This window comes from Hemicordylus capensis, chromosome 4 (assembly GCF_027244095.1).
Source record: "Hemicordylus capensis ecotype Gifberg chromosome 4, rHemCap1.1.pri, whole genome shotgun sequence".
In the NCBI taxonomy this organism is placed as follows: Eukaryota; Metazoa; Chordata; class Lepidosauria; order Squamata; family Cordylidae; genus Hemicordylus; species Hemicordylus capensis.
Window position 1 is genome coordinate 148,736,736 of NC_069660.1, and position 576,716 is coordinate 149,313,451.

The 576,716-nt window shown below is 44.0% G+C and overlaps 2 protein-coding genes and 3 long non-coding RNA genes across 18 annotated transcripts; 1 reads left to right on the top strand and 4 right to left on the bottom strand.

Annotated features, from left to right (window-relative positions):
- Positions 1-22,325: 22,325 nt before the first annotated feature.
- Positions 22,326-28,404, bottom strand: LOC128322009 (uncharacterized). Its single transcript, XR_008305472.1, has 3 exons — positions 27,939-28,404; positions 26,812-26,862; positions 22,326-22,442 (listed from the first exon to the last, which is right to left on the bottom strand). It is a non-coding gene; the product is annotated as an uncharacterized LOC128322009 (long non-coding RNA).
- A 4,486-nt stretch (positions 28,405-32,890) lies between these two features.
- HMCN1 (hemicentin 1) lies at positions 32,891-442,291 on the bottom strand. 13 transcript variants are annotated; one of them, XM_053242911.1, is made up of 107 exons: positions 441,463-442,282; positions 379,773-379,843; positions 373,115-373,273; positions 371,762-371,884; positions 341,256-341,427; positions 334,416-334,522; positions 321,867-321,987; positions 318,570-318,833; positions 318,236-318,380; positions 314,504-314,625; positions 300,206-300,481; positions 287,801-287,942; positions 284,512-284,639; positions 283,200-283,313; positions 282,474-282,632; positions 281,710-281,904; positions 279,841-279,939; positions 277,561-277,688; positions 272,510-272,654; positions 267,261-267,373; positions 266,493-266,652; positions 265,365-265,539; positions 242,715-242,842; positions 237,029-237,301; positions 235,083-235,178; positions 232,161-232,355; positions 231,776-231,906; positions 227,564-227,711; positions 225,531-225,657; positions 222,322-222,476; positions 216,349-216,627; positions 215,086-215,367; positions 213,871-213,979; positions 212,177-212,346; positions 210,802-210,956; positions 209,865-209,988; positions 208,268-208,369; positions 207,701-207,877; positions 201,955-202,106; positions 200,539-200,662; positions 194,131-194,306; positions 191,589-191,685; positions 188,111-188,233; positions 184,203-184,364; positions 183,651-183,932; positions 180,415-180,582; positions 179,664-179,777; positions 178,270-178,356; positions 176,610-176,801; positions 173,703-173,876; positions 171,802-171,915; positions 169,569-169,714; positions 168,546-168,696; positions 167,697-167,891; positions 165,048-165,161; positions 157,063-157,250; positions 154,465-154,561; positions 140,159-140,320; positions 137,328-137,441; positions 136,987-137,189; positions 133,573-133,654; positions 133,083-133,214; positions 132,441-132,590; positions 130,922-131,081; positions 129,799-129,923; positions 127,339-127,522; positions 126,245-126,342; positions 117,137-117,415; positions 108,086-108,282; positions 107,870-107,951; positions 106,519-106,655; positions 104,839-104,980; positions 102,999-103,143; positions 100,891-101,018; positions 99,866-100,022; positions 98,705-98,826; positions 97,993-98,157; positions 96,143-96,250; positions 88,810-88,947; positions 87,389-87,523; positions 86,746-87,015; positions 82,877-83,067; positions 80,934-81,147; positions 78,507-78,641; positions 77,786-77,976; positions 76,317-76,398; positions 75,374-75,643; positions 73,955-74,125; positions 71,967-72,137; positions 70,094-70,264; positions 66,464-66,634; positions 65,060-65,230; positions 63,903-64,073; positions 59,086-59,235; positions 58,330-58,467; positions 57,882-58,003; positions 56,417-56,654; positions 55,395-55,457; positions 54,566-54,685; positions 53,478-53,612; positions 50,585-50,698; positions 49,904-50,029; positions 49,212-49,340; positions 44,070-44,420; positions 38,621-38,740; positions 35,845-35,971; positions 32,891-34,644 (listed from the first exon to the last, which is right to left on the bottom strand). In XM_053242911.1, exons 1-107 carry the CDS (start codon positions 441,761-441,763, stop codon positions 34,278-34,280), a joined length of 16,950 nt encoding a protein of 5,649 aa, XP_053098886.1. In that variant the 5' UTR covers positions 441,764-442,282; the 3' UTR covers positions 32,891-34,277. The 13 variants fall into 13 exon arrangements, 9 of the variants coding, with proteins under 9 accessions (XP_053098886.1, XP_053098890.1, XP_053098887.1 ...); XM_053242915.1 differs by lacking the exon at positions 441,463-442,282 and adding an exon at positions 427,570-427,694; XM_053242912.1 differs by lacking the exon at positions 117,137-117,415.
- Positions 381,579-410,043, top strand: LOC128322144 (uncharacterized). The gene is made up of 4 exons (XR_008305552.1): positions 381,579-381,637; positions 383,157-383,315; positions 401,239-401,329; positions 409,887-410,043. It is a non-coding gene; the product is annotated as an uncharacterized LOC128322144 (long non-coding RNA).
- A 28,641-nt stretch (positions 442,292-470,932) lies between the features above and the next one.
- LOC128322143 (WASP homolog-associated protein with actin, membranes and microtubules-like) lies at positions 470,933-522,969 on the bottom strand. 2 transcript variants are annotated; one of them, XR_008305551.1, is made up of 7 exons: positions 522,830-522,969; positions 494,875-495,039; positions 475,612-475,640; positions 474,347-474,439; positions 473,100-473,699; positions 472,571-472,801; positions 470,933-471,339 (listed from the first exon to the last, which is right to left on the bottom strand). XR_008305551.1 is itself a non-coding variant. In XM_053242921.1 (4 exons), the coding sequence occupies exons 1-4, from the start codon at positions 473,152-473,154 to the stop codon at positions 471,143-471,145; spliced, it is 525 nt and encodes a 174-aa protein (XP_053098896.1). In that variant the 5' UTR covers positions 473,155-473,863; the 3' UTR covers positions 470,933-471,142. The 2 variants fall into 2 exon arrangements, 1 of the variants encoding a protein (XP_053098896.1); XM_053242921.1 differs by lacking the exons at positions 474,347-474,439; positions 475,612-475,640; positions 494,875-495,039; positions 522,830-522,969 and adding an exon at positions 472,886-472,927 and having other exon boundaries at positions 473,100-473,863.
- An 845-nt stretch (positions 522,970-523,814) lies between these two features.
- LOC128324322 (uncharacterized) lies at positions 523,815-525,372 on the bottom strand. Its single transcript, XR_008306790.1, has 2 exons — positions 525,245-525,372; positions 523,815-524,364 (listed from the first exon to the last, which is right to left on the bottom strand). It is a non-coding gene; the product is annotated as an uncharacterized LOC128324322 (long non-coding RNA).
- Positions 525,373-576,716: the final 51,344 nt, after the last annotated feature.

The window sequence follows — 576,716 nt, forward strand, 5'->3', positions numbered from 1 at the left end:
GGAACAGAACACCTAGCCAAAGAAAGCCTGGCCAGACAGTAGCATTAGAGAAGCAGCAGAGACTGATGTAGAGTTGCCAATTAGGGACTTTTATAGAGGACATGAGACTATTTTGAGACAGTTTTGGGGACCAAACAACTTTTTTTGCATGTGTTGTGGTGTCCGAAGTTCTGGGGAAGCAACTGGAACATTTTGTCCACTCAGAGCTCTTTGATCTCATGAGCAACCTCTCTTCCTTTGTCTCCTTTCCCTTCCTGCAGACCATCCATCCAGTTGGGAAGCCCGAGGGGAGGTTCTGCTCCAGTAGCAGGTTGCAGAACCACGTGATGCAGGAGCAAAGATTGGTGGGCCCCACAGGTACGGCTTCCTTCCTTCATGTGGTGGTGGTGCTGGTGGCAGTGAGAAGTCAGCAGTTAGCTAACTAACTTTACTCAGCAGTTACCCCGCTAACTGAGTAAAAAGGCACCTTTTAAAGTGGTGAGTCTCTTCTATTTATCACGGGGAGAGCAACTGGCCCTATCCAACCCCAGCACATTATTCTCTTCAGTGCCTGATGCTGATGTTACCTCATGTTTCTTTTTAGACTGTGAGCCCTTTAGAGACAGAGGATCATATTATTTCTTTTTCTTTGAAAACCACCGAAAAGCAGTATATAAATGTTTGTAGTCATAAAGAACAGCAAGCGCAAGTGGGAGACCATGCATGCACCACTGGGCCAGCATGCAAAGAGCTGGGTCAGTAGCTAGCTGACTGCCCTGCCTCAAGCCAAGAGGTGACGTTGCTGTCCTGGCTGGGGAGAGCAGGCTGGGTGACCCATGTGGGGAGGAGGACAGTGTGTGTGGTAAACCTAACCAGGCAAGGAATTTACAGTTAAGAAGCCGGGGCCTTGAGAATTCAGCATCTAGACAGCAGACTGAGCAGACATAAAGCTTACCTGGCCAGCAGCTTTACAGTGATGAGCTGTATTTATTCTCAAAGAACCAATTTTTATCAAAATATGCATATTTAATATATGCAAATATATATTCACATATATAATAACATATACAAGTTTTAGGCAAAGTGGAGACTTCTTGGAGATTTTCTTGGCAAAAAGCATCCTCTATTTCCACTTTTTGGGTGATGGATCTCTACTTTCCTTCCCTATCTGGACCTGGCAACTCTAGACTGAGAGCAAGAATTGTGAAACTCTATGAACAGCAGAGAAACAAGGCAGTGTTTGGGGCTTTGGCAGAAGATTTGCACTCTCTGAATAGGGATGTGCATGAACCTGTTTGGAGGCTCTTTTGTGGGCCTCCAAACAGGTTTGGACAACCAACAGTTCAGCTAGTTTCAAGGCAGGAGGATACGTACAAGAGCGGGGGAGGGTGCTCTTACCCCTTCTGCCACATTTCCCCCACCGGTGCTACACTTTGAAAGGGTCTGGCGGGGTGGCAGCTTACCTCCCTGCTGCCCTGTTGCCTCATTGGACAAAATGACCACCGGGGGGGGGAAGGCCCAGAAAGGGCCAAAGAATGCCCAAATCAGGCAATTTTTGCCACAGGGAAGGTTGGTGGGGAAGGGGGAATCTCTGTGGACACCCTCCCCATGGCCTCGGAGAAGCCCTCCGGGGGGGAGGAGTACTATTTTTTTAAAAAATTGACTCCCAACCCCCCCCCCACCCGAACTGAACCAAACCGAACCATATCCGGGGTGGGGGTGGGGCGGTTCAGTGGGGGACAAAACTGAACTGGCCCAGTCCTTTTCGGGTCTGGTTTGGATTTGAACTAAACCAGGCCATCCAGTTTTGTGCACAGCCCTACTGAGCATCCAGCTGAACTAACAAGGATGTACTTCCCTGTTTGGTTCCTGCCATACTTCCTGGTCAACTAGAGTGATCAAGGCTATATCAGCCCAAAATCAGGTTCAAAGTTATATTGAAAAGAATATATAGATGTGTTCTAGATTTATGAACAGAAACATTTCACTTATTACCTGGGGAGCTAGGGGAGATGTATTATTTTGGGCCAAAGTGTGTGACTGTGTGCAACACTGCAAATAAAATGCAAGGTCTCCACCTTGTTGGAACATCTAGAGGAAAAGCTTTTAAAAGATTTTTATTTATTTATTTTTTGCTTTTACTAAATTTTTAGAATGAGTCATAGATTGTAGACAGTGAGTAAAGGGAATACTGGAATAAGTATTCATTTATAAACCTGTCCCACCCTTTTTGAAATGCTTACATTTTATATCAGTCCAACCACAAGAAAAGAGCTGTCCAAGACAAGTCCAATGCACTTCCTCTGATAAAGGAAGCAGCGCTCATTACACTTCACCTGAAAGAACAATATACATGGTTGTGAATGAAATGATATAATACTTGAGTCAAAGCCTAGGGTTTCCATATCGTCTCAGCCAAGCATCCTATTTACATAGCACAATTCTGTTGCCTCTAGAACATACTGATTGCATTTGTCATCTGTTTTAAGTAGCTTTGCCACAGACAAGTTGTCAGTAGTGTGGGATGTGGTGATGGCCACTAGCTTGGATGACTTTAAAGGGGGCTTAGACAAATTCAGAAGGACAGGTCTATCAATGGCTACTAGTCTGGTGGCTATAGGCCACCTCCAGCCTCAGAGGCAAGATGTCTCTCCATAACAGTTGCTGGGGAGCAACAGCAAGAGAGACAGCACAGCCCTACCCTCTTGCCTGTGGGCTTCCTAGAGGCATCTGGTGGGCCACTTTATGAACAGGATGCTGGACTAGATTGGCTTTGGGTCTGATCCAGAAGGGCTGTTCTGATGTTCTTAGAAGGAGTGGTGGCTAAAGTTAAGCTATAAGTGATAATCAAATTAACAGTGAACTAAATGAAATTTAATGGGAATTCAATAGGAACTTAATAGGCCCTGTGAGAATCTGTTATCCCACTCTGCTGAGTAGTGTAAAGAGAAAAATACACATCTTAAGTACTCTCTATAGGAAATATGTTATGAACTGGTGATAATTAACTGTACCCGAGATCCATTGTTCTTCTGCCCAAAAGGCTACGGTCAGGAAATGGTCAAATGTCCATAACACTACTAAATCTCATGGTATTGCACCAGCAATGGGTCCAGTCAAGTTGCCCATTCCTCCCATGAAGACATGAGTCTGCTTTCTATTGTGTCAGACTATTGATCCACATAGCCCAGAACCGTGCGCTGCCTATTCTGGCAGTGGCATTCAGACCAAGTTCTCAGGCAGAGTTCTCTCCCAGTTCTCCTACTGAGACGGGTTTAACAACAGTGTGTCTGCTTTGCAGATACTCTACCACCGAAGAATGGCCCCTGCCCTGCTGAGGGAATACCAGCCGCACACTGTAGGGGCAGGGATTGGGTGAGTGTAATCCTTTACTCATCCCCTTGTATTTCCCATCTAATTATAATACACATGGATTTTTTGCAGTGCTGCATCACATGTTTGTGTGCAATTTTAGCTGTGTTTAAAGAATCGGGAGGAAATCAATTACACACCTGTTTAATCTAGGGTAAAACTAGATTATTGATGTGGTTTTGATGTATGCTGCTAGAGGGTGAAAAAAGGCATGTAGAGTCAAATGGGATAATCAGAAGCAGATTATTTTAGAGTCCAGATCACGAGAAAATAAGAAATATGATATCCTTCAGCTGTTTGGAGACAGTTGTCACAGCGGAGTGGTTAGAGTGTAGGACTATGACCAGGAAGACCTGAGTTTGAATCCCCGTTCAACCACAAAGCTCATTGGGTGATTCTGGGCCAGTCATGTATCTCTCAGCCTAACCTAGCTCACAGTAACAAAGAAAAAAATACCACCCAATACAAGAAACATAAACACATACAAAAGACACCAATGCCAATACTCATATAAATGTAACTTAATAAATCACATAGCTGACCTATCCTGTGGCATATCAAAGTGTATCAAATAGTTAAAGAGACTTTTATTTTTTATGAAGCCAATCAACAGTGGTTCCTCACAACCTGGAATAATATTAACCAATGGCCAATATTTGAGAACCACTTTTTAAATTTCATTACTTAGTGAAGAATAATTCAGTCCCCATGTGATCCTGCGTGGTGTAAACTTATCTTTGATCTGAAATAAACATCTTCTCTGCATACTATCAGCACGTTGTCTCGCTCTCTTAATAATATGCCAAGGATAATCCCTATTCAACAATTGTACCTCAAGTGTCCTGGCAGATTTCTTATAATCAGAGTCCAGGGTGTTGTTTCTTTTTAGTCTAAGGAACGGCCCATAAGGTAAATTATCCTTTAAATGGGATGGATGAAATGACCTATAATGTAAATATGTATTACGGTCAGTCTCCTTAGTGTAAAGTGATACAAAAATACAATGATCTAATCCAATGTGTACCTAGCTCACAGGGCTGCTGTGAGGATAAACATAACAATGTACACCGCTCCGAGCTCCCTGGAAGAAAAAGCAGGATATAAATGTAAAAGTAAATATGGAGCAGAATTGTTCTCTGTTGCTCCTGAGGGAAGGAGTAGAACAAGGAAGCAGATTTAGGCTAGGCATTAGGAAGACTCTCCTAGCTGTAGCAACTGTTCAAGAGTGGAACTGTCAGCCTCACACACAGTGGTGGGGTCTCCTTTGCTGGAAGTTTTCCAACCGGGACTGGACAGCCATCTGTCAGAGATACTATAGCAGAGTTATGTACTGAGCAGGATGTTGGACTAGTAGGACTTCCATGTTTTGCTGGTTCAGTTCAAATCCGAACCAGATTCAAATTGACCCAGCCCAGTCCAGGATCCAGAAGAACTGAGACCTGTCTAGTTTGACCACTAAACCGGGCTGAACTGGTTCACAGGCCAGGAGGGGCAAAAGAAAAGGTAGATACCTGCCATTTGCAGGCGGCAGAGAAGGTGGGGGCTCCTCCAACCCCTCCACTGGCCTCTGAAGTTGAGACCTGGCTGGCTGCGGCCCAGTTTGGGCCTCCGTACACACAGAGAGGCCATTTTTGTGACCTCTGTACATGTGTATAGGCCATTTGCATCACCATGAAAATTGTGTGGAGATCCAAATAGCCTCCAAGCATGCACAGATGGCCTCCAGAGGTCACGCGGAGGTCCAAACCAGGCTGCTGCCAGCCCAGGCTAATCTTTGGGAGGCTGGCAGGAGGTTTGGAGGATCCCCCACTGCCTCTGCCATCTGCAAATAGCAAGTATCTACCTTTTCTTTCACCACTTTTACTTGTAAGGGGAATCCTTGCCGCATTCCCCTTTACAAGTATATACCAGAACCAGTTTGGAACCACTTTTAGAACCAGGGCCAAGCTAGTTTGAACTCAGACTGGCACCCCCCATTGGGAGGCCAGGCCGGTTTGAATTTAGACCGGCCAAACTGGGCTGGTTTGATTTGAACCACGGTTCAAATTGAGCCAGCTCGCACATCCCTACCTCCAAGGTCCCTTTCAATTTTAAAATTATATCGTTCATTCTAAGAATTCAGTTAGATCAATACCTGATACATATTATTCAGCTTAAAATAACAGGCATGTAAAATACACATATTGATATTTTTATTATAATTTATTTATGAATTAATTATACATTTGCCTAAGGCAAAAAGCATTCATATCTGTATCAAATTACTTACCATCTTAATTACACAGCTAGTTTAATTAAGAGGTACTTGTTACTATCCTTCCAAACAAGCAATACTAATTAATACTAGTCAATGATTCATCTTCCATTACAAAAAACCTTCAACTTTACGCTACAGCTTCTTTCTGAATTAGCAGAGATTTCATTGAGTTGGATCCAAAGTGTCCTTCCGCTGTAAGGTGTCTTCTACTCACAGAAGGACTGCTTTACATCTTTATTCACAAGTGAAAGTCAATCCCAAGATGCTCTTCCAACTTGCGCAAGAACCTGTCAAACCTCTCGCAGAAGCAGAATAATGAAAACTGCTATAGAACTTACCTAATTATAGCATTGTGTGAACTTGTGTGCAAGTTCTTGTGAAAGCGCTGCAGAACAGCACCAATCGCTATTTTCTTTCTGCTCATAGTTCTTTAAATCCAACTCATTAAACTAAAGGACCAAGAAAGGTGCCATTTGTCTTATCCATTGCTTCAGTTTAGTTCAGCTCATCTATCCATACATATAGGTGGATTATGGCATAGGCAGAGGAGGTGTCTGCCTATGGCGGCAAAATTTGAGGAGCGGCGCTCCTCAAATTTTGCTGGGTGCCTCTGGGGGTTGCAGTAGCTTCAGGGAGCGGGGGGATGGGAAATCCCCCCATTTTGTCTCTAAAAATTGCCGCTGTTGTGGCAGGATGGGGTGCACTGTCAGCTAACTGCAGGGAGGGTGGAGGAGGGTGAGGAGGGAAGAGTACCTCCCTTTACCTCTTAAAGTTCCACCCATAATTTTTCCCGGTTGTGGCGCAACAGCCCTTAACCTCCCCCTCACCGCCCCTCCAGTAACATCCAACCATCCCGTCCCAAGGTGGTATGAGCAAGTGGCTGGTGAGCAAGCTCTCCCCCTCAAATCAGGCAGGCGTTGGCTGCCTGAACGCTGTTTATTTTGCTTTCTCTCCCTCGAGAAAGCGAAATAAATGGCATTCAGGCAGCAAACGGCTGCCTCAAATGACAGGGAGATCTCGCTCCTTGGGCTTTCTGGAGCCCCGGCCACGCCCCCTTTGCACCATCACATTGCATCATCACGCAAAGGGGGCATGGCCCCTCGCGCCCCCCCTCCCCATGGTGGCAAAAATCCTCTTTGCCTATGGGTGGCAAAGAGGTTACTCTGCCCCTGTACATGCATGTTTCTTTGGCATTCAAATACTTTTAAGCAGTCTTTTGTTTGCGTCCTTAGGTGGATGAAGAGCCACACATGCAAATGGATGCTGGATACGCACTTCTTGTCCCTGATGCTCCAGATAGGAGCCACATGCAAATTAGTAATTCTTATCAGCTGTTCAGGGATGCTTTTTGACTGCCTCCTTCTCCTTCTCACACCTCCATATCACACTGCTGTTTGGTGCAACTACTGCCATTTCAGAAGAGCTTCATCATGCTTACAGCTCTAAGCTTACATCATGCTTAAATCAAGAAGAGGAAATGTGCATGCAGTTGGATTAGAAACATTCTGCTCCAGCAGAGCCATCTTTACTTTACTTTACTTTACTTTACTTTACTAGGGGGAAACAACATGGAGCTCTTCAAAGGGATTCCCTCATTCCTTTATCTATCATTTGGCTGAATGTTTTTCCAGTAAGAGTGTTGTTCAAGGCCAAAGGTCCATCCAGTCTAGCATTCTGTTTCTCACAGTGGCCCACCAGATGCCTCTGGGAAGCCCACAGGCAAGAGATAAACACATGCCCTCTGTCCTGCTGTTGTCCCCTGCAACTGGTATTTAGAGGCGGCTTGCTTCTGAGGCTGGAGGTGGCCTATAGCCACCAGACAAGTAGCCATTGATAGATCTGTCCTCCTGAATTTGCATAAGCCCTTTTTAAAGCCATCCAAGCTAGTGGCCATCACCACATTCCATGGCTGTGTTATGACAATACTGTCATATTACTGAGCCCTTACACTAGCTAAAAAGAAGTAATGACTTCATAATAAGAAAGGCGTGGAGATTAGTAACTTCAGCTTCTCCCCTTCTTACCGTCTGCCTTTGGAAGATAATACAAACTGACTCTTTGGGGCATTCATAGTTTTTCAAGAATTTCAATGAAATAAGGTAGAGTACTGACAGTTGCTTGGGAGACATTACCTCATTAGAAATGGATCGGGCCATAATTTGTTTCCGTTTGCTAAATCATGAGTATCATGCACATCTGTTGAAGAGTCTTGTTTTTGGGCAGTCAATAACAATTTTGCCATGACATAATTGGTGTGGGGAGAAAACAACATAGTCATTTCTCAGCCTCTCAGTTCAAATAGTAAGTCCACTGTGGAGGACAGAATATTGGAATTTGCCCTGTGAGACTTGAGTTCAAATCTTTATTCAGTGTGGTAGTTGCAAATGGCACGGGGTGGGTGTAAGTTATTTTGACATCTGAGATGGAAACCCCAAGGATACTGACATAATTAGGGCTGTTCAGCAGTTAAAGAATTGTTAGGTGATTAACCGCTTGTCTTTAACCAACTGATTAATCAATTAAATTTAAATAAATGTGGGTATTGACAAAACTTCAGTATAGGTGACTTTTTGAAATATTATAGGATATATGGGAGAACCTATAGTTTCATCAACAAATGTTACCACTGATTGTTAAAAAGAAAATCCATCTTGAATAATTTCTTTTTTCATTCCTTGTTACAGAAACACACTAGTACGAAAAAGGTTTTCAAAATTAACTAGCTATGCACTGAGCTAAGGCAAATGATTAAAATGGTCCCCATTAAAACTGGTCCCCACTAATTAAACTTGAACTAGTGAACTAAACACTGACGATTGTCTATCCCTTATTGGCACCCATGACATGTTAGAAAAAAGGAGGAGCAAACACCAAGCACACTGGAAATCATCACAAAGGGATTACAAAACTTCAAAAAAGATGTTACCCAACGCATTTGACATATTGCCTGCTTTGGAGGCACTGGAAAAGATAATGAAGATGTGTTTTAAAAATACTAAATATTTTAACATGTGCTCATTGTCAAGTTGTATATAGTATCCATGATAACAACCCCATAAGAAGAAACAATTCTGAACATAATATAAAGTGATAGAAGGTGGTGATGATACAAATTGGTTTATATTTTCAATCACATGATTCTGATTCTTACAAAGAGCTGCTTGTTTTTTCCACATTGTTCAGACAATGCCTTTTCCTGTGACACTCTATGGATGTGAAAGCTGGACTTTGAAGAAGCAAGATAGAAAAAGGATTGATTCTTTTGAACTTTGGTACTGGAGAAGACTTTTGAGGATACCATGGACAGCCAGGAAAACAAACAAATGGATCATAGAACAAATCACTCCAGAATTTTCATTTGAGGCACAAATGACTAGGGTTGTGCATTTTGTTTTGTTTTTCTGTTTTGTTTTTGGCCCGAATCCGAAATACCCCCGTTTTGTTCTTTGTTCGAAACCAGCCAATCTGAAACACCCTAATTTTGTTCTTTGTTTGAAATTGCAAAATCCAAATCCGAAATGTTTTGGATTTTAAAAAATGGCCCCAGGGAAAAACTAGTGGGTGGGGGTGGTAGTGCCCAATGGGTGGAAACTACCACCCAGATTTCAGAGGAATTGGGCAAAGGGCTGGGTTTTGGTGAATTTTTGGATTTTTCCCTTAGAGAAGAATTGAGGTTATAGCAAAAGTATAGCTTCATGTTGGGGGGAAAGGGGTGGCCCAGAGCAGAGTAGGGTGGGTGGTAGTGCCCAATGGGGGCAAGGAAGCTGCCAGAATTATTTCAAAGGAATTGTGAAGAAGGCTGATTTTTAAAGATGTAATGGAGTTTGCGTGTCTGTAAAGTTCTTCCCCATAGGGAATGATGGACCTCCATAATTCCTGCCCCATAACGGCACTTGGGGGGCACCAGGGTGGCCCAGAGCGAGTGGTGGTGTAGACCACATAGGGTACCAACTACCCCCATGGGTTGCTAACCCATGGGGTACAGGGTTCTGTTGTTTCTGAGATGTTTTGAGTGTAGATTCAGATTCTCTGGTAGCATATGAAAGTGGATTCATGGTTTGTCATTGAAAATCTCATATGCTACCAGAGAATCTACACTCAGAACACCTCAGAAACAACAGAACCCAGCACCCCATGGGTTATCAACCCATGGGGGTGGTTGGCAACTTATGTGCACTACACCACCACTCACTCCTGGCCACCCCAGTGCACCCCAGGTGGAGTTATGGGTCTGCTGAAACCTCCATTCCCTGGGGGTGGGGGGACCTTAAAGAAGCGTAGACTTCCAACAATTCCTAAGAGATCAGCCCTTTGCCCTATTCCTTTGGAATCTGGGTTGTGGCAGGCACCCCTTGGGGCACTGCCACCCAACCCACTGTTGTGCCCCTCAGGCTCCCTTTCTGCCCTGAATCTGCCCCAAAGACATTTCAACTTCAGAAATTCTTTAAAAATCAGTCCTTTTCCCAATTCCTTTGGAATCTGGGTGGCAGCAGACACCCATTGGCGCACTACCACCTGAATCACTCTTCTGCCCCTAAAGCCTCCTTTCTGCCCCCAATCCACCCCAAATAACATCAACATCACACATCAACAACAGCAGAGCTTTGGAAAAAATCAGGCAGATTTCCAAAGGTCATGCACATCCACATCCCCCCCGCCCGAAATGCAATTGATCTACACACAACAGTGTGAAACAACAACAACAATGAAATGCACACCGCCCCACTGGCCAATGAGGGTAAAATTTACCCTTAAATTTGCTTAAAAGGAATAAGGAGGCAATTGCCAGCAGATCAGCCCATGCTTTTGCTGGCCAATCTGCGAGCTGGAAGGGCTGGAAATTCAAACAGATGTCAAAACTCAAAATGGAGACTGAAGGAGAAAGACTTTCTGCAATTGCAAAATGGAGTTCCAAAACAGCCGAAACAACAAAACATTTTGTATCCGAAACAGGTTTTGTTTGGGTTACAAAATTTTCTGTTTTGAGCATTGGGTGTTTTGTTTTGCCTACAAAACAGCTGAAATGGCCTGTTTTGTTCACAAAATGTTTTGTAACCCAAACGAAATGCACATCCCTACAAATGACCAGGCTCAAACTATCATACTTTGGACACGTTATGTGAAGACCCAGCTCCCTTGAGAAGTCCATAATTCTGGGGAAAGTTTAAGGAAAGATAAGAGGATGACCAGCAGCAAGGTGGGTGAACACGATTATGACAGCAATGAATGCACCACTGAGAGACCTTAAAGGCCAAGTTGAAGACCGATCATCCTGGAGAGAATCTATCTATATGGTCGCTAAGAGTCGACACTGAGTTGACAGCACTTAATCAATCAATCAATCAATCAATCAATCAATTCACTCAGACTTTTTAGCCCCACTGCAACAGGTAACTACCAGGTTTTATATATGACTCATACTCTTATAGTTTTATGGAACGTTCATTAAGCGCATGTTTATGTTTTAAACTTTATCACCCTGTGTAATACACAGAAATTCATTGGGCAATTGTATTTTCCAATAAATGTCTACTTTCAGCATCTTTTGGATGCTTTGCCTACCTTTTTCGTACCCAGACTGTACTGCCTGAGGCATGCCCCTCACATGGTAAGGCTGGGCCTCATCTGGTATGGAGGTGTAAGTGCTTCCTTTGTAACTGATCTGTGAAATGGTACCAGCAATGACCCAGCTCACAAGGTGTACTCTTCAGTGTTATGAAGAGAAATGAGAGATGATGTTGTTGAACCATATTTGTGCATGCTAAACAATATTAAATGTTCCAAGTTCCCTCCCTGACATCTCCGAGATAGGGCTGAGAGTGACTCCTGCCTGCAACCTTGGAGAAGCCTCTGCCAGTCTGTGTAGACAATGCTGAGCTAGATGGACCTATGGTCTGACTTAGTAAAAGGCAGTTTTCTATGTTCCTATTTAATTGTAACAAATGACTTTTTGTTGTTGTTAATTTTGCTTTTGAAGAGACGACATTTTTAAAATAACTGTTGTACATTGCAGCTACTCATCTATGGTTTCACAGGACTCATATTGCTAATAAATTCATACTTCTGCACATACAATAGTGTGTGTGCATTATCCTATAGAGAGATTATATTCATGAATTAAAATCTCCAATCATTAATTTATTTCTTCCTTCTTCCTTCTTTTTATGAAGCACCTAAAACCACTATATGTATATATGAGAACGTCAAGACTCACCTGTTTTTGCAGGGTTTTAATTAGAATTAATTTTAATAACTCTTATGCTGTTTTTATTGTGTTTTGTGGATTTTAATCTGTGACTTTTATATTGTTTTTAAATGTTGTATACCACCTAGAGATGTATCTATCAGGTGGCACAGAAATATGATTGATAAATAAATAATAAATATATTTATATATTATTAATAAATATATTATTAACCATCATTATTAATAATTAATAGAATAATTAATTATATTAATTATTTATAGTAAATTATAAATTAATAAATTAATATATTGTTATTATTACATAAATAATATGTTATTTATTAATTATTTATTATCATTTATTTATTGTATTTCTACACCACCTAGTATAGCAATCTCTAGTCAGTGTACAGATTAAAACATAATATAACATATTTAAAATTCATAAAAACAGATAAAAATTACAATAGATAAAAACACATATTAAAATTTAAAATTTAAATTTCATTTAAAAGCCTGGGAAAACAGGTACATCTTCAGGGTCCTCCTAAAAGCAAACAGAGAAGGAGATGCTCCTATTTCAGCAGGGAGCGCATTCCAAAGCCCTGGGGCAGCCACAGAGAAGGCCTGGTTCCGAGTTGCCACCAAACGAGTTGGCGGCAACCATAACGTATCCTCTCCAGATGATCTTAATAGGCGACAGGGTTCACAACGGAGAAGGTGCTCTCTTAAGTACCCTGGACCTAATCCGTTCAGGGCCTTATAGGTAATAACCAGCACTTTGTATTTCGTTTGGAAACATATTAGCAGCCAGTGCAGTTCTTTTAGAATCGGTGTTATATGGTCCCTTCGGGTAAACCCAGAGACCAATCTGGCTGCCACATTCTGTACCAATTGTAGTTCCCGAACTACATACAAAGGCAGCCCCACAGAGAGTGCATTACAGTAGTCAAGTCTACAGAACAATATAGACTTGATGGGTCTATATAACAATAAGCCCTTTCCCACAAACTTACAACTAGAATGTAATGTATTAGACTAAATTAGACCCATTCTGTGAGGTCTGAAGGGTTTATAATATTAGTTATGTCAAAACTGCATGAACAGATGTCTCACTGACTTAAAAAAAACAATCACCAAGGTTATACATATAATATTTTTCCTTCATTAGAAAATGAGTGGCTCTTTCCCCTTCCAGTATGTCCCACTTTTTAAAAGTTCTTTTAAAATATAAACACTCACACACTGATATTAAATACAATTCAAACAAAATAATTATCATACTGATTGATTAATAACAGCAGCATTTACAGATAAAACCCAAAGACAAATAAATGCATACATAGAAGAATGAATGAATCCATGGTAGGTCTATAAATAATAATAGTCCAAAAGTTCTTTGGCTTCTGCTGTAGGTTGTAGGCAACTTGTTGTGTGTAACGACTATTGGCCCTGAATGCAGATGTGCATCTCCATTTGCATAAAATAATCCCGCGCTCAGATGAGTATCATAATGGAGATGGGGATCACATCAAGATGCTCACTTGCATTTGGATACACAAAAGACTGCTTATGCGTATGAATCATTCTTCCTGAATTGGAGTTTTTTATAGTATACTCTTGGTCGACAGGACAGCAAAATATGAAGACTATATCGGGCAGCAGTGATATAGGAAGATGCTCAAAGGCATCATCTCATACTGCACAGGAGGAGGCAATGGTAAACCCCTCCTGTATTCTACCAAAGACAACTACAGGGCTCTGTGAGCACCAGGATTCGAAACTGACGTGACGGCACACTTTACTTACTTACTTGGAGTGACTCCAGCACTAAAAGAAAAAGTGGCATTCCCTTGTGCTAATGCAAAAAGCTTAGTGTCTGATTCTATGCCTTTGTGCCACTGCATAATGGTGTGAGGGATCAAGCTGTGAAGTAGAAGCAAATATATCTACGAAATAAGCCACACAGAATTCACTTGTATTTTTCTTGGTCTTATGTATGAGTTCTCTCCCCACCCAAATATTTTTTGCTTGAGCAAAATAGAAGTTAACCATCTGTGGCACATGCAAACATTTTTCTAACTATGTATTGAGTAATCATTTTTTCAGGAATACATCTGTGTTTAAAAATATTTCACTCTTATTCAGGCATTTACATTTTAATGGTCCCCACATACAGATTAATGTCAAAATACTATGCAAAAAGCATTCACTTTCCACGAACCTTTTCAGAAATGCCTGGCAGCATTAAAAGCAACATAAATATGAGTGCATGTGTAGATTTCCCCAGATGTTCTCATGACAAATGGCTTTATGCCCTTTTAAATGGGATATTATGTTTCATGGTACATTAAAGAAATCCCACCATCCAGCCTCAGTCAGTGAATGAGATGGCTTAACCAAACACTTAAACTTAGTTGTGAAATTTCTCCATGGGGAATTTGTAATGGATGCTCCTCTGAGCAACCAAACTAATTGGTTGCATAATTATTAGGACCGAAGCTGCACAAACAAGTGTGAGGAAAATCCACATGGTTTAACCTCCGCTGAGCACATCTGGCAGTAGAAGAGATCATTTCCTTTAGCTCTACAACAGGAGCAGATGAAGATTATTTATTTTTGCTATTCAAGGGCCCGTTGTTGTTATTTTATTATCTCTTATTTATATGCCGCTTTATGAGCAGAGGCCCTTAAAGCAGCTCACAAACAACTTTTAAAAAAATAATCAAATAAAATGAAATAACTCAAACAAGGACAATAGCTGATTCATATAATTTCAGTACATAAAATCTCAAAGTGGCAGCCGTATATGTGTAATAGGACTGTAGGACTGCACAGACGTAGGGATTACCAACCTGTGGTTCTCCAGATGTTGCTGAACTACAGCTCCCAGAATCCCCAGAACAATAAATTGTAGCTGGGAATGATGGGAGTTGTAGTTAATGAAGGAAAATTCCACTATCCCCTTTCACCTAGTTGTGTCACCTACTTAAGCCCTAAAGGTCACAAGTTTCTGTACCTGCTGTTACAGGGTTCCTTTTTCTGAAAACAATACTCTGTGCTGCCTGACTAGAGATAAACACCTGTTGACCATACCTTGCCCTGCCTGACTAGAGATAAGCACAGCTAAAGCTGATTGGTGCATTATTGCTAGTTTCTGCCTTATAACTGGTTCAACCTATCTACCAATGGCTAAGCTTTAACCTGCTTGTACTAGTATGATTGGTGTATACCATGAAACGTTGGGCTCTGATAGGCTCTGTACTCAATCCTATAGCCTGCAAACAGTATAAAAGACTCTTGCCAAAAGCTGGAGGGTATGCTCATTGGCATGTTGTGATCAATAAATGCTTGGATCTGATGGATGGTTTAGCCTCTGCTCATTAAACAAACCCAGAATTCTCAGAATTTCTCTGTCATAATTCAGCAACATCTGGAGTACCACAGGTTGAGAACCCCTGGCACAGAATACTTCCAGTTTGAAGTAATGTAAAAAGCCCTTTGGAATGGGTTTTGGATGTTTCCCTGACCTGATAGAATCCCTGCCGAGGTGCAGAAAGTCTAGTAAAAGTTTTATTATGTGATGCTTCTGCAAAAGATGAATCTGGACAGTGGTGCCATTAGGACCATACTTTGGGGTCCAAGTCCGAGGCCTTGCTCTCATGGGGGCCCACCAGCACCAAGAATTTCCTCCCCATGCAGATGTGGGTGCCAACTTAGAGATTCTTCCATGGCTGCCGCTCTATGCTTCCTCCTCCATGTCAGCAGGCCAGTGCCGGCCAATGGGAGGCCCTCCTGAGTGCATATCAGTGCTGGATAGCCTGGCTACTGCTCCCCCCGCCCCGTGAGAAGCTGTTCAGCAGGTGGGCTGGTTGGCAGAGACAGTGCAGTGTGCATGTGTGCTGCTGCCTCTTTGCCTACCTGCCTATGGGAAGCTTTCCTGCACATGGGCAGCCAGGACAGGCTTCAAAGGGGTTGTCTTCACTTCTGCTGATGCTCTCCATCCCAACCAGGTTTGTTTGTGCTCAGGAACGCTATGTGAAACCATGGAGGTTGTGTGGGTTTTTTTGTTTTTTTTAATGAGTGCATATATATTCCAGTGGGTTTTGTGTGATCTTGGATGCTCTTTGAAACCATGTGTGTGTGCGTGTGTTACAGTTGGTTTTCAAAATGGTTGCTAAAAGTCATTGATTAATGTTCCATGCTGCATTTGAATTCATTGGCATAATGCAAGCAGGAATTGGGCCTAAATTTAGGAATCCATCAGCAGGTGTGAGCACTGTGTGTGTGTGTGTGTGTGTGTAGAAGAAGGAGCAGACTTGTTTTCTGTTGCCCCTGAGAGCAGGACTAGAACCAATGTGTTGAAATTACCAGGAAGCAAGCCCCCGCCGTAAGTCATTAGGTCCAGAGTCTAAAATTACCTAGCTGCTGCACCTTTGAAACCTGAGATAATATATGTATAAATTGGTAAGCTGGCAATGCAATACACATACTTAAAAAGACTCCCAAGTCTTTAAGACTTTCAAATTTATTACGTAAAAACAGATGATAACACCTTGCAAGAATGCTGTTAAAAGCAAAATAAAAACAGACATTTTGGCATCAGAGGCCAGCCTCAGTGTTGTTCCTGCTTCTTCTGTGGATCACCTGCTTATATGGTTCACGGTTTTAATTACACACACTCTGGCAGTAATTTCAGTCAACAAATGAAGTTAACAGGTGGGGGAAGGAGAAAAAGGATAAAGAGAGCCAAGTTCACACAGCTGTGTGTCTGTGTTCCTACACCACATACTCAGTTTGAGTTTATATATATATCTATAGCAGGCATCCCCAAACTGCGGCCCTCCAGATGTTGCTGAACTACAACTTCCAGCATACCCAGCCACAAAAAATTGTGTCTAGGGATGCTGGGAGTTGTAGTTCAGCAACATCTGGAGGGCCGCAGTTTGGGGATGCCTGATCTATAGCCTCTATAATCTTTCCTTGTACTAAGCAACACACCACCACCAATATATTCACCTTAATAGGCATTGTTATTCCCTCATGATATTTGGTCATATGTGCTGACCATGGTCTCTCTCTCTCTTTTCACATATTTTGTATCTGCCAAGTATTCTTTAAATCTAGTAAGTAACTCTCTTCCTTGTTCTCCAATATAAAACTCCTCACACGCTTTACAAGTTCAATCCACAACTCCCCTCCCCCATTTCACATACTGGACAATCTGTCTTCTCACATCTCCTATTGTATAACCTCGTTCTCACCAGTTGTTTCAGCGTCTTAGCTGACTGAACCACCACATTGGCCTTGATGTCATACTTATGTAATGTCCTCTGGCATTGTCTAATAAAATTGTCAGATACAAAGGGAATAGTGTCTGTATAGGAACAGGACTATTAAAGAGTAGGGAAGTGCACAAACTGATATGGCGTTCCTTTCCAGACCGCCAGACCAGTTCAGAGGTCTGGAGTGTGGTAGGGATGTGCACAAACCGGTCTGAAGGCCATGCAAGAGGGCTGAGTTCATGCTGGTGCTGGTTCAAGGTTCGACACAGACACTGGTGGGGTGTGTGTGTGTCCCTTTAAGGGTGAGGGGGTTGCACTTACCCCTCCCACTGCTCCCCCCCGCCACCCGGCATTCCATTTTTAAAAAACGTTTTCAGGGCGGCAGCATTCCTCCCTGCCACCCCTGCCCCTGTTGTTGCCTGGAAATATAGGAAGTACGGGCTGCGCGTGCATTCGCCACCACGCATGTGTGCCCGCTGCGCGTTGCATACGTGACGTACGCACGCAGTGTGTGACATGTGTGGCAGCTGTGCGCTCAGCAGCAAGCACATGCACAGCCCGTACTTCCTGTATTTTCCAGGCAACAATGGGGGCAGGGGCGGCAGGGAGGAATGCTGCTGCCCCACCCTTTAAAAAATGGAGCGCCGGTGGGGGGAAAGCAGAGGGAGGGGTAAGTGCAACCCCCCTGCCTTTCAAGGGAGACCACCGCCGGAGCTGAGCCACGCCTCCGCAGTTCTGTGGACATCACTAGAGTCTGGGCAGTTTTGGTGGTGTGTGTGTGTGGGGTTACCTTTAAGGAGCAGGGAGAGTGCTCATCCCGCCCCCTCCTGCCCACATTTTCCCTCCTGGAGCTTTATGCAAAAACCGTGATCGTGAGGCAGCAGCAGTTTTGCACACAGCGCCAGTGGGGGAAACGTGACAGGGGGGATAAGCACCCTCCTTTCTCCTTGAAGGTAATCCCCTCCCACTGCCGAACCGACGGAGCATCGGTTCATGCACATCCCTATTAAAGAGTTAAACTTTTGAACCTTCTATAATAGGCTGGAGTAAGACTCAACCTTTGGACTTTCCTTGTTTGCTCATTATCATTTTAAGTGCTGCAATCGTCCACATGCTTACCTGGGCACAGGTGCGTAACTATAATAGGGCAAGGGGAGACAGTTGTCTGGGGACCCACTGCCTTGGCGGGGGGCTCAGAGGCAAGTCACATGACTGACTCCCCCCGCTGCGCACCTGCCCGGGCTTCCGTCAGTTGTATTCATCCTCCGAAACTGATGTGAGTGTTATGACCTGGAGCTACCAGAACAGCATGTCTTTCTCTAGTACCATTTAGGATGATGTTCTATTGTGGCACATAGGTGTTATATATATAAATTTTACTATGCTTTCAGCCTCATTTAAGATTTCTTTACTTCATGAGCTGAGCTTCAGTGAGGGGGGCATTTAAAAATCTTGTCTCTGGGCCCACTCCAACCTTGCTATGCCCCTGCCTGGGAGTAAGCCTGATTGAACATTGTGGTGTTTCCTTCTGAGTAAACACGCATCGTACTGCACTTTAGGTTCTGCCCAGCCATAAAGAAACTTGTTTGAGTACAAATAAAAGTGAGAGTTTATTCTGTTGCCCATATTTATTTATTTGATTGATTGATATACCACTCTTCCAAAATGGCTCAAGGCCGTTAGATTAAAATGTGCACTAGTAGTAGGCAACTGCTTGTTGTCCGACTGGCAATCTCCTTTCCTTTGCATGGGGATACAATTCCAGTTCCAAACTTTGCTGGGTGTTAACTATAAGTATACATTCACACTTTTGGCTGTTCTTAGTTGGTCAACCACGCTTAGTATTTGCAAATAAGGAAAGCATCTCTGAATGGCTACTTCCCAGTGCAATTCAGAGCTACTCATAAATTATTATTATTATCTTTGGAATTATCTTGCCCTACCACTTCATAAATTTAAATAGTAATTATTATTTTAATGTCTTGCACTTCTAGTCTAGTAAATGGGTGAATTTAAAGGGATGAGCAAGAGCAATCAGGCATGCTGTGACACCGCAATACAAATTCCAGAAGGAATACATTTTTTCTACTATGAAAATATTATGATAAATTTGAACTCATTAGGCAATTAACTGAAGCAAATGGAGTTGTCAATGTCAGTGGTGTTCAATCTGAGCTAATGTTTTCATCACTATCTTTTCCTTTTTGATTCTAAGCCAGTATAATGACTTCAAATTATTCCAAACTTCCCTTTTGAAACTGGGGGTATAGATTTGTTCCTATAAAAATGCCACAGTGGCTCCCATCCAACAGAGCATGCAGTCAGCAACTGTTTGTGTACCCCTTTTAAAAAAAACTGCAGTCCTGCTGATCGGGATTGTGCCCAAAGGGGGACAGCTGGGTTTCACTGTCTTATTACAGCCTGCAGAAGGAGGCTAAGATTAGATCAACAGGTGCTGGGAGGAATGGCAAAAGACTAAAACAGTCTAGGCAGTTTTTTGAATCACCACCCTAAGGGTTGTCCGGTTAGGACTAGGGATGTGCATGAAACAGATTTTGCATTCTTTTTCAAGCACAAAACGAAACACAAAACAGCCGGAAAGTTCCATTGAAACAGTGGCTGAGCTGGCTATTTCAACGGAACAAACTCAAAATGTTTTGAGTGTTTCAGCCATAGTGAACAATGGGGAACTAGGGCAAACACCCCATTGTTCCCCATGGGTAGCTCCAAGGGACACCAATGAGGGTTGGATGGTAGGGTATGATGGGTGCTACCTACCACCCAACCCACAAAAGAAATGAGCAAGTGGGATATTTTTTAACAAATTGTTAACCTTTCTGCATAAGATCCGATTGGGGCTTTGGGGAAAGGTTACAAATTTGTTAAAAATTGCCTGCTTGCCCATTTCTTTGGTGGATTGGGTGGTAGATAGCACCCATCATGCCCTACCACCCAACCTACTTTTGTGTCCCTAGGAGCTACCCATGGGGAACAATGGGGTGTTTCAAGTTTCCACATTTTCCCCTATGGCTGGAACAAGCTGCACTCATGGAGTGCATGCCCACAAGTTTTGCATTGCAATTTGCAATGCATTTTACAACCTTGCCTTGTTAAACACTGTAGAAGCACACAGTAAAAGGGCATCTGTACCTTTTGACAAAGAACATACATTTCAAAGACAGTTCAAATATGCCCCCAAAAGAATCACTGACCCAGAATCCACTGCCAGCCACAGTGCCTGCACTGCAGTAAGATCATTGGCACTAGCTGCTCTCTCTCACACAATTATGACTCTTTGCATTACTTCCTAGCATTGCAATAGCTGCTACTACAGCACCCTTCCTTAGCAGCAAGCATACCCATTAGATCAACTAGAGCAACTTTAGCCACATTTTGACTAAATTTCCTGGAAATCAGTTTCATGGGATGACCCCTGGTTCTAAAATTGTGAGAGAGTGAAAAAAATTCTTTCTTCCCACACCATGCATAATCCTATAGACCTCGCTTATGTCTTCACTTAGTCATCTTTTTTCTACACGAAAAAGCCCCAGGTGATGTAGCCTTGCCTCATAAGGAAGGTGCTATAGGCCCCTGGTCATCTTGGTTGCCCGCTTTTGCATCCTTGTGTATCTACGATGTCTCTTTTGAGATAGGGTGATCAGAACTGTACAAGTACTCCAAATGTGGTCGCACCATAGATTTGTATAACGGCATTATGATATTAGGAGTTTTATTTTCAACCCCCTTCCTAATGATCTTGAGCACAGAATTTACCCTTTTCACAGCTGCCACACACTGAGTTGATACTTTCAACAAGCTGTTCACCAGGATCCCAAGATCCCTCTTATGGACAGTCACTGACAGGTCAGACTCCATTACTGTATATTTGAAGTTGGGGATTTTTGCACAAATGTGCATCACACAATGGCAAATAGCCATTGACCTCTTCTCTACCAACCCCCCTTTAAAGCTATCTAAGCCAGTGGCCACCATTACGTTGTCCATCAAAATCTCTACTCTTCATTATACGAATAATTCCGGTGTCATCATTATTTAAAATATTTATATGCTACTTTCCAACAAATTAATGTACAAGCTCTTCCAGTTATGAAATGGCATCCAATGTCTGAGAAAAGGATCCCAAACCATAACCATCCTCCTTCAATTTGTTCTGTCCCAACAACCGTAACACTGTTTCTGTTCTTTCACAAAAGAGAGCAGTAATAAAGCAAGGCTATACTTTGCCTTGTTGTTTAGATGGAATGATTAATACACACCCTCCAAGTTACAGTATCTTGGTGCAAAATTGACAGGCTGTCTGTACCTTTAAGAGTTGTGTAGGAGATGGGATTCCAGCAGGTGTTGTGTTTCCCACTCCCCGTGAGCCACACCTGTCAAAATCCCCTCTTCTGAAGAACTACAAAAGTCACAGGAGTGTGTCCTCTTTTGTATGTGTTCACAACTTCACACTATACAGGTAGGGTTATTAGGTCTCACGGTATGAAACCTAGTTTTGTCTGATGTTTTAGGCATCTTTTTGATCACATAGGAACATAGGAAGCTGCCATATACTGAGTCAGACCATAGGTCCATCTAACTTAATATTGTCTACACAGACTGGTAGCGGCTTCTCCAAGGTTGCAGGCAGGAATCTCTCTCAACCGTATCTTGGACATCCCAGGGAGGGAACTTGGAACCTTCTGCTCTTCCCAGAGTGGCTCCATCCCTCAAGGGGAATACCTTACAGTGCTCACAGATTAAGTCTCCCATTCATATGCAACCAGGGTGGACCCTGCTTAGCTAAAGGGACAAGTCATGCTTGCTACCACAAGACCAGCTCTCCTCTCTGGTAGAGGAAAGAGAAAAATGTTCAGTCAAAGGGCTAGAATCTCAAAGACAAGCTGTAGTTTTTGACATCCATTCTACCTCATAAAAGCCCACCCCAAAGCACAGCTTGGTCCTATCAGGGTTGTCATCTTTAGTGGGTGAAGCACATAGGCACAATTCCATGGCAACAATTCTGTCCAATATATGCAGTAAGACTTTGTGAATGAAATACCAGGAAATTTCTTATCCCTGTGTCCTGGGATTGTTACCTCAGAGGAATAATGACAAGGCTGTATAAGCAAGTCCTAAGAAGGTGTGCTGTATTGCTGAATTCACTTTATGGACTGCACAATCTTTGTATGCAATAGTGAGTTGATTTTACGAGGAAGCAGATTCATGTAGTGCACTTGTCATGCCACAGGATGTCATCCTCATTCTACCAGACCTTTCCATGGGTTCATTCAAAGAAACATTAAACCCAAGCATTTAAAAGCTGCGGGTGGATCATTTTAATTATCTGTTTTGCAGACGGATCCTGTGAATGGAAAGAAATCAAGCTGAGTATAGTGGAACTTGCTCCCAAGTAAGTATGCAGAGGATTGCATTGCAACCTATGGATCTAACGACATGTTATGTGCAAATGTGCATATTAGAATCTCGGCACCTTTCTTTGTTCCTTTAGGAGAAATAGCAAGCAGTAAAAGGGTGAAGCATCCCCATCACGTCGCTACTTTCAATCATATCCTCTCAAAGCTACTTTTTAAAGCAGGGGAGATATTGGGTATTTGCACATTTCATTAGCTCCAAGTCTAACACTGTAAGTTGGTTGACACTGGAGAGGCATTATACACATTTCAGGCTGTCATTTCTGGTTGTTATTACATAGCAATTTATCTGGAAGAATGATTAATAAAACACATCATTTTAGGCTTTTTAAAAATTCTAGCTGATATCCAGACAAATACTGCAGTGGTGCTATGGAGGAGGGATGATTTTTGCACAGCTCTCAGGGAAACAGTTTCAGGAGACACAGTAGGCTTCAGAGGGAAGGAGAGATTGGCAAAAATAACCCTTCTTCTGTAGTGTTAGAACAGCAGTAGTCTGGACGTAAGCCACAGTATGCATGTGACATATAGGCCCTTTTAAATACTTGCATCCTCAATTTGACCCTTTGTGGTCAAAGTACACTATTACTTCAACAAGCAAATGCCCCAAGTCAGGTTGTTACTTCTTTTCTGTTAGGGTTCTTGTGTCTTTAATAACTGGATGGTAGGGGGAAATCCAACAGGTTCAGTTTTCTAAAGCATGGAGATGCATTAATAGGGAAAACTTCAGTTGTTGAGTTTCTGCTGTTAGGCACTTGTTAGGCACTTGACCTCCATGGTCTAGAAAAGAGGCTTTCAACAGCTCTTTTTGGCTGTTTATATTCACTTAATATCTATATTAAAACATGTTCCTGGTTTGCCAAGATTCCATTTCCTGCTCCACCAGGAAATGATGCCCTTGGCTGATGTGTCTGGGATTTACACCTTTCGAATGCTTCCTTTGGATCATCAATCCTCAGTAGTATAAGGAAGCTTAAAAGGTTGGGGGCTTTTTTCCCTTTCCCTTTTCCCTTTTACTGCATTCAAATGGTTAGAAAACAACATATGTGCAGCCTATTTCTGCTGCATCAGGAGTGAGGAAATGATCCAGTCACAATTCATGCAAAGAAGTAGCAGAACTGTTCTTAGCAGAGGCTGACTGGAAGACGGCAAGGCCTGTACTGCGAATCATGCAAAATGGCACTGGGAGTCTCTCTGTGGATTACTGCTTTGCGTAACAGGCCTTTAATTCGTTACTCTCAGGTAACCCAGTCCCAAGCCATAAGGTGGCTGAGCAATAACCCCCCAGCACCACCATTTAGGAATGGGCCTTTAGGTAGGAGTGGAACCACCTCCAAGCAGCGCCTTCCATACCCAACTCGGCCAGCCTATCCAAAAGTATACCATGGTCAATGGTATCAAAAGCCGCTGAGAGATCCAAGAGAATTAATAGGGTTGCATTTCTTCTGTTCCATCACTGCCGCAGAATAGGTTCTATAATGAGCTCTAACCTGTGTTTGCTCAGACTCACCCTGAGTTTTCCTCAGCCTGAGATGTTCCAGCCATCTCCCAGCTTGCTTCATTGCCCTCAGCTCAGGCATATACCAAGGTGCTACATGGGCTCTGCTTTGTGGGAAACGGCACTTAGGAGCAATTGCGTCAGCCGCCCAAGCGATCTCTCCATTCCAGAGAGCAATGAGAGCTTCAACAGGAGCGCCCACCACACCAGCTGGAAAATCCCCCAGAGCCCTCAGGAATCCATTGGAATCTATCAGGATCTGGGGGCGGACCATTTTAATAGGTCCCCCACCCTTGCAAAGTGGTGTAGCCACTGAAACTCTAAACCTCAAAAGGAAGTGATCTGACCATGACAAGGGCACAGATGACATAGCCTCCATTTTCATATCACCATCCTCCTGTCCAGTTGAAAAAAACCAGATCCAGAGTGTACCCTAATTCATGTGTGGGGACAGCCCCATGGTTGTCATGGTGGTCCTGAGCCACCCCATACAAGGCAGCCTCAGCATGGATGTTGAAGTCAGCCAGAACAATCATTCTGGGAATCCTCAACACCAAATCTGAGACCATTTCCGTGAACTCAGGCAGGGAGACAGCTGGCTAGCAGGGAGGGCGGTACACCAACAGAATCCCCACTCTGTCCCAAGAGCCCAACACCAGGTACAAACACTCTGAACGGGCATTCACTTGGACAGGGGGCCTAGAGAGAAAAATTGAGCTTTTATAAATTACGGCAACCTCCCTCCCAAGCCCTCCAGCTGATGCTGATGCTGCATAAATGCATTTCTGCATAATATATTTCTAATGTATTTCTTGCAGCATGCTAGCAGTTCTCTAGTGTGCCTGATGTACACTGGGGAATTACTGGTTGAGACAAAATGGGGGTGGGTGGGTGGAGATAACAATAACAACCCACAATAATATAAACTGGGAATGCTTTCCCATTCTGAATAGTGTGATGTTCCAGGGCAGTTTAGTTTCCTTTGGATGGAATATTTGGACTTTGGACTTTTTAATATTGCTTTATTTACAAATATACAACCAGAGTGGAGGTGGAGGCAAACAGGTGCTCCTACAGCAGATGGCAAATCACCAGGAAGAACCCATGGAGCTTCACTTTCAGCCAACTCCCATATCCAAAATATTTATCTTTGTTTTCTCCTCACTCAGTTCAAATTTCCAAATGCCGTTTACACACACACCCCCTCCCTACAGAACATTTGTCTCATGCCTGACTACTGCAGGTGAAGCATCCATTCAGAAAACCACCTGCAGGCATTAAGAAACATTTGTGAGGGCCCTGAGCACTAGGGCTATGCACAATCAATAATGTCAGAATTGGGCCCGACCTGATCTCATAACCATCAGTTCAGGGTCCCTTTGGACCTTTTACAATGTCAGGGTCAGGATTGAGAATGTTCCCAACCAAACCTAAATTGCTTTTAAAAAGCAACTGGGAATACTTACTGTGAAACCCGGAAGAAAGGCAACCACCAGAGACTCTAAGGGGAAGTAATGTAACACCAGACTCAGAGTCACAGGAGAAACCCAGAAATCAGCCTTTGGCCACTTTATTTTATAATGCGTGAGTTATAAAATAGACGTAAAACTTTAAAAAAGAAGAAGCATAAATGCATGTGTGGGCTGGCATGTAGGCAGGTGAGCAGAGATGCTTTAAAAAACTGAGCCATGATTGGTGGTGGAGAAACAATGTGGACTCCCACCACCATTAGTAGCTCTGAAATGCTCCGATTTTTACTGAACCACGTCGGATAACTCTGACCCGGCTTAGGCTTTCTAAGGTTGAGTCCGGTTTTTCTCTGACATGGCCCAAATTGGAGTAGTTCCGACCTCCCCAATCTGACCTGGCACAGCCCTACTGGGCACTCATCCAAATCTGATCAAGCTAGCTAAACTTGCAACAATACTAAAAACAAGCTTAGAAGTAACTCTAGTATAATTTAGGTGCTTAAAATATAACGATCTCAGGTTTTCAGCTTCAATTTTTTAAACATCTGTTTTAATGTTAGCCAATGGATATTTGAATTTCCAAAATGTTAATGAATTAAAATGGGCAAATGAGCAATAATCTCTCTCTGTTCTCTCTGAAGCGATGGTTTTTAACTCACTCTGGGCTCCTCAGAAGAAGAGTGGCATGTGAATGTAAAATAAATAAAATCGGTTATCATGGATTTAGGGGCATAGCCAGGTTGGAGTTGGCCCTGGACTCCTTCCCCCCACACCACCTTCTTGAGAGAGACACAAAGGAGAGAGCAAAGCTCAAGCTGTCACAGAGACCCCTCTCTCATTGTGCAATTGCAGCTACGTCCCTTCGTGCATTAGCCAATAGAATGGTCAGTGTCATGTTGCTGACAGTCACTATGAAATCTGATTGGTTTCTGTATGTAGAGCATTGATATTAACATCCTGAAGAAAATATTTTCCTATCACCCCCGCCTCCCCACCACCACCCAATGGTGATGCAGGGTGGCTTCTGGTATACCATTCCCACTTGCGTACAAATCCCCTGGGTGTGTGTGTGGATGGGTGTAATTCAACATGAAAGGTGTGTGCATATATAACTAACCATTTCTTAGTTGAGATGTATGGGGTGGAGATTGATAATTTCTTGATTGCCATTTCTGTGAATTTGCGGGGGGGTGGGGGAGCAGAGAACCACGCACATGTGCAGCCATCACAACTGTGAAGATATTTGAGTATCTGTGCCCAAGTACAGAATGCCACGCAAGAAGCTCAAATTTTGTACTTTAGTAATTGTGGCTATATGTACCATTTACTTACATTTCCTTATGCTTGGAAGGACTTGGAATGTTGTCAGACATTGCAGAGAAGCTATGGGAACAGAAAGACCAAGGGATTTGCGCTTCCTAATATTGCACCTCTTCATCACATCTGTTTCTGCACTTCTTTCTAACTTCTAAAATGGAACGCTAGCACCCTTCTACTCAACTACGACATGCATTCATTCTCTGCACATCTCACTGCAAGTGTGACTCTGGTGAAGGTTCCTGAGAAGCACAGAGAGAACTTTCTTCCCTGTGCTTCTCTGTAATAGCCAACATGATCCTTCAGCCACTGGCAAACTTGGTGTAATCGATAGTTTGCTGTTCCACCATGCAGCCCCCCTCTCCTCCATGTTGTGTTGTGTTGTGTTGTGAATGCTGTTAGGACATTGCTGAAAGCTATGTCTAAATGAGAAATATTTGTCCTGGCCTTGCCTGGATATTGCATGATGCGATGAGTCAGTGTGTGGCATAGGCTGGACTTCACAGGAAAGATGTATCATGCCAGTGTAGTACAGACGCAAGCCCAAAAATTCTGGCAGAAAAAGCTTTTCTTTTTACTCTTTTTCTTTTAATTGGCTTCTGAGGATCAGAAATAGGAGTCAGGAGGACTTGCAATTGAAATGTTAACTGAAGTTTACATCTCTCTCTTGTTTGTATCCAGAAGTTCATGACTAAGCATATAAGACATAGGAAACTGCCATATACTGAGTCAGACCATTGGTCTATCTAGCTCAGTATTGTCTTCACAGACTGGTAGCGGCTTCTCCAAGGTTGCAGGCAGGAATCTCTCTCAGCCGTATCTTGGAGAAGCCAGGGAGGGAACTTGAAACCTTCTGCTCTTCCCAGAGCGGCTTCATCGCCTGAGGGGAATATCTTGGAGTGCTCACACATCAAGTCTCCCATTCATATGCAATCAGGGCAGACCCTGCTTAGCTATGGGGACAAGTCATGCTTGCTACCACAAGACCAGCTCTCCTCTCCTTGACCAGCTCTCCTCTCCCAAGACGTATGCCCTCACCCTTTTCTAGTGGAAGTCAGCTACCTGGGGTCTTAATTCTCCCTCAATTTCAGCTGCCAAACCAAAAGGAGATTATAGAGGCATGGGAGTGCCTCGATACTTACAGTGAGGAGAAAAAAATACTGATTTTCTGTTCAAATTTCACTGTAGATTTTCACACTTTATTGCTCATAAAACTTTATACTCCAACTCTTCAAATTTCATATACATGAATTAGGCGAGAAGCACTATTAGATGTCCAAGTCTTGTAAAGATGGCTCCAAAAGTGAGACTGATATAAGACTTCCAAATGTCCCCCATTGTTCGTGACTAGAAACATGGATTTAAGGGGGGGAAACACTTCTATTTCCCCCTCCTATTGACACTCAAAAATTCAGATTGATAATAGACTAGTGTCTTTTGGGATTTAAAATTTTTTTTTAACCCACCCCCATGGTTCTTCAATCCCCTGTTTGTCTATTCTAGGGTTATGTGTCACTCGGTGCCTGTTTAGCCCATTAGATCCCTTTTGGCAGCTTTCAATACTATTGACCATAGTATCCTTCTGGAACATCTGAGAGTGTTAGGGGTGGGAGGCACTGTCTTACAGTGGTTCCACTCCTACCTCTCGGACAGATTCCAAATGGTGTCAGTTGGAGACTGTTGCTCTTCGAAATCTGAGCTGATGTGTGGTGTCCCTCAGGGCTCCATACTGTCCGGCCTCAAGGAGGAACCACTTGCTGCAGAACCCTCCTTCCAAAGGCAGTGTCTGCCGAGGTCCAATCATGAATTGTATAATGCTTCACAAAGGTGGAAAGTGAGGCCCATGTGACAGCTCGGCAGATATCAACTTGAGGAGCCAAGGTGGAGAACGCAGCGGAAGAGGCTGCACTCCTGGTAGAGTGCGCTGTAATTCCATCAGGGACCGGGGAAGTGGAACCAGAATAAGCAAATTTTGATTTGCCTGTTCTAGATGGGGGTCACACGTCCCCAAGAGGAACAGGTACGCAGTCTAGGAGTGCTTCTGGATCCACACCTCTCCTTGGTATCTCAGGTCGAGGTGGTGGCCAGAGGGGCTTTCTATCAGCTTCAGCTGATATACCAACTGCACCCGTTTCTTGATTGGAATGACCTCAAAACAGTGGTACATAGGTTGGTAACCTCCAGACTTGACTTCTCCAATGCGCTCTATGTGGGGCTGCCTTTGTATGTAGTCCAGAAACACCAGTTGGTACAGAATGCAGTAGCCAGGTTGGTCTCTGGGTCATCTCGGAGAAACCACATCACCCCTTTGTTGATAGAACTACACTGGCTGCCAGTAGGTTTCTAGGCAAAATACAAAGTGCTGGTTATAATATATAAAGCCCTAAATGACTTAGGCCCTGGGTATTTAAGAGAGTGTCTTCTTCGCTATGAGCCCCACTGCTCACTGAGGTCATCTGGAGAGGTCTGTCTCCAGTTGCCACCAACTTGGCTGGTGGCCACATGGGGACGGGCCTTCTTGGTTACTGCCCCGAGGCTGTGGAATGTGCTCCCTACTGAAATACGATCCTCCCCATCTCTGGCAATTTTTAAAAAGCACTTGAAAACCCACCTCTTCACGCAAGCTTTTTAAATTTTTAAGTTTTAATGTGTGTTTGATTTTTAGATTGCCTAAATCGTTTTAAGATGTTTGTGTATGTTTTAACTTGTTTTATGTTATTGTTAACTGCCCAGAGACAAAAGTTTGGCTGGTGTACAAATCTGACAGACAGACAAACAAACAAAATTGCCTAGCCTGGATTCCCAGCTTTCTTTCATTTTTTTAAAGCTAAGCTCTAGCTCTTCCAGAAGCAGAGTCAAAGTGGGTTGTTTGACTGCTCTTATAGTTAAACAGGCATGTTATATAAAGCAGCTGTCAAGAGGCAAATATTTTCTGAAATTGCACCTGGCAGATAACATAACTGCTTGCTTATCTGGAGCATGCCATTGCAGTGATGTTTACACTATGATGGCCAAAGGTTTATCCTGTCCTACTCCTTTTGCATTCTTCCAGTTCTCCCTCTCACCATTTTTATGCCAGTCAATCTGTTGACTGTGTGCAACACTGGTGTACTGCATCTGGTGACAGTGTCTATTGGCAGTGGCAGAACCAGTGAAACTGCCTGGGGACACAATTTTTAGCCTACTTTCCTGTCGGCTTATGAGATCACCTAGCATTCTTTGTGTGTGTCCATCAACTTGGCAATGCCTGGACCAATATGAACCAAACTGGATACAGTTGTAGGGATACATAGGGACACCTCAACAGTGTGATGATGTCATCCACCCCAATTCAAGATGGCAGATGCGTAAACTTTTGAGGCACGAGTGGGCTAACTTGAGGACCACCTAACCAATTTGAACCAGATTTGCTATAGCCATAGGGACACAATGCCTCAATGGCATAGTTTGTGATGGTAGGGATAGTGAAAGGAAAGTAGGCAGATTAGTTCTTACTAGAACCACTTGTTTACTCATTTGGTGGTGCATTCTGCCATTGTATCAGTTGTGTAGATTAGGTGCAAGGACCATATACTATGTCAGTGCTGCTGCTGCTCAATGTACCAAGACATGAGGAGCTGGTAACTATAGAGAACTTGCCTATTCGCATTACATGGCTATGTGCATATGTAGAGAAATTTTCCTCATCATTTTCAAGATGACAGGGTGGGGATTGGAGAAGTTGCAGCTCTGATAATTCTCAAATATATTCTTTGTTTTGTATCTATCTTTGACTAAAATGAAATATCATCTGAAGCCACAGATTATCTTTAATACTGTAAACTAATCCAGCTCACAACATTAATAAAATAGATACAATGTAAAAAAATAGATTAATAATGTTAAGCAAGTTAAAAGACCAGGCTAAAACAACATTTAGGATTACCATATTGTTTTAAGTTTCAAATTAAAAATTGTTTTTTAAAAAGCTAAAGCTATAGATTATTATAGTTTTTATAATTCTTTAAAACTAAAGAACCTACTGAATATACGCAGCAGATAAAACATTAAAAACCCTCTGGATGTGTTTTAAATTGTTTTTTAAAAACTCGGAGGGAGGGAGGGAGCGTGGCAAAGCTCTTCAGAGAGGGCCTTCCCAAACTGAGGAGGGCACAACCAAAAAGTCCCTGTCTCTAGTCCCTGCCAACTGGCTCTCTGTTAGGCCATGAGCAGGAGGGTCCTGGCAGGTTTATATGGGCAAATACAGTCTGACAATTATACAGGCCCCAAGCCGTGTAGAGCTTTAAATGTCAAGACCAGCACCTTGAATCTAGCCTGGATTCTGGAAGTGGACTGCTAACCAATGAAGCTGTCGCAGGATGAGTGTGACACTCTGGAAGTGACTTGCATCCATGAGTATCCTTGCAGCAGTGTTCTGGACCAGTTGGAGCTTCTGAACAGTCTTCAAGGACAGTCCCACGAAGAGTGCATTGCAAGAGTCCAATCTGGATGTTACCAAAGCATGAGTGACTGACGTCATGTCCAACTTCTCCAAGTAGGGTCACAGCTGGCATACCAGCCCTAGCTGGTAAAACACAGTTGCACACCACTGCCACCTGTGCCTCCAAGGACAGTGTCGGGTCCAGAAGCACACAAGCTGAAGACTTTGTCTTTGAGGGGAAGTGTGACCCCATCCAGGACCAGATTTACCTCACTACTCACGTGATCAGTTTTACCAACCCAGAGCACTTCTGTCTTTTCTGGATTAAGTTTCAGCTTCTTTGCTCCCATTCAGTCCAGAACACCCTCCAAACCCTGATTCGGAGTATCTATTGTCTCCCTAGTGTCTGCTGACTTAAGATAGGTAGAGCTGGATGTCATCAGCATATTTATGGCACTGCAGCCCACACCCATGGATGACTAGAGGTTTCATGTAGATGTTAAACAGCATAAAGGACAGAATAGATCCCTGTGGCACCCCATAGGCCAAAGGTGAAAGGGGGAAGCAGGTGTCCCTCAGCACCATCTTCTGAGTATGACCCTCCAGGTGGGAGTGGAGCCACCATATAACCTTGCCCCCAAGTCCCAACCCAGAAAGACAACGCAGAAGAATACCTCGATAGATGGTATCGAAAGCAGCTGAGAGATCCAAGAGAACCAACAGTCATACTCCCTCTGACTATCTCCTGGCATAGGTCATCCAATAGGGTGACCAAGGCAGTTTCGGTCCTGTATCCAGGCCAGACTGGAAAGGATCTAAGTAATGAGATTCAACCAGGGCTGCTTGGAGCTGAGACGCTGTCACACATTCCAACATTTGCTCAAGAAGGGGAGGTTAGAAACTGGTCAAATGTTATTTGGATCCAATGAGGATCCCTTGCTTCATTGACCCCTCGCTTCAAAGAGGCATTCACCACCACCGCTACCCAAGCTGCCTTCACCAGCCATGAAGGGCAAGCGTCGAGCATGCACATGGTAGGCCTCAGCCTTCCAAGCAGCCTGTCCACCTCCTCAGACAAGTCAGTCTGAAAACCATCCAATATAACAAGACCAGATAGTACATTGGCAACAAAAACCTTAGCATCCAAGACAGAAACTATACGAGCAATTTTATCTGCAAAATGTAACACAAATTGATCACAGCTGGCTTCCGAGGGTTCTGTTTGATAGTTTTTGGGGCCCTCACATAGGAGGCCCCGAACAACTCGAAAAAGCTCTGATGGACGACATTGAGTAGATGCAATGGTGGTGGAAAAGTAGGATTTCTTTGCTGCCATCAGCACCATAGAATAGGCCCTAATTCAGGTAATAGTACCCAAAAGGAACTAACCAAAAATTTAATTAGTCTTGGGTAATAAAACTTGCATAATTAAATCATCTTCTGAGGTTGTACGCTGATGTCTGACACATTTATGCTGGTTTACTTTATCTATTGTATTTTTGTGATCTAATACACTTACAGCTGGTCAATGACTGGAATAATGTACATATGCATGTAGGTATTAAAGAATTTATATCTATTCTCTTGAGATGACAAGTAAGCCCTTCACATTTTCCCCCTTCAACTAGAGAAATGTGAAAATTTCAAATGAAAAACTATAGCTGTCTTGCCATATTTAATTTTTAAAACATGTGAACTTTTATTTGGTAGTAAACTGTGTAAACAATACTCTTTGGTAGAAACATTTTTTTAAAAAGAAACTCTTGGTATTGCATAGAAAATACAAGCAAAACAAAACTTTATATATATATTTATATATAAATATACACAACATACTTTCATACAAATAGAATACATCTTGGCAAAAATTACTTCCAGAGTTTGTTACCACCATATACAGTGTATTGACACCTAACTCATTGCTTGACCAAACTTGCTAGAATTTTTATTTTTTTTAGGAACCTATTTGATTTTGGGTAGGCAAAATAACATCTGAACTAAATACTTTGTTATCCATTGAAGGCAATAATTATTTTGCTTGACGTTCACAGCAGCTGTGGCCCAATTCTGAGCAGGAGGGTAGGAGACACACTCACACACCCCACAGTCTCCTGATATAAAGAACAAGTGAACAAATACTAAACAGGTGTTCCCACCCTGTGCACCATACAAAGTAGACAGAAGCTAGAGAGAAAGAGGGGGGGGGAGTGACCCAATATAACCCCATAATCAGAAAGAGTGGAATACAGAACCCAAATGTGTTAAATTACTAGAGAACGAACTGTGTAGAATTTTTTTCAGGAGACTCAGGGACACTTTTTAAAAAAGGTATACACCTGAAGTGTAACAAGCAGATAGTTGAAAACACATATCTCAGCCAGGTGTACTTGTCAGGGAGCAGAGAATGGAAGCAGCTTCCTGTTGAGTGTGCTGCTAGTGGCAAGCTAATGTGTAATGTGTGAAACAGTCCTAACAACGTTCACATTACCTTCCTTGCTCCTGTTAAAGATACCTGTTTATTTGAATTAGCATTTGTGAATGTCAAGACTGTGACAATTTTCATGGTGACCACAAAAACTATATCTCCGCCAAGCATTGAAGAAAAATATAAAGGTGTTACAAGCTTTTGAAACAATCTTGCAATAATGTGAAAAATAAACCTTATTTAATTTTGTTGTGAAATGAATTGTTCTTTTCTTTTTCTTTTTTGGCCTACCCCATCTGACCACTAAATTACCACCCTATTCAGTACTTCTGATTAGTTATGAAGAATCATCAGAACAAGCTTTGGAAAGTGGCTGCTCCAGTGTAATAAATAAAGCAAGTGGTTAAGATTCCAAAGAATCATGGATTATGGTCATTTGTGTCAAGATGGAAGGATAGCAACAGGTTGGCAGGCAGAGAGAAGAAACAAGGACCAAAGATAGCACCATTTAAAAAAAAGAAGTTGCAAGGTCTGCAACTGTTACAAAATGAGGCAGCAGTCAATCTGGAAGTGGTGACACCCAGCGGCATGTATGCATGTAGTTAAAATACGTGGATTACTGTCAGCAGAGCTTTCCTAGTAGGGATATGCAGACACAGCTATATAGACTATGAAGGTTGTTTGATATTCAATGGCTCCATCAGCGCTATAGGAGAGAGCCCGGACTCTCATTCTGTATGTTTCTGGCTCTCGCAGAGGCCTGGTTGTGTACACCACTCCTTTCCAGTTCTCATCTCTGAGTGCAAAAGGAATTGTAGCATCTTCATTTACCATGAGGAAAGTTGTCCTTGGATGCATAACTCCATCTTCAGTGTAGGCCACTAGTCGGATTAAATCCTGATTGGCAGCAATTCCAAATGGGAGGGAAACAAGTTTGTATTCCAAGGCATAGGGGCTCAAGGCACATTCCAAATCATTAGGTGGACAGTTCTTGAGGCAGAACCTAAAAAATAAACACAGCTATGAAGACCCCAGACTATGATTGTATTAGAATATCGAAACAGCTAGCAGTTTTTTTAAAAAATTTATTTTAAAATTTTAAAATATGTTTAGGCATTGAATTCAACTAGGAGTGATTCCTCAAGGATAGGATTTGATGGTAGGTTTTGGAAGGGTTTTTTTTTGTTGTTTTTTAGGGTAGAATTGTAAAGTTGACATCATAGAATATCAAGCAATGCAGTTCAAGACATTACTATGTTTTTCTTCCAGGTAAGGGGATAGTACTAAAGATATGTTCAGAATGTGGCACAGTCAATTCAGCCCAAACTACATGTGGGAAAACACATGCACGGGTGCCACCAAGTTGAAAAATGCATGATGTAATATCACAGCATTAGCATTTTCCTGCTCATCCCTCCACTTTATTGGCTCCTGCTTGTGAGGGGCAGGAAAATGCTAACAGGATGATGTCATGTCATAGTGAAAGGCATGTCAGCAGTGTCCATGCAACTCTCCACAACACATCTCTTTCATCCCCTTACCTAACAAAGTATTGACAGCTTTTTAAATCCAGCTTTTAAATATATTAGCTAAAGATGTAAGAAAGGAAATAGCCATTCAATATGGAAGAGTCCATATTCTTCCATATGAATCCAGCCATTCATATGGAACAATTATTACCCTAATTCTCCCACTGGCTCAGGCCTCATCACCAAAGAGCAGGCGAAATAAAAACCTTTTGCTGCCTGACAGATACTTTAGCAGCAGATATATCACTATACTGTACATCATTTTAGAGATGTTCCTGTAGTTTTCCGGGGGGGCCTAAGTATATATTTAAGTCTACCTAGGAGGCTTAAATTAATGCATTAAAATAACTATAAAACAACACCTTCTATTATGCCTGCATAAGACACAAGGGGAGATGCTGAAGTCAAGGAGTTCTCAGTTATTGGGGGAACATATGACATTTAAAATATGGTGGTGGTCAACTTCTGGAAGTGATAGGGATTACTTGGACAATGCATAATTTGGGCTCTTTTTGGTTTGAGGGAGAGTTGAGAAAGAAGTTGTGATCTACATTAGCATGTATGCATAGATTGGCCTCTTAGTTTGTGCAAGTGTATATTTTTGTGAGGCAGTATGCACTGCAAGAGCAAAAATGAAATCCGGAAAAAGTAAGAGGGTTGAAAATGAAACATACCCAGAAAGAGGATCTCGCTGATAATTTGGGGGACAAGGTGTATCTATACATTGATAGCTTCCTCTCATGTTAAAACACATGCGATTTGGTCCACAGTGGATGTTCTGTTCAAGGCATTCATCTATATCTGATTGAATGTAAAAGGAAGAAGAAAGCCACCAGATAAACAGTTTCTTGATTTCAAATTATTTTATCAGGTAAACAGTAAAATAAACACAAACTCTTCTAGCCTATAGACAGTAAGACTTCAGTTTTTATACCGACTTGATGGCACGTAGTCAATCAATCAATCAATCAATCAATCAATCTCTTGCAATATGTTTTCCCACTTATTCTGAGGGTACATGTGTAGTCTAATTGCTGAGGAACAAGTCAATGAACAAGACAAACTATATTCTATGTCCTCCCACCCACAGATAGTATTTTTGTGTACAATACAATGATTCTGTGTGCAAGCATTTTCCTGGAGTTAAATGGCCACCAGTCAATTTGCTACATAAAGTGCACTGACCTTTGCTCCTCAAGAAGAGCAACAGCTAATCCTGAAATTACTATTACTAATAGACTAAGCTTATCCAAGAACATACAGTACTTAGTGGTTTGTTTTTGATGAGCTGCACAAAAAGCCACAGCAAGATAACTTTGTATAAATGGGAAAATCAGGAGTGGCACTTTAGAATTTAGTGGGGGTGGATGGGGGGAGTTAAACAAGGTTCAAAGCCCTCCTCCTTGTTTTATTTTCTTTGTCTTTTTACAATTCATAATAACTAACATAGAATGTTAAAATGTTAGAGCTGAAAGAGACCTTGGAATTCTCCTAGTACAATGTCCTGCTAGGTGTAGGAATCTGCTACCCTATCCCTGGCAGATGTCTGTCCAACCTCAATCTGAAAACCTCCAGTGAAGGAGTGCCTGCCACTGCACAAGACAGACTGCTGAACAGCTCCTACAGTTAGATAATTCTTCCCAATGTCTAGCCTAAATCTGCTTCCTTGCCATTTCAAGCTCAGGAGCAAGAGAGAACAACTTCACTCCTTATTCTATGTGATGGCCCTTCACATATTGGATGATGGCTATCATATCTCTCCTTAGTCTTCTCTTCTCCAAGCTAAACATACTCCTCTCCTTCCAACATTCCTCATTGGACTTGGTTTCCAGACCCCTCGCCATCTTGCTTGCACTCCTCTGAACTTGTACATCAATGTCCTCCTAAGATTGTGAGGCCCAGAATTGGACATAGTGGCTGACATCCTAACCAGAGCAGCATGTGTGTAATAAGGCCATGCAAGGACACGCTGGGAGCCTGTGCACAACTCCCCCAGTGGGTGCACTATTGCTTCAGAGGGCCAAGACTTCCAAATGCCACTCATGCATTTGGGCTTGAGGGTCAGTGACATGTGTCCAATCTTGCAGAACACTTCTAGAGTATGACCAATGCTTGGAAGTTTTGCCCCTGATGCAACAGTGCACATACAGGGGGACTGGGAATGTTGCACTTGGGCTCATGGTGGATCCCCACAGAGCCTTCTTACACTTAATTAGTCAGGATGTCAGCCAGTCCAAGTGAGGTCTGACCAGTGCAGAATAGAGTGGAATGATTGCTTCTCTTGATCTGGACTCTGCTGTGTCATTGCAGCCTAAATTGCATTTGCCTTTTTAAGCAGCTGCTTCACAGTATTGACTCATGTTCAACTTGTTGTCCATGAAGACATCTACATACGTACTACTACCAAGCCAGGTCTTCTCCCTCATCTGCTTATCCTTTTGATTTTTCTGACCCAAATCCAGGACTTTACAAGCATCTCCGTTGAACTCCATCTTGCTGATTTTGGCCCTATATTCAAGTGTGTCTGGATCAGACTGAATCTTGATTTTGTTTTCTAAGGTGAGCCCCGCCCCCAAACGTTATGTTAGCTGCAGATTTGATAAGCATATCCTCTACTTCCTCCTCCAAGGCATTTATAAAAACGTTGAACAGCACAGGGCTCAGGAAAAAACCTGCAGCATTCCACTTGATACCTCCTTCCAGGATGACATGGAGCCATTAATGAATACTCACTGGATGTCAGCAATGACAAACTTTGCTGTTGTAAGCGAAGGGAGTTGCGTGTTTTTTGTATGTGCAGTACATAGGCATAGATCACTTAATTGCTTATAATAATGACCAGTTCAGCATAATCCAGTCACCCCTCTATCCTCCCCATGCCCTTCCACACATAGCCGACCTGCACTCACAGCACTCTTTAATGCTGTGGTTGGTTCCTTTAACATAAGGAACCAACTGGATCCTGTGGAACCAGTGAGCTAAGCAGTGATACTGGTGCCTTGAAGATAAGGGGTTTGAAATAGCTCCACCCTCTCTAAAAGGCACCCCTGAATAAACTATCAAAATAATGACTATGAGGTCATTTATACAATCAAAAACTGTGTTCTACCCGGGTTTGGGAGCTGTGTGTGCTCCCACTTTTGGGTTGTGTGGAAGCAAGGTAGGAGGAAAACCTGGGTAGAAGTGATTGTGTGGAAGCAAGGTAGGAGGAAAAGCTACCCGAGCTTTCCTCCTACTTTGCTCCCACACAACCAAAAATTGGGAGCACACACAGCTCCCAAACCCAGACAGAACACAGTTTTTGGTTGTGCAAATGACCTCTATATCTGCATGAATGAGGCCCGCTATTTAAATAATTAATACCTCAAGATATTTGCTACTTCAAATTGTTAAGGCATTTATTAGCGAGAGGGTGAAAATGTCATACTTCTTGTTCAGTCTTTTGCTTACCTTGGCATGTTTTGCCATTGGGCATTACCCGGTAACCAGCTGGGCAGAAACACTGATAACTTCCAAGGGTGTTCCTGCACTCATGCTGACAAACATCCCTGTTTTCACATTCATCAATATCTGTAAGGAGCATGAAACGAAACATTAAAATATGAAGTTCATGAAACAACATAACATGAAAAAACCCTCTTCATTGCAAGACTGAAGAAATTAAATTAATTCTTACCAAAAACTACCCTGGGCCATCAAAAGCTTATAGACATAATTTACTAAACGGTTTAAGTGTTTTTCTTGGATGCTGCCATTTAGCATACTGAAAGAATTCCCTCATTTATAAGACTTTTGAGGTTGTTACATGTTAACTTTTCTTTTAAAGGCTGAATTGCCACGTGAAGACTATTAGAAGAATAATCTCTTGTCACACTCTTCAAAACAGGAAGAAGGGGGGAATGAAAACGAATACCCTCCAGTTACATAAATGGCCTGCAGGCACCAGAGAGGTGATAGGTGCAGCTGCCAAAGAGGTTAGAAGGCAAAGGTATGGGGCCAGTGTATACTTAAGAGTCAGTCAACATAGCTCAGAAGGCTGGCAAGAAAGGGCTGAATTACTAAGAGGAGAGTTATGCATGTCTTTTGGGAGCCATTCGTTTGATATATGGCTCCCCAGGGTCAAATCCCTCATTGGGCACAAATGCCTCCCTCACACCCTCAATGAGCTCACATTGACACCCAGAAAATTAGACAGCACTATTTATTATTGCATTTGGCAACTTTTGAGGCTGGGTGGGTACTGAAATAAAGTAGCCGAGTTCAGTCTGCCCTGCAAGCCTGTGATGCTGGGATTTAGAAAAGATGGAAAGTGAAAACCATCAGCAAATATGTAGTTATGGCTTTTCTCTGAGTGAGAAACACTTAAGGAGGAGCAAAGGAGGCTGTTCTCACAAGCAGCCAAGCCCAGGCTTAGAAGGTCAAGCCTTGGCTCGGCTATCTGTGAGAACCACCAGGATCCGGGCAGACCCGGCAGTGCTGTGGTGCCAAAGCCCAGTTCTTTGACAAGGTTAAGGGCACACACACCCCCTTAACCCACCTCCTGGGACTGTGTGTGAGCGCAAGAAATGGGTGCCTAGAGCGTCTGTCCCCTGAGGGAATACCCCCCTGCGTTCAGTGCATGTTGCACTGTGGGATACTCGGAGGCCGGGATTACGAGTCCCAGCCTCTGCCAGGAGCAGCGGTGACAGTCATCCGTGCTGCTCCCGGCAGCTTTGGCCGTGTGGGTGCGCGGCTTGCATGCCGCAGGAGCTGCACACGGCCACCTGGGGGATACATGGTCATACTGTAGCTCTTATATACATTAAATGGGATGGAGGAACAAGCTTTTCCAGACCCGAGGGAAGAGGTGTCAGGGAGCCACGAATGGCCCTTCAAACATGTCCACTATGTCTGGAGAGGCATCTCGACTCTACACACTTAGAGGTCCTTCACACAACCAAAAACTGTGCGTGCTCCCAACGTTTGGTTTTGTGGGAGCAAACAACTTGGTAGGAGGAGGGAGAAGTGATTGTGTGGAATCCAAGGATGAGGAAAAAGTTGGGTAGCTTTTCCTCCCACCTTGGTTTACAGTCGTGGGAATGACCTCTTAGTGTGCCAAAATACCAGTGTCTAGGTAGCAAAATAAGACTGCCATGTAAAGTATGCACTAAGCATTGAGAATGCCCCTGATTGCTTAGTTTGCCCAACTGAATTCCAAGACAGCTGGAGGCAGGAAGCATGGGCACATCACCAACTTGATTCCCACTGCCTGGCTGAAGCAGCTGTACCATGCATTCGCTACCAAATTCAGAACGGAAGCATCCTAAGCAGATAACTCAGTGCTGATTGCTTTGGAACCTTACGATGCTTAACTAAGATTCATGGGAAAGAGCTCATTGGAATCCAGTCAGGGAAAGCAGGCATTTGAAATTCATTGGGGTAGGTCCATGGCGGAGCATCTGTTCTGCATACAGAAGATCCCAGGTTGAATCCCTGGTATCTCAAGGTAGGGCTGGGAAAGACTCCTGCCTGAAACCTTGGAGAGGCTGCTAAGCTTCAGTGTAGACAATACTGGGCTAGATGGACCAGTGGTTTGACTCAGTATAAAGGCACTTCCAATATTCCTATTCTATGTTTGCACACGGGTAAAGCAGAGGCTTCATTATTCTTGATCATTTTTTAGATTGGTTGTACCTACACTCTTTTTGCTTATGTTAGGGAGATTTTATTTTATTTTGCATCCTTCTAAGTCAGGCCTGCTCAACTGAGGCCTGCCCCCAGCTGTTTTTGGACTACAACTCCCATAATCCTCCACCACAGTGGCCAATAGCCAGCAGGACTAGCCAGTGTGGACACTGCCGGGGGTGGCGGCGGCGAGAGGCACCTTTAAGGAGGTAATAAGCAGGTGCTTACCATTGTGTAAGCAGCACCTGCAAACTGTGGTGCTCCGTGCAGGGCAGCAGTGCTCCACCCGGCATCCGGCGTGGCCCTGGTCTGCGCGTGTATGGAGGTTCAGTGCATGCACAGAAGCTAGGGCTATGCCATGGCCCCACCGGATGCCAGGTGGAGCACCGCCACCCCGCACGGGCCTGAAGGCAGAGCACTACAGCTTGCAGCTGCTGCTTACACGATGGTAAGCACCTGCTTATTACTTCCTTAAAGGTGCTTCTCACCATCACCCACCCCCGGCGCTGCCCTCACCGGCCGCTCTTGATAGCCAGGGATTATGGGAATTGTAGGTCAACATCTGCAGGAGGGCTGAAGTTAAGCAGCCCTGTTCTAAGTAGATGGAGGATACCAAACCATTCTGAGACGCTCCTTTTTATTCTTTCTCTGGGACAGGTTCCATCACAGTTTGCTATTAATCATCTGCTTACCTCATTCTCAGTTCATGGAGGGTTATTTATCAAAGCAAGTCTGCCAATCAGATTGGATAAATTGTGGAGATAAGGATAATGTTGTGGGATTTTTTTAAAAAAAAGGCTGGAGAATTTAGCAGGCTGAAATGCCTGCTGTTGAATGCATTCTTGATTCAGTTGCAAACTAACTATGTATTTTAACAGCATCAGAATTTTTTTTTAAACCTTACAATAAACTACAGGACTGTGTTACTAATGTAGGGCAAAGTAACCTTTTATTCAGCAAAGTGGCTTTAGCATGAATACTTTGCATTTAATTCTCTACATCAATTTCCACTTGTTGCACAGAACCAGTGACCTGGGCTGGTGTTCTTGAGTGGGAAAGAAATCACATGAGTTCTGAAACCTGGGAGAAAGGGTGGTGACTGCTCCCTCTGTGCTTCCTAAATGAAGAGTCCAATGCTGTGTCACCTCCAGGCTCTCACCAGTGCGCTTTCTAGACTAGACCCTACAATGGGGTCAGGACATATCTCGGAAGTGTGCTTCCATACTTCCTGCATCGTGACACTGCAGTCTCTATGCGGACAGCAGGGTGCCGTTCACATTTCCAGTGCCTTGTTGCGAATTTAATTGCCGCAAAATAGAGCTAGGACGCCGTATATCCAGCATGAAAAAGTTGCTGTTTAGTTGGGTTGTTAGTTGCTGCGAGACTGCTCCCCCTGCTGTTTACGTTCCGAATGCAACTTGCCCAAACGGAGGCATTTTGCTGCTGATGAGCAGCTAGGCTGGAAAGTGCCCAGGCTCCTATCTATGTTTGAGGGGAAACTGACTAGCATAAGATGAGCAGCACATGCAGTGGTGCTACTAAAATAAAGTCAGGGGATAGATTTCCCACTGGTGTTTCTCCATAACCGCAGAGAACATAGTGCCTCCTTCTTCCACAGCCTTTCTGCCTGCAAACCTCAGCTGCATTAAATGTTCCATCATGGCCAGTACAAGCCAGTTCACAACAAGGTTACTGGGAGAGGGAGAGGGGGATTTGGCAATGGGTGGGCAGCAGCTCCTTCCCTCCACCCCCTTGGCAAATGACGGGGGAATGCGTGGCAGCAGCTTTTTCTCCTCCTCACTCCTAGAGGGTGGCAGGAGGAGGAGCCGCCATCACCACTACCATATCCCCCCTATTAGCTGAAGGCAGGAGGAGCTGCCAGCAAACCTCTTGGCAACAGCTCTTCCCCATCCCCTCCCCTGCTAACTGAGCCAAGAGGCACCTTTTCAAAGTGGCGATTCTCTTTATTTAGCAGGGGGAGAGCAACTGGCCCTATCCATTCCGAGCACAGCATCCCTCCAGTGGCTGTTGCTTATGTTTCTTTTTTAGACTGTAAGCCCTTTGGGGTCAGGGAGCCATTTTATTTATTTATTTATTTGTATCAATGCATACTGCTTTGGGAACTTTTCTTCCAAAGCAGTATATAAATATCTGTTGTATTCGTATTCATATTCAACAAATGGGCTTGTCTCCCAGAGGTTCCTGTTTCATTACATGATGCCCTGGGACAAAATCTGTTTGTTGAGCGGGGAGAGGGGGAAAGGATGCCAGAAGTGTCTTACATCACAACTGCCTTCTCCCATCTATCTCCCTAGCCACAAAATGACAACACCTTCCCCATATGGGCACTGGAATTTGGGGAGTAGATGCCACCTAGTGATTTGAACATCTGAAAGACCTGTTCTAAAACATGCTAACGGTGAGGGAAACCAGGCCCTGGAGTAACTAGGAGCTGGCTGACATGTGAATAAACATCACGGAGTGATTTGCAGCTTGTTTGGTGAACGGACTGTGTAAGAAAGCTTATGATGGTTCATTTGCATACGCAAGTCATCACTTGATACTGTGAGAACTGTGAGAACACCAATTTCCCGGGTAATCCTGGTCAAACTGCAGTGGTTAAACCACATTTAACCAGAGCAGAAAACCAGGATCAGATGATTATCTATCATGGTTAAATCCAGGATCACTGTGATTGTGAGAATGCAGCCTAAGTGTGATCCCACCCCCTAGTGGTGACAAAATGTCTGCTGCTGTCCCATCCATCTCAGTGGAAAACTGTTTCATAACCAAGCCATCCATTTTAACCTATACATTTTATATACTGCACTATAGAGGACTTGACCGACTTCATTCTGTGTTCATGCCAATAATAAATGTCTCCTCTGTGCTACAAATCTATAATTCCCATTTAGAAGTTGTACAGAGATCAACATTAGTTTGATTTAAGCAAAGCTAATAGGCATGTAGTTTACTTTGGAATTAGTTTTCCACTGCAAAGGGATGGAGGGAATGGAAATATGTGGTGAATGTAAACCATAAACTGGTTTTGGTCTCGTGGGTTCTGCAAGATTCATATTTTGCAGATTCAGAAGTTAAATTTACATATAGTGGTAAGATCTTATTGAAGAGCATCCCATAAAATCACTCTCATCTTGTGTAAGGTGAATGACTAGAAAAACAAAATTGGACTATGCGTTACATACACACATACACACACACGTGTGACATTTACCTACACATTTGTTATTTCTTGCCTCATAGCCTTCAGGGCAAGTCTCTCTAACATTCCTTTTATTCCTGGAGATGGGAACTCTGCTGTTCCTATACTCTGAGTAGGAGCTGTAGAGATTGGAGGAGTGCCTGAAATACTGCTGAGGTCGATAGTTGTCTCTCACAGGGGATAATTGAGCATAGTTATAGCTATTGTAATAGGTGCCATAATCTGGCAACCTCTCCAATCCAGCGCAAGATTTGCCATCGCCTAATAAATGTTGTCCAGGTGGACAGATACACTTGAAGCTGCCAGGGCTGTTGGTGCATTGATATGCACAAGGTTTAGGCACTTGTTCACATTCATTAATGTCTGCTCATGTGACATGATTCCAAAGCAACAAACCATGTGACAAAGGGAAGGAGGAAAAAAAACACAAAACAAACAGCACATCAGTCTGTAGAACAAACTGGCATTACAAATGTGATTCTGAAATCACAAAGCTCAGTTTTGCAGGATTACATGAAGTGCATGCATTATTCTTTTTGTGAAACAGTTTATGGATAGCATGTAATTGTCCCAACTACAGAGAGAAAGAGAGAGAGAAAGATGAGTCCTGGATCAACTCAACAAGGGAACTCTCAAATTAAGTGACTTATAATACAGTAAATATTGAATGGAATAGAGGCTTGAATGGGTTCTTATTACTCCCATTTTTCCAGAGCAAAGTATTATCCATTCATTTAATGCTATATTCTCTAGGGCTGCCACATCCGGAACTGAGAGGGTTTCTAAGATCTTAAGAATTTCAAGTGCTTGTATTGAAATCTGAGTCTTTTTCTAATATAAGATTAAATTTCTTACCTTGCCCCCAAAAGAAAGAATGAGCATTTGTTAACCAAAACATGACAATGAAAAATATACTCAAAGGGTGACAGAAGTATAAGCAAGTGTGGTTTAAATATGCAGCATATGAATCTGCAGCAGAACTTTGAAATACGCCACAGCCTTGCATTAAAAGGAATGCATAAAGCAGAATCTTGGGTGCCTACTGTATATCATGCACAAGCATTTATTAGTCACTGTCTCTTTTTAATATCATGACCATGCTTCAAGACACACAAAACTCATTTGACATTAGTATTTAAAATTTAATCTAATGTGGACATCCAGACCCACTGCTTCTATTCTAGCTATTTTTAGTAACTGCAGAGACAATTTTGCAGTTGTTTTTTCTAAGAAAATTTACTTATAAAACTGGCTTGTTTATCCACTAAAATATATTTAAAGTTATCGATTCTCAAGTTCTTTTCAACCAGCCGTTCTTAGGAAACCCCATTGTGTGTGTTTTGCTTCAAGTTACTTTCAGGACACTGTGAGCCCTTTCTCACAAACAGGAGAAAGGGGCAAGCTTTTAAACGATGATCCATTCCTCTTTGCTGGGTGTGTGGATTGCCACTCAGAGGATTCTCTGCCGCTGCCAGCAGGAGGGAGGTTTGGGGGCCTTGGAAATCCCATCATGCACTGTGCAAGATCTCCCAGTACTGGCAGGGAGCCCTGCAGCTGGGGCTGGCAGACGACTGAAAATACAAGGTTAAGGAAGCGCTTGCTCTCTTAACCTTGCTTTGAAGGTGAGCTCTGGAGGCGGATTTGCTGCCGCACTACCGCTGAGCTGTGGGGCTCCTGGCAATTCTCATGTACTGGCAAAAATGGGCTGGGCTTCCTTAGCCCAGTTTTGCCTGCCCGTGAGAACAGCACCTGTGTACATTTTTTACTGTTCTGTTCTTGAGAGAGCATCCCTGTGCAGCTGAGCTGCTCTCTTTGCTTTGTTTTTATTAAACTTGGAGTGAGCGCTCCGCAAACCCGGGCTATCTGGCCATGAGTAGCCGTGGCTACTCGCGAGTAGACTCCTGGAGGGTAGGCGAAAAGCCGGCTCCGGGGGTTTCCCCAGTATGCCCTGCGCGCTCACGCAGGGCATACTGGGGCTTCCGGAGGCCATGTGGCCCCTGAGCTCCCCAGCCCCCGCCAGCTCCGTCACGGGTGGGTGGCCGATTTGGCCGCCCAAGGCTCCCTGCCCGCTCATGTGCGCGGAGAGCACGCTTAGCCCACTCTCCCTGTGCACTGGAAGAAACCGGGTCTCACTGATCGTGAGACCCAGTCCAGTGTTATGTACAGTTCTTTCACATTATTAGGTTTTCTAGGAGACAGATTTGAGAAAAAGAACAGAAGATGACCCAGCAGAGATTGGGAACCTCTACTGCCTCACCCTTGAATATCTCCTTCAAAACATAGGAACATAGGAACACAGGCGGCTGCCATATACTGAGTGGTCTATCTAGAGTAGTCATATACAGCTGCCATATACTGAGTGGTCCATTGGTCTATCTGCCTGTAGTTCAGTATTGTCTTCACAGACTGGCAGCAGCTTCTGCAAGGGTGCAGGCAGGAATCTCTCTCAGCCCTATCTTGGAGAAGCCAGGGAGGGAACTTGAAACCTTATGCTCTTCCCAGAGTGGCTCCACCCTCTAAGGGGAATATCTTACAGTGCTCCACCCTCTAAGGGGAATATCTTACAGTCGCCCTTTCATATGCAACAAGGGTGGACCCTGCTTAGCTAAGGGGACAAATCATGCTTGCTACCACAAGACCAGCTCTCCTCTGCAACATTATCCTTAATGTTATCTTATCCTTAATAAGAGCCTCCTGTTTGGGAAAAGGTGGTGGCAGTGACCCATGACATTTCACTGTGTCAGGACAAGGTTCAAAGTGAGCACCTTGTCATGGTGAGTGCCATCTGCCCAAGGGTATCCCATGGAAAGAGGCAATGGTTTTGCCATACCAGCAGGCTGAAGGGATCTTTCCTTTCCAAGCTCACCCTGATACATGTGTTTCTGCCATTTAAAAACAGTTGATGGGAAAGGGAAGATTGTTCTATAGGAAAGTAGGCAGGGGGAGGTCCAAAGTCAGGGGGAATGGGAAGACAAGGAGCTTTCCCAGACAGCAGGCTTTAGCGTGGGTTTACTGAGAGGCTTTACTGCAAGTTCGAAGTTGCCCCCCCAAACTAAAGCAAAACATATAAATAAATTGGGCTACACTCTAATGCCAATAAAAAAAAACCTGAATTGTGTGTGAAGTGCTCCCTGATAGCTCTTAGGGACCTCTAGGTTGATTTGGCCAATATGTGAATGCACCCCCTCCATTCCACAGGAGATGCAAATTAAAAGCCGGGGGTGAAAAACTTCAAGAAGTCCCTTGTATGGATGTGCACGAACTGGCGCTTGGCTGGTTCGGCGGTGTGTGTGGGGGGGTACCTTTAAGGAGCAGGGAGGGTGCTCACCCCACCCCCCTGATACATTTTCCCCACCGGCACTGTCTCCAAAATCACTGGTGTGGGGCAGTGGCGTACCTCCTTACTGCCCCGGTCAGCCCTGGACCGGAAGTGGCCAGTGCGTGATGTGTGCACGTGCATCGGCCACTTCCGGTCCAACGCTGACCGGGGCAGCAAGGAGGTATGCTGCTGCCCGCACCAGCAGTTTTGGAGACAGCACTGGCAGGGGAAACACGGCAGGGGGATGAGCACCCTCCCTGCTCCTTAAAGGTAACCCCACCACCGGTGAACTCTGGACCTCTGAACTGGTTCATTCACATCCCTAGTCCCTTGGACCCACATTTGACTGGAGGCTTGGATTTCATTGAGAGGCACAGAGGAGTGAGGAAGCAGATACAGAAGTATATGTGGCTTTGCCAACTACTTGACAAAGCAGAATAACTGAGGGATAGCCAGCCATGTTGCACGGCATCCTTCTTCTCAAAGCTCAGGGTGGTGTACATAGGATTTCTTTTTCACATTTCATCCTTACAAGAAATCTGTGAAGGCACGAGGTGGAGGGACATTCATAGAAGGGAAGCTCTGTCATCATTTATATAGGCTCAAACAGCTAGTCTGCATGTTAAGAACATAGGAAGCTGTCATATATTGAGTCAGACCCTTGGTCTATCTAGCTCAGTATTGTCTACACAGACTGGCAGAAGGCTGCAGGCAGGAATCTCCCTCAGCCCTATCTTGGAGATGCCAGAGAGGGAACCTGAAACCTTCTGCTCTTCCCAGAGTGGCTCCATGCCCTGAAGGGAATATCTTACAGTGCTCACATGTGGTCTCCCATCCAAATGCAACCAGGGTGGGCCCTGCTTAGCTAGGGGGGCAGGTCATGCTTGCTACACTACCTGGCATTACATGCAGTGCACTGGGGTAACCACTTGTTAAGCAGCTAATTAAAGCAAGGAAGCATGCAGAGTTAAAATTGGTCCTGATTCATCCCATTGCAACATGTGTTTCATAAAATGTACTGGTTATGATACTTGCAAGCCCACTCTACAAATAATGGGGAGCACCCAAACTATGTTAGTCATGACTAAGTTCCATTGAAATTAATTGGACTAGACATGGATTGTTTCAGTGTGCTTAGTCATGACTAACTAGTCTGAATGCTGCCCAATACATATCTTATGTAATAAAAATTATTTTAACAGTCATGCTCACTAGAAATTCTATGCATTTGTACTTGAAGTCAGCCACTCAATTTTTTCTTTGCTAGGTAATCTTGCAAGTCTAATTAGTTTTATGTATTTATTTAACATATTTTTATACCGCCCAAAACATGCATCTCTGGGAGGTTTACAATTAAAATCATTTTAAACCTCAAATCAATTAAATAATTAAAATCATTTAAACATTAAAATCATTAACATTAAAATCATTTAAAACCAACATTAAAAATTTAAAACGATGAATCTAATTAAAAGCCTGGGTGAATTAAAATGTATCTTCAGTGCCTTTTTAAAAGTTGCCAGAGATGGGGAGGCTCTTATTTTAACAAGGAGTGCCTTCCAAAGTCCAGGGGCAGCAACGGAAAAGGCCTGTCCCCAAGTAACCACCAAATGGGTTGGTGGCAACCGCAGATGAACCTCTCCAGATGATCTTAACAGGCGGTGAGGTTCATGGTGAAGAAGACGTTCTCTTAAATACCCAGTTGTTTTAGAGCCTGCTGACTTCAAGAGATACAGCATCTTAAACAATTTTTTAAGCATAAGCAACAGCCAAAAGCAGATGAGCAGCAACAGGACTACCATTAATCTCTTATCTGATTCTGGGTTCTAACTTACCCATACAGGGTCTTCCAACTCCCTGGGATCGGTACCCTCTTGGGCACACGCATCGGTAGCTTCCCCGTGAATTTTCACATATCTGATTATATCGGCACTGGTGTGTACCATCTCTGCATTCGTCAATATCTAACAAGGAACACAACGTCTTAAAGGTAATTGTACTTGTATATGGAAATTTAAAGGCAGCTATTTCTTCTTGTAAATGTAGAGCTTGCTACTACTGGGTTGTCCACATCTTTCCCCAACAGAACCTAATTTTCACAGGTTTAGGCTCCATAGTTGAAATGAAAGTCACCTTTCTGTTCTAACAGCATCTTATCCTGTTCATAATTCTAATATCTCCTGGAACTTTGGTTGTCAGGATATGGAAATGCAAATGTTTCCCATATTTGTTCATTACCACTTCTTCTTCCCTTATTCTTCAAAGAGAAGACATCACAATATTTTTCACTGACAAGGAAAGTGGAGTTCTGGGGGATTAAAGATTTTTCTGTCTGTGCTGTAATCACTACTGATTCAAGTAGATGCTCACAAGTAGTATGTATCACTGTTTCTGATGTGTGAGTCATGATACTAATAAAGAGTTGGAGGCCAAAATTCATAAGCATTATGGTATAAAAACATAGGAGAGGGATGTTGCTGAAACAGCATATTTTCATTGAAAAAGTATGATATATAAATATACCCACCTATACATGTTCCATTTTCTGCTTTGGTCATTCCATTTGGACACATATCAATGCATTTGTAGCCACCTCGTGTATTCTTGCACAGTTGATCAGGTCTGCATACATTTTGTCTGCATTCATTCACATCTTTAAGAATGACGGAATGACAACTGATGTAATTGATGTAATTACAAGCTAAATGTAATCCTGTACTCCTTTCCCCCATATATTCTAGTGCATTAGAAAATTACTCAGGGAGAAATTCAGCAATAGAAATGTCACAAATTTTATGTAACAAAAGAAAATGACACACAATTTGTATGTTGCACTGAGTTCATGTTATCTGATCTTTTTCTAACTATGAGCATCAGAAAGGGATCTTAACGGAGATGTTAAGGAAGAGTTGCTCTTCACCCAAGCAGCTCTGAATTGTGCTACATTTCGGTGTCTCGGGAAATAAGACTCTGGGAAGGTGTCTTTTAAAAATTAGACTAATGCCTCCAAACATGGCTAATGCTCCTCCTGCCATGCCATGCTTGATCTGTCCCAATCTAGATCTCCCTTTCCCCCATGGCTGCAAACAGCCTAATAACGGACCTAATATAATATATAGCCCTTAACATACAATTTTTTGTCTGCCTCCCCAAAGGAAACTTTATAAATAATTTGCTACACTCCAATGTCCTGAAGTCCGCTTCATACCCATGCATTTTCTGCCTTTCAACTGATATCCTGGATCACATCCACAGTGGAAGCTTCCAATGGTGTTTAAGCAGTGTTGATGACAGGGGCTGGATTCTTGGCATTCATTAACATCTGTTGGATAATACAGGCATCATTAAACACTTCTTACCCTGAAGCTCTGCAGTTTGTCTCCCCAGAGGGCTGAAGCAGACATCTGCTGCCAAAGTGATGGGAGAGGGTAACAGTTTGAAGAGTAGGAGATTTGCCTAAACCTTCTCTTGCCCACTGCTTTTCTACCATATTATGTACGAAGATTCTGTATATATGTTTGCCTTCTCATGGAGGGAAACATCTGGGGCAAGGGGATGCACAAAAACAGTGGCACAAGGCAGAAAGGTTTAAATGTGCACACCGCCCATGAATCGTTCCTCCATTTCAAACCAGGTCTTTCCCACTGCTTTGCCACTGTTTGGTCCTCCAGCATGCTTTTTAAATTTTTAGAGATTCAGTTCCTATTCTCCTCACTACGAAAGCATATCTTCCTTTTCTAGTAAATAAAGAGCTGCAAATTGGCAGGATGACCCTTCCTAATACATTTTTTCTCCCCACCACTCCACACACTTTATAATGTACACAAGTTTTAGGTTCAGCCTTTTAAACTGAGATTTTACAGAACTCAAAACTTCAAAGCTCACTTTACCTCACTGGTTTGCTCCCCTTGTCAATTCAGTTTGGCAAAATCCAGCAGAATTATACCTGGGGAAACATCAGGAACGGGCCTGGAGCTTGCACATACCTCCCGCTTCTAGGGGAGGAATTACCAACCAAACCAGAAGATTCTATGTCAATTTCAATGAGGGATATAACAATGATGTCATGGTCGGTCACTTTTTTCCATCATAAGGTTAGCAGGGGAGGGACTGTGCATGCCTGAGGCCTGCTCCTGAACTTTCCCTCCGATACAACTGAGGTGCATCCTGACCAGGCCTAGCTTTAAGAGAATCTGCTACAAATGCCAAGTTTGATACAGGCCTCAAAATGTGTGTGTGTAACCTGGGCGCTTTCCAGATTGTACACTATCACAGTGTTCCAACAGTCCCTTAAGTGTGCTTCCGTATTGCCTGTGTTTTGACATCGCAGCCCCTGTGTTGTAAGGAAGGTGCTGTTCATATTTCCGATGCCTTCTTTTGGATTTTATTGCTGCATCACACAGCCCTATAACATTGCATCTATCTATTATATTAATTCTTGTAGACGTGCCTCTGTGGGGATGCGTCCCAGCAACCCAGAGGATTGGCTGGGCAGTGGAGGTGCTGGATTGGCTGGGCAGCAGTTGGCCGCATAGGGAAGTGGCCATTTGGGGAGGAAAGGAAAGGAAGGAAAGCGGAAAAGTGGAGAGGAGAACTGAACGGACTGGGGCAGAAGGGAGGGGGGAAGCTAAGGGGAGAGAAAGCGGTGGAGCCTGGCTGGGCAGAGACAAACGGCTGGCTGCTTTGGAGAAGCTCTCTAGAGGGAGGACCGTGCAGGAAGTAGCCGGCTGAAGGCTTGGCTGCCCGACACCAGGGACTGGAGGAAGGAGGAGGCGGCAATGGCCAGCAGGGAAAACACAAGCACAGGCTAAAAAGCAGAGGGGTGGGGGAAGCACGAATGAGAGAGAGAAAAAGAGAAAGAGGGGGAAACGGAGGAGGGAGCAAGCTGGGACAGAAGGCTGGGGGGGAGGGGACTAGTGCAGAAGGCTTGGGGGGAGAGCAGACTGGGGCTGAAGGCTGGGGGGGAGGGAAGTAGGGCAGAAGGGGGGGAGTGTACTGCCGCACAGATACTCTGTGCGGGATCAGCTAGTATTGCAAAAAAGTAGCTGTATTTGCCCGTTGTAGGAGGCTTGCCCCGGATCTATAATGCGGTTTGAATTCGGCACCACAAAACACTGCAGTTTACACCACTTTTTGCAGTGTAAGGCTTGCAATCTGGAAAGTGCCCTTGAGAGGAAAAGCAAGCATCCATGAGAACTATTGCCTATCCTCCTATGCCTTGTTTTGATCTAACCAAAGAGCTTCTGTCCTGCTAAGCAGTGGTGAAGAAGAACAGAACACAATCATGTTGAGGCTTGACACACTATCAAACATAATGGTGCTGAGGCTTGATGCTGAGGCTTGAAGGCTTGACAAACTGTGATAGGAGCAGTGAGACGAGTGTAAAACATAAAGTTGAACTTTATGATGTGAAATAATGACATTTCAAGCAGTTTCACAAATGGCCAAAAAAGAACTGTAATCCAGAATGTCCAGATTCTGTGTTCTTGGGGGCTGCTTTATTCTCCATGGAGTAGCTCTGGGGGCCAGAAATGCATTTTTGCCTCACACTATAGTCAGGCTCTGCAATGTTGATGCCATTAGGGCTTCATAATTGCAGAGTAAATGTTCTCATATGCAGCCAAGGCATACAAAATGTGAACGGGAGCTGTAAAAGTAACTTATGGAATTATTCTAATCGGAAAATAATGTTCCTTGTGAGCAAAACTCTGAGCAAACATTTTAGAACAGCTTGATTAAAATTTGGTAGTATCACCAAAGGACAGACAAAATTATTTCAAGGGCTGGGTGTGGCTTGAAGGCCTGTTAAGCAGTTTTGAATAAAACCACGAAGACAGTAATATACAAAAAAAAGTCACATTACACCAACCACAATAACCTGGGTTTTGTGGCACAACTGAGTGAAAAAGCCTCAATGAAAAACTTCTGCCCCATCAAATATTTTGGAAAGAAAAGAAAGCTTCTCACAGAATCACAAATTGAGGGCCATCTATTTCACTCTATTTTCAATCAGGGATCCATCCTATCAGTATGAAAATGTTGCTTAACATACTCTCATACCATTTAGTAACTATTATTGACAGATAAAGCCATCTCCACACCTTGGCAACTCAGTCCATCTGAGGTTCTTCTGAAGCCAATCCCACATCTAACCACACAATGATAGGAACCAATGACATTCTCACAATCTTGGCCAGTGTGGCAAGAATGCCTCCCTAAGGCACACTCGTCAATATCTGCAAAATATAAAGTGCAAGCCATAAACACAGCCATACCTCAGGACTACATGGGGAAATGTCAATTCCATCAAAAAATACTGCTCATGTTAAATATCTCAAGGCATATTCTGAAGGCACATGTTGAGCTACGTTTCCTGAAAAAACTAAGGAGGCCTGGGTCTGGTCAGTACTTGGATGAGAAACTGTCTGGGAATCCCATGTAAGCTACCCCAAGTTCCATCATGGAAGAAAGGTAGGATATAAATGTAATAAATATTCTGGCATGGTATGAAAATATTGCCAGAAAAATGTTTCCGGCCACATTCCAGTGCAGAGGAAAGGCAATTATTAAGGCAATTATTTTTGAAGCCTAATTCCAATGGACTAATGCAATGGACCTTGCATTATAGCCATTATTTGCATTGGAGACAATGAGGCTTTACACGCGATTCGTGCATAAAGCTTAACCGGGCTCTGTGGGGAGAGCAGGCTTAGCCCACTCTCCTCATCAATGAGCTTGCCCTGGGTGGCTGGATTGGCCACCTACACGACTACTGGCTCTGTCACACATCCGGTAAGGGTGGTGGGAACTGGGGGCTTCCTGACCCTGGAAGCACCAGAATGCCCCGCGTGAGTGAGTGTGGCATTCTGGGGGGACCCCTGAGGCTGGAAGAATTGTTGGAGCCGCCCGGTCAGGGGTCTGCTTGTGAGTTGCCACGGCATGGAGCCACGCCATGGTGACTCATGATCGCCAAAACAGGGTTGGCAGAGTGCTCACTCCACTAACCTCATTTAAAGGGGGCGGGAAAATAAGTGGACTAACCGCCAAGAACCAGTTCCCACGACCTCTCGAAAGCGGGCTGGGCTCCCTTAGCTTGCTTTCAAGCGGTCGTGTGAATAGCCTCAATGTGTTTATGATTTTAAAAATCCCTCTCATCTGGCTACTACATGACAAAGAACCCTATGCTTACCTTGACATGCTCTTCCATCTGCTGATATGGTAAGGCCTTTGGGACATGAACAATAATAGGTTCCCATAGCATTGTGGCATGTATGGGAACATGGATTGTGAGATGTGCACTCATCTTCATCTAATGATAATGATGAACAGAATAAAATTAGGTTGTCATTACAGCTTAGTACACAGGTTGGCAACATGCAGCTTATAGGTGCTTAGGATTCAGAACATTAATATCAGACAAGCAAAAACCAGCAAACCCTCCCAGATTCCTCATCCCAAGAACTTGGGATCAATTTGAACATAAGCATACTAAAAAACAGGTGGGAAGCAAGAAGGCTAGGAAAACCAAGCATAAATCCAGATGTGTTTTTAAAACCCATTTCTTCCATATGCACAAGCAGGGATATTGATAATTTGAGTTTTCATTTTTTTAAAATGTAAGGTTCTAGCCCTCATAGCTGCAGAAAAATGTTTGAAAGTGTAATGACAAAAAAAAAGTTAAAGACTAAGAAGCCAGGACATCCAAATTCAATTCTGCTTTCATACTCAGTCTCATTATTTCTAATTGCATACAGGAATGTGTTTTTCCCCCCATGGGCAAAGTGAAATTGTCCACAGTTGAGAGCAACAGTTTCTAAACAGGATTACTGTGAGGGCAACATGCTCAACAATCATATGCTTATGAAGCCAAATTAGGAGGAGGCAGCCCAGGAAGTAAGAAAAGGAATGTGTTCTGCAGAGATGCTTGGAAGGCAGGAGGACTCTGGCATGCAGAACATAAAGGCAAGACAGCACACAGAATGTTTGATATTAAGTCAAATGACTGGCCATTCTCTTACCGGAACAGTAGGGCCCGGCAGTGTCCAAACCAAATCCAGTAGGGCATTGGTTGCTATGGTCTCCTGTGTATAAAGGAAGTCAAGACAAGAATCATTCAGACTGAACAAACAAACAAACAAACAAAAATAAACCATTTTTATTTTGGGAGGCCTTCATAGGCCCACTGCATATCTTGGTTGAAAAGCATTCTATTAAAAATCAGACAAATATAAATGCAAAAAATGTAATGCCTTCAAGGAGTACAAGTAGTGTTCTCAATGTAAGGTAAAGTTGCGCTGTCGAGTTGGTCTCAACTCCTGGCAGCCACAGAGCCATGTGGTTTTCTTTGGCAGAATACAGGCAAGGTAAAGTGTGCTGTCAAGTCAATTTTGACTCCTGGCGCCCACAGAGCCCTGTAGTTTTCTTTGGTAGAATACAGGAGGGGTTTACCATTGCCTCCTCCTGCGCAGTGTGAGAAGATGCCTTTCAGCATCTTCCTCGGGTACCACAATGAAAAAGTCAGTTTGAAATTAAAAATACAAATTGATGCTTGTAAGAAGGATGTCTCCTAGTGTGCTTGATGCTGCACCTACAGAGAATTGTTCACTTTCTGTCTGTTGGGTTGAGGGAAAGGTGAAATGTGAAATGTGAAATGCAGACATTTACTATAGGAAATGATTAATATATGTTTTTTGCTCTGTTGCTGAAATATATCTGAAAGTGCAAGGTTCAGATTGGGTCACTGGAATTCCACAAAGGATTTTTGTGCCTTGGAAATGCCCATTTATAAAATATGTGTAAAATCTAAGATCTCTGTTAAGTTAGTTTAGATAACATGATGATCAATGGGATTCCCTAAACCTAAAGGAATGAGGTATAGGAATTAGCTGTAGGATTTAGGTATAGGATTTCCTGTGCTGTGGCAGAAAAATTCTAGGTACAAAGTTGACCAGACTTCTACAAACAGATATAAAACATTTAAGAAATTGATGGAACAGAGGACATAGTTGCACAAACCTTGTGTACATCCTATCCTCCATACCTTTCATAATAGAAGCATGGATTTTAAAAGTTAGAGCTTCTTCAAGTGGGTTATACTCTGTTTCAACAGAAGAGGCCTGGAGTGTTTCTACCAGGAATGGCATTCTTCCATAGTTCTGATCGTAGGTAATGGTATGGTTCCATGTATATGGTACACTGACACCATCTATGGTGAATAGCCGTGTAGAGTAAGCATAGAGCTGACCAGGGCCTGTCTGAATGTAATCTTCTGTGTAATCCTGAAATGAACATCACAACTCTCAATTAAGATGACACGATAGCTTGCTAAAGTGACACCACAGAAGAAAACAAAAAGTTTCCTAAAAACTGAAGAGTTGAAAATAATGCCTGAGCTTCAATACTAAGCAATAGTATTAGCAATATGGTGCAAAACAATTCAAAAACCTCGAGACAAATCTTGATCTTCTGAATGAACAGACCATCAAATCAGAAGTTTTGCATTAGGCATTCTTAAACACATATTATCATGTCATATTATATGCTAGTTCAGCCCAGTTCAGATGTAAAGCTAATTAATATTATATTAATGAGCCTCAAGGAGTTTTGCACTTCCCTCTTCCATCTCCTTCCCTCTCACCTGCAAGAGGAGGAGGAAAGTGAACACTTCTGCTTTCACTTTGAGAACAAACCTTCCCCATTATATACAAACTCAAAAAACTGTGGTTTCTTAATTAAATAGAATTAGAACAAACCAGTGGGCAGGTTCAGGCATCACAAAGAACACAGTTTATTTTAAATCAAGTTTATTTAACAAACCTGGATTGGTGCCATAGACAATCACAAAACCTTGGTTTGATTCACCATATCATGGTTTGTTTGGGTCCTGCCCTTTTCCTTACCTCCTGTGATCTAGGCTAACCTCCCTCTATGCAAGAGCAGAGCTACTGAAACGAAGCAAGATTAAACCACAATTGCTGTTTCAGGCAACAAGATCATGGCTAGGACAAACCAACTTCAAACCTTGGGTCCAGGTTGTAGTTTGACTGAAGCAGGTTTGGAAAAATAAACTAACGGCAGTCAGAAATAAGTCATGCTTCTGTGTGATGTATGGACCCCTGCAACATATCAAACCTAGATTAAACTGTAGTTTGATATTCTAACAGTAGTTAGTGAAGCACGATTACCTGTGTTTGTATGTTAATGAAGAACTGCTTAAAAAAAATAAAGAACTCATTTCTTGCACATGAGAGAGAGGGAAGGGGGGGCATCCAAGCTTATAGCTCCCCTAAGCTCAGTCATTGTATCACTAAGCCATGGTTTACCTGATGGCTGAAATGGGCCTATCGTTATCACCTTTATACCTCCACTAGCTTTCTGCCATCCCTTCTTCTCCCCCTACTCCAATATGACCAGAGGATCTTATAAGTTGCTAAAGGTGGTCAAGTATTTGAAATCCCAGAGAAAATATCCTAAAAGGATATATATGATTGTAATTTTTTTTTTACCTTTACATTATCAGCAGCTGATGATTGTAGCTGTAATATGTAGCCACCTATTACAACATCCAACAGTAAAGAACCATCGGAGTCCAAACCACGGGCAATGTGAGTCATTCGTAAGATCTCCCCTGTGAATTTTAATAACAATAGATCTGGGCAGGGAGAGGTTATGAGCAGCACCAAGTCTCAAATGGTTTAACAATGAAACATTGAAATATTTTAAGGCCACCTCCTTAGAGTGGATGGTTGACAGTGATTACAGAAAAACTTGTACCAAAAATTGCTGAAGTTGTATTTTTAAAACCTCCTATTTCTCACTCCCACCCTTATAGTTTGATGTTAAATGTGTGCCAGAAGGCAGAGTGTCAACAATTCAATTATGATAAATAGTTTTATACAATAACCTATTTGTCACTTGTGCAAAATAGAAACCTGAACCCCTTTTTAAACTAACCAGTAGCAAATTCCACTTGTGTTTCTCTCTTGAAAACTGCATTGGTAAGTGAAAAACCATTCACAGCTTCCCCAATTTCCTTGGCTGTTGTCCAATAAATAGGACTTAGAATAGATACTAGTACTCTCATTGCTGGACCTTAAGGGGGAAGAAAAAAACCACTGTTATTAAGCACAACAACACTTTTAAAAAATCTGATCATTTAGCTTTCCAGAAGGCCCCAATCTGGCTTGAGACATCACATGATTTTTAATAAACTTTCTCCTTTGTTACCGCTTGCGGTCAAATATTTCATGAAAACAGAAGAGCAAATCCCAATGTTAGAGATTACAAAGAGTGATGGTGAAAGCACTATGGTCTGAATTTGTGTGTCTTGCTCTCTGGAGTTCTCTTATTTCTCAAAGACATGAGAACACTCTCACTAGCAGTTATGCTGTTTGAAAATTATGTGGAAATAACCCATTAGACAGTACCAATGAAATACAACTTTCTCTTTGAAGTAGTTATATGCCCTGCCATTCATACCACGGTTTTACATGTCATTTTTAGACATGCAAAGGACTTCTATGGAAGTGTCCACATATTAAATACAAGAGGCGACAATTAATAGTAGCAAAGTCAAAGAAACCAGTGCTGACTCTTTACCATGATAAGCACAGGCTATTTTTTCCAATTGTGAGCTAGTATTTTAATAGAATAGAGTGATGGAAGTTTGAGACGCATACGAAAAACTTCTGAGTATCAAAGCAGACTTACCAAGACTCCGAGGGATATTTGTAATCTTGGCTTGTATTCTTCTAGTAACCAGATCTGGACTATCTATTATGGTGGCATTCAAGAAAGCGATTCCAAACTCAACATCATTAATATTTCCAATGACACTTCCTCTAGCGCGCTGAGGCCCACCTATTGCCAAAGAATGGGGGGGGGATACCCATCTGTAAAAACTCTTACTGTATAATATTTTGAATAAAAAATAAAACCTATGAGTATTGCTATTATTTATTGTAGAAAAATTAAACACTACACTCTTCTTCTTAACCAGAGTGGCTTACAAACCAAAATAAAGTTGCAACAAGCATTACAAATATAAAGTTAGTCTAAAATAACAAAAATGGTAAAGAACAGCATAATATAGTAAAAACAACCACATCATCAAAAACTAATATAGCAGCTGGCCAAAAAAAGAAAGCAACCCCCCAAAATACAAAGCAGAAGAGAAATAAAACAACCAAAGCAATCACACTTCCCCCATCTATTTCTTCGTTCAAGTCATCTACTGGTGACCAAGGCAGTTTCTGTCTCAAAACTGGGCCTGAAACCAGTCTGAAAGAGATCTAGAATAACCAAAGCAAACTTATAGTTGGGTCACAGAATTGTCCAGTAATGGAATATTTGAAACTGGCTGATAATTTTCCCAGCTGAAGGGAACCAAATATGGCTTCTTAAAACAAAGAACACAACATACTGCTGCCTCCCTGACAGCAGTGGGTGCACACAGTCATCCCACAGGACAGCTAATCCCAGCCTTGCAGTCTTAATCAACTTTAGAAAGGGTAAGGGTTAAGCATGCATCTGGTCAGACCCATCTACCCAAGAATCATGTCCACAGCCTCAAGCAGAACAAACTGGAAGGGATCCATAGAAACCTGACAGGATGGAGCAAAAGTTACTTCCAGCACATACATCAGCACATACATCAGAGTCCAAGATGGAACAGAGGTGAGCAATTTTACCCAATGCTGCTATGACAGTAAAGTGCCCTCTGTCTGTAGAGAAACCTAACATGAAATAGCACACCTAAATAGTGACGTTACCAGACTTGATCAGGCCATGTATCCCTAGAGCATATCCAGAGCCTTTTTATGAGATTAGGGATCTTCTGAGGGGGAAACAGCAAATGTTTAACAATGTGTCTCAGTGTTAATGCAGCAGAGTATGGCAGGAAAGGAGACAGAACAAATGCCTGAGGGATTCAGGCAGGCTCTAGGTAATTACTGTATTTGCTTAGGATTGTGGCCAGAACACCAGAATATATTAATTATACTGACACGTAAAACTGCCACATTGTGGTGCCACATTTTAATAAAACAAAAACTGAAAAAGTACCAAGTGTTAGTAATAAGAGACAACTGGTATTTTTAAAAATATATTTTGTTCAGAACGTGTTACCAGATTTCTGCATATTCATATGCTTTCAAGCGAGAGGAAGCTATAAATAACTACCCTTGCATTATTCTGCCTTTTTAGCAACTTCCAGTCTCTCAGTTTTTAGGTATCTTTCTGTAAAGTAAGAATTAGGGGGGGAAATGCATTCATTTGCTTGCTAGTTTGGGCAAGCAATTTTCAAATCATGCATCAAATCTAGATATCTTGAATCAGATCATTAATCCATCTTGCCAAGTACTGGCTTCTCAGATAGGTAGCAACTCTCCAAGGCAGTGAGCTAAGCTTGCAAGAACTAACTCTGAACAGTACAGTCAGCTGACTTGCCCCCTTGCCCTTTGTCCTCTTCTATGTCATAGACCTTCAGGAATCTGAGGAGAATCTCCCCTTTCAGTTCTCTCATCTTCAGGCTAAACACACTGGCTGCATTCGCACATAACAAGAAACCGGAGGTGAAGTGACATCTGGTTTCAGAAACTGTATGTCTATATGCAGGCAACCACAATTTCGTGAAAAAATGGACCTGCGGTTTCCCTCCCCAGACTCCAATTTGTAACTTCGGTCTGAATTAAATTTTGCTGCCTGTACCTCCTGTTTTGCAGTGCCAGCGTTACATTTGAATGCTGACACTGCAGTTCCCCCACTCTGCAACCGGAGTTGATGGAGGAAGCTCCTCACTCGCTCCAGCTGCCGGGGCTGTCCATTAAAGAAGGAAACTCTGGCGGCCAGTTCCCCCTCCTCTCTGCAGTCAGCGAGGCTGCATAGAGGGAGCTTTCCATTTCATCCAAATGCGGATGGGAGAGCAAGGGAGGGGGTCCACTGGACCCATGAATGGTTCCACGTTCTGTCTGAAGGCAGCCATTCAGTTTCTTCAACCTTTCCTCATAGGATTTGTTTTCCAGACCTCTGACCATCTGTGTTGCCCTTATTCAAAAATATCTACACTCGTCTTAAAGTGCAGGGCCCAGAACTAGACACACTACTCCAGCTAAAGTTTGACTAGTATGGTATAAAAGGTATACAGTAGAACTATTTCTTATTGTGACTTGGAGATTGTGATTCTATTAATGTAGCCTAAAGGCTAAATGCATTAACCTTTTTCCAGCTCCGTCACACTGCAGTTTATGATTGACTTCAGCCTCAAGATTCTTTTCTCATGTGCTACAGTTACATCGGGTACCCCTCATCATTTACCTGTGCATTTTAAAAATTTTTTGGCTTAAATGCAGAACTTTGCATTTGTCACTGTTGAATTTCATTTTGTTATTTTCAGCCCAGTTATCAAGGTCATTTTGAATTTTATTCTTGTTCTTCTAAAGTGTAGCTATCCTTCTCGATTTTATGTCATCAGCAATTTCCCCTTCACTCCTCCTTTTAAGTTACTGATGAAAAGGTACTGATCCTAGGACAGGGTTCTGTGTCATTCCATTCCAATTAATGTTTTAATGGTTGTGTTTTTAGATTGTGAACCACCCAGGGACTTGTATATGAGGCAGTATAAAAATGCGTTGGTTAAACAAACAAACAAACCTCCAGTTTGACAAGAAGCCATTGATGAGCAATTTTTAGTATGGTTTTTCAACAAATATGAATCCACCTAATGCAGTGTTCTTCATTGTAAGACCCAAAGGCCACTGGTGGCACCCATCAACCCTAAGTGTGGCCCCCTGGCTATTATTTATTGGACCAATGTGAAGCTTCAGCCAAAGCTGAATACTCTGCACAGTCCCCAGGCACCTTGTGGAGGTGACCATTCCTACTGTGTAATGCCTAGTGCCTAGGGCACTAGGGGGTTCCTTTAAGGGAAACGGAACCCTTTGAGCACCTGTACCATTTTGGAAGGTGTGCACAGAGTGCTGGGAAGTGTAGCCCTCCCCAGTGCTTTTCTCCTAGAGCTCTTAAGAGAGGGCCCTGTCTCTCTTAAAGGACTGTCCTGGTATGAATGTGCAAACTGGTTCGGGGATTCAGGGGTTCGGTTCAATGGTTTGGGGTCGAACCGAACCCTCCTGGTTCCGTTCGGACCGGGACTGTACTCCCCCCACCAGTTCATGATTTTTTTTAATTTAAAAAGGTATTTATTACCTCTAGCTCCTTCAGGGGGCTTCCCAAAGGCTGCGGGAGGAAGAGGTCCACAAAGAGGTCCCTCCTGCCGCTGGCCTTGTTTATCACCGTCGCAGCCCATTTTAAGTCTTTTTTTCGGCCCGTTCGGGCCTCAGTAAGCTGGCGCCATGGCCACTTTCCCTGCGGCCACGCATGTGCAAATGGCCTCTGTGAGGCCTGGCATTGTCCAGGGCCTCTGAGGCCATTGGTCGTTGCACCAAACTGGCCCCTACTTGAAAAATAGTAAAGATCAATGACCTAATGGTATTATCATCTATCCCACTTTTGACCCATTTGCTAACCAAAATATAACGGGAAACTCAGTCAAATGCTTTGCTCAAAACAAGCTAGACCTGCCTCTGCTTATGTCTTTTACATTTTAAAAAGATATAAACTTTGTACTTTGGTCCTTACAGTCCAATTAGGCTTACTGACCCTGTATTTGCATATTACTAGCTATAATGTTGTCAAAGGCATTGATAAAACTGGCTAGGGTAAACATTCAATTAGCAACCATAGGAGTGAATAAATTATAAGTGGTTATTAGTTTAACCTAGCAATTAATCCTCTAAGAAACTGATGTACAACATCTTCAGAAATTTTACCTCTTGGGAAAAAAAATCTCTTCAGGGCAGCTTGTCAAGCACTCAGTGACCCTAACATTATATGGATATCTGTAGTAATAATAGCAGCATCCGCAGCTCAGATAGATGCTCCTTGGGCTTTAGAGTGGTGATTCAAATTATAGTTTCTGTGGTTAAGGGTGAGAATCCTCCAATTCCTCTGAATATGATGAAAGGTGAAATTCCAAGAGAGCAGGGGCATAACTATAATAGGGCAAGGGGAGACAGTTGTCTGGGGACCCACTGCCTTGGGGGCCCCCCCAGAGGCAAGTCACATGACTGACTCCCCCAGCCGCGCACCCGCCCGGCTTCCTTCACTTGTATTCATCCTCCAAAACTGATGTGAGTGTTAAGATCTGGAGCTACCAGAACAGCATGTCTTTCTCTAGTACCAAATTTCACGATGCTTTTTGTTACCACTTTCAGCCTCATTTAAGATTTCTTTACTTCATGAGCTGAGATTCGGTGAGGGGGGCGCATTTTAAAATCTTGTCTCTGGGCCCACTCCAACCTTGCTACGCCCCTGCGAGAGAGAGTGTGCAAATGGATTAACCGAGTACAATCACCCTAAGCAAAAGTGGCTATGAATCCATATAGTTCAGGAATAAAATGAATTAACAGTGGCTTTGCTTAACTTTTTTGTTTCTCAGATTTTGATATGTAGGCTTCAGTCTACCCACCTACCTGGGCAAGTTTGAATGTTACACTTGGATATCTGAGAGTTGTCTCCAGGGCAAGGACGTCCACTATTAGATGGAGATGGATTATTACACAGACGTGATCGGGTCTGCTCGCCTCCTCCACAAGAAGCAGAACACGTGCTCCATGGCTGCCATGAACTCCAATTTCCATCCACTGTAAACCAGTACAGAATGTTGAAACAAGAACTAACGGTGTTTCGAGGATACTTATGTCGATACTTAACAGGATATGCAAATTGAAAAGTGTGTTACTGTGGGGGTAAAACTGGAATCCGACTTGCAACAACAAACAGGAGAGGAGGATGGGTGTGGGAGGGGCAGCAGCTGAGTACCGCCCTTCAAGGGTCTCCAGGGGAGGATACCCCTAGTCACACATTCAGCTATTGCTCACTATGAAATAATAAGCGGCACAGCACTTAGTAGTTGTTTGCAAGGAGCCAAACAATAAGTAACAGCAGCAGACCCATTCTTTAAAACGTGGGTCTACACAGTTGTATCTAAACAAGGTCTAAACATATAATTCATAGTGCCAAAGAGGCAGGCAAGGGGATGATGCTGAACCCCTTCCCCTCTTACCCACAATCTGCCCCTCAAAGTCCACATTTTAAATTGATCAAGCTGTTGGTTGTACTTATGAACAAGCAAAGAACAGCTCCTTTGAAAAGGTGTGGCATCTTTATACTATTTTTTAAAGTAACAACTTACATCTTTTGGATTCTTAATCAGTTCAGTACTTTAGAGAAATCTGGTTTATTCCTTTGCAAGTACATATTAGGGCTGTACATCATGTTTGGTCTGACAGGCATGTTGGACCCAATATGCACTCTGTTGGACATTAGCAGAAGGAGTTCCACCATGACAGGACCCGATAGTCAAAACTCCGATTAAAATCCCTTCTGTCACTGTGGAACTCCATTGGAGTTCCGACATGGCTATTGGACCTCCTCCTTGCCTTTCAACACGGTTGTTTCCCTTTAACTTTTAAATCCCAACCATGCCGAAAGACCAGCCACTTTTCAGCTGGCTGCACTCCTCAGTAGGTAATTCCTATTAAAGGCAGCAGCCAGCCCAAAAGCGGGTTGCATGCACAGGCCTTATATATATATATGTAGTAGCTACATGTGTATCAAGGTAACTCACCTGGACATAGCACTGTATTACACCTCTGTATCTGTGTATCAGCTCCTGCACAGGCTCTTCCTCCGTTGAGTGGACGAGGATTATCACAAGTCCGGTATCTCCTCATCTGGCCACTGTTACATGTTTGACTGCAAGATCCCCAGTTGCTCCAAGGCCCCCAGTTACCATGCACTGGAAACAATATTTTCAAATGAGTAATATTTAAATTTAAAGGGACAGGAGACAGTCTACAGTCCCATGGAGTTAATTGTGCCTAATACTGAAAGAATGTTTGTGCATGTTAGATGTGCATGTCTTGTTAGAGGTTGTTGATTTTTACCCATAATAGGTAAAACAGCAGAGCACTAAGGAATGAGCACACCCTCCAGTTACAGAGTAGGTAGCAGAGGATGGTTTGGATATTGCAGCTGTTTAGAGAAAACACATGGAGATCCTTGTATGACTAAACACTAAATATTTATTGGTTAAATACACTTAGATAGGAAAGACCTATCTCTAATCTAAAGGACTACATAGTGGATAGGTAAGGAGAGAGAGAGATGTTTCCATCTGCTCTCTAGGAGGAAAGGAAGGATTGTGACGCAGCACAGGAAGTGCTGCAGAGTCAGTTCAGGGGTCATAGAGTAGGGACAGACAGGGAGACCCTGACTGACTGTCTCTACTCCCAATGCCCCTAGTGGTCATTAGGACAGTTGGTGCAAAAGTTCGATGCACTGGAAGTTCATCTCCAACAAGTCTTGCAGAAGATGCTGGCTCTGAGAAGATTGGACAAGAGTTCTTAATTGGATGCCTATTCAAAAGCACTTTACATCAGAAGTGGATTTTTTTCATGCTGCATTTGGAACATGGTCCTCTTTTGCAGCTTAAGCAAGATTTTGTATACGGACTGCCCTGTGTCAACTGTTAATCTTTTTTATTATTATTTTGGTATCTTGCTGGCTGCATCCTTTTAGGGCTGTGATACGGACAGAATTTGCAGTGAGAGGCGGATGGAGTTCTGTGAGTTGAGGGTGACCACTGGAAAGAAAATGCTTTAATGGACCAGCCTCTCATTTCTGGAAACTGCACAGAGTCCCACTTCCCAAACTTTTCTTTCCAATACACCAGTGTATTTAAAACACCCTATGCAAAAACAGGTATGTCTCAGATGTATATGTTAATGTAATGAAACAACTTTCAATTATATTTTTCTAGTAGATTACATTCTGGAGCTAGGCAGTGGAGATTTTTTTAGAAATTCCCTCCACTCCAAGGCACAGCATGGTGGTTTCCAAGGCCCATTACTTGATCTAGCCTCTGTAGGTCAGCATCAGGAAGAGAGAAAAGTTCTCCATGTTTGTCAATCATTCACAGTCCTTGGTGAACTCCAATTTACCCCAAGGAACCTATTGCAAAGACACTTACTTGGGCAAGGGTCACTGTTGCAAAAGTCAATCTGCACATCGTTTCCTTCACATTTGTGTCCACCATACTGTGGTGGTGGATCTGAACAGTCTCTTGTTCTTTGTCTGGTACCACCTCCACAGGACATGGTACAGGCACTCCAGCTGGACCAGGAAGCCCACTTTCCATTCACTGGTTAAAAATGAGATTTTAAAAAAATTAACAGTCAAATACAGCTCCATTTCTAGCAATGAAACACTAGTTTTGATTGCACTCCATAAAACCAGATAGAACTCCAAGAACTACTGTATGTAGAACAGAGCAGAATTTAAGGGTCAAACTGCATATGACAGGGACATCATTCATGTCCTGTGCATTCACATGTAAAGTCTTACCTTAATAGTAACAGGTGCTCATGGGAGATGGGCACTGAACTCTCCCCTTTATTGCATCTTAGTTTCCCACCAGTTGATGCTCCAAGCCTTTTTCTCCCTTTCTGGCTCTTATACCAGAAGTGAGTTGAGGAAGAAAAATTCCTGGAGCAATGAAGTCACAGGAGGAAAATCACAGAAGTGGGAGGGTTCAATGTGCCTCTCCTACATGCTCTCCTATCCCCCCTCCCCGCCACCCCCAAACATATATGTGAATGGAGCAGGCTGTAGTTTTCATGTTTCAAAACCTTGATTCTAATCTGCAAAAGTTTATGCTGCAATAAATCTGTTTGCCTTTAAGGTAGAATAAGATTCTGTGTGTGTGGGGGGGGGGCACTAATTGTACTAGGTAGAATAATTAATAATAAATGGGAAACCTCCTTATTCCTAAACCAAAACAAACCTTTTTTTAAGTATGAAGGAGAATGATGAGGTGGCATTTCATAAAAACATAGAGGCTCAGTTCAGATGCAAAGGGGAACTGTGGTTTTCCTCCATAAAAGAGATTTGGAAAGCTGCAGGATCTTCCCTCCCCTCTCCCCCCAACCCCAACTGCACACAAGAAGAGAGGAATGTATCCGGAACTGAAATCACCATTTGATCCAGGCTTATTTTCCCCTAACCTTGATTTGAAGTAAACCAGGGGTTATTTATTTTTATTTTATTTTTACATTTCTATACCGCCCAGTAAACCATGGATTCCCATCACATCTGAACTGGGCTAGAGAGTGATTCACTGGCACTTGCAACCGTCCTTTGAATGTGGCTCTTTGTACATGGCTCTGATGGGGAGTCTGTGTCGATATTTAGGTTAAGAAGCGGATATAACAGGAGACTGGATTGCCCCATATAATCTGGCACATTGCCTGAGAAAATAATTTGGTGTCACAAGAACCTCTGCTCACAATTGTACAATTTTTAGCTCACTATAGCCTGGATGGTACTATTTTGCTATACTACTTACCTTCATTTTAGGGGAAAAAATTTCTTATGAGGAGTAGTAAACTTGTGGCAACTTAAATTTTTTTAGAAATCACTGTTGAAACCAGTTCTTATTAGGACAGCCTAGGCTGTTTAACTATTTATTTTATTATTTATTTATTTGATTGGCTCAGGGTGGTTTACAATTAAAACTAACCACTAAAACAGTAAAGAGCTAAAACAAATTAAAACAACATAACAACAATTAACAATTTAAAAACATTTTAAAACAACAGCTAAACAATTACTGTGATTAAAAGCCCTGAAATCGGGTTAGAATATTAAAACTGATTTAAAAACCGTGGAAAGCCAGGCCAAACAAATACGTTTTAAGGGCTCTCCTGAAGGCTAATAGAGAATTCAAACTGTGGATTTCCACAGGGAGTGCATTCCACAGCCCCGGAGCAGCCATAGAGAAGGCCCACCTCTAAGTCGCCACCGGACGAGCTGGTGATAACTGGAGATGAACCTCCTCAGATGACCTTAATGTGCGGTGGGGATCACGCAGAAGAAGGTGCTCTCTAAGGTAACTCGGGCATAAGCCGTTCAGGGCTTTAAAGGTAATAACCAGCACTTGGTATTTTGCCCGGAAACATATCAGCAACCAGTGCAATTGTTTCAAAATAGGCGTAATATGGTCTCTCTGGGTTACCCCAGAGACCAATCTGGCTGCCGCATTCTGAACTAATTGAAGTTTCCGAACTACATACAAAGGCAGCCCCACATAGAGCGCATTGCCATAGTCAAGCCGGGAGGTTACCAGCTGGTGCACCATTGTTTTGAGGTCATCCTCCTCAAGGAATGGGCGCAGCTGTCAAATCAGCTGAAGCTGGTAAAAAGCACTCCTGGACATTGCCTCCACCTGAGATACCTGCTCCTTCTGGGGAGTGTAACCTCATCCAGCACAGGAAGATCTAACTCACCCCTCAGATTCTGAGCCCCCACAATGAGCACCTCTGTCTTACTTGGATTCAGCTTCAATTTGTTCTCCCTCATCCAGCCCATTACTGCCTATAGGCAGGCATTTAGAGAATGAGTGCCATTTCCTGAAGGTGAAAAGGAGAAGTAGATTTGAGTGTCATCAGCATACTGATAACACCCAGCACCAAATCTCCTGATGACCTCACCCAGCAGTTTCATGTAGATATTGAAAAGCATTGGTGACAGAATGGAGCCCTGAGGGACTCCATATAACAGCTCCTGCTTTGAGGAGCAGCTGTCACCAAGCTCCACCACCTGGGATCTACCTGAGAGATAGGAACGGAACCACTGCAGAGCAGTGCCCCCTATCCCCAACTCCCCCAGGCGACCCAGAAGGATACCATGGTCGATGGTATCGAACGCTGCCGAGAGATCCAAGAGGACCAACAGAGTCAAACTCCCTCTGTTGATTCCCCGGTAAAGGTCATCCATCAGGCCGACCAAGGCTGTCTCAACCCCATAGCCCGTTCTAAAGCCAGTTTGAAATGGGTCTAGATAATCAGTTTCCTCCAAAACCACCTGGAGCTGATTAGCCACCACCTTCTCAATTACCTTGCCCAGCCAGGGGAGATTAGAGATTGGCATATAACTATCCATCGCTGAGGGATCCAGGGAAGGCTTCTTAAGAAGAGATCTAACTATTGCCTCCTTCAAACAGGGAGGCACCCTCCTCTCCCTCAGCGATGCATTTATGATATTGACTAGGCTATCTCCAACAATCTCTCTGCTAGACCGAAGCAGCCAGGTTGGGCAAGGATCTAGAGAACAAGTGGTAGGCCGCACCACTCCAAGCAGCTTGTCCACGTCATCAGGAGTTACAGTTTATTGGGTGGAAATACTGATAGACATCAAAGGACGAAGTTCCCAAAGCTCTGGAGGAACTGATAAGGAAGACTTCTCTCACGAGTTCTTACTTTTCATATCAGATGCAAGGGCATCAAGTATCTGTGCATCAAGTATCTGGTTTTAGGAGGTGTGATGGAACACAGGGAATAAGTTAATCCCAGAGGTATGTAGGTTTGAAACTATGATATCAGTTAGGCTGGGCAGGGCTTCCAATGATCGGAGGTGAAGCATTTTTGCCCAACATGTTTTCAAGGAAACTACTCTCCTTCCCCAAACCCAAATCTCCATGATTTCCCTTCATTCCCCTGTTGCCGTCCCTTCTTTAAATGTCTTTACATTGCATTAACTTTTAAAGAATTCTGAATCTGAGTTTTCTTGGGCACATGAATTATTCACTCTATTTGTAAATTACCTGGACAGTCTCTCTCACTGCAGACTTGCATCTGAGCATCAGGCCCCTCACAGTCAGGCCCATCAAATGATGGAGGGGGGTTATTGCAAAGTCTTACTCTAGTATGAGTACCTTTGCCACATGTCTCACTGCAAGGTCCCCATGGCAGCCAAGAACCCCAGGCACCATTCACTAGAAGACAGAGTTTCAAGTTTAGTCGGAACTTTTGTTTCCTTTAAAAACAAACATACAAAAAAAAACCCACCCGAAATTCCTGCATCTATGCATTTCTAAAATAATAATTGGGAAAACATACAGGCATTGTAATCAATAGCCTAAAAACTGGCAAATTTGTTTTCTCTGAAATTTATCACTGTTTATTTGATAAATCGTAGAGAAAACAAATCTCTCTCTCATCCAGTTACATCCCGTCCGGATAGATTGCCTCTCCCATCCAGTTACATCCCATCCAGTTAGATCATCTCAGATGGCCCTTCTGTCGGGTCCTGATTTCCGAGTTGTTTGGGGCTCTAGGACCCGTGAAAGGGCCTTTTCGGTTGCTGCCCTGCTCCTTTGGAACTCTCTCCCTCTACAGATCTGGCTAGCCCCTTCCTTACCGATCTTCAAATCGCTACTGAAGACTTTTCTTTTTCGCCAGGCTTTTGCCCTGTAGTTTGTTTTTCTGGTCTTTGGTAGTTACTTTAGTTTTTTAAAAATAATTTCAAATTATTAATGTAATGTAATTTTTAATGTTGCCTGTTTGCATGTTGTTGTGCACTGCCCGGAGTCTTTGGAGTGGGCGGTATATCAAATGTCTCTAATAAAACAAACAAACAAATAAATAAATATATTCATTTATTTATTACACTTCTGTACCGCCCCATCCAAAGGCTCTGGGAGGTGCACAACAGGTAAAATACTACAATTAGATCTTAAAGAAAAGCCTCTAGGTTCCAAAAAGTATTGACAATAAAACTTTCCCCCCTTTAAAACACACCCTTTGCATTACCTTTCTTTGCATGTTGTCTTCCCACAAATTAAATGCTATGAATACAACCATCGACTCTGCTTTAGAAGCACATTTAAAAACAGCATCTGACTAGCCATTTCCTTTCTGAGACCCTTAAAAGATTACTTCCTCACACCACAAAGACCTGGAACAACACTGATCCTGTCAGATTTATGTCCATGCCTTCTTATTTAAAAATCACTGAAGTCATTTGTAATGACACTAGGTTGAAGGGATAGGGAACTTGAAACTTACACTGGCTGATAAACAGTTCTGCAAAAAGCCAAAGAGGTATTTCTGTTCTTATGGCAGGTAGCAGCGAGTGGAGGGCTTAAGGCACCTGAAGAATACCAGCTCCCCACCCCCATTGTCAATGCAGATGCAAGAAGCACATATGGAAAATAGGCCCTTGGCGAAATCAGACTTTCTAACTGGATGGGTGGGTGTGGCTGGAGCCCTGAACTATTAGCCTCCATCACATCCTCTACACAGTCATCCCAAAAATCTAGTTGCTGACCAGGGACTTGTAATAATGGAGGGATTACTGGGACAACAGCAGAGGCTGAATATAGATGAAACAAACGATAAGAGAAAGTACTAGCTGAGAATTATGGAAGAGAACATGTTTTTTTGCCATCCCTGTTACAGGCTCTCTTTTATGGACTTGGAAGAGTCACTATTTCTCTCTCTGTATGTACCAGCTGATTTCCCCCCAGAAACTAAGAATGGTAAACATTTAGCCTTTGGACTTGGTTTTTGTACTTGGGATAGAGCAAGCAATCAAGCTTTACGATGGGTCCTAATTAAGAAAAGATGGAGAAGCAACACTCCAGAGACAAAAAATAAACCTCACGCGTGCCACCGACAACTCCTCTGTATTCTCACCTGGGCAAGGTCTGAAGTTGCACATGACTGACTCCACAGCACTGCCCTCACATGGCCTTCCGCCATGTTGAGCTGGAGGACTGCTACAAGTTCTGGTTCTTGTCTTGTTGCCTTGCCCACAGGTTTTAGAGCACTCTTCCCAGGATGCCCACTCAGACCAGTTGCCATCCACTAAAAAGTAGTATTATATATAGGTTATTCAACATACATTGCATTGCATAATCTATAATTAGGGATGGGCACAAACTGCGATTCAAGCACTTTTGGGGCAGGGAGACCAGGAATTTTAAGAAAAAGAGCAGGTCTTTACATGCTTTCTGCCATCCCATGCAGCTTCCTGCTGGGGCGGCACGCGTCCCAATAACGACCACACAGTGCCAGTACATAATTGGTGTGCATGCACGGATGCCATGTGTATTCTGGTGTCACATGGGAGTTATTGGGATGTGCGCCATCCCAGCAGGAAGACTGCTGAAAGTGTGCTGAAACTCTGAAGACTGGGCAGGAACTTCAATTGGTTTGAAATGCTACTGCCAGACTACTTGTGGCAGCTAATCAATAGAAGTATATAATTCTTATTTTGCTTTCAGGTCCAATTCATAGTGCTGGTTTTGGCTTTTCAAGCCCTTTATAGACGGAGACCAAGTCACCTTAAGAACTCCTACCCAGCCTCTGAGATGTGCAACTGAGGCCCACCACTCAGGCACCTGGCAAGCACTTGGGATAAGGACTTTTCAGTGGTGGCCCCACAACCTGGAAACTCCTTTCCTAGAGAGATTTGAGGACCCCTTTCACTTGCTGTTTTAAAGAAACTAAAGACCTTTCTATTTCACAAGACTTTCTCACTTAAAATATATATATTTAGATGTTTATGCTTTAGCTGTCAGATTTGTGATTTTATTGATATCAGTTTTGAATTTCATGGTACTGTTTTGTCATTATTGTTTATTGGACTTTATTTACAAGCCACTTAGAGTTTTTGTGAAAAGTAAAGTAGATGTTTATTAAATAATAAATACATAGTTATTTCTGTGTACTATTTGAGATTTAGCCTCTCCTGTTGTATCTTCATATATTGCATGGAAGTGGGGAAAGAAACAATACCAGTGACCCCTGCTCTTTCCCCTGCTCTTGCTGTATTGTGTGAAATGCTATTCCTGAATCTCACTTATAGAGTTCATCTATAATATATGAAGCTGAACTCACCTGCAGTCAACTTTAGATATTAGCAAGAACGGGGGAAATGATGTGCAAATCATTCATGCTTCTTTCCTTGGTAAATAATTTAACACATATGAATTGCTTTGTTTGATCAACAGAGGCCACCCAGAAGCCCCTGGGAAGCTCACAAGCACTTATGATGGAGATAACAGGCCTTGTTTTCCCATAACATCTGGTAATCAAAAGTATACTGACTTGGAGCATGGAACTTCCACTTTTCGTTATTATAGTTTAAACATTGATAGACCTCTGCTTTGTGCATTTGTCTAAATCTCTAATAGAGTGTGTCCCATGGAATACTGTGGTTCCTCAGAACTTTGTCAGGGATTAGTTGATGAGAAGATGAGGAATGGCAGACAAACTTCTCTGAAGACAGTTTGTCTACCAACAATGTTCTTCTACTGCAACAGATAAGTGCTGGGTGTATTCAAGGATGCTTTCCCAGGTTATATGAGGAAATGGCCAAGAGTGAGCCTGGTCAGTTGCTATCTCTATGCATGACAGTGATGTAAAAAGGGTTCCAGGAAGGTAGGAAATGTGAAAATGACGGATTTTATGTAACACATGGTCATCTATGAATAGCCAGAAGACCAACAAAAGTCAATGGTGTTAAAATAAACCACAGTGGTATTGGATTATTTTAACAACAGGTTTCCTTTAATTAGAGCTTACATAAACAGAAGAAACTTTTGGATTGTGGATAGACAATGTTGGCACATGTACCAAAACTGAATGGCATGCCATGCCAGATCCTTGATGAGATTTACCTGGGCACAATTTGTTCTGACAGCTGCGTATTTCGGAATCAGGCTCCATACACCGTCGTCCGCCATTTGCAGGGAGAGGATTATTGCACAAACGGATCCTCTTTTGAACGCCTTGACCACATGTTACACTACATGGCTGCCAATCAAGCCATTCAGAAAATCCACCATGCACTGGAGCAGAACAATTGCATTTATTTTAGTCATTATTCATCAATAATGCATTTGCATGTTGGGCAGCCTCCAGACTAACACTGCCCTTGAGTAAAAATGTTTTGCTCTTGCAAAGTGGGGGGGGGGGTATTTTTGCTAATCCCATCTCTCCCTCTGCTACCCTTGATGTGCTCTGTAAATATTTATTTATTTATTTATTTATTTATTTATTTAACATATATGTCTACCGCCCAAAAAGCAAGTCTCCAAATATGTCACCAATGGCTGAAGGACCCTTATTGCATGAGCAAATTGTTCTTACACAAGGGCAGCATTAGGCTGGATGTTGCCCATCATTTCTTTTTGCCTTTAAAAAAGAAGCAGTGATGCATTGAACTTTTTAAAAATGGAGATTGCCTCAGCAGTTGGTCCTTCAGACCCTCAACTGGTTTACAACATGACACAAGTAGTACAGGACTGCTTTTCCTTAGCTGTTCCTGTTGGAAAGGAGAGAGAGAGAGAGAGAGTGTCCTCCAAGGTAAAAGCTGAAAATAGCTAATTGGTTTGAAGATACTTTATATCATTCTGTCTGCAAAGCACACAGGTTTGAGCAGGGTTCATTAATGGATGCTCTGACCATCATGTATGATGGTCTCAACAGCTTATGGGATGACTGAGATACACATTTAACAATGGATAATACTTGGACTGCATATGAATAGGTGGAATTCATGTAATTTCCTCTTGTCGCCATACTATGTCTAGGTCAATATTTCACAGACTTCTGAGAGCTGAGCACACTTATTTTCTTAATTAAACCTGGAGGCACACTTCTCTCTTACAACTTTTATTTTAAAAATAATTCTATAGTGTGGAAGAGTGCTCTTCAAGAAATCCACTATACACATTGGTTGAATTGTGTATAGTGGTGGCTCTCTTGTGTTTATCAGGGGAAGAAGGATTGCATTTATTCATACCAGCATAACATCTTTCACAGTCTGCTGGTGTGTCCCTTGTGTTTCTTTTGAAATTGTGAGCCCCTTTGGGACAGGGAATGGTTTTTTTCTTTTGCCATGTAAACCACTTTAAGAACTCTTGTTGTTGAAAAGTGCTGTATAAACATTCTTTCAACAAACAAACAAAGTTCTAGAGAATGAACTTCATTGGCCTATTTCTTTATAGGCAAAGGAGCATGGAAAAGCATACAAGCTTTTGAAATACACAGAGCTCTTCACTGGGCAGAATGAAACGTTAGTGCTCAGCACTCACCTTGGACAATGAATGGCACTTTGACTAGCACTGAACCCATTAGGTTTCTAGCCACACATTCATATTCAGAGGTATCCCCTTTTTGTGCAACTGCAATTCGCAAGGAGCCATTAGTGAAAACGGTCATTCGGTCCTGATTAAAAAGAGGCCAGCCTTGGCGAGACCATTCAATAGTTGGGGGAGGTTCTCCTTCTGCTTGACAGTTCAGCACTGCTGTGGCCCCAGCATCAACAATAGTCTCCACTGGTTCAGTAACAATAACAGGTGCATCTAAGATAAACAAAATGTTCCCCATTTACTAACTTTTGCAATATATCCCTGAGAGGAAAGGCCCTCTCTCCCACTGTGGTATGTCTCTTAGTACAACCTCAGAGATTTGTTTCAAGAAAGAACTGGAAAAAGCTACAGAGTTTATGACAGGAATAATCTAAGTCTCTATTCCCACTTCTTGGAGTAACACTTATAAGTCAAAGGACCTTTTGTTATGTCAAAAGCAATTGCTTTTGAAAGAGACTGCAGGGAAAAAGAAGCAAGTATAGGAAAGCTTAAGCACCTGAACCCACATTATGAGAAACGGGATTAGGAGTCCAGGTTTGCCAGCATAAAGTGTGCTTCCAGAAGTTACTGGCAAATCACCATTGCTTCATTTAACTTAACTTACTGTGGAGAGTCAAACACACTACCTTTCTCATGGGAAAAAGAAACATGAACATAACAATTAAGTCCTGCTTCAATCCAAAAATGTTTGCATCAGGGCTGCTTAACTCTGGCCCTCCAGCTGTCTTTAGACTACAGCTCCCATCATCCCCAGCTACAGTGGCCACTGGTTGGAGATAATGGGAGTTGTAGGCCAACATCTGCAAGAGGGCCAAAATTGAGCAGCCCTGGCATTATCAAGAGCAGAATTTAGCACTATCAAGATAAAAATCCTTTTGTGGCTTACGCTGTAGTGTTAGAGTCACACGGTGTTCCACGACACCAGCATCATTTGTAGCTATGCATGTATATTCTGCAGCATCTTCATTCTGAAAAAAAAAAAAAAGCATGTTGCCAGGTGAGTGATCAGTCCAGAATTAACTGTTGGTTTACACTGCATTAAGGCAAACAGGGCTTAAAAATAGTACACTCTCTTTCTATAGGAACTAGAGGGTATTCACTATACTGCAAGAAATTCTACAGAAATGTTTTCTATGGTGGCAGGGAAGTACGCCATGATATACCAGGTAACAGGTGAGATAGCAGCCAGAGAGGTTAGAAAGGACTTCACAATATGGAGAAATATGTCTCCATGTTGCTTAAGAATGCCCTTTTCAGGATAGCACATTATTATAAATGTGTTAAAAAATGTACCAAAAAGACATGTAATAGATAAAAAGAGACATTGTATCACTTACTAGAAATAAAAATAAGTCATAGCCACTTGGGTTGTTGTGGGCATAAACGGAATAGCCCTATGTATGTTCCCCTGAGCGCCTTAGGAGATGTCCCGTGCTAACAATGTCCTGTGCTAACTAGGCAACGAGGGACAAGGCAATGAGTCTCTAATATTTAGTAGGGGAAGAGCAACTGGGGCCTATTCAACCCCAGCACAGCATTCCTCCAGTGGCTGTTGCTGGTGTCTCCCTTGTGTTTCTTCTTAGACTGTGAGCCCTTTGGAAACAGAGAAAAACAGGTTGCTTACCTGTAACTTATTATCTGGATGTGATCCATTGTCAGTCATGAGAAATGGGTTACTGCACTTGTGCAGGGACCTTCTGGATAAATTAATTAGCTCCTCTCTGGCACCCCTCCCTGCTGAGCATGTGCTCAGTGCCTTCTTTTACCTGGCAGTCGAGTGTCATTTTTATTCAGTTTCTTGCAGAGCGCCTGATGCTCAGATGATCCTTGAAGTGTCCAATCAACTGTCCATACAGGTAAGTCATCTTCCAGTTTTACAATTCTGTAGCATTGTAAACTCACAATTTGTAGGTCAAAAAAACATAGTCAACTCCAATCGAATAAAGCTTTCTTTTCTAATCACTGAAGAGCAAGAACCCGAAGGTCTCAAAGCATCAGCGATCGAAAAAAAACTGAATCAAAACGGTGCCTGACTGCCAGGTAAAGGAAGGCATTGAGCACGTGCACAGCAGGGAGGGGTGCCATAGAGGAGCTAGTCATCCATCCGGAAGGTCCCTGCACAAGTGCAGTAACCCATTTCTCATGACTGACAATGGATCACTTCCTGATCCAGATGATGATGAGGAGGAGGAGGAGGAGAAGGAGCATGAGGAGCAGGAGGAGCAAACTGCTTTGAGAGTTTTAGTTGAAAAGTGGTATTTAAGTAGTAGTAGCATTAGTAGTAAATCTTGTAGAATTACTTAATTCAATCATTGCACACATGCTGCATCAGTAAATATTTGAATAATGACTCACTACTGTGCCATAGATAGCCAGGGATCCATTTCTGAGTTGTCTGATTCGTTTGCTGATCTGAATGCCTACACCTTTTTTGCTCCACTGGATTGTAGGAGGTGGGTCTCCTCTGACTTCACAGTTAAGAACAGCATTGCCACCCAAGGGCTCAATCCGACTGGAATGATAATCCCCCATGAAGACTGGAGGCTCTGGGGAAAATTAGGTTAACTAACTACAGAGAAAATAAGAGTTGGAGCAAAAACTGAAGCATATATATATATAATGCAACATGAATTCAAAGTATTAAATGCAGATACCAACATATGAAATCAGAACATGGAAAGAAAAATAATTTTACAAAATCACATCTTAAATCCCAGGTTTTATCAAGAAATTGCTGTTTCAGCATGAATTTTAAACACTGCTTGATCAGGGTCTAGTGCCCATGTTTGGAAACAAAGCTAGTTTTGTGAATGTTTAGGAGCCTGCGCTATTTCTGAATTTGATCATTTTGAATGTTGAAGTCACTGAACAAAATTTATGTGAAATCTTGTTTCAGCACTAATCTGAACAAGATTTTCACTTCCAGCTGTTGATAGGAGTAAACCATTTTTTCTTTTCATAAGTTGAAAAGTCTATTTTGATTATTTTCTCCTATCATTATTTTCTCCTATGTTTTAGATACAATGTGAAATTAGGAGTCAATAAAATGATTCCCAAACTTACCAGCAATACATACCTTTAACAAACACAAATCCAAGAGCCTTAATAGAACCAACTAGATTTTCTGCTGTACACACATAGGTCCCAGAGTCTTCTTTAGACACTCTTTCAATAACAAGTTCACTCAGTCCATTCGCACCATCGTATTGTGCTGGCAGGCCAAGAAGTGAAGAAAAAGAAGAGAAATCAACCACAAAAAGGCAGTCTCAGAAAGAAATATACCTATTTAGATGTATACATTTTGGATGCTCAGTATCCCATATGCTAATTGATATAGCTTTGTGGTAAAAGGCCACTTGTGAGCATTGCCAATTATACCTTCCTATCTCTTAGGGGTATGCACAAATGGTTTGGCACCAAACCAGTTCATCTTGAACCGGACCGGTTTGGCAGCTTGATCACAGACCAAACAGGGAGATGGTTTAGTCCACGCTAAAGCCGAACCAAGCCCAGTTTGGGTTCACTACCAAATGGGAGGCTAGGTGGGCAGCGAGATTGGTAGTTAAAGCATCTTCTTACCTGCCAAGTGCACTGCCTGTGCCGTCGCTCTCTCCCTGGCGCAGACCATAGTAATAGCAAGTGCAATCCTCCATCTGCATGGAGTCCACACATGTGTGGACTCCATGCAAATGGCCTTTCACGCATGCACAGAGGCTGGAACTGAACCGCGCTGCATGGGCAGTTTGATAAAGGATGGAGAATCGTGCATGCTTTTGCTATGGGATGTTCGGTGGGCGGGGGGGGGCGGTGGCACCAACAGCTGGCTTGTTGGGTAAGACACTTTAACTACCTATCTTGCCGCCCCCACCACCTTCACAAGAGCTAGGACCCCTATGCCTTTACTTGTATTGGAGAGTCCTCACAGTATTCCCCTTTATAAGTATTAGCTGCCAAACCAGTTTGGACAAACAGACAGGTCCGGCTGGTAGGCAGCATGCAATACGCATCAAATTCGATTCAAATTCAAGTCGAACTGCAATTTTGGTTCGTGCATGTCCCTACCAACTCTACTTACACTTAGTTCTCGTTGAGGAGTATTCTTGCTGATTGCTCTGCAACCCATTGCTCTGTCCACGTGTGGGTGGCCTGGAGGAGAGGCACACTCCTGCCTCATGACTTCCAGATGACCCAAACCCATGATTGGGTTAACTTACACAACTTTCAGATGATTGAGCTACTGTGCACTCCAGGAGGGAAGAAAACTCAAGCTGGGTCCCCCAGTATACCACAATGCATCACACGAGCAGCAGAGAGGCAGCCCTCAGTATTGCGGCAGCTCACCTCTGCCTGGCCCTGAAAGCCCAGAACTCTATGATAAACATGGCCAGAGCTGCATTTATTGCAAATCTCACACACAGACGACCACAGAAGACGATAGGGTGAGCTTGGTTGTCCTCCTGCCTCACTTTTAACCTCGGTAGCAAATCTGGGCTACCCTGGGTCGGGGGGGGGGCTTCCTTTTCCCAAATGACGAGGGATCCCTGGTTTACCCTCTCCTACCCAGGGATCTTTGGTCACGTGAACAGCTTCATTATCTGGGAGAAATTTGCTTAACCCTGCCCATCTTTTGGAAATAATACAGCTGTGTTTCTATTCCATCCAGTGATGTGTCCTTGTCATTTAAAAAAACTGTACATTATTTTTACTGACAAAGCTGATCCAAAAAGAAATAACCGCCTTTCCCATTTTCTAGGACAGATGTGGGGCCAAGACACGGGGGACCCTAGGACAAAGCTCAGTATTAAGCCCTCTCCCGACATGGGTGCACCTATACTGCCCTGACAATGGTGCCCAGCTGCTGAGAAAAGGTAAAATATGAGGAGAACATCCTCATCTGCTCTGTTTTACCTGTCTCAACACTACTGGTGAGGGAAAAGGGGGGTCGATGGATGTACCTTCTTCAGTGCTGGTGTGCAGCCTCAAAAGCTGATGCTCCTTTCAGTGGTGGTGCCATCTTAAATATTCTATGTCCCACTCCTGTGGGAGGCATAGAAAAATGATGCTACTACTGAAAGGAACATCCTCTGCTGTTGCTGCTGCCACCACCTACCACTGGCAGGGCCCAATAGGGAGCCTTACTGGGCAGTGATGAGAAACAGTGCCAGCTCCCCCTTCAGTGCATTCAAAAAGAGATAAAACTATTGTATAGTTTTCAAAATAGAAAACTATTTTGAGTTGGGGAAGTGCCACGATCAGCGTTATAGGAGAGAGCTCTATACTGGATCGCACATGTTGCTCCTCATCGTGGTTCACACTCTATCACATGTAACACACTCTATCACAGAAAGAACATAGTTCTCAAATAGTACATACCAACCCCACGACAATAATTCAATTATCCTGAAATATCTGCACTGCCCTATATCTTATCTAATAATATACTGATGTTATGATGCAATGAAACATCCATTGCAGGAAAAACTAGTATCTAGGATTAACTCACCTGGGATAATATTATTGTTAAAAGTCCATATTATTTGGGGTAAAGGAATTCCAGTGGCTTTACAGGTTAACTGAAGTCGTTCTCCTTTGTTTAAAGCCACATCTCCAGGAAGTTCAGTAAAGGTTGGGAGCACATGGACCACTAAGCTGACAGTGTGGGTGTCCTCACCAGCAACATTGCTGGCAATACAGGTGTAGCTGCCAGAATCTTCAGGCTGTAGGCAAAAGAAAATGAATGGCCTGTAAAATCTAAACAAAATGTAATGTAATGTCATAAATATAATGGCCACTCATCCATCCATTAGGGGGCAACTCAAAAAGCATTTTACTGAAGATCCTATCTTGGATTTGAATTAGCCAAAGAAAATTTTTCAGGTGGCTTGAGTGGGGGGAGTTTTCTACTTCCATATGTTTCTGGGGATCCATATGGAAAATGTCTTTAATATGCTTTTTTGGCAACAACAACAACAAAACCAGCCTTTGACCCCAAACAAAAATGCTAGAGAGGCATTTCCCCAAATGTGTTTGGGTTTTGAATTTTCCACAGGTGCTAGAAAGATGCAACAACAGAAATGACAAAACCAACTTCCCAATCATTTTCAAGCAAGTAAAAGGGCTGAGCCCAGAAACAGATTGTGCTTACCATATCAAATACAGCCACATGCAGGTTCTAACGGTTGAGAATTCTGAAGCTTCCCCTAGAACAAGCACAGGAGGCTGGAGAGGATGCTGTGCAAATGCACAAGGAAGCATGAATTCCTAGCCACCTGTCTACATCCATCATTCCTGATTTCGCATTTAGGGCCTAATTGTGTTTGTTCCTCCCACTCTAGAAAAAGATAGCTAGAGGTTCTTACTTTCCCATATATTTGCCTAGGATCCCCTCCAGATTGTTTCCAGCCTGTTTCCAGCAGAGCTTCAGAATTTTCAGCTGTAAAAGCCAGACTTACACATGGCTGCCTTTGACATGGTGAATGTAACATGTAGCCAGGATCAAAGTCAAATTGTTTATATTGGAAGATAATGTTTCTAGTTAGATCTGTGTCAACAGATCTGTAACGGGCACATTTCTAGGGGTTTCCATGTAATGTCATCATTCGCTATGGAGCCGCCCAGCAGGCACAGAGCCATTAAAAATACTGGATGCAGTGGAGCAGGGAAGGGGTGGCGCTGCTGCCACATATTAGGAACAAGTTTACAATCCAGAGGCTTCACTGATCAGATGGCATTGCCCACCATCCCCTTCATTCTGGAGCAGCCACTTCAGGACAGTGGAGCAGTAGGTTGCATGCCAGCAGGAGCAGACAGTCACTATTTTAAGAGAATATTAAATCTCCTGTCAAAGGCCAGCATTGTCTCCATGGCAGTGGACTTCCTGAAGCTGCTTGGAACAGGGAGTCCCCAGCCCAATAAACCTATGAGGTGCACACTTTCAGGCTAGATACACTGCATGCCTATCAAATTGGTCCAAAACTAAACCTGGCTTGGAGGGGTCAGTTGTTTGTGCTTTGTGCCTCCACTAGCTTGAGTCTGCCTCAGATCCTGGGATTCATAGCTGATTCAAGAGGCCAGGTCAGTTCTCCAAGTTTCTAGCTCTGGAAAGACTTTTCGTACAATTGAGCCCAAATAATGAGCTGAGTGAGCTGCAGGCAATAGCAAGATTCTATTTCCACTTCAATCAGATGATGACAAAGGTAAGGCCTGAGGGCTACTGAGCGACAGGATCCCCTACTTCTAAAGATATCCCCCCTCCCCAAAGGTGACTCACATAACAAATGTACATGGGCTGAGAAGAGTATGATCTCTTCCCAAATAGAGCACCACACATTTCCCAAGTAGACACACTCTAAACACTTTTATTTTGAACATTTATGAATTAGTAGATGAACCCATTATTCTCCTTAGCCTTTCCATTTTCAGCATGTTGCTTAACTTAATATTTACCACAGTGTTGTCCACAGTGAGATCTCCATAGGGTGCAGCTGTGTGTTTCCCCACTGTGTTCATTAAAATAATGCCATCTTTCTTCCAGTTCACAGATGGTATAGGGATTCCATCGGCAACACATGACAGAACAACTCGTGAATTCTCAACAACTGTGTAATGAGCTTCTGTACTTCGTATTTTAGGTGGGACTGTGCAAATATTAAAAATAATAATACAGTGAATTGCATATTCTTTCCATATACATCTCTCCATGGGGCATTTCAGCCTTATTTTTACAAAGCTGTAAGGAAATGTTTTTATTAGTATATGGATTATTGTCTGTTTTAAAAGAGGAGAGTAATATGGAAGAAGGAATGTGTTCTATAGTATCATCAATAGCAGTATTGATTTGTGCATACAGGAGAGCTTCTTTCGGAGTCAAAATGGTTAAACAGCTCATTTTATTATACAGAGGAAGTGAGTTCCTAACTCACAAGATCTAGTTGGATCATACTTTAGATGGTTTACTTACAACCATTTACTAACCTAATAGCATTAATATACTCAACATTTTATTAAAAAATGAGCACTTCCAGCTATAACTGTGACTAAACATGGACTTCCAACATATGTTTTCAACATTTTAAAACATTTTTGATCTATCTATTTAGATAAATAAATTAAAAATCAAGTCAGAAGTTCTTCACTGAGAACCTTTGCCTCATATTTTCGGAGAGGGGGTAAAAGGCGTGGTGAATCACTCCTCTGGTTCATCTTATAATATTTTGCTACTGCTATCCATTTTTTGACCGCAGTAATTTTCCTGCAGCAGTACCCTTCCTGTCACTATCTTCATTCCCCCAGAATTCCTTTCAGAATTATGCTACACGTATTGCAGTTCCAAGGGATTTTCTAGGAAAAAATAGCATGAACAGAAATGACATAGCATTATTCCAAATAAAAATGTAAGGGGAACATTCACCTATATAAACACACACAACAGATTAGGGGCCAAGCAAGATTAGTTTAATTAAATGAAGAATTAAAACAAACCCATTGGTCTGGCAAAATGACTCACAGCACTGAAAGTATCCTTGTACATTTAATATTCTCTTTTGTTCCAGTATAACATTAATTTCTCCCCTAAATAAAAGTTGACACCATCTCAATATGTATAGGCTCCAAAAATAGCAGTAGGCTTACATGTAATTATAACATTCCATGTTTTCATGTATCAACCATCAATCAAAGATGGGTTAGTGTTTTTCCCATTTTTGCCACATGGTCGTCTTGTCTGTGGCCATTGCTCAAAACAGTTGTTGAGTAAGTGGTGCAATGGTTATAGTTCAAACCTGTTTGCTCATCTCCTCCTTGGTGGATTCCATCACCATGTACTGAGAATAAATCTATAACATGATAAGAATGGATTGACTGGGCCATATGTACTTTGCATGATTTACTAAATCAGGAAGACCTTCTCTTTTCCAGTTGGCTCAGAAATCCCATCTTGAACCAATGGCAACTACATCATTTATTAACTAATGTTTTTGGACCAGAAACTTGTACAATATCCATTCCTCCAGACATTGCACATTTCTTAGAGTCTATAATAATCATGTTAAACAGCAAGACAGTAACTATATATGAAGTGTTGAAAAGCTATTTAGAACTCTTTCTGGACTTTTTGAAAGAAATTTGGAAAATAAATCTTGGTATGACAATCCGAATGCATCTTGTGGGTGGGGGGAGTTTTAAAATTTGTCCCCAAGTCACCTCTCGATATTAGATTGAGCCAAGAACAGATTGTGTTTAGGATATACTAGACCCTTACAAAAGAAATGCAAAGGAATCTGGCAGAGAATAGTCAATGCTGGCACTGTAGGACTTCTAATGCTTCTCTAATCAATGCATTCTGGGATTATTGTAAAAGAGTACCATTCTGGCAAGAGGTTGTCTTGCAATGCAATATAATATAGTACTTAATTCTGTTGGTTCATTTTCTTTTACATAGGCAGAATGGTTGGACAAAAGAAAATTAAAAATCTTTTGCTTTTCTGTTGACTAAAATTTTAACTCTAAAGCCCTTGCAATCAGCCAATATGTCTGGTGCAGGGGGTCCAACTGGGTCATTTTCAAGAGTTAGACCGATTGAGACCTGTGTCAATCCCTGGGATTGTTTCAAGGGACTCTCTGGTTAGAGGCATGACTGGAAATTAGGTGAACCAGTCACCCAGAGAAAAAGGGGAAATTACTAGACATGTTCTTCTTAGATAACTGCTAAGTGCCTTGAACAATATCTTGCGTCTCTAGCCAAAGTTTTGTTATTTGATTGTAATGCTGAAAGTACTGTGCTTTTTATCTATTTGTCTGGAGCTGTCTGAATATTGTTGTACCATAGTGAAGATTGCTTGCTAAAACAATATTGAAAATGCAAGGTAGGGAAAAACACTGACCGTTTAACCATGATCCAATGTCCTTTTGTGGTGCCCACCACTCCCTTTGTTCTTTCCTTGGTACCAGTCTTTGTCCTGACCCAGCAAATTATTTACTTGTTTCTTCAGAGACAGGGTTTTATTGATAAGAGCCCCATGTAAGTGAAGAGGGGGATGACCAGGAGTGCATATGCGGAGTCTAGGGCAAACTGTTTACTATATAAGATTTAACTAGCATGGAAAACCCACCAGAAAGCTATAGGTGCAGATCCATGGATCTGAATCCTATAAGAGAGGTTGTCTTTAGGCAATATGGCAGAACAGTAAAGAAAGCAATCCACCCGGTCTGACTGTCCCTCTAACTCTTGAGTATTGACTGAGATGAGAGAACTTGTTTGGCATGTCACTGTCTAGTTGGCACACGGGGCAAGTCTCCTATGACACCGACATCCAGGCCAGATCCGAGATGCCTGCTTCCTACACTTGCCAGCCTGAGTGACTCAAAACAGAATTCCGTGCCTGACAGCTGAGCCTAGATGGGGTAATTATGCAGCTCCTTTGTCTTTCCGGAGATTTATTTCTGCCTGAAATCCTCCCCCTCTTCCTCCACTGGTTAGCAGCCGCCACTTGTCTGGGCTGTTTGATTCCCAGCCTTCCACTCCTTTCCTTGCCTGGATTCCACCTTCCCCTCCCTTTTTCTTCTCCCCGTGGTTCACCTAAGTTTGTCTTTTCTCCCCACTTTCCCGGCTGAAACTGTTATTTTGAATGGGTTCAGTGAGATTAGAAGCCATATCACATGCATCCAACATTAGAAAGCTAGAATTGTGCTTTGAGCATTGGTTGCTAAACAATGTATGTAGTATTGTTCAGACACTCCAGTTATGATTCTATTTTCTTACAACAAAGCTTACATTTCTTCAGTAATCTTGGGTCTGACTTGTTCTCCCTAACACCAATCTGTTCATGAGCCACACAAAGAAATTAGAATAGTAAGGGCTGCAGCACTGGTTTCCCCTTCACCCTGTTGCCTGTTGATTGAGCATGCACAGAGTGCAAGTGGACTCCTGGTGGTAGCCAACACATTTACAAAATTGTTTTTCTGATTTCTGCTATCTTAATAGCTCAAGAGAAAAGGACAATTGTTAAGAGCTGCAAGGTAGTGCTATTTAACAAAATCTGGACTGCTCAGTGTAGAACTTTGTCTTTCCCCCCTTGCTCCATTTGTCTGACTCCCTGTAAATCGACTCTTCTTAAAAATAAATAAATCATTCACCTTAAATAACAAGCAGAGAGTTATTTAATGTTGAGATAGCATCGCTGTTTGTGTGCTGTAGTTGTAACAGTATGTTTATATACACAAAAGAAATTAAGATATGAAAGAAAGAAAGAAAAACTGGCCACCATACTGACTTCCACCTCACTTAACAGGTGAACTCATGTTCTCATCACACTTACCATACACAGTGAGTTCCATGCTAGAGCTGCTTGATCCAGCTACATTTGTAGCAGTACACGTGTAACGGCCAGTATCACTAGGCTGAGCAAATGCAAACTGTAAAGCTCCCGTGCTGAGAATCCGCTGCCGCATGGACTCGATGATTTGCTGTCCATCTTTATGCCATGCAATTTGTGGAGCTGGGTAGCCTTCTGATTCACACAATAAAGTGGCAGGCTTATCCACAATAATCACATATTCCTCAGGATGAGGTTTGATAGCTGGAGGAACTGAAAGGTAAGTAACCACCTGTATTAATTAACAGAGCTAGAAGACAATGGGATGACACTCCCTACTCATCCATACTTCCTCAAGATCCCTTCATCTTGGAACCCTATTACCCAGCTACCCTGTGGATTAGGTCCCTCCCTTTTCACTTTCTCTCTCTCTCTTTTTCTTGGTTGGGAGACAAAAGCAAGCGCTGTTAAGCGAACCATCCTACCATTTGTCCTCTTTCACTAGGTGACGCTCTAATGATGGATTCCTTGGCAGAGGCGGGGAGGTTACTAGGATAAACCTCAGTTGAAAGCATCCTAGTAACATCTAGTATGCTTTGTGGAGCAACTTCAGATGACAGATTTGCAGTTCACCACCAAAACCTACCTTGAACTTTTAGTTTGATCTTTCCAAGGGCAGTGCCTGCTGGATTCTGAGCAACACAGATGTAAGTTCCAGCATCTTCAGTAGTAGCTCTTGCAATCTGCAAACTGCCACCAGGAAGAATTGTATAACTATTCCCTAGAATGCATGCACAAAATGTAATAAGTAAGACATAACTGTAGAGAAACACAGAAGGAAGGAATAGCATGTGTTGAAGCTAGAAGTGGGGGGAAATATAGACTGGCAGTTTTCAGAGCAGGGCACAATTGTATGCTGTGTCCGTTGAGAACATGAAAGAAAGATTTAAGCTCTAGAAATTTAGTAAAAACATCAGGTATAGTATCCTAGCAGCAACATAATGGCACAGCGGGGAAGTAACTAGGGATGTGCACTAACCTGTTCGGAGGCCCTTTTACAGGCCTCTGAACAAGTTCAAACTCTGGGTGGGTTTGAGGTTTGAAGGCCAGAGGGTCTCACTTTAAGGGTGGGGGAGGGTGCATTTACCCTTCCCCCCACGTTCCCCCCGCCTGCACTTGGTTTTGGTAAAAGCCTTCAGGGCAGCAGTGTACCTCCCTGCTGCCCCTTCTTCCTCTTCAGCTGGAAGTGGCCGGAAATCGGGCGCACATATCAGACGTGCACCCAATACTTCTGGCCACTTCCAGCCGAAGAGGAGGAAGGGGAGGCAGGGAGGTATACTGCCGCCCTGAAGGCTTTTACCAAAACCGAGCGCTGGTGGAGGGAAAGCAGTGGGAGGGGTAAGTGCACCCACCCCTGCCCTTAAAGCGAGACCTCACACACCCTCGAGCCACCCCCACCCAGTTCTGTGCACATCCCTAGAAGTAACTTGCCAAGGGAGCAAAAGGTTGCTGGTTTGAATCCCCACTGGTATGTTCCCAGGCTATGGAAAACACCTAAATTGGGCAGCAGCGATATAGGAAGATGCTGAAAGGCATCATCTCATAATGTGTGGGAGATGGCAATGATGAAAGCCTCCTGTATTCTACCAAAGAAAACCACGTGGCTCTGTGGTCACCAGGTGTGACAGTGACTTGACTGCACAACTTTACTTTACTATAGTATCCTAACTTTAAGATTAAATTTCTTAGAGCGATTGTGATCTCTCCTTTCTTTGCGTTGTTCATACAAGTTGGACAGGCGTTTCTCAGTTCACTCGGTTCGGCTTTGCATATCAATTGATGTGTGGACTTATCTCATTGAAAAGCACTGTGTATTCTGAGATGATATGAACAACCTGTCCATAATGCCCCATGCTCACATGCACGCAATTTGATACCACAGTCATAAAGTGATGAACTTGCATGGGTAAATAAACTCTCAGAGGTGCTTGAGATACAGAGTATCCTTTCTTAGGATACAGAATTGTGATATTTAGTTGGGTAAACTAAAAATGCACAGTTAGATACCTGTTGTGATAACACTGATGCCTTCTTTCTGCCATGTTATTATGGGATGTGGTGTGCCCACTGCTTCACATGGTAAGAGAACTGGGTTGTTAAGAATAACATCAAGTGTTCCAGGTTGTAGTTGAATAGCTGGTGGTTCTAAGATACAAAGCAAATAAAAAGAGGTGATTTCTGATCTATCTAGGTCTTTTTCACTTTAATCATTATATCACATCCTCAGCAACAGAAAATTATATCACATCCTCAGCAACAGAAAATTAACATCCTCAGCAACAGAATTTTTTTTTTATAAATGATGTAATAAAGTACTTGGAGACTGGAAGTCAGAACAAATTTGAATTTCTCAATTCATGTTTGATCAACTCTTTCCAGAACAGAAGATAATCGATTACTTTTGTTCTTCCAGGCCTGACTCTTTAAAGCAAAATCATTTAACTCTTTCTAATATGGCATTTACATAAATCCCCAAAGGATTTCAGTGCAGAAAGTACACACCAGGTATGTATTACAGGTGCCTCAAATGGGTACTGATCCCATTTATCCTGTTAACTGGATAAAGATAAACCTTTCAAAGTGGTTTGCATTTAGCAGGGGGAGAGCAATTGTCCCTATTCAATCCCAGCACATGTCCCTTCAGTGACTGTTGCTAGAATCTACTAAGGATGTACACAGAACCAGTTCTAGCCCTTTATGGGCCTCCAAACCAAAAGACCGGTTCAACCAGTTCAAAGATGGGGGGAATCTCTTTAAGGATGGGGGAGGGTGCTCTTACCCCTCCTGCCACATTTGCCCCACCGGCGCTGCCTTTTAAAACAGTCCGGTGGGGTGCCAATGTACCTCCTTGCCGTCCCAGTACCTTCTCGGTCCGGAAGTGACCGGAAGTTGCCGCTGCACGTGCGCATGTCATAACATGCACGTACATGTTGCACATGCTTGTGCGCATGTCATGTCTCCCCACCAGACTGTTTTAAAAGGCAGCACCAGCGGGGGGAATGTGGTGGAAGGGGTAAGCGCACCCCCTCCCATCCTTAAAGAGAGCCCCCGCACCTTCAAACTGGCAGGCACCAGTTCCATGCACACCACTAGTGTCTACTTTGTGTTTCATATTTTACTCACATTTAACATTCCTCCAGCCCACAATAACTTTCTGCACACAGAAACTAGTCACATGCCAGAGGGCTTGACGTGAAATTCTCTATCTTCAATGGGCCAGCTGTCTAAATGCATGGAAATTTTTAAGTGGGAAGTATGGGCATGATCCATAGACCCTCTCACCTGTGGTCTGAAGTGGTATGATCCCAACATGACTATTCTAAATGTGCAGATTGGCCCTTATATTTGTGGTTGTGGGGACAACTTTCTCGGTTGAACTGTTGCCAGGGACACCTCTGGGTTATCCTTTCCCACTAGCTCCAAGGCAGGACAGATTCGATTGGTTGTAGAAATTTCAGCCACGCCTCCTTGGTGCTAGGAGGATAACCCCTCCCGTTCTTTCTGTCCTCAGCAAGCTCCATGGCAGCGTTTTTCTAGCTCTCTCTATTTTCTGCTGATATTACTTCTCTAACTACAGTATTCTGTTCTCCAAATCCTTTTTTTTTTCTGTCCCTGATCTTTATTACTTGCTATTATCTGAAAAGAAAAGAAAAGAAAGAAAACCACCCTTCTTTCGTCTGTTTCTCTCCCCACCACACTTCTCTCCCCCCTCATCTCCTCTTTCCTCTCTGTTGCTTGGAGCCAGTCAGAGAGGTACAGGGCAATTTCTCCAACAAGGGGAAGAGTTTGAATGTTTTCAGCCTGGGAGGTTTCAGGGCCGTTTGTAGGCCCCATTGGCGCAGGCTGCTGCAGGCCCTGCATAGCAAGGCCGCTTTTCCGACCTCCTGAAAACCTCCTGAAAAATTCGCCAGCAGTGAGTTGACAGTCCGTGATCGGCCGTCTCTCATCTATGGGCCACGGAGTCCCCCCTGGAAGGGTGTAATTTTACCGCGTCGGTGACGGCCGCTCTCGAGCCGCCCGTCCGGATTGTCGAAGGGGCCGCATCGAGTCTCCCGCCTTCGGGCTGCGAGACTCGCTCTACTGCGGCCCGGCGCGCCACGCTGCTGCAGGCAGCTTGAAGTGGCTGTGAAGAGCGCTTTGGGAGGCTCCCTATTGCCAACGCCCCACCAACCTCAGAAGAGATTAGGCGGATTGGCGAGCTGGCTAGCAACCTGACCGGCAGGGCAGCGAGGCCATCACAGGCATCTTCTGTTCCTAAGATGGCGACGGTTGTGAAGAATCCCTCCATTTTACCTGAAGGAGCCGGTAATGTAAAAGGGAGACAGTCTCTAAAAGGGCGGGAAAAGCCTAAGACTGTGACTATGTTGTTTGGCCAGCAGGGGGAGTCTGCTGCAGAGACGGGGCCTAAAGCATCCTCCAGTTCTAACTCTGCTGTTTTACCTAAGTCTGTGCTGCCACCTGAGTAGCTGGCATGGTTTCGCAATGCAATCATTGGCACCATCTACCAGGTTAGGCCCCCTAAGAGGAGTGAGAGATCCACAAAGGGGAGAAGGCATAAATCACCCAGTGTGAGCTCCTCACCTAGCGAGTTTGTCAGTCCTTCTCCCAAGAAGGCCAAAAGCAAGCTTAAGCATAGTTTGCTGGGCAAGTTGTCTGGCAAGGTGGCACGGGACCATTCCTCTGATGCTTCTGATCAGACTCTGGGGGCCCTAGGGGTTTACTTGCACCTCCCCCCCCCCCCCAAAAAAGTCATTGCAGACTCAGAGAGGCCTAATCTGCCTTCTGACCCTGAAGACCCAATTAATGCAGGAGGAGGTTTTGATCCGGACCCAATGGTCTGGAGGGGAGGACACTGGTGATGCCTCAGTGTCACAGCACCTCTTTGTGGCAGAGGACTTCAGCCCACTGATGTTCAGAATTATTAAAACAATGGGACTGAGGCTGGGCAGAGTTTTGACTCTTGTGCCAAAGGGGACTTGGTCTTTCCTAGAGCACACCCCAAGGACAGGCTGATGCCCATGCCAGAGTTGTTTGTGGATGTAGTCAAACAGGAATGGTTGACACCAGCTTCCAGCTGCAAGGCTGTGTGCATGGCGAACAAACTTTATTCTTTTCAGCAAACCACTACAGATATGTTGAGGACACCAAATGCGGATGCCCCGATTTCGCAATTGGTGTCGGATTCCTTGGCATCTCGAGAGGGTGAGTTTTCTCTAAAAGACATAGCTGACCAGAAGGTCTAGCTGTCATTTAATCGTGTCATGAGAACGTGTGCCTGGTGGTCCGTGCAACAGCGGCAGCATCCAGGGCAGCCCGTGACTCCTTATTATTGGTGGTCAATCTTCTGAGTGATCCTCCAGGGGACCCAGTTAAGATGTGACAGCAACTATTCAAGATCCAGAAGGCGCAGGCCCTTATAGCCGATGCCACTCTTGATACGATTAGATTCTCAGCGCAAGAGGCGGTTTCATCATTTGTTGGCAGACGCCACTTGTGGCTCAAAATTGGACAGGTTGGTTCTACCTCTAGGCTAAACCTTGCTACCGTCTCTTACGACAGCAAGAAGCTTTTTGGTGAGTCTGCCCTACAAGACATTCTTGTAGAATCGTCTGATAAGTGAAAGACAATGCCTTCAACCAATAAAAAGACTGATAAACAGCCTTTTAAAAGGCCCTTCCAATACAATCGGTCCTTTCATAGCTTCCGGCCCTTCAGGGGCCAGGACAGAGATACAAAATTCCAGAGGGGATCTTGGAATCCTCAGAGAGCACCCTTTAGAGGGTTTGGTACCTACAAACAGCAAGCTGCTCAGTCAAAGCAGCAAAAGCCACTACAATGACTTGAAGCATTTCAGGCTTGGAGGGCATTTGTCTCACCTCGCCCCAGCCTGGGAAGATTAACCTCAGACAACTGGGTTCTGCAGCTGATCCATCACAGCTACAGGATAGAGTTTCACTCCTCTCCCCCTGCTGCTTTATCCCCACTCTAAGGTCAAAAGCATTCTCAAAGCATTTGCCGATAGTCTAGGCAATCCAACTCCTCCTGGACATCAGGGCAGTGGAGCCAGTGCCTCTGGCACAGGAGGGAGAGGGAGTTAAAACAAAACAAACAAACCAAAACAGCAAAACAAAACACCTCTATCCTATTTACCGTCCCAAAAAGGGACGGTTCAAGGAGAGCTGTTTTAGACTTAAATTTTTTTGAACAGATGGGTCCACAGAACTCATTTCCAGATGGAAACTCTAAGAGCAGTTTCAGAGGCACTCTTTCATCTGGATGTGCTCGCGTCCATAGATATAAGGGAGGCCTGCCTGCATCTTCCTATACACCCGGAAAGCAGGCAGTACCTTCGGTTTAGATATGCTGGAAGGCATTTTCAATACAGCAGCCCCTCATGTCTCCACAAAGTTGTTGGCACCACTGGTGGCGCAACTCTGTCAGAAAGGGATAGTCAATTGTTGCTGCAGGCGAGATCTCTCCCAGAGGCAGAACAGGACTTGGTCCTTAACTATCGCAACACTCGAACCATGGTTTCCTCATAAATGGAGAAAAGAGTCAATTGACGCCATGCCACAGGCTGCGCCATTTGTGGGTAATCATAGTTACCTTAGTGGACCGCCTCTTGCTTCCACCAGACAGGTTACAGACTATCCAGACAGAGGTTCACCTGGTCCTAGTGAATCCAAGAGTTCCTCTGGCTTCCTTGTCAAGACTGCTGAGCTTGATGGTGGCCGCACCAGACTCAGTTCCGTGGGCTTGAATTCATCTGCACGACCTCCAGTGGTTTCTCCTACCCCACCAGAAGGCAATCGTAAGGAAGTGTAGACTGCTTATAAAGTTACCACCAGACCTGCGTCACTCTCTCCGCTGGTGGATCAACTCCAACAACCTGAATTGGGAAAAGACCTTCTTGGACCCACAGATGTTCATCAGAACAACAGACCCAAGTTGACAGGGGCTGGGGAGCCCACTGCCTCAACCAGTTGGCGCAGCAGCTATGGAACACGGAGGAGCGTTCTCACAACATAAATTGGAGGGAACTCCATGCAATTTGCCTAGCGCTACTAGCATTCCAGGAGATCATCCAAGGCACTGAAGTATTTGTAAAGACCGACAATACGACGGCAAAGGCATATGTAAACAAGCAATGGGGGTCCAGGTCATCTCACCAGGAGGCTGTCCTTCTGCTGTCTTGGGCAGAGAGCAACCTTCCTTCCCTGATGGCACACCACATCTAGGGAGAGCTGAACCTGTTTGCAGACTGGTTAAGCTGGGCTGACATCCAACTGGGGGAATGGGCTCTAAATCCATCAGTTTTAACCCAGATAACAGGGAAGATGGGCATGCCCGAGGTAGACCTCTTCATGACTCCGAAGAATGCACAATCCCCAGCGTTTATGCCTAGATTTCCATGCAGGGAGGCGATGGCAGTGGATGCCCTATCCAGTCTATGACCAGACGCTTTCCTTTATACGTATCCTCTGACACCTCTGTTGGCCAGAGTCCTGCAATGGATGTGTCTTCGAGCAAGAGTACTCTTAGTGGCACCATTCTGGCCCAGGAGACCCTGGTTTCCAGAGCTCCTCCATCTGGCGGTGGAGCCACCTTGGGAGTTGCCTCAGACCCCGGACCTGCTCCATCAGGGTCCAGTTTTACACCCGGATCCATGTTGGTTTCGGCTCATCGTTTGGAAACTGAGTGCCGAGTCCTGAGCCAACATGGCTACTCGGAGGGAGTTCTCAGCACTATGCTGGCGTCGTAAAGTCCATCGACAGAGAGAATTTATCAATAGACATTGGGAGCACTCCTTCGCTGGATGTCTCGCAACTCCGTTCCGAAGGGCACGGCTAAGTTATATCATCTCCTGCTCTTCTTACAAGAAAGGTTCAAGAAGGGACTATGTCCGAATACCCTGCAACGGCAGGCATTGCCGTTGATGGAGTTGCTCTCAGTAGAAAAGACAAAATGTCTCAGTCACATCCTCACCAGCGTAGTTTCTTTGAGGTGCCTCGCTGATGTCACCTCCAACAGTGCATACGTTACCCTCTTGGGAACTACATACTGTCCTCAAGGCATTGCAAGCTCACTCCTTGGAGCCTTTGGCAGCTATTCTGATCAGGATCTTACAGTTTAAATTGGCCTTTTTGGTGGCCATCACTTCAGCAAGGCTCTTCTCGGTGCTGCAGGTGCTGTCTGTAAAACAAGTCACATTGTATATTTCAGAAAGAGGCCATCAGGCTCATTCCAGACCCCTTCATGAGGCCAAAGGTGGTGTCCCCCTTCCACCCATCGCAAGATGGGTTCCTACCTTCATTTTGCCCCAATTTTCCATCAGTCTCAAGATGTTTTCCTCCCTTCTTTTTGCCCGCGCCCGGTCCACGAGAAGGAAAAACTCTGGCATAACCTGGATGTCCGGCGCTGCCTCAAGAAATATATCGCCCGCACCGCCTCATTCAGAAATACGGACCAAATGTTCGTCTCCTTCCACCCGAGATCAATGGGCTCGCCCGTATCAGCACCTACTATCGCACGATGGATAAGGGCGTGTATCTCGCTGGCGTATGAGACACTTCGCTTACCCCAGCCTTCAGGCATCTCGGCGCACTCTACCAGGGCGGCCGCCACCTCAGCCGCCTTTTCAACTAATGCCCCAATCCAGGACATTTGCAGAGCCGCCACTTGGGCCAATCCCTCTACGTTTACTAAGCACTACAAGATCGAATCCTACGCCGATATTCAGGCGTCCTTTGGAAGAAGGGTGCTTCAGCAGGTTCTCCCTCGGGAGTAGGCCGGAGCGCACCCGCCCTCTGCGTTGGACAAGCTGTGGTATGTCCCAGAGGTGTCCCTGGCAACAGTTCAACCGAGAACGGAGCATTGGTGTTCACTTACCGTGAAGGCTCCTTCTGGTTGATGTTGCCAGGGACACCTCGACCCACCCAGTTTGGCGCTCCTGGCCTCCTCCCGTGGAGAGTCCCTTCTCAGGCCTCCCTCCGGGGTTCGCAGGGTATACCGATCCGCTCTTTGCCTCTAGCCCAAGAACCCTGTGTGCTGCTCCAGTCTGGTTGTTTTTCACATGTTTATTTATTGTCCAGTCCGTCTTTGGTGTGTACCAGTATTTCTCTCGGACAGCAAGAACTGGGAGGGGTTATCCTCCTAGCACCAAGGAGGCGTGGCTGAAATTTCTACAACCAATCGAATCTGTCCTGCCTTGGAGCTAGTGGGAAAGGATAACCCAGAGGTGTCCCTGGCAACATCAACCAGAAGGAGCCTTCACGGTAAGTGAACACCAATGCTCCGTTCTCTTAAAGACTGACAAGAAATATACAAGTTCCCACCTCACCCTGAACACGCAGAGTAACGTGTCTATGAGCAGAGCCCGCGGCATTCCGTGCCATGCAGGTGTACCTTCCGGCATGGTCCAGCTGAGCAGCAGCCACTTCAACCGCACCTACAGGAAGACGTGGAAAATGTTAACCATTCTGCTACAGCATGGTTAATGGTAACCAAACTGTGATTACAGACCTGAAGTTCAAGTGCACTTCCCAGACAGTCAAACATGAAGTAAAATTCAAGCACAAACCAGTAGGATGTACAAGCTGAAATCGAGGGGAGTGGCACAGGGGCACCTTTGCAGCAAAGCTCCCGGTCTTTGAGCCTTGAAGGAACTGCTTGCATGCATTATTGGTGAAACAGAAATGTGTTCTTCCATCCCAGGGAAGAACCATGCCCCCTTTCATGAGGCAAGGTAAGGCAGTCTTCTCAGGAAGCAAGTTACTGGGTCACCAGCAAGGTGGCAAGATGCCTGCTGCCACTGCTATTGCAGCAGCTCTTGGGGACAGTGAGCTGACCCTTGCAAACTCTGCAAGGAGGACCTTTCCTCACATGGCTCACAAGAAGCACTGAGAGAGAAGAGAAGGCTACTAGCAACCTTCCTTCCTCCCTGCCCCCCATGCACACTCAAATCTTTCAAAGGCTGGTTTTGAAAAGTGCCTGGCTCCCACCAGGGACAAGACAGCATTTGGGGCCTAACTTCAGGCACCACAATTCCTTGGGCTGCCCCATTGCATCCTCTTTTTTCCTTCTCACAGCAGAATTCTAAAGCCAAGGAAGTATAGGAAACCGGAACACCAAGAACTGAGTGACAGACTGAAGTAGGGTGGAAAGAAGGCAACAGGAGCATGGTTGGTGGCCTGTTAGATATATATAGAGAGGGGTAAAACATAGCTTGTGCTTTCAACCATATGACTAGAGCCTTTGTATGGAACTATATGTTACTGGAAAACTCACACTTTCAAGGGGCCGGACACTGCTAATTCAATTTCTCAGGAGGTGAACAGGGGGGGTTGTCCCCCATTCCATTTTTAACCTGCAACTCCCTGCTCCTCATGTTTCTCACAGCAGGATTCCAGACCTGTGTGTTTCCAGTCAGCAGCATGGGATTGGGATCTGAGTGGGGAGAAAATCAGCTGTGGAAGGAGTTGCAGGGAGAAAATGGTGGCCCTGGTAAGGATCTGTCACTTCTCCCCAACAAATTACACTCCTGTTGCCATGTTGTAGTTGAAAAGTGTCAGTCGGACACTTGTAAACATGAGTTGGCTGGTAACGTGTGGTTCTGGCCAAAAGTCTCTGCTGTGGCCTAAATAGAATGGATGCTGACTTTTTAAGAAGGAAGAGCCATTTTTAGCCTACTTTCCAGTAGGATTATGAGATCACCTAGCAGTGTGTGTGTGAGTGTGTGTGTGTGCGTGTGCCATCAACTTTGCAGTGCCTGGACCAATATGAACCAAATTTTTTACAGCTGAAGGAACACAAAGGGATGCCCCAGTGGTGTAGTTTGTGAAGATGTCATTCACCTCAATTCATTGGGGTGCAAGTGGGCTAACTTGTGAACTGCCTAACCAATTTGAACCAAATTTGCTACAGCTGTATGGACACATAGGGATGCCCCAATGGTGTAGTTTGTAATGATGTCATCCAGCCTGATCCAAGATGGCGGATGTGTGAACATTTGAGGCGCAAGAGATCTAATTTGTGGACCTCGATTTGAACCAAATTTAGTCCAATTGTAGAGATAGTGAAAGGAAATTAGGCAAATTAGTTCTTACTAGAACAACTTGTTTCATTTATATTTCACAAAACAGTGGCTAATGAATTCCAAAAGGTAATTCAGCATAATTGTATATCCATAACCTGAAGACAGAATCCTGTAGCCATCTCCTCGAGGAAGAAGTCTTATTCCATTTTTTGTCCAATGGATTGTAGGCAAAGGAACTCCTGACGCAGTGCAAGGAATTACTACTGGAGACAACTTGCTTACCAGCAGTTCTGCAGCTTCGTCTGCTAAGGATGGAGGCACTAAAGTAAGGACAGCAGAGAAAAATAAAAAGTATTGATAATTTATATTGATTGCATGTTACAATGTCACCTTGAATGAACTGTATAAATGACCAGCAAATTAAGCACAACCTGATAGCCTTTAAATATAGAACCAACTTCATTGCCGTAGACCTACAAGATACAGGCTATCAAGACAAGTTGCAATAAGAGCAGTGTAAGAGCAGAGAAGATAATCTCGACGATATATTGTCCAGACTTTCACAGAACAGGTTTACAAAACATATATAAGAAATTCCCCAGCATCTTATGACTGAACTTTTAAAGAAAGAAACAAGCTAGAACAGCTAAGAAATGAAGACTTCTGGTCAACCTGTTGGACATTCTATTGCTTGCAGGTTGGAGGACCACAAGGGCCCAGAGCCGAACACGAACAAGTCCCCTCTTAGCAGTTCTTTAGCCGCAGTCTCTCCAAACAGCCAAAGAGCTTACTATTTAAAAAAACTTTCATGAAGACATGCTGATAGTGTCCAGTATAGTGTACATGGATATAGAAAGAGTACTGTACCTTGTACATTGAGAGCAATTGTTCTTTGATCCTCTCCCGCTTCATTTGATACTATACATTCATAGATTGCTGTATCATCTACGGTGGGAGAAATTATTACTAGTGAACCTGAAGATAAAAGCCTGTGTGGGAGGGAGAGAGAAAGAAAAAGGAAAAGGGAAGCACTGCTTATAGTTCATTGTAGCATCTGAAGAAAGTCACCAAACTTACCATCAAGGGGGTACAATTCAAATACTGACACTCAAACTGCAAAAAGAACAGTAGAATCACAGAGTTGCAATGGATTTGATGCATCAGCTTCCAGTTCATTTTCTATCTTGACACTGATTATGTTGGTGGATTTAGATTCCAGGACCAGCATCACCAGTGGGTCAGGTGAGGCAAGGGCCCACACCCACTCACCTGGCCAACACTTGGTTGGCTGACTTGCACTACTGTTGCTACTGCAGACTGCTTGCTGTCAGGCACTTCGCCCAATGGCCAATGAGAGCATCCCATAGACCCTGCAGTGATGCAGGGACCTGGAAGATACTCCCATCAGCAGGTGGGGATGGAAGGAGAAATTGCTGCTGAAGGACTCAGCAATGATGGTAGCAGCTCCCCTCACCACACATACTGAAGAATGTAGTGGCAGCTCCTGCCCTTCCTACCTTTAGAGGATGAGAACTGCTTTCACTGCCTACTGCTGAGTCCTTTGAACTCTTGCTGTTACCAGGCCTACTACCCAACCAGGGACAGGCAGGGGCAGATCCAGTGCAGGTGGTGTGTGTCTGTGCACATGCACATGCAGGTCCAGTACAACGTGGTTTCAGCCCTGTCCGGTTCCCATGGATTCATTTTGGATCAAGCATCCCCAGGCTGTGTCCAGTTAAAAAATGTACCTGGATGAGGTCCCTGCCATCTTCTGATTATTTACTAGTTATTCCCAGATATCTACCCTGCTTTGTGAGAAGGGAGGCACAGTGGGAAAGGGAAACCTATGTCCCTATAGGTTGCATAGCCCTTAGAGACATATTTTTGGGAGGCACTGTGGATTTCAGAGGGAAAGGGAGATTGTAAAAAACATTAGTCTCCCCTCATTCAGTGGTGCAATCTTAGTCTGGATTTCAGTCCCCGTTGCACCAATGCAGTGCTATTCTGATGTGAGCTAAAAAATTTCACCTGAATGTGTTCTGGTTCTGATCCATATTGAGCAGGTGCCCATTCTTCTTCCAAGTTATTGCTGGCTTAGGAATTCCGGAGGTCTCACATGGCAGAGTGGTTGGGACATTCACAGTTACTGTAATGTTGACAGGCCCAGAAGCAATAGATGGAGGAACTAGAAGCAAAGCACAAAAGTTAACACAGTAATATTAACCAACAAACTGATATGGACCAATCTGCATGCTTCCATGAGCTGTCTGGATGTGAACTAATGATTTAAAGAATGAAAAAGACCACACTACAATAGAGTATTTAAAGAGAAATTCATATTTGCTCAGTTCAGCACAAGAACACAAGAGAACAAATCAATGAATACTGTGAACCGAAATATTTATCACCAGGAAAATATTATTTACTTTCAAGTTAGTAAAACAACACAGCACAAATCCCAGTGTGGCCACAGCACCTGCATACAGAAGGATCATATCACATTCAATAGCGCTCCATTTCTTCTCTCTTCCTCCTGCTCCTCCTGCTCCTCCTCACTAGAACAGGCACATGTACACATGGCTTATAAGGCCATTATGAGGCTTCGGGAATCTGTGCACGCCTCCCATATCCCCATCCCACCTTCCCTCTTCTCCTGATGCATGTTATTTGGACTCTAATATAACTCTGATAAATGCTACTTTAATAAGTGATAATACTATGCACTTACATTTGGAAAACTCAATAAACAATATGTTTTGTTTTGTTTTAAAGAAAAGAATGGTGCACTGGATGGGGATATGCAAAGAATGCACAAACCTGGTCCTACAGTGGCTCAGTGTGCATGTACCAAAAAAGGAAAGGGACAGGGAAAACAGGAGGGAAAGGGAGGCAATAGGGTTCGACTAGTCCTATGGTGACCTCGCCACATGTGGGTGCTGTGCCTATGCTTGGATGGATCATGCCTGCCATTTTGAGCTTTAAGAATAAGTTATGTGATCTGTGGTTTGTTTCAGTCCTTCTATGGGATATCATCTCTCAAAGTGCATACTTACCGTGGACATGTAAATCAACCCGCCTGCGGTCAGTGCCAGCAACATTGGTTGCCATACAAAGATAGTGCCCAGTATCAATAACATGTGCTGAATGAATATGAAGGGATCCATTGACTATTATGGAATATCTAAAACAAGACATAGAGGATTGAAGAAAGAAATTTTTTAAAAAGGCATTTCTTTGTTCATACACTTTTGTTCCTCCTAACAAAGATAATTATATTTCCACTAGAAAATTTATCTTTTAGCAATAGCACTTAGCAATAGCAATAGCACTTACATTTATATACCGCTTTATAGCCGGAGCTCTCTAAGCGGTTTACAATGATTTAGCATATTGCCCCCAACATTCTGGGTACTCATTTTACCGACCTCGGAAGGATGGAAGGCTGAGTCAACCTTGAGCCCCTGGTCAGGATCGAACTTGTAACCTTCTGGTTACAGGGCAGCAGTTTTACCACTGCGCCACCAGGGGCTTTTAATTGTTTCAAGACTTTAAAGTCCTTTAAACAATGTTCCCTGTAACAGGGATTCCCAACTCCTGTTGATTACAACTCCCATTATCCACATCCAAAGGCCATTGCAGTTGGGGATGCTAGGAGTTGTAATCAACAGCTGAGGAACATTGGAAGTTGCCATATACTGAGTCAGACCATAGGTCCATCTAGCTTGGGATAGTCTGCACAGACTGGCAGCAGCTTCTCCAAGGTTGCAGGCAGGAATCTCTCTCAGATTTCCTATTTTGGAGATGCCAAGGAGGGAACTTGGAACCTTCTGCTCTTCCCAGAGCGGCTCCATCCCCTAAGGGGAATATCTTACAGTGCTCACACTTCTAGTCTCCTATTGATATGCAACCAGGGCAGACCCTGCTTAGCTAAGGGGACATGCCATGCTTGGAATCTCTGTTACTGCCTTTAAAGAAAACTCAAAACTCAACATTTCACAGAGAAAAACAGATCTATGCAGATTGTCTTCTCTCACAATAAGCATCTGGGGAAGAGATAACACAATCAAATGTTGCTGTTTAGTCTACATCACCATGTGCCTCCCATTCAATCATTTCACTCTTTTTAATGACTTTTTATGGCATTCATCCCCTCTTCACTTCTCCCTTTACAGATTGCAACTCCAAGCGACAAAGATCAGCTTCAGCAGGAAAGGTGACAGGGGCCAGCCAGCTTGGACACTGTTTGAGGGTTCACCCAATTGAGCTGACCTCTGAACCCCCCAATACTGGTGGCATGAGTTGGCTGAGAAACTGCATGGCACCATCTAGAAATGAGAGCATTCCCCAGAGGTTCTTATGTCATTGGGAGACCTCTGGAATATGCTCTCATTACTGGTGGAAAAGGCTTGGAGAAGGAAAAGTGCTGTTAAATTCTCTTTGTCAAGAGGCTCATGCAGTAGCTTCTTCTCCCACCCCCTCTACTGGCCAATAGGCTTTCTCTCAAAATGTCCCTGCATGTCCACATTGGATCTCAAGCTATGCTTCATTCAGCAAGCAGTATTTAGAACCATGGTGTGGAAGTGTCCGAAGTGACTCCCTTTTGGGTCAACACATGTGTCTGGATTAACTTAGTCATAGAAAAACCTCCTTGAGATTCTCAGACTTGAATATCTAATAAGAATGAGTCTTCCTGCTCTATAATTAATATGGACAGAGGACTTGACTATATTGGCTTTGAACCTGTGGCATATTGATGACAGCACATTATGGATACTTAATTTCTGAGTAAGACAGTGTACATCAATATCTGTGCATAATATATGTAGCGATCTATGGTCTGTGACACTTTATTGTTTTCCAGTCACCACTTTACTGAATCTATATGCCCCCTTCAACACCCTACTAACACATTTTTCTAGTTTTATGTTGCTATTGTAAAAAAACTTAATTGTAAAAGACAATAAATATTATAAATAAATTAAAATACAATAGATATTATAAATAAATTCTAAAAACCTGGACTGGAGTAAAGTGATTCTACTCATTTCTAGAATAATGAGTGATTGAAAGGAGTTGGGCTTAACTCCAACATTACAAAACTATTCTAAAAGTTAGAGAGGGTATTGTAGAATGTATGTTTGTTCTGGCAACCAGTAATTACCTAGGACTGTTTCCAGTAAAAAGGGTTCCATCCTTTCTCCATGTAACTCTTGGGGTTGGAAGGCCTTCCGAAGTACACTCCAAGACAGCAGACATATTAATATTCACAGTCACAGTTTGAGGACCACCTCTGATTACGGGAGCAACTGCATAAAAGGAGAATTCCTGAAAACATCAGACAGTTCCCTCTGGGACTTGTTTAAATGTGGATCTCTGCCTTCCATTAGACATGGGTTTTTCGCCATCCCACAATACTTGGGCTTGAATGTGAAAATAGCTTCTTAAAATTCTGCTTCACTCCTTAGAATTTGGTAGTAGGATTACTGTATATAGCTCTTAACACACTGCATAAAATTACATTACATTTTTATATGGACACCTAATATGTTCCAGATTGCAAACGCTGGCATGTGGCTTAAAAAGAGAAAAAGAGGCTGTTCTCACAAGCAGCCTAGATCAGGCGCCTAGCTTGGGCTAGGCCGCTCGTATGGAGGAGCCTAGGCTAACTCTGCTCCCAACCCCACCCAGCCTATCCCCGCTCCCAGGCTCCCAAACCCTACCCAGCCTAACCCCGCACCCAAGCCTGGCTCTTAGCCAAGTTAAGGAAGCAAACACTCCCTTAACCCAACTACTGGGATCATGTGTCCTCAGGCTGCATGCAGCCTAAGGAGACTCAGAGATGGGTGCCTAGAGTGTCCATCTGATGGGGGATCCCATCATTGCACTGCGCTTATGGCACAGTGCATTGTGTGATATCTGGAGGCCAATGCATCCCGGGCCTCTGGAGTGCAGCACTATACAGCATGGGCCATCTGGGAGCACAGTCCATGGTCCCAGCAGTCTTTTTGTGCTCATCGGGGGTGAGGTCCCATCCCGCCCAGTCATGTGAATGGCCCCAGAAAATTATTTACATTTCAATTCTACTATTTTTAAAATTTTTATTTTTATATATATATATATATATATATATATATATATATATATATATATATATATAAAATTACTTTATTTTCCAGGTGTGCAGCCTACAATATTAAATACAAAGAAAACCTGATGGTCATTTTAGTTCCCATTTATATGCTGCTGGCCTTAGTACTTAGTTTGAAATATTGCTTCATCTGATATTTCACACAGTAGCTGTATTTCAGCCCCTTGTCTGCGAAATGGGAAATGTAATGGTTATGGTGAGAATATATATATATATATATTTTAAAAAAGACTGCAAAGTACTCTATATGGAACTACTAGAGAAATTGTGACCAACAACAATATATAAATGTATAGCTTCAATAGTTATTCCTAGTGTCCAGAAGCACATCCAAAATATAGTCATCTTTTGGTTTTTGAATCCTAAAGCTAGAAATCAGGCCCCAAAGAAAGCTTGCCTGTTTTTTAAAAAAATTAATAGAATTATATCTAATACTTTGATGATATTGTTAAAGTCTTCTTCTTTGACTGTAAATATTGCTTTTCTGACAGGAATGCAATTTCTAAGATATTGTGGAATGGAAGAATGCAGAGATTTCAGTAGTATGAGGGGGCAAGATTCAGAGCAATGGTCAAAGACCAGTTCTTAAATGGAAGATTAAAATTACCCCAAAAGGGGGGGGGCAGTGTTTTGTGTGCATACTTGTTTCCACATATACTTACGTTCAAAATAGACAGAATGATGGTTTATGTTTTAAAAAAACAACCAGACAGACATACTTCCACCATGAAATAAACAGATTATGCTCTAAATATTTTTTTCTCTGAGGGATAGCATAAGTTTACATGCCAACACTTGAACTTCTATGGAAATACCATGCAAAACATATATAGGACCTCCTCTCTTTTCTTACCATTTACAGCTAAAATGAACTCTCTCTTGGTTTCACCTGCAACATTACTTGCAACACAAGTGTAGCTAGCTGCATCACTTAGATCGGCATTGTTAATTTGCAGATATCTCCCACTGGAAAGGATGCGAACTCGGGGAGTTGCCTATAAAAGGTTTCACAAATGGAAATTACATTCATCAACGATGTTCTCATTCATGGAAATTACATTCATCAACAATGTCCTCATTCAAAAGATAGGTAGAAGTACAGTTAGGAAGTGGTGATGAGATAGATAGATAGATAGATAGATAGATAGATAGATAGATAGATAGAAGCAAAGTTCATTGTTTTTTAAAAATGAGCCTTCAAGGCTGTTTGTGCTTACATAAAAACTGTAATATGCTAATCCATTCCACCCCATAGCACCCCTGCCCCACCTACTCTTCACGTTAATTGCCGCCTCAGGGCCTGCCTGTGTACAGCCCAACACACATAACCCTCTTCATGAGATCTACACATTACAACTTTGAGATGTACAACTTAAATGGATCAGTCCCACATGTTATAGGCTCCATTGGGTTCATATGCCAATGTGTTAAGTCAAAAGTGTACATTGCAGATAGGAGCAGATCAAGATGATGCAATCCTAATCCCCCATCAAATGTACAGTAGTTAGTCATTTTATGTTATTAAAAAATATCCCATAGGAAATGTTGTGATAGAATGTTCAGTAGCATGTCAATATTTTCAGAAAAATGTGTAGAATCCAATTACTGCTAATGGACATCTGGGAATGCTACAGCATCCCTAAATGAAAACAAGGGTATATATTGTAGAGCTTTTTTAAAAATTAAAAAGTATAGTCAATTGAATGTATTCATTTTTTAATCTAAGGATATTAAAAGTATCAGAGACCATAATTCATTGCATTGCTCCACTGCATATCATGGGAAGAAACATGCACTGGTAACAGAGGAGCTGTCCTACATCATTGTTACCCAACACATTTGGTTTCTATTGAAAGTACCCAAATTTGGTTGGAATGTTCATTTATGCCTTATTATGGTTTTGAATCAGCATCATCAGGTTTCAGTGATTTCTCTCTCTCCATTTATTCGGAGCACTCACTGACAGCAGGGTAACCCAGATCCGAAACCCTGCTCTTAACCCAGGGTTTTTGCTTTGTGTTTGTTTTTTTAAAAAGAGGATACCCCCACCATGGCTTGCTGCTTGAGTGCTGGATTTTCAAGTGTAAGCAACTCCAAGCAGCCACACATCATGTTTGTGATTGAGTGCTGTGGCTACAGGGGTTGCCACTTCTGAATGTGTCACTCTGCACAGCACATTCTATGCCCCTTTGATCAAAATGGCTTGAATAGAGCTGGGCCTGCCACCTGCCCCCTTGTGGCCAGAGGGCTGTTGATGATATCAGGAGACTTCCCCTTCTCCTGGCAGCACAGAGCACACAATGAGGAGGCTTCCCCAGTGCTCAGAGGCCCTTTTTTTGTTTTCCAGCTCCCAGCTGCAGCAATGAAGAATGTGCTTGCAGTGCTCATCTGGGAGTGTGGCTTGCAGAGCTGACTGGAGGCTCTGCTCATCTGAATTAAAAAGGATAAGAGCCCTTCTTGGCCACAAACCACCCCCTTCTGATTGTGTGAAAGAGCCCAATGAAACCTAAAAGGAGAAAGCCAAACCACATACCTGTAAAAGCTCCCCATTTTTAAGCCACATGATTGTAGGAGGTGGCACCGCATCTGATTTGCATTCCAGTAAAATCTGTCTATTCTGCAGCACACTAAGATTCTGAGGACCACTTGTGCCAGCAATGTTAGGGGGAACTGTGTGAGAGGAAGCACAAGTGTGGTATATAAAAACTGAGCTTACTTAGAGGGAAACTGTTCAATGTTGATTAGCCTGTGCCCATTAGGAAAAGCTATGAGTTTCAAGGTAAATTAATCTGTTCTGGGAAATGTTCAACATCAAGATCATGCCTTGTACAAGATGAGTGTGATGCTGCTTATCTGAGAGCTGATTACACTGATCCAAATGGAATTCAGCTTAGAGCTGATTCTTAGCACACCACCACAAACCCACACTAAGGACTAGGCTTCCCCCAAAGCTTCCATATGCCGAAACAGCTGTCTGGAGCAGCCTGAATTGACTGGTAAACCTGTTCCTGGTGGACTTCCCTATCACCAAATGTTGATCCTCACTCCCAACTCTTTAGAATGTCAAGATGATGTGATTAATATTACTGTTTCTCTTTTAAACTGTTTGCACTAAAGACATGGCCATGAACTAACAAAACTCCCTCCCTCCCTCCCACACACTCAGAGATACTTAAGACAGGATTGGCAACTCAGTTGGAACTGACACAAAAAATGTGGACGTGTGCACCCATCTCACATATATATGGCTCTCGACTGTAGTTCATGAATCAAACTGATATGCACTGTGAAATACTGCTGAGGTTCACAAGTTGTGCTGTTACAGCAATTGCATGTTTTCTTTTATGACCTTCCTTATTTTAAAAATATAGCAGTTCATCAAGGGAGGGACCAGTCTTTCAGATTTTAATTATATGAATATGATGAATATTTATATACCGCTTTTCAACAAAAGTTCTCAAAGCGGTTTAATCACAATCTAAAAAAGAAACATAAGATAGACACCAGCAATAGCCACTGGAGGGATGTTGTGCTGGGTATGGATAGGGTCAGTTGCTCCCCCCCTGCTAAATAACGAGAATCATCACTTTTTAAAGGTGCCTCTGTGCTTAGTTAGCAGGGGACTATCTGGCAATATCACAGTTTTATATTCCGCTATTTTATTAAGCCCTTTCCTAAACAGAAGGGAGAGAGATGCAGTGGAATAGATAACCCAGTGGAAAAAAGGTATCAATATTCTTTTATATTTTCAAGTGCACAGGTAACAATATATAACTGGTGGGCAAAAAACCAACCAAACAAGGTGGCAAAAATGGCACAACTAAATTTTTGCTATAAAATCCTTTAGAGCTTTCCTCCTCCCCCTGCTCTCAAATTAACCTTACCATGTACTCTTACTAAATATTCTTTGTCATCATCTCCTGCAGGGCTAGAAGCTAAACATGTGTATCTTCCAGTGTCTTCCACCTAAAGGACAAACACACAAGTTCAGTTAGAAACAAAACTCAACCACATTAAATCATATTAAAGAAAAAGTGGTAATTGTGTAAAAATACCTCTTGGTTAAACTGGTCATTACTTAAATGGTTGCGTTCAGTTACCTGAGCACTGGATATCCAAAGTATCTCTCCTCCTCTCAGAACACGAATATCATCAGTTTGGGGCAATGGACGCCCATCCTTCATCCATGTGATTTGTGGAGCTGGAATTCCATCAGAAACACAGAAGAGCTCCAATGCATTGTTAACCACTATAGAAATTTCTTCTGGATAATCAGACCCATTAATATGAGGAGGTTCTGCAGAAGGAGAAAGTCAAAGTACTGTATTTTTAAATGCATCCAAATGTTATCTGAGAGCCACAAGAAGAAGCCATGAAGGAACAGTTCCTATGTTGCTGTTGTATAAGTTGAAGATTGAACTTCAACTGCAGCCATCCTTGCCTACGACAGCAGGCATTTTAAGCAGGTAAACTGTGAAAACAGATAAAAACAGGTTGCTCACCTGTAACCATTGATCTGGAAGTTATCCATTGCAGTCATAAGTGTGGGTTCTGCACCTGCACGGGACCATTCGAGCAGAATTGATTAGCTTCTCGAAGCGCTTAAACCCACCCCCTGAACTTTGTGCACTTGCTCTGGGCAGGCTACTGTTCTCTCCTCAGTTCCTGAAGGACCAACATAAGGATTCAACCATCATATGGAACCAGTTCACAGTTTGACAAGGTAAGTAGCACTTCATATTTTATAAACATACGTTTTGTCACTTTGCATACCAGCAGGAGGGTCTTATGACTGCAACAGATAACTTTCAGCTCAATAATTACAGGTGAGCAACCTGTTTATCTAGATCATGATCCATTGCATTCGTAAAAGTGGTTGACTAATGAGTTGTCAGTCTGGAGGTGCAGGGGCGTAACTACTATTAGGCAAGAAGAGGCGGCTGTCTGGGGGGCCCCACGCCTCAAGGGGCCCCCCAGAGGCAAGTCACATGACTATATATTGTGAAGTGTGTGTGTGTATCAGAAAGGGGCCCATTTGAAAATTTTGTCTCTGGGCCCACTCCAGCCTTGTTACGCCCCTGTGGAGGTGGGTGTAGTATGCTAAGGTAAGACCCTTTTCAGCACACCCCTCCCGAAACTGGTCTGAGCTGCAGAGTGAAGGTCCAAGGCATAGTGCTTGGCAAAGGTATGGTCAGAGGACCAGGTTGCTGCAGTGCAGATGTCCCTGAGCTTGATGCCAGCCATATGGGCCACAGAAGTAGTGTAAGCCCTTATGGAATGAGTCCATATGGTCTTTGGGGGCTCTACTTTCTGGTGCTTGTACGCCAGGAGAATGAATTCCACAATCCAGTGGGACAACCTTTGTCTGGAAATTTGGCAACCTTTCACCTTGCCTTTGTAGCCCACAAAAAGGTGCTTTGTCTTCCTATAGGGCCTGATCAACTGTAGGTAGAAGAGGAGTGCACGCCTCACATCCAAGGAATGCAGTGTACACTCCAGAGCTGTCGTGAGATTTCGGAAGAAGGTAGGTAAGTTTATATGAAAGTCTGTAACCACTTTAAGTCTAAACTCAGGGTCTTCTAGGCGATAGCACCACCTTGTCCTCATGAAATTTAGTATAGGGGATGTCAGTGTGAAGGGCATTTAGTTTGCTGACCCACCAAGCGGACATTATGGCCAACAGAAAGGCCGTCTTTAGTGCCACAAGTTTAGGAAGGGCCGTTGCCAGCTCAAAGGGATGCTCCATTAGAGCAGTTAGGACAAGCGACAAGCTCCATTGCTCAGTAGGTTGACAGGCGGGTAGAGGTTGTTCAAGCCTTCTAGGAATCTCTTGGAGTCTGGATGCAATAAAACTGTTGTTCTATCCCATCAAGGGATGACGAGCAGAAATAGGAGCCAGATGGACTTTAATGGAGATGTTGGCTAGCTTCTGCTGCTTAAGGCTTGTGAGGTACAGCAGGACTTGGCGAGATGTTGCAGAGCGAGGTAGAAAACCTTGCCTCTGTGCATACAGCCTGAATTGCTTCCACTTGCTATTGTAATTGACGTGAATAGATTTCTTTCTGTTGTTGAAGAGGATGTCACTCAAAAGCTTATCCTCCAGGAAGTCAAGTTTAGGGTTTTCAGATCAGGATGACTGAGTCTTCGATCCTCCTGTAGCAGAAGATCCTTGCGTTGAGCCAGACACTTGTGGTTAGGGATGTGCATTTTGTTTCAGATACAAAACGTTTTGTGAACAAAACAGGCCATTTTGACTGTTTTGTTGCCAAAACAAAACACCCAATGCTCTAAACAGAAATTTTTGTAGCCAAAACAAAATGTCCCTGTTTCGGATACAAAATGTTTTGTTGTTTCGGCTGTTTTGGAACTCCATTTTGTAATCGCAGAAAGTCTTTCTCCTTCAGTCTCCATTTTTTGTTTTGACATCTGTTTGAATTTCCAGCCCTTCCAGCTCGCAGATTGGCCAGCGAAAGCATGGGCTGATCTGCTGGCAATTGCCTCTTTATCCCTTTTAAGCAAATTTAAGAGTAAATTTTACCCTCATTGGCCAGTTGGGCAGTGTGCATTTCATTGTTGTTGTTTCACACTGTTGTGTGTAGATCAATTGCATTTCGGGCGGGGGGGATGTGGATGTGCATGACCTTTGGAAATCTGCCTGATTTTTTCCAAAGCTCTGCTGTTGTTGATGTGTGATGTTGATGTTATTTGGGGTGGATTGGGGGCAGAAAGGGGGCTTTAGGGGCAGAAGAGTGATTCAGGTGATAGTGCCCCAATGGGTGCCGGCTGCCACCCAGATTCCAAAGGAATTGGGGAAAGGGCTGATTTTAAAAGAATTTCTGAAGTTGAAATGTCTTTGGGGCAGATTCAGGGCAGAAAGGGAGCCTGAGGAGAAAAACAGTGGGTTGGGTGGCAGTGCCCCAAGGGGTGCCTGGCACAACCCAGATTCCAAAGGAATAGGGCAAAGGGCTGATTTCTTAGGAATTGTTGGAAATTTACGCTTCTTTAAGGTCCCCCCACCCCCAGGGAATAATGGAGGTTTCAGCAGACCCATAACTCCACCTGGGGGGCACTGGGGTGGCCGGGAGTGAGTGGTGGTGTAGTGCACATAGGGTGCCACCCACCCCCACGGGTTGCTAACCCATGGGGTGCTGGGTTCTGTTGTTTCTAAGATGTTCTGAGTGTAGATTCCCTGGTAGCATGTGAGATTTTCATCAACAAACCATGAATCCACTCTCATATGCTACCAGAGCATCTGAGTCTACACTCAAAACATCTCAGAAACAACAGAACCCAGTACCCCATGGGTTAGCAACCCATGGGGGTGGTTGGCACCCTATGTGCTCTACACCACCACTCGCTCTGGGCTACCCTGGTGCCCCCCAAGTGCAGTTATGGGGCAGGAATTATGGAGGTCCATCATTCCCTATGGGGAAGAACTTTACAGACACGCAAACTCCATTACATCTTTAAAAATCAGCCTTCTTCCCAATTCCTTTGAAATAATTCTGGCAGCTTCCTTGCCCCCACTGGGCACTACCACCCACCCTACTCTGTTCTGGGCCACCCCTTTCCCCCTAACATGAAGCTATACTTTTGCTAAAACCTCAATTCTTCCCTAAGGGAAAAATCCTATACTTCAAAAATTCACCAAAACCCAGCCCTTTGTCCAATTCCTCTGAAATTTGGGTGGTAGTTTCCACCCATTGGGCACTACCACCCCCACCCCCTAGTTTTTCCCTGGGGCCAGTTTTTAAAATCCAAAACATTTCGGATTCGGATTTTGCAATTTCAAACAAAGAACAAAACTGGGGTGTTTCAGATTGGCTGGTTTCGAACAAAGAACAAAACGGGGGTATTTCAGATTCGGGCCAAAAACAAAACAGAAAACAAAACAAAACGCACAACCCTACTTGTGGTGACCCTCCAACAGTCTGAGTGCTTGTTCAAAGCATGGCTGTTGGGACCACCAGGGAGCAATCAATATACAATCTGCAGACTCCTGCAGGATTTTTGCCAAAACTCTGTTCAACAGAGGGTAAGGAGCAAAGATGTATAGAAACTTCTGACCCCAGTTGAATTGGGGGGTCACACATCGATCCCCTCTGGAGTTGTAGCCAACACTGGCCCTCGAGCAATATTTGGGGCACTTCTTTTTCACAGACGTTGTGAACAAGTCAATTTCTGGAGTCCCCTAGGCCCTGAACAGTGGTCAAAGGTATGCCAGGTTGACCACCAATTCATGTTGTTGCAGAAGAAGCTGTGACCTGCTGAGATGATCCACTAGGGTGTTTTTCCACACCTTTGATGTGGATAGCAGTTACGGTCATTTGTTGAGCTATGGCCCGGTTCCAAATTTGAAGGCTTAGCATGCAAAGGGAACGGGAAACCGTCCCTCCCTGGCAGTTTAGATAAGCGACCATTGTAGTATTGTCTAGGCTGATTTGAACCACCTTTCCCATCAGCGACAGTTGGAAGGACTTAAGCACCTGTAACACTGCCAGGAGCTCTAAAAGGTGATGTGCATTTGGCGCTGGCTCAGAGACCACAGGCCCTGTGTGCGACAATTCTCTACGGCCTCGCAGAGGGCATTTGCGCATGTGCGGCAGTGGCCAAAATGGCCACCGTTCACCTTTATGAGGCCCGAAAGGGCCAAAAACACTACATTTACCCGGCCGCGGCAGCCTCAAACCGAACCGGGCCAGACGGTTCCGTGCACACCCCTAGTGCACATCCACATGGTGGTTCAGCCACTGTAGGTCCATAATTGGCCAGAGACCTCCATCCCGTTTTAGGACCTGGAAGTAGTGAGAGTGAACCCCCTGCCATTGATCTGTCCATCAAACAGGCGATATTGCCCCTTTGTCCAAAAGAGTTTGAACGTCTTCCATCAGCAGAGGGGATGGAGTGTACTTGATCCCATTGAACGATGGCACAGTCATGAATTTTATAGCATAGCCCGTCTGGACAATGGACTCAGCGGTCTGATGTTGTGTTGTGCCATGTGAAAACATGACTTGCCAGCCTGATGTTGGAGGCGGATAGGATGAAAGGTAGCAGAGATGTCCTGGACTAGAGTATTTAGGGGACTGGCCACATGATCAAAGATTCTGTTTGTCCCTATCAGTTGTCTTCAGGTGGGCACCTTGAGAGGCTCTTGATTTCTGGTTAAAGGGCTTCCTATTAAAGCATTGATATTGCTTACAGAAGTCTATCCTGTCTGTCTACTTGTAGGAGTATTGTCTTCTACTGCACTGGCATTATTTAGAGCTAAAGGTCTGTAAAGGAGCCGAAAAGGTTTTAGCTGTAATTTTGTTGGAGATGAACTTCCAGTGCATCGAACTTTTGCACCAACTGTCCTAATGACCACTAGGGGCATTGGGAGTAGAGACAGTGAGTCAGGGTCTCCCTATCTGTCCCTACTCTATGACCCCTGAACTGACTCTGCAGCACTTCCTGTGCTGAGTCACAATCCTTCCTTTCCTCCTAGAGAGCAGATGGAAACATCTCTCTCTCTCCCTACCTATCCACTATGTAGTCCTTTAGATTAGATATAGGTCTTTCCTATCTAAGTGTATTTAACCAATAAATGTTTAGTGTTTAGTCATACAAGGATCTCCATGTGTTTTCTCTAAATAGATGCAATATGCAAACCATCCTCTGCTACCTACTCTGTAACTGGAGAGTGTGCTCATTCCTTAGTGCTCTGCTGTTTTACCTACTGTGGGTAAAAATCAACAACCTCTAACAAATTTTTGATTTTTTTTTTTTATGGACTCCATGGTGGGGTCTGTGGTTTTACAGAAAAGACCCTTTCCGTTGAAGGGCAGCTTCTCCACACAATCTTTCACGTCAAGTTGAAGTGTGGTAGAGCACAGTCAAGCATGCCTCCGTACAGAAACAGCAGTTGGCAATGTCCACAATTTGGTTTCTGCCAGGTGTTTTGCATTGCTCAGCTGTTGTCTGGTTAAGAGAGTAACTTGGGAATGGATATCATTGAACCTGGCTAGAAACTCCTCCAGTGAGAGGTCAGCCTGTTCTTGAAAAAGCTCATCCCAGAGGGAGTGAGCATATTTAGCAAAGCAGACAGTGTAATTAGCAATTTTAACAACTAGGCAGGAGATAGAGTAGATTTTTCGTCCAAGGATTTCCAACTTTCATCCCTCCTTGTCCTCTGGCATGGTATGATGCCTGCTGGTCTTAGAAGACGAGGCACCATCCACTACAACAGAGTTGGGTGGTGGATGCTTTAGTAGAAAGTCATTGGACCAGGTCTCACAATCAGTGAGACCCGGTTTTTCCTGGTGACCAGGAAGAGCGGGCTAAGCCCGCTCTCCCCACTCACGAGCAGGCAGGGAGCCCTGGGTGGCTGGATTGGCTGCCCACACGATGGCCGGCCCCGAGACGGAGCTGGCGGGGGCTGGGGAGCTTGGGGGCCGCGCGGCCCCTGGAAGCCCCAGTATGCCCTGTGCGAGCGCGCAGGGCATACTGGGGATACCCCTGAGCCGGCAGGCTGCTTTTAAGCCTCCCAGCCGGGGGTCTACTTGCAAGTAGCCGCGGCGCAGAGTTGCGCCGCGGCTACTCACGAGCAGATAGCCTGGGTTTGCAGAGCGCTCGCTCCACAAACCGGGGCTAAGGGGCGGGCTACAGGAGCGGGTTAGCTGCTCCAGAACCACCGGGCTCGGCTTCGAGCCTGGTGGTTCTGACGATCACAAAAATTAGGCTAGGATTTTCCTAGCCCAATTCTTGTGATCGTAAGAATAGCCCCATTATCTTCTTCCTGAATTCTATACAAATTCTCCAAGCGCTTGGAGGTGGGAGCAGAGGTTTGGAGAGCCTCCCATCCAAACATAGCAGCTTTCAAGATCACAAGCAGGGAACTGACTGGGTAGGAACCATTGAGTTAAAGAACTTGTAGACAGGGTCATCCACATCCTGAGCCTGCTTCTTTAACTCCAGACCAAGTGCAGAAGCCATCTCAGAGATCTGTTTGTGATAAGAACACATCTCCTCATTAGGAGACATGTTATTATCTGGCATCACCTTGATTGGGGGGTGGTCTTCAGGATGTTCAGAGGAACTCGTGCCAGTAGAGGATGAATCAGAATCATCTGTTAAGATTACGGTATGAGGCCCAGAAGTTGCAGAACCCATCTTCTTAGGGGCCATTTGAATTGAAGAAGTAGTGGCGTCATAGACCACTGTCTGAGTTGGTTGACTCTTTTGAGGACGAGGTTTAGGCAACTTGATCATCTGAGTAGACATGCAGGTTAGCTGGATAGGAGGCCTATGCACTGAGGAATTGTCTTTTTAACCAGCGTTGACATCGAAACCACAGCAGTAGTCAGTGTAGTGACCTGGGTCGACGTCGAGACCATAGAAGCAGCAGGCTTCGGCAATTCTGGTGGAGGGGTCACTTGTGTGGCAATAGGCACCATCGATGCCAAGGATTTGGAACAAGCCTTCCAAAGTCTATATTCCTGGTAATCAGACGGTAGTCTGGGGGAGGTCAGCTATGCCTGTGAAGCATCCCCTCCTCCGCCTCCATGAACTAAGACTTGTGGGATAACATAGTTGGTTGGGACTTCCCATGGATGTGGACAAGTCTGCATTTGGAAAGGCTGGAAAGCCAAAGGTGTTGACTGAGTAGAGAGACAAGTCCAAGATGGTGAAGTTCCCAGGGTTTTCAATATAAAAAAACAAGTCCTGGCCTCCTCGGTGTCGAGACCTTGGCTAAGAAACCCATAGAAGGTCAATGTCGATGGAGTACTTTCAGTGGAATCCAGCATATTCAAGAGGCATTGGGCAACACTGGGTCCCAAGCCAGCTTCCAGATCATCATAATCAGCATCAACATCAAAAGAGACTGGGGAAGACACAGGACAGAGAGTATGCTGCGTATGGAGAGTGGCTGGAGACGGAGATTGCCCTGGCGTTGCCACAGGTGACAGGGAGCGCTCATGGCATTGAGTGGCCAATACCATGGCCAGCATCAACTGCGTTGTCACTGTCGACTTCTAAGCTGGGCATTGTGCTGTAGACATGAAATAATCTAGTTCCACAATTTCCGGCGTCGATGGACGAGATCAAGGGGTCATTGGGGCTGACTGAAGAGTCGCCGGGGAAGGCGTAGCCCGCAAAGGGACAGGTGTCAGCTCGCGCCCAGTCTTGGCACCTTTCCCCCAATGCTTCTTGGAAGGTGGTGCCATCAGAGCCCTGATGTTGAGACTTGTGCCGCTTTCGATGGGTTGATTCAGAGTGTAGCTTAGGCGCCTTAAAGGTGTCAATGGAAGATGTCAGAGCAATCTGCGTCGAGGTTTTAGATGGTGCAATGGCAGACCCCAACACCGACTTTGACACAGAGCTCGATGTCGATCTTGATACCGTACCAGATTTTGAAGGTACCGGGGTGTCCAACAGAGATCCTGGCATTGGCGTTCCGGGGCACAGGGCGTCGTCATAAAGGGCAGCCCGCAAATAAAGGGCTCTATTTTTTCTGGTCTGGTGGGAGAAAGTAAGACAAATCTTACAAGTAAGGGCATTGTGCTCTTCCCGCAGACAAAGTAGGCAGAGTTCATGGTTGTCTGCTGAGGGAAGTTTCACATTCCAGCAGAGATAGAGTTTAATGGTCTTTTTCTTATCCATAGTGATTAAATAAAATGATAAGAATACTCAAGTTGACCAACACAATGGTGGTCAGAAAGGAAGTGAGGAGAGAAGGCTAGCCCACCCAAACAGAGAAAGTGCGCCATGTGCAGCGGGCGGGGCTACGCGCTTTCAGGAGCCAGTCAATTCTGCCCGAATGGTCCCACACAGGTGCAGAACCCACTCTTATGAGTGCAACGGATCATGATCCAGATCTACTTATTACGTGATCACCATTTGAAAACATTACACCTGACAGCTTTAACCACTTGGGAAGTCAATAGTTTGTAGGCACCAATCACACAGTAAGCCAGGCTTCACCGTGCTCCCTACTTCCTTGCCCCTAGAGCTTCATGATGATGCTCAGTACCTGGCTGGACCCTGGGGACCAAATAAGTGGTTGGCTCAGCACCTTAGTTTAGTTGCCAAGATTATTACAGCCTAAAATTGACTAGTATTCCAAGATTTTTAAATCACCACGCTCCCAAAAAAACCATAAAAATATTTACCCAGTACTTTAAGAGTAAAATGTTTCTTAACTTCCCCAGCTTCATTAATTGCTAAACAGGTATATTGGCCAGTGTCATCAGCATCTGATTTTGCAATATGAAGGGCCATTCCTTGGTTTTCTAAAGTCACATGGAAGCCAAGATTTAAAGGATGACCATCTTTAAGCCATGAAATACTGGGTGTTGGTGTTCCATCAACCAAACACATAAAAGAAGCTGGATTCCCTTTTACAACAGTCATTTCTTCTGGTCCTCCACCATTATCTATGTTTGGGGGTACTGCAGAGAAACAACAACATAATGGTAATCACGCTATTCATTAAACGGTGAATTTTAACACAGAACTTTAAAATTGAATCTATTCTATATTTTGAAAAAGTTGTTTGTATGTTTGTTGTATGTGAAATAAAATCATACTTCCCAATGACCTACAGATAACAAATTTTTCATACACAATCTTGCTACTGAACCTAGCTGAATGGACTGTGTAATATACTTGGGGAAAATTTAAATAACTTTTCTTTGTAGTTTTTAAAAGAAATTCTGAATATCATACTTCCCGATTACTTAGAGATACCAAATTTGCATGAACAGTCCTGCCTCTTAAAATAGCTGAATGCATCAATTTTTTAACAATGAAATATGCTTGGGGACACATTTTTAAAAATGGAGGGGTTGGGTTTAACAGAAATTCTGAATTAATAATCATATTTCAACTGTTATTGTTCTCCTTTTTAACGATCAATAATCAGATCAATAATTTCAGAACAACATAATGGCCAAGAAAAGCAGAAGAACCTTCTTGGATTCAAATTTACCATGGTTCAAATTTACCATATGTGGTCATTATACAATAAAATGAATAATGTTTGAAGTTGAAATCCTACAAATTTCAAACGGTTCTTTTACTTCCCTTTTGTAAGCACATTAATAAAAAGTCTCTATATTTAACTTCTTGAACTTTCCTAGAAGTGTAATCTACACAAAATGACTTTGCTCAGTCAGTGATAGGCCTCACTATATATATCTATATATATATTCAGCCTGCGTTTAACACACTAAAAAGAAAACATCCAGATTCCAGCATCCAGTTTTCAGCACATCCTTTCTGAGCCAATAAAAGTAAATGGGAGCCGAGAAAAAGTTTTCCTTTAAGCATATGCACAAATTGAAAGTTTCCTAATACTTGCCATCTGGTTCAGAATCAGGTCTCCACTGAATTTTCTCCCATTTCAGGATTTGCATCAAACACAGCATGCTTGCCATAGCTAACTGCAAGCACACACACAAACACACACACGCGTACGGGCGCACACACAGACAGTGTTTTGCTGGTGTACATTGTTCCCTCAAATGTTGCTTTTTGGGAGCCATTTTCTATCTTTTCCCTCCCAGTTCTGAGCCTTATTTGCCCACACTGCCCACACAGTTTTGTTAGTGAGTATCCACAATGTCATCATATTAGACACAGAAGCTCTTCTCACGATCTGTGAGAAGAGCTTCTTCCGGGTCTGTGGGGAGACCGCTCTACCTACAGATGAGCAGCCGCTTGTAGATGGGTGGCCTGATTGGCTGCCCATACAACAGCCGGCAGAATCATGGAGCCAGCAGGGCTACGGGGATCCGGGGCTGTGTGGCCCCCAGAAGTTCCAGGATGCCCCGCACAAGTGTGTGTGGCATCCTGGAGAGGCCCCCGAGCCCGGGAGGCATGTGGCAACACACAAGCAACGAAATGAGGTTAACGGAGCACTCGCTCCGTTAACCTCATTTAAGGGGAGGGTGCTTTAGGCGGGCTAGCTACCTTGGGAGCACCAGGCTTGCCTGCGAGTCCAGTGGTTCCTACAATCCATGGAAAGCAGCTAAGTTCAAACAGGTTGCTCACCTGTAACTGATGATCTGGTAGAGATCCGTCGATATTCATAAGAATGGGTTCTGCGCCTGCGCAGGAACCCCACGGTATCCATGCCTGAGCTCGTCGAAGCGCCCAAGCCACGCCCCCACGCTGCTGCGTGCTATATAAGGCGCGGCTCAGGCGCGTAGTCCCTCAGTTCTTGGACGACCGCCGTGGAGGACGATCATCTAAAGTCTTTCCTTCTTTTTTGTTTTGTTTAAATTAGGTAAGTTCATCCATTAAAAAGGGGGAATATCCTGAAGAGGATAGAAGCCACACACCTATACGCACATAGAAGTAGCACTACTGCAGAGGGGAAGGTTGGGAGGGTCTTATGAATATCGACGGATCTCTACCAGATCATCAGTTACAGGTGAGCAACCTGTTTATCTGGTTCGAGATCCGTCGATGTTCATAAGAATGGGTGTTTAGCAAGCTCCAGTAGGAGGAGGGAGCAGTAGTCACAACAACACCTGTTTCAAAACACTTCTCCCAAAGGTGGCCTCTGCCGCAGAGCGTACATCTATGGCGTAGTGCTTAATAAAGGGAGACTCCGAAGACCAAGTTGCGGCCTTACAGATATCCCTGAACGAGACCCCAGAGAGGTGTGCAGCAGAGGAAGCTTCAGCCCTGGTGGAGTGGGCTTTAATGGCTTCTGGAGGTGATTTGCCTTGTAGATGATATGTCAGGAGAATAAGCTCTACCAGCCATCTGGACAATCTTTGTCTCGAGATTGGGGATCCTTTCCTTGGCCCTTTATACGATATGAATAGACGAGTAGAGAGCCTAAAGGGTTTTGTGCTGTCTATGTAGTATAGGAGCGCACGGCGCACGTCTAGAGCATGTAACGAGCGCTCCAGAGCAGAAGTAGGGTTCCCAAAGAATGTAGGTAAGATGATATCCTGGTTCAAGTGGAAGTCGGATACAACTTTTGGTAGGAAAGTAGAGTCTAAACGCATGCGGACTTTGTCTGGTTGAAATAAAGTATAAGGGGGGTCCACCCTGAGAGCCGCCAGTTCACTCACACGTCTTGCTGTTGTGATAGCAATCAGGAAGCTTGTCTTCCAAGAGAGATGTTTAAGGGAGGACGTAGCCATGGGCTCAAAGGGAGCCTGAGTCAGTGACGAAAGAACCAGCGATAAACTCCATGGTTCTACTGGCTTTCTGATTGTAGGGTACACATTTGACAGGCCTTTCAGGAAGGCCTTGCTCAATGGGTGCGAGAACAGTGTAGAGTTGTCACTGCCCGGATGGTATGCGGACAAGGCAGATAAATGGACTCTCAAAGACACGTTGGCCAGGCCTTTTGCTTTCAAAGACGTAAGGTATCGTAGAACCTCCCGGACTGAGGCTCGTTTAGGAAGGAATCCCTTGGAGCGTGCATATGACCTAAAACGGTCCCACTTGCGCTTGTAGTTGCGGCGCGTAGATTCCTTGCGCTGGTTGAGTAGGATATGAGTCAGCAGACTATCTTCCACACTGTTAGATGGAGGGTTTTGACGTCCGGGTGCAGGACGAGACCTCCGTCTTGAGTGAGGAGATCCTGGTAGGAAGGTAGGTGCTTGTAGCAGTTCTTCGCCAGTCTGCGTACTTGCGGAAACCAAGGTTGCCTTGGCCACCATGGAGTCACTAGGATGCAGTTGGTTGGATTGCAGAGAAGACAAGCTACCACTCTGTGTATCAATGGCAGGGGGGGAAACATGTAAGGTGTCTCTAGGGACCAATCCAACTGAAAAGCATCTCCGAGAGACAGACTGTCGTGGCCCGCCCTTGAACAGAAGCGATCGCATTTCGTGTTCTCTGAGCAAGCAAAGAGGTCCACTGAGGGCCTCATCCACCGGTTGAAGAAGGGAGTTATCACATCCGTGCGGAGTTCCCATTCGTGCTGACGGTCCTGCAAGAAGACTCTGCTCAGGTCGTCTGCCAGGGTGTTGTCCAGGCCCTTGATGTGAACAGCCTTGGGGTAAATGCGGTGTAGAATACACCAGTGCCACATTTGAACACTGAGAGCACACAGACTCCGGGAGACCGTCCCTCCCTGGCGGTTTATATATGCCTGGGCGGTTGTGTTGTCGAGGTGGATCTGAACAATTTTCCCTTGAAGGACAGGTAAGAATGACTGTAGTGCTTGAAAAACAGCCAGAAGCTCTAGGAAGTTGATGTGCAATTTGGCACGTTGAGGGGACCACTTCCCTTGAATTTTGTGGTTGTCGCAATGGGCCCCCCAGCCCTGGAGCGAGGCATCCGTCGCCATCCAAACCGAAGGGGAGGGGGATCGAAAGGGTACTCCCTCGAGTAGGTTCTTCCGCTTGGTCCACCAGGAGAGCGACCGGAGTACATCCGGGGGAAGTAGAAGGCGCTTTGATTGACTGTCTCTGATTGGACGAAATACTGAAAGAAACCAGAGTTGGAGCTTTCTCATCTTGAGTCTCGCATAATAGATTACTGTATTGCAAGCTGACATAAGGCCCAACAGACGTTGAATCATACGGGCTGGCTGTAGGGGATGATCTTGAAACTCGGAGATTTGGTTCAGGATGCAGTTGAGTCTCTCCTCTGGGAGAAAAGCTCTTTGTTGTGTTGTGTCTAGGATTGCCCCTATGTAGGAGATTATAGGTGATGATTCCAGATGCGATTTTTTCCAGTTTATCTCGATGCCCAAATCGTGAAGTAGGTTCACTACATATTGGATGTGCAAAACTAACTCGTCTTTGACTTCTGCAGTTAGGAGCCAGTCGTCCAGGTAAGGGTAGACCAATACACCCCTGGTTCTTAGATGGGCAATCACTGCTGCCATACATTTTGTAAAAACCCTCGGAGCGGTGGACAGTCCGAAGGGCAATACATTGTACTGAAACACTTTGTCGCCGACAGTGAAACGTAGATATTTGCGGTGGTCCGGACGTATATTGATATGAAAATAGGCGTCCCTGAGATCCAGCGTCGCAAGCCACTTTTCCCCCTGGAGTAGTGGGAGGATCTGTTGCAACGCCATCATACGGAACTTTTTGGCGTGGATAAACTTGTTCAGACAACGGAGGTCCATGATGGGACGGATCCCCCCATCCCTCTTGGGGATCTGAAAATAGTGTGAATAGAACCCCGTTAGCCTGTCTGCCCATGACACCGGGGCAATAGCCCCCTTTTCCAGAAGCTCCTTCACCTCCTGCAGAAGCAGCCTCGAGGAGGGAGTGCATCTCACCCCCGTGAAGTGTGGAAGAGTCCTGAATTCTATTGCGTAACCATATGTGATAATCTTCAGGACCCACCGGTCCGATGTTATGCTGTGCCATGCGGGGGCATGGCTTGCCAGTTTGATCGTTGGCAGGGACGGAAGGATGGAGAGATCCGTCAGTGCTGGTGGAGAGGCCCCCGCTGGCAGGGAAGGGGGGGTGTATGGAGACGGTAGGGAGGTTGGTGTCGATGGGCAGTCCACAGTTTCAAAGACGCTTTTGGGGTTCTTGTGGCTTCGCTCGCTGTGATTGAGGAGCCCTTTTCTTATTATAGAACGGGCGACGTTGGTAAGACGAGTAGGGCTTCCTAAAGTCACGCCTGTCTTGTGACCTGTAGGAAGGTTTGAATTTTCCATAGTTGTTCCTGTACGTTGATGTTGAGGAAGAGGTCGAAGGATGCGAGCTGAAAGTTTTTGCAGTGAATTTCGATTTCTTCAACTGCTCCATAGTGGAGTCAGTTGTTTCACTGAAAAGGCCAGTACCATCAAATGGTAATCCTTCTATTCTTTCTCTCATATCCATTTGGAGTCCCGTAGACCGCAGCCAAGCGTGTCTTCTCAGGGTTATTGCTGCCGCCATTGCCCGAGATTCGCTCTCAGCTAGATGTTTGGCTATGCTGAGCTGTCTGCGTGTTAGGTCTCCAGAGTTCTCTAAGACTTGGTGGAATTTAGCTTTAAAGTCTTCTAAGGATAGGCAGTCCAAATCTTTCTCCAACTGTTCCCAGAGACCATGAGTGTACATTGTCGTGCAGGCCGCATAGTTTGCTACCTTAATAGAAAGGCAAGAGGTTGAATAGATCTTCCTTCCCAATAGGTCCAGTTTTCTACCTTCCTTATCAGGAGGGACTGTGTACCTCTTGCCAGACTTAGACACCGTGGCACAATCTATTACTAGAGAGTTTGGCGCCGGGTGTTTGAGCAGATAGTCGTTATCCCTATCTTGAATTCTATAGAGACTTTCCAATTTCTTTGACGTCGGGGTGGAAGTGTGGAGGACTTCCCAAGCGCATTTCGCAGCCCTTGTAATTACTGGTAACATTGGAAGGGCAACTGGGGCTGTCATTTGAGTCTTCAGCATAAATTTATATACTGGGTCCTCGATAGTTGCCAACTGTGACTGGATATCTAGACCAAGAGCATCAGCCATGGCCCGAATCTGTTTGTGGTATGCTTTCATTTCATCATTTGGTGAAACATAAGTTACCGGTGCCACAGCCGTAGGTGGTTCCACAATGGAACTGGTGTCCTCAGGGTCGGACTCAAAGTCAGAGGAGCCGTAGTGTTCTGAGGGAGAGGCAGGCTGCAGTTGAGCGTCTTCAGCACCGTGAGGATCCGTTTGCGTGGCTGAATTACTTTGTAGTTTTAGGAGACTTGTCTGTGTAGATGTAGACTTAAGGTGGAGTGGTGAAGTCTGTGTGGCGCAATGGTTGTTCCTGGAGCCACACGTTTGGGTCGCAATTGTCGCAAAAGTTGCAAAGGGATGAGCAGGTGCTACTTGTCTCCAGGGTAGGTTAACGCCATCTCTGTAGGGACCAGCTGGAGAAGAGACCCCTAAGGAAGGGTGTCTATAACCACAGGAGTGCCAAGGAGTGTGTGGCAAGTTGGAGGATGGTGGAGCTGGAGGATGAGACAAGGTAGGTGTTCCTCCCTCGGCTTCAACGCCCACTGAAGGGAAGCCGGTAAATGTCGAGCGGCCGCTCGACGTCGAGTCCAGGAGAGACAGAAGAGATCGGGTTGCTGCTGGGAGAGATTCTTCGGCATTGACATCCACCATCTGGAAAGTCGGTATCGGTGGTCGATATCGAGGGGTTACTTGCATCGATGTTGACAGGACTGGAGTGTGCAAGGTGGACGGCGCAAAGGCTGAGGCTTGTGGTGTCGATGGAGAGGCAGACGAAGCCAAAGGCGTTGGAGCTGGTGAGAGAGTTCTTGTTGTCGGTATCGAAGCTCGTGGAGATCGCTGAAGGTTCGAAGCCTGTTCGTCGTCGGGCAAAACTCGTCCGGCGTTGAAAACAGGGTTCGACGTAGTCAGTTGATGTGGTTCGGTATCGAGCACTCTCAACGTCGACATGCCGGTAACGGGAGAATGCGTCGAAGGGGCATCCACGTCGATAACTATCGGTGTCGAGGAAACGGGTAGCTCCTCCAGAATCACCGTCTGTACTGCGAAGTCAGTCGACGTCGAAGGTCTCGACCTCGATTCTGATGACTGCGCCGCAGAGGGAGATGGTGTGTGTCTCCGCGGGCTCTCGTGAGTCTTTCGACGTTTGGAGTCAGTCGGAGTCGAGAGGTCATCATGTCGATGTTTCGAAGCCTTATCACGGTCTTTGGAGTGATGTGAGGGCTTCGAGGTAGAAGAGCCTGAGCTCTTTGATGACGTCTTCTTTTCGAGTGTCGAGTGTTTATCTGAAGTCGAGGCGCTTGTCGACATAGACGACGTTTTGGCGGGAATTATGTCAGAGGTTTTTTCTCTGCTCGACGTCGAAGAAGGCTTTGGCGCCTTAGATGTCGACGGTCGAGGAGTGCCCGGTGTAGATGGGCTCAAAACTTCATCGTAAATCGCCGCACGGAGGCGAAGAGCCCGATTCTTTCGAGTCTGTTTCGAGAAAGACAGACAGATTTTACACGAGGAGACGTTATGCTCCTCACCAAGGCACAAAAGGCAGAGGTCATGAAGGTCCTTGGAGGGTAACTTAGCCCTGCAGCCTTCACACCATTTGAAAGATTTTTTTCTGTCAGCCATAGCAAGGTCGAAGCCGTTCCGCGTCCGTTCGCCAGAAGTCACCGAAGCCAGTCCAAAACGAGAGCCAGAGATTTCCGAAAGCCGTTCCGTAAGTAGAGCCAGAGAATTCCGATATTTCCAGTCCGAGTCAAGAGGATAGATGAACAACCGAGGAACTAGACGAAGAGGCACGGACCGCAGGTCCAGGACACAAGGCGGTCGGAAAAGAACTGAGGGACTACGCGCCTGAGCCGCGCCTTATATAGCACGCAGCAGCGTGGGGGCGTGGCTTGGGCGCTTCGACGAGCTCAGGCATGGATACCGTGGGGTTCCTGCGCAGGCGCAGAACCCATTCTTATGAACATCGACGGATCTCGAACCAGATCCTTAGCCCACTTTCTGTGGATTGTAGGAAGAGTCTCATAGTGTTATTACATCAGTGTCAAAAATGGACAAATAAGCTGAGCAGGGGCGTAACTCTAATAGGGCAAGGGGAGACAGTTGTCTGGGGGCCCACTGCCTTGGCCCCCCCCAGGGGCAAGTCACATGACTGACTCCCTCAGCCTCGCACCCGCCCGGGCTTCCTTCAGTTGTATTCATCCTCTGAAACTGATGTGAGTGTTTAAAACCTGGAACTACCAGAACAGCATGTCTTTCTCTAGTACCATTTAATGACTTGCATCATCCACAATTTACAAAACCTTAAAAAAAATAATTTAGGATGATGTTCTATTGTGGCACATAGGTTATATATATGCATTTACTATGCTTTTTGTTACCACTATTCAGCCTCATTTAAGATTTCTTTACTTCATGAGCTGAGCTTCAGTGTGGGGGGGGGTATTTTAAAATCTTGTCTTTGGGCCCACACTCCAATCTTGCTACGCCCCTGAAGCTGAGGATAGTAAATGACAAGGAGGAAAGAACAGCACAGAAAGAGCACACATGTTCAAAATAAATATCCAAACTGCCAAAAACAGAGGCCCTTTGAATACAAAACAAATAAGGCTCAGCCCTATTGAGTATCAAAAGTAAACAGTTAATAGTTCAAAAGGCTAAAACCTTATTTCCATTAAGAGTTTGAGGTTTTTAAGAGTTTTTCAAGAGAAAAACATAGATGTTGTGAGGCATTTGGGAGGTGTATATTTGACTCAGAAGTGGGACAAAAATTAAATACATTTTATATCTACAGACACACACCACATTTAAGAAATTAACTCATGGTAATGCTATAATTATACTTTACAACACAAACTGCCTTACCGAAAACCCGAAGGCTATGGTGCTTACTGCTAACACCACCTCTGTTGGAGGCTACACATGTGTAAATGCCAACATCAGCTATCTGTGCTCTTACAATCCTGGAAAGGACACAACCACAATCATGTTTCAAAAGGTCACAGCATGGAATGCATTATTCTGCTTGCTGTACAGCACACTGAAATTTACAGTGAACCAATTCCCATCATTAGATTATTGTTAGTGAATTGTTTTTATGAACATACGAAAATTACATTCATCGTTTGCTGAAGCCATCAATAGTGAAAAGATGTGCTCAGTAACCGCTCCTCAACCATTCCCTCTGAAGAGAAATTATTCTCTTTTGTAGAGCTTCCTACAACGTATGGCCTCTCAGCTGAAACAGGCAAGGTGATTGTGATGGGCTTCCTTTGTTCTGAGAATATAATAACTTGCAAACTCTTGACCATTACAAAGAGGACAACCTGTTGCTATAAAATCTGGATAGGTTTGGTGACAATGCCTTACTGGATCGCCAGCTAAGCACTAACTCCAAAACTTGCACCAATCCTGAGAATTTTGCAGGACTGGCAACAGATTACCAGGAGGCAGAACGGAAGGCACTCACTATAGTTCCATCTCTGAAATAAACAGGTTTGAGTTTGACTAGTACTTGGATGGAAGGTTGTCCAGGATGGATCTCTGGAGGAAGAGCAGAATACAAGCATACATAAATGTTATTGATTTTACTTTCATTTGCCTTCTAATCCTTCACCTAGCATCCGTTGGCAACCATGAGGAATAAAAGATAAGGACAGAAACTGAAAGCAGATAGGTCTCAAACAAAATGACTTTTGTTCTCTTAATCAGAAATGTGATAATTAATAACTCAAAAGATAGGAACATAAGATACATGAGCCTCCAAAAAGCCTGAAAAATTGCATCGCATGTGATAACACTGTGGAAAATAAATGTCAGCAGTCAATGGAGTAACTCCATTTATTTCAGGCAAACAGTTCTCCCTCTTCAGATCTTGTTACATGCAATGGATGGAGCTTTCTGTCCAAAGTGGGTGTAGTCACTGAAACAGAGTACAGCTTACATAACTGAAGCCTTACCTGAGAATATGCCCAGCTGACAACAACCGGATGTGTGAAGAAACAGAGAGGGGGAGCCCATTCTTTAGCCAATTGATTTGTGGAGGTGGAGTGCCCACAGCTTGGCATTCAATGTTTACTGAAGTGTCCAGTAGGGCTATTAGGGACTCAGGTTCATCCTTATTGTTAATTATAGTTGGTGGAACTAAATATTGTAACCAAAGGGGGCAAAATAAATATTCAGCAGTTAATATTTGAACTTATTCCTCAAGAAAAAGCTCACCTTGTCTTGAACCCCAAGATGGCAGTAATACCGCATTTCCAATCCAAGAAAACATTCCCACAGTGCTCCAAACTAAACAGTATCCACATGTTGCAATCGGCATCCTCCTTGACGCTGTTCTCTTTGCCAGACAACTGCAAGCCATGCTGAATTTCTTTATAAATCTATCTCAAAACTGCCTGTAGCCAGAAAGCAGTTCCTGTTTAATCTATCAAAGGAGGCAAACATGATAACTACTGTGTCTTAACATGTATCAGTTGCATCCTGTAGTTATGTGGTGCCATATTGTCCCAGTGAGTTCTGCTTTCTGGAAGCTACCATTCATGCACTTCTCAACTTTTCAGCACAGAAATAACTTTAGGTTAACTCTCAGCAAGCCCATCCTTTCTGTAGCCCCAGCATACCTAGAGAGGGAAAAGTGAGGCCAGGAGGGAAAAAGCTAAGGACAATGATGTAATCTCAGAGGCTACTCAGTTAGCTAGGCAGTGCTCTAGGGCCAAGAGTTTTCAGATTCCATAATAATGTTAGCACCATCCAACAGTAAAAATGTCACAGCTACGGAGAAATTTCAAGTTATAGTACAAACACTGATCTTTTTAAAAACTTGAACCACAAGCATTTGCCTTCCTGCAAAACACTCTGCAATGGCAGCTGGCAATGAAGACATGAAGGGCCAAAATAGAAAACCTACCATAACTTGGAGGATTTACAAGGGCTGAATTAATACATTCCTAATTTTTATTGTTGTTATCATGCACAGTGAATATTCGTTGCGTCTTGATTTTTCAGCTCCCCTCCCCAAAAACCTTTAGTACTTTGAGGGGCCACAAAGTTTTGAGGCAAGTCCTAAAGGGAAATGCCAAGAAAAGCTCTGCAACTGACTGACTGGGATTGCACAGCTTTGTGGCTGAGTATGCAGAGCTTCCCCCAGAGGCCTCCCATTTTAGGTCCTGTATGGGGTCAGCACAGCAACTTCAGTGGCAGTGGCAGAATTTCTCCATACATGTCCCTTTAGGTTTTGGCTAGGAACAACTCCAAATCTGAGAAGCTGCTCCCATTAAAATTCCTGTAAAAACCAAGCATTCTTGCACAGGATGCCTACTCTTCTTTGGAAAAAAAGTTCTACCTTTCACCAAAAGGGAAATTTCTGATACAGAAAACTGAAACTTACAAACATTTCACTCAGCTCTTGCTTAAGCATCTTTGTATACTTTTTGTTGCCTGAAATTAGTGCTTTCATGAATTTGCTATCTGTCAAACTACAGAGGTGCTAAGTAATTGCACCTCAAATTTTCTAAGAATAACAGTTTTTAGACAGGGTACACAAAGAATATTGTTTTATCCTAAAATACTAAATCCTGCATCTGAAAAACCTGGCCAGGTTATCAAAAAGTATTTTGGCATTATCAGATTAAAAATGGCTGACATGTTACACTGCGGGATGTGGGTGGTTATGAACCACCTGTGCCACAGTAGGTGTGTAAAAGAACACCTGTAAAAGAACACCTGTGGTATTGTGCAAGGGCACTCTTGCCCTAATATTTAAACTTGCACAATTGCATAATTTCCAATGTATGGAGTGTCATGGAATGCAATTGAACAAGTTTAAGTATTAGCACAAGAACACTCTTGCACAACACCTCCGGCATGTTTTACACACCTGTAGTAGTGTGGTCCGTTCAGAACCACCCATGTTCTACTGCACAACATGCCAGCCAATAATTCTAAGCTTCTTTTTACTTCTGTGTTTCATTTCGAACTGTCATCACTAGCTTTAAGTACACGGCATTGCTCGGGCTTGTAATAACAGTTTATAGAATTATGTTATTATGTTTATAGCATATCCATTTTCCATCTGTCTGTCTGTCTGTGCAGGGTGATTGTTGGGGTTTGCGGGTACTCTATGTTACCTGTAGGGTCATAGGAAGTCACTTTGCCAAGTGTGGTCCCAATAGCTCAAAGGGTGTGGGCATGTATACGGAGCAGACAAACAGACATTCAATTATATATAGATTTGCATCCCCCAAGACTAGAAATATCTGCACCGTGGAGATTCATGAGGAGACCCCCGACCGGGAGGCTAATAGAGCCCAGTAAGGCTTTACACACAGATCATGTGTAGAGCCTCACAGAGTCACAAAGATGTTATGAAAGAGATGCCTCTAACTTGTCATGTTAAAAAAACAAATACAACTCACCATATACATTCACATTGAAAATTCGGTCTTCTTCTCCTGCAGGATTGGTAGCTACACAGGTATATTTCCCTGCATCACTTGTGAGGGCTCCAGAAATGTTTAGCAAGCTGCTGTCTGAAGTCAGGCTGGAGGAAGAGATTGTAGAAAGAGTGAAATTTTAGAAGTATGTTCTCAGGAAACATCCTTGATACAAAGAGCAATGGACTGAATATAGACTTGGGGCTCTGAGGTCATTACCATGTAATAATAAAAACTAATTAATATACGGTTCAGTAGAGCGTTTAAAATGCTCCACATACTGTACATTCTGTCAGCAGTCCTTACAACACTGTAAGGTAATCCTATATTGTCCCCATGTTGCAGATGCAGGGTTGAGGCAGAGAGTGAGAAGGTTGCCGAATGAGTTTGTGGCAGAGGCAAGACTGAACTGGGAACCTCCATGTTCACATCTCAGTCTCTTAGATGGCGATCCTATGAAGACTTACATGAGGCCTTACAAGGCCTTACTTCTGAGGAAAGACTTTTAGGATTACAGTGCATGCCACTCTAATACACACATGTTCTGATGTTCAGTGTATAATACATGTTTGAAGTTAGCACACGAATCCAGAGTGTTTCTATCTAAAGAACACAGGAAAAAATTGAATCTATAACCACTTCTGTTCCCTGTATCCAAGAATAAAAGATTTTCCCTCATGGAGAATGAGGCAAATATAAGGCAAATGTACATAAGGCAAAATCTATATAATTGGAAGCTGGCTAAAATAATATTATTTCCATGGTCATTTGAACTTTTTAATGGTGCAGTTTTAAGCTTAGGTAGCAGAAGTAAATCCCACTGAAACTGATAGGTCTTAGTTCCAAGTATACATGGCTAAAAATGGGTTAGAGTCATTTCATATGACCAACTGGTATTTTGTGGACATCAGCTGAGTGGATCCATGGAAAGTTCAGCAAGCCACAGCTCAATCCGTTCTTAACTTTGCAGCGATGTGATAAACACTGACATGTTGTGAACTGGATACATGCTGGTGAAAAATCACATATTTTCTTGAGCATACTAAATGCTCAACCCACACTTACAATATTTTTCCCAAGAATGAAAAAAAATCCAAAGCTTAACCTTATCCTCTGAGATTCATCACTGCTGATCGGTTTTCCATCTTTCAGCCACTGAATTACAGGTGTGGGGATTCCACTGGCCTTACAGGAAAGCTGGACATCTTCCCCAAGAATGACGTTGACTTCACTTGGCATTTCAGATCCAGCAATATCTGGAGGAACTTTGGGAGGGGAAAAAAAGAACACTAGTAACTCCTCTATATGGGTCAGAAACGATCTTCCTTGATAACTAGGTGACTCAGGAATAACTCCAAAGAGTTCAGGAGAATCAAAGAAGACAGGGTATTAAAGAATGACTTTAAATATTTCATGAGCATCATTATGTCAGGACACAGACAAGTTGTACTAGATGTTATGCCTGATGAACTAGACATGTGGGTACCACTTTTGACCTCCCAAAAATGTACTTTTAGCATAACATCTAGTTTGGCCGTGAGAATATAGAAAATACAAGAAAGATGAAAGCAGTGGCTGACATGACAGGCAGCTCTAGCTCAATGTTAGGAGACTGCCAGGGCTGTTGCACAACTTGAAAGGCAGCCCCAGTGCTGTAGGGTAATAGACCCGTGCCTGGAATAATCAGCCCAGTGCTCAATAGAAGCTTGTTGCTGTTTTTCTCCATGACATGTGTACACATTCTACAATATCTGAGTGCTTTTTAGGAGCTCTGAACATCAGTAACTTGCACACAATCAAGAGGGAAGGCTAGACTAATTCAGGGAGCCATGCATGGAACTTCTGTTCCCAGTGATGGCCCAGTTGTTATGGTGCACATATGTCAAGGATGATATGGATTCCTTCATGCAAAAAATGTTGTACCAGTCATAAAAGCCTATTGTTTTATGGTAGGTTTCTGATTATACAGTGCTCTGGAGTCTAAAGATGAAGAATACTATATAGATTAACAAATACATATAGGTGATTTCAAAATACCTACCTGAACTGGAGATGGGCAACATCCCCTCAGCTCATGTTGTATTAACATCAGAAATAAGTTGTGCAATTTCCTTGCAAATGGACAATTGATCCACTCATTTCTGGTCACAATCCAAATTAATTCCTGACTAGCTCTGTCTCCACAGTCAGTCTCCCCAATCCCCCAACCCCCTTTCCCAACCTAGCCTTTCCTCAAGGGCTCCTAGAGTCTTTGTTCTGGCACATTTCCAGCATGCTGGAGAGGGAAGAGAGGGAGGGGCTCCATTCCTTCCTTCTCTCTACGTGCAGAATGCTGCTGCCACCCCAGTCAGCTAAGTGTTATTTAAAGGAAAGAAATTTGGGGAGTGAAGATGAGTAGGCTAGGAATTCTTCTCTGGGTTAATTGTAATCTCAAATTGGATGAGAATTTAGGGTGCCTAATGCTCACCTCTTTCTTGAGACATGGATTACAAGCCCCCAAAGTTCATATCCAGGCATGCATGAAATGAGCTTCAGCAAAACCTCTAATCCTTTTCAGTAGAATAGACATAAGAATGAACACACAGACACAGACATAGACACAGACACAGACACACACATGGTACCTTGAACAGAAAGGGCATACAATTTCCGAGCTTTGCCTTCTACATTTGAGGCAATGCAAGAGTAGTTCCCACTATCTGAATGCTGAGATCTGGCAATTTGCAGCTTGCTGCCTCCCAACAAAATATGCATTTCAAGAGAGTCAGAATGTTCTAAATACAGAATAATAAGAAGGAAGCAGTTAATACTCAAAATATTCAGAATTTTCAATGTGTGTCAATCTAGCTTACTTCGGCCAAAAACCTGTAAACCATTCCTGAGTCAATAACCAGTAGCATTGCCTACAACATATTAGAGGAAAGCAACATGAGGTCTGCATATCATATCTGCTTCTTAAACACACTACTCTCCCCTATCTCTGTATTGCTAACACACACAGTCCAGGTCCAAATGTGCAAAGAGCCGAATACATAAATTAATAAGAAATCACACCAGGTCACTTAGAGAAATTGGCTCTGATAGAGCCATAGAACACTTTGGTAAAAGGTGCTACAGAGGAAAAAAGTAAAAATGTGACTTGTGATCTTGTAGTCCTTCTGTCCCACTGTATTTTGACTGAAGGTAAACTCCATTTTGCCCCCTAAGAGGCCAGAACATAGAATTTATAACAATGAATATAGACAATGAGCTACGTGATGTATTACCAAGTGGCTTCCCATTCTTGAGCCATGTGATTGTTGGTGGAGGAATTCCAGTAGCATCGCATGTAAAGGTTACAGGATTGCTGATAGTTTCATTGATCCACTCTTGCTCAGGGCCATCAATGCTGGGTGGTACTGTGAATGAGAACAGCAGCAGCTCACAAGCAGAAAATTACTGAGAAGGCTGTGACTGATCCTGGAGACTGAGATATCCTGGATGGAGGCCTAGCTTTGTGCCCCTTCCCTTTCTTCAACCCACCATTACTTCCTTAGTTGTCAAAAGCAACAAGCATCTCCTGGAAGGTCAGAGTCCAGGATAAGGGCTCTATAGGGCCTTTTCTCTATGGGAAGACCACTTAACTTATCCTATACATGTTTACTTAGCAGTAAGTCCCATTCAGTTCAATGGTTACTCCCAAGTAAATGTGTAGAGGATCACAGCCTAGTAAGTCTGCAAGTTAAGTCACTAAAGGGACACACAGCATCAGCTTACCAAGAACATTAAGATGAAAATTTTTGTCATCACGTCCTGCAATATTTATGGCTTTACACACATACTGGCCTGTATCAGATACCTAAAAGAAGGGAAACGATAAGTGCCTCATATATGAAAATAACAGAACATTTAGCTTTAAAAGTATCCTTGCTAAGAGAATGCTGTAATTGATTTATCGTGATTCTGTGTACTCCACTTTGTGTTAGAAATGCCCAAAGCAGCTTATAGACAAATTAAATAATAAAATACAAAATACAAAATAAAGCTACAAAACAGAAATAAAAATAGTTAAGATTTCAGCACTAGATTGGCATACCAGTGAAAAGCAGAATATACTCTAAAACAGGGATCCTCAATGTTGGGCCCCCAGATGTTCATGGACTTCAACTCCCATAATCCCCAGACAAAGGCCTTCCCTTAGCCTCATTTTTTTGCTTGTGTGTCAGCCGCAGCTACTGGCACACTCGAGGAGGGGAGGGGGATCCCCATAATGCACCGTGCACTCACGTGGTGCATTATTAGTGCTCCAGGAGGCAGGGAGGCGCATCCCAGCACCCCAACCCTTGGAGTTGCTGGAAGCAGCCTGTGCTCGTGTGGGTGTGCAATCTGTCCGCCCAGGGATGGGTTTGTTTGTTTGTTTGTTTGTTTATAACATTTATTAAAACAAAAACAAAAAGTTTAAAACATTACAACTATTTAAAATTTATACCACCCAAAACTTATGTCTCTGGGTGGTTCACATTTTAAAAACAATATTAAAATTTGGAATGATCATGTGTGAGGAGGTAAGCTCTTTACGGCATCCTCCCCGCAACCCCGGTAGCCTTTTCTCACTGCTCATGAGAAAACGCTCAGTAAGTTAGTGTGGACGTCAGCCAGTATGCCTCTGAATACCAATTTCTGGCTAGCAATAACAGGAGAGAACTATTTGCCTACATGTCCTATTTCTGAGCTTCCCAGAGGTTTCTAGTTGGTCACTGTGAGAAACAGAACACAAGATCGACCTTTGGTCTGATCCTGCAGGGCCATTCATAACCATAATGATATAAACATCAGTATAAGAATACAAGAAGCTGAGCTGAATAGCCACTAAGGACTATTGACAGCATGTTTTTTGTTCTTATCCATGTTTTTCCTGCATGAGCTAGATGTGTAAGCAAAAAATGTGCACACAGAAAAATTGGTAATATGCATAAAATGAGCTAAGTACACATGATGTACCAGACATGTCAGTGATGACTGATCTTGATGGTTGATTCAAAAATCCAAATTGCACTGCATACATAAATTCAGTACCATTGGCAGGTGGGGGCAACAGCTGTAAATATAAAAATGGCCCCAGAAGTGGTTGTGTGAACCAGACTATCTTCAATGGTCTGACAATCAGAAAATAACTTATGAAGAGTGCTCTCTCTCTTTTATTACTAAAAGACCTGTATAACCTAATGTTAGACCTAATATAATAACTGATAATATTAATCATCATCATCACCTCCAGGCTGATAACATAGCACACGCTGAAGTCAAAAGAAAAATTGGAAGTGAATACATCAGGAGAGTTAGAAAAACCCTAAAGTCCAAACTCAATGGCAGGAACACCATACAAGCCATAAACACCTGGGCTATACCTGTTATCAGATACACTGCAGGAATAATAGACTGGACTCAGGCACAGCTAATGATGCTACATCGTAAAACCAGGAAAATAATGACCATCAATCATGCTCTGCACCCTGCAGCGATGTAGATAGGCTATACCTCCCTCGCAGCTCAGGTGGAAGAGGAATGCTGCAAGTCCATCAAACAGTAGAGGAGGAGAAAAGAGGCCTTGAAGAATATATCAAGGACAGTGAAGAAGATGCACTTCAAATGGTCAATAACGAGAAACTATTCAACACCAATGAAACAAAGCAGGCCTACAAGAAAGAACAAATCAAGAACCGAGCAGAAAAATGGAAAAATAAGCCACTGCATGGTCAATATTTGCACAATATAAGTGGAAAATCAGACATCACCAAGACCTGGCAATGGCTTAAGAATGGCAACTTGAAGAAAGAAACAGAGGCTCTAATATTGGCTGCATAAGAACAGGCACTAAGAACAAATGCAATAAGAGCAAAAGTCGTAAAGTCAACAACAAACAGCAAGTGCCGCCTTTGTAAAGAAGCAGATGAAACCGTGGACCACCTTATCAGCTGTTGTAAAAAGACTGCACAGATTGACTACAAACAAAGGCATGGCAAGGTAGCAGGGATGATACAGTGGAACATCTGCAAAAAATATACAAGCTACCTGTAGCCAAAAATTGGTGGGACCATAAAATCGAAAAAGTTGTAGAAAATGAAGATGCAAAAATATTATGGGACTTCTGACTACAAACAGACAAACATCTGCCACACAATACAGCAGATATAACTGTAGTTGAGAAGAAAGAAAAACAAGTTAAAATAATCGACATAGCAATACCAGGGGAGAGCAGAATAGAAGAAAAAGAAATCAAAAAAATCGCCAAATACAAAGATCTACAAATTGAAATTGAAAGGCTGTGGCAGAAAAAGACCAAAATAATCCCAGTGGTCATTGGCGCCCTGGGTGCAGTTCCAAAAGACCTTGAAGAGCACCTCAGCACCATAGGGGCCACAGAAATCACCATCAGGCAATTACAAAAAGCAACTTTACTAGGAACAGCCTATATTCTGCGACGATATCTATAACAACAGCAACAACATTGACAATAAAATTCAGCCATCCTAGGTCCTTGGGAAGGACTCGATGTCTAGATAAAACAAACCAGTCAATAACACCTGTCTGACTGTGTAAATAATAACAACAACAATAATAATAATATTAGACCTAATATAATAACCTTAAGACCTAATATAACCTAATATAACCTAATATAACCGAATAAGTAATAACTTAAATATTGCAAAAGGTTAAAGGCTGCATGGCTAAACACTGTTTTTCCCCTTTTTTCTTTTTATTTAATGTTTTTGACATTTGGTATTTTAGAAACATATTTCCCATTTCCCCCCCCATCCCTTTCCCTCACCCCATCCCCGAGCCCAACCTTCCCTCCCCAAGACAGTGCTGGCTGTGGAGAGATGAGAAAAGAAAGGAGAGATAGAGGGAAAGAAAAAGAGGGAGAAGGAGAGCAGAAGGGGCGGGAGGGAAGAAGAGAAGGGATTCATGCTATTGCACCAGTAGATGCACCTTATCCAACAGAAGATTATTTTCAGGGCTAAACACTGTTTTGAATCCTTTCAGTTTTATCTCTTTGATGTAACGTAATGATTGCTTTATATGGTTTTCATTTTCTCATTTTTCTAATTGTCATAGCTGCCTTGAGGGCCCTACTGGAGTCAAAAGGTAGGCTACACATTTAAAGTAAATGAAGAAATGTGTATATACCTCTGCAGTCTTGATATGAAGCATCTGTCCATCTGCAATGACCCCAATATTAGATGACATGGTGATCATACGCCCATTCTTGTACCAGGTGATGACTGGAGGTGGAATAGCATTGGATTCACACTCTAGTGTCACTGGTGTCCCCACTCTTACATTTACTACAGCAAGAGCTGTGCCGCTGTGGTCTTTAATGCTAGGAGGAACTTTGAGATGGGGGGGAAACACACACATAATCATTTTTTTTAAATTTTCCCTGAAGGAATATCAAGCCTAGATGGATGATTAGATGCTAATTTTTTCCATCTTCAATACTGTTTCATTTTAAAGATGTGGAAACACACCATAAACAGTAAGGACACTCCTCCTCCTGCTTTCCCCAGCACTGTTTCTGGCTACGCAAATGTATTCTCCACCATCGGACAGCCGGGCCCTAGGAATCTGCAGTGTGCGACCTCCTGAAATTATTAAAATATGATGCATGGGTTATTAAATCACGATGGCTTTTAGAAAATGTTTAAAACAAAGTTCAAACTGCTACAAATGTTAGAAAGGAGACTTTTTCCTCCAGAGAGATAAAAGTGGCATTACATGGGAAATACATCATTGCCAACATGGTGCACACTCATCCTACCATTGTTTCTGTTCACAGGCTTTGCAAGTTTTTGCAATGCATCACATGCCCACAAAACCTGACTGAGTGGAGACAACTGTGAGATAGGGATGTATGGACTGGTCGGGCAGTTCGGAAGTTCAGGATCGAACAAACACCCCCCCGGTTCCGTCCGGACCGGAACCGGACCTCCGGACAGGTCACTGCCGCACATGCATACATGGCTTCTGGCCTCGCAGAGGTCATTTGCGCATGTGCAGCCACCACACATCTTTACAGAGGCCCAAAAGGGCCAAAAATACAGCATTTACCCAGCTGTGGCGGTGATTTGGGAGGCTGGCAGGGGGAGGGGGAACCTTCACTGACCCCCCCTGCAGCCTACAGGTAGCCCCCCGAAGGGGCTACAGGTATTTAAAATATTTTTTTAAAATTTTTAAAAAATTCCTGGACCCGCCCCCCGGACCGGGGTGGGGGGTTCGATGGGGGCTGTACCAAACGTGGCTGGTCTGGTTCAGTCCAGACTTGAACTGAACCAGGCCATCCGGTTCCGTGCACACCCCTACTGTGAGACAATATAAATGTATGCCAACCACAAGAAAAGAGGCCTTTATCATATCATCTTCTCTTTCATAAATGTACTTTCTGTCTCTTGTCTCAGACACAATAATTTTGTTGCACACAATGATTTTGTTGCACACAACAACCATTCTTCTTGGGCTGTGAGGCAGGCTTCTCTAGAGGTATGAGGATCTTCCTGGTCCTTCCTAATCCAATTTGCATCTTTCACCTCAGGGGCTCTCTTTCCTACTCTTGGTGTAATAAGCAAGCAGCTGAGTAGGTGGTCAATCTCTTTGTAACTTTGTACATAACTGGAGAGGAAGGGAAGCATTTTTTTATTTTTTTTTGCACTTTCCAATTCCCTTAAGTGCCCTATCGGCTTTAAAATATGTTATGCCCTCATATGCCCTTCCTTTAGCTTTATCAGATTTTCTCAGTACTTGAAATGACCAACTACCGCCATCTGTCCTGGTTAACTTTTGGAAGGTTAAAATGCCACAAAAAGACTAAAAAGAATATTGAGTACAGGATCCATCACATACTTGGACTGAATGGATATCTAGCTGCCAACATATGAAGTATCCTAAAATTAGCCTCAGAAATGTAAACTTTATGGAACTATCTGTAGAATCCAAGGGAAAGAGTTGTGGTTTGCAAGGACAAGACAGTGGAGTGGAATCCGGAATATTAATAATTTAATGAAATAGATATTATATACAGAGAGGCAAGTGCAGATTGCTTTTCCATGCTCTTACTGCTGGCTGTTTGTTAGCCCCACCTCTACTTCAGGACTGGAATACAAGTAGCTAAAGCCCTATTCAAAAGCTGGCCTGGGTCAAAGAGTGGATTAACAATAACACCACACTATCCAGACTTCCAAAGAACTGCTATTCCTAGGAACTATAGATAGACCTCATTATCTGCAGATTCATTATTCATGGATTTGCATATCTGTGGTTGGGTAAAAGACACCTGACCTCAGCATACGAAGGGAGGGGACACAATTCCGGTTGGAGGTGGCCAGAAATGACCACAGAGGTAATTTCCAGCCACCATTTTGTTTCTCGGGGCGACAAAATGGCTCCGGTTTTAAAAATAAAAACAGAAAATGGTGATTTTCGGCCAATTTTCAGCTGATTTGGGTGCATTCCAGGGGCACAGTGTGACATGGGGGAGCAGCAAAGCATGGTAAAGAGCCTACACACACACACACACACACACACACACACACACACACCAAATTTGGCCGAAAATTGGCATTTTTTCTCATTTTCTTGGTGACCAGGAACCCAATTGACTCAGTGCCTCAATATTCACAGTTTCCATATGTGTGGTACAACCACAGAACGGAATATCCAAGAATATTGAGGTCCTCCTGTACTTAGCACTTGCATAGCACTTTCAAGTGTTCCCAAATCTTTACAACCAGGTAAGTATTATTATCCCATATTTCAGATAAGGGGCTGAGTGTGAGAGGAAACCGCTTGACTAAGGCCACCTAGTGAATTCATAGCAGAGGAAAGATTCAAACAGGGTAAATCCTGGTTCTTAGCTCAGTCTCTTAACCACTACATTACACCAAAGCCCTAAATAATTTTCACATCCAATATGGTAAATATTGGATATATATGTAACTATCCAATATAATCATCAGAAGCTTTTCTGCCATTCTGATGGTGGGTTAGACTATAGACTATTCTGGCAAAATATCCATTTGCTCTTCTGCTTTTTGGAAGTAACATTTTAAAAGATGGACCTTTCAAACAGATGGCAGGAAGTCAATATTCATTCATATTTCCTTTCCAACTTGATACAGTTCCTTGAAAGTGTTTAGGAATATGTGTTTTTCTTCCAATATTATGACTTAAAGTACACATTATAGTGCAGTAATGTCTTCCAAGTAAAGATATGGCCCTATCTATTATACTTGTCAGCCTTGTTAAGATACAGGAAAATAAAAGGAATGCTTTCATGATAAAATCCCCAGCAGCAGCATTTACTTACCAGGTACAATAAGAGCATTTGTATTCAGGCTGATAGGCTTTCCATTCTTGAGCCAAGTGATATCAGGTGGTGGAAAGCCAGTGACTTCACAAGTCAAGGAGATGAAGTTATTCACGACCACAGTCAAATTCTCAGGATTAATACCAGCAATACTTGGAGGAACTGTAAAAAGATAAAGAAGTGCAAATCTGGCACTCTTGCTTCCAGAATCATATTTTGTCTCATCAAGCAAGTGGAAATCAAATTAATTTACAGGGCTTTTTCAGGCTCAACTGACTAGTATGTGTTTTTTTTTTAAATTAACATCTACATAACCATGCCATACTCAGTCTACATACCCATACCAAAGAAAGGAGACTTAACAGATTGCGCAAACCACCACACAATATCCTTAATTTCACATGCTAGCAAAATAATGCTCAGGATCATCCAACACAGATTAGAGCCCTATGTGGAAAGGGAAATGCTGGATGTTCAAGATGGTTTCAGAAAAGGCCGAGGAACAAGAGACATCATTGCTGATGCACGCTGGATAATTGAGAAAGCCAAAGAATACCAGAAAGAAGTCAATATGTGCTTTATTGACTACAGAAAAGCCTTTGATTGCATCAACCATGTCAAGTTGTAGAATATCCTTAGGAAAATGGGCATCCCAGATCATCTCATTGTTCTCATGAGAAACCTCTACACAGGACAGGAAGCCACAATCCTGATGGAACATGGTGAAACAGACTGGTTCCAGATCTACAAAGGAGTAAGACAAAGCTGTATACTTTCTCCTTCTTTATTCAATTTATTTGCTGAACATATACTGAGAGAAGCTGGATTGGAAGAAGATCAGCGTGGTTTTAAAGTCGGAGGAAGAAACTTCAATAACCTGCGCTACTCTGATAGCCAAGAAAGCGAATGATCTGCAAGCTCTAGTAATGAAAGTCAAGGAGCACAGTGGAAAAAATGGGACTACAACTAAATATAAAGAAGACTAAGCTAATGACAACAGGTACAGCAACCAGCCTCAGAATTGACAATGAAGACATTGAAGTGGTGGATAGTGTCTGTCTTTTCGGATCGACAATCAACAGCAAAGGATCCAACAGTCAAGAAATATGCCGCAGACTAGCTAGCACTTGGATAGTGTCTGCCTTTTCGGATTGACCATCAACAGTAAAGGATCCAGCCATCAAGAAATATGTCGCAGACTAGCACTTGGTAAGGTTGCAATGAAGGGAAAGGATATTTAGATGCCTTGGAAAGGATATTTAGGTGCTGTGATGTGTCTACACCTACAAAGATCAGAATTGTTCGAACAATGGTTTTTCCCATGATACTCTATGGATGCAAAAGCTGGACTTTGAAGAAGCAAGATAGAAAAAGCATTGACGCTTTTGAACATTGGTGCTGGAGAAGACTTTTGAGGATACCATGGACAGCCAGGGAAACAAACAAATGGGTCAGAGAACAAATCAATCCAGAATTTCCACTCAAGGCACAAATGACCAGGCTCAGACTATCATACTTCGGACACATTATGTGAAGATCCAGCTCCCTTGAGAAGTCCATAATGCTGGGGAAAGTTGAAGGAAAGAGGATGACCAGCAGCAAGGTGGATGGATTTTATTACAACAGCAATGAATGTACCACTGAGAGACCTTAAAGGCGAAACTGAAGACAGATCATCCTGGAGAGAATCTATCTATGTGGTCACTAAGAGTCTACACCAACTTGACGGCACTCAATCAATCAATCAATCGACATATACTTACTTACTTCTATTATTATTAATAATAATAATAATAATAATAATAATAATAATAATATACTGCTTTTCAACAAAAACCAAGTTATCAAAGAAAGCCCTCTCTTATTAAAACATTCAGGTTGGGGTAGGCAACCTTGGCTCTCTAGCTATATTGAACTACAACTCCCATCATCCCCAGCAATGATTTATTGTGGCTGGGGATGATGGGAGTGGTAGTTCACTAACAGCTGGAGAGCCCAAGGTTCCCTACCCTAACAACAGTTCAGATGTGGAGGCTATTATTGGGGGTTGCTGTTTTTTTCATTTTGCTCTTGGCAAGTTCAGAAAAACTTATAGTTTCATAGATTGTATTCGTTTTCATGCAAACAACAAAAGTTTCTTTACCAAAGCAAATGCACTGCGTGGGTGTATCTCTGTTAGATTTAAACTAATTTAATTGTCATTTTGCCTCTGCATAGAACCTGGGAATTGTAGTTCTGAGAGGGGCCTCATATCTGCTACATGTTCTTTATATCTATCTTTCAGTGGCCTACCGGATTCTCCAATATAGAATGAAGCACAACCTAAGCAATGAATTTTATATATTGTACCTTTCTTCCCACTTTAGGAAAGTAAACGTTTTTTTAAAAAGAGCACTAGAAAATTGCAGGAAATGTTTCATTCCTTGGCACCGAAGGAAAATAGTTCATGCTGGTGAATGACAATAATGTTTTTTGCATTAAGACCACAATCTGTGTGGCCCTTCTCATGATGATCCCCAGTGCTGTTTTTGAAGAGAAGTTCCATCCAAGGAGTAATTTTGTACATAAATAATTTTTAAGAGAGAAATGGAGCTGAATGGAAGGTATTGCTTCATTTGAAATTATACACAAGGCTTTAAAGAACAGGGAGTTCACAGTTAATATTAAATACCAAGGGCCAAACAAAATGTTATGCTAAATAATATGCACTTGGGACTCTAGTGCTTCCCTTCTGTAAGGTTTAATAGGACTTATGTTTGTCCTAATGTCACAACATTCCATACTTCCCTGCCCTCTATCAGTGACAGTCAACAATGTAGAACAGAGATGGGGAAATGTAGAATGGTGTGATGTCATAGCATGAGTAAGTTCTACTAGATATACAGAGAGGGAAGGCAGAGATAGATATGTGGCCTTTGGTTTTTGCTAGTAGCTGCTTGTTAAGCACAATGTTTAATTTAGCCCCAAAATAATCAGTTAAAAAGATATATATATTGCTATTGACTATGACCATTCTTGGGGCAGTTCCTTTCATGTAGAGGTCTCCAACAGTTCTCTCCTGGAACACCATAGGTCTTGCTGCATATATCAATTACATCAGAATAACCCTTTATAGCAAAGTCTTTTGCACTTTCTTTTTCTTCTTTAGGTTCACAGACATTCAGTGAGTTCAGTTCTGGGTCAGGCCACTTATAAAAGTCCCAGTGGTTCAACTGTAGTTCATGCTAAGTTTTGTATACAGCAATACTTCTGAAAACTGCAAAAGCAGAACCTGGCATTAATCAAAGCTGACAGTATTCCAACGATGCTACTAAAGCAGAGTTCCGTTAGATGACGGGGGAAAGTGGGGAAAGGAGCGTTGGTTTCACTTACCGTGAAGGCTTCTTCTGGTTCTTGGTGCCAGGGACATCTCCAGGTTATCCCCTCCCACTAGCTCCGAGACAGGACAGAATCTGATTGGAAGACAGAAAGATACACGCCCACTCGGGGCTGAGGGGGATAACCCCACCCCAGTTCTTTCGGCCGAGCCGTTTCCTACAAATCCCAAAGATGGGCTGACACCATAGGTAAGAAAAACAGGTAAGAAAACAACAGCAATAGTCTAACACCCTCAAGGGGGAAAATGTTGTCATGTAACTGAATATTATAATTTCAGACCCAAGCTAACAAGGCATTTGACCAGGAATAGGCAGGAGACGCCCAGCTGGGTGGATCGAGATGTCCCTGGCACCAAGAACCAGAAGAAGCCTTCACGGTAAGTGAAACCAACGCTCCTTTCTCGGTTCTTGCTGCCAGGGACATCTCCGGGGACATACTACAGCTTGGCCAACACTGGGCGGGGGCACCCCTGACTATTCCTGGGGAAGTACCCGCTGGAGAACCCTTCTGCCAAAAGCCGCCTGGATGGTGGCAAAGGATTCAATTTTGTAATGTCTGGTGAATGTTGATGGTGTAGACCAGGTAGCTGCTCTACAGATGTCTTGCACAGGGCGTTAGAGTAAAAAGCCGCTGAGGTGGCTGCTGCTCTGGTAGAATGCGCCATGATACGTGTCGGCAGTGTAGCGTGCTGTGCCTCATATGCCATCACTATGCAGGCTCTGATCCATCTGGCTATCGTTGAGGCGGTAACTGCTGACCCCATCGATCGCGGATTGAAAGATATGAACAAGGAGTCCGTGGTGCGAAAAGCTGCAGTCCTACTGATTTACTTCTTCAGACACCGACGAACGTCCAACTTATGCCATAACTTTTCTTGCTCATGGACCGGATGCGGGCAGAAGGACGGTAAGAATACGTCTTGAGATTGATGAAAGACTGATGGAAGCTTTGGACGTACAAATAGGTCCGGGATCAGCCGGACCACCTCTTTTTGGAAAACACAGAAGGATTTTCCAATCGACAACGCCCGCAGCTCTGAAATACGCCTGGCTGAGGTAATTGCCACCAAGAAGGCTAACTTAAAGGACAAGGTCTTGAGTGGTATAGACGAAATAGGTTCGAAAGGAGATCGTTGGAGAGCCTTCAGGACCAGGTGCAAATCCCATGAGGGAAACCTGTGAATGACCGGCGGCGACAGCAAAGTAGCCCCTCTTAGGAACCTCTGAAGGTGGGTAGCCTTGGGCGGAAGAGCGTGTTCCTTTGGAAACCAAAGCGACCAATGATGCTGCCTGGCATTTCAAGGTATTGGGTCTCAGTCCCTTTTCTAAGCCTTCTTGTAAAAATTGCAACATCTTTCAGCGTTGCTGTGCCCCTAGGTATGGAATGCCGTGATGTCCAACGGAGAAAGGCTCGCCAGGTATACTGATAAATGCGGTTGGTAGATGGTCTGCGCGATGCTAGCATAGTACGAAGAACCCCTTGAGAGTATCCAAACTGGTTCAGGAGACCCCTCTCAGTTTCCAGGCAGTCAGCCTTAACCAACCCGGGTTGGGATGACAAACAGGCCCTTGCGACAGGAGGGTCTCGCTGACCGGCAGTTCCCAGGGCGGTGTAACTGCGAGGTGTACCAACTCCGAGAACCACGGTCTCCTGGGCCAAAAAGGTGCTATGAGAATGATGTGCGCTTCTAACGTCCGCAACCTTCGAAGGACCCTGGCCAGCAAGGGTGTAGGTGGGTAAGCATACAACAGGCCCTTTGGCCAGGGACTGGACAGAGCATCCACTGCCGCTGCTTCCTTGCAGGGAAACCTTGCCATGAAGCTTTCCAGCTGTGCATTTTTTTTGGAGAGGCGAATAGATCTATTATGGGCATGCCCATCCACTCCGTGACCTGCTTGAAGACGGCTTGGTCCAGCGCCCATTCCCCGGGATGGATATCTTCCCTGCTGAGCCAGTCTGCAACCCGATTCAGCTCCCCCTTCAAGTGGTGTGCTGTGAGGGACTTGATGTTCTTCTCTGCCCATGCAACCAACAAGTTGGCCTCTAGACTTAGTGACTTCGATTGGGTTCCCCCCTGACGATTCACGTGGGCCTTTGCTGTCACATTGTCCGTTTTGATGAGGACGTGACGGTCCTGGACTGTGTTCTGAAATGCCTCCAGAGCCAAGCAGATGGCCCGAAGCTCCCTCCAATTGATGCTGTGCTGACTTGCGTCTTTGTCCCAACGACCTTGAGCCGAGAGGCGGAGACAGTGTGCTCCCCAGCCCCAGTCGCTTGCATCTGTGGTTATCAGGACTCTTGGGGGGGTCCAGAAATTCCTTCCCCCGGAACAGATTGTCTGGACTGAGCCACCAGCGAAGTGCCTTCCGAAGCTGAGGGGGCAGGGTGAGAGACAGTCTTTTCTTTTGTGCTATCTGCAGTTGAAAGGGGAGCAGGAACCATTGAAGTGGGCGCAGGTGAAAACGCGCCCAGGGAACCACTTCTATAGTCGCCACCATCAGGCCCAACACCCTCGCTAGAGTTGCTAGAGGGGCAGATGGAGGACCCAGGATAGACCTTATTTCCTGAGTAAGCGTAGTGAAGCGATCCCACGGAAGAAACAGACGGTCCTCGATGGTGTTGATTACAACGCCCAGATGCCGAAGAGGATGGCTTGGCGTCAGCTGGCTCTTTTGCCGGTTTATCAGGAACCCATGGTGCTCCAGTTCTGCGATGGTCGTTTCCAGGTCCTTTTTCGCCTGGTCCATTGCGTTTGATTTCAGAAGCAAGTCATCTAAGTACGCAAAAAGATGAATTCCGCGCAGACTAAGGTGTGCCACCAGAGGTGCGAGGACCTTGGTGAAGATCCTGGGTGTGGCTGACAGACCAAAGGGTAGTGCGGTGTACTGGAAGTGGCCTCCTGCGTACTTGAAGCGTAGCATTCTCCTGCTTTCCGGATGTATTGACACGTGTAGGTACGCTTCTCTTAGATCTATTGAGGTTAGAAAGTCCAGGTGTTGCAAAGTTTCCGATATTGACCTCAACGTTTCCATCCGGAATCGCTCTTTTTTTACGGATTTGTTCAAGAATTTCAAGTCGAGCACCGCCCGCCTTGAACCGTCCTTTTTGGGGACGGTGAACAGTATAGAATAAACGCCCCTCCCCTCCTGGCAGGTTGGAACTGGTTCCACCGCCCCTATATCCAAAAGATGATGGATGGCCTGAAGCATTTCGGAATGCTTCTGCCAGGATCTGGACCTTGGGGTTGGGAGGAACCTGCGGGGAGGAGGGGCATCCAGTTCTATCCTGTAACCGGACTGAATCACTTGTAGTACCCAATGGTCTGTTACCGAAGAGGCCCAGGCGGGGAGGAATTGCAACAAGCGGCCCCCCAGCTGAACCGGATTTGAGTCATTGCGGGGACTTTGGCTTTGATTGGGTAGATGACTGTCTGAAGCCGCCTGCACCCCTGTAGGAGGCACGTTGACGACCCCAGGAACCTCTTTGCAGCCTATTGTCCCTGCCCCGGCCCCTAAAGGACGGGAAACCTCGGAAGGGCTGAGATTGCTGATTATTTCTTTTAAAAGGTGGCCGATCAGGCTTGCACCCAGCAGTGGGCATGGTCTTGCGTTTGTCAGTAGACTCTACAAGAACATCCTTTAAGGCCTCCTCCCCGAAAAGTTTTGTGGCGTCATAAGGCACCCTGGTAAGGTTACTCTTGGAGGTGCTATCTACAGCCCAATTCTTAAGCCACAGATGTCTCCTTCCCAGAACTGAGGCTGCCTGTACCCAGGAAGAGTATCTTATAGAGTCCAAGGTAGCGTCTGCTATAAAAGCCTGAGCTTTTTGTATTTTAACCAATTGTTGCCTAAACCTCGTGGAATCCGCTGGGGGATCATTCAACAAATCATCTATCCACAGCAGAGAAGCTCTTGCTGCCATGGAAGCAGCAGCTGCTGCCCTGGTGGAATGCGCAGAATTCTCATGCGTACGCTTAAACGCTGACTCAGCTTTCTTGTCAGCTGTGTCCTTCAGCATGACCTCTCCGTCCCGCGGGACTAGGGAATTCGACACCAGTTGCACAATTGGAGGATCCGTACAAGGTGTCTTGAACAGCTCAGAGGGTTCCTTTTGGAAGGAATAAAAACGGTTAGAAATAGGTAACGGTTTTTTATTGGCTGCAGGTGCTTGCCACTCCTGTTTTACCACCTCCGCGAATAAATCAGGTAGGGGCAACAGAACGTCTTTCGGTTTTGCTCTAGGAAACACCCTGTCCCCTTTTTCAGCAGCCTGCGTTTCGGGGTTTGCATTTTGCTGAAGCCCTATAGTCTTAATGATTCTAGTCATGAGAGGAGTGAAGTCCTCAGCTACAAAAAGTCTTTGGGAGACAGAAGCATTTTCACCTTCCTCTCCTCCTAACCATTCCCCATCCTCTCTGTCAGGGAGTTCGGGGTCCTGAGGTGAGTCCCTGTTCCTGATGGGTCCCTCCTCCCCTTCTGACTCTAAAGGTTGGGAGGGGATTACGTTAGGTTTCCTCAGAGGTCTGGGGTCCAGTGGCTTTGGGTCTCCAGATTCATGGTCAGAGATATCAGAAGAATGCGTGCCACTCTTACATGTGGGAGCCTTCTTTGATTTAAGATGCTTGCGCTTTGCTTTGGCATTTTTAGGAGGGGGGCTAGCGGAGGTACTAGAAGTACCACTATCCGAGGAGGATGGGTCCCTCTTCCTAAACCAAGCCTGCCACTCTGGGGGAACAGACTTTGGCATCGCTATAGTCATTGGGGTTGTAGGCACCTCCCGTTCCCCAACCGCCATTTTAGGGGCCCCAGTCACTTCCCTGAGAGAAGTCTCCACAGACGAAGAGCCCGCCAAAACTCGCTCCGACTCCTTCAAAATGGCCGCCGCATCGTCGATTCGTGCCGTTTTTGAGCCCTCTGCCGCCATCTTGCGCCTACAGTGCTCTTGTGCCTCCGATAATGCTCTGATCTCCGCAGAGGAAGGCGGAGGGTTGGCGCACGGGAGCCGGGAAAACACAAACTCTGTGGTAGAGGTGGATGACCCGGTGGCCCTCTCGGCTGCTCGCCGGGCCGCTGAAGAGCGAGTTTCATGGCCCAAAGGGAGAAGACTCGCGGCGGACCCAGCGGCGAACGGCGCGGACTGCTCTAAGGCGGCCGTCACCATCGCAGCAGCGTGCGGCTGAGCGGAAGCCTCTGGCCGCGTCCCTGTGGTAGCGGGCGTTGAGGCGATGGCGTGGCTTGCCGGAATCGGGTGGGCAGCCGTGATCGTTGCAGCGGGGGCGGAGCTTGCCTCCGCGTTAGCAGGGCTTGCCGAAGCGGGAGCTCCAAAAGCCCTTGAAAGCCCTGGCCCGAAACCACAGCGCTGCATTCCCCTCGGCACTAACACTGTTCTCCACCTCAAACCGCACTCCATACAGCGGGGGCAGGAGGGGGAGGGAGCGGGGGAAAGCCGAAAAACAGAAATTTTTTTTTTGATAGAAGCGACAAGACTGAGGAGAAAAAAGGGGAACAAGGAATAGAATAAAGGATAAATACTGATATTTAGAGAAAAGGTTGAGGAGAAGAAAAAACTGCTGTCTGGAGCTAGGTGAGGACAGAAAGAACTGGGGTGGGGTTATCCCCCTCAACCCGAGTGGGCGTGTATCTTTCTGTCTTCCAATCAGATTCTGTCCTGTCTCAGACCTAGTGGGAGGGGATAACCCGGAGATGTCCCTGGCAGCAAGAACTGAGAAAGAGTAGTCAACAATGAACAGAGTTTTAGATTTCAATGTGGGAGACAAAAACTTGGATCCCTCATAATGCTCAGTGAGGTCACTTAATTATTCCCAATAGTTATTTATTTTATTTATATATTACATTTCTATAACGCCCAAAACTCGCATCATAGACAATATGTTTATGTATTGCCTTTCCTCTAGCAACCTTAACTCAGTATAGAGATTTTCAGCAGGGCGACAATGTTTAGCTGATTAATCAACTAGATTAATAAATTACAGACCACATGATTGATTTAAAAAGTGCCCCCAATGGTTAGTTTACACACACACACACACACTTAGTGATTTATTTATTTAATTAATTTTTAAGATTTGTATCCCGCTCTTCCTCCAAGGAGTCCAGGGCAGTGTACTACATACTTAAGTTTCTCCTCACAACAACCCTGTGAAGTAGGTTAGGATGAGAGAGAAGTGACTGGCCCAGAGTCACCCAGCAAGTATCATGGCTGAATGGGGATTTGTACTTGGGTCTCCCCAGTCCTAGTCCAGCACTCTAACCACTACGCCACACTACAAACTTTCAAAGGCTTTCCTCCTTCTTTGCCACACAGGAGGGAATGCCTCTACTATTGGCCTGGGGACAGAGTTCAGCGGTAGAGCATAGGTCCCAGGTTCAATCACTGGCATCTCTGGGAAAGAACTGTCTGAAGCACAGAACTGGAGAGCCCTTGCCAGTCAGTGTAGAGACAGATAGCCCAATACTAAGCTAGACAGACCAATGGTTTGACTCAGTATAGGGCAGCTTCCCATCTACTACGATGGTGCCTGTTGAAAGAGGTGTAGATAGTAAATACAAGTACAAGTAAAAATACACCTTTCCCCCTCAGAAATAGGGTCCTCAGTGACATGCCAATTAAATTATTTAATTGACTAAAACTTAGTTTATGAACTGCCTTTTAATCAGGCAATATCTCTCATTTCCAGGCAGCCTCCTATTCAGTCACTGACCAAATCTATATTGGCTTGGCTTCAGTGATGTTGTGAGATCACAGGCCTCAAGACCAGCGTTCCCCCTAACAGGGATTCCCCGATGTTGTTGGCTACAACTCCCATAATCCCCAGCCAAAGGCCATTGCAGCTAGGGATGCTGGGAGTTATAGTGAACAACATCTGGGAATCCCTGTTAGAGGGAACGCTGCTCAAGACCACACCCTGGGATTTCTCATCTACCTCACAGGGAATTGTGAGGATGAGCACTTGGTGCATTTAAAAGTGCTTAATTAAGGGTAGGGTGAGAGACATTGAGCCCTTTCTCATGATCAGTGAGAAAGGGCTTGGGGCATGTGGGGAGGAAGCCTGTAAAAACTTGCTGCCCCACAAATGATTGCCCCTTCTGTGCTTGGCCCGTGGATCACACGCTCACACAGACACCAGCTTTCCCCGGCAGCGCAGAGAGTCGGGGGCCAGGGAGACGCATCCCGGCACCTGGAAATCCCATAATGCACCATGCGAGTGCACGGTGCTTTGTGGGTATCCCCCCAGCACCAGCTGGGAGGCTCGCAGACTCCCAGCACCAGCAGTAAGCAGTTGCAGCTGGCAGATAATTAAAAAAAATGAGGCTAAAGGGGTGCTCACTCTCTTAACCCCCTTTAAGAGGCTGGCCTCTTTGGCAGGTTTGCTGCCGCAGCTCCCAGCAGTTCTTATAACCAGCCAAGCCCAGACTTGGCTTTCTTAGCTCAGTTTTGACTGATCTTAAGAACAGCTTCAGTGTGTTTCCTTCAGTGGGTCAGCAAGTTTGGAGGATGCAGGCCCTGTGGAAACTCAGAAGATGCATTTAAACAGAAAATAAATGCCTTTTCTTGCTGGATTCTGGTTAACACATTAGTACAGAGGCGTAACGATAGGGGGGCAGGGGGGCACGTGCCCCCGGCGCCATATTTGCAGGTCATGTGGGGGGCGCCGCCATGACCCCTGCCGATCCCCCCCCCCATTTTTTTTAAAAAAAATTGTAATAAAAATTTCTCCGGCCGGCTCAGCAGCAGCAGTCCAAGGAGTGCGTCGGCGCCCCCTCCCCCACGAGCGGTCCCTTCCGTGCGGTGCCCGCGCCCCCCATTGCTTTGCTGGCCTTGGACCTGTTTCGCGCCACCACCACCCTGCCCTGCACTCCAGCCTGCCTGGCTCTTCTCCAAGGCTCTTACACCACTTCCTTGAGGTCTCCCATCGGCTAGGGCCGCTCCTCCCCTGAACCGGCCCGCCCACTTCCCGGGGGCCCTTTTAGAATCAGCGGGTTTTCATGGCGGAGTTAAAGATACCATCTGGAGCCTTATAAATCCAGTCCCCGCTGCGGGGTTGGCACTTCATTACAATGAAAGATTTTAGTGCACTTTACAACCTCCCCGGCCCGCGCCGACAGCACAGCAGGTAATTAAAGCAATAATTGCTTCTGATGGCGCTTCCTAAACGAGGAAACTTTGGTGTTAACCCTGAGAGCGAGGGGGTTGGCCAAGTCACGAGAGTGGAGAGGGAGGAGCTTTAACTTGTTTTACCCACTACGTGCAAACAATATGTATGCCTTAAAACCCGCTCTTCCGCGTGTTTGTTTGAAAGTAAGCCCCTGTCATCGTCTTCGCTGAGCGAAGAGTCCCTTTGCAACGAAAGTTCAGGCTTCAGGGCACGGCTGGAGGCGGAGAGCCTCCCGCACTGTTTCTTGGGCGGAGCGTTGCCGCCGCCTTTGGCCAGCGTGTGTGTGGTGTGTGTGTCCTGAGCCGCGCACGCTTTGCAAAGTCCTCCGCGGGGCTGGCTGGAGAGAGGGTGGTCTGGTCGGAAAAGGCGTAGGAGGGGCGCTTGCTTGGTTGTTTGGCCAAGAGACACCCACGTCCTTTCTGAGTTACGCCCCTGCACCTTCCCTCTCATTCTCAAAAAAAAAACAACCACCTTGTACAATATGATGCCTGAAAGGGGCTCTTGCCCTTTAAAAGTAAGCAGCCTGTGCCTGAACCTCATTCCGCTCATTCGTTCCCCTCCCTCCCCAGCCCTCCGCAACAGTTCATACGCAGAAAGAAACATCACAGTACCTCTATCCGGATTTTGAATGCGTGTCTTATTATCGCATTCAGATTTAAGATGGGTGTGATGATCGCACTGCGACCCATAAGTCTGTTAAATCGAAATTTAGGTTGCTAGCATGACTTTAATGTAATCACACTAAACTGGTCTAAAAGCAGATTCAAATGCCCTGTGGATCGGCTGTTATTCCTCTGTTTTTCATTTTCATCTCCATTGGCGATGCTTTATTTTTCAAAAGCCTCTAAGAGTAATCAAGAGAACCAAAGCCACAGGTGGTGCCCTCCATTCTGACGGAGAAAAAGACTTTAAAGGCTGGCAAAAGAGGTAGGGAGGGGAAAGACCCACTTTCAGATATTCCAAGAGAATTATCCAGATCCTATGTTTCAAAATTCTGCCTGCAATTTGTCCGAAAGGCTGGTAGGGTACACGGTCTCACATCAGGTAAAGCCATTAACTAGTGACGTTTAAAACGACATCGCTTTCATGTCTTCATAAAGAGCAGCTCTCTGTAACCCGGGATGGGGGTAAGGGTGGGGCTGCTGCTCGTTTTGATCTACCCCTCCTCAAATCACAGCAGCACACAGATTTAATCAATTAAATAAAAGGCACAAATTGTGCCGAGAGTGGAGAGGGAGGAGCTTTGGAAAGGCAGACGCTCTGCCCCCGCGGTTGCCTTGAGGAATCTTAACAAGGTGTCAGTGATGTGTCTAAGGAACGAGCGTGTAAGAAGTTCCGCTTTGATTTGCAGTGATGTCTGACTCTGAGTAATGTGTACGTGAGAGAATATGTTTATTGGTGTGTATATATGCTAACTGAGCAAAGAGGTACCTTTTAAAGTGGTTATTCTTTTATATTTACGAGGGGAGAGCAGTGTCCCTATTCAAACGCTGCACAACATCCTTCCTTGCAGTGGTTGTTGCTGGTGCCTGCCAATGCTTTATGTTCTTTTTTAGATTGTGAGCACTTTCTAGACAGGGAACTATTTTTTTTATTTATATATATTTTTTCTGTGTAAAGTGCTTTGAGAACTTTGTTGAAAAGCAGTATAAAAATATTCAGAGATGTATTACAACTGGATGCGATTTCTCTTCCCCAATGTATGTCCCTGTAAGTGATTGTGTTTGAATGTGTGAAATATGTGCAAATGACATAATTTAAAAACAGCAACAATGAATCTTTGCGTAGGACTATTCACAAGGAAGTTTATAAGCAGATTATTTCATTTAGATAGACAATTTGGCTCAGCAAGAAGAAGCCCCAACTTATTTGATGCTTGTTGATTACATTATCTATTATATTTGTTCTCTTCCAAGTTCAGAGCAACCTGCATAATCTTCCTGCTTTGTTCTCACAACAACCCTGTAATGTAGGTTAGGCTGAGAGATCATGACAAGCCCAAGATCACCCAGCAACTTGGCTACCTCATGATTCTTCCTGCCTTACTGCTCTATTTCAACATCAAAGTGGCAAAAGAAGTTTCATGAAAGTTTAATTAACACAGCATACAAACTTGGATATGGTGTTGGTTCATAGCACTCCCACTGCTTTGTATCTAACCGTGGACTCCTTTAACTGCTGCCAAACTGAAGATTAATCCCGTGTTTACAAAGCACTAGGTTTATCCCTGCCAAAAACGCTGTTCCATGTTTCGTGGTTTATAACGCCATCCACAATTCTCTTCTTAATTTTTTAAGGTGATTAACATGCTATATATTGAAGCAAGCAGCATCTCCACAGAAACTCATGCAGCAGGCTCACAGAGTTGTGCAAAAAGCAAGAATAAAACACACTTCCATGGCTGGAAATGAAATGTGATCACTTTCTGTACCAGGCAGAATGTGAACATAGGCAGGCACTGGTGGAAGAGTAGATTACGTGTCAGTCAGATGTATGTTGGGGGGGCCGTGGGGGGGGGTGCAATTTCAGTGCTTGCCCTGGGCGCCGTTTCCCCTAGTTACGCCTCTGGATTAGTATCTTACTGAATTGAAACCTAAATGTATATTAATACTAAACTAAAATAACTTTAACAGATTCTGATTTGTTTGAATACACAATAAGAAACAGAGAGCAGAATCTTTTGCATTAAACATTTCTCATTTGGATGCAGCCAACCAACATCTTTTTTTAAAAAAAAAAACAACAATCTTACCATGAACATTAAGATTGAAATATTTTTTGGCACTTCCTGCTGTATTCTCCACAATGCAGACATATCTGCCTGTATCTGTTATTTGGGAACTGAGGATCTAGAGAGATAAGATAAAAATATTCAAATGGGATGTTTTTTATTAAATAAGTAAATCTGTTCTCTCTCTCTCTCTCTCTCTCTCTCACACACACACACACACACCCCAACTAAATGTTCAAAATATGTATCTAACTATAATTCTCATCATACTAACCTATTAATAAATTATGTCAGGTCCGTGAAAACAAGAAACACTTTTTCTCACTGACCTCTTCATTTATTGCCAATAATCTCATTGAGGGGGTGGGGGAATAGTGAAGAACCAGGACAAGAAACAAAGTCATTATTTAAAGCTCTTTAAGTGACTATGGCTGGCCATTTAAAAAGTGGTAACATATGACATATGGCAAGTCACCTGCTCATATGGTCAGGAGCATTTTGCCAGGACTGTATTACTGATTGCAAATGTGTGGGGGAAAGACATGGTAAAATTCTCCTTACATGGATTTTTGCTTCAAATAGCTAGCTTCCCACAAGGCCATATATGTTCAATATTATACCATCTGGTGTGGTATTTGAACAGCTATATTCTATTTATCTGTTTTTACATTTGCATCCCACTTTTCTTCCGAGGAGCCCAGAATGTTTATCCTATGTTTACCCTCATAACAACCCTGTGAGGTCGCTTAGGCTGAGAGATAAGTGGCTGGCCCAGAGTCTCCCAGTGAATTTCATGGCTGAGCAGGGATTGAATCCTGGTCTCCTTGGTCCTAGTCCAATTCTCTAACCACCTTCCTTCACCTCCTCTCTTCCCAGCACTGTTTGTGCCACCACTAGCACATCCTCACCCATTCCAGTCTGGTGGAGCAGAGAAGGAGGGAACTCTATGATGAGCACTCTATGGTGTCTGAAGTATGAGCTGTGTTAAAAAGGGAAGAGGTGGTGGCAGGGGGAGCTTGCACATTCAGCACTGACTGCTGCTGGAAACGGGGGGCAACAGCAGCCTTAGCATCAGTGTGCTGAGGTTGGTCAAGGGGAGCAGCTGCTAGACAGCAGGATTTTTCTAAATCAACGTGATAAAAACAAAGTAACCTAACAAAACATGACATGTTTTTATCAGAAACTTTGGTTTTATCCATATACAGTACACATTCTGATCAATCAAATCAGAGTCAGAAGATTAATTGAAAGATTTATTCAAGTGCGTGGCAGCCCTAGAAACCTGTATGTTGTTTGTCACTGATATTTCATATGTATCAGTCTTTGTCCATTCATCCTCTTTCATTTGGCTATAGATGGGTGATTTTGATAGAAAGGCATTATTCCCACATTTTAACAAACTATCATGGACTTTGTGTTGCCTTCAGTAGAATTGTACATAGGATTCCAGTTATACAGAAATTAAATGATGGATGATAAATGGATTATAAAGAGTAGAGAAACAATTGTTTACCTTTCACATAACACAGTGGGGCGATTCACACGACCACACTCACGCACAGTCGGGCGGCGGGGAAAGCAGGGTTCAACCTGTCTTCCCCTAGACAATCCTTTGCAGCCCCTGCAGTGTGCAAGCCGCACGCCCACACAACCAGCACTGTCGGGAGCAGCATGAATGACGCTGCTCCCGGCAGCACTGGTCAACAGAATCCCATAGGGCACCATGCAGTGTACAGGAGGATTGACCCAGGGGATGAGCACTTTAGCCGCCTGTCTCTGAGGTCATTCACACAATCAAAAACTGTGTTCTACCTGGGTTTGGGAACTGTGTGTACTCCCAATTTTTGATTGTGTAGAAGCAAGGTTAGAGGAAAACCTCGGTAGAAGTGATTGTGTGGAAACAAGGTAGGAGAAAAAGCTACCTAGGTTTTCCTCTAACCTTGCTTCCACACAATAAAAAATTGGGAGTACGCACAGTTCCCAAACCCAGGTAGAACACAGTTTTCGATTGTGTGAATGACCTCTCTGTGTCAGCACAAGACACAAGCAATTCACACTGACACACGATCCCAGGAGCCGGGTTAAGGGCGTGTTTGCACTGTGGATTCTGGGGATTCTCATGGGCCGCCAAGCCCAGCCAAGTTCCTGAGAACAGCCTCAGTAACTAGTGTGCTGTGGCAGTTTTGGCAAAGTTAATAAGTAAATAAACCTAGAGGAAGATGAGCAAGGACTGAGGAAGACACTCATGTTTGAGCTAAGGAAGGGGATGGTGAGGTCCTGTATTCTCAGAGGCTGTTCAGTTCTCCAGAGAGTTAAAGTTTTTGTGTTGTTGTTGTTTGCCATGCAAACTGATGCCTTCATGGCATCAATAATAATAATCATAATGTCCATCATGGTGGTCAATAATAAAGTCAGCACGACCTTGCAGCAAGGGTTTCAGTGTTAAAACCTTTTAAAGTTTCCTTTCTTTTCAAGTGAAGCCATCAGCAAACATTTTGCTACTCCTTAACAAAACTTAGAAGAGCTGCCAGAGGTCAGACAAAATTACATCAGGAGCTTCAGATTGCAAAATGTGTTCAGATTCAACTTGCTGGCCAGGTAAAGGGTCTTCAGTATTACCTGAAGTGCTCTTCCATTGGCTAAAAACTTGTGTTGGGAATCTTCTGCTATGTGCTGACCATCTTTTTGCCAGGTTATGCTTGGAGCAGGGCTGCCATTTGACACACATTCCAATACTGCCATCTTGCTGACAAGCACAGTCACTTCTTCAGGCATGTCACCATTGGCGCCATTAATGGATGGAGGCACTAGAGGGATTGCAAATGTTAAGGGGGAAGCTTACTTAATATTTTCTATCCATGGACTTGGGTTTCTGGGAAAGGGAAAACTTAAGGTGAACTCAAACTTGCAAACACGCATGAATAACAGTTCATAAAACTTCAAACTAGCTATTTTAATCCTCTATGAAGAATATGTGGAGACTTGACTTCCTACGTGGCAAAAGAAAGCTGATGGATGGTGAAGCATGAAATGAAAAGTCTGGAGAAAATAGTATTACAAAAGTCAGATATGGATATTTTGCCTACGAAGTACAATGTTTAGAGAAATAAATAAGGTTTGTAAGCATGTTCCACTCCAGCTGGTGATTCACTGAGGCTATTCTCACAACTGCAGGAAAGTGGGCTAAGGGAGCCTGGTCTGCTAGGGGTGTGCACGGAACCAGCTAGCCCAGTTCGGTTCAAGGCTGGACCGGCCTCAAACCCAACCGGGCCAGTTCGGTCCAGCACCCCCTCGAACACCCCTCCCCCGGTTCACCAGGGGGGTTTGGCTCCACATCGAGCCGAACTGGCGGGGGAGGGTTTTGGCTTGACGGTGAGCCATCAAACAGAACTGGCTCGATGGTGAACCAGTGAACCGTTGAGCTGTTGAGTCGGTTTGCACATCCCTACAGCTTGCTTTTCTGCGGTCGTGGGAACTGCCGGGAGCCACCTGGCTCCCAGTGATTAGCCTGCTTAAGTCCCCCCCACAAATAAAGAAGAGCAGTATGGAGAGCCTTACCAGGCTCTGCGGGGAGAGTGGGCTTAGCTTGCTCTCCCCACAGAAGAGCGGGGAGCCGTCCCTAGGCTGCCAGATCAGCTGCCCACAAAACTACCAGCTCCATCACGGAGCCGGTAGAGGAGGCGGGGATTGGGGGCCAGTTAGGGAGCACTGAGGTAGTGGTGTTAGCCTTTAACTTTGCACTACACCATACAATTAAAAACAAAAGTGGCAGAGAGGATCTGTGGCTCAGGCATGAGACTACTTGGGAGTATCTAGGTTCTCGCACACACTGATGACATCATCTGCCAACACCTTGTTCTAGTTCCCTGATTAATTCACATATTTTGTACAAGTAAATGCAGCCTTGAGAATGACAAACGTTTGTGAGGTTTGTGTGAACAAAAATAGAACGGAGCATTGGTTACTCACCGTGAGGGCTTCTTCTGGGTGCTGCTGTCAAGGCATCTCACAATGGGTTATCCTCGTCACGTGCTCCTGGGCAGGACTATGCAAATTAGATTGAAAGCGAGTCCTATATAGCACCGACGGGGATAACCCCGCCCAGTTCTTCTAGGCCAAGGAAAGAAGAGAAAGGTTAAATAGGTAAAAGAAATGCGTACAAGGCGGAAAAGCAAGGAGCGGCTGAAGGAGGCGTACTGATCCAGGGGAAGGAAGCCAGTTCAGCCGTCAGAGAATTCGCACCCAGGGAAGAGAGCAGCAAGCCACAAGGGCGGGCTGAGATGCCTTGACAGCAGCACCCAGAAGAAGCCCTCACGGTGAGTAACCAATGCTCCGTTCTGGGTGGCTGCTGCAAGGCATCTCACAATGGGACCTACCAAAGCAGACGTACACGGTCCCAGGGAGGGAATAATTGCAGCTGCTCTAATCCTGGGGGAGAACCCTCTGAAGGGCCCTTCTCCCAAATGCCGCCTGCGCGGCCGCATAGGTGTCTAGCCTATAGTGCTTTACAAAGGTTGAGGGACTCTTCCACACCGCTGCCTTGCAAATTTCCTGAACTGAAGCATTAGTGGCAAAGGCGGCAGACGCTGCGGCGGACCTGGTGGAGTGTGCCCATATGTTGGAAGGAGGAGGGAGCTTCAGGGTTTCATAGGCCAGAACTATACATGCCCTGATCCACCTGGCAATAGTCCTGGAGGAAACTGCCTCACCCATGGATGTAGGTAAATAAGAAACAAACATAGAGTCTGTTCTGCGGAAGGAAGCCGTCCTCTTGATGTAGCGTTTCAGGCAGCGGCGTACGTCTAATGTATGCCACAGTTTTTCCCGTGGGTGAACGGGATGTGGGCAGAACGATGGAAGGAAGACGTCTTGAGATAGGTGGAAGTGGGACACGACCTTGGGTAGGACGAAGGGATCCGGAATTAGACGAACGGAGTCTTCAGAAAACACGCAGTACGCTTTATGTACTGATAGCGACCTGAGCTCCGAAACTCTTCTGGCTGAGGTGAGTGCCACCAGGAAGGCCAACTTTAGCGAGATAAGTCGAAGAGGGACTGTCCGGAGAGGTTCGAATGGAGATTGTTGCAGAGCTCTCAGAACAATGTTCAAATCCCAGGAGGGGAAGCGGTGAACGACAGGAGGGGACAGTAGGGTGGCTCCCCTCAAAAAACGTTTTAGTAGAGAGTGGTCCTTTAGGGCAGAAGAAGAAGAAGAAGAAGGCCTCGGTAACATAGGTAAGAGGGATGCCGCTTGCCTTCGAAGGGTGTTGGGTTTCAACCCTTTGTCTAGGCCGTCTTGGAGAAACCGTAGAAGATGGTGCAGGGACACATCATTGGTGGGCGTTTTATCCCTGCGGAGCCAGCGAAGGAACATCCTCCACGTATATTGATAGATGCGATTCGTAGATTCTCGCCTGGAGGCCAGGATTGTTTCGGCTACCTTTTCAGAGATGCCCTGTGCGAGGAGCCGGCTCCGCTCAGTCTCCAGGCGGCTAGTTGAAACCAGCCTGGGTCTGGATGTAGAACCGGTCCTTGGAAGAGAAGGTCTGGTTTCGTGGGAAGGTGCCATGGCTTGTCGACCGCCAGGGACACCAGGCCTGGGAACCACGGGCGTCGTGGCCAGAATGGGGCTACCAACACTACATCCGCTTCTAGTGTCCGTATCCTTCGCAGCACTCTGGCGAGAAGAGGAATCGGAGGGAAGGCGTATAGGAGCCCTTGTGGCCACTCGCAGGACAGTGCGTCTGTCGCCCACGCCGTCCAGCAGGGGAACCTGGTAATGAACGTTTCCAGCCTCGCGTTGAGGGGGGTGGCAAAGAGGTCTGCTTGCAGGGGCCCCCACCTGGATGCCAATTGATCGAAGACCAGAGGGTTCAGAGACCACTCCCCTGGTAGTAGGTCCTTCCTGCTCAACCAGTCGGCTAAGGAGTTCAGATCCCCTTTTACGTGGTGAGCTGTTAGGGAACTGAGGTGTTTCTCCGCCCACGATAGGAGCAGCACTGATTCCTGGAATAGGGAGCGCGAGCGAGTGCCCCCCTGTCTGTTCACGTGGGCCTTGGCCGTGGTGTTGTCGGTTTTGATGAGAATGTCCTTCCCCTGTACGACATGGCGTAGGTGGAGGAGGGCGAACCGGATGGCTCTCAGTTCTAGCCAGTTTATAGAATGGGATCGCTCTTCTTGGTCCCAGATTCCCTGGGCTGAGTGTTGAAGGCAGTGGGCCCCCCAGCCCCTGGTGCTTGCATCCGTGGTGACTATGAGTCTCGGAAAGTCCAAGAAGCGTTGTCCCTTCGTAAGGTTCCGGGTGTGAGTCCACCATCGCAGGGAGGATCTGGTTCGCGGAGGCATGGTGACTAAGATGTTGCGCTTCCTGGAGATGTGTGGTTGGAAGCGGAGGAGGAACCATTGTAGTTCTCTCAGATGTAGTCTCGCCCACGGGACCGCTTCCAAGGTTGAAACCATGAGGCCCAGGAGGCGGGCCAAGGAGAGGACCGGTGATTTCCGTGTGGAGAGTGCGCTGTGAGACTCTGTTACGATGGTGAGGACTCTGTCCTGAGGAAGAAAGATCTTGTCTTGTAGTGTATCTATGATGACCCCGAGGTGACATATCCTGTGGGTCGGTGTTAGATGGCTCTTGGCCTGATTGACCAGGAAGCCGTGTCGTTCTAGGGTCGTTAGTGTCTCTACCAGGTCCCTCTGTGCTTTGGCAGCAGAGGGTGATTTCAGGAGAAGATCGTCGAGGTACCCGAAAATGTGAACCCCGTGAAGGCGAAGGAGTGCCAGGACGGGGGCGAGTACCTTGGTAAAGGTCCTGGGCGCCGTCGAGAGGCCGAACGGGAGTGCCTTGTATTGATAGTCCGTCCCCGAATACTTGAATCGCAGAAGGGATCTGCTGTTGCTGTGGATGGGGATGTGGAGGTATGCCTCCTTCAGGTCTATTGAAGTGAGGAGGTCGCCGTGCTGCAGAGCTTCTAAAATGGAGCGAAGAGACTCCATACGGAATTTCCGTAGTTTTACATAGCCGTTGAGGTGCTTTAGGTCTAGGACGGCCCTGCGTGAGCCGTCTTTTTTGGGCACGGTGAATATAATGGAGTAAACTCCTCTTCCCTCCTGGCCCCGCGGGACGGGTTCTATCGCTCCGATGTCGAGGAGGTGCTGAATGGCGTTGGCCATTTCTGAATGCTTGATAGAACAACTGGAGCGTGGGGTGGGTAGAAATCTTGGGCGGGGAGAGGAGCTCAGCTCTATTCTGTATCCCGATGCTATTAGGTCTAGCACCCAAGTGTCCGTGATGTTCTGGCGCCATGATTTGAGGAAGTTGGAAAGGCGACCTCCAAGACCGGGAGGGGCTGAGTCAGAATTGTGGTTTTCCCTGTTGTTTCCCTTGTCCACTGGGGGGGCGGAAGCCGGTGTTTCTGCCGGTGAAACGTTGGCGGGGCCAGGAGGACCTGGAACCTCGAAAATCGCGGTCTCTGCCCCTGAAAGAGGGGCGGAAGGAGCGAAAAGGCTGAAAATTTTTTCTGAAGGGAGGTTTGTCGGACTTCCTTGGTGCTGAAGGCATGGTTTTCTTTTTGTCCCTGGATTCGACAAGAACGTTCTCGAGTGCCGCGTCCCCGAACAATTTTTCCCCTGTGTAAGGTAGGGAGGAGAGGTTATTTTTAGAAGCGGAGTCCGCCTGCCATGCCTTTAGCCACAGATGTCTTCTGCCGACTACGGATGCAGCTGATGCCCTCGAGGAATAGCGTATGGAATCCAGGGAGGTATCTGCTATGAGTGCTTGGGAGCGTTGAAGCTTTAACAGCTGTTGACGGAGATGGACTGACTCTGGAGGTGTTTCGTCGAGTAGGTCGTTTATCCATAATAGACTGGCCCTTGCCGCCATAGACGCCACTGCAGAGGAGCGGGTAGCCAGGGAGGAATTGTCGTGAACGCGCCGGAACGCGAGTTCTGCTCTTTTGTCCGAAGCATCCTTGAGGAAGCCTTCACCGTCTCTCGGAACCAAGGACCCGCTGCTCAACTGTGAAATTGGAGCATCGGTGGTTGGTGTCTTTAATAATAAGGAAGGTTCCTGCTGGAAAGTGTAAAATCGAGTTGCAGATGAAGCTGCCTTCTTGGGAATGCTCGGAGCGGCCCATTCTGTTTTTATCACATCTGAAAAATAAGCTGGCAGGGGAAGAAGCAACTCACGAGGTTGTGCCTTAGGAAAGATTAGATCACCTTTACTGCTTTGGCTAGGGTCTGTAGGAGGTTTAGCGGGGAGACCAATAGCTTTTAGGATCTTGGTCATCAACGGGTTAAAATCCTCGGGGGTGAATAAACGTTGGGACGCTTGAGACTGCTCTATGTCCTCCTCCCCAGACCAATCACCCTCCCCCCTGCTGGGCTCATGATCCCGGTCTGAGTCCCGTCCCTCCCCCTCATGGCCTCCCGGGTGTTCATCTGCGTCCTCCTCCATGGGAAGGGATGGTGCAGAATGCCCCCTAACCCGCACAGGCCGGATGACTGTGGCGGAGGGGTCAGCGGAGTCCTCTGCAGATATCTCTGAGGAGTGGACAGAAATAGTCTTGGAGGACTTATGAGGCTTTTTAGATTTTTTCGAATGCTTTTTCTTTGATTTGGCCTTCCTAGGGGGGGAGGGCGAGGAAGAATCGGAGGTTTGCTCAGAAGGGGAGGTAGAAGGGAGTCTACGTCTCTTGGAGTGTTTGCGCTTTTTAGCAGATTTAAGGTGGCCAAGAGACTCCTTAAGGGTGTTTTTGAACCAAAGTTGCCATTCCTGGGGTATCTGACTGAGAATGGGGACATTCTCAGACGGAGAGCCCTCCCCCCCTTCTGATTGCGCAGGTCTCACCAAATTCGATGTGGTGGCGGCAGAGGAGGCGATCGCGCTTCCCGCCCTTTCCTGATCGGCGCCATTTTGAGCGTCTCGCTGGTCTGCCGACGGGGCCGCCATGTTGGGCTGATCGGAGAGGGCGCAAAATTCCGCTTGCGGAGAGGGAGGAGCGGGGAGCCGCTTTACCCTCCCTGTTCTAAGACGTTCGCTTGGCTCTCGAAGGAGGGGTGCTGCAAGGGGCGCGCCACTTCTCGCTGCCGAGCTGCGAGTTAAGCGGGTCGGTCGATCCTCGGCCCTTGCGCCTGACTCGCCCTCTGCGCCTGCCGTAGCTCCTGAGGACTCGCCTCCCGAAGGGGCGATCGACCGCAGGGCCTCTCCAACTGCCTGCTCGGATCGACCGAAGTTCGCCGAGACCGGGGCAGGGAGGAATATAGAGCCAGAGGGTACCGGAGATGGCGGAATAGGCGGCGGGTCTCCGGGTTTCCTCGAGTGCCTGGGAAAGCGTTCCGAAGGGCGTCCAGCAGGCACTAGTACATTAAGTACTCTGCTCCCCAGTCTATCTCCCCTAATGCCGTGCTCCATACAAGGCTAACCGGGGAGGGGAGGGTGGGAGGGGGGGGGGACACAACAACGGGACTGGGAACTAACGGTAACTAAATTCCTTTTTTTTTTTTTTTTTTTAAACAGAGACAGGAGACAGAGGGAAAACAAACTGAGAGGGAAACAAACTGAGAGGGAAGAAAAGTGAGGAGAAGAAGTACAGGCCTGAGAAGAAGCGACGAGGTGCAGCCTGCCAGGAGCAAACGCAGGACTAGAAGAACTGGGCGGGGTTATCCCCGTCGGTGCTATATAGGACTCGCTTTCAATCTAATTTGCATAGTCCTGCCCAGGAGCACGTGACGAGGATAACCCATTGTGAGATGCCTTGCAGCAGCCACCCAGAAGAGCCAATTCAAACATAAGAGTTCTGGCTTATGAAGAAGTTTGACCACCAACCACTTAAAATGTAGTGTTTGGATTTAAACCAGTTCAGGCCCACTAAAGTAACTTGAAAGTGGAGTGTAATCCAGACTATATATTAATTTCCTGAGGCACTGGATCTTTTCACTAAGTTAGAGGCCTTCTTTTTGCCTGCGTGTGTGCACTGCCGGGATCAGGCCAGATACTGGCGGCACCTTGGCAGCAAATCCACCTAGGCAGCCACACTCTAAAATGAGGTTAGGAGAAGGAGCGCTCTCCTAACCTCATCTCTGCAGTCGTCTGCCAAGATCCTGGCCAGCTCCAGGAAGGGAAGGGGGGATCCCCATACTGCACCGTACACTTGCGCGGTGTGTAATGAATGCTCCGGGTAGCAGGGCAATGCGTCCAGGTACCCCAACCCCCCAGCAGCAGGCAGTCATCATCTGGGCAGGTACTCCACCCATCGAAGAGGGAGCCCTGGATCATCTGCAGGGAGGTAAGCTTTGTAAGGCTCCCTCCCTGCTAACTTTCTCACTGCTCATGAGAAAGGGCTCAAAGTGTTAACATCTTTTTATACCCTTTTGGGTCAGTTGTGACCCCAAGTGCATAGGAGGGTTAGAATGCAAATTTAAACTGTTTGCCGTTTTGTGGGAATTTATTTTGAAATTGCAGGGTGTAAATATATGAAACAAAAAAATATATTCTCGACAGCAATTCTGAATAATTGTCTAATTCGCTTTATGTTTATAGGATGTTCCCTTCACACTGCATCAGGGAATATAGGATTTTTTAAAAGGAACAATACAAGGTAGGCTCACAAAGCACGCGGACATCATACTGGATGGAATCCTCTCCAGCTTCATTTACAGCCACACATGTGTACCGCCCAGCATCTGTACTCTGAGCACGTGCAATCTGCAGTACACGGCCACCTGGAAGGAAAACAAGAAGGGTTTAAGGAACCTTTTCGTCATTCTGATCACAGATCCCTCCTCTAATGCCAGTCTAAATGATAATGTGGATGTCTGAAACAAGAGGAGTGGTAACCAGAAAGAGGGCTTTCTCAGTAGTGGCACCACGAATATCGAAACCCATCCCAAAGGGCTCACGTGATCCCAAATTTTATACCTTTCTGGTGCCAAGGAAGACCTCATTGTTTGCGCAGCTGTTTTGCATTTTACTTCACTGCTTTCCAGAGGGAATTTCCAAATTCTACCAATTTTATTATCTTCTGCATATTTCAATATTGTGTTATTGTATCATTATATATTTTCTCATCCTTGTGAATGAGAAACATTGGGAGTTTCTGAACTGAAAGGCAGCATATAAGTTTTAAAATAAATGATTAATGAACAAATAAATATGCATCTTTTTTCCTCTGCAGCCTGTTCTAAGAAAAATATATGCATCCCAAACCAGGTAAGGATTAGAGCATGGAAGGAGATCTCTGTGAATATATGTAGCTAGGGACAGGTGGGACAGCGCAACTTCCAACAAAAGTAACCTTCAAATGTAAATGTGATTTAATTTTCATCCCATCTGGTTCTGGGGTTTTAGAGCACACAATAATGATTAATACTAAAGCAAATGGGGGGGGGGAATACAATACTAAATACTCATTAAAATATAAAAGACATGGCATATCCTCATTCATAACCAAAAGTAAGCTAGAACAGCTCACTAGAAGCCACCCCAGCTCCACCAAAATTTCTCCAAATAAAATTTGAATAGTATTTCAGGGCTCCTGCAAGGAGAAACATTGCAACATTTTCTCAAATCGTTTCTCCACATCCCTAGAAACAAACAAAAAAAGGCTTAACAGCAGCCTGATTTGGTCATGCCAATAGAGGAATGCCAGCTTTATGGCTGGGCCATGTCTTTATTCAACACCATTGTGTGGACTTGGGCATGTATCATATAACCAAGATAATGAGGCTGCTCACACGAGCAGCCCTAACCCGGCTTGCACAGCCCTACCCAGGCAGGGCTGCTCATGCAGAGTGCTGGGATCAGTCCCGATCCCAATGCTGCACCACCAGGTAGCCAGAGTTTTTTTACTCAGGCTTCTACTGACGTAGAAGGGCACAAGTGCACCTTTCAACCCCAGTCCCTGGTCATGTGGTTGCTAGGGCTGCCGGCAACCCAAGCAGCCACAGAGCTGGTTTCCTAGAGCGCCCAGCAGCAGGGAAATCCCCCAATGCACCGCAATTGGTGTGGGGTGTGTGGTGGGATTTCTGGAGGCCAGGCTTTGTTTCCCCGGCCTCCAGATGGCCATGTTGCTCCCAGAGGAAGATTGTCTGGGGGGAAGGTAGGTGTGATCCTGCCTCCCCCACCCACCCCACCCCACACCATTAGGTCATGTGAATGACCTTAATGTTTTTTGTTAAACCATAGAGAGATCAAAATAGGAAAGGGGGATCTCTAGGGTATGCAAGGCCCCAAACTATTAGAGCTTTATAGTTTTAAGTCACTTTCTTAAATTTTACTTCTAAATAAATCCGAAGGAAGTATAGGCCCTGGAGGACTGCCCTAATATACTCCTAATGAGCCACACCTTTACAAGGTAGATTGCCATAGATTGCATTTCCCTGAAAGCAATGCTCAGAGAACAGGTTTTACTATGTGTTGATGTCCTTGGGCTTGTGGCTTCCTGTGTTTACATGGAAGTTTTTCATATCCGGCTTTTAGTTCGCATATCCTCTGGAATGGAGGGTGTGCATTCACATATCAGCCAAATTTACCCCCAAATCCCTGCGAGTTATCAGGGAGCACTTCACACACGATCCAGGTTTTTCATTGTGTGTTAAGAGTGTAATCCAATTTATATCCGGGGTTAAAAAATCCACTTTGTGTGTCAGTTTTTAAGGACAACTTTGAACTCGCAGTAAACCCACGGAAAAGCCTGCTGTCTCAGAAAGCTCATGGAGGAAATAGTGTGAGAGTAGGGAGTATAAACACATCCACTCAGTTTCATGCAATTTCTCTGTTTGAATGTGCTGACAACACTTTTTGGAGCTGCCATAATAGTGAGAATTGGAAAGGATGCACATAAATAGTTGTTGCAGCTTTTCCACTACAAATTGGAGCACATGTAAACCCAAGGACATTTCTGTGCAGGAAAATCACAGGCACCATCATAAATGTGAATCAACCATAAAAGGACACCATTGCACTGCTTGTTCCCAGGAAGTTCAGACTTTCCAAGAATGTCAAAAAGCGACATCAATCAGTCAGCAGTTATTTCAGTGAAAACTAGACTATCCTAGTTCTTGCAAGATAGAAGGCATGTGCTGCAAGAATATGAGAAGAGAGTTTCTTTGCTATTCTACGTATACTTAGTATGCTTCACCCGTAGGATTTCAAGCAGTAACTTGTACATACTTGAAGATAAGGGGAAATACTTTTGTAGTATTATTTGCATTAGCATGTATTTAATAAGGTCTTCAGTTAATCTATTTAGCACAAACCTGGCAGTATCAGTACTTTATCACTAGAACTCAGGGTTTTACCATCCTTATACCATGTGAGTATTGGAGGGGGCACAGCATTGGTCTCACAGTATAGAGAAAGAGGATTGTTCATGATCACATCTTTGGGCTCTCCTCCTTTTCCTGTATTGAGTATGTTGCCAACTTTCCAACTTTTTCGGAAACTAGGAGGAACTGTGACACATGACAGAGAGAAAAGAATGAGACAGTTTCAGCATCATCTTATGCATACTCAGCAGGAAGTCCTACTGTGTTCAATGGAGCTTTCACCCAAGCAAGTGTGCACAGGAGGACTGCAGCCTTTTTCTTTTTAAAGAGTCCAAACAAAGGATACATTCTTGATTGAACAGGAGATTTGTATTCTAAATGATTAAACTTAGAGAAGTTATGTATATAAATGGACATGTGTAATGCTTTCTTTAGGGGGAATCACAGAAACTATTTACAGGGTGAACTGCATTAACAGGTGCTTCTTGCTTTTCTTCTACCTAATTCCTAGCCTTGGCTTTCTGAGAGCTCAACTAAAGCACCATGAGGACAATGCACATAAGCAGGCCTCAGCCCCTTCTGATGGGGGGGGGGGGGCGGCACGGGTAGGGAGCCCATACAGCCCCTCAATATTCCTGCACACCCCACAGGTCTCTCCATCTATAGGCACCCACACCTGTCCATCCTTTTCTCCCATTCAGTACACCTGCATGCTCATTACCCACTTAAGTAATAGGAGTGACTACTGACTAGTATATTACACTTAAATTAAGAGCACAGAGACATTTCATTCCTTGAGTTTTCTTTGTCATTCCAATGCACACACACATCGAATTTTACCTTGTATGTTGACATCAAATTCCAATTCATCCTCCCCGGCTATATTTGAGGCTACACAACTATAACGACCAGTGTCAGATATCTGAGCTGCCTTTATTTGTAGGATGCGTCCCCTGGCTTGGATTATTATGTGGTCATCTGATGTAATAGGCTATGATTTAATTTAAGAAAGCATACATTAATATTGGATAAAATGTGCCCAAAAGGCATTATATACATCAGGCCTGGACAACGTGTGACCCACCAAATAAAAAGCAGCCGTGCAGGATAACCAGCCAGGTGCTTGACACCTCCTCGCTCACCCCCCATGTTTCCAGTTCTGGGCAGGCAGCAAAACCAGGAGGTTTCTCAAGCACCACATGACTGGTGGGCTACATTTGGGTCATGAGCACTGGAGGCTTCAAATAAATGATTTACTTACATCTTCTCTCCCATTCCCATCTCAGAGTTAATTGTACAGGGGATCTGACTGTTTACTTGGCAAATCATTAAGAAATGCAAAACAAGAAAGAAAGCCATTTCAAATGCAAATTGTATTATGATTTCCTCTGCTTTGCCAACAGAAACAAGAAAGACATTGCTATTAATGGGCTTCCTAATACAAAGCTTCTTGCCAAACAACCAGCTCTGGAAAAATTCAGAGCACTTCTCTGTTGATGGGATTTGTTCTTATGTCAGTACCTATAAAAATCTATGAGCCAAGAGTAATATTCCACATGCCAGTGGGTACCAGGGTAGCAAAAATGTGGAATACATTGTAAGTACAAAGCACTTAAAAAGGAAGGGCAATGAAAACCACTGCAGAATTGCAAAACACAAGCAAAAAGACAGTGTGCGCAATGGGCAGTTCATCCTATACGATTCTGCGGTTGTGGGGTTGTTGACAGATTTTTCACTGCATGGAAAGAAGATATGACTTTCTCTGTGCTCCATTAGCATGTTTTTGTGAGACGGGATGGAGGGAAAGAAGCTTGTTTGTTTCTTTAAAGCAACATGTTGAAAGGCATTAAGTTTGTCACTGGCCTGTCCATCTTTGTACCATCTGATGCCAGCAGCAGGAATCGCGTGAGCTTCACATTCCAGTGTAAGGCTGTTGTTCACTCTTATCTTCACTTCTTTAGGGGACAAGCCTACTCCTGACAAGTCCCCTCTGTTTATGGTGGGAGGGACTACACAGAAAGAAAGAGCCCAAGAACTGAAATGTCAGTTTAGCTAAACATCAACATAGAATCATAAAATGTAAATCGTTATAAGAAATTTATGATTCTATGATCAGATCACATTGGCAAATTGCTGTGTGGAGAAACATGGGTTTTATGGATCCACACAGGGAACATTTTATACAGTTAAGCATTTGGCATTACTATTCAAATCACAATGAGGTAAAAATCAACAGGTGATTAATATTAAATGTAATAGGAGATGAATAACTACCTGGCAAAATTCAGTGGCTGACACAATGAGGAATATTAGTCAAAGTAGTCCCAGTGAAATTAGAAGGACACATTAGACAATGCTTGACTTCAGTGGGATTGACTAAATTTCCCTCATCATGCCAGCCAATATTTGTCTGATTCTAAGAGAATTCCATCTTTAAACCAGGCACCTGAAAATATGAACAACCAAGGGATGTGGGGATGTCAGGGTAAATATGATCTTTTTGGTGCTGCTGTTTCACCACTAGGGATATGCACAAGCTGGCTCAGCAGCTGTGGGCAGGGCAGGAATCGGTTCCTTTAAAAAGGAGGAATGCAGGTGCTTACCTGATCCTCCACCACCCCATCACTCATCTGGAACCAGTGCTGGCGTGCAAAAGACTGCACACAGCTGCTTCCTTGTTCCCAGTAGCCTGTATGCAGTGTTGGCATGCATATGGCCAGTGCATATGCACAACAACCATGTGCGTGCCAATGCCACATGCAAGCTACTGGGAACAAGAAAGCAGCCATGCACAGTCTTTTGCATGTTAGTGCTGGTCCCGGATGAGCAGTGGGGTAGCAGAGGAGCACATAAGTACCTGTGTTCCTCCTTTTAAAAGGAACTGATCCCTGCCCCACCTGACTGGCTTGCGTGCGCCCGCCTGAGCAGGTTCAATGCTTCCATCCTGAGGTGCCGAACCAGATGGGGCACTTCCCTATCCACCACCCCATTGGTCAATCTATTTTTTGCAGCTGTTCTGTAAGCACAGTAAAACTGGAAGGAATCCATTGCTGGGGCATGATGACCACTTTACCATGTTCTAAAGTCTGCACATATTAACACTATCATTTGATCCTGTGAATTTGCCCTCTCATTTAAAAAGGGTTTGGGCTGAAGATGTTTCCATATGCTGGCCCATTAGTGCACAAACAACACATTTGCATGAACTGGAGCATTTCCAGATGTGGCTCAAGATGGAGCATTTCCAATTCTAGTGCTTCTCCACTGGAATTGAGGGTTTATGTTCACATATCGGCAAGATTTGGTCCAAAATCCCTGCAAGCTATTGGGGAACACTCTACACACAATTTGGTGTTTTCATTACACATTGGAACATAGTCCAATTTATGTCCAGGGTAAAAAAAAATCTCCAATTTTTGCATCTATTTTGGGGGGCAAATTCAAACTCGCAGTAAAGGCTGCTGTCTGGAAATGCTCCAGGCAAGTGGATAAGCCACTTTGCAACTTCTCAGAAAGAAGCAGGGTAAAACTAATTTAAAATAAATAAATTCACATGACTGGAGCTTAGTTTCCATAGTAGGGTTTTTATATTTTTTAAAAACCTACCATGTTGGACACTGTGTAGAGAAAAGAATAAAACAAGAGGAGCAGAAGAACAGCTGAAAGAGAAAGGACTAAGCAGCCTCTCCCCCATCAGTGCTCTCCTCAGACTCAGAAGTCACTGCACTGCAGCTACTTTCCAGATTAAAAACAAGCCAGCAGATTGTTGCATGCATGTCCCCTGTAACATCTAGTTAGATTCTAACATACTCTGACGTAAATGTCACAAAAGTGTCACATGGGCATATGCCTGAAAACATCAGAGGGCAAATTAATAGACAAATAGGTTTGTAGATGAAGAGCATTAGAATTCTGTTCACCTACAAACTGATTTGCCTATTAATCAATGCTATGTGCTCTTTGATGTTTTTAAGCATATGCCTAAAAGAGAAATGCAGCAGATGCAGGATGTAACAGAAATCCTAAACAACAGAAGAAACCAGCAGGGCAGTGGGCAGAATCAATGCAGGTTAGTATAATGTGTTGGTATACTTACTATAGACTTTCACTTCATAATGTTTTAGTGTTTCCCCAGCTTCATTTGTAGCTATACAAGTGTATCTACCAGTGTTGTCCTCCTGTGCATTCAGAATCTGTAGAGTTCGTCCACCTGAAAAAGTTTTTTCCCCCAAAGATAATGCTTGTATACTTTCTTCTGAAGTGAGAGGGAGCTCTGCATACACCGTATGTATTACGGTCTGTTAACATTCTTGCAGAAAGAAGCAACTGCATTCATTTCAACACATACTAAATTTGTTGAATAGACAGAATTGGGGGATATCCTCAAATCAGTTGGGGAAAGTAGAAGTAAAGGTCTGAATTCTCCTACCTTCATTAAGCTTCAGGGCTAGATTAACAACCGTGCAAATTATGCCACTGCACTGCAATAATTGGATTATTGGTTCATTTGACTGTCTGCCTGTGCTATGCAAGTGGCCACCACCACATGCAGGAATGAGAGTTCTGCACATCATCACAAGCCACAATAAATCTGGTTTAGCAGTGCCAGGCAAAAAATGGGATTGTAAACAGCCACCACACCTCCATTGGTCATGTGAATTGGCCCTGAGACCCAGCCAAATTAGAACACTCCCTTACGATGGAATAAATGGTGGTTTGGAAAGTGTACATGTTCTCATCTCTGGAATGTTCTCACATCACAAGAGGAGATGGCAGACTCCAACTTCCAAGCTGCAGTTAAATTTAGAATCTATGTTCCTAGTTATGGGATCTAATAATGTAATTTGCCCAAGCTCCCTGTGTTTTAAAAATCTGCCTTGCTATATCACTTTAACTATTCTTTATTTTAAAAACTGATACACCACCTGGTAGGAGCAGGTCTGACCTTTTTTAGTGGGGCAGGAACTAGACACGTGTATAGGAAAGATATAATAAGAGCTATCTCAGCAAATCAAGGCTTGTAGGTCCAAGAGTATAACCATATATGGACATATGTATCAGCTGAGCTAAGGTGCGCAGATGCGAAAATAAGTTGTATACGGCATACTATATAAAGAGGTTGCCCTAAATTCCCGGGGCGGCCGCCACCTTTTGAACTCTGTGTTAACACAATAAAGTTTGATTTGAAACTCTGTTACTGGTGTCTGGCAAGTTACCTAACCAGGAGTCCCGAACAAGGGTGGGAAGGGAAGCCCCCTCGGCTTACCCACACAACACACCTTCCTACTATTGTTGGAATCCAAAATGTAGAACAACATACGTATCTTATCATAGGTTGTAGCTCAACTATCTTGAGTAGACTAGTCCAGCAATCCTAATCTCACTGGATGTACTCCACATCCCAAATAATCCTATGGACAAAGAACTCTTGTGTATGGAAGGCAGTTGCATATGGTCAGTTCTCATTAAGGTGGCAAAACTGTATCTGGCTTTACCATTTCAAAGTAAAGGCAGGGGCTCATGTGACCGAATCCTCCTCCAAATGTATTCCTTCCACACAGAGAACAACTTCATTAGCCAGCCTTCTCCAGAACATGTTAGTGTGTTATGTGCAGGACATTTTCTTGTTTGGAGGAGCATTTAGTCATGTGGGGCCCGACTTGCACTCCGAAGCAGTAACCCAAGCTTACCACCTCAGCGAGCATTTACCATATGGGAACACAGCTTCTAGAATTTCATTGCAATTTGAAAACTGGACTTAAATTTTCAACAAACTTGAGTGTTCCTGGATATCTGGAGGAGTGACATTATACTGCATGTACCAACTCCATCAGTCCTGCTTGCAAATCGTTGTAGGAAGACACATTAAATATTGCCCACATTAAAAATAGTGATTCACTAAAACTATTGTGCATCATTCCCTATTTCTGTAGAGACTACTCCAATTGAATCAGCAGGCACAACATCTAATTGAGATGAATAACATTATACAGATACCTGGCAAAATCCTGATATTCCTATTGGATTCTATGGGAGCTCCATCTTTTAGCCAGGTGATTGTAGCTGGAGGGTATGAATAAGCCTCACAAACCAAGGATGTGGGATTATTCAAGATAACTGTGACCTCTTCTGCACTCTCAGAGTTGTCTGCACCCACAATAGTTGGGGATACTAAGCGAAATCAGAAACAAGAAAACTAAGCATGAAGAAAAAAGCAAGCAAGTTACTGTTCTTCCTTAATTGAATCTGCACAATCAATTCTGTACATTTCAACTTTAAGAGGGGGGAAGTGTGTACAACTCCCCTGGAAGGCATATCTGATACACTTTCACCCAAGGGAATGGGTGGCTTCAGACGTCATGCAGAATCTGGGTAAAATTTAACAACTGTATCAAATAAACTAAAAGGTGATCACCAAACTGTGCTTATTTCTCTTAAACATGGTTTGTAAGTAGACCACTGCTTGTCTTCACTTCCCATAAAGGGCCTGTATGCAAACCCAGGCTGCTTTGCTCTGCTCTGCCCCTGGCAAGCCCTCGTCCCATCATCCACTTCTCCATCATTGGTCTTTATTCCAATGACATCCCTCAGCTCTTTCCAGCCACTTCTGGAGTTCTCTAGACACCCTTGGCTCCCTGCAGAAGGCAGCTGAAGCTCTAATCCTTCCATTTATCCCCCAGCTGTAGTCTCACTCCAAGGACTATTAATTTCCTACCGACTGCTACACTAGCAGAAAGCAATGCTAATGCCTACCAGGGAAGCTAAGAGACATTGGAAGAAGCCAGAATGGGAAGTGAAGCAATGGAAGGACAGAATTATTTATTTATTATTTATTTATTATTAAAAAATTTATACCGCCCTTCCAAAAGGCTCAGGGCGGTTTACATTAAAACACCATGAAAATCAATTAACAAAACAAAAATTATAAACTACATAAAATAATAATTAACAATTAAAACATCATAAAACACCAATTAAATAGCCAAAACAATTTAAAAACAAGTTTTAAAAAGCTGAGAAAGCTTGGTTAAAGAGATGTGTTTTCAGTAGTTTCTTTAAAATTGCCAAAGATGAGGAGGCTCATATTTTATTAGGGAGCGCATTCCACAATCTTGGGGCAGGAGCTGAGAAGGCCCGTCTCTGTGTAGCCACCAAACGTGTTGGCAGCAACTGGAGATGGACCTCCTCAGATGACCTCAATGGGTGGTGGGGCTTGTACTGAAGAAGACGTTCTCTTAAATACCCAGGGCCTAAGCCATTTAGGGCTTTGTAAGTTATAACTAGCACTTTGTATTTTGCCCAGAAACCTATTGACAATTAATCAGTATTCTGTATTTAAATGGTGGGAGGAAAAAGGCAAAAGAGAGTTCAGTTAGAATGTGGAAGAAAGGCAACTCAACAGTAACTGTATACCTGAGCAGACAGAATGACAGGGCAAAAAGAAAAGGCACAGCTGCAGGGGTAGAAGGGGAACCTAGGGAAAAAAATCCCTATGGGTGCAACATTATCGGAGAGATGGGGTGGATTTGAGGGGAGGACCACCCTGATGTGTTAAAGCTATGGGAGGGAAAGTCTGGGGAGTGGAGCTACATGGTGGCCTATGAACATGAAGAATGTTCATTCATGAATGCTTGGTCCGTATGTTCCTTGGGCTTTGTCAGCACTGCAATGATGCTGCAGGGATGTACAAAGGCTCTCTCAAGCATTCCCTGTTTCAATGCAATGAACAGTGTGTGACCTTAATTGCTGTGAACTGTGAGTTCAGAGTTCACAACAATTAAGGTCACACACTGTTCTACTTACGAATGGGGGAGGAACGCCTATTCATTGCACTGAAACATGCTAAAATCTTTTTTAAAATATAAAAAATAACCCATGAACTCCACCAGCTTGGAGATCCCGGGGGGAGTTGTGGCCATACCTGCCTTGCACCCAAATCCACTTTGGTGCCCAGGCACCTCCCAGGGGGTAGTTGGGGCATCCTCAAATCCCCATTATTCCCTATTGAAAAATTGAAAAATCTACAAAAAAAAATAATCTAAAATCACAGGTGAGTCCGATTGCTTTGGGGTTTGGTGGGTGGTAGGTACCCCTGGGTGACTACCAACCACCCCGGGTTTGTGCCCCTATGTGCTCTGCATAGGGAATAATGGGCCAGTATGAGTCCCCATTATACCCTATGAGAAAAATGCAAAACTATTTTTCAAAAAATCATTAAGAATCACAGGACTATCCAATTCCTTTTGGGTTTGGGTGGTAGTTGGCACCTATGAGTGCCTACCACCCTCAACCCAGTTTTGGAGGCTCAAACCTTCAAACTGGTTCGAACCAGTTCAAATAGAGCCAAGCTCTGCTTGTTTGAACTCGGACCAGCATTGCAATTCAATGCTCTGTTTGGTTCGAGTTCGAACCTTTGAACCAAACCGGTTCAAATTCAAACCGGTTCAAATTTGAACCAGTTTGCACATTCCTAGATGTGGCATCTGCCAGGATGAAAGTGAATGTTGAAAGTGCTGTGCACCACTCTCAACCCTGCAGGAGCCCTGCCCTCCTTTTGCTGAGTAAGACAACAAACCGACACATCTCAGTGTAGTTAGCAAAAGCTTATAGTGCAAGCAGAAACTTGTGCGAGCCACTAGGTAGACTGAAAGAACTGCAATGGAGATTTGTACACTTGCTTGCAATCTGCCCTGTTTGCATTGTCAAATCTTCTGCCATGACCTCAGTGCTCACCACATCCCCTTTGACCTCTCCATGATGTACAGTACTAAGCCTCAACAATTCTGTGTCAATAGCCTGCAAGTAGTGATACAACTGTAAATACATGTATTTGCTGTCACATTCAATCCATCTGCCATCATCTTCCATGGGAAGAAAACCTTTCCATTTGTTTAGAAACCTTACCAAGTACATTAAGACTGAAGCTTTTGCTTTTGTCTCCAGCTATATTGGATGCCACACACGTATATCTTCCTGTGTCAACTAGTTGTACATTTTTAATCTGCAGAAAGCGCCCACTGGACATTAGCTGATGATTATCATCCTCTAGGAAAGGGTGCCCATCTTTTAACCATGTAATCTCTGGAACTGGGTTCCCTTTTTTGAGAAAGCAACAGACATTTGCAAAGGTTAATAATTGTGCAATACAGGACGAGCCACATTAACATTCATTTAAAATGGTAATATCAAGGCAAAAATCCATATCAGATTGTAATATGATTAAATGCACTTCCTGCCACTCCAACTTCCCCGCCCTCTGCTTTCTGGCCAATGGGCAGGACACAGTGAGGAAGAGGAGAAGGAGCTGGCATTGTCAGGGGCATTCACCTTGCCTCTTGAAGGCACCACATGAGGGGGGACTGCTGGCAACACTCTCTCCCCACATGGCAATCTTGTGGAGTTTTCCAACACCTGGCCTAGGAGCTTCCCATCCAAGCCTTTTAAGGGCTTCCGCAAAGGTGCTGAGTGGGATGCTGGCAACCATCCCTCCTTACGTGGTGCCTTTGCAGAGCCTTGCAGTGCCTGGATTGGGAGCTTCACATCCAGGCCTTGCAAGTCTCTGTATGGGCTCTGTGAGAAGGTAGAAGGTTGCTGGCAGCCCCTCTCTCACACCGCGTATGAGTGCTCCTCCTCCTGCACTGCAGCCTCCCTCCCTCATGCTGGCCATCGAGCAGCCCTCCTTTCTCCCTCCCTGCACCTCTAGTGCACTGCAAATTGTGGCTCCCTCTAGTGGTTCCCAGTGAGTGTGCAAGGTAAGGGCAGGAGGAGAAAGAACAGGTGGCTTTGGAATGGGGGCTAAGGAGAAGAGGTGACTAGCTGGCAGCGTCTTCTTGTCCCCTGCTAACTGAGCAAAGAGGCACCTTTTAAAAGTGGTGATTCTCTTTATTTAGCAGGGGGAAAGCAACTGATCTTATCCACCCCCAGCACAGCATCCCTCCAGTGACTGTTGGTGGTGTCTATCTTATGTTTCTTTTTAAGACTGCGAGCCTTTTGGGGACAGGGAACCATTTTATTTATTTCTATGTAAATCGCTTTGGGAACTTTTGTTGAAAAGCGGTATATAAATATTTGTTGTATCACCAAGAAGCCAACTATCCTCAACCCGTTCAAGTGCTTAAGGGAGCAGGGCTGAGAGGGCAAGTTGAAGTGGCATTTATGACTCACCTCCCATCTGCAGCACAAAATTGCCCCTCCTTTCCCTTTCCTTGTTTGCTTTATTGTGTTTTCCTTACTGTGCATACATGATGCCATAGTCTGGCATCACAGATGCACAAATGCTAACAGCAGTGAATGTTAACTGGGGTTCTGGTGACCACAGTTTGAAATGGATTGTGGAGAGAAGAATAGAGATCAGCTCCCTTTGGGTGCACTCCTTTCGGTTTAAAAAGTAGACCCCGCTCCCCATCACTCCCCCTTAGCTTTATACCTGAATGTGACAGACATGTGAATAGAAAACATGACTCTCCCCATCAAATGGCTTGCCCTAATAAGTATCAGTACATAAACCTCAGTTGTGGTCATCCTAACCATAACCAAGCCGAGTAAGCCCACTGCCCAGACTCACCTGACGCTTCACATGTTAGCATCACGCTCTCCATTTCTTTCACCTTCACATCTTCCAGCTTACTTTCTCCCACAATTCCTGGAAGAACTTTTATATTTTTAAAAAACAAAAAACAAAACAAAAAGAACATACATCAGCATAAGAATGCAGAAACACAAGGAGGCTGCATTTCTTACTTTGTAATGCCTCAGCACGGGAAATCAGAGACACAGCTCCACTCTCAGCAGTCATGTTCTCAACACATGCTGGCTACAGACAGGATGAACTATGATATAGACAGGAGAGGAATGTCACACCTTTGCTAAGTCTGTGATGAAATACACCCTTTGGGCCTGGAAACTAGCTTTTTCAGAGAGTTTGAAGTGGAATCATACCCAGTGGGATGAGTCCACATACCATAGTCTCAGCTCTTTGGATGGGATAAAATCACAGATTTTTTGCTACATAAAAAAACCCCACACCCACAAGAAACTACCAACATGTCACTATATTTTACAGATTTCCCAAATATATCCTAAGGTGTTTGGATAATGTCAGTTTCAGTGAGATACTGACATGCATATCAACTAGATTATCTGTTCAAACTTTTCTTGTGGATTTCATGTTTCAGAAGAGGAACAGCTTTTAGGAGGTTCAAGAAACTGCAGGGAGGAAGAAATATACAATGATGTTTTCCTGTATTTGACATGGTTGCTGCTTGAAGGCACTGTCTGGGGAAACTGTGTGCTTCATTTAATAGGTCTAAAGGTAGAGCTGTGCCGTCGAGTCTGTGTCGACTCCTGGCAACCACAGAACCTTATGGTTTTCTTTGGTAGAATGCAGGAGGGGTTTACCATTGCCATCTCTGCGCCATTAGGTGGCTACTGCTTGCTAAATTCCCCCAACCTTAGTGCCACTCACTGACTCATCACATTTTTAAATTGGGTTTGAGTTTTAAAACAGGAAATGAATGTTAGAAGGGAAAAATCTATACCATTTTGGCCAGGGTCAGCCCATGCATGAGATGGGCTGAGGTACTTGCCACAGGTGGCAGATTATCTGGAGGAGGGCATAGCAGGATCATCCAAACAGCTTGGTTATTATGGAATGGTATCACCCCTACTGATTTGGAAGGAAAGACACAAAGAGAAGATGCTCTAGCCCAGCACTCCCCTCTCCTTTATTTCCTTTCCTGCTTCTTCCCCCTCAGCCTTTTCAAATTGATTGAAGGAGGACAACTGGCTATTTGCCTGCCTGATGGCCCAGTGTGCAGGTGCAATGCATCACTGCATACTAAGTAAGAGAACACTGGGGCATAAAGAATGGCGACAAGGACAAAAGTGGCTGCATCCGATGACAGAATGCCTTGGGGTGGCCTTGCTTTTGACACTTCTGACAGTCCTTTACACACTCACCTAGAACTGAAAGGTCAAAGTGTTTTCTCTTCTCTCCTGCAATGTTAGTCACTACACAGGTGTACCGACCTACATCCTCCAGATTCACCTGCATCAAACGCAGCATTCTGCCACCTGAAAAGATATGCCTTACATTTGTGCATGGTAATAAAGCTTCACTTTCACAATCACTCTTCCTGCATGTCAACAATACAACATGTCCTCCTTTTATTACAGACTTGTTCAGAATCATAAGAATCTTGACAGTGCTTTTCAAATAGAGCAAAAGTCTACTCTTCATAGTTGGGAAGAAAACATGAAAATGTCTAACTGACTCACTCAGTCTAGTTGGTGCTTCGAAATACAAAGGATTAGCTCCCTGAACCCCAATCCATCATAGCCCCAATTCACATCCACTCCCCTTCCCCACAGCTACTTTTTTAAAAAGACAAAAAACGTCAGGAGTTTTAATCATAGAACTCCCATATCTCATCTAGCCTGGTCCTTGCTGAATTAGGATCTAAATATGGATCAACATCATGCTTTGAGAAAATAACTCCCTCCACACAGAAAATCTGACATGCTCCTATGAGAGGAGAAAGCTTCTGCTTCCTTGATCATTTCCTCCTGATCCTGCACACTATTAATCAGCCATGTGCTAGGTTTACAGGAACTTTTCCATATGCTTATACTACATGTTTCTATTGCACACTATGCTCATCATTTTATCTTTCAACAAAAAGCAACTTCTGCTGCCGTGTTTCTGCCTTACCTGACAGGATTCTTACAGAGCTAGTCAAAGGAATGGGCTGCCCATACTTGAGCCATGTTATCGATGGATGCGGAATTCCCGAAGCTTCACAAATCAAAGTGACAGGGTTTTTCTCTACTACACTGATATTTTCAGGCACAGACAGTTCACCTGCAATATTTGGAGGGACTGCAAAAAGCCCGACACAAACAGAAGCAAAACACAATAAAATATCATTAGATTACATTATTAGACTAAACATGATTAGATTAAAACCTCCTTTTTGCATAAAAGAATGCATAAAATGAGGTTTTAGTCTAATAAAAAATAAGGAAATTATTTTTGCAGACAACAAAACATATTGGTTGCTAGTTTGTCAAGGGTAATGTGCACACTTGTTGCCGAAAAATCATTTTTTCAAATGTGAAAGTTTTTGTGAAAAATACTCAAAACAGCCATTTGTCAGGAAAATGAAAGCTTGCTCCTTGCCAGCAAGCACTGGCATTGAAATAATAAGTGCTCTGTGGATGGTAACTACAAAAGTGTTGTGAGCTCCTAAAGAATGGTGCCTACAATATCACCCTGATAAGCCACACAGGTTTCCCAACCGGTTCCAGATGATGACCTCTTAAAAACATCATTTTAAAAGAACCCTACAGACAACCCACTGTAGGGGAGTAGTCAATTTGCCTGAACAAATAGCAGGAAACCAACTACTGAAAAATACTGATGAGTGTTTTACTCTATCCTCCTCACCCCACTAGCATACACATCCCTCCCTCCTCCTTTTCCGCTTCTTCACTCAGTCTGTCTCTGTCATGCTTCCTCCATTTGGAGAACAGCAGAGGACACAAAATAACAAAATTAACTGTGGACAGGCTAACTTTTATCTCTGGACAATGAGGACTGATTCACTCTTGCCTTGTGTCCCTGAGTATTTGGAGGTGTGCAGCTCCCCCTTCATGATGTTGGGTAGTTAGCACATAGTAGATGGTGGTATATAGGCATCTTGTATGCTTTTGTGGCATAAGGCATGAATTCACCCAAAGGCTATCACCTACTCTCTGCACTAGGTAAGATAGCCTTTGCATCACTAATACAATTCACACTGCACTACTAGATTTCAGCACCATTGGAAGGGCTGCATTTTTGTATTACCTAGGAAGGCACTAAACTACAGAACTTTCTGTCCTTAGTACTGTAATAGTTGACACATTACTGATTAGGTCAAAATTTCCAGAGTTACATAATTAACATTTTGGCTGTATTCTGTGCACAATTAGGTTGTTGCAATCCAATTAGTTACAATGAGATTTTAGCAGCCATGTTCAGGATTGCACCCATTATGGCTGAGATAAAAGAGACTCATCTTTGGAGTTGTTTGGCCCTTTAGATCATTCACAGGAGTTAAGAGACTGTAAAACATATTTGCTTGGGAAGAGAGCTGTTCTTGTGGTAGCAAGCATGAATTGTTCCCCTTTGCTAAGCAGAGTCTGCCCTGGTTTACATTTGAATGGGAGACTACATGTGAGTACTGTAAGATATTCCCCTTCAGGGATGGGGCCGCTCTGCGAAGAGCATCTGCATGCTTACATGCAGAAGGTTCCAAGTTCCCTCCCTGGCATCTCCAAGATAGGGCTGAGAGAGACTCCTGCTTGCAAACTCAAAGAAGCCACTGCCAATCTGTGTAGACAATATTGAGCTAGATGGATCAATGGTCTAAATCAGTATAAGGCAGCTTCGTATGTTCCTATTTGCTCTGTAATAATTCTGAATGCCTGCCATAAGCAATACAATATTAGCATAAGCTGTCCCAAATATTACAGAATTACTTTCTAGTTTGCTTTTAGCAACAATAACAAAAAGCAAGATGGTGATTCTACTCATCATCAGAATGTAAAATAACTAAAGCAACAGTATAGATAATGATATACCTTGCCTTTGCTAGGAACAGAAACATTTCCATTTTAGGAGCAAATCCTCATTTCATACATTTGGAAAGGACACAAGGGCCTGACCAGGTTAAGAAGTTTTCCTTCCCATAAAATTCCTCAGTTTCAAACTGTGTAAGCTGCCTGGAGTTTACTTAGATATAGAAGTTGGGATATACATCCTTTCATATATTTATATCATAAATGATTCATTTATATAAATATATTTTATATTTAAAATTATCTTATATATAAAATATGTTTAATACACAAAAAACCTATCATGGGATATTTTTTAAAAGGTTCCTCATCAAAAGGTTATTATGTGCTTGGTTGTGTGTTTCCTTATACTGTATCCTGTTATTAAATCTGCCACTTATATTTATATAAAGAAGTGACAGATATCAGTGTAATGATAGGATATAAGAAAGCATACAACCCAAGAAGAGAGTATGCTTTTGATGTGGAGGCAATTCAAAAGTATCATATGCTGCTCGGTGTTTGGATCCTTCTTTAGCTGCTACATATCATGCGATGCTTTCCCCTCTCCTGGCACCTATGAGACAGCTCACTCAGCAGCTTACTCTCCTTCACGTAAAAGTGCTTCACATACTTCACACATTAGCAAAGGGGACAATTCATGCTTGCTACCACAAGACCAGCTCTCCTCCCATGTACATCTGCTTTTCATTACAGCAGGTTACAGCAGGAAACACTAACATAATATAGCTGAAATTGTAGCAAACACGATAGCTATACAATGAGGCTCTTCACACGAGCGAGCTTAACAGGTTAAGGGAGCGCAGGCCAGTTTTGCTCGCTCCTGTGTAGCCACCAGGATCGGGCGCGCGTGATCCCAGTGCCTCTTTGCTCAGCAGGCGACATATTTTCTTCCCAGGCTACCACAACTGGTCCTAAGAGAGGAAGATGCATGTTCTCCTGATGCAAAGACAGAATGAATCCCTTTGGATGAAACCCAGAAACATGGAAAAGAAAGAACATGCCACTCACACTTCCTCTCACACCTGCTCCTTGAAACATCCAATGCAGCTGTAATGATCACTGATCTCCCATCTATGACTAAGGAATATAGCTATTCTGAGCTGCTGGTATTTTAAAAAGGAGGCCAGTATGAGGAAAAATTTTGGCAAACTTTTCAGAGTGGAAAACTCCCATGAATTATACCATAACATGGGTCCTGCAGTGTAGCATAGTAAGTAGAATGTTCATTTGGCCCTAAACATGCACCATTGTATATCTCCCCTGTTGTACCCTTGTTGTACCCCATTGTATATCTCCCCTGTTATACACATTTCCCTTGCTCACCATGAACACTCAAGTCATATTTCCTGTCAGCTAGTCCTGCCACATTCACAGCAACACACACGTAACGGCCAGTGTCTGCCACTCGAGTGTTTTTAAGCCAAAGACGATGTCCTTCATCCAGTATTTCAACTCCTTTCCCATTGGTTAAGGGCTGGCCATCCTTCATCCAGGTGATAGCCGGACGTGGAATACCGTCTGCCTTGCATTCTAATGAAATATCATTCCCACGGGTCACAGTTACATCCGATTTTTGGCTGCCACTGTTTAATATAGTTGGACGAACTATTCAGAGAAATACGAAACAACAACATTTAGCATTAGAATTTGGTTTCTTAGCTTGAACAAAATTATTAATGCTTCTTGTATCTATGGATAGTGAAATGTATATTTATTAAAAAGATCTAAACAAGAGATCACTTGTTGATCTTATTTCAGGATTCAAATATCTACTCCAGCTGTCTGGTGGGAAACACTGTTTTACTCATCAGGGTTTTATATAGTAATTGTTTCCAAACCAATAAACTCCATAGGCAATTTTACATGGTGACCTACCGTACACTAGCAATTTATATTCCTTCTTTGCCATCCCTGCTATGTTTGAAGCCATACACATATAGGAAGCTGTATCTGATTTTTCAGCAATTGAAATCTGCAATTGCCTGCCTCCAGATAACACCCTGACCCTCCCTGTAGGGTCAACCAGCAACAGAGAACCTACAAGAGAAATACTTTTTCAGACAAAAATACAGAGCACAGGAATAAAATATTGCATACACTTCAGGGTATATCTACAAATATCTCGCTACAGTTAATGTTCACATTCAGATGTAACAGCTAACTGCAATTAAATCTGGCCAAGGTTGTAACTCGGTTACACCCGAACGTGCAAAGCCTGAAAGCTAACTCTGGTTTGCCTTGCCAAACTCCAATTGGAAACTTTGGCTATCTCTAGGTTCGCTGCCAACAACTGTGGTTTTGCCGCCGAGGCATTATGTCCGACTCGAAGAGCGGCTAAAACGGCAGTTTTGAGCCTATTCCAAACTCCAATCATAGAGGCGGAGGTGCAGACCTGCCCAGGAACATGGCTGCTCTACACATGCCGTGGCTTTCTCTGGCCAGCTCTCAGAGAACAAGCCCCACCCACCACATCCTCCCCTACCTTCCTCATTTTGCCTGGCAACAGTGATGCATGTGGGCAACTTTAAAGAGACACAGCCCTATTCCCACTTCCAGCTGCAGGCCGCTGCTGGCGGGGGAGGAGATGTTTCTTTGGGGCATGACTGGGGGGTTTCAGGATGGAGGCGGTACATGGCAACCGTGGCTGCACAGCTCTCACTGCCTGACCCAAGCAGGCAGGTGGTGTGTTCAAAGACAAATCAAATCTTATTGTTATGGTCATTTGACCAGCAAAACACAGAGTACAAGTTCAAAGACATGAGTTGGGTGGGGTGGGGTGAGTGGCCAGCACAGTGCTGAATACCCCCCTCTAACAGGTGGCCTCCTTCATTTTGTGCCCAAGACACCCAAGACCCTTGCAGAGCATGCTGTGCATTTTCCTCACCCACAGCCAGCACGAACAGCCTGGCATGAGGAAGGAGCTGCCTGATGGACAGGTGTGCACCCACAGCAGGTGCAGGGCAGATATGAGGTGGCGGGCAGGGGACAGCAATGCACCACCAACAAGAGCTCTTTTCTCAAAAGCAAAATGGGGAGGAGATGCACGTCGCCCCTGCTGTGTTGACCCCTCTTCTTTTCTAACTGGTGCTGTGCCCCTGAAACTGCCACCTTGCAAAAGCCAGGATGTATAACGCACAGGGGTTTTCGCAGTGGAGATGCACAGCCCAGTAACAGTGCACCTGCCCCTCACCCCATGAATAAATGCAACAATGGAGTATATTCGTTTGACCCTGCAAACAAGGTGATGGGGATGGTTTGTGTGAATATTGAGAGGCTGCATGTTTTGAAGCAATGTACCCGCACCAGTTGATGGTGCCAGGTGCCTACGTGACCACAACCCTGGTGCACCACCACCCCTGCCACACAACCAGGGCAGGCGATTCCTCCCCACCAAGAGCTCACAGCAACCCACACTCCCCCAGACCCATCCCAAGGAAACCCGAGGGAACAGCAAGAGGGACATGTCTTGTCCCCACCTGAAACTCCCCTTCGACGCCCTCCACTGGGCACACATTCTGGGCACAGCTCTGCCAGCCCTGTTTTCATGTCTGTGCAGCTGGCTTCCACCCCCACTCACACTGCAGGCCAGTCTCTAATGCAAGGCCCTCTTGTCCAGGCACCTCTGTGCATGGGCTGCAAACCAGGAGCCAGACATACAAGGCTCTCCCTGGATGTGGATGGGGCGGTTCCTGCAGAAACACACCATCCCTACTCGCTCCTCCCCTAGAGAGCAGTGGACGATGCTCCTGTGCAGGAAACATTGTGCCTGGACCACCCTGGCAAGAACAGGGGTGGGGTCGGGCAGGAGGCTGAGGGATCTGACCATGTGCAAGCCATTGCTGAAGAAGGAGAGGCTGCAGCTGGAGATACAGAGGACACCTCCACCGATCCCTCTACCAAAGACTAGACTGGCCATAGTGCCTCTACCACAATGGCACAGGCCCCAACAGGTTGCAAAGCTTCAGACACTGTGAAAACCAAAGCATCAGGTGCCCTGTTTGTTTAAGCATAGTTCCTGAGCCCCTGGCAACCACTAAACTGAGCACAGCCCCACACCTCTGCCTCTCCATACCCCACTGAGCATATGTTTCAGCACCCATGAACTCAAGTTTGAAACCCCCAGAAGCTGGCTTTCCTCCTCTAAGAAGTGTGAAAAGAGGATGCTATTCTTTTGTCTGATGTTCTTTTTTATCCTCTATTAATAAAACCTTTCTTATTGTTGTTCAATCTGGTGTTTTACCCTTTTAATAAAACCCCATGCAGGTCAGAGAGGGTGGCTGGAGGCAGGTGATCAGCACTCAATGGCAGAGGGGCACATACTCACATCTCCATTCAAGTTACCTGAGTGCACCCAGGAATGAATAGACAAACAGGAGAGTAAAGCCCTGGATGGCCTCACAAGGCCTTAAAACAAGGGGTAAATGTGGGGAAAACCTTGCCCATCCAACCTTCCTATTTCCAAAAGGGCTCGATTGTTGGGGAGTGGTAGCAATGCCCATTCTGTTTTTGTTTTTCATGAGGGAGGAGGAGTGCTGCAGCAACACAGAGATGGAGTGTCTGAGAACTTCCAAAATGTTGCAGGGGATGTGCGGGCATTACTGTCCATAAAGTATTCATCCCCCAGCACTCCATCACTGTCCCACTAGAGGGAGGGTGTACCTGGCACAGAAACTGTCCAAAACCCAAGCCTCACGCTGGACAGGTAGGACAGTTCAGCCCCCCCCCCCCCGCAACCCTCCCTCCAGCAACACACCTCTGATTCTGGGGATGTGCAATAAAGATGGACAGGCACTCCCACCCACCACCTCCACCCCAAGTGTCTAGTGTGCACAATTCAGGCCTTTAACTGTGGTTAGCTGTTACGTCTGGATGTAGCCAATGTGGGACAGACACAACTTATGTTGTAGCTATGGGTTGGATCTAGAGAAGTGCAAACTAAAACCCACACTTGAGGGTCAGGAGAACCTCTAGAACAGCATTGTATGGGGCACAGAGGCCTGTAGCAGGAGAGGGAGCCTAGCCCGATTTCGGATGATCGTGGGAGCCACCGGGCTCGCAGCCGAGCCCGGTTGCCTCCCAGCGGTTAACCCGCCTAAGTACCCCTCCCCTTAAAACGGGTTTGCGGAGCGAGCACTCCGCAAACCGGGTTTTTCTGATCATGAGTAGCTGCAGTGAGGCTCTGCATCACGGCTACTCATGAGTAGACCCCCAGAGGAGAGGCGAAAAGCCGCTTCCCGGCTCTGGGGGTCTCTCCAGTATGCCCCGCGCACTCGCACAGGGCATACTGGAGCTTCCGGGGGCTGTGTGGCCCCCGAACTCCCCAGCCCCCGCCGGCTCCATCATGGAGCCGGTAATCGTGTGGGCGGCCGATCTGGCCACCCAGGGCTCCCACCCTGCTCGTGTGTGGGGAGAGAGGGCTTAACCCGCACTCCCCGCTTCCCTTCCCAAACCGGGTCTCACTGATCGTAAGACCCGGCGCAATGTGTTAATAGCACCTTACAACCCCCGTGGTTACTTTTGGCCATTGTGGCTGGGGATGATAGGATTTGTGGTCCACAACATCTGGGGGCCTGTGCATCTGCTTTAACTCTTTTGTTAAAGCAAAGGAATTCTTACTCAGACGTTCAAATCTGTATACACAGCAACACGATCACATTTAGGAGATCCAAACAGGAGCTTTTTGTAAAGACAATGAGATAAGTGTGTATCTAAGCTCAAAAAGCTTAGGAAAGGAAAAGAATACTTAGTTTCTATGAACACCCTCACAAAATACTGTCACTTACCATTCTTTCTCCAAGTGAGGGCTGGTGGGGGAATTCCACTGGACTCACATATCATACTGATGAGGTTTCCTTCAATTACAGTCAGTTGTGTAAGTATATCTGAACTGTAAATACTTGGTGGCACTAGATGGGGGAACATAAAAGACAACTGATAGTCTTTATCAGAAAAAACTGTAAAAAAAATAAATCTTACACAGACTTTCATTTCAAGTATATAATGCTTTGCAGGTTAAATGTAAGCAACATCACACATAAATGAATGATTCAAAATAATTCAATGAGATGTAGAAGTGGGAGGGGGCAGGGGGAGCCAAGTGACCCTCTTTGACTTTCTTGGTGTTTTAAACAAAAAGCAGATACATAAGCTTCTGCACTGGGAGCACTGAGACTTACAGTATGTTACACCAATTTCAAGTACCGGTCTCAGTTTTTCAAGCTTCAATCCGGTAAGCTCACTCATGTCTCCAAGGAACAGAGCCTTTAACACATATTGCTGAATGCTACCAGCTGTTGGAGCTGGAGATAGCTCTGGGGAATGGACTGATACTCTGAACATAAATCAGATGGACAGATTTCCTGGATTTGCAACACAAAAGGCTATCCAACACTGCTTCTGGCCCCAGTGTGCAAACGAAAAGTATTTCTCTAAACAGTTGCCCACAGATGATTTTCACAGGGAAATCGATGGTTTCCATGAAAAATGGGAAGAATAATCCCCTAGCTTCAAAATGATTTCAAGGAGCTCTAGATGCTTAAAGGGTCAAGCTGAACCACCATTCTCAAGGATTATTAAGGGCATTCTAATACCACATGCCTAGATTGGATGTTCACATGGCAACAAAACACTATATGCAGAGGGGAAAGGCATATGCAACCAGCTCTTTGCAGAGTAATGGAAAAGATTGTGGCCTTCTTTTCTTATCATAAAACCACAGATGTTCAAGGGATGCAATTCAGAGAAAATGAGGTTCCACAGAAATGAATGTAGTTAAATATTAGCTGTGTGCCTACAGGCCAGTTGATGCTCAGTTCTAGCACATAGGTTGCACTTGTGGTCAGCCAACGGAACAAGCCTTCAGGCCAGACAAGATGGCATGTGAGTTCTGTGACTAGGACTCCCCATGTCTTTTTTGCTTTGAAAAAAGCAGCCTGGAGGGATTTAGACAGGAGCTGCAGCATGGAGGGACCAGGTCTAATATTCCCCCCTGCCCCACCAGGCCACAGCCCGGAATACAAATCCTTCCCAAAGTTGCTATTGGCTGAGGACAGGGGAGGAGAACATGGAGGCTAGTCTCACAATCAGTGAGACTCACCAAAATGGGGTTTGGCTGCAGCCCTCGGTGGCCAGATTGGCGGCCCACACGACTGTTGGCTCTGTCACGGAGCCGGCGGGGGCTGCGTGGCCTCCGGAAGTTCCAGGATGGCCTGCACAAGCATGCGGGGCATCTTGGAGAGACCCCCCAGGGCCGGGAGGCTTGTTTCAGCCTCCCGGTGGGGATCTCCTCATGTGTTGCCGTGCTGCGGAGCCGCACTGCGGCAATACACAATCAAATAGACAGGGTTAGTGGAGCGCTTGCCCTGCTAACCTCATCTAAGGGAAGGGGGAATTAGGAGGGTTTGCTGCCAGGAGCGGCGCGGCTCCCCTGGCAGCAGATGATCAGGCAAAAGCGGGCTAGGCTCCCTTAGCCCGCTTTTGCCCGATCGTGAGAATCTCCTCATGGTCTCAAACTGTGCCTGTAAGTTTTGCCCTCCATAGCTAACAACAACTTCAGTGAGTGACTGAAGTCAAAGAATCAGCACAGGCACAAAAGGTTAACCCATCCTCTCCAGTGCTGTGACCCTGATCCCATTCCTTCTCCCATAAGTTTGTACTTTTTGAAAAAGAAAACAATTGTCAAGAGTTCCAATCATGTCTCGTTTAAACCTCAGGCTGTCTCCTCTCCCACCACAGGTTATACCTTCAGTAAATTCTTACAGGAAGAGGTCACCTCTAACAAAATCCATCTACTGCAAGAACTGGATAAGTGGCTTGTGTGAGCCACACCTACTTAAGAAGGCATGTATGAGGAGAGGAGAGCTGGTCTTGTGGTAGCAAGCATGACGTGTCCCCTTAGCTAAGCAGGGTCCACCCTGGTTGAATATGAATGGGAGACTAGAAGTGTGAGCACTGCAAGATATTCCCCTCAGGGGATGGAGCCGCCGCTCTGAGAAGAGCAGAAGGTTTCAAGTTCCCTCCCTGGCATTTCCAAGATAGGGCTGAGAGAGACTCCTGCCTGCCTGCAACCTTGGAGAAGCTGCTGCCAGTCTGTGAAGACAATACTGAGCTAGATGGACCAATGGTCTGACTCATTATATGGCAGCTTCCTATGTCCCTATGCATGTAAACCAAGTGAGAGGTGGAAGAGGAAAATTGCGTTTAACCAGTCTTCTTCTCTGGCACACTCTGGGCTTATTCCACTATGAAAGCAGGCATCAGTTACCAGACACTGCTACCACTTCAACAGGAATGCTTCACCCTTCAGACAAGTGGGAGTTGCCTTAACTTACTCTGGTGATCTGTATAGCATTAAGTCTTGGCTCCATGACAAAATTACCCAGTCCAACTCTAGTGTCAGAGACTTTAGCAGGAATTCTTCACAGATTCTCATTTTTGTTCCAACTTTCAAAAGGCCTAGAAACAAGCTTGTTTAAGTGTGTCTGTGTGTGTGTGTATAGAGATTTTCAGGATTCTGAAGTAATAATCCTATAACATAGGAACATAGAAACTGCCATATATACCAAGTCAGACCATAGGTCTATCTAGCTCAGTATTGTCTTCACAGACTGGCAGCAGCTTCTCCAAGGTTGCAGGCAGGAATCTCTCTCAGTCCTATCTTGGAGAAGCCAGGGAGGGAACTTTGAAACCTTCTGCTCTTCCCAGAGCGGCTCCATTCCCTGAGGGGAATATCTTACAGTGCTCACACATCAAGTCTCCCATTCAGATGCAACCAGGGCAGACCCTGCTTAGCTAAGGGGACAAGTCATGCTTGCTACCACAAGACCAGCTCTCCTCTCCTGGTATGCAAGCAGAGATATGCAAGCCTCTACTTCTGCTGTGCCACTGAAGATCAGGATAATGAGCTAATAACCCTGGAAATAATTCATCGTTATGTGAAATTACTTGATAAATATTTTGGAAGTGTATGTGAATTTGATATCATCTTCAATTTTGAGAAGGCTTATTTTATTTTGGATGAATTTCTTTTGGGAGGGGAAGCTCAGGAGACCTCAAAGAAAAATATTCTGAATACAGCATACTGGTAATAATGCATAGCAATATTAGAAAACCAGATCACTTGAACTGCAGCCTGAGCATGGACATGAAGATTTCTTAAATCCCTTGCCTAATATGGACCTAAAGGGTTCCAGCAACAGTTATTTCATATATGTCTGGAGTTCTGTTCCGAATGAGAACAACTGCAAAGTCTGCAAGCCTTACCCCATACATTGACATTGTAGTTCTTTTCCATTTTCCCAGCCACATTTGTGGCTTCACAGGTGTAGCGTCCAGTGTCCTGGGCTTGTGCTCCTTCAATCTAGCAATCAACACAAACAAACCCACTGGACTATCAATTACATCATACACTGCAGCAAAACATGACCTAACTACCCGATATACAGCTGCAACCTCAATCATCCACAAAGACAGCAAGGAATCGACTATTGGAGTTTGGAAAACTTCTTGAAATTTATTACCTTCCACCCTTAACACATGTTTTCCAAATCTATATAATTTATACACACACACACACACCCCAGCTGATAACCATTCATTGGATTACAGTTGCTACCTGGTTTCATCTAAAGGAGAACTGAAAGGAGGTGTATAGTATAGCGGCTAAGAGACTATGCTCCTAATCGGGAAGTCCCTGCTCAAATCTTACCTCTGCTACGAATTCACTAATGGTCATTAGGGATGTGCACAAATAGATTTTTTCAATTTGATTTGTGCCCAAATTGATTAACCACGGATTTGTTTTGTGTCCAAATCTGTCCCCTCAAATCACCACAGATTCGATTTGGATTTGATTCAATTCAATTCAATTCAGATTCAGATTGACTCGGACCACTTATAAAGGCCCTAAGGGCACCAACTATGGGTGGTGGGTAGGTCCCCATGGGTGCCACCTATCACCCAAATGTCAAGGAAGTGGGACACTTGGTTAATTTTTAAACTAATTTTTTAAACTAATTTTTAAACTAATTTTACTTTAGTTTTTCTTTAGTTATTTTTGCCATAGGAAATAATAGGGATTCTAAGTCACCCTATCCTAACCCTGACATGGATAGGGTTAGGATAGGGCAAATTCCTCCTCCATTCAGAAATAGAACAGTGTGTGACCTTAATTGCTGTGAACGCTCAGGGTTCACAGCAATTTAGGTCACACAGTGTGTGTTTTTCTCAGTGGGAGAGGAATTAATATTCATTGCAGTGAAACAGGCTAAAATCTTAAAAATATATATAAAAGAAAAACCATGAACCCCACCGGCTTGGGTCTTCCAGGGGGAGTTGTGGCAAAATGTGCCTTGCCCCTTAACACACTTTGGTGCCCAGGCACCCTCCAAGAGGGGCAGATGGGGCATCCTCAAATCCCCATTATTCCCTATGGCGGGAAAAGCAGAAAATTGAAAAATCATTTTTAAAAAATCATTAGAAATCACAGGAGTGTCCGATTGCTTTGGGGTTTCTGTGGTAGTTGGCACCCATGGGTAACTAGCATCAACCCTGGTTTTGTGCCCCTAGGTGCTCTGCATAGGGAATAATGGGCTGGTTCGAGTCCCCATTATAACCTATGTAGAGCCTATTGGAACCAGTCTGAGTTGGATTCGAATTCAAACTGAACCAAGGAGGGTTTGAGCAAAACCAAAACCCAACCTACTCACCCTGGTTTGAATTGAGTTCAAATTCAAACCAAACAGGCCAAGCCGGTTTTGTGCACACCCCTAGTGGTCATAGGCGAGCCATTCTTTCTAAACCTCAACCCCAAACACTGTCCCTCAATGTCTATTATTGTATGTGAAGCATAACAATAATTCTAACTATAAAAGCAGAATTCAAAGCATATTTGGAAGATCCAGCTCAGACAAAAACATCTGTAGAAATTTTGAGGGATGCCAACATTTTCAGTAAGGTTAGCAAAACTTTTCAAGAGGAGTTTACACAATCTAACTTCATCTCAGGTGACATCCAAAGCACGTTTGGTGGGTACAAATCCAGCAAAACACCTGAGGCAATTCTGAGGGAAGCCAACAATTGTTATGAGACAGCAAAATTCCACAGATGGCCTCCAATTCACACACACACACACACACACACACACACACACACACACACACACACACAGACACACATATCAACAACAAATATTTGTATACAACAACAAATATTTATATACTGCTTTTCAACACATAGTTTGCAAAGTGTTTTATATAGAGAAATAATACATAAATAAGATGGATCCCTGTCTGCAAAGGGCTCACAATCTAAAAAGAAACATAAAATAGACACCAGCAACAGTCACTGGAGGTCACTGGAGAACAACAGTCACACTCCCCTTCAGCAGACCATGCCTCAAACATTTTCTCCTCAGGGTGCTGAGTTTATCAGAAAGACTCATTTAAATGGCCCTGTCACTGAGTCATTTAAATGCAACAGTTGTATGGGCTCTACTTACAGATGGGTGACTCTCACATAGCTAGGAAAATATTTAAAGGCCATCAGAGCATTCTCTTTTCTCACCTCACTGCTAGGGGAGAGAAAGCAGGAGAACCGCATCCACAAGCAGCAAGAGCCTTTGTAGAGAAGCAGGCTGGATGGAAACCTTGAAACCAGTGATAGTGGAATGCCCACCAAGAACATAGCCACAATAAAGCATACTAGAGATATGGGACTGAGCTTAAATCACAGACCTGCTGCCCTTGTGCAATCAATTTCAAGTCATAAGGATGAAAGACTTAGGGAGATTCCGAGGTGAATGTACCTTCAACACACTTCCACTTTCAGAAATGCTGAGACCTGGCTTCTTCAACAAGAGTCGACCATCCTTCAGCCAGGCCAGCGTGGGAGGGGGAATCGCATTGCTGTGGCAGTGGAGTTCTATAACTTCGCCCATCAGCACAGAGACATTCTGTTCCTCTCCCATAATGTTTGGTGGAACTAAAGGAACAAACATTTTAAAATTTAATCTCATCTAATTTTACTGCAGCAATTAAAGTTGGTACCTTCCATAAATCAGCCACAGCTTGGCCCCTGTATTAGTTGCATCTGTTATTACAGAACCAAAGAACAGGAAGGAGTCCTGCAAGCTTGCCTCGTTGGCAGATATTCCTCAAGTTTCTCACTAAGAAGCCACAAATGAAAGGGATTCTCTATTTTGTTCTATACAGCCTGTTTCACTGTGCATGCAATGGGTACTCCATTCCTTTTCAAAATAATGCTGCTATGATCCAAGTTATGGTTGCCCTCACAGATTCAGCCTCCTCAAGTAAACCATACTCACATGGATAATCACATGTGATTATCTGAACATTCTGATAAAAAGACAACCTTGGAATTAATTTATTGCATTAGGGTGTTTTGCAGGTGAATGATACTTTGAGGCGGGTCTCACGATCAGTGAGACACACCTCAAGAGGGTTAGCGGGGAGAGCCGGCTTAGCCCACTCTCCCTGCACACGAGCAGGCTGCAGCCTTGAGCGGCCGGATCGGCCACCCACACAACTGCTGGCTCCATCACGGAAAATCGGCTCCGATCGGCTGGCTCCGATCCCCGCAGCGGGGGCTGCGGGGATCGGGGGCCGTGCGGCCCCCAGAAGTTCCAGCATGCTCTGTGCGAGTGCGTGGAGCATGCTGGAGAGACCCCCGAGCCGAGAGGCTGCTTTTTAGCCTCCCGGTCGGGGGTCTCCTCGTGAGTTGCCACCGCATGGAGCCAGGCCATGGCAACACATGATCCGGAAACCCCAGTTAGCGGAGTGCTCACTCCGCTAACCTGGGCTAAGGCAAGGGCTGCAGAAGCGAGTTACCCGCTTTGAAGCAACCTGGCTCGCCTGCGAGCCGCCCAGTGGTTCTCACGGTCCACTAAAATCAGGCTAGGCTCCCCTAGCCCAATTTTAGCCAATCGTGAGAATAGCCTCTTTGAACTGTAATGCAAGTTGCTAGAAATGTCAGTGGGATAAGCAGAAAGGGCAGAACTGCTGCTATTGCATTGAACAGCTATGGTAAAATAACTCAGTGTTTAACCCCCAACAAGAAACATCCCTTTAATGAGAGTACATCCTCCTTCATGTCCAGACTGAAATGTTGAGACCATTCACACAGTTGTGCAAAACTGGGCTAAGGAAGCCCAGCCTGGTTTTGCACACGCATGTGTACCACTGGGATCAGGCCCAATCCCAGCAGCACCATGGTGGCAAACCCGCCTATGAAGCCTCCTTTAAAATAGCAATAGCAATAGCACTTACAGTACATTTATATACCACTCTATAGCCGGAGCTCTCTAAGCAGTTTACAATGATGTAGCATATTGCCCCCAACATTCTGGGTACTCATTTTACCGACCTTGGAAGGATGGAAGGCTGAGTCAACCTTGAGCCCCTGGTCAGGATTGAACTTGTAACCTTCTGGTTACAGGGCGGCAGTTTTACCACTGCGCCACCAGGGGCTCACTGGTGTTATGTAAAATGATGTTACTGTAGGAGAGTGAGCACTCTCCTAACCTCATTTTTCCACCACGGCTGACAGACTGCAAAGATCTCAGGGAGAGGAAGGGGGATCCCCATAATGCACTATGCTCTTGCAGAGCATTATGGGATTTCCGGGGACCAGGACAACACATCTTGGCCCCCAACATTATCTGGGCATGTGGGGAGCATGCCTAGTAATGGCAGAGCAATCATCTGCAGGGAAGGTAAGTTTAACCAGCCTTCCCCACAACCTGCCCTCAAGTCTTTCTCCCTGCTCATGAGAAAGAGCTCGTTGTTTCCTGAAGTCACATATGGAAGTGTCCTTAGACAGATTGAACACCCCTATTTAAAGGGCTCAAACAGCAAAGACATTCCCCTCTCACATTCCTACAATCCATATGATCTAGCAAGGTAGGCTTTATTTCATAGATTTGGAACAGGATATCCAAGCATGCTGAGGAGTGAACTGTTTGAAATGCAGGTTTTCGAGTACCACATTTTATACTTTATCAGTGCACTGGTTGACGACTTTAACTGTCTTCCTGCCATTTGCATTCGGTGCCTCTTGGCCTTCCAATTTCAATTTTGTTTTCTGCTCTTCAAGACAGCACAGAATAGCAGTCTTCAAATACTTCACCTCTCCAGTTTTTATCATAGGTATTATTTCCTATGCATTTCCCCAGAATTAAGTCCATAATTCTGGGAAAAGTTGAAGGAAAGAGAAAAAGAGGACGCCCAGCAGCAAGGTGGATGGACTAAATTACGATAGCAATGAATGCACCACTGAGAGGCCTTAAATGCCAAGTTGAAGACAGATCATCTTGGAGGGAATCTATCTATGTGGTCGCTAAGAGTCGACACTGACTTGATGGCACTTAATCAATCAATTATTTCCTAGAAATTTAATCAACATTCATGCATTAGCAGAACAGTGCAGTTGGATGCCATGCTGCTTTAACATCTGTAAAAAGGAACCATATAGGTCTGCTGAATAATGTGTTTTTTGCTCACAACAGACTTGCCCAGGCCTCAGGGAAGACCAACAACTGTGTGCGAGGGAATTGCATTCAGCAGATCTTTTCTACAGATGTTACCAGAGCAATATGGGATCCAGACACAGAGAAGCAGCTCTTATGTCACTTCTCCAAGCCCATATCAAGGTCCAATTAATATGTTGCTTAACAACATGAATTGGACCTCAATACAGACTTTTCTTTGCCATATTCAGAAACTTTCATAAAACCATTCGGTTTAAAGTTACAATCCTAAAAAGAGGTTCTTGCAGCTGTTAAATTTGCCCTTTCAGAGTATTCAGTAACTTGGCAACATCATCACTCCCATCATTCAACTGCTCATCCAGAACATTAGCTTTATTTTATTTTATTTTTTACTGTGCACGCCCTTAAATGGTGAATAACTGTGTCAGATTAAAATGAAACACAGAAGACATAGGGACTGATCTACATTCTCAGAGACAAATATTTAGCTAACTGAGAAACAGAAGATCAAAATGGCTCCGTTGTGTCGTACGATATATATCAGCAATTATGTTCTTTTAAGAAGTCATCATCATTGCCTTATTTTCCTTGACTCAGGAAGCCCTGAACAGCAGAACTAATTGCATAGCTTAGAAATAATTTAGGGGTAAGTCTGTGGATAAGGACCTTATTACTACAATGTGCTCTATGTGGGACTGCCTTTGTACGTAGTCCGGAAACTGCAGTTGGTCCAGAATGCGGAGGCCAGGTTGGTCTCTGGGTCATCTAGGAGAGACCATATCACTCCTGTGTTGAAAGAATTACACTGGCTGCTGATACGTTTCCGGGCAAAATACAATGTGCTGGTCATTACCTATAAAGCCCTAAACAGCTTAGGCCCTGGGTATTTAAGAGAATGTCTTCTTTGCCATGAGCCCCACCACCTGTTAAGATCATCTGGAGAGGTTCGTCTGTGGCTGCCGCCAAATCATCTTGCAGCTACTCGGGAACGGGCCTTCTCCGTTGTAGCCCCTGGACTTTGGAATGCGCTCCCTGTGGAAATAAGAGCCTCCCCATCTCTGGCAACTTTTAAAAGGGCACTGAAGATGCAGTTATTCAACCAGGCTCTTAATTAGATTTATGGTTTACAATTTTAATGCTGGTTTTAAATTATTTTGATGTTAATGTTTTTAATGTTTAAATGATTTTAATTGTTCCATTTATTTAGTTTTGATTTTAACTGTTAATTGATTTTTTAAAATATATATTTGTTGTAAACTGCCCTGAGCCATTTTTGGAGGGGTGGTATATAAATAAAATAAATAACTAGATAGATAGATAGATAGATAGATAGATAGATAGATAGATAACTGTGATTGTGGAGGAACAGAACAACATTGGACTCAGTACTGCTAATGGATTATGTATTTACAAATCTTTTACCTCCGATTGATTCTCCTACCTATTAACAGAGCTTAACTTTCTTCAAAGGAAACTGAATATTAAAATAAGAAGCAAAGCCTAAGTATGTTAGAATTAACAAATTGCACACACTGAAGGTATTCACCGGAGGCCAACCCAGTTTTGATCAATCCTGGGAACCACCGGGCTCGCGGGTGAGGCGGTGGTTCCTTGGCGGCTAGCCCGCATAACAACTCTTCCCCTTAAAAGAGGTTAACGGAGCAAGAGCTCCATTAAGCTCATTCTTTTGATCGTGTGTCAGCCACACTCGGGGTTGTCAACCACACTTGGCTGGCACACTTGGGGTAGGAGGGAGCCCAGGAAGGACCCCATAGGAAGGACCCCAGGAAGGCACCGCAGGAGTGCCTGACCGGAGCAGCCGCTCATCTGGGCAGCAATCCGGCCACCCAGCAACGAGCAACTGCTCGTGTGCGGGGAGAGCAAGCTAAGCCCGCTCTCCCCACACTGACCCTCCTGGTGTTTCACACAAATTGTGTGAAGCACCTCACTAGGTGGCAGCAAACCCAGATCTGAAACCAAATGTATACTTGACAAGGAACTGAAACCAAGCTTGAGTCTCTGATGTGTGTAGCTACAAGATTCACATTGTCACATTCACACATTACATTTAAAAAATCTTGAGTGTTGTGGTGTTTTTGGTTAATCCATTCCTTGATCCAAGCCACCTTTTGAATGGTGCTTTAATTACGTTTATTCCATTCCTGGAGCAGAGGCATGGCGAAAAAAACAGCCAGTAGCAAGAGCACTGATGGCAGACTGCACTTGCCTCCCTGTAAATAATATCTGTCTCATTAAAACATTAATGTTGCTGATTCAACTCCACTGTCTTGCCCTTGCATACCACAACTCTTTCCTCTAGATTCTGCAGGTGGTGTATATCTGTAGAATTATATTTGACGTTAGATTTGACTCATTAGCTAACACCTTCTATTAATCTTCTTGCAGCAAACATATAAACATTCTCTCCTCTTTTTTTAAATGCTGCAATTTATATAATGTGAAGGCCCATTACATGTTACTTATCACATGTAGTTGTCACTAACATGGTGAGCCACATTGTGTAGTAATGTTAAATGCCTCTTCCATGTGCACCAATTTTTTAAGAAAATACATAAGCGTTTCCATTTCCACACCTCATTTACATAACTCTGGGGACAGCTGATGGTGGTGTGCAAATGCGCCATGTGCTTCAGAAGGATCAATAAAACATTACTCCCTACTGCAGGGCTGTCAAATTCAAATGGGTTGGAGAGCCAAATTTCCTATCCAGCAGATGCTAATAAGCCACATCGGTAATTTTTCACCATAAAAAAGGTCAATGTGACATTAAATAGACACTAAATTAGAAAAAAAACACATCCTGAGGCTTTCTTCTTAAAATGTGCAGCCTGAATAGCCTAGCAAAAAGGTGTTTGTTTGTTTGTTTGTCTGTTTTAGACTACCCCAAGCTTCCATCTCTGGGCAGTTTACAATAACATAAAACAATTAAGACATTGAGCCGGGTCTCATGATCAGTGAGATCCGGTTTTGGAGAGTGCATGGGGAGAGCAGGCAAAGCCCTCTCTCCCCGCACACAAGCAGGGAGGGAGCCCTGGGCGGCTGGATCGGCCGCCCACATGATTGCCAGCTCTGTAACGGAGCCGGCAGGAGCTGGGGGGAGCGAGGGGTGATCGGCCCCCGGAAGCTCCAGCATGCCCTGTGCAAGTGCGCAGGGCATGCTGGCGAGATCCCCAGAGCTGGGAGGCAGCTTTTCGCCTCCCGGCTACAGGGGTCTCCTCATGAGTAGCCACGGCGTGGAGCTGCGCCATGGCTAGTCACAATTTTAAAAATTCAGGTTTGCGGAGCGCTCGCTCCGCAAACCCGGTTTTAGGGGAGGGGTACTTGAGCGGGTTACCCGCTCTAGAACCACTGGACTCGCAGCCGAGCCCGGTGGTTCTCACTATTGCAGAAAATCAGGCTAGCGGAGGTTAGCCCGATTTTCTGCAATTGTAAGAATAGCCTCATTGTGTATTATGCATGCACAACTCTTGGGCACCCTAGAAGAAAGCACTGCTGTTGCCCCATAAAAGCCAACTATCAAAATACACGTAGGAGCACCCACCGCAGACACAGAGTATTCCTGAAGATGGTTCAGAAGTTTATGGGGTGTGGTGGAGTACCCTGGCCCACACTGGGAACCTCTGATATTTTAGTTCTTGATATTTCTTTCAGGGTTTATATTTAAGGAAATTTTTGAGGGATCCTCACCATGAACTCTGAGGTCAATATCCCTTTGCTTTTCCCCTGCAGCATTGATTGCAACACATGTGTACCTTCCTGCGTCGCTGATCTGTGTGCTGGTCAGTACCAGGATACGACCTCCAGAAAGAATCTAAAAACAGGAGTAGTAGAGTTCTCATCAGGTGACATAACGTGAGCAGCTCAGAACATCAAACATAATCACAACTTCTTTGATGCTATAGGCTTGTTCACATGACGCTAAACAGGCTGGCGAGTCCCCAGCCAGGGTAGGAGAGCTGTGCACACTCCCAATCTGTGGTCATGTGAACTCAAAGGCAAGGGAGGAGGAGGAGGAGGAGGAGGAGGAGGAGGAGGGGAGAATGATAATGTGGAAGGTGGAAGCTGGGTAAGACAGATGCACTCTTCCCAGATCCTGTCCCCAGCATTTTACCAAAGGTGGCCAAAAAGCCATCGTACCCAGCTCCTGCCTCCCACACAATCACTTGCTTTTTTCCTACCTTGCCTTTTTCACATTACTGCAGATCAGGAGTGCCCACAGCTCTCCTACACTGGCTGGGCACTCCTCTGACCCTATTTAGGGTCATGTGAACGAGCCTTATCTTCATAGAAATTCCACTTTATAACATTTCCAGATTTTTCTTTACAGTCTGGTTGCTTTGCATTAATTTGAAATGTGAACAATTTCTAGTTATTGGTCAACTCCTCAGGCAGCAAAATCTCAAACTGGGTTTGGCTAAACAAGCTATTTGCAAAAAAAAAAAAAAAAAAAAAGGGAAAGCGAATGCACAGGGCATACTGGTGAGACCCCCGGAGCCGGGAGGTGGCTTTTTGCCTCCCCTCTGGGGTCCTACCCATGAGTAGCTGCGGTGTGGAGCCATGCTGCGGCTACTCACGATCGGGAAGCCCGGGTTTGTGGAGCGCTAGCTCCGCAAACCCACACTTAAGGGAAGACTACAAAAGCGGGCTAGCCGCTTGTAAGCCACCGGGCTCGCCTGCAGTGGTTTACACAAGCAGCAAAAATCAGGCTAGGCTCTCCTAGCCCAATTTTTCCTGCTCGTGAGAATAGCCCCAACCACTTTTAAAAGGTTCCTCTTTGCTCAGTTAGAAACAAGATTTATACACAAAGACTTATGTCCACTCCATTCCAGTGTGGAATCCGGGAAAGCACCAGGGGCATAGCTAGGGGAGAAGGGGCCCATGTTCACTCTCTCCCTGGTGGCCCCTTGGAGTGAGGAAGATAATGAAGAGAATAGGGAGGGGTGGAGCTGGGGGGCCTTCAGGAGCAGGGGGGCCCAGGTTCTTCAAACCCATCTGCTCAATTATAGCTACACCCCTGAGAAGCACCTTGCTCACCCAAGCGACAAAATCACTGATTCCACCAAATTATTATGAGGGATACAAGTATTAACACTAGCAAAGTACCTGGAGGCCATTTGAAAAGCTAGAAACAGGGCTGCCATCTTTCAGCCAGGTCAGAATGGGAACAGGGATTCCACGGGCTTCGCACTCCAACCTTACTGGATTATTTACTACAACAGTTATCACTTCATTATTGTCAGCAATGGAGGGTGGAACTGAAAAGAGGGGGGAAATGCAAGAAAAATGCAAGGTCAAAACAGAAACAAACAAACAAAAACATTCAAGAGATGTATGTGCATGTATCCTAAAAATTTTTTTTTCAAAACTGTGCGTGCATCTCTCTCTTTTTAATGGGATTTGCTTGGATATTGTTTTCTTCTTGCAGGGGTGTGGGTCTTCTTTTCCTCCTCCATGAATGACACATAGTTGATCATTTGTTTAGGCATCCTTGGCTCTCCAACTGTTGCTGAACAACTCCCAGCACCCCCAGTAAAAATGTTGCTGTAGTTCAGCGACAGTTGAAGAGCCAATGTCGCCTACTTCTGGTTTAGAAGCTATGCGAAAACTGCAAGTTGCTACCTGAATTACAGGAATCTCGCAAGTGATTGTTCAAACTGAGGACACATGGAATCAGCGCACACAGAAATGCTGACTAAAGCATTTATATAAACGTGTAGATCCTGTCTTTCTATGAACATCCAAAGGCAGCTAACAAGTTAAAACCAAACGAATATAAGCAACTAAACTGAAATAATAACAACAACAAAATGCACCTTAAAACATAAAACAAAATATAATAATGGCAAAAACATTCTTAAAATTTTTATTAAAACCCAGTCATGTTTTAATATGGGTTTTATGCTCTTGCTTCCCCACAGTTGTTTCCATGTAGCCAATTATTATTCTACTTGTCTTATATCTTAGGGTTTGTTTTTTTAAGTCCTTTTACCAACTGTATTTTATTAAAATAAACAAAGCAAGATAGGTCTGTTTTCCCAGTCTGCCCAGGCAGTTTTTATTAAACTTTTTAAGGGCCAGTTCATTTGAGATCTTTAAACAGGGTTTTGGGTTGTGTGTGGAGAGGTAATTCAGATTAACAACTCCCTCATGGAATTAAGGGATGCCCCAACAGCACATAAGGAGATCAGGACATAAGGACAACAGCACATAAGGTCATCTTGTGACATCAGGGCAGGCACACTCTCTGCGTGACCCTGTCCAGATCACATGTGCTAGCGGACATCTCATCCAAACCAGCTCTTAGGAATGATTGTACAGGCTGTCCATTTCACATCTATCAGGAAGGATAGGTATGTGCTTCCCAGCAATGCTGATTTTTTAATTAGATAACCATGATCAAAGATGAATGGCTTGCTGAAAATAATTTATTGTACAGCTTGGGAAAGGTTAGAAATTTTGTGGAGACAGATGGGTTCCACTGGACTCTTTTTTTTAAAAGCAATGTAGTCATGTGATCAAGACTACTCTTACATATTGCACAAGCCTGCTCAGAGAAGATTTCCAAAAAATAAAGCTACAGTTTACGACATAAATAAGCAATGGCAGGTGAAACTGGTATACTGGCATATACTGAAATATGTCAGTACACTCCACAGATATGCTGTAATGATAGTAAGCTCATTTTAATGGCCAAATATATTTTCAAAATGTTTTCAAATATACATTGATATGCAGGCATTTTAAAAACAAATGGTATTATATTGGAAGAAATAGCATTCAGACAAGAACATGAAAATACACTTTATCTTTTCAGCACCAAATTACAAGAAATATAATTCCAGCTCACTTAGCCTATAGTATCTTATCCAAATGGTCCTATAGTACATAAACATTATCTTTTTTGGCTCTATTATCACTTAATCTTATATTTAATGTTAGTTTCCATAGTTTTGCCACAAAGCAAACCTTGTTTAATTGTTCTACAACGATGGGCATCTCAGGAGGGTTTCTACTTGGCAAAGCATTTTGAAAATGTTATATGCAGATATATTCTAATTTACCACAGCACAAACAAAATCTCTGTGGCCTCTGTTACCAATCCTTATGCCTATGAACTGTAGTCTGTCCAAGGGAGTTATTTTAACTTAAAAGAAACTCCATTACAGAAAAGAGACTAAAATAACAAAATTTATTAAGTTAAATGAAATGTTTAATTGGCTTTCAACATTTTATTACCCATGATATTTTTAAAAACTGTTAACAGGCATATGATCATGGGACCCAAGAACAGTGTACAAGTCAAAAGATGAAAGAGAAGAACATGCCCAGGTCTCTTTTTACCACCCACCCCAAAATGGGGTGTGTGTGTGTCTGTGAGTGTAAAATAAAATCACATATACACAATACAAAAGGTTCTAGCATAAAGAGGGATAGGAAAGAGCAAGCAGTTATGAGCCAGGTAGCTAGAAAGTGGTTCTGAGTGTTCCAGGGCCATAAAATGATGGAGAATGGGTTTTCTATTATCCTACCTAGTAAAATTTCAGTCTTTCCAAAAATATGACTTCTGGCTTCTAATTATATAATTCAGTTAACTAAACTACTAACTTTGCCCAGGAAATGGGAAGTAGGCTTGGTGGAACTAGGTGACCTCTGTTTGTTACAACATTACCTTAGGGAGCAATATTTACCATGACAAAGGACAAAATGTATGAAAGTAGCAGGGGATAGTACCTAAATGAAAACAAATTAGGGAAGCATATCAATTGGGAAATGGTGGCACAGGGGATTGGGCACAGAGTTGTATTTGCTACAAAACCCGAAAAGAATCAAATTGGTTCAAAATGAATCCAACTGGATAATAACATTTTCAGCAATGAGGAGGTGGGCAGCATTCCTGGGTATGCAATGCCATGGGATAAATCATCCTGGAAACACAATGGGTAAGTTTAATCATGTACAGTAACAGTGGAGACTCAGATAGTGGGTAATTTATTTTATATTAAAGAAAAATCAGTGTCCCAAGAACCCACTTCATTCTCCTGAAATTCTGCCACTCTCTAGCATGTCCCCCCCCCCAAAAAAAAAGAATTCAGGATGGAGCAACCTTCATTCTTTATAGCTGAATCCATCAGGGCCAGGGGGCAGAAGTCTCCACAATTGATGTTTGCAAATACACACCTTTGCTTCATCCCATATTAATAAGTAATTACTACTGAGTCTTATGAAGAAACACTAATTTCACACTTGGGGACAAAACTTGCCCACTAACACTGGACTGTTAAAAGATCCCACGGGGCGCTTTCTAGCTTACAGGCTACAACCGCCGTAAAATACTTTGGCTTGGCATGTTCGAATTGATAACGTAATTAAAGGATGTTGTACAAAGCCACCAGCAGGGGGAGCAGTCTTTTCTAGTTTGCACAAAAATCCCAACAACAGGAAAATACAGCTTCTGCTTTTTTTCCCCTTTCCCTTTCCACAAAATTGTAGGACCGTAATGTAACAATAAAAACCTAAAGAAGGCTTTGGAAATTTGAATGGCACCTTGCTGACAGCACAGGGACTGCAATGTCAATACACAGGCAATACGGAAGCACACTTAACGGACACGTAGTGACACTGTTGTAGTGTCCAATCTGGAAAGCGTCCTGGAGCACAGGCTACTGCAGGTTTTTGTTGACATTCAGGCACAAGTGTCTATAGGGAACCACATTGTGACTCCCTTGCTCCATTTCTTCCACACACATTCCTTCCTTCCTTTCTCTCTCCCTCCCTTGCCCCACCACAGCTCTCCTTCACACTCTCTTTCCTCCCATTGTAGGCCATTTTCGATTAGTTCTCTTCCTCTCTCATGTTATCTCTCCTGCATCATGGTTCCCTTCCACATTCCCTTTTATTTCCCCCCTCTCCCAAACATGGCTGGCTTTCATTTTCATGCTCTTTCCCTGTCCCACAATCACAGCTCTCTTCCATTCTTTTTTCCTTCTCTACTAATAGCAGTTCTCTTACATCTTATCCTTCCCCATTCCCTAGTTTCAGCTTCTTTCCATCTCCCCAACCCCCACCACATCCCTCGTGGCAATTAGGCTGGAGCAGCAATGAACAAGTCATGCTCCATGGCCTCCTCCAAGAGCCCCTCCCACCAAGAAATGGGAACTTTCATCAGAGGTACCTGCCTCAACGCAGGGACTCTTGAGGTGAGGTCATATTTCCTAATGGGAGGGCACCTGGAGGCTGTAGAGAGTGACTCTCTCAAGTTCCTTTGATAGGAAGAGAGTGACTACTCTGCCCCCTCCAGACACTGTTCCCACTGGGAGGATGATCACCCCCAAAGCTTCTTCTGATCACACAGGGGCTTCTGAGGGTTTCTCACTTTAAAGTGGGTGGGGGAGGCCCCTAGCACGACTCTCTCATGTTTCAAGAAGCTTCTGGGTCAGTCTAAAATGAGTACAAAGGAGTACTGTTTCACTCCCCCCAGGGAATGGGAAAACTCCCCAGAGGCCCAATGAATGCGATGCCTGGAATAAGCAAAGGTGAGACTCTCTTGCAATCTGTTTATTCTACTGCTGTCAGGCACTTCTCCCATCAAGAAAAAGGAGACTGAACTAGCATCTTAGGTCAGCGGTGGGCCCCCTGCCAGGCTGTGACAGCAAGTGCCCAACCATGCCAACCCTGGATGCCAGTCCTACCAAAGAGCGTACAACTTGTCTATGCAAAATGCACAAAGACACACTGTACCCTCCAGGGTACAACAGACATTTGTCATTTCCCATATTTAAACAAGTCTATACAGTACTCCAAATATTTGGAATTTTCTTTTTTTCTTCATGTTAGTATCCTTGACATCAAATGTTTCTTAGTAATTAATGACTGGGTGGAGTTAATAGCTGATGGCTGTGTCTTGGGTCATCAATGCTCCCAAGGAAATATACTGTTCAGGGGTCATTACTGGCCAATTAATATTAAAAGCAACTGCATATAGTTTCTACTTAGATCAGTTGGAGAATGGAGGCCTTGTAAGTTAGCATGCCAAATTCTAGCAATAGCAATTTACATGGATGGTTTTTAATTATTACATTTCTATACTGCCCCATACATCAATCTCTAGGCAGTGTACAAATTGAACATAACTGATACCTAAAGTGGCCATGCATCTTGAACGACATGTAGTTAACAGTTTTCTGAAGCCAAGACACGAGATTAACCTCTTCACCAATCAAGCAAAACTCCTGAGTCCACTTTAAAGTGGAACAAGTTTTGACATTAACAAAACCAGGGAGCAGAACACAAATTATGATTTCATGGAATGTGATGCTAAGAATGTATCTTCCTCACCCAATCATCATGAAAAGCTGCTGTTGCACAAATTCCTTAAGAGTAGAAGAGAGCAGGAAAAAGAGAGGGAGAAAGATAGACAAACAAGACAGAGAGTGTTAGAAAACAACTGAAATGAAAAAGTGGACCCCATGTTGTTGGTTTATGATGAAAAAGTGAGTCCTGGGTCTGAAATGGCTGAAGGCTACCTTCACTAAAAGAATAGCAGCAATGAAACAAATAACCAATTCAGTTTGCTAGAATAGTAACATTGAAATCTATCTTCCAGACATGACTACACTGCGTAAGTCTGTCAAGCAAACACTTCTAAACATAGTGGTTTCCCATTTTGAATTATGTCAGTGTTACAAAACAGAGCTTTGGGCTTTTTTCTCAAACCCCCATGGAAAAAGATTTTAACGAGTACCTGGAAGGTATTAAGTGCAAGCAATAAAACTTGAAAAGACCAGATGAAATACAGAGAAGTGCTCCCCCCCCCCCCGCAGCTGTCCGTTTTATGAGAGGCGATATTTACCGTGAACCTGAAGACTGTAAAACAGCTCAGCTACTCCTGCTGCATTCACCACAATGCATTTATAAATGCCAGTGTCAGAGATCTGGGCACTCCCAATCTGAACAACTTGCCCTCTGTTCAAGAAAGAGATGCTGGCAGTGATGGTGAGAGGCAGGTTATCTTTGTACCATGTGATAGCTGCAAAGTGAAACAAGAGAATACAGGACCGAGGAGGTGGGGAGATACAATACTAGTCATTCTGCATGAACATACACAGGTAATTAGAAGGAAAAGCATTCCAGAAACCCATAGAAGTCTTTTGTTCAAATGTCATCTGTATTATTCTAGCTGCCCAGATGTAAAACAGATGCTTTGTGGGGTTCCATATCATGAAGCAAACAGCAGCTGTGGGGGTCCCATTCCTCCATCTGGACTGGCATCAGGGCAGAGATAAATATCACACATCAACTATGTAAATGGGATCCCACAGAGTTACATGGAACTACTCTAGGGTAAAGCAGCTGGTGGATTTCTCCCATCTCCCTCCGTCAATTTGACTTTTTTAAATTATGAGAAGAGTGTGCATACCTGGCAAAGGAGTTCCAGAGGCTTTGCACTCCAGCTGTATTGGATTGTTCACAACCACAGTTTCATTTATCATCTTCCCTGCATCCTTGAGAGTGGGTGGCTCTGGAAAGAAGTAGAAAATTATTGTCTCCGATATTCAGCCACACAATGTACAGGCTCTTTCTGCAACTAGCCTGCTTTTTATTCAATTTCAGACCTTATCAGCTCTGTCTCAGCAATGGCACAAATTGATTCAATTCAGCCAAAAGCCTATATTTGATATATAGGCTGAGAATATACTTCTAAGTACAGAGCTCACAGAAATCTGGAGTGGTCCCCCACCCCCCGCTTTCCCCTGGGATGTTTAGGAAGATGTGGCATCTAGTATCATACATATGGGAGCAACAGGGTGAGTATGAGATCCTTTCTGGGCCTGTTTTGAATCAATTTGGTTATCTGGCAAGTTCAAATTTAACTAAAATAATAGAATCCAGCAAAAACAAAAAACAAAAAAACCCCACTGAGTTCTCTCTAACATTTGCTGGAAATTCAACCCCAAACTAAAGGATCTATTTTGCAATGGGATAGTCTGAGGTAGTCTGTGTTTTATTTATTGTTTTTATTAAGGTTATGGGCTGCCTTGCAGATTCTGCTGTAGAACAGAAAGGGGGCATATAAATGCTTTACATAAATAGTGTGGAACAGTAGCAAATTATTTCATAAAACCAGCCCTCCTGAGAGAAAAGGGCACAGAACTTCAATTTTTTCCTGATATCAATAAAATATTGGTCACACGATTTGAATATAATTGAAAGGTGTTTTGCCTTCCAGGCCAAGAATACTTCTACAGTTGTGTGAATTTCACTTGATGAGAGCAGAATTTGACATAACTTTATACAGTCACAGGAATCACATTCATAATCATCATATTTGAAGGAATTTTGCTCAGCTAGTGATCTCAGCCCACTCGGTATGGAGACTGAGCAAAGTCACAAACTCCTCCTCCTTGAAACATCTTTCAGAGTTCCTCCCCAGTCTTCAGTGAAGGCCACCAGTTACTTCATTGGAAATCAGCAGGTCTATACCTTTCTATCGAAAGCCTGTGTGTAGAGATTATCCCTTGTGCTCAGCAAGTCTCCTATGATGAATCCTGACTTGTAACCTAAGAACATTTTCCATAGGCAGAAGAAGTGTTGGCAAAAGGCAAGGTGATTTTTGACCCCAACCCCCTCTCTGCTCTCCCTGAACTCCCCGAAAACCAGCTGCTGAAGAAGAGGAAGTGGTCAAATGTGCCCCTCCCCCTTGCAAAATTGAAAGAAGTCTTCAAGATACAGTCCTGTATCCAAAAAACATTACACCCAACTCGCCCTGAAACTGTAGGCAGTGGTCTTCTTCACACAAACCGATGACCCCGCTGCAAAACCAATACTTACAGGAATGACAGAAATTAGTCTCTAAACTTACTAGAAGTGTTTGAAGCTAACACACTCATTAGAAACATTTGCAAGATTAAAAAAAACCTGAGCAGGAAAATGAGCATGGAGACAGGGGAGGGAACCTAGTGTGATCAATAAATAGGACACAGTCAGCTGCCAGTCAAACTGAAGAAAGCTATTACCATATACATGCAGCTGGACATGTTGCTGGGCTTCCCCTGCTGCATTTGTTGCCACACATGTATATCGGCCAGCATCTTCCATCAGGGCCTTGGCAATCTGGAGAATGCGTCCTGAAGATTCCAGCTGCCCCAGAAAAACAACAATAACAATCAAACACTGAGATCATGAATTCAGTCACAACCATTGTGTATATCAGCACAGTTTGCAAGAAGTTCAATTTTCCTTCCCAAAGTATTAAGGTTACTGTCTGATACTCAAAAATTCCAAAGCCTACAACCTACAACTAAAATCCCTGTTCAGTAATTAGGATAATTTAAGGCACACTGAATAAACATACTTAAATTTTGCTTGCATACTTAAACCTGGACAATTTAGGGTACTGTTTTAAAAAAAACAACAACTTCAGCCCCTTTGTTATGAGGATATAGAGGCAGTTGATTACCAGAAATTAGATATCAAGTTTCTGGATCAGTCTGATCAGTCCATTTCAGTTCTTTGCCTCTCTTCCTTTATTCCAATTTTCTTAGAACAAAGACCGGGATTTTTTTGTGGATTGGACAGGTACTAGCCTATCAGACAGATTTATGGTACACTAGCCAGCAGGTTTTAAATTGTATTGCTCCATTTTTAAGTGATGCTCCATTTTTAAGTCCTACTACAAAATGTTTCATTTTTATTTGAAAAGAAAAAAAATGAATAGGAGGCGATGTATCTGAAGTATCTAAAGACATTTGTATTGGTAACCAGAGTTGCTCCAGATATAAAACCAATATTTTTTTTCATTCAGCCGAAAACTTCCATGTAATTCAAAAGCTTGCATTGTTTTACATTAATAGAATTTTATCGAATCACATTATTTGCTTTGCATCTCTGATGTACACATGGAAATGGTTATTTGTTTTTAGAGCTGTGGATTGCTTAAGCCTTTGTACTTACTTTGATATTTTCTCTAGCTGTGTTTACTGGCCTACTGTCTTTTAACCATGTGATAGAAGGGATTGGTATGCCATTGGCAATGCACTGGAGGGTTACCGGTTTGTGTATCACCACAGATCTCTCAGGAGGTCCAGTCGATTTTATTGTTGGAGGGACTGCAAAAATCAATTTAAGAACTTTATGCAAGAGATACACAATACTGTACAAGATTCTTTAGTTCTCTGAATTAAGGGTTAATTCTTCTGAGTGATCTAGTAGGGGTGTGCAATTCGATTCAAGGTCAAATCAGGCACAATTTGCAGATTCAACCTTGAATCGATTCATCCTCAAATAGAGGCACTGCATGTAAGTTGCGTACTACTATTTTATGATGTTTTATTCTCTTTTTCCTTTTTGCTTGTGTTTGTTCTGGTCATTGATCGAAATAAAGCTTGTACTGTAGAGGCACTGATTCGAGGTTGAAGCAAAAACCCCAATTTGACCCGAATCGATTCGGGTTATTCAAATGCCATTTTGAGGCCCATTTTGTTGGGAAAACAGGTCACAAAATGGTGCTTTTTTCCTGAGCAGATCTGGTCTACTATTTGGGGTCGGCAGGTAGACCAGTCCTCTGAGAAGGATAGGTCCGCTAAGTCTGGAGCGGAGGGCTAGTCTACCCACTGACCCCAATTGATAGACCAGCTGTCCCCGGAAAAACAGGCGAGCTGGTTTAACAATTGGGGGTCAGCAGGTAGACCAACCTGAGCCTTCCACTCCAGACTTGGCACATCAGCCCGCCTTGGAGGACTGGTCTACCCGAGACCCCAATTGAAACCTAGAGTTTCCAGTGTTATTTAAGCAGTAAGAAGTACTAAACGAATATTGTCTGCAACGATCCAGAGCAGAACAGGAATTAGTCTGGTTGATATATATTATAGTTCACATTAGTGCTGCACATTAGTTCAATTTAACAACTTACAAATAAGCTTCTTAATGCAATGTAAAATCCTGAAATTTTGCAAAACGCAAGCTGACAGCCAGACTAATGCAGCACTGGTGCTCTAACACTGCACTGGTGCTCTGGGGAATAGGTGACTTTGTGAAGGTGAGAACAGTGTGTTCTTGCCTTCACACTGAAGCTACTGTGCCTCCTGAAAATACATCCCTGAGGGCCACAGAGTCCTCAGGACCATGTTTTTGGAAGGCATAGTGGGCTTCAGAGGGAAGAGGAGGTTGACAAAAATCGCCCCTCTCCCTAGAACCAATGCAACTTTCGAGCACCACTGCTGTGTTAGTCTAAATGTCAACCACTATATCTTTGAGGCTGTTTGCTAAAGACATAAATTCAAGAAATCCCAACCCAGCCCTTATTTTACTCCCTGGAGAAATAACGCACCATGTACAGTCACATCAAACTCCATTTTGTAATCACCAGCCTTGTTTGTTGCTATACACTGATAATGGCCAGTGTCTGACACTTCTGCTCTTGAGATGAGAAGTTTGCGTCCATTCAGTAAGATTTTATATCCAACTCCTCCTTCAATAGGCTGGCCATTTCTCAACCATCTAGAAAGTGGAAAGCAGATCTTTAAAAATGTCTCACTGAAACTGGGGAATAATGTAAGAACCTATAAGACATGTGTCTGTGTAGAGACAGGCTTCAGGTCTTGAATTTCAGGGCCTGAGGCTGAAGTCTAGTCTAGTGAGCTACCATGGAGTTGCATGTAGAATTCTCTTCAGGTGCAGAAGGGGATAGGAATGTGCTGTATCAGCCACATTGTCTATATTCAGACAATATGAAATCTCTGGGTTTTGCAGTTCTCTCTGGGTGATTGGTCAACAGACTGGCATTCTGCATGCTGCAGATTAAGCTCTTGCTTCCAGCTCTTCCAGGTTCTCCAGCTTACATCTCATTCAGTATCCTGAACTGGAAAGCAAACTCCTAGTTTAAACTTGGATGTGGCCACCCACAACCCTGTCAGGTTCATATATTAGCTCCTCTTCAAGAGAGGAGCTATTAGCTCACCTCCCCACTCCTCCCTCCAGCTGGCATTCCTGCTGCCCTTTCAGCATGCCACTCCTGCTGCTGCTGCACACCCCCTGCCCAGTACCCAACCACTGCTGCTGCTGTTGCTTGCCAATGCACTCCCAGACTGGTCAGAAGCAGAAAGCATGAGCAAACTGGAGGTATCACACAAACCCCTCCTGTATTCTACCAAAGACAACCACAGGGCTCTGTGGTCGTCAGGAGTTGATACCGACTCAACGGCACACTTTACTTTACTTTATCACACAGGTGTGTGAAAGACTATAAGCCATTATATGCATGTAAAGGTAAGAGCCATCCTATGACACAGACAAAGTAGAAAGTTGGGGGAAGTGAAACAAAGGGAGGGCAATGATGACTACACACAAGAACCAGAGCAGAGAGTGCTATCTCCTTGTATTCCATAAGATCTCATCCAACGGCCCTTGAAGCCTCCTGCCAGCAACTTTAACTTGATCAAGGATTCCAAAGATTCTTGCCTCATGATAAGAGGAAGGCAATATTTTTACTTAGCTTATATGCCCTTAATTTTTGTTCAGGGAGGAAGAGAAGAGAAGAGAAGAGAAGAGAAGAGAAGAGAAGAGAAGAGAAGAGAATAAAATTAAATTAAATTAAATTAAAATAAATAAAAATAAATAAATATAAATAAAAATAAAATAAAATGGAACTCATTAAGTGAAGGCATAAAATCTACCATACATTTTCACAATTGCTAGAAAATGGTATGTTTGCAGTTGGCAGAATATGTACAGAAGAAATATACAAATGATATGAAATTCTGGATGAAATGGGGTCTTGAAGGATGAAAGCAGATCTGTGGCTTGCCTCCTGATGTTATTCATTCTTTTCCACCAAGCCACTTGGAAAAAAGTGATTGGGTAATATACCACTAGAACATTCAGGGCAACATCATCTACAGAAAAGTCATGAGTAAGGTCCTACTACTTCCCTTTCTCTTTAGCTCATGATCAAATAGTTCTGTTTACTTCCAGTCAAATCTCAAACCAATTAATAGGTGTTTTTATTGGTCTCCAGATCCTTACGTAATTGTTGGCAGAGGCGTTCCTGTTGCTGGACAGTCCAACTCCAGAGGGCTGTGAAGAATCACAATATAATCTGAAGATTCATTTCCCCCTTCTAAACTTGGTGGCACTAGAAAGAAAGTCAAACCAGGAGAAACAGTCAAATGCTGCAGAATTTGAAAACCAATACTGTTTCATGATCTACGTCTTGTGTAGTAGAAAGTTTGGAACAGGGTTTACAGAATTCCCTTGAAAGAGATATTGAGGCTCTTCTCACAATCAAGTGAGAACAGCCAAATCGGGTTTGCGGAGAGAGCGAGCTAAGCAGCAGCCGCCCACATGACTGCCGGCGGGGGATTGGGAGTTCAGGGGCCGCGCAGTCCCCGGAAGTTCCAGTATGCCCTGTGCGGGTACGCAGGGCATGCTGGAGAGACCCCCGAGCCAGGAGGCTGTTTTTTGGCCTCCGGGTAGGGGGGGTCTACTTGTGAGTTGCCGCAGCGCGGAGAAAAACACACGATTTTTAAAACTGCTCTGCAAACCCAGTTTAAGGGCAAGGACAATTCAGCAGGCTACCCGCTTGTAGACCACCAGGCTCACTTGCAAGTTTACACGACCAGCAAAAATCGAGCTGGTTTACATGACCAGCAAACGTTTACACGACCAGCAAACGACCAGCAACACGACTTTTGCTGGTTTACATGACCAGCAAAAATTGAGCTAGGCTCTTCTAGCCCATTTTTCACTGGTCGTGAGAATAGCCTCATTGTCTGAGATGTATAGTACCTCCTGTAATATTCAGTTTATTTACAGGCTGAACAGGAAGTATGATGGCATAAAGGCTAGTGCTAGTTTAAAAGAAGAATCAGTCTACCAGCTCAAAAATTCACTCCACACCTAAACCCCAAACCCGTTGCTTTTCAAGCTCCTAGCAAACTACTTTTGTTTCCTTCAGTTTCTATCCTGCCCTTTCTCAAGGAGGCATACATAGTTTCTCCTCTGTCCCCCACACTTATCATTACAGCTACCTATGAGTTAAGTTAGGCTTAGAGATTTTCATTGGCTCTAAGTCACCTAGTAAGCATCATTACTGAATGGGGATTTCAGCACTTGATTGGGAGCATAAAAATTATGTAGCCTACTCAAAATCAATGAGTTCCACTTATAATTTGTGAAAGTGCAGAGCTGATAACACAGGCTAAATAAAAGGCACAGCTTAAGTCTTTTATGCTTACACACCTAGGATTTCCACATCATATTTGATTTCCTTTTCTCCTGCTATGCTTGTAGCCACACATACATATTGGCCATGGTCAGCTTCTTCAGCATTCAAGATCTCCAGCTTCCTTCCACTAGATACAATGTGGAGGTTGTCACTTGCTTTCACAGGAACACCATCCTTTAGCCAGGTCAGCAGGGGAGGTGGATTGCCAGCAGCATTACACTCCAAAACCAGCGAGCTGCCAGCAACCACTTGTTTGTTCTGGACTGTTTCCGAGCCCCCCTCAATAACTGGAGGAACTGGAGGGAGAGGAGCAAAGGCATATTTTGTGCATGATTACATCTGAGCTAAGAAATGTATTAATAAAAGTAATCTTATTGGTTCCTTCTCTCCTAACCTAACCTCCAGGGAATTTTCTTTTGTGGTTAACCATGTTCGTTGTGAGACATTTTCCTCCTGGAAAATATTATCTGGCTGGCCAGCACCATAACCTAGTGAAAAGAAAACATCTTCTGGTGGAAGTGGCATCTGCAGCTGATAACACTAAATTATTTCAGGGGAGAATGTGCATCACATGCCTCATTTAGGGCTCCACTTGCCGACTTTCCCAGAGCATTACACAGAGGTAGTTGTTGCTTAAGGCTAAACTATACATTGCAACAGCACTATGTGTAAGATTTGAGTTGCCACCAAATTAATTTTGAGTGCATGTGATGATGATAGGGATTTAAAGCATAGCATGGGTGAGAAGAAGGAAAAGGATCTTCATCTCTGACTGCACGCCTCACAACCATACTTCACCCCAGCTCTTCTTCTGGTATGGTGACACCAGAGTCATCTTGTGTGGGAGAAAATTAGCTGGGGAGAAGCAGTTTCAGGAGGAAAAGTCTCCACTCCTACCCACTCATGTTGCGTTTTAAATCACTCTCCCCACCTCCTGCTTTATACGAATCCAACCTGAGTCTGAACCAGCTCAAAGCCCAGGGCAAACATAGGAGATAAAGGACCAAAGAATGGACTAGAGTAAAAAAAAGAAAAAAAGAGCAGGGCCACTTTGGTCAGTTCCAGTAGTTATAAGGTGGCACAGATAATCTTCCCTATCATTCTTTTTCTGTTAAAACAGCAAGAAAGCAAAAATTAAAAGACTTTGAGGCTATTCACAAGAGTGTGCAAAACTGGGCTAAGGGAGCACAACCCTCCTTCCCCACAGACTGCCCCAGAACTCTTCTCATGGATCGTGAGAAGACCTTCATAGTATATTATATTTCATCTCTTCGTACCATAAACATCCACTTGAAATATTCTTTCAGCAGTTCCAGCTATGTTGGTTGCCTGGCAGGTGTACTTAGCAGAATCAGAGACTTGAGCACGAGGAATCTGAAGGAACTGCCCTCTTTCCAGATAAAGTGCTTGTGGGTTGGAAATAATTGGACGTCCATCTTTATACCATGTTATTGAAGGAGCTGGGATTCCCCTCGTTTCACATTCTAACTTTATTACATTGTTTAGCAATGTGGACACCTCAGTGGTAATATTTCCTCCTTTAATAGCAGGTGGGACTGGAAGCAAAAAGGGTGGGGACCAAAATGCAAACAAGACCAAATTGACATTTATTAGTGAATGTTTAGCATATGATTTACAAAAGCAATACAGCAGTGAATAGAATAGAAGGCGCACCTGGCAGTTGCTTAAAGACGCTGGTCCGAATGGATGGGGCCAGCATCTCTCCTGTTCCCACCCCACTGCCGCTAGAGGGGAGGGGAGAGAAAGGAAAAGGACTGCTCCCCCCCTCAACAGCCACCTCTCAGCTGCCTTTTTTTTAAAAAAAGCGGAACTTTGGCAGGTCGGGCCCCAGGCCCAGCCATTTGGAGGCTCCCCTGGACCTTGGAGGACTGGACCAGGTCCCCAAGGTCTGGGGGTTAGTGTGCCTCTGACTTTGTCTATCACATCCCCAGTCTCCCTTCCCTGTCTCTCTATGCTGGAATCTTTTCAAGTTTGGTACTCTATTTAAGACAGAGTATTCTTTGAGTTAGTCATTTTTGCTGTGTGACTAACACAGCACTTTACAAAGATCTGCTAGATCAGTCACTTGTGCTTTTGAACATAGTGAGTATATCCCAACATGCCAACAGTTTCTAAGATTTAAAATGGCACTTCAGAAATATTCAGGAAGATATCCCAGCTTAGAGAAATTAAGTGACTTATATAATTATATAAACATTACCTGGTAACTTGCTTACCAGATTATTTTAGTCTATTATTATGGCAAACATACCTTCAGACAAATATTTTTCTACTCCTATGAGAGAGGAGTGAGCCTCAGGTTCATACACATTTACCTTGACCTCCCATCTCTAGGAAGTAGCATATGAACTAACACAATAATCTCTGTGTGTGTGTGTGTGTGTGTGTGTGTGTGTGTGTGTGTGTGTGTGTGAGATCACCTTGATCCTCCTATCCATATCTTGAGTGAGGGAGATCCTGGGAACTTTTTGACCCTGCCATACAAAGAGAGGACTGAAGAAATCCTGGACACAGATGAAGCTGACATTTTGCCAATTCATTCAGTACTTTCTGCCTGCAGGCTTTACAGACAGGTAAAGTCTGTAAAGATAATTCGCTTTTACCGCAAATCTCCTTCGGGAAGGAGTGAGGCGATTCTCACGATCGCCCAAAAGCGGGCTAAGGGAGCCTAGCCCACTTTGGAGTGATTGTGTGTTCCAGCAGGAGCCACGCGGCTCTTGGCAGCTAGCCGCCCTAAATACCCCTCCCCTTAGCCAAGGGTAATGGAGCGAGTGCTCCATTAACCTCGTCTTTTTGCTTGTGTGTTGCCGTGGCATGTGGCGACATATGAGTAGACCCCCAAACGGGAGGCTGCAAGCAGCCTCCTGGGCTCAGGCGTCTCTCCAGGATCTCTCTCTCCCCGCCCCCTCCCACTGGCTAGAAGGAAAACACTATGTGAACTTGCATCAAAAGCAAACCCGAGAGCAGAGGGGAGGGGCTGCTTCCCTCAATGCCGCGAGTGCAATTCGAAGTGGCTTCACTCAACATTTACCCTGCAGCATGAAGCCATGTGCGAAGAACTCCCTGGGGATGTTCTGTATGAGCCTGAAGCTTGTTCCTCTCTCAGTATAGATAGAAGAATGTTAGTCTGAATGAAGCCTATGTAATTTCAACATAACGTAAGAAAAGCTATCAAAACCTTCTGAAGCATATTTAAATACAATGTTGAAACACCCATGATTCAGTATAAAACTTCAATCTGTTAGTCCAGTATAAAACTCCCAGTTTACCTCTATAAGCATAGTTACAATTAAACTAAGGCAGATTAAGTTTCCTTCTCATCTCACAAGCATTAATATATGTGATAAAATGGAAACTTAAAATTAAAAGGCACTTTAGAGGATCCCTTTATACGTAACTGTACAAGCATGTCTGAGTCATGATTTCTCCAGGCTGACTGGGAACATGTAAAAATGTATGCCCATGTAGTTCATTCGGTCAGCGTGTTTACATAATGTGTAAATGGTGCCCAATGTTTTGGGGGGCTTCTCACTTGCATAGTAAGCATACCGCTGGGATACAGCATATGAGCAAACATTTTTACATATTCAGACTAGTCGGGAAGGAATTGCAGACTGGTCTGGAAGGAACTGCAGAGGCAATGGCAGCCAAACTGGCATAGGTAGGTATGTGTGAGTGGGGATGGTATTACACATTTAACACACATCCCTTCAATTTCATTACAAATGAAATTCACAGCAGAGGTTATTGCATGAGGTGATAACAAAAAGAACATGTGCTCCAGAGTACATTCTCTCTTCTTTCATTTTATAAGGTAGGCAATTAAATAGCAGACTAAATTAAGAGTCTTTTTTGTCTAGGTCTCACACCCACTCTCTAAAAAACTGTCTGCATTCAGGGTTAGAGGGCAGAAAAGTAATTGGATATACCATTCTGTCCAAACCAACATCCTCTCTTCTGTTTTATTTTGAAGCCCTAAAACTTGCATTACATAGGCTTCTTTCCTCTGCAGACGATTCCTATTTTCCCTCCCATCTGGCTTTGTTCTTTCCCCACTCCAATGAAGCCTTGATGTCCGAGACCACTAGTGACCTCCTTTTAAGTATTCTGGCTGCCCATCAATTAATATATGAGTTGTTCTTCCTGGCTTCTATCAAAGCTAGACAAAAATCATAACTCCTACATAAACCTCTGCTACTCTTTTTTGCCAGCCTCACTTCCTCAGGTTATGCTCACAATCTGTACCCTGCAGTCTGTCCTACTTTGCAAATGAATGTTGGCTAATCCCCTCTATGCTGTAGTTAACTATACAATTAAGATGAAGTTTCCCTTTCAGCAAAATTCTTCCTGAGAAAGCACTCCAGGAAACCTGAACTACTTTTGAGACAAATGGGTGCAATAAAAAAGAATTGCCTTGTCAATCTGGCCTTCTTCAGACATGTCTTCTAAGGCCACTTTTTCAAAGGCCACTTTCTGTCTCTATGGAAAATTAATTTCACTAGTTTAAATTAACTAAATTAACTAGCTTGAACTATCTGTCTTTGGGTTGCAGAATTCTTTCTGCAAACAGAAATGCAAGTGAGGTCCATTTCAAAGCTAAGACCTCTTGCTCTGCACACTGGGCCTACTGGACGTCCATGCATGGGCATAATATTTGCATAGGGTCTTGGGGGAGGAGAGCTGGTGTTGTGGTACCAAGCATGAATTGTCCCCTTTACTAAGTAAGGTCCACCCTGGTTTGCATTTGAATGGGAGACCACATGTGTCAGCACTGTAAGATCCCCTTAGGGCAAGGATTCTCAGCGTTGTGTCCCCAGATGTTATTTGACCTCAACTCCCACAATCCCCAACCAAAGTGGCTGGGGCTTATGGGAGTTGAAGTCCAATAACATCTGGGGACCCAACACTGAGAATCCCTGCCTTAGGGGATGGGGGTGCTGTGACAAGAGCACCAGCATGCTTGCATGCAGAAAGTCAGAAAGGGTTGAGAGAGACTCCTGCCTGTAACCTTGGAGAAGCCACTGCCAGTCTGTGTAGACAACACTGAGCTAGATGGGCCAATGATGTAACTTTGTATATGGTAGCTCCCTATGTCAGTTCGAAAATATGTGTAGGCCTGAACCACATGATCAATAGCCCATATATTATTTGGGCCAATGCACATATATGGATGGATATATGTGGATGTAAAGTTGTATGGATGCAACTTTATATCCATACATGAATATCCAGGAGACCTGGAAGCAGTGTGGCCAGAACCTAAGTGGTATAGTCATGAGTCAAATGAGCCGTAACCCAAAATTTGGCTTTAAAAAAGCCAAATTTGGCAACAGAACCTGGAAGGCAGAAAAAGTATTCCTGGTGGCAGGATAGAAAGCCAAGATATCACTTCCCCACTACACTTAAGGCAGGATCCAAAAATAATTTAGGACTTGGCACCATTGAAATTGAAATTAATTAAACAAGTTAGTCATGACCAGCTGAAGTTCCATTAATTTCAGTGAGACTTAGGCATAACTAACTTGGCCAGATCCTGCCAATAATGTCTCCTTATGGAGAAGTTAATCAAAACTGCCCTTTACGTTTGGCTCAACTAATCACACTAGAGAAATACAGTGGAATTAAAAATAATTAAATAAAGGTTAATGAAACTGCAGGTTGCAATCTGCAGACTAGCAGACAAGAGAGGAGAAAAAGTATTTGACAGAGAGAAAAGGAGGCTTCATAGTACAAAGGAAGAAGACTTAGGGCTGGCCTAAGACCAGTAACCTGTCACAGTTGTCTCCACTGGTCACTGCCAGGACCAGCACTTTCTTACCAAAACTTTATGTAGATTCAAAATCATGTATTGGTTATATACCATGCTGTTTGACATCTACATGAAACTGCTGGGAGAGGCCATCTGGGGACTTGCACTGAGTTGTCAGCAATATTTATTAATTAATTAAAATTTTCCTTATATACCGCCTCCTCCAAAGACTCTAGGTGGTGAATACCAATACCAATGCCAAATAATAATAATAATAATAATAATAATAATAATAATAATAATAATAATAAAAGGGCCAACGCCTGACGAAACAGGTAGGTCTAAAGAAGGGCCTTAAAAGCAGCCAGGGAGGGGGCTGCAATGTGCAGATGACACTCAGCTCTATCTCTCCTTGTCACTTGATCCTAGGGAGGCAGTGGATGTCCTGAATCCAGGGCTGGAGAACTTGATGGGTTGGATGTGGGCTAATAAACTGAGACTGAAGATGGAGGTAATGTTGGTCAGTAGGCGAGCCAATCGGGATGAGGAGATTCTACTGGTTCTGGATGGGGCTGCACTCCCCTTGAAGGAGCAAGTACGCAGCTTGGGGGTATTGCTGGACCCTGCTCTGCTTTTGGAAGCTCAGGTGAAGGCGGTGGCCAGGGGTGCTTTTGTACGGCTCCAGCTAGTGCGCCAGCTGCGTCCCTTTCTTGAGAAGGCAGTTCTGGACACAGTTACCCATGCCTTAGTCACGTCACAGCTGGATTACTGTAACATGTTCTACGTGGGGCTTTTATTTGAAGCTGCCTGCTGGGATTACATCACACCCATTTTGAAAGAGCTGGACTGGTTACCAGTTTGTTTCTGGGTCCAATTCAAGGAGCTGGTTTTGACCTTTAAAGCCCTTAATGGTTTAAAGCCCTGGATACCTGAGGGACTGCTCCCAAGGGTTGCTGCCCGCTTGACGAGGTCATCTGAGGGGGCTCTGCTCTGGGTGCCAACAATGAGGGAGGCTCGGCTGTCGTGCACGTAGGACAGGGCCTTCTCTGTTGCTGCCCCCAGACTCTGGAATGCTCTCCCGGTGGCTATTTGCTCCTCGGTCTCCATCACGGTTTTTAGAAAGCATCTGAAACCTTGGCTTTTTACCCCGGCTTTTATATGAGTGTCTCTACTGCTGCTTCTTTGTAGTTTGTATGGTTATTTTATGTTTGTATTTTAAATCTTTATAGTCAGATCTATGTTTTTATATTTTAGCTTATATTTTAATTGTGTATTTTTTATAGTCTTTTAAAAAAAATTTGTTTGAATCGCCTTAGGATTGTTTTAATGAAAGGCAGTATATAAATTTAACAAATAAATAAATAAATATGGAGGGAAAATGTTTTTTTGCATAAACATAACAAACTATAATTTAACTAATTCTACTATCAGAGCCAAGGGTGGAGAGACTTGCTAAGATCACGTAGTTTTAGTCACTTACCATGGATGATTAATTTAAGCTCCTTCATCTGTTTGCCAGCAGAATTGGATGCACTGCACTGATACCGCCCTTTGTCAATTCTTCGAGCATTCTTAATGTGCAGGATCTGGCCTTTATCCCAAACCTCAATGTTAGGATCACCTAAAAAGAGGGGCCTGCAGAAAAGAAATAATTTTATCTATGATGCTGTATCTATATCCTTCCCCTACCTCATCCACATTTCTTTTAAATGATGTAATACCTGTTAAATACACACACACACACACACACACACACACACATATATATATATATATATATATATATATATATATATATATATATTCCCCTTGATAATAACACTTTTCATTCAAAGTTATTTTATTCTGAATTGAAATAGCATTTCTTACATTGGGGAAAATCAATTTCTTTTCTTCTTTTTTTGGCCATTTTTAATTTTTATTGGTTTTTACAATAACTTTTACATTTCAAATTACATTCATTTATCTAATTCTACATAAGTAACTATTGACTTCCCGCTTGCCTATCTGCACAGTTCACAGTAACTATACACATAAACCATTGCTATAATAATTCAAAACATACTGGAAAAATCAAATTCAAACAATTAATATACTAGGATGAGTTTGAATTCATGCCTTTAAGAACATATGATCACAGGAAGCTGCCTTCTATCAAATCGGACCATCTAGTTCAGTATTGTCTACACCAGGGCTGCTCATGTTGGCCTACAACTCCCATAATCCCTGGCTATTGCCGACTGTATCTGGGGATTATGGGAGTTGTAGTCCAAAAACAGCTGGCGGGGGCAAAGTTGATCAGGTCTAGTCTACACAGACTGGCAGCGGTTTCTCCAAGGTTGCAAGCAGGAGTCTCTCTCACCCCTATCTTGGAGATGTCAGGGAGGGAACTTGGAACATTATCTTCCCAGAGTGGCCCTATCCCCTAAGGGGAATATTTTACAGTGCTCTCATGTAGTCTCCCATTCAAATGCAAAGCAGGACAGAGCTGGCTTAGCAGGGGACAATTCATGCTTGTTACCAAGAGACCAGCTTTCTCCCCTAAACTTTGAAATTAGTCAAATTCATGTTTGTTTTGTTTCTCATGTTTGCTCTGATTAAGTTTGCATAAGAAAAGGTCAGTGCATATGGAGCAAATATGGTTAGATCAAGATCATACCAAAGGTCATCAAATACACTGAAGATACCAAACTGTCTTTAGATTCCCTGTCGTTTGCATGGAGTCCCTTGGATTATGTTGCATCCTCTAGGCATGATTCCTATTTATCTACTGGAGTTACAACACACCAGACTACTATACATAAGAGGTAGGCCTAAATTACAACTTCGTCATTTTTAATTGCAGTTCTGATAGTCGGCTAGGGATTTCTAAGCAACCAATTCCCAGCACTCTCACAAAAGTTATCTCCAGGGAAAGAATAGAGTTATGGGTCTTGTTTAGTTTAAGCTGTTTAGCTTAAATGTGTTATATAGAGGACTGTATACAATTAGAAGAGCAGCATTTATTCAGTTATCAAGAGGTCTTTGTAATGAAAATGAAGATTGGCTCAAAATGATGCTAAAATATCTGATAACATAAAACATCAACGAACAGCTACCAACAGATTTCTCTACTGCCCAGATTCCCAAGCTACAGTTACCACATAAAAATATCCACTTTGACTGGCCACTGGATACATTACTAAATGCTAATGCTATTTGTCCCAAAGTATTTATATACTCATTTTTGTTGTCCAACTAACATTTGTACTGCCAAATTTCATCTCCTTAACAGGCTTTCCTGGAAGATGAGTAGCTCAAAAACTCAGTCCCACAGTACACTGTGCTGGAATGCAACTCGGTGCATCTGGAAAAATGTTTAATGTTCTTATGCACACTGTCTAACAAATGAAACAGACAGTAGGCTCGTTCCACTGGGAATTCCCCTGAGCCAACCTCAACAAAAAATTTTGTTCTGGTGAAACTCCTGTTCATTGGATTAGGGCTTATCCTTGCAGCATGTTTCTGTCCACTTTTGTGTTTTATCCTTGAAAAGTATGAAAATGACATTTACAGCTTGTCTTCAAGGACATGGGAGTATGTTGCCTTGATATGCACATGGCCTAATTTCAACTTGTGTGCACTAACCAATTGGCACTGCAGTGTATATGCCTAAGAACCTGATTTAAGCATTTAACGTTCCTAAAGACCTTAATGACTTTATTCACTGACAGGCTGTAAATAATGCCTTAGCACCCCCAGAATGTGTAGCTGACATTCAGCGGGTGTGCAGCCCCATCTAGCATAGGTTCATTTTTAGGGCATGAATCCACTTTCAGTGAATGTTGTCCAACCAAACCATGGCCTTGCAGTTGTTCTAGAATATCAATTGGAAGACAAAGAGGCAGGGGCGTAACTATAATAGGGCAAGGGGAGACAGTTGTCTGGGGGCCCACTGCCTTGGGGGGCACCCCAGAGGCAAGTCACTTGACTGACTCCCCCAGCCGCGCACCCGCCCAGGCTTCCTTCAGTTGTATTCATCCACCAAAACTGATGTGAGTGTTAAGACCTGGAGCTACCAGAACAGCACGTCTTTCTCTAGTACCATTAAATGACTTGCATCGTCCACAATTTACAAAACCTTTTAAAAAATAATTTAGGATGATGTTCTATTGTGGCACTTAGGCATTTTTTATATATAAATTTTACATTTATAACAAAAAGCACAGTAACAAAAGCACAGTTACTGTGCACAGTAAAATTTAGATAGATAGATAGATAGATAGATAGATAGATAGATAGATAGATAGATAAAAAAATTATCAGAGTGCTGACCTCCACACAAGTCCTGTGTTTTTCTCAGTGCTGGGAGGGTCCCTTAAGAGAGACAGAGCCCTCTCTTAAGAGCTCTAGGAGGGAAGGGCTATACTTACCAGCGCTCTGTGCACAACTTCAGAGATGGTGCAGGGGCTCAGGAGGGTTCCATTCCCCTTCAAGGATCTCCATGGCACTGGGCAAAGCCCAGCAAGCACAGTGAGAATGGTCCTCCCTGCACGGGGTCAGAAGGACTGTGCAGAGTATTCAGCTTTGGCTGAAGCTTCACACCGACTCAATGGACAATTAGTCAAGGAGCTGCCACTGGCCCCTGGGCCTTACAATGAAGGAACATTGCTGTAAAGTATCTTGTTAAGTCTAGAGACTGGTACTTACTTGCCATCTTTGAACCACTGAATGGTGGGAAAGGGAGAGCCGCTAACTATACATTCCAGAGTGGCATTTTGGTTGATGATCACTGAAACTTCACTGGGTATATCATAGCCTCTTATAGTAGGTGGAACTAGAAGGAAAGAAAAGAATAATAATGAGGACCAATCTTTACATGGGGAAAGCATGCTTAAGCAAAATGAATAAATGAATAGAATGCAATTTCTTCAGGAGAAGGCTGGAGGAATGAGGGTGAATCCTGAGAATAATTGAATATAGTTTGCTTTGTTTTCCATTGTAAATGTATACATCTGACCTGATGGTCTGACTATAGCTTTGCACATACAAGCTATTTATTGCTGGAATCACTGCTCAATATGTCCTTGTTCACTTCAGTATATGGTTCACCTCAGACTTGATCAATGATCATTTGTGGTTAATTTCAGTGGGCAAATCTGGCAGTAGTTTTCACAGTGAGAACTCAGATAGTAGTAAGAGACAGAAGTGTGAAGCCCCTGTTCAAATTTCTCCTCTGTCATGAACTCACAGTGGGTTTAGGCAAGCCACTCTCTCTCAGACTCAGGACTCTACCTAGAGAATGCAGATGATAATACTGATTTACTTTACAGGACAGTGGCAAGGATTATTGAGATAATGCATATGAAATACTTTGGAAACTCAAAAACACTGATTGACATGTCCCACAGTGAAGCTCTTCTCAAGATCTGTGGGAAGAGTTTCTGTCGGGCTTGCGGGGAGAGCAGGCTTAGCCTGCTATCCCTGCAGACGAGCAGCCACTTGGATTGGCTGCCCACACGGCTGCCAGCTCCATCACAGAGCCGTGTGGATCGGGGGCCGTGTGGCCCCTGGGAGACCCAGGATATCCCATGTGAGCACATGGGGCATCCTGGAAAGACCCCTGAACCCAGGAGGCTATTTGAAGCCTCCCGGCAGGGGTCTCCTCATGTGCTGCTGTGGCACCGCGCCATGGCAGCACACGAGCAACCAAACGGAGCTAGCACTCCGCTAACCTCGTTTAAGGGGAGGGGTAGTTTAGGTGTTTTGCTGCCAGGAGCCGTGCGGCTCCTGTGGCAACAGACGGCCAGGAGAAATCGGGCTAGGCTCCCTTAGCCCGATTTCTGCTGGTCATGTGAATAGCTTCAGTAAGATGGATGCAGAAGAAGCTCTGTGGAGTGCACAACCCTCAGGTACATATTCCTGGCAGTGAAAGGTCCTTCTGGAGGAGGGAGTGATCAGCGAAAATCACTTTCCTCCAACACTCCCCCTCTGCTGGGGTTCACAAAGTTGAATCACAGCTTCTCACCAGCCTCTTTGCAGTCCTGCAGTTTTGCTTCTGCATTCATTCTGCAGGATGTCAGCCACTGTATAAATGCTTCGTAACAGTGCTAATCATAGTAGTTGTTCCAAACATCCCTAAGTAAACATCTACAGAGAAAGAGTTCAAAGTAACTACTTCTGTCCTCCTGGGCTGATATTGTTAGGCACAGTATAGTTACTGTACCTCATTAACTGAGCAAAGAGGCACCTTATAATGTGGTGATTCTCTTTTATTTAGCAGGGGAAGGTGCAACTGGCCTTATCCACCCCCAGCACATTACCCCTCCAGTGACTGTTGCTGGTGTCTAACTTATGTTTCCTTTTAGATTGTGAATCCTTTGGCAACAGGGGCCCATCTTATTTGTTTGTTTGTTATTTCTCTATGTAAACCGCTTTGGAAACTTTTGTTTAAAAGCAGTATATAAATATTTGTTGTTGTTGTTTTCGAAAAGATGATCTTCCATGCTCCTTTACCCTTGTGGCTTGGTCACAGAAAAATAATATTACAATCAACATTAACAGAAGTCAAAGAGAATGTACAAGAGGTTGTAAAAAAATGGCAGGAGAACCTTATTTGGCATCAGGTTTCCCACCATTATTCATGTTTCGATTACATGCTTAGGCAGTAAGCATTTAATTACACTTGAAATACCAAATACTACTTTTTGCAGAGTACCATCTTTAAACTCCACAATACAAACCTCGCACATCTACAGTGAAGAATTTCTCTGAGATCCCTGCAACATTGGTCGCTTTGCAGGAATACTGGCCAGAATCATCAATTGTAGCTTTAAGGAGCTTCAATAGCTTCCCATTATTCAAAATCTGCAGAGTACTGCTCTCCACAACCTGAAAAAGACCCAAGAATAACTAAGTAATCATCTGCCAAATACTGTATCTGAACTGTATCACTCACCCACTCAATTTCCTGTGCCTAATTAGGCTGGTCATATTTCAAAGAATGCCTACAAGATATAAAGCATGGTCCTCAATTAGGAGTAATGGCAGAGGCTAGGTAATTTCACAGATGATAATAAGGTTATTATCAAGATTCTCCAAATTTAATGGGGTAGTTCTTCCTGAGGCACCAGTGAGTGCTAAAGAGGGGTGCCTAATTCAGTGCCTCTGGACCAATTTTGTTGTTGTTTTACTAAAGCAAGGATGCAGGCCTGCAGGATGGGAGAAGTTACTACAATTTAGAGTTATAGAAACTATACTAAATAGGCACAGATGAATAATATTAACATGTAAATACAGGTTGAGTATCCCTTATCTGGACATCCAAAATCCAGAATGCTCCAAAATCTGGACACCACACTGTAAAAAAAAAAAAAAAAAAAAAGCCTCAGGTCACTCACTAGCAGATTCCCAATTTTGCTGCTTTAAACTTGCAGTCAAAACTTACTTATTTCAGAAGGCTGTTAGTGACAGGGGTTTTGTCTGTAATTCTCTCTCGTTGTGGCTCTGTTTTTATTGTGAAGCTTTTTAATGTTTTTGATCTCGCTTTGGTGCTAGAGGGAAATGGGAAAGCCCCTATCCTCCACTCCCTGCTCAGTTTGGCATCTGTTCTGTTGGCGTCTGTTTTGGCGCTCTGGATCCCATGCCCAAGATATTTCATTATGCAAATATTCCAAAATCCAGAAAAATCCAAAATTTGGAACACTTCTGGTCCCAAGCAGTCCAGATAAGGGATACTCAACCTGTATGAGAATGTCATAGGCTCAAGCGGGAAGGGCACCTCAAAGCTCACCCCTTCATTATGCTAACCAAAAGAAATCATGCTCAGTCATCAATACTCAAACACATTTAGCCATATGGGAGATAGCCAATGTGCACAAGGGTGGAGAAGGGGCAACATTCCAACAGCTGGACTTAAGGGCACATCCCCAATGCAGCCTATTGTCCAGAGAGAAGGAAGCAATTATGACAGCCTGCAACAGTCCCTGCCCTGTCTACAGCTCCTTCTGACAACACTCTATTATAATACTTTCAAAATCCCAGATGGCCCAAGGGTTAGTGCCTTGCCTCCAGCCCTGCCAGTCTTCCCCCATTTCAGCAACGGGGGCCTAGTTCTGCCCATAGTCACTCTGGGAAAACATTGAGGCTCTCAATATGTGTTGATACTTCCTATCTTAGACTGCTATTGGGGCTCCTCAGGCCATCAACTTTCTCCTCCCTGGTACCAGCCACTCCCCTGACCCCCTTGTCACTCATACTCAGGCTCACTGGAGGAGACATTGCTCCTAGTCATCCTGGTGGATCTTGACAGATACCATTTCCTCCCTTCTCCATCATTCCTGATTTCCTCGGCTCTATCCTCTTCCCTGACTCCACCTTCCTCTTCTTCCTTGGTCCTCTCAGACTTTCTGGTCCTCCTTTTCAGCTCTCCCCTCTCCCTGACTCTGTCTTTTCCTTTCTTTCTTTTTCCACTCCTTCTTCTCCTTTTCTTTTTCTGCCCTTTCATCTTCTTCTTTTCTATTTTTTCCCAGTACTTTGCCATGCCCCTTCCTAACATTCTACCACACCTCTGCATGGTCCTTGCTGGCCTCTGTCTCACCCCATGGCCTCCTGGTAAATGCCAGTGACACCAAAATTAGGGCCCAAAGTCTGTGGCCACCATGAGTCAGCTCTGCATCAGATGCAAGAGAGATGGGATGGCCATCATTCTCAAGCCCAAACCCCAATTCCTGATGGTACAGGGCTTTATGCAACCCCATGCAACATAGCCAGATTCTCAATGCCTCAAGCCACCTCAGTAGTAGGAAGTTTAAACTCTAGACTAGGGATTCTCAACGTTGGGTTCCCAGATGTTATTGGACTTCAACTCCCATAATTTCCAACCAAAGGCCACTGGGGATTATTATTATTATTACATTATGGGATTATGGGAGGTGAAGTCCAATAACATCTGGAGACCCAACATTGAGAACCCCAGCTCTAGAAGATTGTCCCTACTTGCAAGAACCTCTAGTACTGGAAGATGAAGTTAGATCAGCACCCCATTGGGAACCCCTGCTCTAGAGCATAGTGTCTCCAACTGCACGCCCTTTGCTTTCTTTCACGTTCCTTCCTTATGGAAACGTAAAGCCTTTTACTTGGGGACACTGATATGATTAGGGCAAAGTCAGATCCTGGATAGGCTGGCCCCCATTGTCATTTACAGAGACAAACTGTACTCCCCCCACCCCACACACCGAGATCTTTTGCCCTTCATCTACATACATTCCTCTACGTACATCTTCCTCTTCAATCCATTAAATTAAGTACATGTTGTTAGCAAATCAATAAAGACATGGCATGCAGGAAAGGGTCACAGTTGGTGAAGCACAGATTGCTGTTCAGCATTCTGAAGACGACATACATAACCACCAGCCACACTGTTAACACCTTCTCAAACATTGCATGTAAACACAATACTATCTTTCCAAGCCATTATCACAGGACAATTTGATCCCATTTCTCACATGAGGAAGTATGCTTGAAGTTGATTGAAACAAGACATCTTATGGTGTGAAATAGGGAAATGAAGAAAAGTACTTTGGCCCCTAGTTAACCCTGCTAACTAAGCAGAGAGACACCTTTTAAAGTGGTGATTCTCATATTTAGCAGAGGGAGAGTGACTGGCCCTATCCAACTCCAGCACAGCATCCTTCCAGTGGCTGTTGCTGGTATCTGCCTTGTTTCTTTTCAGATTGTGAGCCCTTTGGGATGAAGGGACCATCTTATTTATGTATTATTTATTTTTCTATGTAAACCATTTTGAGAACTGTGGTTGAAGAGCGGTATATAAATATCAGTAGAGTATTCTAAAATCACTGCACGGCAATGATTTTGGAATTGATGAGAGGTGGAGTTGAGATACGGACAAGGCCAAGAAGAGGAATAGCTAGGGGAGCAGAAGGAACAGGAGAGAAATACAGGAAGCACTCCAGGACATTGAAGTTCTACTCCTTAACTTATTAATAACTTCCCCAAATCCCCTGTTTTCTCTTAACTCTCAACAAATGCAGCTAACAAATTTTCCTTTTTCTCCCCTTCCACCATGAAGATAACAGACTTACATTAAAATAATTTAAAAAGATTCTCATATAGTCAAAATACTATGCCGGGTGCATGATTCTACATGTAGAACATATATCCCCATGGATAGTCAGAAGCAAAATCAAGATCCACCTCTTCAGGAGCCTAAATCAGATCTTGCAAACTACCATGAAGATGGCCTTCCTCCACCACAATGGTCTGCTGCAAATCTTAGTGTCAAAAGGAAAGAACTAGCAACGAATCTTAGTAGGGTGGTATGAGGGTGGCAGAGGAAGAGTAAAGCCCTCTTAACATTCTTTTCAAAAGGGTACAATTCCTTGCCAAGGGGCTGCATGAAAGACATGTAACAGGGGCGTAGCAAGGTTGGAGTGGGCCCAGAGACAAGATTTTAAAATGCACCCCCCTCACTGAAGCTCAGCTCATGAAGTAAATAAATCTTAAATGAGGCTGAATAGTGTGGACGATGCAAGTCATGTAACGGTACTAGAGAAAGACCTGCTGTTCTGGTAGCTCCAGGTCTTAACACTCACATCAGTTTCGGAGGATGAATACAACTGATGGAAGCCCGGGCGGGTGCGCAGCTGGGGGAGTCAGTCATGTGACTTGCCTCTGGGGGGCCCCCCAAGGCTGTGGGCCCTCAGACAACTGTCTCCCCTTGCCCTATTATAGTTACACCTCTGACATGTAACTATAGTGGCAACTTACCCTTTTCTGTATAAGCATTTCTTAACATTTGCAATGGTTCAACCTATCTGAATGCGAAACCAGCACTCATCAAAGAGCAGCAGAAGTAAAATGGAAATTTCTTCCTTGAAACCTTCACATTCATTTTGTTCTGAACTTGACAGAACCTTAAGCACCACTATACATACCTGGACATCATCTTTATACCAAGTGATGATGGGGAAAGGGTTGCCAGATACCTCACAGAACAGACTTATGGGCTGATTAATGGTCACCGATGCATTTGTCATCTTGTCCTGATCTCTGATTTCAGGTGGAACTGCAATCAAATAGGTGGAATAAATATCTATGAACAAGAGTGTGACTCTTGATTTTACTTATTTTTCTGATTACTTGATTTCCTTCTTTTGCTTCTGATATTTATGCAAAAGTCTACCCAAACATCAATTAGCAAACCGGGCCTTGCTTTTAAAAGTTCATGTTCAATTGAACATCTTCAGAAGGCAGCCATAACAGAGAATATGCTCTTATATAAATACCCGTTACATAAGTAATGTCAAGAGGATTATTTACCATGAACCTTCAGATTATAAGTTCTTTCTGTGCTTCCTGCTTCGTTGACTGCAATGCAGACATAGTCTCCATTGTCATATGGTGTGACTGAGGCAATGACCAACAGTGTGCCATCATCCAAGATTGAAATACCAGGTTCGTTGCCGGTTAATTCTCTGTTGTTATGTAGCCATTTTATTACAGGCTTTGGGGTACCTACAGAGAGAAACAGAAGGTCCTATATTTTCCTCCTGAACTGCATACCTGCCAAGATGAATGGGAAAATAGCGACAAGTTGGCAGGTATGGAATTGCCATTTCAAAAAGGGGAGAGGATGGCATTTAAGAATAAGTTTTTTGGAAGTGTTCAATGAATTATAGAACAACTTTCAAAGGATACTGGCACAAGGCCCAGGAAAGGAACAGCAAAGCACTCTGAGTGCTCAGGACACTCATGGGTAGTAGAACATCAGTAAATGCAAGTTTTAAATGTATTTACTTTCCATTGAGTTTGTTTCCACTTCACCAGAAAGAGCAAGCAATATTGGGGCAAATAATATACTTTATGCCTTCAAATAAAAGCCTATATTAACTGCTATGGAAAATGAGCTATTGAGGCTATTCCCACGATTCACGGAAAGCAGGCTAAGGGAGCTTAGCCCGCTTTCCGTGGATCGTGGGAATCGTGTTCCCAAGGCGGCTAGCCTGCCTAAAACACCCTCCCCTTAAATGAGGTTAACAGAGTGAGTGCTCCGTTAACCTCATTTTGTTGCTTGTGTGTTGCCACAGCACACGGCGACACATGAGTAGACCCCCTTGCACAGGGCACTTGCGCAGGGCATCCTGGACCTTCTGGGGGCCCCATGGCCCCCAATCCCCGCAGCCCCTGTCAGCTCCGTGATAGAGCTGGCAGCCGTGTGGGTGGCCAATCCGGCCACCCAGCTACGAGCGGCTGCTTGTCTGCGGGGAGAGCGGGCTAGGCCCACTCTCCCCGCAGACCCAACAGAAGCTCTTCTCATGGATCGTGAGAAGAGCTTCATAGGGTTGCAGCTCAATGTGAAATGCTTGCTGTAGCAAACTGTGATAAACGTAAACACGTGGGTGCTTTCTTTAGGCCCCTTCAAAATTCCCCACAACTCAGAGAGGCTGTTCATATGTACAGGCTAGCCCAGGCTAGGGCAGCCCAGCCTGGGCCAGGCTGCATATGTGAAGAGACGGGATCAAGCACCTAGCCCCACTTTTGAACCTGGAATTTAGATGAGGTTAAGCTGCCGGGTTAAGAGGCTTCTCCTGGGCCCACCACCACTTCCGGCAACAAGCCAGGGGTAAGGAGCAGCCATGCCCAGGGCAGCGACTTGCAAGCACAGCAATGCGAGCAGCTGCTGCCCTTGCAGCACAGGGCATCCTGGGCTGCAGGAGCGGGGAAGTGCTCCCCACTCCTGCCATTGCTGCGCCACCACTCATGAGGGCATGCAGAATGGCGGAGGGGAGGGTGGCTGCTGCTTATCTGCCTGGGCAGGCAGGCGAGCCACCACCAGAGGGCGTATGTACAACCTCAGAATGTATCCTGAGAATGTCTGCTTTTTTGATGTAGGATAGAAGACTAGCAGCCAGATACCCTGGAAAATGTTGTCCACAAGTCACCTGGTTAGCAAGACCAGACTGTTGCTGGTATTACAGAGAATCCCACAAGTAACACAGACCAGAAAGCAGGCTTGGTCTGGGTTACTGGGCAGCGGCATGAATTCACGGTGCGCCCTGTCGCCTGTGCGCCCTGTCATGTTGGAGTGTGAGCGCCCCTGCCTCCTCTGTGGTTGCATGCACCTGTCATCACACTCCAACGGCGACAGGGCGCATTGGTGACGGGGTGCACCGCGAATTTGTGTGGCTGCCCGGTAACCCAGACTGAGCCTGCCAGAAAGAACAAAACTGAAGGACGATCTAGGTACCTGTGAAATTGGTCTGTGAACAGTTTATTTGGTCACAGATATCTAAGGCTCTGGAGAATAAGTTCTGCATAGACCTCCATAGATAATCAATGTTTAAGGCATGCTCGTTCCTCAGGTTCTACCGGGGGCGGGGGGGACACCTGAAAGTCTGAGCTGCCCATTCCTAGAGACAGACTTTCTCTCCAAGCTTCACATTAATCTCAACCTCCTTCCCTTCCCCCAAAGGTGCATGGCTTCAAGTGCCATGAAGCCTGCAACACTGCCAAGCAGAAGGAAGCTGAAGGGACCCTCCCTTCTCCATATCCTCTCTTCTTCTGGAGATGGAGATTATCTAAGTGATAACCACAATGGAATCCTGTGTTTATCAGTTAGATAAGACAGATGAGCAGTTCTTCTACTTTGAATGAACAAATGAACAAACCCAAAACCAAGCCCTTCTGCTTTGCTCCATCCAGTCTTCTTCAAAGTACTTCAGTAGATCTAGTGTGCTCAAGAGAGGTTGGGGTTATTACATCAGCAGCATTTTATGCCATTGAACAAAATGTGCACTCTTCTAAGATGAAAAAAAGGAATATATATTTCAGATGTTTCATATGCTCACAAAAGGAAAACATATAAGGGCCTCCCAAGGATAGCTGAGAATAACTAGTTGAGATAGTTAAGTTAACCAGCCTTAGTCTGGTACCTTCTAAAAGAAGCAAGTGTTCTTAGACAATGCAAACAAAATGAGCCCATAAGAACTATCCTGAGGTCTTTTCTTTAGCTCTGCATGGCTCAGAATTTAGAGACTTACACTATCCAAAGAGACTGCACGTCAAAATCAATGTTAATGTAGATCTAATATCCAAATCTGGAAACTATTATTTCCTATTATTTAAGAGTTTATCACAGATTTTTTCATCCCATTAGGTTTTATTATAATATGGACCATCAAGACATGAACATCAATATGGCATTCCAAAAGGTTAAATGAACAATACCCAATAATTTCATACCTTTGGCTGGACATGGGAAAGCAATACGCTGATTTGCTACTCTTTCCTGAAATGGTGTGTTGTATGGTGGGTCAAGGTCACCTACAGTAGGAGGCTCTAAAATAAGGCAAAGAAAGGAAACATTGTCCATAAAATGAACAAAGATATTTTTTTGAACAAAAACCACAAGGATTGTGGGATACATAGTGGATATGCACTAGATAAATCCAGGTGGATCACAACTACCCATCACATTTCCTCCACATGTTTGGAGATATAGGCTTATGACTGGCAAGGATGCGGCTTGCAGAAAATATGAACTGATCCACAGGCCTGGCTTCTTACCTGCAACACACCTTTCTGCAAAAACAGACCATACAGTAGAGATGTGATGCTGCCATCTGCTGGGCCAAAGTTACCTTCTGGATCCCCCAATGTCCTAGCCCAGCCTGGCATAGACAAGGACTTGGCTAGGACTTACTTCCCTTCCCTTCTCAAGTATAAAGGACATTCACTTTTATTTATTTTTCTGTTTTTTCTCTCTATTTGTATGCTTTTTACAAAGCAGGATCTGAAACCACAGTTGATGGATCTGAAGTTGATGGTTTTAACCACAGTTAAAACTAACCATGGTTTCCCAAGTTTAGATGAGATGCTGAACTGTGCTTAGTTTGCAATTGAAAGTAGATGTTTTTGATTTCAAGCACAGAAAAGAGGGATGTTATCTAAAGCATGGTGCCCAGCTGCCTAATGAGTGTGAAGGCATCAACAGCCCCAGGACAATTTTTTACACATCCTTCATCACTGTAAGGAAGTGGAGTGCAGTGGATAACTAAAAGAACAACACTTCCATTATAAGCAGATTGGTTATATGAGCTTTCTACCATGGCATTAATGAAGAGGATCTTATCAAACAGTAAGGCCTGAAATAAATAGGAGGGTGAATAGTCTTGTATGAAAAAGTTGAATTCTGTTGAAACGTAACACATGCTTGTCCTGCATGCATCTTGATTGTGTTGCTATGTTAATCTATTTATTTGTTTTAGCCACACTTCTGTCCAAGTTTTCCCCCCACAAACCAAACTTTCTCTAGAATGTAAATAAACATTGAATTTTGCCATATCTAATACTTGGGTGTGGTGTTTTGTTCTATACATACAGCTATATCATATGATTCATTGAGGCTGTTCTCATGAGCAGCCTAACCCAGGCTAGGAACACTCAGCCCGGGTTAGTCTGCACGTGAGAACCACCAGGTTTGAGCCTGATCCTGGCAGGGCAGAACCACCTGGCCCCACGAGTGCCCTCTTACCCCTGGCTACTTGCTCATGTGCGAGCATGGGCTGCTTCCAGCCCGGCTGCACACAGAGGCAGGCGCCTAGAGTGCCAGTCTCTTGGGGGAATCCCCCAATGCAACGTGCATATTGTGTGTTGCATTGCAGGATTCACAGAGGCCGGAACCAGGGGCGTAGCTATAATTGAGCGAAAAGGTTCAAAGAACATGGGCCCCCTGCTCCTGAGGGCCCTGTAGCTCCACCCCTCCCTATTTTCTTCATTATCTCCCTCACTCTGGGAGGCCGGCCAGAGAGAGGGATGAATACAGGCCCCCTCTCCTCTAGCGACGCCCCTTGCCGGGACAAGAAGTTCTGGCCCTGGATCCCTCCGCCCTGCTCTGAATCTGGCCCTGGATCCCTCCGGCTGCTCGTGTGGGAGTGTGGCACACGCTCCCACCACCAATCCCTCAACCACCTGCAGGGAAATTAAGCTTTTTGGAGCCTTCCGCACCCACCCACTCTTGGCGATCGTGAGACTTTGCCCCATCTTCTTTTATCTATGTGTAATTAACATAAAACAAAAGCTTTAAAAAAGAAACAGGTCTCCACTGCAAGTTAAAGTATATTCCCTTATTAAAAAGTAAAGAACAATGACTATTCTAATAACAAATCTCACTGCAATGTTAGGGTTACCTTGAACATGTATTTGTATCTCAGCTTCATCACGGCCAGCAATGTTACTTGCCACACATTTATAGATTCCAGAGTCTGAAATTAGGACTTTGCTGATGCTCAGTGTTCCATCAGGTGAGCTAATGTACTGCCTGTTGTCTATCAGCATAGGATTTTGGTCTTTAAGCCAAGTGATTGTTGGAGGCGGGATCCCTTGAGCATTACAAGGTATATCAATTCTGTAACCAACTTTTGCTTTCATCACTCGCGGACCACGTTGTATCTTTGGAGGAACTAGGCAAAGCAAATCAATTAACTTATTAAGATTTTTGCAGTAAGTCAAAAGTAAAAATCTGCACAACATGATATTACATTTGCCCGGCTGCTGCATATTTTAGAGGATACCACATTCTTAATGCAATCTGCAAAAACAACCTAAAGGAACCTCTTCATCTGAGCACCAAGTCTCAATAATTAAAGCACAGACTGAGGAATGACTGGAGCATACCGTTATGTTATGTTATGTTATTTTGCACTTAAGGTCCACCAAACCAATGGCCTGCAGCACTGCATTAAATCAGCGTAAAGGTATCTTCCTTGAGCTGTTGGCGATGTGAAATTACACCAAAAAGCTGTAAATTCTTAATTTTAATTTAATTTTTTTAAATTTTCTTATTTCTTAACAAGTGTCCTAATTAAGCAAATGTGTGTACTATATATTCAGAGCAAAAAAGACCCACAACTTCTTGCTTTACGTATAAAGGGATGTGATAAATTGTCCAATGATGATAATGTTGCTTTAATTTCATTATAAAAAGCTATGAAAATAAATAAATAACAAAGATGCTCTTAAAATCACTGCTGTTATTTAATTGATGCAAGAGTTGGCCTTGCCTATTCCCTACTGAAATATCATTGTTCTTCCCTCTTGAAATCTGAAATAAAGCCCCACTTGACCCATTATTAAATATTGTCCACCCTGAAACACTAGCAAAGGGCTTGACACAAGTGTAAATAATTAGCCATGCCTAAGACAGCACAATTTCATTCTTCTAAAGCCCTATTCAGGTGCCAGTGTATCCCCGGGTACAGGGGTGGGCCAGCAAGCTCCACTTCCATGCCAAGGCACTCTATAGCCCTGCCCCCACATGGCCCATGAGGATTTAACTAACATTCACAAGTGGAACCAAATACTTGCAACTAGGAACAGTTTCAGAATGTCTTTGCTGATTATACACTGCAAGTCTAGACTGGAAATCTTTGTGTTTTATTTTCCACTTTCCCTCTCTCAAGCATTCTCTGGTTACTTGTTGTCTTCAGGATAAAGCAATCTGAAAGTTTTGTGATGAAGGTTCATTACATATCTTCTCTGACAGTCTAACTTCTTTTCCTTTAAGTCCCCCACTGCCAACATACGTTAAGCCAAGAAGATAACACAAAGGAGGAATAAATATTGCTGGCTCCACAGAGGAAAAGAAGGACAGATAACTACTATGGTAATTGCTATAGGAATTGTCTAAATTACTGGATTTCAAATGTGTTCCAGTCAATGCTAGAGTTTCATAGAAGCTTATTAGTGGTTCCTTAATTAAAAAAACAGTACTGGCAGACGAGCTTCTTTGAAAGCCAACTTGCTCATCACTATCAATCTTCCCTTGCAATGCACGGCCACAGGGAAGTGTTGGGGTGTTCTAGTCCAGCCATGTGCTCAATTCAACCAAGGCAACAGTGTGGCTCAATAGGCCTGGTCATGCTCTAAATGAAAGGATTGCATACCCTAGAACATACCCCACAATATGTTGAAATTTCCATGGCAGATGTGCAGAGGGTTAATAATTAATGTTCATTATTTTCCCCCCTATATTAAATATATAGTACAATAATTGTACCAAGGAAAATTGCCTGTTAAATAGGATGCTTAAGTTGTGGATATTGCCAGTCTAATATTTCAAAAACTGTTGAGCTGGGCAAACCCAGGGCAGGATATTACATAAAAAGGTGATCTGCCCAGTTAGAGAATGGGTCCATCTCCTCCAGTATTCTATCTTCAATGATGGGCATTAAGGCAATAGCCCTTCTCTGATGTTTGATTTCCAGTAACTGGCATCCACAGATATACTGTCTCTGGCTCTGGAGGTTCCATTTAGTTCTCAAGGACAATTCTCCATATAGCAGCCCTTTCTTGAAACTAGGTATAGCAATTTATGTAAGAAAGGCATATGAATCAGCTTAGCATCAGAGGTGAATTCTTGAGCTTTCTTCCAAGTAATTCTAACAAATACCACAAGACCAGAGGCGTATCTAGGGAAAATAGCGTCTAGGGCAAGCACTGAAATTGCGCCCCCTGTCCAAACATCTGACACCTATCTTTCAGATAATTTTACCATAAGATCAGCTGAAAAATACTACTCAAGCTCGTTAATCTTTTAATATTTCAAAAACTATTTAGCAGTGGACATAGCCAGACCAAAAAATGCTGGAAAACTATAAATTTCAGTATGCTGGGGCTCATGAAATAGCCAAATACTATGTGGAGGTATACTTGGAAAACTAAACAGAAGTGCCTGTCTAATTCTCTATTATGCATTGTAGCATCACTATTACATATGTTTTAAAAATAAATGGAGAATTTGACTTATCCCAGATACTCTGAAAATAATTAAAGGATATGCAGAGTAAATTGTGTCTGCTTGGAATATATTCTAGTCTTTCAGAAAGACAGTTAAAATGAGAGAAAGAGAGCAAGAAACTCCCAGTGGGCCTTAATACTAAGGATTTCACTGATTCAAAGTCAAACTCTTCATTAATAGCCATATTATTAAGACATCACATTTAACTCACTTATCACAAGAAGCGAAATAAGAGCAAATGAATACAATCCTAGCTCATAAGCTTCAGCTCAGTTTTCACAAGCCCTGATTCTCTGTACATAGTGCCAAACTAAATATGTGTACAGTGACTTATATTATTATTATTTTTTTACCTATAGTCCCTTTGGAGGGCTTCCTAAAGGCCATGGGGGGGGGTCTGCAAAGGTTTCCCCTCCCCCCGGCCTCTAGGGCCTTGCAGGGCCCATTTGAGCATTTGCGGTTGCCATTTTTTAAAAAATGGCCGCTGAAAACAAAATGGCCTCTGTGAGTCCTGGGATGGCCTAGGGCCTCACAGAGGCCATTTGAGCATGCACAGTGGCCATTTTGTTTTCAGTGGCCATTTATTTAATTTTTTAATTTTTAAAAATGGCGCCCCCCTTCAAGTGGCACCCGGGGCACGTGCCCTGCCTGCCCCACCCTAGATACGCCCCAGCACAAGACAGGCACACTAGTGGCAGTTTGTTCAAGCAACATACTGTGCTGTGAAACAAATGCAAAGAAAGGGTGCATCTAAGCATTCATTTGCTTAGTTCAGGGCAGATTGGAACAGGAAAAGAAAGTCTGCTGATCTAACAGCAGCACTCTATAAGCTTTATTTTATAACTATAAGAGTTATTTTATAATAGGAAGGTATTTTGGTTTTGGTTTTTTTGGTTTTTATTACATTTTAAAACACATCCATTCTTCCTCTTCACCCCACCTCAGGGATCTTCCATTCCAGAACAGAAAGTTGGGGAGAAGGGGCTTACCTGGTTCCTTCTTAGGCACTGTGGCAAAGTGGGGCTGGAATAACCTGTTCCTGAGTAGGCCTTTTAGAGCAGCACCTCCCCCTGAACTCACTGTATGTGTGCTGCAACCTTGTGTGAGGGGGGAGACCCTCCCCATTTAAGTTGGTGAGCCTGGCTCCTACAGCCCTGGGCTCTGGGGCATGCCCGCCAGAGTTGGCTTTCCTGGGGAAGGGGGGCAGATTGACTTCTGCCAGCCTGGGTCCCCTCCAAGGGTGAGAGGTAGGAAGAGGAGCTGTGCCCAAGCTCAAGACCTGCCACTGCTCCTGGCAGCCATTTTAAGAGTCACGGTGCTGCACACCACTACTACTACGACTATGATATTTATATACCGCATGTCAACCAAAGTTATGAAAGCAGTTTACATAGAAAAATAAATAATACATCAAGAAGATGGTGCCCTGTCCCCAAAGGGCTCACAATCTAAAAAGAAACCTACGGCAGACTCCAGCAACAGCCACTGGAGGGACCAAAGGGTGAGAAAGACAGGCTCCATTTCCCTCCTACCTCACTTTTTACTGGGTAGCAGATCTAGGCTTCCCGGATCTGGGTTGGGAGGCCTCCTGGTGGCCCAAACGCCACAGGCTGCTTGGGTTAACTCTCTCCTACCCAAGCAACATGTGTCCTGAGAATGGTCTCATACAACAACTTGAATGTTGACCTATGATAGTGGCTGCTGTCCTGCACTGGCAGGATTTCTGTGCCTTTAATGATGTGAGATACGGTATTTAGCAGGTGAATCTTTTCCTTTCACTTCATCCCTATGCTGGGAAATACTTCTGCTGAATTTCTGCTTGTTTTGCAGCTTTTAAAGGTACAGGAATTCTACCGGAAAAGAAGCTGGCAATTCTGTCTGCAGTAGTTTTTTGGCACATGCAAGTCAATAAGTAAGAGGAAATGTGGTCTACTGATGGAAGTAATATTATACTCTATCTTCATCTTGAAGCAACTGCATTTATTGTATACAGCATTCATGCCACAAAACAAATACTACTGATGGGGAAGATTCTATGACACTGTCAGAATCAGTAAAAAGAACTGTAATCTTCTGAAAGAAACTGCAGTGCTAACTCATATGTGGCTAGTGCTGCTTTCCATTATCTTTATTGCCAACAAATTTTTGTGGGATTCTTTGCTATATGAAAAGGCCCTAATGGTACATGCTCTTGTGTGTCTTCCATTTCTGAAATGAGGCTTGTGTGGGAGAACATCTCAACAGAAAGTGCCTGAGGAGCAGGTCCTATTTAGGCTCTCAGGATCCGGAGGCAACTGTTATGGTGTATGGTTTCCAGAGGGCAAATAGTAGCACACAGGAAGGAGAATAAAAGGATGTAGAGTTGGGACCTGTAGAAGGGTGTTCAAGCCTGGAGTGGGAGCTGGCGACTGAGGGCAGCAGTAGTGCTGGTGAATGGATTTGGGCTGGCAAGATGTGAAAGGTGGCACATTAGGACGCTGTTCTCACAAGCAGCCCAAACTGGGCTAGGGCAGCTAAGCTCGGGCTAGGCTACCTGTGAGAACCACCAGGAGCTGTGTGGCTCTCGGCAGCATCTTGGTGGCAAACCCGTCTAGGGACGGGAGCCCGTTGGTTAGCCAAGGCTAACTGCTCGTGTGACAGCGATGGTTGCTCCCAGACAGCACTGTCACAGGAGCAGGCTTCCAGCCATTGCTGGCGGGACGATCCCCACAATGCTCCGCACACTCACACAGTGCATTGTGGGATTTCCGGGGGCCAAGACAATGCATCCCAGCCCCTGAACTTCTTCTGCAACTCTTCTGGATTGTCTGCAGGGAAGGTGCGCTTCTGCAGTCTTCCCCACTGCCCACCCTCAAGCCTGCTCATGGGATCATGAGAAAGGGCTCTAGGGCTGGGTGGATGAAGGATATCTTTAGAACCACTTGTCCTATTATTGTCCTCCACCACCGTTCCCAGTAAAACCAGTGACTGAAAAATGAGAAATTATTGGTATGGCCCAAAGGTATCTGCTGAATACTGAATTTATTCAGTTCTATGCTGATTCCAAAAGGACTCTTATTACAATTTGAATAGCTTACCGTGTACTTTTAGTTTCACCGACTGAGTCGCATTCCCAGCAATGTTTGTAGCTACACAAATGTACATGCCACTGTCTGAAACCCGTGTCTCAATGATCTTCATTGATCCTGAGGGAAGGAAGGTGTGTCTGGAAAAATAGAAAACAGATTTGGTTGTATAAATATTTACCATGAGGAGATTAAGCATTACTTAGACGTTAGTAATGAATACCATGCACTCAACAGCATCTGTTCAGCATTATTTTTGCTTAGATGGGTTGGTTTTCACTTAACTATGCCTGCAATCTGTCCGAATCCTTCATTTGCCATAACTCACAAATGAAGTAAGAAATTCAGAATAATCTAAGACTCCTCTGAAACATGTCATCCAGCAGATCCAATCTACTGAAAAGCTGGAAGAGCTTGATTTCTTTCATTCATGTACATTCCAGGGAATGCCTTTCCTCATTTATGTACATGTGCTGAAATCACAAAATGAAGATGTCCTTTAGATGCCAGCATCATCAAAAGTAAGACTGATCTGGACTAGAAACAGGAGTTTTTCAATGGTGGCTCCTTGTTTGAAGAACTTCCTCTCAAAGGAGACCTGTCAGTACAGAGTGTAACAGTTTTACATTTTTTCTTTTTGTTCCTTGATGGTTGTCTGATTGTTACTGTTTTTAAGGTGGAACTTTTTACTGTGTTTTGAATATGTTGTTAGCAATTTTGTGGATCTGATTATGGTGGAGGGGTGGTATAAATAAAACAAGTAGGTGTCTGAACAGAGATGTCCCTATGCTCTCAAAATAGGCATATTCATACTATATCTTAACATGTGGGAAGAAGTGACAGGGGAGTTGTCTAGATGCGCATTTATTCCAATTGGAATGTAGATTTCCATGGGGGATGTTGTACTGCATCTAAACTACTCATGTCCCATTCTACCATGAGTATCTCTCAAATGCACAGCAAAAAGCAGATGTTTTTAAATTCTACTTTTGATGTGCATTTGAGGGCTATTTGTGGTAGAATGGAACGGGTGTAATTTAGATGCAGCACAACATCTCCCGTAGAAATCAACATTCCAGTTGGAATAAACGTGCATCTAGGCAACTTCAAGGCAGCAGTACCAGCTACTCTTCTCCTTTGTGAACTCTTCCACCTACACCCAGATGGATTCCCCATGGTGAGTGAACCTATCTGGGCTGTCCCAGTGTACCTATGATGTGAGAGGACTGGAAATACACTATTAATCATACTATTAACCATAAAAACCCTCATCCAGCCAGCAAAGTCTCAGAGGGATTATGAAATGTTTATGTTAATAAGGATTTGGAAATTCACCAAACAGGAGTTTCTTCAGTCATGCAAGATAACTGGGCAAAGAGGCACCTTTTACCTTGGTGATTCTCTTTATTTAGCAGGGGGAGAGTAACTGGCCCTATCCACCCCCAGCACAATACTTCCAGTGACTGTTGCTGGTGTGTGTCCTATGTTTCTTTTTAGAATGTGAGCCCTTTGGGGACAGGGAGCAATCTTATTTGTTTTATTTCTCTTTGTAAACCGCCCTGAGTCATTTTTGGAAGGGTGGTATAGAAATCAAATTTAATAATAATAATAATAATAATAATAATAATAATAATAATAATAATAAAACAACTAGATGGTAGATAAATATTTCTATCACAAACATATATTAGTACTGCATAGAGTTTATAAAAGATCTGTAGCAGCAAATCCTATGCTAACCACTACTAACTGGGCAAAGAGAGACCTTTCAAAGAGGTGATTCTCTTTATATTTAGCCCAGTACAGCATCTCTTCAGTGACAGCTGCTTGTGTCTCCCTTATGTCTCTTTAGACTGTGAACTCTTTGGGGATGGGGAAACATCTTCTCGTTATTTGGTGTTCTGCTTTGAGAACTTTTTTGTTTAAAAGAAGTGTATAAATAGTAGCAGCAGTAGTAGTAGTGTATATATTATGGCAGAGTTTGCAATATCTGTATGCTGTTTCGGGGAATTCTTGTATACATTTCTCAAGTTTAACGAGGATTTTTTAATCAATTTTTCAAAATTGAAATATATAAAAACAAATAGAGTTGTTTAAACAATGAAATATATACATTAAGTAAAAAACAAAGAAAACAAGGGGGAAAGGATCACCAAAGCTGAATATAATTATCGAACTTATTACAGACAGGGATTTTGTCAAGGCTAATTCAATATGAAAAGGAGTTTGGAAACAATAAAAAAGATGAGATGAGAAGAGCTATGTAATGTTCATTGTTACCTTAGATTAAATACACACTCTTATACTTGGCAGGAATACATTCTCCAGCTGCTAAATATTCTACATACTTGATGAAAGGAAATCAAGATGTCATTACGTTCTCCTGGTAGGTCGGATTTTCTAGCCAGCTGTATCTGTTAGGTAAATTTGGACTGAGGATGTGCAAAACGTTTCAACATCGAAAGTTTCAAATCAAAACAAGCCATTTCTATTATCTCAAGACAGTTTCAAGTCAAAACATTTCAACATTGAAACGTTTTGCACCTCCCTAGTCCAAACTTAACTAACAGATATACCCTTTAAATAAAGGATCTGTTTCAAGCGCGGAACAAAACATCCCCATTTCGAGTTAAAACATTTCAACAATTCGAGCACCATTTTGGAGGCCTGTTTTTCCCTTGCTTATTGGTTTTCTAGCATTGGCCTCTGATTAGCTTGCAATCTACTTGCTTCCTGGTTGGCTTATTATCATACAAATAATCAAGTGTTGTCATGGGCAACTGTACCACCATTGGATGCTAGGTAGTCATGTTCTAGCATCCTAGCCTGTATCTCCAAAGACTGTGTTAAATTAATGGCACTCAACAGTACAATACTCCAACAACAGAGGCATAACTATAGGGGGGGCACGTGCCCCGGGCGCCATCTTTTTTGGTCACGTGGCAGAAACATCTTTTCTGGTCACATGGCCATGACAAAAAAAATTTTTTTAATTTTTTTTTAATTTTTTGTTAATACAAATGTTTCCTGCTCAGTGCAGCAGTGCTGCAGCAGTCAAGGGAGCGCGTCGGCGCCCCCTCCCCCACGAGCGGTCCCTTCCGCGCCGCCCGTGGCCCCCCCCCCATTGCTTTGCTGGCACCTGGCAGCCAGTCAGTGGCCGGCTTGGTGGCGGCGGGCGCTTGTGAGGAAAAACCTAAGTATAATGTAGTATGTTGGGGGGGTGGGGGGAGCGGGGGGGCACCATTTCAGTGCTTGCCCCGGGCGCCGTTTTCCCTAGTTACGCCTCTGTCCAACAACAACAAAGAAGCCCTGTCCCCTGCTATCTGGAAAAGGGGATATTATCTACTCAATTATATTGGTGCCATGGGAAGACACTGCCAGACTATAAGAGGCCTTAGAACAAGTACAAATGAACTATAGGTCAATATTACACTAAAAGTCATGTGGTTTTTCTGAAAGTCATATAGTTTTTCAACTAGAGTTGTCAGAGTTGTTGGAAGACAACTCTGGGAAGAGCAAACACAGCTGAGAAGCTGAGCAAGCCCTTCTAAACATCTAGCCTTTTCCACTTCAAACAAACCAAGAGGGGAGTTTTGCAGGGGCTGTTTCTCTCTAAGGGGTAGGTCTTAGTCTCTCTATCTCTGTGTGTGTTACTTGTTAGGGATACTTGTTAGGGTTAAGATATCACAGGGCTAGGAGTTCTTAGGGTTACCTAAAGGCTGTGTTTACTTAGTAGTGGGGGTGGAGTCAGCTAGGGCTGGGAGGGGCCCCACATTCCTTCCTTTGACTCACATCCTGTGTGACAGTTGGAAGGCTACTCTATATAGGAGGTGTAGGCCCGAGAGCATAGCGGACAGAGCATAGCGGACAGGGATAGCAAACAGGACATAGGAGTTTTGCAGGAGTTTAGCGGGAAGTGTGCGGGGGAGCCTGGAACAAGCCCCCGCGATCACACGGATCACAAGGAGCCTGGTGGAGAAGAGAACGTAAGTACATATCCCTCCCTCGTATCCCTCATATACTTGGGAAAGGCTGTTTGGACAGTTAAATAGCTGACCATTACAGCTGAGATCTATCCTAATAAACTATTTAATAAATGGACAATAAGCTCCCTAAATACTTTAAAGAGCCAACTAAAACAGTATGAAGATAGAAGGTCAGAAGGGGAAGGGGCACTTCCCAGTGTATTGCACAGAGTACCACATGTACGACTATTTACCCCATGGGCAGAAGTCATGGGTGTGTGCTCGGTGCAAGGAGCTCCTGGCTCTCAGGGAACAAATCCGTTCCCTCGAGACCAAGGTGGCGGATCTGGAGAAGCTCAGGGAGACAGAGAGGCATGTGGATGAGACCTTCAGGGATGTTATAGAGGCATCCCACTCCAGGGCTGGTAGCTCCTCTGCTGTCAGGGAGAATGAAGGTCTTGGGCGAGGAGGACATCGGTCTGAGGAAGAGGGAAATGCTCCTTTAGAAGGGACCCCTTCCGTGGATGATGAGCCCATATCCTCTCGCACAGGGGATACTCCTTTGGGGGGGTGGGGGCCTCCTTGTAGTTGGTGATTCGATCAGTGGGGGATAGAGAGATGGGTTTGTGACCAGCATGTTGACCGCACGGTGACTTGCCTGCCTGGTGCGAAGGTTGGGGACATTACGCAGCGTCTAGACAGGCTCCTAGGCAGTGCTGGGGAGGAGACAGCTGTCGTGGTGCACGTCGGCACCAATGATGTGGGGAAATGCAGTCGGGAGGTCCTGGAAGCCAAATTTAGGCTGCTAGGTAACATTTTGAAATCCAGGACCCCCAAGGTAGCATTCTCAGAAATGCTACCTGTTCCACGCACAAGTACAGTGAGACAGGCAGAGCTGAGGGGTTTCAATGCGTGGATGAGACGTTGGTGCCGGGAGGAGGGGTTTAGATTTGGTAGGCACTGGGACACATTTTGGGGCAAGCAAGGCCTGTACAAAAGGGACGGACTGCACTTGAACCAAGATGGAACCAGACTGCTGGCGCTTAAAATCAAAAAGGTTGCAGAGCAGCTTTTAAAATGACACCTGGGGAACAGCCGATGGGAGCTGGGCAGTATCCCGTTTGGCAAAAGCCATCCTTTAAAGTGTGAGGCTTCAAAGAATTCAAATAAAACAGATGGGGACGGAGCAGAACTGCATAAAGAGCAGACGGGAGGCTGTGCCAGCAGGTCAAAGAGTCAAAGGAATAGCATACATCAGGGGAAAGATTCAGGGTATAGGTGCTTGTATGCCAATGCCAGAAGCCTCCGAGCCAAGATGGGTGAGCTGGAGTGCTTGGTTGCTAACGCAGAAATAGACATAGTGGGCATAACAGAAACATGGTGGAACAGTGAGAACCGGTGGGACACTGTTATCCCTGGGTATAAACTCTATAGGAAGGACAGGGAGGGGCGCCTTGGAGGAGGGGTAGCACTGTATGTTAGAGAAGGGATAGAATCTAACAAGCTAGAAAACCTAAGTGGACTGGAGTCCTCCACAGAAACCCTGTGGGTGACTATACAAGGCCGGAAAGGAATCGTGCTACTGGGGACATGCTATCACCCTCCGGATCAAAATGCCGACAGTGACTGGGAGTTGCAGGAGGAAATCAGGGAGGCATCAAGGAGAGGCAGGGCTGTAATTATGGGTGATTTCAACTACCCACACATAGACTGGGTAAATTCACATTCAAGTCAGGACAAAGAGGTCAGATTTCTAGATACGCTAAATGACTGTGCCTTAGAACAGTTGGTCATGGAACCGACCAGAGAGAAGGCGACCTTGGATCTAATTCTGAGTGACACCCAGGACCTGGTGCGTGATGTCAGTGTCATCGACCCTTTAGGGAACAGTGACCACAGTGCCATCAAATTCAGCATACATGCGGGGAGAGAATCACCAAGGATGTCAAACACAGACATTTTAAATTTCAAAAGAGGAAACTTCTCCAAAATGAGGAGTATGGTGAAAAGAAAGCTGAGGGGGAAAATCAGGAGAGTCACTTCGCTCCAGAGTGCATGGCGTTTACTCAAAACCACAATACTAGAAGCCCAGTTAGATTGTATACCCAAAAGGAGGAAAGGTACCACTAAGTCCAGGAGGATGCCAGCATGGCTAACGGGTACCGTCAAGGAAGCCATAAAAGGGAAGAAGACTTTCTTCCGAAATTGGAAGGCCTGTCCAAATGAAAAGAACAGAAAGGAACACAAACTCTGGCAAAAGAAATGCAAGGTGACAATAAGGGCGGCAAAAAGAGAGTTTGAGGAACATTTAGCCAAAAGTATCAAGGGGAATAACAAAAACTTCTTTAAGCACATCAGAAGCAGGAAACCTGCCAGAGAGGCGGTTGGGCCATTAGACAATGAGGGAGTGAAAGGGATTATTAAGGAGGATATGGAGGTTGCAGAGAAACTGACCGAGTTCTTTGCGTCTGTCTTCACGGATGGAGGCTAGAGAGCTGAGTCTGATAGAAGTGACAAGGGATGATGTTCTAAACTGTCTGGAAAAACTGAAAGCTAACAAATCACCAGGGCCGGATGGCATCCATCCAAGAGTCCTCAAAGAACTCAAATGTGAAATTGCCGACCTCCTTGCTAAAATATTTAACTTATCCCTGAAATCGGGCTCTGTACCAGAGGACTGGAGAGTAGCAAATGTAACACCGATTTTCAAAAAGGGATCCAGGGGTGATCCGGGAAATTACAGGCCGGTTAGCCTAACGTCCGTTCCAGGCAAATTGATGGAAAGCCTCCTCAAGGATAAAATTGTAAAGCACCTAGAAGAACAGGCCCTGCTGGGAGTGAGCCAGCATGGCTTCCGCAAAGGTAAATCTTGCCTCACCAACCTTTTGGACTTCTTTGAGAGTGTCAACAAGTATGTTGATAAAGGTGATCCAGTTGACATAGTCTACCTGGACTTCCAAAAAGCTTTTGACAAAGTTCCTCATCAAAGACTCCTGAGGTAGGGGGACCGGGGGGAGGGGGCGAAGGGGGGGGAGGAACTGAGCTGTCATGGGATAAAGGGACCAAGTACATGTGTGGATTGCTAACTGGTTGAAAGACAGAAAACAGAGGGTAGGTATAAATGGAGAGTTTTCACAATGGAGGGAAGTAAGAAGTGGGGTCCCCCAGGGATCTGTACTGGGACCGGTGCTTTTTAATTTATTCATAAATGATCTAGAAGCAGGGGTAAGCAGCGATGTGGCCCAATTTGCAGATGATACCAAACTCTTCCGGGTAGAGAAATCCAAAACGGATTGTGAGCAGCTCCAAAAGGATCTCTCCAAACTGGGGGAGTGGGTGACAAAATGGCAAATGCGGTTCAATGTTAGCAAGTGTAAAGTGATGCACATTGGGACAAAAAACCCCAACTTCAAGTATATGCTGATAGGATCTGAGCTGTCGGTGACGGACCAGGAAAGGGATCTTGGGGTTGTGGTGGACAGCTCGTTGAAAGTGTCGATTCAATGTGCGGCAGTTGTGAAAAAGGCAAATTCCATGCTAGGGATCATTAGGAAGGGGATTGAAAATAAAACGGCTAACATTATAATGCCCTTATACAAAACTATGGTGCGACCACACTTGGAGTACTGCATACAATTCTGGTCACCACATCTTTAAAAGGACATTGCTGAACTGGAGAAGGTACAGAAGAGGGCAACCAAGATGATCAGGGGCCTAGAGCACCTTTCTTATGAGGCAAGACTACAACACCTGGGGCTTTTTAGTTTAGAAAAAAGACGACTGCGGGGAGACATGATAGAGGTCTATAAAATCATGCATGGCGTGGAGAAAGTGGAGAGAGAGAGATTCTTTTCCCTCTCACACAACACTAGAACCAGGGGTCACTCCATGAAATTGATTGCCAGGAGGTCTAGGACCAACAAACGGAAGTACTTTTTCACACAACGCGTGATCCACTTGTTGAACTCTCTGCCACAGGATGTGGTGACGGCCAACAACCTGGATGGCTTTAAGAGGGGTTTGGATGACTTCATGGAGGAGAGGTCTATCAATGGCTACTAGTCAGAGGGCTGTGGGCTACCTCCAGCCTCAAGGGCAGGGTGCCTCTGAGTACCAGTTGCAGGGGAGTAATGGCAGGAGAGAGGGCATGCCCTCAACTCCTGCCTGTGGCTTCTAGCGGCATCTGGTGGGCCACTGTGCGAAACAGGATGCTGGACTAGATGGGCCTTGAGCCTGATCCAGCAGGGCTGTTCTTATTTTCTTAACCACTGGAAAATGAACTAGCTTCAAAATGTAGAGCACCACAATTATCTTAAATGTTGAGCTCCATTCAATGCAGTGCAATCTTGAGCATGTTTACTCAGAATTAAGTCTCACTGGTCTGACATGATGCACAGTCTATGGCACTAGCTCCTATGCGGGTTTGGGGAAAAGGTTAAAAATGTGTTTAAAATTGCCTACTTGCCCATTTCTTTTGAGGGTTAGGTGATAGGTCGCACCTATCATGCCCTACCAGCCAACCCACTTTGGTGTCCCTAGGGGACACATGGGGAACAATGTGATGTTTTGAGCTTCCCCTTTTTCCATATGGCCAAAACACTCGAAACGTTTCGGATTTTGTTCTGTTGAAACAACCAGGTCAACCGCTGTTTTGATGAAATGTTTCAGCCCTCTGTGTTTGGTTTCAAACTCAAAACAAAACACAAAATCTCTTTCATGCACATCCCTAGTTTAGACATAATAATTGGTTCCCAAATTTTATCTAGCCACTATTGCTTACCAGGTGTATGGAGGCAGCAGGGAAATCTCCAGTTTTTAGTAATAAAATGTTTTGGTGCAATATACAGCTGCTTCACGCAAGTGAAGTAAGTCATAAAGGAAGTCATAACTCTCTTGTTCAAAATAACAAAGTTTGGAGGCAGTGGAGACATTCCCACCAGAGATGAAAAAGGTTCTCATGTGCTTGGCCAAGAATTAATAAGTTGCTAACAAAAAAAGTCAGGAACTACTTCCCAAAACTGCTAGACAGTGGAGGCACTTCCACCACAGTGATGGTGCTGCACAAGAGGGCAGTACTGGAGCTACTGACCTCTCAAGTAGCTGCATATTGTGCATGACTTCCACTGGGAATAACAGGAAATTTCGATTTGCCTACAGTACATCCAGGAAAACTGGCTGTAATTCAGATCAATCAGAGTTATGTAGTGAACCTCATCTAATTAATCCACCAAGAACCTCAACTGAGCTTCTTTAATGGTTATGCTAATTGATAAACTGACAAATGGCTTCTGAATCCTTCTGAGCTGGTGCGCAGCAGCTCCTTCCTTGTCCCCCCCCCCCCTCTTGTTCCTTCCTTTGCTCCTTCCTTGTGGTTACTGCAGTTTGCCACACAGTTAATTAGTTGTGTGAATCTAAGTGCAGAAGCCAATAGATCAATGCAGAATTGCCTCACAACCTTGGCCCATTAACCTACTGCAGTGAAGATTACAATGGAATTATGGTTATCTTTTAATCATACTTGTGCTAATATCATCGTAACTCTAAGCCAATATGATGGCAGCATAGAGCAAATTATGGAAGGAAGGGGCGCAAAACAAAACATACCGTTGCTGTTCTTTGTGAAGAACAGCAATACAATTGCTGTTTTTTGAGCAACTGAAATGGCATGCAAAAGTGAATTTGTGCTGACTTCTGTGTGTGGCATCTCCATTCATTCTCAGCGCATACCAACAAGGCTAGACAGCAAGATGGGCCAATTAAAAACCGCACATGCCACACACAGAACAATTTGTGTGATACAACCATAGAGGTTCAAGGGCCATTGTATTACTAGATAAAGTTTTGGTAGTGTATATGTATTCAAGAGGATGCTTGAAAAGGAAGGGTTCTCTGTGTCAGAATGAGCCTCCTGAACTGTAATCATGCCAAAACAAAGACAGATAACTTGGCCCAGCTGCACAGCTGGCAGTTGTCCTGAAATGATAGCTGTAGAAAGCATGGCTAAACAGGGCTAGATTTTTCTGTGCAGCAGTTCCCAGTTACACATTCGGACTGACACAATGGCTGAGCCATATAATCTGAATCAGGTGAGGAATAAGATTATCAAAGTCACAGAGAGGGGAAATAATGAAGCCAAGCCAAACAACTAATAGACAAAGTCAAGACAGGAATGAGAGCTGGAAAACAGGACAAGGCTAGGAAACAGGAGTGGGGCATGAAACAAGAGCCAAGCTATGCAATTAATACCTTCATGTGACACATCTGTTGCTGGGCTGTAACCACTTACAGACTTAGAACAGCCCTGCTGGATCAGGCCCAAGGCCTATCTAGTTCAGCATCCTGTTTCACACAATGGCCCAACAGATAACTCGAGGTGAGAGCATGCCCTCTCTCTTGCTGTTGCTCCCATGCAACTGGTATTTAAAGGCATCTTGCCTCTGAGCCTGGAGGTGGCCTATAGCAATCAAACTATTAGAATGAATTTGACCGAGCCCCTTCATGAATTTGACCAAGCCCCTTTTAAAGCCATCCAAGCTAGTGGCCATCACCACATCCCATGGCAAAGAATTCCATAGATTAATTCTATGATGTGTGGAAAAGTACTTCCTTTTGTCTGTCCTAAATTTCCCAACTTTAATTGGAGCCTTTGAGGCCATTTTAAATGGCGATAAAAACTTAAAATCAGAGAATGATTCTAAAAGGCAGCTGTCTCCGCCGCCATCTAAAAGCTATGCCCCTGCGGATCTGCTCCCCAAACATTGATGCATTCACTGTTACATTGTCTACTTTATTCTGATGAAAGAGGTTTATTTTTATCTCAGTACCTGAAAGATCTCAAAAGCCACTCAGTGGAGACGATTCTTATACATTTATTAGAAGATAGGGATCCAACAATATCCCTGGCAGTTGCTAAATTCTGTTACACATTGACCAAACTAAGAGAAGCTAGAGCACAGCAATCGGTTACTGTCAAAGGTTCCTGATTTTATGTACTTGATAACATTTTAGATTTTGTTTCCGTTTTTGTTTTCTCTCTTTACTGTGTACATTCTGTGTCTATTGATGTTTGATCTAAGATCATAAATAAACAACTAACTAACTAACCTCTGGTTCTAGTGTTGTGAGAGAAGGAGAAAAATTTCTCTCCGTCCATTCTCTCTCCTCCATGCATAATTGTACACACCTCTAAAATATCTCCCCATAAACACCTCTTTTCCAAACTAAAAAGACCCAGGTGCTGTAGCCTTGCCTCATAAGAAAGGTCCTCCAAGCCCCTGAACATATTTTCTAGTTCTACAATGTCCTTCTTAAGATATGGTGACCAGAACTGTACAAAGTAACCCAAAAGTGGCTGCACCATAGATTTGTATAAGGGCATTATAATATTAGCATTTGTATTTTTAATCCCCTTCCTAATAATCCCTAGCATGGAATTAGCCTTTTTCACAGCTGCCGTGCACTGTGAGGACACTTTCAACGAGCTCTCCATTACGAAACCTAGATCTCTCTCCTGGTCAGTCACTGACAGCTCAGACCCCATCAAAGTATATGTGAAGTTGGGGGGTTTTTTTGCCCCAATATGCCAGCAGAATCCGGAGTATATTGATGTAGGGTGAATCTTGTGGGATTACCTGAATGTGTCTTGTGATTTGTTCTTGCTATATTTTTTTTTGTCTTGCTGGTCAATGGACCGAATAAAGATGATTGATTGCCCCAATATGCATTACTTTACACTTGCTTACACTGAACTGCATTTGCCATTTTGTTGCCCACTCACCCAGTTTGGAGAGACCCTTTTGGATCACCTTTATCCACATGCCTGTTGACACTCTCAAAGAATTCCAAAAGGTTAGTGAGGCAAGACTTGCCCTTGCAGAAGCCATGCTGGTTCTCCTTCAACAAGGCCTGTTCATCTATATGATTAACAATTTTGTCCTTAGGTATGCTTTCCATCAATTTACCTAGCACAAAAGTTAAGCTAACCAGTCTGTAGTTTCCCAGATCCCTCCTGGATCCCTTTTTGAAAATCGGGCTTACATTAGATACTTTCCAGTCCTCTAGTACAGAGCCTGATTGCAGGGACAAATTACATATTTCTGCTAGAAGACCAGCAATTTCGCATCTGGGTTCTTTCAGAAATCTTGGCTGGATCACTGAAAGATGGAGGGATGTGCATGGAACTGCATGATTAGGGGTGTGCATGGAACTGTTTGTTATAATTCAGTTCGAATTTGGACCAAACTCAAACTGAACCACCAGTCTGTGAAACAGTTCAGGGAAACCGACCAGCGGTTCAGTGTGTTCGATTGAACCGGGCTGAACCGGTCCAATGGGCTACGCTTCTAAAGGGGAATCCAGTGAGGATTCCTCTTTACAAGCAAAGGGGAATTCTGCCTTTAAAATGCTTCTAAGGGCAGCCAAAGGAGGCGAGAGGGCACCATAGCAGTGCCAGCACCAGCGGTGGCTCTTCAAACCCCGGCGGGCCCCCGCCCTAGCGCAGCCCTCATGGCAGTGGCACGGTTCCAGCCTCCATGCATGCACAGAAGCCATTTGCGTGACCACACAAATTTGTGTGATCACACAAATGGCCTCTGTACATGTGTGGAGGTCATGCAAAAATGGCCTCCACGCATGCGCAGAGGCAAGAACTCATGCCTGCCTCATGGCCCGCACTGCTGGGGGGGGGGGTGATAGAGGAGCCATCAGGTCTAGTAAGTTGCCCTCTCACCGCCACCCCCAGCCGCCCTCATGGCAGTGGCACGGTTCCAGCCTCCATGCATGCACAGAAGCCATTTGTGTGACCACACAAATTTGTGTGGTCACACAAATGGCCTCTGTACATGTGTGGAGGTCATGCAAATGGCCTCCACGCATGCGCAGAGGCAAGAACTCATGCCCGCCTCATGGCCCGCACTGCTGGGGGGGTGATAGAGGAACCATCAGGTCTAGTAAGTTGCCCTCTCACCGCCACCCCCAGCCGCCCTTAGAAGCCTTTTAAAGGCAGGATTCCCCTTTGATTATAAAGGGGAATCCTCACCGGAATCCCTTTTACAAGCACAGCCCCTCAAACCGTCAAATCAGGTTGAACCAGTCCATGGACTGGGCCTGGTTAAATTCGAATTCAGACCAGCCACCCTTTTTTTAAAATGGCAGTCTAGTTAGAGTTCAAACCAGTTTAACAGGGTCCATTCAAATCAAAACCAGTTTAATTCAAATTAGTTCTGCACACCCCTACTGGCGATTTGTTAATTTTTAGTTTTTCAAGACATCCTTCTCTTCACCTCAAATTGGCCTAGTTCTTCAGCCTCCAAGTCTGAGAAGCTCAGTTCTAGAGCAGCAATATGGTCAGTATCCTCCGCCATGAATACAGATGCAAAGAACTCACTCAGCTTCTCTGCAATCTCCTTATCCTGCTTAATAATCTCTTTCATGCCCACATCATCTAAGGGTCTATCTGCCCCCTTGGCAGGTTTTCTGCTTCCGATATATTTAAAGAAGTTTTTGTTATTCCCCTTGACACTTCTAGCTATATGCTTCTCAAACTCTCTTTTTGCACTCAGCTTCTCTCTCTTATTGTCTCCTTGCATTTCTTTTGCCAGAGTTTATGTTCCTTTCAGTTCTCTTCATTTGGACAGGACTTCCATTTTCTGAAGGAAGTCTTCTTCCCTTTTATCACTTCACTGACTCTACTTGTTAGCCATGCTGCTATCCTCCTGAACTTGGTGGTACCTTTCCTCCTTCTTAGTATACATTCCAACTAAGCTTTTATTATTGTGGTTTTTAATAGGTTCTATGCTTTCTGGAGTGATTTGACTTTTCCTTTACAGCTTCCTTTTTACCTGTCCCCTCATTTTTGAGAAGTTTCAGCTTTTGAACTCCAACGCACCTGTGTTGGACTTCCTTGGCAGTGCTCCACTCACATAATAGCTAAATTGCATCACAATATGGGACTAAAAATGTGGATGATCCCACTTGCTTCAAAACAAAAAATCCCTGCACATGTCAGGGAGAAGATGCAAATCCAACAGATGAACAATGATGCCTATTCATGATAATGTTGGGGCTACAGCAAGAACACATCCACTCTGACGTCATTGGCAGATGTGCCAACATGTTCTCAGAGCATCCCCAAATCATGTGTGAGGTGTGCTCATCCAAATCACCCCTCTAGACATGATATAAAATCTTGTTTAAACAGGTTTTTTGGAATGTATGTAGAGGGGCAATTCAGATGATCACGCCACACATGCAATTAGAGAACACGTTGAGAACAATTTGGCACATCCACAAACTATGTCAGGATTGGCACATCCCAACATTACTTCATGTAGGAGCCATTGTTCATCTGAACCAGACCCCTGACATGCTAGTATTGGGATTTTTAATATAAGGGTGCCAGTACTGCAACTAGCCATTTCTAAGCCTAAGTCAGATTCTCCATCCTGGCACAAGCATTTACTCCTAGACCAAGCCCTTTGGGGGGTGCCTAGTAGAACTTGAGGAGAATCATATACCTGATTTTTCTCTTGCCCCACCAGCAGGGGCTCAGCGTGATTTATTGTGATAGGCTGCAGGCTCAGGCCCAATGAGAAGTTGTTACGTGTGCTCCTCTACTTGGCCTGGGTGCTTCCCACATTGCCCAGGAAGAAGTAGTGTAAAATCCAAAGGCTAGTCCTAACGTTCTGAAGTCAGTTAGAGTTAGTCGCATCAGATTTTATACCACCTCCTCTGGTGCTGAGGCTTTGAGGGGAGGGAGCGAGGGAGAGGAGAGGAAGCAACCACTGCCTCTGGATATGCACACAGGGTACTTTCCAGAGGGAGAGGAAAAAGATGGGGTGGACAACTGATGGCTTTTCCTCCCCTCTATTTTTCCTGCTCCGCTCTCTTGCCAACAACAACAATAATTTTAAAAAATTGGCGATAGACACACACACCTCTAAAAGCAAGCCACATTTTTGCAGCTGCACTCCTATGCACTTAAGAGGAAGCCCACTGAACTAAATCATTTACTTCTGAGTAATCCCAGCAAGCCTGCAAACTGTTCTCAAAACTCAGAAAAACAGCTACTATTTTATGATGCACAGACAATGTGTTAAGCCTGAAACATCAAGATAAGATCCAAAACAGGATGTGGCTGTGAGAAGGGCTCTGTAGGCAAGACAGTGTCAAAACCCAGATCATACGAACGGACAGCAAACCTATACATAGCAAAGCAATTTCAAGGTGACATGTGGAAAGTCCCCTGGTGCCCTCATTAAGCGTTTGAGCAAGCTGGCATATAGCTTTTTATTTACGATCTTAAAAATAGATCTAATTATTCTAAGCAGAAGAGAAACATTACATATTTCTCACAGCTTAATTATGCGGAGGGGTGGGGCGGAGAAATAATTAAACTACATATAACTCTGTGGTGACTTCAAAACATTTCTGGTAAGTACAAACTAGTTGGAACTTTTCTGTTGCTATCCTGATATTAAATGATATTAGTCATCCAAAAAATGAAGTTTTCTTAGGGAAGACTTAAACGTCTTTTTTTCTTGTAACCACATACTAGAATAGGGTACATACATAGCATTACTAATACATAAACATTACTAATAAAAGCAGCCAGGGAGATGGAAACAGCATGATTAAATTCTATTAGATGTTCTTCTTTGTACAAAAGTGTATTTTGCAATACAATACACACTGCTGTATTGTACTCAATATGGCAAAATATGAAACACATAATGGTATTTGGAAGAATTTCTTAATCCTGATGTGAACCCTCCAGTGTGTAAACTCATGAATTTCAACAAATGAGACTAGGAAAACAGAAATAAGAATTTTGGAACAAAAAGAGTCAACGGATACTTAGCACTAAAAATGCTGAAGACCAGAGAATACTAATTTTATACAGAGCCCAGAAAAGCATATTAAAATACCACTTCAGAAAGATATTTTGTACAATTGTATACATTTCCAAGGTTTGTGGAATGAAAAGACAGACAGAAAAACAAGTATGCAAGCAAGCAGACTTACAATAATATATGTCAGGAAGGGCATAGCTACACAACAAATTCATATTGGCTTCATACCAGAGTAACTGTTATGATACTCCTCCCCTGCCCCAAATCTTGGAAACTAGTTTGTTGAGAATATTCTGATAGAGAACATTCTCTGCTCCACTACAGTTCCCAGAGTTTCCTAGAAAGGAGGAATGATGATTAAACAAGTGTAGGTTTGTAGTGTATAGATACACCTTTTTAAAACTACCATATCATATGGCTGAACATTTTGTGCAGTATAGGGAAACCTCAATATTTGTAGGGTTTCCATTCCGCCCTTCAACAGCAGATACGGAATCCGTGAATATAGATACATTGGGGCAATGGGGGTTGGGGGCGTTAGGTTCCCGGTCATGGCAGGGATGGTGGCAGAGGCAGTGACAGGGGCTCTTAAGGACAGTACCTTTTAAAACTGCCGCTGTGCGGTGGAGATGGCAGTAGAGGTGGCCTCAGTGGTGGTGACGGCGGTGGAGGTGGCAACTGCTTCTCCCTCTCCGCCTGCCTACCAAATCACCACGCAGGGTGATTTTCAGCCCATTTCAGGCCTCTCTCTGTGTGTGCATGAATGTGCAGAGGCCTAAAATAGGCTGCAGACTAGCCTGCATTTGGGAGGCAGACATGGAGGGAGAAGGAGTCCCCGTTGGTGCCTCCACTGTCCCTGGGATGACAGAGGCAGCAGCGGAGACTCTTTCTCCCTTCCCGCCTGCCTCCAAATCACTGCACAGGCCATCTCCGCCACCTCCTTTCCCCTCACCCCCCTCCAACCCAAGCCTTTTACTTGAAAAGGGGAATCCTTGCCTGGCCCCCGACTCATGGATACATGAATTCCACAGGGTCCCCTCTCCCCCAAGTACGCCAAGGTCAGGTGTCTATTCCTCAACCGTGGATACATGAAGCCACGAGTGTTGAACCTGCATATAACGAGATTTGCCTGTATAAGGGCATGCTTGTATATTGTTAATTCTGCACCCATTAGTGTAAACACTGGAGATTTCTTAATAACAAAACATAGACATTCACGTTCAAAAACTGTGGAAATACTTTGTAGAATATTTATTTTTATTCATTTAATTTAATGCATTTATATACCACCCTACATAAAATCTCAGGGCGGTTTACAATTCCAATAAATAACTAAAATATAAAAATAATATAAAACAGATTAAATTACCATAATATTTATTTAATGCATTTATATTTTGGGATCTGAATTCAAAAAAGCCAAAATATTAGAAAGATGAAATATAAGCTCTTCTTCATGACCGCTACAGCCCTGAAGTCAAGCTTTCTAATTCCATGGTTCCACACAAGCTAGATGAAAATGACCTACCATAGCCTCATAGACAAGAGCTGCTGGTATGTTCATAGACCTTTCAAGGACTATCTCTTAAAAGATAAAAGATGAGAAGGGAGTGTTCTGAAATGACTATCTGAATAACCCCCATACAAAGAATACTTCAAGGAGTCCTGGTTAATCTTCTGTACCTCCTAATGCCTCTAGGAATTTGTTAGATAATTTTATTTGCTTGCTTGCTTGCTTTTTAATATATCACCTGACTCTAAAGGCTTTCCTCTGCAGTTAATCATTTATTTATTACATCAATCGATGTGCAAGCTGGCACAGTTCAAGCCGAGCTCGGTGTCGAACCGGCCCAGCTTGTAAGCTTTGGGGTTGAACTGGACCAGGCCCAGTTTGAACTGAGCCACTTTGGAGTTCTACTGGTAAATGGGGCTTCAGTGAGGGTTCCCCCTTACCAGTAAAGGGGCAGGGGGGGCTTCCCTAAGGGTAGAGCAGGTGGGAGGGGAGTCTTTTAGTACTTACAAGCCCCATTGGTGCCCCCCCTCCCCGCTGGCCTCCCACAAAATAGTCAGGGCTGGCGGTGGTCCAGTTCAGGACTTCTCCGGCCCAGTTCAGACCTCTGTGGTCACATGGAGGCCATTTTACTGATAGAAAACATTTTTTTAAAAAAATGTATCTTTGCTGCAGAATTCAGAGCCACATGGGTTCTTGCGGGGAAAACAACTTCTGCATGGAAACTGAAATGCCCAACAATAACATTTTTGAAGATTTTTGTGAAAACAACTATCCACCAACACTTGAGTGCAACCACCTTGGGCCGGCCCCAGATGTGCCGGCATGTAAGGTGCCTGCATGAGCACCTGTGGCTGGTACAGTTACTGCTGGTGGTCAGGATGAGCTGGTGCCTGCTCGGCCAATCACGCAATTGATTGGGACTGCTAGGCATCCTCTCAAGTAAGGCCATGTAGCATTCAGATCTCCTCTCTGCTGTGCCATTGTAGCATTCCATGGCCCTGACCACTTCCTGCACTGCATGCTCGGTGACTGCCTGGAAGATCTTCCTGTCATTTCCCCACCTCTGGTCTTCATTGTGGTCTAGTGCGCATGGGCCTGTGAACTCTCTGCATTCTGGGCCATAAGGTCTCTTGCAAGCTGCAAATGATCCACATGCCTCCTGCTCCTTTTTATGCTGCACGCTCCACATTGGAGAGTGGCCTTTTGGGTACATGCCCTTCTTCTGGAGCTGCAGGATGAGTGGGTGCTTCCTCCTGTGGCAGTGGCTCCTCTGGGGGGGTCACAAGCTGAAGAACCTGGAAGAAGAATTGAAAAAGGAGTAGAAGACTGTTCTTAAGAACCATAGCTTGAAACTGATTTAAATTGGTTTGGAAGCAGCATTCTAAGCGTGTTTGGAGGAATGCCTCCATAGATCATTCTTAAGAGATAGATACAAATCTCTAGGAGATGCAGAAAGTGTTTACATCTACTCCCTCTTTCCACCTCACGTGCCTTCTGTCCTAAAGATGCCATTTGTTAGAGTGGCAGCTGGGATCATTTTTCAATTTATTTCTTTTTACATTTATTATCACTCTGAAACTCAAGATCCCTGCTCTAAAAGCTGTTTTCTGCATATTAAGGAGAGGCACGGAAGAACTGGGCTCTACAAACATAGCTGGAGCACAACTACGATCATCTCCAGGTTCAAATACCTGTGGCCAGGCCAGGGCTGATCGGAACTGTATTTCAACTACTTCTGCCAAGGGTGCCCAGGCCTGTCCCAAGGTAGTATCAAGGTCTACAAATGGCACATCATTGCACTGTTACTAACTGTAGAATGAATGCAAGAGTAGTTTCTGGCCAAGATGGATGGTGCACTGATTGTGCATTGTATTCTGTTAATGCTTGGGGCAGCTTGGACATCGCTGTCCTTAAGAGCTGTTCTCCCTGCAACTTGTTCAGCTTAGGAGGATAGGTGCACTCACCAGGTTATATCTTCTTGCTGCAGATGGCTGTCTTCTGAAGCGTTGTCTGAACCACCAGCTCCTTCATCGAGCAAAGGTGGAGGTGGGAAATCTGGAAACGTTATTTTGCTGCCCGTCCTGGAGAACATATCAGTCAGGGAATGCGAGAGCAGCTCCTCTGATTCCTGCATGTCCTGGTATGCTTGCTCCAGAAAACTGCTTGTGTGGAGTGGGACACCCTGCACATGCTCCTGCTCTAACAGGGAACCTTGGCTGTTCTTTTCCACATATTGGGTGGGTGTTACGTGTTCAAGGGCCTCAAACTGTGCCTTCTTGTCTTCCTCCCCAGAGTCTAGAGAGTACAGTGCAGACTGGAGTGTCTGTCTCTGATCATCCACAACCTGCACAGGGACAGGTGCTCAGCGTTCTCTGCCTTCCCAGGAAGCTTCAGTGGCAGCAGCTTTACGCATGTACAGTATGCCACAGGGAGGGGAGGCCTGCGTAACTGGCTTGCTACCCCAGAGCAACTTGCAATCTCTATGGCCCGAGCCTGTAATGGTGATATGGTTTAATGCTGCACCATGGACATGGCACTACCTGGACAGGCAGAGGAGATGGTGGCTGATGAGGCAGTGGTTGACATAGCTCCCTGTGCAAGGAGCCTGCTGCTCCCTGCCATGCTGGTTGGAGGTGCCATCTGGCTTTGCCTCTTCTGTGGAATGGGGTGTTTATTCCCAGCCATGCTCCTGGGCATTACATCCCTCTGATCCAGGATCACTGATGCCAGCTGGCCATAGTGCAGCATGGCCCTTGGCTCCATTCCTGACATCTTGTTGTGGGTGATCACCACTGTTCCCTCTAAGGCGTGCATGTGTGCATGTGCTCACACGTTTTTTGATGTTTGCTCAGTTAATTTTAGATCCCTCTCAGGAAGGCCCCATTCTGAATGCAAGAGCACACACACTGCCTTGATACTGCCACCCAGAACATAACTCATTCTGCACACAGATGAAAAAAATTAGAGAGGACACTGCTGATCACCTCCTTGAATTTCTTCTTCTGAAACTTCAGTCTTTCCTTGCACTGTGCCCTGGTGCCTTACATGCCCCTCTGCGCCATCTGCCTAGAGATCCAGTTGAACATGGTCTCTTTCCTGAGCTGCTGCTGCAGTTGTGACTGGACATGGTCAGAGGCTCAGGGTCCATGAACAGGCCCATCTCTGCCTCCATCCACATCTTTGAACAGACTTTTCCTGCTTCCAACCCCAGTCTGGATTATTTCCGTGGCAATGCCAGTGCCAATCATGGATGGCGAAGCTGTCGTTGAACACTGAGACTGCATGGCTGGTGGTAATTTTCAAAGTAGATGGTTAGAGGAGCAGGACATGGGGTGCTACCCCTGGCTCCAAAAGCTAGATTAGTAAAATTCTGAGTCCCACGTTAGTTACATTTATGTATTAGAGTCATAGCTTAAAGAAGAATGAGTGCAAATCTGTAACACTGGTATTTCTGATATGCACTGTTGTATCATTCCTCCAAAGGCCTGGCATATGTGCCATGTGGGAAAATAACCTCATTGTTAACCCCTCTCCCCTTTCCCTCCTAAAACCCCACTTTGAAGTGTTAATAAAGGACTTGATGGCCTCAGGGCCAGGAAAGGAAATCAATGCTAGATAGATCATTTGCTTTGTAGATAGGTTAGAAGGATTTGTCTTTACTTGCCAGGACTCAACATTCATTGTAATTCTTAATTCCTACTTCCTCAAGTAATCTTGCAAAAAACATCCCTGGTCTGATTCCTTGTGTCTTCTCACACATCCACTGGCCAAACCCTCCCTGATTTTGATAGCCTAAGGATGCATTCGGACATCAGAGGATCCCTTGGATTATGGTTCGATAGTACACTGGTACATTGGCACACTGGTACATTGGTGAAGTCTCTTGAACCAAAAAGCCCTACAGTGCATAACATAAGCAACGTGGAATACAGATGGGACATAGGTGTGGATGGAAACCTCCTGCATGAAAATAAAGCTGTGTGCAAACCCTGATTCTTATGATGAAAGGATGGGGGAGCTGAGGGCAATTGAGATGTGTGTGGTCAGAAATGAATTCCATTATTTATGTTACTAGGACTTAATGTGTTTGTGCACAACGCAGGGATGTGGCACCATGGCACCATGGGAGCAGGGAGCAGGAACTCTTTAAATAAGTGAACAGGTCCTTACCTGCTCTCCACTGCTGCATGCAGCTTCCTGCTGCAGAGGCACTTGTCCCAAGTACCTGTGTGCAGCACCAGCACACACATGGCATCTGCGCATGCACGGGCAACATTTGCATGGCAAGAAAGTTTCTGGCCATGCAAATGGTGCCCACGCATGCATGGATGCCATATGCATGCTTGTGCCGCAAAAGGGTACTTGGGACAAGCACTGCCACAGAAGGAAGCTGCATACAGCAGCAGAGAACAGGTGAGGACCTGTTCGCAAAAAAAAAAAAAAAAAAAAAGCTCCCTCTCCCCGTGGTGCCAAACCAATTCAGATCTTGTCCAAACTGGTTCGGTGCCAAACCAGTGCACAAACCTTGGTTCATGAACATCCCTAGCACCAAGCACTGCAGTGATGAATTGCTGAAGGCCTTCCTGCTGTCTCCGTCTTGTCCTCCTATCCTTTTTTTTTTTTTTTGCTGAGGAACACGTGAGGTACAAAACACACAGGGAAAAGCAGGCTTTCTCCAATGTGGTTCTGTCCCTTTAAATGCATGAACCCTAGAGACATGGCATCCCTGTTTCCAAGAAGTGGCAGGAGGAGTAAGGAGAGGGCAGAGGGAAACGTACCAGCTCCAAGGGGTGGCCAGAGAGAAACATGGCCACCCTAGAACTGATGCATTTCTGGTATGATAGTGAAATGAGCATTTCTCTATGGCTGCAGGAGGAGCTTGTGCACAAAACGCAGGTTATAGCAGAAGCAGAATTTGGATGACACAATGGTGACTTCGAACCTGAAGTTTCAACAGCAAAACTCACTACAAACCAAGGATTCACATTCAGGTTTAGAAGTGAAAATGGAGCTGCGGTTGGATGATGAAACCGCAGCCTCCCGAATTCGGACAATCACGAACTCCATCCTCTAGCACATTTACCTCTGGTCTGGTATTACGTCCAAAGAAGGCCAGAGAAAGGAGGGAAGGGAAGTCTAATAAGTGGAGCAGTGAGACAAGAATGACAAGGAGTAACATATGAGCAAATGTAGCTATTAATTTTTGACCGAAATCCCAAGCATACATTATTTCAGACAAGGCATTTGTACATCTTTTCAAGCAGCTATCAGCCTTAATCCACATTAATGAAGGACATTAACAATTAACAGATAAGTCAAACAGAATAACACTTACCTTGGAGAGAATGGAGAGATAAGTTGTATTTCTTTAGCCCAGGTTATTATAGGGGGTGGTAAACTCTTCACATCACAGGGAAGTGTGACATCTTCCCCTGCTATCACTGAGATCTCTAATGGGTTATCCAGTGAATCTCCTTGCTGATCCCCAGGCCTGGAGACTCTTGGCTTCACTAAAATAGGATGTATATTATCATAGCTCATCCAATATTAAAGTTCAGTATGCACAAAGCTATTTCATTTTGCATTCCTCAACTGCTGAATATTCCTGCCAAAAATACTTGTGACCAGGCGCGGCTCGTGAACACGCCTCCGGGGGGTGGGGGCAGGCGGCTTCTTTAAAGTAAACATAGCCGGTGCTCCATGCCACCCAGCAGCCCCTACAGCGGGGAATCGCTTCCGCCACTCATCTGGCTCCCACGGAGGCGAGCCCCCGCCAGCGGCCAGGTGAGTGGCGTAGGCGATTCCCCGCCACAGGGGCTGTTGGGCGGCATGGAGCACAGGCTCTGTTTACCTTAAAGAAGCCGCCCGCCACCGCCCCCCCCCCCGAGGAGAGTTCATGAGCCACGCCTGCTTGTGACCCAACACTGAAAGTGGAGGACTGAGGCCAAGGACAGTGACATTCCAAAGGCCACTCTAATGAGTTCAAACCTGAGGTTGGATTTCAATTAGGATAGCCTAATATTTTATCCACTGAAACATTCTGTCTCTCACTAGGAAAGAATATTCAGGTGTCAATTAACAAGTATCTCAGTCAATTTACATACAACTATCCCACATTCTGGTCTTCTAAGACATGCCAGAGTATAACCGATAAGGAAGATTCCGCACTTTGCATTTTGTGGGTGACCAACACTCCTGACTTATTCAGTTGGTCCATTTGTAAAGGCAGGCAATCCCCATGCATGCCCATCACAGTTAGACTACATGGACTAGCAGAAACAGCATTGGAGGCAGAGTAGCATTATGCCCAAACAGCAATGGCATCTCTAAATCCCCACAATAGGAATACCTCTATCATGACGTACTTCCTGAATCGATGTCTGCACTACCATTCCTCCCAGGAGCATTGTTTGGAAGTCCACTTAGAAATATGAATATAGGCAGGGCTCTAACTTTTACTTACCATACACAGTCAGCTGTGCTTTCCGAGTTGCATAGCCGGCTGCATTTGTTGCAGTGCAGATATATTCCCCAGACTCTTCACCTCCTGGAGAAACTATATGTAGACTCCCATCAGATCCTGCAGAAAACTTTGGATTGCTGGGAGGAATGACCTCTCCTTTCTGTGAAGGACATGAAAACACTCATGTGATGAATTTTTTCAGAGAAAACTTCATAAGATTTATCATGCTGGATCAGAACAATGGCCTGCTTGGCATTCTGTCTCCCCAGGAATTCTGCCTTCCCAGGGCAGACAGTTAAATTCCCCCAAGAGACATTCACAAGAGGGCATGATGATCAGTATCTATTCCCAGTTAATCCCTACCATTTGTTCTGTACACAGAGACTACATTTCAAACGATTATGTCTTGTAGTCACTGATAGATCTGTCTTCTATGTATTCATTTAGCCTCTTACAAATGCCATTAGGGCTGAACGCTTTAATTGGTTCAGTCAGTAGATTTATCAACAAAAGCAATAGTAGATTGGTGAGGGCCAGTTTGAATCCACGAGGCTAAGAACGAAGGCAAATCTGTTTATCTCTTGGAAGGTTTTGGTTCTGGCTTTTGACTGATCAAGAAATCTAAAAAGAAAAGATTAAAGATACCATTTGCTTCTAACTGCAAGAGGTCTTGAGATTTCGGCAGTATATGCATCTGTTTGAATTTAATTCATTCCTGTTGTTGCTTCACTATAATTATCTTTCATTATAAAGAATGCAGATACTTACCTTGGACCAGACTATGGATGGTTTAGGAACTCCACTGGCTTTGCAAGGCAGTGTAACTGGGATGCCTTCTATAGTACTGAATATCTGTTGTCCATGTTGAATTATGGGTAGAACTGAAAACACAGAAACATACCGGCAAAATTACTGCACTATCGTGCTTGCTCTATACATACAAAACTGCTGCTTGTCATTTATTTTATCATACTTTATTGGTATATCACCTTTCAGGCCAAGGACTCTCAAAGCAGTTTACATATAATCATCATATTTTTGGCTGAAGCTGCTGATGGTTCTTAAAGTTGCAGCTGGCTAAGCAATTCCCAAGAAAATAGTCCCAAACAAGAACCTGGCAGCACAAGACAGTTTCAAGAGGTGAGGCTTCTCCAGCTTCAGGCCACAGAGGCAAGAGTACCATAATCTTTCCCCACAGAATCTCCAAGTGGCAGCAAGGGCTTCTGGGACAAGATGGCAACTGTCCTGCTTCAGTGGCTGCTGCTGCTGTGGTAGGCCTGCTGTAAATAGTTTTCTGTAGCCTGGACCAGACAGGCAGTGGGGATAAGCGTTGACTGGAGGCTATTCAAGTTCGTTCCCCATGGGATATAGCTAGGCATCATTTCTGTCATCCAGCAACCTCTACAAAGCCTTTGTAAATATTGTCACATTGTTATTTAATAGTTACGGCCAGGGATTTTCTGTGCCATTTAGCCACTGAATGAGGTTGCTCGTGTGGAGCACCAGAATCTGTGCCAATCCCAGAGCTCCTGCCCAGCCTAACCACATTCCTGAAACCCGCTCCTGAGCTGAGCAAGTGCTTCCTTAACCCAGCTTTCAGGCTTGTGTGTCTCCTCATCTCCACAGAGCCCCACAGAGCCAAGGAGACACAGAGATGGATGCCTAGAGAAGCTGTCTGATGAGGGAATTCCCCAAGGCACCATGATCGGCATGCAGTGCCTTGTGGGACATGTGGAGGCCAGGATAGCAAGTCCCGCCCTCTGTTTACACGTGCTGCTCCCGGCAGCGCAGATCGTGTGGGTGTGCAGCTTGCAAGCCACAGGGGCTGCACATGATTGTCTGAGGGAAGGTAGGTTGAACTCTGCCTTCCCTCCCCCCTGCCATCTGCCCACCCACGAGCACAGTCATGTGAATAGCTCCATACTCTGTCTGTGTCTTTACTGGTCTCAGTGCAATGGGAAACATGTTCAAGAATTATCCCACCATTGAAATGTACGTTTATCATAACATTGACAAAAACTAATCTGCAGGAGGCCTCTTTTGTACAACAGAAAAAGTATGTTTCAGCAATTTTTCAAGCAAGTTTCAAGCATGTGTCCCTTGATTAATTTTTAGGAATGTGCAAATTGATTCGGGTACAAATCAATTTGTGCCCAAATCTGGGTGATTCGGGTGATTTGGAGACAAATCACCACTGTGGTCCATTGGAAACAAAATAAATAACTGTTGTGGTCCATTGGCTAGATTTGGGTACAAATCGAATCCACCTTATTTGATTTGAATCGATTCGAGAGCCAGATCCCTCCTATTAATTTCCCCAGATTCCCAGCTTTCATTAAAAAAAAAAAAAAAAAAAAAAAGCTAAGCTCTAGCCCTTGTAGATGTGGCGTTATGGAGCAAAATGTGTGGTCACTACTTTTCAAGGGTTTGGATTCTTTGGTGTATAATAACTTTTCCTCAATGAATCCCTATGAGGATTCATTACACACCTTCATTTATTCTATTCATTTTGACTGTCTTTTCAACAGTGCCAACTGTCAACTGTCATGTGCCAACTACACCCCACTCCCACCCGCAAGCCAGTAGGGTACTACTCAGTTTATGTTCTAGGATTTTTTTCAAGTGTTTAGGCTCTTTGGTGTCTAATAACCTTTCCTCATAATGTATCCCTATAAGGATTCATTACACACCAAAGAGTCTAAACACTTCAAAAATTCCTAAAATATAAACTGACTACCCAGTGGCTTCTGGGTTGCGGGGTAGTTGGAACATGGGATGCCACTAATTCCCTACCCCCACCTGCAAATCAGTGGGGTCAAAATGAACCGAAGAAATGAAGGTGTGTGATGAAGACACCAAAGAATCTAAACACTTCAAAAAATACCTTAAAAATAAACTGAGTACCCCAATGTGTGGGGGTGGGGGGGTGTAGCTGACACATGGCAGTTGACAGTTGGCACTGTCCAATAATAGTCAAAATGAACAGAAGAAACAAAGGCGTATAATGAATCCTCATAGGGATTCATTATGAGGAAAAGTTATTAAACACCAAAGAATCTAAACATTTCAATATAACTAAAAATTAACATCAGTACCCCACTGCCTTGCAGGTGGGGGGGTGTAGTTGGCACACGGCAGTTGACAGTTGGCATCGTCTAGTGACAGTCAAAATGAACAGAAGAAATAAAGGTGTGCAATGAATCCTCATAGGGATTCATTATGAGGAAAAGTTATTATACACCAAAGAATCCAAACACTTGAAAAATAATGACTGCACATTTTGCTCCATAACTCCAGTTTTATGAGGGCTAGAGCTTAGTGGTTGTTGTTTTTTTAAATAAAAGCTGGGGATCCATTTTAGGGTTAGAATATGGCAACTTTGAATCCCCATTGTTTCTTATGGTGGAAAATAATATTTTTATGGTGGAAAATAATATTTTCTTATGGTTTAAAAAATCATTAAATGTCAACCAAGTATCCCAGTGCTTTGAAATTTGAGTGGTAGGTGGCACCCATGGGGACCTACCCACCACCCAAATTTGATGCCCCTAGGACCTTTTTAAGTGGTCTGAATCGGTCCAAATCTGAATCAAAGCAAATACAAATCAAATCTAGGGTGATTTGGAAGGGGTAGATTTGGATACAAAACAAATCGGGGTAATTTGTTTGGGGCACATATTGAACCCAAAAAATCAATTTGTGCACATCCCTAATTAATTTTACATGCAATTGAACTTTCAGCTTGTGAAAGCAACAGAGAAACCATGACTTTACACATAACTGAGGCTGGCTGAAACACAGATGGATCACTACAAAACAAATCCTCTCTTCACATTCTGCAAAAACGCATGCCACTCTTAATGATACCGAGATTAAAAAGGGGAAATGGCTAGAGCTTTGCCAAATCCCCATTTACTTTTAAGCTCCATAGGCCTTTGGTTGCCACTTCTTTTTATCTGTTATCACACTTCTTAAGTCAGCATTTTGAGAACTCCCACATGTCTATGCAAGTGAGTCTGAAAAAACTATCATTGCTTGAGAACATTTGCAAAGGGAAAAACACTTTTGGAAGCTCTACCATTTTTTTACTCATTCATTTAAAAAGGCATGTTAGTTCTCGTCACATGTTTTGCCGCCCATTCCACCCTATAATCAAAATGGCTTATGACTTTCAATAAATCTGAGGCTATTCACACGACAGGAGGAAATCGGGCTAGTGGAGGCTGGCCCGATTTCCTCCCATTGTGAGAACCACCGGGCTCTCCGGCGAGCCCGGTGGTTCTTAAGCAGGTCAGCCGCTTAAGTAGCCCGGCATTTAAACCGGGTTTTTCTGATTGTGAGTTTTCATGGTGCGGCTGTGCTGCGCAGCTACTCATGAGGAGACCCCCAACTGGGAGGCTGAAAAGCAGCCTCCTGGCTCAGGGGTCTCTCCAGCATGCCCTGCGCACTTGCGCAGGGCATGCTGGAGCTTCCAGGGGCCGCGCAACCCTTGAACACCCCAGCCCCTGCCAGCTCCGTCACGGAGCTGGCAGTCATGTGGGCGGCCGCTGCGGCCACCCGGAGCAGACTGACTGCTCGTCTGCGGGGAGAGAGAGCTTAGCCCGCTCTCCTCACAACCCCCCTCATGGCACTTCTCACTAATTGTGAGAAGAGCCTCACTGGCTAGGATCCAAGAATCCTCTTCCACATGTGAAGCAACTATTCTTCTTGCACAAGTAGTTTGTGCAATGAATCCCAAGTGAGAAAATCCAAACTATATTCAAAGAAAAACTTCTGTTTGTAGAAGCCTATTTCACATAACTAATCTGTACACGCAACTTGTGTTAGGGCCTCCACAACCATATGCACAATGCAACCCTCTGGATACTGGCTGTTATTTTCGGAATACTCTAGAGAGGTTCCATAGCCATGTTGTGCCACAAAATGAGAACTGTACAAGAGATATTTATTGGATCAACATAGAACTTTAAATGTGGGAAATGTTTTCAAAATTCATAAAACTAAATTGTAAAGTTGGCTTTTATTTATTTTCTAGCAAAACTACCCATCATTATGACAGAGGGGCAGCAAAGGGAGTGACCATACACTGCAACTTCTCTTGGTGGGGCATCTCATGTTTGTGATCCACTTCAAAATGAATTGCAGCCCCTTCCAAGGTTCATGTTGATTGTGTAAAGCTCACCCAGTGTTGGAAACAGGATTACATTTTACTCCCAACAAAATGATGTTTCCAACGCAGTGAAAACTGTGTACTTTGTGACTTATCACATATGCAAGGAAGTAGGCAGATTGCCACCACTGAGGGGTCAAAACGCCAATGACTGGGAAAGGAAGATCTTGCTTCCCCGGTGCATCCATTCTGTTCCTTAGATTGTTGCCACATTAACTCAGTAGAGGATTTTGGATTCTGTTTCTTGGTCATGCTAGAGTGCAACAAAGAGAGATCCAGTCATCCCTATCCTGAGGGCAGGTAACTTTATTGTATAAAAAGACATGAGATGCAGTCCACTATGTTTCTTACATAAGCGCCACTTGCTCCCCTGTGAATGTGTATATTCCATTCAAATAAATAAGGCTTAAGCAAGAGACCTTCCTAGTGGATCATGACCCTTTGAATATAAATAAATAAACAAACACACACACACACACACAACACAATTTGTCTTAGGCCATTTGCAAAGTGAATTAACAGTTTTCTTCAACTGGCACTCATGGTTCCCATTTTCCTGCCCTACTAAATATTAGAAGTGAATTGGAGGAGACCCCTAGTGAAAAACATTGTAGTGATGGGGCCAGAGAGTATACAAGGTGATGCAGGGGAAGAGTGGACAGAAAGTAACTGCAAGTGGAGAAATATATTGGAAGTTACTGAATTGTATTAAACATTTGATAAATAAAAAATAATTTTACAACATTGGGAAATATATATATCACAGTTGTCTATTTAATATTCGTTCCCAGAGTTCCAGTGCATTCTTACATCAAAAACCTATGTGAACACTGAATGTTTCTCTCACCAAAGACACTGACGGTGGTAGTTTTGTTGTTTGTCCCAGCAACATTGCTTGCCAGGCAGGTATAGTCTCCAGCTTCCTGCAGTCGAACCCTTTCAAGGTGAAGACTTCCATCACTTTGGACACTGATATATGGATTCTGGACCATCTGGGTGGGAAGCAGATACAACTTATTTTTGATCTAGATCTAGCTTGCATACTGAATGGCCAGAGCTGTGTGTACTAAGCACATTTTTTGTTTTGTTTTTCAAGTTCTGCATGAAGGTAACCCACATTCAGTGACGAAAGCATCTATTTTGCGTAATTTGTTCTGTGTTTGCTAATGATGGCATGGATTTTCATAGGGCACTAAAACCCAGCCCCCTGGCTACCATCTCCCTTCTGAGTTTTCACAATGCATTGCTCCCACTTTCAAACATACTCATGCAATATTGATTGATTGATTGATTGATTGATTTGATTTTTATACCGTCCATCCAAAATGGCTCAGGGCGGTTTACAATTAAAACAAATCATTAAAACAATAAAGAGCTAAAACAAGAATTAAAAACAATATAACAACAATTAACAATTTAAAAACATTTTAAAACAACAATTAAACAATCGCAGTAATTAAAAATCCTGGAACCGAGTTAAAATATTAAAACCGATTAAAAAACCCTGGAAAGCCAGGCCAAACAGATATGTTTTAAAGGGCTTTCCAGAAGGCTAATAGAGAATTCAAATTACGGATTTCTGCAGGGAGCGCATTCCACAGCCCCGGAGCAGCTATAGAGAAGGCCCGCCTCTGAGTCGCCACCAGACAAGCAGGTGGTAACTGGAGACGAACCTCCTCAGATGACCTTAATGTGCGGTGGGGATCACGCAGAAGAAGGCAATCTCTGAGGTAACTCGGGCCTAAGCCGTTCAGGGCTTTAAAGATAATAACCAGCACTTTATATTTTGCCCAGAAACATATCGGCAGCCAGTGTGATTATTTCAAAACAGGCGTAATATGGTCTCTCCGGGTTACCCCAGAGACCAATCTGGCTGCTGTATTCTGAACTAATTGAAGTTTCCGAACTATATACAAAGGCAGCCACACATAGACCACATTGCAATAGTCAAGCCGAGAGGTTACCAGCTGGTGCACCACTGTTTTGGTAATAATGGCCAGAGATCCTCAGGCAGCTGAATTCTGCAACCAGTATCATATTCTGCAGCTTTTCTGTACTTCCAAGGAATCATGGCATACATACATCAAGCTTGATAATGGCTATTGCTTAACTATTTAGCATTATAAGGAGCACGTGCTAATAGAAAAAAGCATAAAGTATAGACTAAACAAGGGCTAATCTCACATGGGCTAAACTCCACAAATCCATAGGTCAACTGGACGCATATGATGATGAAGGCTCTAATCCACAAAAGTTTATACTATAACAAGTATTTTTCAGCCCGTTAATTTAACGGGCGCTAGTCTGTGCCCTCAACCGCCGCCTCCTCCCACCCGGGCCCACCGCCTCCTTCGGCCGGGTCTGGCGCCATCCGGGGCCGCCGCCGGCCTCCCCGGCCGGGCCAGCCCCCCCGCCGCCTCAGGCCTCCCACCTCAGGCCCCCCGCTACCTCAGGCCTCCCTTACCCTTCCCACGGTCGGTCCAGTTCCGTGGCTGCCGCCTCCGGGCTTCCCGCGGCGGCCGCCACCGCCAACAGGCCCAGTCCTCCCGCCGCGGCCAACGCCGCCAGCAGGCCCGGTCTCCCACCGTGGCAGCTGCCACCAGCGGGCCCAGTCTCCTTGCGGCCACTGCCGCCACCATCGGGGCCAGTCACCCCGCCGCTGCGGCTGCCACCAGCAAGGCCGGTCGTCCCGCCGCGGCCACGTCCGCACTCCCGCCGCGGCTGCGGCCGCCATCAGGGCCAGTCACCCCGGCGCGGCCACCGCCACCTCACCCGCATTGCCGCGGCCACCGCCATCGGGGTCAGTCGCCCCGCCGCGGCCACTGCCTCCGGCCTTCCTTCCAACATGGCCGCCCGTGTCCCTGCGGCCGTATCTTTCTCGGACGTTCTGGGCATGCGCTCCGCGCATGCCCAGAACGGCCAAGAAAGACACAGGCAGGGACACGGGATTACACTCTAGGGCTTTATTATACTATAATAAATTGGTTAGTCTTTAAGGTGTCATAGGATTTATCTGCACATTTAACACACAGGCCTACTTTACTTTTTATGATAATAGTCGCTTCATATGTAGATCTAGTGAACTGGTCAGGGATATACATTCTCCATATATAATCACATGTAGCCTAAAATGGGAAACAGACAGCCCCCCTGTCCTTCTGAAATGGTACCTCTATCAGCACATCTAGTCTATCTTTTATTCTCCAGAATTTACTGTACAACTGTGTAGAATATTACGACACAATATGAGACATGGCAGTGGGAAGAAAATGAAAGCCATAGCTCAGTAGTATAGCACATGCTTTGCAGGCAAAAGATCCAGGTTCAATCACTGGCATCTCCCAGTGGAGGTGAGAAAGACATCTGAAGGGCGTCCTGGACATCAGTGTAGACAGTACTTAGCCAGACAGACCAATGGTCTGATTCAGTACAAGGCAACTTCATATGTCTGCAAGGTGGCCCAAGACATTTCAACTTCACAGAATAATGCTGCATTCTGTCCAAATAGAATCCAGTGTGGGTTTTCCTCTTGGAGTGCAGAATTTGTCACCTACTACTTATTTATTTATTTATTTATTTATTCATTCATTCATTCATTCATTCATTCCAAATTTTATACCACCCTTCCAAAATGGCTCAGGGAGGTTTACAATTAAAACAAAACCATTAAAATCAGTTAACAATTAAAACAAAAACTATAACACAGTATAAAACAACGATTAACAATTAAAACATCATAAAACAGCAATTAAACAATCACAACAACTAAAAAACCCTGAAAACCAGGTTACAACATTAAAACCAATTACAACTATTTAAAAACCCTGGAAGGCCAGGCCAAACAGAGAGGTTTTAAGGGCTCTCCTGAAGGCCAGTAAAGAATTCAAATTGTGGATTTTTGCCACAGCCCAGGAGCGGCAACAGAGAAGGCCCGCCCCTGAGTCGCCACCAGACGAACCAGTGGTAACTGGAGACGGACCTCCTCAGATGACCTTAATGTGCGGTGGGAATCATGCAGAAGAAGGCGCTCTCTAAGATAACTCGGACCTAAGCCGTTCTGAAGGGGTTCAACACCTCTCTCGGAACAAAATGGAAAGGAGGTAGAAGGAATTATGCTACACATAGGCATAAGAAGCAGAGCAGCTGAAGAAGCCCAAGAAAAGGCCAGAATCCTGTAACTCTGAAGAAGCAGAAACAATATTCTTTGCAGCCACTGAGGAAAATTAAATATGTAGCATTGCTCAAGCTTTCATGGGACACTGGTAACCTTCTTCCCACCCCACTAAGGGCATACTATATACAACACTTTGAGAACATGGCACATGCAGTTTAGAAGGAAACTGGTACCAATTAGTTATCAAAAGATAATCCAGGGTGATTTTAGCCTATTTTATCTTCAGATTCCTTCTGTGATGCTCTTCTGGTACCAATCTTTTAGTTCAGCCAAAGATTACATCTGTTGTCTCATCCTTCCATACATTTTGTTTGGCAGAACCTCATCTCTGGCACTCCTTGCATTCAGTATTCAGACAATCCAGACCTTTCTCTTCTCAGAAATGCCTGAAGACACACTTATTTTCATGGGGTTTTTCCCCAATTACCCGAGGTATTTTAATTTAGTGTCTCTCTCTGTGCGATTATTGGATTCCCTTACTCCTTTCTTTTTCTTCGAGTGTCCTTAGATCCCTAGCCTACAGACAGGGTGTTGTGGTTTTAATTCTCTATTATTTTTTTAAAAAAATCTACATTCTTATATTGTACAGCAACTTGGTTTTCTTGGTACTAAAGTTTTTTTCTAAATTCTAATGCACATTAACTTACTTTTATCTACATTAGAAATAGAGTGGATATCACTCCTTTAAAGAAAAAGAACAACAAATACACCTTCAAAAGCTTTATTCAACACTTAAAAAAAACACTTTACAGTTATCTAACACTTCGGTGCTGGAGAAGACTTTTGAGGATACCATGGATAGCCAGGAAAACAAACAAATGGATCATAGAACAAATCAATCCAGAATTTTCACTCAAGGCACAAATGACCAGGCTCAAACTTCAGACACATTAGGTGAAGACCCAGCTCCTTTGAGAAGTCTATAATGCTGGGGAAAGTTGAAGGAAAGAGAAGAAGAGGACGACAAGCAGCAAGGTGGATGGACTTGATTACGACAGCAATAAATGCACCACTGAGAGACCTTAAAGGCCAAGTTGAAGACAGATCATCCTGGAGAGAATCTATCTATGTGGTTGCTAAGAGTCAACATCAACTTGACAGAACTTAATCAATCGATCAATCAACACTTCAGTATCCTGCCTTTCCCCACTAAGAATTCAAGGCAACATATATGAAGCTACCCCATTTTATCCTCACAAAAATCCTAAGAGATTTATTAGCCTAAGAGATAGTCATCAAGTTCACCTAGAAGGATCTTTAGCAGAGTAGGAATGTGAACTGAGGACTCCATAGTTCAAGTCCAACACTATCAACTGCACTGGCTCTTGAAATGATGGTCAGCAATCAGACTAGTTAGTCATGAATCCATACCACTGCAATAATTGAGGCAAGTTAGCCTCTAAGGCATGCGCACATGCCTTTGTTCACAAGTTTTTTTATGTCCGCTCAGTTAATTTTAGATTCCGCTCAGGTTGTATCAGGAAGGCTCAATTCTGAATGAATGTGCACACACTGCCTTGATACTCCCGCCCAGAACAAATCTCATTCCTCACACAGATGAAAGAAATTAGAGAGAACACTGCAAGTTACTCATCACTAACTTAGTCTGGATGCTGTCCTGTGTTTGCAATTGTTTTAAAGTTGTCACCACAATGCCATGCCTTTCAGGATTGTTTCTCCCACCATAGCAAGCAGAAAACAGTGTAAGATAAACACTCTCTTACCATCATCCTATTTTTGATCCATCTTCGTTCTGGGATAGGGTTCCCTGCCAGCAGCACACATGGCAAAGTAAGCTGCTGACCTTCAATAACATTAGCTGCTGCTGGGCTCATTCCAATTAGAGGTGCAACTGTAGCAAAGGGGGGGGGAGAAGCACCTTAAAATGATTGTGCATGTTCAAATAGATTATTTTAAAAGAATGCTCAGCTATAAAAAGGCAGGACTTTCACCACTAGTTTAAGAGGACCTGGTCTATAACACTTATGTCAAAATTAATGAATTTTATGAGTAACCATTCTGGATTACAAACACATTTGTTGAAAAATCACTAACATTCATAATACATTAGAATAACAAATTCCAAGATGTTTATTCTTTTGTGTTCTTTAGTATGTTATTATTTCTTCCCTGCTTTTTATTAAAAAGATATTAACTTCTGCACCAGTCCACCTTGGGGAAAAAACATCAACCCCAGGACCAAGCAATTATGAAGAATCAATTTATTTCATTTTATAACACAAAAATTAATATTTCTGTTAGAATATTTGTTACTTTTATCCTGATATTTTATATCAGGTATATTTTAATTTAAAGGGGCTTTTTATGCTTGCAGTTCTAAAAAAACAAAAACAAAAAATCCTAAGGAGATGTCGAGAGAAATCTAATTAACTTATTAAATCTGATTAACTAACTAAAATGTGACAGTTTTTTGCTCTGCTTTCCCAATGACTTGGCAGCTAAGAAGCAAAATCCAAAATGGATTGAACTCAAGAGCACTGTGAGCATTAGTTTCTTTCAGAGGTGTTGTTCAGCTCATTGGATGACATCCTGTCCAATGCTGTTCCTGTGCTCCTAACAGCAGCAGCTAGCCTTGATGCCAGGGGTGTAGGGTCCACTGGACAAGGGGGGACAATTGTCTTCAGGCCCACAGGGTCTGGGGAGGCCCCCAAGGCCCCTCGGCCAGTCCCCCTTGCCCTGCTTGCCCTCTCTCCTGCTTACCTTCCTGCAAGCTGGCTGGGCTAGCTAAGCAGCCTGCAAGCTCCTAGAGCTCCTTCCCTCTCTGTCTCTTAGCTGTTCAGCAGGTGGGCAGGGGTTCCAGAGAGGCCTCCCCATAGGCCTCGCTAAAGCCGGAAGCTCTCCAGGTAGCAAAGGAGGAGGAAAGAAGGAAGGAGGCAGATTGGCCAGCGCTGGCTGCCATTGTCCACCACAGCTCTCTGCAGACCCACCCAGCCCAGCCTTTGTCTGCTCATTAATGGAGATAGAATGTGATTTCCTTTTTGTGGTTATCCCCCTCCCTCCAGATATTTAGGGAATGGCTTGCCATGGGGCTTTGATATACCTGGGGAAAGGTAGAGCAGATTGAGAAGTCTCTGAATATTTTAATTTAAAACAGATTGGGGAATTTGCTGCTTTTAAATTTTTTAAAAATTAAAAAACAACTATTAAAAAGTCCTAGAAGTGGCTTGTTTCATGGCAGAACATTACAAAAATGTCTGGAACTGAAGCAACCCCTTAGACCAGTGTTTCTCAACCACCGGTCCACGTACCGGTGCCGGTCCATAAGGCACTAAGTACTGGTCCATGAGGAATCATTAATAAAAAAACACCACCCCAAAAAACCAATTTTGGGCCGGTGGGGGCCACCGGGAGCTCTCCAGAGCTTATTTCCAGGCAGCCCTCACTGCTGGATAACATTCATTTCACTTCCTTGAAATGGACATAATCTAGCTGCAAGGGCTGCCTGGAAATGAGCTCCAGAAGGGGTGAGGGGGGCGACCCCCTTACTAATGGCTGGTCAGGGAAACTGCACACAAATATTGTACCAGTCCATTACTGGTACATGATGATAAGAAACACTGCCTTATACCATCATTCCACCCCCATATGGAAGAATCTGCCCTTTGCCTTCATAAAAAAGGGTAAAACACCCCCCTTTCTGCTCCAGCCTTTGATCACCTAGAATGACTTGGCATAGGGCTTTGTTATTGAGCAGAGATGTAGGCCAGGGTGGGAGGAATATGTATATTTAAATTGGATTGGGCAAATTGTTGGGTTTTTTTTAATTTTATTTTAAAAAAACCATTAAAAAGTTATGTAAAGGGCCTGTTTCATGGCAGAACATCACAAAAATGTCTGGAACTGAAGCACCCCCTTGGACCATCATTCCACCCCCATATGGAAGAATCTGCCCCCACCCCAGTCCGAGATGGCAGCAGCCGCCACTGGGCTGACCTGAAGATGATAAGCCAACCATTACAAAACACACATGAACAGGTAATTACCAAGTCCAGTCACTGTAAGTATGGCTGGCCGTGAAACAATCTTCCCAAACTGGTTTTCAGCTTCACAGATATAGGTCCCCTCATCATTCACCCACAATTCTAAATTTAGACACAAGTGAAAAAAACAGAAATGCAACTTGATTAGTATATTGCCTTTGCACTGAAAAACAAATATGATCATATTTTGTATGCAAATATGATCAGAGCAAATATATATTCCCCTCAAATATCATTTCACCACAAAAGTCCTAAACTAATTCTGGCCATCATTACATCACTTTAATAAACTGAAGTAATACTAGGCACAATTCATCAAGCAATACACCTGAACAACTTTCATTCCCTTCAATGAGCTCTCACGATTCGTTGAAATGAATGGAGGCTTCACAGGCATTCTTGGAAGTTTAGTCCAGCCCACTAATACCTGTAATACTTATTTTTTGGTTCACAGTGTGGAACAGCAACATATCCATAAGAACCTGAAGCCAATTGTACCAAGATGTGAATACTCAAGCCCTCATCATTTAAGGGGCTTAAGCATGTGTTTCAAGAGGAATACCTCGAAACCAATTGTGTGATAACCAATTCACACAATCTCCTCCCTCGTTTTAAATAATACACTAGTATTCATATGAGAGAGAGAGTGTGTCCATGTGTGCGTATAAAATGTGTGTATATGTGCAGGCTCACACACTCTCCTATCCTCTAGGACAGGGATTCCCAATATTTGATCTCCAGACGTTGTTGGACTACAGTTCCCATCATCTCTAGCCACAGTGGCTAAAGGCAACTTGTAATCCAACAACATCTGGAGACCCAAGGTTGGAAACCCCTGCTATAAGTGAAACATGTACACCCTGCAAGCACAGCAAGACCAAGAAAGAGGAAGGCAATGCTGTTTACTACCTCCTATATAATTTAGTAACTCCTGCTGAGAGTAAATGTGATGCAGTTATGTCAGTCAGTCAGTCAGTCAGTCTTTATTAATACAGCCAATGGCCAGAATTACAAAAATAAAATCATTTAGAATTAACAACTTCATTCCGAATAACACCACAAATATAACAGAATTTAGCAACATTGAGTAAGTTGATGCAGTTATGAAGACTGCTAAATGGGGGCGGGGGGCGGGGCAGGCACAACATTTGGATGATAACCATGACAGGAACTGTTGGGCATCTTTTGCATACATATCCCGCCTGTGACTTTCAACTGAAGCCCACTGACTTTCTCAAAAACAAGTTAATAACTCACGTTGACTTCTGTGAGAGACAGAAAACATAGTCCATCATTCTAATGGACGCATTTGTTGGTGTAATACAAAGGTTGTTTCCCATTTTCATTAGAGTGCTGGACTAGGACCGGGGAGACCCGAGTTCAAATCCCCATTCAAGCCATGATACTTGCTAGGTGACTCTGGGCCAGTGACTTCTCTCTCAGCCTAACCTATCTCACAGGGTTGTTGTGAGGAGAAACTCAAGTATGTAGTACACTGCTCTGAGTTCCTTTGAGGAAGAGCGGGATATAAATGTAATAAAATAAATACAAATCTTCATGAGGCTAATTTCATAAAGGTGGAAACATCTTATATGCGAAGGGTCTTCTGAAAACACTGAAGGTTATGCCAAGAGGTTCCTGGATTCTTAGCATATCTGTATGTCTTTTTATATAAAAAGAAGTACTTAAAAGGTTATGGTTTTAGAAATTGGAGTGGTTTCAGGAGTTATGATTTTCCTTAAATTTACAGCATGCAAGTGGTTCTAGTTTCAATAATATGATTCATACATACTACATAATATGAATCATATTATTAAAACCAGGGCCACTTTGCATGGACTTCTATTTATATACAAACTTTTATCCACCTACTGTGAATAGAAAGGGCGCCCGTTCTGAGTTGACTGATGGAACTAACTGCAAAGGGTCTTGAGAAAAGTGGGGCACCGTCCAGCCGTCGCCACTTCACCTTTGGTTCTGGGTAACCCTGAACATAGCAAGCCAATGTCACATTTGAGCCAATATCCACAGATTCATCACTGGGCTCTTGTGTGAACACTGGAGCGGCTGTGAGAGGAGTACAGAGGAAAAGAGAATACAGAGAGTTTAAATTAAAAAAAAAAAAAAGCAATGAGACTACAGCATTTCTTTTGCAAAGTCAAAAGGTTTAACCAAGATCTCTAAGTCATGTAAGTGCTAGGCCAGAGTGATTTTTTACAGACATTGTTGTACATATTTTGTCCCCTCTTTCCCTATGCAAATTCTATGCTCAGAACACACACACACGAAAGTACTGAACATGGCTGAGATCCAAAGGACCTCTGCACAGACACTGGGGCTTTTCTACATTCCTTTCTCTCTGTTGCCCAGTGCATTTCTCCACCTTACCTCAAAAACGTTGTTCCTAAAGGTCTGAGGATCCTCTGGGGCAGCATTTGAAGCTGTGCATCAGGAAGGAATATCAGAAAGCATCATCCACACTGTGTATGTGCAGAAGTGCTTTCCATTTACACACAAATGTCTTTCAACCCCAACCAATTAATTATACAAAAAAACCAATAGCATGCACATAGGTGTGTTCATGTTATACAAGCTCAAACAATTAGCATGCCTTATTCTGAAAATGTTATGCTTACAGCCAACATCGAGAGTTATTTTTCCAGATGCACTTCCTGCAGTATTGGTTGCAACACACATATAGTCACCAGCATCCAGATCCTGGGTTTCCTGAATCTTCAGTAGACCCCGATGGAAGTCAATAATAAGAAATTCTGATGCCCTCAGCTCTAAGTCACCTAAATTCAGGCAAAGAATAATAACTGTGATAGCTAATTAAATAAAATCAGACCCATTTTAGTAAGCCAAGTACCTTTTTTGTTTCTTTTAAAGAAAGCACAATGGTAGTATTTCATTATAAATATGAATGTGGTGTCTGTTAACATATATTATGAACAAGAACTTCTGTACACATTGTGTTTGATCTTTTGGATGCTGTGCCAAGTGGTATTTGCTTCAATACTACCTCTGTAGTTTTTACTATAGAACTTAATCTCAGCAATTAGAATATAGAATTGGTACTTGCAATAAATTCACTTCTCATTTAATAAGCTTGCCTCCTGTTCATGAGGCACTTTATTCAAAGTACAATGGCCTAATCCATGTTAGCCAATCTGTGATATCCATTTCAAGCTGTCCATAGATACTATAATTTAATGTCAAGAGGGAAATGGTCAAGTTAATCAGATTTAGACCTGAAGCTGGATAACAAGACCTAGGGATGTTGCACTGATGGAATTGGACAAAGAAAATTGCTCTTTTAAAGAAATCCAAGTCAAACAAGATGTAGCTGTGATAAAAGGTACCTTTGAACCATTTAACCATTGGAGGTGGGACTCCTGTGCTTCTGCATTCCATTTCAGTTGTGTCTCCAAGAGCAATCAGAAGTTCACTTTGGACAACAGTCAACTTTGGGACCTCTGAAAGGGACCAAGAGAAGAGACACTAAGATGCCACACAAATACTACACTGACTTCCTTGTATAGATCAAGAACTAGCCTTGCGAACCTTGTATAGATCAAGAACTAGCCCCACCGACACCCTTAGAATGATTTCCCCTCTTGTCATTAACCATGGTTTAGCACTACACATGCACTGACACAAACCATAGTTAATGCCAAGCCCCCCCCCAAAAGTTTAATGCCAAACTTTTATAGCCAAATCCTTTATTAGATATGTTTGAAGATACATCTCAGATCATAAATCCTAATTGTGAATATGAACTCCATTCTATTGCTTTCAATAGCATTTAGTTGCAACTACCTGTAATTTTTGCTAGATTGTTCTAATTAAAAGGTGGTTAGTCTGAAAAAATAAAAAACAATGCTCAGTGGAAATACTGAATGCATTTTCAATAAAAGTAAAGATTTCCTCTTAATATCTACCTGTCCCTTCCTGCATGCCTGTACTGGCTTCTGATTTTAATCTGCCTCTCAGCTTGAAATTCTAATTTGGCCCCTTTGTATTGCTATTATTGTGATAGGAGGAAAATGAGTTGTGGAAAAAATTGCATTCCAACGCAATAAAGCTGCACTTTGTATTCTCATCAACCAACAATGGAATCCATTATAAAAGAGATGTCAATTTCTTTACTGAACAATTTATCCATCTCAGCAGTATCAAGAAGTTTGATTAACCATTCTGAGATTGTGGGCAAGATTGCAAATGTCTAGGGCCTTTTTGATGCGGGGAACTTGGTTCCTCTCCGCTCCTTGAAACCTCTTTTCTTTGTCATGGTTTATGTAATTGTCTTCTGGACAGTAGCACCTTTAAGAGCTATTAGGCAGGAAAATCTCATCTGAATCTGAAAGACATATTACATATATTTATAGCCATGTGTATACTGTTTGCATGTTGAAGGTTCCAGATCTGAGTCCTGGCATTTCCAGCTAAATAAGGATCTCCAGGAACAAGATTAGGAAAGACCTCTGAGGCTCTGCCTCAGACGATAGAGAGCCATTGCCAGTCACCAGAGATAATACTCTGGACCAATAGTCTTAACTCAATACAAGATAAACATCAAATATTCACACACTGATCTTTATCTTTCTGATTAATTGTATTTAGCAAATATTAATAGGAAACTATTGACTAAATACTGTTTCTCATTATACTTACCAATGTATGTGAGAATAGATGTCTCCTTGACTGTTCCAGCTGCATTACTAGCCAAACAGCCATAGAGTCCTACATCTTTGGGGGTTGTGTTTTTTATAATTAAGGTGCCTTCAGAAGTTAACTGGTACCTGTAAGTGAACAAAACATTCACAAAAACCGGAGGTTACTGTGAAAATCATAATGATATTTCCGCATTTAATTACTTATATAATTTAATTACTTATATAACAGCTTTCAGACAACTTTGAAAGGTGTCATGGCTCAGACTTCTGACTCAGAAGAGTCAGAGGAGTAATGGAAGGATTTGCCTGCTAGTGAGGGCTCAGAGGCACAGCAACAGGATTTGGCAGGGAGACCAGACTCTAGAGCTGAGGAATCGGAACAGGTGTCAGACATGAATCCTGATCAGCAGCAGGCTGATCAGGAAGAGGCTGGGATTTCACCGGTCTTGAGAAGACGTCTCAAGAGGAAAGCTCAGTGGGAGACACACAGGCACAGGATATCACAGGAGAGGAAGTAGAAGTGCTGACTCAGGGGAGCCTGATTGGCTGCTGGTTCTCTTGAGCCATATATATTTAACAGTCTGTGAATTGCTCAGATGCTGTTAGCAACTTTCGCTGACCGCGGACCGTGTTTCTCAATTCTCAACTTTTCCGAATTCCAGTTTGCCCTTGTTCTGTTCTTTCATGCTCTGTGCTCTTATTCTGTTAATTCTTTGCTCTGGTATCCTTTGTTCTTTTTCATTCCTTGCTTTGTTGTTTTCTTTTCAGTTATTACTCAGTTACTGTTAGAGTGGGGTACCTAGTCCAGTTCAGGGGGACTTGATTCATTTACTATTTACTTTGTGGGCCTTTTTGTTTTCCTTCATGCAGCTTCGCTGCTACTTTCTGTTAACTCACAGGGGGAGTGCTGAAGGGGGTTGTAAATCCTGTTGGGTTAGCCAAGCTAACAGATTTACGACAAAAGGACTCTGTGTATTTGCTGTTTAGATGATGGAAATGATGATAAGTGCAGCTGCTCAGGCAGCACTCTTCATGATCCAAGGGAATATAATTTGATGCTATTAATGTATGCAGTGCTGGCATTGAACTATGGATCATAGTTTTCTAAATCTCAGACCAGACTGCAGTAGCCAACACATTTTCAATCAAGGACTTTTGCACTATGCCTCATGAACCTTTCCTCCAGCAGAAGAAAGAAGGTACCTTCCGTGCCCACATTAAGAACACCAATATAGAGAGAAGCTAAACTGTCGTGCGTGAGGGACAGGGCCTTCTCTGTTGTTGCCCCCAGGCTCTGGAATGCTCTTCCAGTGAATGTCTGCTCTTTGACATCAGTGGCCGCATTAAAAAACAACAACTAAGGCCACCTAATGGCGCAGCGGGGAAATGGCTTGACTACCAAGCCAGAGGTCGCTGGTTCAAATCAGAGTTCAGCAATTATAGGCCTATCTCCAACCTCCCATGGTTGGGCAAGGTAATTGAGAGGGTGGTGGCCTCTCAGTCTAGCCGTCTTGGAGGAAACTGATTATCTAGACCCATTTCAAACTGGCTTTTGGGCGGGCTATGGGGTCGAGACTCGCTTGGTCGGCCTGATGGATGATCTCCAATTGGGAATTGACAGAGGAAGTGTGACTCTGTTGGTCCTTTTGGATCTCTCGGCGGCTTTCAATACTATTGACCAAAGTATCCTTCTGGAGCATCTGAGAGTGGAAGGCACTGTTTTACAGTGGTTCCACTCCTACCTCTCAGATTTCAGATGGTGTCGATTGGAGATAGTTGCTCTTTGAAATCTGAGCTTAAGTATGGTGTCCCTCAAGGCTCCATACTTTCTCCAATGCTCTTTAACATCTACATGAAACTGCTGGGAGATATCACCAGGGGATTTGGAGCTGGGTGTTACCAGTACGCTGATGACACCCAGATCTACTTCTCCATGTCAGTTTCTTCAGGAGCTGACATATCCTCCCTAAATGCCTGCCTGGGAGAGGTAATGGGCTGGATGAGAGAGAATAAACTGAAGCTGAATCCAGATTAGACGGCGGTACTTATTGTGCTGGGTCAGAACTCCAGAGATGATCTTGATCTCCCTGTTCTAGATGGGGTCACACTTCCCCAAAAGGAACAGGTTCGCAGTCTGGGAGTACTTCTGGATTCACACCTCTCCCTGCTTTCTCAGGTTGAGGCGGTGGCCAGGGGTGCTTTCTATCAGCTGCAGCTGATATGTCAGCTGCGTCCATTTCTCGAGATCAATGACCTCAGAACAGTGCTACATCTGTTGGTGACCTCCAGACCTGACTTTTGTAATGCACTCTACGTAGGGCTGCCTTTGCACGTAGTCCGGAAACTTCAGTTGGTTCAGAATGCGGCACCCAGGTTGGTCTCTGGGTCATCTTGGAGAGACCATATTACTCCTTTGCTGATGGAGTTACACTGGCTGCCAATAGGTTTCCGGGCAAAGTACAAAGTGCTAGTTATAACTTATAAAGCCCTAAATGACTTAGGTCCTGGGTATTTAAGAGAGCATCTTCTTTACTATGAGCCCCACCGCCCATTGAGGTCATCTGAGGAGGTCTGTCTCCAGTTACCGCCAACTAGTTTGGTGGCTAGACAGAGACGGGCCTTCTCGGTTGCTGCCCCGAGACTGTGGAATGCACTCCCCATGATACGATCCTCCCCATCTCTGGCAATTTTGAAAAAACATCTAAAAACCCATCTTTTTAACCAAGCTTCTATAGCCTTTTAAAATTTGTTGGTTTTAATTTTGTGATTGATTTTAAATTGTTGGATTGTTTTAACTTTTTATATGCGTTTTAATTGTTTTATGTTAACCACCCAGAGACGAAAGTTTGGGCGGTATATAAATGTGATGAATAATTAAATTAAATTAAGTTAAATTAAAAAATCCCCACTGGTCTGTTTCCCAGAAAGTCTTCATCTCAGATTGCATCGGAGATGGCAGTGGTAAACCCCTCCTGTATTCTACCAAAGACAACCACAGGGCTCTGTGGTCGCCTGGCACACTTTACCTTTTAAAGACCTTTTTATTTGTTCAAGCTTTTACCCCTTAGGGGCTGCCAGATCTCTCAGCTCTCCCGCTTCTGTTTGTCTTTTTTATGGTTGTTGTTGTTTGGTTTTTACTGTTAAACTAATTTTAAGATTTTAAATGTGGATTTTATGGACTTTTATTGTATTTTAACTTTTGTAAACCGCATTGGGATGCCTTATGAAAGGCAGTATAGAAACTGAACAAACAAACAACTAATATAGGAGGAAAGGTCTATAAGTACCTGTGAGAGCCCATGATAAACATATCATTGTGCATCCATACTATGGTCGGCTTTGGATAGCCGGTTGCAGAACAACTTATGGACACCTCGGACCCTTCAGTAAATGACTGATTCTTGGGCGAGATGATAGCTTTGGGTGGTTCTGTAAAATAGAACATAAATCATTTATGGTTTTTCCATATACCATCTTACTGGAGTTTCATACACAAAAGGATTGTATGAGAGCAAGATCCAGTTTAGGACTGACAGAATCCAGTGTAAGCAGAAGAACATCCCAACAGACATAGGCAGAGTAGAAAGATGGATTCCCTACATTGACTGGCTGATTGTATAGCAGAACACCCTGAAATTTGTAGAGCCAAGTGAGTAGAGTTGCTGTGTCATGTGATCATTAACTGCCCAAAAGGTATGGCTGCAGATCGGGTTAGTGGGATTCTTTGAAGCAGGGTACCCAAGAGCAAAAAGGAGCAGCAGGGCACATGGGGCAGCCTATGCAGGTTAACTGCTTCTCAGAATAGTACTGGAACTGGAACCTAATCAGTCAGCAAGAGAATATGATCCCAAATAAGTGTGGTGACAATACAAATGCATCTGGTGTGAGTTACATCTAGAAGGAAGCATGGATAGATGCTTATTCAAGACATATCCAGCCCATATCATCCAGGTGCTCCAAACCTTTGGCCCACTACAATTCCAGTTCATCTACACAGCAAGAGTTGGGGGGAGCGGCAGAAAAGGATTGCAATCCGTGCATTTAATAATAGGGTCCAGGCAAAAGAACGCGAGAATTGCTCTACATGATATCCTGACTTTTTCTACGACAGCTCCGGGAAAATCCAGGATGCTGCAACACAGACACCTTTGATGCAGGATGTGACAAAGAGGGTTTTACCTAAACACTTTGTACAGCTGAAATTTAAAAACATAAGACGAGACTTGCTGGTTAAGATCAAAGGGCCATCTAGTTCAGCATCCTATTTCTCATAATGGCCAGTCAAATACCTCTACAAAGACCACAAGCAGGAAAGGAAGGCAATAGCCCTCTTCTGTTTGTTGTCCCTCAGCAGTTGGTATTCAAAGGCATAGTACAGGTACCTCTGACCTGGCATTTACTGTAGCTGTTACAGCTAGAGGCCATAGACTGACCTAATCTACACAAATTTGACTAGTCCCCCTTTAAAACCACCTAAGCAAGTGGCCGTTACACTACATTTTGTGGCAATGGATTCCACATATTAATTATGTGTTAGATGAATAAATTATTGGTCCCGAATTTACGACTGCCAATCAATTTCACTAGGTGACCTTAAGTTATATTATGAGAGAGGAAAAAAATAAACTGTATCCACTTTCTCCATACTATGAATGATTTTATTAATCTCTGCCATGTCCTGTCTCATTCCACAATCATTTTCTTTAAAATAAATTAAAAAAAATTAAAATGCCACAAACACTTAAGCCTTTTTTCATGGGAAAGATGCTTGAACCTCTTCATCCTTTTGGCTGTCCTTTTAGTTATTTCTTTTATTTCTACCCTCACTTTCTGATCCAAAAGGATCCCTAAAGTAGTTTACATGAAACAGTAAACTACTCTCCTTTAACCTCATCACAACTTCATTCAGACATTCTAGTCACACACACACACACACACACACACACCCTGGTTGCTTTAGAACCTAGAAATAAAGAAGTGGCCATATACTTAGCCGTGGTCTACACAAGCAGCAGGCCACATAGCTAAACTATTGTCAGACTGCTGGTCTGTTCTTTGACAGTATCTTTGACTGTGGGAGAGGGGTCATATGTTTGAATGGTGCCCCAGAGTTGAATTGAGGGAAGCCCCTGTACATATAAAACTTGCCTATCCAATGAGACTGGCACTCTTTTCTCTGACATCTGTTTTTCTATTTGTAGGGAGTTTTTATGCAATACCCCCACCTGCAGTGTACAAATTCAGACATGGTTTTATCACATTAGTAACTCTGAGTCATACCAACAGTCCAGCCAGCTTAGTATTGTCTGTCCTTATCAGGAAAAAGTCCCCAGGGTCACATGACCTCCTCCTTGAGTTCTTTAACAGAAAGTGCTAGGGTTTGAATGTGGGAATTTACACATGCAAAACACGTGCTCCAGCACTGAGCCATGCCCCTCCTTTTCAGGACTACCATCTACAATGATTGTGGGTACACAGAGCAAATCTTGAACTATTCTTTCCATCTTGAGATTCACTTGAGAGCCCTTTCTGTAATTAGCTGGTGCTAATGCCAAAAGAAACAAGTTGTAGAAAGAATCCTCTTTCCTTTCAGCTTCAAATGGTTTTTCCTTTGGGAACTCCAATATCTTTAGCATATTGGAGAGTCAACTTCCTACTACTCAACTTCACATTTCAAGAGAATGTAGACTTTCTTCCTAAACAGCAACATTGCTATGATAAGATTACAAAACCATTGGCATATACATGCAAGGGCTTGCTTCCAATATTTTTATAGACTAACTTGTCCAATAAAAAGGTATATTCTCCCTTACTCTGTGTTTCTCAATCTGTGGAGCCAAGTTGGCTAATAATAATTTGATCACCAATTAAACAGATCATCATTATTTTCCATTTCATAGACAGGGGTTGAGAAATAAAACAGCTCATTCTTGTAAAGTTAAGCCATAGTTTAACACTACATCGGAACTGGGCCATTATCTTCATGCTCATGTGCCTTAGCGTTATTTCTTTTTATGAGTTTACAAATATGTAAATCACACTGAATGGTCTTCTAAGTGTGCCCTGCAAGAACACCAGAAATCCACAGGAGACTAATGAAATGGAATCAGTCCACCCAAATTTCAATTTCCCTTTCAGTAAATCAGAGCTTCTTCTAAATGAAGACATTAATGCTTTATGGAAAATTAAATTGTGTATTTCCCCCAATTGTGTATTGTTTGGCTAAACAACAGTTTTAATTTATTGACTGATTGACAAAAATGCATCTGATGGAAACATAATATTGTTCAAATACTGGAGTTGCAAGAGGTGCAAATTAACTTGAGGGAATGTTCAAAGTTCTACGCAGGACTGCACAACTTTGGCTCTCTTTCAGATGTTGCACTACAATGCCCACTATCCCTGACTATTGGCCACTATGGCTGGAGATTATGGGAGTCATAGTCCCAAAACAGCTGGAGGGCTGAAGTTGTGCAGCCCTGTTCTACCTTTTAGCCTCCAGCTACTTTCCGCCCCTCCCTCCTCTTGTGCATATATTCTGCTCACTTTAACAAGAGATGTCAGAGACACTGTGGCTACACTGGTGTTTCCTGCAGCACAATACAGACATGGGTTCCTAAACATGAAACTGTGCCAGGGGTCCACTAATTGTAGGACTGCCCGTTCATATCCACAAATGTTTCAAAGTTACACACTGAGTTGGTTCTCATGCGCAGGCAAAACCAGGCTAACAAAGCCAAGCCCAGTGTTGCTTGTGCGTAAGAACCGCCGGGATTGTGTCCAATCCGGGCAGTGCCTCGGCAGCAAACTCACCTCCAGAGCCACCCTCTGAAATGGGATTAAGAGAGCAAGTGCTGCTTGTCTGCCAGCCCCGGAAGTTCCAGGAAGTTCTGCACGGCCCCCGGAAGTTCCAGGATGGCCCGTGCAAGTGCGTGGGGCATCCTGGAGAGACCTCCAGGACTGGGAGGCTTGTTTCAGCCTCACAGCAGGAATCTCCTTATGTGTTGCTGCGGCGCGGAGCCGTGCTGCAGCAATACACGATCAAATAGACTGGGTTAGCGGAGCGCTCACTCCGCTAACCTCGTCTCAGGGGAGGGGGGATTAGGAGAATTTGCTGCCGGGAGCTGTGTGGCTCCAGTGGCAGCAGACAATCGGGCAAAAGTGGGCCAGGCTCCCTTAGCCCGCTTTTGCCCAGTCGTGAGAATCTCCTCTTTGTGTTTGCTCTGGGAAACCCTAGTGTAAGACCAGTATATTGTGGTAAACATGACAGCTGTATAAAGCATGAAGCAGCTATAAATTGCTCTCAGATCATGGGAGGAAAGGCACAACTGACAGGGCTAAGCAGCTCTAGGAGAAAGAATGGAATCAAATCCAGATTTATTTTTTTTAAAAATCAATGTATATGACAGGATTGTTCTGAAGTGATTTGCCATGTGCACAGCTGCCTAGGCTATTTTTATTCTCTTTTAAACATTGCCAAAACAGACTGGGGGATGTTTTAAATGCTTTGTGGGTTTGAGGAAGATCTACTCTTCTGTTGACATTAAGAAACTGAGATTGGCTCAAATGGGAGTACACACTGTGCCTGAACAGAACCTCTTCTGACAATGCAGTGTTATTTTATTGAACTGTCAAGGAGGAACTCAGAAATAATGGCCTCTGATTAAGATACATATTTTGCACATTATAGCGGATTGCCCTGTGGAAAGTCAACAAAACATACTGCAAAATCCAGCACAGCTACATCTGGCAGCAATTATTAGCTTTGTTTTCTGTCCCAGCAGTAGTCAGCGACACAAGAGGGACAAAGAACCAACGGTGATGTTTTTCTCTCGTGGCAAGCGTGCTTTCTAATGGTGGGGAGATCACACACCCCACAGAATACCACTGCCCTCTCCCCAAATTTTTAAACATGCCATTGGGGCACTATTTCTTCAAATATTTTGATTGTGGTCCCCCCACCACACCCCCACCACACAGAGAGAATACAGTCTTCATTATACTCTGATTACAGAGTACGATCCTAGCAACAAAAATGAGCCGATAGAAATCGAACAAACAAACAAACAAACCTTTAGGTCCAATATTTGCAAATGGATGGAGAGATGAAGAAACTAGGGATACCACCATTGTAGGGATGTGCAAAACATTTCACTGTTGAAACATTTCGACTCAAATGGGCTATTACGAGTGTCTCAAGCCTGAAACAAAATGCCCTTTAAATAAAGTGCCTGTTTCAAGCTTGGAACAAAAGAACCCTGTTTCCAGTCGAAACATTTCAACATTTCAAGTGCCATTTTGAAGGCCTGTTTTTCCATTGCTGGTTGTTTTCCATTGCTGCTTGGTTTTCTAGTTCTGGCTACCAATTGGCTTGCAATCCTATGCAGTGTTCCCAACAGTCCCGTATTATGCGGGAAGTCCCGTATCTGAGGCAAAAATCTCTTGTCCTGTACGGGGAGCTGTTTTTCCTGTATTATTGGCAGAGCCTGGGGTTATCTCTCATACCTCAATGCATTTGCATTGAGCCCTTTGAAGTCTGGGTGAAATCCATATTATAATGTGAAAGAAACAACCAAGTTCACAAAAGAAGTTTCAATTGCTCTGCAAACTTGCAGGAGCAATTGCCTGGGTTTATTTACATCTCACAAGTGGCTACTTATCAAATGTAAATAGACCCACAGACTCCTGCTAACTGACTGGCCACTTCTGGCTGTGTGTGTGTGTATCTGTAAACCTGGAGGATTCACTTAATTTTTCACCCAAAGCTTGATCTATGTCTAAGTGGGATGGTATGTGTGAACAAAAAACTTTGTGAAATCATGGGGCTTGAGCTGTGTTGTGGTGGTGGTGGTGGTTGTGATAAATGCATTGCTACTGAGTCCAGCCAGAACATGGATTACCCCTGCTGCTAACTCACCTGGAGCTTCCTGTGGGTGTCATAATTATGCCTGGAGGCTAAAGGAGCTGCTGCAGATCATTGACTGTGGTGTAGCCAACTTGGGGCTCTTTTGCCATTGCTGGACAATTGCTCCCATCATTCCCAGCTGTTGTGGCTCAGGATAATGGCAATAATAGTCCAGCAGCAGCTGGAGAGTCCCAGGTTGGCTATCCTTGCTCTGGGGAATAGTTAGGCCCAGATGAGCAAAAGGTAGATTGGGATCTGCTTATAGATTTCTGGATGATCATGCATGGTTTTGACTCCCACCTTTCTTCTTAACATTATTTATTTTGTTTTTAAGAACTTGATGACTCTCTTTGTTTTTAAGAACTTGATGACTCTCCCCCACCCCCATCTGTTCTGCAACAGCAACTAGAACAGCTTACAGAACATCCACCGTGAAGTGTAAAATACTTGCAGGGGGGCATTTTATTCCTTTCGTTGTGTAAACTATTTTGAGAAGTTTTTGGTTGAAAAGTGGTATAACTTGAACATGTTCTAAATGATAACAATGCTGGCATTATTCAATTAGAAATATGTATTGATAATCAGTAGGACAATAGTAAGATAATTTCTTATTTCTTACAATGCCGGACAATACTGAGAGGCTCTATCCAGTCTGAGGAGTAAGGTATTGGTTTTATTGATGGCAGAGGAGGCTGATGAAGCTATCTTCGCAAAACGGCTTATATCTAGAAGAGCCGTACGACATATGAAGTTTTGATATAGGAACTTTGCATTAATCTATTATGGCATGTGGGGGCGTAGTCTGTGACTGATGATGCCTACATTCTACTGAGGCTACACTCGGCTGGACTTATCTTTGGAACCTGAAACCTTTTACACCTGCACGGATTGTATTGAGACTACATCTTCCACGGTATCTTCTGGCAGCCATGTTTCAGACATCACCTTCCTTTTGTCCCTTTATACTGGCATCTATTGTTCTTTGTTATGTCATTTTTTAATCTCCTTGGTTACTTGGGTTTTGGGGTTTTTTTGGGGGGGTTGGTTTTTTCTTTTTCTTTTTCATGTGTACTGGTTTGAGGCTGTGTTTATGTTAGCCAGTTAGGGACAGCCAGCTGAGAGCCCTGCCTACTTCATTCAGATCTTGAGCAGCCCCTTTTGCCTTGTTTCAGGAATATCTCCTCTAGATGTCTCGACCATTATTATACATGTTATTATTCATGTTTCATTTTGAATTCTTATGTCTGGTTCAATTACTAATTTTCTTACCATTGTAAGAAATAAGAAATTATTTTACTATTGTCCTACTGATTATCAATACATATTTCTAATTGTTTTTTTGCAATATATGACTTTTATACATCTCCGTCTTAGTCACGGGTGGGTTCTTTCCTCTTTGTTTTGCTTGGTTGTATTCTCGTGATTGCCCTTGCTTTTGTTTTGGCATTATTCAATAGCATATAATTCAATAATTTATATGTCATAGATACTCAGGCTCTTGATTACCACTGCATACACCTCCCACCCCAGCCAGCCCCCCCAGGCCCCTCCAGCCAGGCCCCCAAAACTTGTGTCCCTCTTTCTGGCAATGAAATGTTGGCAACCCTAAATTCCTATGGGGGTGTGGAGAAAGGTTTAAAAAAACTGTTTAAAATTGGTTGCTTGCCAATTTTTGTTGTGGGTTGGGTGTTAGGTAGTGCCCATCATGCCCTACCACCTACCACTTTGGTGTCCCTAGGAGCTACCCATTGGGAACAATGGGGTATTTTTAGTTTCCCCATTGTTCCCTATAGCTGAAACACTCAAAACGTTTCAAGGGTTGTTCTGTCAAAACAACTGAGTCAGCCACTGTTTCAACAAAACGTTTTGGCTGTCTGCATTTTGTTTCAAGCTCAAAATGCAAAATCCATTTTGTGCACATCCCTACACCATTGCTTTTGAAGCAAACCAGCCCTAGAACAAAAACCTTCAACTTTTCACTATTCAATGAATAAGCAGCTAAAAGGAAATTTATGGGAAGCTGTTTGTGTGAAATAGCATTCATCACTTCAGGCAATTTGAAATTCCTTGACCTTCCCCTAGTACCACTCTCAAAAATGAAGGTTTTCACCAGTGTGGATGCATCATCTGTCCCACCTGGCCGTTGCTTTACATAAACAACTTCCTGTGTGAGTCTGCTCCCATATTGCTCTCTGGAAACCCACACAGGGTTCTAAGGAAGGGAGAGAAGCTCCATTGGGTGGCATCAGGTACCCAGAGATTCTCTTAGGGGCAACCAACTCCAGCTGTAAAGGATCTGAAGGGCTGTCAGGATCGGGAATCCAAACAGAGCTTAAAAGGTCTCCTCCAGGATAAAGTAGAGGTGAATGCACACTGTTCAGTAGCAAGTCAGAGGAACAAAAATCCTCCCTGCTAGTGGTGATGCTGCTTCCACCACAAGGCCAGGCTAGCATGGATGGCTGGCAGGGGTGTCATCTGCCAAGCCTTGGATTGGCTTGAAAAATGATCTAGTTTCTTCCCCATTTTGAAGGAGAAGGCAGATCATTTAAGAAACACAGAGAGCTGCCATAAACAGAGTCGGATCATTGGTCCATCTAGCTCAGTACTGTCTAGCCTGAATGGCAGTGGCTCCTCTAAGGTTACAGGCAGGAATCTCTCTCAGCCCTGTCTTGGAGATGTCAGGAGGGAACTTTGAACATTTTGCATGCAAGCATGCAGATGCTCTTCCCAGACTGGCCCCATCCACCAAGGGGAATATCTTACAGTGCTCACATGTTATCTCCCATTCAAATACCAACCAGGGCAGACCCTGCTTAGCAAAAGGGACAATTCAAACTTGCTACACAAGACCAGCTCTCCTCTTGAAAAACCATAGGGAACCGTCTTATACTGAGTCTGGCCATTAGTCCATCTAGCTCAGTACAGAATACACCGAATAGTAGCAGCTCTGCAGGTTTCAGAGAAGGCCCTTTCCCAGCTCTATCTTGAGGTGCCAAGGATTGAACTTGACACCTTCTGCATGCAAAGCAGATGCTCTGCCACTGACTGAGCGAAGGCCCCATCCCCTATATAGCCAAGAAGACTATTGCCTTAGTCTGAGGCAAGCAGGGGACAGTTCACCTACCTCTATGTAGAACTGTAATCACAGGGAAGCTAAACATTTTCCTTCCATTGTTATCACTCATGCAAGGAATCTCCCTGACTAGTTGGAAGGGGTGGGGAGGAGAGCAGAGAATATTAGCAAGCATACAGTGCCCTGCTTTAAAGGCCAAGCAAGACATGATGCATGAGAACAATTGACAGGATCTCTGGCAGTTTTCAAAAAGTTCATGGCAGATGTGGGGGAGGTTCAGATCAAGATTATGGTGCTATTAAAACCCACCACCACCACCACCACCACCACCACGGTTTCCTGATTAAAATTCCCACCACTTATTTATTTATTTATTTATATTTGATTTATATACCGCCCTTCCAAAATGGCTCACTTCCACCTGCTACTTCCCCACAGCGGAAAAATATACAGGGACCCATGAATTTTGCACTACAGAGTAAATGTCAGCTTCAAGATAAGAGAGATCTCCAAGGCAAACCATGGCATTATAGGGGTAGTTTTTAACCCACCCACCTAGCCATGCCACATCCTGTATGTGAATCCCCCCCCCCATCCTCCCTGTTGCAAATAAGACTTTTTAGAATCATGGATCCTATTCATGTTAGTTTGGTCCCTAGTTAAATAGCCTAATGCATGATTAGTATCTATTAGGGAAACACCTGCTGTACACAGTCAGCTTGACACAACAGAATAGCATGATCCATAGCACATAAACTTTTTAGAAGTTACAGACACGGCTGCATTACTGTGCCACTTTTTACAGGGCTATATTCCGTGAGCCCTGGCTTAAACGGAATCCTATCCACATATATGTTCCAATAGATAAAGTAACCTAGAGATTAAGCACAATTCTTACCCTAACCAATAAAAATGAAATTGTTTTGCAGTTCTATTTTGGCATAGATTCATGATTCTTATATCATGTAAGCTCATCAGTTTGGTTTTTAGAAGTCCATTTATCATCGATTTGACCACTGGAAAATAGAACACTTAAGTTTGATATTAAGAGCTGTAATAAATTGGCACCAGGATTGGCATATGAAGAAATCTGCAACAAGAGTTGTTTTTTAATCCCACAAACTACAGAAAGAGATCCAAAAGGACAGTGCTAGAACACACACAAGACATTCCCTCCTTATTTCCACTTTGAATGCTGTTCTCTAGAATGGAGCCCAGGTTGAACCCATTTCTAGTTTATTTACACACATAACTGCAGTGTACTTTTCAATTTAAAAAATGACATCTGGCTTGTATTAACATAGGTCATACTTTATCAATATGTATTGAATTTTCTGTAGCTCAACATTAAATATTTTTGCTGAAGTGTTTTAACTCCTTTTGTTAACCAAAGCTAGGCAAAACAGCTTAATAGTGATTCTGGGCACAATGCAGTGAAAGAGGTTTGCGGTTCCAATGAGGCTTAAACATAAAACTGTGGGCTTCAGTTCTCTTGGCTTCAGCGATACTTCAGCTGCACAAGTTGATCACACAAAAGGATGGAGTCCAGGCAGGAGTACAGTAAGACACAGGCTTTGCAAGGTTCAAATAGTTGCCAAATTTAGCACAGCCCAAAAACCCACACTTGAATACATTAAAGGTTAGAATTGTGAAAAAGAAATACATTTTAAGATAACTTGTTTTATGTCTCACTGCAACTATACCAACCTTATCAATTCAACATAGCATATCTTTGAAGAAGCAAAGAGATTTGTGTCTTTCCATAGTACACATGTTCATCTAATTATTGATAACACGAGTCATTGTGCAGGGCCTGTGGGTTGGCCAGAGATGTATGTGCTCTGGAATCATGATGATCAATGGTTGAAATAAGAGATGGGTGGCCTGTGCTCCTACCCTCCCAATGGCACCTCAACAAACCCTACTGACTATGCATGCACAGATTTTGTTCAAGTTTCTTCTATGCTTTTATCTTTTTTTCTTTTCACTACAGGTAGGTGACCCTCTTTAGCTGTCTGACCTTGCCATAGGGATGATTAACTAAGCAAACTCCAGAAGAGACAGATTACTGAATTTGTAACACATACAAATTCCCCATAGTCCCATGGGACCTCGGTGCTATCTCTCACTCTTCCTTTGTTCATCTGCATTTGCTGCTCAAGAGGCAAACTTCAAAAAGTCACCTATTTTTGAAATCTGCTGTTAATGACACTCTAGCTAATATCTTTGTATGCTTACTAATGCAGTTTTTGCGGGGGCTTTTTTCATTTCAAGAACATTGGATTTTGAATAATAATAATTAAAAAATAATTCTTTTGGGAACCCATTTCCTTTTCTAAAAAGGATGGCATCACTAAGCCAAGAAATTTGGGGTGAAGAGTTTAAAAATATGCAGTTCAGCAAATATTCACCCCAACTCCTTTGTTTCCAGTTACGATCTAGGGTGGAGGAGGTCAGCTGCCCACACCAACCAACTATGATTGTACCTTGCACACAATCACTTCCCGGTCCATGCAGATGACTGAGTATCAGGATGCAGCAGTAGCAGTGATGGTGTGCAAGGAATCAATCATAGCTTGTCAGTGCAAGCAGCTGACATCAGTGAGCTTAGATTTGATCTAGGGTGGAGGCGGTCAGCTGCCTGAGCCAACCAACTAAGATTGCACCTTGAACATGAACACTTGCTGGTCCATGCAGATGATTATCAGGAGTGCACGCACCTCCTCCTACCTCCTCCGCCTGATTTTTGGTAGCACTTTGCCCATGAGAACCCGCCTATGGGCAGGTAACCCCATGTACTTGGTCCTAAGTTCCTTGGAGCAAGGGTAGGATGGATATATGAAAAACAATTCTAACCTACAAAGTCAGTCTTAAAATACAACACATTTTTATTCATACAATGAATTCTGAGTCATCAAAGGAACTGAAGGACTCATCAAGGGAACTAAAGGACAAAACATACGATCATTCTAAAAACACCCGCATTTCCTTGCCATACATAAAGCGGCTATTCCCACGATCACTGGAAAGCGGGCTAAGGGGGCTTAGACCACTTTCCAGTGCTCCTGGGAACCACCAAGCAAGCCCGGTTTCTCCCAAGGCAGTTAGCCCGCCTAAAACACCCTCCACTTAAATGAGGTTAACTGAGCGGGCGCACCATTAACCTCATTTTGTTGCTTGTGTGTCACCGCAGCGAACAGCGACACATGAGTAGACCCCCGGTCGGGAGGCTGCGAGACCTCCTGGGATTGGGGGTCTCTCCAGGATGTCCCCTGCACTCACGTGAGAAACCTTGGGACTTCCGGGAGCCATGCGGCCCCCGATCTCCGCCGCCTCCGCCGGCTCCGTGATGGGAGACGCAGATCGTCTATAGGGAGAGCGGGATAAGCTGGCTCTCCCCACAGACCTCATTGAGGCACTTCCCAGCAATCATGTGAAGTACCTCACAATCTTCATATCAGATTTTACCTAACTCTCCTTGAGGTAAGAGAAGGTTGTGAGTGTTTATGCTTCATATGTCACCTTGAGTACTTTGGAAAGTGGCAGGGCAATGTAGCCACTTTAGAAATAAACAAATCACACAATGTAGAAAAAGTGGCATTTGAGAATGTGCACACAAGTATTTCATCATCTGGGAAGAAAGACAACACCAAAAAGGGGGAGGATATTAATGGGATGCTGTCTAAACAAATGAAAGCTTCCTTTCCACGTTACCTTGCACTGTAAGGAATACAGATGCCACAGTTGAGCCACCTTCATTGGAAGCCAAACAGCTGTACTCGCCAGCATCTGAGAGTTTTACCATTTTGACTTCTAAAGAGAGATTGCTCATCATCCGGATCCGGGAAGGCTCAACAAGTTTCAGATCTCGGCTGTTTCTAAGCCAGGTGAGATTATAACGTACTGTGCTCACAGTTAAGCATGTCAATATGGCTCGATCACCAGGAGTGACAGTAACATTATTAGGCACCTGTATGATAGGCGGAGGTTCTGTTGAAAAGAAAACAGAAAAATTATTCCAGATTAACACATCATGAAAGAGAAGGAAATGCTTCAATTAATTACTTGCTCATGGAGGAAAAGGGTGATGTTTGATCTCAACATGTTTATGTGTAGTAGGGCTAGATTAACTAGTAGGTGTCATTCAGCAAGGTTCCAACCAAATGGCATCTATAGAGGCTGCTTTACTACCACTGCCAGCCTAACCCAGCTTGGGGCAGCCCAGCCGGGGCTAGACTGGTTGTGAGAAGCAGTGGGCTCCTCATGGATCCCTTTCACTCCCCACCTGCCTAACCCTCTTAAGAAATCTGCCTGTTAGCTGAGGCTACAGGTGTGCTTGCACCCTTAACCCGGCTATCGGGTTTCATGCCCAAGGAGACACAGAGATGGGCACACAGAGCGCCCATCTGACAGGGGAATCCCCAATGCAACACACATGTTGCACATTGCATTGTGGGATATCCAGAAGCCAGAAAAACAAGTTCTGGCCCCTCATCCCTCTACCCTGCTCCATGCCTCAAAGAGCTGCACAGAACAGGGCTGCCCGCGTGGGCATGCGGGAGGCTTGCCGAAGACGGATGGTTTGGTTAGGGGGAAGGTGGGGTAAGAGCAGCCCTCCTAGCCCACCCCTGGCAATCATGAGAATCGCTCTGTATATGCCCCTGTTAAAGTATAATTACCCGATGATCTCTGTTGATTTTCTGGTATTCTATCATACCTTTGCCTTTGTTCTCCTTCTCCCCAGCCACACACCAACAAAATTCCTTTCCCCATCATCCGACTACCAGTCCTCAAATTCAGAATTTTGGAACATTCTAATAAAGCTCAGAACAGATCACGTAAATAAAGAAACGTTTCCTCTTCCAAGGAGGAAGGCACTTTATAGATTTATAAACATTATTGTGAGATCAGAGTGAGAGTTTGCAGGTTTACACTTTTTCTTTCTTTCTTGAAACAAAATTTGGAATTCATTTCCAAAAACCATTCACACCATTCAGGCAACCATTCACACCATTCAGACTAATAGCTGATTCATTTCCAGGCAAAATTTCCCCACATTCAAGGCATGCTGTCATAAGTAGTAAGTAAACAAGATAACAGCCATATGACACTTGGCAGATTTAACACTGCAAGGAGAGAAAAACCATGTTCAAGTGTTTGTTGTTTCTGCAGTGAAAGAATGTTGGCCTGATTCCAGCAATTTCACACCGCTGATGCTGATCCACTGTGTCAGCCCAGCCATGTAAGTGACTGAGATATTACCTTGAAATTTTTTTATTGGTGGAGGGAGAAGAAACATTCCTCTGGGAAGGTGACAAGGGTATTTGTACTCCAAATCAGAGGCATGCTTTAAGTTGCCACCCAATATCTGGAAGTTCAGGGAACTGGGGGCATTTTGTTTCTGTGAAAGCAAAGTTGGGCAACAAACTGGCAACTCAGTATTTTTTTGCATGAAGGATGCAAGGAAGAGAGATGGGTACATCTACCAGCTGCATGCGGCTAGCCGTTATTAACTGCAATATTGAATACTCATCCACACATCTGATGTCGGCATGATTGGGGATGGGGCCGTAGCTCATGGAAGAGCTTCTGCTTTTCCTGCAGAAGCTGCCAGGTTCAATTCCTGGTGTCTCCAGGTAGGACTGGAGACACCTGCCTGAAATCTAGGAAAGCTGCTGCCTGTCAGTGTAGACAATACTGAGCTAGATGGGTAGTATTGTCTACCCAGACAGGCAGCAGCTTCTCCAAGGTTGCAGGCAAGTGAATCTGTGTTGTTCCTTGAGCAAGCCAGGGAAATCTTAGAGGCTGTAGGACTGTGGCCCAGGAATCCCAAAAGGACATGAAGATGACGTAAAAGTTTCTGTTTTACATACTGAGGTCATCCAAACAATAAAAAACTGTGTTCTATCCGGGTTTCAGAGCTATGTGTGCTCCCAATTTTCAGTTGTGTGGAAGCAAGGTAAGAGGCAAACCTGGGTAGAAGTGATTGTGTGGAAGCAAGGTAGGAGGAAAAGCTACCTAGGTTTTTCTCCTACCTTACCTCCACACAATCACTTCTACCCAGGTTTTCCTCATACCTTGCTTCTACACAACTGAAAATTGGGAGCACACACAGCAACCAAACCCAGGTAGAACATAGTTTTTGACTGTGTGAATAACTTCACTAAGTTGAACTAACCAGCTAAATATGCAGCTGTAGATCTCTAATTGCAGTGAAGGTGACACCGCATACCCTTTCTTTAACCGGATTTTCCTCCATCTCCACTGATACAAAGTTAATACTCTTTTTATTATACTTTTTATAATACTTTTTTATTATAAATCACTTGATTTATATTATACAAATCATTAACATTTTGGCTGATACAGCGGCAAAAAAAAGGGAAGATAGTAATATCTTTCAGATGAAATCTTTGAAGATATAGTTTGCACATTGCATTTATTTTGTGTCCAGAACAAGAACCTATGCTTTACACTTCTATGAATTTGTCTTTGTTATTAGGACTGGAACACTGAGAGCCGTGACTCATGATCGGCAAGACCCGATTTTGGAAGCAAAGTGGGGAGAGCGGGCTAAGCCCACTCTCCCCGCAGATGATCCTGCCGGGACCCCTGGGCAGCCGGATCAGCCGCACACACAATTGCAGGCTCCATGACGGAGCTGGTGGGCCGATCGGCCCCCGCAAGCTCCAGCATGCCCTGCGCAAGCACACAGGGCATGCTGGCAAGACCCCCCGGAACCGGGAGGCAGCTTTTTGCCTCCCCTCCGAGGGTCTCCTCGTGAGTAGGCGCGGCGCGAAGCCATGCCGCAGCTAATCACAATCTACAAAACCAGACTTGCAGAGCACTTGCTCTGCAAACCTGGTTTTAGGGCAGGGGTTCTTGAGCGGGTTACCCGCTCTAGAACCACCAGGCTTGCAGCTGAACCCAGTGGTTCTTACAATCTGCAAAAATCAGGCTAGGCTCTCCTAGCCCGATTTTTGCAGATTGTGAGAATAGCCCCTGAGTGTGCATGCTAATTACTCAGGTACTAAAAACAGGCTCTGTTTTGCTAATTATTCCCAACAGCCTTTCAGTGGGATCAAGGTATACCACTCTCACCACACTCTTTGACCTGCCAAGGGCCAAACTGCACAATATGCCTACTGCCTCTGTGTGTCTGTGTGTGTGTGTGTGTGTTTTTTTTTAATGTAAGTAACAGATGTAAGGATCAGGATCACAGCAAAAAAAAAAGGCTGCTTTTTGCCCCTCCCCTAGTTCTGATGTGGGTACTCCTCTTCGGCAGCTATTTGCCCTGAGAGGAAATCTTCCACTGATGACAACGATTGATGCTTTCAGGACCCAGAATAAACAGCATCAAGGATAGATTCTATCTATGTGGGGCTTCTTCTCCTGCACTTCCATCTCTGTCCAAGTAGCACCATTTAGTTCCTAATTTCTGCATTATAGGTATGATAGCTCTATTATTAAAGCTCTCATTCATCTTTCTTTATGACCTGTCTTTAGTTTTAGAAACCATAAATCTTTCTAAACAAAACAAGCCACACCATGGCACTAAATTTTCATCCCAGTGTTGATTTATAAGCTCACATTTACCTTTCTGTAGGGAAGCTTCTTTTACTTTCAGATTCTTTCAAGACATTTTCAGAGATCTTGAGAACATATTTAAACTTCTTCTGAACAGTGTTTAGTTGACCATGTCTCTATTCCAAGCAGATATGTTGATTTAAATATATATAAAAATCTATTTTCTTTGTATCGTCATATAGTACTATACTCAATATTATTCGGATTCTCTCAAGATGATCTTATTAGATTAGCTTTCAACCAGGCCAAAAGAACAATTGTGCAACGTATCCATGACATGGAGTTGCAGATGGAACATGCAAAGTTATCGAGTAACATTTACATAGTGTTGGGAAACCCCCCCACCCAACATTAAACCCGGAATACCAACCCAGAATTGTGTAGGATTCAGGCCTGTGTCTGATTCCATTTTATTAAGAGTTCAATTAAATGCCTGAACTCAAGGTGAACTGACACCCAGGTCTCATGACTGCCTGTGCTAACTGCTCTGTGAAAGAGGAGGCAATCCAGCATTGTATTGTGAAATGGGCACTCACAGAAACACAAGGGCTAGGCCTGAGCTATCAATATGCTAAAATGTAACTCACTATCAGATAATGTCTGTGGAAGAGGCCAGAGGCTGAGCTCCCCTTTCCTGTTGCAAGAAATCTCTGTTAATCCTTGTCAATGATGGCTCTGCTCTGCCCAAAGGGGATACTCAACTGCTGTCTATAGAAATTCCACTCTAGGAAAACATCTGTAGATTTAGTCCTGTTACTAACACCTTTTAACACCTTCTGGGACCAGGCCCCAAATCTGGGGACAAGAGAAGATGCCCATTTGCAGCTCAGAGATGCAGATTTGCTTTGGGCAAAACAGAACATCCCCTCCCCAAGATAGCAGCTAACAGATAATGGGATTGAGATTACCCTGGACTGATCTGATAGCCTGAATAAATAAAAGACAATATCCAGCAGGTAACAGCAAATTGTCACCTTTTGGGGACCCAGGAAGGGTGAGGATATTTTGAATAGACTCGGTGGAGATCAAAGGCAGATACAACTATAAAGAATGAGGCTTACTGGATAGAGTCAGCAATCTTTTGTCTACAAGCAAGACTTGCTCATGAGCAATCCAAGGGTTTGCTGCCCAAGCTGCGGGGCTAGAGACAGGAACTCTTTCCAGGGAGAAGGGACTGTTTGTGACTTCTGCTACGCAGTGAGAAGTCAAGACTCCCCAGCCACGATACTCCCAAGCAATCTTGCCTAACAAGCATACTTGCTCAAGAGCCATCCCAGAGTTTGCAGCTAAAAGCAGCTAAAAGCAGGAACTCTTTCCATGGACAGGAACTGTCTGTGACTTCTGCTGCGCAGTAAGAAGTCCAGACTACCCAGCCATGGTGCTTCACTTTGCTCTGAGCAGCTGACCCCAGCCTGCTTGACTACTTGAAGCTTGCACCTCAAGCTCCTGTCTCCAGCTACAGCATCTCTCCTTCAGCTGAAAGCCCCACCACTCTCAAGCTTCTGACCCTAGTAATATGCTGCTTCACAAGCCTTGGATCCCTCTTACCTCCTCCCTACTAATTACTGCCATCCCTCTCCTAAGCCCTCTCTCCTTCCTTCTTTCTCTGCTTCTATCTAAATGTTTTATTAGGATTTGCTAGATAGCTGTAATTACTGATCGCACACACATATGTTAGTTAGGCACATTACACTACACTTTGAATAGGAAACATGTTTTTAATGTGGATTATTTTATCCTGATGAGCAACTTCCCATAATAAAGCCCATTGAACTTTCTGAGTGTGTCTCTCTCTATCTCTGTTTGTGCGCCCAGATCCTACATGGTCATCATCTCCAAGAACCAATTCAGTTTGTGTATGATGTGACTTTCCCTCTTTCCCTCTGAGCATGTACAGAGTGTGAAACCAGGTGTAGTTCACAACAATAGGAAGTCAGAGCATCGAGCTCAAGCCTGCTACATATTTAAGTAGCATCCTAATTCAAAAGTTTAGACGAGCTCAAACACTTGCCTGTGTAAATGCTCTGCCAACAGCTGTGCTCCATGGGAGATTCCAGGGTATATCATATGCATCAAGATTATGCCCTTGTGGATCTCGTAACATTGGAACAACTGCTCATGTTCTTCTGTATTGTGATTATTACAGAGACATAAGATGCCAACTAATTGCCCCACTTTTGATTAATTTTCCAGGTCGTGCAGATGATTTTTATTTAAACTATTTGCTCACTAATTTTAATTCGGATGTTATTCATATTGTGGCCAAATATTGTTATATAATATGCCAAATGCATATAAATGTAGACTGATTTTATATGACATTATTATTATTTCTTGTTTACACAGTCACACAGGTGTTATTGATTGGTTTATTTTATCCAGACATCGAGTCCTTCCCAAGGACCTAGGATGGCTGAATTTTATTGTCAGTTGTTATAGATATCGTCGCAGAATATATGCTGTTCCCAGTAAAGCTGCTTTTTGTAATTGGCTGATGGTGATTTCTGTGGCCCCTATGGTGCTGAGGTGGTCTTTTCAAGGTCTTTTGGAACTGCACCCAGGGCGCTAATTACCACTGGGATTATTTTGGTCTTTTTCTGCCACAGCCTTTCAATTTCAATTTGTAGATCTTTGTATTTGGTGATTTTTTCTATTTCTTTTTCTTCTATTCTGCTATCCCCTGGTATTATTATTATTATTATTTCTTGTTTACACAGTCAGACAGGTGTTATTGACTGGTTTGTTTTATCCAGACATCGAGTCCTTCCCAAGGACCTGGGATGCCAGAATTTTATTATCAATATTGTTCTTGTTGTTGTTATAGATCTTGTTGCAGAATACAGGCTGTTCCCAATAAAGGTGCTTTTTGTAATTGGCTGATGGTGATTTCTGTGGCCCCTATGGTGGTGAGGTGCTCTTCAGGTTGTTTTGGAATTGCACCTAGGGCGCCAATTACCACTGGGATTATTTGGGTCTTCTTCTGCCACAGCCTTTCAATTTCAATTTGTAGATCTTTGTATTTGGTGATTTTTTCTATTTCTTTTTCTTCTATTCTGCTATCCCCTGGTATTGCTATGTCGATTATTTTGACTTGTTTTTCTTTCTTCTCGACTACAGTTATATCTGGTGTATTGTGTGGCAGATGTTTGTCTGTTTGTAGTCGGAAGTCCCATAATATTTTTACATCTTCATTTTCTACCACTTTTTCAATGTTATGGTCCCACCAATCTTTGGCTACAGGTAGCTTGTATTTTTTGCAGATGTTCCAGTGTATCATCCCTGCTACTTTGTCATGCCTTTGTTTGTAGTCAGTCTGTGTGATTTTTTACAGCAGCTGATTAGGTGGTCCACGGTTTCATCAGCTTCTTTACAAAGGTGGCACTTGCTGTTTGTTGTTGATTTTTTGACTTTTGCTCTTATTGCATTTGTTCTTAGTGTCTGTTCTTGTGCAGCCAGTATTAAACCCTCTGTTTCTTTCTTCAAGTTGCCATTCTTAAGCCATTGCCAGGTCTTGGTGATGTTTGATTTTCCACTTATATTGTGCAAATATTGACCATGCAGGGGCTTATTTCTCCATTTTTCTGCTTGGTTCTTGACTTGTTCTTTCTTGTAGGCCTGCTTTCTTTCACTGGTGTTGAATAGTTTCGCATTCTTGACCATTTGAAGTGCATCTTCTTCACTGTCCTTGATATATTCTTCAAAACCTCTTTTCTCCTCCTCTTCCGTTTGATGGACTTGCAGCATTCCTCTTCCACCTGAGCTGCGAGGGAGGTAGAGCCTATCGACATCACTGCGGGGGTGCAGAGCATGATTGATGGTCATGATTTTCCTGGTCTTACGATCTAGCATCTCTAGCTCTGCCTGGGTCCAGTCTATTATTCCTGCAGTGTATCTGATAACAGGCATAGCCCAGGTGTTTATGACTTGTATGGTGTTCCCACCATTGAGTTTGGACTTGAGGATTTTTCTAACTCTCCTGATGTATTCACTTCCCATTTTTCTTTTAACTTCAGTGTGTGCAATGTTATCAGCCTGGAGAATGCCCAAGTACTTGTAATGTTCATTCTCTTCCAGGTTCTTGATGTTGCTTCCACTGGGCAGTTCTATTCCTTCTGTTTTTGTTATTTTCCCCCTGTTCATGCAGCACACTTGTCTAGTCCAAACTCCATTGCTTTATCGCTACTGAATATACAGACAGTGTTTAGCAGTGATTTGATTTCTGACTGGGACTTTCCATACAACTTCAGATTGTCCATATTCAGAAGATGGTTTATTTTACTTGATGTTTTAGATGCTTGGTATCCGAGGCCTGTTTTGTTTAGTATTTGTGAAAGTGGAGTCATGGCGATTACAAACAACAGAGGGGATAGTGAGTCCCCTTGGAAAATACCTCTTCTAATGCTAACCTGTCCAAGTGTCACAAGAACATAAGAACAGCCCTGCTGGATCAGGCCCAAGGCCCATCTAGTCCAGCATCCTGTTTCGCACAGTCGCCCACCAGATGCCGCTGGAAGCCACAGACAGGAGTTGAGGGCATGCCCTCTCACCTGCCATTTCTCCCCTGCAACTGGTACTCAGAGGCATCCTGCCTTTGAGGCTGGAGGTGGCCCACAGCCCTCCGACTAGTAGCCATTGATAGACCTCTCCTCCATGAAGTCATCCAAACCCCTCTTAAAGCCATCCAGGTTGTTGGCTGTCACCACATCCTGTGGCAGAGAGTTCAACAAGTGGATCACGCGTTGTGTGAAAAAGTACTTCCGTTTGTTGGTCCTAGACCTCCTGGCAATCAATTTCATGGAGTGACCCCTGGTTCTAATGTTGTGTGAGAGGGAAAAGAATTTCTCTCTCTCCACTTTCTCCACACCATGCATGATTTTATAGACCTCTATCATGTCTCTCCGCAGTCGTCTTTTTTCTAAACTAAAAAGCCCCAGGTGTTGTAGTCTTGCCTCATAAGAAAGGTGCTCTAGGCCCCTGATCATCTTGGTTGTCCTCTTCTGTACCTTCTCCAGTTCAACAATGTCCTTTTTAAGATGTGGTGACCAGAACTGTATGCAGTACTCCAAGTGTGGTCGCACCATAGTTTTGTATAAGGGCATTATAATGTTAGCCGTTTTATTTTCAACCCCCTTTCTAATGATCCCTAGCATGGAATTTGCCTTTTTCACAGCTGCCACACATTGAGTCGACACTTTCAACGAGCTGTCCACCACAACCCCAAGATCCCTCTCCTGGTCAGTCAACGACAGCTCGGATCCCATCAGCATATACTTGAAGTTGGGGTTTTTCGTCCCAATGTGCATCACTTTACACTTGCTAACATTGAACCGCATTTGCCATTTTGTCGCCCACTCCCCCAGTTTGGAGAGATCCTTTTGGAGCTGCTCACAATCCGTTTTGGATTTCACTACCCGGAAGAGTTTGGTATCATCTGCAAATCTGGCCACATCGCTGCTTACCCCTGCTACTAGATCATTTATGAATAAATTAAAAAGCACCGGTCCCAGTACAGTCCCCTGGGGGACCCCACTTCTTACTTCCCTCCATTGTGAAAATTCTCCATTTATACCTACCCTCTGTTTCCTGTCTTTCAACCAGTTAGCAATCCACACATGTACTTGTCCCCTTATCCCATGATAAGGTTTCCTCAGGAGTCTAAGTTTCCTCAGGAGTCTTTGATGAGGAACTTTGTCAAAAGCTTTTTGGAAGTCCAGGTAGACTATGTCAACTGGATCACCTTGATCCACACACTCGTTGTCACCCTCAAAGAAGTCCAAAAGTTTGGTGAGGCAAGCTCGCTGTGATCAGTTTGCCTGTCACTTTGCAGATAAAGTCGCTTGCATCTGTGCTGACTTGGACTCCAGAGTTTGGGCAGTTCCGGCAGATGTGCCTTTGATACCATCTGGTCCCGTTGTGTTGGATTATTTTTGGTTGGTGTGGCCTGAGGATGTGGACAAGATACTGTGCAGTGTGCGGGCGACATCATGCGCTCTTGACCCTTGCCCTTCATGGCTAATAAAAGCTGCCAGGGAGGGGACAGGCAGATGGTTCGAGGTGATCATTAATGCTTCATTAAGGGAGGGCAAGATGCCATCGTGCCTCAAGGAGGCGATGGTGAGACCACTACTAAAAAAGCCCTCCCTTTATCCCTCCAACCTGGACAACTATAGACCGGTCTCTAACCTAACCCTTTTGGGCAAGGTGATAGAGCGTGTGGTGTCATCCCAGCTGCAGAGGGTCCTGGATGATACGGATTATCTGGACCCTTTTCAATCTGGCTTCCGCCCCGGGTATGGGACTGAGACTGCCTTGGTTGCTGTAGTGGATGACCTATGCCGGGAACTAGACAGGGGGAGTGTCTCCCTGTTGGTTCTGCTGGACCTCTAAGCGGCGTTCAATACCATCGACCATGGTATCCTTCTGGGCCGCCTCTCGAGTATGGGAATCGGAGGTACTGCGTTGCAATGGTTCCAGTCCTTTCTTGGGGGGAGGGTCCAGAAGATGGTGCTGGGGGACTACTTCTCGGCCCCGTGGCCGTTAGCTTGTGGGGTCCCGCAGGGTTCGGTCTTGTCCCCCATGCTGTTTAACATCTACATGAAGCCGCTGGGAGAGGTCATCCGGGGACTTGGACTGAGTTGTCAGCAATATGCGGATGACACTCAGCTCTATCTCTCCTTGTCATCTGATCCTAGGGAGGCGGTGGATGTCCTGAATCGAGGGCTGGAGGCCGTGATGGGTTGGATGTGGGCTAATAAACTGAAATTGAATCTGGACAAGACGGAGGTACTGTTGGTCAGTGGGAGAGCCAAGCGGGATGAGGAGATTTTACCTGTTCTGGATGGGGTTGCACTCCCCTTGAAGGAGCAAGTACGCAGCTTGGGGGTACTACTGGACCCGGCTCTGCTTTTGGAAGCTCAGGTGGAGGCAGTGGCCAGGAGTGCCTTTGCACAGCTTCGGCTAGTGCGCCAGCTGCGTCCCTTTCTCGAGAAGGCAGATCTGGCCATGGTTACCCATGCCTTAGTCACGTTGCGGCTGGATTACTGTAATGCGCTCTGTGTGGGGCTGCTTGAAGAATATCCGGAAACTGCAGCTAGTGCAAAACGCGGCAGCTAGGGTTTTATCTCGAGCTGCCCGGTGGGAGCACATCACACCCATCCTGAAAGAGCTGCACTGGCTGCCAGTTCGTTTCCGGGTACAATTCAAGGTGCTGGTTTTGACCTTTAAAGCCCTTAACAGTTTAGGCCCGGGGTACTTGAGGGACCGCCTGCTCCCAAGGGTTGCTGCCTGCTTGACAAGGTCATCTGAGGGGGCTCTGCTCCGGGTGCCGACAATGAAGGAGGCTCGACTGTCGTGCACTCGGGATAGGGCCTTCTCTGTTGCTGTCCCCAGACTTTGGAATGCTCTCCCAGTGGCCATTTGCTCCTCAGACTCCATCACAGTTTTTAGAAAGCTTCTTAAATCTTGGCTTTTTATCCAGGCTTTTACATGACTGTTTCTATTGCTGCTCCTATGTGTTTTTATCCATTTATAGTTTTTATGCATGTATTTTATAGTTTTTAAATTAGATTTGTTTTATATTTTTAGCTTAATGTTTTTACTGTCATTTTATTGTATGTTTTTTTAACTTTTGTAAAACTTTTTTTAACTTTTGTAAAACTTTTTTAATGAAAGGCAGTATATAAATTTAACTATATATATATATATATATATATATATATATATATATATATATATATATATAAGGTTAGCTAGTTGCTCTGAGCTGATGGTGTTTCTGACTGAAAATTTCCTATGAACAATTACTGTAACTTACAGCAAACAGAATGGCTCATTGGTTTTCAAAGGAGCTTCAAGAGAAGGTGTGTGAGCTCCACTGTGACACCTTCTTCTCACTTGACTGTGTCAAGAGAGAATTTCTCAACATGCCCCCTGCCAGTCAGTACTATATAGATGGCAAGACTAGCCATTAGAGATTCGCACCAATTGGATTTTGTGATTCGATTCGAGCTTGAATCAAATAGCAAAATCCTCAAAGTGGCCATTGCAGGCTGGATCAATTCAAGTGATTTGAATGATTCACCCATAGCAAACAATGGGGAACCCAAATCACTCCACTGTTCCCAAGGATAGGTCTTAGGGACACCTAAGTGAGTTGGGTGGTAGGGCATGATGGGTGCTACCTACACCCAACCCACAAAAGAAATGGGCAAGTGAGTGATCTAAATTTTTTTTTAACCTTTCTCAAAGAAACCCATAGGATCCTATGGGGGGTTTGGGGGAAAGGTTGAGAAAAAAAATGTAATTGCCAACTGTAAAAATGTAATAACCCAACCCACTTTGGTGTCCCTAAGCAGAGGTGTAACTATAGGGGGGCAGGGGGGCACGTGCCCCGGGCGCCATCTTTTCTGGCCACGTGGGGGGCGCCGCCATGACCAAATTATTTTTAAAAAATTTAACTTTTTGTTAATACAAATGTTTCCTGCTCAGTGCAACAGCGCTGCAGCAGTCAAGGGAGCGCGGTGAAGGGGCCACCGACCGCGTCGGTGCCCCCTTCCCCACGAGCGGTCCCTTCTGCGCTGCCTGCGCCCCCCCCCCATTGCTTTGCTGGCGCCTGGCGGCCAGTCAGTGGCCTGGCTTGGCGGCGGTGGCGGGCGCTTGTGACGAAAAACCTAAGTATAATGTAGTATGTTGGGGGGGGCAGGGCGCGGTGGGGGGGCGCCATTTCAGTGCTTGCCCTGGGCGCCGTTTTCCCTAGTTACGCCTCTGTCCCTAAGACCTACCCATGGGAAACAATTGAGTGTTCCGAGTTTCCCACTGTTCCCTCTGGCCAAAGCAAACTGCACTCTCAGCGTGCACATGACAAGCTTTACAATGCATTTTATATCCCTGCCTTGCAAAACACTGCATAATAGAAGCACACAGTTAAAGAAATCTGTTCCTCCTGACCCACATTTTTTCAAACACAGTCCAAAAATGGCCAAGAAAGAATCACTGACCCAGAATCCACAGCCAGCCACTGTGCCTCCACTGCAGTAACATCATTGGCACAAGTTGCTCTCTCACACACAATTATATCTCCTTACTTCAGCATTAACACAGTAATGCCACCCTTAGCAGCAAGCATAGCCATAAGCTCATCTAGAACAATGTCTTCAGCCATATTTTGACTGAGTAAACCTTGCAATGCAGAATGCAGATTTCAGAGCAGACCAGAGCAGTGAGTGAAGCACAAGGTCAGTCATGGGGCTTATGTCACAGCAATCACCAAGAAAATATTACATACACTCAGAGAGAGCTGAACTGCCACACTGTCCATTTCTCACCACAACACCATCTTACAAACAGACCAAACCACAACTCAAGGAAGGCAGGCACCCAAGTTCTGCCTAACCTAAGATCCAGCAAAACCAGATAGTTAATAATATAGCAGCAATAGCACAGCATATTATACTCAGTGCTGAGAAAATAACATAACAAAATCAAACCTTCCTTGATTCCTTCCTTCCTCCTCTGCTGGTGTATCCTCTTCAATGACACACTAAGGGCTCTCTCTGCCTTCCCTCCCCAGGCCCACTGAAAACATTTTGAAATTCCCTCCTTTTTTTGTTCCTGCTCCCTCCTTCCGCCCCTCCCCACCAATGGGGGCAGAGTGGCCCATTAAGACACCTGATTTGTATATAACAAGCCAAACAAGAAGCAAGGAGATCTCAAGCCAATTGGAAGCCAATGCCAGAAAACCAATCAGCAAGGGGGAAACAGCCACCAAAATGGTGCTCAAATCACTTGAATCAATTCAAGCTCGAATCAGACTTTATTTTAAGGGTGCTTTGTTTTGAATTCAAATCACTCAAAATGGCCCAATTCCAGCATGAATCGATTCCAACTTGAATCAATTTGCACATCTCTACTGGCCATGATGGATAATGTCCCTTCCCCACACAAAAATTTCATCATCACTCTAAGAAGGATCCCAGAGAGGTGACCAGAATATAGCCTCTCTAAAGGAATTGCCACATGTGGTCTGAAACTGCACGCAGCCAGATGCCCCTAGAACCTCATAAGCAAGTTAAGAAACAGATAGCTATCTCTCCTGTCCCCAGCAACTGGTATTCATATGCAGAGGTCCCATTTAGTTATCATGGCGAATAACTGTTGATAGATGCATCCTCCAGGGATATGTCTAATTACATTTTTTAAAGACATCAAAGACAGTGACTATGAACACATCTTGTGGCAGTTAATTTCATAAGTTAATGATGCAGTGGTTGAAGAAAGCACATCTGTTTTTTCTTTTACTATGCTGCACCATCACTATGCAAATTGTGATGTGTTAACATGTATTCATTTAATTTATTTATGATATGAAATCTCCATTAAAAATTTAAAATGGACCCTTTTAGAGAGAAGATAATAAATGGCACTCACCTGACACATCAAGAAATGTTTGTGCACTCCCAGTTCCTGCACTGCTGACAGCAATGCAGTCATAATAACCTTCATCCACCAGTGAGACCTTGGCAATCTCCCAGTTCACACTAGCAGATTCTCTGCAATTAAAATTTTAGAAGGTTCTATAGAGGGTTTTCAGGGAAGGATAAAAAGGCAGCACAGCATCCCTCCAGTGGCTGTTGGTGATAATCCTCTTATGTCCACGGGGAGCATGTTCCACCACCCAGGTGCAACAACTAAGAAGGCTTGATCTCAGGTCACCACAAGATAAACTGATGGCATCCGAAGTCAGGCCCCTTCTGATGATCTTAATGAGTGGTGGGGATCTTGTAGAGGACGGCACTCTTTCAGGTAACCCAGACCTAAGCCATTCAGGCTTTAAAGGTGATAACCAGCACTTTGTACTTTGTCCGGAAACATATCAGCAACCAGTGCAACTGTTCAAGAACAGACATTTTGTGGTGTCACTCGGGATACCCCAGAGACCAATCTGGCTGTCTCATCTTGGACTAATGGAAATTTCTGAACTATGTACAAAGGCAGCCCTACATAGAGCACATTGCAGTAATCTAACGTGGAGGTTATTAGTTGGTGTACTACTGTTTTCAGGTCATTCTCCTCAAGGAATGGTCGGAATTGTCGAATCAATTGCAGCTGGTAAAATGTGCTCCTGGCCACAGCCTCAGCCTGAGGCACGCCGCATCATGCAATGGCTTCACCAATGCAAAAAAAAAAAAAAAAATGGGGGCGGGGTGGTGGATGTGTGCGCCTCAGGCACACAAAGGTTAGGAAATGCTGCTCTAGCAGTACTCTAACAATGATATTTGCCTGTGCCTAGGTGATTATCCTTTATTACTGCTCACTTGCAAATTGATCTGAGTACTAAATTTCCCCAACTCGACTAAAGGCAGTCACAGACAATGGTAGTTGACATGCATCTGAGCAAATGTGGTAGTGGGGACTCGGCTACAGCAGGCAAATGGCAGCTTCTTCTCTCCCCCTCCTGCTGGATCGATGGGGGCATGTGGTGGGAATAACAGAAACTGTTCCTACTTCTCACCCTTGAAGGGTGAGAGGAGAAGCAATGATCATCATGTCTCCCCAATTTTCAAGACAGAGCCATCACTGAGTCTCTCAGGCTCCTCCTTTTCCCTCCCCCTCCCCCTTGTTGAATGGACTTTCTCCCAGAGGACCACGCATCATTTGCCAAGTGGGAAGGCAGATGGAGGCAGCAGTGCTGCAAGTCTCTCATTCCATTACTACCTTCTTCCACTTGCCTTCCCATCTGCCTATGGGAACATCACCCAGAGGAAGGAACATTTCCATTTGCAGATGGGGAGGCAAGTGGGAGAAAGCAGCAGCACTAAGAGAGATTCACAGCAGCACAGGAGACCCTGCACTTCCCATTTGGGCCCCGGGGCCACAAGGGCTGACGATGGGCCTTTGGGCCAGTGCCCAACATGACTGATCCCCACACATCACTCCTGCTCTGGGAAGGACCCACTGTGACCACACTACTGAAGTGTTATAGCTGCCTTCAATCTCAATCAAGAAAGGCTAGTATATTATGAAACTTGATCAGTCATTTTAAACACATACGTAACTGAACTCTCTTTACACAACAGGAGAGAAGCCAAGGAAAACATCATTACTTAAGATGGGGCTCTCAATCAGCAGTCCTTGGCTAGATTATTGTTTTGTGAAATCATCAACATTTTCTCTTCTGTTCAACAGTCATGTAATAAGATATTTGGAAAATTAAGAGGAAAAACAAACCATTTGATCACTAAAGCTTGAACAGAATTACAGAACTCGTGGAGCATGCACATACAATGACTTAATGGAACTTCATAAAAGGACTGTGTGATTTTTAAATTCACACCAATTTTAAAGCAAAGGATATTTGACTTGTTAGTCAATTAATCAACTAAACATACAGTTACCACAGAATGTGGGCAATAGGCTTTCTGCATTTTGGAAGTACAAACTAAAGTTCTAAATAACATAAAATAAGAGTACAAGAATTTGGTGAATCCTTATTAGATATAGAGCCCTTAATAACAGTAATCAGTGTTGCTTAATGCTTGACATGAGTTAGCCCTTGCTAACTAAGCAAAGAGGCAAAATGGTGAATCTCTTTATTGAGCAGGGGGAGAGCAACTGGCCCTATCCATACCCAGGACAGGATTCGACCCAGGGGCTGTTGCTAGTGTCTATCTTATGTTTCCTTTTTAGAGTGTGAGTCCTTTGGGGAAAGGGAGCCATTTATTTTATTTATCTATGTATGTATTTATTTATATGTAATCCGCTTTGGGAACTTTTGTTGAAAAGTGGTATATAAATATTTGTCGTATTTGTATAAAAGAAACCCAATTCCAATGAACACCCTCACACATCATTTGAGGACATGCTGAGAATGCATCATCACATCCTCTAATAATGTCGGGGTGGACACATGCTCAGCATCAGTGTTCCCACTAAGGCATGCATATGTGCACAAACTCTCAAGTTTTTTTTATGTCTGCTCAGTTTATTTCAGATCCCACTCAGGTTGAATCAGGAAGGCCCCACTCTGAAGGCATGTGCGTGCATACTGGGGCCATTCACACAACCAGACATACTTGGGTAGAGAGCACCAGGATCAGTCCCGATCCTGGCACTGCCCTGCCAGGTAGCCCAGGTTCTTAACCCAGGCTAAAAGTGAGAAAGGAGGACATGAGCTTGTCTCCTACCCCAACGCCCAGTCGTGTGTCAGTTTCCCATTGCACTGTGTGAGCAGCATGGTGCATTGTGCGGTTCCTGGAGGCAGGGCCTCACTCTTGTCGGCTCCGATCGCCATGTTGCTTACTGCAGCGCAATTGTGTGGGCAAGCAGAGTGGCAAAACAGGAACAGAGCTGTGCTCATGTGGGGGAAGGTAGGTATAATTCTGCCTTCCCCCAGCCCCAGTGTTTTTGATCATGTGGATGACCTCACTGCTGCCCAGAACAACACTCATTTTGATGGACACAGATGAAAAAAAATTAGAGGAAACACTGCTCAGCATGTCAACCACTTTCATCACATGTAGGATGCCAGTGGGGGCTATGTTCATCTGAACTGGCCCTGTACAGCACAATCAAAAGTTCCCTGCCTTGTGCACTACAAGGGAAAAACCAGCTGTACTGGAGAAGCGATGTTTCAGGAAAGCTTATCAACTCTTGCTGACTTTCTCTTTGCAAAACTAATAAACCTTCTGAGGAAACACAGCATTCCCCAGTTCATAGCTTAAAACCACTGTATTAGACCATTTATATCAGCATTCTCATATCAAGTAATCTAACAGAGTGATTAAGGTGCCTTGGAACAAATAAATTCCAACAAAAGCAAAGACGACACCGGAATCATCTTTTCACTTCACTGGATTTATAACACATAGAAGTGCTTATGACAAAAGCTACTAGCATTTTCACATGTATTACTAACTACATATTGGACTACTTTTTTTTCAAGATTAACAAGGAGCTGAAAAATACATTTCCTCCCACTTTCTTGCAGCTTCTACAAACCACCATCAAAACCCAGTCTGCCTATGGACAAGAACATTCAATGTTCACGCTAATTTCACCATTGTATAATAGCTGAATTATCTCCCTCTCCTCCCCGCCCCTCTCTCTCACTCACTCACACACAGAAAAACTATATAAATATACTGAGAAATATTTGCTTACTTGAAAAACTGATCCATTCCCAATTTAATTCCATTTCTGCTAAAACGCACAGTAAAAGGTATGAGGCTGGCTACATGACATGGAATGTGACCTGGCTGCAGATAATATCCTGGGGTTTTCTTGGGCATGCTTACTTTTGGAGCATCTAGAATAAAAGCAAAGTTAGTCTCCTTTTAATTCTAAAACAGAATCACAGTAATGTTATTTTCCATAATACTACATCATATCAGACAAAGAGCTTAGGGACAGAAACTGAAGGATTCCTATCGCTCTTAATCATTATTGCTAAATAAATGGGAAAAGATCTACAGATGCAGAACTTTTTTTTTAATACCTGGAATAATATTAGAAAATGAAACACTTGAAACTCTCTGGAAGAGGTAGTCATCTTTATCATAACCAGTTATTTTAATAAAGAAGGCTTCATTTGGTGGAATAAACTCAGAAATATTCCAGATTCCATGAGGTTTTCTGTTAGGGAAGTATTTCACCGGAATAGTCTTCAGAAGATCTCCAGTGATACTTAGCAGTTCTAGACGGTCCACTCTAGCAGGAAGATTGATCCCTGTAGTATTTAGTAAAATGTAGGTGGGTATCCCTATTAACAAAATACAAAATAAAAGTTACACAAGTATAAAGTTAGGCTCTTCCAAGACATACTCAGTTTTCCTAGGCAGCAAAAATTCTTCTAGTCTCCCTTTTAGACTACAGAATACTCTGTTGCACTACTGACAAAAAAAGGGGGGGGGAATAAGGGGAATCATGACAGAGGTCTATAAAATTATGCATGGTTGTGGGGAGAGTGGAGAGAGAGAATTTTCTCCCTATCACACAACACTAGAACCATGGGTCATCTCATGAAACTGTCAGGAAATTTAGCAGTGACAAAAAGAAGCACTTTTTCACATAGTGCATCATTAAACTGTGGTACTCTCTGCCACAGGATGTGGTGATGATTACCAGTTTGGGAGGCGTTAAAAGGGGATTAGACAAATTCATGGAGGACAGCTCTATCAGTGGCTACTAATCTTGATGGCTATAAACTACCTCTGAATACCAATTGCAGGGGAGTAACTACAGAGAGACAGCATGCCTTCATCTCTTGCCTGTGGGCTTCTCAGAGGCATCTGGTGGGCCACTGTGTGTGAAATAGAATGCTGGATTAGATGGGCCTTGGGCCTGATCCAGCAGGGCTTTTTTATGTTCTTCTTTCCATTACATCCCTCCAATCGGTGTCATTCAAGAAACTACAGCCATAATTCAGAGACCCTAGCATACAAAAGGTTTCTATTTTATGGAAGAGGAAACTTTTGTGCCCATACTGGAGAACACCCAACGTGTTTGCATGAGGAAAACAGCAAGCCACATTTGCACAGCTATGTGTGCAAGTTTTGGGAACACATCCTGCCTCACTTGCCATGTGTTGATTTGTCAGGGCTGGGCATCATTGATGAAATCAGATATTTAGATCTGATTTAGATGTTGGGCTTCCTTAGTTGTCAGACCTAGTTCCTATCAGGTTTAAGGTGCAGTGAGGCAAGGTAGAATGGAAGAAAGGTGAAGCCAGGAAGAGCAGGGTCCTTGATCGGACCACCAAGCAAGACGAATCTAGAAGAGTTTATAGAGATCAGGGAGTACCACCAGGTCTTCTTTGGCCTGTTGGTGTGTAAGAAGCTTCCTTGCTGGTATGGATGTTCTTCCTTCTTTAGCCAGAGCTTGATGGTAGGGCACAAGTTGAATCCCTGCCTACTCAGTTTGCCAGTCCAAGTTCCAGTCAAGGCTAAATCCCGACCACAGAACATCATAATATGAGCTAACATATATTTCAAGGCCTTCTTTGTTAGAGCGTTCAGACTGTGGAACTTCCTACCACATGAGGTTGTCTCAGCTCCCATTCTGTCAGTTTTCCATAGAAAACTAAAAACTTTACTGTTCTGGCAAGCATTTAATTTGGTTTAGATGGTTTATGCTATATGACCGCCCTTCCCCCCTCTTTTCTTTTCTTGCTGCTGCCGATTTAGTTTTTATTTTTGATTATTTTAGTATTATTAATGCTCTTAACTTTGATTGTGAGTCACCGCAGGCACCTCCTGGTTGGAGGGAGAAAGGTGTTATATAATATTTATATGTATAAAAATAAATAAGTCTCTCATCTCAAAGCATATCTTGTGTTGTTTTCTATCTAACAATCTTATATCAATCAATCAATCAATCATCTTTATTACAGTCAAAGACCAGCACAGGCAATCTTATATATTTTGTTAATCAGAAGTTTGTCCTAGTGGGGATCCTGTAGAGAATGAGTGGGGTGGAGTCAGAAAGAAAAGGGAGGGAAAGGAGAAGGAGAAACGGGAGCTATTTTCTGAATAAGGTGTTTGTTATTGTGAGGGAAGCAGGTATACAATCTTGCCACAGAGCCACCATTTTAATCTTGCAGCCTAACCCTATGCAAAATTTGCTCAAATGTAAGTCCCACTGAGTGATGAGACTTTCAGCTTGTTCTCATAGGGAAAACTGCCAGACATGTTTGTATGGGCATCTAGGAGTTATTTGGAATGTGCAGGATTGTGACCTTTTTTTCCATAGGTACAACACACATGAAGGCTCAATGGCACAATTTAAGAACACATAATCAAGGCCTCTAGCAAACATAAACGTTTATCAGATTCATTTTTTTCTCCCTGATGCCAAAAATTATCTAAGATTTTCTTAACCTCTGCCTGTCTTATTTGTTGTGCTAATTTCAACCAACTTCTTATGTAATTAACTGAATTAATTTTCAAGGTATTTATTTTTTACTCCAATGGTCAAGATTACTTTGTAAACTCAATGAAATGAGAAACTTTCAAGCAACACATCAATAGAAAAATGAGACATTTTTGATGCACAGTATCCATTAACACATAGGCATGTACAAAGAGTTTAGGCAAGATCCATTAAAGACTAATTCAATGGAGATATCACATTACAAATGAAAAGGAGAAGTGATGCTCCTAAACATTCCGGGCTGAAAAAAGACAGACTCGTCATGCAAGACCTAGGCCAGTACCAGCTTGCGCCTCCTGAGGCAATACCAAGATGCTACCAGTCATGCCTGTGATGCCAATGTGCTGGCATCCACAATTGGGGCATACACCCGCCTCTCCACATTTCCTGGTTAGCAAGAGCTTCACTAGGTGCCTGGATGGTTTCCTTTCTCTAGGAAGCCATCCAAGCAGCTAGCAAAACTCTTACTAGCCAGAAAATGTGAGTGTGTGGGCAATACACGCCCCAATACCACAGTGTTAAGAATCCAGGGAGCAGTGACAAGGCAGGTGAGGCTGCACCTATGGTGGAGAGCGAAGTAGGATGTGCACACATACCACCTGAGACTGCCACCTCACCTTGCCTCATTGGCAAGCCATCCCAACCTAGGCCAAAATCACACACAAGATTTTGATCAAGATCCTCATTACTTGTTGAAGCTCAGCTCCAAAATCTTTGAAAGAACTGAGGCCAAACATTTATTAGCAGTAGCCTCTCGTTATATGCTGTACACATTTCAGAAATGTTGGAGGTTATTCAATAGTAATCTAAACTGGAGGCATCTCAATTACACTGAAAAATATTCAAATATGAAACAACAACTAACCTTGCACTGGTCTGCTGGAAGTCATTTTGAAGTCTAATGTTGGCTTCCTGGAAAAACCAGCTCGGAAGTCAATTGTACTGAGACCTGTGATACGAACAGAGTGTCGGCCACCGCTTGATGTCTGAAAAATGTTGTAGGAGAGTATGTTTCAACAATTAGCAAGTGAAGTTTTGTAGTCCTTGGAATGCTTATTGGACCTACTAAACTTTACAATCCTAAGTATACAAGAAAGTCCAACTGAAATCATGAAGCTAACTTCTATATAACAAAGATACACAGGTTTAACATATTATGACCTAATATTATGAAGAATTAGAAGTGTGTAACATGGGACACATTTTATAAATTAGCTAGCAGGCTTTTTTGATTTAGTTCCTTAGAATTGTAGCCAATGGAGTTACCTAGTGCAACTGTAATGTTTGCCAATCTCATCTGAGATATCATCAAGTGTAATGTCTATAAAAGGCATTATTGGTATCTTTCAATATCCCACTTCAAGCTTTTGAGAGCGTGATCACAATGAAGATGACTTGAGAGAACAAAGGTATTGATGCTCTGGTATAGGAATATTATCCTGTTATGCCCTCACTCAACTTCATTTGACCTCTATTGCATCAACACATAGGCTACTTTCTGACATAACACATAACCGCAGGTCCAATGGACCCACAGAACCCCTCGCCCCGCTCTCCCATCCATATTCGGACAAAACAGAGAGCTCCGTCTCTGCAGTCTTTCTGACTGTAAAGAGAAGGGGGAACTGGCTGCCAGGGCTTTCTTTTTTAATGCAATATAGCCCAGCAGCCAATAGCAGCCGGAGCAAGGCAGGAGCATCCTCTTGCAGTTGCAGAAGGGGAGACTGCAGTGCCAGCATTTGGACGTAATGCTGGCCAGGCAGCAGAACTCACTACAAACCAAAGGTACAAAAGGCAGTTCAGGGAGGGAAATTGAGGGTCCATTTCTTTATGTAACTGCAGTTGCTTGGATACCAGTGACATAGGGACTACGGAACAAGGGGGGGACTATTGTCCCCAGGCTGCCGAGGTCTAGGGGAGCCCACAAGGCTCCCCCTTGCTCTCAGCCAGGGTGACTCCTTGCCGCCTCCTGCACCCAGCCAGAGAGTGAAGCGCTCGCTGGCTGAGAGTGTGAGGCACACTCCTCTCCTCTCCAGCCAGCATTTCAATGCCCTTTCCCAGGCATTTCCTGCTCCTTGTGTCTGACATTAGGTGCAAGGGGGGAGGGGCCAACACTGAGAACAGGGCCATCAGCCCTGGCAGAGTTTCATTTCCCCTGTCAGGGGTTGGTGTAATCACTGAAAAGAGTTTGTTTCCCTTCATCACATGCAATAAAGAAAACAAGTTGCAGGGGAGCTGTTGGTTGGCCAAGCTCCCTACACCCCTGCCATATTTGGACATACAGTTTCTGAAAACAGAGATCCCTTCAACTTTGGTTTCCTGTTATGTGTGGATGAGGCCATGGTCAAATTCAATTGTCAGTGTAGCATCAATTAGCATCATTACCTAATCACATTCACTCTATGACTCTGTTTGGCTCACCCTATCAGACAAAAAGAGATCCTAATACAGGAAAAAAATTATGCAGTACTGCAGCAGATGGGGGAAATAATGGTTGCAAACAGGTGTGAAACAAAGGAAGACATTCTCAGTTTTCTAGGAGCAAAGTACTACTTTCATGCCAAAAACCAAAGTGGGCAAGGATTCACGGCAGTCCTGTGTTATTGATGAGAATACCTTTCTATTTATCAAGGAATATGAATCTCTTCCCTTCTCCAGAAGTTCTGTGTCTGTTACAAAGAGTCACATGTAACCAGGGTGGTTAGCTTCACCTAAACTCATTAGGTTTTTATATATATGACTGTTTGCAGCAGAAGGTGGATGGGGATGTGCATTCAAATGTGCATGCATCTGAAAGCAGTTGACTTTGGAGATTTGTACCTACACTTACTGGTCCACAAGTGATACACATGCAGACACCTGTTTATGCCCATGGATTTCCATAGCCAGATCACATGTTCACAATGACTCAGCAAGTTAGCTGAAATTTTCAAGTCTGCAACATCAAATTCTGTTCAGTCATATTAAGAATCGGTAATTATGCCAACCTTTAGCATTGTAAATAAGATGATGATATCATATACATGCAGATCTACACCACACAGTTTGAACCACTATTGAGAACCTGCACTAAACAGATGGTAGTTTTTTGGTTGGGTTGGGTTGGGTTTTTAACACTGGGAATGGTCAATGCATATCTACACTGAGGGAAATAAGTATTTGATCCCCTGCTGATTTTGTCCGTTTGCCCTCTGACACAGAAATGACCAGGCTATAATTGGAATGGTAGGTTTATTGTAGCTGTGAGAGACAGAATAACAACAAACAAACCCTCAAAAGCCCAGTGCCCAAAAGTCAGCGATGGCTTTGCATTGTAGTGTGGGAAATAAGTATTCGATCCCCTATCAACCAGCAAGATTTCAGGCTCCCAGGTGTCTTTTCACTATATGCAGGTAACGAGCTGAGATGAGGAACACCCTCTGTAAGGGAGTGCTCCTAATCCCAGCTTGTTACAGTACCTGTATAAAAGACACCTGTCCATAGAAGCAAGCAATCACTCAGCTTCCAAACTCACCACCATGCCCAAGACCAAAGAGCTGTCGAAGGATGTCAGGGACAAGGTTGTAGAACTGCACAAGGCTGGACTGGGCTACAAGACTATCGCCAAGCAGCTTGGTGAGAAGGTGACTACAGTTGGCACGATAACTCTCAAATGGAAGAAACACAAAACAACTGTCAATCTCCCTCGGTCTGGGGCTCCATGCAAGATCTCACCTCATGGAGTTGCAATGATAATGAGAACGGTGACAAAGCAGCCCAGAACTACACGGGGGGAACTTGTCAATGATCTCAGGGCAGCTGGAACCATAGTCACCAAGATAACAATTGGTAACACACTACGCCGTGAAGGACTGAAATCTTGCAGTGCCCGCAAGGTCCCCCTGCTCATGGCAGCACATGTACAGGCCCGTCTGCAGTTTGCCAATGCACATCTGAATGATCCAGAGGAGAACTGGGCGAAAGTGTTGTGGTCAGATGAGACCAAAATCGAGCTCTTTGGCATCAACTCAACTCGCCGTGTGTGGAGGAGGAGGAATGCTGCCTATGAGCCCAAGAACACCATCCCCACCATCAAACATGGAGGTGGACACATTATGCTTTGGGGGTGTTTTTCTGCTAAGGGGACAGGACACCTTCACCGCATCGAAGGGACGATGGACGGGACCATGTACCGTCAGATCTTGGGTGAGCACCTCCTTCCCTCAGCCAGGGCATTGAGAATGGGTCGTGGATGGGTATTCCAGCATGACAATGACCCAAAACACACAGCCAAGGCAACAAAGGAGTGGCTCAAGAAGAAGCACATGAAGGTCCTGGAGTGGCCCAGCCAGTCTCCAGACCTTAATCCCATAGAAAAGTCTGTGGAGGGAGCTGAAGGTTCGGGTTGCCAAACATCAGCCTCGAAACCTTTCTGACTTGGAGAGGATCTGCAAAGAGGAGTGGGACAACATCCCTCCTGGGTTGTGTGCAAACCTGGTGGCCAACTACAAGAAACGTCTGACCTCTGTGATTGCCAACAAGGGTTTTGCCACCAAGTACTAAGACATCTTTTGTGAAGGGATAGAATACTTATTTCCCTCACTACAATGCAAATCCATCGCTGACTTTTGGGCACTGGGCTTTTAAGGGTTTGTTTGTTGTTATTCTGTCTCTCACAGCTACAATAAACCTACCATTCCAATTATAGCCTGGTCATTTCTGTGTCAGAGGGCAAACGGACAAAATCAGCAGGGGATCAAATACTTATTTCCCTCACTGTATTTAAGCACTACCTGCAAACAAACGAGTAAGAAAAAAATATTTAAAAATATTGAGATACTAAGATTAAACCTGAATCCACAAATTGTTATCTAGCCCTAGAGGAGCCATTGACTGTTGTGTTATTAAATCAGTGAAAAAACACATGGATCTAGACATAATTTGTCTAGCAAAAACTGTGGTCTCAAATATTAAAAAAAACAGTTGTTTTCCATAAAATTACTGCTTAGACAATCTGCTTTCACTAAGCACCCTGACAAATCCTTGTGTCTTTATTGGAAAGGCCACTATTTATTTCTATTGCTTAGCCTTCCACCTTAGTAATATCACCACGCAGAGGGCTTTCTAGCAAAGGCCAGCTGCTGTCAAGATCAATGGATTAAGGAGGATTATTTCTTTTTTAATAGAGTGCCAAAAAGCCTCCGGTTATCAAGTGATAATTGGCTGTTAAATGCTAGTTGGGCAAATACAGTGACAACAGATCTCTTTTATAGTTTTACACAACAGCTGTATAGGAAATTTACAAACAGGATTAAACAGGAATACACTTTTTATTCATCAGCAGTTGTACACGTTTATTTTTTTTATAAACAACCCAAACAGTGGGGAAAGGCTATATACTGTATAACGATCAGGATCCAGAGGAATGTACATCTATTTCCATAAGCCTGTTGAGATATTGGACTTGTATTTTTCAAACACCAGCTCTCCACCCACATAACACAAAGCAAACAACTTTTGAAATTAAGGTGACTGTTAAAAAAAAGAAAAAAAGACTGTGATCTGGCATGAGAAGACCTTGGCAAATTGCCTTTCATGGACCCTCTTCTACCTGTGTGCGCCCCAAGAATCACTCTGCCACCACCACATGGAGGCTATGAGCAGAGAGGTGGTCTCAGGGATCAGCAGCAGGGCCATATCAGTGCCCAGTGCCAACCCTGGGTGGGTAGAGCATGGTCTGCTATTCAAATGTTTAAACCTTTAAGATCTCATTGGGCCCAAGCAAGCCTAAAGCAGCTCTTTAAGTACATATACTTCACAAATATAAACTTGGTCCATACATGGAAGCAGAATGAGGTGGGTAGTAGAATGGACTGAGATGGTAGAATGGACCATATTACTTAAGGCAAAAAGTGAGAAAGCACTGTAATGCTTTCTTTAAAAAAAAAAAAGTCCTCCAAGTAGAAAACTAGCACAGCAGAGAGCAGGCTGAGCTAGAACTTCTCTCCCCAATATGCTACTTTTTCACTTTCAGGGAGCTTTTTCTGTGGGAGATCATTCAAAAACATGGCGCGCACACATCCATTGTCTGAAGTAGTACAATCCACCCTGCCACCTTATTCTGCTGCATGTGTAGGCCAGGCCTCAGGTAGTGAATTTTCAAACACTTCAAAAGAGTAGATTCTCAGCAGAGTCGCTCTCAGCCAACAAAACTGCTTTCAGGTTTGGAGATTTTTTTCCTCCCATAATATATTTGTATATTTATAGTAACCCCAAAGAGATTGTTTGAAAATACAACAATCAATATTTTATCTTAACTGAATCTAAACACATTTCACTAAAAGGCTTCACTCAGATTCAGTAGGACTTCAAGACTATGTATATAACCCCTGCTAACTGGGCACAGAGGCACCTTTTAATGTGGTGATTCTCTTTTATTTAGCAGGGGGAGAGTAACTGGCCCTATCCACCCCCAGCACAGTACCTCGAGTGACTGTTGCTGGTGTCTGTCTTATGTTTCTTTTTACTTTGTGAGCCCTTTGGGGACAGGGAGCCATCATATTTATTTATTATTTCTCTGTGTAAACCACCCTAAGCCATTTTTGGAAGGGCGGTATAGAAATCGAATAAATAAATAATAGAATATAATATAATCATCCCTCCTGTAGTATCACCCAAGTCGTATGACCACTGATTAGTAATTTATAATGACCACTGATAGGTAATTATTTTAGGTAGAACAATACATTCTTGACTCTAGTAATGCATATGCAGAATTGTCATGTAAAGCTCTCAAAGCATCATCCAGCAACCGCAACCACAGCCATTCCTCTTCTCTGCACCCTCCTGCCTGTTGGGGCAGCTGGAAGTATGTTTTTATCAGATCCAGCTGCTCCCACTTCTCTACTTTCAGCCTTTTGAGCAGAGAGAGGACAGGAGGTGGAGGAAAGAAGAGCAAGGGCAGCGGTGGCTGGAGGATCCCTCCAAAACAGGTTTGGGTGCTGCAGTGGTGGGTTGGGTGGGGCCACAGGCAGCCGTAGGGACAGCCAAGCTGCCGGCTCTGCCAAGCTGCTGTCTGAGGTGACCACGTCAGTGGGGCACCCCGGTATTACATTTTACTAATAACTGGATATATATTTGTATAATATATTCACAAACAAACAAGATGAAATTAAATCACAAAATAACAGTGAGTGATGATGCGACAGGCACTGTGACTGTTAATCAATCCACTCTAATGCACATAACAGTAAATATGCAACCTCCTCCCCACCCCATGCCTTGGTAAAATTTTCGTCTTGAAAACGTGAGCTGGAGAGTATGCAACAGAGGAGAGGCAGGCAGGAATGTAGGACTGACTCTGTAGCATAAGCAGGACTGTGGGCCATGCTGTTCCTACCCAGGCATACCACAAATTTCCACAGCCTGCACCACAGGTTGGCCATTTATGGTCTATGGATTGCTCCATCATGAATAAATACATTTTAGTTATGTAGGTGCATTGTACCGGTACAGATGGGAATTTTAGAGTGGAACCTTGTCCTCACCCCAGCAAATTATTAAGCAATATATGATCATACTATGCTGGAATCAGTCAAAGGCATATACCACAAGGTTTCCTTCATTTTGTCAAAGTGGTGCTCCCCATATTGTTATATGTAGATTGCAAAACAATGGCTCAGTTCAGACATCGCACCAAGACATGTTTTGCCCTGACCATATTTTTAGGACCCTTTTGAGCTTTCAAATCTATAAAAAGGCAAATCTTTGCTATAATAGATGACAAATGGCTTTGTTTTCAGTCTTTTCGTCACTCAGCTTTGTAAGTTCTCTCTCGTCCTCATGTGGCAGCCTTTGTTGACCAAGTGAAAGCCATAACTATAGCCTGTCACTTCAGACATTATGCCAAGCTTCCTTAACCATGGTTTGGCATGTTGTCTGAACTGAGTCAGTGTTGAATATTGGATGTAGATCTGAGCTATTCAGCCCTCATGTGAACAATGTTATTTTAGCTTATGTCAGGCTAATTTTGGTTTCGCTTGAACTTGATTGAAGCAGACAGAGAGAAATATGCTTGGCTTAGAACTAAATCCGTTCAAATGTCTATCCAAACTAAGTACTAGCAAAGTCCAAAAGCACTTACTGTATAAACAGACTTACAAACAAGCAACCTGCCTCCTCGTAATGAAAATGAAAATATATAAATTAACATAAAGATGTAATGAAATTCACAGGGATTTGATTACTTAAATTAGAAGCTCTCATATACACTGGATTTCATGAATTTTTGTTCGATGCAAAATTGCAGTCTGGCTTAGGGTGGTACTTAGTTGTAAGAACATATCTATATTTTGTTTATATGTTACTATGGCTACAGATGGCTTTATGCTATGGGAAGGTTTCAAAGGGTGTGCTCATTAAACTGAGTTGCTTTTGTCCTGCTTTATTGTTACTCTTTATCTAAGCAGCTAGAATCGATTTGGAGACTGTATGTGAATAGTTAGCAACCACCACCACAATCACCATCTGAATAAATACAACATCTAAAGGAGAATGCTCTTATTCACAATGGCTACAGTTGTAAATGAAACCAAGGGGACATAGGCACATTACTATGTCTGGACTATGTCCAATGACTGCAAATACTTCCTGTTGATTTCAGAATCATTTATTTTCCTCCTACTTGCTTTTTATCTTTAAACAGATGCTTCACTTAAACCTAAGAGGCCAGAAGTTCTCTTCATTATCTTTTCAGCAGAAAATAAAGGAAAACCTGATTACAATATTTACAGTATTTGCCTGCAGGGACTGAACTCATATGTAAATGCATTTTTCTTCCATCATAGAGACCAACTTCTTTTATCTTTTATCTCCCCAGGTATAATAATTAGATGTGATCTCTTTGGTAAAGCTGCTATGGTATTTGTACACTCATGCTACAAATCATAGGGTAATTTGCATAACATATTCCTAATGCACACATTGACTCTAGTCACAAACACTAAGGTTTTAAATGTCCATCACCATAGCACAACCCGGGAAGATCACAATTTTTAATTCAAATTCATAATAAGCCTTCATACTTTACATCTTGACTGGCAAGATTTATAGAAGGTACAAAGTCTCGCTATGAACAGATTATGACTGCTTTGGCATAATTCTCCCATGTGGACAACCTAGTCACCTTCCTACTTCTACATCATTAGCTTAAAGGGATTTACAACTCAGTAAGACAGAAGAGAAATAGCCATATTGCCAGTCAGAAAATCCCGAGGGTCATAAGTTCAGGAGGCACAGGCCTAAAAATCATCCCTCACCCTTGCACAACAGAAAAATCTGGTGTGCCAGTTGGTGGGTTACTCTGAATGTTGTTCAGGGGCTGGAGTGCAGTAGGCAGAAGGCACTGCTCTGTTAGCCATGAAAAAGTATACGGCCAAGCTCCTAGTATTTGTACATGAACTATGTTGAAGTGGCATTTTTGGCAGCAACAAGAATTGCCTGCCTTTCAGAATTTTTTTCCAGGGGTCATCTTGAAGAAGAGATGAAGGTGTTCTGCCCATTGTTTATAGATCACCTGACATATGTATTGTTGGGAATTCTCTCTGGTAAGCGATACCCTTCTAATATAGCAGAGTGCACAGAGGCACAACACAGCGGAGTCTACCCAGGCATGCATGTATGCTAAGAGAAAAATAACTTGGAGCCAGTTCATAGTTTCAAATCAATATAGGGGTATTTATTAGTGAACTCCATTCTAGATAGTAAAGTGGAGAGATAGGATCTCTAATCTAGCTAGCTAGCTGGATGTAAACAGATGCATCTCTGCATACATGGTGCAAGGAGAGAGAGGAGCTTGCATGTTGCAATGGAGAAGAAAGGAAAGAGAAGGAAGAGGAAGTGGCCAGGCAGGAAGGAAGGAATCTCCTAAGAATAACAATCTGCATACCAAAGGGATAGTGTTAGAGCAGTAGAGAAGGGATGACCAATGTCTTGACCTCTCTAGCCCTCTGACTCACTAGTCTGTCCCACTCTGTCACTGAGACATGAGACAGTGCAAAGTCCTGCACTTCCAACATGTATTCCTAGGCAGTGTACATGGTTTAATCACTATGTGATCCATGACTGGCTAACACAACTTGACGGAGGAGGCAGCAGGAGAAAATGCCAAGACAGAGAAAAATTACAATGACCATAAACAGACATGAAAAGCCAAAAACAGACATGAAAAGGGCCAAGAAGCGAATCTAGGTGTGGGACACTTTTTCCCCTCTCTCTGAAATGGATTTACATTGTGTGTCTCTAATTCACACAGTCCTAGCCTATCCCAGAGACTTTGTACTATCTGCCAATCAGAAGACCTGTTGTTGTGCAACTATATTGTCTTCTATGCCCAAAGGTCTGAGTATGTACTCTCTCTCAAATTTATATACCACCTGACTCCAAAGGCTCTAGGTGGTTACTGGTAGATCACAACAGGTAGATTACAAGTAGATCATAAAGCGATTACAGGTAGATCACAAGGCCAGGTCCCACCACCAGACCACCCTTGTTCAGGCTCCAAAGTCCCAGGCACTGGCAACCTGGTCAGCATGAGAAACAGAACACTATTTCTGGTACAGGGCAGGACAGGATGGGATGATGATGTTATGGGGGCCATTCACATGACCTACTGGGTGGGCGGGCAGGGGGAAGGCTTCCCAAACCTTGCCTTCCCCCCAGATGATCAATGTTTACCTGGTGGGAACACGTAGCACACTCCCATACAATCCCTGCTGCTCCATGCATCACAATCAGCGTGGATTGCTCAAAGACTGGGACTTGTTGTCCCGGCCTCCGAGAATCCTACAGTGCACTGCATGCCAAGTGCTGGTATTTGGAAGCAGTCTCTAGCAGTGCCACCGACATCTCAGAATGCCCTTCCTCTGGAGGCTCACCAAGCCCCCAATCTGCACTCCTTTAGCTGTCAGGCCAAGACTTGCCTTTTCCATGAAGTCTTTGGGCTAAACTGATCTATGTGATCGCTGCTCAAATCGACAATATGTTTTTATGCCCTGTTGCTTCTGTTTTTGCTATTAAACTGTTTCTAGAGGAAGACCAAATTTTGTTTTATAATATACAATAATATACCAGAACTAAAACAGCCTTTAAAAAGAAGCATGCATTTGATTTTACATGTTATTGTATCCTTTAGTGTCTCATGTGAGCTGCCTTGAAAGTGCCTTGTGGGTAGAGAACAGCAGCATAGCGTAGTGGTTAGAGTGTTGGACTAGGACCGGGAAGACCCAAGTTTGAATCCTCTTTCAACCATGAAACTCACTGGGTGCCTTTGGGCCAGTCTGCTCAGCTTTGACCGCTGGCTTTTCCTTTGACTCCCAGCTTGCTTTCTGATCCCAGTTCTGTCTATTCCCTTCCACCTGTTTCTCCTCTTGACCCTCCCAATCCTGATTTTGGATTACTCTGCAGTGGCTGACCATGACCCAATCCTGATATCTTCCTAACTGTGGTTAAGGGATTGGAACCAGGCTGTGGGATCAAGAACAGGCCAGAACATGTTTCCCTTCCCACCTTAACTAGCTGTGGACCTGCAGTGTTGACTTGTCAACCCCTCCCCCTGCCACTACCTGGGAATGCTCACTGGTAAAAATATATCTAGCCTTTATTGCTCAGTATTGCTCAGTAAGGGATGCCTGGAAGTTTTTCACATGGGGCTTTTAAAGCCGTTTAACTCACATCTCCTCCGAAATGGAGGGGGTGCATTCACATATCTGCCAGATTTACCCCCAAATCCCTGCAAATTGTGTTCACACACAATTTGGGTTTTTCACTGCGTGAGAGTATAGCCCTGGCCTCCCCAACTTAGGCCCCACAACTGTTTTTGGACTACAACTCCCATAATCCCCAGTCACAGTGGTCAGTAGCCAGGGATTATGAGACCTGTAGGCCAACATCTGCAGGAGGGCCAAAGTTCAGCAGCCCTGTAGCCCAATTTATATCTAGGGTAAAAAAAATCCACTATTTGCATCAGTTTTTTGGGACAACTTTGAGTTTGCAGTAAAGCCTGCTGTGTGTAAAAGTTCCTGCTGGTTACTACCTGCCATACCACATCATCAGTCTCTATAATAATAACAGTTAAGACTGAGATGGATTTGCACCAACTAACCATGTTTAAAGGCAAATGGTTCCCCTCTGAACCAGGATCCTTTATCACTTTCAAAAGAGGAACCTGGTTAGCCTTAACAATGGTTAATGTTGGTAATGATATATTGTACATGAAATGGAGGGAGGAGCACACACACATCTATCTGTCCTCCAGATGTGTGAGGGAAACAAGTACTACCAACTTTACTGCCCCAGCTATGCTAGTTTTTGTTTTCTTCAGGGAAGCTCAATTTTGTCCACCCTCGTGAACAAACTCAAACGTTTATCCACCTGAAACTCAAACGTATGAGATCCTCCAGACTTGAAGTTTATTTCATTGGCAAGCTCACTGTGAGGTTTAAAGGAGTGTTTCATATAGCAAGAGTGCTGAATTTAGAGAGCAGGGAGTTAGGAGACATAACAAGGACAGCCTCCAAGTAATGATAGTTTACAAGAGTTGGCTTGCTTCACGCTATGAGGATGCACACCTTTGCAGCAGTGAAACTCAGAACAAGGTTTTCATGCCTCTATCACAGGAGATGGCAATGATAAACCCCTTCTGTATTCTACCAAAGACAACCACAGGGCTCTGTGGTTGCCAGGAGTCGACACCGACTCGACGGCACACTTTACCTTTACCATACTTCTGAACAACCAGCACTAGGTACAATTATTGTCTAGAGAAGACTCCATGCTGTTCCGAAGCACACAGCGGAAGATATCTCATTTGCAAAGTACACACAGATACACTTAATACACACATCACAGTTAACTCTTCTGCTTAATTGTGGTGGTGACAGACCATACATGCTTTTATTTGTCCAAGACACTAAAATGGCATGGGATCAGAATTGATACCCTAAGGCTTCATTTACTTAAATTTAATCTCCTCTTCTCCTTGCCGGCACATAAATGTTCTGACAGCTTTGATTGCCTGTGGTTTGGACCTTTTCATTTAAAGGAAGCAACCAATTGTGAATTGGCTACTACTCTTCAGAGTCAGGACATGTTGGCTTTAGACCTGGAAAGGCACAAAAAACGGGGAGGTACCTTAGCCTATGCTTGGGAGCATACTGGTAGAACAGCCACTGATTCCCTAAACTAAGGAGCTAAATTTGGTTTATACTGAAAAGTGCTAGTTTTAGCATAAGGTCCCAATGCCCTTCAAGAGAGTAAAAAATGCATTTCACCATAAAAGAACATAAGATTATGCAAATGTCACTATATGTTATGTACATTTTACATGTAACTGTATACACGTAGGAAAGGTGCTACATCATTACTTCAGTAACATTACCTTAATTGTCCACATTCCAGGTGCTGGATCTTTTATGTTCACTACCTTTGCCGAGTTTTCAATATTCAGTAATTCATTCAAGCCAGATCCTTTTTTAATGGGCTTACCTACAACACATACCAATAAGGAATAATCATTTTATTTTTACAGGTTACCTCCATGGTGCTTTTTGCCCTTGCCTGCTTCCCACCCTTGAAAATCCAGGACATATCTGTCACCTTAGGACTCAACAGTGGGGGTTTCTGGCAGTGCTACATATCACAAGAAAACTGGCTTGATTCTGGCTTTGCTCCCAGACAGTATTCAATGTTCTGGCAAAAAGTAGAATGACACAAACCTGATTCTACCAAGAGCCCCTGGTGGCGCAGTGGTAAAACTGCCGCCCTGTAACCAGAAGGTTACAAGTTCGATCCTGACCAGGGGCTCAAGGTTGACTCAGCCTTCCATCCTTCCGAGGTCGGTAAAATGAGTACCCAGAATGTTGGGGGCAATATGCTAAATCATTGTAAACCGCTTAGAGAGCTCCGGCTATAAAGCGGTATATAAATGTAAGTGCTATTGCTATTGCTATTGCTGTATAAGAGTTGCACTGGTCTTGTGATAACAAGCAATAATTGTCCCATTTGCGAAGCAGGGTCTGCCCTGGTTTGCATTTGAATAGGAGACAACATGTGTGAGTACTGTAAGGGGATGTGGCTACTCTGGGAATAACATCTGCATGCTTGCGTGCAGAAGGTTCCATGCTCCCTCCCTGGCATCTCCAAGATACAGCTAAGAGAGATTCCTGCCTGCAAACTTGAAGAACCCTCTGCCAGACAATATTGAGCTAGATGGACCAATGTTCTGACTCAATATAAGGCAGCTTCCCATGTTCCTGTGTTCCTAACTATCTTGTACTAGGCTGCATTCCTGCAATAGGGGATCCCTCAAAACATGAGAGAGAATGGGTTTTCTAGAGCTGCTTTGGTGGCTAACCATATAATTTTACAACACTGGGAGTTTCAGGAGCTCAAACAATAGCACATTAAAATTTTTTAATAACATACTACATTCAGGAATAAAAGAAAATATTGCTTATAACAGAAGTGTGACCCTGGATAAACATTATCTCAATTGGAAGAAATAACTAGAACTTGCTGAAGAGACTGGCGCTATTCCACAACAGCCTTAGACACAATCGCAATCTCCCAGCATAACATGTCATCTGCCCCACTGTCTACAACAACTTCCTGTGGCAACACATTTCTTCAGTTAATGATGGACTAAGTGTACAGAATCTTTATATATATTTCTCCAAGGTATACCAGTCGCTAATCCCATGTGTGGCAGCTCTCATGAGAGTTCGCGAGCAGCTGCCTAGATAGCGACAGGGATGGGGGAGAAAATGGGAGTGGCGGCCAGCTGGCGGGGAGGGAAAGCACCTCCGACGGGTGGGGAAGGAAAGCGCCGGCCAGGCCAGCCAGTGAGGGAAAGCACCAGCCAGGCCAGCGGGCAGGGAAGGAAAACGCTGGCCAGGCAGGCCAGTGAGAGAAAGTGGACTGGGAGGGGGAGAACGGACTGGAGCTGAAGCAGGGGGCAAGAGAACGGACTGGGGAGGAGAGACGGGGGAGGAGGAGAGACAGGGAGAACAAGGGGTGCAGATGCTCTGCGCCAGATCAGCTAGTTTCCATTCATTTATCTTAGATTTGTTGCCTGTCAACATGCAATTTCTCAGTTCACAGAAAAGAGGCCACGCACACTCCCACAGAAGTCTCCTCCTGACATCGGATTGCTCATGTAAATAGAGCCCTCAGATGAGCAGTTATCTGCAAGAGTGAGCCACTTGGAATATCATCTGAACTCAGTTTAAAATGGATTTAAAACTGGGGATTAACCACAGGAAAAAGTGCATGTTTTACAATACTGCTTCTAGGGCCAGTGTCAGGGGCAGGCATGGTTGGACAGCTGCCAAAGGGCTTTCAGAAGGACTCACTACTGATCCCGGATACTGCTTTGATGCCCATAACCTTCATGTAGTGGTAGTGATGGTGGTAGAGGAGCAACCCTCTCAGATAAGAAGGGCCCATGGAAGGCAACTTGCTAAGGGCCCCTAAAACCTGGAGCTAGCCCTGACTGCTTCTCAAACTTCTGACAACTGAGGAACACATTTATTTCTGCATTAAAACACCTGAAATGTTACTTTTAGAGTAAGTCAATCCCTAGAAATTCTGCACGAGGCTATCTTCTTACCAGGGCAAGAAATTATCCTGTTCTTTCATCAAGATACAGAAATGTGGCTGAATTACTCAGCAGGAGTCATGCAGAGTCATGCTGGGCAGCCTCTTCTGTGTATGGCTTCTTTATGCTCACAAGGGGCCTTAAGCTATTTAATTTATTTATTTCTCACAGCATGATAGTAGTTCTCTCAAAGCACACTAGTTTACCCAAGACCACAGTACAGTCCTACCTTGACGACCACATGAGTGCTATTCTCACAAAACCCTGTAGTTAGCAAAATCATGGTTGGTAAGACTAAGAAGTCTATGGGAATCAGGGGTTTAGGGGAACTGCAGTTGTGAATGTGCCTCAAAAATAAGGGGGGTAGGAGTTGAAGGCACTAAAAATCACCAGGATTCACTAAGAATCACCAAGAATCACTAAGAAGAATGATCAGATTGAACCTCAGGAAAAAAATGGAACCACCAAAAATCACTTAAATTCACTTAAATGTTGGGGTCTTGTGGCATGTAGGACACTTTTAGAAAGGACTGGGTCCCACTGGCAATACTGCCTCTGATTGTGACCTCATTTTTAGCCTACTTTCCAGTAGGCTTATAGAGATCACCCAGCATTCTCTGTGTGTGTCCATGTTTCTGTGTGTCTCCCCCATCAACTTTACAACGCCTTGACCAATATGAACCAAATCGGGTACAGTTGTAGAGACACATAGGGACACCTCAATGGCGCAGTTTGTGATGATGTCATCCACCCCGATCCAAGATGGCAGATGTGTAAACTTTTGAGGAGCAAGTAGGCTAACTTGTGAACCGCCTAACCAATTTGAACCAAATTTGCTACAGATGTAGGGACAAATAGGGATGCCCAAGTGGGATAGTAATGTCATCCACTCCAATTCAAGATGGCAGCTGTGTGAGCATCTGAGGTGTAAGCAAGCTAATCTGTGGACTGCCCAACCAATTTAAACCAAATTAGGTACAGTTGCAGTGAGTGACACACAGGGACACTGTGTAGTTTGTGATTATGTCATTCACTCCAATCCAAGATGGTAGAAGTGTAAACTTTTGAGGCTCAAGTGGGTGAACTTGTGAATGCCTAACTGATTTGAACCAAATTTGCTACAGATGTAGGGACACATAGGGATGCCCAAATGGCATGTTGTGTGATGATGCCATCCACTCCAGTTCAAGATGGCAGACACATAAACCTTTGATGTGCAAGTGGGCTAACTTGTGAACCGGTCCACCAATTTGAACCAAATTTACTGCAGCTGTAAGGACAATAGGGAAGCCCAAATGGTGTAGTTTGTGATGATGTCATCTACCCAATCCAAGATGGTAGACGTGTGAACATTTCAGGTACAAGTGGGCTAACTTGTGAACAGTCTAACTGATTTGAACCAAATTAGGTACAGTTGTAGTGAGTGACACTCAGGGACATCTCCAGTGGTGTAGTTTGTGATTATGTCATCTACCCTGATTCAAGATGGTGGAACCATAAACTTTTGAGGCACAAGTGAGCTAACTTGTGAACCACTTAACCAATTTGAACCAAATTTACTACAGCTGTAGGCACACATAGGGAAACCTCAATGACAACGTTTGTGGCGATGTCATCCACCCCAATTCAAGATGGCAGACACATAAACCTTGGAGGCACAAGTGCACAAACTTGTGGACAGTCTGATTTAAACTAAATTTGTTACAGCTGAATGGACACATAGGGATGCCCCAATGGTGTCATTTGTGATGATGTCACCCACCTCGATCCAAGATGGCAGATGCATCAACTTTTGAGGCACGAGTGCACTAACTTGAGGACTGCCTAACCGATTCGAACCAAATTTAGAACAGCTGTAGTGAGTGATACACAAGGGCACCTCAGTGGTGCAGTTTGTAATGATGACATGCACCCTGATCCAAGAGGGCAGACACATGTGTTGGAGATGAAGTTCCAGTACATCAACCTTTTGCACCAACTGTCCTAATGACCACTAGGGTCATTGGGAGTAGAGACAGTCAGTCAGGGTCTCCCTATCTGTCCCTACTCTATGACCCCTGAACTGACTCTGCAGCACTTCCTGTGCTAAGTCACAATCCTTCCTTTCCTCCTAGAGAGCAGATGGAAACATCTCTCTCTCTCTCCTTACCTATCCACTATGTAGTCCTTTAGATTAGATATAGGTCTTTCCTATCTAAGTGTATTTAACCAATAAATGTTTAGTGTTTAGTCACACAAGGATCTCCATGTGTTTTCTCTAAATAGCTGCAATATCCAAACCATCCTCTGCTACCTACTCTGTAACTGGAGTGTGTGCTCATTCCTTAGTGCTTTGCTGTTTTACCTATTGTGGGTAAAAATCAACAACCTCTAACAACATGAACATTTGAGGTACAAGAAATCTAACTTGCGGACCTCAATTTGCACCAAATTTAGTCCAGTTGTAGAAACAGTGAAAGGAAAGTAGGCTGATTCATTCTTACTATAACAACTTGTTCTTAATGGGATGGATGACTGATCTGTCGACAATCTTCCAACTGCATGGTTGCTTTGGCCTTCCCTCAGGCATTCCAGGACTTTGATTTTGTCCTCCAGGGACATGACATGCCTTGGCTGCTTGGCCATAGGATCTCCCTCACCACCTTTGGCATGCTTTGGAGCCATGTTATGAACTCTTTCGCTCTCACCTCTGTTCCCAACTCCCTGCTCTCTTTCCTCCTCCTCTCTCTCTCTGTCTTTCTCTTCTCCCCCTCTCTCACTTCTGCTTCTCTCTCTCTCACCTCCACTTTTCTCACTCCCTCTTTCTCTCTTCTCTCTCTCTCTCTTCCACTTCTCTCCCTCACACTCTCTCCTGTCTCTCACCTCTGCTTCTCTCCCTCTCCTCCATCTCTCTCCCCTCCGCTTCTCTCTTTTTCTCCTCCATCTCTCTTTCACCTCCGCTTCTCTCCCTCTCTCTTTCTCTCCTCCATCTCTCTCTCTCTCCATCTCTATCTCTATCCCACTTTTTGCAACCCAAATCATGTGATACCAAGTCACGGTAGGAAAGTTTACCTACAAAAATCCACTCACATATGCTTAAACTGTGTTAGACAAATCCACGGTTGGTGAGGGATGACTGTATTCAGAACTACTATCCCACTAAGAAGAACACTCCCAGAGTAGCTCCAGTAATAAATTAGTAATAAGTTGCTATGGCAAACACATACTCTGTCTGTATCATTAAGAGTTTATCTTGGGATAAGCACTTTGTATGGACAATACCTTAAAAAAGAGTGTTAAGATAATGTGCTGGAATTTAAACGTCAGGACTCTCTGTGGACAGTTATACATTCTATGGATTTCTTTAAATATACCTCTTTAAACTCCCCATAAAATATTTAACTGCCCGGCATGATGTTTCTGTTAAGCAACATAGTCAAGTCTTCCATTTGAGTCACTTTTTTCCCCATTTCTTTCTCTCTTTTTTTATGGCAAGGGAAATTTTCCATAGAGGTTATCTCTGGAGACCAATGCAATATGGTATTTGCCTGCCATTAAGTCCAGACTTTGCCAGATGTGCTTTGCTTACTTTGAACATTAATATTGGCTTCAGGTTTTTCTTTTCTTTTCAGCTTGGACTGAATCTGAAATAAATCTAAAGGGATAAGGAGGAAAAGGAGGGAGGTGCTTCTGTGTGTGAAGACAGCATTTCAAAATTACTTCAGGAGTTTCATATTTAGGGTCTTTGTATCCTCTCACACAATGCTCAAAATATTTTTTGTGACTCAGTAATCAGTAGCTGCACCCTAAACTGGGAAATGCCTTCAGGCAGGGCTGCACAATTTCAGCAGATGTTGGAGTACAACTCCCATAATACTCAACTATTGACCCCTGTGGCTGGGAATGAGGGGAGTTGTGACCCAAAAGCAATTGGAGGGCTGCAGCTGTGCAGACCTGCCTTAAGTCATCTATGGTTTCCCCTTTGTAACCTATAAAGCCTTAGGCAATTTCACATTCTAAATGAAATATTCATATCGGATCCCCCTGCCAAACTGTGAAGCCCCCAATAAGCACCCTTTCCACCTTGTCTTTCAGGCTTCTCAGGGCTCAGCTGGGTTTCCTCATCTTTCTATATTCACAAATGCACTACTCAGCCACATCTGCAGAGTGACTTTCTGTGAATGCTGTGCCTTGTATTTGAAGAGGTGCTAGTGCTTATCCACCTAAGCCTCACTGTTCTTGGACTCCCTGTCTACACTTCCAGTATCCCCTCTCTTCTGCCTGCCCCCAACTCCACAGCTTCTTTCCACTTTCAAAGTTTTTATCTTTTTCTTGCTCCCTACCATTACCGAGTACCAGAAGCACATGAATAGCAGTGTCTCTAGTCTGCTGTACCCTAAGAAACACTTTCCTTTGAGACCATCTAGAATAAGGCCAGTTCTACAGAGAACCACAAAATGGCTGTGTAAACCTTAACACTTTTAGGGTATACAGTATCTACCCAAAAACTAGTATTGCTTTTATATCACGTAAATTGTCATGGCTTCATTTAAAAAAATCCTGGAAATTGCAGTTTGGTGAGAGGCTGAGAATATTAAGCCATCACTGCCCTTCCTTTTTAAAAATAGAACATGAACATCTCACCTAAAGGATTATGAACTTCAATAGCTGGAGAAGGACCACTCAATGAGACAGTAACCTCTCTTAGACTGGGATCAAAAGGGATTTGCCAAGCATTTACTGCTGAAGTCAGGTGGTCTGTGGACAAGAGATGAACTTTGGAAGCTTGCACTGCTTCTTCTACCCATTTCAGTACCTGTAAGAGAAGAGAATACCAGTGACAGAAGAGAAATAGCTTCTACACTGCAGTTCTTTGGATATATATTTTGTTTGACAGAACAATACCCCATGAGGCCATGCTTAAACTGTTCAGTAAAATCAAACAGCTAGATCTCAGCACACTTGTCCAGAGGCCCATCGTACTACCAGTGCCACCCATTTACTGTCCAACACCATTGTACAGCTTCCCAGTTCATGCTAATCCTACTTGCTCTTGCAAACTGGCATCCAAACTGGGGAATTTGTAGGCCAATCAGATAGGCTATAATAGTGGGTAACATTAGGTTCCCAAGAAAATAATCTCCCTAGAGGCAGCTTGCAAAGGAACCTGGCAGAGGAATGCAGGAAAAGTCAAAGGGGTGGAATAGGGCCATTTCCTGTCCTATCTCCTCCATCCACCACAATTTATTGCAAGTTGTCACTTGTGCAACTTAATTCCCCCTACAAGTGTTTGGAATTAATCTTGCTACAGAAAGCAAGCCATGAACCCACTTCAATGGGCCAATGTTTTGAGGACTGCTGATGTTTGGAAGCCATTAAGGTGTTAAGAAACTCAGCTTTCCCTTATAGGTCCCTCATAAAGAAAATGGGAGTCTAAAATGAAAACAACTGAAATTCACACAGGCAGTTGTAGAAGAAGCCCAGGTACCTCTTCCTCTATCTATATTAGCAAAGGCCACCTGTTCCACCATTTATCCCTAGGATTGCCATCCAGTCATTATTTTCCTGGTCCAACCAATGAAATCATGTTCTGTCAGGTAACCAGTACTGAGCTCTGAAAACACTCCAGTACACTCCAGATATTGGTAGGCCCAACCTTCAATCCACAGGTTCCCTCCCATGACCAGCAAGGTTCTGTCTCAGCTCTGGCCAACATACTAGATTCCTCTAAGTTTGACCCTCTGACCTCCCAGGTTCTGCCCAGGGCAGGTCTGCTCTAGAGCTGCCTTTCCTGACTCCAATCCTTGACCTTGACCCTCTGACCTCCCAGGTTCTGCCCAGGGCAGGTCTGCTCTAGAGCTGCCTTTCCTGACTCCAATCCTTGACCTTGTCTGGGAGGCAAGGTTCAATGTTTTTCCTTCAGCTGCCAACACTGTCATTGCTAAAAAGGCTATGCAAAAAGAAGTTCATACATACTGGTTTTGGTTTTTATTTTTGTTCCAGTTTTGGTTCACATCCCTCAATTTGCAATTCAATTTGCAATTCAAGCAAGGCCAAGGTTGTGTAGACTAAAATCTCTATCAAAAGCAATAGATGTGAAGTCAAAAAGCTCCTAGCCCCAAAATTTGAAACGTAGACTGGAATTCAAATTCATCAACTTTGGCATTTTATATGCGGCTTTCGGTTTCTTTACTTTTGGACAGGCCTTACTACATGTAATAGAAAGAAAGAAAGAAAAGTCACCCTTCCTTGCATACTTTTACATGTACTTAGTATTATCCATTTGTGGAAAAGAATGAAATTATTTTAAAAGCAAACCACTGAATGATGGGCATTTGTCCAGGAAGCACAACTGTAAAGGGCACCTTGCAGACAGTTTCCTGGTAAGCTTACCTGTCTACAAGCTGGGGATTGCTTCTAGTGTTCTTCCTATGCTGTAAGATTGGCAGTCATAATGACCTGACTGCAGATGAGATGGAATGAGATTGATGACCTAAGGCTACCAGGCAAGTGCATGGATGAGATGAGTTTTGAACTAAGGGCTTCCAAGCTCAAAGTAGGTCGAAAATGTCCACATCCCACCTCCTGCCAAAGCTGCTACTATTCAAACTGTCATACATAGTATAAATAACATTTTTAAAGCCAGACTTTTAGTAATCTCTGAATGCTTCTCTCCAAACCTTTTTTATTGTGTGTTAAAACATAAAAAGGGAACTGCAACAAAGAACAAAGGTTTCAACGTATATACGTCAGCTTTAGTGTTCTATGTCCCAATGCTTACAACTTTGGATATAAGAGTGTGAATTTTAAACAGTGGGACATAGAACACTAAAGCTGACATATATACGTTGAAACCTTTGTTCTTTGTTACAGTTCCCTTTTTATGTTTTAACTTACGCAATAAAAAAGGTCTGGAGAGAAGTATTGTAGCAGATCCATCATGCGTATAGCGTCACCACCATTATATCAACGAATCTCTGAATGTTTTAAATTGTTTTAATCGTTTGTTTTATTTTGTTTTTGGTTGGTGTCTTTTTGGGCAATCAAATTCTGGGCTTTACCCCTGCCAACTATTTAAACCAGATAACAGTCCCAAAGTACCACAGAGCCCTGACATTGGCCCGATGCAATGCCTTGTGCACAGCTATGATGGAAGGGAGATACTAAAGAATTCCATATGGAGAGCGTATTTGCTCCTGTGGCTCTGGTGAGATTGAAAGGACGGCTAATGTACTCTTGTACTGTCACTATTGCCATGATATTCAGCATAAGCTCATCTCTTCAGATATTAGCATATATATATATATATATATATATATATATATATATATATATATATTCATAGTTTAAAAGTTAGTCAACACTAATAACAGAATGACACTGAGTATAAAAGTAGCAATACAGCAAAAGTATGTAATTAATACAGAGTGGTGTTAAATCTCATACCATATTGTATTCTGTACTATGTATGGCAGCAACATATCCAGAGAGTGAAGGGAACATACATATAGGCTTTAGAATATTTAGTTATTAATGAGCTCCAAACGAATTTTGCTAGCTATAAGACAGAACTTAGCCACATTATAGGACTTTTTATTATTTTGTAGGAGTAGATTGTTTGAACTGTTTTTGTCTATTTTGCTGTTATGCTGGTTAAAGACCGAAATAAAGACTATGCTATGCTTATTTTGTTTTTGTTGTGTTTATTGTTGTGAACCGCCTAGAGCCTTTGGAGTCAGGTGGTAAATAAATATTTATTTATTTATTTATTTATTTTATCATATTTTTATACTGCCTGATATGTATATCTCTAGGCAGTGTACAAAATTTAAAATATTTCAAAGTCACAAATTAAAATACATGACAATAAAAACAATAGAATAAAATTATTAAAACAAGTTTTTAAAAATTAAAATTATTGAAATTAATTCTAATTAAAAGCCCAAGAGAGCAGGAGGTTCTTGAGGTTCTTCCTGAAAACAAACAGAGAAGGAGATGCTCTTATTTCAGCAGGAAGCTTATTCCAAAGCCCCTGGGGCAGCCACAGAAAAAGCCCAGTCCTGGGTCGCCACCAAACGAGCCGGTGGCAACCGTAATGGGACCTCTCCAGCAGATCGTAACAGGAGGCAGGGATTATGACAAAATAGGTGCTCTCTCAAATAGCCTGGTCCCAAGCCATTAAGGGCTTTATAGGTAATAACCAGCACTTTGGAACCCAGAAACATATTGGCAGCCAGAGCAGTTAGTTTAGAACTGGTGTTATGTGATCCCTTCGTGTCGTCCCAGAGACCAATTTGGCTGCTGCATTCTGTACCAATTGTAGTTTCCAGACTATGTACAAAGGCAGCCCCACATAGAGCAGTAGTCAGGTCTGGAGGTTACCAGCATATGTACCACTGTTTTAAGGTCATTCACCTCTAGAAATGGACGCAGCTGACATATCAACTGAAGCTGATAAAAAGTGCTTCTGGCCACTGCCTCCACCAGAGAAACCAGGGAGAGCTTTGGGTCTAGGAGCACTCCCAAGCTACGTACCTGATCTTTCAGTGGGAGTGTAACCCCATCCAAAACAGGCAGATCTAAACCATCTCTCAGGTCCTGTCCCCCCACAATCAGAGAGGAGAGCTGATCTTGTGGTAGCAACCATGACTTGTCCCCTTGGCTAAGCAGTATCTGCCCTGGTTGCATTTGAATGGGAGACCTGATGTGTGAGCACTGTAAGATATTCCCCTTAAGGGATGGAGCTGCTCTGGGAAGAGCAGAAGGTTCCAAATTCCCTCTCTGGCAGCATCTCCAAGATAGGGCTGGAAGAGATTCCTGCCTGCAACCTTGGAGAAGCCACTGCCAGTCTGTGGAGACAATGCTGAGCTAGATAGACCAATAGTCTGACTCAGTATATGGCAGCTTCCTATGTTCCCATGTACCTCCATTTTATTTGGATTGAACTTCAGTTTGTTATCTCTCATCCAACCCCATTACTGCCTGCAGGAAGGCATTTAGGCAAGATATGCCATTTCCTGATGAGGTCAGCATGGAAAAGTAAATCTGGGTGTCATCAGCATATTGATAACACCCAGCACCAAACCTCCTGATGACCTCTCCCAGAGGTTTCATGTAGATGTTAAAAAGCATTAGAGACGGTATGGAGCCCTGTGGGACTCCAGTTCTCACTTAGCAGAACAACATTCTCCAAGTGACACCATATAGAATCTGCCAGAGAGGTAGGAGCGGAACTACTGTAAGATAGTGCCACCCAATCCCACCTTCCCCAGGCAGTCCAGAAGGATACCATAGATGGTATCAAAAGCCACAGAGAGATCCAAAAGGACCAGAAGAGTCACACTCCCTCCGTCAATAGCCAGTTGGAGATCATCCATCAGGCTGACCAAGGCAATTTCGACCCCACAGCCCACACAAAAGCCAGTTTGGGTCTAGATAATCTGCATCATCCAAACCTGCCAGGAGCTGAGAGGCCTAACTCTGAGGGATCCAGCATAACTTTCTTCAAGAGTGGCCTCTTTGAGACAAGGAGGTATCCTGCCCTCCCTCAGAGAAGCATTTATAATATTAACCAGACCCTCTCTGATGATATGATAATCTGATGCGATAAACCAAGTTGGGCAAAGGGCAAGAGAACAGGTTGTAGGGCACACAGTCCGAAGCAGTTTGTTCACTTCCTCAGGAATCACAAACTGAAAGTGATCTAATCTAATCCCATAAGAGGAGTTGCTGGACACCTCCACAGTAGACTCTGCAGCAACTGTGGAATCCAGCTCGGCCCGAATCTGAGAGATTTTATCCGCAAAAAATCGTTAAAGACATCACAGTGACTGACTTAGTTTAAATTTCCAAGTTTAAATTTAAGGGGGAGTGGGTACATACAAACCCCCTCACAACCCTAGACAACTCAGCCAGTTGTGAATTTGCAGAAGCAGTGTGGGCAGAAAATAACTGCTTTTTTGCCGCCCGTACTGCAAGAGCATAGGTCTTCAAATGTGCTCTGTGTTGTGCCCAATCAGACTCACCCCGAGTCTTCCTCCACTTGCACTCTAATCGTCTACCTTGCCGCTTCAACTCTCATAACTCATCTGAATACCACGGGGCTGTCTTTAAAGCAAGTCGGAGAGGATGCTTAGGAGCTATTGTGTCTACTGCTCTAGTAAGTTCATTATTCCTTCTTTTATTCATTAATTCCATCAGTATTCCAAATAAATAAATAAATAATGACTTAAACTCTCATAGTCATACAATAAGAGTTTTAGGTGCAAGGGAACACCCCTTGATCCACAGATACTACAATTATATTAATTCCACATTAGCCCTATTCACACATTATGTTCAATAAACATACAATGTGAACACACATTATTATCCACACATTATTTTTAACACATGTATTTATTTACATTTTTATACCGCCTTTCGTTAAAAGAAAACCCCAAGGCTTCCTATCTGTATCTTTCCTTTGAGGGTGCTTGTATCCAGGTTCACCATGAACGAATGTACAGTAATCCACACAAAAATGTGCGAATCTATGTATGTGTATACACCTGTACAACATAATGTCTAAATAGGGCTATTGTATGAATGCTATCAAATGTGTTGCATAAAGAGGGTCAATTCATACATGCATGTACAGTACATAACTCAGTTTCTCAGTATTTAATGACTGGTATTAAATACTGAATGCAAGAATTGAATTTATTACAAAGCCTTATGGCAACAGGAAAGCTCTGCGTGTTTGATCTATTTGCTCATTCATACATCAGAGTCATCTCTTGATATGGCAGTCATCAAGTGAGAAACATACAAATGTGAACTTGCTCAAAAGAATAAATCTCAGAGCAAGGAGCTAGCATGGATTTCACCTCCCTACCAAGGAAATGAAGGTGACTTTTCTATTCTCTCTGAGGATAATTTTAAAGATAAGGGCCCCAGTCCATCTGTAATCATGCCACAAGATGGTGTTGCACATTACTAGGAGTGTGAGAGAGATTTGCTGGGAATGTGCATACTCCTCTGGCATTGCAATGCAAATGCACAACCCAACCACCAAAGTATGCTGCGGAAAGGAACATGCATCTGCTTCTGATCTGTGCATACTGAGCAAGCCTGCTATGTGTGTAGATCTCCCTGCTGGTTCCAAGGAAAGATCCAGTGACAGCATCAGTTGAAACTAAAGGTTAGAGATTCTTGTGTAATGTTGCTATCAAAATACCTCAGCCAACTTTAAATGTGATAAAAATGCATCTGAATAAACTAAAAAGTCTTCACATTGCCTGCTGAGAGGTCTTTTTTTAAATCTTGAAAATTCAGAACACATTTTAAAATCTAATTTTAAAACAAACACTCAGTCTTGGCCTGACACTTTTTATTATCAAGTCAAAGCCAGCTGTGTTAGCATGTGGTCTGCTTAGAACCCAAGTTTATAAAGGCAAAGGGCAAATTAGCAAGTTTGCAGTATTGCCTAGAGACAAACAATGCAGAGGCAAAGGAAGAAAACCTGGCAAGAGAATGTAATGTGAACATCTTCAAAATATTCACTTCAAGTGGGTGCATGTGCAAAAGAGTGAGTGTGTTTGTGCTTGTGAAAAAGAGGTGGTACTCATAGTTCTTATCATCTATATTATTAATTCTCCAAGACGGGCCATGCGTGGGGACGTGGCAGAAAGGAGGCAATTGGCTGACAGAGCTTGCAAGCAGAAGCACCTGATTGGGCAGTGGGGATTCCATATGCAGATAGGGAGGAGGGGCCTGTATAAAAGAATAACAGGCAGGGGTCTGCAAAAAGATGGGTCATGAGGGAGGAAAGAGCCCCTACAGGAGAAGGAGGCTTCCATTGTGTGAATTAGATGAGGAAACAAGATGAACAAAATCTGTTAACTCAAGGAAGGAGGGAGAGAGAGAGAAAACATGAAGGGAGAGGAAAGAAAGAGTAGGGAAGAGTGAGTGGAGAAGAGAGAAAGAGAGAAAAAGAAGGGAGGGGGAAGAGAGACAGAAGGAAGGGCATGGGACGGGCCCGAGCCTGTCAGCAACCTGAGGGGAATGAGCGGCCATGGCAGCACTAGCAGCAAGGAAAGGCCCAGTCAACCACTGCTGCAGTTTGGGGCTACCAAGGTCATTGTCAGAGGGAGACAGGCAGGCAAGGGACGGGCCCGGGCCTATTAGCAGCCTGAGGGGAATGAGCGGCCATGGTGGTGGCAGCAGTGAGGAACGGCCCGGACAACCACTGCTGCTGCTCCTGTGGGAGGAGCAGGAGTGGGGCTCGGGTGAGGGTGGGGAGGTCTCTGGGGACAGGGGCTGCAGCTTGGCCAATAGGCAGCAGGAATGCTGCAGCCACGACCAAGAAGGGTGAGGGGGATGGAAGTAACAGGATGGAGGAGGAGCAGGAGTGAAGCTCAGGTGAGGGTGGAGAGATCTCTGAGGTGAGGGGAGCAATCAAGTACTAACGCGTAGATGCTCTAGAGCGCGCAAGAGTTCCAGCATTGAAGTGGAGAGAAATAATGGCAGCGGCCAGGAGGCAGAGGTCGAGGGCCGGCGGGTGTAGCCCCGCCGACCGGAAGAGGTGGGCGGACGGCGGGCGAAGCCCCGCCAGCCAGGAAGAGGAGGCAGCAGCGGGGAGAAATAATGGCGGCGACAAGGAGGTGGGAGGCGGCAGCAGGATGGCCTGGCCCTAGCCTGCCCACTGGGGTGAGGCAGCAGCGGACCCTGTTCTGGCCGCATGGAGGAAGCAGTAGCAGGCCAGCCTAGCCTGGCTGGCAGCAGCAGGATGGCCTGGCCCGGGGGGACGGCGGTGGGGCAGAGCGGCCGGTCAGCCAGCCAGAAAGCTGGGCATGCCGGGATTGGGGGGAATGGCTGGGCCCAACTAGAGGCGCAGATGCTCTGCGCCTGGGCCCACTAGTTCTCTTGTATTTACGCGTGCTAAAAACAGACTAATTAAAAGTTGCCTATCTGAGTGCAATTTTGTAGAAATGCAGGATATAACATTTAATCATAACAATAATAATATATGTCAAAGGTGGCTTAATAATGTGAAAGGTGGCTTAACCATAGCTCCTCAAAAAAGCTTATAAGAGTCCAATGTTTTCCCCTAAGTTTATCACATCAATTTCTTGGTTCCTCAAGGCTTAGCCTAGTAACTCCCAAAGAGTGTGTAGGGGGACATTAGTGTGCAATGAGAGAACAACTAGAGTGTACAAGAAATAAACAATTAATGAAATACTGCTGTAAGTCCAAAGGGGCCCACCCACTAAGGAGGGAACATCTTTGTATGATTTACTAGTCTGGCCTTGCCCCCTTCTAATCAGCCTTCACTGGGGAGAGTATCATTCTTCTGTGGGTCTCACTAAATTATCCAATCCTGTTCAGTGCAAATACCCTGCAGAATTACCCATTCTGGGAATTCCCCACTGCTCTGGGCTAGACTCTGGGCTAGTCAGAAGGCACAACCAGCTTAAGTGATTCATGCAGAAACACAGAATAGGCTCCTCTTAGGGCTAATATTTATTTATTTGCATTTATATTCTGCTCTTCCCCCAAGGAAGTCCAGAATGGTACATGGTTATGTTTATCCCTGTAAGGTAAGTTAGGCTGAGAGATAAGTGACTGGCCCAGAGTTACCCATTGAGGTAACTCCATGAGGTAACTTGGGTCTCCTCAGTCCTAGTCTAGTTCTCTGATCGCTACATCACACTGGCTTGCTTACAAATTCAGTCTTATAAATAAGTCTACAGAAGTTACTTGCCCATCAAAAATTGTACTAGCCAGCAAGCCCACAAATAGCTATCTTAGTCACTTGTGGCCTGGAAAAAGCAAAATGATACACCAGCCGCCTTCGGATGTCATGGACATTCACCTCAGGTTCACCCCCCATGACATCCAAATTATTGGAACCACTGTTCCTGGACCCAACCACGATTCCGATTCCTTCCTCAAATCTCGGAATGAACTGCCAGTTGGAATTAAGGTATATTTACCAAACCGAGGATCCGTAGGCTCCAATGTGACATCCAGTTTGTGCAAGCTCCACAAACTGGAGATAAGGGGTGGAAGCTCCTCCCTCTCTCCAATGCAACTGGCTTCCCAGACTGCAGAATGTGATCATCTGGGAGCACGTCAGGGAACTGGATACAAACTGCGGGTCCCTACAGTCTTTAAACTGTAGACTACAGTTTAAAGTTACGTCTGAAGGTGGCCACCTTGTATAAAGCATCTTCATCCAGTCAACTGGAGGCAATTCTTAAGGCCAAAGTACACATTATGTTAATAACATCATTGCAAGCACACCTACATTATTATCACATGGTACTCTGACCTGCTGGTGTCTAATTTTCTCATGTTTCTCCAAACGAACACCTGTTGAGAACTAGCAAAACCCACTGCCTTCCACAAGGAGGCAGAATGTTGTATAGAAACACCTTGGCTGAGTTAAAAATTGAAACCAAATCTAAAGTCCATTGTTCTATGCATTGGATCATACTCGCCAAAGAAAACAACTGAAGGGAGTATGATAGAAATGCATAAGAACATGACTGGCATAGACAAAAACCCATTCTGTTTTAACAAATAACATTCTTACATTCTCATGTTCATGAGGAAAATATTTACGCAGTCTTGTGCAATGGTGTGAAATTTCATCAGTTCCACAGGAACATACACACTGTATGCTATCTTTCACATCTGAGAATAGCTTTGTGAATATACGGCCCCACTGGGATTGAGCCTACAAAAGCCTGAACGTTTCTGAAACATGTTGGATATCTTCAGATCCCGCTGCTAACAGCCAAGAGTCTGCACCTAGAAGTCGAAAGTATGAAGCCTCATTCTAGTTAGTAAAATTAAAAACTACACATATGCATAATGATTATCCAAAGTGATCCAAAATTTTAGATGCAGGAAGAGCCTGGGATCAGCCCATATTAACAGGATTGTTTGTTATTACAAAAGAGCTTTTGCTCAGAATACGTTTTAAGTACTATAAGTGACAAGCATCTTGGTGAAACTTTCCAACTGGCTTTTCCTCTGCCAAATAACTAGTTGTCATTTAGTCAGACCCCACAAGCCCCAGCATCTGCCACCATACATCACCATAATGTGGGACCCTGCATCCTGAACATAGGGATCATGTGCTTTCTTACTTAAATGACATGCTGGTCTATGCCCCCATAGAAAACCTAGCTAGGGAAATCACGTTGGAAATCCTTAAGATCATTCAGCACACATGATTTAAGGAGAATGGGGAAACACCCAATTAGTCCAGCAAAGGGTTAAGTATCTAGGAATTTGTCTAGGGGAAGGAGGAGGTGCCCAGATTAGCATAGGATAGAAACAGGGAAGTTCCTGGCTCCTACAGATGTCCATACTCTACAGACCTAGCTTAGGACCATGGATTTCTCATGAGACTTTATATAAGGAAAGGACTCCCACTTCCAACAAAAGTGGCCACCCGGCCTGAAACTCTGAGGAGGCCCCATCCTCCTATATAATAAAACCCTAAGGTACCTTGCGCGTCTCTTGCAGGTGTTCTGCACATGCGTGGCGCGTGCGGACGCAGCGGCGTGAGGAAGGGGGATGTGAAAAACAACGCTGTCTGCGTTCTCCTTTCCTGCCTTGAGTGCCTTCCACTGTTGGTCATGTGCAGTCCAGTGGCACACATGCTCACTGGATCTGCCCTCAGAGGATGCGTGGACGGGAAAGGGACGGAATTTTGTCTAGGCTGGAACCGGGCTCTTGCATCTGGGAGGGGGGACTAGGAGCAAGGAGGCGCGTTTCACTTTGTTTTGACTGGAGGAGGAGGAGACTTTCCCTTTCTTCTTTGCGGACTGACTGCAGGCAAGGGAGGATCGACAGACAGACAGACAGTCCTTTTGCTTTTCCGCCCCTCCCCTCACTCCCAGAAGGCGGGAGAAGCAGCCCTTCGCTTCTCTTTCAGTGGTACTAGCCGCGTGGATGGGCAGGCACAGAAGGCGGGCGTGGACTGGGACAACAGTAATAGCCCCAAGCAAGAACCGCAGCGGCGGAGCTGCTGTTGAGGAGGGTCGCGCCGGGCAGTCTTGCAATGTCCCTTGCCCTTGAAGAAAGACTGTTCTCTACACAACTCTTCTAGCGCCCGTTAATGTAACGGGCTTAATGTCCACTAGTACAACATAAAATGTTGAGGGAACTATGAAATTGTTGAGCACCTCCAGCCCATACTGGGGAGTGGGGAGGTGATGATGTTCAGATCAGCCCTGTATTTTTCAGGGATCTAAAGGCAGCATAATGAAGTCATGGTTGCCCACACAGTACATATGCTCATTTTATCTGTTCTGTTATGGCCTCTAGACAAACAAATTTCTGAAGTTGCTAACACAAACCATAATTGGATTTTTAAAATGAGCTTGAGTTCAGTAGGGAACAATGATTCTATCAAGGACTAAGCTCAAGCTATTCAATGTACCAAAAATGTTTCCCCCTTTGAAAATATTAGTTTTAAATTATCTCACTTGCCCTCACCTACCCTCATGATGTAACCAGATCTTATTGGGTTTGATTTTATTTGCTGATGATTGGTAACATTATTTCATTAGACATATCACACCATTCACTATGTGACCCTTCTTGGTAGGATCGCCCATATGACTAATTCACAAAGAAGCAGCAGTGAAGGAAAATAATGGTGCTAAAAGGAAAAATGTTTACACAATGTAAATATTTTGAGGGGAAATTCCACTCCATCCTCATTGCTTCTTTAGACCTCAAATTCAAAACATGAATATTCAGCACAGCTAAATTAGAAATTGGCAATATTTAATATTTTGCCTTGACTTGAAGCACACTTGTCAAAAAAAGTTGATCACTACTGATGTATGGCATAATGTTGGATGATGCTAAGACAAATCAAGGAATCCAAAACTGCCATTCTTACATCCCAGATCAGAATATGACCAGAAGTTGACTTACAGCATAGTTAAGTTACGAGTTCTCAGATCTTTTGAATAATCTGGATCTCATGCTTTCTTGAAATGTATGTCCTAACTGTACATATTACTGTAATCAGTAATGGGGGAAAACAACATTTTACCTCCTTATTTACTTATTATTTATTTATCATATTTATATACATCTCTAGGTGGTGCTTCAGCATATTTGTGCTTTAGAGTATCATTTGGGTGGGGCGAGAAAGTTTGAAGCTCAGGTTTTTATGGTGGGAACCCAAGAAGAACACTGCAAATGTTGTATGAGTGCCATATTACAGTCTTATGAGATTTTAACTACTTTTCAAGGCTATTTTGTCAAGTCATCATAGGAATGTATATCAAGAACTAGGAAATGCATATATGGTCTCAATTCCCAGTTGTTTATTCTGGTTCACTATAGTGTTTTCCAAATATTAGTTTCACTAAGAAGAATTTGAGATTAACTCTTTCAATGGCTCAAGAGACTGTTCATATAAACAGCAAAATCCAAGAGAAACTTTATTTCAGTTTCAATAGTATGCAATATTATTCCCATGCTGTACCGTGCTATTTGCACAGCAAATACTATGCAAATTTGAGTGTTTTTTCAATAATTTTAGTCTGCTCTCAGTATATACAGAGCTGCTGTAGCACAACATAATGCTTAAAAGAAACAGCTAAGAGGTCATCAGTTCAAATCTCAGCTCAGCAATTATTTATTTATTTAACACATTTTTATACCACCACCGCCCAAAACGCAAGTTCTCTGGACAGTTTACAAGATAATAACCAATAAAAAGATTAACACATTTCAACAATTAAGATTTAAAACATTAAAACATTAAAACTCCCCGCACAAACTAGGGGGTTTGTGCGGGGAGCAGGCTTAGCCCACTCTCCCCACAGACAAGCAGGGAAGCAGCCATGGGCGGCCAGATCAGCTGCCCACACGACTGCCAGCTCTGTCACGGAGCCGGCAGCGGCTGCAGGGACTCGGGGCCACATGGCCCCCAGAAGTTCCAGGATGCCCCGCACGAGTGCGTGGGGCATCCTGGAGAGACCCCCAGGGTCGGGAGGCTTGTTTCAGCCTCCCAGCGGGGGTCTCCCTGTGTGGAGAGCTGCGCTGCAGCAACACATGATCCAAAAGATGGGGTTAGCGGAGCACTTGGTCCGCTAACCTCGGCTAAGGGGAGAGGGAATTTGGAGGGTTTGCTGCCAGGAGCCGCGCAGCTCCCATGGCTGTAGATGATCAGCAAAAAGCTGGCTAGGCTCCCTTAGCCTGCTTTTTGCTGATCGTGAGAATCTCCTCAATATCTAATTAAAAGCCTGGGTGAACAAATGCATCTTGACTGCCCTTTTAAAAGTTGTAAGAGATGGAGAGGCTCTTATTTCCGCAGGAAGTGTGTTCCAAAGCCTCAGGGCAGCAATGGAGAATTAACTCAGAGGATCGCCCTAGATAAGGTACTCTCTCTCATTCTCCTCCGATATCTGTAATATGGGAATGATAAAGCAAGCTTACTTTACAGGGTTGTGCTGAAATCAAATATGTGAAACATTTTAGGGCTTTTAAAAAGCACTATACAAGTATTATTATTCCTGCGTAAGTCACAGGTTGCTATGGTCCTTTATCAACAGCTATTGGTAACAAAGTTATATGTTGGTAAAGGATCATAAAAAACTTCTGACCTGCAGAGATAATAATACTTTTATAGTGCTTTTTAAAAGCACTGAAAGTGTTTCACACAGGCATATTACTTTGCCTTGGTTCTTCACAAGACCACCTCCTCTTTATTTCAAACTTTTATTACTTAAGAAAAGGTGGTTGCAACGGCATCAGAATAAACTTATTATAAGAACATACTGGATGACAGCCATAAGCAACTTCAATGACTAAGAAACAGAACCATGGAGAGGTCTATGCGGTTAGGAGCTGCTTGATTCTTTGTGACTAGAGCCATCAGGGACAGAGAGTAGGTTTGGTCCCCATAATAGTGGTGTTCTTCAACAGGCCCTTTAGAGTCAGTCACTCTAATGGGGAAAATTAAAATGCTGCACATGTTGCAGTAAAGGCAAAGCCTGCCCTCCATTTGATCACAGGTGACCTATCCCTCACTGATAAGGATCCCACAGAGGTTGGGGATCCTTGAAAAATACATCATCTTCCTTTATACATATCCAGAACATAAGAACATAAGACCAACCCTGCTGGATCAGGCACAAGTCCCATCATGTCCAGCATCCTGTTTCACACAGTGGCCCACCAGATGCCTCTGGAGAGCCTGCAGGGCAAGAGGTATGTGCATGCCCTCTCTCCTGCTGTCGCTCCCCTGCAACTGGTATTGAGAGGCATCGTGCCTCTGAGCTTGGAGAAGGCCCACAGCCTCCAGACTAGTAGCCACTGATAGACCTGTCCACCATGAATCTGTCTAAGCCCCTTTTAAAGCCATCGAAGCTGGTGGCCATCACCACATCCCATGGCAAGGAATTCCATAGATTAATTATGCGCTGTGTCAACAACAGGCATTTTGCATATAAATAAAGAGAGCGCACTCTAATCTGTTAGATAAATTGCAAAGTTACCAATGGGTCAAAACAGTACATTGACATTAGGGGTAAAAATTACTATTGCTTAGAAGCCCAGTGGCAGCGCCACAAAAATTGGGAGGGGGCAGCAAATAAACAACATTTATTTCGCTAAATGTTTATACCGCCTTTCATTAAGACAACCTCAAGGACACTTAAAACACATTTAAAACATAAACAGTTACACAATAAAAATATTACATTGGAATATAAAAATACAAATCTAATTAAAAATTTAAAAAACATACACAATAGGACCGTAAAATACAGAGCAGAAGCAACAAAAACAACACACACATAAAAGCCTGGGTAAAAAGCCAAGTTTTCACTTGGAGTCTGAGGAGCTAATACCCACTGGGAGAGCATTCCAAAGTGTGGGGGCAAAAACTGAGAAAGGCCTTGTCCCATGTGCATGATAGTCAAGCCTCCCTCATCGGCATGCGGAGCAAGCCCCCTCCAATGACCTCGTCAAGTGGACAGAATCCCTTGGGAGCAGGCAGACCCTCAGGTATCCAAGGCCCAAACCATTAAGGGCTTTAAAGGTAAAAAAACATCACTTTGAATTGGACCTGGAAACAAATTGGCAGCCAATGTAGCTCTTTCAAATTGGGTGTATTAAGATCCAAGCAGACGTCTCTGGATAAAATCCTAGCTGCAGCATTTTGCACTAGCTGCAGTTTCTGAATATTATTCAATGGCAGCCCCACATAGAGCATATTTCAGTAATCCAGTTGTGACGTGACTAAGGCATGGGTAACTGTGGCCAGATCTGCCTTCTCAAAAAAGGGATGCAGCTGGCGCACTAGCTGAAGCTGTGCAAAGACACCCTGGCTGACCACTACCTCCACCTGAGTGTCCAAAAGCAGAGCCAGGCAGGAGCATAACTAGGGAAAATGGCACCTAGGGCAAGCACTAAAATTGCCCTCCAACCCCCACCCCGCATCCAAACATTTTAAACTGGGATAGCAGATCATCATACAATTACGTTAATTGAATATATATGCTTAACCAAAAGAGCAAACACCCTCCTGGCTTTTAAATCAGTGGAAGGCTGGGCTTTTGCAGAATAGAGAGTTACAAGCACATCTCACTACAAGCATACCCCCAATTACTTCACAAAGTTTCCTTTGTGAAATAGTGGAGGGTCTGCAGCATGGAATCTTAGTTGGCTCTAGGTCTGATTCTAACAACTGAGTCTGAAACCTACAATATGCTCCCCCCACTTGTTCTGGTACATCATTGTTTAACTTCTGATACATGTATATTGAGTCATGATGCTTATTTTTTGTTTTGTTCATGCATTTATGCTTTGTTTTATGTTACAATTTCAAAGTTAGGAAAACTATAAGAGGGCCATTTTAGAGAAGATATGCACTGCCTTAGTTGACAAAGAGAGCAATTAAATCCATGACTAAATCACCATTTTGTAAGAGGTCACAAAGGGAATGGTATAATCATGGTCACCATTGTTCCTAATATGGACTACATCCGCTGCCTGATTTTTGTTTGCTTTAACCCCTGATAACTGGGCAAAGAGGCACCTCTTTAATGTGGTTATTTTCTTTATTGAGCAGGGGGAGAGTAACTGGCCCTCTCCACCCCCAGCACAGTACCTCCAGTGACTGTTGCTGGTGTCTATCTGATGTTTCTGTTTAGATTGTGAGCCCTTTGGGGACAGGGATCCATCTTATTTATTTATTATGTCTCTGTGTAAACCACCGTGAGCCATTTTTGGAAGGGCAGTATAGAAACCAAATAAATAAATAAATAATCAGAATTTGATTCCTCAAAGACTGCACATTCAATTATTTATCATTCCATCCTCCCTCCCTCCCTCCGCTATATATATATACACACAGAGACTTGTTTGAAGCTATTAAAGCAGAGGAATGCCCTCGCTAGGCTTAAATAAGACAACCTGAAACACCCCCAAAGTTTGCTCATTGTGGGCAGATTTTGATGCAAGGAAATGGCCAAATGGGAGCACATATTCTGCAGATCTAGCTTACAATCTCCCATCATATTTAGGATGGTTTGCTCCTTTCAGTTTTGCAAGTTCTTCTCTTTGGGTCTGGTTCCAGCAAAAATAAAAGGAGTGGCATTCAACAGCCATTTATGGAGCAACTGCTGCTTTAAAATTCAGCTTGTCCTGTTCTAACATGTTTGCAACTCGGAGTACAGACAGTCAACCCCTTGTTCTCCCTCTCCCAGGAAGCACTTGCCATTTATTTCAGGCAGCATTTTAAAGCTGAGGCCACGCCCCTTTGACATCACATGCAGAGGGGCTGTGGCCTCAAGCTCCGAAAAGCCTGAGCAAGCTCTTTGGGTCATTTCAGGCAGTGCTTGCTGCCTGAAAGCATCTATTCTTCCTTTCTCTCCCTCTCTGGAGGGAGAGAAATGGGAACAGATTCTTTCAGGCAGCAAACGCTGCCTGAAATAAACTGCAAGTGCTCGCTGGGAGGGGGGAGGCGGGCGCCACTCCAACCGCAGTTGGGGGGGGCGGTGCATGGCAGGCACTTTGTGCCCCTCTGCAATGGCACCCAGGGCATGTGCCCTGCCTGCCTTACCCTCGTTACGCCCCTGGAGCCAGGTCCAGTAATATCTCCAGTAACACCACCCACTTATGGGTGGGCAAGATGTGTGCTGCATATTACATTTCTGAAACAGAAATGGGAAGGGCGGGGGGGGGCAAACTACTTGTCTGGGGGGCACTTGCCACCCGCCCTGAAGCTGTCCTTGTGTAAGTCAATTGAATTTAGGCATAATCCTGCTAACGTTCATCAAGAGCCAAGTCCTCCTCTACAGCCATTACCATTATAATTTTTCCCCTTCAATTTTTTTTTTTTTTTAAGATTATGAGCCCTTTCAAGACAGGATTACTCATTTAAAAAAATGCTGTAAGCTGCTCTGAGCTTGTTGGAAAGCGCGGGATATAAATCTAACAAACAGAACAGCTTTAAGTCCCATTGATCAACACATGTTCACCGCTCCCACTGAAATCAATAGAACTTAAAAGTCCTTGGTTGGATTGTGCCTGCGTAATCTGATCCTATGCACATTTATTTACTGAGACATAAATCCCACTGAGTTCAGTGAGGCTTACTTCCAAATAACTGTACATAGGATTTCAGCTTTAGCCTCTTCATTTTAACAAGCTCTGCTTCTTTGTAGATTTTGGAAATAGCATAATGTGTTCTCTTTTTTAAAAAAAGAACATTTCAGCGTTGAAGATTGAGATTTAATAGAGCATCTGGAGATGCATCCTTTCCCTTGCACTCCTTCATCCCCCAAGGTTTGTGAATTTTTGGTAGAATAAGAAACTTCTCTGAGTCAAAACAAGCAAAAACCTTGTCAGCTGAGATCAATTTATAATACGGTTAAGGTTAGTCATTACTGACGGACATTCACTGCATTTTTAAAAAACTAAAATGAAATGAAATGAAATGAAACTGAGGCATCACTGAAGTGTATGAACATATGAAGCTGCCTGCTATAATCAACCAGTGGCTCCATATAGCTCAGTATCATCTGCTTTGGTGGCCTCTCTCTAATTCTCTAATTCTCCTGGACCTCTCAATGGCTTTTGATACCATCACCCATGATACCCTTCTGGGTTGGGACTTAGGGACAGAGTTATACGGTGGCTCTGCTCCTACCTGGAGGGTACTACTCAGAAGGTGATGCTGTGGGACACCTCATCCACCCTTTGGCTTATGGAGTGCTGCAGGGTTCTATTCTATCCCCTATGCTGTTTAACATCTACATGAAACCTCTGCGAGAGGTCATCTGTTGGTGTGGACTGCGGTGGCATCAATATACTGATGACACATATCTACCTGTCATTTAAGTCAGCAGACTCCAAGGAGGCAGTGGGTGCTCTGAACTGGGGTTTGGAGGCTGTTCTCGGCTGGATGGTGGCAAACAAGCTGAAATAAGGGCCAACAAACAAACTGACCCTATCCACCACCAGCGCAGTTCGCCCTCCAGTGCTATTGCTGGTGTCTATCTTATATTTCTATCTTATATATCTCTGGCTATCGACAGAGGGAGTGTGACTCTGCTGATCCTCTTGGATCTCTCCGCAGCTTTCGATACCATCAACCATGGTATCCTTCTGGATTGCCTGATGGGGTTGGGATTGGGTGGCACTGTTTGACAGTGGATCCGCTCCTACCTCTCTGGTAGATTCCAGATGGTGTCGCTTGGAGACTTTTGCTCTGCAAAGTGAGAACTGAAGTATGGAGTTCCACAAGACTCCATACTGTCTCCAATGCTCTTTAACATCTATATGAAATTGCTGGGAGAGATCATCAGGAGGTTTGGTGCTGGGTGTTACCAATATGCTGATGACACCCAGATTTACTTTTCCATGTCAACCTCATCAGGAAATGGCATATCTTCCCATAATGCCTGCTTGGCTGCGGTAATGGGCTGGATGAGGGATAACAAACTGAAACTGAATCCAAATAAGATGGAAGTACTGACCGGAGGGGGTCGGGACCCGAGAGATAGTTTAGATCTGCCTGTTCTGGATGGGGTTACACTCCCACTGAAAGATCAGGTATGTAGCTTGGGAGTGCTCCTGGACCCAAAGCTTTCCCTGGTTTCTCAAGTGGAGGCGGTGGCCAGGAGCGTTTTTTATCAGCTTCGGCTGATTCATCAGCTCCATCCATTTCTAGAGATGAAAGACCTTAAAACAGTCGTACATATGCTGGTAACCTCCAGACTTGACTACTGTAATACACTCTACGGGGGGCTGCCTTTGTACCTAGTCCATTCTGTACAATTGGTACAGAATGCAGCAGCCAGATTGGTCTCTGGGACAACACGAAGGGACCATATAACACCAGATTTGAAAGAACTGCACTGGTTGCTGATACGTTTCTGGGTGAAATACAAATTGGTTATTACCTATGGTTATTACCTATAAAGCCCTTAACAGCTTGGGACCAGGCTATTTAAGAGATCGCCGCTCCTGTCATGCACCCGCCCACCTTTTACGATCTTCTGGAGAGGTCCGGTTGCAGTTGCCACCAACTTGTCTGATGGCGACCCAGGACCGGGCTTTCTCTGTGGCTGCCACAGGGCTTTGAAATATGCACACTACTAAACTAAGAGCATCTCCTTCTCTGTTTGTTTTCAGGAAGACCCTCAAGACTTTCCTATTCTCGCAAGCTTTTAATTAGAATTTTAATAATTTTAATAATGTGTTTTATATTGTTTTTATCATGTTTTATGTATTTTAACCTATGATTTTAATGTTGGGATTTGTACACCACCTAGAGATTTACATATCAGGTGGTATAAAAATATGATAGATAGATAGATAGATAGATAGATAGATAGATAGATAGATAGATAGAGGCTAACTTGCATAACTGTATGGTAGCAAAAAGAAGTCCTGCTATCCCCCCCCCAAGTTCTTCTATGCTGCCTCATCATGGCAGGGGGGTGTTCCTGGGAGGGATGAGTGAAGTACGCCCATAGGTATACTCCCAGTAGAGTCACCCAAAGCACGAAGGTCATCCCAGATGCCCAGCTAAAGCAAGCAAGCACCTATATTGGGCAGCAGCGATATAGGAAGGTGCTGGAGGTGGATGATCACTTCAGTGACAATGACAAAGTTATCATTTCATATTGCATGAGAGAAGACAATAGTAAACCACTCCTGTATTTCACCAAGAAAACCACATGGACAGACAAAATAGAATGATTGTCAATGTAGTGCCAGATGATGGGCCCCTCAGGTCAAATGGTACTCAACAAGCTACTGAGGAAGAGCTGAGGATCTCTCAGAGTACTGATGATATTTATGATGCAGTTAGAATAAAGCCTTTTGGATGTCTAGCAGCTGATGTTGCCGTGCGGGAAAAGAAAATCCAAAGCTGCAAAGACAGAATTACAATGGGAACGTGTAACATAAGAAGAATGAATATAGGAAAGCTCGACACAGTGAAAGATGAAATGCATCGACTATAGATTGACATCTTGGGCATCAGTGAATTAAAATGGACTGGACTAGGACACTTTCAGTCAGAAAAGCATTCCGTTTACTACTCAGGACACGAAAACCAAAGAAGGAACGGTGTTGCTTTCATAGTCAGGAAGGATATAGCAATAACAGTACTTGGGTACAATGTGGTCAGTGACCAACTAATATTAATTAGATTTCGTGGACAACCCTTTAACATGACAGTTCTTCAAGTCTATACCCCAATGACTGATGGAGAAGAAGAGGAAGTTGATGAGTTTTATGCTCAAGTTCAGACTGAAATTGACAGAACATGCAAGCAAGATGTGATGCTGGTGGTTGGAGACTGGAATGCCAAAGATGGAAATGGTAAGGAAGAAAACAAAATCAGTCTATATGCCCTAGGAAACAGAAACAAAGCAGGAGAACGACTTATTAGTTTCTGCCAAGCCAATGATCTCTTCATTGCTAAGTTAACACATTCTTCCAACAACCAAAACAGCACCTATACACATGGACATCACCAGATGGAGTACACAGAAATCAAATTGATTACATTATTGGTGAAAGGAGATGGAAGAGCTCACTTATAACAGCAAAGACATGGCCGGGAGCAGGTTATGAAGTGCTCATGTGCAAGTTCCAAGTCAAGCTAAAACGGAGAAACAAAGCTATCTAGCTTCCAAGGTATGATCTTGAGAATGTACCCACCATTTTCAAGGAGAACATCAGGAACCGCTTTGAAATTCTGAACCTCATTGATAGGGAACCAGAGGAATTGTGGAATGAAATCAAAGATGTTAATGATGAATGTGAAAAGAGACTGCCAAAGACCAAGAAACAGAAGAAAACAAAATGGATGTCAGAACAGACGGTGGAAATTGCCAAGAGGAGAGAAGCCAAAGTCAAGAAAAATAGAGATCTCAGGAAGGAACTTAATAGGGAATTTCAGAAAACTGTTAGAAGAGATAAGGAGCAGTACTACAATGACATCTCTAAAGACCTTAAGGATGGAAATAGACACGGAACAAGGCAAGTTTTCCAAAAGATCTCTGAACTCAAAGGGAGATTCCAACCTTGAATTGGTATGTTAAGGGACACCAAAGGACAGGTAGTAATTGATTTAGAAAAGATCAAACAGAGATGGAAGGAGTATACTGAAAATCTGTACAGTAGGGACATCAACATCCAAGATACTCTAGAAGATATTCCCTTTTTGCAAGAACCTCTAGTACAGGAAGATGAAGTTAGATCAGCATTCCGGTCATTACCAAGTCAGAAGGCTACAGGAATTGATGAAATAGCTACAGAAATATGGCAGGCAACAGAAGAAGAATCAGTCAAGGCTGTAACCAAAATATCCCAGCAAATTTGGAGAACAACACAGCGGCCATCAGATTGGAATAGCTCAGTCTACATACCCATACCAAAGAAAGGAGACTTAACAGACTGTGCAAACCATCGCACAATATCCTTAATTTCATATGCTAGCAAAATAATGCACAGTATCATCCATCGTAGATTAGAGCCCTATGTGGAAAGGGAAATGCTGGATGTTCAAGCTGGTTTCAGAAAAAGCCAAGGAACAAGAGACATCATTGCTGATGCATGCTGGATAATTGAGAAAGCCAAACAATACCAAAAAGAAGTCAATATGTGCTTTATTGACTACAGAAAAGCCTTTGATTGCGTTGACCATGTCAAGTTGTGGAATATCCTTAGGAAAATGGGCATCCCAGATCATCTCATTGTTCTCATGAGAAACCTATACACAGGACAGGAAGCCACAGTCCAGACGGTACATGGTGAAACAGACTGGTTCCAGATCAGCAAAGGAGCAAGACAACCCTGTATACTTTCTCCTTCTTTTTTCAATTCATATGCTGAACACATACTGCAAGAAGCTGGATTGGAAGAAGATGAGAGTGGTTTTAAAGCTGGAGGAAGAAACTTCAATAGCCTGTGCTATGCTGATGACACCACTCTGATAGCTGAAAATGTGGATGATCTGCAAGCTCTAGTAATGAAAGTCAAGAAGCACAGTGAAAAGATCAGACTACAACTAATTGTAAAGAAGACTAAACTAATGACAATGGGTACAGCAACCAGCCTCAGAATTGACAATGGAGACAATGAACTGGTGGATAGCTTCTGCCTTTTAGGATCGACCATCAACAGTAAAGGATCCAGCAGCAGGGGCATAACTATAATAGCGCAAGGGGAGACAGTTGTCTGGGGGCCCACTGCCTTGGGGGCCCCCTAGAGGCAAGTCACATGACTGACTCCACCAGCCGCGCATCCGCCCAGACTTCCTTCAGTTGTATTCATCCTCTAAAACTGATACGAGTGTTAAGACCTGGAGTTACCAGAACAGCATGTCTTTCTCTAGTACCATTACATGACTTGCATCTTCCACAATTTACAATACCTTTTAAAAAATAATTTAAGATGATGTTCTATTGTGGCACATAGGTTATTTAATTATATATATAGTTTTAACTTCAGTGGGGGGTGGCATTCTAAAATCTTGTCTCTGGGCCCACTCCAACCTTGCTACGCCTCTGTCCAGCAGTCAAGAAATATGCCGCAGACTAGCGCTTGGTAGGGTTGCAATGAAGGCCTTGGAAGGATATTTAGATGCAGTGACGTGTCTACACCTACAAAGATTGGAATTGTTCAGGCAATGGCTTTTCCTGTGCCACTCTATGGATGCGAAAGCTGGACTTTGAAAAAGCAAGACAGAAAAAGCACTGACACTTTTGAACTTTGGTGCTGGAGAAGACTTTTGAGGATACCATGGATAGCCAGGAAAATAAACAAATGGATCATAGAACAACTCAATCCAGAATTTTCACTCAAGGCACAAATGGCCAGGCTCAGAGTATCATACTTCAGACTCATTATGTGAAGATCCAGCTCCCTTGAGAAGTCCATAATGCTGGGAAAAGTTGAAGGAAAGAGAAGAAGAGGACAACCAGCAGCAAGGTGGATGGACTCGATTATGACAGCAATGAATGCACCACTGAGAGACTTTAAAGGCCAAGTTTAAGACAGATCATCCTGGAGAGAATCTATCTATGTGGTCACTAAGAGTCGACACTGACCTGATGACAGTGACAGCACTTAATCAAGCAAGCAACAAGCAAGCAAGCAGACAGACATTGGTCCTTGTTCACCTTTTTACTCTGTTAGGTAATCTTTAAGGTTAGGCCCTGTTATACTTTATAAAGAGGCGTAACTATAGGGGGGCAGGGGGGGCACGTGCCCTGGGCGCCATCTTTTCTGGTCACGTGGGGGGCGCCGCCATGACAAAAAAATTTTTTTTTAATTTTTTTTAAATTTTTTGTTAATACAAATGTTTCCTGATCAGTGCAGCAGCGCTGCTGCAGTCAAGGGAGCACGTCAGCGCCCCTTCCCCCACGAGCGGTCCCTTCCACGCCACCCGCGCCCCCCCATTGCTTTGGTGGCGCCTGGCGGCCAGTCAGTGGCCTGGCTTGGCGGCGGCAGCGGGCGCTTGTGAGGAAAAACCTAAGTATAATCTAGTATGTTGGGGGGGCGGGGGGGCGCCATTTCAGTGCTTGCCCCGGGCGCCGTTTTCCCTAGTTACGCCTCTGTGCAGCAGCTTACTTAAACAAACTCTTTCTAAATAAAGAACATCAATTTTAGCATGTTGTAATGCGCTTCCCTCTGGTGTGTTGGAGGGGTATTACAAAAGGAGTAGAAAGGATATGAACTTGTGGATCAGGGAAGGTGGAGAAAGTTAGATATGTTATTTTATTTTGTGATTTTTATAAGGGTCTGAGGAATCTTTTTATATTACCTCTTTTAAACAAATTCCCAGGAAGAGACATTGATTTCTATGATATCTATCTATCTATCTATCTATCTATCTATCATATTTCTATACCACTTGACATGTACATCTCTAGGCAGTGTACAAAATTTAAAATATTTAAAAGTCACAAATTAAAATACATAACAATAAAAACAGAATAAATTAGTTATTAAAACAAGTTTTTAAAATTATTAAAAATTAATTCTAATTAAAAGCCTGCGATAACAGGAGAGTCTTGAGGTTCTTCCTGAAAACAAACAGAGGAGGAGATGATCTTATTTCAGTAGTGTGCATATTCCAAAGCCCTGGGGCAGCCACAAGAAAAAGCCTGGTCATGGGTCACCACCAAACGATCCGGTAGCATCTGTAACTGGACCTCTCCAGAAGATTGTAACAGGTGGCAGGGTTTATGACAAAGGAGGCACTCTCTTAAATAGCCTGGACCTAAGCCGTTAAGGGCTTTATAGGTAAGAACCCATACTTTGTATTTAGGGATGCACACAAACCTGTTTGGAGGCCCTTTTACGGGCCCTGTTTGGAGACCCTGTTACGGGCCTCCAGACAGGTCTGAACACAGGGCGGTTCGAAGGCGGGGGTGGGACAGCTTTAAGGTCAGGGGAGGGTGCACTTACCCCTCCCTCTGCTTTTCACCCACCAGCTCTCACTTGAAAATGGTCCAGCAGGGAGGCAGCATACCTCTCTGCCACCCTGTCCACTCTTCAGACTGGAAGTAGGAGGAAGTAGCTCATGCATGTGCGCATATCGCGCTCACACACACACATAGCACACTCAAACGCACTGACATACACACACGCATGAGCTACTTTTGCCTACTTCTGGTCCGAAGAGCAGATGGGGCGGCAGCTTACCTCCCTGCCACCCTGTCCACTCTTCAGATTGGAAGTAGGTGGAAGTAGCTCACGCGTGTGCACATATCACTCTCTCTCTCACACACACACACACACACACAGAGAGACTCATACAAGTAAGGAATTAATGCAGTTCAGGTGATCTTCAGCCCTTTCCGGGCCTTTCCCCCATCCCGGTGGCCATTTTGGAGGCCACCGTCCATGAGGAATGGACCCCTGCATAGCCTGGGTAATGACCCGGCCACGCAGGGCTCATTGTGCACATGCGGTGGCTTCCAAAATGGCCACCGTGATGGGGGAAAGTCCCAGAAAGGGTTGAAGATCACCCTGAACCAGGTGCTTATTGACATAAGGAAGGCTGGTGGGGGAGGGCGAACCTCCACGGAAACACACACCCCGGGCGGCCTCGGAGAAGCCCCCTGGAGAGGGTAAGATTAAATAACGATAATTTTTTAAAAAATATTCGTGAGCCCCCCTGAATGGCCCGGGGGGAGGGTTCAGTCCGATGTCGAGCCGAACCCAGGGTGTTCGGCTCAACATCAATCCATTGAACTGAACCAGTTCAACTTCAAACTACTTGTTAGGGGGGAACTAGTAGTTATAATAAATAAATAAATAATCTGCATTTAGTAGTATTTTAAACTCCAAAGCTATTCATACATGCATCAAAAACTGGGCTAAGGAAGCTCAGCCTGGTTTTCGGTATGCATGTGTACCAGTATACATGGCTCCAGCCGGTGGCGCAGCGGTAAACCCACTTAGGGAGCCTACTACTCAGCCCAAATTCTGGGTATGAGGGCACACAAACAGCAGACTAAATCCTTTTGTGTTGGTGCTGTGCAGCATCGTGGTGCGGTGCATTATGGAAGCTCAGGGGGCCTCCCACACCCAAACCTCCCCGCTCTTTCCCTGCTAGCGGCAAAAGCAGCAATCGTTTTGGCAGCCGATCCAGCCACCCAGCAACATGGATGAGATTGTCTACAAGGGAGGTATGCTTTTTGCAGTTTCCTCCCTCGCCCTGTCCGAGCCCATTCTCCAATCATGAGAATGGGCTCTCCATATTTTATATAGCATAAATTATCTCCATCAGTCTCTACCTACCACATACAGCTATCTTTCCTGTTGAAGGGCAAGCTATGTAAAGTTCCAATTTCAATTTATTTAACTGCAACAAAAACTTGTTATAACAGACACAACACTTCCAACTACAATACATACAGATCTGCAACCAGAAAAACAAACCAGCAGCCCAAAATTTCATAATCAAGATATCCTAAATGCTATACACATAGCAAAATAAACCAGTCAAAACTATGACTATATAAACCAAAACTCCAGCTTTTTAAAAAAAAAACATATTTATACTTTTCTTAAGAATATCACAAGACCGCTGATGGAATGTTGTGTATATTGAGAAATCCAAGGGAATGTTTATGACAATGGCAGATGATTCAAATTACCCAGATTAATAACATGTGACGCTTTGATTCAGCAAATTCAATCATGAAAGCTTGCAAAATGGCTATTGTCTAAAACAGCAATGCGGAACCTTAAAGTCCCTGAAAGATTCTAGGAGAGCTACAAGATCATAGTACATTTGTCTTGTAAATATACACTTTTGCCTTGTTTTATAGCACCACTAGCCCTTTTGATGTAGACAAGCCTTTGTCTTGTTTTTCTTATTAATAGTTTATAATAGAGGAAACAAACAATATAGCTGTGTCTTTCACCCAAGTGGCAAAATGTTGCCCAGCTGTAAATGCAATTACTCAGAGAGTAAGCCAATCAGTACAGCTAATTCAATCATTCCCCTACCATGTTCTCAGCACATGCCATTTTTTTTGTTTATTCATAAACATGAATAGTAAAACTGATACATAATGATATCCATTAACCATCCTTCCAGATATGTAAATAATTAGATGGAAGAGAATGACTAAGATTATCTTGATTTGTGAACAGAATAAAATCTGACCATATCATTAAAAAATCATTAGAATTAGCTTGACCGCTTGAAAACAAACAAGATGAGTCAATTTTTCAGATATGGCAATATGCCACATAGACTGGTACCAAGATGTCAAAGATATGGTTTTATGTTTCCAGTATTATGCAATGGATAATCTAGCTGCAGTTAACATAAAAATGATAAGATCCTTAATAATGCCAAATTAGATCCTTTGATAATGCCAAATTAGCTCCTGAAAATACATTTAAAAGAGCCAACTCTGATCTCATATCTAAGCTCTGTTGTGTAATTTTACCCATTTCTAAAAAATACCTCTGTCCAAAAGCAGAACATACTGGGACAAGACCACCATAAATGGAACTGCAAATGTGCTATCTAAATTAATTAGCTAATTAAAGGATGATATTGTAAAGCACTGGAGATTTCAAACTGGGGACGGTGACAGCAGGCTTCCTGCAGACACCAAAGTAACTCCCAGGCAGAGGGAGTTATCAACCTTCTCTCTGTTGTAGTGAAGCACCATCTATATAACTGGCTAGAATCAACACTACAGTTGTTCAACACAGGTGACCTGAAGAGCCAATAAGGACTTTGCTGGCCCCAAAAAACACTTTCTACAGGCTTGGTTCCTCAGTCAGAGCAATGTCCTTTGACAAAGGAACAGTACAGACTCGTCTTGCCTTACCTCTACTTGTCTCACTTGGTATTCAGCTCAAGCCTGACCCTCACTGCATCTTAGGAACATAGGAAGCTGCCAGATACTGAGTCAGACCATTGGTCTATCTAGCTCAGTACTGTCTTCACAGACTGGCAGCGGCTTCTCCAAGGCTGCAGGCAGGAATCTCTCTCAGCCCTATCTTGGAGAAGCCAGGGAGGGAACTTGAAACTTTCTGGTCTTCCCAGAGCGGCTCCATTCCGAGGGGAATATCTTACAGTCAGGGGCGTAGCAAGGTTGGAGTGGGCCCAGAGACAAGATTTTAAAATGGGGCCCCCCCACTCAAAGTCCAGGGCCTCCGCACACCCCAGGCCCCCAAGGATTTAAGTCTGATATTCCAAAATAAGTATGCTGCCTGGAAATACATTTCACTGAATACACACACGCACACCTCACAATATATAGTGATATACATTGAGTACTATACATTTGTTTTACTTTTAATGCCTAGAACACACTAGAAAGATGAATGATTAAAATGGGCCCCTCGCTGCAGATTAGCCAAGGAGACTTTCAACCATGCAGGGTGAGCCTATGTTTGTTTTCTCAGAATTCTGAACAAATTCAGTCAAGTTCGATTCCAGGAGGTTTTTCACAGGAGGCTTTTAAAGCCCTTTAAGACACATCTCCTCTGGAATGGAGGTGCTGCATTCACATGTTGGCCAGATTTACCCTGAAGTCCCTGCAAGTTATTGGGGAGCAGTTCACACACAAGAAAAATAAAATAAAAGCACCACACATGCTTCACAGTTCTCACTCAGACCTTCTGGGTTGCAAAACAACTTGAACATAAGTGCATTTATAAATGAATGAATAAAATAAATATAATACTGTTTCTTCCAGAAGTTTTTGTAATTTTCTGCCATGAAACAAGCCACTTATAGGACTTTTAAGAGTTTTTTTTAAGCCAGCAAATTTTCCAAGCTGTTTAAAAATAAATATTCAGAGACTTCTCAGTCCCTCCCCCCCATATCAAAGCCCTATGGCAAGCAGATCCCTATATATCCGGGTGGGGGGGTGGGGAAGGTAACCACAAAAAGGAGTTCACACTACCTGGCAGCAGGGGGTCTTCTGCTGCAGAGAACAGTGGAGGCCTCTCCAGCTGCCTCCTCCTTCCTGGCTGGCTTGGGCCCTACTGGAGTTCAGGCTTCACAGAGGCCTACACCAGACCTCCGTGGAAGCCCCGCCCACCCGCCGATCAGCTGAGAGGCGGGAGAAAAGGAGCTCTTTGCAGCGTGTCTGCTGCTGGATTGCCGGCCAGGAGAACAAGCTGGAGAGACGGCGAACAGGGCAAGTGGCTGAGGGGCCTTGGGGCTGGGCAGGGGGCAATGGGGAGTCACGTGAGGTGCCTCTGGGGGGCCCCTCCAGGCAGTGGGGCCCCCAGACAACTGCCTCCCCTTGCCCTATCGTTGTTACGCGCCTGCTTACAGTGCTCACACTTCTAGTCTCCCATTCATATGCAAGCAGGGCAGACCCTGCTTAGCTAAGGAGACAGGCCACACTTGCTACCACAAGACTAGCTCTCCTTTTCCTCTGCCTCTTGTCTTTCTGATCTGCTTCTACTTGATCTGGTATTTTACCCCCAGCCTGTCTTAATCACTTCATTGACCTAGCTGCCTGCCCCACAATGGTGGGGCCTTATCCTGCAGCCTTATTCACTCATTCGCAGAAGCAAGAGATTCTGCAGTATATCTGCCATATTCTGAATGGATGGAATCACTCAATTACTCCTGAGACAGAGGGACAGAAGAGTTACTCATTCTTCGAAGATGTTCTGCACGAGTCATTGCCTTTCCTAGGATTCATTTTCAAGGAACAATGAAACAATTATTCCTAACTACACTGTAAAGAAATAAGGAGCCAAAATCTGTAGATAGCGTTCAGCTCTGTCGCTCTAGCACTTTCAATTTATTTGTGCCCACAAGATGCTGGGCTCAAATCCCATGCTCACCCATTTTTGCAAGGAAGCTGTTCCCAAAATAATCTGGATTTTCAGAAGGAGGCAATGGGGGTTGGACCAAGACCATCTGTGTTCAAATCCCTGCTCTTCCTTGAAGGTCATTGGGTGTGATTATAGGGCAAATCTCTAAGTCTAACCTATTTCATAGGGTGGTTGTATGGATAAATCCTTTGTTTCCAGGGACAGCTTCAATAGTTACAGTTTTAGCAGTATATATATTGCCCACACTGAGGCAACTAGACAAATATGCATATCGCATAACATTCTGAAAATACTAGACTGCCATCAAAATTAAACTCCAGCCATCATACCTCGTTGACTTGTTTTTTGTCCAAGTGAAAAACTTGACCAGAACTCGTTGATGCAATCTCTTCATAGACCTTGTAACCAATATGTGTTCTATCATCACAGTCTCCTGTTAGGACAAATACAACCTATATGGTTTAGGAAAAGGAAAAGAAGAATATTTAAATCACTCTCAAATGCAAAAGAATGAAACAAGCAAAGCGTCCGAAAACAATTTAGCTGAAGGAAATCTACACTGTGCTGTTAAAGCAATACATTTTATGTAATATTTTCAATCTCCAGTAATTAGTATAACAACTTTCAGAACAATACCATCTTAGCAAGTAGGATGATAGGCCAATTATTTAATAGCCTTCATTAATGCCTCATGTAATTACCAGTTTTCATTAATCATAACTGTTTTTGCAAAAACAAATACCATCTGCTGGAACTCCAATACTAAGAGTGCTTAAAAGAGAGGTTAAAAGTTAGAAACTGTTACTCATTGGTTTCAGGAGAATTTCTACCACTTTCGTTCTTTTCCAGCAGCAAAGTCCAGGTCAAGTTTGTCAACACAGGAAGCTGCCTTATCCTAAGTCAGATCATTGGTCCATCTAGCTCATTAGTGTCTACAGGCAGGAGTCTTTCCCAGCCACACATGGAGATGCCAGATGCTCCACCACTGAGCTTTGGCCCCATCCCCTAAGTTTCCTATCCAGACCTACCACTGGAACTTCCTGGTCTACAGCAGCTGCTGGACACATGCTGAAGAGTGCTGTGCAAGACAGACCTCCAAAGATGTCAAGGGATTACCAATGAAGAATAATAATGGTTAAGTTTTGGGGGTTGCAAAACCTGCTACTTAGCTTAAATCTAGCTGGTATACCATGGAAGTGAATAGGAACATAGGGACATAGGAAGCTTCCATATACTGAGTCAGACCATTGGTCTATCTAGCTCAGTATTGTCTTCACAGACTGGCAGCGGCTTCTCCAAGGTTGCAGGCAGGAATCTCTCTCAGTCCTATCTTGGAGAAGCCAGGGAGAGAACTTGAAACCTTCTGGTCTTCCCAGAGCGGCTCCATTCCGAGGGGAATATCTTACAGTGCTCACACTTTTAGTCTCTCTTTCATATGCAACCAGGGCAGATCCTGCTTAGCTAAGGGGACAAGTCATGCTTGCTACCACAATATAAGATCTTCTCCAATAAAAGCACATATTGTAAGATGAGATGTACCATATAGAAGAAACTATACTACTATTGTATGGAACTACTTATTGTTGATTGGAACTTATCGTATCCCAATATATTTCATAACAACATTAAAAAGAAAGAAAAAAATTTGAAAGCATCAGAACTAGGATATGCTTCCTTCCTACCTGCGATTGCTTCTGCTGAATCAACTGCAATACTTCATGAGCCAGTTTGTAGTCTTTGGATCGTGCATCAGTAAATACATAGATGAAGGAACCAGGAAGAGAAATTTCTAGAGCAATTTTGATTGCTCCAATGCTCATCTCTGGACAGTCACCACCTCCCTGTTCATAATTGGCAAATAAGGAAATGGATCAACATTAGTCAAAATCACTGACAATGTGTGTCCCCTCAATTTTGGGTTATTCTCCCACTTTGCCCCACCCAACCCTGTTCCAAACACTTCAGGAGATGTTTTGAGGGCAACACAGGGGAAGGACTGGAACTTAGCACATGGCACTTAGGATGAAACCCAAAGTAGCCACAGCTATTCTGAATTAATAGAACCTCCTATATTTTCAATCATAAAATCCAGGTTTAGATATATGGTTGAAATCCTGAGATGCAAGCATGAAAAATTGTAGCAATGTTGAAATTCGAGTTTCTTCATGTCAGTCATCTGAACATCCCCGAAAGAAGCAGGTCCACAGCTTGGGAGTGCTCCTAGATTGGACTCTGCTATTGGAAACTGCAGAATGCTGCAAAGATGCTGTTGCAAGGATGCTCATGGGTGCTAGTCACTCCTCGATGATCACACCTATCCTGTGGCAGCTTCACTGGTTGCCAGCTTGCTTTTGGGACCAATTAAAAGTGCTGGTCTTGAACTTTAAAGCCCTACATGGCTTGGGGTCAGGGTGTGTATTCAACCTCATTCACCCATACGAATCTGCCATACAAATCTTTGTTCATAATCCTGAGCCCTGCTCACAGCTCTGCCACTGACTGAGATTTGATTGGTGGTGACAAGAGACAGGGCTTTCTTGGTTGTGGTTCCTTGGCCATGTTATGCCCTCCCAGAATAACTTCATCACACACCCTACCTTAGGTTTTTTTTAAAAGATCTCAAAACCCATCTGTTTAGAGAGGCTTTTAAAATATTTTAATGATAAACTGACGGACTTTTAATTTAATATTTTAATTGGTTTGTTTTTAATTGAGTTTGTTTTAATTGATTTTATTCTATGCTGTTTAATTTGTTTTATTGTTTTAAGCTTTATATTACTTTTACTGTTGTGAGCTGCCCCAAGCAGTATTGTACTGGAGGGGCAGGATATACATATTTAAATGAATGAAGAAAAAAAGAAAGAAAGAAAGAAAGAAAGAAAGAAAGAAAGAAAGAAAGTTGATGTGTCATAGTTCACCAGAGGTGCTTTTTTAACGGCTTAGGCTGGTATGCTAGCTGCACCCTTTCCTGGTGAGATCTGACCTGACTACATTCATGCATACCTTAGTAACTTCTAGATTAGTTAGACCACAGTAATACTCTGCATGGGGCTGCCTTTGACAAGTATTTGGAAGCTTCAATTTGTACAAAATGCAGTTGTGGGACTTCCAATTGCAACCTACTTTAGGGAGCATATAACATATCGTTTTGGCTTCATTTGCTCCCCATTTGATTCAGGGCCCACATCAAAGTGCTGTTATCGACCTTTAAAGCCCTGGGACCAGGATATCTTAAGGACCACCTCCTTCCATAGGAGTCTGCCTGATCTCTTAGGACTTCAACTGAGGCATTCTTCTGCATTCCCTCCTCTTTGAAAGTTAGGCAAGTCAAAACAGGGAAGCAGGCCTTTTTGGCTGTATATTGCACCCACTGTGCTCTGGAAAACTAGTCTGGCATTCCTGGCCAGTGTTCCCTCTAAGGTGTGCACGTGCGCATGGACGCTCACACATTTTTTGTTATCTGCTCATTTGATTTTTGATCCCGCTCGGGTTTAATCAGGAAGGTCCCACTCTGAATATACATGTGTGAACACTGCTGTGATACTGCGCCCAGAAGAAAACTCATTCCGTACACAGTTGAAAAAAATTAGAGAGAACACTGCTCCTGGCCTTCTGATAGTAAACATTATTTTGCTCCAGAGGTCTTCAGGGGAGGAATAGAACATTAGTTTGTCTGCCCCCCATGTTTGTTCTGCTTTCTTAAAAAAACTCTCTGCTGTTTGAGTTTTTCTTTTTTTGTTAGTAACAATTTTTATTGAAAGGCATTTATTTCATATACAGGAGAACATCTGTATTTGCGGACTCACCATCCGCAGTTTTGCATATCGGTGCATGGTGCCTGCCCTGCCTACAGCACTCACCTGGCCTCTGTGTATGCGCAGCAGCCACTTGCGTGGCCAGCATGGTGTTGCTGACCATGCAAATGGCCGTCACACATGCACATAGGCCAGGTGAGTGACATAGGCAGAGCAGCCGCCATACAGGATGCCGGGCGGGGGGTGGCTGCTATCCGTGGCTTCCAGATGCCAGCGGTATTGCTGGTAAAAACGTTTAAAGGTACCTCTCCCCACCACCACCCCGTGCCACCCTCACCAGCCGCCACTGCATGTAAGGCAGTGGCAATCTTGAACCAAGAAGATCAGTTCTAGAGCTATTGCCCAGAACTCAAGGAAGACTTTATCAATCACTTGCCACCAGAATGCTCACAAAATTCTGGTAAAGGTTTTACTTGTCTTCCTAATCATTTAATATAATAAGAATGCAAAATCCTCATTTGTAATTGAAAGGTGTTAGAATGCCCAAAGACGCATACAATATTCTGTCTTGGGCAGGTTACATTTAGTGACTTCCCATAATTTTAACACCCAGATAAATTTGTATACCCACATATTGTACTGAACGTTTTCTGTAACCCTACCTGGGATTATAGTTCCCAGGATTTGTAGCTGAAGAGTGACGCCAGTTTTAAACCAATTGACCCTTGTACAGGTGAATCCACTGAGCCATACATTCAGCTGCAAGTCTGAAGTGGCTCAAGGACTTCCACTGTTCCTCTAACAGGTTGCCTGGAATGTTAGATGCCTGCCGTGGTTGGATAAACCTTTTTTGACAGACACATAGAGGTGATTCTCACGATCAGCCAAAATCGGGCTAAGGGAGCCTAGCCCGATTTCGGCTGAGCGTGAGAACCACCAGACTTGCAGGCAAGCCCGGTTTCTCCAAAGCAGGTGACCCACTTTTGTAGCCCTCCCCTTAAATGAGGTTAGTGAAGCGAGTCCTCCACTAACCCCATTTTTGTGATCGTGTATTGCCGCGCCGTGGCTCCATGTCGCGGCAACACATGAGGAGACCCCCGCCGGGAGGCTGAAACAAGCCTCCCAGCCCTAGGGGTCTCTCCAGGATGCCCTGCACACTCGCACAGGGCATCCTGGACCTTCCAGGAGCCGCGTTGCCCCCGATTCCCGCAGCCCCCGCCGGCTCCATGACAGAGCCGGCAGTTGTGTGGGCGGCCGATCCAGCCGCCCAGGGCTGCTGGCTTGATCGTCTGAAGGGAGAGTGGGCTTAGCCTGCTCTCCACGCAAACCCCCTTCCGGAGAGTCTCACTGATTGTGAGACTCGCCTCAAAGTGTGTGCCTTCCTGTTAAGCATTATCCCTGAATGACCCTCTTCAACAGGTTTGTCAGATTTAATCGTCATGACTTCTAAAGCGAAGACTGTTCAAAAACTTCCTTTGGAATTTTGTTCCACTGCTTCAGTATTCTTATGATATTAAATTATGGCATTAATTCTTCTTCTCTTTAGCTAATGAAAACCAGGAATGTTCTCCTTCCCCACAGCATGTTGCTATGCAAGTTATGTTGCTATGCCTTTTCTATTCAGCTATGTTTTCCTTCTGTTTCCCCACACACACCTCTGTTTTCTTTCCTGTAGCTCTGAAAAAATCTTCCTAATAGAGCTACATAAATTACTGTTCCAGCAAAGGATTTGATGTTATTAAGCTTAATGTGCTAAATTTATTGTAATGTGTTCAAATTTATGCCAACAGAATAATTTGGTTATTTAGAGAGCAGAGAATCAATTAACAGGACACTTTATTTTTAAGCAGTAACATCTTTAAGCCAAACAATCTCCTCCTCCCCCCATAATGTTGCAGGGCAAGGGCTGTGCATTGTCCTCAGTTGACCAAGGGATATCCCAACAGCAGAGGGCAGTATCAGCCCTGGCTGATCCATGGAGTAAGGAATGACATGATCATTCCCAAGCGTCCTCTTCCCAGTCACAGACCTCAGATGGCCTCATGGTTCTCTGTGAAGCTTTTGGCAATGAAGAGCCTGGGAAGGCAACTGGAGCAACAGGGGAGCAAAACTTATGATGAATCCAGGCTAACTCAGTCTAGAGCCCATAATGATCAGGACTACTCTGTGGCAATTGTAGAAGTAAAAAAGAGATTGCTTGCCTGCCACAAAGGTGTCTGCAGAGAAACATTTTCTGTGGAGTGCTGTTTTCCACATCTGGGCCCCTCCGCATGGCCTGCTGTGACCAATTTGCAGAGCGTTTTGCAGATAAAATCATTTGCATTCACTGTGATTGAATACCACATTGACAATTCCAAATGATATTCTGGCAGCCCCCATCAGCTCTGTGGTTTTGAATTATTTGAGGATATGGGCAGGATTTTGGGAATTTGAGAGCATCCACATGCATGCTTGGCTGGTTCAGGCAGCTAGGGTGGAGACTAGTCAAATGGATAGGCGGGGTATTGGTTCTAACAGGGCTAAGACAGGCAATGGTCCACCACCTACTAAAGAGGCCCTCCTTAGCAATAGCAATAGCACTTACATTTATATACCGCTCTATAGCTGGAAGCTCTCTAAGCGGTTTACAATGATTTTAGCATATTGCCCCCCAACATTCTGGGTACTCATTTTACCGACCTCGGAAGGATGGAAGGCTGAGTCATCCTTGAGCCCCTGGACAGGATCGAACTTGTAACCTTCTGGTTACAGGGCGGCAGTTTTACCACTGCACCACCAGGGCCTTAGACCCAGAGGTTTTGGACAACAATCAATCAGTCTCCAATTTGCCACTCTTGAGCATGGTACTCAAACGTGCAGAAGTACTTGGATGAAACTGTCTACTTTGATTTCTTTCAACCTGGCTTCTGTCCCAGTTTTGGGACTGATATAAGTCATCCAGTAAAGCAAGCAAAGCAGTTAAAGTCCTCATCCAAGATGGAAGCCAAACTGAAGAGGATCAAGATCAGAACGAAAAGGATCAAGTTAACTCCTGCTAACTTGGCAAAGAAGCACTTTTTAACATGGTGATTCTCTTTATTTAGCAGGGGGAGAGTAGCTGGCCCTATCCACCCCCAGCACAGTACCTCCAGTGACTATTGCTGGTGTCTATCATGTTTCTTTTAGATTGTGAGCCCTTTGGGGACAGGGATCCATCTTATTTATTTGTTATTTCTCTGTGTAAACCACCCTGAGCCATTTTTGGAAGGGTGGTATAGAAATCAAATTAATTAATTAATTAATTAATTAATAATATAATAGACATAGCAATACCAGGGGATAGCAGAATAGAAGAAAAAGAAATCGAAAAAATCACCAAATACAAAGATCTACAAATTGAAATTGAAAGGCAGTGGCAGAAAAAGACCAAAATAATCCCAGTGGTCATTGGCGCCCTGGGTGCAGTTCCAAAAGACCTTGAAGAGCACCTCAACATCATAGGGGCCACAGAAATCACCATCAGCCAATTACAAAAAGCAGCTTTACTGGGAACAGCCTATATTCTGCGACGATATCTATAACAGCAACAACATTGACAATAAAATTCAGCCATCCTAGGTCCTTGGGAAGGACTTGATGTCTGGATAAAACAAACCAGTCAATAACACCTGTCTGACTGTGTAAATAAATAATAATATAGACTGATTCATCCTATCTCCTGGAGCTGAGTCACCATGAGGTATTCAAGCACCTTGCCCAGCAATGGCAAATTGGAGACTGGGTGATAGCTGACTTTCTCTGAGTTTGTTTGATGTCTGCTGTCAAGGTTCCCTGTCGCCGACTGCACGTACTCCCAGTGAGATCCCAGCCCAGTTCCTGACTCATCAGATGCGGCGACAGCCATCACTCCCGCTGGCCCTACTGAGACCAACACAGAAGTAAGGGGAAGGAGCCAGGACCCTGAGAGATACAGCAAGGTTTCCACTTGCTGCTTACAGTAGCTGACACAACAGACTGCAAAATACAAGAGTGGGGTCAGGGGGCAGGCAGGAAACGCCAGTAAGGCAGGGAAGGCAGACAGGAGCATCTGGGAGGGAGCAGAAAACATAACGGATGGTGAGGAAAGATTTAAGCCAGACCAGGGAAAAGCCAAGGATGAGACAGATGTGTTAAAGAAGGCTACAGGTAGGAGCATGAAGGTGGCCACTGACAAGTCATTCAAGGAGTGGGGGGAGAAGAGGACAAGGATGGAGAAAATAGTGGGTGGAAAGGGTGGGTGGAAAGCAAATGGAAGGTTACATCTGCTTTCTTTCCCTTTTTATTGTCCAACAGAACTCTTTTATTGCGTTTTATTGTAATAGTTGTTTAATGTTTATCGTAAGTTGTCTTGAGTTTCTTTGAAAGCAAAACAGGACAGAATTTTTAAATAAATAAATAAAATGTGTGCCTGCCCAGAGACCACCAAGAAGAAAGGACTACTGAACTTCTTTTTCTGCTGGGCAGGTTTACTGCATGACAGAAGTTTTTTTGCGTGGAGAAACATTCAAAACGATGACTCCTAAGACTGCAGATCAGTTAAACCTTACAGAATAAGTAGCCCACTCACCTGAACATATAGTTCCCTAAGTTCATACTGAAATTTCTTGGGATCTGTCGTAATTGTTACAGGACCAATTTCTGAAAGGGAAACAAAATGAGTAAATCGCCAGGATATTTCAACAAAAAATCCACAGAGAGTTAAAAGTTTCATAATCACAAGATCTGACATGAGAAACAACATAATTTACAGCATTGTTTTTCAAATGATGAAATGTCAGATTGCCTTAATGTGAAATACTGACCCATATGGGCAGCTCAACAATTCCTCAACTGTGAGAAAATAAGCATGAACAGTACTACGCTTTATTTTTTCCACATTCCTTTCTTTAACCCAGCCAAATCCCTCAAAAGCAAAACACCATTCCCTACAATCACTTATTTTATTTACAAGCAACATTGGATACTCAAGCTACACTCTGACCCAGTAAGACATAACTGACAAAGATACCATAAAGTCAAGAATTCTTTCCTTGGTCAGAAGATTGTGGGAAACAGTCATTCAAGAGTGTAAAGTTAAACCAATGATGACATTGGGTTGGATCCCAACTAGCAGTTGTGCAAGCAGAATGGCAATTCTGCTCATACAAGCAGCGGAGAGAGGACTCCCACCAACTCTCTGTTCCATCGGCAGCCCCTCGTGCATATTCCCCAGCCCTCAGGATTGACTTGGGGGCGGGGATGGGCACCTCCAGGATGCAGGAGAGAAAGCATCATACTACTGACGGTTCTCTGCACCCAAGCCCTTGTATGGTTTCAACAAATAGGATTCCAATTCCTTCTATTGGAAAGGGTTTAACACAAGTATTGATCTATCTGTTGTTTAAAACAATGTTTTTCAGATGCTTTCAGCTGCTTTGAGCATTTCCTAGAAAAACTCATTTTGGAGGCAGGGTGCTGGTGACTGCTAGTTTTTACCATTTTTTTCCTTGTAAAAAACTGGAGAGATGGGGTAATGTTTATTATTAATATAATAAGGGAAAGGGATGCTTCTTTTTACTATTTCTTTATTCATGAATACTGTATTTAAAACTACAGGGCTGCTTCTCAGGTGTCCTTGGTTAGAAGTACCAAAGGACAAAATACACTTGAGCCTATCTATTGCTGGGTTCAGACCAGCAATTTAAGCTAAGCCATGTTTTAAGCTAAGCTATGGTTTCACATGGTTTGGATGAATTCTATTTCTAATTAGATTTTAAAACAAATCAAGATCAGTCATGACAATTAAACTGACTGATCTAGGTTTATTTTAAACAACTTCTTTGAAATAAACCAATATCTGAACCCAATGTTTTGAATGAATTTATTTTGAGGACGTTTATTTCAAGGAAGTTTAGAATAAACCTAGATCAGTCAGTTCAGTTGTCATGACTGATCTTGATTTGTTTTAAAATCCAATTGGAAGTAAAATTATATACATGATTATTGCAGCCAGGATTCTTTATACAGCTAAGTGGAGATTACAAATTGCCCTGACCTTGGATGAATGGCTATTAAAGTTGTGTGGATATACCTCTATGACTAAGATTACAGCTTATCTAAAGAATAATTCAGAGGAATTATTTGCTCTAACTTGGAAACCTTTTATAAATTTTAATGCAGCATTTGGCCAAAATCCTCACCCAAAACAAGGTTTTCCTTGTGTATGAGATTGATTAATTTGTTGTTTTTCTATCTCTGCAATATCTGATGTGAGGGAGCGAGTTGGGGGAGAGTTGGCAAGGGAGGGAAGTTGAATCTTGGACTGTTACTTATAATGTTTGTATTGATGCTTATAATTGGATTGATTGATTGATTGATGATTTTTTTTTTTAAAGGAAGTAAAATTATTTCAAGACTTGCAAGGCAGGGGAAGGGTATGCTCCCAATTCTTGAGTACGTCTTACAGAAGCAAGATTTAACCATAGTTCTTCCTATGACTTGAAGTTGGTTTGCAAAGTACACTCAGTGCTAATTGTGGCTTTGCATTATGCCTAAATACACAAACCACTGATAAGCCACAGAGCTGTTGCTCTGCACCATAGCAATGAAAGTGAACTTATGACCTTATAAAGCTGAGTCCTGAAAAGACTGAGGAAAAAGTGGGCAAGCAGACAATCATCGTTTGCCTACTGTATGTCTGGAAATTCAAACCATGATTGAGGTTCTTAAGTACAGTTAGCATAAACTTTGGTTTCATATTGGGACTGTTCACATGACAGTGCATATGTCGTCAGGCAGGTGGGCAGGCATGCTGGGGGTGGGGTACGGCGGGGTTCAACCTACCTTCCCCCAGATGACCACTCGCAGTCCTGAAGGTATGCAAGCTGTGCACCCACACAGCCAGTGTTGCTAGGAACAGCGTGGATGAAACTCCATGCTGCTCCCGGCAGCGTGATTAAACAGAGGCCAGGACCTGTTGTCGCAGACTCTGGAGATCCCATAATGCAGCACACGACAAGCATACTCTAGATGCCTGTGTCTGTGTGCGGCCAGGCTGGAAGCAGACCAGCCCGCACATGAGCAAGTAACCTGAGTTAAGGGAGTGCTTGCTCCCTTAACTTCAGCTAGCAGCTGGGCTAAAAAGTTGGGTTAGGCAGCACTGGCCCACTGGGATCAGGCCTGATCCTGGCACTTTTCATGCACAGCCGAACCCAGGCTGGACATCCCTAGCCTAGGTTAGGCTGCACATGAGAACAGCTTCATTATGTCTGAACCCCATACTTCCCTTTGTCACCTCCACTTGCATCACAGTACTTGGCTACCACTTACATGCATTTCAAAAGGTAAAAATGGCAATTTTAACAAATGTGCCCTTCATATCCAATGTAGCATGCAAACATATTTTACAAGGGTAACAGACCCAAGTGAGAACCATCATGTCAGAAGCAGTCTTCAAGTGCAGATATGAGAACAAAAAGGCAGCGAAATACAGAAAATATGGTGATTTTTCAAAATACAGTGCAATTTATTTGGAGAGACACCACTGATGATTTCTGCTAAGCACACACAAATATAGTTCTGAAGATGACACCAAAGGGAAGAACAGATTAATTAACATAGATAATGTTTATGCTTGATCTTAGCCAAAAGGCCAAGAAGTGGCCTGTATTATCAGAAAGCAATTCGTTAATGTTCCTATTAGCAAGTTAGCCATAGGTTATTGTGGTGCAGAGTTAGTAGAGTATAGTATTATTATTATTTGATTATTTCAAGTTGGTACTGTTGGAACTGTTATTGTTGTATGTGCTGTTTGACTTGCACATATATGTTTCCAAAAACCCAAACATAAATGTATGCAGACAGTCAGACATTATGTGTTCAATATGTAATTAACATGTATTAATATTTCTGCACATTTATTATGTTTATGTGCACATCTCCATTTAATCTATGCATTTATTGTTTTCCACAGCCATGATTGTTTTCCACAGCCATAATCTGAATATGTAATGAAAATTCAACTAACTCTGGAGCCCTTTAAAACTGTCCCTGGCTGCATCAGAGCCCCTTTCCTGTGAATGGCTTCTGTGTGGAGGGAGTTGACGGAACTCCTGTAATCTACAGCAATACAGTATGTATTGATAAAACAGAATTAAAATTGAAGCATTAATCTCTTAAACTGGGGTGGATTAGTTTTTCTATTGGGGGATAAAAATCACCCCAATAAATGCTATATCATTATTGATCTTCAATACTGATCTATACCCCTTTCACTATTCTGCAAAGTGAAAATTCTGAGGCATATACCAGGGCAACTATGACTGCCTAACAGCACCCTTACATCTAGCCTAACCCATAAGAAGTGGGGGCGCTGCATTACCTTATCAGGAAAGGGCATAACTTCCCTAAATGCCTGCCTGATGGCAGTAATGGGCAAAATGAAGGATAACAGACTAAAGTTGAATCAAATAGGACAGAGATACTGATTATGAGGGGCCAGGACTTGAGAGATGGTTTAGAGATGCCTGATCTGGATAGGGTTACAGCTCCCAGAAAGAACAAGTATGTAGCCTGGGAGTGCTACTGGATGCAAAACTATCCCTAGATTATCATGTTGAGGCAATGGCTAGGAGCCCTGTTCATCCGCTTCAGAAAATATGTCAGCTATGCCCATTTCTGGAGGTAAACAACCTTAAAACAGTGGTACATATGCCAGTAACCTCCAGGCTTGACTACTGTAATGCACTCTATGTAAGGCTGCCTTTGTATGTAGTCTGGAAACTACAATTGGTGCAGAATGCGGCAGCCAGAACTGTCTCTGGGTCAACCCAAAGAGACCATACAACATCAATTTTAAAAGAACTTCACTGGCTGCTGCTATGCTTCCAAGCAAAATGCCAAGTGCTGGTCATTACCTATAAAGTCCTTAGTGGTGTCAGTCCAGGATATTTAAGAAAGCACCATCATGCCGACACCACAGCGGCAGCGGCCACACTCCCACTCTTCACCGAATGGTGTCGTTGAGTTCAAGGAAATGGGGAGGGAAGGGGAAGGCTTGGGTGGGCTAGGTTGCCCCACCCCCTTGCATCTGACATCAGAAACAGGAGGTGTGGCTTGGGGCACTGGGGCATGCACAATTTGCACGTGCAAATGATGCCCCCCGGCCCAACTTTGTCCCCTGGCCGCCGGGATCCTCGCTACGCCCTTGGGCATTGGAATGTGATTTCTGTCAAATCAAGAGCATCTCTGGCTGCTGTTAAAAAGACCTGTTTTCTCAGGCTTTTAGTACAATTTTAAGCAGTTTTAATTGTTCTTACTCTGTAAAACCATTTTGTTTTTATTCTGTTTTTACATGTGTTGTATTTTGAAATCATATACACTGCCTAGAGATACACATATCTGGTGGTATGTAAATATGGTAAACAAACCAAAACAATGGGGGAGGAGCCCAAGATGGCAACACAGCTGCAGCTCGTTTTACGTGCTGCTAGACTGATGTCTTTTCTGTGGAACTCTGGAGGTTTATTTTAAGCATTTTATCTGGAATTGTTTTATTTTGTACCATGGAGTCGTAATACGAAATGGTGAACAAACTATAAAATGAGTCTGAGGCCCTTGGTGCATCATCTCCTGAAGACTAATCCCTCAGGCCCAAACATCTCTTCCTTTACCAGATTTCAAAATACCATGAAACATGAGGCAATCACATCAGAAATTTCACATTGTTTAAGACTGTAACTTTATTCTTTTGTTTCTCAACCAAATAATATATATCAAACTTCAAAACCAGCTTTGGGAATTTAAAGCAAATTCTTCTGTTGTTGAAAAGACACAGAATTGATCACATATGCAAGGAATTTTTTTCTAAGCCATGGTTGCATGTTACTGAACAAGGCCTTGTCTTCCTAAACTTAAAACCACATAACTAAGTTAACACAACCAAGATGGTGTTTAGGCTGGTCCCTAAGCAACTGACCAAACACTACTATATAAAACTGTCTGCCAACAGATTTGACAGGCAATAAGAATGTTGATACCTCCCACCCAAAAATAAATTTGAAACTAACACTCTTCAGCAATAAACAAACAGGCAACTATCTCAATAAATAAATCTCTGTCTCAATAAACTGACAGCATACCCACTTTGAAGCATCTCAGTACATTTTGAGGACTTTATGTCTTATTTGGATGCAAGTTTACAGAAGAGTTTGAAAGCAAGTATTCTGACACTTGCCGGAGTGGGGGGGGGGGAGTACTTTGAGAACATCTGTAATTCACAAATGCTGCTGGTGTATTTGTGGTGTTTGAAAATGTCCCTTTGCTAACAACCAAAACAATTAACACAATACATCAACAAAATAAATTTCATATGAACTAGGTGTTTCCAGGAATTATCACTGAATAATTTAGCCTTCCAGTGTCCAGCAGTCAGAAGAGGCTCAAAACCACAGCACTAGAAAGTTGTTTGTTGTTATAACAAGGCTAGTCAGTGGGTCAGCTCATGGGTTCAGAGCATCCTGCTGAGCTTACAACTTTCAACTGGCAAAGACTGATATTCCTAAGGCAGTCCTGCACAGCTTGTGACCCACCAAGCCAAACACTGCCACAAATGGGAATTCTCTTGTTTTTGCTGCCTAACTGGGACAGCAAACATGGCGGGGGAGGGGGGAACACCCTTGGCACACCATAACACTTAGCTGGTTGGCTGCCCTGTCCTTAGCAGATTTACAGTAGTTTACTCATGTGAATGCCTCCATGCAATCCCTCCTGTGTGTACTGTAGAAGCAGCATTCCTCAGATGCTGTCTTACTCTGATTTCCATGATTCCAGGACTTTATGAAGCAGCCACCATGATTAGAGAAATTGCATCAGGAGCATATTCGTGGACCACCAGACACAATGCATCATAGCCCTCCTCAAACATGAAAAAGGGGCACTTTACTTGCATACAGTGTCCCAAGAGAGTGTTGGCAAGCCCCACTCCAGTGCTGATGTGCCAAGAAGACAAATGCCGCTGCGCAATCCATGTTTATAGCATTTATCTGAAGAGGCAAACGTGAAGGCTGGGGCACCCCAGTCTTCCAGTCACAGAAGCAACTGTTCTCATGTTTATATGACAAAGATCTCTGTTTGCCTCTTTAAACTGGTCTCTAAACTGAAGAGCTGGTCTTGCGGTAGGAAGCATAAATTGCCCCTTTGCTAAGCAGGGTCTGCCCTGGTTTGCATTTGAATAGGAGACTAGATGTGTGAGCACTGTAAGATATTCTTCTTAGGGGGATGAGGAAGAGTACCTGTATGCTTGCATGCAGAAGGTTCCAAGTTCCCTCCCTGGCATCTCCAAGATAGGGCTGAGAGAGACTCCTGCTTACAACCTTAGAGAAGTCACTGCCAGTCTGTGTAGACAATACTGAGCCACATGGACCAATGATCTGACTCTTTATATGGCCACTTCCTATGTCCCTATACACTGTAAGCATGGAGAGCTCAGGGAGTAATGCTTCTCAGCATGTCAGCACAAGAGAGGGACTTCCAGTTATGCTCTCAGGATGCTGTAGACAAGAACAGTGCCCCCCCCCCCGCCGCCTTTTGTTACATGTTTGAAAAAGGTTAGTGTTCAATCCATTCATGGACCATTGGAAGAGATGACACGGAGGTAATCCACATCACATGTGAATCAGCCCTTGAAGAAGAAGCAGGGTAACTGTAAGCTAAGTGAGGAAAAACTCACCAAGAAAGGGTGAGCATGACGAAATGCAAACAGTTCAATGGATTACATTCTGCAATAGATAATTTGGGAAGCAAAGAATATCCCAGTGACTTACTAAGATTGCCGTCCTCGATGCACTAGGAAATAAGATGTTTAGTACTGTTAAACATACTGGGAAGTAAACATGCATAGGGCTGGTAAAGTCATTTCCTGGACTGGACCCCATAACAGGTCCCAACAGGGCCAACTCCAGATTTCAGAGGACCCTCAGCAAACTACCCTCTATGGTCCACCATAGGTCTGAGGAAGTTCATAATAATCATTACTTGAGTTTTGGCCTCTCCTCAGTTTAACACAGCTGGATTGGATAACACTAGAAGAAAAGAGAACCTTAGAGTTAGGTCCAATCAAAATATATAAGCTTTCACAGACAAAGCTTCCATATCTTCAGACTATGGGCTAATCCAGGCATAGGACTGTAAAACAGATTATTAATTACTACTACTACCACCACCACCACCACCACCATATACAGCGCCAGCAGCTTAAACACTGGTGCTGCCCAAGGCAATGCAAATATGCTGCTGGTGATCCCCCAAAGCTGGCCAGATCACCTGATTGTGATGCCAGGGGGTGAGGGCAGGGGGTGAGGCCTCAGGGGGTGAGGCCAGCCGTGCACCTGCTTAATGTTCACTGCCCCCTTCCCCCATCTCCCAGCTGCTCTAACTTCTGGACATCCTGGGATTTAAACTGCAGATTGACAGCCAGGGAGATGAGAAAGGAGTGTCTAGCTTCACTAGCTAGACACTTTCTCTCTCATTCATTTCCCCCTGCACCTTTCATCAACAAGCTTGGGTGCAGGCCAGTGTTCCCTCTAAGGTGTGTGGCATGTGGGTGTGCTCACACATTTTTTTGACGTCTGCTCAACTAATTTTAGATCACACTCAGGTTGAATCAGGAAGCTCCCACCCAGAACTCATTAAGCATTAAGATGAAAAGAAAATTAGAGATAACACTGGTGCAGAAGGAAGAGATTGAGAGGGAAAGCAATCCAAATTCCTTGCTCACTCATTGCACCCAGTAGGTAAGGCAACCAGGACATGGGGGAAGGTGGCACATGCAAGGGAGGTGGAGCTCATCCAGCTCTCTGATGTCAATGCCAACATCAGAGGGCAGGGTCAGCCCTGCCTCCCTTGCCTGTACCAACTGCCCTTCGTCATCTCCTGACTGCCCTACCTTAACGGAACTAGAAGTTCCTTTCTCACCTCTACCAATCTGCAGTTTAAAATCCCAGCATGCCCAGTAGGTAGTATGGCTGGGAGATGTAGAAGGGCAGCGCATGCAAGGGTAGCAGGGCTGACCCTGCCCCTGATACTGGTGTTGGCATCAGGGGTTTGGAACAGGATGGAAGGTGGAGGCAGCCAGGAGCAGCGCCAGCAAGCAGATGAGACAATGCCTGTGAACAGTAGGAGGCAGGGTAGATCCAAATCCAGATGGAGCTGAGCATGCACCAGTTCCACAAACTGGGCATGCTCCAATTCCAGAATTTATTTTAGACATTCTCCATGTTAAATCACGCAAAAGGCAGAGTGAAACATGGAGCAGAACAAATCCATGGAACTATAACAGAAAGGAAACAGAGAAATCTGCTAATAACTACAACGCCTCTTTCTCAAGGTGCCTAAACAACTGTATGTAAAAAGTGATGGCCAAAGAGGAGAAGGAAATAGAAGCAGAAGCAATAATTATTGTCCTTCCCTTTATTAAATCTCAAGTGATCCATTCCTGTGTGACTAAGGCATAAAACAGCACAATAAATATATCAAACAACACCTGGTAAGTGAACCCATTACTGATTGGAGCCTTAATATATCCATCACAGTGCATGTCCAAAATTTTGTAGATATATTTTGTGAATATCTGAAAACTCAGATAACCAATTATAAATGTTCACCAGAACTTGTCTGCAAAATGGGAAATAGACATCTGTGTCTGAACATTCACAAAATATATTTGAGGCTGTCAGTATTTTACAATTTACAATTTACAATTTACAGTATTCACATGTAAATGTCAACATTCACTGTAGTTATCTTCCTTCAAAATACAGTTATATATTTAGTACTTCCCATCATCATATACCGATTCGCATATTTTTCCAATAAAGTGTAACTAAACATATATCAGTCCTCACATTTTATTGCATATATAGACCAAATCTAAAGTTTCAGAGCAAGGACTTCAGTATTCCTTAATAGACCACTTCAGAAAAAACTGCTTCGCATTTTTAGCTGATTACATCATCCTCATGCTGTGCAGAAAATGCCATGAAAACCCACTAACATCCCAAGAGATTGTATCTAAGCAGTGGAAACATAACAACTTCTCTGATTCAATGGACAAATCTCACAGCCCAATCCTTTGCCCCCCACACTTGACACTTTCTAAAGGACACCCAAATTCCCTTCTGGTTCCAAGTATCTTCATTCGTTGAATCTATCTTCCTTCTCTCACTGCATCTCACTAATTTGTGTTTCCTTCTGCCATTTCCTCAGCATTCTCGAGAGCTTTACAATTATCCATGATATCTGGGGGTTGTTAACTATTCTCTATTTTATGCGCCCACTAAGTAAAAGAAGATAATCCTGGTCATCTGACAGATAAGCCAGCATTGGGATCTGAAAAACAAATGAGCCTCAGAGTTGACCCAGCAAATTGCACTCACCACCTCCACCCTGACCTACCATTATGAGGATCCCAGCTTTAACCCAGTCAAGGAATATTTTTGTAGTCAAAGGTCTGCAAGCCATATGAGCATCATGTAACCACATCCTTGCCACACTACACTTGCATATTCCCTTCGTCAGTTCTCTGTATCTTACGTTAGCTGGTTATTCATCTGCCATAACTATGACTGACCCTACTCTTTTTGGCACCCAGGGCAAAATATCAAAATACACTTTTTTCACCACAGCAACCTATCCCTTCCTACCCTTTCACATCTCACACTGGCTCTTAGGGCACCTATGCTTATCAGACACCACACGCTTATCAACCCATCCTGCCTGCTGCTATGGCCTTTCCTCTTGACTTTCCTTTATTGATGATATTCTCAGGCTTCAGGGCTACTTCCTACTGCTCTGAAACCACAACAAACAGGTGTTTAATTCGGTTGGATTGATCCCTAAAAGAAGATGGTTTAGATACTAAGTCTTTATTACACCTACAGAAAAGTAATGGTCAATCAGCCCATAAAGTATTCAAGTTTGTTTGTATTCTACACAAGCACCAAGAGAGCACAAAATGAAATACTAGGGGCAGTAACTTCAAATTATCAAGCTGAATAATGCAACTGGATCTATGAACAGCACCTTCTCACGTCACCATCCCAACATTGCTGTAAATGGTTCCCTCATATGAATTCTGCTGCCCCCAGGGGCTTTTATGCACAGCAGCTTTTACCGCGAGTTTACGGAGAGGCTTTACTACAAATTCCAAATTGTCCCAAAAAACCAACACAAATAGTGGATTTTTTTACCCTGGATATAAATCGGGTTACACTCTAATGCACAGTGAAAAACCCGAATTGTGTGTGAACTGCACCCCAATAACTCAGAGGGACTTCGAGGTAAATCTAGCCAATATGTGAATGCACCCCCTCCATTCTGGAGGAGATACGAGTTAAAGGGCTTCAAAAGCCCTGTGTGAGAAGCTTCCAGCCTAAGTGTAACAAAGCTGTGTTCAATCACTGTTTGGAAAAGCCCCTGGTTCTGAAGTGGTTCTGATCACTTTCGTGTGTGATCAACGCCTGATGAAATAGAGGCCAGAGAAGTGCTTGAACAGAATTTCAGTGAGTGGGGCTTTACCCTTCCATTCCTTGCTCCTTCCTAGGACTAACAAATGCAAACTATTAAAAAATCCCCATTGAACTCAGTGGGAATTCGATTCAAGGAAACATGCATGTGATCAGGCTGCAAACCCATCACAGAAGAATAAGCTGATCCAACAGTAATTTGTACCAATCTAAAAACGCATATATTTTTCTGTAGTAAATGCAGAATAAACTCTGCAACTCAAGTACGGTATGCATATGCAAATTTAATTGTCTGGCATAATTAATCTAAGCTGTGGATTTCTCTTCTCTTGGCACAAATTACAAAGGTACCTTTGCACTACCAACAAAACATATTCTGCACTGAGTACCAACAGTCCTGGCTGTATTTCCTCATCTTTCTTTCCAGTTTTAGCCACATCAACATACCTCACAGATTTCTTAAGGATGAGGAATTCTTAGAAATGCTATCAGGCACACACCTAGATGATTTTGTTGCCTGGACCAGCCCTTCCACAAGGGCCTTCCCCGCCACACAACGCCCCCAAAACCTGCTGGGGCGGGACCTCCTGCTGCAGCTAACCTACATGCCATTTTTGGTTTTTGTATTAAACAAAGCTGCCAAGCAGCCGAGGGGTGGCTGGGGGGGGGGGGTGCCGAGCCGAGTAGTCGACCCCCTCCTCTCCCAACAGTGTTGGCGGAGGTATTGCGGGGAGCGACCGCTGGGTGTGTCCTCTCTGCCCAGCACCTGCTGTGAACTGCGAGGCACACCTACGCAGTTCAGAAAAAGATCCTCGCAAGCCTGTGACATCACAAGCTTGTGACAATCTTTTTCTGAACTGCGCAAGCATACCTGGCAGTTCACAGCAACCGCTGGCAGAGGACATACCCAGCAGTCACACTCCCCATCAGCATCGCAGCCAGGGTGGGGAGAGGTCAACTATTCGGCTCGCCCCTCCCCCCAGCCACCCCTCAGCCACGAGGCAACTTTGTTTTTAAAAAAGGCATATAGGTTAGCCACAGCGTGGCAGGCAGGCACAGGGTGGCTGTAGAAGGCCCCTCCCCGGCCATTTTGAGGCCCCCCAAGACCTTGGAGGCCACGGACAGGGGCTGCAAGGTCCAGGGGTTAGAGCGCCTCTGAGTGCTATACATGAGCTGCAAGGATAAAAATATATATGATGCTACAATTCTTACAAACACTTTCCTCTGGAGTCTTCTTAAAGCTCATTAAAAGTGAACTAGCATCAATTGACCTGGATCAGATCCTTATTGCCAAGTGATTCCATTAGAAATGTGTCATGAGCTCTTAAATTCATTTCTACATAATATTGTAATTATTCAGATGCTTTCCCCTCCAACTTTGAAGCTGGGTTTAATTATACTTTTTTAAAATGTATAAAAAGGTTCAATTCACACCAAACAAAGCAAGTCAACCCAAAACATCTATTATATTAATTCTCGTAGACGTGCCTCTGTGGGGATGCGTCCCGGCAACCCAGCGGATTGGCTGGGCAGCGGACGCACAGGATTGGCTGGGCAACGGTTGACCACGTAGGGAAGTGGCCGCTTAGGGAGGAAAGGAAAAGAAGGAAAGGAACTGAACGGACTGGGGTGGGGGAGGGGGGAAGCTGTGGGGAGAGAAGGCTGCGGAGCCTGGCTGGGCAGAGACACAGAAAGGGCTGGCTGCTTCGGAAGACGCTCACTAGAGGGAGGGCCATGCAGGAAGGAGCCGGCTGAATGCTTGGCTGCCCAAGGAGGTGGCGGCAATGGTCAGCGGGGAAAACACAAGCAGCCTAGAAAGCGGCGGGGTGGGGCGGAAGCACGAATGAGAGAGAGAAAATGAGAGAGAAAGAGGGGGAAATGGAGGAGGGAGCAAGCTGGGGCAGAAGGCTGGGGGGGAGGGGACTGGGGCAGAAGGCTGGGGGGAAGGGACTGGGGCAGAAGGCTTGGGGGAAGAATGGACTGGGGCAGAAGGCTTGGGGGGAGAGCAGACTGGGGCTGAAGGCAGGGGGGAGAGCAGACTGGGGCTGAAGGCAGGGGGGAGTGTACTGCGGAGGCAAGCGGTGGGCCGCGGAGCCAGTACTTGGCCCAGCGGCGGGCCTGCCAGGTAGCAGTCCCACCCCGCCCCGCCCCGCCCCACCTGCAGAGGCCAGGCGGCGGTGGGCGCGGCTTGCCCGTGGAAGCCAGGCGGCGGGCCACGGAGGCCGGGCGGCGGGCCACGGAGGCCGGGTGATGGGTCACGGAGGCCGGGCGGTGGTGGGCCCAGCTTGCCCATGGAAGGAAGGCGCCCGTGGGAGGCCAGGGTGGGAGGGAACCGGGCAGCGAAACTTCCCTGTTCGCCGCCTGGGAGGAGGAGCGGCGGCGGCGGGGCCCTTTGCGGCCACCTGCCACCCGGTAAGGCCTGTGGCAGCAGAGGTAAAGAACTCAGTGTGGGGAGGGGGAGGGCAAGAGAGAGTGGGGGAGGGGGAGGCAGGAGGGCAGGAGAAAGTGGGGCAGGAGGGAGGGGGGGGAAGCCAGCTCCAAAGAGCGCACAGATGCTCCATAAATGGCAATGCAATATTTGTGGCAATGCAGTCTATATATATATTTCTCCTAGGTGTGCCTGGGGAAAATGCATCCCGGCAGCCCAGCTGATTGGCTGGGCTGTGGAGGCACCTGATTGGCTGGCACACCCAGGAGGAGGAGAATTGGCCGGCCCACACTGGCGAGCCTGGCCTGGCGACTGGTGGTGGCCGCGGGCTCTAGTGAGTGAGAGAGGCAGGTGGGGGGAGACAGAGTGAGCGAGAGAGGCGCGCGGGGGGGGGAGAGGCAGAGCGAGAGAGAGGCATGGGGGTGAGAGTCAGAGCAAGCGAGAGAGGTGCGTGGGGAGGGGGAGACAGAGGGAGCGAGAGAGGCGTGGGGGGAGAGACAGAGATAGAGCGAGAGAGGTGCGGGGAGGAGAGAGACAGATCGAGCAAGAGAGGCGCGTGGGGAGGGGGAGACAGAGCGAGCGAGAGAGGCGGGGGGAGAGAGACAGCATGAGCGAGAGAGGTGCGGGGGGAGAGAGACAGCACGAGCGAGAGAGGCGCGGGGAGAGAGACAGCGTGAGCGAGAGAGGCTCGGGGGAGAGAGTGCGAGCGAGAGAGGCACGGGGGAGAGAGACAGCGCGAGCGAGAGAGGCGCGGGGGAGAGAGAGCGTGAGTGAGAGAGGTGCGGGGGAGACAGCGTGAGTGAGAGAGAGCGAGAGAGGCACGCGGGGGGGAGAGAGCGCAAGAGAGAGAGCGCGCGAGCGAGAGAGGCGCGTGGGGGAGAGACAGAGCGAGCGAGAGAGGCCCGTGGGGGAGAGACAGAATGAGCGAGATTGGCCCACGGGGGAGAGACAGTGAGCGAGAGAGCCGCGGAGGGGAGAGAGACAGAGCGAGCGAGAGAGGCGGTGTGGGGGGGCAGAGCGAGCAAGAGAGCTGTTGTGGAGGGGACAGAGCGAGTGAGAGAGCTGTGGGAGGACCAGCCAAACAAATTCTCCCAAATAACCCCAAAAAGGAAGTGAACTACCGCACAGATGCTCTGTGCGGGTTCAGCTAGTATATTTAAAAATCCTAAAACTGTTTGCTCAGTTTTGACAATTAAAGCTTAGGTTGCAATCCTGTTTAGAGTTAGTTGGAGGTAAAACTTATTAAGCAAAGCAGGCTTATTTTCAAGACCTCAGTATGCCTGAGATAGAGCACCAAATGTCCTCTCTCCCCCAAATGCCACGCATGTGTCTCCCTTAAAAAAAAAAAAAAATCTGTTTGCAGTGGCAATAGCCACTGCTGCTTCATTAAGAATGTGTGTGCACCCACTTTAACACACACACCACCGGTTCCCTCTTTTTGGAAGTGACACACCTGCCCCTGCTTCCTTACTTGGCAAGAACCCTCCTATCTCCCTCACATGCCATTGTTGAGTTAATAATGAAAATTGGGGCTGGGAGAAGTAGAAGAGGAAATAAGGAAAGGAAAAGAAGGAAAGTACTCTAAAGAAAGTCTTCAGTACTCTGCTGGCATTTCCTCATTTCCTGTTTCATTTCCCCTTTTCATTATTAGCTCAACAATGTTGCATGAGAGAGGTAGAAACAAGGTGCATGCTGAGAAGTGGTGGTGGCAGATGTCACCACCACCTAAGAAGATGAGCCAGAGGACTACCTCAGAGTGACTCTTTGTCTAGTAGTGGCTGTGCCACCAGTTGGCGAAGAGTTTGCCCACCAATGGTGATGGGCAGTGGAGGGAAGCAGATGAGGTGGGGGGCATCTAACCACCCTCTTGGTGCCCAAGCAATCTGCTGTTTGAGGTGACTGCCTTGCCTCACCTCATGAAAAAACTACCCTTGAACATAGAACCTTATATTATAAATTAATCATGAGAAGTAGGATAGTTCAAAGCACTGTACATCTTCTGTTATCTCTTTCCAAACAAATGTTTGGAACTCTTGCAGATGGGTTCAAATTAGCATTTCTCCCACTGTAAGATAAATATACGACAAATATTTATATACCGCTTTCAGCAAAAGTTCCTAAAGCGGTTTACATAGATAAACAAACAAACAAAATAACTTGTTGTAATGATCTAATGAAGGAAATCCATGTAAGTTTTGCAAATGGAGCAGTGATATCTTGACATTCTTTGGAGTCAGACAGCACATGCATTGCATGCAGAAAGTTTTAGGTTCAATTGCTAACATCTCCATGTAGAGCTGGGAAGGATTTCTTTCTGGAATCGTGTCAGTCAGTATAATTAATTAATTAATATTTCTATATCACCAAAATTCAACTTTCTAAATAGTTTATCTGATAAAAATAAAACAGTACAGACAAAACTGAGTTTGATGGACCAATATTTGATTCAATATAAGGCTGCTTCATATGTCCATATTACCCCAAATCCAAATCCTCCACATTGTACTCTGGTTTCATGGCAGATGGGCAATGGTTTCTCTGCAAACTAGCTGATGCAGAAAGGATTGACATGTAGAAAAATTTGAAAAGCGGTGCTTTAAGGAATGTCTCCGGAAGACTATTTTGTTAGATCTCTCAGCAATAGCAGTATAGGTCTGTTGATGTCCTCACCCCAGAGGAGTGCATTTGTTCATATAACAGTGAAAATTAGCCTTCAGATATTCTATTAATACTTTAAGGCTGGAATCCTATGTACCCTTACTGAAAGTTGTACCCATTGAATTCAGTGGTACTTACTTGTGAGTTAACTTGTATAGGATCAGGCTCTACACAATCATCGTGTGGTCATGCAAATGGCCTCCATGAATCTGCGGAGGCTGGAACTGCACCACCACGCAAAAGAGTGCCAAGTTTCTAGGAGCCACCAGTGTATCAGTAAGCATCTACTTTTAAAGGTGCCCTCTCGCCACCCCACCCCATCCCCAGCCAACCTTAGGAGCCTTTTAAAAGCAGGATTCCCCTTTGCTTGCATATCCTCACTGAATTCTCCTTTACATGCATAGCCCATCAGATTGGGTCAAACTGGTTCGATCAAATGGACCTGACCAGCCGGTTGGTTTGACTGACATTTGGAATTCGGTCCAAATTCAAACCAAACCATAAAACCATAAACCATATGGTCACTTTCCAAGGAAAGATGTCAAGTAGCCTGGCATGTGCTGCACTCATTTAGTCTTTTCAATGTCTGAATCAATTCCAGGCCACCAGACATAACTTCTAGCCAAAGTTTCCATGCAAACAATTCTGGGATGTGCTGCATGTAGTGTGGCTAAATGGTTCAATAACCCCCTTCTGGAACAACAACATGGTTTCCCCACAAAAGACATCCATTATGGGCAGACATCTCATGTTGGCAGCATTTGTATGGCTTAAATTCTTCTGGCAGTTCCTCAACTGGCCAACCCTTCCACACCCAGTTTAAAACACAAGCCAGTTTGGGATCCTGAGCAGTTAATTTTGCAATTTGATCAGCCTGAAGCGGTGGGTCTGGGAGGGCCTCCAGCATAAAAACTTCAGTTGGTGGGGGCACAACAAAATCCAGAGTATGAAGTGGCAGCCTATTCAGAGCGTCAGCATTAGCTATTGTTCTTCCTGGCTTGTAGACAAGTGTATAATCATAAGCATTAAGCAAAAGACTCTAGCGCTGCATACGAGGTGACAGTACTAGGGGCGTAGGCTTATAATTAGAGATGATTCCCAAAACAGGCTTGTGATCAGTATGAATTTCAAAGGCACAGCCATAGAGATAGTTGTGGAACTTCTTGGCTCCTGCGATAATAACAAGGGCTTCTCTGTCAATTTGTGCATAATTCCTTTCAGTGGAAGACACAGTTGTAGAATTTATTTATTTTTTTATTGTTACATTTATATACCGCCTTTCATTAAAACAATCCCAAGGCGCTTTACACAAAAATTAAAAACAAGATTATAAAAATGACACAATTAAAATATTAAGCTAAAATATAAAACAAATCTGACTAAAAAGATTTACAATACAAAATATAGTAAGCAACTGGTGCCTCTGTGCCATCTGGCAACCTGTGGCTAAGAACAGCTCCAACACCCTAAGGCAAGGCATCAGTGGTAAGGAACAGTGGGGGGTTTTTCATCATAACGTACAAGCACAGAATCAAAAGTCAATAAGTTCTTGATATTCTAGAAAGCATCATTAGGCTGTCAAGTCCAGTGTCAAGGAACTCCTTTTACTAGTAAACGAAATGGCTCAGCAATAGTAGCCTTTTGTGGAAGGAAGACATGGTAAAATTGTGTAGCCCTAGGAAAGCTTGAGGCTCCTGCTTTGTTTTTGGAGTAGGTGCATCACAGATTGCACAGACCTTTTCTTGAGGGGGATGAATACCAGAAGCAACAGTAGGGTAGCTCAAGAATGTAACACTGGAAGTTCCAATTTCACACTTCTCTTTTTAAAAATTGATAGCTGATTTTTCAAAGCAATGCAGAACTTCCTGAAGTCGATTAGCAAATTCCTCCTCTGTTAATCCCATAATCAGGACATCATCAAAATATAGCACAACACTTGTAATTCCAGAAAGCAGAGACTCCATGAAGTGTTGGAACATTCCAGGTGCCACAGAAATTCCAAACTGGAGAAACTTAATTCTAAATGCCTCATGATGGGTGATTATTGTTTGGACATCTGCTGTAGCATCATCAACAGCCAGTTGCTGGTACTCTTGGGCCAGATCACGTTTTGCAAAAACTTCCCCCCTGGCAAGAACAGCAAGCAGTTGGTTGACTGCAGGCACTGGATATGGATGCTGCTTAAGTGCACTTATAATCACCATACAGTCTCAGTTTTCGATTAGGTTTCAATACTGGAACAATTGGTGTAGCCCACTGAATCTCTGTGACTGATTCAAGAACTCCTTGTTTGATAAGGTGTTCAAGTTCTTCCCCAATTTATCATTTGGGCAAAAGGCACATTTCTGGCTTTCATGTGAATTGGAGCAACAGATGGATGCAATGACAACAGCTTTCCTTTATAAGCCCCCAGTTCCTCACAAACAACTTGGGAAATCTGTTAATCATTTCTACTAGCTGACCAGTAATGAATTCCTTAACACTGATTCCTAGTGGTGAGAACCAGTTCCTTCCTAAAAAGTTTTTGCATTCCTCTTTTGCAACAATGTGTGGAAGCTTCCCTTGGTAAGAACCATACTGTATATCCACTTTGCAGTTTCAAACAAGATCAACTTTGTGTTCATTGTAATCACAGAGAATACATGATGGACTCAACAACTTGGGAGGAGGCTCCTGTTAAAGGGCATGATTGAAAGTATCCTTGTTGATTATAGATACTCCAGACCCAAAGTCAATTTCCATCTTGCATTTATGACCATTAATGAATACTGTTGCAAACACTGAAGCATCGTGAGGCTCTTTGTCACAGACATTTTTAACACAGCTCTTCACTATCCTGTGTACAGTCACATTCATGTGAAGTTAGATGGTGTGACTACTTGTTACAATTCTTTGGTTTCTTACTGATGGACTTTGAATGGCATACTCACTCAAGGTGGCCCTTCTTCTTACATAACCTGCATTCCACGTCCTTGTACCCAGAATGTTGGGGGGCAATATGCTAAATCATTGTAAACCGCTTAGAGAGCTTCCAGCTATGGAGCCATATATAAATGTAAGTGCTATTGCTAGTGCTAAGTGCTATTGAATCTGCACACAGAGCACTGATGCAACCCTCCACAGCCTGAGCAGGGACTGCTATGCCTGGGTGTATCTGCATATGAAGCCCAGGAAGCAGGCTAACTAACTCTTTCATTGTGTCCAAGAGCCACCATTTAGCACAGGATCTGCTCAGGTTTTCAATTTGGGGACTTTTCAGACTGCTTACAAGTAGCACTTGAGAACAGATCCACATTTCCTGCTGGTCTTCAGCTCTCAGCAGATGCTCATTGCCAAAAGTGCTGTGTTAGTAGCAGGGAACACACAGACCTAAAAAACACAACTGCTCTTTATGGATACACTTAAGATCTGCAGAAGCTCCACCCAACAGCTCCAGCTCCCAAAAAACTACAGGAGCTGCAGAGGAACAAAAAGCACAACCAAACAACACAGCGCCCCCTGACATACATAACAGCTGAATAACACCAGTGGGGCCTGTAAAGGGAACCAGAACCACAGAAAGGTCCAGCAACATCTGGGAAGGCCTATGGGAAGGTGTGCATGGAGCACTGGGAAGTGTAATTCTTTCCAGCATTTTCATAACAGATCTCTAGGAGGAAGGGAGTACACGTGCCAGTGCTCCATGCACACCTTCCCGTGAGCCTTCCCTGGCATCGCTGGGGCTTTCCACGGCTCTGGTTCCCTTTAAGGGCCCTTCTCAGCACTGTGCTCAGCGCCACTCTGCAGAGGTGAACAGTGGGAATGACTGCCTCCATGTGGGGCTAGGGGAAATATGCACATCATTTGGCTAAAGCTCTTTGAAGCCGAATAACTGCACAAACCTCATGTTTACACAGAATTAGGTCCCAGTGAATTGAATGGGCCCTTCTCCAAGTAAGTATCCACTGGTTTGCAGCCCTAGAGTAATAAACAATTGTAGCTGTTGGCAGGTTTTTCACTAATTTTTGTACTAGATATTACTTCCAACTACTTCAGTAAGCCAAAACTTAGAGCACTGACAAATCTTCTAGTAGGATGTGTCTGTTGCTTAGCTTTTCATCAATATATTATTCCAAATTAAATCCTTCCATGCCTCTTTAAAACTCCTTACTAATTATATTTATTACAGGGGGGAAATCCCAGGTCTTCAAATGGCATGTCTCTATAACAAGCCTAAATTCATAGTAGAAACATCTTGTTTAACTAATTAAATAGCTTTTGGAAATATATTGCTCCAGGCATAACAGAGATAGCCCAAAAGATGTTACAATGCATGTTCTCAGATACAATTACATAGGAAACTGCCATAAACTGAATCAGACCATAGGTCCATCTAGACCAGGGTTTCTCAACGTGTGGATCCCCAGATGTAATTGGACTTCAACTCCCATAATTCCCAACCAAAGACCACTGGGGCTGGGGATTATGGGAGTTGAAGTCCAATAACATAAGGGGACCCACATGTTGAGAAACCCTGATCTAGACAATCAGTATTTTCCACAGACTGGCAGTGGCTTCTCCAAGGTTGCAGACAGGAATCTCTCTCAGATTTTCTATCTTGGAAATGCCAGGGGGGGAACTTGGAACCTTCTGCTCTTCCCAGAGCGGTTCCATCCCCTAAGGAGAATATCTTACAGTGTTCACACATCAAGTCTCCCATTCATAAGCAATCAGGTGGATCCTGCTTAGCTAAGGGGACAAGTCAAGCTTGCTATCACAAGACCAGATTCTGCTTAGCAAAATTTATAGTTTGCCTGTGATCTTCACAGGGTGGGTCACAATTTTACTTAAGGTCAGTCACACCAGGTGTGTCAGAAAAATCTTTTGGACAGAGAAAGTGAAAAGAAAGGCAAAGAGACAGAAGAAAAAGAGAAGATGGCTCTATAGTAGATGTAACAATACATAAAATGCAAAAACAAAATGGGTGCATGTTGCAAGTTGGGATTAAAGGTAGGTCCACAATTGTGTGCACTACATGCTAAAATAAATAAATAAATAATATGAGCAATGCAAACTCTATGCCAAGAAAAGCTGGATTTTGTGACCTGCATAAATCTGAAAATTTGAAAATATTTGCATATCCCACAATATTTCCCTCATGAAAACAGGGACATGCTTGTGAATGTTTAGAGGGCATGACCAAGGACGTTCCCAGATGGTGATCTTACTTTCCTTCACCATGGGAAGGGCTGGTGTGCATTCGCATATCATCTACATTGAAATCCCCAAGAGCGATCAGGGAGAACTCCATACACAATTTGGGTTTTTATTGTGCATTGGAGCTTTGCCCAATTTATGTCCAGAGTAAAAAAAAAAATCCTCTTTTTGCGTCGGGGTTTTTTTTGGCAAATTTGAAATATCCAATATGCCCCATAACTCACAGTACTTCACCCCTCTTAATCCCGCAGTGAAGCCTGATGTCTGGGAAAGGCCACCCCAAGCAACTCAGGAAGTGTGGAAAACAATTCTGACTGCAAGCATGGCACAAACAGAAAGCAGGTAATAAAATACTTGTAGAGCCAAATATACCAGTTTATACCAAAAAAACCCAGATGAATCAAGCTCATGCTGTCCAACATTTCACAGATGAATACTGGGATACACTTGTAACAAAACCAATTCTCATACCATGGATAAGCCCCCTCACTATTACACATTGCTGAAGACTAGATTCCACCCGCTATATGCTGGATAATATATGCTGGGCACTGGATAATGCCTTAGTGTTGTGCATCCATTTACCGCAGGGTTGCACAGCTTTGACCCTCTAACTGTTTTTACACTACAACCCCCATCGTCCCCAACTACAATGGTCGAGTTGATGGGATTCGTAGTCCAACATTTGCAGGAGGGCTGAAGTTGTGCAGCCCTGATTTACAGAAACAATGCACCCACCAAACCTGTTAGACATTTAATTTCTAGAGAATGAAGAGGCAACAGAAATCTGAAAATGACAACTTCAGCAACTCGCACAAAAAGAGCATCCCCAAGAGGCAAAAACAGGGACAAAGATTTACCAGAGACAGATTCCAGAAAATAGGGACTGTCCTTGGTATATAGGGACCATTGGGAGCCTATGCACTTGCACAAAAATCTTACTTTGCATTATTTATTTTGATTTTGCTATACATAGGTAGGAAAGACAGTTATGGAGGGCACTGAATCCATTCCACCTTATGCAGCCATCTCTCCCAGTTCTGTGACTTCAACATTGCCCAAATATTTCCAAGCACACAATTACTACCTTCTGCCACAAAGTCTTGAAATGTGATGTTCTTTTTTTTAAAAAAAGTTCTTGGATCTGAAAAGGTTGAATGGCACCACCAGCTGAAGAATTTTTAAGTGCAATGCTTGCTTGAAATTGGTGTCAGCACTTGAGCATAAAAACATAAGAACAGTCCTGCTGGATCAGGCCCAAAGCCTATCTAGTCCAGCATCCTGTTTCACACAGTGGCCCACCAGATGCCTCTGAGGTCACGCCCTCTCTCCTGCTGTTGCTTCCCTGCAACCGGTATTCAGAGGCATCTTGCCTCTGAGGATGGACGTGGGCACCAAACTAGTAGGCATTGATAGTCCTGTCCTCCATGAATTTGTCCAAGCCCCTTTTAAAGCCATCCAAGCTAGTGGCCATCACCACATCCCGTGGCAGAGAATTCCATCGATTAATTATGTGCTATGTGAAAAAGTACTTCCTTTTGTTGGTCCTACATTTCCTGGCCTTCAGTTTCATGGGATGACCCCTGGTTCTAGTGTAGTGAGAAAGGGAGAAAATTTTTCTCTGTGTCTTCTCTCTCTATACAATGCATATTGTATAAAGATAAATGCCCTTTTCACAGCTGACATGCGCTGTGAATGCAGCGCTGGCCATTTAACTCCTGAACGGGGCTGCGTGGCCCCGCTCAGGAACTAAACCAGCACCCCCCACGTCTGATGTCAGACGCGTGGGGGTATCAGAGCCCTGGAGGAGCGGCGGCCCAGGTTCTTTGAATCCATTCGCCCAATAGTGGCTCTGCCCCTGTCATGGCTCCTGGGAGCATGAAGACCATGATGCAAGCTGTTGGTTTCTGAATTGCAACTTAAGACCTAAGAGCTCATGCATAAATTATTGATAGAGGGGAAGGGAGCATCTGTGATTACAGTGAATTTCTTTAATAGGCATTAATTAAGCCTTATTAATGTTACTGTACTGAAGTTCAACACCGCAATATTGTATTAAGAAAAATGTCATTTACCAAAGGTCTCTTTTTATATCTAAATATTTATTATGGGTAAACGTGTGTGTTTGGACTCTTGAGAGAGAGGGGTGTGTGAAATTTAATGGTGAAATGTGAAATTTTATTGCATATATTAGATATTGAATCAATGATTCAGAAAATTGCAATTTCTGTTGACTTTCCCACTATTTCAGTATGAGTGCCCCAGGCTGCAAATTGTTTTTAAAAGGGCATATAACCCATCCCTGACTTTTGCAATTCCCCCGCAATACTTTGAGGCTGGCTAAGAGCCTGTACCATGTCATAGGTTATGATCCAACCATATTATTGATTGATTGATTTGATTTGATTTGATTCGATTTAATTTGTATACCGCCCTTCCAAAATGGCTCAGGGCAGTTTACAATTAAAACAAACCACTAAAACAGTAAAGAGTTAAAACAATATAACAATTAATAATTTAAAAACATTTTAAAACAACAATTAAACAATTACAGTGATTAAAATCCCAAAATCGGGTTTTTAATTTTAAAATAAACCAGATATTTAAAAGCCCCAAATTTAGGAAGCTGAGAAAGGTTGGGTGAAAAGATAGGTTTTCAGGTGTTTTTTGAAAATTGCCAGAGATGGGGAGGATCGTATCTCAGCAGGGAGCGCATTCCACAATCTCGGGGCAGCAACCAAGAAGGCCCCACCACATGGGTAACATTGTACACATTAAGTGACAAAGGCAAATAGGGCGTATAGCTATTTGGTCAAATAGCCAGTTTAATAAGCAGATGTATTTAAGCAGTGAAAAGGAACCAGAAGGCCACCTAATTCAACTGCTCTGCTACAAGTCAGGACCATCCACCAAAAAGCCCTCATAGGATGAGCTCTGATCTCTAGACAAAAAGCAGGTGCACTGCAGAAAGGGGTTGTGGAGCAAATTACTTTAGTTCACTCAAGAAAATCACATGATACAAGTGAAGGTGTGGAGGGTGGAACAGAATAACTGGTAAATTCCTATGCTTGCTGCATGAACACTGCAAACTTCCAGTGAACACCAGAAAGAGTAAAGGGGAGATATGTCTATAGAAATGTGAACAAAAGGTGGTAAAGTGCATGCACAAAGAGCTGCAATTGGTGATCACTCCCTGGCGTTGAGTTTTCACATGTTTATCCTATTTACATACTTTATCTCCCTTTCAAACTTTGTCATGTCCACAATGGCAAATACTACATAAAGGCCACTTTCGCACATAATACGGAAGCGGAGATTCGGCGAGGGGGGAGGGGCAGAGGCTTCCTTACTGTTACATGCGAATGTGTGCGACTCCGCTTCCATGCAGTGACCAACCCAAGGTTCGGTTGTTCTAACTCCAATTCGAACTCTTGGGTTGTAGTGTGTTTCTTTGCCGCAACCCGAGGTTAGGTGCAGCCTGCGTTGCGTCCCAATTCAGGACTGCAAGCCGCATCCCCTTCAGCCGAAGTTGAGGAAGGAAGCTCAACTCCAGCCGTGATTGGCTGTACGAGCTGTCCTTCATGCCAGAAGGAAGCACATGCCAAAAGGAAGCCCACACTGCCAGTTCCCCTTCCTCTCTGCAGTCTCACTGATTTGGACAGGAGAGAAGGGACGGGCGGGGGGAGTGGAACATGTGAATGTGGCCAGTGTGTGAACTGACCCTCAGCTGTGCTGCAGGAATGCATAAAAGGGTAGCTAAATGCACTAACTTTATAGGAGATTAATGGAATTCTGCAACGCTGGAATAAACTTTTAAATCACAATTTAAGTACCCTCTAATCTGAGCAAAATCTGTCTGGAAACTACAATTAATTGCTCCTGCCCATGAGAAGAAAATTATATGAGTGTTTAAATGCAGGGTTACATTAGATGATCTCTGCAGCACTCATCAACGTAACTATGATATTTCTTGCCTTCTGCATTTTGGGACACATCTGTACTGGACGAGAATTCAAGAGTCATTGAAAAGTTAATAGCTAGCCCTGGGAAAAGAAGAATTTAAAAGGAACTGAATGATCAGACTAAGAAAAATGGTTGTAATGAAACTCCTCAGACTTAGGCCTACTTTGTGCAAAAGCAATCACACAATTGGAAAATCAGATTACTGTCTTTTAAATATCCACCTCTTCCCTTCTCAGCCATATGCATTCAACAGGAGCCATGAGGAAGGAGCAACCAGGATCAGCACCACAGAGTACAGGGCAAGGATATTTAACCCTCTCACACTACACTGAAGTCCTGATTAAAACCAAGCCCAAAAATCATGCATCGGCAGTGCCAATAGATGCTTCTGTTTCAGGGTTATTAGTCGTTTCAGCTGTGTAGTTTTATTAGGACCATGGTGTGGCAGGAACCCTTTCCTGCCACAGCATGTTCCTAATGTACACCATGATTCCAATCCTGATCACTCCCTGACTACTATTTTACTTTTAAAAGAAACAAATACACAAGGCTAAGTTTAACTTCCCATTCAATTTGGCCCATAGCTGTGTGCCAAAGAGACTTAAATGGAAGAACCAATAGCTCTTCACAGAGCATGTGTTTTGCATTCAAAAGACCCCAGGTTCAACCCCTGGAATCTCCAGTTAAAAGGATAGTAGAGCAGAAGAATATTCAAATGTACATCCACATACTTGCACAACTAGTCCCACATTTGTTTATGCACTATTAAAGTTGCAATCCTTTGTACATACTCATGGGTAAGTCCCACTGAAATCAGCAAGATTTCATTTTGAGTAAATGTAGGATTGGACTAAGAGTCTTACCCAAAGTTCAGCCTTAAACATATAGCTGGGCTGGGATGCAAACTGGTACATTGTTTTGTTCAACAAAATACTGCCTCTCTCCAAATCATCAGCTGGGTAAATTTTTAATATATCTTATATTCATATTTATAGAAAAATGTTAAAATTATTGTGACATCCTTGAGGTTCTTTAGGTAGTCCTTACCCTTCCCTTTACCCTGGGATAAACCCCAGGGATAAACACAGAAAAATCCACGGCCACCACCTACTGAGTTAAATAGCAGTTAGACTTTTATGTGCCATGAGGTAGAGTGATTGCTTTGATTAAGAGATCTAATTGGAGTACTGAGAAACATTGCCAGTTTCTAACCTCTGAACACCCAACTCCCCTATGGCCTAAGAATATACTGGACCAATCTCAATCCCCACAAAAATGGCTACACAAGAAATTGGAGATTAATGCATGGTGCTCGCACTCCTCCTTTCCAGTTATAAGAATCCAGATAAGAACATAAGAACAGCTCTGCTGGATAGGGCCCAAGGCCCATCTAGTCCAGCATCCTGTTTTACACAGTGGCCCACCAGATGCCACTAGAAGCCTACAGCAGGAGTTGAGGGCATGCATATTTTAGTAGCAATCAGGTTGGCATCATGCCAGCCCAATATTGAGTGGAGACCGTTAATCTAAGATCTATAGTTGTCAATCTCTTTTATATGTTGGATTGGTGCAGTGCCAACCCAACATCTACTAAAATGTCCAGGTTCTTATGACCATAAACTGAGAGCATTAATATCTGGTTTCCCATTTAGCTGGCACCATGGGGACTGTGAGAGCCCTCCCACTGTCTCAGTAGCCCCAAAGGGCAAATGAGTTACCATTCATTCATTCATTCGATTTCTATACCGCCCTTCCAAATATGGCTCAGGGTGGTTTAGACAGAGAAATAATAAATCAATAAGATGGATCCCTGTCCCCAAAGGGCTCACAATCTAAAAAGAAACATAAGACAGACACCAGCAACAGTCACTGGAGGTACTGTGCTGGGGGTCAATAGGGCCAGTTACTCTCCCCCTGCTAAATAAAGAGAATCACCACATTAAAAGGTGCCTCTTTGCCAAGTTAACAGGGGTAACTAACTACCATAACATTAGATAAAATCCTGCCTGGGTAATTTATGTTACGTTTAATAACAGAGAACAGAGAACTGAAGGCAAGCAGGGGAACGAACAAAAAACATTCTAGCTGCATATACTCGCCCTAGCTGATATAATAAGCAGGTAGGTTATATTTTACATGGTGACAGAAACAATGAAGTTCCAAACAGCAGTCAGGTTTTTCTTCCTTCCTTCCTTCAGAAATCAGTCTCTTCTTACCCTCTTGGCAGAAGATGCAGTGTGGAATCACGGGAGTATGACTTCAACTATCACTAAACTGAAAACCTCCCCAAAAAAGACTCAGCTGCATATTTATAGGAACCATCGTTGTGAGGGCACAAGGGCATAACCTGATATATAAATGGTTCCTAATTAATGAATGATACAGAATGCATAGAAACTGTTGCCCTAGCCAATGCACATTCAGTGTCTAGGGTGAATCAAGAGTTAACAAATAGTAGCTACATGTAACCTTGCTCCTGAAAAAATTACTGTATGAGGCTAGGGGGGTTTCATGGAGAGCCGGCTTAGCCCGCTCTCCCCACAGATAATCACAATTGCAGCCCTGGGCGGCCAGATTGGACACCCACACAACTGCTGGTTCCATCACGGAGCCGGCAGTGGCTGCGGGAATCGGGGGCAGCGTGGCCCCCGGAAGTTCCAAGATGCCCCCGAGCCCGTGTGTTTTGGTGTGGCACAGTGTGGGGCCACACCAATACACAATCAAAAAGATGAGGTTAACGGAATGTTCACATCGTTAAGCTCGGCTAAGGGGAGGGGTACTTTGGGAAGTTTGCTGCCGGGAGCCACACAGCTCCTATTGCAGCACATGACTGGCCGAAATCGGGCTAGGCTCCCTTAGCCCAATTTCGACCAATTGTGAGAATAGCCTCTATCTGTATTGGTAAACTACAGATTTACAGAGGATGATTTATGTATTTACATAAACACATAATAGACATAATTTATTTATGTAATTTTTATGTAAGAGGATTATTTATGTAACTTACCATGATATATTCCTAACTTTCCACAATAAGCTTTCAAATTTTCCTTTTCTCTTTGGAAAAAGTAGTGGTGACATTCCAGATCAGTTACAATAAAACGTTCAATTTGCAGTGTATTAACATTAAAACATTGGCCTAGTATAGCCAACACTTTCTAACCAGTCCCATCCCACACGATTGAAGCACATCGTGAACACATATATCCTACTAGCTTCCCAGTATGCTGGGACATCAGCACATAATTGTGTGGGCAGGAGGTTCATCCAAGCCACCACATGCAATTTAAATCCTATCTGAATGGCAAATAGAGGGGCAGTCTAGACTTGTGTGATTATCACCCCTTGTGATTAGGCAACAGCAAGATGGTGCAACTGGAGAGGGGCTCGATGTCCATATTCATATCCATATGCTCACGTTCCTAATCATGTGGGACAAGTCAGAATGAATTGTCCAGTCCAGCCTACTGTAAATGGGATGTTTTTACATAAGTGATCTGAACAGATGAAATCCTTTACAATGTAAAAGAAATAATGGGAATGCACAATTTTAATATTACTCTATCAACTAGAGAATCATTGCACTCCTTAAAAATAGAGCGTATTGTGTGTGGGAAGATGTCCTTTATTCTTCTCCACCTTGAATAATTAACATTCACATCTCTATAGAGGCTGGCTATTATATTATGTAACACATTAGGCACTGGGTGTGGAGCCTTATGTTAGAGTAGCAAAGGGACTGGTGTGCATTTGAGACTACATGACATCATGCTTCCCCTCACCCAGTCCAAAAAGGTGCAGCTGCTACAGACTCCATTTCTTTCCTCACAGGAAGAGAGAGGTGTGGGGGGAAGGAGCTGAACGTCAGATGTCTTCCCATCCCCCTTCACCTTGCAACTATGCTTCTGAGGGATAGGGAAAGGGAGAAGTTCCAATCAACTCCAGTAAGCTGTTTGGATCCTAATCTCAGGCACTCTCTCGCTATGTCAAGGTATCTCCACATATATCTTCTGAGTGAAGCATGCTGTCACATGTAAACAGCAGAACCTACTAGCAGAACCCATCCTCAGCAAACTCTTCCCATGTTGCATGAAGAAATCGTTTCATATGGCACTGTCAGTGAAGCTACAGTTCAGGCTATTCTGGTGGGTTATACTCTTGAAAGATTCCTGCTCTTTCATCCCACAGGAGCCTTATTTCACTTTGCACATAGAGTGATGGTAACGTTTTAAACCCTTGCTTCATGAGTGGCCTATGTCTGACAACAGATGGTGTTTTTAAAAGCTGAATTAAAAGTTAGTTGGATAGAGCTGCTTTGCTGGGGGGGGGGACCTCCATAAATAGCATTTTTGCAATCAATTGTATTCCCAGATTCCAACAGAAAAAGAGATAAATATTAATTCATGGAGAATTTATACTTTACTCCTAATGGCTTCTATATTTTACATGTAGTGATCAAAGTGCTATGGTTTGCCATAGTTTGTTATGAGAATGATCAAACACAAATCCTCAGGCTCACACACTCCCTCCTCCCCTTCACTGCCTCCTTTGCAGGAAGGAAGGAAATAAGAAGCTTCCAGTCAGGATTTGCAACAATAGGTTTGATATCCTAGTTTGTGAACAAACTGTGGTTTGCACAAACCATAGTCTGCTAAACTTAGGCAAAATAAAAAACCGGTTTGTTGCCCACAGTGCTCAGGTAAGACTTCATCCACTGGCACCAGCACATGCAATAAGGGTGTGTGTGCACCATGAGTATTATTTATTTTATTTATTTGATTTTTATACTGTCTCACCCAAATAGTTCCAGGCAGTTCACAAATATAAAAACAGATAAAAACAAAATAACTCATTAGAAACAATAAAAATTAGAACCAGTTTAATATCATTTCAATATTAACTAAAGTCCAGGCTAAAAATATATATGTTTTTACAGCTCTTTTAAAGGTTGCTAAAGCTCTTAAGCTCAAATATCCATAGGGAGTGCATTCCAGAGCCCATCAGCAGCTACAGAAAAAACGCCTGATCCTGTGAGCTGGCGGTAGCCAAGGACAGAACTCTCCTGATGACCTTAACATGCAGTGGGGATCATACTAAAGAAGGCACTCTCCCAGGTAATCCAGTTCTAAGCTGTATGGACATTCTTTCCCCTTCTCAATGTTCCAGGGTGCCTTTCCCTTTGCAATGGGATGTGGTAATGGCCACCAGCTTGGATGGCTTTAAAAGGGGCTTAGACAAATTAATGGAGGACAGGTCCAAAAATGGCTACTAGTCTTTTTGGCTATAGGCTGCCTCCAGGCTCAGAGATGGGGTGACTCTGAATACCAGTTGCAGGGAAGCAACAGCAGGAGAGAGGGCATGCCCTCACCTCTTGCCTGTGGGCTTCCAGTGCCATCTGGTGGGCCACTGTGTGAAACAGGAAGCTGGACTAGATGGGCCTTGGGCCTGATCCAGCAGGGCTGTTCTTATGTTCTTAATCATATGAAGGGGTGGTTAGTTATCAATCCTAGTTTATAAATACAACAAAATATTTGTTTAAACTACAAATACTAGTTTAAACTAATATTTGTAGTATGTATGGAGGAACAGTTTGGATAAACCACACACACACACACACACCACTGATAATTAGGGAAAGGAACCCCAGCACATTAGGAGCACATCCTCGTTCCTCATCAAAACGCTTCAAAAGCCTCACTGCACGTGTGCACGTCACGTCCTGTGTCGCATGTGTGCACATGTCAGGCATGCGCACGACGCGTGCACGTGCAGTGAGGCTTTTGAAGCCTTTTGATGAGGAATGGGGGTAGGGGCAGCAGGAAGGTACCCTGCAACCACAAATGCTTATAAAGCAGGGAGCGCTGGAGGGGGGAAAGCGGTGAGAGGGGTAAGTACACCCTCCCCCGCCCTTAAAGAGCCCCCCCCCGTGCCGGACCGGTTGCGTGCACAAAACTAATAAAAATAAAACAAAAACAATTTAAAACAACTCCACATAGTAAAAGAGTTTAAAATTAGTTTTATTTATTCATTTGTTTATTTATTTACCACATTTTTACACCACCTGATATAGACATCTCTAGGCGGTGTACAAAGTTAAAACATAGCAAATGTAAATAGTATAAACAGTTAAAATTCACAAGAAATAAAACAATCTCTGTAGATAAAAACATATTAAAATTTTAAAATTTCAGTTAAAAGCCTGGGAAAACAGGTACATCTTGAGGGTCTTCCTAAAAGCAAGCAGAGAAGGAGATGCTCTTATTTCAACAGGAAGTGAATTCCAGAGCCCCGGGGCAGCCACAGAGAAGGCTTTTAATTAAAAGCCTGAGAAAACAGGTATGTGGAGAATTCCACAAGCTGATTATGCATTGTGTAGAAAATGTACCTTCGTTTGCTGGTCCTAGATTTCCTGTCAATCAATTTCATGGGATGACTCCTGGTTCTAGTGTTATGTGAGAGGGAGAAGAATTCCAAGTTGCTTGAAATGGTGAGGCCTACCACCTGCCCTCTTGATCCTTGCCCAACATGGCTTATACTATCTGGCAGGGAGGCTGTGGTAGAGGGCCTAGTAGAGATTATAAACGCTTCTCTGAGGGAGGGCAGGATGCCTCCTTGTCTTTAGGAGGCAATCATTAGACCCCTTCTGAAGAAGCCTGCCTTGGATCCCTCAGAGTTAAATAATTACAGGCCTCTCTCCAACCTTCCATATTTGGGCAAGGTGATTGAGAAGGTGGTGGCCTCGCAGTTCCAGGTGGTCTTGGAGGAAACTGATTATCTAGACCTATTTCAAACTGGCTTTCGGGTGGGCTATGGGGTGGAGACTGCCTTGGTGGGCCTGATGGATGATCTCCAATTGGGAATTGACAGAGCGAGTGTGGCTCTGTTGGTCCTTTTGGATCTAGCAGCTTTTGATACTATTGACCATAGTATCCTTCTGGAACGTCTGAGGAGATTTGGGGGTGGGAGGCACTGCTTTGCAGTGGTTCCGCTCCTACCTCACAGGCAGATTCCAGATGGTGTCTCTTGGAGACTGTTGTTCTTCAAAATCTGAACTTTTGTATGGTGTCCCTCAGGGCTCCGTATTGTCTCCGATGTTGTTTAACATCTACATGAAACTGCTGGGAGAGATCATCGGGGGATTTGGTGCAGGGTATTATCAATATGCCGATGACACCCAAATCTATTTCTCCATGTCAACATCATCAGGAGAAGTCATAACCTTCCTAAACGTCTGCCTGGAGGCAGTAATGGGCTGGATGAGGGATAACACATGAGGCTGAATCCAGATAAGATGGAGGTACTTATAGTGTGGGGTCAAAACTCGGGAGACGATTTCGATTTGCTGGTTCTGGATGGGGTCATGCTCCCCCGGAAGGAACAGGTATGCAGTCTGGGGGTGCTTCTGGATCCGAACCTCTCCCTGGTGTCCCAGGTTCAGGCGGTGGCCAAAGGTGCTTCTTATCAGCTCCGGTTGATACACCAGCTGCTTCCATTTCTTTTTTTTTTTGCAAATTCAATTTTTATTGATTTTAACAATAGCAAAATTATCATTCATTAAAAATACACACATAAAAGGTGGACTTCCCGCTCACATTTCTTCGTGAATCAACAACTATAACATTTACCCTTGCTATGATAATAATTCAAAACATAAGTTCAAACCCTTACAAACATAATTAATCTAACCAACCTGCGATTTATACTAAATTTCAAACCCTGCTGTCAAGTCCATAGTAGGAAAGTAATTCTTTAGATACAACAAAAATGGTTTCCAATCTTCTTTAAAACATTCCAAGTTTTGATCTCTTAATAGTGCTGTAAGTTTTGCCATCTCCGCATATTCCAAAATTTTTAACAGCCAGTCTTCTTTTGAAGGCAGTTCACTAGACTTCCATTTCTGTGCATATATAATTCTAGCCGCCGTGGAGGCATACATTAAAAATGTTAAATTGGTTGTAGATATTGCACCTTGTGTTATTCCCAGCAGGAAGGATTCAGGCTTCTTAGAAAATGTTATTTTAAATATTTTCTTTAATTCATTATATATCAGATCCCAATAGGCTTTAGCCTTCCCACAGGTCTACCACATGTGAAAAAATGTGCCTTCAAAATGTCCACACTTCCAACACTTGTTTGAAAAATTTTTATACATTAATGCCAATTTTTTTGGTGTCAGATACCATCTACACATCATTTTATAATAATTTTCTTTGATAGCATAACATGCAGTAAATTTTAAATCATTTTTCCATAACTTTTCCCAGGCTGCCATTTCTATATTACGCCCCGCATCTTGAGCCCATTTTATCATAGTCATTTTAACCACTTCGTCTCTTGTTTCCTCCAAAAGCAACAGTTTATACATTTTAGAAACTAATTTCCAGCTGCTTCCATTTCTTGAGATGAATGACCTCAGAACAGTGGTACATCTGCTGGTAACCCCCGTGATGGATTACTGCAATGTACTCTATGTGGGGCTGCCTTTGTATGTAGTCTAGAAACTGCAGTTGGTTCAGAATGTGGCGGCCAGATTGGTCTCTGGGTCATCTAGGAGAGACCATATTACTCCTGTATTGAAGGAGTTACACTGGCTGCCGATACATTTCCGGGCAAAATACAAGGTGCTGGTCAGTGGTCATTACCTATAAAGCCCCAAACAGCTTAGGCCCTGGGTATTTAAGAGAATATCTTCTTTGCCACGAGCCCCAGCGCCTGCTAAGATCATCTGGAGAGGTTCGCCTACGGCTGCCGCCAACTCACCTGGTGGCTACTCGGGAACGGGCCTTCTCCATGGCAGCCTCTGGACTTTGGGATGCGCTCCCTGTTGAAATAAGAGCCTCCCCATCTCTGGCAACTTTTTAAATGGCACTGAAGACACGTTTATTCACCCAGGCTTTTAATTAGATTTATAGTTTTAAATAATCTTAATACTGGGTTTTAAATATTTTTAATCTTTTAAATGATTTTAATTGTTAATTGATTTAATGTTTTAAATTATTTTAATTGCAAACCACTCAGAGATGCAAGTTTTGTGTGGTATAGAAATATTTTAAATAAATAAATAAATAAATAAATAAATAAATTTGTCTCTATCCACTTTCTCCACACCATGCACCATCTTATAGACCTCTATCATGTCTCCACACAGTCGTCTTTTTTCTAAACTAAATAGCCCCAAGTGCTGTAGCCTTGCCTCATAAGAAAGGTGCTCTAGGCCCCTGACCATCTTGGTTGCCCTATTCTGCACCTTGTCCAGTTCTACAATGTCCTTTTTTAGATGTGATGGTGACCAGAATTGTACACAGTACTCCAGGTGTTGCCGCACCATAGTTTTGTATAAGGGCATTATAATATTAGCAGTTTTATTTTCAATCCCCTCCCTAATGATCCCTAGCATGGAATTGGCCTTTTTCACAGCTGCCGTACATTGAGTTGACACTTTCAACGAGCTGTCCACCACGACCCCAAGATCCCTCTCTTGGTCAGTCACCGACAGCTCAGATCCCAACAACGTATACTTGAAGGTGGGAGTTTTCGTCTCAGTGTGCATCACTTTACATGTGCCAGCACTGAACAGCATTTGCCATTTTGTCACCCACTCACCTAGTTTGGAGAGATCCTTTTGGAGCTCCTCACAATCCATTTGCGATTTCACTACCCAAAAGAGTTTGGTAGCATCTGCAAATTTGGCCACCTCGCTGCTTACCCCTACTTCTAGATCATTTATGAATAAATTAAAAAGCACCGGTCTCAGTACAGATCCCTGGGGGACCCCACTTCTTGCTTCCCTCCATTGTGAAAACTCTCCATTTATACCTACCCTCTGTTTCCTGTCCTTCAACCACTTAGCAATCCACACATGTACTTGTCCCCTCATCCCATGACTACTAAGTTTTCTCAGGAGTCTCTGATGAGGAACTTTGTCAAAAACTTTTTCGAAGTCCAAGATATACTATGTCAACTGGATCACTTTTATCCACACACTTGCTAATGCTCTCAAAGGACTCCAAAAGGTTGGTGAGGCAAGATTTACCTTTGCAGAAGCCATGCTGGTTCTCTTCCAGCAGGGCCTGTTCTTCTATGTCCTTTACCATTTTTTTCTTGAGGATGCTTTCCATCAATTTGCCTGGAACAGACGTTAAGCTAACTGGCCTGTAATTTCCTGGATCGCCCCTGGATCCCTTTTTGAAAATCAGTGTTACATTGGCTACTTTCCAGTCCTCCGGTACAGAGTCTGATTGCAGGGATAAGTTATATGTTTTAGCAAGGAGGCCAGCAATTTCACATTTGAGTTATTTCAGGACTCTTTTTTAAAAATTGCTTTTATTAGTATTACAAGTAGAAACAGAAAGGTTACATCTCTGAGACTCCAACAAGGGCAAACAAGTTTACATACAAAGTCTATCCTTCAAAACCAAAACAAAGAAAAAATGCAATAGTGTTAGTTGAATCTAAAGGGTCCTAAACTAGGCATCAGACATCAATAGCAATCAGTAAATAATCTTGAACTCCACTACGGGAAATTAGAAAAGAAAAAGTCTGTCCCAACGTGATTGATCATCCCACTATCAAACGGTTTGAGAAGGAGAGAGCCAACCCAACTATGATAAAGTCGATATGATACAATTATTTCGAACTCAGGGCAAAGCATCTCCAGTACTCTGTGGTTTGAACATCACAGACACAAAAAATGATATTGGGTATTATTGATAAGATTCTGTATTCTATAGGGAGGGGAATATAAGTCCCCTTGCTCTAATTTTGTCCTATTTCTGAATTAAGACCTGTATAAGTAATCATAAGAAACAAAATTTATTAAAACTTTTAGTAAGTGGGATAACTATGTCTTGTAACGTATATATTTAATAAAGTATGTTTTGTAGTATGTTATTCTCCAATACTCAACAAAGGAAGTTTCCTAAACAAATCATGGATCTTCTAGCCTTTTCCATCCCATCAACATTAAATGAGAGATATAATATATTAGCAATAGCACTTACAATAGCAATAGCACTTACATTTATATACCGCTCTATAGCCGGAGCTCTCTAAGCAGTTTACAATGATTTAGCATATTGCCCCCAACATTCTGGGTACTCATATTATATTAACTTATATGTTAAGCTGGTGGGCTAAGACAATCTAGAATGATCACAGGTCATCCATGATTCTGGCCAAACTGAAAATGAATTCAAAGAATTTTAAATGCCTTGTACTATCCAACCGAATAACCAATAGGAACCACAGCAGCAGACTTCACCAGCAAGGTGCTGAACAGTTCTCTTCCAAATGAACTTCAATGTTATGGATAACAAATACAGGAATCTAAATAAAGATTAATCCTACATAAGAGCTCAAAAACAAATTTGTAATTTTAGGTGTACTTCAAATATGTCTCAAATATATCCTAATATACATTATTAAGTTCACTTCAGTACCATTTATAATATTGTAATATCCATACAATAAAGGGGAAAGATCTCTCAGGCAAGACATATGTTAATTTTATATGTCACTGTGTTCAAATCACACCCTAAGTTGCTTCAATCCCTTCATACTAGCTCTCTTCCCCAAAAATCATTTGGCTACCTCCTAAAAAATCCGTGGGAGATTCAAACAGCTACACAGAGAAGGCTTGTTAATATCTGTAGGCTCGACTAAAAAACTAATCATCAGAGGGAGTAGAGTTTAGAACTCTCACAGAACATTCCCCCTATTTCAGGACTCTTGGATGGATGCCTGGCGATTTGCTAGTTTTTCAGACTGTTTTTCCAGACAGTTTAGAACATTAACTCTTGTCATTTCTATCTGACTCAGTTCTTTAGCCTCCATCCCTGAAAAGCCTGTTTCAGGAACAGGTATATGCTCAGTATCCTCTGCTGTGAAGACAGATGCAAATAACCCATTCAGATTCTCTGCACTCCATATCCTCCTCAATAATCCCTTTCTCTGCCTCATTGTCTAATGGTCCAACCGCCTCCCTGGCAGGTTTCCTGCTTCTGATGTATTTAAAGAAGTTTTTGTTATTCCCCTTGATGGTTTTAGCTACATGTTCCTCGAACTCTCTTTTTGCCTCCCTTGTTGTCACCTTGCATTTCTTTTGCCAGAGTTTGTGTTCCTTTCTGTTCTCTTCATTTGGACAGGCCTTCCGATTTTGGAAGGAAGTCTGCTTCCCTTTTATGGCTTCTTTGACTTTACCTGTTAGCCATGCTGGCATCCTCCTGGACTTAGTGGTACCTTTCCTCCTTTTGGGTATACAATCTAACTGGGCTTCTAGTATTGGGGAGTGAAGTGACTCTCCTGATTTTCCCTTTCAGCTTTCTTTTCACCATACTCCTCATTTGGGAGAAGTTTCCTCTTCTGAATTTCAAAGTGTCTGTGTTTGACTTCCTTGGTGATTCTCTCCCCACATGTATGTTGAGTTGCACTATAGTCACTGTTCCCTAAAAGGTCTGATATCATGCACCAGTTCCTGAGTGCCACTCAGGATTAAGTCCAAAGTCACCTTCTCTCTGGTTGGTTCCAAGACCAAGTGTTCTAGGGCACAGTCATTCTGCCCTAGATTTGACTTCTTTGTCATTACCTGACTGTGAGTTTACCCAATTTCTGAGGCTATTCACACAATTGTAGAAAAATGGGCTAGCCTCCTCTAGCCTGATTTTCTACAATCATGAGAACCACCGGGCTCAGCTAGGAGCCCGGTGGTTCTTGAGCGGGTGACCCACTCAAGTAGCCCGCCCTTTAAACCGCGTGCTCTACAAACCCATTTTTTTATTTTGAGTAGCCACAGCGTGGCTCTCCGCCGTGATTACTCATGAGTAGACCCCCAGCGGGAGGCTGAAAAGCAGCCTCCCGGCTTGGGGGTCTCCCCAATATGCTCTGCGTGCTCATGCAGGGCATGCTGGAGCTTCTGGGGGGCACATGGCCTCTGAACTCCCCAGCCCCCGTCAGCTCCATCACAGAGCTGGCAGTCATGTGGGCAGCCGATCCGGCCGCCCAGGGCTCCCGCCCTGCTCGTGTGCAGGGAGAGCGGGCTTAATTGAAGTAATTGAAGTCACCCATTATTACTGCCCTGCCTCTCCTTGATGCCTTCCTGATTTCCTCCTGCAACTCCCAGTCACTGTCAGCGTTTTGATCCAGAGGGCGATAGCATGTCCCCAGTAGCACATTTCCTTTCAGGCCTTGTATTGTCATCCACAGGGTTTCTGTGGAGGACTCCAGACCTCCTAGGTTTTTACCTTGTTAGATTCTATCCCTTCTTTAACATACAGTGCTGCTCCACCTCCAAGGCACCCTTCCCTGTCCTTTATAATCCCACCTCACTACTGTTTTAAGGTCATTTACCTCCAGAAATAGGCGTAGCTGACATATCCTGCATATCAAGCTGATAAAAAGCGCTCCTAGCCACTTCCTCAACCTGAGAAACCGGAGAGTTTTGGATCCAGAAGCACTCCCAATCTATGTACCTGATCTTTCAGGGGTAGTGTAACCCCATTCAGAACAAGCAGATCTAAATAATCTCTTGGGTCTCGACCCCCCAAAGTTAGTACCACCATCTTATCTGGATTCAAGTTCAGTTTGTTATCCCCCATCCAGCCCATTACCGCCTCCAGGCAGGCATTTATGGAAGATATGCCATTTCCTGATGAAGTTGATAGGGAGAAATAGATTTGAGTGTCATCCGCATATTGATAACACCCTGCACCAAATCTCCTGATGATCTCTACCAGCGGTTTCAAGTAGATGTTAAAGAGCATTGGAGACAGTATGGAGCCTTATGGAACTCCATACAGTAACTCTTGCTTTGTAGAGCAACAGTCTCAAAGTCACACCACCTGGAATCTACCTGAGAGGTAGGAATGTAACCATTGTAGAACAGTGCCATCTAATCCCACCTTCGGCAACCCTGAAGGATACTATGGTCAATGGTATCACAAGCCACTGAGAGATCCAAATGGATCAGCAGAGTCATACTCCCTCTGTCAATACCTAATTGGAGATCATCCCTCAGGCCAGCCAAGGCAGTCTCAACCCCATAGCCTGCCCAAAAGCCGGTTTGAAATTGGTCTAGATAATCAGTTTCCTCCAGGACTTCTGGAGCTGAGCAGCCACCACCATCTCAATTACCTTGCCCAAACATGGGAGATTAGAGATGGGCCTATAGTTGCCTGAGGGGCCCAATGTAGGTTGGCAGCCATATTTTCAGTTCTAATTTGCCAGAGAATCTCTTTCTCCTCCACCTCTGCACCTTACAAACGCAAGGATGGACACTCCCAGTGGATGCCACCATTCCTCCTCCTCCATCAGCAACATTTTAGTTAGGCTGAACATCTTTCAGAGATGAAATAAAACATTTTATTGAGAAGAAATTTTGTATGACATTACGTCAGTTCTATATTTGTATTGTTAGCATTTTTATCTCTTTAATATGCTGTTAGTCCAGCCTGGATTTTAAAGAACTTCCTTACTCCAAAGTGTATATTTACCCTACAAATCTCTCAGAGGAAAACCAATTGCCTCATCATTGTGTATGTACAGTACAAAAATAAAATAAAAGGCCTTAATTATGGATGGAGCCTCCAGGCACTAGATTAATGCCAATACTAATATTACTAATAAACCTACTATGGCTAAGAAAACATGTATGGGTGAGACTCCAGATGTTCCTTGCACATGTTAAGTGAACACATCCTGCTGCACAGGCTAGTTCTGCAAACCTAAGATAATATCCCACAAATATATTAACCCCTTGGGTCATCACAGCTATTGGAGAGCGGCTGTTATATAGCCCTTTCTTTCAAGCAACCATCTCAAGGAAATATTAAATGTTGATGCCTTGAAGGTGCAATTCCCTTTGCTATTTTTGTTCCCGACTATAGCTAGAACATTTCTTTGAAACATGACTAATGTAAATTATATTTGGGCAATAACACTGGCCATAAACACCCCATATTTTAAATGCATACATTTTTAACAGACAAAATTCAACACACATAAGAAAGAACCAATGAAATGTAATTCAAAGCAACCGCATAACTACAGCTAAATCTTCAAAGACTATTGAGAGTCAAGCAGCTGGGTCAATGTATATCTTTATTCTCTAGGTGCTATAGGGTAACAATGGCACAGTCAGAAGTTTCTGAAATAAAGTGCTACAAAAATCCAAGAAAGCAGGTGTACGTGTAGGGTTACTGCTATCTGATTTGTAAGGTTCATCACATTTATGCCAACTGCTTACCTCTTAATGCCATCAAAATGTCACCAATGTATATCATTCATCCTTGTTGTGTTAATTCTTTCATTGTGTTAGGGATGTGCACGGTCCGGAGAAGTCCGGACCGGCACCGAAGGGGGGCCTTGTTTTTAGGGCGGGGAGGGCTTGCTTAGCCCTCCCGCCTCCTTGCCCCCGCCAGCGCCCGTATTTAACATTATAGGGGCGCTGGAAACCAGCCGCCCCCCCCCCGCCGCCGCCACCGCCGCCGCCGCGAAATCACTCTTAAAAACATCCAGCGATCGGAGGCCCGGTCTACCTGGCCCTTTCCCGGCGGGTAGACCGGGCCTCCGGAGAACGGCGTGGTTTGCGGTGCGCGCATGCGCGCGCGCGCGCAAGCCACCATTCTCCCGGAGGCCTTCCTAGCGAGAGGAGCTCTGTGCCGGAGCTCCTCTCGCTTAGTATCTACCGACCGGGTGAGCGACTGGGTGGGTGGGTGGGGGGGCGGGCGGGCAGCTAGCTGGGAGGGAGGGAGGGCTGGATGTTTTTAAGAGTGATTTCGCGGCGGCGGCGGTGGCGGCGGCGGGGGGGGGCGGCTGGTTTCCAGCGCCCCTATAATGTTAAATACGGGCGCTGGCGGGGGCAAGGAGGCGGGAGGGCTAAGCAAGCCCTCCCCGCCCTTAAAGATATACCCCCCACCCGGACCCGAACCAGCCCAGTCCGAACCGGTCCGGCAGTTCGGCCATTCTTTGGAATGGCCGCCGGACCGGTTCGGGCACACCACTACATTGTGTTATGGAAAGGCCCTATAACCCTAATCAACACTTGGATTGCTAGAGGATCTCCCTGAGGAGATAAGGTGGGATGGGCCAAACATTCCCCCCGCCCTTCTCCAAAATGGCCTTCAGGCAAGTCCTATTGGCACAGCAACTACTTCTGCCCTCACTGTTTCTCTTTCATTCAGGGCCAGCATCACTGGACCCCTGCCAAGCTCCATTCCTCAGCATGGGGCCCACTGCTATCCCCTGAAGCCTCTTGACCCTGCTGCTCTACCTGTTTGGCATCAGTGTCTATTTATTGGCCTTCAGTGAGCAAGTGAATGAACATTAACAGGAGTGAAGAGGAGGAGCAGCAGCCTCTGTTTTATCTTACCCTCCCACTCTGGGCAGCCATGTGGATTGGGCCTAGAGGAAGAAAGCAAGCAAATGAGCAATGGCAACAATTACAAAGAGGAGGTAGAACCACTGAGTGAGTGTGTCTTATGTCAAGTCTCCAGAAATTACGGGTTTTCCAGCTGTCAACCCATCACTTGTGGGTTAACAACTGGGTGAACTAGAGAGCATTCCTAAGAGTGCTTGGTTTCATCCAAGGATGTTTTTCCAAACCCCACTCCATACTAACAAATATGAAAAGTCTATATATATATACAGGCTAGTATAGCCACTTAGAATCAAAATGGGCTTTTCTGAGTTTTAACTGGGATTTGCTCCAATTCATTATGATTTTTTAATTATTATTATTTTATTCTAGGACCTGATGTGAATTACCTCATTCTGTGATGCAATTATTAAATCTCTATGCTGCAGAACATAGTTTTATGGAGCATACGGTAACAATTAAACATTTGCTTTTTTGCAATAGAAAAACATGTTAATAAATTTAATTCAGGGTTTAAGCGACTGTATTTTTACTAGCCAAAGGAGGTTTCTTTTTCCCCTTTTCGCATTTTATTCACAGATCTATAAATGCATTTACTGTAATAAAACAGGCAATCATGAAATCTAAAATGTTCACTGATGTATGGATACAAATTCAGTTTTATATTGGCTGGCTTGTACCTTCTGCTCATCACAGTGAGGAAGAAATTTATCTGAACAGGAGAGTCCAAGGGTGGAATAATATATGGCGCTGCACATGGATCTTCTACCACAAATGACTATTCTGTATAAATATTTCCCCTTTCCCCTGTATTATGGCATGTCACATATATATTTCCCCTCCAATACCACCAGCAGCAACCAATGAAGTGGAAGTAGAACGGGAATGAGAAAATATGATGCATCACACAGGTAAGTGCACCCAAACATTGTGGGGGAGAAGATGATAGGGAGAATATGATAGATTGCTGCTGAGAATGATAGCCCCATCTCAAGCATAATGAACAGTTCTGCATTATATGGAAAAGGAAAGATCAGGATCAGCCCTGGCTGCCAACACCTGTTCGCATCCATGCCCTGCTGTTCTGTACTCCAGTCTGCCACCTTGGTCTCAGTGTTTTGAGAGGAATATTCCGAGAGCATTCCCTCAACAAATACTGGCCCATCAGAATCCAGACCCCAAGACAGGCTGCCAAGGCTGCCACCAAGTGCACTACTCCATACTGGCTACGCCCTTCCCCTCACGCCAGCACCTCGCCACACGGGGCGTGGCCAGTGCTGAGCATGAATGTGCAGCCCTTTACCTTCTCCAGGCAGTGAGAGCTTCCATCACCAATCAGACACTTCCTTTTTCTCCCTCATTTGCAAGGGAGAAATAAGAAACACCCAACTGGTGAATAGAGCACTTGCCAGCTGGAGAGGGCAAAATGCATCCATGCCCAGCACCAGCCACACATGATGATGCAGAAGGAAGACACATGGCCAGTGGGGAATAACCTAACGTGGTTGGCCTCCGCTGTGGGAGGAAGTGTGGCAGTGGGGACGAGGGGGTGTTCTGTGGCCCCCCACAAGGGGGCGCTTTGGTGGCCCCTGGGTCCCTGCAGCCCAGGAGCATTTGTCCCCCCACCCTTGCTCCATTATCCCTTCATGCCTGGGCATACAACTCTCAGCCAAAACATTGTACCTTCCCCATTCCTTACATAGTTAGCTGCCTTATACAGAGTCAGACCCTTGGTCCATCTAGCTCAGTATCATCTACACTGACTGGCTGCAGCTCTCCTACATTTCAAGAAGTCCTTCCAGCCCTACCTGGAGCGTTTCCACACAGGGCTGTTACCATGAATTTCCTTCGGAAGAGAATGTGTGAGTTCACACACTGGCCAAACCTATCCCGAAGTCAATTCAAGATCTTTTGAAGCACTCCACACACAAATCAGGCTTTGTCTTCCGAATTCTAGCTTATCTCAACGTATGTCCAAGTTTTTAAAATGCTGGTTTTAAGCAGTTTTTTTCTGAACACACTGGAGCAAATAGGGAGAGGCACTGCCGTAGAATCATTAACATGATAAGAGGGAAACACTCTTTAGGAATGCAGATATAGCTCTTTAGAAATGCAAGTTGAGCTGGCTGTGTTTGCTCAAGCTGACTTTTTTGAACAATATTTGAACAATATTAGTCTGCTTGCTTAAGTTTTGTTCTGGTTAAAACACCATATAGACTGGAGGTGGCCTATATAGCCCTCAGACTAGTAGCCGTTGATAGGCATCTCCTCCATGAAGTTATCCAATCCCCTCTTAAAGCCATCCAAACTAGTAGCCAACACCATATCTTGTGGCAGAGAATTCCATAAGTTGATTTTGTGTTGTGTGAAAAAGTACTTCCATTTGTTGGACGTAAATTTGTTGGCAACCAATTTCATGGGATAACCCCTGGTTCTAGTATTCTGTGTGAGAGAGATAAATTCCTCTCTATCCATTTTCTCTACACCATGCATGATTTTATAAACCTCTATCATGTCTCCACACAGTTGTCTTTTTTCTAAACTAAAAAACCCCAGGTGTTGTAGCCTTGTCTCATAAGAAAGGTGCTCTAGGCCCCTGATCATCTTGGTTGCCCTCTTCTGCACCTTTTCCAGTTCCACAATGTCCTCTTTTAGATGTGGTGACCAGAATTGTATGCAGTACTCCAGGTGTGGCTACACCATAGTTTTGTATAAGGGCATTATAATATTAGCAGTTTTATTTTCAATGCAATTGAAATTGCTAGCATGGAATTGGCCTTTTTCACAGCTGCCACACATTGAGTTGACACTTTCAACGAGCTGTCCACCACGACCCCAAGATACCTCTCTTGGTCAGTCACCAACAGCTCAGATCCCATCAACATATACTTGAAGTTGGGGATTTTCGTCCCAGTGTGCATCACTTTACACTTGTCATTTGGGAGGAAGGTGTGCCCGTGTGAGGAGCTCTTTTGCCTCCATCTTTACCATCCGGGATGACAAAGATGGCAGTGATACCTCCTCACACGGGCTCGCCTTCCTCCCAAAATGTGTGCGCAGAGACCCAAAATGGGCCGAAATCAGCCCGATCAGTGTAATTTGGAAGGATGACGGGCCCGTGTAAGGAGCTCTTTCGCTGTATCTGCTGTCTCCATGCCCAATCTCACCTGTCAAGGTTTGGGAGGTGGGCAGAGCTCTCACCACCATTTCCACTCCACCACTGCCGCACAGCGGCAGTTTTAAAAGTTTTTTTAAAAATTAACTTTCCTTCCCACTTCCCAAGATTTGCCACTTCCCAAAGTTTGCCGCCGTAGGCAATTGCTTCAATTGCCTATGCGGTAATCCACCCCTGTCCATTAGAAAGACTGACTCGCTTATTTCTAACTCTGCAAACAGCAATTGGTTCAGAGACCCTGTGGATAAGGACTGCATAGGTCCAAGGGAAAGAGTTGTGGTATGCAAGGACAAGGCAGTGCAGTTGAATCAGGGATACTAATAGTTTAATGAAATAGATATTATGTACAGAGAGGCAATTGCAGGCTGCCTTCAGTGCTCTTGCTGCTGGCTGTTTGTTAGCCCCGCCTCTACTCCAGGACTGGAATACAAGTAACTAAAGCCCCATTCAAAAGCTGGCCTGATCAAGAAATGGATTAACTACAAACAGCACAGACAGCAGCAGGGTGTGTGTGGTGGATAGGTGGCGGGGATGGTGGGGTTAATCCATGTTCCCAATCTGAAATTCCCCCTTCACATAGCTGCTATTTAAGAAGGAAAAAGAGCTCCTTGCACCCCTTGTTAAATAGTGCACAATGCCACATAAGTAAGAGAGGGAGTGATTAAATATTGTAATTCAGCACTCAGAGGCTTGGCAGATGTACACAAGGTGAGTAGTTAGATAACCGGTAGTCCACTATGCTGGACATTAAGGAAAGTATAAGAGATGCATTCCCAACCCCACCCAAAACCTTTTCAATCTAAATTGGAACTGGAAAGTTAAGGGTGGGGTGGGTGGGGCTGAGACATTGCACCCATCTTGATCAGTGGAAAACGAAATCTGGTACCCTAACCATAATGCATTTTTGCTATGTGAAGCATGGATTCAATTTGAAATTCTCAAGAGCAGCTTCTTCTGTGCAGCACTCCCCAATGCATGAGAATGAAACCACACCAGCAATACTATCATGCCCCCTTTCCAACACACTTCCATTTGACAGAGCCTGCATGTGTGTTCCACCCTCTGCCCACCCCCAATTCAGCAGGAGTTGTGGGCATGGTCAAAGATTTTCCCTCATACTCCTGCCCAGCAAAAAATGTGGCTGCCTTCCACAAAGTTGCTATTAGCGTCAGCAATAGGCCAACTGGTGTTGTCAACATTAGGACACAAGGGGGGGAAGGGTAAACACCCCCTCCCCAAATTCTAAGGTCCCTATCCTGGTCAGGAATATCTGCAGCTACCATTTAATTTTTTTTAAAACCACACACAGCGAAAGAACTAAAGTACAAGTGTAATATAGCATAAAGTTTGGAGAGAGCTTCTGCAGCAGGAGCAGGGCTGGCACAGACAGAAAGAGGCAACTGCAATCACATCAAAGTCCTCCTTTCTTGTCCCAGTTCCTTGGTAGTGCAACGTGTGTCAGGACAGGGAAACTGGGATGAAAACAAACCAGTGAGAACAGTCTTCTCAAATTATTCCCTCACATTCTTTCTCTGCCTTGCTCCTCAAACTGATTCAAGCAAGCTGGTTGGGAAGGAAACCAAAACTGGAGATCAGTGGTGTGGTGTGTGTAATTTGCCTAGGCCGAGGGTTATCAAACTTGAGTCACCAGATGTTGATCTTGTTGGACTACAACTCCCATCATCCCTAGCTACCACATCATTCGGTTAAAATGTCATGGTGGCTGGGGTTGACCATTGCTGCTGGAGATGATGAGAGTTGTAGGCCAGCAGCATCTGGGGATCCAAGTTTGAGAATCCCTGGTCTAGGTTTTTAAAAATGAAACAAAACCACCATCTAGAACAGCTCTGAGATGTTTCCTGAACATGAGACCAGCCCCATCCAGTGGTTTTCCATAGAACATACTTCCAAGTTAGTGTGCTCAAGATTGCAAACTTTGGCTCCCGAAACCCAAAGCAAACCAATAGCCAATCTATTCATAAGCAAGAACCTTAATAAGGCTAAACCTTAACTCTATCAGCTTCTTCCTCACTCCAAGTACAGACCAGTGGTGTAGCTATAATTGAGCATATGGGTTCAAAGAACCCACCCCCCAGCTCCTGAGGGCCCCCCCAAGCTCCACCCCTCCCTATTTTCTTCATTATCTCCCTCACTCCAATGGGCCACCAAGGAGAGGGGCAAACACGGGCCCCCTCTTCCCTATCTACGCTCCAGTACAGACTCATATATAGCCCTGAGCTGGTTTACATGTGCATGTACATCAGCATCAGGTACTCACATGTGTACATGGGATAGATAAGTCATCACGAACTAAACCTCACAGATAGCGCTTGGACATCTCTCTTGGAATAAGTTGCTTTTAAATGAAGCCCATCCATGCATTTAGCTATAAGTCATCAAGTTTCAGGTAATCAAATGCTGAGAAATTGAGCTAAGGTTCACACATGTGTGAACCAGTCCTACGCAAAGCAGCCACAATTTGTTTCATCATTTATTTTTATGTATTAATGCAGTGAAGAAAGAGCCAGTGGAGTCCACAGGGCTGCTCAACTTTGGCCCGCCTGCAGATGTTGGCCCACAACTTCCATAATCCCCAGCTATTGATCACTGTAGCTGGGGATTATGGGAGTTGTAGTCCAAAAGCAGCTGGAGGGTCAAAGTTGAGCAGCCCTAAGAGTTAGAGTGTTGTACCAGGAATGGAGAGACCTGAGTTCTAATCCTCATTCAACCATGAAACTCACTGAGTGACTCTGGGCCAGTCATTTATCTCTCAGCCTAACCAGCCTCACTGGGCTGTTGTGAGGATAAACATAACCATTCTGGACTTCTTGGAAGAAGAGTGAGATAGAAATGTGAAAATAAATACATAAATACATAAAGCCATTACTAAGCTCAGTTTAGTCCTAATGTTGCGAAGCAAGGGAACATTTTATTCTCCCTAAATGACTTATTTTCCCATTCTTTTCCAGAAACAATTAATAGTGCAAAAATCGGGCCAGTTCAATGAGCTATGTTACAACCTCACTAAGCAAACAAAAGAACAGAGTCTTTTTGCAAAAACAATTTTCGACATACCATTGTGCAGCTTAAGAGAACTCAGGAAATGTTTCAGTGATATTCAGCTTCCCCAGAGACACTTTAAAACTGCAGCTCATGAAAATGGACTGGTGTCCGAGGCATGAAAATTACAATGGGCTTCCTGCTTACGTTTAACCCTCCCCCTGCCTCGCCAAGATTCTAATTTAAACAGCATGGCAGGATTCCAGTCATAAAGCTTCTCCCTCAGGCAAGGCCAAACTCAGAGGAGGATGGGGGAGGACTGAGCTCCACCACATTCTAGGGGTTCCACATTTCTTTGACCCACAGGCTATGCCTCTCACACACACACACACAACACACAGGAGCAAAGCACATACCAGAGCCCACCACTCCTGTTATGTATTACAGCCACTTGACACACAGACAGGCATGAAGGTGATGCCCTTCCCTCAGTGCTCAAACTATGGGTGGAAGGTAGGGGGCTCTGTATGAAATCCACAAGCCTCACCCCTCCATTTTAGCAAAATCGTGACCCTTCTGTAGCTTTCTTAAAAACAGCAGCTAAAGGGTGGGGGAGGTCCCTCTGACTCCCTTATAACTTGAGTGCTGCCGCCCTTATTACCCCTGCTAACTGAGGGACCTTTTAAAGTGGTGAATCTCTTATATGAGCAGGGGGAGAGCTACTGGCCCAACCAACCCCAGCACAGCATCTGTCCAGTGGCTGTTGCTGGTATCTGCCTTAGGTTTCTTTTTAGATTGTGAACCCTTTGGGGACAGGGGGACATCTTATTTTATGTATTGTTTTCTGTAAACCACTTTGGGAACTTTGGTTGAAGAGCTGTATATAAATATGCATCGTAGTGGTGGTGGTGGTGGTAGTGGTAGTAGTACTTCTTGTTGTTTCTCCCCAAGTATCTGGCATTCAGAGGTATGTTGCCTCTGTACTTGGAGGTTTTATTTAACTCTCATGGCAAAAAAACATTGAAAAATGTATAGCTATGAAAATTAAGCTATGAAACACTCAGCTATGGAAAAATCCATAGCTCAATGGTAGGGCACTTGCTCTGCATGCAGATGGTCCCAGGTTCAATTATTGACATTTCCAGATAGAGCTGGGAAAGATTCCTTCCTGAAGCCTTGGAGAGTTGCCAGTCAGTAGACAATACTGAGCTACATGGACCAATGGTCTGACTCAGTATAAGGCATGTTCATGAGAAAGAAACATATTTCTTCCCCAAAGGGGAAGGCTTTGACTTTAGGAACCAATGTGGTATAGTGGTTAGAGTATTGGACTAGGACCTGGGAGACATGAGTTCAAGTCCCCATTCAGCCATGAAACTCACTGGGTGACTATGGGCCAGTCACATATCTCTCAGCCTAACTTACCTCAGAGGGTTGTTGTGAGGATAAACAAAAGTAACCATCTACACCATTCTGGATTCCTTGGAGAAAGAGCAGGATAGAAATGTAGGATTTAAAAAAAAAAAACAACTCTCTGTGGATTTGTCCAATCCTTGTTTAGAGGAGATATTTTACACGTATGCTATGCAAGTGTTTCAAACACATTCAAAAAGCCCACATTGGCTTTAGCTCCCTACCACACGTAAATACAGAAGCATATCATGGAGTTGTGAAAGTGGGTGTTCACCTGTCTTGCCTCTGAAAATATCTGCATTACAGACAACATTCTACCTGCTGCTGAACGTTTCCTTCAGTAGGATACTGCATTGCTTCCCTCTCTTCTTGTGATGATGAGAGGAGCAGCATCTAATCCCTCTCTGCCCAAGAGCCTTTTTTAAAACAAAGCCTTTCCTAAACGGCCTTAGGTAGTATCCACACCAGCATGGATTCTTATTTCTTTCCAGGCCATGGAGGGCCAAGGAATGCCTTGTGCAACCTACTACTATCCATATTTACTTGGAAATAAGTCCCATGGATTTCAGTTAGACTTGAGGCCAGTTCAAACACTACATCAGACTTGTTCCTCAACTGCATGTGATGAGGTGTGTGTGCATGTATCTCTCCCCCACACCACGCAGTGTGCCACCCCCAACTGCAAAAATGCATCTGAACCATCCCTTGCCAAGTGATATTAAGTACAACTGTATTGCACAGAGAGGAGCAGTTCATACTTCTTCCCTCCATCGGGTGCACCAACCTGCCACTACGTGAAAATTTAAAGGGAAAGATTTTAGAGGATCTGGCACAATCTCTGGGCTGGCAGTTGGCAATTCTAGGAACACAACACGGGCGTCAGCAGTGGGCTCCTGTTAAGGTCCGTGGGCCTCTACAGCTGTTCAACAATGATGACTCCTGAGGCTAACCCAGCTTTCAAAATTCTGTATGGAACACAGGAACATAGGATGCTGCCTTATACTGAGTCAGACCATTGGTTCATCTAGCTCAGAACTGTCTACACTAACTGGCAGCCGCTCTTCAAATGACTGGTGAGTCATGTAGCAAAACATCCATGACTTGCAAGCTGCCTCAGCAGGAGGGCTTTAGCACAGCCAACCAGCTGGCCCACAAGCAGGTTTCTTGGCTGCATGTAGCTCTGCACAGTGCCCAGGCCCCAAAAAACTCTTTGGCCAGCACAGCTTGAATCATGGATGCTTTGCTATGTGACTCCCAAATCATGCAGAGGCTCAGCAGGAGGCAGAACAGGGCTTTGTCGCTGGCCGGACAGCAGGCAGGAGTGCTTGGCTGCAATGTAGCATGGCTGGCGCGATGCCCGGGCCTCCAAAACACAGTGGTGCCCAGGCCATGCCCACCCACCCACCCAAGAATCTGCACCCTAGACGACCACCTAGGTTTGTCTAGTGGATGGGTCGTCCCTGCCTAGTAGCACCTAACAGGATGTGTCACCTCATGGATTGGCTATTCCTGGTGGCTCAACTGTCAAGCCCGATGGACATGAGGTTAGAGTTTATAGCAAAAGCACTTAAGCCAGGCAGAAAAGCTGGAGCTTCAGTATACACATCTGGGAGCCAGGATCAGCATGATCACCAATCTTTCTCCTGTGATTCCTTGTATTTTCAAGCTAGGTTTGCCACTGCATAATGTGTGAAAGGTCTAAAGTAATTTAATAAAAAGAAGCTTAAAAACATTCCGGCCCCCATTTTTTTAAAGGATGTAATAGAGATTGATCTGAGAATATTGTGAGTAGGAGAAACCTATGTTAGTAAATTACAGGGGTTTTCTAGTCACAAAATCCAGATCTTGGACAAACAACTGACAAAAAGATAGTCTATCAAATAACAAAGCAAGCAGAGCCAATGTCCTTTCTGTTAAAAGAAGAAACTATATAATCAACTGGATTAAAGAAGAATCAATCTAAACAGGAAATTCCAGCCACTGCCACCATCTGTCAATTAAGCTTATACTAGATTGTAAACTGAGGGATACAATGCATCCTCTGCTGCAAGGCAGGTCTGCAGAGGAGTCAGATGAAATTAAAAGGAGACAGCACAGAGCCTCAATATATATTGAGTCTCGTAACAAATATTGCCAATTATCGGAGCATGCTGAGGAGGCTCAAGTAACACCAAAGCCCTCTTTCAACAACTACAGCTTTTTACAATTCAGGCTCTAATAAACATGTGTTCCCAATATTTTCTCTCATGAATACGTCTCCTACAAAACCAAAACACTGCATGCTTGCCAATACCAAATCCTTGATTGGAAAATGCAAACCAGTTGACCCCAGAGTCTCCTTCCTCCCCCAACCCCAGGCTAAAAGTCTCTCCTATGACATTCTTCAGGTCACATTCTAAGGCAATTAAATAACACACATTTCTTGCTTCCTAGGCACCCTGGAAGCCCCAGGGAGGCCTGGGTGCCTCACTCTTTGTACTACTATGGCTGTGTATTAGTAGATCCCCCTGCTAACTGAGCAGAGAGACGCCACTTTTAAAGTGGAGATTCTCTTATATTTAGCAAGGGGAGAGTGACTGGCCCTATCCAACCCCAGCACAGCATCCCTCCAGTGGCTGTTGCTGGTGTCTGCCTTAGGTTTCTTTTTAGATTGTGAACCCTTTGGGGACAGGGAGTCATCTTATTTCTGTATTATTTATTTTTCTTTGTAAACTGCTTTAAGAACTTTGGTTGAAGAGTGGTATATAAATATTTGTAGGAGGATGAGCTACTGGCCTGCTCCCCACTGCAATGCAGATAGCCAGAAGGCAATTTTTTTTAAATTTATTTATTTATTTATGTTGTTGTTGTTTACACAGTCAGGTGTTATTGACTGGTCTGTTTTATCCAGACATTGAGTCCTTCCCAAGGACCTGAGATGGCTGAATTTTATTATCAATATTGTTGCTGTTATTATTACAGATATCATCGCAGAATGTGGGCTGTTCCCAGTAAAGTTGCTTTTCGTAATTGGCTGATGGTGATATTATTATTATTATTATTATTATTATTATTATTATTATTATTATTATTAGGCAGTATATAAATATGATGAATGCATACATGCATACATACATACATACATATTATTATTTTCTATCCCACACTTCCTCAAAGGTGTTCAGGGCAGCATACAAGAGTCTTCCTCCTATTTCATCCTCACAACAACCCTGTGAGGTAGATTAGGCTTTAAGATATTAAATAGCACAAGATACTGCAGTGAGCTTCATGGCTGGATAGGAATTTGACCTGAGTATCTCCATTTCTAGGCCAGCATTCGAACCACTACACTGCACTTGACTGCGGTCTCTATATCAGCTTGGATGGGAGACAGCCTGGTGTGAAGAAAGGAAGGGAAGGGAGGGCCTGTGGGCCCAACTATACTCTAAAGGTAACTTAAGAGTTTAATATTTTGGTCACGAAATGGTTGTGCTCAGGTTCAGGCCTTGGGCCTGTATGTAGTGTTGTTCTGTGTTAAATGTAGTTTTATGGGAATTGGGGTCCTAGGTTATATCAAGGCCAATAGGGCGTCCCCTGCTCCTATAACATCTCAAACAGTCATGGGTACAGAGGAGGAAAAGGGAACAAATTACCCCAGAGCCCCACAAGGCCAAGGGCACTCAGATATATTGGGTGCAGGAGGAGGGCCAGGCGCAGCTCGTGAACTCTCCTCCGGGGGGAGGGCGGCAGGGCGGCTTCTTTAAGGTAAACGGAGCCGGTGCTCCGTGCCGCCCAGCAGCCCCTGCGGCGGGGAATCGCCTCCGCCACTCACCTGGCCGCTCGCGGGGTCTCACTTCCGCGGGAGCCAGGTGAGTGGCAGAGGCGATTCCCTGCCGCGGGGGTGCTGGGCGGCATGGAGCACCAGCTCCGTTTACCTTAAAGAAGCCGCCCACCACCACCCCCGGAGGAGAGTTCACGAGCCGCGCCTGAGGAGGACACCAAAAATGTGTTTTGCCCTGGGCCTTGTTACCAAGATAGCCTGTTCATGGGCTCCCTGCAGCACCCCTAAACCTGATTTGGAGCTACAGGTTTGTAGTTAGCATTTTGTCCCTCACAGGATCGTGGGCTCACCATTTGCTTGCATGAGCTAACTCAAGAGAGTATGTCATTTGGTTGATAGCATGGGGAAAGGTGACTCCGGGTCAAGTTTAACTCATGACTGTAAGAGGACTATTCCTCAGCTCTCCTCTCTGATTTCAGTGCAGGTGAAGAAGCTGATGTAGACACAAATTAATTAAGTGCTATTCTTCTAACAGGGATAGCCAAATATTCCATCAATGTTAGCACATCGGATTAGATTTTCCTGCCTTTGCAGGAAAGAATCAGATAAGGAGTAACAGGCTCATCCCTCTAACAAGAAACATTAATGGTTAGCTTGAAGCCTGTTAACACATTCTGTTTACATATTCCAGCACCTATCAAAGTCATCCTGACAACATGAGATAAGCTCTAATGTGCCCATTCCCTCCATCTTGCACAGGTTTCTCAAACCTATTCATGCCTTTGTGCTTGTAGAACACACCCAGCAAAGTCCGAACAGGACAAAATGTCATCCTTTGCAGCAGAACGGTGTGGTCACCACTTGGCCTCAGGGCAACATGTGGCCTATTTCTTTCTCTGAGACCAACAAGCAGTGTGTCTCTTCTCTGGATTCACCCATTGGGTGTTTGTGTGTGTGGGTATCAGCTATACCATCTTGCTGTGTCTTGGCTCTTGTGCCATCCCTCTCCTCACCTCCAGATGAGCCCTGCTCCCACGCCCAATCTGTGCAGCATGCTTGGCTACACTGAGAGACTGGTCCACCAGGATCAGACCTCCTTTGGACCTTTCCTGGCTTCCTGGCTCTTGAGTGGCACTAGCGTTCCCACTCCTGCATTCTGCCTTCCCACCTGTCCCAGAGGAAAGAGGTCCCTCGACATCGGTCGGGTATCAAGTGTCCAAACACATCACTGTGAGGTATACTAATCCCTGCTCCTAAGTCTTTTGCTCCCCTCTCTTCGTACTCCCCTTTAAAGTCTAAAGCTGTTATCTAAAACCATTTCTCTGGTCAGCCTTGAGTGGATTTTATTTGGATCTCAAGTCAAAAGGCCTCTTCATGTGCTTCGGTTTAGTACTATTAATACTGTTAGCCTGGTTAGCTATGTTAGTTGATATTGTGTTGCTTGCTAATCAAGATTTTCTTTTTGCACCCCTAAACCCTAAATAAACCTGATTGCATTTGACTTCAGTTCTCTGGGGCTATTCTCATGCGCAGCTAAAATCGGGCTAGGGAAGCCCAGCCTGATCTTAGCCACGTGTGAGAACCAAAGGGAGCTATGCAGCACAGCGGCAAACCCTCCTGGATAGCCCACCTCTTAACCTAGGTTTCGGGCATGAGGGGGGTTAAGTGATCATGTGTTGGTGCAGCGTGGCTTCGCACCACACTAACTCATGAGTAGCCCCACAATGGGGAGGCTACAACAAGCCTCCCAGCATTGGGAGGCTCCCCAGAAGGCACTGCACACTCGCACGGTGCTTTCAGGGACTTCCAGGGGCCAGGAGGCCCCCAAACTCCGCCGCTCACACCAGCTCCATGACAGAGCCGGTAATCTTCTGGGGGGCCGATCCGGCCACCCAGGGATGACTGAGTGATCATCTGTGGGGAGAGCCAGTGGTGTATCGGGGGGAAACGGCGCCCAGGGCAAGCTCTGGCCCTGAAATGGTGCCCCCCACCCCCCTGGCCCACCCCAGCCCCCACATACCTGTGAGGGCGCAGCGGTGCCCCACAGGCGGCAGATCACCGGCGGGCGGTGGCGGTGATTTGGCGGTGGCGGGCGGTGGCGGGTCGCCCACCAAGTGCAGCAGGCGGGTGGCGGCGATTTGGCGGTGGCGGGTGGTGGCAGCGGGTCGCCCGCGGCCCACCGAGTGCGGTGGTGGCTGGTGGCTGGCGGCGATGGGCTGTAGCGTGGCCCGAGCGGTGGCGGCAGATTGCCCGCCGAGGGGTGCAGGCAGAGCGACGCCGAGCTTGCCTTCTGGCCCGGCGTTGCTTCCCAACTGCACAGGCACGTCTGCACAGTTGGGAAGCAACGCCGGGCCAGAAGGCAGGCTCGGTGTCACTCTGCCTGCACTCCTCGGTGGGCGATCCACCGCCGCTCGGGCCGCGCTACAGCCCATCGCCGCCAGCCACCACCGCACTTGGTGGGCCACGGGCGACCCGCCGCTGCCCGCCACCGCCAAATCATCACCGCCACACTCGGCGGGCGATCCGGGGGGGAGCCACTTTTTGGCACCCCCCCACGTGACCCGTCGGGGTGGCGCCCAGGGCACATGCCCTGCCTGCCCCCCCTATCGTTACGCCCCTGGGGAGAGCAGGTCAAACCTGCTCTCTCCACAAATCCCCTTTAGGCTCTTCACACTGCTCATGTGAAGAGCCTCTCTGTCAGCCATTTCCAAGACTGAAGCTTTGCACAAATTTATTCTGAAATGCGCTGCTCTTTCTAGAGTTGTTGATTCCCCACACAAACCCAAAAGTTAGTCAGGGGTGGTTTGCCAATACTCCAAGAGCAGTATCATTAACAGCCTCAGTTCTCTGTTGGCCTGCAAACAGCTACCTGCCTCAGACTGAGCAACTTGCTGTTTGAATCGAAGCAACGGCTCCCTGCATAAATCACCAGCCAATGTGGGAGAAAGTGACAAGCTTCAGATTACATTTGTTCAATCAGGAGTGTGTGTGATGAGTTGGCTGTACAATCAACAGTGAGCCCTATGGCACTTCAAGACTAACACAATTGCTATGGCACAATCTTTTGTGGGTTTGAGCCCACGTCAAAGATGTGCTGTGACCCAACAGTTCCAGCAAAATGGCAATCTCTAATGGGCCACAATAAATATATTATGTTCAGGCTAAAATAGATGTGTTGGCCAACAAGACCCAACTGTTGGTTTTGCTGCAGCAAGCAAACATGATTTAATGTTCTGGAATTTTATATATTCCTCAGATAATCCCTTGATTCACCTCAGTATGTGAACTATTATACATTCAAGAAGGTAGAGGCTATCTTAGAACTCCATGCTCATAAAGACCAACAGCAAAACATGTTGGGAGAAGAGGAAGCAATTTATCTTCCTTCTGGAAAATAACTGCCTAGTGTGATTGCAGCCTTAAGTGCTGATTCTGTAGCCACAAAGAACAATTGTTCATTCCACCTGAAAGGGCTATACTTCACCTGAAGCCCAGAACATCAATATTCTATCAAACGTAATAGGGTTGGTTCAGATTGATTAAGGGGTGTCCTCAGTGCATGAGATGTCAGGGTGGATGCAGTGGCACACCTAGGTGATTTTGGAAAGCAGACCATCCTCGCCATGAGCCTCCCCCGCACCGCAAGCCCCCCCCCAACGTGAGGCCCCCTCGCCACTGCAAAGCCCCCTGCCAGGAGGCTCCCCTTGCCGCCACAATGCCCCACTGTGCCAAAACGCGGCTTTTCTGTAATTTTAGCTGCCATGTGTGCAGCTGGGGGTGGGGGGTGAGCTGAGCAGCCCTCCCCCACCCATGGTGGCAGGGGCTTGTCCATCCAGCCCAGTGGCCCTTGGAAACTGTGAGGCGTGCCTTCGCAGTTCAAACAGATTGTTGCAAGCCCGTGACATCACGGGCTTGCGATGATCTATTCAAACTGTGCAGGCGCACCTCACAGTTTTCAAGGGCCACTGGGCCGGATGGCCAGGTCCAGTGGCCGCTCTGCTCACCCCTGCCGCCAGTGAGGGCGAAAGGCCTGCTTGGCTCACCCTCCACCCACCCCGGCCATGCACATGGAGGCTAAAATTACATAAAAGCCACCGTTCAGCGTGGGAGGGCAGTGGCGGAGCAGGGCGTGGGGTGGCAGCAGAGCTCCCCCAGTCATGTGGAGCCCCCCCCCAGACCTTGGAGACCATGGACCAGGGCCCCAAGGTCCGGGGGTAAAAGTGCTGCTGGGTGGATGGGCTCTCAGCAGACCCCACCTTTTTTCCACCTGTGCAGTCAATGTCACATTCAAATTTGCTCATAGCAGTTCTTCATTTGGGGGCATGCACGTCCCCCTGCGCCTTCTGCTGTGTCTTCTGAGTGGTGGCAGGAAAGACAGGAAGGTGCCTGACAAGCACCTTGAGCACACACCCTCCCCTCTCGCAGCTGGGCTTCATGCCGCTGGGGGCGGGGTTTGCTGGGCTAGGCCCAGGCCCAGGGCAGAAGGTGCAGGAGGGGGAGCACCAGCAGTTGGAGGGATGGGTGCACACCAAAAGGGGGGTACATGCCAGCAAGGGGGCATGCCAGCAGGGGGCACACGCACCAGCAGCCACCACATGAACAGTGAAGATCACTGAAATAGGGCTCTCTCTCATCTGTCCCTATTTAAGTTTTTTAACTAATATCCTGCAGTCACTATGGAAATACTATGTTGTAATTACCTGGGGAAAGTTTTTCCCCCCTCAGAAAACTGGAAACTTTAATACCATTGGAAATAGTATGATTTCATACCACTTATCAGCAAATACAGCTACTTATCTCAGGCATTTTCCTACATCTTGGGATAAGTGACTGCAGCTTAGAGGCGGTCACTTTTCATTTACTATCCAGTAGCTGCTGAGCAGTCCAGCTGCCTTTATTTCCAGGTTTTTCTACCCAGAGATGATTGACAGCAAGTTGCTTGTTGACAGCAAGCCTCTGACCAAACTGTGACTAGTACACAACAGCATCCCAGACTACCTTGCAGAGCGGGCTGCCCATGCTTTAATATTCTCTGCATTTGTTCTCTCACTCTCTGAAATAATTCGTGGGAGGTCAGAAACCCAAGTCAAAAATGGCAACAACAGCCTTTGATCTCTATGCTTTTGTGGTGATGCAAAATGTCCTTGTGCCAGCACCTTTTAATTTGCAGTGGGACATAAACATTTTGCAAAGAAGAGAACACCCATCCACCACCCTCTCAGTTAGAATTATACTAAACGCCTCTCCTGCTTTGTGATGATGATCATGATCAAAGCACCATAAGTGGACATGCTTTCATGAGCACCGTACCCTAAGGAAATTTGTGATCTTCTTGTTGACAGTGGAGGAGATAAAGAGGAGAAGATGGAAGAGAGGAAGAATTTTGTTGTAAGTTTCCTTGGGAATTAAGATTAGAAGTCAGGAATTAGATGTTTTAAATAAAGGGAGAAGCAAGGGGGCCAACACTTGTGAACAGGTATACCTCAGTCATAGGAACATAGAAAGCTGCCATTTACCAAGTCTGACCATTGGTCTTAGTATTGTCTACACAGACTGGCAGCGGCTTCTCCAATGTTGCATGCAGGCAGGAATCTCTCTCAGACTATCTTGGAGAAGCCAGGGAGGGAACTTGAAACCTTCTACTCTTCCCAAAGCGGCTCTATCCCCTGAGGGGAATATCTTACAGTGCCTACACTTCTGGTCTCCCATTTATATGCAACCAGGGCAGACCCTGCTTAGCCAGAACTGGAGTATGCATTCTCCAGTCAAGAGTTCACTGGAGCTAGGGAGAATGGGGCCAAGCCTGAAGTGCAGCAAACAAAAGACACTGCTCTGTGATGACTAGGGAAGGACATAAAGCTAAACAACTGTAATTATAATAAGTTTGTCGAAACCAGACCTTGCCAATCAGAGAAGCTGATGTCTGTACTGTAGGCTTGTCAAGTCCTGAAATGAAATAAAAAATCTGTCACCTGAGCCCTCGGTAGCTGGAGGCAAAGCGTGCCAGGGGAGTAACCCAACAATTTTTGCAGGCTGGAGCCCAGGGAACAGGTGTGCAACTGGAGGAAGAAAAATGGCTGAAGGGGAGGCAAACAAATTGCTCTGGCCCATGACAAAAAAGCAAAACAAAGCAAAAACACAACCAAGTCATTTCCCCCCTGATTGGTTGGCAGGTTTATTTCACACTCCTATTCCATTCTGTGCCAAAAGGAAACTGAATCTGAATTGTTTCATTACCAGTTACCTACTAGGCTAAGTTCCAGCCCCAGATCATGAAGTTCCCAGTTCAAGCCCCAGAGTGTATCATGTCAAGCCTGACATGATACATAAGATTTAAAAAATAACTTGTAATAAAGTCTAAATACTGGAAGAACCATTGAAATAGAAGATATAACCAGTTGGTCATGTTGCAGGGCAAGTAGTTCATCTCAACCCAGCAATTAAAAATCATGTGCATACCAAACATCTTTGTCAGTTTTTGGCATTTGACAGGCAACACAATCCTAGGCATCTTTATTCAGAAGTCCCACTATGTTCAGTCATGGGACTTGCACTCTAGTAAGTCTGTTTAGCAGTGCAGTAAGAATTAGAGAGGTTGAGAATTAAGGGCCCACATGTTTATTTTTGACACTGTTTTGGTTCTGCTGTAGAGAATAAATAATCAGAGTAATTATGGCTTTTTCTTCAAACAATGAGCAGTAGCTTTTGTTTATTAATTATACGTTGCCTCATTTCAATGCTGAAAAAGGGACTCCACACTGAAGATTTGGCAGTATGTAAATGTGTTTTTAATTTCCCTCTGTTCCTCTGTTTAAAAAAAGGCTGTTGATAATTCAACCAAATATCCTCCAATTGGTTGGCAACCATGATAAATATAGGGAAATGCAACTGGCATGAAAACAGCCAGTTACCTAAAGTGGCACAATGGTGTTTCAGTCTTCTGTCCTTCAGGCCCTCTGCTGGTATGTGCTGCAGTGCAATGGCAGTTTCTTCCTTTTAAACATTTTTGGTGCCTTTCATGAAGCAAAAGAAAAACTGTAGAAAGAAAACGTATCCCCCCTCCTCCTTCTGTGGCATGCTCCCTACAGCAAGGGATAGCTTTGCAAATACTTTTCAAAATGATTGATGTTTTCAAAATGAGGAAAACATGGGGAATGTTTGCAATATGCCAGTGTTAATGATCATCGTTGTTATCTTCACCACCACAGGTAAGTATTGTGATCATTAAATAGGTGTATTTTCTTTTTAGAAAAAAGGAAACGCTGGAAACAACGGGACTCCTCAGTCCCTCAACACAACTGAATTCCAGATGTGTGTATTCTGGAATGTCTCAGGTGAAGCAAGCAGCAAGAATGTCCGGTTTTTACACAAATGTAAGTGTTAGTTTGAACTCCTCTCTGTGCTTTGATTGCCACATGGACCAGCCTAGAGCATCCTGCTTTCTTTTTCCTTTTGGGGTCAGTCAGTTAAGTTTGACAATGGAAAAGGAGAAAGTCCTAGGAAAGGGGATAGAAAACAGATGCTGGGGGGTGGGAGAGGAAACAGGAAGAATATGTATATAAACAGCAGAGGGAAAGAGGAATGCGGGGAAGAAAATCCAAAGAAACAAAACTCAAGCTCACTGCAATAAAATCTCTGTTTTGTCCCAGGAAGCTGTAATGGGCAATGTAACAAAACAGGAATAAGTACAGAAGGGGGTCAAAGGTCATGGTTTTGGGGGATGTGTGCACAGTTCCCCTGCAGAGTCATGTGTTGTTACCTTTTGTAAAGAGAATAGTATCCTGTTTCAATGAGAAAATGATTGCATTTAGAATAAAACTCTAGAAGCATTTAGTGAAAATGTGCCATGTGGTTTTTCATATTTAATATACTCTGTGTATCTCTAGTGGTTATGAACACATGTGTTCTCTCCAGATATGGCTTGTAGTTAACATCTTTGTGTGCTGTATGGGTTAAATAAGACACAGTTTGTGATTCACAATTTATTCCAGCAGCAAGCTCTATGTAAAGATAGTAGCAGATATTTAACAGAAGATTTGGCGCAGCAGATTTCTGGAACAACTATTCCCAAAATGTATACGAAGATACACACCTTAATTGCATAATTAAAGGCTCCTGTGAGGTGCTGGGTGTGCCTCCTTCCCCTGCTAACTGAGCAAAGAGGCACCTTTTAAAAGTGGTGATTTTCTTTGTTAGCAGGGGGAGAGCAACTGGTCCTATCCATCCCCAGCACAGCATCCCTCCAGTGGCTGTTGCTGGTGTCTATCTTATGTTTCTCTTTTAGATGGTGAGCCCTTTGGGGACAGGGAGCCATTTTTATTTAAATTTATTTATTTATTTCTATGTAAACCACTTTGGGGACTTTTGCTGAAAAGCGGTATACTGTATAAATATTCGTTGTATTCGTATTTCTTCCAATCAGCTTGGAAGAATGAGAGGAAAGGAATTCTGTAGAGTCTTAACAACAAAAGTGATGGGAGTGAGCCAATCATACTGGATATAGAGATGTTACAAAATTACCTATCCTCACTGCTGAGATCACTAGTTTTATACCTTCATGAGTTACTATTCTGGGCATACCCACTTTCAATCTTTTTTGATGCGAGACTCAATTCAGAAAACGTCTGTCCTTTAACTATATACCACTTTTTTCTTAAAGTTGTCTGCTAATTTTGAAAAGTACCTATTGGTCACATTTCTTTACACACATCAGTATGTACATGTATGTATGTATTCATGCCATACAAAACAATCTACAGTATCCAGTTTTAGAAAGCTTGAAAGCATTGTCTTACCTGGATCGTGGAAAGGAACCAGTGCAAAGTTGTAAAGCGATCTCTTGGGTCTCTTCAAAGAAGTTTCCAAAATTTTGGATGCTCCTTCAATTACCTGAACTAAATCATCATACATTGAGCCAGTCACATCGAACACAAAAGCCAAGGTGGATGCTCCTTCTGGGATTTCTTCTTCAGTGGGTTGAGGCTCCAACTCTCCATCAGCATCTCCTTGTGCACAGCAAGAAGAAAAAAGAAGAGCAAAAAATAATGATGTGTAGAATCCCACTGCCCACAGGGGGACATTTCTGTGGGAATTCATTTTTCCCCTCTCCAGGATCAATTGCTCAGTTCACCATCACAAAGAATCCAGTCTTAAAAATGCATGAGATATTTCTTTTTTCACAGCAACAATAAATGTCCTTTTTGCACAAAGCACTTTTCACTGGCTCTTAGGAGAGACAGGAGAATGCAGCAGCTCTTGCTTGCAAGTTGCTGGTTCTTCTTCCCTTCCCCAGTCTACTTGTCTGCAAGAGTTTGGCAGCCTCTCACCAAGGGAAGGGAGAGAGAGTCCCATTCATGTCCCCTGTGCAGCTGCTGCTACTTCTGCTGCCGCCTCTGGATTCTTTGGCAAGAGTCTGAGGCTCTCAAAAGTTCGGCTGCTGTTGGGAGTCTTTGGCTAGAGACTGAGGCTTCTCACGGCGGCTGCTGCTGCTGCTGAGGCAACAAAGAGTGGATGCTCAGATCAGCTGGCCCTCTCATTGGTCAGCCCCACTTCCTTACCTTTGCATTCGAGGCCCCCTTTTGGGGTGATTTGTTTACAAAATGGTACAAAATCACAAAAATGGCCACAAAATCACTTTCATATGCAGCAATAAAAACAGGCACACACTGGCAATCAGTAATGGAGGAAATATTTGGGGAAATATAGGGGTACCTTTGCTGGCTTCTCCTTTTATCAAGACAATTTGCATATAATTATAGCAATGGATCTCTGCTGCCTCTGGTAATCTGAGCTCCAGGCATAAACAGTTTAGCAGGGAACTCACATCCCAAGAGTCATACAGATTCCCTGCTTGCCCATACAGTGCTAGTCCAAGGCAAGGATCATTTCAACCGAGATCAGAGGCCACAGCTGCCCTTGATCACATTGGGTCAGTCAATGCTCAGGAAAAATATTGGTGGGCAATAGATATTCAACCCATTTACTACATTTGCATGCATAGACTACAGATTTATATGCACCAGTTCAAAATGTCAGTTTATGGCACGAAATCCTGCTTCTGATTTGTCAATTACACAAATCTGGTATGTTGAAATGGGGGGGAGGGGGTCCCCTAATGCCTTTTGTGTCAGCTGGTGCAGTTTCTCCTTGCTCTCTGCAGCCATACCAACCATCCACCATGCCTGAAGCTGAAGATATATGAACTTTAGAGCTCAGTATTATCTACGTCAACTGGCAGAAGCTCTCCAGGGTTTCAAACCTCTGAACTATGGCTCCTCCCTCCTAGTTTGTGACCTAGTACACAACTGGAAGCAGGGCAGTGGGGGGAGAAATTGTATTGTGTGAAAAAAGGGAATATTTGCACCCACATCATAGATTTATGCAAAACCTATGAAGAACTGAATATTCTTACCATCTCTCGATGCAGTTATTCCCAAATTTGGGCTGGGTCTTAATTTCTTAATCCAAAGGTGCCTACACAAAAGTGACACAAAGCACTTGCTGCATGTGGCTGAGATACAAGATCTGAAGTAAAGCCTTTGTGCTTAATGTGTGATAGGGTGTAGCCTTGGAATCTGTTTTCAACAAATATATAAGTGAATAATGAAGGAGAGCTCACTTCTGAACATGTGCAGAGTCCCTTTCCCTCACCACTAAGGGAAATCTACCAGACCACAAGTCCTTTACCTGTGAGAGGGGAGCTGATGTGCACCTCTTCTCTTCTCCAGGCATATCTCTTCTCCAGGCATAACATGTGAGGTGGGAATTCAGATGATAACCCAGCTCACTGCACGCCTATACTGAGGCTCTGCATTAATCAGGCCTCTCCTAAGAGAGTTAATTGGTACATAAAGGGGCATCGGATAGAACAGGTCAACACCTTAGAATATTTGGGTGTGGGTTTTCATACCCATGCGTATTACAATGTCCAACAGGCACAACTGAGTACATCAGCAATATTAAGATTTTTTCGCTCTAGAAGTGGAGAGGTTATCCCTGCAGTGCTAAGTATGTTTATTGCCAAATCATTGGCACAACTTCTATATGGTGCACAATTGGGCCCTTATCCTAACTATAGATCACTGGAGACCATTCAGTCTATAAGAGCAGTATTGAGGGCCCCTAGATGTATCTCCAGTGCATCACTAAGGTTGGAAACAGGCCTACAGAGGGTGGAAACAAAAGCATGGGTTTTAATATTAAATTATTGGCTTAAGATCAACTTTCCCTCTTTAGGGCTGATTCCCCTTGTGCAAGCTGACAGGTTTCAGACCTCCAGGACACAAGCACTTTTGGGTAAACTCTCATCACTTGTCCTCTCTGTAAGATACAGTCAAGCCAAAGAGATCCTCAAACAGGGGATCTTGGGCATGGAGCATCAAAATGGCTTAAGTTATATTTTGGAGACTATAAGAGTACGCCTTGGTGATTTTACCTGGGAATCTGCCAGTTATCTATTGTCACTTTCTCTACCTACCTAGCCATCACAGAACAAGATATGATGCTTTACCATCAGCAGTTTAATTTGTAAAAAAATTCCATTATCCCTTTGGCAAGTTAGATCTGCTCTTGTGGTTCAGGCAAGGTTGTATCTGTCCACCATGTGCAGCTATATTGCTCTTTCTAGAACGATAGTGGGTGAAGTCTGTTATCACATTTTCCTGGCCTAACTGCTAAATTTTATGCCACACTTCTTCTTGAAGATAAGAAATCTTCCATCACTCACAATTTTGCCAAATTATGTGCAGCTGCTGTTAAGTTAAGAGATAGTTTCTGGCTCTATTTCGTAGATGCTGCAATAAAATTGTGCTGGTGTGTACTATGTGATTGAATTCTCATCTGAATGTGGTATTATCTCTGGCCAATGATTGTAATGAAGTTACTCAGTCATTCAGGCCTCTAAATTATATGCCCATCTCATTCATTACATTCTGTGCATGGGGCAAGGAAAGCTGTGCATTCACTCCTCTGCCACGTGGAGAAGATAATCAACCCAGGAAGTATGTGAACTGGGTCCACATAAACATTATCAAATCTCAAACATCTGAGATTGTGGCTATAGACTATCCAAGCAGTTCTGAGCCCAGCACCTCTCACTATAGAACTTTTAAGCAGCGGTCAGCATACATTAGAATTTTTTAGAATTTTTCCTGCCCCTGCTCACATTCTGCATAGCGTAGAATGGGCAATTCTTCACATGGGCATTTCAACCCTGCCTGCACAGCTGCATGTGTCTAAAACACTGCCCATGGTGTTGCAGAATAGCCCTGTTCCACCGAGACTAAAATTTGTGCAATCCTAGTTGCATGATGCGACATCTGTTACTTGTAATTGATATCACACATCATGCAACTGAAATTGTGCAAATTTAAGTCACGGCAGAACAGGGCTGTTCAACAATGCCACAGGTGATGTTTTAGACAAACACAGCAGCACGGGAGGTGCTGAACTGCCCACATTACACTGCACAGAATGTGAACCTATTATTATTATTAATTATTAATGTATTATTATTATTATTAAAGAATTATTAAGAATTATTAAGAATTATTAAGAATTATGTTGGTCTTTGACCATAATAAAGGTTGATTGATTGATTGATTGATTAAGAATATGTATATACTTACTGCTTTTCAACCAAAATGGTTGGAAAATGGTTCTCAAAGCAGTTTACAAAGGAAAAAATAAATAAAATTATATCCTGTCCCAAAAGAGCTTGATTTCTAAAAATACACTGCCAACAGCCACTCAAGGTACACTGCAGTGCACTATGTAGGGATGTTCTTCCCCTGCTATATATAAGATAATTGCCACTTTAAAGGGTGCCTCTTTGCCCAGGTGATTGATTGATTGATTAAGGGTCGTCAAGTCAGTGTCGACTCTTAGTGTCATAATGGAGTCCATCCACCTTGCTGCTGGTCTTCTCTTTCCTTCAACGTTTCCCAGCATTATGGACTTCTCGAGGAAGCTGAACCTTTGCCCAGTTAGAAGGGGTTAATTATGATGCACTTGAAAGCAAGGCAATGCCTCTTTCCCAACATCTCATGAGCAAATGTAATGACTGACTGGCAATATATACAGCCCTCTGTCACCAGAAGAAGGACTGCAGGTACGCAAGCACCCTTCAGCACCTCAGTGCTGTAGCTTTGCTCAGTGGTCTCGGCATGGAGGGGGAGGGGAGAAATTTCCCTGTCCTCCCTTCCTCCTAAAGCCCTTTCCAGACCCACAGATCTGTTCCTGAAGGCTGTGTGACCCTTGAGAACAGATTTCTGCAAATGGAAAGGGCTTTGGGAGGGAGGGGAAACATAGGAAACTGCCATATACTGAGTCAGACCATTGGTCTATCTAGCTCAGTAGCTTCAGTCAGCTTCACAGACTGGCAGCAGCTTCTCCAAGGTTGCAGGCAGGAATGTCTCTCAGCCCTATCTTGGAGAAGCCAGGGAGGGAACTTGAAGCCTTCTGCTCTTCCCAGAGCGGCTTCATCCCCTGAGGGGAGTATCTTGCAGAACTCACACATCAAGTCTCCCATTTATATGCAACCAGGGCAGACCCTGCTTAGCTTTGGGGACAAGTCATGCTTGCTACCACAAGACCAGCTCTCCTCTCCATATATGAGAGAGGAGATATGAGAGGGGAGATATGAGAAAAGCACTCCCCCTCCCCATCTGGACCGCTGCCCAAAGCAGCCTACAGCGCAGGATCGCTTAAGGCTGTTTGGACACCTGCAGCCATCCGCAACCCTCCTTAGGACTGAGCATCTGTCAGCCAATGTTAACACTTTCACTAAGTGGGTGCCACATATTTCTACTACACACACACACACACACACACACACACACACACACACACACTATAATGTTTTATGTAATATTTTATATAGAATATTTATTGCCCCACCTTTGAGGCTCAAAGATTTTACAAGGTAGCTAACTAAGTGGCAATGCCACACTAAAAACTTTGTGTTCTATGACAAAATATTGTGATATCTGTTCTATAAGACAATGGGCAAGGCTCCTACAAAGTCCATGTGAAACTGGGGACACATAGTACTCAATAATCTTCTGTTGACATCATCCAAGGATGATGGACAAATCTGATCAATTTATTGAGAGGCAGAGCTAAGGAAATGCATCCAAATGGGCACAAGTCATAAAGGCAACCCATATATCATTTACAATGGCATTTTTAAAATACAAAAGATTACACTATAGCTAATATTACTATATTCAAAATCTTGGTAGCATCAGTTCTTGCTGCCAAAACTAATAAATACTGCCATCCTGAGCTTATTTCCATCACTGGACTCTTCCAAGGCCAGAGGTGCCTTTTATCAGCTTTGGCTGATACTCCAGCTACGTCCATTTCTTGAGATAAATGACCTCAGAACAGTAGTACATCTAATGGTCACCTCCAGACTTGACTACTGCAATGCACTCTATGTGGGGCTGCCTTGGTACATAGCCCAGAAACTGCAGTTAGTCCAGAATGCAGTGGCCAGATCTCTGGGTCATCTCGAAGAGACCATATCATTCCTATCTTAAAAGATCTACACTGGCTGCTGGCAAGTTTCCAGGCAGAGTACAAGGTTTTGGTTATAACCTATAAAGCCCTAAACAGCTTGGGCCCTGGGTATTTAAGAGAACGTCTTCTTCGCTATGAACCACACCGCCCATTGAGATCATCTGGAGAGGTTCGTCTGCAGTTGCCACTGGCTCGTCTGGTGGCTGCTCAGGGATGGGCCTTCTCCATTGCTGCTCCAAGGCTTTGGAACATGCTTCCTGCTGAAATAAGAGCTTCCTCATCTCTTACAACTTTTAAAAGGGCAGTCAAGATGCATTTGTTCATCCAGCCTTTTAATTAGATACTGTTTTAATTATGTTTTAATTGTGTTTTAATCATTTAAACTTTTTAATTTTAATTGTTGAAATGTTTTAATCTTTTATTGGCTATTTTTATTGTTTTGTAAACCGCCCAGAGAACTTGCGTTTTGGGCGGTATAGAAATGTATTAAATAAACAAACAAACAAACAAACAAACACACTATCAAAAGAGGAACAGAAGGGGTATTAACAGAAATAACACAGAAAAGTCAGACTCCAGTGTTCCTTCTAACAGGCAGGGGCAGAGCCACCGCTGGGCAAACGGGTACAAAGAACTTGGGCCGGCACCAATCGGAGCCGCAAGTGCAGCCCCAGATACTACCCCCCGCGTCTAACGTCGGATGCAGGAGGCATTATTTTGGTCCCAAACCTCCGGCCCACACTGTCCAACACAGAGTGGGCCAATTCCCTTCCAAATGGGGCCACACAGCCTCGTTTGGGAGGGAGACCGTGCCCCTGTGTCTGGCATGGCTAGCCAGCCCCCTGCGTCTGATGTCAGATGCAGGGGTGCGGCTAGGGGGTTGCCGCTGCACACAGGCCGTCGCCAGCCTTCCTACGCCTCTGCTAACATGGATTCCCAGATGTTGTTCATTAGAACTCCCAGCATCCCCAGCTGCAATGGCCTTTGACTGGGATTCTGAGAGTTGTAGTCAATAACATCTGGGAATCCCTGTTAGAGGGAACACTGCTCCAGCCTAAGCCAGGCAACCCATTGGACACTCGGCTGCAACTCTGTCTCATTTCAGATATTATTATTCCCACCCACCTCCATGCCACAAGTTATACCATAGAGGAATGGGATCCAGGCTCACATAAATTGTCTTCCACCCCTCTAACCATGGAGATAGGTTTCTCCAACTAGGGGATCTCACGTAAGTCTGAGACTCATTCCCAAAATTTCAGAAGTGTAATGATAGACAAGTAGTGCTGGTCTAATTCTCTCCTTGGGCCAAATTACATGTTATATTAAATGCATGGCCCATTATTAGGGCTGAAGGGATTAATCTTTCCAGGGATACAGCAGCCAAATCAAGCCCCCGTGGATTGGAACTATAGTGAGGAGGAAGACAATTTGCTCCCCACCACGGTCCTAATCTGGAGTGGGCCCCCTTGGGGCTTCTGTTTTCCCAGGAGGGAAGCTCCCATTTGTATTAATTGGAGTTTCCTTCCTCGGGCACATAACAGCCATGGGGCCCCTGTTGCAGACTGGAATCATGGTGGAAGCAAAGGGTTAAAACTCCCTCTCCCACATTGAATTCCCTATCCATGAGGGGGCAATTCAGTTGTTTACTTAGGAAAAATCAAGCCTGTCAGCCCTAATCATGGGCTTAACATCATATGTAGTTTCACCCTCAGGATATGCCTCTTAGCCAGTCATCTGCATTTTGTTGAAAAGTGGTGAGGAGACTTTTTCCATGCATCAGCTTTTGAAGCCTGCTAAATGAAACATTACATGATAGTCATGATTTAATTAATGACAGAGCTTCTGATGGCTAGCATTGCCCTCAGTTGCCTGGATGAGACATCCAGTGTATGGGTGCTTGATTCTGGCCAGATACTCAATAAAGCACCAGCCAAGGATTCGGAGAGGTGGGAGATTGGGGCAGCAATATGTTAAAGAACCTGGGTTTTCAGAAATTATCTAGAACCAGAGAATGTTTCTGAAAGCCTGCAAGTCCAAAGCTAAACATTACCCAGAAAACTTTGTGGACTGGCTCATGATGTTCAGCAGGTATGGTACAATAAGGTTTGGGCATTATATTGTATTAACAGGTATTTTATGTGGATTTTCAAATTTCTTTTGAGGGGGTTGAATATTGCTATCTACCCTGAGAATAAAGCTGGAGGGGCTGACCTGAATTTTATTTTATTTTTTAATTAAAACAATATATCAGACATAGCTGACTGAACCATAATGAATTATAAAATCCTGTCACGCCACCTTAGGAGACAGTGGTGACTAGATGTTGGCTCCCTCCCTTGCACAACCAGTAATGAAGTTGGGTAATGTATCAAAGGGCCAGACAATACTCCCACCAACACTCACAGACCCAAACTAGAAATCTGGACCACTCATTGCCATGAGGAAGAAAATCCAGAGCAGATGACCTGAAATAACTATTCAAAGAAGTGCACAAAGTCGCATCACATGGGTTATATATTACTAGTTTCACATGGTTTATATATTACTAGTCGCATCAAATGGATTATATATTACTAGTTTTGAAACTCACACAATCTGTATTGTGTACATCTCCTTCTAATGCCATTTAAGCTCCTTCACCTAAAAATATTTAGAACTCCATAGAGCAAGAGTTTTCATTCCCCCTCAGACAATACATAACCTAGGCCAGGGCTGCTCAACTCCGGCCCTCCTGCAGATGTTGGCCTATAGTTCCCATAATGCTGGCTACTGGCCACTGTGGCTGGGGATTATGGGAGTTGTAATCCAAAAACAGCTGGGGGGCCTAAGTTGAGCAGGCCTGACACAGACCAAGGTAGGAAGGAAGCAGATGTTCCACAAAGCAACACTAATCCTATATAGCTGGTGGAACTACCTGGGTTGAGCTCACTTACTCTGGGATAGCTTGGCCAGCTGTATCGTACTGTCCAATGGTAAATAAGGTTTTACCAAACATCAGCTGCAGATGTGTGGTAGAACATATAGTGAACTGGTCACCTGTATGGGCTCCGAATGGAACCATGGAGTGTACTCCAGCCAAAATTTAACATTTTGTTATTGTTTCCAATAGGACAAGTTTGTGTATGTGCTTAAGTCTTCCATTAAAATCAATGGCATGTAAAGGTGCTCATCTCAGGCTGTATGATTCTCTCTGGTTCTCAGACCTGGAGGCAGTCTTTTGTAAGGAGATGCAGGCGGTAGATAGGGAGGTGCAGATCAATTTTTCAAATGTATTTTGCTGATAGATATTCCAGAAGAGCAGGCTCTCCCTTCCTACCCCTCTCCTCTATGGACCGTAGAATCAACTATGTGGACTGTGAGCTGCCTTCTTATGCTGATGCCATTTAGTGATGGCACCCTTCTGTTTTTCACATGCTTTTGACTTCCTAGACCAAGTGGCAGTGAACAGTTGTAGCATGCATGGACAAGAGGAGACAGAGGACCTGTGACTGCACTACAGCATCATAAGCCTACCTGCCTCTTCAGCACTCTGCTACTGCTTGCTCCAAGTTCAGTAGACCTGAGGCAAGATATGGGCCAGGGGCTGGATGGGATGGGCACTAGTGCCTCATGCTTCAGACTTGACTTTGGCAATCTTTGTCAAAAAGGGACCATCAAGCCCTGGAGTGTCTCCCAAAAGCAAGTCATGGGTCCACATGACAGGTCACATGTCCATGCCTGCTTTAAAACCCACGTTAAAGCAGCCTCCTTTCATGTTTCAGAGCTGAAGTCAGACTAAGCCCCATTGTTTTTCCATCAAATTATGGATGTGGAAAGAAGTCTTCAGCATTACCTCTATTGGGTAATGTTTTCAGATTTTTTTTAAAAAATGAATTCATAATATTGATGTTGAGTCCTCTCCTTTACAGGCCTTAAAACCAATAATTAGCTCCAGCACTCTAAGCCTCATCACATTGTGACTGGAAAATTAATCATGTAGAAACCTTCTTTCATTCTGATCAAGTTATAAAGCCTGAGATTGGTTTATAAAAAACAGATGTTTACATTCTGTTTTCCTCCCTTTCACCAATGACATCATGAGAAGCAAGTATTTAACCAGAGCTGTGCAAAATGTACACAGTAAAAAAAAAACAGACCATAGAAAACCGGCCTTGTCTGCAAAGCTTCACAGAGAGAAAAGTCAGCTCAGGTTCGCCGAAACAACCATGAACCTTTGGGGTGATGGCTCTGAGGCATGTTCAAGATTTTAAAAATAGAGCATTAGAAGCCTATGGACTCTTGGTTTTGGTCTAGTCCTTTGTAAATGTGTTGTGTTTAGCAGCTTGCACAAATAGCAGTCATCAACTCTGAACACTAGTTGCAAAAAGAAGAATGAAGACCAGATTTCCAGTAGGTTTATTCTTTGACACAATCTGCAAAAATAAAAAGGAAATTCTTTTAAGATCCTGATCCTGCAGTCCATTGCTCTGATGGTAGTAGCACCAAACAAGATCAGGTCATAGGTCTCTCAGGGTCCTTACTCCAGCGCTAGGAGCCAGCTGTGCTTCCTACACCAAGAGAGCAGCCATATGTGGCCTGGGTCTGGTCTGGTGCTTCTTTGCTGGATCAGGACGCTCAGATGGGTCAGAGTCTGGCCTAAACTTCCTCAATATTCAAGAGATAACGGGTGTGGGTGGGCACAAACCATCTAACAGGAGCAAACACAAATTCAAAACCAGAATCAGGGAGAAGTCAAAGATGACTTCAAAAAATAAAATGAATGGAAGTATGTAGAAAGAAATGCCACTTCACAGGATCCTGCAAGTGAACTATACTGAGACTAACTTTCCCTCAGAATACAAGAACGACACAGCAGGGGGCATCCACAAGCACTCCTTTCTCACAAGGCCTCTGTTGTGGTAATGCAATCTCTGCACGTATCCCACATACTTGAAACCACAGATATTCAAACAATTTCCTTTCTCATAAGCACTGAGCTTTCCCTCACACCTTCTCAGCTATCCCTTTTTTCTCTGCAATGATCTTAATCATTGTGTTGGTTTTATATTCTAAAAACTGTTTAATGTTTAAAACCAACATAATGATCAATATCATTTAGCCCTATGGTACGGTGTTGATATTTCTGATAAGTCAAGAAATGAGATGATGGACAGGCTGATCTTATGTTGCTGCTATGCTGGTGGCTGCTAGGCCAATGCTTGTGCTTATGTAACATAGTCATGATCCTATGTTCTCCCAGCAGTAGTCAAAAAGCACAATAATTGCATTAGAAACAAAAGGTGATGTTTTATCAGCCACTCCCACAGCATTTCTGGTTACTCTGTCACCATCCACAAATCACAGGCTTCTTTTAAGGCAAACTGCATATTGCTTACCCTGTGCCCTGTTCATATGCAAGTACAGATTAGGATGGAATAGGGAAATAAAAGCATCCATTGTGTATGTTGCAGGGATACAAGCCAGCATCCCTTGTTCCTTGTGATCACTAGAATGGTGGCTGACATACAGAAGGAGGAAGCACTTATGCAGAGAGAGGCACAGGCTAATAGCACTTCCCAACTAACATCGCCAACGCATCTGGGAAGGAGCTATTTTTACTAAGTTGTTCTGCAAGAAGCCCTCTGTGCCACCCAGAATTATGTCCCTGAGAGTTGCACAACCCTCGGGGTCAGAGGTGCACCTAGGTAATTTTGGAGCCTGAACCTAAAATTCTTTGGAGGCCCTCCTCCTCTGCAAATTAAGCATCAACATGCTTCATTGGTCAACCACACCACCTGGGACAGACTAAAGAGGATTTGGGGGGCCCCAGGGGCTGTGGAGGCCCTGGAGTTCAGCCCCAAAGTCCAGGGGTAAGAGAGCCACTGCTCAGGGTCATATTTTCAGGTGGCACAGAAGGCTTCCTGGGGAAGGGGAGGGAAGGGAACAATTTATAAATTGTTGCAAAGTGACTACTTCTATTCTATATGTAATTGCATAGGAAGCTTGGCCCCAGCTGCAGGAAACAAAAGTTTGATCATTTATTATGACTTAAACACTAACTAACGTAACAGTCTCTTATGCATGTGAGAGAAAACCTCCCAGTTTGAATTCTGAACAAGAAGCTTAACATAGCCAACTAATGGCGCAGCGGGAAATGACTTGCCTAGCAAGCATGAGGTTGCTGATTTGAAGCCCTGCTGGTACCTAGATCGGGCAGCAGCGATATTTATTTATTGTTGTTAGATTTATATACCGCCTTTCGCTATAAACAACCCCAAGGTGATTTAGGAAGATGGTGAAAGGCATCATCTCATACTGCACAGGAGATGGCAATGGTAAACCCCTCCTGTATTCTACCAAAGACAACCACAGGGCTCTGTGGTCGCCAGGAATTGACACCAACCTGACGGCACACTTTACCTTTAAGAAACTTAACAGAAACTTAGACTCCACCCGCAAGCCTCAACATAGTCTATACACATAGACAACCATGCCTAGGATGAGAACTGAGACAATGCTACTTAATAAGCTCCTATGTTATCCTTCTCATTGTCTTGTTCTTCAACCCACGAGTCCCATTGCCTCCCGCAAATTCTGAAATTGGTCCTTGGCTAAAGGCTTTGTTTACTACCATTTGTTTGCTACCATTTCTGATGCACAGTACTTTATCTGGATCAAATTTTTCTCTTGAAAGTCTCTCACAAAGTGGTACTTCGTTTCAATGTGTTTGGTTCTTTATATAGTTTTGTCAATTTGTGAGTGGAGAATGCAGCTCTGATTATCTTCATACATGGTAACTGATCTTGGTTAATCTATCTCAAAGTCCAGTAGAGGTCTATGTAACCATACAACATCTTGACAAACCTCTGAGATACACACACACACACACACACACACACACACACACACACACACACACTGCTTCGTTGAAGAGCGATCAACAATAGACTGTTTCTTACTCATCCATCACTCTTCCTCCATAAAGGAATACGTTCCCACTGGATGATTTTCTTCCTTCCTTGTCCTCAGCCCAGTTGGCATCAATATAGCTTGTCAGTCTAGGTTCGTTATTGGCTGCTAGCAGTAACTCTACATCTGCTGAACCTTTTAGATATTGTCCAAACCTTTTAATTGCTGTCCAGTATCTCTTTGTTGATGAGTTAACTCTTCTGCACAATATCCCAGCTGCTGCTGCAATGTCTGCTTGTGAAACAGTTGATATATATAACAACTTCCCAATTCCCATTCTGTATTTGTTATTATTTTCCAATGGTCCACTGGGTTCTTTTTCTTGTAGAAAACCCACTTCCATTGGGGTATTTGTTTTACTTGCTTCTGTCAAGCCAAGACATTCTATTAAGTCTGCAATTTCTCTTTTTGATTTATGGTAAAACTTCCATCTTCTCGCCTTTTTATTTGAGTTCCAATATAACAGATCTCTCCCAGATCTTTAATTTCCAATTATTTACTTTTACTTTTCACGATTTCATAATGATCTTTCTTATCTTGATGGCACACTACCAGGTCAACCACATATATGAGAATGTATGTCCACCTCCCGTCTCTAAGCCTTGTATACAAACAGAGATCAGCTTTTCCTTTTCTGAATCCTTCCCTTAAAAGCAGTTGGTTTAATTTTTCATTCCAAGCTCTGGCAGCTTGTTTTAGCCCATATATACTTTTCTCACGCTTACAGACCAGTGCTTATTTTTTTGGCTCCTCAGAAAGCTGGTGGATGTTTCATATATATGTCCTCTTTAATGTCACCATATAGAAATGCTGTCTTAACATCCAGATGATGTACTTCCATTCTTCTTGATGCAGCCATTGTAAGTAGCAGTCTATTAGATGTATATTTGATCACAGGTGCAAATGTTTCCTCATAATCCTCTCCATAATTTTGTGCATATCCTTTAGCAACTAGTCCTGCTTTACAGGTGAAACTCGGAAAATTAGAATATCGTGCAAAAGTCCATTAATTTCAGTAATGCAAATTAAAAGGTGAAACTGATATATGAGACAGACACATTACATGCAAAGCGAGATAAGTCAAGCCTTAATTTGTTATAATTGTGATGATCATGGCGTACAGCTCATGAAAACCCCAAATCCACAATCTCAGAAAATTAGAATATTACATGGAACCAAGAAGACAAGGATTGAAGAATAGAACAATATCGGACCTCTGAAAAGTATAAGCATACATATGTATTCAGTACTTGGTTTGGGCCCCTTTTGCAGCAATTACTGCCTCAATGTGGCGTGGCATGGATGCTATCAGCCTGTGGCACTGATGAGGTATTATGGAAGACCAGGATGCTTCATTAGCAGCCTTCAGCAATTCTGCATTGTTTGGTCTCATGTCTCTCATCCTTCTCTCGGCAATGCCCCATAGATTCTCTATGGGGTCAGGTCAGGTGAGTTTGCTGGCCAATCAAGCACAGCATACTGTATACTTTTCAGAGGTCCGATATTGTTCTTTTCTTCAATCCTTGTCTTCTTGGTTCCATGTAATATTCTAATTTTCTGAGATTGTGGATTTGGGGTTTTCATGAGCTGTACGCCATGATCATCACAATTATAACAAATTAAGGCTTGACATCTCGCTTTGCATGTAATGCGTCTGTCTCATATATCAGTTTCACCTTTTAATTTGCATTACTGAAATTAATGGACTTTTGCACGATATTCTAATTTTCCGAGTTTCACCTGTATATTGCTGGATATCTCCTTCTCATCTTGTTCCTTCAGTATTGTGCTAATTTGTAAGTTCAGACATTTTATCTTCTCTGGCTGCCAAAGTATCTTTTAGGTGGTATTCCTTTATTAATTCGACTTGAAAGTCTCACTTCTCCCCTTCTTGACTGGATCTCTATTATATTGTAGCCTATGATTACTTTTCATTTTGTTGCTGTTTAACCACTTCATCTATTGGAAAGACTGGGTAAGAGTCAGACATCACATTAGCATTTGACTTTTGCCTCTCATCAAAATATGCAACTACACAGTTTAACAGTATTCCAATCAAGTATTCTGTAGCTTGATCCTATCTGATTTTCCTCTTTGCTCTTTAGGAATATATGCATATGTGTTGCATCCAAAGACTCTAATATGTTTTAAGTTAGGTTTTGTCACATTCCACAGCTCAAAAAGTGTTACTTCTTTAGTTTTAGTGGGTACTCTGTTCTGCAAATAGACTGCAGTCGTTATAGCTTCTCCCCAGTATTTATTTTCCAGACCTGAGTCAAGAAGCATACTTCTAGACATTTCAGTCAAAGTTCTGTTCTTTCTCTCTGCCAGAGAACTGAATCACCCTTGTCCTGGGACTGCAGACCTAAAAAAAAGAAAAGAGAGCAGAACCCAAAATGGCAGAAAAGGCAAAATGAGAAGGAAACCACAATACCTTTTTCATCTAGCATCAGTTTGACTGCTGCTAAATGAAAAAGGTATTGTGTAAGAAGATGAAGAAGTCAAAGATTTCCCAAAATTCTTCAAGGGTAACTGAAAAAATAAAACGATCTATAATTTTCAGTTATCTCTCATTAAAGCCATTTGTGAAATATCAAACTCATCAGGAAGTAAAAAATGGAGTATACTTATTTTGTAATATACATTGCTATCAATATATTTATATAACAATGAATGTCCAACATTTAATAAATATCCTTCTAGCATTGATGCTCTCATGTGAAGATATATGCAAAGCTAAAACATGTGCAGTGATTAGGTTGCTTTTTTAAAAGTTACCACAAGCAGGTATCCCTACCTACCAACCTGTACACAAAAGATTAACATGCTTAATATAAGCATTGTGAAGTGATGTGAAGGTGGGAAAGATGCATAAGGAAATCAAGGCACTTCCTGGAGTCCCCCCCCCCCCCGAGACCTGATAAACATCTGTTAGGGTGGTTTAGGTGTAATGCACTGCACTTCAATACAAGGAAATTAAACTATTAGCCTCTTGGGAGAACTTTTCAACTTTGTGATTCTGGGTCTTGAATCACTCCTTCCTGCAACTTGGAACAACCGTGATTCCCTCCTGGAGCTTGCTTGAACTGTTCAAAAGAGCCAAAGGTCTTGCACTACTTCATGGATTTGGCAGTCAGAACATCCCAGCACTAGTATAGTAGGAAGACTACATAACACAGAAATTGTTGCTCCGCCATCACACACACTCACTAAAAGCACATCTTGAAAAACCATTACTGTATCCCCTAACGTATGGCGTAAAAAGAAAAATTAGACATTTCTGGTGGCAAATATTCCATCCTTCAGTGGCCCAAAAATCACATGGATTTATTTTTACTATTTTCCACTTCCTCTCTTCTTTGCCCCACAGAAGTTTCATATAAGTGTCATTGTGATTCACAGCTGAAAAGCTTGGGAAAATTTTACTGCATGTGGTTCAAAATACATTATCCGGAATGTCAATTCACCTTTTTATAGATATATCGTTTTCCCGTGCATGGGGCTTTGATTAACCATGCGTTCCTGTTTCCAATGTGAAATTGATTCTTTTCATCTAAAAGAATCATCAATATGTGTTAAAAAAACCAAAACAGCAAAAACACAAGGTTATTTTATACTCCAATCATTGATGCTTAACTGTAGAATTTGAAGAAGGAGGCAGGATGTTCTTGCTTCTTGTTGGACAACTAAAATAAAATAAAATAAAAGAAAGAAAGAAAATTCAGAGCAGCACAGAAGAGAGACTTCTGCTCTCATCTGGCTGGGATCTTGTCTGCCTGCTCCCCTCCTCTGTGATGTACAGGCGGTGATGGGAGCTGGCAAGATGTCTCACTTTGCATTGGAATTCAGGTGAGGCTGGTGGAGAAGGATGCGAGAGCCTCATGCTGTTTCCAGCCTTCCCAGAAGCTCAGCACTGATGTCTACAATACATAAGAGTTCATTTTGCTCTTTAGGAATTTCAGAGCAGTGAGAGAGAAACTTACACTCTCCCTGAAGGACAGCACTGGGCAGTGGGACTCTGTGAGCAAGTGTATTTACATTAAACCCTGGTAAGCTCATTATTCTAAAGGTAGGTATAGCATCCTTACCAGTCAGTACTGCGATCCCCATATGGCTGGAGGCGGGGGGGGGAGAGGATCTGAGGCTGAGAGAATGGTGGCTTGTCTTAGGGTCAATTTAGATAGGAAGCCATGCTTAAGGGGTTTAGATGAAGGACCCCCAACCCCTGCCAAAAAAATGTCTGTTTGTTTGTTTTGCATTCATATCCCACTCTTCCTCCAAGGAGCCCAGAGCGGTGTACTACATACTTAAATTTCTCCTCACAACAGCCCTGTGAAGTAGGTTAGGCTGAGAGAGAAGTGACTGGCCCAGAGTCACCCAGCAAGTATCATGGCTGAATGGGGATTTGAACTTGGGTCTGGCCTCTAGAGGTAGATATGGTCCAGACAACCAAGGGTACAGTGCCATCCTGACACTTGTTGGCACCTGAGGCCAACAAAAATGCTGCCACACACACACACCCTTTCCACAGGCCCTGCTACTGGTCCTGTCACTGGGGAGAGCCAACGATACCCTGCCCCCACTTCTGAAGCCCAGGCAAGAGACTCTCTGAGCAGTGCCACACACCCCTGGACTCTCCATGCTGCCTCATTATAAGCTCGTGGTGACAGTGGTATTCTCCAGGCCTTGCTTCCACCAGGTTTCCTTCCCACCAAGCAAGGAAAGGAGAGCTAGTGGAAGCAAGGGTGGAGAATGCTGCCGCCGCCACTGGCTTCACAAGACCCATTCCAGGCTTTTTCCTGCTGGGCAAACTGTTAGCTAGTGATTCAAAATGTTTTTCTACTGCAAGTTTACCCTTCCCTCCCTCCCACACACACATGCACACAAAAAAGTTTACTTCATTGTCTACTCCTTGCAGAATTAAAATATGTCTTACAGCACTAAAGTTACAGCACTAAAACATGTCACACATTTTGCAGCATTCATATTATTTGGAGAGGAACCAAGATGAAGGGCTGCTGCTTTGGGCAAGAGCACCCATGTCTGCTTCTGGCCAGAATGCCTTTGCCTTCTGAGTTTAGTTGAGGGAGGGCCTTCTTCGTGGTGGCACAATCTTTGTAGATCTCCTCACCCAAGGAGTGCTGCCAGGCTTGTTCCGTGACATTTCATAGGCACAGGGGCGTATATAGGGTGGGGCAGGCAGGGCACATGCCCCAGGCACCACTTGAAGGGGGGCGCCATTTTGTAAAATTTAAAAATGGCTGCTGAAAACAAAATGGCCACCGTGCATGCTCAAATGGCCTCTGTGAGGCCCTAGGTCATGCCAGGCCTTGCAGAGGCCATTTGAGCATGCACAGTGGCCATTTTGTTTTCAGTGGCCTTTTTTTTAAAAAAAAGATTATTTTTAAAATTGGCCACCGCACATGCTCAAATGGTACCTGTGAGGCCCTAGAGGCCAGCGTGGTGAGGGGGAACCTTTGCAACACCCCCCCCCACAGACTTTAGGAAGCCCCCCAAAGGGGCTACAGGTTAAAAAAAGATAAATAAAAAATATAATATAAGACACTGTACACATATTCAGATTGGCACTATGTCCAGAGAATCAGGGCTTGTGAATACTGAGCTGACGCTTATGAGCTAGGATTGTATTCATTTGTTCTGTCTTTGCTTCTTGTGATAAGTGAGTTAAATGTGATGTCTTGCTAATATGGCTATTACCGGTAATGGTGAGTTCGTCTTTGAATCAGTGTGAAATCCTTAATATTAAGGCCCACTGGGAGTTTCTTGTTCTCTTTCTCTCATTTTAACTGTCTTTCTGAAATACTAGAATATATTCCAAGCAGTGAGACAGTTTACTCTACATATCCTTTAATTATTTTCAGAGTATCTGAGAAAAGTCAAATTCTCCATTGATTTTTAAAACTTATGTAATAGTGATGCTACAATGCATAGTAGAGAATTAGACAGGCACTTCTAGTTTTCCAAGTACACCTCCACATAGTATTTGGGTATTTCATGAGCCCCAGCATACTGAAAGTTGTAGTTTTCCAGCATTTTTTGATCTGGCTAAGTCCACTGCTAAATAGTTTTTGAAATATTAAAAGATTAACGAGCTTGACTTGTACTTTTGAGCTGATATTATGGTAAAGTTATCTGAAAGATGGGTGTCAGATGCTTGGACAGGAGGCGCAATTTCAGTGCTTGCCCTAGGCGCTATTTTCCCTAGATACACCTCTGCATAGGCAGGCAAAGATCTTTGGGTTTAGACCAAGGGTGGCCAACCTCAGGCTCTCCAGCTGTTGTTGGATTGCAACTCCCATCATCCCCAGCCACAATTTATTGTAGTCCAACAGCAACTGGAGAGCCCCACGTTGGTTTAGGCCAGGTTTGCTCAACTCTGGTCCTCTTGCAGATGTTGGCCTAAAACTCCCATAATCCCTAGCTATTGGCCACTGTGATTGGGGATTATGGGAGCTGTAGTCCAAAAGCACCGGGGGGGCCAAAGTTGAGCAGGCCTGGTTTAGGCAGAATGCTAGTTAGGTATTGTATTTCCAATTTGGTTTTGCCTGTTGACTATCGGCCTGTTTTTAAAAAGCCTTAATTTGGATTTTTTAAAAAAATCAAGTAGCAATTAGAACACCATGAGAACTCTTCGATTTATTGTATTTAACACATTACTGTACCAGCATTCATCAATGGCTACTAGGAGGTGTGCAAAATAAAAACATTAAAATAAAAATACAATCAACCTTTGCTAACTAAGGAAAGAGGCACCTTTCAAAGTGATGATTCTCTTATATTTAGGAGGGGGAGAACAACTGGCCCTACCCAACCCCAGCACAGCATTTTTTCAATGGCTGTTGCTGGTGTCTTCCTTGCGTGTCTTCTCAGACTGTGAGCCCTTTGGGAACAAAGAACTATATTTTTTATTATTATTATTATTATTATTATTATTATTATTATTATTGCTTGTTTACACAGTCAGACAGGTGTTATTGACTGGTTTGTTTTATCCAGACATCGAGTCCTTCCCAAGGACCTGGGATGGCTGAATTTTATTGTCAGTTGTTATAGATATCGTCGCAGAATATAGGCTGTTCCCAGTAAAGCTGCTTTTTGTAATTGACTGATGGTGATTTCTGTGGCCCCTATGGTGTTGAGGTGCTCTTCAAGGTCTATTTATTATTATTATTATTATTATTATTATTATTATTATTATTATTATTATTAATTGTATGCCCACTTTGAGAACTTTCACTGAAAAGCAGTATATACATAGTAGTAAAAACAGTAAAACAAAGCAACAGCAATTAAAATATTAAGAAAAGCAGCAACATCTAAAAATACTTAAACCATTCACAGTAGCTATAAACAGTTGCAAGAATAAAAATCATGAGGCATTAAAGGCCTGGGAGAACAGGGAAGCTTTTAGACCTAGTCAGTGGGATATGGATTTATACACACACACACACATAGCAGTCCCCTGGATAAAGTTCAAACAGATATTTAAATAATAATGATAACGATAACAGAGTTTTGGATTTATTATCTCAGCCCTTACAACAACTTTGTAAGGTAGGTCAGAATTATTCTCACACTGAAGGGGATGAAAACCTGAGGATGAGATAACAGCACCTTGACTTAAGTAACACCAAACTAGATGCAAATAGGACAATCCTGTTTGTTTGTTTGTTTGTTTGTTATGTCTGAAGTAGGGGATAGGGTCTACTTTTTAAAACAGAAGTTTCAAGCAGGTGAGAGGCATGCTTCAAGCACTTATCCTCCCAGACTTCCTTACTTCCACTGTCAAGACTTGGTGAAAAATACCTGTAGCAAAGCCACACCTAAAAGTAGGATGGGGGAGGGTTCCATTCCTCTCAGCTGTCTACACCATTTCTTGTAAAATAGACTCCTCACATGTCATTGTACACATGAATAGAGCACACACATGAACACATGTGTTGTGCTGTGAATACATGTGAATGTCCTGTTCCCATCATTCATGCCTAGTTTTTGGCCCCTAAGGTCACCTAGCAAGTTCATAACAGAAAAAACATTTCAACTGGGGAACATCAGGAATCACATGCCCCCTTCTATACTGAACTTTTAATTGTATAGACTCCATCTCAGAAAATGTGTCCAAGCCTGTACAAAGGACTGTTAACTCTTTAAGATGTTTAAATACTTCATAGCCTAGATTAAACACAGTTTTGCTATGATACTGGTAAGAAGAATTATCCGTATTTCACTTTGTAGAAAAGTCTCCCCATTGAAATGCTGGTTTCAGAAAAACCTACAGTTAAAACGTTTTCCTTGTCTTGAAACGTCAACATTACACTGCAAATGCTCAAAGTATTATTTGTGCCACTGAAGAATGTACATCTGTTCAGCGTATGGCATAGAATTGTTTCAAGATCTCAAGTATATAAGAGCTATTGTCATGGTATCCATAAACATTGCCTTAGCAAGAGGGTTGGAAGACTCAGAGGAGAGTTTTCAACTGTATCCATTTAAGCCCCTCCAACCTTTTCTTCTCTGACAATGCAAAAATGCTACAGGACAGTATTAACTCTCTGACCTTTACAGTGAACCATTGTTAATGCCTCACTGGTTATAGATGTTGGATATAAAAGTATTGATTAAAACAGGACTGACTTTGTTAACAATATTTGTGGTTCTATAAATCTTCACCTACCTTTTCCTTTCTTTTGTTCTTTTCTTTTGTTTTTTACTTCCAATAGGTTTAACAAGGGATGTAAGGGCCACTACCACCCTCTACTGGCAGATTAGACCAAGATTTCTGAGCACAAAAGGCCCAAGCCAAGCCGGACAAAGTTAAGCACTGTAAAATGATGTGAATAAGAGACCTAAGGCAGAACGAGATATTAGAAAGCAGACCAGCTTTCCCTATCTTGATCTACCTCATAATGCTATGGCAAGAGCAAGGAGCAGTTGCAGGAGTAAACCAGGTGTGGGAGACCTGTCACTTTTCCCCACTGATGGATTTTCCCTTGCAGACTCTCCCCAGCTGTTTTTCTCTCCAACCGACTCTGTGACCAAAAATCTCCCCGGCACAATCTCTCCAAAGAACTCATTGCCTCACAAAACCTATTGCCTGTCCTCCTTTTCCCTGACATGTTCTGAGCATGAGAGAGGATCTAGTTTTAGGGTAGATGGGGTAGAAGAAGGAGGGGAGACCGGCATGAGGTTTTGCAAATTGAATTTCAGTGCCTTTTTGACAAAAACTATAATGCTACAAACTATAAATGAAGATGTGATTGTAAACACAGAATCTTGGGCAGCTTTTCTAGACGAATTAATCCAGAATGAATTTATATCATTTTAATTTCTATCATATCAGAGTTCCTCTTTGGCAAAAATAAATAAAAATGCAAGTAGCACTAATCAGGCAGCTAATGATCCTGAGTGGCTAAATGTTGATATTACACATGAATTTTGTTACAGCGACATTGAATCCAAGTAGAGGCATTGTCATGAACTGCCTGGGCTGAGACTGAGAGCTACAGGGTCTCATATAGAGAGTCTCTATATACAGCTGCCCCATGTGGCAGACTGCTGAACTACAATGACCTTAGCCGAGTATAGGGCTTTCCGGCTCTGGGCTGGCCCTGCCTCGTCAGGTGAGCCATAGGATCCTTCCAGAACAGGAAGGACTAGGCTTACTGTCTGAATTAAGGCTTTGCCTCAGTTGCACGTTCTCCTTGGTTCCTGATGTTATTATCTGTAGTTCCTGGTTCAGCTTTGTCTAACTCTTGGCTTCCTTCCTGAGCCTGGCTCCAGGGTGTCTATTTGGCTTTGATCCTTGGCTTTGTTACTGAATCCTTGCTTGCTTCCAGATCCTGATTCTTGATTGTCAGCTTGACTTTGACCCTTGCCTTCATTGCTGACTCCCAACTTGTTCCTTGATCCTAGGTTCTGACTTGCTCACTCATTCCTGGTTCCTTGCCTGGACCCTCCCAGTTATGACTCTCTAAACTATGCTGTGGTAAGCTGTCTATGGCCCAGTTCTGTGTGTACTAGGGGAAAGTACACTATTCATTATTAATGATGTTGTTAATGCCTGTATGCTTTTGTGGAAGTCACTCTTGTGACATCACAAAAATTGCCTTTTCCTGTGGTCCACTCCATTTTTACATCCATAGGTCTCACTTAGGGAAGCCTCTCTAGCCGCACACAACTCCAGTTTTCTGGCCAATATGTGTGAAATTTGCAGGCATTCAAGAACCTCTCTAAGGGATAATGCCTGCCAAATGTCATACAGATATCACCAAGAAGACCTTTTTATAAGACATTGACAAGGGCATGCCTACTCAAAGCTTGACATTGATTTCTATGGGGAAACTAGCTGCAATTGTCCTCTTTACAACGTTTTTCCTGTTTCATCCTTCTAAAGAAACAAACAGCAGCCCCAAATATGTAAGATAAAACATTTTTTAGGAGTAGTGATGTACTTCTTTATTAAATAAAAATCTCCAAGGCGATTAGCACAAACAGTGAAGTGTCCAAACCCTCATAAAAGAAAGATAGAAAAAGTTGATGGTTAAGGAGAAAGCAGATTAATGAACAGCTTCAGATAAATCCAAGCTAAGACCCTCATCCAGAAACAAGTCCTCAACATGCTAGGAAAACAGAATGTGGATGAGTCCAGATGGAATAGGAAACAATGCAGTAATTAAAATAATATAAATGGAAACGTAAATACTTGCTGCTTGTACAAAGCAAACATCTGCAAATGAAATACTAGCAGTGTAATTGCTAGTTTACAGGCCACCTCCAGCCTCAAAGGCAGGATGCCTCTGAGTACCAGTTGCAAGGGAGTAACAGCAGGAGAGAGGGCATGCCCTCAACTCCTGCCTGTAGGCTTCCTGTGGCATCTGGTGGGCCACTGTGTGAAACAGGATGCTGGACTAGATGGGCCTTGGGCCTGATCCAGCAGGACTGTTCTTATTTTCTTATCTTAAGCATAGTTAATCAGAAATAAGGCCCACAATGTTCAACAGAACTTATGCCCAAGTAAGCGTGCTTGAGATTCCAGACTCCCAGTTCGGACCAGACCCTCCCTCACAAAGCAATCCAACCAGATGTAGCAAAGAGATAATATGTGCTTCCTCAGTTTTATTTTTCTGAACAGCCATTCAGAAAAAATAAAAGCCATTCCCTAGCCATTCTGATATTGTGATTGGAATTCTATCTCAAGAAGCCCTATCAATTTCTTGGAAACTTTGGCACAAATGTGTCTGAGTAAGGCTAGAGACTTTATGCTATCATTCCCCCCTCCCCCTGCATTCTCTCTCTCTCCATAGCTGTGGAGTGGAAAGGAATGGAAAGCAAGGCTGAAGGAACGAAGCAGAGCTAATCAGATCCGAATGCTGATATGGATGCTGATATGGAACTCTGCTCCCTCGTGACTGGTCCATGGCCAATTGTGCTCAGATGCCGAACAAAATGAAATGGATCCTACTCGCTATATATAACTGTTCATTCCAAAATGATCTAATTCTGATCTTATTCTGTACAGCACCATGCACTTTGATAATGCTATATCAGTAATAATGAATGATTGCAGGTAACTTTAAGTAGAAGATAACAAGCTTATGGTTACATTTGAAATGCAGTCACCCCTTGACAACCGCAAGGGTCCCATGCAAGGAAAACCTTGAGGTTGGCAAAATCATGGTTGGTAAAACTAAGAGACTACGGGAATCAGGGGGTTAGGGGGACTGTGGTAGGGATGAACCTTAGGAAAAGAAGGGGGGGCAATTTAAAACCACTAAAAATCAGAATGAAGAGTTTCTCCTACCTGAATGCCATGCAGATCGTCAGGATGAGAATGAGGAGTGGTGGGGTAGGGTGGAATCAAAGGGAACGGAGCTGGGGATCGGGGGAGATGTGGAAGAGTGGCCACGCCCCCTCTTCCTCCTCCTCTGATGTGTCCACAGCTGGAGGCAGCCACTCCCTGAAGTGCCAGGCACCTCCCTGAGCACTCTCTTAAAGAAGCTCAGCATGGTAGGCTGTGCTATCTTCTCACTCAGGTCTTTTGGGATCTCTGCATAGCGGTGAATCAGTTCATTCAGTCCTTGCCTGAATGTCAGACTGCGCTCCATGAAGGGGTTCAAGTCCACTGCCTCATCTGCCAGCTCTGAGGCATGCTTGAGGAAGCTGTTCAGCATGTCCAGTGTCAGCTTCACTGTGGCCCTGCAGTCCTCCTCTTCTTCTTCACCTTCTTCTGGATGATTTGATCAGGTCCTTCAGGTCTTATTCTGTGAGCTCTACAGAGTGTGACTCCAGGTACTCAGCAACATCAGTCAGCTGGATGTTCTCAAATCCCTCAGCACCAAGTCGTCTGGTTGAAGTCACAATCCTCCCAGCCTCTCCCTCCACAGCAGGCACAGCAATGGAATCCTTCATGGCCTTCTTCCACAGCTTCCTCCAGCAGGCATTCAGTGTGCTGGTCTTGGTCATCTCCTCCTTGATGATGGTCAAAGCATGGTTGATGTTGTATCCTTTCCATACTTCCTTCAGGATCAGGTCAGGATTGCTCTCCATCATGTCAGCAATGTGCTCGAAGTTTTGCCTGATGTAGTAGCTCATGAAGGCCTGGATGATGTCTTGGTCCAAAGCTTGGATGAACGATATGGTGTTTGGAGGCAGGAAAACAATTCCACATTGGGGTGGGCAAGCAGCAGGTCCTGAGGATGCCCAGAAGCAATATCCAGCAGCAACAGCAACTTGAAAGCCAGGTTCTACTCCCTCAGGTAGTGTTCCACCTTGTGGATGAAACAGTAATTGAACCACAACTTGAAGAGGGTGTGCATTACCCAGGCCTCCGTGTTTGCTCTCCAGAACACAGGTAGGTGGTTCTTGTTCTTGCCTTTCATTGCCCATGGATTCAAGGACTTATAGATGAGCATGGGCTTCACCATCAGGCCACCTCAAGCACTGAAGCAGAAAAGAAGGGTCAACCTGTCTTTGGCAGCCTTGAATGTCCTGTAGCCCTTCTCTCCTTCTTGGCAATGAAGGTGCAGTTGGGTACAGAGGTGTATCTAGGGAAAATAGCGCCTAGGGCAAGCACTGAAATTGCGCCCTTGTCCAAACAGGAATGACGGGACTTGTAGTCAACAATATCTGGAAATCCCTGTTAAAAGGAACACTGTACCATCTAGGCATGGTTGTTGATCAAAACCTGAAAACATGAGCCATCTCTGTAAAAGACTTAGAACAACAGTCAGGAGTTATGTGAGGATTCCAAGTGTCATTTTCTCTGTCTCATATCATGCTTTTTAAAAAACATGACTTTGTCCTAGACTAGAGGATCATCTGCCCAAATAGCCACTAGCAAAATAGGGGAAGAAGAAGGTGGCGGGGGGTCTATAAACCAGTGAATGATTCCTACCAGCCTTTGTCTTGTGATGACTGTTGGCTCATGATGGGGTATATGTGCATTCACCATTCTAGTGCTTACTTTGACACCAGGAGGGAGGAGGATACATTAGTTTGCCACACTAAACAGAGGAATTTGCAACAAGAGCAGACAGCCAAGTTCTGCCAGGGCCAAAACCAGCCCCTGCCAGACTAAGAAATCATTGTAATTTGCCCCTTCCCGTCACAAGCAGTGTGCTGTTCTTTTATTATTGACTCTAAATCTCAGATATCCCAGTCATGGATGGAAAATTCAAGGTCAGTTTACAAGAGACACACTTTCTACATGGAAGTTTCTTCTGTGCAGCTGTTGTGCAGAAACCCATGTGTAGTGACTGCCAGAGGCATAGCAAGGTTGGAATGGGCCAAGATGAGATTTTAAAATGGGCCACCAGCCCCTCAATGTCCAGGGCCTCCACACACCCCAGGCCCCCAAGGATTTAAGTCTGATATTTTGAAATAAGTATGCTGCTTGGAAATACATTTCACTGAATACACACATGCAAACTTCACAATATATAGTGATATACATTGAGTACTATATATTTGTGCTACTTTTAATGCCTAGAACACACTAGAAACACTAATTATTAAAATGGCCCCCTCGCTGCAGATTAGCAAAGGAGACTTTCAACCATGCAGGGTGAGCCTATGTTTGTTTTCTCAGAATTCTGAACAAATTCAGTAAAGTTTGATTCCAGGAGGTTTTTCACACGAGGCTTTTAAAGCCCTTTAGCACACATCTCCTCTGGAATGGAGGTGCTGCATTCACATGTTGGCCAGATTTACTCTGATGTACCTGCAAGTTATTGGAGAGCAGTTCACACACAAGAAAAATAAAATAAAATAAGCACAACACATGCTTCACAGTTCTCACTCAGACCTTCTGGGGTGCAAAACAACTTGAACATAAGTGCATTTATACATGAATGAATGAATGAATGAATGAATATAATATTGTTTGTTCCAGAAGTTTTTGTACTTTTCTGCCATGAAACAAGCAACAGGCCTTTTTAGATAGTAAAAAGCCAGAAATTTAAAGCCAGATATTTTCCAATCTGTTTTAAATTAAATATTCAGAGACTTCTCAGTCTCCCCCCGCCCCCATCAAAGCCCTATGGCAAGCAGATCCCTATATACCTGGGGTGGGGGTGGGGGGGTGTAACCACAAAAAGGAATTCACAGTCTACCTTGCAAAAGCTGTGTTGGATGGTCTGGGCAGAGAGTCTGCTGCAGAGAACTCTTCCTGCCTCCTTCCTGGCTTGCTGGGGAATGCCAAGTTCAGGCTTCAGGGAGGCCGACACGGAGGCCTCTCTGGAAGCCCCGCCCACCTGCCAATCAGCTGAGAGGCGGGGAGAGAAGAAGAGCTCTCTGCAGTTTGCAGGCCGCTCGGATCCTCGGCCAGAGCCGGAGGGCAAGGCAAGCAGGATGGCAAGTGGCTGAGGGGCCCTGGGGCTGGGCCGGTGGGCAATGGGGTGGGGGTGGCAGGAACTGGTGTGGCGCCCCCTCCTCAGTGGCGCCTAGGGCACCCTTGAATGCAGGTGGTGTGCCTTTCTCTTGACAAGATGCATCCTTTCTTGCCTCATTGCAGGCACTGTCATGGTTAGGTGTGCAGTGGCTTGTGATATCCATGTTGAGATCTGATTTGGCAATTTTGCTGAGCCAAGGCAAAGGGATGTGTAATAGTTGCTAGGCAACAGCAAGGGACTTTCAGCTGCTGATTTGTTGGCTCCCCGACCCCTGGGCCAAATATCCCATTTACTTTTGGAGTTGGCCCTGGGCTAGCATATATCGATACAGATATGAACTATTCCCTATCAGAAGAAGAGAGAGAGAGAGAGAAACTATTTGCTAAATGTGCTTTCAAAATTCAGCCATCTGGTCTTGGCAAAATAAGGAAATTCTATAAAAGTAGTTCCATTTTTATTAAGGGGCATCCAAAACAGTCATATCTCCTGGAGCTGTTTATTTCTCTTAAGTTAAAACAATTAGTAGACTAAATGTTAGTCACTCTGGCCAGGAAATTGAATCCTTTTAAGAAAATCAATTTATGACCATCCAGTTAGCATAATGTTAATAAAATGTAATAATGGTGTCAGGATTACAGAAACACTCTTTTCACTTTTAAAAGGAAACTGACCTTGAAGATTGGATGATATTCCTGAATCATTGCTAGAGTATCAAGCTTATTGCCTAGAGCTGTCAGAATCAAGCGCACCATTTGTCTGAAACATCACCTCTTTGCATTACTGTATTCATGGGCACAGCACTCCCATGGTGATGTGTTGTTCTAGGTGCAAACACTCAGCCCAATGTATCCCATTAAGAAGGCATCTTCTGTTGATTCTAATGATTCTTCTCATGCATACACAATGAGCCTCAAGAGCAAACGTATTCTTGTCCTTACACTTGACCATCTTTAAGGGCTCTTAGAGATGGTCAAGGACAGTCATTCGACCACTGAGTTGTGTAGCTAATGCAGTGGTCCCTGCATTGCTGTCTTATTTCATTGTCATATCAAATCTAACATCTGCAGTGACAAGTGCTCTCTTTCAGGCTTTCCTTCTTCTCTCTTCTCCGGCAGAAAAACAGCCTGCAGGCTAAAGGTCTAATCTCACTGCTGATCCTGCATTTGGGAGGAGGCCTGCTATGTAGGGGGCCTCTTCAGTCTCTTTCCCTGAAGTATCAGCAGGGATGGATTGCCCTGGGTGGAGGTCTGATACAGAGCTCTCATGATATAAAGGTGGTCTCCTTGGGTTCTTCTGCCAGAGTACAAGCAAGGCTGGGAGGTCCTGTGAGGTGGCCTGATATGGAGGCTGCCTTTTTTGGTTCTTTCCTGTCATGCTTTACAGAGAGCCACCCCCACGGCTTTTTTTCCTGCAAAGGAAATGGAGGTGCCGCCTCCTAGCTGTTCCCCCAGGGCCAAATCAGTCACTCAGTTTGACTCCGCCTGGATCTAAGCCTCCAGCTGCTGCTTTGGCTCTTGGTGGAAAATAAGAGGAATAACATTTGGCCTCGAACTTGGGCCTTCCAGATGTTGTTTGATTACAGCTCCCACAGTCCCCAGTAGTTGCAGTAGCCAATAGTCAGGGTTGATGGGAACTGTAGCCAAACAGCAGCTGGAGGGCTGGAGTTGTGCAGCCCTGCCCTAAACCAAGCTTCCTCTTCCGCATCACCATTCCATCCTCTTCCACATGGGGCAGATCTCTCTTCAGGGCCAAAATCCAGCCTCCTAGCCATACATGTTGGGGCAGACAAGCTCTGTATGAGCCTCCTGGCAAGGAACTGTCTATCTTGAGCTACATCTTGAACCTCTCAAACATCTCTTGGCCCTGAGTGGACTGGCCAAGAGAATCTTTTCTGTAGCTGAGTTTGACCCAAAGACCTTTTTACCCAACTCTACCCAAAGAATATTCAAAGCAAGACAAATGTATTTTCTTTAAAATAAAACATTTTATTTTTTAAAACAATAAATATGCAAGTTTTATTGCTGTTCTATCTCTACATCCTATTAAAACAAATATTTAATATTTTAAAAATATATACACAGCATTTTATTGCTACTTATGTAAATAGTAGCACAGTTATCTCTTTTAATTTGCCTTCCCCTTCTTCCTCAGCAACGTCCAGCTCCCTTGGAGGAACCACGATCCCCATAGTGACTTCCACCCTGGCCAGTCTGCTCCTTAGCTGCCTCAACTGTCCCCTCAGTGCCTTGAAGCTTTGTGAGCATTCCTGGCAGCTGCGGATGTCTCTTTGGCCTTGAAGGAGAGAAAACAAACAGGGTAAAGGGGCCTGTCCTCCACCATGTCAGTCCCTGCACGGACTTCTAGTCCCCTTCCATGCCCTGCACAGACTCCTCCCCTCTGTCTTGAAAACCCTCCATGGCTGTGTACCCCCTGGTGAACTTGCACCTCATCAGGTTGATTTTTGCTCTTCCAGCTTCTCTGTCTTCAGGAACCACCTGAAGGTCTCCTGCTCTCTAAAACAACTCTTTCTCTTCCCTCTCGCTGACCCTTGGGTCTGGAACAGCCACTCAGATGTGGCCCCTCGTCTCTCTCCTATCCCTCCAATGATACCTGAAAACCCACCTCCACTGCACAGCCTTTGGCGTAATGCCTCAGTAGAGGCAGCTCCATCGGCTTGAATTGAATGCCCCTTATGCTTTCCTCTCCCATTCCTCCTCTTCCTCATTTCTCTCTCCAAAGCCAAACTTTAGACTGTATGCTCCTGGTGGCAGGGAACTTTTGCCCATGTACATTGATGACACTATAAGGAGGATTTGCAATATGCACAATTGTATATCATCCTCCTTGGTTTCCTGTTTCATCTCAGCTTAAACTCAAAAGGGCTGATATTTGTTTTCCTTTTAGCATTCATATTCTGCTCTTCCTCAAGCAGCTCAGGGAGGTTTATACATGGTTATTTTTTCCTCACAATAACCCCTAAGAGGTAAGTTAACCCCTAAGAGCCAGCGTGGTATAGTGGTTAGAGTGCTGGACTAGGACCAGGGAGACCCGAGTTCAAATCCCCATTCAGCCATGAAACTAGCTGGGTGACTCTGGGCCAGTCACTTCTCTCTCAGCCTAACCTACTTCACAGGGTTGTTGTGAAAGAGAAACTCAAGTATGTAGTACACCGCTCTGGGCTCCTTAGAGGAAGAGCGGGATATAAATGTAATAAGAAGAAGAAGAAGAAGAAGAAGAAGAAGAAGAAGAAGAAGAAGTTAGGCTGTGGGACAAGTGACTGGCCCAAAGTCACCCAGCATGTTTCATGGCTGGATGAGAATTCAAACCTGGGACTTCCTGGTCCTAAGGAGCTGCGGCTGAAATACATACACATCTTTCCCCCACTTGCCCCCACCTCAGCTTCCCTCTACTTCTTCTATTGTATCCCTGCCTCTGTTTTTAGACTATAAGTTTTTTAGATTGTAAAATCACAATGAGGATGGAAAAGGTAGAGGTTATGGAGTGCTGCCTCTGTGAGACTTACGGTCACGCAGCTGATGGACTTGCATCTCTACCAAACTCTGCAGAGTTTCTTTCACGTTGCTGAGGTCCGGCTCCAGAGGAGGTGGGGAAGGAGGAGGAGGTGGAGAGGGATGCAGGAGGAGGGAAGAGGTGGAGGTGGAGGGTGGGATGGAGGCAACCTCCAGGGAGGCAGAGGACAATGATGAATCAGACCCAGAGGGCTGGAGAAGTGCAGCAGGGCCTGCAGGAACATCTGCAAGAGAGAAGAAGAAGCAGGAGGTCAGCTGCAAAGGCTGACATCCTACCATACCCACCATCACTTGCCCTCACTGCTCACTCTGAGAAGCTGCTTGGATTACAGGCACTGGAGCTCGGACACCTGAAAGACAGAAAACGAAGGAACACTTCAGCAAGCACTGACAGCCCACTCACAGACCTCCCCTCTGAAACCTTAGATGCAGACTCAAATCAAGCATTTCAACATGAAAGGAACAGAGCAAAAGAGCCGTTCTTAGCCCAGCAGCAATTTCAGGGGCATGCTGTGAACATACCTTCCCTTTCCCACTGCTGCAGCCGAACTTCACTGCGGATGAGCCTTGTCTGCATGTGTCCAATTTGCAGGTTGATGGCCCGGAGAGAACGAGGGAACTGTTGGGAAATGCGGCGAAGCCTCAGTTCTGCAACAAAGAGAGCAAAAAGGAACAAATGTTGTATGTGCTGACCAGGCTGAGTACTGGTGACTTGCAAAAAGGGCAGTGTTAGGGCTTAGTCCATCATCTGGGCTGGGTATCAAAACTGCAGCTGATCTTTGTGCTGGGTGTATATGCAAAAGGTTTCTGAGGTGTCGCAATACTTATGCTGCTGGACATAGTCATGCTGTAACCCTTTGGGGAGTTCTACTTCTTGCTGAAGATAATTATCAGCAATGGAAGGCTCTGGTAAGGGCTCTGACACAGAAGCTGCTTCCTTTGGAGTGTCTGTGAGGATGGAAGGACCTGGCACTGAGGTAGCCTCAATGAGCACTTTCCCCAGTAGGTCATTGGTGATGCAAGGTGTTGGAAGGGGCCCTGGAATTGAGGTTTCCTCAATGAGCACTTCGCCCAGGATGTTGTTGGTGATGCGAGGTGCTGGAAGGGGTTCTGGCACGGAGGGTTCCTCAATGAGCGCTTCCCCCAGGATCTTGTTGGTGATGCGAGGTGCTGGAAGGGGTTCTGGCATGGAGGGTTCCTCAATGAGCGCTTCCCCCAGGATCTTGTTGGTGATGCAAGGTGCTGAAAGGGGTTCTGGCATGGAGGGTTCCTCAATGAGCGCTTCCCCCAGGATGTCCTTGGTAATGCAAGGTGCTGGAAGAGGTTCTGGCATGGAGGGTTCCTCAGTGAGCTCTTCCCCCAGGATGTCATTGGTGATATGAGGTGCTGGAAGTGGTTCGGGCATGGACGGTTCCTCAATGAGCTCTTCCCCCAGGATGTCATTGGTCATGCGAGGTGCTGGAAGGGGTTCTTGCATGGAAGTTTCCTCAGTGAGCGCTTCCCCCAGGATGTCATTGGTCATGCGAGGTGCTGGAAGTGGTTCTGGTATGGAGGGTTCCTCAATGAGTTCTTTCCCCAGGATGTCATTGGTGATGTCAGCTGCTGGAAGAGGTTCTGGTATGGAGGGTTCCTCAGTGAGCTCTTCCCCCAGGATGTCATTGGTCATGTGAGGTGCTGAAAGGGGTTCTGGCATGGAGGGTTCCTCAATGAGCTCTTCCCCCAGGATGTTGTTGGTGATGCGAGGCGCTGGAAGAGGTTCTGGCATGGAGGTTCCTCAGTGAGCTCTTTCCCCAGAGTGTCCCCCAAAACATTGGGGAGTCCCCCAGAAAATGGTGCAACATGGGTTGGGTTTCTGGGATGACCTGAAAGAGAGGAAATAAAGCAGGAATCAGGAAATGATCGTGGCTTGTAGGCCTGATAGAAATGGCCTCCCTTTTCTGCCTAGGTTAGCCAGCTGGGAAGTAGCCTGGGATTGTGGGTGAAGTGCGCCACCCAAGGAAACAAGCAAGGAATGAAGAGGAGTACATTGCATAGCGCTGACTGGCAAGACAGCCCTCACCAAGTACACTTCAGAAGGGAGTGCAATGGCCGGGCTCTGCCTGCATGCCTCTCTTGACTCTCTTTGCCCTACTCTGGCTGGCAGCCTCTCTTGGGCAGAGGCCTTTTCCTAGCTAGCTAAGATCCTTTAACAGAAGATGATGAAGTCTCAACAGGAGACCTTGTGCATGCAAAGCACTTGTTCCACTACTGGGCTATGGGCTCTCCCTTCTGTGTGAGGAAAGAAGCTTCTCCTTTGAGCAGAATGGGAGCTGATGGTTGACATGGACTATCTCTGGTTCACGAACCAACCCCCCGTTACAGCCTCTTGGCCTAGTGGGGTGGGGGGTCTTGAAAATCTGCCTGGATGCCATAAGCAGGAAGCATAGCTGTGATCTCAGGAATGCAGGCCTGGCTCCTAGAGGTAGAAAACTGTGGTCGGAGAAAGAAAGAGTCTCTTTGGACCGAGCTCAGAGTACATTGGCCAGGAAATGTTGCCCTTGTTTTCAGGTGATCCTCCAATTCCATCTTGACCCATGTAATTGTCAAAAAATGAGATACTTTGGAAACAATTAGCTTCCTCTTCTTGAAGGCAGGGAGAAAAAGACCCAGAGGATGTCTTGGGGCTGGGTGTGGGCAAAGGGTTCTTGCAGGACTTTTTCAAAGGTGCACAACCTCTAAAGGAGAATGACCAAACTTACCTGCCTGCTGCCACAGCCCTTTCCCCATCTCCTCTTCGAATGGAGGATAGCTAGATGTGACTCACAGACAGACAGACAGACACACACACACACACACACACAATCTCCTCTAACACTTTCGGCTGCATCAACAGCAAAGGATAGAGGTGGCTGAACCTGCCCTCCTGCTATCCATCCATCAGATGGATGTGTGCCCATCTCTCTCCATTGTCTAAGAAAAACAGTTCTCCAAGAAGGCTTTCCCTGGGGGGCTGGGGAGCCCTGAGGAAAAGCAGGCACTCTCATCATCCACTTACCTGTCAGTGCCCCCTCTTCATCTTCATCCCTGCAGAGATAAGGAGAAATATTCTTAGTAGCAAATCACAGGAAATTGAGGGTCTCCTCCCCCAGTAATACTAGGGATATTACTAGTATTACTAGGGGTCAGGGGCGTATCTAGGGTGGGGCAGGCAGGGCACATGCCCCGGGTGCCACTTGAAGGGGCGCGCCATTTTTTAAAATTAAAAAAATTAAATAAATGGCCACTGAAAACAAAATGGCCACTGTGCATGCTCAAATGGCCTCTGTGAGGCCCTAGGCCATCCCAGGACTCACAGAGGCTATTTTGTTTTCAGCGGCCATTTTTTTTAAAAAAATGGCCACCACACATGCTCAAATGGGCCCTGCAAGGCCCTAGAGGCCAGGGGGGAGGGGAAACCTTTGCAGACCACTCCCCATGGCCTTTAGGAAGCCCTCCAAAGGGACTATAGGTTAAAAAAATTAAAAAATAATAATATAATATAAGTCACTGTACAGTGGTGGTGGCCGGAGTGACCACTCGGCCTGTCCATTCAGCCCAGAGGCTCTTGTTTACTGCCAGGCGCTACAGCACACCGGTGCAGTTAAAATAGATTTCCACAAGCCCATGATGCCACGCGCTGGAGCGCCTCGCAGTTATCAAGAGCCACTGGGCTGAACAGACAAGCCCAGCGGTCACTTCGGACAACACCGGGGGAGCAGGTAGGCAAGTCTTGCTAAGCTTACTCCCCAGCTGCCACTCCTCACTTAAATTATACAAAACAAAAACACCGGAGGTATGGTGTGGCGAGGAGGGCACAGGTGGTTGCAGGAGGGGGGCCCCCTGACCATTTGGAGTCTGTCCCTGAGGGCCATGGACCAGGGCCCCAATGTCCAGGGGTAAGAGCGCCTCTGCCCCCCCCACCCTACCAACCAGTCAATCCTCAAGGAAAAACATTCTGAGCAAAAAACACTCTGAGCAAAGTGACTTTCAACAGCAACTGAGTGCTTCCGTATTTCTATGTGACACCTTTGTGCTTCCTGATAAAATAATATACTGGAGAGTAATTGCAGTGCTGTTGGTGGCGGCAGCAGCCAGAGGGGCAGGAAGTGAGGGGTACATACCAGCTGACAGAATGTCAACAAAACATTAAGCAAAAGCACTTCCAACAACAACATATGGTTTAAATATAGTGGCAGAAATAATAGCTGTAAGGAGGCAATCGCTAGAATGCCTAAAAATGTAAGAGTAGCATCCTTAGCGGGATTCATCCATCCCCTGTGGGGCCATGAGCTACCATGGTGGGTCTTTTGAGAGGACAGAGAGGAGGTCCCTTTGTCCAGTGTTCATTTTAATGTGCAGTGCATCAAACTATGTGCAGCAGAAACTAAGATTTTGTACAGTAGGGCCTATTGAGTTTAATAAGGATGTGGGTTGTTTCCTAAGAAGAAACAGAGGGGGCGGGGGTAATTGTTTGCTTTCCATTGTCATAACCTTATACAAAAAGTACATTACAGCCTTCTGTTGCGCCCTCTCATTCTTTGTGGGCCATCTTCATTTTTTGTGCTTCCCCTTTTTCTTTGTCCTTCTTATTTCCCCTCCCTCCTTCTCGGTCACTTTCGATTCATTCGCCTTTTTCCTTCTGTAAGCAAATTCTGAAGGAAGGGGATGCTTGTGGGTAGGGGTGGGCTGCAGCCGCTGCTTGTGCAGTTGGACACAAAGTTTATAATAAACCTGCATGCTTCCTCTGTAACATGTAAGAATGCAAAAACAAAAAAAACAGAGGCATGGCATGGTGGGCGCAGGGTGGCTGCTGGAGGCACCCCAATTGCCTAGGTGCATCCCTGGCACGGGGAAGGGCAGACCTGCTCTCATAGTTTACAGTCATGAGGCCAACTTTCCCACCCCTCTCCACAGAAGTTTTTCAACTTTTTAAAGAGTCCCCCCCACAAAAAATAAATAAAAATAAAGGACATGTTTCAGGTGAAAGAAAAGAAGAACAAAAAAGAAGAAGGACCTAGGTGAGTCCAATAGAAACACTATATTGTACCACAGGAACCCACCCACACAAAACCTTTGCTGTATGCAATATTAAATAAATCTGTAAAAAGACATTAAGGGGACACATTCAACTGCAACCTAATATTGTAAGGATTTTTCTCAAAACAGCAAAGGATGAAAGTTGCTGGATATTTAATATATACTGTTTTAGAATTACCCACATATATACTCAAATCAATACATAAATCCTTAAAATCATCAAAATTCACATATACATACACATTAAAATAACCAATAATACCCATTATGCTGATATTTCATATGGGCTAATACATAAAATCTAAAAGCACCCAACTATTCTTTCAATAATCCCTTTGTTTTATAGCTTCATGAGTTCCAAACTTCCAAAAGGTGCACAAATGCAAAGAAGGGGTCACAAAACTCTATATGGACTTCTTGTACCACATGTGCTGATGTTTTAAAATCCAGATCCAGACACATCCTCTGTCTCAAAAAGGTGATAAAACCAGCTCCACATTCTACAATGCATGTGTAAGCACTCCTTTCTGTACTGAGCTGAAAATGTCATCAGATAAATTCTGATTTTCTTTATATCTATAGCCCTATTCAGATGTTAGATTATGTTCAGATGTTACAGATGCTACACATGTACACATTTTTCTGTGAATGCTTGTACATGGATTCATTTAAAAGCTGGACCTGGGTACAGGCCCCTCAAACACAGGCTACAGATATGAAGTGTACCATTGTTTGTGCATTGAACGTAACCTGTGAATAGGGCTTATTTGTACACATAATATGCTTTCAAGGACACTGATTCCAAGTATGCTTACATGGCAGTCCAAGGAGCACACTTCAATTTCCTTAAAAGGAAACAGCACTAGCATTTTATGCTGTTTTTGTAATATCTTTTATTGACCGACCAATCAATCAAACTATATCAGGGGCTATCAATGGCCAGTTATGGAGAAGATGGCATGATTCTGTCATGAATACAATGTAGCAACACATGTATTTTGCCATAGGAATGTTTACAAAATATATAATGCATAAAGGTGGCATAAAGACACTGGTTGATACCAATGCTGACAAGGCACATGTTGGGTATCCTCTTCCAAAAAAGAGGCCAGTCTCATTGGCATGGAAGACCTAGTTAGGCACATAGCCCTTTGCTTGGATCAGTTTCTTCAGCTCTGCAGGAAAAGTGCCTGCAGCCTCCTGGTCCACCGATGTGATTACCCCAACCAATTTCACATTGTGGAGGCTGAAACACTTCTTGAAGTTCTCAAACCAGCCCTTGCTTGCTTGGAATTTCTTTGGGTCTCCCTCTCCAGAGTTCTCTACCAGATGTTTGCAGATTTTCCTTGCCTTGATGCAGATCATACAGATACTGAAAGGAACTTTTTTCTGGATCTGGTCTTCCATCCAAATAGTCAAAGCCTTCTCCATCTTTTTGATGTTGTGGGTCTCATGGCATGTAGGACACTTTTAGAGAGGACTGGGTCCCACTGGCAACACTGCCTCTAATGGCGGTTTCATTTTTCTTGATGGTGCAGGTGGTGGATTCATTGACCCCAAACCATCTTTCAACCACGCAGTTGCTTTGGCCTTTTCTCAGGCAGTCCAGAACTTTGATCTTGGCCTCCAGGGACATCACATGTCTTGGTCGCTTGGCCACAGCACCTTCCTCTCCTTTTCTGACACACTTGGGAACCATGTTGTTCTCTCTCTGTCTCTGATCTCTATTCTCTCTCTCTCCTCTGCTTCTCTCTTGCGTGCAGTGCTGGTCACAAGTCTCACAACCCAGCTGACGAGAGAAATTGTGTATACTTGTGTTCTGGCCCACCCACAAAAATCCATTCACGTATATACAAAACCACGGTTGACAAAACCGTGGTTAGAGAGGGATCATGACTGTAAAAGGATAATTTCCAGACAAGAACTCTTTCATATTTATGAAAATTTATTCTAGACACTTTAGAAGGGGAAAATTACCTGTCACCTTTCTCTCCTCACTCCCCCCTCCCCCATATCCAAATACACTAGCCTTAAGTTTGGAAAGGATAACAAGCCAAATATTTCTTTCTCTAGTAAAGAGATCCAGAAAGGTCTATACCAGAGCATACAAAAACACAGCACTCCCCAAATCCTAGTCATATGGAGCCATTTCCTGCAGTCTCTACTGAAACTATGGAATGTCTTTCTGAAATATTTGGCCTAGAGCCCTGGTCTCAAACACAGCAGCCATGCCTACCTTCTACAAGTCTCTGTGGAATTGCCTGGTTTTATTATTTTTGCACTTTTAAAAGTAATTTCGATTTATTCACCAGTGCTGTGCTAAATAACCAACATCAAAATGTATCTCATAGCTTTTAAAGAAACGAGATTCAGAGCTGGTTTCTTGGGGGGAAAGGGGGGGCGCTTTTAAAAGTGTGCATTTTCCACCAAGCCTCACGGTCAGGCTTTGAAGTTCTGAAAGGCTGTAGGTTAGCACTTCAGGTCCCAGTGCAATTTTGCAAAAAAGGACACAGTCAATGGAGAGCTACAGTTTCATTACCAGTGCAGGATCCATTCTACACACACTCCTTAGTCTTTAATCTAATGGAGAGAAGCTAAAAATAGAACTGTGTTCCTGTGTGTGCTTTGTGGACTCTATGATCTTAGTCTTTCTTTGAATTAGGATACTTATAACTCAGTGTAGACTAAGAAACAGATCTGAATTTTTACTTGGGATTAAAGTTGAAGATTATGGACTGTCCTCTTGCAGCAAAATTTAAATCCAGTCTGTAAATAGCTGCTTGCCCATCTACCTGAGGTGTGGAATAGTTCTTTAAAGGATTCCTGGAAGTAAAGCTTTCTTAAATTGAATGGCAGAGTGTGTCCCCCTGCCCTTTCTTCTCTCAGGATATTGATGTGCCAGAAATTATTAACACAAGTATGTGTGGCTTATGACAACAGAAGAGTAAAACCATATGTTTTGCTTTCAGTCTACCCTCTGTGTTCCCATCCATTTTGTAATTCAACAAAAATTACACAAGTTCCTCTTATGATGAGAGGTGGGGACTCAGCTAGAGCATCACCACCCAGGTAGGGGGAGACCAGTCCAGGAAAGTCCTTTCATGAGATGAAGAGATGTAGTCTCCTCAGGCAGCAGATTGTTGAGGTGCCCCTGCTGCTGCTACTGCCATTGGAGCAGCTCTCCAGGCATGATTGGCCCTTGCAAGCATTGCAAGGAGTACAGGGAGAAGAGAGAAGCTTGCCCTCCTCTCCCTCACATTCCCTGCACAGCTTGCAAGAAGCACAAGAAGAAGCTGCTGACAACTAAGAATATGAGGAGTTCCCCGCCTAATTTTACTGAATTCCCCCCTGAATTCCCCAACCTAATAACCCATATCTTCAACCCCCAAAAGATATTTTCTACCCACTAAAAGTATCATTCCTCTCCCCTCAAAAATTTATCATGAGTTTTTTCAGAAGGCAACTTTACTTTGGGAGGGTGGGTGCGCATTCACATATCTGCCAGATTTACCCCAAAGTCCATGCGATATTTCAGAGAGCATTTCACACACAATTCGGATTTCCCCCTCCGCATTGGAACCTAGCCTGATTTATGTCCAGGGTTAAAAAAAAAAAATCCTCTTTTTGCATCGCAGTAAAGCCTCGCAATAAACCCACGGTAAAGCGTGCTGTCTGAAAAAGCTCCATGAGTATTTGGTCCTCAATCTTTCCCTCCATCTGCACTCCAGTTCCCTCCTCCCCACCCTTCTGCCACGTTCAAAGCTTGCAAAAGTCAGTCTTGGAAAAGGGCTGACCTGAACGAGAGACATGGGACAAGGCAGCATTTGGCACTGCCTGAGGCCCCACAAGGCGTTGAGCCACCCCTGGACCAGACACATCAGCCAAGGAAGCCTCCATACACAAATCAGATCTGGTAATATACCCTGACCCCTATAAAGGCTTCTGGGTCTGGTTTGCTTGCTCATCTGGACAACTAGAAGACCTGCTCTTGCTGACCACCATCTTTGCCCCACCCTCAGCTCCACAGGGGCTGGTGTGATAACACAGCCCTGCTCAACCCCTCCTAAGGACACCAGGGAATAGTCTTTCTCCTCCATGAAGGGGTGAGTTATACAGGTATATCTTTGTTTTGCTTTCCACTCAGCTCACTTGAATAACATGGTGTCGACCTTGAAGCAATCTGACTGACAAAACGGTGATGCTACATAATATAAGCACAGCAAGGGGCTGGGAAATGTTACTGCAAATTACTGTTCTGCCTTTCGAGACCAGAGAAGATCAAGCACATATAAACCTTGCTAGTATATGAATGTGACAGGCGATTACATTAATTCTTATAGCCAGACTTCAGTGTTTTCCGGTACAGATGCTTTATATAAATCAATGGTGTTCATTCTATTATGCAAAGTCAGAAGATAAAGTGGGCATATTCCACTGGTGGCCCAACCACACCAAATACAGCTCACGGTTAAGGCATTAGGGATCTCCAACCAGAAAAGATAGCAGCAAGATCCAAGTGCCTCGGGACCAAACTACACATTATGCTCATCAAGCTCTGCTTAATACTGGAAACACCGACTATTTTCCAAAATAATTGGGGAGCATATCAGAACCACAGTATTGGGGAGGAGTTTGCCCTTCCCTCTGTACCATTTCCCCCACTGAAAACTGTCCCCTCAAAATTGCCATTTGCTTTGCCTCCTAAAGAGGTTATTGGGTAGAAATCCCAATTTAAAGGCATATAACAATTTTGGGGGAATGGTTTTCAGTAGAAAAAACAGTACAGGAGGAAAGTGTTAATCCCCTCTCACTCCAGATGCTCATCTCATCTCACCCAGTCCAGATCAGGTGGCTGTTTATTATTAAAGAAAAGGCACTTCCAGTGTTAAGCAGATAATACAATTAGCACAATGTGTAGATTGGCTTTCAGGGCAGACAGTTAGTAGGTTACAAGGGGAACACAGGGTTTATTTATTATTTATTTAAAATATTAATACCCCACCCCTCCAGTTCACTATGGTTTAGGACAGTTGGGGTTTCCAGACCCATATCTTTCTTAAAGCCAATGTCTAACTCTCTCTAATTTAAATCAATTATAGACGTTTAGCTGTGGATCAGTTGTGCCCTGTTTTAATCCATCCTCTTAGGCAGATGAGCCCTGAAAAGATTTAATTTAATTTATTCATTCATTTTGTCTGGGTAACCCAGACAAAAGCCAATCAAGGCTTTAAAGGTAATAACCAGAACTTTGTACTTTGCCCAGGAATATATCAGCAGCCACAGTGCAACTGTTTATGAACAGACATAAGGTGTACTGAGATATCACATAGAACAAACTGGTTGCTGCATTTTGAACCAACTAAAGTTTCTGAACTATGTACAGTACAAAGGCAGCCCTACATAGAGTGTATTGTAGTAGTCTAACCTGGAGGTTACTAGCTGGTGTACTACTGTTTCCAGTTCGGAAAACAGGTGGAGTTGTCAAATCAATCAGAGCTGGTAAAAAGTGCTCCTGACGACAGCCTCAACCTGAGGCACCAGGGTGAGACCCAGGTCCAAGAGCACTCCCAAGCTATAGACCTGTTCTTTCTGGGAGAGTGTAATCTTTTTAGAACAAGAAGTTCTATCCCATCTTGCAGATTATGATCCCCAACAATGAGCACTTCTGTCTTGCTTGGATTCAGCCTCAGTTTATTATCCCTCATCCAGCCCATTACTGCCTATAGGCAGGCATTTAAGGAGCTACTGCCATTTCCTGATATTGATGACAAGGAGAAAGAGATTTGGGTGTCATCAGCATATTGATTACACTAAGTTCCTTGATGACCTCACCCAGCGCTTACATATAGATGTTAAAAAGCATTGGTGACAGAATAGAGTCCTGAGGGACTCCATATAGTAGCTCATGTTCTGAAGAGTAACTGTCTCCAAGCACCACCATCTGAAATCTACCTGAGACATAGGAGAGGAACCACTGTGAAACAGTGCTTCCTATCCCCAAATCCCTCAGGCAATCCAGAAGGATACCATGGTCAATGGTATTGAAAGCCACTGAGAGATTCAAAAGAACCAGCAAAGAGACACTTCCTCTGTCAATTCCCTGGCAAAGATCATTTATCAGGCTGGCCAAGGCCATATCAACCTCATAGCCTGCCCGAAAGCCAGTTTGAAATGGGTCTAGACAATCAGTTTCCTCCAAGACCATTTGGAGCTGGTCAGCCACTGCCCTCTCAATCATTTTACTCAACCATGGGAGGTTGGAGACTGGCCTATAATTATCCATCACCAGGGGATCCAGAGTGGGCTTCTTAAGAAGGGGGTCTAACCACTGCCTCCTTCAAACAAGGTGGCATCCTGCCCTCCCTCAGTTAGGTATTAATGATATCAACTAGGCCAGCTCCAACAACCAGTGTGGTGTAGTGGTTAGTGCTGGACTAGGACCAGGGAGACACAAGTTCAAATCCCCATTCAGCCATGATACTTGCTGGGTAACTCTGAGCCAGTCACTTCTCTCTCAGCCTAACCTATTTCACAGGGTTGTTGTGAGGAAAAACTTAACTATGTACACCACTCTGGGCTCCTTGGAGGAAGAGCAGAATATAAATGTTAAAAAAAAATAAAAATATCCTCCCTGCAAGATCAAATCAGCCATGTAGGGCAAGGATCCAAAGGACAGATGGTAGGCTGTATCGCTCCAAGCAGCTTGTCCACACCCTCAAGAGTCATGAACTGAAACTGATCCAATCTAATATTGCAAGAAGGATTTCTGGACACCTCCCTAACTGGCCCTGAAAATATATTGGAGTCCTGATCAGCCTGAATGAGAGATATTTTATCTGCAAAGAACTCATTGAATGAGTCACAGTGAGACATGTTTCCGGAAACAGATTTAAAACAGAAGGGGCTTGAGTTAAACCCCTAACAATCGGGAACCGTTCTGCTGGACAAGAAATTGCAGACACAATACACGCAGAATAAAATCACTTCCTTGCTGCACGTATTGCCACAGCATCTGCCTTCAAATGGGCTATATGCTGTGTTCTTGTCGAATTCAAGATGGGTCCTCCATTTGTGGTCCAGTCATCTACCTTACTGCTTTAACTCCTGTAGCTCTTCCGCTTACCTTGGAGCTAATTCTGAAGTGGGTTGGAGAGGACGCTTAGGAGCAATCATGTCTACTGCACTGATAATTTCCCTGTTCCAGGTATCCACCTTCCAAGGCCCTTTGGAATCCTACTGGATCCAACAGCCTTCTTGGGTGGACCATTCTTATAGGTCCACCACCCTTGCAGGAGTCAGACGTGACTGTGAGCCCAATCTTAACCAGGAAGTGGTCCATCCATGACAATGGGGAAACTACAGGAGACCCTACCCATGGAACACGCACCTGATCTGAGCAAAAGACCAAATCCAACATGTGACCAGCAAGATGCGTAGGTTCTAGGACTAATTGGGATAGGCTCATAGTTGTCATGGCCACTATGAACTCCTGAGCAGCACCAGACAAGCCACAGCCAGTCCCAAAGTGGACGTTGAAATCATCAAGCACCAAAAGCCTGGGTGACTCCAAGACCAACTCAGTGACCAGATCCATCAGCTCAGTTAGGGAGTCTGTTAGGTAGCGGGGTCAGGTGGACAGTACACCAACAGAATCACCAATCTAACCCAAGTGCCCAACGCAAGGCACACACACTCAATATAAGTCAATTCACTCACAGCGATCCTGTCAAAGGAGATGTTATCCTTATGGACTACAGCCACTCCACACACACACCCTGCCCACTTCCCCTACCTGCTCGGCAAAAGAGCAACCTGGGGGAAGATGTTGGGCCCACACAGAACCACTTGCCTCCACCAACCAGGTCTCAGTTATACAAGCCAGTTCATCTCTTTCATCCACGGTCAAATTCGGGATGATTTCATTCTTATTTTGAACTGACATGGCATTACAAAGGAGCATGGTTAGGTTCAGTGGGGAGCTGGAACTACTTCCCAAGGCCTGACAGCTGACAGGGCAGCCAGAAGGGGAAATGGTAATTAAATTACTGGACTCCTTTTCCCTGTAACAGCATATTGGCCTGCCAACGCCTGATCCTCTATTCACCCTACACTACTGAAATAGCAGCCTGAATCTCATTGAACACACACCCTGCTCCATCCTTAACCAGAGAGCCCAGACACATCCCTGTGAGCTGCCTGGCACAAACCACTAAAACAAAAAACAAAACAAGAGACTAAAGCTAAAACTGGAGGACCTTGAACATAACTTCCTCTCAGACTGATGTCCTACACTGAAGGCTCGCACAAGCGGATAGACCAGCAGCTGCACCTCTGGCTTTTCTCTGCCCTTTTATGCTAAATTCCCCAGCACCCCACTTCTCACATGGACTTTGGAGCTTGGCTGATGAAACTAGCCCTCACATATTACAACCCTTTTAATCCGATCTATATCCCCATTAAGAACCATCAGCAGCCTGCTGTGACCAGTTTGCTAGTCACTTCACAGATAAAGTCGCTTGCATCCATGCTGATCTGGACACCAGGATTTTGGAGGAGACGTGCCTCAGCAACCATCTGGTCTGATTGTGATGGATTCAGCAGCCTGAAGAAGTGGTGTGCAGCCTGAAGGAGTGGACAAGATCCTCAGTGGTGTGTGGGCAACATCATGTGCCCTGGACCCTTGCCCTTTATAGCTAGTAAAATCTGCTGGGGAAAGAACAGTTAGGTGGTTGGAGCCCATTATTAATGCTTCACTAAGGGAAGGCAAAATTGCCATCAAGACTCAAATAGGTGATGGAAATACCACTATTTAAAAAACCCTCCCTTGATTCCACCAGCATTGATAAGTATTGGCCTGTTTCAAATCTTCCCTTTTTAAGCAAGGCGAGAGAGCATGTAGTGTCTGTACAGCTGCAAAGGGTCTTGGATGATACGGGTTATCGAGACCCTTTTCAATCTGGTTTTTAACCCAGGGTTTGGGACTGAAACTGCCTTGGTCGCCTTGGAGGATGATCAACGCCAGGAGCTATACAGGGGAAGTGTGTCCCTGTTGGTTCTGCTAGACCTCTTAGCAGCATTCAGTACCATCAACCATGTAGCCTTCTGGACCGCCTCTCAGGTATAGCGATTGGGGAATATGCATTGGAATGGTCCCGGTCCTTTCTTGGGGAGAGGTTCCTGAAGCTGGTGCTGGGGGACTTCTGCTCGACTCCATGGCCTCTGGCACCCTGCCAAGGCTCAATATTGTCCCCCATGCTGTTTAACATCTACATGAAACCACTGGGAGTGGCCATCAAGGCATTTGGACTGAAGTGTCATCAATATGCAGATGACACTCCGCTCTACCTTTCCCTGAAATCAGATCCTAGGGAAGCTGGATGTTGGCTAGCAAACTGAGGATAAACCCAGAGAAGACAGAGGTGCTACTGGTCAGTAGAAAAGCCAATCAGGAACCAGCTCTGGATGGGGTTGTGCTCCCCTTGAAAGAGCAAGTGTGCAGCTTGGGGATGTTGCTGGACCAGGCTCTGCTTTTGGATGCTCAGGTAGAGGAGGTAGCCAGGATGCCTTTGCATAGCTTCGGCTAGTGCACCAGCTGCGTCCCTTTTTCAAGAAGGCAGATCTGGCCACCGTTACCCATGCCTTAGTAATGTCACGGCTGGATTATTGCAATATGCTTTATGTGGGGCTGCCTTTGAAAAATATTCAGAAACTACAGTTGGTACAGAATGCAGCTGCAAGGGTTCTCTCTGGAACTGCTCACACAGAGCACATTACACTTATTTTGAAAGAGCTGCACTGGCTGCCAATTTCTTTCTGGATCCAATTCAAGGTGCTGATTATTACTTTTAAATCCCTTAATGGTTTGGGCCTAGAGACCTGAAGGACTGCCTGCTCCCAAGGGTTTCTGCCTGCCCAAAAAAATTGTCAGCGGGGCCTTTGGTCCGTGTGCCAACAATGAGAGAAGCTAAATTGTTGTGCACTCAGGACAGGGCCTTCTCTGTTGTTGCCCCCAGGCTCTGGAATGCTCTCCCAATGAATGTCCACTCTTTGACATCTGTGGCTGCTTTAAAACAACCATAAAAAAGACAACAGAAGCAGGAAAGCTGAGAGGCTCTCTCAGCTTTCCTTCTTCTGTTGTCTTTTTTATGGTTGTTTTTTGGTGTTTTGTGGTTTTTAAGGTTTAACTGATTTTAAGGTTTTAAATTATTTCTATGGAATTTTATTGTATTTTAACTCTTGTAAACTGCCTTGGGATGCTTTATGAAAGGTGGTATAATAATTGAACAACAAATAAAATTAATAAAATTAACAGATACAAGCTTGTCACCATCTTTTCTTCAAGAGATATCTGCTAGTAGATAGATAGACAGACAGACAGACAGATAGATAGATAGATAGATAGATAGTCTTTATTGCTTTGACCAGTACAGAAACATGAAGAAAAAACACAGTGTCATACACGTACAGTATAACAACAGCATTGCTTTACGAATATACAGCAGCATGATAAATTATTCCACTACAGTGATCATTAGTTGTTGTCATATATTCATTGCTATTAAAACAAAATTTAGCCATGTTATGGGTAACATGGGCTTGATGATCTGATAAAAGAAATAAAACATCTGCTTCATCTCCTCTGCCTGGTAGATCCTTAATCAAGGGTAAAATCACGTGAATCCCTGAAAAAGTTACAATATAATAAAACATGACCCACGTCCTCTATGGCCTGTGTACTACAGGGGAAGTAGTGTTGAGAGTAGGGAGTCCCACCATATCTGCCATATAGCACTGCTGAGGGCAACACATCAAAGCCGGCCAACGCAAATGCTCTGTGATACTTGGGAACTATTAGGGCTTGACAGTAATCAGCCGGCTTGGTGCTCAAGGCATGTCTCCATAATTTTAGTCGTTTGGGGGCCTTGCTTAACTCCTGTTGCTATTCTATGTCCAATTTTCTTTAACAGCCATTTTTTGCTTGCTCATGGCCCATGAAGCCACAAGAGGCAAGCTTTTTTTTAACAGCTAACTTCCACTGTGTCTGAAAACTGTCTTCAAGCATCATTGGGCCAGGCCCCTTGGTGAGAGAATACCACCTTCAACCAGTAGTTAAGCGTAGTAATCTACAACCAGGTTTCCACTCGTGTGACTCCCAATTCCAGTCTTAATGCTGTATTGGAGACGCATTTTGGGGCTTGCATAATTGATCTTAGAAACTTAGATTGTATTGTCTCTATCCGGGTAAGGTTGGAGTAAGGGCCCAACTGAGCACCATATAGCAGCTGCGCTGCTACGTTTGCCTCAAATAATTTCAAAGCCGCTGGGACATATCGCCCTCCCTTGGTATAATAGTAAGTCATGATGGCCGAGGCACTCCTCTGTGCTACTTGTGAAACATAATCTAGGTGTGCATCTCTTCGACCTGAAGAGTGAAAGGCTATTCCTAGATAACCTGGGCTATTTTGGCTATTTTGTTACGATTGATGCCGTTGTCTTTTACTCTCCTGGCAAAGGTCATTATTTTCATCTTTTAGTAGTTTATCAACAGCTTTTCCTCCTCACAGAATTGCACAAAGGATTTTAGGGCTCTTTTAAGCCCTGTCGCAGACCATGAAAGAATAACTATGTCATCGGTATATAGAAGAAGTGAGACATGCCAATGTGCCAGTTTAGGTGGGTGAAACTCTTTTTTATCAAGGCATTGAACTATTCAGTTGATATAGTAGTTAAATAGTAACGGGGCAAGCACGCACCCTTGTTTAACTCCTCGCCTTGTAGGGATTGAGTCAGTTAATTGTCCCTGAATACCACATCTATCTCTCAGTTTAGTGTTACTATGCAGCCTATATATCAGCAATAGGAGTTGTTGGTTAGTAATAATTTCTTCCATAGCCTCTCTCTGGGGATGGAATCGAAAGCAGACTTTAAGTCTACAAAGGCAGCATGGAGTGGGATTTTAAAGCCATATGCATATTTCTCCACTAGATGTTGGAGAATCATTGATCTATTATAGATCTTTCTGGTCTGAATCCTGCTTGTTCTTCAGCTAGAATATTATTGTCTTCTATCCAATCATAAAACTTCACAAATAGATGTTTTGTGTAAAGCTTGCTGACCACATTCAGAAGACTGATCAGATGGTAATTGGCAGGATCTTTCCTTTGTAGTTTTTTGTAGATTGGAATGATAATTGCCAAACTCCAGTCTTCCAGGATATTGGTGGATTTATCAATATATGGAAAAAGAGCTGCCAGTACTGGTGCCCACCAGTCAATATTAGATTGGAATGCCCCAGCAAGAACAAAATCATGACCAGGGGCCTTGTTTCTTTTCAGCTGCCCAATTACTACCTGCTAGTAGGGGTGTGCACGAACCAATTCAAAAGACCGGCATTCGAGCCTTCTCAGAGGTGGGGAGGAGGTTGCTTTAAGGCACGGGGTGGGTGTCCTTACCTCCCCTGCCACATTTCCCCCACCGATGCCACTGTCAAAATTGCCGGCACGGGACGGCTGATACCCTCATTCCCCCGGTCAGCATAATACCGTAAGTGGCGGACACACGGGTGTGATACACAAGCATGTCCCAGCCACTTCTGGTATTACGCTGACCGGGGCGGCAAGAGGGGATATAGCCCCGCACCAGTTATTTCAACAGCAGCATCGGTGGGGGAAACACAGCAGGGGAGGTAAGGACGCCCTCCTCATAGCTTAAAGCAACCTCCCCCCCCACACACACACACCCTTCTGGGAGTGCACGGAACTGGTTCCATGCACATCCCTACCTGCTATGTGAATCACATTGCTCTACTCATTATTGCATCTGGCTTTGTTAATAATTGTATTGTATTGTTCCTAATTTGTACTTTTTAATATCTTACATCAGTTTTCTTCATTGTAAGGCCCTGGGACTGCACCCTAAGTGTGACTCCCTGATTCATTGTATATTGGGCCTATGTGAAGCTTCAACCAAAGCGAAACACTTTGCACAGTCCCTCTGGCACCGTGCAGTGCTCCACTTTGCCCAGCACCCAGGGAGCTCCTTTAAGGGAAACTGAGCCCTCTCAAGCTCCTACACCATCTTGGAAGGCATATACAGAGTGCTGGGAAGTGTAGCCCTTTCCAGGGTCTTCCCCACAGAGCTCTTAAGAGAGATCTGTCTCTTCATGGGCCTTCCAGCACTGAGAAAAATGCAATAATTTGTGGAGGTCAGCACACTGGAAAATAGCTCTCGCACTGAAGGTTTTTGTTTGTTTGTTTTTGTTTTGCCAAAGTGACCCCCACTTTCAAAATAGTGAAGATCACTCTCTCACGTAGTTTAATGTTTGCATATATCTTTGTTTTTCTTAACTACTCTGAGGTCTTGGCACTGAGCAGGAATTCTGCATCTTAAGAATGTTAGATTTCAGAAGCATTTGGGCAGCTTTATTGACTTGCATTACACATGAAGTTATAGTGGAGAGGCCCAAAGGAGTGTCTTTTAAAATGGTTCAGAAACTACAGTTGGTCCAATTGTAGGTGCCTTCTCTGTGGCCTAACACGGGAGCACATCAAAGGTAAAAGATAAAGTGAAGTGTGCCGTCAAGTCGATTTCGACTCCTGGTGCCCACAGAGCCCTGTGGTTTCCTTTTGGTAGAATACAGGAGGGGTCTATCATTGCCTCCTCCCACGCAGTCTGAGATGATGCCTTCCAGCATCTTCCTATATTGCTGCTGCCCAATATAGGTGTTTCCCATAGTCTGACCTCCATAGTCTGGAAAGCATACCTGTGGGGATTCAAACCGGCAACCTTCTGCTTGTTAGTCAAGCATTTCCCTATTGTGCCACTTAAGGTGACTTGGAGCACATTACTCTGATCTAATTACACCTACATTGGTTACCTACTTGTTTCCAGGTCCAATTTAAAATGCTGGTGTTAATCTTTAAAGCCCTGGCTACTTGGGAACCAGCCTGAGCTTTAAGACAGTGTCAGAAGCACTGATTTCTGTCCAGTCATTACATGACTGCAGATGGGTGGTGAGAAGGGCCTTTGTGGTGGTGGTACCAAAATGATGGCACGCCCTCCCTAGAGAAACCTGCCAGACTCCCTTTCGCCTTGTTTCTAGAGATTTATTGAAGACATTTTCATTTTGGCATTTATTTTAATTAATTAATGCTGTGGTTTTATGTTACACCTGACACTGCTCTGAAGAGGCAGTTGCTCAAGCAGTGCTACTGCCGGTCTCCGTATTCACAAAAATGGGGAGATCAGCAGTAGTGCTGCTTCTGCAGCCAGGCAATCAGAGCCACGGCAGGGCTGCCTTTCAAGTCCCCAGGAGCCTTGGGGCACAGCATTATGGAGGGATAACACAATGCACCTCATGTAAGCCAGTAGCTTTATGACTACTGCTTTTATATACTTGTTATATTGCTGCTACCTTTTATAATTTATGTTGTGTTTGTAATGGTGTTTTTTTGTTTAGTTTAATAGGTTATTTTGTAATAATGTTTGAATGGTTTCTAGAAAAGCAGATGACTACTACTCATAATAATAATAAATAATATACTCTGCCACCCTCAGCTAGCTCAAAGTCCATTGTTCTCTTAAATGGACTCTGCTTGTTTCCATTATGTCTGGAAATCCCTCTCTGAATACCTAGGTATTTCCACCTCCCTGCCTTTCTTCAAATTCCTTTTCAGACCTACCTAATGACTCGATTATTAAGCCAGAGGTTGCCGGTTCGAATCCCCACTGGGAAACACCTATATCCGGCAGCAGTAATATAGGAAGATGCTGAAGGGCATCATCTCATACTGCGCGGGAGGAGGCAATGGTAAACCCCTCCTGTATTCTACCAAAGACACCCACAGGGCTCTGTGGTCACCAGGAGCCGAAACCAACTCAACAGCACAACCTTACTTTACTTCTTCCACAAAGCCTTCAGCTCTATCCCTTAGTCACCATTCTGACTGAAACAAAATTTAAGCGTGCAACTACTAGATGTGATAGGGAGAACTGTCATTAGGATCTCCTGTTTTGTTTAATTTATCACTTCATGGGGGTAGGGAGGTTTAATCTCCCTCCCCCCACCGCTGCTTTTCTGAATAAAATTCTTCCCCTCCCACAGCCGATACTTGCCTGGGAGGAGGGAGCTTTACAGATAACATGAAGGGATCTGTAAGTTTTCCTCCATGGCACAAATAGAGGTTTCTTGGTAGGGCGGGATTTTAATCAGGAAAAGATTTCAGGGAACGTGCTACCCCTTTCCCAGCACTATTATTCCAAAACAGCTCAGGGTCTCCCAAGTGACTTATTAACTTTTGCAAAAACTGCCGGAGATCTTAATAACAGATCTTCAATGTCACAAGTTGCTTCCTAGTGCATTTGCCTGTGGGTTTTTTCCCCCTGTTCTCATTCCTTCTTTGTTATCTTTGCCTCTGTCACTCTCATCCCTTTTTTCAGTTTCTTTTCTACATTTCTTGAGACAGCAAGGTTGTTACTTTTTAATCTGGCAAATTATGGACAATCCAGCCATTCATCATATCACTGGGACAAAATTAGTAAGATACAGAGGGTCTTCTATGGACCACAACTTTATTACAGGTACAGCCTCCAAAATTACCTAGGTGCACCTCTGCGGGTATCCAGTCCCTGAATGTTAATTTAAAGTGGGTGTGGCTTCTTGAGGCAGCTAAGAGCAACAAGAAGTATGTTTTTGAAAGAAAAAAAAGGGAGGATGGTAGAAACGTAATCCTGTTGTATCTAATGATAAAGGCCTATAGACATTAGTGGCCTATTTTCCAATTGCATGTTTAATATTAAAAATGGAATTGGGAAATATGTCACTAATGTCTATTGGTTGCTATAAGCCTTTATTAGTTTATACATTAGGATTACATATCTTCCAAACAAAAAAACAAAAAAGCACCCTTTTTCTTTCTTTCAATAGCATACGTCTTTAAATATCAGAAAGCTAGCTTTCCAAATCCCCACTAGATGGCACTAGTTTCCTAAAAGACTTGCAGCAATTTATGCTGGAAAAGGTGTAATAAAGGAGGTACATGCTTCCACTCAGTGGCATCGTTAGGGGGGCCCAGGGCAATGAGGGCCCCCAACGTTTGGGGGGGGTGTTCCAGAACTTCCCTGCCTTGCCCCTCTACTGCCCTTGGAGCTAAACAGAGTGCTGCTGGGTGTGTGTGAAAAGCAAGCAGGTGGTAGCGAGTGCACGCATGCCACTTCCCAGTTAGCTTTTTGCACATCATCATCATCATCATCATCATCATCATTACATTTATATCCCGCTCTTCCTCCAAGGAGCCCAGAGTGGTGTACTACATCCTTGAGTTTCTCTTTCACAACAACCCTGTGAAGTAGGTTAGGTGGTACATTGTTTAGTTCTGCTGCTGCCACCAAGGACAGCAGCATCAAAGGCTGCCCCTGCCCTGGAGAAACCTTAAAGGTTAAAAAGAGAGAGAGAGTCACAGTGTTGATGTTTTGGGCCCGTTGGTTGCTACACCCTTTGGGTCCTGTCCTAAGATTTTTAAGTTCTGGCTAAGAGTGTATCATCAGATTGTCTCAGTTTTTGAACAGCATATTCCTTTGGACTCTACACCCTTTTTACTGGATAAGCCATTATCCAAATTAATCAAATCACAAAACCAGCTTCCTAGTTATAGCAGCTACATCAGTTTACTTGCTGTAAATTGGAAGAAGCCTGGTCATCTTTCAATTAACTATTGGTTTGCCAAGTCTTGGAGTAACCATCATGGACAAATTCATCTAAAGCCTACGCCCTAATAAATCAAAACATTTATTTCTGTTCAAGATGGCAGCCATTCCTGGCATACCTAGAAAATGAAAAAGGCCCTTCAAATTACTCTCATGAATTTAATATAATGTAGTAAACGGTAAAACAATCATTCTGTTTATTGGTTCCTCCCATTTCTTCTTCTTCCCTTTCTTCTAGTACCATTAATATATTTGAAGATATGGTGGAGAGGTAAAACAGAATTCCTTCATGTTATTTAACCGCCCAAAAAACCCCACCTTCTGTGGTTTCTTAATGCTTTCTCTTTGCAATGTTTGTGCTAGAACAGTTATTTTAAAGCTCATGATCGCCTGCCGAAAAATTGTATCAGTTTTTAATGAATCTGTGGGGAAATTGCAAAGTTATAAGGAGCAGAAGTTCAAAAGCACTCATGAAATCACACTGCTATGGTAGGGTCTCCCCCGCCATGCTATATTTAGAATGGGAGGTTTTACTCACCACATTCTTTCGGGTCTCTTTTACTAGTATGTCTTCCATACAACATCCAGGGAGGTGGAGCAAGCCATGGCTCCTCAGTGTCTTCTGCTTGTCTTTAGCCCTGGAAACAGCTGAGAAGGGCCACTGGCAGGGCTGTCTTCGCTTCTCCCAGAGAAGGAGAAATGTCTTGAAAATAAAAGGTAACCATTACACTTGAATGGTTTAGCACATGTCTCTGAGGTGGATAGGGGAACTTAGAATTCAGTTCCTTAGCTCTAACTGTTTTATTTGACAGTGGCCTGCTCCTGCATTTTACCTCAGCTAGTACTCAGTGCCACAGTTCTGCTTTTTCTCCCCACCAACCTTGTATCTAATAAGGGGGAAGGACTCCTGAGTTCCTTGTAAAAGGCCCATAGGCCCAGGACCTTTGCTTCACAGGCAGACATTCAACAGTTCCCCACCCCCCTGCAGCAAATGGTAAATTATATTACGGATGTGCCCAAAATGTTTCGGAGGCCATTATAGAAGCCTCCGAAACATTTTGGCCACCAGGGCTGTTTTGGATTTTGGAGGTGGTAGAGGTGTTCCTTTAAGGGTGGGGGAGGGTGCACTTACCCCTCCTGCCACATTTCCCCCACTGGCACACTGTTGTATCAAAGCCCCTCAGGGCAGCAGCGTACCTCCCTGCCGCCCCGTTGCCATCCTCAGCTGGAAGTGGCCTGAAGTACTGGGCACTCATGCACCCATCGCGTGCATGGCAGTTGGGTGCATGCGTGCACGCAACAGGCACATGCACGCCCGGTACTTCAGGCCACTTCTGGCTGAGGACGGCAACAGGGCAGCAGGGAGGAACGCTGCCGCCCCGAGGGGCTTTGATACAATGGAGTGCCGGCGGGGGAAATGTGGTGGGAAGGGTAAGTGCACCCTCTCCCGCCCTTAAAGGAACACCCCTGCTGCCTCCGGAACACTGAGGAGCAGTTCCGGGCACATCCCTAAATAATACAGAATGATTGTTCACTAGATTTTTAGGGGCGGGGGAGATTACCATTCCTTTCTTTTAGTACCAACATGCCTTAGGATATCATCTCTGAATAATCATTTTCTGATATATACTTTAACTTTGCTACACTTTGAATTCTCCTTTAGAACCCAGAGAGCCTTTTTTGCATACTGCCATAGGGAGATCTCCCACCCTCCAGTCCTTTTAATGATGTGGTATGGCCCTATAACGTGGTAATAGCATTGCAGGAAAGTAGCTGTATTTTTCTGTGGTATGTAGCGTTGCAATGGAGTTTATGCATTGCAGCATGTTGCAGTATGAACAGTTCTTCCCCCACCCCACCCATGCTTGCTTCCTCCACCCCCTTGCCACACGGAGAGAAACAGGCAGGGAGAAATCTTGACTTCCCCCACCTTTCCTCCCCACAGATCCCAAACCCCACACCTCCATCCTCCTCCACTTGCTTCTAATATAACTTGTGCTTGTCAACACAGAAGGGGAGGGGAGACGGAGGGGAAGGGAGGAGATCGGAGGGGTATTATTGTTCCACCGGGGTCATTTGTGCAGTCCCGTTTTAATTTTCTGCTTTGGCCAGAGACTCTGCTTAGCTACTAGTGCAGCTGAGCAGATTTCTCTGAATCCAACCCTTTCGTGTGCACTTTTATTGAAGAGGAAGCCCATTGAAGTAAATCATTTACTTCTGTGCAATCCCACTTGCTTACTGCAAGGCAAAGGGCAGGGAGAGAGAACAGTCACCTACAGAAAAGTAACTGTTCAGAGACTTGCATTTTGGGGCAGAATACAAATATGTTAAATAAATAAATAATAAATACTACAAGGCAAAGGGCAAGGAGAAAGAACATTCACTTACTTGACATTCACTTCACTTAAAAGGAAGCCCATTGAACTGATTCATGATTCATTTACTACTGTGCAATCCCACAGCCCTCACTGGAGGAGCACTCCCCTCCCCTCCGCCTCCTCCCTCCTATTTTGTTTTAATTATTATTTCTTGTTTACACAGTCAGACAGGTGTTACTGACCGGTTTGTTTTATCCAGACATCGAGTCCTTCCCAAGGACCTGGGATGCCAGAATTTTATTGTCAATTGTTATAGATATCGTCACAGAATATATGCTGTTCCCAGTAAAGCTGCTTTTTGTAATTGGCTGATGGTGATTTCTGTGGCCCCTATGGTGTTGAGGTGCTCTTCAAGGTCTTTTGGAACTGCACCCAGGGCACCAATTACCACTGAGATTATTTGGGTCTTCTTCTATAAGAGCCCCTGGTGGCGCAGTGGTAAAACTGCTGCCCTGTAACCAGAAGGTTGCAAGTTCAATCCTGACCAGGGGCTCAAGGTTGACTCAGCCTTCCATCCTTCCGAGGGCGGTAAAATGAGTACCCAGAATGTTGGGGGCAATATGCTAAATCATTGTAAACCGCTTAGAGAGCTCCGGCTATAGAGTGGTATATAAATGTAAGTGCTATTGCTATTGCTGTTGCTATTGCTATTCTGCCACAGCTGAATAGGCAGGTTATCGGTCTATAATTACTTGGAAGTGCACCTTTTGCTGGGTCTTTCATGATGAGATGAGTTTTCCCAGTTGTTAGCCATTGTTCAATATCACCTCCTTGCAAAGTGTGATTGAACTGTTTTGATAGTTGTTTATGAAGGCTTGTTAGGTGTTTAAGCCAAAAGCCATGCAGTTCATCGTCGCCTGGAGCAGTCCAATTTTTAATTTTCTTTGCTCTTTCACTTATTAATTCTGGTGTTATTATTAGATCTTGCATTTGTTGGTTACATTTTTTGACCTCTTTCATCCAGCCTGCTTTTTTATTATAATCTATTGGATTGTCCCATAATTTTCCCCAGAATTGCACTGTTTCTTCTTTATTTGGTGTTTCTAGGTTTCTTGCAGTTTCTCCTTCTATGCTTTGGTAGAAACGTCTCTGATTTGACTGGAATTGGAGATTCTGCCTGTGTTGTGTAATTCTGGCTTCATACCTGCTAATCTTCTTTGATACTGCTGTTATTTGCTGCTTTATTATTTCCAGGACTTCTCTGATTTTCCTTGAATCTAGGTGGTATTTTTGGATCAGATACTGTTTGGTGTTTTCATTCTTCAGCTTCTTGTCTTTCATAACTTTCAATTTACTAGCATCTGATCTAAGCCTGGAGATTTTATTTTCTAATCTAATCTTCCATTTAGGTGATGTACTGCTTTCTTTTTTACAGGTCCACTGATCTTATATCCGAGCTCTTGTGTTGTTATTGTTGCTGCACTGTACATTAGCTGGTTTGTTTCTTGCAAAAATTCTTGGTTGTTATCTCTGCAAGTGCAGCATTGACATCTTTTAATGCCTGAGCAAGTTGTTTTTTGGCAACTGTTTTCAGAGCTGGAAATCGAACCCTGGTGGTTGTTTGGTTCATGTGTTCAGTTATTTTTTGCTTTAGTTCTTGTTGCTTTTCTGTTAAACGGCATTTGGGTTTTTGAGGTGAAGGCAAAGGGGAGGTTGCCTGGTTTTGATTTTGAAACAGTTCAGTAACAGTGGCATCCTCAATTTCCAACACCTCCTCCACCTGCGCCTGAGCAACTTCTTCAATTGGTGGTAATTCTTCTTCCATATCTTGAGCCTGTGTTGCTCTTTGCAGTTCTTCCAGCTCAACTCCTGTGAATACTTTATTTCTTATTATGTATCTTCTCTGGTCTGCTAGCCTTTGTTCTGTTATTTCTGTATCTGGATGCTTCTCTTTCCAAATTTGGTACATTCTTTTTAAATAACCTCTTCTAGTTGGACTAGACTTGTAATAGCAGATCATTATTTCCTTGTTGTCATTTTCCGTATATTTTTTCCGGTTAAGCGACGTTTCTTCCAGTAACTTTGCTGTTAGATTATTAACTGGAATAATAGCAGATGAAGTGATGCAACACTTATTAACTAACAAACAGCTTCCAGTTGAACAGAAAGGAAATTGCCCGAACACCAGCGGCACAAAAGATCAGCTGCTGATTGATAAAATGATTTTAGAAAACTGCAAGAGAAGAAAAACCAATCTAGTTGTTGCATGGATTGACTACAAGAAAGCCTTTGATTCATTGCCTCACACATGGATACTAAAATGTTTAGAAACAACTGGTGTCAGCAAAAACATTCAGATATTTATTTTCTAAAAAGCAATGAGCATGTGGAGTACACAGTTAACAATCAATGGCGTGACACTTGGACAGGTTAGCATTAGAAGAGGCATTTCCCAAGGGGACTCACTATCCCCTCTGTTGTTTGTAATTGCCATGACCCCACTTTCACAAATACTAAACAAAACAGGCCTCGGATACCAAACATCTAAAACATCCAGTAAAATCAACCATCTGCTGTACATGGACGATCTGAAGTTGTATGGAAAGTCCCAGTCAGAAATTGAATCACTGCTAAGCACTGTCCGTATATTCAGTAGCGATATAGCAATGGAGTTTGGACTAGACAAGTGTGCTGCATTAATAATGAACAGAGGGGAAATAAGAAAAACAGAAGGAATAGAACTGCCCAATGGAAGCAAGATCAAGAACCTGGAAGAGAAAGAACATTACAAATACTTGGGCATTCTCCAGGCTGATAACATCGCACACACTGAAGTTAAAAGAAAAATTTTAAGTGAATACATCAGGAGAGTTCGAAAAATCCTCAAGTCCAAACTCAATGGCGGGAACACCATACAAGCCATAAACACCTGGGCTATACCTGTTATCAGATACACTGCAGGAATAATAGACTGGACCCAGGCAGAGCTAGAGACGCTGGATCGTAAGACCAGGAAAATCATGACCATCAATCATGCTCTGCACCCCCGCAGTGATGTCGATAGGCTCTACCTCCCTCACAGCTCAGGTGAAAGAGGAATGCTGCAAGTCCATCAAACAGTAGAGGAGGAGAAAAGAGGCCTTGAAGAATATATCCAGTACAGTGAAGAAGATGCACTTCAAATGGTCAATAATGAGTAACTATTCAACACCAATGAAACAAAGCAGGCCTACAAGAAAGAACAAGTCAAGAACTGAGCAGAAAAATGGAAAAATAAGCCACTGCATGGTCAATATTTGCACAATATAAGTGGGAAATCAGACATCACCAAGACCTGGCAATGGCTTAAGAATGGCAACTTGAAGAAAGAAACAGAGGGTTTAATACTGGCTGCGCAAGAACAGGCACTAAGAACAAATGCAATAAGAGCAAAAGTAGAAAAATCCACAACAAACAGCAAGTGCCGCCTTTGTAAAGAAGCAGATGAAACCGTGGACCACCTAATCAGCTGTTGTAAGAAGATCGCACAGACTGACTACAAACAAAGGCATGACAAAGTAGCAGGGATGATACACTGGAACATCTGCAAAAAATACAAGCTACCTGTAGCCAAACATTGGTGAGAACATAAAATTGAAAAAGTTGAAGAAAATGAAGATGTAAAAATATTATGGGACTTCCGACTACAAACAGACAAACACCTGCCACACAATACACCAGATACACCATTCTGAGTACCCAGAATGTTGGGGGGCAATATGCTAAATCATTGTAAACCGCTTAGAGAGCTCCGGCTATAAAGCGGTATATAAATGTAAGTGCTATTGCTATTGCTATTGCTATATAACTGTAGTCGAGAAGAAAGAAAAACAAGTGAAAATAATCGACATAGCAATACCAGGGGATAGCAGAATAGAAGAAAAAGAAATAGAAAAAATCACCAAATACAAAGATCTACAAATTGAAATGGAAAGGCTGTGGCAGAAAAAGACCCAAATAATCCCAGTGGTCATTGGCGCCCTGGGTGCAGTTCCAAAAGACCTTGAAGAGCACCTCAACACCATAGGGGCCACAGAAATCACCATCAGCCAATTACAAAAAGCAGCTTTACTGGGAACAGCCTATATTCTGCAACAATATCTATAACAACTGACAATAAAATTCTGTCATCCCAGGTCCTTGGGAAGGACTTGATGTATGGATAAAACAAACCAGTCAGTAACACCTGTCTGACTGTGTAAACAAAAAAGAATAATAATAAACAATAAATGAGCTTTCACAGGGAGACTAGTACATGGCCATTCACCAGGTTGCCTGTGATGAATGCCAAGCAAGAATCACTTCCAGACTACCAAGCAGGGAAATGTTTGCAAACTGGTGGGAGGGGGAAAATGTTTTTTTCTCCCTTCCAGTCTGTCAATGAGCCATACATAATAAATCAAATGGTCAAACTGCATTTTATATCAAAAATGTACATGAGCCTGACATGGCCTTATTTTTTCTGTACTCAACAGCATCCACAGGGACCCAGTCAAGATTCAGATTCTAGAATTGGTGACAGGGAGTTTAACTTTTGCCCCCAGCATGATCCCAATCAGGATTCTCTCTAGCTATTTGTTTTTTGTTGTTGTCAGTTGGAAAGCACTCGGGCACCAATGACACTTCATTGTAATCAGAGATTAATGGACATATAACAATTTGTTTTGGTAAGAACTAATCTCCCTACTTTCCTTTCACTCTAATCTTAATTGATAATTACTATCCTCACAGGTTAGCCCACTTACACATCAAATATTTACACATCCGCCATCTTGAATTTCGGATGGATTACATCACCACAGACTATGCCGTTGAGGTGACCCTACGTGTAACTCACTACAACTATACCAAATTTGGTTCAAATCAGTTAGGTCCACAAGTTAGCCCACTTGCACCTCAAACATTCATGTGTCCTCCATCCTGAATTGGTATGGATGACATGATTACAAACTTTCCTTAAGGAAAGCAAGCGTATGAGATCCTTAAGTTGTGTGATTCTAAGGCTTTCCATAGACTGTGTTCTCTTCAACCACAAGATGGAGCTACATACACAGATTAAGGTTCAAGAGACACAGCTCCCTTATGACTATGATCACTAGCTTTCAAAAGCTGGCATTGTTAAAACCATAGCTATATAGATGAGAAGGGATTGACCAAACCATCATTGACATTTATATTCAGGGTCCGGGCAGTTAAAACACACGTCTGTGTGCACACACAGACACAGTCACAGACACAGACACAGACACAGACACGTGCTATATTGGGCTTAAAAGCATGTTATGTCTGCAAAAGTGGGATCTTGCTGCTGATGTGACGGTCAATGAAACATGAAACATGAAAAAAGGGAAATCAAACATCTGAAATCTGACTTGCCTTTGTCCCCTCCCTCTCTCAGCAATATATCAGGCACCGTTGTCATAAATCATTTAATGGCAAATGCCAACCAACTCCCCGCTCTCCACAACTGAGAGTTGAGTACCTAGAGCAGAGTGGGTGTGCAGAAGAGGTGAAGAACCGTAATGATTGCATTCCTCTCAGTTGAGATTGGTATTGATAAGTTATTTTTCATCATAATTTTGTTTTAAATTACATTTTGGCAGAATGGAAGAGGAGGCTGCCATGGCAGAGACTCGTGATGGCAATGGCAAACTTATTAGAATCCTGATCCAAACTTATTTGATTTAATTTATGTATTTAAACTATTTATGTATTTAAATATTTATGTATTTAAAATATCCTGCCTTCCAGCACACTGCTGCTTGAGTGAACCGCGATAATACAGCAACCGATAATAGAGCAGACGAGATAAAAACAGCTATCATGACTAAAATTTAATTAAAGCCTGATTTACAGCCAGCTTATTTAAAACAGAGGGTTTTCAAGTTCTTTTAAAAATGATCAAACTAATCAACTTCACTTGAATTTGGAGTTGTGTGTTGCGAAGGGAACTCTTATGTTTGTCATTACAAGTCCTTCCCTTCTCCAAACTTAGATGCCATCATAAAGGAACAGTCCTTCAGTTCTAGCATCATACAGAGTAAGGAATTCGTGCCTGATCTACAGGTTTCCTGGTTTAAGACTTGTGGCAACTGACCGACATGGCACCACTGCAATATGTGAAGCATGCAAAAACAGAAAAAAACAAGTCATGGTTGTCAAAAGTAGTTTAATCAGTAGTAGCAGTTCCCAACACAAATTGCAGTTAGGTACTCAACTATACATTCTAAAATGTGAACTAAACAAGAACAGATAAAAGTGTTTGCAGAACAGTTTTACAAAAAAATTACTTTTTGTGATCAAAATATCAAACATTTTATGTTATTAATGTAGTGAGTAGCCTCAAGCAGTAGTGTACTGGAGGGGTGGGTTACAAATATTTTAAATAAATAACACATCACTTCTGCTGTCCACTGAAGGTAACAGCTGCAATCCTGGAGACAAATGCAGACCAATCCTATTCAAGTTTACTCTGAAATAAGCCCCACATTGTTCATTGTGGTCTATTCCCATATCAGCATACATAGGACTTAAAATTGTAGGCTGCTTAAATTGCATTTCAGCCAAATAGTATTCTCTTACACGTATGGATGAATTTTCTGCAATATTTGCGGCAAAACTTGTCAGATTTTCTCATCTACATAGTGGCCAACATTCTCTGCAGTCTTAGCAGGCCAGAACAAGAGCTCTGCTGTTGCAAAGGAATGGGTAGACTAGCTGTGCTCAGAGCTTGCCACCCTGCTCTACACATGGGGAGAGAGATGCTATTTTAGCTTTTCTCCCCTCCCCGCAAAAGCCCTGTTAGTTTGTAGAAATATGTCCCCAAGGGCTTCATGGTGTATTCACACAGCAGATGTACTTGCACAGCATTCAATTCAAACACAGCTTTGGGTCAAACCCTACATAACTCTAAATGCTTCATTTAATATTTTAAATACATCACTTCTTTTTAAAAAAAGTTAAAATAAGGTTGGGGAGGTGATCAGGTTTGGCACCACTGTATGTGAAGAGGGTTGATGAAAACAATGATATTATTAGGAGCACCACCTAGTCCAGTGCAACCCGCTCCTCCTTCACTTTCCATGAAAGGGAAAAACTTGGGTTTCACTGTCCCTCAGCTGCCATGAAATCAGAACAGAAGCAGCTTCTGGAATGGATGCAAGTGGGAAGCCTACAGTACCCTCCTTATGTGTAGTAAAGGATAAGGATTAAAAGAGTTTCTAGCATGCAACTGACAGAGTCATGTGTAAGGTTGTTGTTGTTGTACTGGTCTGTGACTGTAATAAAGTCATGAGTGATTGAGTCATGAGTCAATCTAACTGCGGCTCCAGGAAGAAGTTGCCTTGATATGCATAACATCTCCCAGAGTCCCAGCTATTTCCAAATTCTAATCTGAATGTTGCTTTGTGCAGAATGACTGCTACCATCCATTCACTGAAAGGTTCAGAGTAAGTTAATCAAAGAGCAAGGACTCTGTAGAAAATCCTAAATCAATCAGCCCATCCTGAGCCCCAGAAACTATCCAGGAGAAGGACTGACACACACCCTACCCTAATCTAAGAGTCCTCTCCAAAACAATGCCAGCTTCCCCAGTGAAAAGACTAATCCAATCATTGGCTCATGGACAGAACAAGTAAATGCTATTTGCCTATAAGCCTTTCCATTTAAAAGGGTCTTCACAAATCTCATTGTCCACCAAAGCCCAGTTTAAAGTATAACTATCAGACTAACAAATTGGGCAACATAAGCACACAACCACTACAGAGCACCCAGAGAGAAACAAGGGTTGCCTCCTAGAGGCTTTCGGCTGTGCCAAAAGGTCTCTGTCCTCCATTGCCATGCTGCTTCCAGGATCTCTTTGAAGACTAAGGAAAGGCATAGCTCTTGGCTGAAGCTCACATATTGTGGTTTCAGCTCCAGCCTCCACTCTCTTCTTTGCCTCCCCTGGTCCCTCTTTCTGTCCAGCCTGCTCTCCATTCGTTTTTCCTGTGTTGCTCCCAGTCCTCTCTCCCCACAAGAGCAGAACTCCTTCCTGAGTTGGGACCTGTTTCTTACTCCTTTGTTCTTTTACTAAACAGAGACAGAGCTGAGAAGCCACCCCTTTTGTTTCCAGTTATCTTCCCTAGTTCTAGCCCCACTTATCCCAAACAACAAATTCACCATCCAAGTAAAAACACCCTCTCCTGGATTCCTGTATCTTCTTCCACCCCTCCTGCTTTTGCTCATAACTTCAGTCTTCAATTTATTTCCCTCCAGGGCAGGTAAACTACTTTCGGTAAGAGTCTTTTTACTCATTTAACTCTTCTGCTTCATTTCCTTGTCTCTCTCTCCAGATCCTTTTGCTGACAACTTCGAATAATTTACCCATAGCTCAAGTAACTAATTTCTCTTGCTCCAGAGTCTCTAAACTTCCTTGCTTTCCCATTAGGTATTATTAGCTACCATATTAGTCTAGGAATTCCCTCCCCAAGAACTCTATGATTCGAGTGGATTTCTTTTCATTGCATTGCTACTGTTAAAACTGAATGTCTTATCACCAGTTCCCTCACTGTTTCAAGATTATTGCATGATAGCTGACTCCCAAGTTTAATCATTGGATACACTTTAATTCTTAATAAGCATATTGCAATTATGGACCCACAACAAAATGTTGCACTATATCCCTGGTGTACATGTGTTACCTGAGCCTGTGAATGTCCATGGTGAAAACACAAAATGTAGCAACAAAGTCAGCAGTCCCTTCTTTAACATGGATATTACTACATCTGCAAGTTTTTTTCCTGGGGTTTGTGGGTTTGTTTTTGGTGTTTTTGTTGGTTGGTTGGTTTGGTATGGGGAACATTGTTGCTCAGCCCCACTTTCTTTTCTTTCGGCTCTAAAGCTTCAAGAATTAATGTTAGAAAGCACTGGTAAGCCAACTTTCCCCTTTAGAAGTGGAAGGGGTTGTTCAAGCTGAGAAATGTCCCATTTGCCGAAGCCCTCCTTCTTTGCCCCTCCCCCACTTCATCACCACTGAGTTTGATTAGTTCTGCCAGCCGGCTTGTCTTAACTGTCTGAGCTCACAAATATTCTCCATCCGAGAATGCTCTATCCCATAGTCTCAGAGTGACTTATAGCAAATGAACAGAAGAAACCTTTCCCCCCATCCACCATTGCATCCTCTCAGTGTTGTCCAGCAGGGCTTTTTCAGGTGGGCCAAGATTTCAAGAGGCCCTGAACCACCTGGAGAAGCTCTACTGGACGACATTGAGAGGATGCAATGGTGGATGGGGAAAAGGTCTCTTCTGTTCATTTGCTATAAGGCATTCTGAGACTACTGCAACTCTCAGTAGCACACTGTAAAACATTTGCACAGCACTTTGAGAGTAAGGTCACTCGCATTTGCCATGAATTAGACTCTACAGTTGATGCGCTGCCATTGGGAGAGGTGTTCAGAGTAACACCTAGTCCAGTTTTGCTGCAAGAGTTTCAATTATTGGTGCCCGAAGATATGGACAAGGTGTTTAGTTAAGTTTGGCCAACCACATGCATGCTTGACCCTTGCCCATCATGGCTTATTAAATCTAGTATGGAGGGAATTTTTAGCTGGGTCCAGCATTGAGAGAGGGTGTGGTCCCAGGTCCATTGAAGGAAGCTATTATTTGAACACACCTAAAGAAATATAGTCTAGATGTAAACAACGATAGGCGTGTGGCCAATATTCCCTTCCAGGGCAAGGCGCTTGAGTGTGTAGTGGCTGACCAGCTCCCAACACTTTTGGAGGAAATAGATGATCTAAATCCATTTCAATCAGGCTTCAGGCCTGGCTTTGGAACAGAAACTGCTTTGGTCACCCTGTGGGATGGCCTGTGCAGAAAGAGTGGTGTAAAATCCTACGTTATCCCTAACTGGCTTCAATACAGGCATAAACCAATTGTGGCCAGAGCTGTCTGAGGCTTTGAGGGGAGAAAGCGAGAGAAAGGAGGAGGAGAGGAAACAACACCCACACTGAAGCAAATTGGGGAAGGAGATTACCGGGAGTTGCAGTGGGGTGGTAGGGGGAGAAGAGAACATGAGGGGGGGGAGCAGGTGACGTGATGGCCTTCCCTCCACTCCTCCCCCCCCCAGTGAACTTGCACAAGAGAGGCTCCCTGGCTGCCGCCACCCCCCTTGAAGAGGTATCCACCTTGGAATCGGGGGACTGCCCCTTCCTTTGCTGCCCCTTCAGCAGGATTCATGGCTGGGCTGAGGTAAAAAAAGGCGGCTTGGTGGTAGTGGGGGCGGCAGCAGCAATCCCAGCAGCTGAGTAGTATCCAGAGAGTGTTGGGAAGAGGTGGAGAAAGAAGGAGAGAGAGGTGAGAGGTGAGAGAAGAGGACAGACACACAAACACCTCAAGGAGAGAGAGGGCGTGTAGGGAAGCTGAGAGGCAGAGACTAGGCAAGGGGGTGGGGGGATGGAGCAAGCCTGCAAAAAACCAGCTACTATTCTACCAAAGACAACCACAGGGCTCTGTGGTCACCAGGAATCGACACCGACTTGAAGGCACACTTTACCTTTATTTGTTGGGAGGTGTAATTTACCCGTGATGGGCCTTGTGATTAATTAGCAGAGCTCTATAGAAGCTAGTCACTCCAGTTACAGAGTAGAATGCAGAGTTTGGTTGTTACAGCTATTTATAGAAGACACATGGAGATTCTTATAGAATCTAAATACTGAGTAGATCCATTGGTGACATATGACTCAATGGCACACTTTACACTTTGGAAAGGAAAGACCTAATCCTATCTATAAGCTACATAATGACTAGGTAGGGAGAGAGAGAGATGTTTCCACTTGCTCTCCAAGAGGAAAGGAAGGAATTCTGACTCTCACAGGAAATGCCTGAGGAGTCCTATCAGGGGTCTTAGAGTAGGAATAAAGCAGGGACAGGTAAGGAGACCTTTACTCACTAACTCTACTCCCAGTCCCAATGTCCCTAGAGGTCATTAGGATAGTTGGTGCAAAAGGTCAGTGCACTGGAACTCCATCTCCAACACTATTTTCTCATGCATATACAATGCTTTAACCTTGAAACATCACGATAAGATCTGATTCAGGCTGAGACTGTGCAAACATTCCCATTTGCAAAACAGTGTCAAAACCCAGATCGTACAAGCACACACCAAGCCTATCTGTTGCAAAGCAATTTTAAGCAGTCATCTGGAAAGCACCATGGATAGAGATAGCTTGGCCACAGTTACTCATGCTCTGGTAACCTCTCATTTTGATCATATTACATCAGTGCTTCGTCAGCTGCACTGGCTCCCAGTCAGTTTCAGGACCAATTCAAGGTGCTCCTCCTTTAAAGCCCTAAATGGCTTGGGACCAGGTTACCCGAGAGAAAGCCTAGGGAGAGGGCCTTTTTGGTGGCTGCACCATTTATGGAACAGCCTCCCCAGTGAGAGTCACCTGGCATCACTTGGTTCTTTTAGATGTCAGACTCCTTTCTGTTCACTCAGACTTTTAAAATTTGAGTTTTAAATTGATTTTTTAAACCGACTTTTAAAAATAAAGTTTGTTTTTTTTAAAATGGGGGTGTGTTGTGATTTAATGTGTTATGTGTTTTAACTTGATTTTTTAAATTCATTATTATCATTATATATATATATATATAGAGAGAGAGAGAGAGAGAGAGAGAGAGAGAGAGAGTGTGTGTGTGTGTGTGTGTGTATTTATATATTTATATACTTTAATATAATGTATATATTTTTAATTTGTTCCATGAAGGAGACTTCCATAGGCCTCATGAAGTTTATTCATTTAAAAAAAATAAATGTTCATTAGTCGCTTGATTTTTCTTTCTTTCTTTTAAAAAGGAACATGCATTAAAGGAGAGATGAAAAGCTGCTCCTGGGATGTGATGCCAATTGGCAGTGTGCACAGCCAGCATTTACAATCTGGCAGAACCATTTTCACTGAGCAAAACCCTGGAAATAAAACACTTCATCTGGCAACATGGTGAGTGCACTTCCACAGAAGCTCTGCCGCTTACATCATTTATATAATCTAACCAATCTTACAGGGTTGTTGGAGACAAACTAGAATCACCCCATAGACTGAGCTCCCAGGGGGAAGGGCAGGATACAAGTGTCATGACTAAATATATCTAGCAGATTTTCTCCAAACAAAACATGTGGCCCATGTTTTCAGTGCTCTTGAACAGCACTTGAAACCCGATGTCAGAGTTAAATAAGAGAGGTCACGTTGTACTGCTTTGACTGATTATTGTATTGACACACTATAAATATTCATTTGGCTTATTCTGTACCCTGTGGCATATTCTTATCACTTGGCTCAAAGCATGGTGGAGTATTTTTAGTCCTTCCCCTGATAAAATTGCATAAGTTGGAGAATGCTAAACAAATACATTTAAGGCAAATTTATTTTGGAGAACACATACACAGTCTGGAATTCATCCACTATGATGGGCACTACTACAACAAATATTTATATACCACTTTTGAACAAAAGTTCCCAAAATGGTTTACATAGATATAAACAAATGAAAACTCTCCCTGTCCCAAAGGGCTCACAATCTTAAAAAGGAACATAAGATAACCAGCAACAGCCACTGGAAGGATGCTGTGCTGGGGATAGATAGAGCCAGTTGCTCCCTCCCTGCTAAATAAAGAGAATCACCACTTTTTAAAAGGTGCCACTTTGCTCAATTAGCAGGGGAGGCCTAGTGTGTGTATGGGCACAGTTTCTCAACCACCAGTCCCTGGACCACTGCCGGTCCCCGAAGGGTTGAGTGCCGGTCCCTGACTGGGAGTCAACACCCCCCCCCCAAACAACTGCAGTCAAAGCACTCACTTCCTCAATTTTGCACATGGCACAGAAGAGGGAGAGGAGGAGTATCATGGAGGCACGGGACCCTGCTTCTGCCTTGCCTCCACGTGTTGCTGAGATCTTCCTACAGCTATCTTTATCTTTACAACTTCAAACTGTATGCGGCATGGGGGTATCGAGGAAAAGGTATGGCAGTGGGCGCCACTTGAAGGGCTGCTGGTTCTTGCATGCTCATTATTTGCAACCAAAGGTTGATTGATTGAAACCCAGCTGCCTGTTGCGGCCGAGGCGCCTTGAGAGGAAACCCTGTTTCCCACTTGCATCGGTGGGGTGTTGTGGTCCCTTGGCCCCCTGTAACCACCTGGTCTGCACCACCGGTGGAAGACGGCGGTCCCCTTTGTGACCTCGCCAGGGGGTGGAACCTCTGGCTGGGATCATGCCATGGTGAGGGCTAAGCAGTGGAGGGAGGGAGGAGGGCCATCTTGGCTCGGGCTTTACAGAAAGGGAGTACAAGTGGACCTTCCTCGGGGAGGGGGAGCAAGCGCACGTACCAAGGAAGGCTAAGTGGCAGAGGGAGGCGGGGTGGGGAGGGAGTGCAGGGGAGAGGCAAGAGACCATTTTGTCCGTTCATGCAAAAGGGTCATTGGATGAATGGCACTGGAATGAAGTGATCCTGGGGATTTGATGCCCAGCGCGGTTCGTGTCCGATCCCAACCAATTTAAAACCAGCTGCCTGTTGCGGCCAAGGCACCTTGAGAGGGAATGCCATTTCCCTCTTGCATTGGTGGGGCGTTGTGGTCACTCGGCCCCCTATAACCCCCTGGTCTGCACCGCCGGTGGAAGCCAGCAGTCTCCTTTATGACCTCACCGGGCGGGGGGACAACCTCTGGCTGAGATCACGCCGCGGTGAGGGCTAAGCAGTGGAGGGAGGGAGGAGGGCTGCCTTGGCTTGCCTTGCAGCGACGCATGGGCAGCATGTGGGACCACATGAACTGCGTGGCCCCAAAGTCAGGCTGGTGTGATTGGCGCATGCAGGGGAGTTGGGAGGGGGCACAGAAGTGTGCGCTGCAAGAGAGAGAATGGGGGAACACCTGCTACACTCTGGTGCGCAAGCACAGCGGCAGCAGTTCTTGGACCCAGGCAACCTTCCAAGCACGGTCCGGTGCACCATTGCCTCACCCACCCTGAACAGTGCCTCGTCTCCCCAGTGAGGAAGATGAGCCATGCACCACTACAACACCCCGTGCCCCCCGCCATCTCAGAATTGCCCCCTTCCCTTTAACACCAGGTCCCCACTGCTCTTCTTCACGTTTTATTTCACCATAAATTTAAAAAACAATTCCCAGATCCTGCCACGTAACTGTTTTTAGCAGTTTTGGAGGAGCTGCGCGGGTTTCATTAGGTCTGCCTCACAAAGTGCACAATTAAGAGCAGGATCCAGATCAAGCCAGGTGATCATGACCAAGCAGCATTGACACAAATGAGAGATGACTACATTAATTTCAGTGGGTGGTCCTGACTAACATGGTCTGGATTCGGCCCTACGACTACACAACTCCGGCTAAAACTCCACCTCTATCAAGAGAGGGTTAAACTGTAGACTTTGGGCTCTACTGACAACTTGCCCAGCTCTCCTCTCCTCACCTCATTTTTGCTTTGCTTGACATCCAGCCTGATAAAGGGTTTTGGGGAATTCAAAAGCTTGCTTGTATGTTGGTTTCGTAGTTTTTGAATTTTTCTAATGGCCCGACATCCCCTCTCCATTGAGTAATCACAAGCACCCCCACCCTGAACATACTGAAGACATACTGGAGACATATTTGTTCACCCAGGCTTTTAGATTCAGGGGTTCTTAACCTTGGGTCCCCAGATCTTGGTGGACTTCAACTCCCATAATCCCCAGCCATAATGGCCAAATGCCATTGTGGTTAGGGGTTATGGGAGTTTAAGTCCACCAACATCTGGGGACCCAAGGTTGAGAACCCCTAATATTCCATGTTTGCAAAAGATTCCAAATTTAATTATTTTAATGCTCATATTATTTTAATTGTAAACTGCCCAGTTTTGGGCAGTACAGAAGTCTGTTAAATAGATAGATAGATAGATAGATAGATAGATAGATAGATAGATAGATAGATAGATAGATTTAAACTTGAAACCCCTTTACTAGCTGCTGGTCTGGGAAACTGCGCATGAAGAATGTAGCGGTCCTTGAAACTCTGCACGAGGAATTTAGTGGTCCTTGACTCCAAAAAGGTTGAGAAACGTATGGAATAGCTATTCCATGTAGTTTCTGCAACAGAAAGAATAAATATTTGGTTTCTGTCAGTTATCTTGAGCACTGAATTTTGCTGGATTCAGAGCATTGTTTTTCATATATATATATTTTTTTATTGTATTGTATTTATTGTTAAATTTATATACCACCTTTCATTAAAAACAATCCCAAGACAGTTTACAAAAGTTAAAAACCATATAATAAAAATGACAGTTAAAAGCATTAAGCTAAAATATGAACAAATCTGATTTAAAACATATAAAATACTAACATAAAAACTATACACAGATTAAAAACACACAGAAGCAGCAACAGAACAATCATGTAAACAATCATACTAACTTTCTTCAAAAACTCAAGGTGATGAACTAGAAAAAGAAGACTGTTAAAAATCACAGTTTATGATAAAATACAATAAAGTATAACCAATGGTTTAAAACTCATACAATAGCTAACTACAACAGAAAATGCACACAGCAAACCAGAAGTCTAGAATCACAAGTATTTCAGTTTGAAAGCACTAAATGGGACAGCAGACTTTTAACGTATTTGTGAAAGTACAACAAAGTGTAGCTTTGATGGACCTCAAGGGGCAGGGAGTTCCAAAGTACTGTATTAGACACATTTATTTCCACGGCCTCCAAACAATCCCCTTCTCTTGCCCTCTTATCTGGCTCCAAGCTGACACAGAACAGAATGTGCCTCTTCAAAGCACTGGCCATTGTTCATTTTGTCCTTGCCATTTGATTTTGGGCACTGACAAACAGTCATCCCTTCTGTTCCTGGGAAACCTGGAAACAATATTGAAATATTTTTGGTGATGGCTGTATTGAGAGCTTGGAAATATACAAATCTTGGGGGGAACAGTTAAAAATAGGGGGGAAAAACAATCCCTGACCACTGAGAATTACCCCAAACCCTCAAAAATCACCCCTGACCACCACCACCCATTTTCAAATAATCTTGCCAAACTGCAGATACTCAGGTCACTGTTTGTGAGACCTGTCACAATTTCCCAGTTGTGGATACTCAAATCTGCGACTGGGAAACCTGTGGTGGGCGAGGGACATCTGTATTTCCGAAAGATCACTGCAAGGGACAAGCCATGGTCCATCCATACCATTCCCCAGCATTCTTAAGAGCTGCTTCTCACATGGTAGTTTCTTTCTGCACCCGGGTTAAAAGCGTACACAACACTGTTGTCAAATGTAGGAGGGTTCCCAAGGCCTCCTTGCAGTGTTGGGCTAACCAAAGGGCAATTGCAGTTAGAAATATATCTAGAATTGTTAGTCCCCAGAAGGTCTTTTGTACAGGACAACAAAGAAGAAAGCAAAACTGACAGGACACAGGGCCCAGAAAAAGGCTTGTAGCTTCAAGATAGCATCTTGGGCAAGGCATAAACCAGGGAATGGTGCCTGTGAGCTGCATGGCAAGGTACTTTCTGCACAGTTTCCTCAGGAAGGGGAAATTATACAGGGGCAGAGGGGTCAGATTATCAGACTGAAATCCTCAAGCCCTCGATTCAAATTCCCATTTGTTCATAATTCTCATATTGGGGTGGGGAGGACTTTCTTTGCACCCCTTGTCTTTCCCTCAAGAAGCCCCATAATATGCTATTTCATCTCATGGTGCCCACCTTCCCAAGTCACTTCTTCTTCCCAACTCAAGGAGCAGTGAATGATCCCAGCCAGATCTACTGTCCCACATAACTAGCCAAGTTCAAAGGCATGCAAGGTCCTTTATGCTCACAAAAACAGTCAGCCTTTTCCTTTCCACTGGGCAACAGAGCAATAAACCAAAAAGCAAACATATTTTGACTTGAGATGTACTTGAGATGTGTTGGCCACGCTAGGAACTGCCACCATACTGCCTAAGTTATTGGTCTACTGAGGGCCAAGGTAGTGGCCCATCGAACAACTCTGAATTCTTGCATATTTGTGTAAAGGTAAAGTGTGCTGTCGAGTCGGTGTCAACTCCTGGTGACCACAGAGCCCTGTGGTTGTCTTTGGTAGAAATACAGGAGGGGTTTACCATTGCCATCTCCTGTGCAGTACGAGATGATGCCTTTCAGCATCATTGAAATGTCGGGCTGCTGCCCAACATAGGTGTTTCCCATAGTCTGGGGAACATGTCAGCAGGGATTCGAACCAGCAACCGCTGGCTTGCTAGTCAAGTCATTTCCCTGCTGCGCCATTAGGTAGTACAAGAGTACAAAAGGTCGCATACCCATATGGAGATCTATGGTTCTAGTAAATGAACTAGAATCCTTATATATTGCCTCGCTAACAGAGCACAGAATCACCTTTTAAGTGATGGCTCTAATTTAGCAGAGGGAGAACGTGTCCCTTTTCAGCCCCAGTAGAGCATTCCCGTCTCCCACTTGCTGGTATCTTCCGTGTGTGTGTGCATGTGTGTGTGTGTTAATTGAAAGCCGCTTTGGGGCAGGGAGCTATTTTCTCATTCCTTTGGCTATGTACACCACTGAGATCTTTTTTATTTATTCATTTTTAAAGATATAAAAACATGGTTCTCCAGGAAGAGCTGGCCTTGGGGAAGAGAGCTGGCCTTTTGGACAGCAGCAAGCATGACTTGTCCCTTTAGCTAAGTAGGGTCTGCCCTGGTTGCATATGAATGGGAGACTTGATGTGTGTGCTACTGCAAGATATTCCACTTAGGGGATGGAGCCGTTCTGGAAAGAGCAGAAGGTTTCAAGTTCCCTCCCTGGCATCTCCAAGATAGGGCTGAGAGAGATTCCTGCCTGCAACCTTGGAGAAGCCACTGCCAGTCTGTGAAGACAATACTGAGCTAGATAGACCAATGGTCTGACTCAGTATACGGCAGCTTCCTATGTTCCTATGTTCCATCATCATATACCTACATTCTTCATCATCATCAGCCACAGAGCAGTCACAGAAAGGGACAGAGTCACAATCACTAGAGTAGCGATGTCAGTGGAGGCTTGTTTCTAGATTTTTTAAACATACCACTACTGCTCACCTACCCATCCACCACTGGTCTCCATGGCAGCTGCCCACTCACCATCGCATCACCATCGGCCTCCCATTATACCACCACAACATGGGATAATGACCTGCCCCAGCTGATGTCATTATACCACATTATGGCAATATAATGGGACCAGTGGTAGGTGGGTAGGGGACAAGCAACAGTGGTGGTGAGTGGGGGGGGGGTCAGTGTTCCCTCTAAGGTGTGTGCATGTGTGTGCACATACATGTTTTTGATGTTCGCTCAGTTAATTTTAGATCCCGCTCAGGTTGGATCAGGAAGTCCCCATTCTGAATGCATATGTGCGCACACACTGCCTTGATACTGCTGCCCAGAACAAAATGTATTCAGTGCACAGATGGAAAGAAAAATAGAGGGAACATTGGTGGTTGCCATGGAGGTCAGCATCGGGTGAGCATGGCAGCTCCCCCCTCCTGGGTGGCCCATGTGCAGAGGTTATAGATCTATTATAGATCTGCCCCGGTCACAACCGAAGATGGAACATAAGCAAAAGATCTCATAAAGCTATTTAGGTCTATGATTTTCCAAAGAGAAGCAGTGGCTCAAGAGAAGCAAGTGGCTCTGCTCCTGCTTCTGACAGATCTGCACATTGCATGTAGACTTTCAAATCTACTTGTGGATGATAATCTTGATAACTGCCATGTATCAAGATTCTTGCACATGCATTCTTTGCCACTTATGTTTGGGAAGCTACTTTCAGTCATGACTTACCATTATGTGCGCATATAATACACTAGAAGGATGCATGGTCTTTTTCACCACGATGACTATACTTTTTCCTCCACAACTATGTATGCGTAGGTAGCGAAAAGTCCTCCTAGGATTTAAGTAGGGCCTACTGTCCCAGAGACACTCTCTCAATGGTGAAAACTGTAGGGGAAGGATGACAGTTCAGTCCCCAAACAGCAGAGCAAAACCAGTTTGAGACAGTTCTTTAGTATTGAAGAACTACACGGATTTATATAAAGAAAAGGTTACAAACAAATGTGAAAGAGCCTGTAGCTTAGTCCAGCTGTAGCTTATGGCTGAAGAGAGATACCAAAACAAACAGCCACCTCTGGAGAGACAAAATGGAGACTAACACTGGAAGAACAAAGAGGGGACGAGTCCAGCACTTTTATCCATGACCCTAATCCCACCCTCCCCCTGCAGTGGTCACTATGAGACACTGCAGCTTAGAGCTGATGTTGCCTAGCTCCAACAAAAACATCCTCATGATCAATTTCATTATAGTGATTTGCAATTTCTCAGGGCTCACAATTTGTTTGCTTGAATAGTTCTGAGTTGGACGACATCAGTTGTGAGTCTTTGCAGACTTGTAGCTTTAAGTTTTATAGGTCAATAAACGCAGCATTGATTGGCACTTAATGTGCATCCTTTCCTTGCTTTTTCAGATGAATGAAGGTTAAGGGATATAAATCTTGAGCAATTGTTGGCAAGATTGAAGGATGGAATCATTTAACTGTCCATGTTCTGCTTTGCACAAGAGCATTACGACAAACAATTGATTCAAGAATGCTTAGTAATCTGCTTTTTAGATAAGATTTGTATATTTCCAAGCTCTCAATATAGGGGCAAGTTAAAATTTCATAAACAAATGCCATCACCAAAAATATTTCAATATTGTAATGTTTTATTCTCTGCCTGTGACAGTAATGCAGCAGAACCAAAATAGCCTTGAAAAATACTGTAAATGCATGTCAATTCCAGCTGGCCCTCATCAATTAATCAGCTAAACTTTAGTCTACTGATTAAATCAATTCAAACCCACAATATGATGGGTAAGAAGTGTGGCTTTCAAACAATGCTCAAGTAACCTTCCCAATGTAGATATCTTTGTAATTCAAAGATTTTATATTCGATTCTGATTTCATCTGCCCAAAATACAGCTTTTTATTTTATTTACTTAACTTATTTGTATACTCCTCAAAACGCAAGTCTCATCTTTGCATCAAGATGTGACAAAGCAGTTAGTAGACTGTGGACAAACATCCCAGTGTTGGTGGGTTTAACCTCCGGGTTAAAAAGATTAAGGGCTGGATCAGACAATACCTCCTGATCCGCCTTCCCAAATAGGCAATGAGGGACATGTTATGCTTGTCTCATTACCCAGCATGCTGTCCTGTTGCCACAAAATCACATGGGGGGGATGGAATGTCTGAACCACCCTTTAACTCTCAATTTAAATGCTATCTTAAAGGAGTATTGTAAATAGTGTAATGAGTGGCGGTTTGGAAAATTCCCTCCACATATGTTTATGTGATGGTAGAAGGGTGGGGGGGGGGTAGATTTGAGTGTGCATAATTCTCATAATTAGGCAACTGGTCAGTTGGTATCATCTCAGCTTTGAGAAATATTACTCCACACTAGCAATGTGGGCTAAAGAATCACACACACACACCCCTAGTCTGTCCTGTTTAAACCCTGCTTGGCAGCAAACCTTGTGCATTTTCTCAATGGTATTTCCATGACAGTAAGACCGTGAAGCTCAAATTCTGCAGAGCTCAGATTGCCTACAAAATTCTGGCTCTGCAAACATGATTTATACCATGTTCCTGGAGCCCAATAGCTTATGACCTATGGCTTGCTTCCTATATCACAACAACAGAACAGCAGAGAAGGCGTACTGTGAAGGAAGGAGGCCTGAACCTCTTTTTGTATATAAGATTTATGTTTTTATCAATAATAAGAGGAGAGCTAGTCTTATGGTAGCAAGCATGACTTGTCCCCATAGCTAAGCAGGGTCTGCCCTGGTTACATTTGAATGGGAGACTACATGTGAGCACTGCAAGATATTCCTCTCACAGGATGGAGCCGCTCTGGGAAGAGCATCTAGGTTCCAAGTTCCCTCCCTGGCATCTCCAAGTTAGGGCTGAGAGAGATTCCTGCCTGCAGCCTTGGAGAAGCCGCTGCTAATCTGTGTAGACAATACTGAGCTAGCTAGACCAATGGTCTGACTCAGTATATGGCAGCTGCCTATGTTCCTAATACATCAATTAATGAATACACTTAAAAAACAATAATTTAGTAGTTGCTTCAGGAGAGTTCACATGCATGGGCATCTCTTGATAGACTTATTGTCTGATTATTCAGTTTGTTTTGTGTATAAGTGTTCTGTCTGTTTACACATACCCACAGCCCTTTTCCAGGCCAGTTTACACTTGTATGTACATCACTTCTCAAAGCTTGATCACTCACAGCTGAATGGATTAAGTACTTCCATTGAAAACTATTGCTTATCAGATACTAGATCTGCAATGACAAGCGAGGCCTAGAGTCACTTAGCAATCTGGGTAGCCTTGAATTTCAACAAGTTATCTGAAAGCAAAAAGGAGAATGGTTCCTCAAACTATATGATACCACTTCTACTAAGATCAATTAGGGAAACTTTAGAAGCAGTTAGTGAAATTGTAGAATCCCTTGGAATACTGTTCCTTCCCTGTAATTCAAGGAGCCTGCAAGGGTAGGCATGCCTGGGCCCCACTCATATAAATGGGCTCACTGTTTTCAAGTGATTGGATCATGCTGACTGAAATACAGATCTTGTAATTTCACCTTGTAATAGGTAGACTACTCCATTTCACTGATCAAAATAAGGACATGCCTGTGAACACATAAGGAACATAGGAACATAGGAAGTTGCCATATACAGTACTGAGTCACACCCTTGGTCTATCTAGCTCAGTATTGTCTTCACAGACTGGCAGTGGCTTCTCCAAGGCTGCAGGCATGAATCTCTCTCAGCCCTATCTTGGAAAAGCCAGGGAGGGAACTTGGAACCTAGATGCTCTTGCCAGAGCGGCTCCATCCCCTGAGGGGAATATCTTCCAGTGCTCACACAAGAAGTCTCCCATTCAAATGCAACCAGGGTGGACCCGGCTTAGCTAAGGGGACAGGTCATGCTTGCTACCACACAACAAGCTCTCCTCTCCAGTGGGGCCATGGCAACCTGGGAGGTGTGGTGCACAATGTAGAGGGGGCACAGCAGAGGAAACTGGGAGGTATGGTACATAATTCTGGCTACACACATGTCGCAAATGGAAGGCAGATAATAAAGTGTATGCATCATTCCAGATTACCAAAGCAGATGATCCGAGCCCATACCCTCCAATGTTATGCAGGTGAAAATAGGGATACACTTGGAACAACCAATTTTCATGCCAAGGATAACTGCCCAAGTTCCCCACCCGCTGTCGCACAGTGATGGGCACACTGGACTCCACCCGTTATATGCTGTGCACTGCATAGTTCTTTAGTAATGTGACCCCATTAATAAGCAACTGTGCTCGAAACACAATGCATCCACCCACCCACTTGAAGATTTAATTCCTAGAGAGACTGGGAAGGCAGCTGAATCCTGAAGAATGACAATCCTAGCAACTCATGTGAAAAAAACTAAAGGCGGTGTCCCCAACAGGCCAAAATAGGGACAAAACAAGGACAACTATTTATTACGGACAGATTCCGGAAAATAGGACTGTCCATGGAAAATAGGAATAGTTAGGGTCTATGGTAATACAGATTGTTACAGGGAGGAGCTCAGTGGTGCTTTCCATGAAGATATAGGGATGTGTAGAACTGGTTTGATCATGAAGTGGACCACCGCAAAGCAGGCCAGTTCAAGCGGATCCATCGTGAACCACTTCGAGTTGGTTTGTCAAACCGACAGGCCCAGCCAATTAGTTCAACCAAACTGGTTTGCATATCCACAATTCGGTCCAAATATGGACCAAACCGCACCAAATGGTCCATGCACACCTCTATGCAGAAAGTCCCAGGTTCAGGCCAGACATCTTCAGGTAAAAGGATCAAATGATGTGAAAGACTTCTGCCTGAAAACCTAGAGAACTACTAAAGTGATCATATGTTGATTTTGTTATATCTATATTATGTTTTCTTATTGTTGTAAACTATTTTGATCACCTTTCTGAAAGCAGTATATAAAACATTTTATAAATAATGACCAAGTCGATGGGCTCATGATCTGACCCAGAAAAAGGCAGCTTCATATGTTCATCTGGGTAATCCCACAAGGCTGAGTCCAAGTTTCACTTAAACTCTAGGTAGGAATTCTCCAATCTCTCTCTGCCTACTCCAGTGACAAACTACTCTGTCACATACCCATGTCTGCTGGACACTGACCTCTGCCCCACCCCTGCAGATGAGCTGCTCATTCAGGAGCCATTTGCAATAATTAAGCAACCTTCTTTTGTCAAATATCCCAGATCACTCATTCAAAGTAACTAGCCAAACTACACATATCTCACACATTGGACATTGAATATGCATATGGATGGATGGATGGATGGATGGATGGATTTCTATACAACCCTTCTGAAAATGGCTCAGGGTGGTTTACACAGAGCGATAATAAATAAATAAGATGGATCCCTGTCCCCAAAGGGCTCACAATCTAAAAGGAAACATAAGATAGACACCAGCAACAGTCACTGGAGGTACTGTGCTGGGGGTGGATAGGGCCAGTTACTCTCCTCCTGCTAAATAAAGAGAATCACCATGTTAAAAGGTGCCTTTTTGCCAAGTTAGCAGGGGACCTCCAAGTGCATGTACAGGCAATGTATACAGTCTCCCTTTATAAAGACAAGTTGCACACATTCCCCAACATCATTCGGAGAATATGCCCACTGACCAAGCAATATGCAAAATCTCCTGTTTATGCATATGTGTACGTCTTAACTATATCTGGTGAATGCGTACAATGGCCAGTTTTAATGCATATTCATATTCTCAATTCAATTCACATTAAACACCATGACTTAATTTATTATGGCATACATTGTTTGATTTGGATTCCAAAAAGTTTAAGCATTGCTGCCTCACTTGATTTCTCTGAAAGCATTAGGGAGTTAAATAGCCGAGCAATTCAGCTTGATTTTTTGCTTGAGGCATTTGTGGGACCACATGTTATGTATGAATAATGACTGTGCTGCTGTGCGGTCCCTGTGCACATCACCAAATACATCCCTTATGCAGAGACTGCAAATGCTTGAAATCAGCGGTATAGCCTGAATCACTGATTTGTAACCCCATTGTTTAAGCTTTAATAATTCCCTCCCAATCTCTCCCCCCCCCCCGCTTTGTCATTTGACCCACATTGCTGCTCATACAGAAGCTACTAAATCCATTAAGCTCCTGGATTCCACACAGAGCCCATCTTGCTACAAACAAGCATGTTACACAATACTGCAATTCTTTTCATACCACACATTGATTAGGAATGGATGCATCACTGCTGCCCTTTGAAACAAACCAATAACCCCAGAGTTAACAAAGAGTCCATCCACATCAGGGCTGTCCTTAGAGAGCCCAGGCGGGGTGCAGGGCCTGGAGCAAATCAGCCAGAGCCCCGGGGGAGGGCGGAGGGGGGGGGCTACCAGTTAATTCTAATAGGGGTTAAAAGGGGCGGTCACCCTGCTTGCCATGCCCAAAAGACAGCCCTGATCCACTTGTGAGTTCAGCTAGCTTAGTGATTCCCTACCTCCTGAGGCACAGGTTTTCCCCTCAAGTTGAAATCACATTATTCACATACTCCTCAAAGGTATAGTTTGCAAAAGTATGATTACCTGTCCTCAGAGGAGGCCATGCTTGGCACTGCTGCACAAGCCACTGAACTGGGTATGCTTCCTCAGAGAAGAGAAGTGAGTGCTGTACCTCTGCACTAGGAGTAGCTGACTGATCCAATCACACCCAGTATAGAAATACTTGTATGGCAGAATTAACTGCCTCCAACAATAGAAGGTAGTTGGAAGGTAGCAAAGTCAGAAAGTGCAGAGACACAACAGGCAACTCCTATGTGGATGAGTGCAACACAGCCTTAACTAATCTATTTATTGTTTCTTCTCATTCTTTTATTTATCTTACAGCTGGTACCCTGCTTTTTTTGTATAACATAAAAACTAGTGCCATAACAGCAAATATAAAAACAAGCAATAATACTATATACACTCGCAGTAAAATCATAAAACCAGCAATAGAATATGTAAGCACAGAGAAACATCAGAGAGAGAACACTGTGTAAGACATAAATGCCAACTTTATGTTAAAAACAGCAAGCAAGAGGCACTACTCAGATTTCTCCCAGAAGCAAGCTCCACAATTTTGGGGCCACCACAGAAGTGGCCCTGTCCCTAGTACCCACATAACCATTCTGAACTAGATGAAATTTCCGAGCAGTCTTCAGAAGACAGCCCCTACATGTTTTACAATCACTTAGGGAAATGATGCATTGCAGCCATCTAACCTACAGGTACATGGTACCAGAACATGGATAATTGTAGCTAGACCTTCCACTGCAGAGAAGCCACAGCTACCAACCAGCCTACAGTAAGTTGCTGAATACACTTCATATTATTGACATTACCCAAGCATCCAGTAATTTAAACAGTATCCCCAAGCAGCAAACTTGTTCTTCAAAGGAGCGTGCAGATGCAACCCTATCAAGGACAGGTTGAATACTGCTTCCTTGAGTCACTGAAGCATATGCCACCTCCATTCTGAAAATAGAAACTGCAGCAGTGTATTATTATTATTTATATACTGCTTTTAAAGCCATCTAATGGTGCAGCAGGGAAATGGCTTGACTAGCAAGCCAGAGATTTCCGGTTCGAACCTCCACTGCTATGTTTCCCAGACTATGGGAAACACCTATATCAGGCAGCAAGCGATATAGGAAGATGCTGAAAGGCATCATCTCATACTGTGTGGGAGATGGCAATGGTAAACCCCTCCTGTATTCTACCAAAGAAAAACCATGGGGCTCTGTGGGCACCAGGAGTCGTCACCGACTCGGCAGCACACTTTTACCTTTACTGCTTTTAAAACAAAGAACTACTCGACATGGTTTACTCTTTTTTAAAAAAAGAAATAAGAAGCAGGTGGTCCCTTGTTCCTCAGGGTTTCAGAATCTAAAGTGCACAAAAAGAAGGGCCCATAATAATCATTAGAGAGCTGTAATACATTTTTCCATTTCATGTTTGATAATTTAAAAGAGCTGATGAGATACCTGTGATTATTCTGTGGTCCCAGTAAGAGAAAGCACAACACCCGACTCAGTTTGTTCTGTTGACATGAGGAATGGCTGGCCTGTCCAGAACTTGCCAAGTTAAAGGGGGCAACCCAATGGGTGAAAGCAACGCTGACATTATGTTCTGAGTCCAGCCAGTGGAGTGGAGAGAAGTCTTATAACATTTGTTTATAGATTATTACTGCAGAATGTCTCAGATATTATCTCTAAAAGAACTAGGTTAGTGCTTTAACAGGTGGCCATGAGGTCTGTTTGTTCCCAAGCTGAGAAAGATTTCCCAAGTAAGCATCAGTTCATGAGCTGGGCAGGAGGACAGGGAGGGAGGTTATAATTCTGGCTTGCATAGAACTTCACACCAATTGACGTATTTATTTCTTCCTGTTGGCATCAGGTGCTTTGAATACGGCCAAGGAAAAACACAAGCAGGCCTGGGAGGAAACACTTCAATTCTGCTTTCTGCCAAGACTGCAGCTTCCACATAGACTCCTGTACACATTCCTTGTCTTGGGTCAGAGGAAGTGTGTGCGTGCACATATACACCACTGCACAATGGCCATTTTACTACCAAAAAAAAATTCTTGTTCATGCAAGCCATCTAGACCATGCAAGCACCTCTGGGTAGGCAGTCACTGTAGACAGAGAAACATTATTTTGCACTCCCCAGTTCCCCAAATGGTAGGAATTCCTGAGACCGTGTGTGTGTGTGTGTGTGTGTGTGTGTGTGTGTGTGTGTGTGTGTGTGTCTGTAGAGAAAGAGCACTGGAAATGAATGGTACCTTTTGTAATAAACTGCTTTCTCATAAATATACATGCTGAACATGTTCAAGCACATCCACACGGAGCTACTTCCCAAACAATAGTAGTTCAAAGTCATAGGAGTGACTTCTGCCAGCCCCAGAAGTTGATCCTAGGGATTAAGTTACTTCATGGGCTTTCCCTGCCACTCCTATCTACATTTAAAATGTAAGCTTTATTTATTTATTTGAAATATGTATACCCTGCCCCTCCAGTACACTACTGCTCGGGGCGATTCATAACAATAAAATAGATACAAGACACAATAAAAGTAATAAAATTAACCAAATTGAACAAGAAGTTAAAAGTCAGGTTAAAAACCACAATAATTCGTCTTCTTATCCATTCAGTGGTGTCCGACTCTCAGTCACTCTATGGATCAATGAACTCCATGCCGCCCTATCTTGGACAGCTTCCTTTAATTCCACCATGGTCATTCCAGTGTCATTTTTAATAATATCCAGCCACCGAGTACAAGGCCGTCCCCGTCTCCTTCTTCCACTGATCATTCCCAGCATAATTGTCTTTTCGAGTGAATCAGCTCGCATGACATGACCAAAATATGTCAGTCTTGGTTTAGTAATCTTGGCTTCTAGTGATATTATTGGTTTAACTCGATCTAAAACTTCCTTATTCGTGATTCTCGCTGTCCATGGGATACGCAACAGTCGCCTCCAACACCACATTTCGAAAGCCTCCATCCTTCTCTTATCTGCCTTCTTCAAAGTCCGAGTTTCACAGCCATATGAAGCAATTGGAAATATTATTTACAAACATTATTAGGTTCAAATTAAAAGTTATTTTAAAAGCTAAAAACTGAAAGTTATAAAAAGCTAAAGAACCTACCAGAATATAACCAAAAATGGAGCATTAAAAAGCCTCCTTAAAAAGGTGTGTTTTACGTTGTTTTAAAAACACTGAGGGAGGGACCATGGCGAAACTCTTCAGGGAGGGTGTTCCAAAGCAGAGGGGCCTGAACTGAAAAGGCCCTGTCTTTAGTCCCCACCAACCAGATCTCTGTTAGTGGCAGGGCCATGAGCAGGGCCCGAGACAATGAGCGGAGGGCCCTAGCAGATCCATTCATTTATTTATTCCTTTTATATTAGAAACTATTTATTCCAGCCCCTTCCCCAGCATATGAGGTATGACAAATTCCAATGCAATTTGGAGTAGCCGCTACCAAAAGACATTCCTCAAGAAGACCTTGCTGTCTACCACTGAGAGGCCGCTTTGCATGACCAAATAGTATGTTAATGAATACACTGCATGAACTGCAGGCAATCAGATAAGTCTGGCAGCCATTCCTACATTTGTGATGATGAGATATGGAACTCCATTTGTGGTCATCGCTGCTGGCATTCTAGATAACTAGGTAGTTCACCTTTCTGCAGGAGATTCCATGCCTGGGGACAGGTCAGAAATGCTCACATTTACACAAACACTTTATTAACAGGTTCATAAACATAACAACCCAGCTCTAATAGCAAGATACCAGCAATAGGCTATCCCTTATGCTTAATGGCTCTGGGAATTAATAAATCCCAAACCAAGCAGCAGTTCAGTAAATGGCACAGAGCTGAACAAACAGGCAGAGGTCACCTTAAGTGGTGCAGTGGAAAAATGCTTGACTAACAAGCAGAAGGTTGCCGGTTCGAATCCCCGCTGGTACTATATCGGGCAGCAGCGTCATTGGACGATGCTGAAAGGCATCATCTCATACTGCGTGGGGAAACTGAACAAAACAAAAAGTAAAAATAATCATCTTAAAGCATTAAAAAGAAAAGTTTCAATAAATAAATACTTAAGCAATTGGTTTGCTAACAAGCATACAATGAAGGTATCAATATTGTGGGATGAGATGGCAAATGGCCAGACATGTTTTTCATATGGCACTCATGTCTTCTTCAGTGCCTTAAACACAGCAAAAAGTAATCTGGCATACAGGAAGTTGCTGGGTAGTCTCTCATCCAGACAATCACCAGATACAGATCTGCTTAGCTTTAGCAAAGTTACGATAAGGCCATAGCCCTTGGGCCAAGGCTATACTGGAACAAGCTGAATGGGTAAAAAGCAGCCAAACCTTTTAGATTTCTCTCTAACTTGGCGATGCACTTGTGCTTCCACCACCACTGTTCCTGCATCTCCTATCTTTTACCTGTGCCAGCAGTCCCATCACTGCTGCATTCTCCCCACTTCCTCCCATTCCTGCTATTTTAAAAAGAGGAGAGGGAGTAGAAGAGGAAATGTGGAGCAGTGGCTAGAGCAGGGTTTCTTAACCTTGGATCCTCAGATGTTGTTGGACTACAACTCCCAGAATCCCCAGACATGGCATTTGTGGATAGGGATTCTGGGAGTTGTAGTCCAACAACATCTGGAGGCCCAAGGTTAAGAAACCCTTGCCTAGAGCATCAGGTTGGTCCCCCTCTGCTCTTCCACTATCTGAGATCCCTCATCCGTCCCCCAGTGCTAGGTAGACACCTTGGGTAACTTGAAGTAAAGTCACCTTTTACATCCTCCGAGTGCTTTGAGAGTGAGAGATACTTTATTTTTCTTTCAAAACCTAACATCTGGGACAAAGTTCACCCACTAGAAATGCATTTTGCTCCTTCTATCCCTCCCACCTATTTTTTTCTGGTGCCATCACTGTGGGAATCAAGAGGTAGGGCTTATGGTTATCATTAAGGGCTCCCACACCTCCCACACCCCCAATAATTGAAGCACTGCATTAGTTGACAGAATTACCCATGCACTGAGTCTCACACAGTGTTAAATGACCAGCTTTTGCCCAGAACAAAATTACAGTCTTCAGATCAAGGCTGGAAATATTCCCAGCCTGTTTTGCTGCCCAGAGACAGGGTTTCCTGGAAACCAAATGCTGAGGCTACAGGTACCAGTCTGATAAGAAAATGGCTCTCTGAAGCAACGGCTAGACTGAGGCAGTTTGTTGCAAGTCATCTTGAAAGTATGACCTACATAATTTTTCCTTCGGGGCAGTCTGACAGGTGCTTCCCAGTTATTCCCACCACTCAGTGCAAAGGAAGCACAAAAGTAACTTCTGAGATAACTGCAAATAATGGTGAGTACATCTCTGTTTGTATATTATTTCCTGCTTTGAAGAAAACAAAGCTCCGGCAGGTTCGGTTTTTATTTTTATTTTTCCTGTATGTGTAAGAAGAATACATGATCCATTGTTTTCATGACCTTGGCTGTAATCCAATGCTCAATGCTCTTGAGACAAAAGACAGAAGAGACAAGTAGCAGTCAATTCTGGAAGTTACCAGAACATGGATAACTGTGGCCAGGCTGTCTCTGTCCAGGAGAAGCCTCAGTTTATGCACCCACCATGGCTGGTGAAAGGCACTCCATGGCACTAGGGCCTCTCCAGTGAGACAGCTAGATCTAGGAGCACTCCCAGCCGATGAACCTGCTCCTGTAGGAGAACAGGCTCAACATCATTATACTGAACAGATGGACCACTGGCCCACAGGACCACCATCTTCTCAGGACTGAGCTCCACTTTGTTGGTCCTAATCCAGCCCATTACCAGTTAGAGACTGGATCAACACTTCCACCGCCCCATTGGATCGAAATACAAAGTATAAACACCCAACGTCAATGTCCTTCTGGGGAGGTAGTAAACTATTCAGATCTTGTAGTTAGTTAGTTACACGGTCGGATAAACTGGCATGAGTGGCTTGCCTTGGGTGGCAGCCACTTAGAGGAGACAGTTCTGCTTGAGGAACTGCACTGCCCCCTGCTTGCTCTCCAAGCACTCATGAAAGAGCACGACTACAGCCATTAGATTTCCAGAGAGCTGGAAGTAATACAGGTGGCCCTCGTTATCCACGGGGTTTCCACTCCCACCAATTTCCGCAGATAAAATTGCAGATAACGAAATCATAACCCTATGGAGATTGTGGGGTTAGGTTCCTAAGCACCCTGATGGGTGCTGAAAATCACAAGGAAAAAGCACAGTACCTTGCTCTCCAGCAATGCCCCCAAACTTCTAAATCCTCCAGTGTTCATTCCTTTTTGAGGGTTTGTTGCAGAAGTGCCACAAAATGGCTCAGCAGTACAAAATGCCAACAGGAAATATGTCAGGAGTCAATTCTGGCCACTCATGAACCACAGAAAAACAAAAATGACACTATTTTCACCCTATGAATAAAGAAACTGAGTCCCTATGATCCAACCATGGATATATGAAACCACGGGTAATGAGGGCCATCTGTATTGTAGAGCTGATGTTGCCAACAGTAGATGACATTTACATTTTTCTGAGTTCCACCATGGCCTTGGCCAGATTGGTTTTGCAGGCTTCAAGCATTTCCTGGGGTAAAGCCAAAACAATTGCATACCAAAGCAACCTGGAGCAAAAGCCAGTACATGTTGGTGTGACTGACACAGGCACCTTTTGGACAGATACTTGCACCCATGACAAAGTAATCTCGTATTTAATCAAATCGAAGACGACTCTGAATTTAAGACGACCCCTTTAAAAAGTAGAGGTTAAATACAGGATATACCTGCGTTTACGTGAAAGGAATGGAACTCTGAATTTAAGATGAACGTCTGATTTCTAATATCAAAAAACTTGGGGTGGGAGGAACTAGTCCTGAATTTAGGTAAATACAATACCAATTTTCCCACTGCATCCCTGGAACTTTTTAAAGATATACATGTTGTCAAAACACATGAAATTTTGGGTGCTTATCTGTCCATGTTGCCCTTGAGAAGGAGAAAACGGTGCCAAATAGAGGCAGCTTTGTAGTGAAGCCATATAAGGAGGTAGTCTCAGGTGTGCCATGTGGCCGCAAGCATGGGCACCTCGCCGCCCCACTGCATGCCACCACTCAACCTCCTCTGGACTCCCCATGCCTTGCCAGCCATGCCACTGCTTCTTCCCCCTCATCACTGGACAGGGTGTCCTGCCACTGCTTGCAGGAGAGGAGAGCTGGTCTGGTGGTAGCAAGCATGACATGTCCCCTTAGCTAGGCAGGGTCTGACCTGGTTGCATATAAATGTATTTATGTATTATTATTTATTCAATTTCTATACTGCCCTTCCAAAATAGCTCAGGGCGGCTTACAATTAAAACAAAACAGTTACAACAATTAAACCATGAAAACAATTTAAAAACCCTGAAAAACCCGGCTACAACATTCAAAACCCATTACAACAGTTTAAAAAATTATGTAAGGCCAGGCCAAACAGATAGGTTTTAAGGGCTCTCCTAAAAGCCAATAAAGAGTTCAAATTACGGATTTCTACAGGGCACGCATTCCACAGCCCAGGAGCGGCTACAAAGAAGGCCCGCCTCTGAGTCAGCACCAGAGGTACCGGTGGTAACTGGAGACGGACCTCCTCAGATGACCTTAACATGCGGTGGGGATCATGCAGAAGAAGGCGTTCTCTAAGGTAACCTGGACCTAAGCCATTCATGGCTTTAAAGGTAATAACCAGCACATTGTATTTTGACCAGAAACATATTGGCAGCCAGTGTAGCTGTTTCAAAACAGGCATTATATGGTCTCTCCAAGTTTCCCCGGAGACCAATCTGGCTGCAGCATTTTGAACTAACTGAAGTTTTTGAACTACATACAAAGGCAGCACCGTGTAGAACGCATTGCAGTAGTCAAGCCTGGAGGTTACCAGCCAGTGCGCCACTGTTTTGAGGTTGTCCTCTTCAAGGAATGGGTGCAGCTGTCGAATCAGCTGAAACTGATAGAAAGCATTCCTGGCCATGGCCTCCACCTGAGATACCAGGGTGAGGCCTGGATCCAGGAGTACTCCCAAGCTGTGTACCTGCTCCTTCCAGGGGAATGTAACCCCATCCAGAACAGGGAGATCTAACTCATCCCTCAGATTCTGAACCCCTACAATGAGCACCTCCATCTTGCTTCGATTCAGTTTCAGTTTACAGTATTATCCCTCATCCAGCCCATTACTGCCTGTAGGCAGGCATTTAGGAAATGAACGCCATTTCCTGATGATACAGATGAAAAGGAAAAGTAGTTTTGGGTGTCATCAGCATACTGATAACACCCAGCACAAAATCTCCTGATGACCTCACTCAGCGGTTTCACATAGATATTAAAAAGCATTGGTGACAGAATGGAGCCCTAAGGGACTCCATATAACAGCTCCCTTTTTGAGGCGCAACTGTCACCAAGCTCTACCATCTGGAATCTACTTGAGAGATAGGAACAGAACCACTGCAAGGCAGTGCCCCAATCCCCAACTCCCTCAGGCGACTCAGAAAGATACCATGGTAGATGGCATCGAACTGAGAGATCCAAATGAACCAACAGTCACACTCCCTCTGTCAATTCCCTGGTAGAGGTCATCCATCAGGCCAACCAAGGTTGTCTCAACCACATAGCCCGCTCTAAAGCCAGTTTGAAATGGGTCTAGATAATCAGTTTCCCCCAAAACTGCCTGGAGCTGTTCGACCAACACCCTCTCAAACACCTTGCCCAACCAAAAGAGGTTGGAGATTGGCCTATAACTATCCATTGCTAAGGGGTCCAGGGAAGGCTTCTTAAGAAGAGGTCTAACTATTGCCTCCTTCAAACATGGAGGGACCCTACCCTCCTTCAGTGATGCATTTATGATATTAACCAGGCCACCTCCAACAATCTCTCTGCTAGATCGAAGCAGCCAAGTTGGACAAGGATCCAGAGAACAAGTGGTAGGCCGCACCACCCCAAGCAGCTTGTCCACATCCTCAGGAGTCACAGATTGAAACTGATCCAACCTAACATTGCAAGAGGACACCTGCTTCATAGACCCTGCAGAAATAGTGGAGTCCAAGTCGGCCCGAATACAGGAGATTTTGTCTGCAAAGAACCCACTAAAAGCGTCACAGCAGAAAACTTCCAGGAGAAGGTTCCAAGTTCCCTCCCTGGCTTCTCCAAGATAGGGCTGAGAGAGATTCCTGCCTGCAACCTTGGAGAAGCCGCTGCCAGTCTGTGAAGACAATACTGAGCTAGATAGACCAATGGTCTGACTCAGTATACAGCAGCTTCCTATGTCCCACCCCCATGAAGCAGCAGTTAGTGTGCATCCACACACCAACAACTTTGTGCACTGGCCTCTCTTCTTTGTCACGACAGTAGCACCAGCTCTCTCCCCCACCTTCCCCGCCTCCACACCAAACTTGTATGGAGACAAAGTGGGCAGGTTTGGCTGCTTGGAGGGAAGCAAGAGACAAGCTGGCAGTGCTTGGATGCATGCTAGCTGATGCTTCGTGGCATGCAAGCAGTGGCAGCTCTCCCCATGTGGTGGCAAGAAGGTGGTGTGTGGGCTGGAGAGGGACACGAGGAGGTGGGCCCGCTTGCTGCCCTTTGCCTCAGGCAGCAAAGAGCAATGAGCCAGCAGTCCTGGGAGATGGCCTCTCAGCAATACCCCACCAGAACACACCAAAAACAAAGAGCGCCCACTCCCACCCCGCCAGAGTCTGTGTGTGCATGGAAAAGAAAAATAAGGGTTAATAAAGTGAAAGGTAATATAGAGAGTGTTTGGATATGCAGAGGAAAGGAAAAGGAGATCACTGGAAGCAGACAAAGGGAGGGGAGAGGGAGAGCGGGCAGGAAAGCCTCAGATGGCACTGGCGATCTCTGCCTAAACCAGGCCTGCTCAACTTAGGCCCCCCCAGCTGTTTTTGGACTACAACTCCCATAATCCCTAGCCACAATGGCCAAATAACCAGGGATTATGGGAATTGTAGGCCAACATCTGCAGGAAGGCCGAAGTTGAGCAGGCCTGGCCTAAACTATAAAACCTGGAAGAACAGGGGAAGTCTCTTCAAGTCCCTCCTCCGAATTCATTGCTTCGGTCAAGTCTTTGGCTCATCCCCTTGACACTCATCCACACCTGAAAATAAGCTTGAATAGCTGGCATTTGCCGTGGTGGATTAATGGAGAGGCAGAGTAGGCATTTGCCTGCGGTGGCAAAATTTGAGGAGCAGCAAATTTTGCCCCTCCTCAAACGTTGCCGCGCCTCTCTGTGGGCAGCGGTGGCTGCAGCAAGGGTGGAGTGGGTGAGGAGAAAGCCCCCCCCCCTTTTACCTTATTACCCCCCCAAAACCAAACCTTTTTTATTTAAGGGGGAAAGGCAGCGAAAGCCTTTTTGCCTATGGGCAGCAAAAAGCTTAATCCGCCCCTGGGCATTTGCTCACATTCATCTCTTGCCTCTCCCTTTCCATCAATTGTTGGCTCCTTGGGGCAGAGATCTATCTTCCCACCCATCCCTTATGCTAGCTTGCAAAATATCCAGTACCTTCATGATACTATATAAATCATTCAAAACATGTCAGGTTTTTTGGCTCATTAAGTTGCCAGTGAATTAGACCATGTCAAGAAAGGAAAGAAGGCTTCAGGTCCTCATGAATAACTGGTATTCTTCCACGGGACAACCGCCAGTTATCCTTGGACTGCCATGCTGTTTACTTTGTAGAGGATGCGAGAGACACAGATTCTGCCAGAAGCTGTTGCAACAGTAAAAACACAGCCTCGAGGCTGTCACAAGTAAGAATGATCAGAAGAAAGTTCATTTGCTAACTTCAAGGACAAAGATTAAAAATATACACATGTGCTAAGAAATGACGGCTTGCCAAAATAAGAGACTGCCATTTCTTTCATACTCTGTAGATCTGGGGGTTTTTTGTTTTGGTTTGGTTTTGCATTCCCAAGTTGCCTGCCCCTCCCCACCTCACTTCCATGGATGTTAATTGGGTCCTGTTCTTAGAACTTCTCCCCACCCCCACAAATCTCCCGTCTGAATTTGTCACTTGCCAGCTTCTGAATGTGGGAACAGGCCCAGTACAGTTTGACATCACAGAGGCTGAACTTGCATACATATGTAGAATGTTGTTTTGCAAAGCAAATACAGCAAAAACACAAACACCTTCACAAGATTTGAAAACTGTGAAACTCAAATGAAACAGAATGATTAAGGGAAAAGAAAATGAACATAATTTGGGGTGAGGATTGAGCAAATGGATCAACAAAAATAGAGAGTAGCAGAAGGAGCTGGTGATCTACAAAGCTCTTCTGAGTTCCTACCACAACTAATATGAGACACTAAGTAAAAGAATAAATTGATCCGCCCGTCAGAGAAATAGGTGGTAAATGATGGCATCTATTTTTAGAAGATCTAATTCAAGCTTTTGGATCAGCATCAAAACAATAGTTATTTTAGCCCATTTCCTAAGGGAGTCTGAGAGTTGTACCCTAAACTGACAGCACTTCATCTCCTACAGTCTAATTGTCCATATTTACAGGGGCGTAACGATAGGGGGGGCAGGCAGGGCATGTGCCCTGGGCGCCACCCCGACGGGTCACGTGGGGGGGCACCAAAAAGTGGCTCCCCCCGGATCACCCGCTGAGTGTGGCGGTGACGATTTGGCGGTGGTGGGCGGCGGCGGGTCGCCCGCGGCTCACCAAGTGCGGTGGTGGCTGGTGGCTGGCGGCGATGGGCTGTAGCGCGGCCCAAGCGGCGGTGGATCGCCCACCAAGGAGTGCAGGCAGAGCGACACCGAGCCTGCCTTCTGGCCCGGCGTTGCTTCCCAACTGTGCAGACGTGCCTGCGCAGTTCACAGAATGAACTGCGCAGGCGCGCCTGCGCAGTTGGGAAGCAACGCCGGGCCAGAAGGTAAGCTCGGCGTCGCTCTGCCTGCACTCCTCAGCGGGCAATCCGCCGCCGCCGCTCGGGCCGCGCTACAGCCCATCGCCGCCAGCCACCAGCCACCAGAGCACTCGGTGGGCCGCGGGCGACCCGCCGCCGCCACCCACCACCGCCAAATCGCCGCCACCCGCCTGCCGCACTTGGCGGGCGACCCGCCACCGCCCGCCACCACCAAATCTCCGCCACCGCCCGCCAGCGATCTGCCGCCTGTGGGGCACCGCTGCGCCCTCACAGGTATGTGGGGGCCGGGGCGGGCCAGGGGGTGGGGGGGCGCCGTTTCCCCCCGATACACCACTGCATATTTACCAAGGACAGTTCATTCATATTTTCTGGTACCTGTCCTGACAAGTCTCTGTTCCTCTTTTTGCCTCTTAAAATAACCATGTATTTCTCAAAATACAAGTATAGTTAAGCTAGTATACAAAATATCCTTGATTAATAAATTTACAGACAAATCATCAGATTTACACATATAAGATCGTTTTAGACTATATATAGCTTAATGAAGAATCCATTTGATTTATGAATAAAAACAGTCTTACAAAATATAAATCACATTTAATATTTCTGGACCAGAGAGGAGAGCAGCCAAGCCGGAGCTGCCACTGTACATCGCAGCTGAGCAGAGCGCATGGTGCGGGCCCAGCTGGGTCAGAGAGCAGCTTCTGGGGTAGGAGCTGCCGTCTGGGGCTGGGGGGGGACGACGGGAGAGAGACTCCAGGCAGGAACCTCCACGCCATCGCCATTGGCATAGGATTTGGCAGTTGCCTCTATCCCACCCCCCCACCCCCGAAGGTCAGCTCTGGCTAGAAGAACTGAGATGGTCCAATAGGGTTGCCATATCCTGGTTTTCCAAATCTGGGCACCTAATTTGCATATTATGTAAATTGGCTTGAAAATAATTTTTGAGCCGGAGAGTGACTGCACGTTTCACTCCATACCTCCACTTCAACAAGGGCTAGAGCTTAGCTTTTTTGTTTTGTTTTTTCCTTTCCTTTTTTTTTAATGAACGCTGAAAGCTGGGGAAATCTAAGTGGGCTAGGCAATCTGGGTGAGATGTTTAAAAGCCGGACGCAACCTGGAATTTGGGGGAGCATGGCATCTCTGTGGTACAAGCATGTGCCTGTTTTCACCCATGAAACATTGGAGGGTGTGTTACCTAAGAGGGAAATTAAGGCAATAACTCTCAGATGGATTACTCAATTAGCTGTGGAGCTGGAAAGGGGGTCGGAGACTTGCTGGTTGGCACCCCCAGCCGACTTCCCAACCTTGGAGCTGGGAAAGCGGCAGGGAAATGAGATGATCCTTGCCCACTTTTGCAGTTCCAGTGGTTGAGAGGAAAGCCGAGGCTCCCACATGACACTCACCAGAGAAAAGCAATCCACTCGCCATGAGGATGGGGGCAAGCCCAGATGCCAAATAACCTCTGATTATTTGATTGAAGAATAATGATTGCATCAAGTTGGAATCCAGACTCCAGGTGCTCATACATACATCCTTGAAACTGGCCCAGGAATGAAGCCTAGAGCAAAAGCAACTGTTTCAGTTTCTGCCCAGAACCATCTTGGACTTGCTTCCCTACCCACAACTACAGAAGGCCACCAACAAGATGGGTCTGCACTTAAGGGCAGGGAGAAAGGACAGGCTTATGAAAATGACTTTTTGTAATGTTCATGGCTTTCAAGCCATTTTTAATGTTCATGGCTTTCCTATGCCATTGATGCAAACTGGTCAAACAAACTGCTCCAGGTCAATTGCTGAGATACTTGAGAGATCAACTATGGCTCATGATCACTTTTAAAAAAAAACACCACACACAGCCCAATTTGAACAAATAGTGGTGGAAGAATAGGTATGTTAAAAAGTCAATAAAGCGGAGCTCACCATGATATTTTAACAGAAGATTGTTTTAAAGAATTTACAGTCAGCTAAATGCACTGAGAGAATGAAGACAATTGAAATGCTAAGCTGTAACAGAACAATGGCAGATTATGGATTTATAGGATTATAATACAGCACGCAACAGGACTGCTTATCACATGCTCTTTTTTCAGTTCCTCTGTCAGTAACTAGATTTTTTCTTTTCTCTCTAGTTTTGCTGAGCTATGGAAATCTAGAGGGAAGTACATTGCCTGGAAGGCTGCTTAGTCCAGCACATACCAGATCTTAGGGGCTGAACTCTAGTGGAATCCAGCTTGTAAATGCCACCGAGGGAAGGCACATCCCATCTTCCCACAATGCCGATCGCATCAGGCCATTCCATCAGACCATTCATATGTGCCCTCCCCTAAGGCATATAATGTTTAGTTGTTAATATCTCTTTGAAATACAACTAAGATGTAAAGCCCCTAATTGGTTCACTTCCAAGGACAGAAAGATCACAGTACAGTACACAGTTCCTACAATGAAAGATGCTGGAGCTTGATACTACTTGAAGTCACACAGGGGCATAGCTAGGGGAGAGGGGGCCATGTTCATCCCTCTCTCGGGCGGCCCCCCAGAGTGAGGGAGACAATGAAGAAAATAGGGAGGGATGGAGCTGGAGGGCCCTCAGGAGTTGGGGGCCCATGTTCTTTGAACCCTTTCGTTCAATTATAGCTACGCCCCTGAAGTCACATGTCTTACTCAAAGCCTCTCTCTTCATAATTACAGATGTGAGATATACCTTTTTGGTTTTGTAGAGCCAGCTGTTTTCTGCCATGACCCAATCAGTTAATAGTGGATTTTAGAAAGCCAGAGGCAGGGGCAGAGCTACCGTTGGGCAAATGGGTTCAAAGAACCCGGGCCACGCCCAATCAGGGGCCGTGCCTCACAGCCCCGACATGCCCCCTGCGTCTGACGTCAGACACGGGGGTGCTGGTTTATCACCCCCACGGGCCCCATTTGGGAGTTAAATGGCCGCTGCGTTCGTGGCGCGGCCAGGAGTGGCTCTTCCCAAGCCGCTCCTGGCTGTGCTGCAAATGCAGTGCCAGCCTAAGTAGCTCCTGAAGGGGCCGCACGGCCCGTTCGGGAACTGGACTCTATCTCCCAAGTCCCGAACGGAGCCTTGCAGCTTCGTTCAGGAATAAGACGATGCCCCCACGTCTCACGTCAGACACAAGGGCGTGGCTAGCCCCGCGTCTCACATCAGATGCGGGAGGCGGGGTGAGCGGGGCTGCCGCCACAGCCACACACAGGCCACCGGCGGTCAGGCTCTGCGCCTGGCCAGAGGCTGGGCTGGAGGCCAATCATAGCTTGAGAAAAGCCTGGTCAATCCAATTCCACATTCAACAACAGGGAAAATGCATCACACACTTAAGCATCTCCCAAAGGAGCAAAGTGTCTTTGTCAACTCTATTCTCACAACAAGGGTCACTAGCGGAACGCCCTAACCACCACCACCCCACTCCTTGTAAAATTGAAATTGTGAATGCTATAGCTGTATGCTGTATTTATTTGTCCTGCAGAAGCCTGTGTGGCACTTATTTAAAAGCAAAGGGAAACTGGAGAAGATAAGTGTTGTATTGGAGGCTAAAATATCAGTTTTGTCTCCAGCATAGCACCTTTTAGAGAGTGGCACAGCGGGAAAATGCTTGACTAACAAACAGAAGGTTGCTGGTTCGAATCCTCGCTGGTACTATATCAGGCAGCAGCGATATAGGAAGGTGTTGAAAAGCATCATCTCATACTGCATGAGAGGAGGCAATGGTAAACCCCTCCTCTATTCTACCAAAGAAAACCACAGGGCTCTGTGGGCGCCAGGAGTCGAAATTGACTTGACAGCACACTTTACCTTTACAGAGACAGGAAGTGATCACTGCTGCTGTAGCAGCAGCAGCAGGAGGTGACCACCCCGTAATTGAGAAGGAGGTGGCTGATGAGCCATTCACTGGGGTCTCAAGCCCACCTCCTAATGATGCCCTACTAACAGACAAGATGAAACTCTATGCCTCTCACAGGTTTAATTTCTAAAGGCCCGGAAAAAAGAGCTAGAAGCAAAAGAATGGCAGCTTGAGTAAGCCATGCTTATCCATTATTCCCTATATCTCCCCAAAATACAGACAGTATTTACCAAGAACAGCTGCTAGTAAGCAAAGTCCCATAAGCTGGAATCAGAACAAAGCAATCTGGAAACCTCCCTACTTAACAACTGCAAAGAAGGTGCAATTTGCAGTGGAGAAGTGGTGGGCAGAGAAGATATTAACCCTTTCCTTGTCCACTGCTTTCCCCCTACAGCCTTCTCACCCAGCCCAGTGTGATATATTATTGCGAGGGGATGGCAGGTTGAGGAAAGGTTAGCCCCCACCCCAACACACTTTCAAATTGCACCCCCACCACTTTCCCTTTGCAAAATTGCACCCCCCTCCACTTCTTTATTTCTGTATTTTCAACAAGGAACATCCAGACTAGTTAGTCATGACAAAGCACCATTGAAAATCAATTAGACCTTAGTCATGACTAACTCAAGCCCCATTAATTTCAGTGAGGTTTAGTCATGACTAACTTCGTCTGGATGTTGCCCACTATTTGTATCCCTTTTTTTCTAAAGGATAATCAAGGTGACAAGCACAAGCACAAAAATGTTAAACAGTGCTAAAATATAACGGAAGACAGTGCATTAAAGTGACATTTTAAAAGGAAAAATAAATGCAGAAAACCAGCAGTAAAGATCAGCATTCACAAAACAATATCTAAAAGAGCCTGCTGGGAAGAAAGGAGTTTTGGCTGCTATTCATAAGGTGAACAGTACTGGGGACAGGCAAATTTCTCTTGGTAGGATTATTCCACCATGGAAGAGGTGCCATCACTTGTGCCCACCTGCTATGCTTCAGATGGCGATGGAAGACAGAACAGATTGTCAGTGGATGATCATGTAGGTGTGGAGGATTCTTAGAATACTCTAGTCCCACCCAGGCCATTTTAACAGAATAATAAGTCTTGCAAGCTATCTAGACCAACTCCTTGCTTGATGCAGGAAATGCAGTGCTAAAGCATTCATAAGAGATGGCTGTCCAGGCTCAGAATGTAGACCTCCAGTGAAGGAGGGCAACCCCCATCAGGTCATTGGTTCCCATTGTCCAAATTGCTCTGATCATGATGAAGTTTATCCTGATGTTCAAGTGAACTCTGCCCTCTGGTAACTCAAGCCCATTAGATCAAGTCCTACCCTCTGGAGGAGTAGAAGACAAGTCTTTGACCTCTGCTATACAATAGCCTTTCAGACATTCAAAAAGTGTTATCATGACCATCTTAGTCTTCTCTTCTTTTGGTCTTTTGCAGCTGCTCAGCACTGACCATGGTTCCTAGATCCATAACTGCCACTGAACATCCATGTCAGCCCTTTAATAAATGGGGCATATGTTTACATATATTCAAGTGGGGGAGGTGAATTGGTGTGTGGAAATTTCATTTCCTGACTCAGGTGAGTCAGTGAATAAAATGACTGAATTAGACTTCAGGCTAGTCTGACTTCAGGCTCGTCTGCATTCTCTGCCAATACTTCCTTTCTTGTTCCCATAATTCCCCCTGCAGCTCTCAGGTCCCACCCATCTGGTGGACTGATTGGTTGAGCTCTGATGTTCACCAGCCTGTCAGTCAAGACAAGGGTTCACTTCCTGTTGACTCCTTAGAGGGTGTGGAGACTGGTCACCACCATATATTCTGCTTTTCAACAAAAGTTCTCAAAGCAGTTTACATAACTAAAGATGGTCCCCTGTCACCAAAGGGCTGGCTATCTATCTATCTATCTATCTATCTATCTGGCAGATACCAGCAACAACCACTGGAGGGATGCTGTGCTGTTGCTGGATAGGAACAGTTGCTCTCCCCCTACTAAATATACGTGAATCACCACTTTAAAAGGTGTTTCTTTGCTCTGTTACCAGGGGTTAACTTGTGCTTTCTGGGTCCCAGAAAATAAATGGATAAGCACTGGAGCTTCCAAAATGACGTCCTGGATATCTATAGAAAATGCCTGGATGATCTTTCTTCCTGGTAACATATTAATGTTGCTTAGTAGCAATATATTCTGTAAAAGTTATTAGCAACGTGCTTTGTTTGTGTTGGTGGTGCCATGCTAAATAATTAAAATGTGTGGGAAAATGTTGCCAAAGATAAACAATAAAGGCCCAAGCTCATTTTCCACTTAGAAATCCAGAAAGAAAAAAAAGGAAGTTAGTACACCAAGAATTATATTTAGAACAGCCTTGTGGAATATTTTAACGTGTTAAGTTACTGAAAAAGCAACCTTCTCTCACAGGATCAATCTGCTTCGTATTATGTGGAAAATGTGCTAAGAGCATTGGTAGGTTTTGGCACCTTTGGTTTGCTATATATAATAGCACAAATAAACTCAACAACAACAACAAAGATGGAAAAGGAGCTAGGAAATTATTCCTTAAGAGAATTTGTATTAGGGGAGGGGAGGTACGGGACATTGTTCCAATCTTTGCTCGGTTGTCAACTAACTTAATGGCTTTTGGCAAGTCCTGAACTCACTTCAAGCACATAGACAGAAGATGTAGAATCATAGTGAGGGCAGCTCAAATACAATGGCAAACTAACAAAAAGTGCAATTTTGCTTCAGATGCAGCAGAGTCAGATATAAACAATGGCTTACTGCATTGTTTGCAGATATAAACAATGACATACTGCACAATCTCGGGGTAAATGTCCTTAAAACGGTGGTGCATATGCTGGTAACTTCTAAGCTTGACTACGGTAATGCACTCTACATGGGGCTGCCTTTGTATGTAGTCCAGAAACCACAACTGGTACAGAATGCAGTAGGCAGGTTGGTCTCTGGATCAACCCAAAGGGACATCAGTATAACCGTGATTCTGAAAGAATTGCACTGGCTGCCGATATGTTTCTGAATGAAATTCAAAGTGCTGGTTATTACCTATAAAGCCAGGGTACTTAATAGTCCAGGGCAGTTAAGAAAGCGCCTTCTTTGTAATGAACCCTGTCACCTATTAAGATCATCTGGAGAGGTCCGGTTATGTTTGCCACTGGTTCGTTTGGTGGCAGCTCAGAACCAGGCCTTCTCTGTGGCTGCCCTGGGGCTCTGGAATATGCTCCCTGTTGAAATAAGAACATCTCCATCTCTGTTTGTCTTTAGGAAGACCCTCAAGAGGTACCTGTTTTCTCAGGCTTTTAATTGAAATTTTAAACTATTTAATATGTTTTTGTCTTCTGAGATTGTTTTATTTGTTTTGTGAATCTTAACTGCTTTTATATTTTACATTTGCTTGTTTTCAACTTTGTACACTGCCAAGAGATGCATATATCAGGTGGTATAGAAAGATGATAAATAATAAATATTCCATCTGCCTCGCAACAGAATGTTCTTGCAGTTGCGCAAAAGCTCTCTTGTGCAAATGCAGGGGCTTGCGCAAATGTAGTTGCACAATTGATGGCCTTCAGAAATAATGACCAATTGTGCAGATGTGCAAGTTCCCAAATTTGTGCAAAATGCTCTTATTCATGCTTTACTTGCGCAACACTTTCAGTTGTGAGTGGTGCAAAATGGCAAGACCCCCAGTGTTAAATACAGGAGCAACAATGGAGAAAAGATTGGCCTCCTGCTTGAGTGCTGATTGCAGAGAAACCTGGCCTTTTCAATATGCATATGTCATTCATAACTAATTATGCCACACATATTTTGCCATTTAAAGTGGAGCACTTTTTGTAGATGAGCTGAAAAAGCAAAGTATAAGAGACATGCCAAAGAGATATCCTTCTTTATGTCTAGGGGACTTGATAATTGGATCAAACCCTTCATAATTCAGAACATGCGCTTGCACAGTGTATGAGTATTGCGGGGGAAATGCCAAGCCAAAGTTATTTCAGGCTCCATGCTCCCTCCCATTGCCATTAACCTAGAGTTGTTTGTATGTCAGAAGAACACAAAAATGTGCACTAGACCAGCTGCAGTGAGAGCCCCTGAAGCCAAAATACGGGAGGCTCTTGTGTATTCTGTTGGCAGCATAATTACTCTACCATGTATAATGGATGCACAGGCAGAGTTCTGGCTTTTCAAGTGCCTCAAGCAAAGCCTTCCCTGCTTGCTCTAAATCTTGTGAGCTTTGGGTAAAAAGTACTCTTATGCCAGCACCCCAGAAGGCAACTGTGGCCAAATAGCCACATCAACTTTCTAATCACAAAGCACACACTTATCAGCTGTTTCTAAGAGACAAGAACCGTTTGCTGCATGCGGTAATCAGTGCTCTAGTTATTTACTCAGGGGAGTCCTTCAGGAGGGCAAGGGAGGCAGTGGCTGTCAGGTGTCCAGGTCCAAGGGCTGACAAGGTCCTGCCTCTCACCAGTGTCAGTCCAAGCCCCACGGTTTATTGCTGCCCAAGGCAAATGAAGATTTTGCTGAGCAGCATATCAATAGCCACTCCTCCCATTATTACATTCATTACTTTCAGTAATTTAACTATCACACTATTGTGCTCACACGAGTCAAACCAGACAACATATTATCCTGCAGATTCCAAGGCACTGGTATAGATGATACCCAAAGGTAAGTCCAAAAATCACAGGTAGCATCTCTTGCTCTCTCCAAGGCTTTTACAGTGTGAAGGCAGACATCCCTGGGAAGTTGATGCCTCTTAGGCAGTTGCCACATTTGACTCTTCTGCAGGAGTAAGCAACCTTGGATCTCCAGGGACTTTTACACACATGGCTTCTAGTTTGCATCTCCTCCAGAATGGAGGCTGCAAGTCCACATATCAGCTGGATTTACCCCAAAGTCCCTGTACCAGTATCAGGTACCAGTACACACATTATTCTGCTTTCCCCCAAATTACTGCTGTGCATTCTGGCTTGGTCCAAATTATGTCTGGAGTTAAAACAAAAGACACCTCTATTGACAGCAGCTTTTTGAAAAACCCGAGCTTTCTGATATGTCCTGCTGCTTCTCCCTTGATGTGTGGAGGGGCCATTGCCAGTAATTCAGTGTTTTTCAAAAAACACACTTCCGCAAGGCTTCTGGTCACCATAGAAACATAGGCTTTACATATGCAGATGTTGGAGGATGCTTGAAACTTAACAATGGAGACTACAGGTTTGATGAAACCTGAGCCCTTTGTGTCTAAGCTGATTCCATGAGGCCACATTTTTCTTCATCACAGAGAGAAAGCAATGATTCCCACTTTAAACTTCCATGGCCTCTTAAATGGTCTGGGGGAGGGGGACATGAGGTGATGAAGGCAGTCACAAAGGCAAATTCATTATAAAAATCAGCACAGATTTGGGTCAGATTCGGCAGGTTCGGGTTAAGCATTCTATTGTTTGATCTGGCTGCTTGGCAACTTGTCTCACTGGTCTTCTGGAACTAGCTGTCAAACAACAGCAAAAAGGTCTCTCACCTCCTCCTCTGGGATGTGATTGGTTGGAGAAAAAACCCAGAACAAGCTGTGGGGACGCACACAGGAAAATGATCCACAGGGAATACTGACAAGGAATGCCGACCCTATGTGAATGGCCCATCTAATCACCCAGATTAAACAGCTGCATATCTGCTCCGAAGCAGATTCACTCTTTGGATACCCCGAAGCATGAAGCCATGTCTGAATATCTCCCTGGAGCTTTCCCAGACAGCAGGCTATTCTGCAGGACTTAAGAGGGGTGAAGTACTGCAAGTTATGGATAGTTTGAATTTGCCTAAAAAAAACGACGCAAAAAGTGGATTTTTTTAAACCCCGGACATAGATTGGGCTAAACTCCAGTGAGCAATTAAAAACCCAAATCATGTCTGGAGTGCTCCCCGATTGCTCACAGGGACTTAAAGCTGGACGATATGTGAATGCACACTTGCCCTTTCGTGTTTAAACCAAGTAAAATCTCTGTAGGGAAACGCCCCAGCCATTATAGAACTATCACTCATTATCCCCAGCCACACAAGGCAGCCCTGCTTTTTGTGGTTTGAGCAGCAATAAGCCGAGGAAGGAATTCACAGGCAGGCCAAGAGTTCGAAGCCACAGAAGGAAAGCCTGGTGAAGTGGTTCCTAACCAGGGGTACACAACCCCCAGGAAGAGCTTTTAAAGAGTCAGAGCCCTCCCTCCTCATCTCCCTGCTGGGTTATTGCAATGGGGTTGCAACAAAATGAGTAGTTTGTTAAATTAATGGTTAATTTCCATGAGATTATTCGTGAGTAACTTAGTCTGGATGTAAGCCAGTGCTTGTAATAGCCTGCCTCATAACTGTAACATTTAAGTGTGTGTGTGTGTGTGTGTGCGTGTGCACGTGTGTATGCGTTATACACATGATTATACATATGTACACATGCACGCTAAAAACATCTATGTGTTGAAGGTTTCAGACAGAAACACTTTTTTCTAAATGTTGAAAACCCTTGCCTAGTGAATCAGAAACCACCAGAAGGAATGTCTAGTCAGAAGCCACAGAAGGAAAGTTGGCAATGGTTTCCCTCAACGATCAGTAGTCCAGACTGTGGCAAAAAGATTGACTCTCTAGGACCAGCTGATCCTCAGGATGAGGAGGATTCTGATCTAAAGTATCCCAGTTTGCACTGCATGAAATATTCCCTTTTCCAACTAGCAGTTCCAGGAAGGAGGAGAGAATTGGGTGCCTGATTTGCAAAGGTTCCTGGAGGTTTCCCAGCGAGGGGCTTTTCCGTGGGAGGAAGCAATGTAAGTTAGGACAAAAACATATAAAGTGCATATCAGCGTAAATAAGCATACATCAGAATAGAACTGGGCCATTCACCAGTTACTGCAGATATGTACTTCTCAGGGATTTCCCCACTTGTTTGTGTGTGCTCTTGCAGATTCTCCCTATTGCAAAAGGAACAAAACAAAGCAAAAATTTGCTTGAAGTCGCACAGTTGCGCAGGAGCACCTTCTCAACAACAACAAAAACACAGCCATCTATGGGGGGAAAGAGGAACAAAATCAGAACATTGGCTATATAAATGACACTTTGCTGTTACCATTGTTGTTACCTCTAGAGCTGTAAATTCCCTCCCTTGTATGAACTCCCTCCCTCCTATGTGCAGAGAAACGAGTAAATTGCCATTTGGAAGACCTCCTGGTTTGAACACTCCAGGGCCTGGCAATGCATACCCTCCAAGAGTACCTATATCTTTGGCCAGTACATTGGCCATACACAGTGAACAGCTATTGCTCTAAATAATTCAGTAAACATTTGTTAGAGGTAGTCACACCAAGGACATAAATCAATTTGCTTTTCAACCATCTCCCTGCCTCCATAAAATACAAAAGATGTCATCAGTGGATGCGACACCATCTTCAAAAGAAATTAGTTTCCCATATATTCCCTTTGAGGAATCAGACATTCTGAAGCCATCTGAACACAATGCCCTAAAGCAAAACTGCAGTGCTGTGCTAGCTGTGCTCACTCTTATATAAGCCTGAGGGCTGGCAGACCAAAAGAACAGGCAGTAACATCATCAGCTGGGGGTGTAACGTGCTTTAAGTTCCTAAAGGCAGCAGAGAAGTTAATTTCCCTGTTGGTTCCTGGCATTGTTACTCCGAGGATCACCAACTTCATACAGCAACTGCTCCTGTGCCTTTAACAGCAATTCAATCTGCAGGTATTTTTGATGAGTTCTGAATAGCAAACTGCTGTTAGAGGCTCAGTACTAGGCTTGGCTGATCCCCCTCCTTGTCTGTTGGGAAGCCTGTACAGAAAACTAACTAAATAAACACAACTGGAGCTCTACAGCCATGCCATCCATGCCAATATGCTGGTCGTGCTTGTTGCTGGACAATAAAGGTCCTGGCCACGGTCATTTGTGCCTTGTTGATTTATTGATAGGGTTACTATAAGGTGCTCAATGCGGGGAGGGCTGCTTCGGAAGATGGTTCAGAAACTTCCGCTCGTGCAAAATGCAGCAGCTCACTTATTAACAGGCTTGGATCAGTGTTCTCATGTTATCCATTCCGAAGCATCGGTATTGAGGGCCAGCCTTAATTCAAAGTACTGGTTATGGCCTTGAAAGCTGTATGTGGCTTAGATTCTGCATCTCTCAGAGGGCATCTCCTCCCTTCCAAGCCCTGCCACCAGCCCTTAAGATCTTCTAATGAGGTCCTGCTCCCAGCTCCATCTTATGTGGAGCCTCGATTAGCCTGGTGTTGCATTCTATCCAGTGAGGCTGCTCTCACATGCAGCCTAACCCAGGCTAGGGAAGCCCAGCCTGGGTTCGGCTGTGCATGAGAACTGCCAGGATCAAGCCCGATCCAGGCAGGGCAGAGCTGCCTAGCCCAGCTTTGCAGCCCGGCTTTTAGCAGGGGTTTAGAGGCAACCAGCATGCCATTCATCAGGTTGCTGTTAAAGGCACAGCAGCCTGTGCTGTGAACTGTAGGGATTGGGCCGTAGCTCATCTGCTTTGCGTGCAGAAGGGCTCCGGTTCAATCCCTGGCTCTCCAAGTAGGGCTGGGAAAGACGCCTGCCTGAAACCTTGGAGGACTGTTGCTAGTCAGTGTAGACAATACCAAGCTAGATGCACCAAGGGTCTGACTCAGTATAAGACAGCTTCCTAAGCTCCACAGAAGGCGAGCCAGTGTGTTTTATGCCCTTCTTGAGAAGGTTCACTAACAGCTAGGCTAAACAACCTTGTGGAGGGTAGTTGCCAATTTAGTTATCATGGCTGATAGAGCTATGGAACTTCCATTTGCAGAGGCAGTATATCTCTAAATACCACACACTAGGGACAAACAAGGTGGAGGACCTTGCCTTTATGGTGAAAGCTTGTGGGCTTCCTGGATCCACCTGGATGGACACTGCTGAGGACAGAATGCCAAACTAGATGGATCCTTGTTCTGATCCAGCAGTACTCATCTTCTGTCCTTCTGATTCTGTCTCCAAAGTCTGCTCCAAAATATTGAGGGGGTGGGGAGAGAGAATAAACTAATCAGCTTTGGCACATGCTGCAAGGCATTGCTGCAGGGATGTTCAGGACAAGGGGAGAAAAATGAACTTACGCCAAGAAGCATTTTCTTCTGAATTTTCTCAAGAACTGTACAAACGCAGCATCCAGGGCAGAACAGAGTCTCCACAAAGTGGAGCCTCGAGGTATGCAAGTGAAAACGTGGACTGAAACGATTTGCTGGTGCTACAAGAGATTGCCTGCAGCAACAGATTCCTTGAGACCATCGCAGCAGTTAGAAAATAAACCCAGGAACTGTAGTCCTTGCCAGTACATTCAGTGCTGGTAGGAACTTGCAAAGCAGGAGCTGTGAGAAACCAAAAACAGAGCAACACAAAGAGAGAGGAAGAAAGAGGAAGCCCTCTTCAGCAGTTCCTTAGACATGAATTCATAGTTTAAAAAACCACACATTGTTAGATATATTGACTCATGTTGTGAAGGAATCAATCTGTTTCTCCCCAAATAGACTGCAAACCACCAATTAGCTCTTACTACAGGCAGCTTTTCCCCAGAGGAAGCTATAAAGGAGGAGAGAAGCCTCTGGGGGACTGTGGCAGCCAGAATGTCTGCCCCGGCTACACAGCCACCTGTTCAGAGACCTCTGGCAACTCTCTTGCCATGTGGCTCCTGCTCAGTCACTCCCCTCTGGCAATGCCTGACTTCTTCTTGAAGTCAGAGCAGCAGATAGAGAAATAAGGTAGGCGCTGTTTCTCCGAGTCGTCCAAGAAAAAGTCTGGCACAACTGCTTGTAGTCGCTGCTGGAATCATTAGCTACTCCAGTCACCTTGAGACCTCTCTCTGTGTGCATTGTTAATTATTTCCACTTAAGTATACTGCCTTTAACCTGATGATTCTTTTCAGGTGGTTTACAAAACATTCAGAATAGCGGTAAAATCATAAGAGAAGCAATCATACAAAAAATAGTACGAAGGCATAAATCAAGCTCACAGTCAAGGATGTAGCAGGAGCGGGAGTCGCGGGAACCAAGAAGTTTAATCAGACATCTCTTGTTAAATCCCAAGGGCTGAGATGAATAATAGCATTTTAAACTGTCTATGGGGCAGTGGGGCAATGACTTCAATAGCAAGCCAGAGGTTGCTGGTTCGAATCCCTGTGGTTATGTTTCCCAGAATATGGGAAACACCTATATTGGGCAGCCAGCAGTGATATAGGAAGATGCTGAAAGGCATCATCTCATATTGCATGGGAGATGGCAATGGTAAACCCCTCCTGTATTCTACCAGAGGAAAAACACAGGGCTCTGTGGTTGCCAGGAGGTTTTTCACACATGGCTCTATACCTTGGGGTATCTGAAGAGCGAATCTGCTTCGCAGCAGGTTCGAGGCATTTTAATTCAAGGGATTAGATGGACCATTTGCATAGCCATCAGCACCTCCTTCACATAGCCATCAGCACCTCCATCAACACCTTTGGAGAAAGCAGAAGCCCCGGAGTTTTTTTCAAAAGCTGCTGGAAATAGAGGCTTTTTTAACTCCAGACATAACTCGGGCTAAGCCAGAATTTGCAGCCATCCTTCAGAGAAAAACAAAGCCCTGTCTGTCCTGCTCCCTGATAGCCCGCAGGGAGGTCAGGTTAAATCCAGTGAATATGTGGACTGGCACACTCCAATCAGGAGGGGATTCATGGGAAAGCCCTGTCTGTAAAACCTCTAGGTGTTGACATCAACTCGATGGCACACTTTACCTTTACCTTTATGAAAGGCCAATACAGGGAGTATCATGGAACTTAACCGGGGGGGGGGGGAGGGATATTTCCCAATCTGGAGATAGCAACAGAGAATGCCCTCTCTGGGTATTCTGTCATCTTGCTTCTTGATGATTTGGCACATAGAACAGCTTCTCCACCCTCAGTTGATCTTGTAAAGTAAGCAGAGCCATTCTGTATCAGGCAGTCCTTCAGGTATCTGGGGTGACGTAAACCATCAAGGGCTTTATAAATTTGCATCACTTTGAACTGCATCTGGAAGCAAATCTGAAGTCAGTACAGGTCTTTCCAAGTAAGCGGAGTAAGTGTTGCGATAACTCTGTGCAGCTTCCAATAACAACATGGCTGCTGGATTTTGCACTACCTGAAGCCACTCTGAATGCTTTTCAAACGCAGTCTCATATAAAGTGCATTACAGTATTGCATTCTTACTGTGATGTGACTAGTAAATCAGTTAACTGTGGCAAATTCCACATTCTTCCGAAAAGTTTGTAGTAGATATAATTGTATTCTTGGGTGGGGTTTGGGGGAATCCCTTCAGTTTACTTCTCAATGAAACCCTTCTTCCATATGTTCTTCCAAATGCCTTTGCCACTGTGTTTCAAACATGGATATAGGGGAGATTGTGCACCTCAAAATACATACATGACATCATAAGAAGAGGGTAAGTAGGGGAGGGGAAATTGCCTGTAGTGCATGTACATGGATTGGGGGGAAAGTAACTTGGCCAATGGATCTTAGTGTTAATAAGAAATCAAGCTTTCTGAGCTGTTGGACTCCATTTGTAAACCCAGAGATTAAGAACAACAAAAACAATGTCAATGAAATCTTAAATCTAAAATACCATATATACCAATGACTGGATGAGAAAGTATTTAAGGAAAGTATAGAGTTGGGTAATATAATTGTGTATGATGTGCTTTGATCTCTGTGGTTATGCACTATGATTAAGATATTTTATTCTCTATGGTAAATTTTTGCTTTATCAGAAATTAATTTACAGATGCAGTTGATGAATTGCTCCTGTAAAGTTAAATCTGATAAATGACAGTAAAATCACAGAAATGCTCACAACAGATGAGAGATGAGTCAGAGGTACCTTTTAAAATTGGTGTTTTGTTGTCTATCTTATGTTTCTTTTTTTAGATTTCGAGCCCTTTGGGCATAGGGGAGCCGTTTTATTTATTTATATTTCTCTATGTAAACCGCTTTGGGAACTTTTGTTGAAAAGCGGTATGTAAATATTTGTCATATCGTATCAGATTATTAGGGTGGCACTGTAGAACATGAAGGATCAGATAAAGCTATTTTCTTCACCTGCAAGTTGCCCTAGTGCCACAGAGTAAAATGCTTGATCCCTGATGTTAGAGTCCTTGGTTCAATTCTGCAAGTATCATGCAGTAGACAGTGGTGCACTTGGTTTAAGGAACACTGGATTCAAATCCCATTAAACTTGGCCATCAAGCTAATTGGGGGAGGGTGTCTTCCACAAGGTTCCACCTCAGAGTTGAACAATCCTATGCATGTTTATGCAGAAGTTCCACTGTATTCAGTGAGGCTTACTCCCTAGTGAGTATGGTTTCAATCTGAAATGGTTTCACCCATAATTTCTCAGTGGTGGTTCTCACCCTGTGGAACTCCACCCACCCCACCAAAACTTGACTGGCCCTGTCTCTTCCAGTCTTCCACCAGCTCACAAAAATATCTCTCATCTTCTCTCATCTGTTGTGACCATTTCTGTGATTTTACTGTCATTTATACTATTTTTTTGTTAAATGCTTTCTTTTCTCAGTGCTGAATTTTATGGATAGTGTTATTGTATTTTTATGATTTCAGAACTGTTGTACTCCACCTCAAATCCTGTGAGAAAGGCAGGATGGTGTTTTCTTTTTAAATAAGCCCCTCAACGCCATACCAAGTTCTTTGGAGGAAGGGCAAGTTGCAAATGTATAGGTAAACAAAATTTCACATCAAAACTGCATGTTGCAGTATTATTAATTCCCATTCTAAACCCTAACTTCAAAATTGTCAGTACTGGGTCATAGGCAGGCACTAGAGGATAGGTTGGAGCCTGAAGTCAGGATCTTTAAGGCTCAGGAGCAAGGGAACAGATCAGAAATGAAGGTCAAGAAACATGCCAACACCAGAGGTCAAAGCAGAGCCAACAAGCCCAGAGCCAGGATCAAGAGACAAGCCATAAGTCGGAGCTGAAGCCAGGGGTTGTCGAAGCCAAGCAGGAACCAGGATCACAAAACACCAAGGAAACGTTGAAGCAGAAGCAAAGCCTGAGCCCAGTCAGGGAGCCTTTCTAGCCTTCTTATCCTGGAATGATCCAACAAACAGCCTGTCTGGGTGTAGTCAGTCCAGGGCCTGAGAACTCAATCATGCCTGGCAAGGCTACTGTAGTTCATCCAGCTGCCACATGGGGCAGCAATATGTAGGCTCAGGCTGCTGAATTCCTAGGACAGAACTCAGTGTTCCTCCACACTGGAGGGTCCACCCTGGTTGCATATTTATTTATTTATTTATTTGTTTGTTTGTTGTTGCATTTCTATACCACCTTTCAGAGTCTGGGAGCAGCAACAGAGAAGGCCCTGTCCCGAGTGCACGACAGCCGGGCCTCTCTCATTGTCGGCACCCAGAGCAGGGCCCCCTCAGATGTCATAGGCAGGGAGACCACATGTGAGCACTGTAAGATATTCCCCTCAGGGGATGTAGCTCCTCTGGGAAGAGCAGAAGGTTTCAAGTTCCCTCCCTGGCTTCTCCAAGACAGGGCTGAGGGAGATTCCTGCCTACAACCTTGGAGAAGCCGCTTCTAGTCTGTGAAGACAATACTAAGCTAGATAGGCCAATGGTCTGACTCAGTATCTGGCAGCTTCCTATGTTCCTCTTATTATTTGCCAGCCAGATTCTAAAGTGATACATCAAATAGCAGTTAAGGAGGTAGTTGTCAAACAGGACGTTGTTGGTGTTGGAAATGAAGGACTTTGCGCTGTCTCTTGTCTCAAAGACAGTGGAGGACAGACTAGTGCAGGGCTGCTCAACTTTGGCCCTCCTGCAGATGTTGGCCTACAATTCCCATAATCCCTGGCTATTGGCCACTGTGACTGGGAATTATGGGAGTTGTAGTTCAAAAACATCTGGGGGGCCTAAGTTGAGCAGGCCTGGACTAGTGAGTCAGAGGGCTAGAGGGTCAAGACATTGGTCATCCCTTCTCTACTGCTCTGACACTATCCCTTTGGAATGTAGATTGCTACTCTCAGGGACTAACTTCCTTCCTTCCTGCTTTGCACTTCCTCTCCCCCCTTCTCTTCCTGTTCCTTTTACCTTGCAACATGCAAGCTCTTCTCCCTGCACCATGTGTGCAGAGATGCAGAATCCATCTGCATCCAGCTAGCTAGCTAGATTAGAGATCCTAACTCCTCACTTTCCTATCTAGAATGGAGTTCTTTAATAAATGCCATATATATTGATTTGAAACTATGAACTGGCTCCAAGTTACTTTACTCTCCGCATACACGCATGCCTAACCAAATTCCGCTGTGTTGTGCCTCTGTGCACTCTGCTATAATGAAAAAGGGATTCTCTTACCAGAGAGAATTCCCAACAGTTGGGGCCCTCCTAAGAGGGCATGGGGCACCTGGGAGGGTGGTTGTGTAAAGTTCCAGGTAGGTGTTGGATCTGGAAACAACCAATGCCTCCCTCCACCACTATCCAAGACCAGGGCAGACCAAATGCCTCCTAGCAGAGGGCCTTTACTAATCCATATTGGATTGGGGCAGGGGTGACTGTACCTCACTGACCTGCCAAAGAAACATGATTTGGGATGCTAGGTCCCTGCCATAGGAATGATCTCTTCCTGTTCACCTTTAGAAAGCAGGCTAATGCTCGCTTGGAGGTGAACCAGAAGCTAGAGGAAACTGAAGAGTTCAAAATTACACCAAGTTTAAGGTACAAAACAAATTGTTCTTGAGAAACAAATTATGCCTTTCTGGTATTGTCCTCTGAACAAAATGCAAAACAAACCATGCCCACAGGCTCAGGGCTCAGTGTGTAACACGAAGACATACCATTAGAAGAGACTGCTTTTAAACTTGCAGATAAACTTTAAAACAGGCTATTCTGGACAATTTATTAGAGAATCATAGGCACACCTGAACAAGACCCAGTATACGTCCTCCCGTGAACACAGGGTGCCTATGAGTGTGGACACGGGAGTCTCAGTTTAAAACGTCTCAGCTCAGCCAGGAACTAACCTGGGTGATGACTACTGATCTCTCAGCCTTGCCCTTCTCTCCCCCCCCCCCATTCCTGCATTATCTGCAATACACGGATAATGATAATTAAGCTACCGTATAGGGCTGTTTCAAGGCTGTTTCAAGGCTTACTGAGACAATGTGACAACTACTCTTTACATATACGTATGCTAAGTATTATTGAGGGAGGATTGCCTGTGGTAACAAGCATGAGTTGTCCCCTTTGCAAAGCAGAGTCCTCCCTGGTTTGCATTTGAATGGGAGACTATGGGGCTGTTCTCACAACCAGGAGAAATCGGGCTAAGGGAGCCTAGCCTGATTTCTCCTGGTCGTCTGCTGCCACAGGAGCCGGGTGGCTCCCAGCAGCAAACTAACGAAACTACCCCTCCCCTTAAATGAGGTTAGCGGAGCGAGTGCTCTGCTAACCTGTTTCGTTGATCGTGTGCCACAGCAACACATGAAGAGACCCCCACCAGGTGGCTAAAACAAGCCTCGCGGTCTTGGGGTTCTCTCCAGGATGTCCCGCACACTTGCATGGGGCATCCTAGGACTTCCGGGGCCGAGTAACCCCTGATCCCCACAGCCCCGACCAGCTCTGTGATGGAGCCGGTAGTAATGTGGGCGGTTGATCCGGCCACCCAGGGCTACATGTTCGATCATCTGCAAACCACATGCGGAAGGTTCCAAGTTCCCTCCCTGGCATCTCCAAGATAGGGCTGAAAGAGACTCCTGCCTGCAACCTTGGAGAAGCTACTGCCAGTGTGGGTAGACAATACTGAGCTAGATGGACCAATGGTCTGACTCAGAATAAGGCACCTTTCTATGTTCCTATGATTATACTCCATTTATTGTTACTTTAACATGCCACCTCCTAGTTCAAGCACAGGTAAGGGAAGGTAGGTTGAGGATTCAGAGTGTCACAGAAGCAATAGATTTAGGTAACACAGGCCATAACCTGACACAAACCTTCTGTCATACAAGTAATCCCATCTCCTGCAAGTAATTCCGTTGACGTCAACAGTATGAATGGTGCTAGTAAGGATTACTTGCCTTTGCCTGATTAGATTAACCTATTTTAGAAAGTCTTCAAGAGCCATCTATGTTTATTCTAATTAGTCTGGAGTCTCTACATGACTTGTTTGTTAAAAACGGCTCCTGTTGAAGGATTCCTCCTGCTAGCGCATTCCATTTCCTTCAAAATAAAGACTTAAAATTCTACTCACTTCTTTGACCCAAGGGTTCCTAATCTTGAATTATTATTATTTATTCAATTTATTTGAATGCCCAGACATTGTTGGGCTACAACTTTCAGATGGCTCCCTCATTCCCAGTCTTCTAGGGGATACTGAAGACTGCCCTGATTATCCAGGCCTTTGGCCAATGAGTTGCCCTCTGGTTTCCTTTTTAGTTGAGTGTAACTTTGTCTGTTCTGAGTATCTTTGTTAATTAAAATGTGTGCTATTGCGGTTTTTAATTTGCTGTTCACCACACTGGGGTCTCAGGATGACAGGTGGTATGGAAACGTAAATAATAAAACTGCCATCATTCAGCCATTGTGGCTGGGGGTGATGGGAACTGTAGTCCAATAACATCTGGTGACCCAAGGCTGACACCCCCTGATCTAACCTATGTATAATTGCACAGTAATAACTGATGGGCTGACAGAGCATTGCATAGGAAGCTCCTGATTCTCTCTCTCTCTCTCCCCACCCCGTGACTCTGAAATGTAGTAGGGTTTTGTTTCTTTAAAACGAAAAGGGAAAATGCCAAATTCCTCCAACTGGATTAGAAGCAAACCAGCCTATCCTCATTTGCTCTTTAACCATCTAATGTAATAACCCCATAACTGTTTCCTTGCCAGTGCTGATGTAGAAAACTGGCTTATAGAAAACAGCTTAAAAATAGCATCATGCTTTTTAGACAAGGGACATTAATAAGGAAGGAAAGTATTTTCCCATTAATATCATGGTCTTATTCAAACGCAAATAATTATATTTGCTGCAAAGGTTGTTTGCAGCAAATCAGATCTGAAACCTCTAATTCTGTTCCTTCCAATCTCATGTACTTCTTTGTGACACCTATAAAGAAAACAAAAAAGACAACACTTTTTAATACATCAATAAATGCAAATTATTGTAATGAGCATCACATTTAAGCAGAGGTATGCTATGCCTTATCTGAACAATTGTGGCTATTTCAGTCTTTGTTGAAACCACTCCTAGCAAATGAACACAGTCATAATAATTAAGGGTAACAATAACAATCGCACTATGTAATCTTAACAGCTATTGATTGTATGTGGATGCTGGAGCCTAGAGACTATAATTCAATGACAGAGCACATGCTTTGTATACAGGGGGCACCATGTTCCTGGCTTCTCCTATTATAAGGATTTCATCTACAAGGCTAGAACCAAAAAACTGTCTGAGACCATAGGGAAAGGCTGCCAGAAATGAATAGTACTTCATGGTAGATGGGCCTACACGAGGCAGCTTTATATTTGGAGGCAGATATGCACCCTGTCTCTGCCAAACTGCATAGACAATATCTGACCCAAAGCCCCCAAATTTAAAGTAAATCAAATTTGGACCTTGGGAATTCCCATCAGCCCCGCGTGCCGCTCTCCCAGCTGGAGATGTTATTTGAATCTTCAAGATATTGCAATGCATATTACATTTTTCCTCTGGATCTTAAAAAAAAAGTCACATGGGTCACATTAATGTTCACAGTTGAAACGTACAATTGTGTCCTGAACACACTCACTGGTTTTCTTTCTATTCCTTCCGTTTTCAAGGCTGATAACGGTAGTTTACAAGGCTGATAAGTAGTTTACAATCAGAATATATTAAAAACATAGCCGCTTCAAAGAAACCAAGACTAACCACCCCATTATGCTACTAAACACGCACACTAAAAAAAGAAGCAGCAGCTTTATTGGCGTAGTTCTGAGGCTCAGTCTTGAATGGTGCTCAGAGATAAACATTACTGTGTTGGCATCTTCTCAGTTAACAAAAATATTTTTGTGGTGCTGTTTCAGGCCTACACAGTGTCCTTGAGCCAAATGGACTGTGGGTGGTTGTTTGACCTTCAGCACTGACTGGTTAGGATTCTTCCTGTATAAATAAAAACACAGTAAATATTGGTTCAAGTTCTGTGGAAAATGCACATACCTGTAATTAAGTTTAGTGACCTTTATGTAAACTCTTTGACTCCAACTGTCCCCAGGTCATTTACTGAGTTAGCTGAACAGATTAGAGTTTTTGTGGTGAGGCGGTGGGGGGAGTGTCCATGTAGAAGACTCCTCTTAGCTGCATTTACTGATGCCAAATTATATTTTATCAGATCCATGGTGGCCCCAATATGGCTGCCATTTACTGGGGGGGGGGGGACATGGACGCACCAACCACATGCCTCCGGGAAGATGTCGTTTGATTCCCTTGGTAGCTCTGAAACTACAAATGGGTCACTGAACAAATGACATCGTGTATGTCTGAACTGTGTGTGTATGAGTGAGGCACGCACACACACACTTCACCCAATTTCCATGCTTTTCCCACCCTATGTGGAGAGGAATGGATCACAGCAATTAGAGAAACTCAAGAGCCCTCTTCAGTCATTCAAAAAATGTGTGCAGAAGGGTCCCATGTTCCATAACTGAACATTCCCTCCACCCCACCCACCCTGCCACTTTTGCAGTGTCACAGGCACTGCCAAAAAAGATTCAGGCTTCCTTCCTTCCTTCCTTTATTTTTTGCAACCCTCCCTTACCTCCACTGCACACTCATGTGGTTATGTGGCTGCAGGACAGTGAGCTGGAAGGGAGCGGGGCATGACATGCACACACTCACATCCCCCATTGAATGTGAGGAAGTGGGGCCAGTCCAATTTATTTTCCAAACCAGCCCCACATTTTGGGAATGCTGGACAGCCAGCATTCCGAATCACAGGGACAAACTTGCCCAGGGATCAGTGTTTGCCTCTGCAGACGACCACTGAACATGGGGAGAGCCAGGGCTAACTGTATGGTTCCATTTCCCCCAGCACTTGGGTCAAGTTTGAACAAATGAAGAGAACAGGCTACTCACTAGGTCACAAGTGACACCATGAATGTCTGTGATGGTGATGGCATTTGACCTGCAGACATGCCTCGGAGCGTGGAAAGGTTCCAAGCACTAGCTCCAAGCAAAGACCTACAGTAGCTCTCACATGGGTTTCTGTGGATCTGAGCAGCTGTGGTACGCACACCAGCAACCCTCTGGCCCCATAGTTTGACAGCTGTATCTATTTAATGCTGTAATTTCCAATCTGTGTGCCTAGGCACACTTATGGGCCATGAAATTAAATCGTTGTGGCTTAACCCTTTCCCCAAATTTCCTCTGCCAATCACTCAAGGTAGTTTTCCTCCCAGACAGGCTTACCTGTGGTTTCAGAAAATAGTTGGGGGGGGGGCAGTGTTTTTAAAATAACCTATGGGGTGTATTTGCAGGGGAACATCAGCAAGTACTAAAGGAACTATATACCCCAGTTCTCATCTGCATAGGGCCCTCTCCTGTATTAGCATAGTTATGCAGCAGACTCTTGGGTTGGGAGGATCCTGTGTTTTCTTCTTAACATCTAGTTCTGCCCTTCATCACTGGGAATGAACTAATGGGAGAGAGCCATCTACACTGCCCTGAGCTCTCTGGAGGAAGGACAAGATTTAAAATTAAACTCAAATTGAAATGTTGAAAATGTTGAGCAATGTGGAAGTACTAGCTATGTTGTTAGATCTCTGATGGCTCACTCACACATGCAGCTCATCACTCGATGCTGCAGTCATCAAGTATGGACACGCATGTGTAAACCAGCTATGTACTTCTGTTCCCATATTCTATAATATGGGCACATCATAGGTTCCCACATTATAATATGGGCACAAAGAATCATCTAAGGCATCTAAGCAGAGGCACTTTCCTGCTGGGGGAAGTCCCAGGCCTCCACACCCCCTGGGGGCTCCCATATCCTTTTTCGTCTGACCCGGGTGGTGTGGTTGCCACACCGCACTGCCAGCCTGTCCTGCACCAGGCGGCCGAGTGTGACTGTGACCTGTGCCAGATAGCCAAGCGTGACCTCTGCTTTAGAGACAGAGGCGGGACTCAAAGAGAGTAATATGTGGGATGGGAATATGTTGTGTATTGAAATGTTTCTGCTAATAAATATTTGCATAAATATACCTGTTTTATAGTCTTATATTCTTGTGAGTTCAGTAGCTGTGCCCTCAAGAACCCATGTGTTAAAAACATTGTGTGTCACTGTGTGTGTGTGTGTGTGTGTGTGTGTAGGGGGATGATGCTTATAGCCGGGGGTGGGAAGGAGGCTCCAAAGACCTTTAGGTCCAGGCTCCAAAATTACCTAGGTGCACATCTGCATCTTAGGCAAGTAATCAAGAGTAGAGAATTAAGATTTGTTCCAGTGATGCCTGCATCACAAACTGGTCTAGTTCCTTTCCCGTTGAAGCATGTGTGGGAAAGTTTCCACCAGGCTCTTCCAAGATTCTGTGCACCTTATCAGCAAAAAAAAAGATAACTGAAATGCCAAGAGCGTCACTTCATTTCCAGAAGAACTCAGCAGGTTCAAGAAAAAAATATTTTAACTTCTGAGAGGGAAACACATCCGCATCAGTACAACAAAGGAAACACTTGCTTTGAGTAAATCTTGCATGGTTATGAATATAACTTCAGACAGAAGTGGATGTTGGGATGCTGGTTGTTGTTTAAGTCACAAACATCCATCTTCGCTTTCATGTGAACTCAGACTATTTGTTCCTTCCTCAAGGACAACATAAGAAACAAGACATAAGAAACACAGGAAGCTGCCTTATACCAAATCCATCTAGCTCAGTATTGTCTACACAGACTGGCAGTGGCTTCTCCAAGGTTACAGGCTGGAGTCTCTCTCAACCCTATCTTGGAGATGCCAAGGAGGGGATTTGGAAACTTCTGCATGCAAGCCTGCATGCAGAAAAGACAAAACCCAACACAATAATGAGAGCCTCTGACAAATAATAATGAGATGCCATTATTTGTAGCACTCTTGTTGTATACAGGAAATGAAACCAAGTCCAGATTCAGACTGCTACAAATAGAGAGAGAGAGAGAGAGAGAGAGAGAGCTCGTCTTCTTCATCATGAGCCCCATCATCCATTGAGATCATAATGTTTCATGTTTGTCTTAATTTGTTTTATGTTGCTGTAAACTGACCAGTCTGTTTGGTGCAGTCTACAAATATCAAACAAACAAACAAATAAAATTAAAAAAAAAAGGGAGTTCTTACCAAATGTTGCTCTTTTAAAAAGTTCAGATGGGATAGGCATTTTTTAAAATGAAGCTGTAAGTCTTAATCAGTTGTAAGGCAATGATATTAAGGATTCCTTTACTTATTTTGGCATACTCTAGGCTTGTAGTCCCCAAAATCGTGTTGGTGTGTACCTTGGGAGAACTACTAGTGACTGACAAACCAATGAGCTGTGGTGGCAATTTTGAATGTTTACTTTTATGAAGAAGAATCTTCTTATAAGTACAAATTCTGGAAAGACAATTTATATACTTTGCAAAGTTTAACACAAGACTTAATGCAGAGCAAGTCAGATTTCGAATCTCAACAACCACTTTGGTTTCAACAGGTCCAGATCAGTTCGGTAGTATGGAAAGAGTTACAAATACAAGGTGGAAAACTTAGAGAACTGACTGACTTTGAAAACTTAATTAGCCGAAATAAGGACCATTTGTTGAGAAAAATATATAATTTGTTGCTGAAATATGAGACAGAGATGGAGCAGGTTAAAGAGTGAATGATAAAGTGGATGTAGAATTTCAATAGGACGATTGATATTTCTGACTGGGAATACCAATGGAAAAGAAACATTAAATTTACAATGTGTTATAACCTAAGGGAAATCTGGTATAAGATGTTTTTCAGATGGTACATGACTCCCCTGATAATTAATAAAATAGATAATTCATTTTCAAAAAATTGTTGGAAATGTAATCACCAACCAGGGTCATTTTTCCATATGTGGTGGACTTGTAATAAGGCTCAATTGTATTTGAAGCAAATTCACGAGAAAATGGAACAAATTTTAGAGATTAAATTACCTTTTTTACCAGAAATCTTTCTGTTAAGTATGACAAAACCTTATATTCCTTCTAAATGTAATGAGTTTTCTTTATATATGATTACTGCAGCCAGGATTTTATATGCTTATAATTGGTGTGTTTCTGAAGTCCCCTCTTTAAATAATTGTTTTTTGAAATTATGGGATTATGCCTCAATTTCTAAAGTTTCATCTTATATGAATGAAGTCTCAGCTGAGTCATTTATGTCAACTTGGGATCCCTTTATAAATTTTAATATCCAACAAGGACATCATTTGTTCCCATTGTCTGGATTTGATTTGTGAAGCTTTATCTACCCAGCTTTATGCAACCAAGTGTTGATCAGGCGAAATCAAATGTTGATCATTGCTGCCGAATTTTCTTAGAACTGTTAACATATTTAGAATGTTTTCTTTTTAGTACTTGCTTAAAGAAATATCACGACACTGTATTTTTTCCTTCTGCTTTATGTTTCAATAAAGTTGAGGGGGGGAATTTAAAAAGAGAGAGAGAGAGACATGGTGAGGCAGCCACCTCAGGCAACTTATTGCTGGAGGCAGCAGCAGAAGATGCACTACCATCACATCCACGTCAACATGACCATGCCATCCCTACCCTATCTTCTTGTGGCAGTGCCACTCTGCCTGAGCTTATCCCACTTTCCCTGCCTCCAATTGGAGTTCACAGTTCCCGCTGCTTTGTTGCCCTCCCCCTCCCTTTCCAAAAGATAGGAGGGGAGGGGCATGCTCAGCCACTTCAGGAAGAACACTGGCCCCTGTGGCCACAGAAAGCGAAGATTGTGGGAGAAGGTCCTGAGGGAAGGTGCACTGTGCACTTCACAGGACTTGAGCTGTAGGTTGGGGGTTGGTGAAGGCGATTGGGGCTCTGGGGAGCTGTAGATTGGTTCTCTGCTCTCCTTCGGCCCCCTTTGCATTGTGTAGCATCACTCACTTTTCTTCTAGCCCCATGCTCAGCCCAAACCATCCCAATGCCAGATGGGTGGGGATGGGGTAGCTTGGGTCACAGCCAAGTGTGCCACAATAATTGCATAAGTTATTTAAATAATTAGAAGCTCCTCTGAGTCGTCCATAGAGTAAGCTGTCTCCTGCAACTCCTCATGATCAACTTCTCCGACTTTCTCTGCTTTCATACATCCTCCACTAAAGATGGGTCGTTTACACACTGTTAGGAGCAGTAGCTCAGGAAAGCCATTAGTCTACTTGTCTGTGGTGAGTGAAAAATGATGCCTGACAAGTGAAACAAATCCTGATGAGCAATGTACCAACATCACTTGACAAGTAACATTATTATTTTTTTGGTCTGGCTGGTGAACAGAGCCAACATTTCTTGATCTCTGGTTAAGAGCACCCCCTGTTTCAGTGCAAACCACTCCTCGTTCACGCTCCCAAAAAGGGAAAACACTGGGTTTCATTGAGCCTCAGCAGCCCTGAAATCAGAAAAGCAGTCGCTTCTGGAATGGATGCAAGTGTGTGCGCGCACACGCACACGCACACACACACACTTCATTTATTGACTGCTCTTGGTCTGGGAGGCACTCTCACTTAAGATTAAGATTCTGTTACAGAAAGAAACCCTAAGATAACTAATAGTATGGTAATTGATCAGTTTGACTTGGAAAAAGCTGCAAGACAGGGTTGCCTTCTTTCACTCTTGTTTGCATTGGTGATAGAACTCCTGGCTAAGATAATATGGAAAGAAGTCTACATTAAAGAGTTTCCTTTAGGTGACTGAGCAAAGAGGTTCCTTTTAAAATGGTGGATCTCTTATATGAAGCAGGGGGAGAGCAACTGTCTCTGTCCAACCCCATCACAGCATTCTTCCAGTGACGCAGAGGCGTATCTAGGGAAAATAGCGCCTAGGGCAAGCACTGAAATTGCGCCCCCTGGCCAAACATCTGACACCCATCTTTCAGATAACTTTACCTTAATAACAGCTGAAAAATACAAGTCAAGCTCGTTAATCTTTTAATATTTCAAAAACTATTTAGCAGTGGACGTAGCCAGACCAAAAAATGCTGGAAAACTACAAATTTTAGTATGCTGGGGCTCATGAAATACCCAAATACTATGTGGAGGTGTACTTGGAAAATTGAGCAGAAGTGTCTGTCTAATTCTGTACTGTGCATTGTAGCATCACTATTACATAAGTTTTAAAAATAAATGGAGAATTTGACTTTTCCCAGATACTCTGAAAATAATTAAAGGATATGCACAGTAAACTGTGTCACTGCTTGGAATATATTCTAGTATTTCAGAAAGACAGTTAAAATTAGAGAAAGAGAGCAAGAAACTCCCAGTGAGCCTTAATACTAAGGATTTCACACTGATTCAAAGACAAACTCACCATTAATAGCCATATTATTAAGACATCACATTTAACTCACTTATCACAAGAAGCAAAGTAAGAGCAAATCCTAGCTCCTAGATACAACCCAGCTCATATGTTTCAGCTCAGTATTCACAAGCCCTGATTCTCTGTACATAGTGCCAAACTAAATATGTGTACAGTGACTTATATTATATTAAATTAATTTTTTTACCTGTAGCCCCTTAAAGGCCATGGGGGGGTGTCTGCAAAGGTCCCACCCCCACCCCCCGCTGGCCTCTAGGGCCTCACAGGGACCATTTGAGCATGTGCGGTGGCCAATTTTTAATTTTTTTAAACAAAATGGCCACTGAAAACAAAATGGCCAACGTGCATGCTCAAATGGCCTCTGTGTGTCCTGGCATGGCCTGGGCAGGCCATTTGAGCATGTGCAGTAGCCATTTTGTTTTCAGCAGCCATTTTTTAATTTTTTTTAAAAAAAAAATTAAAATGGCGCCCCCTTCAAGTGGTGCCCGGGGCATGTGCCCTGCCTGCCCTACCTTAGATACTCCCCTGCAGTGACGGTTGCTGATGTCTACCTTATGTTTCTTTTAGGTTGTGCGTTCTTTTGGTTCCGGGAACCAACTTTCTTTCTTTTTCTTTGCTCCCTGATGGTATAGCAATCACCATGACACAACTTAGGTCTTCATCTGCTTTTCTTTTTCAATGTGTTGAAACAAACTGTGGAAATATCAGGTGATAGAATGAATCATTTTAGAGCCTGGACTTAAAGGCCTTTGGAGCCCCACCCCCACCCCCTGCAAATTAAGCATCATCATGCTCCACCAGATAATCACACCACCCAGGGCAGACTAAAGAGGATTTGGAGGGGCCAAGGGGATGTGGAGGCCCTGGACTTGGGCCCCGAAGTCCAGGGGTAAGAGTGCCTCTGCTGAAGAAGGAGAAAACAAATTAAATGATGAGGAAATCATAGTGAACTTTGGTCTGAGGCTTATCTGCATGGGGGATTGTTCGGAGCATGGACTGTTGAAGTAAGAGTGAAGGGGGAGAATGCTTGAAAAGTGGGATGTTGGGGGGAAATTACTATTGGGATTTTGGGGCAGTTATTTTAGTGACTGAGTTTTGGAGTTTGGGATTAGGGTGAATTAGATCCTTAGGTTAGGGAAGGTTAGGAACCTATTAGAAGCTGCGTTCATAAGACAAAGGTTTATTTATCATATTTATATATGGCCTGATATGTTCATCCCTAGGCAGTGTACATAATTTAAAATAGATGTAAAAACAGAACAAACAACAATTAAAGCAATTTGGTAAAATAAAAACAAACAGCTTAACATTTATTGGATTTAAAAGCCTGAGAAAACAGGTGCATCTTGAGGGCCTTTTAAAAAGCAATCAGTGATGGAGCATCTCTTATTTTGTCAGGGAGTATATTCCAGAGCCCTGCGACAGCCATAGAGAAGGTCTCATCCCAATTTTACCACCAAATGAGCTGACGGCAACCATAAATGGATCTTCCCCAGATTATCTTAGTAGGCGGCAGGGTTCATGACAAAGGAGGCACTCTTTTAAATACCCTGAAACCAAGCCATTAAGGGCTTTATAGGTAATAACCAGCACATATCGGTAACCAGGGCCGTCCGTATAAAATCAGTGTTATATTATCTCTTCAGGGTGCCTCAAAGACCAGTCTTGCTATCACATTCTGCACTAAGTGTAGTTTCCAGACTATGTAAAAAGGAAGCTCTGCGTAGAGTGAATTACAGTAGTCAAGCCTGGAGGTTAAAGTTTAAAAATATACTTAAATAAATATAATGGACACTTTGAAGGACACAATCAGGTCATTCACGTTATCAAAAACTGTATTCTAAGCAGGTTTGAGAGCTGTTTGTGCTCCCAATTTTCAGTTGTGTGGAAAGGTAGGAGGATTGCTACAGATTCACAGTGATCAGACCCAGCTCACAACATTATTCAATGGCAATACCTCATCTGTATGCTGGGTAGAAGTGATTGTGTGGAAGCAAGGTAGGAGGAAAAGCTACCCAGGTTTTCCTCCCACCTTGCTTCCACACAATCACTTCTGCCCAGGCCGTCCGCTTACCTTGCTTCCACACAACTGAAAATTGAGAGCACACACAATGATCTCTTTGTATGTTTTCCTTGTTTGTTCATAATAAAATAGGCAAACTATAACATCAAGTATGTTCTCCTAAGACTCATGCATCTTCAAGGTTTGAACACATACCCTGATCTGGATCAAGCAAAGCTGGGCTGTGACAAAATATTAAGTGTCTAAGAAGAATAGTCCAATAAGATAGCTAGGAGTTAGACTCCTTGTGAATTTGGAAATTATGACCCAGCAAAATCACACTCTATTAGAAGATTACTTTCAGGTGTTAAATTATTGGGGTCACTTCAGAATATATTGGATAGGGAAAATATAATTATGATTATATTGTTACCTAAGATGTGTTCCTCTTTACAAACATCCCCACTTCAGTTTAATCAGAAAATTTGGAACAACTGACAAAGGGGGTGTGTCTACCTAAAGTAGCCAAAGATACATTATGTGGCCCTGCCAGGCTGTTCATTGGATCCCCTCCTTTCTGGGCTCAGGCTTTGCTTCAGTTTGGTCCTGGTTCCTGCTTGGCTTGACCCCTGCCAGAGGCGTATCTAGGGAAAATAGCGCCTAGGGCAAGCACTGAAATTGCGCCCCCTGTCCAAACATCTGACACCCATCTTTCAGATAACTTTACCATAATATCAGCTGAAAAGTACAAGTCAAGCTTGTTAATCTTTTACTATTTCAAAAACTATTTAGCAGTGGACGTAGCCAGACCAAAAAATGCTGGAAAACTACAAATTTTAGTATGCTGGGGCTCATGAAATACCCAAATAATATGTGGTGGTGTACTTGGAAAACTAAACAGAAGTGCCTGTCTAATTCTCCACTATGCATTGTAGCATCACTATTACATAAGTTTTTAAAATAAATAGAGAATTTTACTTTTCCCAGATACTCTGAAAATAATTAAAGTATATGCAGAGTAAACTGTGTCACTGCGTGGAATATATTCTATTATTTTTCATTTCATTTCATTTATTTATTTATATTTACATTTATATCCCACTCTTCCTCCAAGGAGCCCAGAGCGGTGTATTACATACTTGAGTTTCTCCTCACAGCAACCCTGTGAAGTAGGTTAGGCTGAGAGAGAAGTGACTGGCCCAGCTAGTTTCATGGCTGAATGGGGATTTGAACTCGGGTCTCCCCGGACCTAGTCCAGCACTGAGAGAAAGAGAGCAAGAAACTCCCAGTGAGCCTTAATACTAAGGATTTCACACTGATTCAAAGACATACTCACCATTAATAGCCATATTATTAAGACATCACATTTAACTCACTTATCACAAGAAGCAAAATAAGAGCAAATGAATACAATCCTAGCTCATAAGCTTCAGCTCAGTATTCACAAGCCCTGATTCTCTGTACATAGTTCCAATCTGAATATGTGTACAGTGACTTATATTATATTTAATTTTTTTAACCTGTAGCCCCTTTGGGGGGCTTCCTAAAGGCCATGGGGGGGTCTGCAAAGGTTCCCCCTCCCCCCACTGGCCTCTAGGGCCTCACAAGGACCATTTGAGCATGTGCGGTGGCCATTTTAAAAATATATATATTTAAAATGGCCACCGAAAACAAAATGGGCGCCGCATATGCTCAAATGGCCTCTGTGAGGCCTGTCATGGCCTACGGCCTCACAGAGGCCATTTGAACATGCACGGTGGCCATTTTGTTTTTGGTGGCCATTTTTAAATCATTTTTAAAATTTTAAAAATTGCACCTCCCTTCAAGTGGTGCCTGGGGCACGTGCCCTGCCTGCCCCACCCTAGATATGCCCCTGACCCCTGCTTTTGGTTTGACCCTTGGTTTTGTTATCAACTCCCACCTTGCTTTCTGACCCTGATTCATGGTAGACTCTTTTGATCCCAGTGCTCTTCTGGGTCCTCCTGGTCCTGACTTTGGGCTCCAGCCTAGCCTCCAGTGGCTGCCCATGAGCCAGCATTGACAAATGGAAACAGAATACTGGACTGCACAGTATTGATCAGATCTGGCAAGGCAATTAAAAAAATTAAGGTTTTAATTTGTGGATGATTTTAAAATTGTTAAATTGTTTTAAGTTTTTGAATATATTTTAACTTGTTTTATGCTACTGTTAACTGCCCAGAGATGAAAGTTTGGGGCGGTGTACACATGTGAAAAATAAAAAGAAAGAAAGAAAGGAAGGAAGGAAGAAAGGAAGAAAGAAAGAAAGAAAGAAAGAAAGTAAGTTATTTTCCCTGATAAATAGAAACCACTGGGAGTTATTCACACATGCCTTCATGCTGTGAGGTATCTGAAAAGCGAATCTGCTTCACGGTAGATTCGCAGATGTTTAATTCAGGGAATTAAATGAACCATTCACATAGGCTCAGCTCCTCTCCACAATCTCTGCAGATCTTTTTCCATGCGCGTTCCCACTGCTTGCTCCAGGTTTTTTATCCAACCAACCACAGGCAGAGATATTCTTTTGGTAGTTTGACAGCAAAAGTAACACTTGCATTCATGCAGACTCCTTCCCTCTCTCCCCCCCCCTCCTCAGGAATGACTCACTGTGGCCAAGCGATCCCTCCCTGCCCCACCCCAATCATGTACATAGGGGGAGGCGGTGACAGCTACTGTGGGGGAAGAGGAGAACCCAGCCATGGCTGAGGAGGCTCCCCCTTCTCCTCCCTTCCCTCTGCTCAATCCCTTCTTCCCTCCCCTCTCGGGGTAGGTAGGTGTGTGAGGTGTTTCTGAAGAGAGGGTTTATGAAGGTGACTTAAGGGATTTGCTTTGGCCGCTCTCTGCACCCCCCCCCCCGGCTCTACATGTTCGCTGCACTAAGGAGGAGATGGGAAAGGAGCCAGCCCCCGGCCCGGCCCAAATTTTTATTGTTTTGTTATCTCCCCTCCTCCTCTTGCTCCGTGGTGGCCCAGCAGCGGTGGCAGCAGATCCGAGGAGGAGGGAGGGGGCAGCTTTCCCCCCCTTCCCAGCCCCCTCACTTGGCTTTCAGTTAGATTCAGACAGCATTTTGCTCAGTGCTTGGGAGATGGGAAGTAATAATAGCTGGCACACCAAACTCTGTGTCCCCCAGCACTTGCAACTGCAAATCACTCAGAGCAGACCTGACCATACTCAACACAGCTATCAAACCCCCCTTCATTGGGTCTCGGAAAAAGCCAAATTACTACTGTGGCCCTTCCACACATCTCGGGAGAAGCTGCGGGGAATACCAGAAAGCTCAGTTTAAAAAAAAAAAAAGCTTCCGCAAATAGAGGATTTTCTTACCCCAGACATAATTCGGGCCAGGCAAGAATGTGCAGTAATTCTTAACAGTAATTCAGGGGGAAGCAGTGTCGGGTGTGTACTCATCTCTGATAGCCCACAGAGACGTCGGGGTAAATGAAACTAATATGTGGACGGGCACACTCCAATCCGGAGGGGATTTGAAGTATAAGCCCTGTCTGTAAAGCCTCTTGGAATTTATTATTATTATTATTTTGCTCCTGACTACCTCTAAAATGGAAGGCAAATAGTTATTTAGTTTCTGTCTTTCAGCAAGGTCTATCAAGTGTGGGTGGTCACTGAGCTGCCACAGAGAGCGATGACTTGCTCAACATTACATAGGCTTTCAAATGTGGGGCAATGCAAATGATTCATTCAACTGGGAGCTTTGTGAAATTTGAAGTCTGGCTCTTGCTTGACCCTAAAACCTAGAGACATTGGGAACAAAACAGAATTTATGGCCTGTTTAAAGTTACCTAGTTTGAATTAGAATCACTCTGGGCTCCCATGGGAAGAAACTGTTTACAAACATCAGTTAACATGGCATGCTAAAGCAGATCTAAATCTCTTTTCCTGCCGCAAATAGAAAGAGACAAACAACGTACATGGAGAAGGAGAGCACCAGAGTCGCCTCATGCTCACTGTGGCACTTAACACATAACTGCTTCTGCTCCCATAGCAACTCCCGGAGCCTGTAATATTTCTCCCCTGGGTGCAAAAACAAGTTTGCGGTAATTGGGCTTTTGTTCAGCTTGCTGTAAGGTCTAACGGAGTCCCTCCAACTTAATTGCAAGGGGTTCTTTTTACATCTCACCACACATGCAAAGCATTCCAGGCAGCTCATAAATAAGGTGGCGACACTTTCTTTTTATACTTCCATTCCTTTCTTCCTTTTCTTTTCCGCTTTCCTTCCCCTTGCCTGCTCAGAGCACACTGGCAACCAACGTGTGATGCAATCTCCGCTCTGTTGAATTAAATGGGCTTTTCAGAGCAAGCTGACTTCTCCCAGTTTGTTTTGTATCTAGTGGAGGGATGCGGCCAGTTCCCAGAACTGCTAAAAAGGTGACCTAGTTGTAGCATTGGGGGGGGGGGGGGCTGGAATGTCTAGACTCTGTATGTATGCAGATGCCAAGCTGTTGCTGCTTCATATTTTTGTGGGCATGTGGCAAAGTCTCCAGCAGGCAGAGGGGACAAAGATGGTAGCGGATGGCTTATGGCTCAGCAACCCAAAGAAGGGCTAGCTGAGAAAGGAAGCCAGAGAAATAGAGGTGGAAGATCACCAGGATGGTGTTCAAACCACCTTCCTAATGGAGGCCTCTTGGGGTAGGAGAGGGCCAGGAACCCTTACACAACCAATGTCAATTGGGACAACCTAACAAAGGAAGGAAATTAATCCTTGTCCATTCCTAGATGGTTTCTTGGAACTTAAGCCACTCTGTGGGTTTCATTCATTAAAGGGGGCTGGCTGTGTAAGACAGCTGCCTAGGTCATTTCATTTGTATCCATTTTCGGAGAAGCTGTCTCTCAGTGGGTGGCTAGCTTACTTCCCGATACGCTGGAGTTCTACCAGATATTTTCCATGAACACAAGGGTCAGAAAGACCCGTCAGTATCCGTCTTATCATGTCGGACCCCCAGACACAGTTCAAACACCTAGCTCAACCCTATCACACAACAAATAATGCTCCCCACATTCCTGAGTAGTGTGACCTCAGGAGAAAAGCACTATAGGGTTTAGTTGGTTTTGGATGAGAGAGCATTGGAGACATAAGGCGCCTTTGTAATATTTGCTTTATTTACAAACATACAAGTGGAGCATGGTGAAAGCAAACAGGCTCTCCTGCTGCTGACAGCAGATTCCCCTGGAGGTTTTACACACAGGGCTTCTACCCTGAATCTCCTTCAGAAGAGAGTGTGTGCATTCACACACCAGCCAAACTTACCCCGAAGTCCCTTTGGGAACCTTGGACACAAGTCGGTTTTTGTCTTGCGAATTCTAGCTTATCTCAAAGTATTTCCAGGTTTTTAAAATGCTGGTTTTAAGCTTACTGTTTCTGAAAACAGCAGAGCAAATAGGGAGAGGCACTGATGTAGAATCATTAGCATGATAAGAAGGATACTCTCTTTAGAAATGCAGATATAGCTCTTTAGTACTCTCTCCCCCCACATTGGCTAGAAGGAAAACATGGATGCATGCCATGTGAACTTACATCAAAACAAAACCCAAGAGCAGAAGGGAGGGGCTACTTCCCTCAGTGCCATGAGTGTGGTTTGAAGTGGCTTCACTCAGCATTTACCCTGCAGCATGAAGCCATGTGTGAGTAACTCCTAGGCATTTTTCACGCAGGGCTTTTAAAGCCCTTTAATGTGCATCTCCTCTGGAATGGAGGGCGTATGTTCACCTATCAGGCAGATTTACCTCAAAGTCCCTGCAAGCTGTCAGGGAGCACTTCACACACAATTTGGGTTTTTCACTGCACATTAGAGTGCAGCCTGATATATATCTGGTGGGGTTAAAAATCAACTTTTTGCGGTGTTGTGGGGTTTTTTTTTAACAACTTCGAGTTCTCAATAAAGCCTTGCAGTAAAGCCTGCTGTGTGAAGAACGCCCAGATCCCTACCTTAGGTTCCCATAGGAAAACGTGTCCAGTACACACACACACACACAGGTTGCACTTTAGGTTGCACCCTGCAATGCTAGCTAATTCCAGCCAGAAACTCTCCACACTAAACTCTCCACCAAACTATGTGTTATATTAAGCCCATTATTCAAATATGGGCTAAAACCAGGAAGTGAACCAGGTGTCCCTTTTCTGTCCAAAAGCAATCACAGGAAGACCTGATATAGTTCAAGATGGGTGGACTTACACTTTCCACCTATACCATTTCCTCACCAAAAATCTCACCCAAAGGGGCAATTTGCGGCAGGTTCACAGTGATCAAACCCAGCTCACTACATTATTCAATGACAAATCTGTACACTCATACAGCCAAAGGGTTTATCAACATTTAAGGTCTGGCTTAATGCAGTGGCTGAGAGTATGAGCTGCACGTTAGGAAGTCCACTGTTCAAATCTCACCTTTGCCATGATCAACAGTCTTAGACAACAGCCATGTTCCAGCACCACCAATGAAAGAGCAGATAACTAGATAAAGAGATACAGACTTCTTTGAGTATTTCGCTTACAGTGAAAACCGACAGTGTGCTACAGGTTTACCAAACTGTAACAGTGAGCTACTATCTTTCATTCCATTTAGTAATATCGAGGCAAATTTCAGAGTGCAGCTCTTACGTAAGCAAATTTGCTGAGAGCATGTTCAGTGCTCTAATAAAAAGCATTGATCAAGCCTAATTAATGGCTTTTTGAATAGCTCCTTAACATACAAATCACAAAATAGCAGCTACTCAAAAAGAAGAAACATTCTGCAAGTAGAACAATGGTGTAAATATTATTGACTCAGAAGGGAAGTGTTACGACATTCTTCTTACGCACATTTACGTTATGAAAAACAAGAGATAACAAAAAAGACATGTGCTATGATTCTTCTTGCGGTGCAGTATGCAGAGAAACAAAGGTATTGTGACAGGAGTGGGGTGGCCATCGACAGACATTAACCACAGCATTAGTCAGAAAATAATCTGAACTTTAGGAAAGTGTCACAAAAGCAACTGCACTATCTCTTTCATACCAATATGTATTGAGCATGGTTTTTGTCACCAGCAACAACCTCTATCCTGAATACATGTGCCATGTGTGGTTTCTCCTACTCCACCGCCGTCTCTTCATTGCTATGTGCCAGCTACTCAAGCAAGGCTGAATACTGAAGATAAACAAGCTCTTCTACAACTAGGGATGTAGTTGCCCAGGGCAGGAATGAGAGACCGAGGCTAGGCAAACAGCAGCTGAAGGGTGGCAACTGATGGAATTACTCTTTCCCTCAGAACAAAAATGTTTCACATCAGCTTCAGGCACATAACTATAATTGGGCAGGCATGTTCAAAAACCATGAGCCACCCTAGAATAGGGACCCCCAAGGACCCCCTACCTGTCACCCTACCCCGCTCAACTGCCTCACCTGAGTGGATGGATGGGCTTTTTCCTTTCTATGGGAGTGAGAGAGGAAGGAGTCCACATACTCCCTTACCGACACACGAGACAATGGGGAAATGGTGGCAGTCATGCATGCATCCTGATGCTTGCTGACCGTGCATGGAATCAGAGTACATGTGCAACCACTGCCATTTCCTGGCTGCTCACATGGTGATAAGGGAGTGCATGAACCCTTTCCTCTGGGATGGTGTGGATGGGCTCAGTCCACATGCTCACCATCACCAAGTATGGGAGGAGATCTGGTCTTCTGGTAGCAAGCATGAAATGTCCCTTTGCTAAGCAGAGTCTGCCCTGGTTTGCATTTGAATGGGAGGCTGCCCATGAGCACTGTAAGATATTCCCCTTAGGGGATGGGGCTGCTCTGGGACGAGCATCTGCATGCTTGCATGCAGAAGGCTCCAAGTCCTCTCGCTGGCATCTCCAAGATAGGGCTGAGAAAGACTCTTGCCTGCAATCATGGAGAAGCTTCTGCCAGTCTGTGCAGACAATACTGAGCTAGATGGACCAATGGTCTGACTCAGTACAAGGCAGCTTCCTCTGTTTCTCAGCCAGCTGGGAAATAGTGGTGGGAGGCGGAGGAGGAAGAGGAGGATCAGCAGGAAGTAGAAAGGTGGGGGGGCGTTGAGGGGGCTAGTGCTGACCTCCTGCATGAGGATGGTGGTGATGATGAGCAGGGGGCTTGGCAAGGCAGTGGGGAGCTTTACAGTAGAGCAGTGGCAGCAGGGGGCATCTCCTCCACAAATTATTTCTCAAAAACTTGACAGCACTCTTGAAGCTGCAAAAGTGTGTTGGGGAGAGCCTTTCTGAGGTTTTGAACATGGGCTGCTTCAGCAGAGTTTACACCACTGATCAGCTAAAGAGCAGGGAATGGGGAAAGATAAGGATACTGTCAAATTGCCAAATATTCATCTAGCCACGGCAGCTGTGCCTTTAACCTGATGTGTGCAGACACTTGAAGGTTATAACGTTTATATCTATGCTGTGCAAAACTGCATCAGCTGATTTCTGCAGAGCACACTACAGTTATAGGCACAACAGCAGACAAGGCCAGTTTTTATCTGATCACTTGGTAATTCAGTTGTTAAACTAAATTTACTGCCTAAAATACCTCCTGGCTTCCAATTTCGTGTATGAGGTTGCAGCCCGAGGCCACTGTTCTTCACTGTAAAGCGCGGGAGCCAGTGGCTGCCTCTATCAACCCTAAATGTGGCAGCTCCATGTCTGGTTGTTTATTGGGCCTATGCAAAGCTTCGGCCAAAGCAGAGTACTCTGCACAGGCCCCGTGGCACCAGGAGGAAACGACCATTCCAGTGGGCTGGCATCCATTCTCGCCGACATTTTGCCCTGCATTGGTGGAGCTCCTTTAAGGGAAACAGAGCTCTCTTGAGCACCTGCACCATCTTGGAAGGCATATATAGCGTGCTGAGAAATATATTTCTCCCCAGAGCTTTCTCCATAAAGCTCTTGAGAGATCCATCTCTCTGAAAGGGTCCTACCTTTAAGGAAAAAGTGCAGCACTATGCAGAAAAAGTGCAGTATGACGCAGAGGTCAGCACAGTGGGAAATGGCTCTCGCATTGAAGGTTTCTTGCCAAAGTCGCCCCTGATTGAAAAATAGTGAAGATCACTGCCCTAGGCTGTGGCCTGGATCTAATGTCTGATTAAATAGCATAGAATCAGAGTGCATGTAGCAGTCCTCCAAAGTTTCCTTGTGTTTTGGAACTAGTTCCACCTGACTTATAAAGCCTAACTATGGACAATTATCATTAGTTAATGTATGACAAGGGGCAAAGAGGCAACTACGCCATTTGGTTGATTCAGATTAGCTGCAACGAAACTGCATCATGATTAGCAAATATGTTCCAAGCATGATGGCCACTCATTAAGATATTGCTCTATCTCAAAGATAACAAAAAGCGAATGGCAAAGCAGCAATGCAAACAATCTGATAACCCATGTGCTGTGCGAATGTTATATGTAGGCAAACAATCAAAGAGAAAAGTCACCTCTGTGGTTTCACAGAGCCAGAGCGGGAATAAAACCCAGCAGGTTCAAGCCAGTGCGTTAATGAGGCAAAACATTGCCGCTCTGTGAGCATGTTCAGGAAATGTCATTTCATATGGTATTACTTCTGGCAGACGTTCAAGTCTTTCTATGCAATTAGTTTGATCAGCCAGATATGGCCCAGTGCAGTAACAGTCATGGAGTCCTTCCTATCACCTACTGCAAGAACTTTACGAGGAACAGAGTGTCGTGACTGGCAATTACTGGTAGAGCCAGGGATGTCCTGAAGATACACACCACTTCTCATTGTACTAGCTCAGTCTTCAAGGGAGATCTATCACATGTATGGTACATTTTATATTTCCCTTTGAAAGCAGACATGGGGGCCGAGATTGAAGCTGAAACTTGGAATTGTGTCCTTAATATCGATATCAGATTTAATTCTGTCTTGATGTTGAAGCAAGGTAACATGTTACAAACATCAAACCAATTAGTTAAACAAAGGCAGGGCTTCGGGTTTGAGGGGACCCTGGGCAAACTGCCCTCTGATGGATCCTATCCTATATCAGTGGGGCCCTGGTATGAACACCGATCAATCCTTTTCAGATTATTTTAATTGAAACAGAAGGAACATCCAACACAGTTTTAGACCGATTTTTATTATCTCCGAACATGCACACCTGAAGGGCAATTTCATGAATCTGCAGAAAGGCTTGTAAAATCAGTGATGGGTCTGGACTGGTGAGCATTGAAGTCTAAACCTGATGAGTAAAAGGAATGTGGATGTAGCTGGATTCAAAGTCTCCATTAGAGAGACCATTTCTCTCCCCAATGCAGAGAATACAAAGGGGAATACAAAGGCTAAAGAAGCACCAGCATTGCATTGGCTGTCTGAGGGGAAAGACTCGTAGGCATTTGCAGAACAGTGCTCTTACACAACTACATTTTTTAAAAAAATGCCGGCAACAGCCTGGGCAGTGTCAAAACTGCCTGCAGGACACTGTATGGTATGAGGGTCCCTTAAATTAAGGCAAGTGAAAGTGATAGCAGACTCAAAGGCTGCAACCCGGTGTACACTTACTTGGGAGTGTTTTCGGCATGGTAATAAGACAAGATGGGGTAAATCCTGATAAGTCATTAATGAATGCACAGCAAGTAGAAAGTATGCCTGGAGTATGAGTTATACAATCATGGCAATACACTTTCTACAAAACTGAGTTTTATCCCAATATCAGATTGATTCCAAAGGTTGTAATCTTATGAATACTTTCTTTTATATATATATATTTAAATTTTTATTGATTTTAACAATATCTTAACATTCACATCATCTTATGAATACTTCCTAGGAAGTAAATCTCTTAAAATATTTAAGAGAACACCTCCTTCTTCATGAAACCCGTCACCTATTAAGGTAATCTGGGGAGGTCTGGTTGCAGTTGCCACTGGATTGGTTGGTGGCGACTCAAAACCGGGCCTTTTCTAAGTTGCCCCAGGACTTTGGAACGTGCTTCCTAACGAAATTAGAGCCTCCTCCTCTCTGGATGTCTTTAAGAAGGACCTGAAGACATACCTGTTTAGTCAGGCTTTTAGTTTATAGTTTTAAAGTTTAAAGTTTTTGAGTTTTTATCTGCATTTCAAACTGTTTTAATTGTTTTAATGTTTTAATTGTTGTGTTTTTAGATTGTGAACCACCCAGGGACTTGCGTATGGGGCAGTATAAAAATGTGTTCAAGTCCCATTGAACTGGTAGGTCTTACTTCTGAGTAAACATATCTAGGATTAGACTGCATATGAACGCTTCAGCTGCCCTTGTAAGCCACCTTTAGGCTTCTCCTAAAGATCCCCACTCTGCTGCTCTCATATATGAGTTTGCTGTACTTATCAAGAAATCTTGAGGTTTTTATTTGCAAAGATTGCATAACTATCCTTGCACAAGGAAAGGAATCCTTGTGCCTCTTTATTGTATGCTAGCCTAGAGCATCATGTCCTAAGCATAATGACAGCCCTTTTCTCTCTTTTCAGATAACTCAGCTATATAATGTCCAGATCATTCTGTCATGCATACAATTATGCATTATACAATTATGCATTATACAATTATGCATAATTTCCTGTAACTTCTATCTTAATCTAGATTTGTTGAAGACTTAAGGGCGGCCCATTCACATGTTATGTTCAACACTCATACGAGCGTACACAGATACAGATCTGTGCACAGGTGGTCATGCACATGTTCTGTGAAATGCAGGCACAGAAGTGCACTTCCTATCTGTACCATGCATTTGAAGGGCCTGTATCCAGGTTCACTTTTGAAATGAACACAGGTACAGTTATTCACACAAACACATGTACAAGTGTACAGACATCTGTACCAGTGTTCCCTCTAACAGGGATTCCCAGATGTTGTTAACTACAACTCCCATAATCCCCAAGCAAAAGCCATCGCAGCTGGGGATTCTGGGAACTGTAGTCAACAACAGCTGAGAATCCCTGTTAGAGGGGATACTGATCTGTACACTCGTACAGCATGACTGAATCGGGCTTTAGCTGCATCCTTCACAAGCATATGAGTAATACGGTAACTGGAGAATTGCAAGGGGGGCGGGGGGGGGGTTGAGCAATTTTGTTTTTAACACCATCCAAGCTATATTTACACCAAATTGTCCTAGGATGCCCATCTTGCCATACAAGTATGCAACAAGAGAATTGCACAATTGCGGTTGAGTCACTGTGTTTATACAACTGTTGGCATTTGCAGAAGTGTGCCCTTGTGCAACTCAGTTGCTTGTAGTACACTTTTAGGTTGGTGGATGGTTGCCTGCATGCCCATTGATCTGCCAGTCTCTCTCTCTCACACTCACACACAGCACTCGCAGCAACAGGTGGAAGGTGGGAAACAATCTGCAGTGAAGAACAGAGATGAGGGATGCTTGCTGGCAACTAGGCATACAGCTTTTGCTGTCACTGGCACACAAATAGACCGAGAGCAACAACGGGGCAGCTGTGGCTAGAATGCTGATCACTGTCACCTAGGATGGACAGATGGAAAGGCAGGCAGAGATCCTGTACCTTTAATACATGCAGAGAAGAAAGGGTTTCAGCAGGTGCAGCTTTCTTCCCCCTGCATGGCAAGACCCACCTGCTGAAATTCTCTCTTCTCTGCAGCTCTTAAAAGGTACAGGATTCCAGACCTCTTATCCCTACATCTCCTCTCCCTGCATTGCTACCTCATACATTAACAATGTGTTATGCTGTTTGCATCAGTGTTCTGGTGACATCATAACTTTATTCCTAGTCTGTTGCTTCCTCATTGCCAACTACAGAGTTAGGAAAACTGCATGAATGAGTTAAATGGATCGTTATCCCATGTGCCTAATTGTGGCTTTTTCTATTAGTTATATTATTTCTCCATTTTTTTATTTATTTTCCTTGTGGACTTACAGTAGGCCTCAGAGTCAATAGAAACTATTTTTATTATCAAGAAAAAAGTCAATTAAAACTTTGGTTTTTATTGACTAAATAAAATTTTTGTTTTATTCTGTG

Bases quoted from the DNA above. Each gene is read 5' to 3' on its own strand.
- HMCN1 (XM_053242911.1), bottom strand. From the start codon at position 441,763: ATGAATTCCCACAGAAATGTCCCCCTGTGGGCAGTGGGATTCTACACA. The intron at 267,374-272,509 runs GTGAGAGAAACA...CTGTGTTTTCAG, and splicing joins TACCACCGTCAGTGTCTTTG to TTCTACCCATAATTCAACAT. The intron at 237,302-242,714 runs GTAAGCTATTCA...TGCTTTGCCTAG, and splicing joins GGTGAAACTAAAAGTACACG to TTCCTCCAAAGATACAACGT.
- LOC128322143 (XM_053242921.1), bottom strand. From the start codon at position 473,154: ATGCAGACAAGGCTCATCCGCAGTGAAGTTCGGCTGCAGCAGTGGGAA. The intron at 472,802-472,885 runs GTGAGCAGTGAG...TCTCTCTTGCAG, and splicing joins AATCCAAGCAGCTTCTCAGA to ATGTTCCTGCAGGCCCTGCT. The intron at 471,340-472,570 runs GTAAGTCTCACA...CTCTCCTTCAAG, and splicing joins AGTCCATCAGCTGCGTGACC to GCCAAAGAGACATCCGCAGC.